Source organism: Genypterus blacodes, unplaced genomic scaffold (assembly GCF_046128005.1).
Source record: "Genypterus blacodes isolate CSIRO-AG114 ecotype Tasmania unplaced genomic scaffold, CSIRO-AGI_Gbla_v1 ptg000012l_1, whole genome shotgun sequence".
NCBI lineage: Eukaryota > Metazoa > Chordata > Actinopteri > Ophidiiformes > Ophidiidae > Genypterus > Genypterus blacodes.
In genome coordinates, this window is record NW_027466826.1 from 2,528,220 (window position 1) to 3,088,248 (window position 560,029).

General features: G+C 43.5%; 15 protein-coding genes, 1 long non-coding RNA gene and 1 pseudogene across 34 annotated transcripts; 11 read left to right on the top strand and 6 right to left on the bottom strand.

The window, feature by feature from the left end:
- Window positions 1–16,439: 16,439 nt before the first annotated feature.
- Window positions 16,440–58,207, top strand: LOC143011706 (phosphofurin acidic cluster sorting protein 2). Of its 4 annotated transcripts, none has more exons than XM_076164681.1 (25): window positions 16,440–16,760; window positions 34,731–34,818; window positions 40,842–40,931; window positions 41,448–41,573; window positions 44,340–44,502; window positions 45,453–45,544; window positions 45,721–45,801; window positions 46,350–46,409; window positions 48,384–48,535; window positions 48,640–48,733; window positions 49,626–49,709; window positions 50,323–50,453; window positions 50,628–50,760; window positions 50,895–50,999; window positions 51,267–51,373; window positions 52,047–52,201; window positions 52,305–52,415; window positions 53,513–53,618; window positions 54,377–54,409; window positions 56,013–56,055; window positions 56,160–56,202; window positions 56,471–56,609; window positions 56,727–56,950; window positions 57,207–57,320; window positions 57,879–58,207. In XM_076164681.1, exons 1-25 carry the CDS (start codon window positions 16,537–16,539, stop codon window positions 57,992–57,994), a joined length of 2,814 nt encoding a protein of 937 aa, XP_076020796.1. In that variant the 5' UTR covers window positions 16,440–16,536; the 3' UTR covers window positions 57,995–58,207. The 4 variants fall into 4 exon arrangements, with proteins under 4 accessions (XP_076020796.1, XP_076020803.1, XP_076020812.1 ...); XM_076164688.1 differs by having other exon boundaries at window positions 53,516–53,618; XM_076164697.1 differs by lacking the exon at window positions 54,377–54,409.
- Window positions 58,208–60,803: 2,596 nt separating this feature from the next.
- Window positions 60,804–63,246, bottom strand: mrpl2 (mitochondrial ribosomal protein L2). Its single transcript, XM_076164717.1, has 8 exons — window positions 63,110–63,246; window positions 62,461–62,538; window positions 62,135–62,324; window positions 61,911–62,052; window positions 61,709–61,824; window positions 61,505–61,615; window positions 61,135–61,208; window positions 60,804–61,050 (listed from the first exon to the last, which is right to left on the bottom strand). Exons 2-8 carry the CDS (start codon window positions 62,533–62,535, stop codon window positions 60,841–60,843), a joined length of 918 nt encoding a protein of 305 aa, XP_076020832.1. The 5' UTR covers window positions 62,536–62,538; window positions 63,110–63,246; the 3' UTR covers window positions 60,804–60,840.
- Window positions 63,247–65,260: 2,014 nt separating this feature from the next.
- On the top strand, window positions 65,261–87,974 carry klc1b (kinesin light chain 1b). 5 transcript variants are annotated; one of them, XM_076162506.1, is made up of 16 exons: window positions 65,261–65,346; window positions 70,671–70,941; window positions 71,692–71,922; window positions 72,946–73,027; window positions 73,486–73,714; window positions 73,830–73,917; window positions 74,481–74,582; window positions 75,093–75,266; window positions 76,006–76,105; window positions 77,660–77,712; window positions 77,970–78,037; window positions 79,527–79,635; window positions 80,220–80,372; window positions 86,257–86,381; window positions 86,524–86,581; window positions 86,680–87,974. In XM_076162506.1, exons 2-16 carry the CDS (start codon window positions 70,693–70,695, stop codon window positions 86,752–86,754), a joined length of 1,896 nt encoding a protein of 631 aa, XP_076018621.1. In that variant the 5' UTR covers window positions 65,261–65,346; window positions 70,671–70,692; the 3' UTR covers window positions 86,755–87,974. The 5 variants fall into 5 exon arrangements, with proteins under 5 accessions (XP_076018621.1, XP_076018638.1, XP_076018630.1 ...); XM_076162523.1 differs by having other exon boundaries at window positions 80,220–80,345; XM_076162515.1 differs by having other exon boundaries at window positions 72,949–73,027.
- LOC143012564 (uncharacterized) lies at window positions 78,432–79,305 on the bottom strand (annotated as a pseudogene).
- A 1,385-nt stretch (window positions 87,975–89,359) lies between the features above and the next one.
- ptk7b (protein tyrosine kinase 7b) lies at window positions 89,360–151,780 on the top strand. Its single transcript, XM_076165443.1, has 21 exons — window positions 89,360–89,651; window positions 89,779–89,941; window positions 131,697–131,993; window positions 138,808–138,910; window positions 139,036–139,220; window positions 140,426–140,573; window positions 142,522–142,652; window positions 144,405–144,671; window positions 145,035–145,171; window positions 145,311–145,446; window positions 145,984–146,103; window positions 146,333–146,482; window positions 146,822–146,969; window positions 147,062–147,189; window positions 147,702–147,896; window positions 148,249–148,410; window positions 148,589–148,821; window positions 148,927–149,007; window positions 149,182–149,333; window positions 149,447–149,625; window positions 149,804–151,780. Exons 2-21 carry the CDS (start codon window positions 89,821–89,823, stop codon window positions 149,962–149,964), a joined length of 3,234 nt encoding a protein of 1,077 aa, XP_076021558.1. The 5' UTR covers window positions 89,360–89,651; window positions 89,779–89,820; the 3' UTR covers window positions 149,965–151,780.
- Window positions 151,781–153,004: 1,224 nt separating this feature from the next.
- On the top strand, window positions 153,005–173,622 carry srfb (serum response factor b). 4 transcript variants are annotated; one of them, XM_076162574.1, is made up of 8 exons: window positions 153,005–154,119; window positions 157,137–157,403; window positions 167,238–167,469; window positions 169,730–169,891; window positions 170,096–170,197; window positions 170,674–170,871; window positions 171,002–171,078; window positions 171,965–173,622. In XM_076162574.1, exons 1-8 carry the CDS (start codon window positions 153,469–153,471, stop codon window positions 172,058–172,060), a joined length of 1,785 nt encoding a protein of 594 aa, XP_076018689.1. In that variant the 5' UTR covers window positions 153,005–153,468; the 3' UTR covers window positions 172,061–173,622. The 4 variants fall into 4 exon arrangements, with proteins under 4 accessions (XP_076018689.1, XP_076018681.1, XP_076018697.1 ...); XM_076162566.1 differs by having other exon boundaries at window positions 153,006–154,119; window positions 169,727–169,891; XM_076162582.1 differs by having other exon boundaries at window positions 153,006–154,119; window positions 169,727–169,891; window positions 170,102–170,197.
- Window positions 173,623–174,897: 1,275 nt separating this feature from the next.
- fhip2a (FHF complex subunit HOOK interacting protein 2) lies at window positions 174,898–183,809 on the bottom strand. The gene is made up of 17 exons (XM_076162553.1): window positions 183,638–183,809; window positions 182,376–182,454; window positions 181,327–181,496; window positions 181,135–181,239; window positions 180,882–181,004; window positions 180,517–180,741; window positions 180,231–180,427; window positions 180,003–180,117; window positions 179,804–179,880; window positions 179,521–179,713; window positions 179,009–179,172; window positions 178,326–178,472; window positions 178,147–178,237; window positions 177,890–178,033; window positions 177,649–177,789; window positions 176,825–176,928; window positions 174,898–176,742 (listed from the first exon to the last, which is right to left on the bottom strand). The coding sequence occupies exons 1-17, from the start codon at window positions 183,680–183,682 to the stop codon at window positions 176,631–176,633; spliced, it is 2,232 nt and encodes a 743-aa protein (XP_076018668.1). The 5' UTR covers window positions 183,683–183,809; the 3' UTR covers window positions 174,898–176,630.
- Window positions 183,810–194,380: 10,571 nt separating this feature from the next.
- On the top strand, window positions 194,381–222,205 carry ablim1a (actin binding LIM protein 1a). Its single transcript, XM_076166340.1, has 25 exons — window positions 194,381–194,568; window positions 202,348–202,485; window positions 206,252–206,435; window positions 207,324–207,433; window positions 208,610–208,736; window positions 208,874–208,967; window positions 211,072–211,159; window positions 211,842–211,906; window positions 212,888–212,965; window positions 213,182–213,340; window positions 213,583–213,627; window positions 213,801–213,836; window positions 213,954–214,083; window positions 214,942–215,061; window positions 215,773–215,877; window positions 216,214–216,261; window positions 216,912–217,052; window positions 217,862–217,947; window positions 218,034–218,157; window positions 218,269–218,330; window positions 219,048–219,108; window positions 219,347–219,354; window positions 219,875–219,949; window positions 220,884–220,964; window positions 221,203–222,205. The coding sequence occupies exons 1-25, from the start codon at window positions 194,547–194,549 to the stop codon at window positions 221,314–221,316; spliced, it is 2,301 nt and encodes a 766-aa protein (XP_076022455.1). The 5' UTR covers window positions 194,381–194,546; the 3' UTR covers window positions 221,317–222,205.
- Window positions 222,206–224,676: 2,471 nt separating this feature from the next.
- On the top strand, window positions 224,677–226,193 carry LOC143012595 (putative E3 ubiquitin-protein ligase TRIML1). Its single transcript, XM_076165806.1, has 4 exons — window positions 224,677–224,925; window positions 225,055–225,101; window positions 225,256–225,398; window positions 225,494–226,193. The coding sequence occupies exons 1-4, from the start codon at window positions 224,677–224,679 to the stop codon at window positions 226,057–226,059; spliced, it is 1,005 nt and encodes a 334-aa protein (XP_076021921.1). The 3' UTR covers window positions 226,060–226,193.
- Window positions 226,194–227,330: 1,137 nt separating this feature from the next.
- On the top strand, window positions 227,331–231,726 carry LOC143011534 (factor VII-activating protease-like). The gene is made up of 13 exons (XM_076164445.1): window positions 227,331–227,467; window positions 227,654–227,759; window positions 227,948–228,040; window positions 228,163–228,273; window positions 228,389–228,505; window positions 228,612–228,722; window positions 228,818–228,992; window positions 229,495–229,592; window positions 229,692–230,208; window positions 230,308–230,450; window positions 230,704–230,838; window positions 230,943–231,088; window positions 231,207–231,726. The coding sequence occupies exons 1-13, from the start codon at window positions 227,408–227,410 to the stop codon at window positions 231,369–231,371; spliced, it is 1,977 nt and encodes a 658-aa protein (XP_076020560.1). The 5' UTR covers window positions 227,331–227,407; the 3' UTR covers window positions 231,372–231,726.
- Window positions 231,727–232,203: 477 nt separating this feature from the next.
- LOC143012604 (E3 ubiquitin/ISG15 ligase TRIM25) lies at window positions 232,204–234,852 on the bottom strand. The gene is made up of 5 exons (XM_076165819.1): window positions 234,292–234,852; window positions 234,074–234,169; window positions 233,743–233,976; window positions 233,378–233,597; window positions 232,204–233,292 (listed from the first exon to the last, which is right to left on the bottom strand). The coding sequence occupies exons 1-5, from the start codon at window positions 234,850–234,852 to the stop codon at window positions 232,685–232,687; spliced, it is 1,719 nt and encodes a 572-aa protein (XP_076021934.1). The 3' UTR covers window positions 232,204–232,684.
- Window positions 234,853–235,578: 726 nt separating this feature from the next.
- On the top strand, window positions 235,579–242,090 carry LOC143012328 (delta-1-pyrroline-5-carboxylate synthase-like). The gene is made up of 18 exons (XM_076165412.1): window positions 235,579–235,736; window positions 236,218–236,339; window positions 236,439–236,590; window positions 236,782–236,931; window positions 237,063–237,167; window positions 237,334–237,492; window positions 237,901–237,991; window positions 238,149–238,273; window positions 238,360–238,504; window positions 238,623–238,696; window positions 238,862–238,961; window positions 239,554–239,774; window positions 239,882–240,019; window positions 240,114–240,309; window positions 240,621–240,742; window positions 240,922–241,108; window positions 241,215–241,310; window positions 241,433–242,090. The coding sequence occupies exons 2-18, from the start codon at window positions 236,243–236,245 to the stop codon at window positions 241,612–241,614; spliced, it is 2,340 nt and encodes a 779-aa protein (XP_076021527.1). The 5' UTR covers window positions 235,579–235,736; window positions 236,218–236,242; the 3' UTR covers window positions 241,615–242,090.
- Window positions 242,091–242,413: 323 nt separating this feature from the next.
- ate1 (arginyltransferase 1) lies at window positions 242,414–286,976 on the top strand. 4 transcript variants are annotated; one of them, XM_076164518.1, is made up of 13 exons: window positions 242,414–242,581; window positions 245,521–245,584; window positions 245,771–245,833; window positions 246,011–246,114; window positions 246,471–246,725; window positions 249,945–250,159; window positions 252,754–252,882; window positions 254,346–254,474; window positions 259,772–259,804; window positions 264,868–265,049; window positions 268,268–268,367; window positions 280,566–280,686; window positions 286,187–286,976. In XM_076164518.1, the coding sequence occupies exons 1-13, from the start codon at window positions 242,485–242,487 to the stop codon at window positions 286,363–286,365; spliced, it is 1,671 nt and encodes a 556-aa protein (XP_076020633.1). In that variant the 5' UTR covers window positions 242,414–242,484; the 3' UTR covers window positions 286,366–286,976. The 4 variants fall into 4 exon arrangements, with proteins under 4 accessions (XP_076020633.1, XP_076020610.1, XP_076020617.1 ...); XM_076164495.1 differs by lacking the exon at window positions 254,346–254,474; XM_076164502.1 differs by lacking the exon at window positions 252,754–252,882.
- A 25,351-nt stretch (window positions 286,977–312,327) lies between these two features.
- On the top strand, window positions 312,328–347,298 carry fgfr2 (fibroblast growth factor receptor 2). Of its 6 annotated transcripts, none has more exons than XM_076162616.1 (18): window positions 312,328–313,009; window positions 315,071–315,327; window positions 321,608–321,865; window positions 322,252–322,326; window positions 325,983–326,152; window positions 328,044–328,167; window positions 331,148–331,338; window positions 331,600–331,738; window positions 334,501–334,706; window positions 335,309–335,448; window positions 337,540–337,661; window positions 338,523–338,633; window positions 338,732–338,922; window positions 339,334–339,456; window positions 340,547–340,617; window positions 343,181–343,318; window positions 343,950–344,055; window positions 345,474–347,298. In XM_076162616.1, the coding sequence occupies exons 2-18, from the start codon at window positions 315,147–315,149 to the stop codon at window positions 345,636–345,638; spliced, it is 2,511 nt and encodes an 836-aa protein (XP_076018731.1). In that variant the 5' UTR covers window positions 312,328–313,009; window positions 315,071–315,146; the 3' UTR covers window positions 345,639–347,298. The 6 variants fall into 6 exon arrangements, with proteins under 6 accessions (XP_076018731.1, XP_076018740.1, XP_076018716.1 ...); XM_076162625.1 differs by having other exon boundaries at window positions 334,501–334,700; XM_076162601.1 differs by lacking the exon at window positions 331,600–331,738 and adding an exon at window positions 332,507–332,651 and having other exon boundaries at window positions 312,329–313,009.
- A 60,342-nt stretch (window positions 347,299–407,640) lies between these two features.
- On the bottom strand, window positions 407,641–453,089 carry wdr11 (WD repeat domain 11). The gene is made up of 29 exons (XM_076165016.1): window positions 452,898–453,089; window positions 450,964–451,075; window positions 448,172–448,325; window positions 447,767–447,940; window positions 447,049–447,250; window positions 443,053–443,218; window positions 441,296–441,398; window positions 440,389–440,587; window positions 438,912–439,012; window positions 435,211–435,387; window positions 429,656–429,740; window positions 427,482–427,588; window positions 425,062–425,137; window positions 423,712–423,820; window positions 422,894–423,015; window positions 422,427–422,574; window positions 420,483–420,589; window positions 420,052–420,166; window positions 418,651–418,822; window positions 418,396–418,504; window positions 415,913–415,975; window positions 415,632–415,697; window positions 414,318–414,501; window positions 412,677–412,772; window positions 411,240–411,405; window positions 410,762–410,859; window positions 410,211–410,356; window positions 409,719–409,801; window positions 407,641–409,333 (listed from the first exon to the last, which is right to left on the bottom strand). Exons 1-29 carry the CDS (start codon window positions 452,981–452,983, stop codon window positions 409,131–409,133), a joined length of 3,729 nt encoding a protein of 1,242 aa, XP_076021131.1. The 5' UTR covers window positions 452,984–453,089; the 3' UTR covers window positions 407,641–409,130.
- Window positions 453,090–477,657: 24,568 nt separating this feature from the next.
- plpp4 (phospholipid phosphatase 4) lies at window positions 477,658–517,671 on the bottom strand. The gene is made up of 7 exons (XM_076161989.1): window positions 517,052–517,671; window positions 497,685–497,793; window positions 493,039–493,129; window positions 489,805–489,868; window positions 489,495–489,619; window positions 482,537–482,707; window positions 477,658–481,041 (listed from the first exon to the last, which is right to left on the bottom strand). The coding sequence occupies exons 1-7, from the start codon at window positions 517,138–517,140 to the stop codon at window positions 480,833–480,835; spliced, it is 858 nt and encodes a 285-aa protein (XP_076018104.1). The 5' UTR covers window positions 517,141–517,671; the 3' UTR covers window positions 477,658–480,832.
- Window positions 517,672–529,241: 11,570 nt separating this feature from the next.
- Window positions 529,242–545,096, top strand: LOC143010386 (uncharacterized). Its single transcript, XR_012964795.1, has 3 exons — window positions 529,242–529,284; window positions 541,483–541,576; window positions 545,050–545,096. It is a non-coding gene; the product is annotated as an uncharacterized LOC143010386 (long non-coding RNA).
- The last annotated feature ends 14,933 nt before the right edge of the window (window positions 545,097–560,029 follow it).

Here is a 560,029-nt window from a genome sequence, read left to right on the forward strand (position 1 = left end):
CGCTGTTGTTTTTTGAATCATGAGCTATCAAATTTGAACAGTAAATACACTGTTGAAGTTTTATTCTTCATTTAGATTACTGAAACTACAAGAATGGTTGGAAATCTGTGACTCTCTGTGCTCTAGTTCAAGTTTCGACCGATTTTATTGGCACTGTTTCCTGAATATCAACTAGACAGCAAGTTAAACCACAGAAAACGAGAGTCTGAACACCGAGCAGCACTTCCACCGCACAGATGACTTAAAATTAAAATATAATGCAGGTTTCAGCCTTAAATTTGCATCCACCCGTGTAGTGGGGTTGGATTTGTTCTTGAGTGCTGTAGGTAATCAGGGGATGCAGTTGCCCCTAGAGATTTTGAGTATTTGATATGTACTCTGCAGCATTTCATAGAAGTGACCAATAAGCAACTTGCATCAGTTTCAGACAGGATAATTTAAAGATGCTGTGAGAGTCTGAAACTGTCTGATCGCAGCAGAAATGTTCCACAGCTTTGAATGGTGAAACGCTGTGCAACCGCCTAACCTCCATGGAGGTCTCAGTCATGCTCACAGGCATTCAACATCAAAGGTTTTAGAAAAACAGTTTTGGGTTAATTTCAATATCAACTGTATTTGGTATTAAAAAACCTTTCATGACAGAAGTGCTATAGATTTAATTAAAGGAGGCTCTGAGAGGCTATAATATGATTTATCAAAATTTCAGTGTCCTCTCTTTAACATTCACCATGGTGGTCTTTGTTTAAAAAAAGAAGTGTGAGGAGTAATTTACGCTTCCATTGCCATAAACCGAGCTGCAAAGTGTCTTTTATGATTCAATTGTCCACATCATATTTCCACTGACAATACCTCAGGAGTGACAGGATGAGGGTGCTCCACTATCACTTACCGCTTCTCTTTCCTGCACTGCATCTGTTAAAGCCAAATGATATGACTTGTAATAGCCATAGCACTCATTATAGTCAGAGCCTTTATGGTGTCAAGCAATATCTGTCCTCTTGACCAGCTCAGAGTCTGTGCAGATTCTATGATTGCATTCCTTAATATAGTAGGAAACCCTCGATATCACCTTCATGAATAGAGGTTTGTGTTTATTCCATTGTCACAGGAATAAAAGAACATAGGTAATGCCACATCGAGGCAGTAAAAGCAATGCCAAAATAATGGGATGCCAAAAATATAGACAGTATTGCATGGATCACCTAAGCAGATCCATCTTGAATTGGAGCTATCTAATGGTAATTGTCCTAGTATATCTACTACCTGAAGATAAGAGCTGGAAACTGCCTCAACATGGGGACGGTCAAAGCAGCCTGACATGGAATGGACTGAAATGAGAAAAGGCTGGAGGGTTCACTACATCTACTGCGTGGTGATTTGAGATCGATTACCGTGTTGCACAGGGGGAGTTATCCATGTGCTGAAAAGTCCCCAAACAACCTCCTCAAATCACATCTAATAACAGTCCATTTGTATTGATCCTGCTGTATATTGAGTTTTTTGTCACCGCTCAGATTTGTGTGTATCCAGCTGCAGGTGGACAACAAACCCAGAGAAATAGGAGTGAGATGATGCATGGCAAATTACAGCCACACTCTGTCATACATGCTGGGCTCTCATAGAGCATCAGACAGATTTAAAAACTCAGCGCAGATGAACAATGAAGGGATTGCTTTGGTGAGCCTTTTAGCCATCATGTCTCTCACACACACAGTCAGATGTGACATATCCAGCTCAGTTAATCAAGCATTATGTATCACTTTACTCAATCCCAACTGCAATTTTTATAATAACATGAAAACTAATTCTGACATCTATCAGGAGGATTAATGAGGTATAATAGTCAGTATTGGTCATATTGATAGTTTGCCGTAATGAATTTATCAAAGGAATTATTCTACACCAGGCTTGTAAAGGGAAGATGGCAAAAATATGCAAAATTCATACTAGAGTAATTCACAAAAACATAGTAACTACATTGTGTTATGCAAAATAAGCATTATGGTAACTGAAACTCATCCATAAAGCCTCCCTTACATTAATTTGCACACTACTGACTGATTGTTGTGGGCAGGGGACATATTTAAGAGCCATATTTTACACTGGTTCCTCTGTGAAAGCAAAATTAAAATGTCAAATCACTAATAGAAACCTTATTTCTCTGCTTTAGAGCTTAGAATTTTAAGAGAGGAGAAGTGTCTGCATCTACTCACGACGCATGGGTCTGTGTGTGTGTGCTTGTGTGTGTGTGTGTGTGAGAGAGAGAGAGAGAGAGAGAGAGAGAGAGAGAGAGAGAGAGAGAGAGAGAGAGAGAGAGAGAGAGAGAGAGAGAGAGAGAGAGAGATGCAGCGCACAGAGGTTGATACAAGAAGGTACAGTACTAGAATGTGTGAGATCAGATCAGAAGGCACCATTCTAATAAACTGACTAATCAACTGGGTGCGGTTATCTATGATTGGATTGATAAATTATACATGTGAGTCAATAAAATGTACCATCACTTTGAAACAGATCTTTATCTTTGTGTAACACTGTTTTCTGAATACCTTACCTAACATGCAAATGTGGAGGCTCTCTCTATGCCTCTTGGCAAAAGATAAAGGAGGCCATGTGTCATGATTTGGCCATACTGACATATCTGGTGCTGTGTTTTATAAATGACCCCCAATGATCCAGTTCTACTTGTTTCACATCAGGTGAAAATACTGTCTCTTCTAGGGCCATCACCCAAAAAAACCTGCATTGTTCTGATTGGCCAGTGGCGTCAGGCCTGAGCTAGCAACAGTCTAACATATGAGGAAGTATATCAAAAAGCAAACTGTGTCACCTTAAAACCTCAAAGCAGCCCATGAAAAACCTTTTGAAGATGCTAGCAACTCCAACTGATCCAGATGCTTTTTTCATTGACATGGCAGAAACAGCAGCATCTGCTGAAACAAAACTTATATTACTGACGCAGTTCTTCTACAGACATACAGCAATTATTTGTAATTAGTGAGAAAGGCTGCAAAATACATTTGACATCTCACTCGGCACAACTTTTGTCCTCTTGAGAAGCGGATGTCAGCAGTTTCAGATTAAATCTTGTCAAATGCTAATTTAGGCTGTCAGAAACTTCAGGCAAAGGGGTTCAATCAGCCAGTGGCTGTTCTTCAGGTGTCAAGACTCTGGCTTTTTCCTCAGTGGTCTCTCAATAATAAATGATAGGAAGGTTCTATTGGAAGGTATCCTGGGTGCTGGGAAGGTGTGTAGGGTGTTTGTAGCTAGAGGATCAATAGAAGGTGGTTTTATTAGATCTCGTGGACAGGACATGCTGTGTATTAGATTCCATGTGCACGCTTCCATAGGAGTCTCCAACCCAACATCATTACTCCCCTGTAGTAAAAGCTACATGAACTGAAGCTTTCCTAATACATTCGTACAAGTTCAGAGATCCTCCAGTTTGGTTACATTGGTTACTGCAATAGAATAACTGTAGAGAGGATTGTTAAGTCTAAAATTATACACCATGTATGGCAACACTGTGATTTATTGAAAATTCTAGGGTCAGATAGCAGGGCAGCTGTCTTATTGCTATCTTATTTTTCATATTCTGTGACTTTCTATCAGCAGTAAGCGATTTTACATAGACTAATGCATCAAAAGCCATGTCAAAGAGCAAGTAGTTGTATGGAAAAAGGAGATTTCAAAAAACGGTTGGCTTTTACAGACTTTTTATTACTCAGCTATTGATGCCCTGGGATTTTTAAAGAGACACTTATATCTTATCTTGTTTTTTAGTCGAGGCACTCCCCCATATGTGTTTATCTTTGCATAACATCAGTAAATCTTCTCTCACCATGGGACATGTCTCTAACGGTTTTACCATAGCAATAGTAGACACCAGGAAGACTAGCTCTGCTTTAGGGCCCAGATAATAGGGATCCTACAAATAAACAGATCAACAAAGAAAGAGTCAAACCACTACTTGAAAAGCTCAATCTTCACCCTCAGGAGTGTTCAAGTTTTTGCTAATACTGCTTTCTCATCCAAGACCTTAGAGAAAACTGTTTTTTTTCTGTCAGCTCTGTGACTTCTTTTGAGATAATAGTATCTATGAGATGTTCCAATTAGTGTTCAGACCTCATCATATTACAGAGACCACAATGGACAGCATCATACTTGACAGTGCAGTCTTTGACACACTTGAAATGAAATTACTCTGTTAGATTGGTTGCAATTGCACATGGACAAGATTTCAACTTTAAATTTTATAAAAGCACACGATGCGATGCGATGCGATACGATACGATACGATACGATACGATACGATACGATACGATACGATACGATACGATACGGTACGGTACGGTACGGTACGGTACGATACGATACGATACGATACGGTACGGTACGGTACGGTACGGTACGGTACGGTACGATACGATACGATACGATACGATACGATACGATACGATACGATACGATACGATAGAAACAAGAGCATGTATGACATGTAACTTTCATTTCTTCACTTAAATCTATAATTTTAATTGGGGCAATGGCAAAGACTGTCTTAATTTAATCCGAACCATTGACAGGGCTTCCATCCTGCCTAGTTTCACTGTAAAAAGACTGTTTTTTTTTTTAATCGACAAATGGGCAACAGCTGCAAAACTGCCTTCTTCCACTTGCACTACATCTCTAAATTAAGACATACAGCATCTCACCCAGACACAGAGAGATTAATCTATGCTTTTATTGCCACTAGAATTGATTGCTGCAATGCCTTGGTGGTCAGAGGTCCCGCCAAATCACTTAACAATCTGCAATTGGTTCACACTGCAGCAGCTGGAGTCATAACTAGATCCAGAAGTTGACGACATCACTCCTGAGCTCTTCAACCTTCACTGGCTCCCTGTTAAATTTGGCATTGATTTTAAAATACAGCTTTTAACATATAAAGCCTAGCCGAGCCTCTTACTGCATGTTGTCGCCCATGGATCCTGCATTCTCAAGACACCCGCCTCTTACAGTATACAGTATGTCCCAGTTTTACACTTGAAATCAGCAGGTGGCCGAGCCTCAGCTTGTATAGCACCTGTCTTATGGAATCAGCTTTCTATATTTCTTAACCAGTCGAAGTCCCCTGAGATTTTTGAGTGTAGATTTGAGTTTGGGTGTTTTTTCTTATTGTGAAGTGGCCTTGCCACAATCTATTTTGTAAAATGCAGTATATATGCAAATAAGTGACTTTGTTTTTATGAAAATAATAAATATACAGTAATTTGCTGATTTGCTGTTTGTAGGAGTTTGAATACAGGATATGATAGTGCAGACACGTTTTCAACTGCATCATTTCAGAGTGCTGACTACATGAATCACACTCATAACACACTTCCATCCAACATCCTACATTTGCACATGATAATGTGATTGCACACGCAGACTCATAGAATGTAATGTAATACAGTTTAATCCTTATGGGAGCTTCAAAGGGGAGGGGAAAGAAAATCAACACTGGCTTAAAGCAGCGAGCAGTCCTACTAAATCCCATATTGATTGAATAAGTGGGTAATTTGAGGTAATGATAGTTGTGAATGCACATGAAAATTTGCACATTTGTCTCTTTGATCGTTCTTTTGTGAACTCTACCAAAGAGGTTTTGTTTTCATCTGTTTATCTACCGGTCAAGCTGATAATGAAATGTTTGAAAAAAGCACATGCTGATATGGGAAGTAAACAGTGATCAACGTGGGTAACAATAAAGTTACCCACAGAGTCTAGTCTCCATCTGGGAGGCAGGCTACCTGAGAGCTTCATTGCATGGTGGGATTGACTTTGCTGGTACCCCTATATACATATAAACAGAATAGTGTGTGCGGATCCGGGCCAGGTAAAGTCCCTGTATAGACCAAGAAAGAAGAGTGGTCTCCAGGGGGGCTGCATCATGGCTGCCTTGCGCTGACCCCTCTGTATTTGTGTGTGTGTGTTGTGAGTGACCAAAATAAAGTAGCTTCTTGTACTTGTTTGCCTTGACGATGCTTTGCTCTGGGTTGACTGTCTTTGTTGGCTCTATCTATTATGTTGATGAGTACGCCTGTTAAGCTGTTAAACTTCTCCTTCTAAATCGCCAAAACTAAACAACCATTAACCATTTCTAATCCCCCAAACCATGGTCAAATAAATTCCCCATCTTCCCATCAGCTTTATCACTGCAGTATGAAAGTTAATAACCGGAAAGTCATTGCTGGAATTCAATGGTATGTTTAAAGCGATAAGGAGGTATTAAAATTAGTGTGAGAGGGTAAATGAGGTGACAGCAGCAAAGCAGCTTTGCAAGTGCGCGTCAGGCTGAGGCGAAGACGCTGAGTCATTGAGGTGTCAGCGTGTAGACACGATAATGAAACCTCCTTTAATGACATCAGACAGAGAGACGCAAAGACAATAAATCTGTAATCTGTGCCCAAAGATGTGATAACCCATTAGCCACATATAGATAACATCTGCTCCCTGCCATGGGATGATGCACCATTTTACATTTCACTTAATTTTGCTTTTCTAATCCCTCAGCCCCTCAGCCCCAATGCACACACTCTTCATCTTCTTGTGCCCAAAACTTCAGGAAATTAACAAGACTCAGTTGTGGCAGCATGCACAGGTGTTTCCCACATGCACTTGTAATGACCTGAATTTACAGGTAATCTGAGACTCTACTCCAATATGGCATTCAAAAATCAGATTTGTATTGTTCATGGAGCAGGTTTAAAGATCTCATTTTATTTCATACCCAATGCATGTATTTACTTTTTACTTTTTTATCTGTGTTCTAGATAGAATGTGTCTTACTTTTCTGCCATTTCTCTGCATTTCCCAAACTGAACTATGATAGTCAGAGGAAATAAGTTAATTTTTAATGTGTATTTTGTCAAGGACACTAAAATGCTAACACACAAACTTTCTCTCTTCCAGAGAGCACAATGTCAAAGCTCTTCATGGGCTTTATTTTTATAGTGCTTTCAGCAAACACTGAAGCTGGGGAATAAAATGTTTGAACTAGAGCATACTGACGTTGGAGATAAATAATGATGAATACGCGCAACAACAAAATACAAAGGGAAACAACTTGATGGGAACAGAATCCAGTCTCCAGCTGGGAAGCGGTCAACCTTGCAGCTTTATTGTACTGTGTGATGAACTGTGTGGGTGCTTCGACATATAAATACACACATGCAATATTATAGAGATGAAGAGTTATTTCCTTGCACCCATAGTGTAAATTTAATAGATGGGGTAGAAAAGAATGTCATTAAATATGATAAATGAATACTTTTCATCCATGCTTGACAAAGCCTGCAGCCTCACATACTCTTTTCACATTCTGGGTCAAACATTCCACTGAAAGGCTCTCTAACTTCGTTTTCATAGAGGAAAGAATACTATGATTTGGTTCATTTTTCACTTTGCCCTATAGTTCCCATGTGATTATGGTCCAAGTTCAACGAGGTTACATAGAATATATACAACTTTCAAGATGTGATAATGTAATCAAGGTATAGGCTTTCACATTACTGTTATGATTATGAGGTTTTTCATGCCAGATGTTTGTCTTGATCACAGTCTTGACTACTTTGACAGCTGTAAAAATGGTTGTTGATTAGTTCAGGTTTGATAAAGGATGAACACAACTGTATAGCATTACTTATATACAGTATACATACATACTGTATAATTCATTTTTCATTCAAACACAATGGACCAGAACTTTTTGACCATGGTTAGTTTGGTCAAGCATCAGATAAAAGCTCATGACATTTAAAGCTCACAGATAAGATGATGTCACTACTTTTCAAAGTAATCCTCACTCTAGTCCTGCTCGGGTCTGCCACCAAAGTCGGACTTTGCAGGTCTCCATGTCACCATGAAGGGTCTGTGGAGTTGGCAGTCAAAGACGTCTGTGACATGAAAGTGAAGGTCTCTGTGTCTCCTGCCAAACAGCGAACTGACTTCTTTATCTGGAGCCAAGTTCTATAACTTCTTCAGCTGGACTCCCTCGCTTCAAAACTGGCAGCCTGAATCAATGCAACATACAGTGGTGTGGGTGGTATCAAAGAAACAGTAGCATTCTGTCAGACTTTATCTCAAGAAAAATTGTCCTTACAGTACCTCATCCATCCTTTTACTTGAGTTCAATAAGTATATACAGATAAGCTGCATGGTCTGTGTACATAACAGCAAAACAATTGTGCTATCAGAATGGTGGGCCTGGAAAACAAAATATGAGCTGTTCACATTTTTTGTTTGTTTCTCGTTCCCTTTTTGCATTTCTTTGTCTACCCCGAAAGTTAAACAAGTCACATTTTTCTTCGCCCAGTGAACAATGGTGGCAGTAATCACAAAGCGATTCCTTAAAGAATCAGAAATCTGAATTGTACTTGTCTCCTTTCATACAAAAATGTATTGAATTTTTACACATTGCACTATACTGTAAATGAACACAAACTTAGACTTTCATTTTGTTGTATGGTGTGAGTCGCATTGAATTAAACAGGGAAAATTGGAGGTGGAGAAGCAGAAACACCTTTATGCAATCAAGCATATAGACACCACAAATTATATAAAACAACCATTCTGTTGAGTCAACACACTGGCAGCAAAAATGTAACTGAAAAGTTGTGTAATAGCGAGCAGGCCTCTGCATAGTGGACTCTATTTCTCACCACAGGCTAAAACCTACAAGCAAATGAAAAGGTGAAATCTGCACAACCTGTCCAGCATCTGAATGTTTATTTCTCCAAAGCCAGAAAATGTCAAATGCTTTCAGGCCAACTTCAAATGTCAACTTGCGGCGCTTCTTGTAAGTGCACTTCACTGTGTGTTTTTGCAGGCTATCATAGCAATGCTTCAGAGTAGAGCCCATGTGTTATCTCATCATTTACCACTATCATAAATCTTCTGTCTTCAGCTCAGGCTTTGAAGTAATCTACCTTTTAAGATATCTTACTATGACACTCAAGTGCTTGCACATTTCTGGCGATCAAGGCTGAGACTGTGGCAGAGGAAACAAAGTTGCAGAAAATATTCAACTTTTCTGTGCTTATTCCAGCAAGACCATTTAATGGACTTCAGTGGAAACTAGAGCCAATTATTACCCTCTGACGATGATGAAATTTAACAGCTTATAGACTATACAGTGGCCATGTTTCACGTTTTGCATTAATTGTGAAAATTGTAATGTCCACCAAGTTTGGTTACACCCTTTTCATGAATGAGCAACACCCACTCAACATTGGCAGCAGTTACAGCAAAACAGAAAGGACAATCAATATAAAAAAGTTTTATAAATATTTGGTATTGCTGGGTCCAGACACCATATGCGTAAAACAAATTTGCAACAACGAAGTGATGGAAAATCAAGCAACACACCAATGAGGGTGGTCTATAACGAATGAGGATGGACTCAAGGAAGTCAGATTACATTAACTTTGATTCTGTTGAATGGCGGTTTAAACGTTGTAGACTGAAACGTAAAAGTGTCACTTACAGCGACCTGCTTACCACATTTCTTTGAAATCCGTCCATACATTTTTGAGACAGAGACACAGAAACAGACACAAACATGACTGAGGTTGGCAGAGGTAATTATCTTATTAAAAGATTTTGGATCAGTGTTGCGAGCTTGAGTTTCGCACTGTAGCAGAACATTTCCGTCGCTGCTTCAGACTAAGGAGCTGCTGGAGATGACATCGGAAGTTCAAAAACTTCAGGACAAAAACTTCTTGTTCTGTGACCTGAGGGAACACTTTGATAGACGGGTACCTTTTTTAAATTTCATGCAGGAAACCAGCCCGAGCTTGGGTTAACTGACTGTGGCAGAGTTCAAAGGATTGGAGAAGACCAATCAAGCATACCCTTGGGCTGCCGTTTTTAGATATCTGGGTTAATGGTGGTGAAAACATGTGAGCGATCTACTTAAAAACTCCCACAGCAGAAAATAATCACCAAAGTTAAGAGGGACTTCAGCTTTGAGAGACGCGTCACTAAGCAGGAAGCCTCTCCATGCGTCTCTTCTTACTCTGTGAAAACTAAATGCAAAATGATTCGTTTCAACGATGGATCCCATGTTGAAAATATTACATAAACAGGAAAAAAGACTGCAAGCTGGCAGCTCTACTTCCTGCCTCCACTTAAATGGGATTTTAATGGCAGCAGATAACGTCCCCCAGTCTTGGCTCCTGTCCAGGGTTGTCTTTTGTGTGGCTGCTTTGTACTGTATCCTCTCATACTGTCATTGTGCTGCAACCTGGTCATCCCTCACAGGAGACACTGCAGGTCTTCAGAGCTCCTGCAGGGCTTTTGTCTTGCCTGCTTGTCTCCCACCTCAGTAGCAGATCTTCATGTAAATGGCTTTCCAAGGATTTTGAGCCAGCATTGTCCAGAGGGAGAGAAAATACAATCGGTGTCGAGAGAACCTGCTATATTCCAAAGAGATCAGTGGAGCTGCAGAGATAACCACTGTGTGAATGAGAATCATGGTTATGCATTGTGCAGATTTAAGTGTCAGATTTTCTTTTTCCTGCAACAATTTGCATATGGTGCTAATAGGATTTCATCAACTTCTTTCTATCACCTCTGCTCACCCCACTGCTCTCTCAGTGCACTGCAATTAGTGCAAATCTGTAGATGTCATACTGCATAAATGTTGATGCACCCTGCCTAAGAGAGTTTCTTTCCAAAAGCTGCGCAAATCCATGGACAGTGGACAGACTGACGAGGTCATGTTCGTCATTCATGTGCAAATTCATAGTAATGTACTGTCTGAATAGAGTGGAAACATCAAAGCTGCATTCACACCATCTTGTGCTGAAGAGACTCTTTTCAATCATAACCTCCATGTGAGGTTTTTATTTATTTATTTGAGTTGTATGTAGGGAAGTCACATTCTGTTTTGGATCCACGCACCGTCCTCGGCTTTGAAATCTCCCCCATTTGATCACTGAATATTATAGTTAAACCACGTAGAGGAATAATGATAAAACCAGAGATTCATCGGGATGCAGGAAATTGTACATCGATTGTGCCGTTGCTGAGGATGTATTCCATAAATTGCAAGGGTTGCACAAAGCTTAATTAGATCATATGCTCATCTCCAGCCATTAGTATTTTGATTGAACTGCGCTCTGTAGTGAGTGAAATATACAGAGGTATATGAAGGAAAAAGAGATGCACCAGGAATTGAGGGCATGGGGTAATCTTTTCAGCACATTACAAATAGGCAGGACCTTTAAATTGTGTCTGGGTGCTCACCGGAGACCTATCGCTCTGAGCTAAGATTGGAGCCTGGTGTAATATGTGTGTGAAATGAGAAACATAACGGTAACACTGTGCAGTTTCCCTGATGAATAAGGCCACATTTAAACTCACGTTAAATGGACTGGCTTTGATAGACCACAAGGTTAACCCCTTTGAGGGGTGAAAGAGGAACGACTATCCATTCTAATGAACACACAGACAGCAAACTCAATGCCTGCACACAGTCAAAAGTGAACAAAACACTACTGATAGATGCATGAATGAAGCAAGACGAGGCAAAATTACAAAAATTAAATAAAGATGCCTTTTCCAGTCTTTTTTAATCTCATCAACATAATATTTTCAACACAAAAAAAGTAAAAGATGAGTAGGGAAGCAGATGTTGACTTTTTCTCCAAAGGCACTGACTCTCATTTTCTCTCATTTGTGCTGCAGGTATCATACGACTCCCACGCAAAGTATTAAGAGTCATGCAGAACACATTGCTGCTAAGCTCCTCAGGAGCCAGCATATGGCTGTGCATAATTTTTCTTTTGGCCCAAGCAACTTCTCTAATGTGTCAATATGGTGCAAATTCTGCTAAATGTAAACACTATACTGTATAAAACAGTATGCATTATTCTCTTTGGCATTCTGTGGTCATCTAACTTATATTTCTGTACTCAAACGCACTTGTCCAGGTGTGTATATTATTGCAGTATTTGATTATTTCAATTGTCCATAAGCTTCATTCATTGGCAGTGAATAGTAATAACAGATGGGAGCTTCTCCATAAACACACATTCAGTAAATGAGATGCTTTGGTTATGGAATTGACTTCTAACCATGTCTGAAAAGAGACTCATTAAAAGATGTTTAATTGGGGCTTCTCTAATGTTTATCCCCGAGCTAGTGAGATGAAAGCTTTATTTTTTTAGGACGCATCTTTCAGGGTAAATATTTCATTATGTATGAAATTAGATCTGTCAGTGTTTGGTGTGCACCTATGTTTGGAATATATTGTCTTACTTACCCTATAAAACCTTGTATTAAACTGAAAGAAAACACAGATCCTTATCTACAAAATTTCAATCAGCATTGTCATTAACCATAAAAACAGAATAGATTTAGATGTAATGCCTTTGATTTTGTTTAGTTTTTTTGTTATGTCACTTCGGAAAGATTGGAAAGATTGGAATTTCAATGCCGATTTGTTTGTAACAATGACTATTTGAGTTTACTTTTTCAGTCAATCTCCACAATCTCTGCAGACTTGTTTTTGCACAGTACACTCTTTATGATGTAGTTTTTGTGTAACAATCCAATTTAGCTTTGTGACAGATATGTGAGATGCCTTGTAATCCTGTGTGGTCTTGGTTTTCAATTATATCAATCTCCAAGAATACCAAATGCCATTTCATCATTATCACTGTAAAGCAAAAAGAAAGCGGGTCAAATCTCATTGATCTGCAAAGAACTCTGATGCATGAAAAGACTGAGGCTATTGGAAGCGTTGAAACAGCAGCATTATTGAATATACTGTGGAAAAGGAACAAAGCAAGCATTTATCGCCTCTGCTTTTATTGTTCATCAAACTCTGCCAAGTTCGAACAATCTGCTGCCCTTGAAGTCATAAATGTGAATGAGAACACGTGGGACTGCACTGTGAAAGCTGACATTTTTGTTAACAGCAACTTTGGCTTTAATTTGTTTTAGTCCAGTAACATCTGCAGAAGCTCACACCTAGAAACAATGGTAACTGCATTTGCTTTTCATTTGTGTAAAGTGTCTGTGTTTATTACAGTATCTTTAAGAGAATAGTATGCTCCCAGCAGAGGGTGCAGGTTATCAGATTTGTTAATTGCCTACAGCTCCATGTTGTAGAGTGAGCAACCATTTGTCAAACACTGTCAACTGGCAATAACGATGGAAAATAAATCCTGCAACCTTTTTTAAATATCAGCACTGTCAGTCGCATGTCCTGGCTTCACTCCAGACCTTTCTGGCTCTGATGTTTGGCTATCAGCCCCTGACATTTGGATGCAAACTGTTTCTTAGATTTTGTGATTGAGCAGTGTCACATGGCAAAATGATGGGTATTTTATTCTGCTCTCTTTCCCCTGAAAGACAGGCTTTCTAAAGTGTCAAAGTGCTGTGGAAACATCACTGGTGTTGGTGACATGATGTCACATTATATGCACCCAGGGAGAGAGAGAGGGAGAGAGAGAGAAGGGGGGAGAGGGAGAAAGAGAGAGAGAGAGAGAGAGAGAGAGGGAGAGGGAGAGAGGGAGAGATAGAGCAATTATGTACAACGCTGTACCATAAATACATACAGTCTGCCACCTATTGGATAAAGCACACAGTGCAATTTCCATTTTTAGTTGTCTCATACTTTACAAACTCTAGTTGAAACACTAGGTGGCGATACACTCCACAGTTTCATCCTGAGATCATTATTATTTTATTTAACCCCTTGACCATATTCATTATGGTCAAGATAGCGTTTCAAAATCACAGGGCAAGAGATGATCATGTTCCGTCAGCCACCTTCAGCTATCAGCAAAAAAACATTAGCCTCTTAAGGATACTTTAATTTATTCATAATTGATCATATAACCATAAACATATCTTTCTTATATTATATTTATATTATTACTACCAGAATTTGAGAACATGTGTGTTTGAGAACACATTTGTGTTGAGTTGACTTGTGTTGAGCTGCAACAAACAGCAAAAATAAGCAGTTTTATTTGTTATTTGCATTACCAAATTATAGTAGTGGGAGACAGACTGTTCTCACCCTAGTACCTCCCTGAAATGACATCTTAAATGATTTCACAGTTGTTAATGACATGATGAATGATGTCACAGTTGACACATGGTGTGACATGTGGGTGACGGGGGTGAAATATCAGGGGGAGGATGTTATTGAATGGTTGGCAAAAAAAAGGTATAAACACCCAAAGGGCGTTTTTAAGAGATGGGGCAGGAGGAGCCTGGGAGGCTGGGGTTAGGGGTGAATTTGTTAACGTTAGTGCTACTTCAGGTGGGAGGAAGGAGGGTTAGGTTAGGGGTGATAGGTCGGGCTGAAATGAAGGGAGGGATATATCGGGGGGGGGGCTGTTATATGAAGCAAGAAAAACATCACACACATGACAGAGATGATGAGCTGCCCTTCACCTTTGTCTGTCGGCAGTTCCCCGTCAGGCTGGCTTTCACAATCACCATTATCAAAGGTCAGGGGTCAAGAGAATGAGTGAGTTTGCATCTACCCTCCTCAGCCAGTGTTCACTCACGACCTGCTCTACACAGCCTTATCCAGGGGAAAAATAACCAGCAGGAAAGCACGTAAGGGACTCAAGTACTGTTGCATTAGGAAATTAGTCCACTAAGAAATGACTAGATTCTGGCACATTCTTAATATTAATGATGGGGGCATAAATGATGAACTAATAAAACAATAAAATTGTGTTAATAAAAACTTTAATGAAGATGTTGAAGGTATGATAAGAAAGTGGGGAAAACATGAATTTTGAATATGTGACATGAGAAGCTCACAGATAAGTACAACATCTATTCACCAAATAAGATCTCTATTTTGTGTGCGTGTGTGTGCGTGTGTGTGCGTGCATGTGTGCGCGTGTGTGCGTGTGTGCATACTCCGTACAGTTTCAAATCCAATTGATCATTTTGAATACTGTCACAACTGCAGTTTTACCCAACCCTCCTCAACATGTCAAGTCTAGTCATTTTAGTCTTAAATCACATTTCCGGTCTAAGCCAGTTTCACAACACCTACTTACACCTACACCTGCAAAAAAAACACAAAGTCAACTCTTGTGTGGAGAAACAGGTGTAATTATGAGATCACACACAGATGACAAAAGCTTAATAACATGGATTTATTATCAGAGTGGAACTGATGCTGTGTGTGGGTGGTATGGGAAAATAGTCAATACCAAATTGCACAAGTCCTATTAACAAGTTTTAAACTCGAAAGCCTGCATATGCAGCACACTTTTTCCAATTGTGATGTATACAATACCTTTCAACCTTTTGTTTTGGGAGTAAATTCGTAAATAGTGGTATTTAAACCTGAGCACAATGGTATTTACCACCTTCTAATGAGTGCCCAAATGCAGCATAAGCACTACCCACTCAAAATTCAACTCAAAGTAGTAACACAAACAGAAAATCCTGTTTATTCTTGTGCTGATTGTGTACATTATACAAACATGGTGTTTGTCAGAGCACAGCAGAGAATTGTCAGTTAACTTTTATGTTGGAAGAGTGCACTTGTGAATTTACAAATTGCATGTTAATCTTATTGTGTAGCTCCTTACACATAGATTGACACGATAAAAGCCATGTGATTGGTGTCGTATAACACTGAAGGTACGGCTTTTTTTTAAATGAGACATTCAAATAAATGTAATTAACTGATTGATTCTGAACACCAACACTATGCTTTGTATAAATATCTCCTGGCGGTACATAAAAAATACCTGACCCTCTAGGAATGTCTAGAAAAGAATCGGTAAGGAACGTCAATTTTAATAAAACGGCAAATGTTCCCTTTTCTTGAATTGTTTATCGGTAATTTGAGATGAGAAACGGGGCAGGACAGACAAAAACAGAAGACCAGAGAGGGCTCCCTGTTCCTATGGTATTACTATTAAACGCTACAATGATTGATTATTTGGGGAAAGATACCACAATTAAAAATGAACCCTCCTTAAACATTCTCCTTGATAGAGATCCTATATTCCTTGTACTCCGCTAAAATTGCATAATTAGTATCAATTGCCGTCCATGTAAAATCATTTAAGTTTAAAAGGTTTTGTGTTGAATTAAGTGTATCAAAATATTTGAATCAAATCGCTTCTGATGCACCGATTCCTTCCCTAAATAATCGGAATCGGAATCAAAACGCCTTGTTACCATACATTTATATTGCTACTACTTCCCTGGTTTGTGGTATCTTTAAATCGGTATTTTTAATCTGTATATATGTTGTGTGGTGGATAGCTGTGTGTTGTCAGGCCTGGGTGGGTTTGACGCTTTAATAGTAAAGCTGTCCGTCCCGCCCTGGCAGGGACATGCTGCCCCCTATCAGCACTGACAGGCCCCGCCCCGCCTATCAGCATCTCCGCTGAGCCTGGAAGCAGCGGGAGTCCGGAGAAGCAGGAGCAGGCAGCGCACACTTCAGCGGCTCCCACGTTTAGTCCGATCCATAGCGAGAGCTGCTCCGAGGCAGTGGAGGTGATGATGGCGGCGGCTGTAGAAAGAGGAGGCGTCCGGGCCGCTTTCCTGAACCCGAGCAGCGGCGGCGGCGGCGGCGGAGGACAGGCACCGATAACCCTCCCGACCGGAGTGGTAGCCGGGGCTGCGGTCCTGGGCTCGGGCTCGGGCTCCGCCAGCATGCCTGTGCCCATGAACCTTTTTGCGACCTGGGAGATAGACCGTTCATCCCCAAGCTGTGTTCCGAGGTAACGTCAACGTTGTCGTGATAGTGGAGCATCTCGCAAAACAATATGTTGGCAAATCACCATTTTGTCTCATAAATTAACAGCGAACAAAATAAACAACGCCCCTGTTAAGGGGAATATTAGGCAAGGGGCGAGCTGCTACACATTTCCAAAACAGTTAGCTAAAGAGCTAGCTAGGGAGCTATTTCTAAGCTACATAGCTAGCTCGCTGCTCTGTGAGTTTCTCTCATGCATAATGCCAAAAACAAAAAACGCTGTGCACTCATTTTTCACATCGATCGCGCATTCTTTTGATGTTTCCATGCTTTATTGTTTGCTCTTTATAAATAACACAGGCATGGATTCATATATGTTTTGTAGAAACATTCATTGTGGTGTCTTGATATGTCCGTTATGATAAATAGCTAGCAAAAGTTGAGCTAACTACTTTATCAATCGCAGTGTTTACTGTTGCGTGTTTGAGTTTTTTTTGCTTTGTGTGCACATTGGTGAGCTTTACAGACACCACAGTTTCCTATTTCCATGTAAGCACTTGCTTGAACTGATTTACGGAATGCATGCCACCCGTTGGCAACACAACTGTCTATAAATACAGTGACATGGATGCCGTCCGTATAAGTAGCAGTCACCCCTTTCATCCTCTATCTGCTGTGTGTGAATCATGAGATGTTTGAGAAACTAGGCAGTTCGTCACTTTCGTATTGTATTTAGGTTATTACCAGTTGGTCATACATCTACAATAAACACAAGCAGTGTTACCGCAGCAGCTGAGGTTTGCTGTTGTGTTGTGTATGCAGATTTTTCCCAATTATTCACTTAATGCTACTCAGGTGAAACCATTTTGTGCACAACATTGCAGTAATATTCCGTTGTATTCTGTATTAATATTCATCATCAGTGAGCAGACAGTGCTGCCACCTGACCAGAAAACCTCTTGGGATCTTTGGGCACATTAATCAGGTTTGACCTAGATCTGTTCCACTCACAGTGAGAGAAATGGGATTGCAGTGGAAGGGTTTTTCCTCCACAGCCTGCGTGTGTGTGTACATGTGCATGTTACTTTCTCTTTACTGTCCGTGTGAATGAAGTCATGAAATGTTGAAAACATGAGTCATTTACAGTAACAAGTCTCTGAAAAATGCATTTGATCATTATTCTATTTACGCAACGACTTTGTGTCAGCTCAGCCCATTTGAAGCCAACACAAATAGAAATAAGCAGTGCTCAAAGTAACAGCATTGCTTTGTAATTTGACAGCTCACTGCCCTATTTTTTTTAACCATAGCTCTGTTTCTGAAAGGATTTTGTGGCTTTTATCTGTTTTATGATTAAAATGATAAAATCTTTGATGGTTGCCTGTGATTAAATGATTTCCTTGTCAAATAGATAAAGCTAATGTGTTGTGCGAGCATTACGAGTGTTGTTTTGATAATTTGTATTTCAGTGTAGAACCCAATAGTGAGCATGCTGCTGAAGGCTGTATACATTAAGTTTTAAGAGTACTGGCTCACAGTGAGAATGCAGGGAACATGTCAGTGCGTTTATGGAGTATTCTGTGAAGTGGGCACGTATTTGAACGTCTCTGCCTTTTACACGAGCTGCACTCTGTATGGTGGATGGCATACAAGGTGCTGTATTAAAAATGAATAGGGGTGTGGGGCATAATAATGGATTATTAATGTTCAGAGGTGTAGGATAAAGGTTTACTAGTCATTGTTCAGTAGAAGACTGGAGTCGCTGCTTGACAAATGCCTTTGTTAGCGTCTGTGGTAATTTGGCTCTTTGATATGCAATTGGGTGGCAGTTGATTTTGATGATGTGTGAGTCAGTAGTTTATTTAGCTGGAATGTAACTAAGTTTTATGATTTGTCATGGTGGTTTGGAATTACAGCACCCACAGGACCTTGCAGAGTCATTTGCCAGGCCTATTTCTGGGCAAGTGTGCCTTCTGTGTTTTTCTACCACTTAGCTCCGACTGTTGTGAAAGGTCTTGCGTGGAGCCCAACCCATAGGCCTGTTTAGGGGATTCTGCCTTGGCATTCTTTCAGGGGCTGGGCTTTTTTGTGTGCAGCTGTTTGCTCCTCAGCATGTGTGTGTGTCCAGCTGAGTGGCACGGTTGCAGACTGAGGGCACAGCGCTGAAAACAATCATCTGATGTGCGCTGTGGTATTTTAAAGTCCCTCGCACACAGCTGTTGTTCATTAATAATTATAGAGCTTGGTTTGGAAAAACTAGATCCTCCTAAGCTTGCATCCTGGAGTCCAAAGAGAGCCACACTTATGGGAAAATATGTTATTCACATTGGAAAAGATGTTGTCAGCTCTTGTTAGCTCTCGACATGGGGCTGTGGTTCATGACAGCTTTGCTGTTGACACACCTATGGCACTTGGCCATCAGAGGACTTCACGAACTGGGACGTTTACTGACATGTCTGTCTGGGCTCTCATTCTGTTCACATCTAGTACTTGATCATTCTGGTTTCATATTGCTTGTAATGTCTTAATGTAAAAAATTGCTCAGAGTAATTATATTTTTATTGCTGTTTGTTGTGTCTTGTGGCACTTCCAAGCTTAGCAGACCCTTTGAACAGCAAGAATTGTTTTTATTCCAGCTCTGCCTGTCGGTGTGCATCCTTCCATCAGTGACTCAGATACCATGTGGTGTGTATGCTCAGCTCTGTGAAACTGCTTTTCTTAATTTCAGTTGTCTCTGATTATATTGCAAGTTAAAGGGTGTAAGTGCACAAGTGGACTCTGTAAACACTGTGCACATGACGTTATCTTGGATGTGCACATTGTTAAAGAGTAAGCTGCTGCACCTAAAACAGTTGCTATGTTTATGCACACTATACCCCATCTTTTACTTAAATTAAGGTAAAAATGTGAGAAGGGTGTGTACTGTACATGGTCTGAATTGGTCTCATAGGATTCCACCAAGGAATGAAGTAATGCATGTAGCTGATTTACAGGGGCATAAGCCAGGTCCGTTACTCTTTATGCATATATCAATTTCGCTGGAATAGAAATGACCTGTGTAGATCCACAGCAAGGCAGTCATTCGTAGAAGAGGCAATGTGGTATTTGCAGGAATGACACCGATGCAGGGGTCAAGATGGAGCTGTGTTTATCTACTAACATTTCTGAATGTGCAGCGGGATGAGACGGTCGGCTTTATTGCTTGAGGTCAAAAGCTACAGCCTTTTAACTTTATCACTAACAAGAAGAGAGCAACCCATCAGTTTGGTCAGGCTTACCATCAGGGATGAAGTCAGTTTTCAAATTGCAGTCATATGTAGGTCACTGGGGGTTAAACAGTTGGCTCAGAAATGTGTTTCAAGACTGAGAAAGGTATTTGAGAGTGATATTTACATTCCAGATAAACATATTTTCATTCTTTCAATGCCTTAAAAGTGTTATCACAAGCAACAAAGAATTTCGCCTGAGGTTTATTTTGAAGTGAGCAGGCCATCTCTGTTTGATTCATGGGCGTCTCAAGGCGACCTTGTTTTCTTGCGAGTGGCAGAGCCTTATCTCAGTGGTAATTGAGCGTTCGCTGCAGGCTCACTTCTGCCGCATGTTTGTCCTGCCCCCTATTTTGTATCACGTCTGTCATGCTGTGGATGTCAGGGAAATAGGAAAAAACAAACAAAAACAAACTTGGGTCTGTGTTGAAGTGAGTGTGTTTATTCTAGGTTAGTGGAAATGCATTTGCTTTTATTTAGTGTTACTCAACGTGGCCCTAATGCTGTGATGCCCATCGACATTTATTCATATGCTGACATTTGAAATATTACTATGCAATCTCCCACAGCATCCCTGACCCTAATCTCTGATTTTATTTTTGTCTATATATAAATCTGAGATGAAATGGTATTGCCAGGACACAAGTAAGAGAAGCCTGTTTAGCAGATGATGTGGGGTTATTTACCCTTTAGCAGGCTAGATAGACCTCCATGTCAAGGCTTAGAAATAGTTTCTCCTACCAGGAGAGCTGCAGTAATCTGATTTTATAACACCAAAAGAAGAGCCAGTAATCTGATGCAGCCCACAGACACCGTCTGCTTAATCCTCCACTTCCCTTTGGAATCAACAACAAGGCCCCCATCAGCCATCTCCAGTGCCCTTCAGGATTGTGACACAGCAACCATGTTGACATCTGGTGTAGTGTATATGGCTGCAGAAGTGAAGGTGGGCTCTGAAATGATTTACTGCTCTGGTAGTCTCTTGTCAAAATCAGATTAGGAGTGTTGTCATAGGCTGTTGAATCCAGTGCTGAGTGCAGAATGAACCAGGAGGTTGAGTTTCGTGTGTTTTGGTGTGGTGAGGAGATGACCGGAAAAATGTTTGTCCGGATTTTTATCATTTGGAATTGAAACTGAACGTATGTCTAACAGCAGCAATCCTAATGGTGTGTTTTAACTAAACAAAGGGACAGGATAGAGTTCTTACTGACTAGCAATGAATGAGGTGGTGAATGTTTTTCAGTCTCCCAAAATGTGCGATCAGGTTCATCAAACAGTCATCCATCATCCATAATTATGTTCAAAAAGCCAATCCCTCACACTGAAAAACTCATTAGTGTTCATGAAAAAATAATCTTGGAGTCATTTCTGCAAACTGGATCCCCTGTAATTATTCCATAATGGAGGCTACCTGAGGCAGGTACTGATCGGTTCTGTTTTGTCTGGAATGAGTCAGTGCATTTACAGTTATGATGACTCAGGTCAGCTGAGTCCACATTCACCTGCGAGGTGCATTTGTACAGGTGCTTTGGAAAAACCCTAACCCTAACCCTAACTATCTGCAGTTACTGAATCATGACGTTACCACATATTGGCTTGATTCATCAGACTGCACCTAGATTTTTCCATTTACCGATAGGGTAAATAAAGGGAGGAAGGAACTTGCTGTCGGGAACCAGCTGCAGGCTATGCAGCGTTTGGAAATGGTGAATGAGACTGTAGCAAGCCAAGTCCAATGTTGTGCTTATTGTGGTTGCAAACTTGTTTTATGCCAGCACAAACATGACATTTTCTTTATTATTGGTATTTTATTTAATATAAAATGACTTCATTGTCTGTGTTCACTGCGCTCCTATTTAGAAAGAAATACATGACATGGGGATATGCTGTAGTTGAACCATTCTGCTCTCAGTTGAAGACACTTTCTATGCTGAGTCATGTTGTTTTGTAAAATTAAAACAAATTAAAACGGTTTAATCATTACAAATGGACCAAACATTTGATAGTAAGGCATATATACTTGTTGCATACTAGCACAGTACGAACACAGAACCAGAAAAAATACTGCATTTGAGTTCTCGAACTGGAGCCTGAACAAGATGCAGATGTATTTCAAAGGCACATCGGTGTAGCTTGTACAGTATTTGCTATTCTAGTAATTAGTAGCAATGATAATGATCATAGAATTGAGAGTAATGAAATGACCTGGTACAATGGTAATTTGGCTCATTTAGATGAAGGAACTTTGCTGTATACATTCCCCAGGTTACTAAAAGAACCTGACATAAGTGACATGCCATTTGAATATTGGTGTTATTGTAGTTACTGTGTAAATTTAGCGATACTGAAGTAAGTCAGTTAACAACACACATTTACAGTAGACCAGCCATCACCTTCGCTCCCTCTGTCTCACGTTCACTCCCACTTTCTCAAATCTGTCAAAACTCTCTTGGTTTCCTTCTGCTGGCTTCCTGGAGGAGGAGGAATTTCCTAGGGAAACGTCTCGCATTCTTGGCAACTTGGTGGAGCTGCTGGTACAAACTGAGCCAGGCCGCTTCACTCTCTCCCCAGCCTCCTTTTGTATTCCGCCGTTGACGAACAACCTGCTCTTTGGGAGGCAGGGCGGAATCGTAGCAGTAGTTTTGCCCACCCCGCTGGACGGTTTTGCTGAACTGGCTCCGAGCTGCACGGCATGAACATGCGCTGAATGCTCATGGTGAATTCCTTACAAAGGGAAGAAAGGGTTGTTTCCCCCCTGTCTGTACCTCAGAATGGGAGAGGGGCCAGATTCTTGTGTGGGTGGATAATGGGGTCTCTGCTTGCGGAGAGATCCAACTTCCTGAGCCAGCAAGTGAGGCAAGAACACTGTCCACTGACACAGGGAGGATCCTGTCAAAATAAGCACGTCAGGGGACAATGTCTCTCAACTTTTGTTTTCTCTGTCTTGTTCTTGGTCTCGTTATTTCCCACCTCTCCCATTCAGGCATTTCCTGAGTTATGTTGGCCAGCAGCAACACAGAGGCCATTATTTCAAAGACAAAACACTGGTGTGGATGAACGAGAGCATTTGACGTGCCATTTGAAAACATGATGCATTGTCATAATGACTCTCAGAGAACCTATGCAACATTCTAGCACAATCTCCTGCTGAATCGGGCTCGGTGAAGCGTTGAATAGTTTTCCACAGCCATATCTTGATACTAATACGTTGCCTTTTAATCAATGATTATTTAGAATTCTATGCCAGCCCTACAAATCCGTGCTTGAAGTCGATCCTTACAGTGTCCTCCCAAAATAGCAGTGATCTTGATGCCCTGCCCACTGAGGCAGTAGCTCAGTGGGTAGAGCTTCCGTTTGGGAATCGGAGGGTCGCCGGTTTGAGTCCCTGCCAAGGTGCCCCTGAGCAAGGCACCGAACTCTCAATTGCTCCACCCTCTGCGAAGGGTGGTGATGTAATGTAAGTCGCTTTGGATAAAAGCGTCTGCCAAATGATCGTAATGTAATGTAATGTACCTTACTAATCACAGATTAGGAAGCTGAACTGTCTGGAGGCGCACACAACTTCAGTGCCTTTCTTCCTATTAGTTGTGAAAAGATAAATGCACTGGAAAAACGGGTACCAGGCCCAATTGTAGACTAAAATTAAGCTCAATCGAAATATCCCCCAAAATAAATACCCTTAGTCTTGGTTTAAAGGCTTCATATTGAGACATGGTGATTTAGGTTTTGTGCGCTGACCCCAAGCTGAACTTTTGTCTTTTGTACCTCTGCTGCGTCCCCCTGGGCTTGTTCGGTCCAAATATCACATGGCTGATTGTGTCACTGATGAGAATCCGGTGGAGAACATTCTCAATTTTCCTTCCAATGCTGAATCTTCGTTGCTAAATAAACAAACGACCTCAAATTCCTGTCACCGTGTCACCATTATCAGCCTGTTGTGATCGCCTCCTCTGGTAACCGATGACCATTCTGTGCCCCCTACCAGCGTAAGAGGTCTAGCTCTTAACGACTTTCCTGCACGCAGTGTTCTAGGACATGTTCCTTTGTCATTCCGTCCTACGTCTTACAAAATATACGGGGCCTTTAATCCTTGTCTGGGAAACCAGCCAAGCGCTACAATTAGGACTGTAATTAAGATGCTTCACGTGTGTTGTGTGTTTCAGTCGACCTTGCTTGCACACGCGGACTTTGATGTTCCTTACTGAGCATCCTAATATTTCTAACCACCCGTTAGACAGTATCATCCTGCTGGACTCAAACTGGCTGGATATCAAACAGTAACTCAACACTGTGAGCCCGTCTTTGAAATTGAGGAAGGGAAAATGCTGACTGTCCCGAATTTTGTGTCTAACCACCTCAACACCGCAAGACAGTGTCATTTTACCTAGAGCTGATCCATATCCACCTCCCCCCTCTGTGCAGGGTGTTGGCTGTAGCCTCATTTCACCTTAGCCTGATGAAATAATTTATTGACATCTGTCTGTCTCTGCAGCGGCTTGTTTGGCAGCAAAAGCTGTTAGTTTGTCACTGAAGCCTAATGAGCCTCGCCCTTTAGTTTCAACTCATTTGACATCAATGATGTTAAATTGGTGCTGCACAAAGAAAAGCTAAGTGTACTCAAATACAGAGAAGCTGGAGTGTGCATAGTTTGAGCACATTAGTCATTTAGACGTATCATTCCAGAGAAAATGTTTTGGGAGGAGTTTTAAGGAACTGTTAGCGTGGTGTCATCCAGTTGGTCTGTGCAGTTTGATGGTTCCTTTTTTAAGTAATACCGTGTAAACATTTATAATTGCAGGCACTAGTTGTTTTACTAGCACTGGTTTAGACCGCTAGAGGACATGTACATGGCAAATCATTACATGTTTATTCAGTATCACTGCTTCGGGGAAAGTTAAGTCTTTCTTTATCACTTTAGGAAATGACACAGAATCATATTTGCTGATGCTGACCACTGCACATTTATTGATTGCACAATCCCCAGCTCACAGTGGCCCTTCATTTTTCTCTCTGAAAGTGTTGTCTACATTGCAGAAAATAGTTTTGAGTCAAAGTAAAGTTGTGGAAAGCGTCTTTGTCAGCTGCAGTGCACCATCACACACACTGACAAGACATATGCTGACTCTATATTGCTTCCTACAGCAATATTTTAGAGAATTTGCTTTATCACAGCTGCACACCATCACCATCCACCTTTTCTGAGCAAGAAAACACCAACTACAGATGTTAACAACCAGTAACAACGTGGCCATCATTGCTCTTTGTTTGCAGGCAGATGAGGTTGAAGTATTTGACTCATATTTCTAAGATCTCTCATCCATAAAGAGTACAGGCAATCAGACACAATCATGGTTGCTATGGAAGGTCAGAGCCATGTAATATCTGTAAAAATGTAAAAGTGATTTTATAGATGGACTTGAGTATTTTGAGTAAACATCTAATTTGTTATCCGTACAAGGTCAAACAGATTCATTTTATAATCTTTTGTTGGTTCAATATGCTGTTCTACATCAAGTAAAGTGATTCTTAAAAAATCTCTTAGATGTTAGCCTCAGAACATTGCTACTTGAATGTCCTTATTCAAGTTTAAGAGCTGTCTTTGTTTCCTTATGTCCTAATGTTGGTAGATTGCTACATGTCGCTCAAGTAGGAAGAACAATTGATTTATTTTAATGGCAATATCTCAATGTTATTATCATAGTAGTTCGTCATCGTAGTTTAACAGTTTCAGTAAAATTCAGGACCATGTGAGTAACTTGGTGAGTAACCTATGCTTTTATTTGTCACCCCAGTAACTGTCAAACACAAAGTGCTTCAGGTTAACGTTCTGCAGTCTTTACTGAACATAAAACCATACCACCAACCGCCACAAAAAGCCCTCTATATACCAGTATAGTACTTTGAAATAAGAAATACACCCACATCCTGCACAGTTTATCATTGAGGTTTACTACACGCACATTGGCATAGGCTCCGTTTTGCCGTTCCGGGAGCTACAGATGCTCTGACGTGTAAAAGCTCCCAAGGGTCAGTGCAGAGGTCTGGCACACTTCCCTAACCGCACCTCTCCTCGCTCCACATTGGATCCTGTCCCCACAACGTCCACCACATTCATTAGGGCCTTTTAAGATGAATTGTTTTGAGTGGCTTTTGAAAGGCTTTCGCATATTCTGTGAGTGAAATACTGGACTCTTTCTTATTTATTCATTGTTTTGCAATTCCAATATTTCTGAGGAAATGGGGTTGCACAAGTAGTCTGTTATTTTAGCTAGTATTGTGCAAATGTGCATTAATCATGATTGTTCAACAAAATGCCATAGTTATTGTTTTGGTATTTTATTACTAGTTATTGTTTTGTATTTTTAAGTTGAAACAAAAAAGACTCGACTTTCACAGTGTGCATAATAACCTCATCAAGAAAAGTAACTTGAAAAGCATGGAACTGATGAAAAATAAAATAAGAATGCTAATGCTACCGGATGAATAGCTTAACCAGCAGTCGTGTATATAGTTGCAGTTCACCTGTAAACATGGAGATCTTGATTTGATTCAGCAGAGCAGAGACAAACCTGTTTCTATAAACAGACGGTGCTTGTAGTACCTTATTCTTTGGCAATTTTTGTCTTTGTGTGTTCAAGGCGTTGGAAATTTCATTGTCCTAAGGTCCAGCCAGAGAGATTGTGTTCATGAACAATTCCACCAGCAGATACCGGGTTAAGAAATGTCAGACAGACTGTCCAACTTAATAGGATTTTAAAGCTCAGTCACGATCGTGTCAGAGTGACTCACAGGTGTTGTCTGTATTTATAGTAATGGGTACATTAGGCTCATAATGAAGTCAGTGGCTGCAGGGGCTTGAACATGTAGGTCTACTTACATTTAGAGAACATGAATAAGCATTGTCCTTGCGATGTGTCTGGTATGATGTAGTTGACTGCGACCAAGGTGTTTTAATCTGAACAGTGTTTAACTGTAGCTCAGATTTAGCCTGTAGACATGTCACACCTGGTCTTGTCTTGCATAGTGAACCCCGGGCCCGCTGACCTCATCAGTTTGTTTTCAGGGCTGAACAAAAGAGCTTGTTTAGCGTACAACAAGGCAACACGGGATGACATCCATGCCCCTAGTTCCTGTAAATGATTGTCTGATCACGAACACTCCAAAGGGCACAGTGATGTGTGGATGCAGCACAATTTTATACATGTAAATGATGGGATACTAGCTGAGAATAGCTTGAACCCCTGTGGGAGCTCATTCATCTAAAACAGGAGACAGTGTTCAACAATGAATACAGACCTGTGTGACTGTTTGACATGTTGTTGATAGTTAAGGCTTACTGTTAGATACATTTTCATCTACGTTTTCATTTCTAGAATATAATTCCCAGGAGGATGGAGAGTGACTCTTTTTCATGGGTTCTGCTTGACTCAGTGATAACTCATCCTTAAATTGCGCGCATAAGGATAATTAAACAGCTAACTTTGCATTTTGTACCACACTGCATAAAGACACACACAGCTCTCTAGCACACCCTTCATTATCAGAGTCTCAGAGCCAGTCACATGACAACAGTATACTGGTAACCAACCCTCTGGGATTCATGTTTTGCAGGACTAAATCAGGACAAAGAAAATGGCTTAAATCACCAAACATAATTAAAATGACCTCTGACATGCCAGCCCTGCTCAGTTTTACGTTAAAATTTGCTGGCAATCCTGACAACTGTTAGATTGTACCGCAGCTCTGAGGTGCCCCATGACCACAGAGTTCACAAAGACCATAGTACAGAGCATTATGGGAGTTATGAGTGCTGCTATTACCCTCTGTTCTCTTGCTTTCTCCGAAATAACCGGTTTATCCGCTCCTCAATCTGTTATTTTCACCCTTAATAACACCTCCCGCAGGGTGATACCTGGATTCATACCTGGATAACAGCTGTCCCTTCTCTCCTTTTCACCTAACCTGTCCTTTGCTTACATGGCTCTGCACCAGCTGGTCCAACAAAGCTAACAGGACACAGGCCACATGTCAAATGAGGATGTCGAAAAAAGCTAAATGACTGTGTGACTCTGTGCACATTCTGACCAGACCCTCTTCCTTCTCTTTCACTCTGGCACAGTTAAGAATTCGACAGGGAAGTAAAGGTCAAGCAGTATATAGCAATCTAGCGCAGATAGAAATATATTTAAATATATATTGTGTAATAGCTTTTGCATATCGACCATGGTACTCACTAATATCTTGTAGCTCATCCTATCAAGTGAACCAATGCCCCCAGTTCAGTCTGATGAAGAGGATTGGTTCTAAAAATGAATTGAAGAGTTCCCAAATAACCCACTTCATTCTCGCACTCGTTCTCTCTTCCCTATCGGGCCATTAGTTTGACATATTTGTCTAAGCACTTAAAGAAGTATAAAGGACTCTAGGCCATTGCTAACTATTAATAGACTTTCCCTTTCTGTTTTCTTTGTAGGAGAATGAAATATTCAAGAGAAATGGCTCTCAAACGGATGTACATTGTATCTCGGCTCAGTTATGCAACTAGACGGGAACAAATGGTAATGGAAGGACATATTTTTCCTTTAGAATTCCACCGAGTACCTCGTGCTTATGCAGGCTTTATTGAAAGAATCTGAGCACTTGTACATCTCAGGGCAGGCAATAATAACTACATTGAAGACACTGAAAGCATGACATGAAAAGTATCTTTTTTGGCAACCCCCACAAGCGCATACCAAACATAGACTCTCTTTTCATTCATTCGTTACATCACTCTTTCTCCGTCCTCCAATTCCCCCTGCTTTATGCCTCTGACAATTGGTGCGCGGTGTCCAGAGGGCATGGGACTGGCAAAACATCAGCTAGAATGCTGACAATGGGAAACGCATTACAAAGTGTGTTTTTGTTTAGGCAGCATTTGTTCAATTCACAGGGAAAGTCGGCCTCCCTCGATGCCGTATGCGCTAATGTGCACCGTACAACGAGCCGCGGCCGCAATTGCGTGGAGATGTGACAGGCTTCAGTTTTGACCTAAGCAAAATGAACAATGTGGGGTAATTGCTCATACTTAAGTCGCTGAGACCAATCGGCTGAAAAGTGTAGAAACTGCCAACAGTCTCACCCAGGTTATGTCCGTATCTTAAAGTACCGTGAAACTTTTTCCACCCTTATGCATGCTGGCGGGGGATGACTAGCTGCTGGCCCTTTGTAGGCTCTTTAATTTTAGGCCGTTTCTGTCACCAAGTTATTTGAGATGCAGCTATCACTTAAGTGGTCCCGAAATAGCACAATTAGCAGCCGCGAGCGCTTCTGCCGGGCAGCACATCTTGGGCTAATGGGCTTGCGGGACGGCTGATAAACATGAAGAGAGATCTTGTTTTGTTTGCTGACACTTCTCCCACAGGACCGACCGATGATGTGATACCCACTTGATGATTGAAGTAGACTATTTATTCAACATGGCGAGTAAAGCTTTTTGAAACCATTATGTCTGGTCTGTGTCGGTATTCCTGTGACACAAACTAGGCCTACATGATTTCCACTAAGAATGATCACAGTAGTGTCCGTTCTCTGAAACAGAACTTAGGAGAGTTCAGCGAAGCAACATGACCAACTTACATGCATTTATGAAAAGTAAAACAAAGACCTGAGCCAAAAGGGACCCTATTAGTTTGGGAAGCCAGCCCGAGGATAATCGGACTCCGTCCAAAATGACCTAAACGGACCCAATTAAAAAAAGTGAGAACACCAATACTGGCAGCAGCACGATGCGGCGCCAATTTACAGCAGCAGCAGCAACGGATAAAAGGGGATTTGCTCTTTGTAAGTGCAAAAGTAAGTTGCATGTCAGTTTGTGTTTCAAAATAAACGTGTGAGTAAGTGTTTGGGATTATTTAACATGTACAGTACATTCTGTATTTATGGTCTGCACCAAGTAATCAGAGCAGATACGGAAAATGTGTTTTATTAGTTTGTGTCAAGTTTTATGCAAATCCGACTTGTGTTTGCATTCTTCCATTTTAACCCACATTGTTAAAATGGGTGAAATAGTATGAAATTTGTTGCTCAAGCGATGATACCATCACATGGTTGTCAGAACTACAAACACATACAAGTCTTTCTTGTAGCTGTGCAGAAAATGGGTGAAACAGCCCCAGATAAAGTAGCGCTTGATGGCGTATAGCCTACAATAACAGGCCTCTTATCTAAAACCAAATATTTGCGCACGGCTGTTTGAGTGGAACGCCTGATGAGTTGTTTTGTTTGCAGCAGAGATAAACGTGAAAGGGTTCGATTGATCGTTTATTTAACACAGCAACTTCAGTAGCTCTGGAGCCTTCGCTGTGTTTTGTAGTCGGGGCTTTGCAGATCACACGAGAATTGTTTCGCTTTTATTGTTGATGCAAACAAGAGCAGAATTAAGCCTGACACCTGTATGAACTAAGAAATGACTGATCAATGATATAATAAAACTGTGAGTACTGCACCTGGCATAGAATCTGTGTGTAGTTAAGTCTCAAAAGCTCCAAAGTATCATTGAAACCTTTAGACATCTGTCTTTGTACTTTGTGTTCCATATGTAGTAGATTCAAGCCAAACCTGCTGTAAATCTGTTTTAGGTGGTGACATGTTTTGGAAATCTGCCCTTTAACGGAGAAATACACTTACCTCTCTCAGAATTAAAGCCTGGAAATGAGATATTGTGGTTTTGTCAAAATCACTTCATGTTTGAATCAAAGCTCATTTCCTTGAGCACTACATTCAGGAATCATTGAAATTCTCAACCTTGGTTTGCTGTTTGTTTCAAAACACATTTCAGTCACATTTGTGTGTGTGTACCTCTGTGTAGCAGCTGGTCTCAGAGAGCAATTATCCTCACACGGATGAGCTACCACGGCTGCTGTACCTGCGGCCTGTACTTTCATACAGTAATGGTTCAGAGAGAAAATTGACGGTCTGGCACATTTGTTTTTGTGTTCATACCCTGAGCCAGCGTTTGCTGTAAAAGGGCTGTAGTACAGTGTAGCACAGTAAATTGCTGAGGTTTTCCCCACCGTGGATAATGCATGTGGATGTGGTGATGAAGAAGTAGCTGCTGTGGGTGTATTCTGATGCTTATGAGCAGGATTGTGTTTCTCCATTTCTAGCTTTACATCCCGCACACCATTCAGATTATTCTTTGATGTGATGTGATAAGATATGTGATGCACGCACTGCTTGTGTCAGTGACAGTCACTCAACAACGTGCAAAGCGGTTACAGTTTAGCGACTGTATGCTCTAAATAAAACTACTTGCTACATGCACTGCGTCTGTCCCACAGGAGAAATCATTCCTCTGGCTTTTTTGCAAAATCAGATGTTTTTCTTTCTGCATTCTAATCTGCTAATCTCCAGAGTTACAAATGTAGCGTACCTCCACTGCACCTCAGATTTCCCTCAATAATACTGCGATGTCAACGAGAACTCTTATATAATCTAAAAGAGAGGGACAGCCTTATAAACCAAGGCTCTGCTTTATTTTAGAAGCCACAAGCGTTGTCAGTTAGTGACGGTACAGTGAGTGGATACACTAATGGGCTTAGATGGAGCAGCACTACACAAGCTGCTATGAATGATGCCATATAGGCCAAACCTATTAGCGCCAGTGTACTCAGGCACCTACTGGGCACCATTCAACCAAGCAGTCAATAAATGTTAACTTTTGATGAGACATTAGGCTGCTATCAGTTTCTATTTATGTCTGCGCTGGTAATGAAATGTGTCAGGTTTGACATCCAGATATGTAAATGTTTCTTCCAATGAATTGCCTACAGGCGGATGTGAATCCATGCATGGCCATTTGTGTGCCCCTGATAGATTTCCATGCAAACACTATTATTCCTCTCCATACGCGTCGCCAGGAGTAGCCACAGGCAGGTTCAAGCCAGGACATTTCTCCAAACGGCTTGTTTCAAAATCATAGAACAGCAGCGAGGATCAATGAACTCTTTAAATAACGACGACGGCCCAATCAGAAGAGCTTGGGGGGTGATGTTTTGGCTTAAACAGTGCAGGCTGTAAGACTGAGAGAGGGATATCCCCCACGGGCTCTTATCAACTGGGAAACAGACCGAAAGCATTTTTACTTATCTTTGCTTTCCACCGCCGCTTTGCAGAAATATTGAACTCCAGACCGCTGTATGGATTCTCCACCCACCCAGCCGTCTCGGTGTATTGATAACACTTTTTTTCGTCTGCCACTTTTTGGCACAGAGAGTGCCTGCTGTGATCCTGCCCCCCCCTTTGCTCTCTCTGGGAATGTGGGAATGACATGGCGTAATGGGGGATTAATGCTTCTTTTGAGAGGTTGCAGCCAGCCCAGTTTCAATTTCAGGTATGTGTCTGCTGAGACTACAAATAACAGCCCCCCCCCCCCCCCTTCCCACCCACTCCCGTAATCACTCACACTCGCGCAGAATACCCACTTGGCCATTCCTTTCCAAAGCTAAATGTGTGACACCTAGTTGGTCACTACCGTCACAATTTGGATGGCACAGTGAACTGGCACAAAGGTCCGGAGCACAGGGACAAGATTGGCTTCAGGCCAGAACAGATGGCAGCGCGTTTCCCATGCAACATAACACAGCGGTAGCGAGAAGTGGGGATTACACCTCTGTCTAATAATAAAAAATCCCCTGTTCCCTAGGTGACCCCTTCAGTGCCTGCAGCCTTTTTAATTACATCTGAATCCCAGTCTTGTGAGAAAGCTGTTTCGGGATAGAGATGCCTTCCTGTCTGTTCCCTCCCTCCCCTCTCCCTCCCTCCCTCCCTCCCTCCCTCCCTCCCTCCCCCCCTGACAGAGGGTGGCTGATGACTCATCCTCGCCATCAGGCATGCCGGATCGCCGATCTACCTCTAGGGTTTAACATTAGATCGCTCCATCTTCACAGATCCGCGTTTGTCCTTTGGAAGCACACGTGGTGGCTCAGGCAGCCGTACAGCCGAAACAGATTGTAGATGGACGCACAGATGTTCTGTTTCCTCCCCTGTGAAATGTTGTGGAGTGCCACCTATTTGAGCCAGAGGGAGATTCCAAACAGGAATGCCAAGTCTCTCGTCTCTTCCGGGTGCTAAAAAATGTATTTATTTGGTTCTAAATATATGATAAAATATGTGTGATTGTGGATTTGCATTGTGGATTTTTTTCCTGCTTGGATAATCTCCCTGCTGGATCCAGTCCTTTTTGGCCGGCCTCCTTCCTTTCCACTCTGCCCCCTGTGTTTCCTTCTTCATAATCCCCCATTCAGTGCACAATAATAATGAAGCTGCAGAAGTGCTGGTGCAACAATAATAATGAAGCTGCTGAAGTGCTGGTGCAACAATATTAACTTTCTAGTTTCACCATGAAAAGATTGTCTCATTATGTCATTGTTTGTCAAAAAATGGAGTGACTTAATTTTGCAGATGTGACCTTTATTAAATCAAATCTTTCTTTTTTTCCACTGCACAAAATTAAATGTGAGCAGCATCGCAATAGTTTTCTTCTTCAGTACCCATTTTGTCATGGGTCATATTTGCCTAGAAGAGAGTGCAAGAGTGAAGTGAGTGAGAGTTTCAGGGGAAGTGGGTGAGTGGATAGCTATTTGATTGCTTTGTGACTTAGCACCCCTTCACACACACACGCACACACACACACACACACACACACACACACACACACACACACACACACACACACACACACCACCCCCTTCCTGTCCCTGTCCCTGGAGAGGAAGAAATTGTGATCACTCTCTGTCTGAGACCGATCACAATTTAATGCAGGACAGGACTGGCGAGAAAACTGGGTCAGGAGGAAGTTCTGTAAAGGTGGCCAGGGAATTGTTGACTTCTTGTTGAGTGGGTTTGCTGGGTATTCTTTTTTTTTTTGGGGGGGGGGGGGGCATGTAGGTGGGAGGAATCAAGGGGAGCCAGTGAGCATTCTGATTTGTCGTATTGAGCTTGTCTGGCTTTACTCGATTTTCTTTGATCGTTTTTTTGTCGCTCCTCTCTCGTGTCCAACAGGCTTGACCTCTGCGTCTGACTCGGACACATTTTTCCGATTAAATATTTTTCGCTGCTCCATGTTGCATTCATTGTCCCTGACCCATTCTGCATCAAGAGTTTCCGAGCATTACAGCTCTCCATGAAAGGAATCTCAGTGAGCCTGTGAGCTCGTTGTTCACTGTTTTATCTTTTTTGCAAGGGCAGTTATGTGCTTCTTACCTGTTTCCTTTGATATGCAATGAACAGATGGGATGAAATCACACAAACCTCTTTTCTCAACGTTTTCATAGTAGCAGCATGCAGGAACAGGGCTGACTGAAGTCTTTTGGCTTGTCGAAAGCATCTGTACTGCGTTACTTTCCACCAGGATTCACCCATAAAATTGGCAATAAAAAGCCGATTCATCGGTGTGTCATCCATTCACAGAGAATCGTTTTTTAAAAAAAGCATTAAGCTCAGTAGAACAGGGTTTGAACACTCCATTGCCGTTACTGCACTCTCTTTCCTGGCAGTAATTGATTCTAGGTTGAGGCCCGCATTCGTTCCTCGTTCAAATAAACACACACCCAGAAATGCAACGTGACAGCGGCTGCTTTGTGTGCTGTACCTTCATCCAGACCTGTGACAGTGTATGTGTCTGTACATGTGTAACATTATTCATGCCACTAATCTGCTTCTTCTCCATTCTTCCCCCTCTCTCGCAGGCTCTGCAGCCTCACACTGAAAAAGCTGGTGGTCCTCAAAGAGCTGGATAAGGAACTGAACTCCCTGTCTATAGCCGTCAAAATACAGGTGGGTGGGACAGTCCCGCATGTGACGCCGCAGCAATGTGTCAACGCAACACATTTTGTTTTCCCCATGGACTCTTTCTCCTGCTTACCGAAGCTGTACCCACTTAAGCAAAAATCACAAAGCGTGGACAATAAGACGTGCGTATTGATGAAAGCACCCTCCCCCGTGCCTGCACAAGAATTCCCAGTGAATCACATCTACTCGGGTTCCTAAAATGTCCACCAAGCATGACTTGTCTAAGCAGGAGAACAGGAGCCTGAGTTTTCCATTGATTGCTAATGTATTTAGTCACGACCAGTCGTCTCTAGTGTCGATATCCGTTGAACACCAAGATCAATGAACACATCATGAAGAGGCAATTCTACATTTCTTTTTACTTACTTGAACACCTCTTTGACTTGATATTTTCTTTACCTTTCAGTTGTGTTCGTGCAGTATTAGTAATTAAGCAAATGCAAGCAAACATTTTGTTTCAGTTTGTGCGAGGATCTAATTTCACAGCAGGGCTTCAGAGTTGTCAAATGTCACATGTAATAAGCTTTGGAAGTAGTCTAGGCCTACAATATTCAGACAACATTATCACTAAATTAAAATGAGACTTGGCTGATGAAATCTCTAGTCATGTTTGTCTATGACATGTTGTCTTCTACCTAAAAAAAGGGCAGAATACACCTGTAGTGTTTAGAACAGAGACCATGCAAAAGCCTTCCTTCAGTCTTCAGCCAAGTTTCACAGTTTCCAATCACAGACTGAGCTGTAAACCTTGTAGTGTTGTGAAGATGGTGCTCCCCCCCAAACATTCATTTCTAGTACAGAACTAAGGTCATTGAGTCCATCACATACATTCACAGTGCCCCAAGGTGGCCATGTGGAAAAAATCTTTCTTGGAAGAATTTATTGAAGTATTCTTTCCTGCAGTTACACAAGAATCCAAAGCAGAAGTGAATTGGAGAATTGGTCTTGCATTAATATAAAGTAGAGAGGAGGGAGCGAACTTGCACCCTAGAGATTTGCTACACTGGCAGAGCAAAAGAACGAAGCCTGAGCAAATAGTTTAACATTGTTCCGACAACAGCATTTGTCCTCCAACAGCGCGAGGACAATATCTGGACTCCATCTTTCATCTATTGTTTTGCAAACGCTTTAACGATATCTATCCCACCCGTCCTTTTGGCAAAGCAGGGGGGATTTTGTAGCCCTGGGCTGTGTGTAACCGTGGAGCTTCATCCTCGGAGCTGACCTTTAAGTAGAAATGTGCCACCTGCACCATGTCTGAATCACACACTGTGTTTCATGCTGGAATCATTCACACAGGAACGAGGGTGTGTTTATACTAACAGCAGATGGGATAATTCCTTCTAGAATGCCTTCTACACATTGTGTATTTATAAAAACCTTAAAAGAGGGTAAGAAATCAGTAATTTATCTTTTCTTAAATGCCGAAATCCAATTATACAAATAGCAATCTGCTCATTTTCACAGAGGAGTAAGCACAGCAAGTTTGGTGTGTGTGTGGTGGAAATATAGTTTGTATCTTTCTGTGCAAATGCCTCAAAACAGAAATTGATCAACCTTAATTGTGAGGCATATGAATGCATATTTAAGAATTGAATATAAGCCAGCAAGAAATAAGTTCACAGTGAAGTAAGCACAGTCAATATTTTCTTCAACTGAGGCTTCTTGTACATTATTACCGTTGCTGAAATGTGTTGTGAAATTGAAAAGGCTAACCATGCTGCAAAAGAAGCTTCTATTCTATTCCATTACCCTCACAGGCCTAATCAATGGAGATGAACAATACACAGGGTCTATGGAGCATTATTCATTTGCATCTTTATAGAGGAACAACAGGGCATACTGAACACATGTCAAGGAAGCAACCACATCTATTTCCCTGTTTCTGTAACAGACAGTTTTTCCACGGAGACCCCCTCATTATGGAATTTAATTGAAATTTTATGCAGCGCTCGGCCATTTTCTGCCGTTCCCCCTTTACTGTAATCCTGAAGGACAAAGCAACCAACCAAGTGCGGCTTCGTCCATGAGCTGTGCCGTCTCCGGAGCGTGAAATCTCTGAATTTCTGCTGAGCAGCCCGCAGGACAGCCGCGTAATGCTGTGTTCATGGAAGTGGAGCATTAAATCTCATTTCTATCTGGTTTGGTGTGGGAGAAAGGGGGACACTGAGGAGATAAAGAGACAGTTGGAGAAGATGAAGAGGGCCACGAGTGTCTTGTTAATTGACAATATAATTGACAAAGCCTATTTAATGCATGTCACCAATTCTTTGGTCAGCAGCTACTCGCTCTCGGTCTCTTTCGCTCTTTGGGACAGATTTACTAATGGTTTCAGAAAATCAGAAATTTGCAGCCTGGACAGTAATGTGCGTCATGTTTAGTAAATCCACCCAAATCCGTGACCTACACACACACACAAACACACACACACACACACACACACACACATACACACACACACACACACACACACACACACACACACACTCAACCCCCTGTGATGTCAGTCAGCATTCTGGGTGATGACATAGCAGTCAGTCGACAGGAGCCTCTGTGTTTCCTGGGAGCCGGGGCCTCTTGTCTCGCACCCTGGAGACAATTGGATCGCATCATGTGGTTTCTGCCTATTCACACAAACCCCTTCATTACGAAATGCACTACATGATGCATTTTATGCGGTTGGCCGAGGTTGTAGCCAAACATCGGCGTCGGCTGGATTCTGATAGGAAAGGTGCCCGGGCCAACTTTCAGATCCAGCTGCTGTCTGAAGCACTTTCCCTTTATGCGTGCGTCTCATGTTCTTAAATTTGACTTAAGTGCAGTTCCATATTGAGCTAAATCACATCTGGTCTATGCTGCAAACAGTGGAGCCAATTTAGATAGCTCATATGAATAGTTGGATAGAATGAGTGGAGTTTTCTGTTTAATTTCTTCTCATTGGACCTGGATAGATTGGAGGAGTTGTAATGCTGTAACCCCCACCACCAAAAAGACAGTGGAGAAGCTTGTAAGCAGTGCAGAAAAGGCAAGAGAAAAGAGTGTTGGTGGGGGGGCTGCAGGACACTAAGTACAAGCTTCCCTCGCCAAAGCTCTGTATTGTTAATGCATGTCAGGCAGTTTGAGAGTGCTCGGCTTTTGTGCCTTGATTCATTATATCAGCCGGTGAGCATGAGAAAGGAGCGCACACAAGGTCTCTTTGTGAAGCTCAACTTTGTGACGGGGCCGGCCTCAGACCCAGATTTACCCTCCTTTTCTGTGTTGGGCAAAACAACTGCTGCGGGTGCTGTAAAAGGCCCCGTCAGCATTTTTCCCTCTGAGGAGCTTTTGGAGCCGTGATGTTGTTGTAGAAAGATGCACCTTACAAAATGACTGAATGTTCTGCAAAGTAACCAAGTTTAGTTCCCGTGCTCCCTTCTGAGCTCCGGTGATTTAGTTTCATTCGTTTTAAACTTGTGGGAATGACGTAACTAATCAAATGACAAAACCTTAATTTCCTTAGTAAAAGTAAGGGTGGTAGACTAAAATCTAATCATGCTTCAAAATGGTCTGGTAAGGGTTTCAGTCTCATTGGATTATTGAAAATTCTCTTAAACAGACCTGCTATGGGCCATGTTCTACTAGAAACGGAGCGATGGTCAACATATACGCAACTTAATTATTTATGATCACGCTGTCGTAGGTTTCGTTGGAAAATTGCGCCGCAGAAGCAGAGATTGTTGTGCAGCAGTTGTGATGTGTTGAATTATTAGTGATGTTTGTTTGCCAAACATACAAGCCAGTGACAGATTGGTAACATGATAGACATGAATCATCGGTCCGTCACAGGGATAGTGATGAGACGAATACAATCATAATCTCCTGTTTACCTGTGCTGAAGGTTTTTAGGCTGCAAAGTGACCAGGGCTTTATTATGTAACTCATGCATTACCATTTGCAATTCATATATACAATGCAATACGTTATATAAGCCGTGTGTATGTTTTTCTTGCCTCGACGTGCCAGTGTTGTACTTCCAGAAACGCCGCATTATCGGAGAACGAAAGCTACTCACTCTGGTATCCGGGAAACGCTTCCTTACACATGCTCAACCATTTCACCCGGTGTCTGTTACATGATTCAGCAGCTCTGTGCCGCCAGTCAAGCTGATGACTTTAGGATCCAGTGTCTTACCCACTGGATCCGAATATTAATGAGTCTCCCCACAAGGGATTAAGTCAGATACAGGATATCCTATCTGCCCTATGGACCTCACCAAATTTTTACTCAAGTCACTTGGCGGATACCTGAACTGAGCTTTGAGTACTTCTGAAATTTTAGCAAGCACTTGATAAATTGCCAAATATTGCGCAACACATTCTTGCCTTCTCCAGTCAGAACTTGACACAAGATGGTGAACCAAGACATGACTTGCCGTTTCTGTGCTCCCCCCTGCTTTCCTCTTTCCAGATTATAATGTTTAGGAGCGAGGAGATTGGTTTGAAAAGTGCAAATGTTACCTGATCAGGCAGCGTGTAATCCAGAGATGTGACGAGCTGCGTTTTAGGACTGATGACAGGTTTAATGAGGACACAGCTTGAATGCTGTACAGCCAGTGGCATTTTAATCCCTGTGCTGATTTCCAGGACCAATGCTGTGCCAAACTGCAGGTATTAAGGTGAAGTCTTTCTCACCAATCGTAAGAATAGCAAGCATCAAGTCGTTTTTTTATACTAAGTAGCTACTTAAGATGATGGGCGAAAAGAACAGTCTGCAACATTCTATAGCCAGAGCAGTTTTTCCTCATTTATGATAAGTTTATTGCAGCTTTGTCACTCTCCTTCAACTCAGTTCCTCCCAGTAAGGACCACACGAAGTTCAGTTGTGCTAGTATCACTGTAGTCAAAGAGGAGAAGACGGTTTGTACTGGGCCCATTCTAGGTGTGAATTGGCATGAATGTGTGAGAGCGAAGCAGCGTGTTACTGTACTAAAACTGGGTTGGCGCGTTCTGTAGATGAAGACCAGAAAACAAGCAATAAGTGAAGCAAGGAGATCAAATGCAGCAATTCTTGCTTAAAGGGCTGCTTGCGGAACGTGAGAAAGCTCTCCTTCTAAATGAACGTGAGAAGATGCAGAGTGATGAAATGCGAGCTGCTGGCCTGATAAGTTTGCTGAAGAGGCTGATTTCCATGGGAACGGGGGAAAACTGGTAGCTTAGATCACTGTGGAAGGTGTTTTGTTATACAGCATACGCAAACATTGTAGCTATGGCTGCCGTTGCCATTTAGATGTTGATTCTGTAACAATCTGAATGGTACTTGTGTTTAAATTCATCTGTTTGACTGGTAAATGTTGATGTTAATTCTGAACCTGACAAATAAAGAAGCCAAGAAGGTTTGTAATGTTTTTAGTGGAAGTATTCTGTATATGAAGTTGTAGCTCAGTCGGTACCTAGTTGAGGTAGCGGGTGCTTTAGGTGATTGCACCTTTAAACTAGTTTGATGCTGATGAATAACGGCAATGCATCTAAATTACATCTGGTTATGATAGGTTTCGAACTTTAGTCTGCATTGTGTTACCCAGTTTGACTCACATCTAAGCTTGCCAGTTTAATATCAACTCTTTGGAGGAAGCAAATACAGCTGACATTAGGAATTTTGTCTCAGCTGTATTCTGCATACGTGGTCAAACAAGAATGCGTAGGTGTCTCATGCTAACACAATGGATATTTGAGGGTTAGCAGCACTTTTGCACAATTGCAGAAACCACTTTATGCGCAACCCTCCCGCTTTGTTTTCCCCTAACTGTCTCGGTCCAAAACGGAAGGCATCCCACTCTGTTTGCACCTCTGATGACACCCCTCCAAAAAAACAAAGCATTTTGTCATGTCTGCTCTTGAACAGACTTAGACAGATTTTCACATGAGAAGCCAAAAATAAACTGAACGTCTGCAGCAACATCGTTGTTTGTTTATAGCGGGAAATCGATGCGGATGCTTATGATGAGACTTTGCTTGCCTTTTTTCCTGCAGGGTTCCAAGCGTCTCCTGAGATCCAACGAGTACGTCCTCCCACCCAGCGGCATGATGGAGACGGATCTCGAGCTCACATTCTCACTACAGGCAAGCACTGTCACTGCAGCGCGAATTCTCACACTGATATAGCAGTTACAGGCGGGATGGTGTTAAAGCCTTCAGCCACACTGATGCCCCTTCTTCTCTCAAAGATGGACTGTGTTAACTACTGCCCAGGTTTTGCTTTTGATTGACTCGATTGAAGTATTTTCTTTTCTCGAATTGGTTGACTATTTGCTCCAAGAGATGACATACAGTTTTTACTTGCAATGGTTTTGTTGTACAACATAGTAAAGAAGGAACACAAAATTGAATACACTGACTTTTCTCCGTCTCCTTGAACTACACTCATAAGGCAAAAAATGCTTTTGATGCAAGCAATGAAGCATATCCTGTAATTTCTCGAAGGTGTTTCGTTCACTATACTATAAGGATCATCTGATACCTTTCTTAAGTTTCTGAGCTTGAATATGTTACGATAAGTCTTGAATGTGAGTTCTGATCTAAAGGCTGGTGAATATATAGTGTGGCCTGCATTATTTATCCTTCTTTTGTCCTCGTTAGTACCCCCATTTTCTGAAGAGGGATGCCAATAGACTCCAGATTATGCTGCAGAGGAGAAAACGCTACAAGAACCGAACCATCCTGGGCTACAAGACGCTGGCTGTGGGAGTGATCAATATGGCAGAGGTATTGTTAAGGAGCCTCTCGGCAGGGGCCACACTTCTCATTATTACACGTCATGTTTCTCTTTGTCTGCCGGTTAATTCCTCTTGAGGAACATATCATGTTGCTCCGTTGCCTGTGATTGCTTTCTGCTACACTCTGACAGTGATTGACATGGCCATTAGTGTGTATGTGTACCACGCCTTGCTCGCCAGAGAGGGGGCTTCCTGTGTTACAAATCATTTCAGATGATGCATGCTCATCAAACATGCTGCCGTGTGCGATGATGGGCCATCTGGAGCTGAATTCATATGCCCTTTCCGAGAACAGTGCATTCAGCCATGCTATGCACAAGTAATGTGCTATGAACAATGTGGCTGTTACAATATCAATATATATAATAATAATACATACATAATCCCTGTTGTTTCTAGACGTGATGTCACCTTGAGTCATTTAATATTTAATAGATACCAATATAAAATACCTTTCCCATACCCATTTTCTCTCTCCCGATCTTTTCTCAGTGTGTTTCTCTTATTTCTCTTGGAGATTTGATTCTATGTCTTACGCCTCCCAAGTAAGAACGTTATAAACTTGAGATGGCAAAGTGGCTATTTCAGTGCCACCATCAGGCTGAATGGGGGACAAATCCATAGCGAAAGTCAACGTGCCAAAATCGAAATAGCATCAGATCACAACTCGGTTATCACCGACAAACTGGCAGACTGATACCAGCTAAATACACCTGTCAGCTACACGCAGGTGTGATGAACAGAAATCGTAATACAGCAGCACTGTCGAGGTGCGATACACCTGCACAATGCTTTTATGACTATAAAGACTAAGTATTTTAGCGGCTTAGTGTGTCGGTTAATGTGGATCGAATGGAATGCAACAAGGGTACATGTTGCGACCTGAGGGGTGTGTACTACTGAGCAGAGTTTGTGGCTTTGTGGTGAGCTCACTCGGGGCTTAAATCCAAGTTCTCAGGGCTAAGAATGACAGCTGACATCAAACTGAGGTATATTGCCATTTACAATACTGCTGCAGAACTGGTCTGAGCAGGTTCAGGCTCCACGGTAAAGGGCGAGGAGAAGGGATGGGAAAATATGTCGGCATAATTGCTCACAGAGAGAATTGCCGTTGATCCAGGAGGTAAATTAGAAACAGTATGGATGATGGACATGGGAAAAACGGTTTCATGCATTGAAATGGCCAACGATGCAATGCCAGCAAGCCTTATTTATTATTAAGGCCTTATTTGCAGCAGAGTTTGAGTTACCTTTTACCACTAGGGTTCTTGAACCCTTGGTATCCTTGCATAATTACAGTGCAGTCCTCTACACAGGAATAAGAAGGCTGCCACATATCCAAACTGTGGCACACAAAGCTGCGACATCGTCCAGCACAGACTCTTAACTGACAAAGCCTGTGTCAACTCGTCATCTTGTAAGTCGGCGTCCCTGTATCCTTTAACACTAATCGCGGCACTTGGGGGTTTGTCAAGATGCCAAATTAACCCCGTGTTGGCAAACCTTCCTCAGGCCTGGTAATATTGCAGTATTGCAACGCATTAACACTACAGGCCCTCGTTCCAAATGCCACTTTTGTATTATCTATGTAGGATTTGTTTTTGATAGCCTCTTTATATCATTTTAATTAAGACATTTTGATTTAATTGATGTGCAAACAAGTTTATTGCTATATTATTGGGGATTACCAAAATGCTACAACAGATGCAAATGAGACCATCATTTTGCAAGTTAACTATCTTCTAAGGCTGAGACGAAGAATGAGAACTGTTGTTGAAGTTGCCGTGTGCATCAGTGATCTCTACTGCATCATTCTTATATGGACAAAGTGTAATATTGCATTTTACGACATTTCCAGCAACACTCCCAGGGCAGGAATTGATTGACATCTGAAAACAAGACAAATGTGTTATTACGTTAAAAATTCCACTCTGCTGCTTTGCTGTTTTAATGCTCACCACAACAAAACAACACACAGATTCTATGAATACAGCTAGATTAGCCATTATTGTACCCTGTTTGGTAATTACATTGTCCTCAGCCATAGAGTAAACTCTCTCATGCCCTCTTTTTGAATCTACCAGGCATAGCATTGGAGGAAGCCACTTATTAGACTTTGCTTAGGGCTCTGAAGCGCCCCCCTGCCAGTGATTGAGCAGAATTAGCATCAACAGCCGTTCACTAAGTGAAATACCAAAACTACCCTGCAGTGCTAGAAATCGTCCCTTTTCATCTCAAAAAAGCATCTTCAAACAATTCATGCAAATGCAATTCTGTTGGACTTTGTGATTTGAGAGAATTGGCTCGCCTCATGAAGACATTCAGAGTTGAAAAGCAGCATTGTGTTAGTGAAGATTTATGTAGGCTGCATAACTGTCAATTTGTAATCAGCCTGTAACTCTGCAAGCACAAGGCGGTGTAATGAAAGCCATCTCATTCTCTGTTGGATCTCTATCTGCTCAGTAAAGAGTGTCATTATTCTTCCATCCTGCTTGAGAAATGGGATGTGTTGCACTGATTTGACGCGCCTCTAATGAGCACCAGATAGACAGGAATCATAAAGGACATGAAGACGCCTCAGCTATAAGACTTCTTGTTGAGAGAAGTAAAATCCATAAATTCAGTGTGTTGTATTTATTCAAGGAAATACTATATTTTTGGAAGATTACAAGGGATGGGCAGCATAAAACTGAAGTTTCTTAGAATGAAATTGATAATTTTACACCATTCTTAATGTTGATCTCGCTATGTCCAGGTGATGCAACACCCAACAGACGGAGGACAGATTCTGGGTCTCCATAGCAACGTGAAGGAGGCGCCAGTACGTGTGGCGGAGATCAGCGTGTACTCTCTGTCAAGCCAGCCCATCGACCACGAGGACGGCAGTGGCCAGGCTGGCCGCAAGACCAAGACCTCAGGTGGGTGCAACCGATCTCCCCTCCCCCTCCATGGGCCCGTTTGACAGGCCTGTACCCATGCTGCCCCGCCAAACCCTTCCTGTAATTCCATTCTCCGCCCTCGAGTTAGCACTCTCTGTCCAGGCCCCTCTGCTCCCTCCTTTCACATGGTTCCTATTTTCCAACCAAGGACAGACTGCGCTCTATTAATCCCAGGCCAACCTATGACCGAGGGTATGTTATTCTCTTCAGCTATGGTTGTAATGTTGATTTGAGAGTTGAACAGATGTACGCCCTATTGCCTGACACCGTTCTAAATCTGGACGGGAGAAATATTGGCCCCTGATTGGACTCCACGCGTTCACCCGGCCCTGCTGATCCCTCCCTTTTCTGGATGTTATTAAGAAAGCCACTCAAACATAACAGATGAGCTCATACAGCAAGTATTAAAAGTGGTGTCACTCTGAGCGAAAGCAAGATGTTTATCTTCGCTATCTCTGCGCAGATCTTTAATAACATTCATCCCACCCCGAAACAGAAAGTTACAGAAAGTCTGAATTGACAGCAATATTGAAATGTTTGTACAACTGTTACTCTTTCGTATTCAATTATGTGCATTGAATTTAACAATTTTGGGATTACTATATAATGTGTTCATTGTTTTTGCCTGGTAAACAATTAAGGGTTGATTAACAGAGTCAAATGCTATAGGAAATAAGATGAATGTATTTAGAGAAGGAATCACGTCATAAAAGAAATTAACAATTTTGCATAAGTAGAGCAACTTTGCAACTTCCAATAACTATATAAGTATGACTTTTGACTATGACTGTCTAAGAAAATATTTTACTTAGCTAAAGCCACTGCCCAACTTCAGTCTGTGGAGATAAAGTGACGCCTGATATAAAGCCAAATATGTTCCTCCTCTGTATTTTGATGTGTTTGCGCCCGTGTGGCCTGTGTGTTTTCAGACCGCTCCCCAGATATGGACAACTATTCTGAGGAGGACGATGACAGCTACTCGTCAGAGCAGGAAGCAAGTGATGACGCAGTTCATGGCCAGGTCAGTGCCAGGAAATGTGTGGGTGTCAACAGTATTCAGATCTCAGGGGGGATACTCGCTGAAATGAAGTCCGTAGTTACATAAGTAATTGGAGCATTACAACGACGTATGACTTGCACCGTGTTGGCACACGTACAAGGGAAACATAAATAGAAGGCGCATTATTTGCATTTCAGGATCTTTACGATGAAGACGACGAGGTCAGGAAGCCGAAGAAAGCACGGAGGAAAATGATCCGAACCACGTCGATGACCAGGGTAGGTTGCCTCCACTTCCACTATGAGAACCACACTCATTACATTACATTACGATCATTTGGCAGACGCTTTTATCCATAGCGACTTACATTACATTACCACCCTTCGCAGAGGGGGGAGCAATTAAGGGTTCGGTGCCTTGCTCAGGGGCACCTCGGCAGGGGCTCGAACCGGTGACCCTCCGGAAGCACTACCCTCTGAGCCACTGCCTCCCTCACTCGCCAATAATTGATCACGACAATAATAATAATAATAATAGCGCGTGTTTGCTGTTATGCAAGCTTTTAAGGGAAAGGACATAGTGTGTTCCATTTGTTCAGGCCATTAAGATGATGTGGACGAGCTTGTAAATGAACATCATGGGTTCATTGGAGTGATTATAATGGTCTTTACATAGAGTGGCTGTGAATGAGTAATCCAGTGGACAGTTGCTGGGAGAACTGATAAGCACAAGCCTGGCTGCCATGCTTATTTGATCACAACATATTAAGTCTTCAGCAAGATGTTCTCATTGCTTACGTGTCCTCTGCTCATTTTGTTCTCAACAGCAACCCAACTTCAAGCAGAAGTTTGTTGCCTTGCTGAAGAGGTTCAAGGTAACCGATGAGGTAAGTTGTTGAAAGAGTAAAAGCGTTTGGCTCCCATGGATCGTCCCATGGAAGCACATACTGTAGAATCAGATATTCTCTGGGTTTTGAGACACATTCATGTGAAAATAAATCAGATATGTGTTGCATATCTGCGTAAGTGACTCATTTGAACACACAGATTGGAATATCCTCACCATTCCGACTTGCCTATTATGATTTGTAATTTTTCAGCTATTTCTGCATTTATGGCATAGAAGCGATCATTGCCACACACACCCAAGTTCTCTGGGCTGTCATTTCTTTCTTAATTGAAATATGAGTAAGTAATTGTGGACCTTTTGTATTTGCTTTCTTGCATTTTACTTTAATTCAAACTTTATGTTTACTCCCTTCTCACAAATTAAGCACTCATCTGTGCATGCATACTGTTTCAGGTCCGTCTTTATCTTCTGTTTCTTCTATCTTCAGCTATCAGTTATGGGCTGTCTAAAAACAAGATGGAAAGAGTAGTAGATAAAGACGAAAGCTCTCCATTGGTCATTGGTCGGCACTCTGTTACAAAATTTATCTCTGAAACATGAAAATATTAAATTGCCCTCGTGGCAGGAGACTAGAATCACAGTATTGACTGCCTGGGCAGTAGACTGCTACATCACTGCAAATGTTTTCCTGACAGGAGGAGAATTGCCTGTAAAGAAATCAACGCTCCAACAAGCATCATTATGGTGCTAGGCTGCATTACCTCGGCGCTCATGGATGGATGATTCATGCTTCGCCATTAGCAGCAATCTGCATGCTGAATCTATTACCAGCATTATTCTCCACCACTTAATCTAGTGATAAATGCAGGCTTACGTCCTCGTCCCCATTTCAGGGTTGTGGTTTTTTTTTTAAGGCCTCATGAATATCTACATAATCGGGATGTAGGTCATTTATCTGCAATAACCCTAGATGTACCCTTATAATGGTAATAATTTCTGTTCATTTGTAAGACTAATTGAGATCTATATTTTACTAATCTGTGGGATGTTATTTGCTTCAAGAATGGCCCATAGATAAGGCTGTGTAAAGTCTGTACAGCAGGGATGAGGAACCTCCGGCCCGCGAGACCATTTGGTCCGGTCTGCGAGACAATTTTGGCTCTGTCGATGACAGCATTTAGATAATTATACTGTGATCATAATCCCCCCGTCAGACCGGCAGATCGCAGCGCAACAGTTTTGTGTTAAATCACAGCGCAGATTTTGAAGCGCGATAGGTTAAAGGTCCTCCACCCCTGCTTTACAGGCACTGTTTTCAGACCAAATCAGGATTTGCGACACCTTTTCAGGTATCTGTTTGCTTTGTATTCAATTCAGATAGTCTGGGCCAAGAGACCTGTTTGAGAGGTTTAACCTACTGGTGTTACAAGAGCCTCTAGGCCATCTGAGATGTGCTTGGCTGGAAAGGCTCAGCAAGCTCCAGGTGGCCTGATGATCTTTTATCACATTCCCCTTCTCTAATCCGCTCCTTGCGGCTGGGCAGCGCACAGGGCTACAGCTCTATAAATACATGGCCAGGAGGAGGAGAGGGGACAGACTGTGTTTATCTGCTCCCTGCCAGCTCCTGCACTTATGGAGTGGCATTAATCATCTGATTAGTCCAGAAGCCCTGCCTGTGTGCAGGTCCCATGATATACATCCCCACTGTGCAGCTGGCAGATGAAGGCTCAGCACCTCGGCTATCCCCTAGAAGTCACTTACCTTCTAATTGGCATGCTTAAGACCAAGGCAAAGATATATTTATAGCTTAGATTTGCTAATTTTACAGTGTTCAAATGAGTGTCATTCATTCTGTAAGCACTATTAACACTACTGCAGAAGTGATTAGCTACATACAGTACACAGCCACATTTGTTGCCACACAGTAACACTGGTCATCATTGCAAATCCCTCATGACAGGGCGCCGATGTTTTTCTGTTTTGATGACGTGTCTGTCTGAATGTGCTGCAGGTCCTGGACTCAGACCCAGTAGACCAGACCCAGGAGGTGGAGGAGGATCTGGACTTACTCTATGACAGTCTGGAGGTGTACAACCAGAGTGACAGTGGGCCCGAGATGGAGGACAACGAGAGTGTCTTGAGCACACCCAAACCCAAACTCAAGTATGTGTGTGTGGAACCTCACAGGAAGAGTAGATGGCATAGCATGTGACTGAATGCCTAATTTTTTTTTATATGAAATTATATTACCTGATTTCTTTTTGCAGGCCGTTTTTTGAAGGGATGTCTCACTCAAGTTCCCAGACGGAGATTGGGAGCATACACAGCCAGAAAAGCCAGCACAGAGAGCTGTCGTGTCCCGTAAGTCGATCGCTTTGCATGCTATCAACCCCGTCCCTCTGATGCCATTTAGTCGCTGTGTTTACCCACAAAGTTCTGCTGCATACATGCTTGTCTGTATACAGTGTTACGTAAAAAATAACTGCCCGGGATTCCCAAGGTAACGCTAGGACCGGGCTACTATAGGCGAGGCATTCCGAGCACGAGCGCAATGCGATCCCAAAGCGCCGCCGTCGTGCCAGCCACCCGCCTGTGTGGAATGGGGGGGTGGGGGGTTGGGAGGTGGCAGCCGTCCAGTATTTATAGGGACTGCCACTAGCTGACCCCTCTTTCACCATCCAGCACACACAAATATGCTCCCAGACCCAGGGAGAAGATTGGATGGAGCAATTGTTAAATTCCTCGTCAGAGATTTATGATCTATTGGAAAGAACAAGGGCAGTGGAAGAGAGACATGTTGAGTTTGATGGCGAGAGGGGGGGCGGGGGAGCTCTGTTTATAAATATCTGGGAATCCATTTTAGCTTGTAATAAAAGCACAGAGAGCATTAGAGGTGGCTATAGCTCTCCATTTCGCTCAATAAATGTCTCCGGCTGAACTTCATAAACGTGCCTCTCGGGCAAAAATGGAAAGTCTTTGATCTAATATTGAAATGAATTAAAGTAAATGTTAGACGGAGCACTTACACAGTTTTATTGTGCGTCGCTTGTTCCTGCTGGGTTTATGTGCACTTCTTCGCCGAAGTGAAACTGGCACACTGACGCCGAGTGAGCGAGCAGCGTGGGCCTCCCCCCCAACCTGAGCCGTCACTGCACCCCGAAACTGATCAATCAGACGAGCATCGCACGCCTGTTTAGACCTGTAAGAGTTTGTCATTAACATTCACTGCAATGTGTGTGGTTTTACCCTACAGACTGGAGACTTTCTATCCGTGGACAGATGTAAAGTGCAAGGAGCCCGGTATCAGGATGATGGCATCACAGACACAACAGTCGGGGTATGTTATTTCTTCAACAGCAGTATTTTTTACTTTTTTCCCTCCCTTTTTTTCCACTAAATTGCCTTGAGCATCAACCTTTCCGACCTTTCTTTTCCACCCTTGGCTTCGAATGCCCTGTCCTCCCATAAGTCGTAGTTGTTTGCTCTAAAAACAAAAAATAAAAAAGCAGAAAGGAGGGAGAAGCACGCAAGGTCAGGCGAATCCAAAACAGCGCGGTCATCTATTATTGATCAGTATGCCGGACAAGGCAGATGCGCGCTGAATAGATCTTGACTGATGAGGATGAAAAGAGCGGTGTTTGTGTTTGTTGTTGTCTCTGCGCTGCCGGGTCAGTCTAACCTTGCCCCCCGCGCCTGCTGAGCGCCACACCGCCGGCTCGGACAAAGCTCTGCACTAACCCGCTTCAAACTGAATTTCTGAGCTCTGTCGTGTTTCCACAGCCACCCTCCAACAGACCACCAAGCCAGCATCTGTCTAACTACTTCCTTGCCTCATCTCTTTCAACACAGATAAAATACAAAATATTCAAAAAGCTGAGGAGGTCGTAGTTAAATAGTCATGGACACAGCCGTCTTACTTCCCCTGTGCATCCCACCCACCCCCTTTTTAGGAGCCGGAGGCTGATGACACCTCGCCAGGGCAGGGGGAGGTGAACACCAGCTGGGACGTCAACACTGAGCGACTGACCAGCACTGTTGGCAAGCTTTCGAAGACAGAGTCCCAAAACCACATGTCCCCCAGGTACATCTGGAAATACTCTTCATGCAGGAATCTCTTCTAAACACACAGAATAGTGTGTGTTTTTGTATTTGATGATTAACTCCTATACTGGAATAGGTTTTGGAGATATTATGGAATGCGTCTTTAGGCTCTTTGCTCTGGCTAATAATTCTTTGCTGTCAATGTCTTCCTCAGTAAAGTGGAGAACCGGCTGCAACGGCGTCCTCGCAGCACCTCCATGAAGGACAGACAGAACTCCAAGGCTCAGAGCGACAGGACCAGCAGCATGGAGAGCGAGTGCTCCCCAGACTCACGGCTCATAGCACAGGTACGGACGGCCCGTGAACCACTCGTGCGTTACGTCAAGTTGCGGACGGGTCCTTAGGTCGTTAATGTGGAAAAGTGGAAATACGTTGGCCTGTGTCATTCTCACACTGTCCTGCTCTTGATTTGTCCCTAAAGGTTCCCAGGAAGTCTGTGTATGACCAGCTGAACCAGATCCTCATCTCTGATGAACGCCTTCCAGAGAGCATCATTCTCATTAACACCATGGAGTGGCAAGGACAGGTGTGTATCTGCATGTCCTTAAAAGGTCTTAGAATGTTTAGTGACTTGTGTTACATTGGCTCTTCTCCGCAAATGCTCTATGTAAAGCTGCCTTTTTTTAAAATAAAATAGCTTGAATATTGTTATTTGATATCTGTCTGGTGTCTCCTTATGACATGATGGCAGTAGAATAGAAATTCCAAAAACTGTACTCTGTGTGCAACTCGTCCCCGTATCTTGGTGTGTGTCCATAACCTCATTGCGTCCTTCTCATTCGTGTCTCTACAGTATGTAGCCGAGTTGCTCCATGAACAGGGCCAGCCCATAGTGTCCACCTGCTCTCCTGCTGATGTCCAGGCTGCCTTCAACACAATCGTTACTCGCATCCAGAGATTGTGAGTCACACATCTGCGTACATGACCGCGGCCACATGACACAAGCCATCAAAAGAAAATTGGACTTCTCTCCAAATTATTCAACTTTTATGTTTATGATGGCTTTCTGCCAGTGGATTCCTGGACACGCAACACTCTTTCTGTCTGTGAAGACATTCTCTTGGCCTATGCCTATTTCCCATGAAAGGCTTGAAGTTCTGCTTTCCGTCTATCTGTCCCACGGGAAGTCTTGTCGGTGCACGAAAACTCTGCTTTACCTCATCTGTTAAACCTGTTTTCTCTCTATTTCAGCTGATCATCAAATTTTCTCTCTCTTTACACACCTGCTCTACACTCGGCCTGTTTATTCCAGCTGGGGCCACACACACCTCTGATGTTATCTTACTCAATCATGTTCCTTTATTATTATCCCTGAGAGCAAACCCTTTTATATTAACTTCAAGTTGACACTACAGTCTTGCGTAATAAACCTTTTTAATCTGCTGTATCTATAGTATTTAGCAATAAATGTCAATTCTTAAGTCTTCAGTTACCATTAACTGATTGCAAGTCATTTCAGCAACAAAGTGCTCTCATATTTGTCATTCTAATTGTAATTCAAAAACTTATTTGATACAATCCTGAATACAATTAATTTGTTTTATTCCATATCTCCTTATTTCAATCATTCCAGCTGTAACTGCAATGCACAGACACCACCAACGATGAAGGTGGCAGTGGCGGGTGACCAGAGCTATCTCAGCACCATCCTGAGGTTCTTTGTGGAGCAGCTGGCCAATAAGACGCCCGACTGGCTCAGTTACATTCGCTTCTTGGTCATTCCTATAGGTAAATCAACCAGGATTAGTGCATACATTGTCGGGAATACCAGATTAGTTTGCCTTATTTGTAATTATTGTTTTATATAAAAACTCTCTGCTCCTACACACAGGTTCTCATCCCCTGGCCAAGTACGTGGCGTCGTTCGACAGCAGGTTCAACAACATCTTTATGGACACTGCATGGAGGGATCTGTTCTGCCGGACGGAACGGCCCATCACAGGTAGGACTGAACTTGCGGTCTGCAGTGATGCAAAGCTCTGGTGTCTGGCTGCAAGGCAAGTCGGCCTGTCTAATGGTCAGCCAACCCGAAAGGGAAAGAAATGGGGTCAGGGCACGGGTCAGAGGGTAATGGATGGAAGGACCAGATTTGGTCCCGTCGTAGGCAACAGCTGCTGCCCCTCCGAAGGGCTCTGCATCATGGCCACTGCTCCTACTTTCTGTAAACCATCTGAAGCCGCTAAAGGAAGGACCCATCTAGACTCTCAGGCTCCAGGCTGCCAGAAAACTGAATCAGAAACTTGGCACGGGCTTGTGTGAAAGAGATCTTAATCTCATCACATTGAACAGAAAAGATAAAAGACGTGCATTATCCCGAGATCACATCACGTCCTCCTTTTTTCCAAGTATCATTTGTGGTTTGAGCTTATTTCACGCAACCTATTTTATCACTGTTTGCCAGCAGTGAAATAAATGCTAGAATAATGGCTGGATACATGAAATGGCTTAATGGAAGTGGCAGAAAATGAGATGTTTGCATTTATAATTGCTTCATCTTGTGGCTATTTTTATGTTTTAATTAATTTTTCACACTCTCACAGTACTCAGTTTCTCACAGTGGTGTCGCACACATCACATCTCCTCAATTCTAACTGCTCACACACAAACAATTCTAATATTCATCCAGCTTTACTTATGAATTTACCTCATAGATATGTACAGTACTGTGTATCCCGCATGGAGCGACAGCCCTGGATAGATTGAATCATCAAACAGGAAATTCACAAGAATATTAATAATTGCACTATATATCCTTCTATATCAATTGCTAGTTGGTTATTTCCCTGACATTACCTGTCAATACTGAGTCACATTTGAACACCAATCAATTCCACAGGCCTACAATGTGACCCACAGGCCTCGTGTTTGACGCACAGCTCATCTTGTGTGTGTGTCGAGTCGTTGACCTGTGACGTCCTATGTGACATTTTAGACCAAATGCCCCCAGCGCCCTAGCTCAGTGGAAATCGCATCAATTGTCATGGGCCAACACTGCACAGAAAGAGGGGCTGTGACTTATCACCGTGCGTCTGTGTCCAGCAGATAACATAGATGTAGCAGGACGAGTGGTTCAGTATCTGGCCGGTGCCAACGTGTCCCACCAGTTCCCCATCTCAGAAGCCATGCTCACCTACAAGCAGAAGAGGTAAAGTAACGCACCTTTTTGAGCTCAAGCGTCCTTATACAGTATGTTTCATGTATGGGATCATATATGTACGCATGTATATTGTTGTATGTTGGGATGATGTCTAACTTTGCTGTACTGATAATGTTTATGTCTTTATTTCTCTTAAAAATGTCTTGCAATACAAAAAAACATGGCTACAGCTGCTCAGTCCATCTCCAAGACTTGATCACTGTATCAAGGGAACATCAGTGAAATCACATAAGGGAAACATCCAAACGCATTTATGCATGAGGCGAAAGCCACACACACACGGACAGGCATCGAGAAACACACACACTCGCAGGTCGTTGCGATGTGTGAAGATGCACGTTCCAGTTAGTTCATTTCCTCCGCGACATCTGTTCATGCTCACGTACGGCCGCAGCAGCACAAGCAGGTCCAGCAGGCCGCTTCAGGTTCACAGTGTAATAAGCGTTCACAGCGTTTAAGAGTGTAAGCTTCAGTTTTGTGTAAGTGAAACACCGACACCAGCCTCCCCGTCGACTCGATCCAGTCACACGTAAAAAACACAGACGCACAGACGCGGTACTCCAGTTTTCACCAGCCTGTTGCATTTGTGTGTGTGTTTTGTTTGTTTTCACTGAGGTTTGGGCCAAAGCCTTTTCGCCGTGTAAAGAGCGGATTCCTCGTGGTTAGAAAGTTACTAAATACGACACACACACTTTTAACACTGTTGCATTCCTTCTCCCCCCCTTTCCCTTTGGTTTGCATTCAAGGAAAAGAAGTTTGTATTTTGATTTTTACATCAGGTATTCAATTCCAATTCAACTGCTCTCCCTTTTTCCTCGCCTCCATTTGGTTTGAGCTCCTTGCTGTGTCTAACATTTCCCTTTTCACACTCGATACTCACTGTAACTTCACTCTGCACTGTCCTGAATCGTGTCTTTGGTTTGGTGTGACTTTGATTCTTGTGTTGTTGCCGTGAAGATATGCCTAACAACCTTTAAACAAACCCTGTATATTCACTCTCGCACTGTGAGAGGTTTTCTGGCTCGTCCGAAGGTCATTACTTGGTTTTTAGACAAAATTGCGAACGAACGACTGAGATCTTTATAGCTGATGTAGGACGACTTGAAGATTAAAGGCTTTAAGGTGTGAATACATTATGTCTTAACGGTGCTTTGTAGATTACTGAAACGGAGCACCACCGCACCCAGGCGAAGGGGATATTTCAAATTCAAGCTAAATGAATTGGACCTGTCAAATATGTTCTATTCTACATTTGACAATTTCTACAGTCAAATATTAACAAGAATCATTTTGGTTGCAGTCAACTGTACTTTTCTTCTTGGCAAAGAAATCGGGTCTGTCGCAAGTACGTGTTGTTTCGGTGAACATGATTGTAGTGAAACAGCAGATTCCAAACTGTGGTATGTGCGCCACTGCAGGGACTTGAGGCGCCCTCTGGTGGACATGTGTACACAGTTTTGTAAAAAGATTTCATCAGTGGAAATTATCTTATTGTGGCAAATGGGGTTTATATAGAAAAAGTTAATTTCAGCACAGCACATAAATTAACTTTTTCTGTTATTTTTCTTTGAGTTGATGGCTTGTCGATAAGGTGGCACTTTAAAAAAAATAAATAAATCTTAACAACCACTCAAGTCGTTTCAATCTTGAACCCCTCAGATAGCAGGAACACAACCGTCATTAGAGCCTGTAGTTGTATTGAAGAGATGACAGCCGGCCGAGCCCTCCGCTTGCTCCACACTTAAGAGTAGAGACAAGTTTGCTCTGCGACGGCTAAACAGAACATAAAGAAGCCACTTTGGCTACAAGTGGGCCCAAACGATCACTGTCAGTCTCTTCTATAGACATAATACAGCTCTCTTATCTCAGCCCAGATCTTAAAGAAACACCATTCAGATGCAAAACGAAGGAATATCACTTTAGGATGGAATACAACAGTTTAGATATCAAATGTATTTAAAAACTCAACGTGGCCGTCCTCAAGGAACACGCAGTAGTAAAATAAAAAGATTTAAAAAAAGAAGTCCAGATGATTCGGTCCATTTAAATGCTTTAAGGGCAGCTGGAAGAGTGAAAATCTAAAAGTCATTTAGAGTTAAAATCATTAGCAGCGCTGTTTGAGTTTGGTTGACATTGATGATGTCTCCGTGTTATTTGGGTTGTGAGGAGCGGTCCTTCCATCCATCTCATTGTAATGTAACCCCCCCAAAATAACCACATTCCACCAAGCCAGTCATGCACCATTTCAGCTGTGGATGGGACATGGCGTAGGCCATCCCTCAGGGGGCCATTGAGTGTTCATTTGCACCTCTGGGTGTTCAACATGTTTCCAAACACACTAATGGCTCAAACTCACATCCGCCTTACTTTCTCTGCTTACAGCCCCGACGAGGACTCCTGTCAGAAATTTGTGCCATTTATTGGGGTAAGATTGTTTTTATCACACAAAGATTTACAAATTCATTGCTTCATTCGCTTTGTAATTTAGTTTGACACAAAGGTTTGTTTGTTTTGTTCAAATTCTTGCAGGTTGTGAAGGTTGGGATTGTGGAGCAAAGCCTCTCAACTTCAGGTGAGGCGTTCTGTCAGGTTCCTGTCCTCAGAAACTGTACACTAGAACTTTTCACCAACTAATACACTGAGACAAAAGGACACACACACCCCTGGTCATGACGTACAGAGACAGAAACACAAGTCATTATTGGAAACAGATAGTATGAGAGGAGAGAGAGTGACGCACGTATTCTGCCGTTATTAAATCCGCCTGATTATGGGCAGGATTGACGTATTTTTACACGGAAGCTCTGGGATTGAGATGAGTTTTGTCCTTCATTTTGCAGTGGACTCCGATGATGCAATGGGGGGCAACGTCGGCATCCTGTCCTCCCCGACACCCCAATCGGCTGGTCCGTATGGGAAGGAGATCGGCAGCACCCCCCCACAGTCTCCTTCCGTCTCTACCGCCCTGTCTGGAGCTGGGTAAGACAAGACTCACACACGCTTAACCTCGTTTAACATAAATGATAGATGATGGACAAAGACAAAACATCCCTTCCAGTTCCTCTGTAGCACTGACACTGGCTTTTTCTGTTGCAGTTCTCCGTGTTCGGGCAGCGAGGTGATGGGGCTGCAGGTTGACTACTGGACGTGGCAAGGGCCCGAGAAGAAGAAGGAAGGGGAGAAGAGAGACGTTGGACTGAAGAACACGCTGAAGAGTAACTTCCGCTCACTGCAAGTCAGCCGCTTACCCTGTGGCGGAGAACTCACCCCTCCGCCCAGCATGGCCATGACTGTGGTCACCAAGGAGAAGAACAAGAAAGGTGCACTTTATATTCAATCAAAAAGGTTTAGTTATAAGCATGATATATATATTTTATGTATTCCGGTGCACATGATGTTGCATATTTTTCATTGCTCTTTAGATGCTCATAGCCCCCCAAAAATACAAATTGCTCATATATAGAAGAGGTCTGCCTGGAAGACGTGATTTGTAATCCTAAAGAGCCAAGTGCAGACCCAAGGGTGTGAGAAAATGTGTTTTTCATGACTTATTTCTCTCTCTGTTGCCCTGCACAGTGATATTTCTCAGCAAGAAGCCCAAGGAGAAGGAGCTGGACTCTAAGAGCCAAGTGATCGATGGAATCAGCCGGCTGATCTGCACAGCCAAGCATCAGCACACCATGCTGAGAGGTAAAACCAGGCTCACACATGCAAGTTGTACTGCCACCTAGTGTCAGTCAGTATTACACCTGAACAGTGTTGTGAACATAGAGTGGTCCACTCCGTAACCCTCTGCAGCTTAAAGTAGCTGTAGGTTTACATTGAACTGAATTAGGCTTTCATGTAACGCAATACAATACATACATGTAAAACAATTACATTGAATGAAAATTGGAGAAAAAATTGATTCCCAGAAAGTTTTCATTTGCTAATTCTTCCACATTTTGATTGTCAAGTCCTTTACACTTGCTAGGTTCACAACATACAAGGCCTCTTAACTCTTTGTGAGGCCTCATTTGTTGTTTCAAGGCGTGGAAGAGTGACAGACAGACCCACAATCTGTCCTCTCTGGTGGAACCACTCTCACCAGCTCTTTAGAGAGAGTGAAATGAAAGCAGTGAACAACAGAGTGAAAAGTAAAATTGCAAAAACAGACTGCAGAGGATTGATAACGTTTATTTGTTTTTGCATTTTTGCTGTGTTTGTTGACTGTTGGTGAATTTAACCGTCCTCCTCTCCCGTCCTCAGTCACCATTGATGGAGTGGAGTGGAACGATGTCAAGTTTTTCCAGCTCGCTGCCCAGTGGCCAACACACGTCAAGCACTTCCCGGTGGGAATCTTTGGTTACACTAAACCCGTGTGACCCCGGACGCCATCCACGTATCGCCACCAGACTCTCCCTGCACTTGTCTCACCAAGAGGTGAAGGACAGAGAATTTGAGGAAAAGCCAAACGGCCCCTGGCAGTAATAGTTTTCCTGTGGAAATCTTACTGACTCATAATCACGTGTTCAATACACAAACTTCATGTTGTCAATTTGATGTTTTTGATGTTGATGTTATTAGGTGTTGTTGTTTTTTACACACTACGAAAAAGAACAAGTACTATTTTGTAAGATTTGTGCTAACGCCTCAGAAGTATTTTGAGGCTTTTTGACAATTTGCCACATTTCGATAATGGCAGCTGTGTTTGCACTTTGTTTTTGTTAACATTATTTCTGTGAAATCCTACATTTATTGTTACTCTATAGACAATGGAAGAGTGTGATGGTGACGTGCAGTGGCGTGTGTGAGATCGTTTGAGACCGTGTTTGTGTTCGTTATTGAAAGATGGAATATTGCTGTGAATCCCGACGGAATCCTTTTTCTTCTCAGTGCTCCAGTTTTCGTACTTGTCCCTTTATTTCCTTTAAAAAAAAGTTTAATTTTTATAGCTAGGAACGTCACGTTCGTTCTAACTTGTTGCTTTGAAGCACACCGTGTATCTAAAGCAAAGCAAAAACAACTCAAGCAAGGTATTGTGGATGGTAGCTATTATGTATGGAGCTATGACACGTTGGTGAGGCGTTCATGGAATCAATCCTTTATTGTTAGTGCTGAACTCTTTGTATTGGTGTCAGACTACTTTCAGGTTGGAGGTCTGTACAGTAAGAACCACTTAGCAGCAGGGTAACCTGACACACAAAACGACTCCAGCAGCTCTATGCCAAATGTAAGGAACCCTTTAGTCGTGACTGCAATCTGTCTTAAATGTTTCAAGGTCCTGATTTGTGTTTCACAAAGCTTTCCACCCGTAATGTCATTTGGCCTTTTAATTGGAGGTTTTAACACCATTATGTGTGTTTTAAGTGGCCACCCACTCAGTGTACTAACTAGCCAACCAGAGATACAATAGATCTGCAGTAACTTAGATAATACTGGATCGTGTCAGGTGTGCGGTGATGTGCCAAAGTTTGTTTTACAGTTTACCCCACAGTATGCTAAACTGGCTCAACCATGTATATAAATGTACCTGTGGTCCCTGTGGAGATCAGTATATAGAGTACTGAGTTAGTATGGAAAAAAACAAAAAAAGATTTGTGGTGAAAATATAAAATTTATGTACAAATGCTCCACATTAGGGCAAACACATTTACAGTAGGTGTGTGCATTGTTAACAAGCAATTGCCATTGTGTCCTTTGTTACAGCTTCACTGTGGCTGGGGCCTGCACGCAGCTCACTAACCGTAACTCTGCTCCAGTAGGTTTGTCCTTCAGTATTGTGGACGCTTTACTTTGGGTAGTCGACCGGTGAATCGGTCCGACTTGAAACAGACTTTTTGACAGTCGCGTCGCGCCCGATGCAAGTATTGGAAGTTTCAATGCGGAATGAAAGTGTGTGGAGATGTCCTAGGTGTCCAAGTCACTGCCTGTGTGTGTGAGTGTGTGTGTGTCTGTGATACATGTTCGATGGTACTCCCTGAATAGTATTAGATTAAACCTTTGCAATAGAAAACCTTTGGATGAAGGGCCCTCTATGAGTTTGCTGTTGCTTTTTATAAAGTGAAGACTTATGAGCTTTGATAGGCTTTTATAGTATTGTACTGTATATAAATATACAAGATGTACTATTGTGAATCACCCGACCCCTCTACTAAATCGAAAGCACAAACGGCTTACCTTTATTTCTCAATGTAAATGCCAAATATATTCCCATAGCTCATAGCTATGAGGTCGGACGTATACATCATTATTAGGTATGTCATTTCACATACATCGCCCTCACTTTGTATTGCACTTTCATATGGTTTTGCAGACCGTTTATCTCCATTTGGGACATACTTTGGATTTGAGGTGAAGTTTTAGGCTGTCTTTAAAATGTAAACCACTACCTATAGTCATTAGAAGATCGTATTTTAAAGTTTTCTATTGGGAGTGTTAATGGGATTCAGCACCATCGTGGCTGTCTGTTACTTTTTCTCTCTCGCCACTTTCTGAAGCTCCCACCATACGTGTCCGCCTAGGACTATACTGTCAACTCGCCTTTTTTTTTTGTTTTCATTTCTTTTATTTGGATGTGACCGCGATCTATTTTATGCCGGGACATGAATATGGCCCCTGTGAAGTGTTATCCCCCCCCCCCGGGGCAGAGATTGAGGAATTTGTTGTGATTTCTTTTGCCTTCTAGAATACCAAACAGGCATCATGACGTGTATTTTAAATGTATTTGACCTCGAGAGTTTTTGGCCCTAAATCTAGAGGTAGCATGGGGGCGTTTAAACAGGACTGGATCAATGAGCAGGCACGCACACGTTACGTCATTTGCTTCAGTCTAAAAAGGAGTATTGCAAAAAAAAAGTACGTTGTCATTGACGTGCAAACTAAAGGGTCATAACACGCCGTCTCATTGATCCTGTTTCTTGAAACGCCACCCAGTGTCTTTGCACAAACCCTATTTTAAATGACATGACAGTATTTTTAAATTTACCACTAAAAATATGGGTTAATCTGCATGTTTTACTATAGATGTAAATATGTTTTGGATTTTTATATGGTTTTGTTTCTTTCCATGCTCTCGCAAGCAGTTGTGTTAAATAAATTTTTAATCTTCTGTAAAAACACTATGTTTTCACTCTGTTTAATGATGCTTTATTGAACGAGAAATGATGTAACAAAGCTTTTTCAGTCCCAACATATATACGTCCATATGTCCACACTCATGTCGTCTGTGTTATGTAGCTGAGATGGAGGGCAGGTTGACGTAACTCTTCATGGGTGGGAGCGGTTTGATCTTGCGTCCCGCCCAGCCGCCCTTCCTCTTCCACAAGCCGCTTGAAGGCCGAATCCCGAGCCAGCGGTTGCGCCCGGCTTTGCCAATGACCCGTTTATTGTGGTCGATGTTGGACACGCGACCCACCGTCACCACACAGGTCTCCAGCACCTGTGTGTGTGAATGAGTGTGTTAAAAAACAATCTTTCATTAAGAGAGGAAAGGAGGAGAAGATTACAATCCAGATTGGCTCACCTGCACCTGCTGCTTTGAAGGAAGCTGAACGATCGCTGTTCCGTTGACTTTACGGAGCAACACGCCACTTGTGCCTGAAAACACAAGAACCACAATACAGAAATTAATTTTGAGATTCGAAATAATCATGTTTGACAGCAGCTGTTGTTCCATCTGAAATATGATAATCAGTTAAGATGAGAGCTGAAAAGATCCATGACTAGAAATTGGGTTGACAAATATTAATCCAATAAAGATAACTGCATCAACCACTCAAATAATGGTTCCTTCATTGACAGATTTACAGGATGACGTGATGTTACTGTAATGACCCCCAAGAGGCCTCCGTATACAAACACAAAATTCCTCTGAAGATGAACAAATGATATACCTGCAGCACGGATGTACTCGGCTCCCTTCCCTGGTTGTATTTCCAGATTGTTCACCAACGTCCCAATAGAAAGCGCTCCCAGCGGATATGCGTCACCTTCGTTGGCTGCAACTGGAGATTTAAAAAAATAAAATGAGTTTGAAAAAAACAAACAACACTATTGCAACATGAAATGAATCTTCGCTCCCTGAAGAGATGCCACACCTGCCATGCGCCCAATAACTCCAGATGTTTTAATGACGTCTCCCGCCTGCATGTTCTCTGTGGCGATGATCCATCTTTTCCGTTTGCCTCCAGCTACCAAAGCGATGTCGGCAGACCTGCAGAAGAAGAGCACAACAGATTGTAACAACCTCAATTTGTGACCTTTGGATCTGAAGCAACATTGAAGAAGCCCTGGTCTCACCTGCACGGGTCGTATCGGACCTCCACAACTTTCTCATCGAACGGCCGAAGCTCTTCGTCAGACTCATAGCGCAGTCGCTGGAAGTCGATCCACCTGTACCTTTGTTTGTGACCGCCGCCGATGCCGTGTGTCCGTATTCTCCCTGTGTGAGAGATGAGCATTGTTCATCACTACTTAGCAGCCATGTTTCATTCCGGAAGTGTTCCACAAACTGCACTCGTCACCTGAGTGATCTCTGCCCCCCGTCTTTTTCATCCCGATAGGTTTGATAGTGTACTTCTCCCTCTGCTTCCACAGTGTGCGGTTCTGCTCCAGAGACGACGTAGTGAGGAATCCTCTGCACTGTCCTACTGCACCAAGGATGCTTACAGGTGGCAAACATCCCTGAGCTCCCAGTTTAGTCTGTGCAACTGCCTGTCAACACAAAACAAACAAGATACACTAGGTTACAACTTACAAATGACAAGTTAGAGTATCAGTTAATGTGCTTTGCAACATGGCAATGGCATGGCAACTATGGCAATACAACAATGTCACCAAAGTTGTTCACCTGAGAGGAGCGCAGAGCATTCTTGGACAGAGACAGAGAGCGCAGAGCCCGAGTTAGACACGCCACCGCCATCATGTCCTGAAAACACACAAAGATACAGTTGGAGGTGTTGAGTTTGCTTGATTGATAATTTATGAGCCACGTATGAAGATAAATAATCTGTCCTTCAAAGCAACACACGGCTGCTAAAGATGCCGGCGTGATTTGACCCCATAGCAGGAGATATTTTCAGCTCAAATGACATCATCTGCAGCCTAACGGGTTCCAGTTAGAGTCTTTTAAGCCATACGTGTGCGTTACAGCTGGTCATTTGGTCTATATATGTCCGGCTCAGAATTTATCATTCAACCTTTAGACACTTAAAGACTTCGCCTGCTCTGACTATAGACTGGCAGCTAGTACTTCTAAATCAAACACATTAATTAGCAGTTCACAAAATGTTATCAGATACTGATTTAACGCCATCGCTGTACCTTTGACTGAACTGTCAATGGACAAACGTGAGCTAAAGCTGCTTTAGCCTCTAGCCAACTTGGTTAGCTAACTACAGCTAAATAACCGTAACACCATTTTGTTTACTCTCAATAGCTTATCCGAGTCGTGTTTTCAATTGTCGGCGTAATGCCTCGTAATAATCAAACGGATTTACCTTTATTTCATTTCAATCCTCTTGACTGCGTCCTTCACAGTCTCCCACGTTAGCAGCGTCGCACGGAGATGACGTCACACACATAGTAATCCTTTTCTAGCTGTATTTTGTAGTTAACCATTACTAACACACACACACATACAGAGAGTACTACATATGTTAAAATGAATTATTCGTGATTCTCATGTTACATATAGTATAGTCAACTTGAATGAGCATGTGAACCAGCGTCTCTACTTTCGAATTGTCTTATTTTGTTTTGTTTTATTCTTTCGCGCCCCCTTTCATAGCTCATAAGTTTTTTGCTTAAAGCATTGAGCAAAAACGTGTTGTCCGTGACGTTCCCGGCGCCCGCGCACGCAAAACTGATGCCGGGTTTGATATAAAGTCCACCCTTATATCGTCCACCCCAGACACGCTTGTACGTGTTGTCCGTGATTTTCACCGGCAAGTGTTAAACCGGGGTTTTAGAGCGCCGGATTTAATAGCGTCCCACAGGGGGGGCGCCGGCGCGCAAAACCGGGAACCAGGATGCTACTGTTGCAGCACTAATGTGCATGTCCTTAGACATCGATTACAAAACAGGGTTCTGCCCACAACCTCCGTGTATAGAAATCAGTGGTTACTTAGCATATGCCACCAGTGAAAATGAAATATCAAATATAAACAACTTCCTTGTTGAGCACATTGGAACTCTGAACACTTCCATTTTCTTCCATTCTGTTCTGGTCCCATCCAGGGTTAGCTGGGGAGGTGGTGTGTTTTGGGTCACTTAGGGGTGATATTAGGCTCAAAGTATGTTGGAACTATTGATCTGAATAGTTATTTTGGTATTGTTTATCTCGTCTCCCTTTCAATTATGATTCTTAGGAAAACAACTGAGCCTTATCTACATTGGAATGGATGGAAAGGATTTGTCAAGTTCCTTTTTAAATCATTTATAAAAATGTGTCTTACTCTTAATACAATGATATTACTGCAATATATACATGAGTATTCTGCATTAGAATGTATTCTGCATATACATTCTATCTATTCTGCAATAGATAGAATGGATTATTATTATTATTATTATTATTATTATTATTATTATTATTATTATTATTATTATTATTATTATTATTATTATTATGACTTGTTATTATTCATACGGTGTGTCACTCTGTCTGGCCTGCAAAGTCTATAGTTTAATTCTTCTGAAATACCCACTGTTGAGTGTTTTAAAAAGAACATGTACATTTTAAATATATTTCATTGAATATTTTTGTGTTGACCAGTTATAAAATGTAGGGAGATCATGGAGATGGACTGCACAGAACTACATCGTGTGAATGTGGAAATTTAAAACCAAGTATATTTTATTGTTCAGATATTGGCCACTAGATGTCAGTAATGTTCAAATCAAATTCATTTTATCTGCATAGCCCAATAGCGCATACAATGTCTCAAAGGGCTTTACAAGCCCACAAAAGCTATGGTTCCGACCCAACCCAAAACTATCCAACAAGAGCCCAACATATTCAATTCAAAGAGGAAAATTTAAGAAACTTTACTAGATGGACCATTAGATTAGAGATTAGAGAGCAGATTATCTCTCCTTGAACGACCAGGTGTGTCAAAGTGGGAAAACAAGTGAATGATGATAACAGAGGAACTTAAAAACTAGATACATGTGTTTGTTTTTATAGGCAATTTTATAAGGTAAGTATATCGAAATATACAAATTAAAAGAGTGCGAGACTGGGTCATACAAACACAGTATCCAAATGAACCTCAACATTTAGATAACACAGACAGACAGACACGGTAAAGGCTTTGTTGACCACATAAGGGGAAATTCACATTGTCACCGCAATACCTGTACCTGTTATAAGTAGAATTTTAATAGTCAGTCTAAAATAGAGGGGAGTCATTTGAATCGATACATAGGAAACAAAACTTCAAAATAAAATTCAAATTCAGAAATAAATGAAGCAAAACGAGGATTTGAATAAACGAATGAAATGGATAGACAAAATAAACGAGTTCATGCGAGCTATTAATGAAAAGTTGCATCCATGTTTTAAATATGGGGTATATTGTGTTTTTTTTTTTTTTTTCAGGAGACGCTTTCTCCGTCGAAAACAAAACATGACGTCAGTTCAACTCGGTGCCGCAAAGACTGTCGGGAGAATCGTGCGGTGCTGGAGACATTTTGGATTTAAAGGGGCTGAGCTAGCCGTCAGTCGTAGCTCTCGGTAAGTTATCGATATATTTACACACATTTTATATTTTCAAGACGTTATATGACAGTGTATTTAAGAAGCGTCCGTACAAGGTGATGTGTTGAGGAAACATATCTGCGTAGCGCTTTGAGCGAGGGAAGCTCTCCGATAATAGGGAGTGGTGATGCTAGCAGCTTAGCCGTCTCTTGCTAATCGCTGACGGGTAGGCAAAAAGCAGAAAGAACGCGGATTTCACTGCGATTCTCGATGTTAGTTTGACCTATTGTTACATTTTATTCCTGAAAATATAACAGGAAATATGCAGAATGGAAGATAAAAAGAAAGACATAGGTTATTGCTGGATTTTTAGTATGATAGAGGAAGGCAGATCATCGTACCGCAGTGAGATGACGCGAAAACCTCATAACGAACTCATGTTAGATCACAGGTTATATTCTCAACATCTGAGAGCAATGCCATAGCAACAGAGTTCTTATTTTCGATAAGATGTCCTTCTAAGTTAGTTAAGTGCTTGACTTAGTATCTCCTTGCTGTTTTAGTTGTTGTATTCAAAGCAGCTGCAAGTGGAAAACAACCTTTCTAGCAGCTGGTTTCAGTGGAATGATGGACGTTGGTTGACAGTGACAGTGGCTCTTCCCTCCCGGTTGTCTTGTCCCATGTCCTGCCACACCCTCCTGGATGCTCCGCGTCCCTTTGTGTTTGCTACAGGCACAGGGTTGAAACGGGCGCTGCTGTGTGTGCAGGAAAAAGGGAGGAATATGGAATTATCTTGAGGTGTTAGACTTCATCATGTCGACAAGAAAAGCCTCTCTTGGGAGATTGTAGCACAGAGGTCACTGAGGCTTGTTGACGGACTCACTGATGCATGGATGTATATTTCCTAGACAAAATGTTGGTGGTACAAACCTACATCACAACAGTCCATAAACCCAAAGAGCTACAATGATGTAAAATCTAGAAAATATGTAAATGATCACGCTGATGATCATGATGAGTAAATGATAAAGTCAAAGATTAAAATGTGCCTTTACCACACCCTCTCTCGATGGGTACGCGTTCCTATTCATTAATGATTATTCATGTTAGATTAAGTAAGACAAATGTTAGAGTTAAATTGAATTCCATTTAGGTTTAAATAGACTTAAATCTGAATGGAAGCCTTAGGAGTTGCATATAAAAGTTGCTTCTTCACCATTCACTCTTTATAAACACAATTTCCTTCTAATCTAGTGTGATTGCTCTTGGATACAGTCAGTATCCAGCCCTGTCATTTTCATTGCCGGGCGATTTTGCTGATCTCATTTATTTGGCGCTCGGTCTGGAAGAGCACAATCAGCCTGAGAGAGCACACTCGGTGATGGTGGGATGGAGGAGAAACGAGTGATTGAGCAATTGTGGCGTCAACCCAAGGGAGATGTGATAGAATGCAAAGATGGAGGCCAGTCCAGAGATGGAAACTAATGAGGATTGAAGCTCTGGCAGGCTGCAGGGTGAAGGCAAAGAGGCGTGTTCCAATGTTGTTCTCTTCTCTCTTGACTTTTGCGTCGGTTTCTGGGATAGAGGTGCTATGTTTAGGGTTGATTGCTGCAATATTATGACCTTTGCATACCCTGTAAAACGAGTCATCCAGTTTGAGCATAAACCTCACTTCCTGGTGGAACCATAGAGATTGAAATGAGTGTGAAATGAGTAGCCAGCATCTGTGGGTGGATTTTCTCTGAAGGCCCATAAATCACAGCTGTCTTATTGCCTGTGACAGTTACCCTCAGCTTTTCCTTAGTGTCTCAGTCAAATCAAATGTAGTGTTTTCTCACTTAATCATGTTATGAGAGACGAGCCAGTGGTGAATTCAGGCACCCCATCAGCATCTCTCAAAACATGTTGGCATCACCTTTGCATGAGTAGTCACATTGTTTCAGATTGTTGCATTATTAATGTTTTATGAGCGCCCATGTTTGTGCAATTTTGTCAGCGGTTGCTACGCCACATTTTCTTTGAGATGTGCATTAGAATGACTGAGGCCTTTCGTGCTTGGAGCTGAATTGAGGATGTTTGCTTCAAATATAGCACCTGTCTCTGGGGTTTGACCTTGTAGAATGTTTTGTGCCCTCAGCCTTGGCAACACGTGGAAACTCCTCTTTAAGTGGTGTGGCTGAGTCTATTCCTTTGTGTCTGATTAAAACTATTCCTTTGTGTCTGATCAGTATAGAGAAGGACAGTCTAGATCAGAGCTGCTCCATCCCCCATCCGGCCTGTTACCCTGCTCTCCTCCCTCTATCAGGGGGCGATGAGCCTTGAGCCGACGGTTGCTTTGTAGGTGCAGTGCGAAGGTCACCATCCTCATCCTGCAGCCTACATTTTCCTCTCTATCCCCTCCAACACCGGCACTTATCATACACACATCGCTGTCCATTCCATTTGCCTTGTTTCCTCGCTGAAGGCTTTCTGCTCCATTACGAGGACAGTCTCTCGGGTTAGCCAAGCCATTTGAATGATGCAGTCGGCCGGTGTGTGTAGCAATATTGCTGGAGAGCAGCAGATTCCCTCCGCATGAAACTGTGAGGCTGTGATCTGCGACTGAAACTGAGGTTAGTTTTGTGGTCCAACGTGAATGATAGATGACATAAGCACTAAAGCAATATGCTCCATTTTGTGCCTATTTTAACAAAACATTCCCTGTCCACGTAAAAATATGTTGTCAAATGCTCCATCTGTTGCCAAGTACAAACGAGAGGCATGAAGATGGGTTGTGCACCATCTCCATGCTTTTTACATGGTATGTTAAACGCCTGCAGTCTTCATTTATACAACAGTATCTTTTCTTCTTGACTTGTTTACCTTTGTAGTTGCTAGTCTGATTGCTGGGCCTGTAGTTAGGACTGCCTGTACTTGATCCTGGTCACACCTGCAGCTTATTGTGAAGGAATTTGGACCAAAGCACAAATCCGGCGAACGTTTGCTGCTGCGTATTGTGACGTCACTTGGATCGTTGAATTGTTTATATCCACATGTGATGCTGTCATTTGCCTGAATGAAGTAGAGATTTAATATAGGAAATAGGTTAATAGAGCCACTGTGCCTTATCGTACCACTTTAAGGACCTGCAGAATATCAATTAGTATTCTGAGGAACACAAATGTCCTCACTTCAGGCTTTGCTGTAAATCAAGGCTAGTATGTAAACAGTTTAAGCTCCTTATGATCCTTATGTCCCGGTTTATGGAATATTATTGTAATTACATGTTGTTTGATTCCAAATTTTGTACAGGAAGTGAGAGAGAGGCTTAACTGACTTATTTGTGACAGCGGAATTGAAAAAAGGATCTTGTTTGTTGTCAGTATCCTCCAGGACATGTGGCGTGTTGTTGTGTTCCATCTGGTTTATTTTAAGTATGTTACTTCTTGTTTGCTGACTTCCGTCAACGATAACGCTGTTATGCAAGTTCACAACTGCTGACACAAAGCCTCAGAGCTCTTTTTCGTCATATCAAATATACTGTGTCCCTGTTAAACCCTGAATTTTTGATGGATTTTGGATTTAGTGCTGGTTTACCTTCAGGGATGTGTTATTTCTGCAGCGATTGATTTGTTCACAGAAATGCAAAAGCTATACATCACTGCTACCAAATTCACCCTGGACACAGTTTTTCTAGACTCTCAACTAGATGTACATATATCCAAAAATGATGAAGTTGTTTAATAAAGTGCAGGTTACAGCTAGATTGATTATTTGATTATTCTTCCCATCACACAGTTACACTCTGCCTGGCTGAATCTACTTACTCCTGCTGTTTTTTGTAGAAAGTCATTTACTCAGAATGCTATGCAGATTTCTTGGAATGTTCTCTTACACTTTTTATTATAGCACTGTTGCTCACCCCAGAGCCTTCAGTTTATGGTGCACAGTCACACCAAGTCATCTTGAGTTAATCTCCGCTGCCTGATTGACATCACGTTGGCCATCAGATGACCACAGTAAACCGGGTGCACGCCTACAACCCAACAAGAAATAAACAAGCACGAAGAATAGCAAAGTCCAGACACAGCTTAGCTTTGATTACATGCTGTAACATGCTTTACGTCATGGGAGGGGTGCTATTAGTGGACAGTGGAAACCTGCTTTGGGCGTTTTTGCCAGTGCTAGTGCAGGAACGTATTCAGACTCGTTTCAGGCTTTTCATTGTGATTTATCCCAATACTGCTTCTTTTATGAGAACAGACATTTGCTCATATATGCATATAGGAAAGCAGGGCGTGGCTCACTGTTAATATAGGCTCTTCTCTGGGCAGATGGCCGTCTCAGCTGGCACCAACCCCCTCATCCACAGCCCCTTACCCACCCTAGTGCCAAAACACAGAATGCAGTAGCTGACCGCCCCGTTCTGAGTTCCTGGACACCAGTTAGATGAACGACATGATGCTTTGACTAACATTTGCATGATGTAGCCAACAGCAACGTGGCACAGTGACTCATGTCTCCAGACCGTTTAAGGAAAAATAGAACTCTTGCTGTAGAGCTTCAACATGTCTGGCTAGAACAGATTTTTATTGAGGTTTTTATATGTACGGACCAGTTGCTCAGCTGTATTACTAAGACTAAGACAAACAGAGCTAGGACTCTGTTTGGATGAAGCACCGGCACCTAAATGCTTCCTCTCTGCAGCATCTGTAGCCTTATTATGTGCCAACCCCCCCCCCGGCTGTCCCCCAGAATAATGTGTCCCTATGGCCCTCAGCTAAGCATAAAGCAGACATTCTATGCATGTCGTTACAGTGCACATTACTGTTCATCCCACATAGGCGGCTGAGGAATAGACTCAGACTTGCTTGGGGCATTTTTATAGGACTGTGTGTATTGAATTTGTCTCGGCGTGCAGTTGAGCACATAGTGACCTATGTCGCTCATTCAATTTGAGTCTATAACCATTGTTGTAATGATGCCTAACCTGAATGCACTTCCTCTTATCTGGCTGTCATGTTACTGAGGGATCATGGTGGAATCTTATTAGTGATTACTGACACACCCACAGAGAGCGGCTCTTTCTGGCACAGAATGTCTTGGGTGGTTTACCATGTGATGGATCATTTTAAATTCAACGCTGTTAAATGCAACAAGCAAAACAAACAGAAGACTTGTTGTGACAGCGCTGCTTTCGCCAGTCACATCCTCTCCTCTCAGGTTCTGTCTCATGAATCACAATGATTAACAAGCACAGCTTGATTCTGCTTCTGAAGACTGTCAACCTTTGATGTGACAGCTCCTGCTGTAGCCATTTGTTATTTTTTTCCCCAACGGTTTCCCATGCTTTTGCTAATTATGATGGTTTATTTTTACAGGTTTCCCTGAGCTACCTGGAAGATGTCCACCATGGTGTACCCAAGGGAAGAGAAGCTTGAGAAGCTCTCTCAGGAAGAGATCATCTCCAACACTAAGCTGGTGATCCAGGGTTTGGAGGCTCTGAAGAACGAGCACAATTCTATCCTCCATAGCCTGTTGGAGACCATCAAGTGCCTAAAGAAGGATGAGGAGGCCAATCTGGTGCATGAGAAGTCCAACCTGCTCCGCAAGTCAGTGGAGATGATTGAACTGGGGCTGGGCGAAGCACAGGTAAGATGACTTAAAGGACACAGGCCTTGAAATGCACCCATGCATCAGCATTTGGATAAGCTAGTATTGGCTGAATACCATTTTAGTCTCAAGTATTTCCTCACGTAAAAACAAAGGTTCTGGGTCATTAAGATTCATAGACTGACATCAGCATAAATTTGATCAAATTGTGTCCCTCAGAAGTGTGCTTGTCCTGTTTGTTTTATTGCCTTGTTGTTATTGTAAATAGTCATCTGTTCACAGAAATAATAGATTGAAGATTGATCAATCATTTATTATTTCTGCACTTCTTCTTTCTGACAGTTGACAGTGACAAATTCTGTTAATATCTTATTTTCCAGAAGGTGTCAGATAGGTAATCCTTTTCAATTTTTGGCCACTGTGTCAAGGTGTATATATAGTAAAATCACAAGAGATAGGTCAAATGAGTGTTACATGAGCGATCAATACAATCTGCAGCCACTTCATAAGTAAGAAGGTGCTTTCTGACAGTTCATTCTGGAATATCCTGATATAAAACCACTGACAGTGTTATATCCCTCCACTCAGCTGTGGGATCTTGTCTTCTGACTTAGATTGGTTAGGCTGCTCTGGTTTTCAAGAGCTTCCTCATTCTATACTGAGCTTGTATGAGGATCATGATTCATTGGCAGTCATCCGCAGTTGGATGCTGTCTTGCTTTGCTACTTAGGAGTGATTCCGATAAGAGTTTGTCCTCGCTGAAACTCTGTAATGCTCTCTCTGTCCCAGGTCATGATGGCTCTGTCCAACCACTTGAACGCGGTGGAGTCAGAGAAGCAGAAGCTGCGTGCCCAGGTGAGGAGGCTGTGCCAGGAAAACCAGTGGCTCCGTGACGAGCTGGCAAACACCCAGCAGAAGCTACAAAAGAGCGAGCAGAATGTGGCCCAGCTCGAGGAGGAGAAGAAGCACCTAGAGTTCATGAACCAGCTCAAGAAATACGATGAGGATGTGTCACCCACTGTGAGTACCATCTGAAACATGTTCTGTTATATAGTCAGATTTGGGAATGAATAAATCAAACCTCTTCCGTTTGCAGAACTGGGATGTCACTTTAACTTTATTGTTGAGATTACAGACTATTACCAAGTAGCAAATAGACGTGTTGGTGTGAGATTCAGCTGCAAAACCCCCCCAGAAATTCTCAAGATAATGTTTGATAAAGGAAGTAATTTCCCAATACACTCAGTCGTGAATGCCCCATTTTGATTACTTCATATATCTTATTCTTATTCCTTAGCATTTTATCTGCATTTCCACACAGACTTGAATTCAAAGTAATCTTATTGGGTGAGGGCAAATCTGTTTTGGGTTGCAATCTTAAGTATATTAGAGGAAAGCAATGTGGTGAGAGAATCCATACTGGAAGATAAACATAGCTGTAGTATGTGCTGGCAAAGTGCAATGATGAGTACGCTCTTCCAGGAAGGATTCTGCTCAGACCCTCATTGATCTGTTGATGGGGATGAATTTGTCCACATTCTGACCGTATCCTTTGTCTCAAACATAGGTGGCAATAGTCAATATGCACTGTCTAACTCAGCTGGGGCCTATCCAGAGTCTGAGGGATCATAGGTTGCTGCATTGAAGTATTTTCATCTTTTAAGAGGCCCCCTCATTTATAATATCTTGTGATAAGTATGGATGAGCCCAGTTTACCCTAAAATCATTTATATTTTATCAAGCTGAAATAATCTGAAGGACGAAAAGGTGTCATACTTCCAGTTGTTTTAAATTTTATAATATAACTACACTTACCAGCTGATGGGTTTGCGTCAAGTGTCATGTTTCATTTCAATCAGAATCGAATCCCCATATTCATGTCGTCATTCATATATATATCATGCTTAAGCTGCTATTATAGCTAGACAAAATTATTTAATGTGGTTGTGCATAATTTCTGTGTGTCTCTACATGTACAAAGCTGATGTTTTCCTAAATATCGCCTAGGGTTCTGACCTATAGCTTTGCTTCACTCTCTCCCAGCAGGAGGAGAAGGATAAAGAAACACCCAAGGACTCTCTGGATGACCTTTTCCCCAACGATGATGAGGAGCACAGCCCAGGAAGTAAGCGCCACGCTGTTGAGCACATCTAATCGGAAATGGCTTATTGTAATGATAAATGCAGGAATTGTACACATGGAAACACAAGTGATGAAAAAATTGGACTATTTTCGCAAAACCGCAAAGCAAATCACCCGAAGCTGCATTGATATGGATTCGGCTTCACTATTTTAAACAAAATTAAACCTTGTTTGGTATGATGGTAAAATAATATAGGCAGGATGCTGTGATGTCACATCCCTCGAGTGAACAGAACATTGGGAGAGCTAATGTTTTGTCATGCCTATAAACTCTTTAATTGTATAATTCAATTTAATTATGTCACCATAATGAAATTAATCTTAGAAACCACTGTGTTTTCTGCACGTAAAAGTCATCAGAGATATAATCAGGCCAGGGTCGTATCCGTTAAGGATCAATGCTAACCTTTGACCTCTGCCGGTGGCCTCTCCTCCACACAGTGCAGCACCAACACAACAGTGCGGCCGTGGCAGCAGCTCAGCAGGGCGGCTATGAGATTCCGGCCCGTCTGAGGACCCTCCACAACTTGGTGATCCAATATGCCTCCCAGGGCCGATATGAGGTGGCTGTCCCCCTGTGCAAGCAGGCTTTGGAGGACCTGGAGAAGACCTCAGGGCACGACCACCCTGATGTGGCCACCATGCTCAACATCCTAGCCCTGGTCTACAGGTCAGAACAGTCCCTTTTTTTTTCTAGCCACAAAGCTTCTGTTAATTTCACTTTCTAGCTGTACTGTATTGTTTTCTTTGCAACACCCGTGTAAACGTTCTGTCTGTTTGTGCAGGGATCAGAACAAATACAAAGAGGCTGCCCATCTCCTTAACGACGCTCTGTCCATTCGGGAGAAGACCTTGGGGAAAGACCATCCTGCTGTAAGAGGCCACTCTTGGCAGCCATATGTTCATGCAGACGTTTGTAGATGGAACAAATTATTCTTTAGATATCATATCAGTAGCTCTGCCAACCAAAAAGCAATAAACACACACTCGACTATATTTGCTGTCGCACTATGTGACTTTCAATTGATTTTTTTTCCTCTACTGGAAATTGATTTTCTTTGTGTGTGTGTGCGCACGCCCCCTTGAATAAAGGCGATGATTCACAGCTGATCAATACCTGCTCAAACATCTAGTAAATCACACAATTCTTGCAATTTGAGAACACCATTAAGCAAGGAAAACTGAAGATACAGTTTTATTTTAGGAGTTGGACTGTGAACAGTTTTACCCTGTGGTACCATAAGACCAGTCTGGAGGAGGCAATTAAATTTTGTAGCTAGTCTGTGCAGCTCTCAGGGGTTTGGCAAATACCCTTTATGACACCTGAACCTACAAATGCAATAGAGTAATGCAGAATACTTACTTATCTTAACGCATTTCTGGAGACTCTTCTAAGTATTCATTAGTTTGCTTTTCTCTTTGTATGTGGTATCCAGGTTGCCGCAACACTGAACAACTTGGCTGTGCTGTATGGAAAGAGGGGGAAGTACAAGGAGGCCGAGCCTCTGTGTAAGAGAGCTCTGGAGATCAGAGAAACGGTAGGACACGTCCCTGGATTGCACCAAGAGAACTGTCCGCAAACGTCCTGTATCAGCCTCATTCTCAGTGTTACACCAGAGGCCAATTAGCTAATAAAAGTATTTAACGGTGACGCTATCCTCAAAATGTCTGTGGGAGCTACTGTTACCCCAGTTACTATAAAAGGGAAAAGAGCAAATTATTTTCTTAATTTGTCTATGAACTCCCTGCTGGGGGCCGTTCTTGTCTAAGGGGATTTACAGTGTTTAATTGAGAAGGCTGCTGAAAAAGGATGGCAACTGGCAACAGTTAAGTCAGACCAATGGGTTTCTTTCTCTGAAAGGAACGTACTGTGCACATCTATTGATCCCGTCAGCCTTTTATTAGATCTCCTGACAGCCTTCAATAGACTGACATGGTGCCTGTGGAAAACCTGAGGGGGTGGAGGTGGAGAGGGAGAAGCCAGGGGAAGTGAAGCACCTGATGCTGTGATGTTATGAATTTCTAACATTTCATCGTGTTTCCATCAGGTCCTGGGCAAAGAACACCCGGACGTGGCCAAACAGCTGAACAACCTGGCTCTGCTGTGTCAAAACCAGGGCAAGTACGAAGAGGTGGAGTACTATTACTGCCGTGCCCTGGAGATCTACGAGCGCAGGCTGGGCCCAGATGATCCCAACGTGGCCAAAACTAAGAACAACCTGGTGAGAGATAACTTGGCACCATGTCAGCTTTAAAATTGTCCTCGTTTTTTTTCCCGAAACGTGAACCTCGAAACCTCCTCAATTTCCTATATGAACCGTTTCATTTTGACAATTTGGTTCTTATTGATCATGTGAATGTACTAAAGTAAACACAAAACATAGCAAACATATACTGGGAGCAGAATGACTTGTTTGTTCCTGGCAGCTTTGCTTGGTCTCTGCAGGGGTGTTGTGCATTTGAACTGCATCTGCTGCCTGCAAAGCTTCACCTTCAAATGTCTGTTCAAACTTTATTTTATTCAGCTCATGGTATTCAATGTGGCAGGCATCATAAAAGATATGGTTTTATTCAACACAGACTTGTTTTTTTATTTAGTTGCTGCTTCTCACATTGACACATTGTCACATTATTGTACTCTTGCAATATATGTCATTCTTGCTCATTGAAACCCATTGAAGTAGAAATACTGATTTAGTTTTCATTCATTATTCAGCGACGCTGCACACAGTCTCCGCAGTCTACAGCCTCCTGCTCCTGTCCGGTCTTGCTAATGATTGGCTGGATAGAGACAATAATGGAGGCTCTGTAGTCCTGCATCATTTCTCTTGTGCCGCAGCGCACAGGAGAAATACGCGGATGAACTGACCCCGCTCTCTCGGCGGGCCACATTGAAATTCAATCAGCCCTTTTGATACTGCACTAAAATGTTGTTTTCTTCTCTCTCTCTCTCCTCTATAGGCATCCTGCTTTCTTAAACAGGGGAAATACAAGGAGGCAGAGATTCTGTACAAAGAGATTCTGACTCGTGCCCACGAGAAAGAGTTTGGATCCGTTGATGGTAAGGCCTCGTAGATGACACGGAAGCACGTGTTAGTTAGTAAATCGCTGTTCAGGTGACGTGCTGTGTACAGAAGATGCATTCACAGAAAAGCTCTATGACGTGTTGGTATACTTAGCTTAATGCTGTTGTATGCTTAATCCGACACAGCCAGTCTGACTCAAGACAAGTGCTAAATGTATTTACACCTTTTTTGGATGCCTACGTTTGAAGAAAAGCTCTCAATCAATGGGCAGTAAGGGGCTGGTGTCTTTGTCTTTTGAATTCCAACATGATTAATCTTATAAACATTGAAAACAACGCAAACTTCCTGTTTCGGATAGGAGAGGGGTTGTTAGGAATTCACTGTAAATTCACTGTTCATGCTCCACGGAGCATGAACAGTGACGGAAAGGAGAAAGTGATTTAGTCTGAGCTTGAGGAAGAAGATCAAGCTAACTTTCACACCTCACCACACACGACCAAACATGGACATGCCTGGCAGAGTTGTAGTCAGATTCAGACCTTGTGAATTCATCACATGTTGAACCTGCCTTTAATCAGGCACTTCTGATATGCAGATTAAATGCATTTACATTGTCTTTCCGTCCTTGTAGTCCTCTGTTCTTACAACAGCATTTACTCAATGATGGACAGACGGCTAAACATTCATTCAGGGTACTCCAAGGTTGTTTTTTTTTGCAATCCTTTTGAAGAAATAAACTCTTTTTGCATCTTTTAGTTAAAGCAATGTTGCTTTGTGGGTTTCCTATAGAGATCAGTTTGGCTACACTAGAATATGTAAACAAGTCTTGGTACAATGCACTTTCCTCAAGCTTACAGAGCAAAACCAGAAGCCTTTAAAAATGTGTCTCCTGTTTTCTTTAATGTTTCAGTTACCTTTACAATATTTTTGATATTTTATTATATGGTCATGGTTTGGGAGAAGCTTTAAGCAGCATAATTGTGTGTCCCAGTGAAGGATAATGTTTTGTTTGTACAAGTCAAATGGTAGAAACACTAAGTATCTTTTTTTATTTGAATTTATTTTAGTTCATGTTTTGTTTGCTTCAATCTCTTGGGGGTTCCTGTGTTGATACTTATATACACTACTTTAATTGTCTCTTTAAGATATATATTTCCTCTTCAGAAAACACAGCTTGCACATATTCATATTGCTGCATAAGTTTGTTTTCTGTAAAATCTGTACTCATTGTTATTCAAGATGTGGAGGAAATGGCAAAAATGTATATGGATGAATAAAAGTTGAAACAAATATTATGGAAAACATGCACCCTTCTTGTGTCTGTATTCCTAAATTGTTAGGTCATAATCTCTAGTGGGTAATCTTTCATCCAGAGGTGTCTGATATGAGTTTAGTTCATTAGTTAATCATTAGCCAGATGGATAGTAGTAATGTAAAACATGGTCTCTAATAGGTGAAATCAACAAACTAAAGCCAATCTTCAAATGTTTGGTATTATGTTGCATGTTCCGTTCATCTCAGTTCCCAGTTTAGCCCTTTTTCAGTCTTGTAATACACATACAGAGCACCTGTACTGTCTGTGTCTGCAGGTGAAAATAAGCCCATCTGGATGCATGCAGAGGAGAGAGAGGAGATGAGCAAGGTGAGGAGCTTTATAACGCAGAACCATTCAGCTAAAATACAAGAGAAATATTGCAATGTCATGAACCAGAGACGGACTAGTTCATTTCCCTTCTTCTACTAGAAAGTTTTGAAAAACAAGCCTTTTTTTTACAAACACTATAAGCCCCAGTGCATTTGCTAATGATATGTAAACATGGCAGAAATGCTGCTAATCCAGTTTTAACCCCCCTTCCCCTTCACAAACTTTTCTTCTTCCTCTCTATTATTTACTTCCAGGGCAAACACAGAGACAACACTCCCTACGGAGAGTACGGAGGCTGGTACAAGGCCTGCAAAGTCAACAGGTGAGGCAGAGCCTGACAAACGTGCTTTTACTTCTCACTCATAAATAAAGGCAACTGAAAGTGTTTAGTTCCAGGTGACACTAAATGCGTCCCTTGGTAATAACATTCTTTATTATACTTAAATTAAACAAATATATTTAACACTTGTCTGTCTTTTCATTTTGGTAATGCATTTATGCTTAAAGGGGTTAACGTAACTCCGCTGTTAACCTTTTAAGGAGGCTTTGGCCTGTGTGTTAAATTCCAACACCGACAGGCAAAATGAATTGGAAATGATAAACATATAAAACGCTTTGTACCTCTTTATGTTGTGGAATTAATAATGCAACATGTACAGAAAATACAGAGCTGCGTTACATTCAACCAGTGAAAGTCCCCCGCAGAGCTGCAGTCTTTACTTCTCCTCCTTCACTCTGATTTTCCTGTCCACCGTTGTCCTGAAGCTGGACTTGATTGTGCTCCCTCGCTTCCTTCTCTTTTCCTGGTTGAAGGATGACAGAGCTCTCTTCATCTGCACTGCAGATCTGGTTTTCCTTTCATAGATGCACGGCCTCCATGATTCGATGTCTGCTGCCGCTCATCACGTCGCCGGCCTTCTTAAAGTTTGCAATCTTGTCCCCGGTCAGATCTATCTTTCACTTTCATGTACTTTCAACACCTTCACCTGGCAGCAGAATATGACCAAAGTCCAAAGGTCTGGTGTCCTGAGTCATACTGTATGTGTGAGCGCAGCCTCGTGGCCATCAGGTTCTCATCCATACAGGTCTTCTCCACCTGTATAACCTCATTCACATCTTTTGTCTATGCCTTTGTCTTCTTAATATCTTCATCAGAATCAGACTCCAACTTGCCTGCTTTTTGTTCTTCCTCTTCTTGGATTTATGTTCCTTCTCTTCTTCTGAGCAGCTGTTCTTCTGCTCGAATTCATCTGTTTCTTTCACTGAGTGAGTGACCCCAGACTTCAGGGCAGCCTGACTCGCCAAACTTCTCCATCTCTTGAAGACACATCGTCATAAACGCCCGCTCTTGTCTGTGGCACTTAAGCCTCCGTATTTACTGGCACCGGCACGCTGCTCGTGACGCTGCCTGTGCTGACACACACTCTCTGGACCAGGGCCGACTGCGTCTGGAACTTCCAATGCAAATCTGTTTGAAGTTTCTTGCCTCTCCTTTCTTGCCTCTCCTTTCCTTGTTGTGTGGCCTCGGGAGCTTAGGGCTCCTCCATCCTTGGCTATGACTTCGACTAAATGTGCTTTATATTTACTCATTTGAGGAGACGCTTTAATCCAAAGCGACATAGAAATGGCATTTATTTTTCTGTATCATATTCTTAATTTTCTAACAAAATAAACCAAAATGCCTGTGAGTTTCTTATACATTTTTATATTTTAATGTTTGAGTATGTCCCTTTGGCTCCCAGTGCTCAGACTGAGGCTGTGTCGTGTCTGATCTTTGGATAAATAACAGTGTGCCCTCTGTTTTGTCTCAGCCCAACAGTGAACACCACCCTGAGGAACCTGGGGGCTCTGTACCGTCGCCAGGGCAAGCTGGAGGCTGCTGAAACCCTTGAGGAATGCGCCATGAGGTCTCGCAAGCAGGTCAGTCTTCACTTCCAGGATGAATATGAACATTGGTGCACGCAGATGGATAATCAGATATAGTATGTTCCTCATGTTAGGACAGTAAATCTTATTGTATTTTCTCTCCCCTCTCTGCCTTTCTATGGATCCAGAGCAACACAGTAAGTGGTTTGTCTCTAACTCTAGCCCCACTAGAGCTTCCACCTCCCTCCCCTAACATCACTTCCATTTCCAATGTGTCTCTGTCAGTACGTTGCATGTTATACTCCCATTTTAACTCTAACGTGAATTAAGCCAAGAAATCCGAGTTCACTGAAGGAATTCACTGAATAAACACACTGTGGTTTTTGCAGATTTGCAGAGTCTAATTAAGGTGAATGTGACAAGTACTTTTTGACCTAATCGGAGTGTAATCAAAGCTTTAATGTGCATGTAAACAGGCTGAATGATGCCAATGTGACAAAACTGCAAGTACATTACAGTAAAAGAGACAGGGACCAAATATGAATAACTCCATGTAGTTGTGCCCTCTCACCCACACCAACTACATGTCTGGCTCAGTTGATGACTGTGTTTATGTGTCTGTGTGCAACTCCCATCAGGGCATCGACCCAATCCACCAGACCCGCGTGGTGGAGATCCTGAAGGACACTGACGGCGACAGGCGGAGGAGCAGGGACAGCCTGGCCAGCGTTAAGTATGAGAGTGGCTCCGAGGCAGGCGAGGAAGTGAGTATGGGCGTGGAGTGGAACGGGGTGAGTACAAATCCACTACAGCTGAGTCACCGAGGCCAGTGGCCTCAGTGGAAAGACAAGGCGGCATCAGTGATGTCGCCGAGGTTGCGGACTGGTACAGAGCGCCCTCACATCTCGGCCTCGAAATGTTCAGCCAAACTGTTCGGCACTGCACTGTATCATTAAGTGGTTTGATTCTGCAATTGAACACTGAGGAGGTCTTTCTTTAACATTTAAAGCACAGAAGCAGGGTTTTATATTTAAAAAGAAGATAACACGTTGACTGAATCATGGCTCTGCTCTGGTTCTTTAAATTGTGAGATCATCCTGTCTCAGCCAGCTCAGGGGCATAAAACCCACACAAAACACAAATTATTCATCTCTCTGATATACAGTGTTATACAAAAAAAACAATGAAATTTTGCTTACAAAAAGAAAGTGCAAGTTGCAGAATCCGTGGATTCTTGATATGGTTGCGTTTAAACATCTGTACCAGTCCATCAACTCTCTGCACATGTGCCTTGTCCTTCCCATTAGAATGAACTTGAATTCCCTTTTTGGGAGAAACCATAATAATGCTGATTGAGTGTCTTGGCATGCTGACCTGTTGTTTTTTCGAACACCAGCTGCATTTACATTTTGTTGTGCGTTGCTTGTGAACGAAAGTCCTCGTGTTGTGTTGTTTGAATTGGTTGTTTTGCTGGTAATGCTTTTGCACGAGCGGGGCGGTAACAAGAAGGCACAAGCTCATTCTCTGGCACTCTGGTTTCCATTTTGTTTCCGTAGGACTCAAATATAAATCTTGTCCACACATGTCATCCTTCAGTCAAACAAACAATTTCTGTGACTTCAGTGTTTTCTTGATTGGACTGTCACCCCTCTCCTCACTATCAAACCCACTGGAAGTTCACATATCCAGCAGCACTCCATGGTTTTAAATAAGAGATTTGTCCAGATGGGGAAAAGCCCTGTGGTGAGCTTTAAGTAGGCCAGAGGACACGACTGGACCAGCAGAGTTGCCTTGTCTGAGCCTGTGCCTCTCCTCTCCTCTCCTCTCCTCTCCTCTCCTCTCCTCTCCTCTCCTCACTATCGCACCCACACCCTTCACCCTCCACTGCACCAGCTGAGTGCAAACATGCATGTAGTGCTGCTAGCCTGCCAGGCTCACACTTTAACACGCACGCTAATGGACCCTTTTGCGTTCATTGTGTTTTCCCATGGTACGAAAACACGGTATGGTGTCCTTTAACCTGATGTCTGCTATGATCTGTCCATAACACTCAGTATAAGGTGTGGCGTGTGTTTTCTGTTTGTGGTGTGAATGCTGAACGGATACACACATTTCCTTGTGCATAACACGGCTACTGAAAACCATGTTAGAGGTCACTCCAGCAGAAGAATGCTCCTGTGTTGTTTTTTTAATGGCATGCAGGTGATTGCTGGGTGTGTGCTAGCTCACTCTTCATTGTCCTCATAAAGTCCACAGCAGTAAAAATCTAACTAACACTGCCAGAAGGTCTGAAAAGTTAGTTTGTCTACTAAAATATAATCCATCCACTCATTTTCATAGCTGCATAAAGAAATAGCTGCCACTATCCTACATCTGAGAGGCTAAAATATATATATATATCATCCAATATGTTGCGTCATAATTAAGTCCATCTGCACTACAACTTACCTATAGATATGCTTGAACGTGTCTCATCATTGCTCTCAGCAGCTCTGACGTGCCGCTGAGACACAGCCAGTGTCTCCAAAAATAACGCTTACTGACGACGTCTGAATAATTGTCCACTGCTTTGCTTTAAATAATCTAGAAGGGATTCATTTAAGCCTCACTTTGCAGTAGCTCATTTGCTCAGTTTTACTGTAACCATGAGGAGATGACAGCAGCACACTGTGGCGCCCGTTTGTCAGCACATTTTGTGGGTTAATGATTGATGTGCCTGTTTTTATTTTTTTCAATGCATGATTTGGTTTGGATGTGGCTGCGTTTTGCTTTTCGCTGTCGCCTGCTGGTTTGCATGATGACTCCTGCCAGGGGTCATCATCATTTGCGTATTTCCTCTTCCGTGCGTCACTAACACACTTCTCATTGATTACTCCTGCCATGACAACCAATCAGCTTTTCAGTCAAATTTCCTGTCCTCACATAGTGGATTGTACTCTCTCCCCCTCTCTCTTTTTTTCTCTTATTCTATTACGATTAGATGGGTTGGTACATGTTAACGTAATAGGCTTGATTACCATTTCATTAATCATCAATCAATTAATCAATGTATGTTTAATAGAATACAGGGATCGCCTAGATTTGTTAGATCCTTATTTTGCCTTCAGGGGACTTGATCCTTCTTAGGTTCATTCAGGTTTATGCGCATCAGGAGGAGTAATCAAGATGCCGTAGACAGAAATATTCTCAGCTGTTTTGCTCCTCCTGCCATCAGTTCAATCAGTAAATGTGTGTGTGTGTAAGGCGGCGTGCAGTGCTGACGCCTGCAGATGCCCCTGGTCTGCAGTGCACCGTCACTTGCTGGGTGCAGCCAAGCCTGAGCCTTTGTGGCACCCGGAGAATCGGGGGGGGGGAGGAAATAAAAACAGCTGAGTCACAGTGACGCCTGAAAAACACTGACCTACTGCATTACTGACCTGTGTGTTATTGGCTCAGCACCCACAGTCCTCACACAGCAGTAAGGTATACAGGGACTTAAACTGTGTGTCGACCCCATGCTGCAAGTGTTAACGTAGAGCTTGGGGAGGGCAGGTCAGAGGTCGCGTATAGATGTGTGTGTGTAGGTGTGTAGCGCAGGACCTTCCAACCCAGAGTTTTGTAATCTTATGATGTGTGCCGTTTTTGTCTTCTTCTTTTTTGTTGTCTGTTTCTCTCTTTCTCTCTTATCAGGCCTAAGCCATCGAGATTATTCCTCCATCCTTCTTCTCCTTCCCCCTCCACACACACTAGCAAAAGGATGTGTGTGCTGTCGTTCCCTTTGGCCTTCTCTGTCCCAACAAATGAACAACTCCTCTACCATTCCCCGGTGACCCCCGGCAGAGACTCAGAAAGCCCCTCTCCTGGCTGTCACCTCTGTCCCCCCTCGTTCAGCTGACAACCGCTGGGACTTTTGGTCTTCTACTCTCTGCTCTGTCCCTGTTTCCCCGTTTGTCCTCCCTCTCTCTGTCCTTCTTTTCTCTCTCTCTCACTAACCCTGCGCCCACCCTGTCGGACATCCTTCCTCTCTCTTCACGGCTCAGTAACATCACTTAAGTGTTATTGCGTGTACGCTTTCTGAGGCAGTCGCTGGCACACGTTTTGTCTCTCTCTTGCTCTCTCTCTCTGCAACACGCATTTGTAATTTCTCCATCTATTATTCGCTCAATCTTATCAGGCTCGAATGGGGGGGTGGGGAGGGAAGTCAAGCTGGACATGTAATCTAAAATGCAAGCATCGCGCTGAGTCGGTGTCCCCTTTGGCTGCACCCTTTTGCTTAGTCACTCCAAACCCCAGTCCGGCGCCTAATGACTGTAAGTTACTGGTTCTTTCCACGGTCGCTCTGGACCCGTTGCCCCGAGCGCCCGGCTGTCTATTTCTGGATCAAGTGAACGTTTGACGTAGATGACCTCAGAGCTTCCTGTCTGGTGCCTGTGTTTGCGTCGTGCCGTTTTTACAGGAGAACAGTTATGTGTCTTTATAGTTAATTCATTAGTTTTTTTGGGGGGGACGTATGCTAACGCCTGAAATCAAACGGTACTGAAAGCTAAACCTGCTAAACACAATTAAGTACATTTGTCGTTACTCGTGTGGCCGAAAAGGGAGCGTTGCCTTTTTCCGTTTTTATAAATATATTTCCTATTATAATTTTGTATGATTTTTCTTTGTTTACATTTTTAAGTACCTGTTTTTTCTTGTGATTGTGTTACGTTGTGGCGGAACATCAAGGCACTAATATTACAACTATGCCGTAGCTGTTGCTTGGACGCTGGTAACTAAATTTGATCGATCAAAGCGAGCCGCTGTTGCCATGGTAATTTATCCCAATCGCTCGCGCGCTCTCTCTCTGTCACTCTCTCTCTCTCTCGCTTCAGCGTTCTCGGTATGAAACACAGGGTTAGCTCGCTTTGACTAAAGGGACGTAGAGATGAACCCGAAGCATCTAGCACAAGAGATCTCGGCGTCACAGACTCTTTAAACGGCCAGAAAACGCCTCGGACGTGTGTGTCGGAGTAGAATAGGACGAGCTCGTCTCCCAGTTTACCGGAAGTCCTGGATTCCACAGTAGTGTTAGTGTGTATTTGTGTACGTTCTGCTGGCTATGAATACTGTATATTGAACACAAAGCTTAAACGGAGTGCGTTTTCCTATCTTGACACGGTTTCGATTGTCACTTTGGTGAATCATCGTCTTTTTTGTTTCTCTCCCGACGCCAAAAGTACAGTGCGAGTGTTTCCTCACAGATCAAACGTTATTTCAGATGTTCAACTAACTGAATGTAAATTAACATCTTGGAAGTGTAGTCGTAGGCTGTATTCATAGATTTGCATTCACTATATGGCTTTTAGTCTGCTACTCTCCATTCCTTCCAATGATTACGCTTCTAACGCAACTCTGAGCTTAAGAATTGACAATGTTCATCACATAATTATGAAGATATTGTTGTGTTAGTGGAATGCTGATTATTTATTAAAATGTCTGTTGTTGACATATATAGTGTGACTTCAGTTTAAAGTGCAAGAACATAAATGGTAAGGTCACTATAAGCACTATCATAGTACGTAGGACTGCATCATATTTACCATTCTGCATTGTGATGATAATTGCATCAACACTTGTTGGTATTCTCAAATAAAGTTTTTCATTTGTGATTTCTGTCTTTTGTCTGTATCGAATGAGAAAAAAATCATCAGCTTGCCTCAAAATGTCTTCAAACACGCCTACAGTGCCCCCTGCTGGTTATAAAACAGTGTTGCGTTATGTAACTCCAAGCCAGATTAAAGTACTATACACATTAAATACTGTGTAGTACACCAACTAACCTAGACTATCTGGGTATGTGGCAGATAGTGGAATCTAATGTAAGAGTGGGTGGATGGATACATCTGTGTAACACACTGTGTATGAGCTGGGGAGCAGTGCAGATAATGTGGGGTTTGTTAGTGAAGTTCCAGATGTCGAAGAATAATCATACTGTCAACACTGCTGGCTGAACCTGCACACCTGATGTCATGTTCGAAGTCCATCAAGGGACACAATATGTTAAAAATTCAATAAGTCTCTAACTACCCTTTACTTCAACATGTAACACAGTTGAATTTACCTTTTTTAGACACGCCCAGAAAGTGTAAGGCTAGTGAGTGGGCTGACCAATCTGTACCTGCAATGGCCTGTCCTTGCTCAGTGTGCACAACTGTGCTGCAGCAAGAGTAGAAGTGGATCGTTTTGTTTTTTAACATTTGTACTTGCGCAATATTTTCAAAATAGATTCCTTTATGATAATAAGAACATGCAAATCGATGGAGTTTGTCCCCTTCGATGTGTTATGGTGAAGATTTATGTTAAAAACAATGCAAACTAAATATTCATTAGTGTCTTCATTCAATCAAATATTGTCCCTACAATATTTTAGACATTATTTCAGTTCAGCACTTCGTGTATTCACTGTTTGTATACAAGTTGGTCACCCAGAAAAGGACTGAAATACACAGAAATAACACATAGTTGTACAGAATTCGGGAGAAAAGAAAGCACTTCTACAGTGTAAATCTGTGTGTGAATCCTATTACCCTCATTTAACTCCACATACTGAAAATTCACTCAACATAATCAATAGAAGTGTTAAAGACAGAAAATAAGTGTTTTCCTCCAGAGGTGCAGTGCTGAATGCATGGTTGACTGATGAGTGTGTGTCTGCAGGACGGCAGCGGGGCGCTCTATCGCAGCGGCTCTCTGGGGAAGCTGAGAGACGTTTTGCGTCGAAGCAGTGAGCTGCTGGTGAAGAAGCTGCAGGGCAACGGGCCGCTTGAGCCTCGCAGCACCAAGTACGTTCTCACAGAATGATGGGTTTTTGATACTTACAGCAAATGGTTGTCCTGCTAGGGAATGATGCATGATGGATGACTGCAGAATGGGTTCCATAAGGATTCAGTTCATATGTTCTTCTTCATATTTGCCATTTAACAGCATGAAGCGAGCTGCCTCCTTGAATTACCTGAACAAGAGCAGTGATGACTCATTCCAGGTGAGAGGGAACACTTCAATACACCTCAGGTCTTCCACACCTCCCTACCTTCATCTTTCCTTCTAAATCTGAACTCTTCCTCTCTCCGTCTCTGCAAGACTCCGGGCAGCGGTAACTTCCGGGAGAGCCGGGGCCTGAGTTCCAGCACCGTGGATCTCTACACTGGAAACTGAACCACGCTGTCCCAAAGACGCTGCTCCCACTCCCTTACGGCTCGTTCTCCACAGCCGTAACCGCCTCCATGCAAACACTTCCACACACACACACCGAAACTGACTCCCAGTGTGTGACCCCAAAGACCTCTATCCTCCAAAATTCCAAAGACACTTTCAGTCATGGAAACACATCACTGGGGTGTGTTTTCCTGTTTTGTTTTTTGAAAATTTAGTTATTAGATTCTTCACTGTCTAATGACAAATAACTCTTTCTGCTCGTTCTCTGATTATGTTCCTCAATCAAACGTACCTCAGTTTCCCTCCTCGTGTATAATCACTGTGACTCTGAATCCGTTGCCATATTCCTGCTTTTGTTGCTTTGGATGAGATATTTTGTCTTCCTCCTTTGGATTCATGTCTTCTGTGCCATTCGCTTTTCATTTCCAAAACACTAAGTAGGGTCATGGGGTTAAATGATTATACTGTTTTGTTGTAATTTGCCTGTTGAGATTGTTTGAGGATGCATGGTGTTGGTTTCAGCTTTGGGAAACAGGGTGACATGTTTGGTCCTACTGACATAATTTAAGTCTTTTGACATTCTGGATCTTTCTTTTTTGTTCATTCATGGCAACATGGCGTGTTTTTAATAGGCTGCTACTTTAATCACTACAGCTTTGGGATCCAAGTGAACGGAGTGGGTTTTGCTGCTGCAGAGTGAATCCAGGGCTGTGTTGTTGCCTTCATGCTGGTTAGATTAAAAACAATGCTCAATTTATAAAATTGTACATTAAAAAAAAGATAATGAAGCTGAACTAGACGGTGTAATTTTAGCTTGATCATCCCAAATGAATCGACTGTGAGCGTCTTAACATGTTTACAGTGATTGGGATGTGAATGATACATTTCTAGATCTATAATAGATATAAACTGTACTTTACGATAATAGATTTTTGCACAATTCTCAGATGGGCATCTTTTGATCATATTTTTATTAGTGAAATGTCTCAAAACAACTGGAGTATTGTATAATTTTTAAGAAAAATAATTCTTGGGTCTTATTTTCTTTTCACCTGTGTAAGAAATCCAAATAGGATCTGATCACAAGACGAATGCAACTCTAGCTGGAATTCTTTTTGGGCTGAACTGGGATTCCTTTAGTGTCGTGATTGCATTTGCTTCTGGATACAACATATTGAACGAAAATCTGGGTTGTTTTCAGTCTCTATTCAGAAATAAAACCTCCCAATAAAATCCTGTTTATTGTTGTGTTTTTGTCAGATATCTTCTTTGCGCTGTGCTCCCATTATAAATCCCCATTCATTTGTCATTTGTCACACACTCCTTTGACATTTTTTCCTAAATGCACAAACGGAAACTTTTTTTAATGACGATAGATAACTTCTTATTATAACTCCATCCAAGCAGACAGGAAAAGCCATTTGAATTTGACGTTAATGTGCAAAGCTTGAGAAGAGACTCCCCAGAGGTGTTGATGTGTGATGTCTCTCTCCTCACTGGGAATCCCTTTGTATGTGTTTGAGCTTTGAAGTGGAGCTGCTGCCTTTTGAATAAGTCTACAAGCTTTATTCCGCAATCCCAGGATGCACCCAGCCTTTTCTGAGAGCTGTCAGGGAAAGTACAAGAGCATGTTGGAGAGTTCATTAGAGCACAAGACTTAAAACAAAGGAATGTGTGGGCTGCAGATCCTTTTTCATTTTCCTGTATGGAAAGTCACTGAGAATGTGACACAATGTTAGGGTATGTTACAGCATGAAATATAAAATTCCATGAAACAAATGAGTTCACTGAAATTTGTTTTGATATTCTGTTTTCAGCTCATCCAGCCAACGTACGTCACCACATATCTATGCCAATTAAGATCATATCTGATCAAACTAAGCTTAATCCGGGTACTACCAAATAGATTCAGATCAGAACACTTCCGTTTTACATAAAAAAAAATCTTGGACAAGTCATTCAATTAGTTAACTTGTAAAGAATAAGTGGTTAAGAAAATGCGGTTGAAGAAGTTTGTACTTATATTCAGCCAACAGGTGGCAGTGTTGTTTTCCTTATCCTGATCCAGGTATGGGCACCGGAAGCTGCACTTTAGGAATACAGAAGGAAAAGTCAAACACCCAGAAAAACACAGTCTACGACAGGAAGTTCGGTGAATTCGAGTTCAACACTGAAAAAAATGTAAAATGGTCAAAAATAAGGAAGAGTGGTGTATGTGTGTGTGTGTGTATGATTCTCTATATATTTACAATAAATATAATGTGAATAGATGAAATGTCTTACTCGTAACGTTTCTTCACATGTTTTACTACTTTGTTTCAGACACTTCTACTTTACAACAAATCCAGCAAATGAAGGAATCATTACTCTCATTTGATTAGAACTACGTCGACTTTTCAACTATTTACAAATAATTGAATGCCTTATATTTTCATTCATATTTACAGTACCTCTTGTTATCGTAGATGCTCTACATTTTACGGTTAGCTAAGGATTACCTTTTTTCCCTACATGCAAAGCGTTTATTTTGTAAGTAGTAACCGGATGTTGTGTATTTCGTGTCGGGTAACTTTACACTGGTGTACGATTTTACTAGCGGGTGGGAGGAAGCCAAGTTGGAATCACCGCGGAGACAAGCTCCCTCCTGCTGGAGTCTCTCAACTGGTCCGGCGGTCGGCGGCTCTGGGCGCAGGGAGACGGTAGTTACAGAGGTCGGGTTGTAATGCAGTATCGTCGGTTAAAATTCGAATTATTCAACCACTCGTGAAGTACGCGGAACTTTAAACTCCATCGCCAAACTTTCAGTGGAGCTTCACGGTCTGAAAGTCCCCGTCAAAGTCGCTGTTCCGTCCCGCATGTTGGTGACTACTTTCTGCTAGTCTCTCAAAACCGACCAGGTGAGCAGGCCGCCTTGGCTTCCCCGGGGACCTGCGCAGGTAACGGGGGTTAGCTTACCTGCACGCAGTCGGTGACGCTCGGACCGCCTTTGACGCTCCCTTTTCGCTCCACGGCTTTGCCACACAGTCTGCCGGGGGTGAAGCCGCAGCACTCAGCGCTGGGACGGTCATGGATCTACCAAGCAAGACGGAAAACCGGCGGAGGGAACGCGCAGGAAAGTCCGCCGGGATGAACGGGAAGAAACTACCGGTGGATCCGCTGCTCGCCATCGCTATCATCTGCCTCCAAGGTTAGTAAAAGCTCCATTGCTACACTGTGTGTGAAGATGCTGTAACCGAGACTCCATTAAACATTCCCAGATCTCTGAGCCTCATTAAAACACGGCCCCCCACATGGATCCCCCCCACCCCCCGGTTTTCCAATGGAATTCTCCTGTTGCTGGTTTAAGTTTCTGCTTTAAATTCTACACGAAGAGAAAACAGAAACTAGTTTAATTACCATTTTCGCGGATCTTATCGTACTTTCTGCTCTAGATCCGATTGAAGTCCATGTTGTTGGGGGGTCACTGTGGGGGTGGGGGGGTGGGGGAGACGACCCCCTTCCCCCCCACAGTGACCCCCTAGTTTGAGGGAAAACAAGTATGAAAGCTTCCAACTAAGTCCTGGTGTCTGCAGATAATTCGATCCCCTTCGCGGACCCCCGTTTCTGCGGAAATCTGCACTTTCTGGTTCACATTACTGTGAACTCTTTGTGTAAAAGCTTTTCATTGCATGTGAAGGAGAAGCTACTGCTGAGAGCGAAACTGTTACAGTAACAGTAACACATGACGTTACTGGGTTATTTACAGTGAAATCCAATAGAAGATCCCAAAGATTTAAGTACATTTTGGGGTGTTGATGGCAAATCTAGCAAACCAAATTCTGCCCTTTAAAATGGGAAATTATTGTTCTGAATAGGATTTAATGAGATTTCTGTACAAGCAATGATTTGATTTGTTGGATTTTAGGGTGAAAACTCTGCTTTGATCGTAACAAACGAAGCCATTTTGCCTGTGTGTTTGTGTTTTAATTGTTGGAAATAAGTCATTTTTCATTTAGAATTGGGAGGATTGCTGGATTATAGCAGGTTTCCATCTATCACCAATTCAGTCCTGCCATTCCCCATTATGTATTCCCAGGAGCACACATGCAAACCTCACACATCACACTGGGTATGCCGTCTCCGATTATCATATTCAGAACTTTGGATTGCCTCCCCGAGCTCAGTCTTGGCACTCTTTTTTATGGCTCTCTTTCCTGTGTACGGATCGGTAAGGGAGTGCTGTTCTGGAGGTGTGTTTCACTCTGGCTGCTATGTTATTGATAAAGATCAAGAATTAAAAAATGAAATTAAGACCACGTTATGCCCTCCCACGTTGTTAAGTCCACAACCTCAACGTGGCGGAGGGAAAGCCAGGGAAAAAAAAGGCCTCCATCCTTCCTAGTTTGTGTCAGGAATGCCACTACGTTGCCAAAGTTCAGGCTCATTACCTCATAGCTCATCATGTCAAAACTGAGGGAGGTTTATCTGATCTCCACACACGCAGACGAGCGCAGCGTCCCGCAGTCTTTTTGCATTCACCCCTAAAGGGTTGCAGTGTCGCATGCAGACGAGTGTGAATTCCTTTAAGTTGAAGTGTGTCTGCCACCCCCACACTCTCACACCCAGCCTGTCTCCTCCTCATGGTGCCCACTTTGGGATGAATGTGTCCTCTGTGTGCAGGCAGCAGGGGAGACGAGGGCCTGGCTGGCTGGCTGCTACGGGTTTGTGTTTATAAGAGGCATGAATAGAGCCAAGCCAGGTACTGTCACGACAGCCCCGTGTTTTAACCCCGCTTTGGGGAATGTCCCTGAACGCATCACCGAAGCCCAAACGCGGCTGCAGAGCTTAACATGGTGTGTAGACTGTGATTGCGTTGTGGTTTTGTATTTTTCACGGCGAAGCATCCACACCAAACCTGCTTCTCCGGGTTTGTCTGATCTGCTGCAGAACGTGGGCGACGCAATTAAATATTTACCCTGATCTCTCTCTCTTTTTTTTTCTTTTTTAGTGGATAACAGTCGCTCTGTTTTGCCTTTTCTTCTCCATTCTTTCATCCTGATCTGGGTTCTATTTGTAGCTGACCAGTGAAGTGCTCTCTACGGTGCTCTCAGGACAGATGAAAGCCACTTATGAAGTTAAATGTCCGTAGTGTAAATGCAGCATCTGCCCTCCCACCCACACACACACACACACACACTTTTCCCCCTCTCCTGGTTTGTTTTTCTTTCCCTTTTTCCACTCTTCATCAAGGGGGGGTTTCAGACCTGACCGAGGTGTTAACACGAAGTAACAGCTCTTCTGCTCGCCATGGGATGGATCTCAAATGTTTGGTTAAGATCCTCACACGCTCACCTCCCCTCAGATCCTCCTCTTTGATCTTGGCTCACTCACTGCCCAGCTGGAGAAGATCTGCATATCAGGCCTCCTAGGGCATTCATAACCCGGACACACACATGCATACGGAACAATACCCGCTCTGTGGTGTTATGCAGGGGTTTTTGTTAGTGTAGTTGTGCGAATCACATCCCCTTCCACAACCCCTACTGCAGAACAAAACAATTAAGCTGTGTAAGTAATCAGCTTGCAGCGTGCTTGCATTTTGGCTGATTAGGTGTAATGGATTTGTTTTCCGTGGACAATTCCACAGGGTTTCGCCTAGAAATTGGAAGCCTTCGATATGTTTTACGCAACGGTGGTTCGGCTGCTATGATGGAATATCCATAAAGCTGATGTAGAGCGTTTGTACTGGATCAGCGTGGTGCCCTGGAGGCCGGCTGAGCAGATACCACACAGGCTCTTAGGCCGTTGTTTCTGGCGTTCCCACCCGCTGCTGCTTTATTCAAAAATCCATAAAAACTCAGCTATGAGTAACCCTGCCTTGCTCAAAGGCTGCTGGGCTCCACAGTGGCCCGGATTGTCTGAATACGGAGATTCCACGGCGGATAAAGGGTGAAATATCTTGTTGGATGAGGTTTCGTTTACGTGGAGGTCGTCGCTGTGAGATCACCGTCCTATTGTCTTTGTCACGCTTTTCAAAAGTAATCCACCGACCTCAATGACCGCGGTCAGCGAAGGGCTACATTTCTCTTCCCCCCTGGTCTGTTTCCCCCCCTTAGACCACATAAGAGGCTGGGCATTATCACGAATTTGGCGGCGAAGCGAGCCAAAGCCAACTCGTAATTCCCAATCAAAATGTGACGGGTTACAAGGCCGGGGGAGGATTTCCCATAGTTCCTCGGCTCTCGTTTCTGCTCATTTATCAGATGATGTTTATCCAGTTTTAGGTGGCGCCTTTTGAACTTGAGGAACCTCCCCCTTTTTTCGCCCAGATGGTACATGTCGTTTGCACTCAGTCACTCACTCTATGACAGGGGAGACTGGATTTCTAGCAGGGCTCGTCTCCCAGGAGGGGATCCTCTTGCATGCGCTCAGATGTTCACAGACTTCTATTTAATTTGTGTTTATCGACGTCTTCTCAACCTCGTCCCAGTGTCCTCTCGGCCATATTTAAGGACATTGTTGTTACCAACAGTCGGTGGGGGAAATTAGAGGCAGAATGAGAGATAAGATGGCTCACGAGATGGTGCGTTGGTTGATTTTATGAACCTTTTTAAACCAAGATCCGACACTGATATGTTGCGGCCGCCTGTGGTCCGAGGCTCTGGGCTGAATACCCACACTGGTGCGGCTTGGACAGCAGCTCAACCGGCCTCATGTTGGCTCTTGTGTGATCAATAAAACCCAAATAAACAGACTGCCACGTTTGCACTAAATGATAATCACTGTACCTAATGACCCATATACTTGAGCTGTACGCCTGTGTGTGTGTGTGTGTGTGTGTGTGTGTGTGTGTGTGTGTGTGCGCGCGCCTGAGCTGGCTTGTGTGTTTGCAGTCTGGATGGCTCTGGAGCTAGCAACCCTGTGGTCGTGACTGGAGCAGGGCCTGGCAGCATCTCGTCTCTCTGGCCCCGTCATCCCCCCTCCCCTCCCCCCGGTGGTTGGCAACTTTGTGCAGACGGATATCTGTTGTTTATTGACTCGGTGCCTGCCTACACAGCGCCGTCTCCTGTCTGGGCTGGAGGGGTGGTTAAGCAACTCCCCACCCTCATTTTCATGCCGTGTCCAATCGCCGCGCTGCCATGCTTCGCTGGGAGAACGAACCAGAAACCTTTTTTGCAACTCAGCGTGGTCTTAATGCTCCGATTCGCTTCTCGAGTGGAGGAAAAACACAAAACAAGTCCAGCCAAGCAGTTGTGTTGTATGTGCCTTGCTCCAGACTACTTTAATAACTTAAAGGCTAGCAAGCGTTTCACTTCACAGAAGCGGTACATGTCACATCTGAAAAGTAAAAGCTGGGATGGAAAATCAGCCGGTTGTGTAGCGTATGAAGCCTGTTTGCAAAGGTTAAGATATAGTGTCATAAGTGAAGTCAGACGTCCTGTTTGCTTCAGATCCTCCAGTAAATGTGACATTTAATCAGATGTAGTAGCTGACATTTTCTGACAATCTTTGACCTTTATTCTATTTAATCTGCCGCTGCAGGATCGCTAACGTGCCTTTTAACAAGATGAATACATGTGTTCTTACACTATGCAAGTATTACCTGTCCGACCACCGTAAATCCTGATGACACCCTTCCCCTCCAGGGCAGGTGTGAGGCCTGGCTGGGGGAAGCTCTGCGCGTCGTGAGCGTAACGGAAAAAAATCCTGCATTGTTTCCCCCTGCGCGCGTTGCCGCCGCATTCAAATGCGTCCGACGCGAAAACGTGCAGGAATGCCTAATTTGGCTCCTGCCCGTTTGAAGGGGAGGAGGGAAGAAAGGAGACTAGGGAAGGAGAGAGGCGTCTGGCATGCCGTTGCATAATCCCGGCAGCCATTAACTCTTTGTGTCCCGCGGCTGAATGAACTCATCATAGCAACGGCCACAGGCAGGCCGACATGAGGCAGCTCTCAATCTGCCCCCGGCTCCTCCCCACCACGCCGGCAGATTGAAGCAGCCTGAAAAGGACACTGGTGTTTAATGGAAACGGCCCTCAACCCGCGTTTGATCTTCAGATGAATGGAGGTCAGCTGTCTCCAACTGACTCTGGAGGAAAGAGTGTGTTATGTGGAGGGAATATATTTACACGCCGCACTAATTTACTGTATCGCCCAGTTTACATGTCCGCTGGGGGTTGTGTTAGGTCTGTTGCGTGTGTTGTGTCTGGGTTTTGTACCACGGGAGGGCCAGAGTTTTCTCCACGCTGCAATCTTTTGCGCTCTCGGGCTAAAGCTGCATCTCCTGAGGTCTTCTCCAGAATCGGTGTGTAAAGCGCCTGTGGCTCCATCAGCCTGTGAATGTTTTAGTGCTTCCTGCTGCCTTGCTCATGCATTTTGGATGTGGACCAGCCGCCACAGCGGTGTTGTGCCACTCCAACCGAAAGCAACAACTTTCAAACAATTTCACTCTTGCAACAATACAGTATTGACCTCCGCCTGGGTATAACCGTTTTTTTTTTTTTTTAACATGATCCAGGGACGAAAGCATTCCGTTTGTGTCTCCTCCTGCAGTTTAGGCCAACTGTCACAAACGTGTAGGTGTAGGATGTCCGGAGCAAGCGGGACAAAAGTTTCACCTTTGTTTTCAGGATACTCCTCACCGTTTTGCTTGTATTGGCTGCCAAAGTGGAGTGGGCGTGGCTTATCCAGCTAGAAGTGCTGTTACCCATGAATGAGTCCACTGTAACAGTTAACTCGTGTCAATAACGGTGGAATGGCACAATGGAAAGTTTGTTGATTTGTCAGTTTGATGGTTTGTCAGTGGGGGGGGGGGGGTCGTGGTCTGGTCATCAACTTCAGCTTTCCGACAGGGATTTTGCAGACGTTTCTTTGTATTGTGACAAGCAGCCTTGAGGAAATGTTGAAGGATATACTTAGAGCGTGCCTGTATGTGCTCTGACATCTGTGGATCCCTGCCAAATCTGACAAGTGGCACCACACACACACACGTGCGCACACACAAACGCAGGACATTCCTGGCGAAACGAGGCTGATAGGTTTAAATACACCTCACTAATTTCAGCTGGCTCACGGCCGACACACGCAGAGAGCCAAACACGTCAGACGAGGCAAAAGGGCTCTCTCTCAGAATTCCAAACTGGAATCCGTTTCGTCTTTTCGTCGGCGCTTTTCTGTGAATGTAAAATCGTTCAGCACAGAAATGTAAGCTGTATACTCACAGATTAAACAAACTTTAGTAGGTAGGGTTTTTTTTTAAGAGGAAGTGGATGAAGTGGATGAAGTGCATGAAGTAAACAAATCCCCACTAAGGCTTTGGACTCACATCAAGTCACACATCACCTGTATTTTGGTCCTGGTGGGAAGGCTTCTCCTGTCCTTTTGCAGTCCATTAAGTCTTAGAGCGTGCTCATGTGCATTTATATCTTCACTTTATCTCCGTTACGGCTTCCTTTGAGGATGATCAGCCTCCAACAGTAAAGCTTATGATTCTCTAAATGTATTTATCGGCCACATAATCGCCTATTAAACACTCTTGTTGACCGGAGAGCTGTTGCTTAATGATTACACATTGCTTATCTTGTCGCCCGGTAACTCCCAGCAGCATCAGCACATTGCAGCAGAGCAGGAGGCTCATTAACCGCTGCGCGTCCTGTCACGTGGTTTCACAAACCATGTTGCCCCGATCTTTGCCCGTCTGTCCTCTCTCCGACCCTCTCTGTCTCTGTGCCTGTGTCGTGCCAGACATTCACGTCGTGCATTATCGGTCCAGACAGAGGGATGGCACGGAACAGGGCCGAGTCGCTGAATAGCTCTCTGTCCAAAAAAACAAACAATCACCACCTCATTATTTTGCAATTGTCCTGATGGGAAGTGAACTGAATGAGCCCATAGTTGTGCTATATTCAGGGTCAGACAGCCTCTCCAGGGAACGTTCTTCATCTACACATCAGCTGGCACAAAGTAGTCTTGCTCCTTACTTGCTGCTCTTAAGGGCTATAGCTTTTGTCCTCTATTGTTTGACCTCTTATTCTCTTTTGTGAAGTTATTTTTTCCAGTGCTGCAAGGGGTCAAAGGTGAACTCGGCAACATCTGCCACAGGAAGCCGCTTCCTGTTTGGCGTACGCTTCCCCCCCCCCCCGTCCCTCCATACCATCAGATACAGACGGTATCTGACCACTCTTGATGTTTTATTAAAAATGATGTTGGTCACTGTTGCGATTTTGACCTTGCTGGGAATCCGATTTTTATAGAACAATGATTTGTTGACAGGGAAAAATGATGATCATTGGCAGACAGATGAGAAATGCCAACTGGCAAACACCAAATGTGTCAACAATGGGCCGCTCTGTGCAGGTGCAGCGAGCTAACACAGCCCCGTTGATTAGGGAATACAGTTTCCTGTCCTTATCTGTTGACACGATGACAGACAGCAATGCCAGTATTGTGTCTGACGATTGGCATCCCCCCGATTTCACCCCCACCCCCTCCCACACCAGACGGCAGAGGAAGTGGATGTTTTTTTGCTGTTGCTTCCTCCCGTCGTTACGTCAGACAGGACTGGGACCTCTGCAGCCTTCTCCCTAACCCGGGCTTGCAGCTTTCACCACCGCTTTGTGTCCCCGTCCAGGTTAAGGCCATGGGTCCTGTCTTTCCTCAGCCCGGCCTGTGCGCTGGGGGCCTGGCCTCTTTCTCTCTCTTGCTCTCTCTCTCTCCCTTGCTCTCTTTTTCTCTGTGTGTGGTCAGGATGCGGGGCAAAGGCTGCGGTCTCCCCAAAGGGTCCCGCACAACAGCCGTGGACAGGGAAGGCTGGCGGCTGTTTGGCTGTTGACTTCCTGTGGTGCAGATGGTGCCTCTGAGCCGCCGAACACACGCGGCTTTCACCACCATTGGAATTTGAAAGTATGTAAACGGAGACCGACGCCATTTCAGGAGAGGCAATTGGGTATATGTGTCGGTGTGTGTAGACATGTCTCATTGTGGCTCGTGGGTATGTATGAACTTTATAGTGTTTACTGTGTTGGGAGGCAGACCAGGAGAACTGTGTCAATGTGGCAGTCTTGAGTCCAGATCCATGTATTCGCAGTCACACACTTACTTTCCATACCCCGCTCCCACACTCGTCCTTGCTGCACCCTGTGACGCAATTTGGTACTCAAATAATGACTCAAACTCATTTAGCATTGTTGTTAAAAAACACTCGCTGTGGGTTGAAAAGAAGAAAGTGAAACAGACAAAGTGATCCAATACAGCGCTCGCTTACTACAAATGAAATGTCTTTCTCCCTCATTACACCCACACACAGTCAGCTGTGTGTGTAACCTAATCACAGTCTGTCTCTCACATCCATAATTAGGAGTTTTAATCGGTGTTTAATCAAATTTGACAGCTTGGTAGATTAAAAAGTCTTCACTTCAGTTTTCACTGGATTTCTTGGGTCCAACTGCATCTATCTAAACAGGCCACGCCCCCTGTTTCTAACAGTGTTTTCACATCTCCGATGTTGTCTGGTTGTTACGGGCATTTGTGTGCGTGTGTGTTCGTGTATGTAGGTGCACAGTGCTCCCCGCCTGTACCTGTGCCTTTGTTCTGTGTGTACTCGTAAAAGCACTCAGGCAGAAACGTTCACACATTTTACCACAATGAAGTCACAAAACCTGTCGTGTGGGCGTAGTGTTCCTGGTGTAATATGGTCGGGAGTTTGTGTTGGAACATAGTCAAAGATGTAAAACACGAGGTTGACGCCTTCTTAGCAACGTACCTGACACGAGTCTTGACGTAGGTTTGATTGACTTCACTTCTTCACCCGTGCTCCTAACTGTACCACAGTTGTATACTTTTGTGCTGGGAAATTGCGACGAGTAACCACTTGTAATTGATTTGATGGGACTGATTGTGCTGCGGAATAAATGTGATCATGATTTAATCTGCCCCCCCCCCCTTGGTATTAGTTTCACAAAGAACCCAACGGTCCCAAAAGTGTCATGCGCCAAAAATGCACTTCCACTTCCACTCTGCATATTCATCAGAGCCTTATCTCCGTGGTCATTCCCTCTCCTGAGCACGCTCTTCTCTCTCCTGAGCACCCTCTTCTCTCTCCCTCACTTGTTTGGAGGTGTAATCTTTTTCACACACACACTCTGCGGCAGAGGCTGCTTTTTACGCCATGACTTCACCACGGTCCTTTCATCCCCTGGCGTGGGCGCTTTCCGGGCAGACATCTTACTCTTCCTTTGTGTTGGCCCTCCCGTGCTGTCATCTCGGGAGGAAGGAGAGAAAGGGCCGCGGTGAAAGGGTACACCCCTGCCTTCCCCGCAACCTTGCCGGGGCCGCATGAAAACCAGGTCGTGTGACACACGAGCCCCGCGGGCGCACCTCGCTGACTTGTCCTCCCGCTCCCGCATCCCTCTTCGCCTTTCTCGGCTTCTCCTCTGGAGCACGCACGATCACGCCGCCATGCTTTAATGGGAGATGACAAACTCCCGATGGCGTAACAGCACGCCTCTCACTCGGATGAGGAAACACCGCTGTCCTCTTTCCGAAAATGTCACATTCTAACTATACTTGTCTTTGATGGCAGTCGGCTGCTCGTTGCTCAGGTCCAAAATGGAAGCTGTTACAATCCCTGTTTCCAGCCATGTTCCATTGAGATTTTGAAGTGCTGATGAAAAGCTTCTCAGGGAAATTGCCAAAGTTCAGGAATTTAGTTGGGAAAGCTTTCAGGCCTTTATTTATTCTTTGTTTCCGAGCAGAAGTTTGGTTATCATTGCATCAGAGCCATTTGAAGTAAAAGCAATTCTTCAGACTTGTAGCCGGCTGGGGTCGAACTCGACAAGAGGCTAGTCATGAATTAAACAAGCGCGACTATTCATAGACGCTAATGTTTCTCATCTCCTGCAAGAGAACGAGTCAATGTCCCACAGCCGCTGCTGCCCCCGCACTCCCCCTCCTTCTTCTTCCCCTTTGTTTGATCTTTTCTGGCGCTCCAACTCTGTCTAAACTCGGCCAGTCAAAAGGCATTAAACATGAGCGTCTTCCCCAGCATAAGGAAACGGTGAGAGCTGTTTCGTAGAATATGCTTAGCTTAGCAGCGCGCCGCCGGAGTCCATACAACAAGCCCGAGCCTCCCCGAGCTGTTGGCCCATGCACCCCGGTTTCCTAAAGTCAACATGCTCAGACATACGCGCACACACAGACACGCGCGTTCTTAAGGATAGTGGAAGTGAAGTCTATGTACCTGTTGCTTCAGGCCTTTATTTTTTGGGTATATCACTTGTTTCTTTAGAAATATGATGATATAAGTTGGTGAAAGGACTCTATGCCTTTGGCTTACTGTGAATTATCATGAAATACTCATAACAGCACTGTTATGAAGTAAAGGTCCTCCTCCGATTCATCTGGTAATTATGGCCTCTTTTTATGCGGGCATTGAAATATTGCAGCAGAGACAGTAAACTTCACAAAGGGGTGTTTGGGTTTAAAAGGGCTAAACGGTTACAACGGAGTAGCGGAAGTTCACCGGAGCCCCACAAAGTAACTGGAGGAACCTACAATTGACCAATCAACTCGCCGACAGGGCCTGAATTTATGCCTACAAGTCTGTCATGAACGCCCCCCCGTGTTTTTCATGTCGCAGCTGGAAATGAGGGAAAAGAAAGAAGTGAAGCGCGGTTTGGCTGCAAGCTCTTTTTCAATGGCGCTTTCATGGTCGAGTGTATAAATGAAACTGCGCTCCCTTCGGTTGGTTTACTTACCGCTTTAAACATGCCCTAATCAAGACTTTCAATTTAAGTGTGAGAATCTGCAATTTGGGCAGCTGGAGGACATCAGAGCATGAGGGAGGGAGGTTAGGGGGTCAGAGAAGAACCTGAGGTCAGCCCCCCAAAAAGCCCTGTTCAGGTTTCAGTGCAGATGGCCTCTTTAAACACATTAATCTCCTACAAAGTGTGTGTGTGGGTGGGTGGGGGGGTTTTAAAGGTATAGTTGAATTATGAGATGTCAAAGTCACACACAGGATCCCTTAGTTGCTTATATGTCCTTTTTTTGCAAAGCTTTCATCTTTAAAAATCTCTACCTTAACGGGTTTTCTACAGAACAAACAAACTTGGCTAGAACACAAGGTAACAACCGATTACAGCTGTGACTTCCAGATTGGAGAGTGGATTAAACTTGCCTCGCTCAAGGACATCAGTACATGAACATGGAACAAATGGGAGAACTTGCTCGGTTACGCCTCTGAATGAGTGCAGGTTTTCTTCATCAGGAGTCTTCTTCGGAACGTGAATTAAGAATCTACTTTAGCTGGAAGTATTCAGAGTACAAACCGATTCAGCGAGTCCCTTACTTCGGTTCCCACCACCCACAAGTACCATGAAGATTATGGAAATTAGAGTGAGTTATATGTGTAGTCCCACAGCACAAACACACAACTTACCCTCTGCTGGTAATTTCCTTTCCCACTAATGTCTCCAATAAAGACGTGGCTAAGTGTCTCATGCCAATGGTGCCAGAATAGAATCCGGCAGATCCTGAAGTATTGGACTGTTCATACCCTGGAGACGTACCTACAACCTGGTTCAGCAATTATAGTTCCTAGTTTCTTGGTTCCTAAATGGACTCCTGCAGCGTGAAAGACACTTTTTGTCTCTTTCTTTTCTGGTTCCTCTTTTGTGCTCTCGGGACTCTCATCAGGCGTTGGCACCCAACAACGTGATCCCGATCAGATCTCGATTCCAGTAATGCGAGAAAGCCGGGCCTTGGCCTACAGCGCTCTTGGATTCATGTATTTAACAGTGCTCCTAACTATGATACGGCATTCTTTGATGTGACGTGATCCCCGCAAACTCACCCTGCTGGGGCAGAGGTGGAGGCCGTGTGTTTTGACTGACTTTTGTCTTGCGTTCCAAAACTTCCAGGCAACCTTCCTTTGACTGAGGATGTGGTGGAGTGTTCTCTCTCTCTCTCTCTCTCTCTCTCTCTTTGCATTGCCTTTACTGCCTCCAACAGTCACTATGAATCCATTATAAAGTCCAGTGTACTGCTTGTGGCTGCAGGATTCATAGATTCTACTTCTGATGTTATAGTTGCATCTAACCCCCCCCCAAGTTCATTTGCTACAATTATACCTTATTGCAGCACAAAACAAAACAATGGTTCAGATTGAAAGCAGCATTTTACAAAACAATAAAACAATGTTCCTATAACCTGTTGCAGATTATTCTCTCAGCCTGTACACCATAAATCATATTGCATGCAGACTTCTGATAACGCTACTACACCAAAAGCACATGTTTGTGATCATCTTATTTATGGAAAATAGAGACTGCAAAAAATCCACATGTCCATCAATTACATAATAGTTTTTCATTGAATTGCACTGATTTCAACCCGAGCTCATCATCTTTAAATGTTTGTTGTTGGTGTTATATTGCCATTTGTTCTGTTAGTTTATTCCTCTTATGAGCACAATATGGTCGTCTGTCCTCGTCGTGAATCCAGCCTTGTCTCAGTCTTCAACATGACTTTTATTCCTTTTTTATTATATCAATGAAAGAAAAAGTTGCACAAGGTTCTGTGGTATATCTGATGTTCCTTGAGGTCCGTTTCATGCTCGCGGTCTGCTTTTAGGTGGCTGGTTCCTGGGGTCAGCCTGAGCCGTGTGGTGAGATGATTCCTCGCCACTCTAGGAGTGAGGAGGAGCTGAGAACAAGTGGTTCTTGTTAAAAAGCGAGCCGAAGAAAATAGCTGTAATTCAATGTGAAATCATGTGCTTCTTATTTGCCGAAAATGTTTTTTTGTTGAATGTGGTGTTGGCAGACGGCTCAGTACGCGCCATAAACAATGGCCCGTGATTGAATGATACTGCGTGATGAAGAGCAGCTTCCAAAGAAAGTCTGGACTTTTTTTTGTCTTTTTCTAGTCATTTGTCTTGTTTTTAGCATTTAAGCTTTTTAGACTCACCTTGAACACCTTTTGATTCACGTCACTGTGAGCACTGCCTTGCCAGAGGCGTGATTTTAATGTGTTTTTTACGCTTAATCAGATTCCCATTTAGTGTTGCAGTTTAATATCGTTACCAGGAACAACGAGCTCTCTGCTGGCCTTCTCGCCGCCTCTGAATGACACGACACAACATGGCCGGTAATGCCATTTCCTCATAACTTAGTTAGCACAGGCGCTTTCACACCAAAAGTTCCTGAATTGAATTAGGAACTCCTCTACCCGGAACTTATCTCTTGTTCGTGCAGCGAGTCCCTTGCTCGCATTCACTCAAGTGCCATGGAGATTCAATTACAGCAAGTGACGTCTCGCCAACACTCTGTCATGACAAGTGTGTGTGTGCTGGTGGGTAGGATGTCGTGAGACCAACATTTCAGCAGTCAACACCAGTAGCAGTGGAATTCTAGGACTCCTGACACCAATTGGATTCCGTGATGACCTCAAAAACGCCATTGATCAATACCCTTTCTCAGCTTGTGTCTCTAAACATTTTAATTTTTGATCATAACTTCCTTCAGTGTGTTTCGGCTGGGGCTCTTTAGAAGTAGTTTGGCCGACAGTTTGGCCGGCAGTACTCACAGGGCAGAGGTACCCAGGCAAGTAGGTACTGTCGTCACTGTAGAAAAACAGGTACGACTGGTGGGTGTCCCAGAATAGAATCCATTGTGATGTGCCTCTTATTACGCCGTCTTTCAGAGCTGCTTTGATTATTGTTATTATTCTTCGTCTTGTCTTGTATCGATTTGTCCCTCGGCTCTAATTGTCCCGGTAAGCGGGGCAATCATTTTGGTTTCGGTGTTTTACAAAAACAAGCATTAAAAATGGCCGTTGCTGCCCTCGAGGAGCTTTTTGGTTCTTGCCAACCCACATCGTTCAGCCTCGTGAGCTCCACCTGGCAGTTCCTTGACCGTCAAACTATAGCTTCCCCGGTGTGGGACCTAAAGGTGCCCCACAGCTCCCTGAAAAGTTTCCGGAAAAGTCCCCGGTTTGTCGAGCAAAAGCAGCTTGAGTGTGTAAAAGGAGCAGGTGGCTACACGGCGTTGCATTGTCAGCTGATTGAATGTATTCCTGGAGCATGTTTCCCTTGGCTATACTCCAAAAGAGCTTGGTTAATCCCAACGAAATAATAGCCCTTTCTGAAAAAACAAACAAAGAAATTACTTATATCTCTCTTGGCCCACCACCTTTTTTTCCCCTTCTCTATGTTTGCTTTAACGTGTCAATTGTTGGTTGATTGAAGCCCTTTGAGTCCTCAAGAGGTTTACAGTTTATATGCTGCAGTGAAAAGGTGAGTTCTGAGGTTAAAGGAGACATTTGCTACTGCACGCAGCAAAGGTTTATGTTACAGGGCTCGGCTATTTCTTCCCCATGGAGGCTCAGGGGAGCCTGCTTGTCACAGAGGTATTTCCATGCAGGGACACTGGGTGTGCCTGCAGACCTTTAAGAGTGACGCTCAGTTACTGGGATCAGTGGCTCTTTGTTACTTCAGATTAGAATATGTGCTTTGTGACCCTTCACACGTGCTGCAAGTCTTGAGCCTCTGTAGTTATAAGCCTGACCTCGGGTGTCAGCCAGAATTGGTGCTTTATGATCAAAGGTCAAGACGCGTGTTTTAACCCCAGGTCCTGAAACACTGGGCCTCCTGTATAACGTGACCTCTCACCTTTTAAACAAGGCAAATCTGCTCCTTACTAGGTCATTATCTGATTATCCGCGCCGTGTAATTCCACACAGGAAACTCCGCTCTAACCAGCTGCAGCCATGTTGTATACTTTACAACAGTGAAAACCTAACAAATTGTCACTTTTCTCTAAACAGTCTCAGCTGCCGTGCATTGTCCAATTGTTCCGATAAACGTTGTAGTGTTGCAGCGAAATGGAATGTTGAACTACCAGGATGTAAATCCTTGCATTGTTTGTACAATGGGGCAAAACTTTTCGAAGGCCACGTCCACTGAAAGTACAGCGAATGACGCATTTGCCACCCAGGGCGCCGGGGACCCTCTCTTTCTGTTTGTGTGAAACTCAAACAAAGTCAGCGTCACCTTGCATACCTTTCGCACAGTGTAATAGATTTTTGTCCCCATTGTCAACAAAATGCATCACTCTGTATGAAAAGCTGGACAGGGCCGAGGTAATTTAGGTGGCATCTGCTCATTGTGCAATTGCACACAGTAACAGTAAAGCCCTCCCGACCATCTCCATCCCTGACAATCCGTTAGTCCCTCACTGACGAAGTTGCCTTTGGCTGCTTTTCCATACAGAGGTGTGAGACAGAGAGCAGGCAGAAAAACAGGTTCCTGGTGATAAATAGCAGGCCCGGGTTTGGAAAGTGTCTCCTTTCTGACAGAGGATCGGGCTTTGTCTTGAAATGTGAGCTGCCTCTCTGCAGCCACTGCCAGCTTCTCAGGGGCTTTGACTCTTGAGCAGGGCAGGGAGAGGGAGAGGAAGAAAGAGGAGCGGAGGGAGGAGAGGAAGATTTATGTTACAGGGGATGCCTTGGGGTGAAGTGAAGGGATGAAAAGATTTGAGTAGCTGTTGCTGTCTGTTAAAGGAGATTACCATTTAATTAGAGCGGTGGTGGAGGAGAAGCCAATCTGTGTTTGTACATTTAGTGTAGTGCTGCTTTAGCAGGGCAGGTGTGAAGCTGAACATAGGAAATCATTTAAATGTACACTCAAATTCACATATGTATTTAGTTAGAGTAATATAGTTTAAACTGTTCAAATCAGCAACACAGGACTGCTATGAATGAATTTGTCCGTCTCATCCAGCATTTCTGCTTAATAAAATTACCCTTTTAAATAAACTAAGCTTGACTAATCATAAGCCATGACACAGATAAAAGGGTTGTACAGATTGTCCTTTCCTCTCTCAGGCAGCTTGTGTAGAGTAGTACAAACCAGAAGTTCTGGGGGCGTAACACCCTCATTTTTAAAAGACCTGAGGTTTTGGAGCCCAAGTTGTCCATTTATTTCATTCCAACATTTATGAGATCACCCTGCTTGTGTGTCTGCTCTTATGTCTCAGTGTATTCCTGGATAATGAGTTCTGCTCCTAGGCAGTGGCTGACCTTGTGTGTTTGGGGATCTAAGTATACACGGACCCTCCTCATCTCCTCTGTGTCAATAGATGAGGTTGGGACTTGGAGTGGAGATTATGGTCCATAGGAATAGAAATTTGGTCCCAGTGCAGGCTTAGGTGGCCAACATACCTTTTAATGGGTCACTTCTGTACATCTCTGCCACACGGATGTAATCATTGCCCACAGCTGCACACACTACTCAAATGCCTCCGTCCTCCTGCAGAACGCACAAAAACACTCACACATACACATACATGCTGACGCCTTGCTGACTGAAACATGTCACACAGGCTACCGAGTGTTCCAGATCTGGTTTCCTTGGCAGAATGCCTATAGGAGTTTGTGTGTGTGTGCGTGTGTGTGTGTGTGTGTGTGTGTGTGTGTGTGATGTCATGTGATGGATGGAGTCCATCTCATCTGCTCCCCCGTGTCACTGATGAATGTGGATGAATGGCAAGGAGATAGTTTAGGCTCATTACCTTTGCTCTCAGTGTCAGAGTGCCTGGACTCCGTTTCCTTAAGTGATCCCTGCATGCTCATACACGCAATACGTCAGGCCACTCACATTGCTGCCCCTTTAAACCAGCCTGCACTACATTCACACTTTGAAAGGAGCTGTCAAATCATTCTTCACAAATGCATGTCAGCTCGGAGAGGACGGACACGGGTCACGACGCTCTAGTGCCTCTTTTTTCAACACTATGCAGCAATAACCTAGCTTTGCTTTCACATAGCTGGGACTCATTCACCTCCCTAAAACACAGACAGGCTGAAGCACTTAACCTGCGGCTGCTACAGCTGGGAGATCTGGGGGAGTTGTGGGAGATTCACGCCGCGTGTGTAAAGCATTCCTGCCTGTGAGAGTGTGGTTTCCTGACCTTATTAATATTAGCCATGAGGTCAGAAGGAGCCACAGTCTGAGCTCCCGGTGGTAGAAGACTTTGATCAGCCCAATGAGGCCAGCAGGGAGTCCTGGAAGTCTTCGGTGGATCCTGACTCACCTGGTTATTTTCTGCGTATGAATCACTCCGTCTGTTGACTTTGCTGCATGTTGTAGCTGAACAAATTACTACCACATTCATTTGAAAACATTAGTGGAATCGCTGTCGACAAACTCATAACGCCAGGCCTCCACTCTGGCCTCCAAATAAATTACTTTATGGCACAAACAGGAATTGTTTTAATGTGGTTAAACTTGGTTCCTGCAATAAAAGAGAAAGAAGGAAAGATTTATGAATGAGGGGAGAGATAAAGAGCGGTACAGGTGACTTACTTACTTACTATCCCAGTTTATTTGCTATTCTGAGATACTACTAAGAGAGGATGGCAGAAAGTTCTCATTATTTGCATAGCTACACAGTCTACTGTATAAATAGCAGACATTGCCTCCAATTAAGCATAAAAAGGTGTCACTGCAAACAAGATTCCCTTGGATAATCTCTGCAATCAGTGCCGGGGAGGAATACATCAGATCTGATATTATACAGTCCCAACTCCTAGTTAGTCTATTCAGATGATTTTCTTTTTTTTTTGTCCGACCAGCCGACATGATTGCAGTTGTCGGGCTGCAGTTGTTTAATGGAACTATTACATTAGCCCTGGCTGATCCCTTCTCTCCATAACACGTTTCTATGCCATGTGTGTTGCCCATCCCTCTCTCAGGGAGCTGTTACCCATACTAATGCAGACGCGGATTTTTGTGGAATGACTGTTGAGGGCTCATTCACTGGGGGTTTAAAGGGGGAGGGGGGGCAGCTGGGGTTTGCAGGGTTGTCACTCTCTCATTGAAGAGCAGAGGGGTGCGCCTCAACACATCTTATTCCAATACAAAGGGAGGCTGTGATGTACATACAAATGAGGCCATAATAGGTGGTTTTGTCACTCAGTTCCTTCTTAGTTTAATCTGACAGATCAACTGTGTGTGTGTGTGTGTGTGTGTGTGTGTGTGTGTGTGTGTGTGTGTGTGTGTGTGTGTGTGTGTGTGTGTGTGTGTGTGTGTGTGTGTGTGTGTGTGTGTGTGTGTGTGTGTGTGTGTGTGTGTGTGTGTGTGTCTGTGTCTGTGTCTGTGTCTGTGTCTGTGTGTGTGTGTGTGTGTGTGTGTGTGTCTGTGTGTGTGTGTGTGCACAAATCCACACTCATTTGAATAGTTATCGTAATCAAAAAAAGCTCTCCTCTTCCCCAAGTTCCATTTACCTTCTAGCCTAAATCCCAAGAAAAGCAAAACAGTGTTCATTCTCAGTGTGCATGACCTGCAGGAGATGCTGTGTAGAGCAGGAAGTAATTAGAGCTAATTATTCTCCTTTAATCATAAAGGAAAAACTCCACAGTGTTCCCAAGACCCTCTTAGAGTTATTGTTCATAGTGGTTCTTTGTTCACAATGACACAGCGTGCTAAAGGGACATCATGTCCTTATTTCAGAACCGCTCTGACACCGAAAACTCTGATACATTCAATTCTTCAGCAAGTCCAAGTTGAATGACGTTTAGTTTGTCCAACAATCCAAATTGTTACTGTAATGTTTCAGAATTTCTTCTTGATCAGCACCGCAGGTAAACGTGTGTGTGTGTGTGTGTGTGTGTGTGTGTGTGTGTGTGTGTGTGTGTGTGTGTGTGTGTGTGTGTGTGTGTGTGTGTGTGTGTGTGTGTGTGTGTGTGTGTGTGTGTGTGTGTGTGTGTGTGTGTGTGTGTGTGTGTGTGTGTGTGTGTGTGTGTGTGTGTGTGTGTCTTACTGATCTCCAGCCCTGTTATTTGTCTTACATCAGCTTTGATGCAAAATTAGATATTTCATATTAGTAAAACATTTGGTATTGCCTACATGCATTACAGACTAGCAGATGACGGGTGAGACAAAGTCTTTGGACGCACGGCTCCTTCACATGTGAGTGTCAACCTGACGCTCGTTCATGAGTATCCAGGGGGAAGTGAGCCCTAATTGCCGGGGGAAACGGGACGGCCTTCCAGGGATGTTTCTTTTGTAGCCAAGGCAATTAACTTAGCTTCTTTCATCTGAGCGTCTCCTTTGAAAAGAGACATTGTACTTTGCTGCTCAGTGAGCACTGGGAAGGAGGTGAGCTGAACGTTCTGCTGCAGTTCCAAAATGTATTTGGGTGGGCTGGTGGGTTGTTGAAGGGACACAGCAGAGGTGCTGTCCCTGACCGCATGACCGTGTCACATGCACATGTTTTGCTCAGTGAAGGAGACAGAAAGTGCTGTCAAGACCAATAAACTGCGTTGTTTGCTGCTGCAAACTAGGCCAAACCTGTTGTGTGTTCATTTCAGTGTTTTAACAGAGAAGTTACTGCTTGGCCTGACTGTAATTTACAACCCAGTTACTGTAATGAGCCATTTAAGCCCACAGTCGTATCCCTCCCTTTAAAGCCAGATAACTGAGCCAGATAACGCATAACTGGCTTTGAAGATGACTGGAGAATTGCCTGCAGGATCTTGGCCTGATGTAAAGAACCTTTGACCACAATCTACCCAGCTCTTTAGAGTGAGATGATGTGTGCTGAACCAGGAATGAGATGATACCGGGGGGAGGGGGGGGGGGGGGGGGGGACACACATCATGCCAGACACTAAAACCCAGGTTGCGGGAGACAATGGGAGACCTGAGGAGGGGGAGATGAGACTCGGAGCCTGTGAAGTTCTGCAGCCAAGCATTTACGATGCCACTGTGCATGTCTGCCTCCCAGTGGAGTGGAAAGGAGGCCACGCAGGGCGGAGCATAGCCAAGGCTACGTGTCTCCAGTGTGGCGGAGGAAGTGGTAGACACCCCGCTCCCCCAATACGGGACTGTGAAAGAGAAACTGACAGCCACAACAACATTTGAATGAATCATCTCTTCATTTGAGTGCACTAATCCACCACTCCCCTCTCCCTGCTTGGATTCCCTCCTCTCCCCCCTCTTTAACCACACATCACCACATATTTCTACCCCTTTTTAACCATCCAAATTCCCTCTCTAAACACCACGGGGTGGCTGAAAAGATCTTTTCATAATCTCCCTACACTCGTCGACATTTAATTAAAACATCAGCGATAACACACACAAGTGCCACTTAAGGGAACATAATGTACCGAATACTGTGTCTGTGACCCACTTCTTCATTTACCAATGTTTCAGCTAGGTTGCATTACTCTATAGGTATTGTAAATGGATTGTATAACACAGAATTAATGCAGGATTTTTGCTCCCAAGATTCCAATTACTATATGGTTCAACAAAAGTAGTTCCAATGTTCAGATGATCCTCTTGTCGGCTGTAATCTCTTCTTTTTACCATTTTCTCCAGCCGTTTTCTTGGCTTCCATTACAGGAATTGAAGCGGAACACCGTTTCCTTGCAAAATAGTGATGAATCAGACTTCATGACGAGTGTGAAATATGTCTGAAGCTTGTCCCTGCACACGGTGGCGCTGGCTAAAGCAGCAGCAGTAGTATTGGTGGTGCTTCAGACTCCTTACCCCACAGCTCCACCCGCCCTTCCTGCCCTGCTCACTCAAGGAAAGGAGGTTGACGGTCCACTGGCTCTGCTTGTGAATACCTATCATTGTCCCCCTGGTGCGGGGAACTCTAGAGGCTGGCGTACTGCAAGCTGGCTGGGGTTCAAGAACTCTACAGGGCCAGAGATTAGCAAGGCATGGCAGGATCCCTGATAACTGACACCCTCCACGCAGGCATCTGAGCTGCTCTCCCTTCCCGCTAAAGACTACAGCCACAAAGACGCCTTTCAGCGCCGGGCACGGTGGCGCTAATCCCCTCAGCACAAAGACCCAAGCCACCGATAGCATCTAAATAACTCCTGAGTAAATGTCATTTGGCTGAATTAGCTGTATAGTATCTCCCTATGCCGGTGGATTGTATTGCAGTGTCTACAGAAATATTTGTGCCTGTTGTGATTTCTGGTGATGTGCTGTTGAGTGCTGGCGTTTAATAAGCCATGAGGGTAGGTCGCCCACCGAGCTGGTGTGCCATTGGCTGCTTGGCCTCGGGGTTTAGGTCACTCAAGTGCTTCAGCTTTGTCAAAATCATCTTAAACATTCATGTAGCATTGACTTGGCTCACTGTTGGCCCTCATTGACACCATAGCCTTTTAGCCCTCGTGGGCGGGTGAACACTTAGCATCCATGCAGTAGTTATTGCCACATATTATTAAAAATGTCCTCTGGATATAGTCGTGAGAGCAGACTTATCCAGGTCATCCAACAGTGCATTGAGGTTTGATTGTCCTAGCAGTGGTGTCGTCACAGAAATGGTCAAACAAATCTTTTGATGCTTCAGAGGAGATTGAGGGCAAACGGCACAGGAAGACTGTGCTTTTATGCTCGGGCTCTGAGGCAGACTTTAAACTGGCCCCACATCTACTAAAATCCCTCCCTATCAAATGTAAATGGGACAAAAAGGCTTTGAAGCAGTAGTTTTGCATGTCGGCATGAATGATAGGATACAGCACCCAAAGGAATCTGCCACCAGTGCATGGAGATACACTCTATATCTGGCTCTTTGAAAATAACAGGACCATCACTTTTCTCAGCGATACTAAATTACCCCTAATTGACTTTTGACCAGTGCAGAAGCTCCTCCTCTCGTGTGGAACACTGTCCTGCCGTAGTTGCCTTGGAAACACCTGTGAGAAGATGTAGTCTCGGACAGGCAGATGATGCTCTGGATGCATCAAATTGACCCACATTAATCAGCCCCCATAAGACAGATGTGCAACCATTACAATTGATATAGTTTTATTATTAGAACATTTAAGTGGTAATTAATCACAGGTTCCCTGATAACCAAAGGGGATTTCTTCAAACCTCCTTATAATGCAGCTCACATCCTCCGTGTAAGACTATCGGCCTATTACGGCATGTCTGGGTCTCCTGCAGACATGACCTATGGATCAATACACTCCACTGAAACAGAGAATGGAAACAAACAAGCTGTGTTTACAATTCTACATGAGCAATCCCTTTACCACTGTTTCCCCCTCTTGCCTGTCCCTCTGTCCCCGACAGAGTTCGAAAGGGGGGGTCTATATGCTCGCTACCTTGCTCCTTCAGTCCTTGACTTTAATTCAATAGCACTGACACCTGAGATCCGGAGCTAGTCTGTATTAGCCCTGTAGCCGGGATCCTGGGTCCGGGCCAGATGGAAAGATTGACTCCACTGTTACTGGACGCCTGAGAGGGGTGGGACAGGGGGGCTGCAAATTAGGCATGCAGATACTCCTGTTTTTACTAAGTAAGATGATCTGTCATTGTTTAGCATCTTCCAGTAAAGCATTGCTGTATTTCTGAAGGGGAAAAAAGATATTGTTTTTGTCATCCGATAATGAAGTCAAGACAAGGATCCGTCACTGGAGCTCGCTCTGCCTCTGAAGCCTGAGAAAGACCATTAAACCAGTAGGTCTGCAGGCAGCGGCCACCATTGATGTGAAGAGAGGCAGAGCTGCTCTTTGTGCTACTGATACATGGGCGGGGGCGAGACAGTTACCGATCAGTCTGAGCAGTGAAGGTTTTCTTTTACTGCCGCGTGAGATTTATTGGCCGTCTTTGAAGATGTTCAAAGATGAACTGGAGGCAGAGGCGCACAGGTGGGTCATGCTTGCGCTGGTTAGTCTGGTTTGTTGACCTGTTTGTCTAGAAGGAGATGGAAGCGGCGTGAAAACCTTACGGGCTATTAAGCAACAATCAGCAGCTTTTTCTCCGTACAAATTCAGCCCAGTCTCATGCTGGATAATCCTTTCCTCAGGCTTCGGTATGAGTTATTGTTTGTACATGTGTACCTGGATACGCCTCCCACCTCCTTTATTCATTCAGATGTGCGTCGACCCATTTTAACGGTAAATTGAAATGGTACGAGAGGTCTTCACAGGTCCACCATTTCTGACCCAATCTGGACAAATTTTACATGAATAGTTCCAAAACTGGATCTGAGGACGTCCAATTGGACCCGTTCCAAAATGTATAGGAGGACAATTGAAGACCATCCAAGATGGGGTCGTCCCAAACAAAAGAATGAGAATGATGCTCCAACACTTGGAGCATCATTATGTGCCACCATTTAACAACCAGCAGCCAGGACCCTTCATGATTCAACTGAATATAAGTCACATGTGAAGACATCTAGCTGGTCCAGGTCTTCTCATAGTCCCCTGTGGCTCAATCACAATGACATCACAGCAACCCCATGTCTCCAGTTGGGTTGTGTTACATTTTCCTGAGTCACAGCGCTCAAGAATTCATCTGCTCTCTATCAAACTAGTGCCCAGGAGTTCTTCACTTTGATCACACTGAGTTGAAGCTTAGATCATGTCGGACCACATATGTGCCGTATTGTCCCTTCTTAATGGGCCCTTACCCTCAGGCAGACATTGCTGCAGGAGACAGAACAACCACCTGCTGCCTCTTTTTTTTTTTACTTAATCCCCTTGGAATTAGACCAATTAGTCTATTTTACAGGCAATAAAGCAATATGTTCTGTGTATGTGAGTGAGGAGAGCACAGAGGTGGGAGCTCTTCACTGGTGGAAAACGTCCATCCTCCAAGGTGCCGCGAGATGGATTCGCACCTGTCTTCCATTTCTCAGTTTGCTATCTGTTATGTAGCCGCTGTCTTCTCCCCTCACGGCTGTGCCAACACGAGCATACAACAGTGGGAAGATGGATGGGGAGCAGCATCCATTGAAGGGAAAAAAATAGATTTATGCTTCAGTGCTCCGGGGTGGGGGCTTTTAGAATATGTAGTTGCTGCACCTTTTCATAGATCTTTCCTTTGAGGCAGAGAGAAAGCGTGAAAGTGAGCGAGGGGAGATGCGTTGACCTCGACTGCTCTTTCCTGCATGAAAGCTTTACCCAGAAGCCTTCTACTTTGGCCCTTGAGACCGCTCCTGCTGGTACTATCGCCCATACCGCTGCAATGATAAACTGTAAATCCATCATGGCCGTGTAGTTTGGGGGAAATATCCATGAGCTATGAAAAAGATTCACGTTTGCACCTTGATTGATTTATTTTACACTCCACTCGTCCCTCCATCCCCCATTCACAAGTGCAGCGTTTACTCTGCCAAGAGACATCTCACTATTTCGTAGTATGGCCCTGTGAGAGACAAACGGTCATACCCAAAGAAAGAGATGATGCTGTTGGAAAGGATCCTTTTGCTGTTTGTCTTTTTATGCCGGAGTTGATGTTGAGCTTGTGGCTGACATTTCTGCTTTCTTTCCTTCTTTCCGTATGTCTACTCGGAATTGACTGATGCCGCCATCTCCACCAAAGGTAAGCCTATACACTGCCACTGACCTTCTTTCCCTTAAGACATTTGCTTTGAAGTCGCGGAAAATGCCCAGCCGTTTATCCTTTTAAGCAAACCATTAGTTGTCATAATTTTTACTTTGAGTGTAGAGAAGTGACTTAATATAAATGCATCTATTTACTTCCATTTGATTTTTATCTTGGACTCAACCCACCATGTTTACGACAAATGAGGGATGTATTTAAGAACTGAGTGAGAGAAAATGTCCTCCTGAAGAAGAGCAAAATAAAGTCAAACCTCACATCTAAATTCAGTTTCCAAGACAAGAGTGCCATATTTTCCACATTTGGTTTTAACTGACTACATATTGAAAAATATAAAAATCCTGTCAAATTGAAATGTCAACTAGGGTTACATGTTCATGAGGAGAAGAGACACCAGGATAACAGACGCAGGAAGCATCTTAAATAGCAGCAGTGCATTCAAATAAACTTTCTGCGGCTGGGCTCATTTACATAATCAGTCTCAGTAAATACCCCACACAACTGAAAACATGTGGCCATGCAGATATTTGCAGCCTGTGCGGTAATTTGCATCATGCTTAGTAAATCTTACCCCGAGGATGTTGTTGGCTTCGGTCCATTTCAGATGAGGATGATGGAGATATTCATTATTTGTTGTTGCAACTAGTTGTCTAATTTTACATTGATTCCTATCATACATATGATATGGCTGAATTCAAGGTCGGGTAAAGGGCAAAACTAAAAGTATGTGAACCTAACGGAGCACTGATCTGGCCTGTCTGGGGTGGAAAAGATGGCAGTGATTATGGGATAGTTGCCTAACCATGGTCTCCAAGGGAGACGGGTCCCCCTCAGCCGGCAAACAACATTGTCCAATCCTGCCTAAAGAAGAGACAGAAAGACAGGGAGGCTCTGACAGGAAGACAGGGAGGGCTCCAGATTCACACACAGGTAATTGGCTGTCAGCAGGGGGGACGACGCAGCACGAAACAAGATCCTTTATTCCACACACACACACACACACCCACCCTCCTCATCCTGTATGGTCTTCCTCTCCTCTTCACCACGAGAGAACTTACTATAACAACAGCTGCTGCCCCGCACCCAGTTAGTATTCACACACAGCCAAGGAAGCCAATTAGTGGTCTTTCGGCATATATTTGTGTGTGTGTGTGTGTGTGTGTTTGCATGCGCGTGTATGTCTGTGCGTTTGAGTGTGTGTGCGTGCTTGTGAGAGAGGTGGTGTCACTTGCGAAGTCTCAGGGGGTCGCGCCACCTCCTGCGGTGAGGTGTCTCTCTGTAGAGCGTGAGTGACAGCGCGCTCTGAGGGAGGTCATTGTGTCGGACAGGCCCCACTGATTTCCAAAGCTGTTTACACTGAAGCAGACAGGAAATCAGTTTGTTGATTTCCCGCGTGCACACCAAAGGATTGGAAAAACTCCTTCCGTTCTTTAACTGTTGTTTTTCTAATGTATTGGTGAAGTTCATGTGCTATCACAGGATATACCAACCAGATTACACTTTTAAATCCTTGCATACTGACCCGTTCCAGCTTCTGATGGCAGGACAGATTCCTCACCGATCCAGCCTCATTACCTAACTGTACCCCTCCAAAGTTATATTTTAAGGCTGGATACTCCCTTATGATTTCCCAATATCCGGGAAAGTGGACTTGACGCCGGCATCGCTTGCCAGAGATAAAGCACTCTCCTCACTGTTCAGGAAGTACTTCAGAGACGACTGCTTCCTGTGCTTAAGAGGAGAAAGTATGTCTCCATTATGAGAGGCGAGAGCGAGTGGCTTATTAATGTCTCGTGCACCTTAACTCCTTCCCTACATCTTGCACACTATCCAATTTCATTCTATTTCAGCTTGAGTAAGGCAACACCGTCAAGTTTAACCACCCTAACGAGGTTATCTTGCATACATTAGGGTTAAAATCAGAGGGAGTTCAACTCGAGTAACAAAGACAACGTGTGCAGGTTTTGTTTGGTTTGAGGTTTTTCAGTTTGCGTAGCTGCGGAAAGATGACTGAGTGACCTTGCCGTCTTTGGAACAGAGTCACAAGAGCATGTATTCTTTAGGGCAGGGTTGGATTGATGGACTGCCTGTCAGCTGCCTCAGTTGGGTCGTCATTGTGCTTCTGTTCTTCTCTGCTGACTTTCGCCTGTAGTGTTTGCAGTGTGTCTGGCTCTATCGAGTCTAGTCAGCCTTATCGGGTGCCATTAACTCATTTGAACAAGTTGAATCAGGGGCAAAGTCTGTTAAAACTTCAATTAGCCTGATATTAAGGCAATAAATGGAAGTTTGTGCCAGGTACACACCTTAACAGAATAGATTTGGGTGCCAATCAATAGATTAGGTGGTTGTAAATGGATTGATTCCGACAGAGTAAATCACCCCTTCAAAGGGAGGATTGGCTTTGTAGTACGATTATGTAATGCACCAAGCGTCAGACTGGCTGAATCCTATTGATTGTTATTGATTGATCGGTTGGTTTACCAGCATTTTTACTCAATGGTTTTGCATGCAAATAATAAGTATTAACAAGTATCTAGCCCACATCTTTCCTGCTAGTTTGGACTTTTGCTTACTTGTATAGAAACGGGCCCGAGTGTTTGACTCGATTTGTTGTTTGACATAGTTAACTATGAAATGCTTTCTCTGGGCTGTAGGAATGTTGGTGGGAATGTTGTGAATTGTTTTCATGGTGTTCTTTTCTCACAGCCAATACTTTTTTATCTTAGGTGAATGACCACTTAACCTCTGTGCGTCTGTCCTTTCAGCTGCTTGCACCTTCGCTCATTGTTTAAAAAGTTTCCTGGCCACATTCAACCAATAACAAAAGCATTCAGCCATAGCCTAGAGGACACGTGAATCTCTCTTTTCCCTAGGGGGGGGGGGGGGGGGCTGTTTAGATGGCTGGCCAGGATCACCGCTGGCCTAACCTTGGTCTGCAACTCCCCATGCTGGCGTCCTCATTAGACCACAGCCCAGAGCAGAAACAGAGCATCCAGAGCACATTGTACATTTGATTCCCAGATTGCCCCTAAACACATCCAGCCCACGGCTGCACCCGCAAAATGGAAACGGCACAGAGTTCGGCTCCAAAGCGAACGCGCAGCTATTGACACACACACTCACATGCAATCTCCATTTTCTCCCTCTCAGTTTCTCATTCTCTCTTGTGCATTACCTCTCTACCCACCACCCCCACTCCTTCTGTCCTCCTCTGCTTTACTCCTGCTTTGTACTCACTCCCCCTGTTGCCAGTACCATTCTGTTTTCCCTTTCATGCACATACACAGGCTAAATTACCCACAACACATTCAACATTTGTTCAACAGATGCAGAGGCGGATGCCAATTGCAGGTTTGTCTCCTTGGACGCGATGAGTAGAACGACAAATGCAATCGCTTGCATTCACATTGACTCATTTGGTCAAGGCCTTATTCCCGGAAAGGCATTATGGAAGGAATGCTATGGAATGAAGCTAAAACATAATCAAGATGGTTTTCCATAGCTCAACATTATTCCCCCGGAGATCTTTCTATAGCCAAACTTTAAACAGACAAATCTATCGTCAGTCGTCCGGCTCAGACGTTTAGGGAGGATTCCGCCGTCAGGAAAAATAGGCGATAAGACCTTCAAATAGGAAGGAATAGTTTTTGCAGCGTTCCAATTCAGTCAACAAAATGTGGTCGAGCAGTGAAGTATTTGCACCAAGCGAGCAATTTATGAGGTTCATCTGGACAGTCTAATGCAATCCAGCCCACCAGCCCCGCTATAAATCCTGCCTTTGAGACGTTTATAATGTTCAGTTTTTGTTGTCGCTGGGCCAGAGTGGTGTTGTTTCAAGTGTCTTTTATGGCAGCAGTCAGTCAGTCTATTCCTTAGTTACAGCCTCAGAAAAACAACCATAGAGTTGGATCAATACCTCTGTGTCAGCGAGTTTCACAGATATTTCTTGCCGGTTCCCATCCGATTGTATTAGATTGTAATATACCCAATAAACTCATATCAGCTTCTGTAAACAACTCAAAATCGGTTGCATTAATGTTTATTATCTGAAAGGGTTATATTTTATCCCTAAGCACAGTATTTTCTGTAGTTCCTGTTACTGTCTGGCTCCTGTTACGTAATGCCCTTTACATTGTTGAATTAAGGTGAAAACGTGCCGATACCTTGGAGCCTGTTGGTTGTTTGACCAACAAGGTCGCACATTGGTCCGACCGCAAACCTCCTTTGTGTTGGCCTTTATCTTTCACACTTATCCCAGAGGAAGCAGGTTATCCAGCATCCTGTCCTATCTCAGCTCCTCACAGTCTAGATGTCAGCGTCTGGATGCCTATCAACAGGTGCAGTGCCTGGACAAACACTCCGCGCGGCGACGGCATGGCGAAACCAAACATTTAATTTCCTGAGCCGAGACCCTCTAATCTACAGATCAGATCTTAGGCTGATTTCAAAGCGCTTTCACTTTTTGTCACGCCGAGCGGCCGACGTGTTCATAGAAACAACACAATCACCTCGACAACACAATCACCTCAACCTCAGTGGGTGGCAACAAGTGGCGTGCGTTGCCAAGTAACTCGTAGCGCAACACGACAGTAAGTAGTACAGTATTGTCAGTTTAATGGAAACAGTTTGTGAATTTTCCCATTTAAAATTATTCCTTTTCCTCCTACCTCTCATCCTTTCTCCACCAGGGGTTAAAGTAGACACAGCTCACTCTCTCTCACACTCCCCCTCACTCTCTCACTCTCACTCCCTCTCACTCTCTCTGCTAATCGTTCTTATGTGAAGCCTTACTACATGGCTTTGCTTTATCCAGCCGTGCCTCTGCTATTCAAATAATAAGAGGACCTGCAAATGTCATCAAACCCCTACGGCAAAACTCTTCAGCTGATGGGATTGGGAATACCATAACGTATGGAAAACATAATGAAACCTGATCCCTTTTTAAATCCCAGCTTCCTCCAAAGACAAATATACCGTAATGGAGTTTCTTGTGCTTCATCATTCACAAATACGATTACGCTGCAAAACAAAAAGGAAAAGGAAAAAAACTAAGGCACACAGATGCATACGCTCTAAATATGTCATTGTTATATTTTTCTGCAAAGAACGGAAAGTTTTGCTGCAGCTTGAAGATGAAGTTTTCCAGTGCAGCTTTTATTTGAATAGGCTCATAACCATCACTAACACATGTAGGAACACACACCACCTCTCTGTTCCGGGGTACTTGTGTGTGCCAGTCTCTGAAACCCTGTGTACACATGGCAACGAAAGGCATCTTGGTCGGTCCAATCACAACAGCAAAGACTGCTCAAAATACAAGTGAGTACAGCCAGAAACACATTTAGGTCACATCAGGGATCAGAAATGTGAAGCCACTATGGTCGTGCACAATATACCCTAATGTAATCAGCATAGGATTTAGTCATTTGGCTTGCAAGAAGTATAGCAGCTGAGGAAATAAAACCACATTTGGAGCTGAATTAAGGCTGATGGATCATTTATATTCCTTAACTTGACGGTTACTCTTAGTACAGTGTCAATGTATGCCAATTGTAATAAGACAGGGGTGTTTTATTGCTTTATACAGACGGTTGAATGTTCCTTACTCACTGAGTGATGCATCAGCCTTACAGACACTGTAATGTGAAAGTGAGTGAGTTTTTACCATGTGTGTCTAAATGCCATAGATCTTGAAGTATTATTTTCTAAATGTGAACCTGGAATGAAACATCTAGAAGCAGAGAGGTCTGAGCCGAGTCTCGTTAACCTGAAATACAAGCAAAGATCGGCTCCACCTCTATCCCCCTGTTCCTTTTCTCTTTTTCCTCCCGGGTCTGTGCAAATGGACCCCCTGCTGACTCGCAAACATGATGGCACATTGCACCCCGCTAAATTAAAAGCTAATGCAGCCTCATTATAATCATTTGGGCTCCCGATGCATAAAAGCAGCGTTAGTAACGGTGGAAGGACGACACCCACAAGCTCTTTAGCCCCCGTAATGGGATTCTGCGGATTCATTTAGGCGTCAGATTTCATTTAGGCGACACACATTCTCATTAGAGTACAATCACTTCATTGTATCATGTCTTTTGCTTTTAAGTAGAAGCTTAGACCTGGTTATGTGTTTTGAATTTGAGCCGGGTGAGATCATATGCTCTTCTGAGCCTTGTATAAACGTGTGTGTTTGTAACGGATGGCTCTGAAGGCCCCACACACAGCACACACAGCTCTTCCTGCTGCTTCCTGCTCTTTCTGCAGGGCCTCCAAGGCAATCTTTTGTTCAAATACGTTCGCTTAGCATAACGGTACAACTGTCCAGCATTTGGGAGATCTTGTGTTGAAAGCTTCTGCTCTGGTGTTTACATAATCAACACATTCATACAAACACACACACTCACATTCACACCTTTTGCGGTCTGCCGTCACAGGCTGCTTTCTCACAGTGCACATTCCATTGACTGCAGCTACAGTCGACCCCCTGTGCAGGAGGTTGCGGCTAATCAAGCTGCGGCGACCACACTGAGCTCAGGCACCAGAGCCAAGCGAGCGGCACTAGGAATCCGACACCACAGAGCCGGCTGGTACTGGAAACAACCTGGTTGCCAGGTTTGTTTGATTCGCCGCTGCCAGCGTCAACATCTGTGCGTGTTTGTGTGCGGTGGAGAGGAAGGGAGTGGGAGGCAGAGAGGGGCATTGAGGCCCACCCATGTCTTCATTCCATTTTTCCTGAAATGAAATGTGGAAGGCAGACACGCACCGCCTGCTCGCCTCTCCTCCACCGACCCGTCAGTCAAAGGCTGTCCAATCTGTATGTTTTGATCTTTTGTGCGCCTCGCTCTCCTTGCAGCTACAATCGTGGCGTCCTGGGACACGGTGTCTGCAAACAAAAAATAAGTATTGTTTCACACTTGGTTGGATATTGCTTATGGAAGCTTAGGGAATTGGGAAGCTTTTAGATAGGTTCTACGAAAGGCCGAGGGCAGATGGAGAGGAAAAGACGGAATTGGAGAAAGGAAGAGTCTTAATGGAATCCTTATTGTACTCTGGAGCCCTGTCGAGTGGACAGAAGGCATCCAACTCTGAACAGAAGTCAACATGTCCTGTTTATTCATCCATCATTAAAGAGTCTGTCTCAGTAGATGGCGAGGGTGATATTGCCTCGGCCGCTTTTTTAATTATCCAGTGGAAATATATTGGCTGTCGGATGCCTCGGCAGTAACGCGACAGTCGATTGGCCTGAAATGAAATTGAAACACTCGAGGGGATCGTCCCGTCTTCCACATAATCTCCCCCTCCTTGCAGTGGGATAGCGATAAAGTAATGACTGCAACAGACTCTGCTACTTTTATGAAGCCAAAACCCCAAATGACTATCGGCGCATGATAAGCTGTCAGCGGGAGGACAGGAAGGAGCGGCTAGTCTTTCCTTCTCTGGCTCCTTTGTTGTTATTGGTCTGCTCGTTGTCTTCCTCCTTATCTCTGCCCCCGGTCGCGTAGTTTGCCCTGAGGATAGTAGAGAGTGCTACCACGTTCCCGGTTGGCACCGCGGAGCCGCGTGCAGATGAGGCCAGCAGCAGGAGCCAAGAATCCGACACCTACGTCGCTGCCAGAGCCACAGAGGGAGCCGTCGTATATTAGCTCCATTGATGCGAAAAGCAGCTCCTGTCGCTCTGCAACCGTATCGTTCTTTGATTGCGTCCCTATATATGGTTTCACTACCGCTGTCAGTGTTTTATGGCTGCCTGTGTGTGTCTTAATGTGTGGCTTTGGGTTTGGATCATGACGTGGAGGTATTTTTTTTTTCTTTTTACCCTCACATTGATGTTGTTTCATCCCTGTGGATCATATTTCAGAGTCTGAGAAACTTGGGAAGAGGAGCCCTTCATTTTCCAGAGCTCTGCTTTATCTCATATCTGTCATATAGCTCTGCTGAGGTGCTGCTTACTGCCCCGCAGATAAAGATTGAGCCACGGGACCAGTATGAGATTTCTTAACAGCAGATTTGTGGGGGATGTTTAGCCTGGCCGCTGAGCCCCTCTTGTTCCACTGTGTCTTAATCTTCCATCTTTGGCTCATTATGCCAGAAAAATTGCAGAGAATGTGACCCCACATGTTTGACGTTAGTGCTCCTTTATATTTGGTTTGATACTAAATCCTTGGTTAAGTTTTGCTCATTGCCCTCTGCTGCATAGTTATAGCACTTACTTGTGTAAACAGTTTACATTCGACTTTCATCATCCTGGCAGCGTTCGGAGTCTTTGTTGTACAAAGAAAACTATATATATATATATATATAAATATATATATATCTCTCCAGAGCAGCACTTTTGCCTTTCCCTCCAAAAGTTGTCTCATTATTGGATTACTGCCCAGTCTTCCAGGACCAAAGAGACAGGAACGACCAAACCTGCTTTACCTGAGCAAAGCCTAATCCGTCTTAATCTAATAATTGCTCCCATATTCATGCTGTCTTCTAAGAACACAGCTGCAGAGATGGCTGCGGCTCCAGATTGCTGTGCACCATGGGTAATAATACCCACGGTCCCTTTCATGGCCAGGATCAGATCTGCGGATGCCGCAAATGTTTTTTTCATCCTCCCGGTTTGGGCGTTCCAGACAGATTGTATAACCTCCTGTCAGTGTTTCCCTTCCTCCGCTCTTCCCTCTCCGCGCTCTGTCCTCCAGAATCTGCTTCCAGCACGCGCGGGGTTACCCAGAGACGCATTAAGCTGCCTGTGTTTCAACAGCCGGCCTATTATGAGTGGGTGTTGAAACTAGGTGTGCGCGGGCCAGGCTCAGACGTCTCTATTTTAGATACGGCATGACAGTTATGAAAATGTTGTGGAGAGGGACAGAGCGGGGAGGGGGTGAGCGAGCAATGATGCCATATCTGCTCTGAAAGCTTCATCACAAAGAGCCTATCTGCCTTAAAGCAAGCAAATCACTCTGAGCCACGACTTAGATCTAGGCTAGCATGACATTTCAGCAAAGGAGCTCAAACAAGCCCCTGTGATGAAGAGACATCTGAGGTGACATTAAAGTAAAGAGACATGATAAAGATACAAACTATATCAACATAATACAAATAGTCACATGAAAGTCTTTCTCAAGGATGAGTGATGATTCCAGCTTTTCCCTGTGGGCTGTATTTTCAAGATACTTTCCGAATGTCCCCTAAGGACCAGGAGTCCAGCCTGAGGCCCACAGAGAGACGTGGTAATGACTCGGGATGGGTGGCCTATTAGGCTCACATGGAGGAGTATCTGGGTGGGGCACAATGCTTTGATGCAGCTGACCCCCGCCCCCCTTCTGTGCTTATTAAGAGATTTGTGGCTGATGTCTGTCGCTCTGCACACACACACACATACCCACACACACACGTACCCCTCCAGCACTGCCTGTCACACGAGTGTTTTTATTATTTTCTTTTACCGTCATGGAGACCATATGGGACACACCTTCATTTAAAGACAAGAGCTTTACTGGCAAGCAGAAGCTCGTTAGGAGAGATGAGATGATCTTTCATAATGTTAGTGAAGGTGACATACTTCTGTCAAAATGCCATGTCTGAGCAAAATTAATCTCTATCTTGCTCGGTGTGACACAGATCCTATGCTGTCGGTTGCTTGTTCATGACGTGAGAACTAATTGCGTGAGTTTTCAAAAACGGGGGAATCGCCCTGGAATCTCCACGGAAGCCCTGGTGAGCGTTTACTGCCGCCGCAGCGAGTTTGGGTTGGTCCACTCGGGGAGGGAGCCCGGCGGTTACCATGCCGGTGTAATAAGCAAGGGAGAAGAGGCTTTGTCCCGTCGGAGGTAGGATGGAAAGAACAAGGCATGAATAGTGATCTCGGTGTGGTTTGTTATAATGAGCCCAGGCCTTTCTTTGCAGAGCGCCACCCGTTACACCGTGCAGATTACCCGCTTACAATAAAGAACAGTGATTGAACAAAGCGAGCGCACGTGCCGGCTCTGCTCTACTCTTTTGAACCCTTTTTTTTTTTCAATTAGAAGCCGCGGAATGAACACAAAGATGTGCACGACTCCTGCTGCACGGGGAATGAAAAATAACACAGAGGGCAGAGTTTGGAGTTAATTCAAAGAGGCAGCAGGGTCTCATTCTCTAACGTTTCTTTGATGTATTTGATCTTGATCAGTATCATGGTTGAGGTTGAACAGAGAGTAGCGGCTTTGATTTGATGTCCATGTAGTTTCTATTATACTTAAGAATATTCATTATAATATATACATACACCGGAGAATAGACCTCAGATGTGGTTCAGGGGCTAGAATTGAGGCACTGCGAAATGAAGGAAAGTTCCTGAGGTTCCCCATCGGCTCCTCCGCCGTGAGAAGCACCTCGGCAGGCTGTGCAAAGCTCTGCCGATGCCAATATTGAGATCGGCCTGTCACTACCATTACAGAGACGTTGCACCTGGTCGGCCTCTGACCTGTACACCGTCTCTGCTGTCAAGTCAAATAAGGCAACTTGACGTCTCTCTGTGTTCAGGCAGCACGTCGGCTTCAGATTCATGTCTGGGACACTAAACTGCTGCCAAAACACTGCTTTTGCCTTGTTAATTGGTAACAGCTCGGAATGTTTGACCTCAGGGAATCAAATTCATTATTGTATTTATTTTTTTTGCTATTTGTTTTTATTGAAGCAACCATTTTACATGACCATTTTTATACAGAAAGAGGGGGAAGGGGAGAGAGAGAGATAGAGAGAAAGAAGGAAGGTTGTATTATTAATACTATTGTTGTTGTGAAACTTTATACGTAGACCCTGAGGCAGAATACAAGTAGATTGAAATTGCGATGATCTCATAGGGAAAATACAGTTTTTACAGGATGATGTCAAAGAGCAATGTAGGCTATTACAAATGGCATCATAGGCTGTGGTAAAGAGAAGGAGAGAAGAGAGAAACAAAAAACAAAACAAAGAAAGGACATCCCACCCAGAAACCCAACCCAACCCCGCAGTCACACAACCCCGCATCCATACAACCCCGTCCTGGCCCGCCTGGGATGTAAAATAAAAAGGAACTGTTCTGTGTTCTAGTAATCAGTCACTGGTCTGGCATAGCCTGTAGATCTGTGAAGTAAGAGAGTGTTTAATGTTTTAGAAGGATAGTAAAACATTCTCAGTAGAGTATTCCCTGGTCCTTTATGTCTGTAGGAGACCAATTTTCTAGGAGTGTGCCACTGGGGAGGCTTAGTGGAAAACACACACGCACACACGGACACACACACACAGGATGTCAACTGATTTGTTGACAGGCCATGAGAGCTCTGTCAGCAAGCTCAGGTGGTTTCCATGACTTCTCCTGTCATTCCCTCTCCAATGTCCCCAACATTCCCGTCTATAAACACACACATGATGATGGGGCTGCCCCTGCTTTTTCTATAGCTCTGAAAAACACTCTTTACTCTGATTGATGATCTGAGATTCCGTACCGCAAATGCCAAAGCACAATCATGTCAACCATCACTTCTGAGATTTCATCTGTAGAACATAAAGAATATTGATCTATTGTCTTACTACTGCAATGATGTACACAGAAAACAGAGTAAACAAACACCAAACAGCCTCTACTGTTCATGCTACTGCTATTTTGATCATATCAGGCGAGTCATTTTGTGTGAATTTGACATTTTGTGTAGTTTCTGTTAATGATTCTCTTCTATGTTGCACATTGTCACCAGTCTAGTTTATTCAGATACATTCAAACAAACACTAAGAGTGATTTGTTCTCGTTGTCTGATGCCGTCTGTGGTACCATCCTTTATATCTCCTCCCATCTTCTCTTGACATGGAGGACTGCTGCTCCCTCCTTCCAAAGGAATGCTAATCATGTTAGCCAGGCATTCCGGCTAAACAGCAGGAATCTACAGCGGTGGCTAAATTGTAGAGGAAATCTCGAATGCGAGCCGGGGGGATTTTTTCCCATCTGCATGCACGTCTGGCTGGCCCGACGGAGCGTTTTTGAGGATGACTTCATCACCTCTGTCAGAGAGCATATGGAGGATGAGCCGCTCCGATTGCGAAATTGAACTTTTCCTCAAAGAGGCGGTTGTTTATGCTTGTGACTAAACTTCCCCTCTTTCATCCTCATCCCTCTGACTCACCCCCTCCCCCCCACTGCTGGTGGCCTGCTAAAATAAACGCTTTTAAGGAGAGAAGTAGTTTTCAAAGTACTGTGTGTCACTGTTCTCTCCCGTGAGGGCCTTTGCATCCTGAAAAATTTATAACATGGTTTTTCCAGTATGTCGTCAGTGTTGGAAATAACAAGGGACAATTCTACATTCCTTCATACCTGGAATGTCATAACCTGTTTTGAATTATGTGGTGGTCCTGATCAAGACCTGAGAACACGAGATTCGTCACGAGGCTGCAGTGAAAGATAATTCCTGAAGAATCAACAAGTTAGAGTGTCTTATTCAACAATGGAAAACTGGAAGTGAAGAAATGGAAGTGGATCTGCAAAGCGATCTAGACGGCCACATGTTAAACCATATGAAACCTGCAGCTTCTTCAATGGTCCAGATCTTAAGATGGAAAGCTTCCCCTGCTGAGTTTGTTTAAAATGTAGTCGTTGGGGCAAAGCTAAAGTTAAAAGTAGATTTCATGCCTTGCTCACCACCTGACCTTGGCATGACTTCAACTAAACGCGATGCATTTTGCCTTTTAAGTCAAAACAAACCTTCAGATCTCATGTGATTTCTGAGAGTCGTTAATAATTGATCCGATCAGAGACGCTCTAACCGCCTCTGTGCCATTTACTCTTCGGCGCTCCTTTGAAGTTGCACTGTTTGTTGTCTGCGTTTTGACTAAAGAGGACCGATGTTATCTAGAGTGTTGCTGCTTTCATCCCCTAATTGGGTTAGGAGGGGAGGGGGCCGTGGCGTAAAACGGAGCAATCGCTGATGGTGGTCACGTCTCTGCTCAAAGTGGTAGAGGAGACGGAGGTGACTCTGGGAGAGAGGTTGTTGTTTTCTTCACATATCTCTCAGGCCATACATGATTAAAACAGCGGGTGTTGTTGCCAATGTTGACACGATATCAGGGTTGGTTTGAGGATTGGGACTCTGTGAAATGTGTCACGGTTCAACTCTGTGTCATGGTGGCCGTGTTGTGATGGCCACCGTAAAACGCTTGTTCGTTCCGCTTTCCTCTCAGAGCAGCTGTTTGGTTTAGACACAGTCCACTGCATGCCTGGTGAACACACACACATAGGGGCTATTTGAGATCCCGCATCAGGGCACGTCTGCTGCCAAGTGCCTACGGGTGTTGCTGGGTTGCGCTTGTGCAGGTATGGGTGTGTTCCTCTTGGACCTGTGCAGCCTTTAGGCCTGTGTGTCCTCCCGGTTGTCAGCTTGTTAGGACGTTGTTAATCAGAACTAGATAAGGATCTTATTTACCTGGACCTTACTTAAGTAGCAAGTCCATGGTTCCTTCAGTCTACATTTACGCTTACATTCACGTTAAATTTCCAATTATGCTGCGGTTGAGGCCAAGTAGCCATGTTTCTCATTCAGCAGCAGCTCAAACCCACCGCTCTCCTTGTTTACTCACTCTGACCTTTCTGCGTAAGAACATCAAACAGTTTCTCTTGAACTTTTGTAGCTATCGATCCTATTGTCCACAGATAAACGCACACTTTCTCGTACACACCACACGCTCTCGTTCTTTGACTCTAATCTCGTATTGCCATCGATGTTGCGGTGTGGTTTTCCTTGGTAAATGTGATTCTGGGTAGACGCCTCTGAAGTGGAGAAAGTGAACAGATGAGCTGCCAGGCTGCTGATGAGCCCATTACGATGGGTTCTGACTGTCGGGGCCGACTTGACGGCGACTCCTACCTGACAGGCCTGACAGCTGAGCCGGGCTTAATGGGGTCTGCAGTGCGGCATGTCGAACAGGAGAATCCCAGCGTGCGGATCTTTTACCCCTCGCAGCAGTTTCTCCTCTGTCTTTAACCTACTTTCTGTCTCTTCCAACTTCTTTGCAGATACCTTGATCGGAATCCAGGGGAACTCAAGCTATTTTGAAACGAGGGCTATTAATATTTCATGATAACGGCTGCTCATCCCGGTGCATTAGTGTCTCCGTCCTTGCCTTCCCTGGCAGGCATGCGCGCATTGATTGGAATCTCGGTCCGGAATCTTAAGTGTTTTTGTTTTCCTTCATCTTGGATTTTTTCATGCTTTCCTCACCTTCGCTCTCACAGGATATTTCTCTCTTTTCTTTCCAGTTACAAAGATTTCTGGGTAAACCTTTAGATTGAATGATCTTTCTTGCCTCCATTCTGGCTTGAGAACGTCTCCGTCCTCTGCTCTTCATCCCTGCCGCCTCTCTCCTCCTCATCACTCACCCTGTCTGTCTCTCAACCACTCTCACTCTGAAGGGCCCTCACTCAGAGTTTGGATAGCGTTTTCCCCTGGTTATCACTTCAAAATGTCCCCCTGAGCAGACACAAACAGTCTCCTTTCTGTGTGTGTGTGTGTGTGTGTGCGTGTGTGTGTGTGTGTGTGTGTGTGTGTGCGTGTGTGTGTGTGTGTGTGTGTGTGTGTGTGTGTGTGTGTATGTGTGTGTGTGTGTGTGTGTGTGTGTGTGTGTGTGTGTGTGTGTGTGTGTGACAGACAACGGAATGCGTGACATCAAACAAGTGTGTTAATTTGGTTACACAGATAAGATTTTTGTGTAATCTACTGCCAGAGGTTGTGTGTTGGGACAAAGAAAGACATGGGGATGGTGTGTGTGTGTGTGTTGGGGCAACTGTGGCTTTGTACCTGTGTGTAGTTTTGCGTACGGCTGTGTGCTTTGTGTGTGACTGTTTATATGAGAGGCAGGACGGTGCTTTGTGTGTGTGTGTGTGTGTAAGATGTAGGTCACAGTGCCTTCTGTATTTGAACAGTACTGTAAACTTGGCAGACTTCACTCTACCCCCACCACCTCTCTCTCCCCCTCTCTCCCTCACTCTCTCTCTCTCTCTCTCTCTCCCCCTCACTCTCTCTCTCTTTCTCCCCCCCCCTCTCTCTCTCTCTCTCTCGTCTGTCATTCTGTGGTATGTGAACACACCTTATCTGTGAGTGCCGTCTCTGCTGGGACTTTTCCCGGGAGCTATTCTTTCTCTGCACTGATCTGAACCTACACACACACACACACGCACATGCACACGCTCACACACACTCCGTATGTCAGCGCACATCTCAAATGAATCCATCAACCGCATGCCTCAGCTTTGTCGCGTCTCTCTATCGAAATGAATAATGGCGTTGCACAGAGGAGGCTGAGTGAGATGGAAGTTGGCACACTCACCCACGCCCCAGCTGTACGCTTGGCATGGACACGTGTATGTGTGTGTGTGTGTGGACATAACCCGATAGCAGGAGGTGGAGATTGCGGCCGCTTGTGTTTTCATCCCATCTGCCTCCATTCATGCAAGTCGCAACTCCGATGGAACATATTCACAGCCTCTGAGGTGAAGGGATCTGATCCGTTTTGGGAGACGAACAATGAGCAGCCCCATCCAGATACTTGAACGGTGGTGTGTGTGTGTACGTATGCATGCACTAATGTGCCTTATTGCAGAGTCCGGAGACGATATGATCAATTGGCAAGAAAGAGGAAAGAAGAAATGACCTTCTGTCCCCTGTGAAGCACCAGCTTGGCTGTGGATTTGTCCCATTGGAGTTCTGGCACGATACCTTTCCACATGAGATTTACCTTAATTGTCTCACCAGTTTGTCTCACAATTGCGTCATTAAAAACAGATCTAACTATCTCCTTATATATCCCTTTGATTTCTGGATGTTGTTATTCAGTCAGTATTTTTCCACATGCGATTGAAGGCTAAATGTGATTAATACTGTACAAGCATTAGTAGCAAGGAGGCTACACACTCCATTTGTTATCCACAGTAAACATACTTCAATTTATACGTCTTTCGATGGCATGAAGGTGTATACTCGCACCTTTACTCTGGCCCTCGGCTTTCACGTGCAAAAACATCAGTGCGCAGATCACTTTCTGCTCTATTTCTGGCGAGGCGAGTTTGAATCCAAAGTGGAGCAACTGATACCTGAGACAGCTCGGAGCAGATCAAAGGCTCAGTGTCAGTGTGTTTGCCCACCTTCCATATCACTGAACAGGGTTTTTTTCCCAGGATTTGTATATATCTGACCACACACACTCACTCCGGCTTTCTTCCATGGATGGATGGCTTGGCAACTAAGATCCAAGTCTTCTAAACATCGACATGCTGATAGCCTGAATTTAAACCCACTTTTTTTCAGATTACAATACAGTTTGATGAGTTATCCATAGCCCGTCCTGCCTCTCTGCACTCCTCCTTCATTTTTTCGGCCCGCTCGTCTGTCAGCTGCAGCCACCTGGAACCGAGACAAAGCTTAGTCTGATGAGGAGGAGGAGGACAGGCGAGGAGGGTCAAAGATGAAAGGATTACCTCAGCTCATCTGCAGCCAGCTCCTTGATTTAACATTATTGAAAGATCCCCCTTGTTGCTTTGCTTTAATCCTCCAAGAATAACAAACATGCCTAACCAGGCGCGCACAGAAACACACACAAGTACACGTACACACACACACACACACAGGTGTAGGTACCCTGAATCGACCGTCAGTGGACCGTTCCTTCTGATAACAAACTCTTGACACCGGGTGTGATAACATTGTGCTATGCAGGCCCTGCTTTGCCATCAGGCCCAGGCAGTTATTGATGACTTCATTGCGGCGGCTGTTCAAGCGAGAAGCAGCTGTTAAATCGAAATTAGCAGCGGCCAGTCAGTGATCACGGATCGCTTTTATTTTCCCGCCAAGATTTGGTCAGCGACAGTTAAAGAGTGTATAAAAATGAAGCTCTGCTCGATGCCGGTCGGTCACAAGTCGCCAGAGGCTGCGGCGACTGAGGCTCACAAGCGACAGAGAGGCTTGGGCAGCGGTTACGGTTTATTTTGCAATAAAAGGAAAAGCAGAGAAAACAGAGGGGTGTGTGTGACGTGATGCTTCAACAGCAAGAGGAGTGGCGAAATTTGCTGAAACAAAAGTCATGTAGTGAAGAATATAAACGTATTTGCACTATTTTGCCGGAAACACATCTAACACACAATGCTGGCAAACTGCATAAATGTGTGTGTGTGGGTGTGTGTGCACTCATTGTGTCTTGAGTTGATAGTCATGTCTCCCAGAGCTGATTAATGCATGACTCTGGGTTTGTGTGTGTGTGTGTGTGTATACACGTCGTTTAATAATAAGCTCCAGCCTCGCTAACGGGAAACGCGTTTTCTCCGCGTTGGGTCTCGATCATTTTATGACTAATAATTTACAGCTCGCCTGTATTGTCTAAACATCACATTCCTCCTGCGCACTAAGTGGTCACCGTGGTTTACACTTAATGAACGGAAAACGCAGTAAAACGTTCACAGCAACCCCACTCTAATCCTCTATCATTTCCTTCCCCTTTCTCTCTCTATGTCTCTCTCTCGCTCTCTCGCTCTCTCTCTCTCTCTCTCTCTCTCTCTCTCTCTCTCTCTCTGTCTCCTATCCTCCTCCATCTCTCCTGCCTTTTCCCAGTTCTGTCCATCCGGGCCACCGACATCCAGTTCACCAAGGAGCCCAAGTCCCAGGATGCCCTGCACGGCCGCAGCGCCATGCTCCGCTGCGAGGTCAGCGACCCGGCCAACATCCTCTACAGGTGGCTGCACGACGGCCAGGCCCTGGAAAATGACGACCGGCGCTTCCAGGAGGGCAGCAACCTCAAGTTCACCGCCGTCGATCGCCAGCTAGACGCCGGGAACTTTGTGTGCGTGGCGGAGAACTCGGCCGAGGGGAGCATGCTGCAGTCCACCAACGCCTCCTTCAATATCAAATGTGAGTGTCTCATTGCAGGATTCCTAGAGGAGCTTGACTGAGAAGTTGCCAGCTGACAGGGTTTCATAATGGCAGCGAGGGGGGGGGGCGTCCAGGTTCTGGATCAAAACAGCAAAACAAAAGTCAGGGTCTAGGATGACGGGAGCTGATGGAATGTTTCCACCTTGTTACCTTGTTCTTTGTGGCCTCCACTCTCTCTCTTTCTCTCCCTCTCTCTCTCCAAAGGAAACTAGATATCTGTGCCACCGAGCATGTGTTTCTTATTTCTCTTTTCCTCCTCCTCCTCCTTCTCCTCCGTTGTGCAACACTCTCCTTTCCCACATCCCCTCAAAAGGCTTTTGTCTGGAAATTACCGAGCAGTGCACTCCACCTTCTAGCTATATAATTATTTACGTTTGGATTAACACCGGCCTTCCCGCTCCGTGATTTTATCCCCAGCAGACCTTTCACCCCCTGTCACTCTCTGAACTTGTTGTCAGTAATCAGGTACATCCGTAACTTTACTTGCTTATTCTAGTCCCTTAAACAAAACCTTGGTAAACCTTGGTAACCCTCTTAAGTTTCAGAGGAAGCAGTGGGAATTCTGCACAAGCCTGTTTGGGATAAATGATCATTAAAGTGAGTTAATGTGAAAGGCCCTCAGGTACAAGTCGTTACTAAAAAAAGGCCTCGTGTCTTACAAACACAGAGTTTGTAGCTTAACTACATGGTGGCGGGAAAACAAAAGGTGACGCACTGTGATAGATGGCTCCGCCCGGGATGCGTTGTCCTCTCTCGCCAAGTCCTGCCGGGTGTTTTTTTTAATCTTTTGCGGCGATGTTATTTGTTCCCAGGCTGATTAGAAGAACAGATGAGTGCGCCAAACTCCCGAGTAGCAAACGGAAAGAACAGACGGCGAGGAACAAACAGGAGTGAATAGCCGAGCGAGCGAGGAAGAGAGAAAGAGAGAGTTCAGACTCGGGTCTTTGACTCCGTTTGCGATGTCTGACGCGGACGCTGAGCGATTACATTTTCAAGCCAGATAGACCAAAGACGCACATCAGTTTCCCGAAAACCCTCCTTTGATCTGAAGGGATGTGCTTTTATGTGTCGCAATTAAAATGATATAGTATCAATAAAGCTCCAGTGTAAAAAGAAAAAAAAGCCCCAAACAAGTCGGACAAGAATCGCCTGTTTTTTTTTTTACGAGTTGCCATCGTGACCCAGAATAAACTGCCACTATCTGCCAGGCATTAATATTCCCACGCTTTGAAGAAGAATGGAATATTTATATTGGAAGACAGATGGAGCCGGTTCAAAGGTATTCATTTTTTAATGTAGTCTCCACGGTTATGATGAATACATAGCGGCGAGGCCCCAGGGGCGGTGGATGTGCTGCACACTCCGGTCAGCGTAGATGTGCGTTTACACTCCCGGGGAAGAATGGACACAAGGAGAGACGCGGTCAGCTGGAGCAGGCAGTCCTGCCAAAAGAACAACGGTCCCAGGCCAACACACGTCTCGCTCTAATAATACGCTGGCCCCAAACGGACAGAAACGGCTATAATTAGGAATACTTTTCATTCAAGAATTTTCTCAGAATGTGCCAGATCACCATCCAATACAAACCAAACTGCACCTTATTGATCGTCTGTAGAGGAATATAAAAGCCCGATTGTGTCTGTTTAAATTGGTGGAATAGGAATTCAAATGTCCTCAACATCGGTTCAAAACAAAGACAAAAACAAAAGAAATCTGTCTGTTTGTGTGTTGTTTCATTGATAGGACACCGTATCAAGTAGCCCTTCAACGATTGGCTACTTGAAGACCACCCTACGATGACTGGAGTGTGCTCGGGTACAGCATACACACACACACACACACACACACACACACACACGTCACCTCCCTCTAGCAGCACTCCGTAATCGCACATTCCTTCACTTTCAGATACGACAGACCCGCAGACAAACACAGAGTAGATAAGAGCTGCAGGTTTCTGAGCCGCGGATCCGTTATTAGCGGCCGCAGTGTAAATAAAATAACTTGCGGTCGTGATTTGCCCGGAACGTTAAGCATGATAGGCTCAGTATCAGCTCGATAAGAACACACCAGCAGACAGCGGTTTCCTCCGGCACAACTTTGGATAAGAAACCACCTACAGTGGCATTTCAGCAAAGGTCCATTAATACTCGTCCTGCTCTCAAAGGAAATGGAAGATACAAAACAGCACATTACATATTCTCTGTATCCTATAGAAAGTCAGATAGAGGCAGTAAATCATCCTTAATCAGTGTTTTATTCCACATTTGTCTGTGTGCACCAACCGCATTTGTCTCCGTCACACTGGGGGATGGGGGGGTGGGGGGCGTGGTTGCTAGGCCAGCCATCTCTGGATCACCCCTCGGCGGATCGTACCGTGTTATGACAGATGTTGTCATATTTCCCCAACATGCATTTAACGGCCGATAAAGCCGCGCGCAGCCTTTAAAGTAAAGACCCCCGCCGGCGTATTAATCCAGCCTGTGCGATCACTCATGTGTGTGCTAGTTTGCGTGTGTGCGAGGACTTAAATGTGTGTTGCGGGGGGAGGTTGCCCCATATGTACTGTACTGTACACTGACTGTACCGCTAGTACGTTACACAGTTACCCCTCCCCCAGCTGTCCTATCCACAGGGAGAGTTAATTTATCTTGCTCTCAACGGCGGGTGGGCTAATCCTTCCAGTTGAGAAGAGTTATTTAGAGCAATTACCCCCCCAACCCTCTGTTTTCACTAATTACGGATCGGGGTCCTAGTTCCCCCCCCCCCCCGCAAGCCTCCGTTTGTCCTGCCTGGTCACCGGGTCTCTGGCCTTTAGCGTTGTCGGCCTCCATCACTGCGTTTGTTGGTCCTGGAGGAAAACGCTTCACTCGCCTGATGCAGAGTGACGGCGTGCGTTCGTTCTCTGGTACCGGAGTACCACTCAGTACACAGATGGGACAAAAGGATGAAAAGAATTCTGTCTGCTAAATGTTCGTGACTCATCGCTTAATTGTTTTGCGCGGGGAGTGTCGCCAGGTGAGGAGACAGATCGCGTGCGGTGCCGTTTACACGCTGAGTAATCGCTTAATCCAGGTATGTTCGGCAGTGTACACCAACGTCGGCCTGTGCAGATATCCGTCAGAAGATTACACGGATGTTAAAAGTTCAATACCAATGCGATTAAGGTGACATTAACCATCACAAATTGCGCAATCCTCTGAGCTCCATCCACGTATTAACCTTAATCACGGCTGGGTCAAAAATTGGAATTGCGCGTAGGAGCATTCCGGAATTAATTTAATTGTGGCATTCCGGTGACATTTTCGAAAATTAGCTCATTGCCTTTATCGCATTTGAAATAGAATTGTTGTCACTCTCACGGATGCGTTTGCAGGGAAAGCACCGGAAGGCCTGTGTTCTGTAACATATTGCTATTTTCACAAGCAAGCAATAAGCCGCCTGCCTCCGTTCATACAGCGTGTCCTTGGCCTACATATTGTCAAGCAGACATATTTTGAAGCATCGTTCTCTCTCTCTCGCTCTTTTGTCCCTTTTGTCCTGGTCGCAGCAGCATCTGTGGGAGCTCTCGTGCCCTGCTGCCCGGCCATTAGACCTCCGTCAACCACAGCTGATAAAAATCTGACACCTGGTCTAACAAAGTGACTGGATGACGTCACAACATTCCCATGGCTGCCCCCGGAGCGCCCTTTTCCCCCTCCTCCCAATCCGACAAAAGTCTACAATCCGAAAGCCGTTCTGCCATATGTTTTGGTTACTTCCATGCCCTTATGCTGCTGTCACTCAAAGCTGTCCGCCCTCTCTCTCTCTGCACTCCCACGGATAACAGAACAAGCCCTTCCTCTCTTGTTTCAGAAACACACTCGCCATGGCAACTAATCAGCTCAAAGGGGGTGGGTGGAAATGAGCAACCGCACACGTTCAACAGGTTTTTGGCCCGAGAAGCGTCTGTGCCGTGACACCGTCCTCACAATTCATCATGTTATCGTACCCGCGTCAACACCGCTTCCTGTTCCTTCCCCCCGCACACCTAATAATTACAACCCCCCTAATTACAGCACGAGGTACCAGGCTCGCTCCGACACTTCCCTGTGCATTCTGATGGGGATTATGGGGAAGTGTTCGCCTCTAATAGGCTCTGAAAGTGCACCTTATGTTTGTCCAAATGACAGCCGGAGAAATTTGACCTGTTGGTGAGCTCTGAAAGAATCGATGGTTTGAGAACAGACGACATCGGGGATATGTTTAGTTCTTAAAAACGGGTAAACAGAACTATACCTATGAATTGTATTTGGGCTCTGTTTTCACTGACTAATATACAATTAGTCAGTGAAAATCAGTCAGTAATATGCTTATTGAGGTCATCACTATGTCATATAATGCAATGAAAGTAAATGAATCCAGTAAAATAGTGTAATCCATTGTAAACAGTCGCCACAATCAATCAAATTAATGGGTCAAAGAATATTGGTATGATTTAAAAATGTCAGTGTCGATACTTTTCATTACTTTCGACAACCCTGGTCAGTTTTTCTAAGTGCTCATGTGTTGTCAGTGGCTGTGATTTGGCAGTGAAGAAGGTAGCGGGGCTTTTAAATCAGATTATGAGGGAAGGACATGTTGCTCCAGCAGCACAGGAAGTAGTGAACGACCAGAAGTCCAGGTTCTAACAACTGGAGTGGAAGTTCACCGGAGATGCAACCAATCCTCATAATATTAGGACCCAGTTTCCCTCGGAGGAAGAGCCTGAATCCCTGTGTGTGTGTGGAGCTTTGCCACTTTTGTTTTCCATAATGGTTGGACTATTCAGAGCCTTTTATTGTGTGTGTGTGTTCAGCCCTGATCTCCACCCGCTTTCTGACCTCAGGCAGGTTACGACAATTGCTGTGATTTGTTTGCTGATTATATTTGACCCGTGTGTGACAGTCTGTCATGTTGTGAATGACACGCTAAACAACCGTTCTGTCGCTCTGCTCCTCACACACTCCTCCTCCTCCTCATCATGACTCACTATTTCTGTTGAAGTCTGCCTTTCCCATGCGCTAATAACAGGTCTGTCGGAGCGTCTGGCCTCAGGTTCCAGTAGCTCGATGGCCTTCATCATCTCCTCCTCCTCATCCTCACTTAACTCCAGCCTGGAACAACCTGACTGGCACACACACACACGCGCACACACACACACACACTTGCTGTACCATGGAGGGGCATCTGTGTTAGTAGGTGGCTAATGAGGGCTACCAGGCACAGATGGGAGTATGTGTGTGTAAGTGGGAGGGATGGAGACCTTGTTTCCCATGATCCCTCAGGGCGCCGATCACTCCCGGGGTTCTCCTGTAATTCGGCGCGACAGCTCTTCCTCTAGCGCCCTCCCTGACCCTAAAGGGGCACTGCGCCCCCCTCCCCCTCCCTCGCTGTCTCAGGTGGAGGCTCATTCCATGCATATTTCATAGATGACACAAGCAGCAGCCACACTATTCAGCCACAGGCATGATGGGATTTTTTTATACTTACACACACATACTTCCACACACTAATTCAGTCATGTCAACGCCGCAGCAGCCCCAACAAACTGTCGCTGAGAGGGTGGATGAGCGCTAATCATACACCGCATACTGCATGTCGTGCAAGCAAAGCGCATAATATAAATAACAATTAGCACACACTGCGATCCGGTAAACATATTACAGCGCCGTCGCACACAGCAGGGGGAAACCCAGCAAGGCAGGAGGAAGCTGCTACAGCCCAATCTCAGCCTCCACTCTGCACACTCTATAGCTTTAATCTCTTTGTATAATTGCTTATAAATGTTTCATGCATCCAGCAGCATGTATTGTCCCTCCAACAGAAATTATTATTATTACAGTTAGCGTTAAACCTTTCCTCTTTTACAGACTACGGAGTTGAAAGTCCTCCTTCTTTTTCCGCAGTATATCATCAGAAATATCTACTAGCTTAAGTTGGTGGAGCTGCAGCGTCTCCTGATGCTTTTTCCATATGGCCTGAATTGAGACTTCAGAAGGTTCTGCTGCTGTGCTGATATCTTGACACACTGTACACAGCCCGATGTGTTCCCCAGCTGACGGCGGGGACAAACCCTCCGTAATGATAAAACCACACCGTTCCCCTCATTTGTCACTTGCGCGACGGATCAATTTCTTCCCATCTGTTTTTCTTCATGCGTCAGCTCGCTCGTCTGTCACACAAGACGCCATCGATCGGGGTTTTGATGTGTTGAAGTGATGCATCGCCTCACTTCTGGACGATGTTTTTTCAATCCCACCGGTTGAGGTTGCAGCGTTGCTCGCCAGCTCAGAGTTTAAACGCCACTTCAGACAATTGGGTGGAAAGCTTCAGGTCACCGCTTATTGCTGTATTTTTAGATTTATGATTGGCTCTAATGCTGTAGCTTAATGCTCCAAACACATTCTTATTTGCCTTCTGCTAGGTTTTATGGAGCAATCTGACAGACAGACTAGATCTCTCCACAGTCTAAGTCAATGAACTGTCCATTAGATGTCAATAAAACGGGCCACGAAGGATTAGCACTTGTGAGTGCAGCACCCTTTGTTCTGACTTCCTGTCTATTCTTGGATCATGGAGACATCACAGCCTCGTCCCCAGTCTGCCTTGAAATGCCCACCACGCCTCCATTAGCATCATCATCATCAGTGAAGGCCCCAGCTCACAAAGGCAGACGGCTTAACTAAATTTTTCCTCCCGTCCCTCTCTGCTCTTGCGTCTCCTGTCCCTCCTCCTACTCACTGTCTCTTTCTGTTTGTGTCCCTTTCTTTAGGGCTGGAGAGCGGCGGCGTCACTTTGAAGGAGCCCGCCACCGAAGGAGAGATCGAGAGCTCCGCGCCCGTCACGCTGCGCTGCCATATCGACGGACACCCACGGTGAGTCCAACATCCTTTAGGCCTCCTCCTCTCTTACTCTCTCTGTTGGGCCTTATCAAGCTTTTTCCATCCGTCTCCCCTTTTTGTCATCTCACTCAACCCTTTCTGCGCTTCTCCCTCTCCAGGCCAACGTGCCAGTGGTTTAAGGACGGCGTGAAGCTGACGGAGAAGAGCCACCAGATTAACAACAAGGAGAGGACGCTCACCTTCAAGAGCGCCACGCCCGACGACAACGGCCTCTACTACTGCTGCGCCAAAAATGCGGCCGGGCACGTCTGCAGCAACAGCAACTTCACGCTCAACATCATCGGTACGGCGCTCTCTCTATCCCTTTCCCTCTTTCTCTTAAGAACGGCGTTTGCTGCAGAGCGCTAACGGGTCACGTCCACAGGGAAGTGTTTACGGCGCGCTGCTTTCATGACATTACGGTAGGAAAAAGGGCGAGGAAGAGAAAGTGGATGGACTTCCCTAATGTGATTACCAGAGAGTGTGTTAGCACCTTTGTCTGTCCGCCGCCCACGCAACAATCACAAACATCTCCCGACTACAATAACATCCGCTCCCCTGGCAGCACACTGGCATCGATCTTTACATTCAACGAGGCCGTCAACATGAGTTTTTGTTGTTTACTCCGCTCGTTCTCCCATCAGTGCCGTGCAGAGGGGAGTACTGTAGCTACCGGGGTGCATCTAGGAGGGAAACCTGATACTCCTTTCCTCTCTAATTAGCCACCTGCCCCTCACACACACACACACACACGCTAGATTAGCACCTGGGTGGGGGGAAGAATGGATAATTGTGGAGTTTCCAGTTACCGCGTTGCCACCCTCTGCACTTCTATAAGGGCTTCACCCTGAGGAACGGTTGACAGATTTAGACAGGTTTCTCAATGCTCCGTCACAGTTGTTTAAGTTTGTCCTGCCGACTCCCCGGGTGGGCTCAGGTGTGTGTGTGTGTGTGTATGTGTGTCTGTGTGTGCGCCCCTTGTTTTCTTTAGGAGAATGCAAATACAAAAAAGAAGGGAAATGGTTTGCAGCAGAGCCTTTCCCCACCCCCAGGATGTTGATTTTATTCTAGAATCTTAAATATTCCTGTGACCTTCATTGTTTGAATCTTCATGGTTCATCTTAACCCCTGATTTACTAAGGTGTCAAAGCGTGACCATAGAGCAGCACAGAGGGGCTCGGGGGGTGTGATCCCTGAGTGCGATTCGATCCAGAAGGTAACGGGAGAAATGATGCTCCCGATAAATCCAGGGGTCTGGAATGAGCCGTGCTATGACCTCATTTAGTCTCCCACAGGGGCCCCAAGGTGCTGACACACACAGCCACCTGAAGTCTGCCTGCTGAGCGGCCTCGCACTGCTGTTGGCAGCTTTTAATAAACCCCAGGCTAGATTGTGTGATGTGTGTGTGTGTGTGTGTGTGTTATGTGTGTGCGTGTGCATTGCTGGAGGATCCCACTTGATGGTCTGATGCCTGCAGATGTGATCACAGATATTTGCCTCCCCTTTCAGATAAGAGCTTCCCGAGGCCAGTGGTCACGCCCGAGGACCAGGTGGTGCTGAAGAACGGGGAGGCCGTGTTCCACTGCCAGTTCACCGCCGAGCCTGAGCCCACACTGGAGTGGTACCACGAGAACGAGCTGCTGGCCAACAAGTCTAGGTACATGGAGATCTAAACCCTCCCCTCTCTTCACCACCCCCCTCTGTCTCATCACACAGCGTGCTCTACTCCCACTCCTCAACTTGGACACGCTTCTCCCCACAGATTTCTCCTGGTCCTCCCCTAAGTCTTTTTTTCCCTCTCTGCTTTTTCCTTACTACTTACGTTACATGAGCCCTTAGCCCCGCGTGGGTCTGTTTGCACTGCAGTCGGCTGTTCAATTGAGCCCAGCGAGGTGGAACTGGGACCCCTGGTGTCAGAGTCTCGGCCTCCTGTGCACTTTACGCAGCTCAGGCCCCGAGATGAATTGAAGGCGTAATGTTGTGCATTAAGGAATGTTATTTCTGGAAGTTGCACCGCGTTCTACCATACATCACTAGAACACAACTCCCCCTCCTCCTTTCAACCTATCAAACAAGCTTTAGAGCTCTCCAGAAAAATCCCTTCAGGCAACCATCAGCACTCCCACCACATCCTCTATAGATGCATAAGCTCTGGATAATAACCAATTTCTATACATTTGACCAAGTGCAGCCTCAGGGCAAAGAGCAACATACTGTATACACGGACTGTTCCGCATTGATAGCCTATAGATTCTTTGTCGTAGAGCGATTATGGGAGCAGATTGTGTTCACAGTGCGACAGAGGCGGTGCACTGCAACATCACGAGTGATTCGTTTGTGTAATGAGCTTGTCGGAGGCGGGTGTGGTTGCTGACTCAGCATCGAAACCTGCGAGCGTTACGTACCCATATAAACAGGCGCTCACCCGCCTTACCTTTAAAAACCCTGATCTCCATGTGGTTTAGGTACCCCCAGAGCCTCCTGCTGCTTTTGTGTGTTTGGGTTTTGTTTATTGATCCTGGCTGGTATAATGCGGCTCCCTGCAGACGAAGATTAGGTGCGAATATTTGGTGTGGATTGTTTTTCGTCTGTTTGGAAGTGCAAGAAATATATTTCAGTTTAAGATCAAGGTTATTTCAGCTTAGAGAAAAATTCTAAAACTAACGCCAGAGGCCAAAATGGAACACCGAAACCGAGTTTTAGCATTTTCTTGCTGCGTCGGCTCCTACGAAGCTTTGAAAAGACAAAACAAATCTGTCCCTGTGCTTCATGTTAGGGGGTTATTTTAGGCTGTTCCCTAGTAATGTTCCACAGACCTGTTCCCCATCCCTGAGGTGGAAACGTACACATACACTCACACGCTCCCAAAGCTCATTTCCCTCCTGCTGCTGAACACAGAATAGGAAGACGTATCACTCCTCCCGAGGGGATCCTGCACGGAGCCAGATCCACCTTGGCCCGCCGTGAGTCCGTCTTTTGTTGAAGGATTGACTTTCCTCCTCTCTGCTTTACATATCCGCTCATCTCGCAGTGCTCCGTGATGAGCCGTTGATTTCTCCGGGCTGTGCTTTCCCGGGATGTTCCAGCTCCTTCTCCGTCATCCCGGGTAGCTGCCTCTAGGGTCCGACCCGTAATAACTCCTCATCCCGTCCATCACCGGCTCCGGCGCTTCCCCCTCAGCATGCCAGGGATCACGCCGAGCGCCCATAAGCACGAGACTCCATAAAACCGCGTAGGCCACTTTTCTGTGCGTGCCGAAAGTCCTTCAGCGGAATTTTCAAACAACACCAGATGGCTTGGATTTAGTGAATCAGACCAATTCAGATAGCGTCAGGTAAATTGCCAAGCACAAGGAGGAAGGCCTTTGCTGCATCTCCTTCTGGCACCTCATGTATCGCCCTGTATGGTAAACCAGCTCCATCTGGTGCTCCAAGCAGGCCAAACCTAATGCTAATTATATGCAGATGCCATCCGAGCAAGGCCAAGGTCTGGTGGGAGATGATGGGGACATGTCTCGCGCGTGCTTCCCTGCGCGTTGGTCATCGAGATGTCTGGAGTTAAAACATGATCAAGCCATTTTTTTACTGTTCTTCTTTCGATTTTAGAGTGATCCTGTTCACCAACGGCACCCTGGTGATCACACAGGTCAAGCCCAGAAACACAGGGGCCTACAAGTGCGTCGGCCTTGGTCCCCGAGGGTCTCGCGTCACGCTGGATACGTCTCTCCTGATAGCAGGTAACACACACACACACACCCATTTTTCAATTTGCTGTTGTTTGATTGGTGAGAGACAAACACCTGCAGTGCTGTAATCTGAGGGTGAGGAGGACAAAATTGACTTATTCGTCCAGCTCACCATTTCTCTCTCTCTCTCTCTCGCTCGCCCATCCCTTTCATTTGAGTCTTTCACTTAGTGCCAGATCACTTCACTGATAATCGCATCCTCTTATTGACATCCGGCCCAGCTGGATCCACTACAGACCCTGGACCAGCCACATTTTCCTGCCCCCCCCCACCCCCCCCCCCCCCCCCCCCACCCCCCCCCTCCTCCACCTTTTCCTCTACCAAGCGAGCCGCGAGCTTCCTCCTACGTACAGCTGCTCATTGTTTTCTAATGGATTAAAATGGACAGAAAGTGAGAGGAAGGCTGGCAAAGCAACATGGGAATAAACAAGACGGACAACATCGCCATGTGACATAAACAGGCTGATAAATAAATGATGGGGGATGATTTATTTCCTAAGATGTTAAGTTGCATTCAGTTAAGTAATAGATAAAGCGGGTAAAAGAAAACAATAGATTATCCAAATCAAATTACTTCATATTGCACATTATTAAATGTTAAGTATTTTTCAGATTATTCTTTTATTTGATACTCAGAAAAGCTGTTAGGTAGAATAGAATAGACTCGTTTCCTCCGAGAGACGGCAGCACATCATTCACAGTTGTTTGCAGTTTCTCTTCACTCTATTCCGGGAAGCACATCCTCACCATTAGATGACATCATTTACCTAAACTGTGGAACAGGAAATTACTTTTATGCGCATGTGGACAATTACAAGTTGGGTGAAAACTTCCACTGCGTCCCTAAAGTGCACTTATTCCAACATTCCTTTTAAGAGCAATTTTGTAGCTCATGTAGCTTCAGCATCTTCACAAATCAACCAGCTTTTTGCAATGCAAGTGCATGCACGTCAAATATTTTGAATGGGCTCAGGGCTGGAATTTTTCGGTGCGCATGAGTGTCCCGGACGCTTAATTCCCCCCGCACAGCCTCTCTTCCCCCGAGGCTTGGGATTAAAGAAGTGCGACTGTATCTGCAGTTTTAACCCAGTGAACCGCAGCTTCCCTTTAAATACCTTAATTCACTTAATCTGTTGTTAATCCCTGCAGGTATTACAAGGGGATTGTGTCACAGTAGAATTCAGCATTTAGGGGACAAGTTTAAACAGCCCCCCCCTCTCTCTCTCTCACACACACACTGTCTTTATCTGCTGACAAGTGTGTGTGTTTTGCACAGGTTGCATTTATTATTTACAGCATTCTTGAAGGTCATCATCAGCACTGACCATCTTTCAAATGTGGGCCAAAAAGTACTAATGATTCCATTTGAGACACACACACACAGTACTCGGCCTCACAGTATTGGGTGAGCCACCTCACACAGTCTCAGGTTAAATCCCATTTGATGAATTGCCACTGCACTTAGTTCGTTCGCTTTGTTCTCTAATTACTCCGCCCCAAAAGCGGGGAACTTCTCCTTCGCCGAGAGGAAGCGCGTTAACCTGGGTCTCAGTTGGATTAAGCGCTCGGGGCCTCTTGCGAAGTTCAGAATCAGTGTTGCTTCACTGACTTTGAAGAGTTCAGTTCAGCGGCCTTTGTGTGAACAGAAATCCATTATATCTTCTAAATTGCCCTCCCCGCTCTCTCTCTCTCTCTCTCTCTCTCTCTCTCTCTCTCTGTCCTCCTCCTCCTCATCTGCATCAGAGATAGACGACATGATGCCGATGCTGTCCAAGGTCTTCGCGGCAGACACCCTGCAGCGGGTGCCCTGCCGTCCCCCGCGAGGCAAACCCGAGCCAGAGGTGTGGTGGGAGAGGAGAGGCCATCGAGTGCTGACCGATGGCGGGGTGTACCAGGACGGCCTTGACCTCGTCTTCAGTCCCACAGAGGCGGGAGACTCAGGCACCTACACCTGCGTGGCTCAGAACAAAGCGGGGCGCAAGACCCAGGAGGTCACCTTCACCGTGGCGAGTGAGTCAGACGCCGACAGAGACAAAGCTGATTACCTAAGATGGCTTCATTGATTAAAAGAATGCGCTTTTACAGAGATAAGCCCTCAGGATAATTGAATTCTTCTGTTTTAAACCTATGGAATTATAATTGTTTTTACCCCCTTTTAATTAGATTTCTAATTATTATTTTTCCTGTGCTCAGCCAATCATATTCATTACGAAGCAACCCGGAAAATTCATTTTAAGTCATCGATCCGGTTACAAATGTGTTTGTCGTGGAAAGATGCTTCAGAGAGTTCGTCTCTGATCGACTGCTCCCAGGTGTCCACATATTTTAGTTTTGTGTGTGTGTGTGTGTGTGTGTGTGTGTTTGTGTTGGCAGCTGCTCCAGTGTGGGTTCGTAGGCCCCAGGACAGCGACCTGCAGGAGGGCAAACCAGGTTACCTCCACTGTCACGCCCAGGCGAACCCTGAACCCGAGGTCACCTGGCTCCGCAACAACCTCGTGGTCACACCAGAGGTCAGTATTTTCATTTTATCCATTTCCTCATCTTGCCCCCCCCCCAACTGACCTAACTACAGTGCGTCGTTCCCCCTCATTTCCGCTCGGCTTGTTTTCACAGCTTTTAAAATGATCTCCCTCTCGTCTCTTCTCTCAGGACTCCCGATTTAAGCTCTTCCCCAACGGCACCCTGAGGATCAACAATGTGGAGGTGTACGACGGACAGATGTACGGCTGTGAAACCAAGACCGTGGGCGGCAGACTGACCGGACAAGCTCGCGTCTTTGTGCTCGGTAAGCCCCGAGTTTGTCCGATATTAGATTCAGCGGCTCATAACATCCAGGGTTTGATACACAACAACGGATATAAAACAATATTCTCACGCCTCATGGGCTTATGCGTGTTGTGTCCGTGTTATGTCTCCGTGCCTCTTGTTGGACACCCACTGAGGTGAAAGACTATGACTCATGTTCGGACACATGATAACACATGATCTAAATGTTGAATTCCTGTCAGTGTAGCTGTGTTGTTATAGGATTACTGTGATTGGTGTCCCGATGTGTCACTGTTATGTCTGGTCTGCTCTGTTTATATGATCTAAGCCTCTGATAGGCTTCTCTCCCTTAACTCATCTGTGCAGTCATGTGTGTGCACACGACCACATTCCCCCCGAATGTGTCTGAACACGATTTTCATCAGCCGATTGTCATTCATCAGTGTAGCGCAGTGTGATCTGCACAAAAGCGACTTTGACGTGTGGTTTGCGGCCCCCCACCCCTCTGTGTTTATCGGATGTGTAATGTGTGTGTTTTGACTTGTGTGTGTTCCAGAGAAGCTTAAGTTCACCCCGACCCCCCAGCCGACCCAGTGCCTGGAGCTGGATAATGAGATCACCATCCAGTGCTCGGCGACGGGCAGAGAGAACCCCACCATCCACTGGACCAAAGCAGGTGTGTATCCACGCAAATCGTTTAAAGCCTTAAGTCAGATAATACTTAATGCGATGGCTCAGGACGTCGATGCTTTTGATGGGAGAACACTGATTCCGGAAAAGCGCACAAATTATGACTTGATAGGCGTGCGAGAGAGACTCATCATCTTTTCCCAAACCCTGTCAACCCCTCCCTCCTAACATCCCCCCCACCTTGTTCCTGTGCATCTCTCTGTCGCCCCCTGTAGACGGAGGAGATCTGCCACCGCACGTGGAACAACAGAATGGCCAGCTCCATTTCACCAAAGTCACCCGCAGCGACGCCGGCGACTACACCTGCATCGCCTCCAACAGCCTCCAGGGGGAGATCAGGGCTTTGGTGACTCTCACTGTGGCCGGTAAACGCTTACTCATCCTCCTGTAAACGGCCAATAACGAAGAAGCGCTGAGGCCACCTGAGGGTCTTGTGGTCTCTGTCCATCTCCAGTGCGGTTTTATGGAAAAAGGCTTCTATTGATCATTCTCATCCACTGGCTAACACAGGCACATTAATTGTACTTGGTGGCCTTTTTATAAGCTTGGTATGAATTGTAATCGAGTTAGAGTTAGTGTCTCTGAAAGGATCATGTTCACCACGCTCACCACAGGGCGTCACGTCTATAAAGTGTTTCTGTTCATTCAGCTTTGTGCGGTGTGTGTTTTTACTCATTAACGTATACGCCTCTGCCTTTGTGTAGTCTACATCCGCTTTAAGGTGGCTCCAGAGGATACGACGGTGTACCAAGGTCACACGGCCGTCCTGCACTGTCAGGCCACAGGCGACCCCGAGCCTCACATCCACTGGATGGTCAAAGACAAAACGCTTGACCTCATTAAGAACAAGAGGTAAGAACGTTTTTGTTGACAGTTCTGTGGCGTTTTGAATTCTGGCCATCGGGACGTCCACCTTAACCCGTCTCTTCTCTCCTTTCTGCCAGGTTCCAGAAATTTCCCAATGGGTCCTTGGTGATTCACGACGTCACCACAGATGACACGGGCAGATACACATGTGTGGCCGGAAACAGCTGCAGCATCAAAGACCTTGGGGCGCAGCTGTATGTAGTGGGTGAGTTTATTAGATGCGCACACACACACACACACACACACACACAACACGTATTTAGACAGACTTCCTTTATGAAGAACAAAGGTGCACATAGTGGCTGGATGACGGCATTAATTAAACCATCACCCTTTGCCTGTCATCCATCTGGACAGTTTAATAACTCCGGGCACATCTGCGAGGCCAAAGCTGTCACCGAGGCGACGGGCTCGGGCAGACAGTAGATCTAATAAGGCTTCACACACTGTGACCTCTTGAGTGCTGAGTGAAGCTGAAAATAAGAGTTGCAGTCTTGTGAGCCGTATTAACTCATTTACAAAGTAAATAGCAGGATAATGTTCTGGGACCAATCAAAAAGTGGGGAAACTATTGAATCAAGCTTTGTCAGGAAAACTCTATATGTAGGTTGCTTTTGGTCTTTGCGGGCCAAAGTTGCAAATCACAGCAGGTCATCTATATCTTTGTTATTTTTACACGGTTTTAAGTAACCATAATGTTTTTTGTGTGCCTGACAGAGAAACCAGTGCACTACCACAATGAGGTCAAGGCTCCGTACAAGATGATCCAAACCATCGGCCTGTCAGTGGGAGCGGCTGTGGCCTACATTATTATAGTGCTGGGCCTCATGTTTTACTGCAAGAAAAGACGCAACGCCAAAAGGCTGCAGAAGGGCCACGAGGGAGAGGAGCCTGAGATGGAGTGTCTCAATGGTGCGTGCGTGTGTGCGTGTGTGTGTGTTTGTTTGATGAAGGAAAAAGTGTTAAAGTTCACAGTGATAATCTGCCGTTTCAGTGTGGGAGTTTGGTATGCTCTCAAATGTATGGCCCTTTGAAAGTTAAAGGTATTTGCTGCCATCTTGTGTTCATTCCGGGTGCTGCATGAAACATGTAGAACACCATCAGGTCAGACTGTATGGGCAGGTACAGATCATGCTTGATGGACCGTTCTGTGACTCGCCTTATAAACAAGCTTTAAAACTTCTTGACTGACACTATCCAGTCAATTATAACTGGAATAACTTGACCTTTGACTCTCTTGCCATGTGTGTTGGGCTTTCCTCAGGAGACGCAGTTCAGCAGAATGGCCACACCACCGCTGAGATTCAGGAGGAGGTGGCGCTCACAAACATTGGCACAATTGCGACATCTGAGAAACGTCATAGCCACGTCAACAACGACAAGCTCCACTTTCCCCGAGCAAACCTGCAAACCATCACGACTTTAGGTACAACTACAGGCTACCAGTAGTTCATTTAGCAATTGATTTTAACAAGTGGGAACAAATGCCAGATGTTGTGTTTTTATGTAACTCTCTGAGGCAGACGTATAACTTCCACATACTGAATCAAAGCACATTCATCATTTCTGTGTGTGTGTGTGTGTGTGTGTGATTGTGTATTCAGGGAAAGGGGAGTTTGGCGAAGTGCTGCTCTCCAAGGCGAAGGGGATCGAGGAAGGCGACGAGGAGACGGTGGTGCTGGTGAAGACTCTGCAGTCCCGAGACGAACAGCTTCAGCTGGATTTCCGCCGCGAGGCTGAAATGTTCGCCAAGATGAGTCACGCCAATGTCGTCCGCTTGTTGGGCCTGTGTAGGGAGGCGGAGCCCCACTACATGATCCTGGAGTACTACGACCTGGTAAACACACACACACACACACACACACACTCGCATAAAGAGGATGGGTGTGGTTATCATTTCTCACTGGATTTAATTCTCATGTCGCTGGTTTTGTCATTGCAGGGAGACCTAAAGCAGTTCCTGAAAATTTCCAAAAGCAAAGATGAGAAGATCAAATCTCATTCTATCAGCACCAAGACCAAAGTGAGTGTTAAAAGCTGCAACTGCAATTGGTTGTTCTTTAGGTGACATCATTTCTCCAAATCCCCTCAAGATGTTCCTTTCAACACGTGTACCCAAAGAAAATTCCTGTCGCTGATACACGCTGCTTTTCCTGTATGATTGATCCTCTCCCTCCCTCCCTCCCTCCCTCCTCAGGTTTCCATCTGTGTCCAGGTGGCTCATGGGATGGAGCATCTGTCCAATAACCGCTTTGTTCACAAAGACCTCGCTGCACGTAACTGCTTGATCAACAGGCAGCGGCGTGTGAAAGTGTCATCGCTCAGCCTCAGCAAAGATGTCTACAACAGGTGACTCAGAGAGGAATTACACACGTGACAAAACATTTTACACCCCCTAGTCAGCGCCGACGCATCTAATGTGCAATCAGCTGATATCGATTGTTTGTATTTCAACCACACAGTGAGTACTACCACTACAGGCAGGCATGGATCCCCCTGCGCTGGCTCCCAACGGAGTCTGTGTTCGAGGACGACTTCTCCACCAAGTCTGACGTGTGGGCCTTCGGAGTGTTTATGTGGGAAGTGTTCAGCCACGGGGAGATGCCCTATACCAAACTCAACGACGACGAGGTGCTGGAAGGTAAGTGTGAAGCTTTGGTGGCTCGTCGACGGTTAAGGGGGTTGCTATTTGAAGAGGAATGAGGTCATTGTTAGTGATGAAATATCTACTAAGAACTCAAGATGTAATATCATCTCAGCACGTTTGCATTATGGGGTCGTTAACCTGCTTTTCTCCTCTGGTCCTCTGTCCCCTCCAGGTCTGCAGGCAGTCAAGCTGAAGCTGCCCGTTCCAGACGGATGTCCTTCCAAAGTCTACAAGCTCATGGTCCGCTGCTGGGCCCCCAGCCTCAAAGAGCGCCCCTCTTTCACTGACATCGTCCACACCCTGGGGGAGCTGCCATCTGACAGCAAAGTCTGACGGCACCAGAATCCACATCAGAGGGGAACTTTTATCAACACCCCTCCCCCCTCCCAAAATAAAGACAGGAATGCTGGATTATTAGTCTCACACATTTCAGGGAAGAGGGTTGCGGAAAAGACTTTTTTTCTCTTTTTTTTTTAAATATGCATTTCAAAAAGCGTGTGCGTGTGTGGATAAGACTTTTACTGTATCGGTGGAAACACACACGTGTCTGTGTGAATGGCTTCTTGTGAGCAGTGCCAGGAGTGTACGTTTGCCTTAACCGCAGCACGGATGACTCTACCCTCACGTCCCAGTCTGTGGTTCCACTGTCACCCTGCCTGCCTGCAGCCCCGTCCCTCAGGGCTGATCTGTCCCAGAGACGCTTTCTTTCACGAAGCCCTACTACCCCAGTGCCTCCAAGCTCCCGTCTCTCACACACACACTCACCTGGACTGCTAAGCGCTGAGTAGAGATGTTAGATAAAGCTCAATCAGATTGATAGCAATTTTTCGCTCTGAAGCTTGTAAAAACCTATGAAATCTAGGATCGCTACTCTCCTCACTAGCTCCTCAGTGTTTTCCCATAAAATGCGGAAAATATTGAAGGGGAAATGGAAGGTTATGTGACTTCAGTGGAACATTGAAGAATCTGAAATGTTGTACCAACCACCTAGGAGTTTGCTGAGTAAGATGTTTCAAGTTTTGTGTGCGATTGTGCCTGCAGCAGCCTCCTGAGAGACTTACTCACTATGGCCAGCAGAGAGCACTGCGAGCAAGACCCACCACCTGTAGTAGAGTTCCAACATGATCCATTGTGTGTGTCACTGATCCATTCCTGTGATGCAAAGTATGATCAAAGAGGTAAAAACCATAGAAGTCCCAAGTAGTTTTCATGAAGGTTTGTGGTCTCGTCTGCATCATTTGTTGTGACGGAGAAACAAAGTTGTGTCGTGCGAACACTTCAGGAACAAAAACTATCCCGTTTTTAGCCAAGGAATACATGGAGTCGATGAGGCTGTGCCAGTGTGCGTTTGTATGTTTTTTCTATGAGTGTGCTTTGTTCTTTATATTAACTTTTGAGGTGCTTATTTGTCACTACCTGTGGGTGAGAATACCCCCGTATACCACATTAATATGTTCACGCATCTCAGTTGCAGGTATGCAGCTCTATCACTATTGTTAACCTGCAGCGTTGTTTCTTCAGAGGTCCAGTCACAGTTTCCCTCCTGTTGGGGTCCAGTTGTTTTTGTACAGTGCTGCAATGTGGACCATCTCACCGTGGCAACGTGTACATAATGTAGAAGCCATGCACTAACTCCACTTAAAACAATATCTGTCTTTTATCTCTATCATGTTGTGTAGAAGGACATGCAGGTGCCTGTTTATTTATGATGAAGGTCCTGTCTTTTTTTAACTGTTTATAATAGAAAAGGTACTTCTCTGAGGTAGTTAAGCTATGGATGCAGTCTCATAGTCCATCTTGCATGTGTTCAGTCTGGGTACTCGCTGAATCTGCTGACACAAACTACAAAGGAGGCCAGAGATGCGACTGCTGGTCACCAGTTCTCATTTAAGTGCCTGGTAAATGAAGGATTATCTTAACTGTTTCCCTCTTATTATTTTTTGTACTATCTAATCCAATGCAATGGCCTTTGTTATGAACTTGTTTTTATACATTGTTTTTATAGTGTAATATTGTTTCTATGAATTCTAGGCACTCACTCCTAGACCGCTTTTCTTTTTTTTATCTGCTTCAGCAAACGTTCACAATAATCACAGATATATACAAAAGTATACATGCTGCTGTCAATAAAGGTTCACAGTGTTTTTACCCAATGTGTTGTGATTTAATGGAGGGAAATGCATTTTGAAGAATACTCGGAAACTGTGGTATTGTGTGTTTTAACACCAGTCAACCTGTGGTGACTTTAAACACTCAATAAATGTTTACCGAGTTGCGTTGTGTTATCCAAGCCATGAAGACTATTGTTGTAAAAACATGGGTTGAGTTAAACTAGATTGGCATATGTGGAGTGTTTGCCATTAATGTAAAGTACACCATTTATATCTAATGGACGAAACCATGTAAAGTACCCTATGTTCCTAGTAAACAGCCATTGGTACATGCATTTAATCCCAGTAATTCTCCAATTCACCACTAGAGGGCGATGTAGACCTGATACTGACCGAAGAAGCTTGCCAAACAGTTTTATTTAATTATGATAAGAGTTGGAAATGACAACATAGCCTTTTATAGAGGTTTCCCATATGAATATGATTTCATGTTCTCTTGGACCAGTGACAATGTTCTATTTGGATCTTATTAATGTATCATGTAACTCTTCACACACTTCAACATGAGACTCCGAGGCTGGATAATGATATGTGCTGCTTACATAGTGGGAGCTCGTTGGGCTGCTGCAGTGGATGGATCAAGGTTGAATATATACAATCTGCACCACCACAGAGCTCATGCAACGTGTTGAATAAACCTTTTAATTGTGCATTTTGTATATTGATTGTTCTGTCATTGGGTTGATTTTATCTCTTCATGATATAATGAGGATAAGTTAATGAGTTCATTTAGTCCCCAAGTACTAATTACAGCTTTATCTCTATGGGCTAATAAATAAATAATATTTAAGATAAAGGAAAACGTGGGGAAAATACAATGCATTAACACACGACAAAAGTAAAATAAAATAATTTGTTAAATTTCATATAAGGTAACTACAAACTGAAATCCATGGCCACAATCACTTCCGGGGATCCAAGATTTTGAGAAAACATGATTTACAAATTCGAGATTAAGCAAGCTGGAGTTATAAAGTTGCATGTTTTGTTATTATGGTGCCTCTGGCTGTCCACAGTGACGTCGTGCGTAGCGCAACCATTTTGGTATTTATTCTAATGAGTGTAATGTATTGGCCAATCAGGGAGCTACTAAGATAACCTTCACCCAATCGACAAGCGACGCTGTGACTCACCAAATAAGGAGAGACAGCACCAAATAAGGAAGCGATGTATCTCTTTATAAGGAGGGAAGTAGTTCCTCGGTTGTAACGTTATTATTCCGCGGTCGTAAACTCTGTATTAAATTGCGGTAATATCTTGCGTTTATGAATAATAACTAGATAACTTTAACGTTAATGTCTCCGTGGAAGCGATTTTGTGGATAGGAGCGGCCTCACATCGACGTTGTTTTTGCATCACAGTTCGGACTATATGCAGCGGCGGAGCAACATAGATGTCGCTATTGGTATTTTCCTTTTTGAGAAAGTGCTCGGAGTTTTGGAAATAGAGGAGGAGGGTGAACCAAACTGCGCCGGGGTTGAAGGGTCTTGGGGGCAGCGTCACTTTCCAAAGTTTACCTCGGTAATTTCCGAGTCTCCAAACCATCAACTGACCCGGTTTGTTTACATTTTGTGGCCCAGGCGTGTATGCGTTTTATCAGTGACTTGCGAGACAACGCGCTACAGCTTTTTGGGCTGGTGTTTAGAGACTCGGTGCAGTAAATAGAATGTTACCAAGCCAGGCTGGATCGGCACCATCTGGAAACGGGTCAGCTTCAGGCAGGGGTACCGCGGGACACACTTCGGGGGTTCTTGGCAGCGGGATTCGTCCCGTTTTGGTCAGACCGGGGCAAGCTATACCGGTGTTCAGCGAGAGCGTCGCTGCCGCTGGGAGACAGGGGGACAGGGACGGAGTTGGGATGTTAGGGGCTAATGGACCGGGAGGTCCGAGAGGTCTGAGACCGGGGAACGGGTCCGGGGTGAGCCCCCTTCAGACGAGCGTCCAGGGAAGCATGGGAGGGCTAAACACTGGGGTTGGCATTCCTCACGGAGGCAGGTTCGACCCGGATAGAGAGAGCGGGCCTATGTGCAGCGGTTCGGATAATGACTCGGACTCCGGGGACGATGACGACCCAATGGGTTCGATCGGGGACAGTAGGAGAGGAGTGAAGCGGGAGAGAGGGGAGATGGAGGCTGGGGTAACGGGGCCGAAGGTGGCTAACCCTCCCGCTGGTTATGGCATGGTTCCCGGAGGGGTCGCCGGTGCAAAGCCGGGAAAGAAGACACGTGGGCGGGTAAAGATAAAGATGGAATTTATTGACAACAAGTTGAGACGATACACCACTTTCAGCAAGAGGAAGACGGGCATCATGAAGAAGGTGAGTTAGGTTTTTATTGTTGGAGCTACGCCTAGTTTAACAATATTTAATCTGTGTTGCCTATCAGCGTAATTACGCTCGAGTGCAGTGTGTTCATTCATTCATTCATTTATTCATTATTTATCGATGTATTCATTCATTCGTGGTCATTAATTCATCCAGGCTGAACTTTGGTAACCTGCACATAACACCACTGGGAATGTTCATCAGCAATCATCAGTTGTCTCAATAAAGAGATGAACTCATGCAGTTATTCTGCCTACTCTGATCATACAGCAGATCAGACTGATCCATTTGCTTCTTTAGAAATGAGAAATAAAAACATTTGTGGCACAAACTGACTCACCGGTTGTGAGGAAGCCAAAACTGTCATGACGGGCATTGGGCTCAAAATAGACTTGAGCAATTGACAATTCTATTTCTGAACATGCCCACCCCCAGTTCTATCACACACAGATTGTCAAAGAGACCTACAGATTTGTTCGTGCATGCATACATATCCATCCATGCGCCCTCCTATAGAGGCACGCATGGAACTCTTGGAGAATACTGTTGAGTTAGCATCACCAGTCCTCAATACGCAGGGCTGTTCCGTCTGTTACTGTAAACCAGGGCTTTGCTTGGCAGCCCGCAACCATGTGGCGGCGAGGAGCAGCCGGCCTGTAGGTGCCAACAGCTGACTAAACCCCAGGGACTCGGATCAGAGGACAGTCAAAGAGCAGTCAAACAGAAGGAGCCGGGGGACTGAGGGTGCACACATCAAGAGTACTGTACATTGTGTCAGCCGGGGTCCAGCTACAGCTTTATCCAGAGAGGATTCACTTTTCCTAGCGTAGCCTCGCACATCCTCAGTAGTGTTGATGAGCAGGACTGTGCCTGTGGACTTCTTCCAAGGCAGTAATCACCACTGTTGCCATCCTGCTGACACCAGTATCCAAGCCGTGCACGGGTGATGCAATGAATAAAGTGTTATGTGTCGTTCTCCACCAAAGCCAATTTGAAGGTGATTATGTGCCAATGAGGAAGCTGTCAGCTATTGACCAAAGGCACACCAGTTGCTTTGCTGTGGACATGAGTTATTATTCATCACAGCTTTAAATAAACACTTGTATTGTGTTGTGGTGTGCGAGCTCCCCGTTGCCTGTGTATTACTTTGAAGCTGTCTGTGCTGCGTTCATTGCTGGTTTTTTTGTATCCCAGACTGTTGTCGTGGAAACTGAGGTGTCTTTATGTAGGCTCTTGGCAACGTGAACACAGTTAGACACTCCGGGGACGGAGATTTTGAAAACGTTGCCCACACTATGTCAGCTATCAGAGCAATTGACAGGTGGGTGGAGTGGGAAGACTCATAGTAGAACGGTCTCACATTCTGCTCTCCACGAGGATGAGCCCTAGTTTGATGAAGAGCGAGGCCTCACCCTGTAGCAAACCCTTTTGCAGTCATTTTGTGTATTTAGAACCCCTTGTTCTAAAAAAAAATGTGTGTCAATGCACACACATACTCACTAACCTCAGCATGAAGTGTTGAGATGACTCAATACTTGTGCTTCCTTGTTTTAGCCTTGTTATTCTTCCACAGTAGGCTTATGTGAACACTGTCGGAGCTACTCTGAATTTATTGCCGTACCCTATAACAATAATAAGTCTTTATTCTATAGTGTTTTAAAATGCACAGCTACTGTATGTGTTAGAGTTTCAACAATCATTCAGTCATTTGATTCATGGCCTTTATTGTTATGTTTTTGTTTTATGGAGCAAATAATTGGGGTCTAAATTGATGTGCGTGGCGCCCTACTGCCGTGAATATGCATGAGAAAATCACTAGAGCTTGGAAACGTATCACAGCACCTTGTAAACCTGTTTGCATTCCCACCTAGCACACTTAAACATGACAAAGTAGAGCTTTTCACGTTGCGGATAGTCGCCACATATCAGGCGCCGTTGTTTGACTCCCAGCCCACCGCCGCACGTCTAATTAAAGTACATCGTATTGGAAGAGGATGAATGAGAGCTGTGGGGTTCATTACTGGCTCCTACGGGGACCCGTGGCCAATTGGATAGGTGATTTGTACAGCCAGCCACTGATTCCCCTCCTAACACACACCTAACTGAAGTTTGAAGTCTCCAGGAAGGCAGTGAGTGCAGCCCTGTAGTAATGACTGACCATCATTAGCCCGCCTGTGCTCTGCCATCATAAAAGAGACAATTAAACAGTCATTTTGAGATAGTGCACATCCCCATACAGACGATTGGCCGGATATGACCCATAATGACCGAGGTGTTGTGGTACGACAGAGCGGACCGGCATGAAGGCAGAGCTTTAGAGCGGCTCAATAAAACCCTCTGCATTTGAATGCGATTGGTCTCCACCTCCTCGCTCAGACAGATTAATGTGCTCCAGGTAACAATGGCTCCGTCTCAAAGCCGGCTGCGGCTGCGTTTCTGGACACCAAGGTTCGGGTAATCGCACCATTGTCAATCCGCCACAGAACTCGTGACTCATTGAGATGAAAAGGCTCTCTCAGAGTGAGCGCAGGCATTTGACTGTGTGTGTGTGTGTGCATAGGTTATGTTTGACACTGGTAATACAAGTTTGAATATATGTCATGTATCTGAATGAGAAGGTGGCACAGTGTGATCGTCCCTCTGAATGATGCCTCCTGTTCTTAATCAGGAAGGAGACTTTGCTCCCCGTCCAGTCCAGACCCCTGCTCCAATCACTTTCTCAGCCCTATCACTCCCTCTATTTTGGGAGCGTTATCTCATGTTATTTTAACTTCATTTTGTGCTATACGTCAGAGTTCACTGCGGGGGTAGTTTGAGTATGTTGTGTTGTCTCGGCTAGTTGGTTGTAGTTTATGACTTTGTTCTTTACGGATTCATTTTCAACTCCCCCATGGTCTCTCTGGACAAACATTTGGTGAACCGTATTTGCCTGATGTCTGAACTATATCTGTACAGACGGAGCCCAGGCTCTATGTATGATAATCAAGTCCTTGTGTCTTTTCCTTTGCTAGGCCTATGAACTCTCCACGCTGACAGGAACCCAGGTTCTACTGCTGGTGGCCAGTGAAACGGGTCACGTCTACACCTTCGCCACCCGCAAACTCCAGCCCATGATCACCAGTGAAACGGGCAAAGCCCTGATCCAAACGTGCCTCAATTCCCCGGACTCGCCACCTCGGTCCGACCCCTCCACAGACCAACGCATGAGCGCCACGGGATTCGAGGAGACGGACCTCACCTACCAGGTGTCTGAGTCGGAGAGCATGGGTGACACTAAGGTGAGAATCAAGAGAGTGGATAAGCTTTCCTGTGAGGGTGTTTGAGTTCCATTTTGCTGTAGTGAAACACATCTGAAGCAGGTGAACAGGCACACAAAACACTGGAGACAAGCTCTGTCTCCTTCCTGAAGACAGAAGCAAGGTCGCAGCTATGAATCACCAAATTCAATACGCTCATTTCTTTACCTCCCTCTATTGCCCACTTGCTCTGAGTTCAACAGCAGTGGCACTTGAGTTTAAGTCTCTTTAACTGTCTGCAAACCAGAATTGCAACGTGTAAAATAAAATAAAAAACAGATTAAACAGCACAGAGATTCACTAATGGATGTAGTGGGGAACCTTTCCAGAAAATGCCAGACAAGCGTAAGTGTAGAGCAAATGAATCAAACCTACAAGGAGCTGTGGAAAAACCCCTATGGCACTCCTGTTCAACTTTAGTTTTGAACTTTTGCCTGTTGAACAAGAAGCCCCTGGTTTGCTGCTCAAGGTCAGATAGTGAACATGAAGACGCTTGTAATCGAAATAGGGGAGGCAGTAGTCGAGTGGGTTGCCGGTTCGAGTCCCTGCCGAGGCAATAGTCGAGTGGGTTGCCGGTTCGAGTCCCTGCCGAGGTGCCCCTGAGCAAGGCACCAAACCCTCAATTGCTCCCCCCTCTGCGAAGGGTGGTAATGTAATGTAAGTCGCTTTGGATAAAAGCGTCTGCCAAATGATCGTAATGTAATGTAATGTAAATAAAAGTCTCAGTATTCCATAACAGCAGATTGAGAGGGAGTGAGAGAGAGAGAGAGAGCGAGAGAGCGAGCCATGCAACCTGTGGAATATTTCCTTTGTTTCTGCAGAAGAAGGGAACTGTCTTCACTTTACCTTTGTGACCTCTCGTCCAGGAAAGCCTCGTAACACTCCTCAAGATAAATCACAGCAGGTCTGGCTTGTGTTAGGAGGAGAAACACGCAGGCTGCTATATGAAGTACTTTAGTTCGGGGATAGAGCTGTGTTATGTTCACGGGAGAAACACTACGGCTACTGAAAATATACTTACTTTGATTTTTGAAACTAGTGGAATCTATTCAATCTAGCGTGTGTGTGTTTCATGCAAGGAGTTAATAAGGGGATGTTGTAGAAGGTAAACAGACTCTTCTGCCAAGGAGGTTGTGTTTATCAACCACGTCTGCGTGAGTGTGTCTGTGTGTGTGTTTGTTTGCTCGTAGAATATCTACAAATTGTATGAAAGGATTTGGACAAACTCATTTTGACCTGTTTCTGGATCTGAATCTACACTATAACAAAGTAGTTTTTTGTCAGTATTTCTGTCTGTGTCGTTGAAAGTAACACACACCAACCCATCATATCTGTGCCATGATAGACCAACAGTGGCTGCAGTGGCATCTGGATCAGGATAAGGATCTGGATTTGGCTGTCAGTGTGTGTGTGTGTGACGGGAGGCCGAACAAACGAAGGGGAAAACACGCAACAACCACTAATGTGTAGCAGAGAGGATGCTGCTGCATACAAGATGATGCTAAAGCATCTTTAGTAGTTGGATAGATCCATAAACACGTATTATAGCTCTTTCTTTCCCTTTGGGCCGTTATATTACTAAGACAATAGTTGTTTTCTTCTCCAGTCTTGGTGGAGGTATGAGCTCTACTTTGTCCCCCTCTAGTTGTGTTTGTGATGTTATTTCCCGGTCAGTCATTTAAATCTTGATGAAACGGTTTGTATACATTCTCATTGCCTGCGTCGGACTAATCACAAGAATGATGAAAGACAAATTAATGGTCGGCTGACTGGTTGTGGCTGCGGCCTCTGATCATCACTATAGACGGCGGCGGACTGTGCATCCTTTCTGTGTTGAACCTTTGCGGCTTTTGCACCGCGTAGACGTTGGCGTGAAGGTATAAATCCGTCAGCAGACACGCTCCACTGTCCTCACCTTTCACGTAATCACGCGCTGGAAGCCGCAAATTCCCTCCACTGTTTCCGCAGCTTAAGTACGCCCCTTTGAAGATGGACGCTCCTAAGACGGATTTGCCTGCGTGCTGTTTTGACGAGGCGCTTCGCTTACACGCACCCTGCGCCGTCAGGGATGGGTGCTCGACTTTGCATGTCAAGCCACTCTTGTGCCCGCCCGCGCCGCTCATTGATAAAAATTAGATTCTGCCTCTGTTGCCATATATGGTATGGTTTCCCTGCCTGCTCTCTTGGCTGAGGCCCCCACATTCCTTATAAGCTGCAGCTGTCTTTGGAGTCGTGTGATTGCTTTTTTTTCCCCCCACTCATTTAGTGATACGGAGGGAGGTATGGATGCAGATACGAGTGGGAGCTGCGGCGGTGGCGGCGTGTGACAATACACATTTAACAGAGCGGGTGGAATGGAAACATTTGGGCGATGCTTTATGTTCATGCGACGTCCTGTTCAGTGGCTGCCTGACCTTTGCCCTCTCTGTGTAGATGTTAGTGTGGGAGAACCGACATGGGCTCAGAGTCTGCTGCACACAGGAGGACAGGCTGGAAACTGTCCCTGTGTGATCCATGTCTGGATCAGCGGTGTTGTGGTTAGGACATGGCAGGTGGTTTTTGGAATCCTCGATTTCTGGGGGATTCTTTGTGTGCAGTTGGAGTCTTGGCCGCGGCCGTTGCTTGGATCTCTGAGGCGTCTGCACACCATTCATCAGGAGAGAAGTGTGTCATACATACAGTCCCTGCTAGTCTAAACATTTGATGGGTTCAGATGGGTGGTGGCGGGAGCGGAGGACAAGTCGGAGGTGCAGGAGAGAGATGAGCCGAGGTGCTGTGGAGCAGATATGATTTGGTAGCAGAGGAACGCTCACAAATCATGTGATAGTAGAAATCCAGTTTCTGAAATCATCATGCATCCTGCTGCACTCTTGCAAAGCAAAAATAAACTCAAGGACAAAATCTTCATACACAATCTTTTGTTGATGTTTCTGGGTATTTCTCCATCCATCCTGCAGATGTCAAACAAACGGTATTGTGACATATTTGTATCAGTGCTGCAGGGGAGTTTGAGGGCATGAAATGTCCACATGTTTAATAAAGTAAGAGGAAAGATAACTATGGTGTCGGTTCAGTCAAATACTTAATTTCTTTTTGACGTTACTCATTGTGGTCTGGCAGAGTTATGCATGGGCTATCATTGAATACCATGGCTACTCTGACAATATTACCACATTTCTGATAAATTATCCACATAATTAGGTTCTAAATTAACCTACAATGATAGAATATGCAGGATCATGTAGGGGTGGAATTAATGAATTTCAATATCAGGCGATATATTGTTTGTTTGTTTTCTTTATTAGCCAGTCATTAGTTTAGCCTATAAAGATGGTTTACCAAGGGTACATGGATAAGAGGTGTTATGACATGTGTGTGGTCCTAGTTAAATAAATCAATAACATCAAACCAAATGTCTGAAATGCCTTATTTTGGCTACAAATCATAATGGAATTCAATTCACTTTACTGCAAATCCTCCTCTCCAACTTTATTACTTGATTAATGTCAAAATCAAATCATCAATTTCCTGTTTATAGCCCCGTATTGATAAGCAGATCAATAGTATCAGCTGTAGGACCTTGCTTCATTGTATATCTAGATGGAGAGTTTATATAGAGTTTGCCGAGGTCACTAAACTCGTATAGTCGAAAGGAATCGTAAATGTGTACATTGTCTCATCCAAACAGGTGCAACTGGAGAGTCAGGTCAAGAACATTCTGTACATTCCCACACAGTCCAGAGAAGAAGGTCTAACGAGCTAAAATAGATGAAAACCCGTGTGTGTGTGTGTCTGTGTGTGTATGGGAGCTCCGCAGCCACACAGGCCTTTTTAATATTTTTAACAATTTGTTTGGTTAATGAGATAAAAGAGTTTGAAAAGAAGGTGAGTGTCAGTCCGGTGTACATGTGTCGGGCTTAATGAGTACTTTTAGTGCGAGTTCAGACTTGAATATTACGAAAATGGAGCTGAGTGAGTCTGGCAGTGTGAGGCTATGATAACACCAGACTGTCTGGACGCTCCATTTTATGTCAACACTCAAGAGGTTCACTGGGAGGAATCAGTGTACGTATACAAGAGGGCCCAGTTACCATTTATTCACTCTCCATAGCAACACGGAGATGAAACATTAAAATTGAGGCGCGTGGATCACTTCTCATCACGTCGAAAAGTCTCTCTCTCTCTCTCTCTCTCTCTCTCTCTCTCTCTTTTTTTCTCTCTCTCTTTTTTTCTGTTCTTCCCTCCCTTCACTTGAAAATACATGTCGAAGGCAGCAAGTTCAAGACTGCAGGCTAATAAAGCATTCTGGGACATGAAGCAAATCAGACTGATGGCAACATCTCTGAAGGGAAAAGTGGCCAAGGAAGTAAATCTCAAAGTTTGACATCACCAAACCAAAAGGTCAAAGCTGTGCCATCTTTGTCTTTCACAAACACTCGTAGGATTGTTTACAAACTGTTGAAAGCAGTTTAAAGTTCAGTTTAAATGCCTTTTTTTTGGGTGCCGTTATTTTTGGAAGGTGATGGCAAACCGATGGACGGATGGGATGGAGCACCTCTCCCCCTCACGTTTGCTCTCTCTTCCTCCATCTCCATGCGTTGCCATTGCCTCTATAATTATGGTGAAGGTTTATTTGCTCCTGCGACTCGTTAGCAAGAGGTCACATTTCTCTTGCATGTCGGCGAGCAACTCCGACTCTGCAATGCTGAGCATCAACCAACCATGTTTGTTTTCCACCCTTTTCCAACAACGATGGGAATAACGATTCATAATTTGAACCCCTTTTTATCCAGCTCCCCTTTAATGATTGGATTTATTTGAACAGAATCCCCGCTGTTTAAGTTCATGAGGTCTACTTTAACTGTAGCACCTTTCTTTTGTCCTCTGTGTTTCTGCTGTGGCAAGGTCAGCTGTCTGAAGTGCCTGGTGACAAGAAAGAATCACTGAGATAATGGAAAGTTAATTTGCTCAGATATGTGCTCTTATCACAAGGCTGCTCCCCCCTCGAACACCATACGAGAAAGAGAGAGAGAGAGAATCTGAAGTCGGAGGGGAGAGATGTGTGGCGGCTCTGTCGAAGGGGGAGGGAAGTAACATTATGTCACCCCCCCCCCCCTTATTTTACAGCAGCAACTGGACAGGTCAGCCGCCATTGGCTGCACCTCCTCCACTTGGGCTGCCTTGCCTTTTTTAGCAGTCCCAAATGGAGCCGCAAATTCCATGTTGCTGGCAGGGTGACAGGCTGGGAGACGGGAGCCAGCAAATGGGAGATTAGAAGAGAGGTCCAGCCACCAGTGGGCCGCACAATGGGCAGCTCTGGACCGGCCTGCCAGTTGTCACCTTCAGTTTGGAATGATTAATCCCCTGTATAGGGAATCATTTGTGCCCTCTTTTGAACAATTCCTTCATTTCCTAATCCTTCATAAAGAGGTTTTATAACTATAAGGCACGCAGAGAGTTATTTTCTACTTATTCTACTTATTCTTATCCAATAGCAGAATTATTGAATTTTGATAGAATTTTGATAGAATGTGAAATATATCCAACCTAAGTAGCCTTTGTTCTTGTGAGCGTAAAACATATCCCTCATGTCTCTTGTGGCTGGAATATATTGAATTCTCCCTCCTGGTGCTTCTTTATACAGTTTATCCACAGCTACTATAGGAGGAGCTGAAGGTGTCATGTTTGAGTGTCTGAAGGTTCTTCTCTCGTTTAATGGATTAAGCAAATGTCATTACAGGTACTTGCCCAGGGGTTCACCACATTTTTCGAAGCACTTCTGCATTCCATTTTTTTAAACCGTAAATCCAGGCTGTTAGCTCATTATATTAAGTGGTGTGCTTCTCCAGGTCAGTGTTCGCTATGAGTCATACTCTATCCCCCTATTGTCTGTCAAGCTGATACAAATCAGGTTTCATATTGTACAGCTCAATATGTTATTCTGTAGGTAGGAACATAAGTTGGTGAGGGGGTGGTGGAGTCGCTTTCCATTTGGCCAAGCAGAAGGCCTGTCGCATGTCACAAGCTGCGAGGTTAACAGTGATCCTCCGACCCTGTGCAGCAGTTGTAACTAACATATAGCTTAGACAATAACTGAATGAAGCGGGAAAACGTCAAGAAGCAGGAAGTGGACAGAGCGTGAGGAGGAAATGATTGTACCACATCAGAGGGACACGTCTCTCGTCTCACTCTTGCACTGAGGGAATGCTTTACACCGCCGCGGCCTCTTGTTTACCAAGAGCTGCCGTGACACTGAACTAAAAGCCAACTGTGTTTATAGAATAGTCAGTTGAACAGGAGACATGCGGAGGTGGTCAAACAAAGCAATACATCAGCCGATGGGTCGTTATGTGGGTCACAGAGATTGTGTGAGTTTAACGAGACGGCAAGTCATGGACAGACTCATTGGAGAATGGAGTGTCCTTCACTGACTCCACTCTTCCTCATGCAGCGGCCCAAGGAGGTGATGTTTGTGGGGGGGGAGTTCAATTCAGCCACTAATCTGTAGCTGTGCATTATGCTGATTCAGCAGCATGTCAGTAATTTAGACATACCTAATGGAAATGGATCCAGCTAATCTTATTTATTTTTCTTTCTTTTGTATCATTAGTGCATGACACCTTTTTGTTTAGACTCGTTCAGCCTTGGTGGAGGTGTGTGCTCTAATAAGCGCCCCTCTACTGTCCATTGTTGGAAATATCACGGCCCTGCGTCTCTGCTCTGTTCAAGGACTAACGGTGAGAGCTGCTCGCACTCGGATGGCGGCTGTCGCTCCACGTGGCTTCCAGCCGCTCCAGCTGGCGTGGAAGGGGTTAATTCCCCTCCGGTGGTGCTCAGGTTTCCCTCCAGCTGTCTGTACCCTCAGCTGTTTGTACTCTCACCCCTATCCTGTCCCTGTCCCCTGTACAGAACCCCATACAGCCCTGTTTTTCGTCAGCCCGACACGCGTGCATACACACGCTTACACTCACACGCTTACACTCACACACGTTTTTTTTGTTCCCTCCATGGCTAATTAGTGCTACTTACTGCTACACTGCCATGACGCTGGTGCTTCTGTTGGCTTTTCTTGACATACCTGCGCCAAATAGAACTTGGCTTGGCTTCTGCTGGTATGTCAAACATGTTACACCGCCATCAGTGTGTTGCTAGGTGACGTCTATTTGTCGTGGTAGAGTTGAGAAATGAAGCCTATAATGTAGCAGTAAGGTGGTTTAACCTAAAATCACGAGTTGACCGCTTAAAATTGGAATGGAAACAAGTTATGCCAACGCTTGAATTTAGTAAGTGGATTAAGTTCAACCATCTTACCCCTCTTATTCTGTGATATTGTGATAATTAACGTCACAAAATCCTCAAATGTGTCTTTGCCTCTCATGAACCCCAACCCTAAAATGAGCCATCGGCTACGTGTGTGTGGTGAAGTCATGTTCTACTTACACAATTCAGCTAAAGATTAATCATGTCAATGTTACCTGCACTGTTGATAACAGAGCTGAGGGAAGTCACCACAGGCCCTTGTTCCAGTATTTCGTCAGACAAATCAATCTACACAATTGTCTTTTTCCAAAGCTTTTGGTACTCACTTGTCCTGTTTCTTTCTGTCTAGTATAGCTGTAACTTCGCCAATATTTGAGGGATTTTCCATATTTTTTTTAGTATGTCCTAAGCAAATTCAGATGGCCTGTCAGTGGACACCCTGCTTGAGCTGGGTTGCCATGTGATCATGTTTGAGCTGACCGTGGCGTCATAAAGACGTGCTCAAGTTATTGTGAATTGTTATTTTGTCGCGAGTGTACTTGTGAGTCCTCTCTATGCCCCTCCCCCTTCAGCCTTCCAGCTGCTGTTTAACTAAAGAGGTAAAGGACCTTGGACTAGCACAGAGTTGGATCTGAGCTGCAGAGGAACTGTGTGAATGCTCAGCACTGTGTAGCTGTTGTGGTATTCCATCCGTGTATTGCTTCAGAGCAGCTTGTTTCGTGGTTTGCACATAGTGACGCTCAAAAGACTAAACAGCTGCACCTTTGATGTCATTTTGTCAATCCCCCCGTGTTTAAACTCGCTAATATAGAAGGCGTTTCAGTGTTGTAACTGTGATCCTTCCTCTGTTTACATAGGAGTGCATGTTGTAAGGCCTTATCAGTGCAGACTCTGCTGGATCCTCTATCTCTCACCCATGTAATCAGTCACATATAAAAACCAATAATGGCGTTCCACAGGTTGACAAAGAGAGGTTGGCGTGGGTATTACACACTGACGCTGGATTCTTTTATTTGCCTTGTTTCTCTATGTGGCAGATTTGCCTCAGGTACTTTATTGCCCTGTAGCACTTTATTGCCGAGACGACGCTCACGCCCATTCCGCCACTTACAAAACACTAAACCATTGATTCTACTTTGTCAGATTACAAAGCTCTCCACATAATGTATCTGTTAAGGGTGGATTGATGTTTCTTTTTTTGCCTAAGCAGATTCACCACATTTGGTCACAGTAGAGTTATTCATTCATGAGGTGCGGCACTTTTTGAAATAAAGCCACACCAAATTGTGGCACTCAAATCAATTTTAGCAAAACATTAAGGAATACTAAAAAAAAAACTTTTGTCCAGTATAATCCAGACAACCGACATAAATGTTTGACATCCGACCGAAATGACACAACATATGTTTTTGGAAAATAATGTAAATGGCAGTAATGGGCGTGGCCTACAGAAAAGTGTTGGAACCGGTTGAACCAACACAATTTTCTCCGAAACCAGTTGAAACTGACAAAAGCACTTGGCAGTCTGAATTCCATTTCCAACAGAACTGACACTTTGCTTTTCATTTTCAATATCACATATTTTATATAATGAAACAAACGAAAATTTTCTTGGACAAAATTATTCACACCCCTTAGAAGTGATGACTGAATAATTGGATTGTGGTGCCAAGCAGAAAAGCTTCTCTCAATGGTATCACAGGTAATAAATGGTATCTTTAATCACCTGGTGTCAAATCCACAGATAGTGTTGACGTACCCTGTGGTGCGTGTTTGTTTTTCTTTTCATGATCTTATTGCAGTTGGAATGAGTGGGTTTAGATCTACGGTCCTAACGCCTACCCTCCTCTTTACAGGCCGCCCACTCGTGAAAACTTCCTGTTCTTTTGTTCAGTGGCCGCTCACATTAGTGTATCTGTGCTACCTCTGCCTCTACATTTGTCTATCTGTTGAGAAGTTAGATGTTTCAAAGGCAGAAGCGATCAAACGGCGGCTGTGTGATTTATAGATCTCTCTCTCTGACGTGAGAAGGTATGGAGCAGGATATTCGGCGAGAGAACGATTCCAACATTCCGTGTCGACTATCAAAGTGTTTCTGTCCGGCTTTTCTGCTACTCATTGCTCTTCCTCGCTGAATAATGGAGTGGGACGTGATCCCTGCTGTGCTCTGTATTCTTCATGTGAATGCAATTACAGAAGGGTCCCAGCCTATTATTCTACGTTGTTTATGTCATTTGCTATGAATCTATTAAGACCAATCCTGGTTCTTGTCCACCATCCCAATCATTGTGTGAACATACTGCAAGTAATAAGACCCCCCTCCCTCCTCTTCTTCCTTTTCCTCCTCAGTCTGCTGTGCTTTCAGCTGCTCAGAGAGGAAAGGTCCTATTAATGGTGTTGTTTTAGGTGGCTTGCTTTTGTAGTTGCAGCATTCAGTGCATTTTATTACATCGGTGCAGAAATGTTGAAGCCTAATTTTGAAATACTAGCAACATCCAACACACTCATAAAATGGCCATCAGCGTCCTCACTGCATCTCCTGCCTCTCCCCTACAGGACACACTGAAGCCAGCGTTCACCGTGGCCAGCCTGCCCGGCACCACGAGCAGCACCCAGTCCACCACCTCCACCACGATGCAGGTGAGCAGCGGACCCTCGTTTCCCATCACCAACTACCTGGCGCCCGTTTCGGCCAGCGGCGGCGTCAGCGCCAACGGCACCATCCTTAAGACGCCCGGCGGTTCTACGAGCGTCATGCAGCTGCCCAGCGGCTTCACTTTCATGCCAGGTATGTGGAGGACATCACCCCAAATCATCCAAAGCTCTATTACGCCCACCTATCGCTTTATTTTTGGGGGCGAGTTCATCCTAAGAATCGAGAACAGACACTGTATTATGTTAATGCTGCCAGTTTTGTCCGTGAGCTGATTAGAATTTGAATGGCGCCGTGGCCACGACCTCCGCTATCTCCTCGGGGCTGTCATATCTGCGTCTCCAAGCTGTTTACATCACACAACAACCCCTTCATAGGCAGTCATCAACATTCAGCGCCCTTGGGTTAACAAAGCCGGCGGTATACAGAAAAAGCCAGGTCTATGGGCGACTGGCCCTGCCTTTGATTGTCACTTGGGGAGAGGAATAATTAGGCGGGAGGGACACAATAGAGCTGGCAGAGAAGGCTGACGTACACGGCCCCGTAATTAGTCATGAATATTCAATGAAGGGATCGGTGGCTTGTGCTGGAAATATAATTGAAGCGTACCTTGTGGAGCCAGAGCTTTGTGACAGAGTGGTCCTGAACCAGACGTGACCCTTTAGTAGTGGGGGGGGGGGAGGGGGAGGCCTTAGTAAACAGACACGCATCTCACCAACTGAATGGTTCTGATTTGGGGATCTTTAATTTGTCTCTAAATTGGCTCTCCCTGCAATTATTTATGTAGGTGTTTTGTGTGTTTGAGTTTGAGGTGCAGGGTTGTTTGCAGTACCAGGCTCTGCTACCACTACTATGAAGCTCTGCAGTGTGTGTGTTTCCTCAGTAGTGGCAGTAATGTCAGTAGTTGGTTGTTGGGAGCCTGTTGGTCCTCCACAGGTGACACACACTGCTCACTAATGGGCCCTCTGTGTTACTTTGACTGACAGCTGAAGGACAGCCAAGGAGCATCTATTTTCCTCTCACTGTGTTTCTCCTCCTGTCCTCCTCCCATACTCGCGTGTTCTGGCTCTCTCTCGCTCACGCTCTCTCTCTCCCTCTCTCTCTCTCTCTCTCCCTCTCCACCACCACCTGTCTGGCACATAACAGCAGTGCCAGGTGGAACAGCACACCCTCCCACACTAAAACCTCCCCTGTTGACAGCTTGAAAGGGCCTGCCCACCATAATGCAGCAACTGTCTACGGAGCATATGACCAAATGTGAGGGTGTAACTCAGGAGTCACGTTCCAGAATGAAGAAACACAGGGATCGGTATATAAAACCATGGAAAATCACAAGTCAGGCTGCATTACGTTTTTGGTGACTTTCTCACCAATGATATTGTTAGGGCCTTTTTTTCTAGCATGTTATGGTATGTCATAGTGTTTTATCAAAAAGGTAAAACAAGAAGCACACAATACAAGGATAGAAGATGTGTTTGCCAGACGGCACCTGTATCTGTCCTGACATACTGGGTTACAGGGGTGCCCCATTTTACAGCCCACTGCAAGCTCATGTTGCCCCTAGAGGACCTTGACTTTAGGTTTCCTGTGAGTTTCCGTCACATATGACTAATCTGACTCTGTGTTTAATTACACCTTACGCCTGTGTTCTCGATTCTGATCGGTTGAAAAAGGGGGCCGATAGAGACAATACCAACTGGCTGACGTCAGAATCAGTCCAAAAAATGTTTATATTTAGGGTTTCAAACAGCCAATCAAATCCGTAGAGCCGTCAGGAATCTGAGGATGATGTTCAGATTCAACAACTGTAAACTAGAAGTGCTGTTTGAGTGTTACATTACTCTACAGCCTCATAGTGACTGAACTGCTATAAAGGCTGTTCAATATTTGTTAAAAGAAGTTTCATATGTATCCAGGAATCTTTGCTTTGATGGATCATGTATAATGAGTATGGACTTTCTGACTGCTGGCCTGTTTAGCACACACACACACACACACACACACACACACACACACACACACACACACACACACACACACACACACACACACACACACACACCTGATTTGGCCCCCTCAGACTTTGATCTCGTCCCAACCATGATTTAAGGGGCTGTGTAGCTGGAACCAGTTTCCAGCTCTGATGATGTCATCCCTCTCGCATTTTTTGGCATAAGTTGGAAGGAGGTCATGTCAAAAAATATAAAATAACAACAACTCTGGTTTAAATCTTGTTACGCTTGGCTCAGAACTTCTCAATCCATCCTCGTAATAAAAATACCGACCCACCAAAGGCCGTTGACTAAGTGTGATATTTCTTTCACCTATACCTCATTTGCTTTTAGCCTCTTGTTAAAATGAAAATGTGTGTGTGTGTGTGTTGCCTCTCCAGCAGGCACTCCTCTCCCCCCCGGCACCCCCACCATTCCTCTGAGCCAGCTGCAGCAGCACTCTCTGGCCCTGCAGGGGCAGCATGGCCAGGCTCTGGCTGCTGCCCCACAGCCACAGCAGGGACAGCAGGCCGTCTTCCGCTTCCCCGCCGCTGTCTCCCTCACAGGTGACCTCCTCGCTCTGCCTCAGTCTGTGCCCCTCCCCCCCCTCCCCCCCTGCCTGCACGCTAAAGCTCTCACTTGTACTTTGATTACTGCTGCTACTTCTGTCACTCTCCTCCCCGCTACCTCTTCTGGCACTGCTCGTACCTCGATGGGGTTGTCTGATCACTTTAGCGTCTCTTGTGTGCTCTGTCTCGCTTTCTCTCCAGGAGCAGGGGTTCCTCAGCAGCTCCAGGCCATCCAGGTCCACCAGAACACCGGCTCCAACAGCGACAGCAGCCCAGAGAACTGCCACACCTCCAACTCCACTGGTAGGTCAGACGAACCTGCACCGTCTACTGCAGGCTGGAGTCAAGTGGGCTCCATACCTACATGTCCTAACTCAATCAGCCAGCTTTGTTAGTGATCCAGATGCTTCACCCTATAATCAAACCTTCAGTTACTTGAGGAAGTGTTGTTGGTTATTCGGCCTTAAGTAGAATTTAGAATGCAGGACTTGTAGAGGAGTATGTTAACATGGCAGTATTACTACTTATACTGAACTAAAGGATACAGATGGATTGAGCCGTCTCCTGGGATGGTGCGTTCATGTGCAGTCTCCCAGGCCTGACCGCCATAAATATATTCCAAACTTGTGGGAAACTTTACTTCACTGCAGTGAATTTCGAGCTGGCAGCGGTGTCCCTCTTACTGACATCCAGCGCCATCTGCTGGACAGTTTGTGTAAACACACACTGAAAGAAAGACTATCAAGCCTCTAACTCTGCCGCACCCTCCTTCCTTCCAGCCACAGTGAGTCTCCCAGCAACCATCGTCACCTCGTCAATGCCGACGTCTGTGACCGGTCACATGATGTACCCGAGTCCCCACACAGTGATGTACGCCTCCACGCCCACGCTGACTGACGGCGGGCTGGCCGTGCTCAACGCCTTCTCCCAGGGGACGTCGGCCATGCAGGTGTCCCACGCACAAGGCCAAGATACAGGTGAGGTGCCGGTCCACAGGCTGGTGGATGACACGCCTTACCAGTAATCATAAGAGACTCTTCAGATGCCGGGCCGGTTGCTCCTCTGTCTTCAAGGCGTGTGTGTCTGTGTGTGTGTCTGTGTTTGTAGGTGCGGTCCCTCAGGTGTTCCTGACGGCACCTCCCGGCACGGTGCAGATTCCCGTCTCAGCGGTGCAGCTTCACCCAGTACGGCAAGATCTGCATTTCACAAGTGAAACTCTCATATTCCCTCTGCATCCAGCATGTCACCTGAGCGCACGAATGCACCCTAACCCAGCACAGAGAGGCTCCCAGCCCGGGCCTGCTGCTTCCGTGTGGGAATGATCAGCTGCTTCACCTGTGACTTCACACACTCGACGCACGAAGCACGGAGATAAGAGACACGGCTCGAGTGTTTTACCGTGTTACAGCGTACAGTAAAGCAGGATGTTTGACAGATAAAGTGTGTATTAAAGATGACAGTAAAGGCAAATAAAGATTCCAGGTTTGATCAAATTCACTTTGAAGTTAAAACATTGCAATAACTAGACATGAATACAGAAATCAAACCCAGCCTGTAAAGCCTTTATGTACTGCACCTGCTAACACACAGTATTTGCTGATACCTACGTTCTATAGTGTCTGGGTGTTTATGAATGGCTTGGTGTATCAGTGGGGTTGTGTGTAGCAGTGCATGAATCAGGCCTGAATGCTTCCACCTTAGAAGTTTTGCTCTCGAAAGAGGGAAAGATGAAAGTCAGAGTAGAAGTTAGGAGAGTGGGAAGGAAAGACGGTTTTCATTTTGTCTCTTCAGTTTTGGAAGATTGTGGGGAATAAAAATCAAAAACCCTTCAAAGCCGGAGACACAAAGTGTGGGGTGAAAACCGTGTGTCTTGATGTGTCGTGTGGCGTTTGGGGGAAAAACAGCAGGATTCTTGTAATTAGACAATCTTTGATAACCCGACTGAGTGATTCCATAATGAGCTCTTATGTTCAGTAGTATAATCACCCTGTGTGCTGACGTGACTGCTTGTGATTGGCTGATGGACGCCTCTCGCGACGGGCGCTGACCCAAAGTGTGTTTGTGTTTCAGATGGTGATTGGTCAACAATCGAGCGGCAGCAGCAGTAACCTGACAGAGCTACAGTTGGTCAACATGGACGCAGCACAGATTTCAAAGAGTGAATGACAGACGGCTGCTGACACACACACACACACACACACAGATTGACTGACTGACATCTCTATTTATTGATGCCTTCCCACTGAAATTCACGTCACGCTTCTGAATGTGGCTTTTGAGTTCATATTTACACACAACCAGGGGCGTCGGTGTGGCTCACCCTTGTTTTGTTATATATATATATATAAATATATCTATATATTCACAAATGCATAGGAATTTCACTACATCCTATTTTCTATGCCGTTTAGATGGTGTTATTTTTGTGTGTGTGCGCGTGTGTTTTCTTGAAAAATTGTAAAATGACTTATGCACACACATACTGCAGGTGCCACAGCTTCACACCAGCCAAAGACATTCATTTGTCTGAATGTTCCAGTGTGAGTTCACGTGTACAGGTGTATGTTTGCATGTGTGCAGACGTGGGGGTTTGTAAATTGGAGGGCGGGGGAGGCGGGAAAAAAAAGCATATCGACATTTGAAATGTACATAATCTTTTTTTATTGAAACCTTGTATTTTCAGGCTCAGTTTAGTTTGTGCGATGGCATGTAGTTGTTTTTTACGTAGTGGTTTTTTGTATGTACATGACAAATGATTTGCATAACAGATAGATTTACACATACTATATATGTAAATTAATTTAATATACCAACATGATTTACTGTTCTACTAGTGGGCGTTTTCACTACAAGATGGAGAAAGAATGCTGGATGTTTTTCTACATTTTTTTTGTGACATTCAAATCTAAAAAGCTGGGCAATGAAAAGGACAAATTTGATTCAGTGTTACTGTTTTTGTTTTGTTTTTTGCCGAAAACACGAATTTCAGTGTTTAGTGTAGAAATGCCAGTATGGGTTTAGACGACAGGACAATCGGAGGCTCACATCACACAAGCAATTTCTGAGTTTGCACACGAGAATTGACACTTAACAATTCTAAAACCTTTACAAAAAAAACGCGTGCCCACTGTGCAATTGTGTGTTTATGTAATTATTCATAGGAAATTAAGTACCTGGTCTTTGTACTTCATGATATTACAACTGCCACTTTCATGTTTGTTACCTACAGAATCAAGTGGAGGGAGTTTTCATTACATTAAGAAAAGAACTCTTGATATATTTAGCATTGGACCTTCAGTGCAAATGGACCCGCTGTTTCGTCTCTTTGTTGAATTCCAGTTAACTGCCCAACCACCGACTCAGAACTGAAGATACTTTACTTACGAGTGAATAAGTGGAGAACCATCCATCACCAGAACTAAATGGCAAGTTCATTTGCGTTGAACTCTTGACTGCTAAATATCCAAATGACTTCATAAACTCAATGTGTAATAGAAGTGATCCATTGCAAATCTGCGCTCTGATATGAACCGTTCTCGTGTGATGGGACTGTTGCTCTCCGTCTTTGGGTTAAACGCTCGGCCCTGTAAAGGTACAGCCACTTCATCAATAACTTTGTATTATAAGGTTCTATCTGGCATTTTGGTTGAGGCTTGATTGTCTCAAACTTGGGTCAATGAAGAACGCTTTGTGTTCTTGCAGGGTTATTTTTGTATTTTCAAAATTTACGAGTTTAAAGTTTTCAAAACTTTAAAGCCCTGTATCTCAAAACTTGGGCTCAGATAGAACCTTTGTAATACTAAGGTCACAAAATTGAATGCGTCTTTAATTTGACGGCCCTGGCTGACTGCAATCTCACTTTGTACCTCAGTGATCATGTTAGGAATGACACATGTTGGACTGAGCGCCTTCTTTCTGCACCATAGTGCCTCTTTTCAATGATTTCTCAAACACTGTAAAGAAAAAAATCTAGGGTTTGCTAAACTCACATGACTTTGGACCTATCGTAAGATCTTCTGCTCTGACCGCAGATTAGATACCTAATTGCTGCAGAATTAGTGGGATGCCTGCGCAGGACAGACCTGAAGCCAAAGAGAATGTGACACATAATGCACCCATGCTGGATAATGGTGCTGTTAAACACAGGTATGATCCTGCACACAGCTGTTTCATAGAAAGGTAACACCTTCAGTAATAAGTTCCCTCTACTTGTTATTCAGAAACATTTTTAAAAGGGGAATTAATGAAAAAATGAGTTTGTGGTTTTACCTTGTCATTGAAAGGTAACTGTTTATTTTGAGTATTTTTGTTTTGTTGTACAGATTTTTTTTGTAATAAAAACAGAATGAAACATAACATGAACTGACCACATCTGCTGCTGCTGACCTTTCTTTTTTTCCTATTGGGGACGGAGAATGTTCAAACTAAATGTCCAGACAGGAACTTAATACATTAGTATAATTGCAGTGATGAAACGTGGAGAGATGCCAGAGGCGTCTAAACGAAGCTACGGGAAGCAGGAGGAAAGAGCATGCACCTTATCTTAATATTTAAATTATGCATTGCACAATCACATAATCAAACCTTGGCCGGGGAGATTCGAGAATTCCGTCTCCGTTCCCCGCGCCAGGATAAAGCAGCGATGAAGTTTAAACACGGTTAAATGCAGGAATATTCACCAAATGATAACAGTGATTGGTCGAAAGCCGACAAGAGAAATGGATCTGGCATCAGCGTGAAAACACTATACCCTATACATGTTCACAAAGCAAACAAAAAGTCTATATAGCATAACATAAAAAGCGTATTAAGTTCACAACCAAACCCAGGAAAGCAGATTATCCATAAATATCGATTTGTATGAGTCCACAGTGAGAATAAGGCATCTCGTCCATGTGTCAGCGTCCAAAGAACAAAGTGCTGACAGAAGAAATCATCGCTGACGGCTGGACTGCCTTTTCATTTTTTTTTGTTCAAACAGTGAGAAATTAAAAGATATCCGCATGCATTTACACCAGGTAGTATCTCTATCGCTACTGTACACATGACAATATACAACTGTACACAAAGGTTGGAAATAGTTGATTTTAAAAAAATGTGCATGATTCGACAAATTTTCCAAAAAGGTTTCCCCGTTAAAATAGAAATGTTTTACTCCTGGTGCACCCTCGTATATTTGGTTCATGGAACAAAATCATTTGGACGAAAAAAGGAAAAAAAAAAAGCTATGTGTGTATTTCGCATATGTACAATTATGAAACAAGGATGAGAGACGATGTGCAAATCTGAATCCACGCGAGCTGTTGCATAATGTAGCTGAGGTGCGCGAGCGATGCGCGAGCGATGCCACCAGAAAAGAAAACAAAGACAAAACATGTAAGGTTCCAAATGAAGAACACGTGGCTTCAGTGAATAACAGCATAGTTCACACACACACACACACACACATAAAGAACATAAAGAACATAAAACCCGAAAGCATAAATTAAGACCATTTCTTTTGCCTAGCCCTAACAAGTATGGAATCACTGGTTCCTCCCGACATTCCCGCGTCCGATACGACCAAAAGTGAAACCGTTCCGACGACACGCAGCACTGTAAATACATTTCCTCGTCATGCAAGATCCTGAAGAGAAGTAATACTGCTATATAAATGTAATACGACGCACGGGAGTCGTGATAACTTGGGGGGGGCGAACGCGAGCGCGATGTAAATGACCTAAGCTGAGGACGAGCCGTCTACAATCGCTGCAGTGTTAAAAACAAAAACAACGTAGAAATCAACCTGGAGGCGGAGCTTCACTCTCCTCATCCAAACTTAAAGCAGGATTCACATGGATAATGTGAGCGCGTGCAATGCGGGCCGTGTGCAAATTTGTACAATCTGCAAAATACTCAATGTCGTGACGCGGAAAGTGATGAGCGGCGCCGAAGTCTTAGGGTGACGGCGCCTCGCTCTGCGTTACAGGTGAGCGGTGAAGACGACGCGGCGAACGGCGTCTGCTTCTAGACAGACAGTTAGACATTGATCGAGTTAAAAGGCAACGTGAAAGCAAATAAAAAATAAATAAGAGGACTTGGCGTTTAAAATACAAGTGTAGCATCTTGATACTGCGAGTTGCTATCTTATGTAACTATCGGTAGATAACTGGGGGTCAAAGGGCAGAGGTCGGTTTACAGTCTCTTCTCACTGAACAGACGAGGGCTTCAGATAAAATGTTTCAAAAAGGAAACGATCTGTAACCGAAAAGGTGCGACTCCACACTAAGGCATCGACGTTTACAGATGTGTGACACTGGGACTGGAAATAAATACACACACACGCACGCATGCGCACACACACACACTCACAAACCTTTCCTCCATAAAATACATTGACCACTGAGCTGTCGCCTCCGTTTGGCTGGTGAGAAACAAGATGGAGGGGACTGGAGCGTGTGAGAGGCTGTGTGGCCCTTAAACCCCAATGAAAACAGTCCATCGACCGTCTGCACCTTCACCTCTCTTCTCCTCTACTCCTCTTCCTCCTCTAGCCTCGGTTGGCTGGGCGGTATCTGCCCTTGTTATGGTGGTGAGGCCCGAGAGGCTAGAAGGGGGAGCGGTGAAACCCCGCCCGCATGGGCGTTAACAGTCTTTCGGGGACGACCAGTTAGTGGTCATGGTTTTGCCGACCCGGTGCCACCAGCACCTTCATAGTTTAAAGCTGACCTGTGCCGGACCCGGGGCGGGACGGTTTTTAGGGCGAGGAAGAGGCCGCGGCGTGGTACTTGACGAAGGCGATGGCTGCCAGCTCCTTGCAGAACTCCTCCAGCACGATCACCCCTTCCAACAAAGTCATGTGGTCGATGCTGCAGACAAGAGCCCAGAGATTAAACCTGCGCCCCCACAATGTCACGGCACACAGCTATGAAGAAGAAGAAGAATACGTACTTGATCCCCTCTGGCTCCAGACCCAATAACCTCTTCCTCACCAGCAGCAGTTTGGGTGTGAAATCTGGGATGCGCTGAATCCTCAACATGAGATCACCCACCACCTTCCAGACACAACAGGAAACAGAAGGTGGAAACCACGTGGAAGTGAGACTCAATAACTTATCAACCCTAATAACATCTGTGGGTAAGAATATGTGTTTCCTGTCGGCTTCAATAACCGAAATACGTTGGTAGTAACACTGGGGGTCAAGTGAAAGGTATAGATTCTGCTTGTATCTATGGCGACCTTTCTGAGGAAAATGTTGATTGTCGGATGTCCAGGATCCACACATCCAGAACTCTGCGTCCACACTACTGTGTCATTTCTACACACTGTTTGTCACCTTGTCTTTAACTTGAACATTACATCAAGCTAGTTCTCTTCAGGGTATTAGTTCTCCTTCCTCTCCCTCCCCTCTCTCTAACTCTCTGCCTCTCTTCCCTCCTGTATGTCATTTGAAAGAGTAAGTCCGTATACACACGGACCAAACCAGCTGTAGTGGGAATATGTGACCTCACTAGCTTTACTTTTGACACTGAAAAAAACAAACAATGTATCTCCAACTTTTAGGGTTAGGGTTAGGGTCGCTCTTACAAACAACCTGACTGTTCAGGTCATTGGCTCGAGTCACCGCCCCCACATCTCCTTATACATTTTGTCCACTTGTGTCACATTCCACAGGTCCCAGTAAACATCTTTCTTCTCTCTCTCTTTTCAGTGTTGAAGCTCATACTGAACAGTGCAGTGACTCAGCCTCTTGTCTCGCGAGTGTGTGTCTTACCCTGACGATGACGGAGAAGAGAGACCTGCAGCCGGGGGCCAGGTTGATGTAGGGGTCCAGCAGGTACTCGTGCATGTGCGGGTGTGGGAACAAGGACAACTTGGACAGAACTGCCGTCACCTGCAGATTGACGTCGTAGGGCTGGAGAGCAGAGGAGAGAGACCGCGTTTAAAAATGACACCCTGACATGCGACACGAATAGCACCATTAGCAGCTATTTAAAGTGTGTTGGAGTGCTGACCTGATCCAGGATGCGACCCATTCTGTCGAAGAGGACCTTGAGGAAGTGGCCCTCGAAGAACGGGTTGTCCAGGTTACACTTCTCAAAGGGCTTGGGGTGTCCCCTCCAGTCCCACCGCAGACAGACCCCACAGTAGTCCTTGAACTGATGAAGAGCAAAGCGTCGCACGTCAAGTTAATAAAGAGTGCCGGGGACAAAGACGGACGAAGAGCACATCCAGAAGCCTCACACCTGGGAAAAAAACGAGACGCGCCTACCTGTCTGTGTGCGTCTCTGAGGTAGGTGTCATAGCCGGTGCCCTCAACTTGATACGATGACTTGGCCTCATCGGGCACCAAACACAGGAAACTAGAGGCAAGCGGATGAAATATTGAAGCCAAACAAACTGAGCGGAGCTACTCTACTCTCCTCTACACACACCGGCACATTTCCACACCTGTTGACAATCTTGTGGACCTCCGTCTTCCCTTCAGACTTGGTGTGGTCGGGACTGGGCTGAGGAGAGGAGCTGAACCAGTCGGACCCGGACAGCCTGCTGTCAGGTGAGAGGTCGTCTCCGAACAGTGGATCCTCCTCAAGGTCTCTGCAAGCACAACACAGTGTTTGACTTTACAACTGCTCGTGACCCCAACCACTGCATGAGGTGATCAGTTCTTTCTCAGGACAGTACACACACGCAGGTCAGTATTTTGGTGGGTCCCATGATCTTTTCACAGAGTTCAAGTCTTAACCCTTCTGACACCTTTAAGGTCCATTCTTTGATTTGGGAGTAGAAGAAAGTGTGTGTGTAAAAGGATGTATTTATACACAGAAAAGGTTAACGCAGCAACTCTCTTCCTCTTATTAAGTACACACACAGAGGACAGTCATGAGGGTTTTCATTAAAGTATCATGTATTCCTCATAATGATATTTAATGGCTGAGCTTTGTTCTCATGATCTTGTTAAGTCGTGACTCAGTCAGACAATAAAGGAACAGAGTTGCTGCACTGGCAACACTGAAAAAATGCATGCATTCATTTTATTTCCACTGGTGTGTTTGTACAGAGGGCGGGACCACAAAGAAGGTAGCTTTTGGGTGGGGAGGGGCGGGGTCAAAGGGTCAAGGTGGGGGCCTTACACGGCATCATGGGGCTGGCCGTTCTCCAGGGGCTCCCGCTCCTCCTGGGGCTTGTTCTCCAGGTAGTTCCTCTCCTCCAGGTTGCGCAGCACTAAGCTGTGGAGGACGTGCTGGCTGGGCTTCTGGATCAGCTGCTCAAACAGGCGCAGCGTCATGATGCTGATCTGTGGACGGGGCGACAAAAAGGAACCGGGCTTAGATCTCTTTATGAAAAAAAAAGGGGGAACAATGTGACGCGTCTGTGCCGGCCGGTGGAACAGTGAGGGAGTGACTGCTGCGTCGGACATCAAAGAGATGATTCATGTGGCATTTGTGTGCAATCGCTTTGTCAGATTCATTAAAATTCGAGAGCGCTTTAGTCATACAATGCACTGGAAATCCAAGTCCTACATGAAGAGAGGAACTTTTGAATGTAAAGTTAAGTACAAGTAAAAAAGTAGGTGCATGCTGTAATCATGTCGGAGGGAAAGTGTGTGTGTGTGTGTGTCTGACTAAGTTTCCGGTTTAAGCACCTCGTCTGACAGGTGGTCGCAGTGCTCTATGAGTCTGTGTCTGAGTGGTGTCTGAGCGATGGAAGCCAGCGTCTCTGGCTCTTTGTCTTCCCCCAGCAGGAAGTAAACCATTTCCTTTAGCAGCGCCTGCGATGTCACCTGCCTGATGATCCTGTTCAGCAGGGCTGTGGAGGTCAAGATGCCGACCTCGGATCTGTGCATAAACACACACATCGACAAGTTATTGACAAGTTACCGCAACCGAGATCTTCGACTTTGCTCGACGATTCCGTGCAAGACTTACGTCTGCATAAGCTGCGGTTCCATCACGGACACAAAGAATCTCTCTCTCACGGCTTTGGCCATCACTGCAGCTGCTGACTGGAAGGCAGTGGAGACATTTGTTTGCCTTTTATTCAATCAATCAATCCATTCAGACAGAGACATTGTGCATTATGTAAGCTATGAATTCTGCAGGGTGAGTCGGTGAATGTGTTTAGAACCTTTTGAGCCTCCTTGATGAGTTGGTCACAGTAATCCAGCCAGGACAGGAAGGAGATGAGAGCTCGCTTTCCTGCAAAGATTGCAGCGTCCTCCTTCAGGTTGTACACGTCGAGACTGAAACGGTAGAGAAAAGACAAGCCGGGAGATTAAAACACTCATTTTGGGGTTTTCAGGGGCAATCAAGTGAGTGTGAAGTGCAAACGTGAGAACACGGTAGAGACATTTACCCCCAGTTGACGGACTCCACGGTCTCAATGTCCAAGGGGTCCATGGACTGTGGCAGGGCTTTGTAGAAGCCTACCAGCCTGTCAGTGAGAAGCTCACAGAGCTCAGTGTTTTCGGTGAGACACCTGGCGGCCGAAGGTTCCGGTAAACTGACCAGCAGCATCAGGCCCTCGCACGCCTTCACCACTATCCTGCCATCCTGAGCGAGGGACACGACGGACAATACAGGACATTAAAACAGAATAGCTAAACTCCAAAAGCCGAGTGATTAGAATGTGATCTACTGACGGGACTCTTGGTGAGGTTGAGCAGGGAGGTGACCAGGTTGTAGTTGTTGCTGTTGTTGTTGTTACAGCTGCTGGTTGGGCAGGAGGCCGTAGCTGCAGCCTGAGGCTCCTCTGGGGGTTCGGCCTCTTCGTTCTTGAGGGGCTGGCCCGTGTCGGGGACCGGCTGCTTGTCCTTTGTGCTCTCTGCTGCTCCAGGACTCTTTGCCTCGGGTCTCTTGGCCTTGTTCTGCAAGTCACACACACAGATAAGGGAGATCGCTTTAAAACGCCACAAGACTCTTTCCTCTGCAGACGACACAGCCAAATGAATATTTATGAATGTGCGGCTCGGTTTCTTTTCATCTTCTCGGTGCCATAGCAACCTACCTCGAGGAAGAAGTTGACAAGGTATGGATCCTGCTTCAGTTTGGCACAGACTATACAAAGGAACTGAATCTCTTCATTTTCTGTGGGTGCAGCGAGCACCGCCCCACACAGACGGATCAGTTTCTAATAGGGGAACATCAGAGGGATAGAAAAGAACAACTTACAGATCATGTCACGTGTCAGCTGACTACTTAATGGAAGACATTCTCAAAAAGAATAACAAAACCAGATTGCAAAACGTTTGATTTGTCACCTGTACAGGTCTGTGGACATTGATGTGGGGCAGGAGAGGCTGACGGATGTGTGCTAGCAGCTTTGTGTAGAAGGTGAGCACCTGCTGCTTCATCCCTGGAGGACACTGAAGGGGACGCAGGAGAAATAGATACATGAAACCCTGCAGACACTGGATGACAGTAAAGGTTGCATCAAGCACTGAGTGTCTTACATCTGCCTTGCCCAGGGTGTATAGAGTCTCCAGGATTTTATGGTGCAGGAGATATTCCATGCAGGGACCCGTCTCCCCAGACTCCCTTTCCCGTTCCTCCTGGGTGAGGATGTCCAGCATCTGTTCCAGGTGGGACGGGATATTGGTGTCTGTAACTGGGGCTTTGTCATCTAATAGGAAATAAACACAACACCATGAGAGAGACGCTGAAACTGTCCAAACGAACCCAAACCTTTAGAAATACACTGGAATAAAACAGTACATTTCAGTATTACTTTTCCAGACTGTACATGTTTTCAACACTGATTGTTTCATTAGAATCATTCATGGTGGAGCGATTTCAAACTAAAACCCTTTATTAGTTTAGTCTAAAATATCATGATTTAAGATTATATGTCAGCAGTTATAGCTTATGGGTGTGTATGACTGAAGCACGTCTGACATTCCTGCGTGTTAGGAACCAGAAAAGAACATGAAATGCATTCAGTCAAGCAGGAAAAACTACTATCTGCTACATATCGGTTAATCTATAAGACCATAAACATCAAAAGGGACTTAAACTACAAATGAAGAAAAAACCCAAAGGAGGACCAAAGTCTGCTAAACCAGTGATTAAGTGCCCAAGGAATACATGCTCAGCTAAATCCAGCACTGCTCAGAGCATAGATCATTGCCTTCAGCTGTTCAGGAGAGAACGCTCCAAGTTGGCCTAACTAGAATTCCTGCTTTAAAGCCCTTTTGAATGAAGAATTAGAAAGGCGAGACTCCACATTAACAAAGAAACTCGTGCCTAGCTGTTAATCCATGATTTACTGATGTTTTTAAATCGAAGGCAGCACCTTTATTTGTTTCCAGGTGACTTTACACTATAATGGTGAAACCAGGAGATGGGTCGCCTGAATAGACACGCAACCATCTATCAACTGTTCCCCATATTTATGTGGCAGTAAGAAATGATTAAGGACTAGTGTTTGAACGCATCATTGGTACAAAGAGTAATGCAGTTTCTCAGGCCCATGAGGCGTCATTATGCATAAGCCTGCACTTACCAGAGGTCTCAATGTAATAATGTGTAATGGCCTTCCAGTGATAGACAAAGTCCTCCTGCAAGGGCAGCGAAGGGGCGAGCTGAAAGAGGAAAACAGTGTTTATGCTGCTATCCCACAACAGCTTGTTAACACACAGAATAACGGACATGACTCACTTATTACTGACAAAGGGAAGACAGACTGGGAACGCAACTGCTTAAATAGGAAAACTGCTCCTTATTTTCCAGCTCTCCTTGCTCCATTCCAAGTAAAATCAGTGATGTAATGGAATATGCAGCACTGTGCACTAGGAGCTGGATTTGGAATCACAGTTTCAACAGGTTGTGTATCGTAGCATTGATCTTGTCAACAACATAGAACAAGATGGATTTAATTAACGTAATGTGATCTCAAGAGACATGTCATTGCCTTAAAGTTCCAAAAGGGGTTTCAAATGTAGATGCCTGTGCTTTGCTCTGAATAAGGGACACTGGTTTACGATAATAATTTCACGTGTGATCGCCATATGGATCAATAAATCTACACCAAGATCTGACTGTGTTCACCTAGGCAAGAATAGGCTAAACACATGACGAAAGTAATTAGTAATAAATGCAGAGTCGTGGGTCTCGACTAGTTTTGAAAACCAACGAATGGAGTTCTTTACACACTGCTTTACACCCGCAGGCTGTAAAGTAGTGCGTAAATAACTTCTGTAAAGATGGATCACCTGGCCAACGGTTATTGTTAGAAACGGGTTTCAGACGCACCATTGCTGGGCTAGGTTAGTCATCGTGCATTTTAACACTGTGTCAGATTACAAGTGACCCGCTTTAAAAGAACGTTTTCGCAACACCAAACGAGCCCCACTATTTCGCAAATCAATCCACATGACAAGACCCTGCTGTAGTGTTAGCTTAGCTTTCTGTGGCTACCTTTAGCTAACGTTAGCTGCTAACTATCTCGACTTGGGCCATTTACCGTTACTACATATGATTTACACCGAGGAAGATAAAACGGGATTAAGGCTAACATTAGAATATACATGTTAACAAACGTGGGTGTTGTAGGCGACGAACAGATAACCACTGCAAACACAAAACGCTAACGTTAGCTTAGCTTAATTAGCTGTTTGGTTAGCTAACGCTAGCATCACAGCCTAATGCTGACGATATGCTTTACATATAGGTTGTCTGGCTAACCAAAAGACATTTTCAACCATAAGAGACGGCACACAGAAGCAAAACAACTGACACATGTTGAATGTTTAGGTTTAAACTCACCGCTTCCACTGCATGCTGGAGAATGGAGGTAAATTTGGAGAACATTTTGTTCTTCGATTGGACCAATTTCTCCCGAGAAGACCTAGAGAATTCCTCTATCTTCTTCTTCCTGTTGCTACCGCCTCGATCCAGATTGGAGCTTTCATACAACGACCCTTGTAACGAAAGAATGAAAGTAAGCAATAAAACGTCACAACACTTCACAGGCCTGGCGCGGCCACTATAAACAACACACGGCTGCTCTACTCCAGACTCACTTTGGACACGGTGGCACTTCCCTGGCCAAACACCACACCCGTTAAACCACCAGGGGACGCAAACACACAAGAGACACGCGTTTAATTAGAGACGAAACGATCAATACGTGCAAATGGAGACAGCATTCAATGCATTGAATGAGGAGAGTCGATCAATCTATTCACAAAAATCAATTGCCCCGCTTCAAGTATGAAAGCGGCTACCGAATTCCATTAATCCCATAATACAGCAATATCTCAACGTGAACTGTGATATATCTATAGATTATTCCTATATGGGCTATTTGAGTGAGATTCGAGCAATTTCCCTCACATGGCGCTACGGGCAGACTTCGGTAAGTGTTTGTTCAGAAACAGCAAAGTTGAAGAATCCACGTGGTCGGGAGAGACATGTTCCATTCCATTTGTCCACATTGATGGAAAAATGAAAGCAATCACCGCTCAAACCTTCAGATTTCCCTTAGCGCAACTTTACGACTAACCACCGCTTCCAGAACAGCGCAGTCATCCTGGAGAAAAGTGGGCTAACCAGACCCCGATGACACAGTTAACTTTGGCAGATCGGGGCTAAGGGTTTGCACTATGGTATATTTAGTAACTTGGTAATTCTGCCTTTTTCGGGTATAAACTTGTTGTAAAATCAGAAGGATGCTGTCTGTTCCAGGACACGCCCTGTAGCTGGAAAATGCTGTCTCCATCTCGCAGTCTAGTCTGGACTAAAAAGAGCTTGTGCGTTTCCCCGCGTTCCAATCCGTTCCGTTCAATGTCGGACAATAACTTAACGCACAGATAATATCAGCCTGTCCGTCGGTCTTCCCCCCCCCCCCCCTCCCCCCCTCCCCCTCCTCGGATCTCCTGCTGTTCACCTCGGTAAGGAAAAAGAGGCTCTACCTACCGGGCATGTCTGCTAGAGGTGAGTGTCTTTTGCCGCAGAAGCTTTCATAACAATACACCAAGAGGTATAAGTCTGTTCATTTAGGGGACGCTTCAAATCTTGCTTCAAGAATGGGACGCAGGGGACAAAGGATCCATTTCCGTCGTCTTTCTTGAGGATCAGCCTGTATAATGACTGATATTGTAACTAGGTTACACCGGCGCATCGCTGAAACTACAGCCTGTAGTACTGCAGCCTTTTCTAGACTGGCTAACTTATTTAGTTGATATGGACACTAAAAATAGACGCTACTTTCTATTGTTGCTGTGATCATTCACCTTTGCTGATCAACCTTTTCTTCTACGTTTGCTGTCAAAATTACCACAATGCATATAATCAATTAAATATGCACACACACACCCTAATAGTTGTGTAAGTAAATGGTGCTGATGGAGAGGCTTTATGATCTGATTTGTCCCAATGGCATTTGAGGAGCATCACATCTGTCTGTTGATGATGATCTGCATATAAATGTACACTTAGATTAGTTGTGACATGTTTAACTAGTCGAGTTGCAAAGATGTGAGTCAGTTCTTGTTGAGTATAAAGCACCTGATGTCTGCAAGCAGTGCATACTGAACAGGTTTGGCCCCATCAGGTGGTCCCATCAGCCTTTGTGCTGCTCTGGATCTGGGTCAGGTGATGCTGGCAGAAGAGACTAACAGCCTCCAGCTGTTCCTGCTGTAGGTTATGATGGAATATGCACACATCCTTACTGTAATCTTTGTAGTGTGATACATCATCATGGGTTTGATCCTGTTACTGGGGAGAGATTGACCTTCTATAGGCCAGCTCAAAGCCTATATGTCACTCCCATTCAGGCTCCTGGGAGTGGCTGAGCTGGTATCATAGCATGACTTTGTACTGGCCCATTACGGATGTGGCCTACTGTATCTATCCTCCCCTGGCTGGTGGTGGAGATCGATGGCGCTCCAAGCCCACCGCTTGACAGCCCCCCTGTGGTATATAGACTTGATTAGCAGGCTTCTGCAGGCAGCCAATCATTATTCATGAGAAGTAACTACCCTACTTGCTACACTTAAGTGTCAGTTACCTCTGTGTTTTGTTAGAACACTGGCATGTTCATGTTTTATCATCACACTGAAAGCACAGTTAGTTTGATGATATACTGTGTGTTCTGTGTGTATGGAAAATTCAACAAAGACTGTGCCAAATACATTTTTATGTGTGTCTATGCTTTGTAACTCCAGATTTTCCATGTTTTCCAAGTACATCTTCAATATATCATGCAGCAGGTGATTTATCTGTTAGGTATTATTTTCAACATGTAAAAAAAAGCTGCACAACACAGCTGCATACATGTGGCTCACATAAACCCAAAGCACTTGCCTCTATTTGCTGGAAATGCATATTCTGTAAGACAGCTATACGGGTTCACAATTGAAGGACATTTGTTTTGCAAGGACTGGAACATTTGCTTCCCCATAGAAACACAGGAAGTACAAGAAATGGCTCAGATTACTCCACTTTTCCCTCCCGGTATGCATTCATGATTACCAGCCTCTCCTTTTGGTTGTCCAGGCAGTATCTGCCATTAGACGTTATCATCACAGGGCCATCAGCATTTACCTTGGCAGTGCTGACCTTCCAATAGTAACCCCACCTTAATACACCCTTGTGGGCATAGAGCTGTATCTGAGCCTCTCTGTGATGTCATACTCGCGCTTTTTCCTTTTGTCTACAATCTCATTATATTTGTGTTAGATCTTGAAAGCCAATTGAATTTTAAGAGGACCAGTCTATCTTTAAGGCGACGTATAAATATTTAAGATATTCCCATCAAATTTCCCATTGTCAATATTCACCAGCTTGGTTTGGGAACTCACCATTACGCCACTTAGCTTAATCCCATCATTTGTTTTTGTGGTCGGCAGTTCTGCTGCCATTGAATCTCTTAATGTTATGGTTGGCTGCTCATATCTGGATGGATTTATTGTTCCTCCTGGTCCATTTAAGTAATTGATCCCTGCTCCACCCCCTGAAAACCCCAAGACCAGCGTTGTTGTTCATTCAGAAATGATTTGATGCTCTCAGACGTTTGTTTAAGTTGGCCTGTCATATTGTATATCTGATCGCCCATGTCACTACCCCCCCCCCCCCCTGCAGGCCACACAGAAGGGTTTTGTACTTCTCCCGGAATTCCCACGTTTTTCATCAGTCACTTGAAGAGTAGAATCTCTTTGTAACAAAACAAATTGATTGAAAACTGGCAAAGCAAAAGTGTTGTTTGCCATTAAGGCAATCCCAATAGAGGAACCAGGATCCTGTCATCAAAATTCTGCATCAAACACTATTAGTTCTACATAGTCCTCTCTCGTCCCTGACACATCTCCAGTTTAGTCCTGCTCTGACTTCCATCTCTAGGGCCCCACCCTTTCCTTGGGCAGGGTGAGCACATCGAGCACACCCTACCTGTTACACTGCAGTGTAATCTGGATGATCAATGGTTCATGGAAAAAGAGGCATGGCTCCATTCTGCAGTAACCCAATCTGATGCCTTCTCCTTATCTGGCCACTGGAGAGGGCTGCTCACCCTCTAACAGCACGACCCTCTGCATCAGCACTTTTCCTTCCTCCGCGCGTGCATACATGTGCGTTTGTGTGTCCGCTCGTGCATTTAGACTGTAGTCCTGGCATAAGCCTGAATAATTGATGAGCAGGGGGAAGGAGTGAAAAGCACTGCTGGACGGGACAGTGTGTGTGTGGGAGTGTGTAGAGATGGGGGAGAGGAATGCAGTGAGGCAGCAGCCTGGCTACGATGGGCTCTGCAACTACGCCCAAAAAATCACCTCCTGCTTCGGACTGGATGGTAAGACTGGGGGAGACTTGGGGGTGGGAGGGAGGAGGAGGTGGCGTGTGTTTCTCTAGCGATGGAGCAGTATGAAGATTCAGCAGCGGCAGCTGTGAAATGTCTGGAATGTAATTTGGTGCGCACGGCTGCCAGGATGGCTCTGTCGTCGGCCGTGTGTGTGAGTGTGTGGGATGTTGTGTCAGTTGGAGGGCAGTGGCCCGCTGCAGCATAGCAGTATGTCCTCAGGACCATGTGTATGCAGGTGTGTGTGCAAGAGTCTATCACTTTCTGTGGGCTAGAACTCTGGATTTTTGAGGTCAGGAGGTGTGTGAGTGATAGGATGCTGGTGAGGAAAACTTAAGCTGAGATGAATTAATAAAGTGCGTATAAGGATGTAAGTCGTAGTAAACTCCGTCTAGCCATCCTGTCTCTGTGTTGCTGCTCGGGCAGAGAGGAAACTCATTAAATTTGTAGTGGTGGCTGAGCCTTTTATCGCCTCTGTGAAAGGATGTTTTATGCTTTGTCATTGTCTGCTCTGTTCCTCATAAGGTGTAATATAACACATTGATATATTCCATTTGGCGATAAAGAAAATAGCTGTGATTGCCTCTATCTGTTTGATGGATGGTGAATGTCTGTGTTTTTATGCCCGCTTTATCTGTGCATATACATCTTACGTGGCCGACTTTATTACCGCTGTTGTCCTCCCACAAAGCCATAATGTTCACGTTAAGCGCCCTCTGAAACATATGGAGATCATAGCAGGGTTACAGCTTATCTTTGTAGAGTTTGCATCACGTCTCCCTTCTCGTCATCATTTCACCTCTAAGTCGATGACTCAAAATTTGCCTCATGCTGAATCCACATTTTCCAAGGAAAGAGGATGCATCTCTGGCCCGAGAGTGCCAAAGCAATTTTAAAAACCGAGCAGACTAGATTGATGTTTGTTGTATTTGTTTGGCTCCTTTGTGAAGGCTTTTAATAATCTTTGCAGAAAAACAGTATGGTGACAAATTCAGTCCATGGTTGTGGTTTTTTAAGGTTTCATCCAAAAACCAAGTAATTTCTCCTGGAAAAATGGAAACCAGAACTGGTATTTTTATTCCAGTGCTGATGCAGTTAAAGTATTTCATTTTCTGACACATCCTGCTGATAATTAACGGTGTACTTTCCAATGTTGGCTGCTAGATTGACCTTGCTTAGGTTTGACATTGTAAAGCATTGGCAGACTCCCAAGATATGCAGGTACTCAGGGCCTGGAAAGCGTGACGGTCAAAGTGTTAGTGTGTCTGCATGTGGTCCCACTGTACATAAACCCACAAATACAAAATCCAATCCTGTAAACACACATTGAGGGAATATTCTGAAAGCTAAATATACAGTATGTCCAATGAATGTGATCCTCAGAGGCTCTTTCGTTAGATTAGGTACCTCTAAAGTTGACATATTATACAGATGTCCTTCTGTTTAATACTTTCTGTTATTTTCTTGGGGTGTATTTAAAAACCAAAACCTTTACTGTGAAAAAATGCTTCAGCTCTCCCTCTGGCATCACTCACAGACTGTGAAATCAGGAGGGGGGTAAATTCAGTTGTGTTAAAGAAATATAAGACCAATCCAAAATTAAATGGCCAATATGACCAATATAACTAGAACGTAATTCGAGGCATTTCTAATAGTTCTCATGTAATATCGCCTCTTCTTCAGACGGATACCTGAACTCAGAGGTGATGGAGATGCAGGGTGACCTTATCGATCGTAGCTTTCTATAGCAACCCCTGTTCTTCCATCAGATAGGCAGAGTCCCTCCATACATGGGGCCAACTAGAGCTACCTGACCCCACCCAGAAGATAATCATAGGCTCCACGTCAGCCCTAAGCTGCTTAAGGCTGCAGGCGAGTTAGGCAGAAGACATATATCTTAAGCTTCTTTCCCTGCGATTCGCCCCGCTCAGTATGCTTCTTTATCAGTCTTCTTATCTCTTACCTGTTTAACTTTTTCACCCCGAGGTGGGAATCAGCGTTCCGAATTTTTTGCAATGCTTGCATTCATTGCAGATCTGAATGGAACAGTGGAATGATCCCAAAGTTTCCACTGGAAGACCGCTCTGGATTTTGACATTTTTCCGTTTATCATGGTAACTCTTGCTTTTTTAGGCCGTCCTTCTACTTCTGTCACTTCAGTTTCCTGCAACTTTTTCCATGAACTTCCCCATTCTTGATGTCCCAAGCTGCTGGGAGTTTAGAGTGGGTCTGAGGTCAACCCGTGGACCCTGGCTGACGCTTACCTGCAGTGCTTATCCCTCCTCTGCGGGCCAGTGGACAAGGAGCAGAGCACCATGCCCACTCTACCCAAACTCAACAGCCTGGGCAAATTCTGCAGCTCCAGCCACAGTGTCGACCGCGTGCACGTGAAACGCAAGAGCTCGGTGAAGCGCATGTCCATCATCGAGGATGGGCATGTGGCTGAGGTGCTGTACCTCATTCCTAAAGTGTACATGGAGCAGCTGCCCTACCTCAACCCCAATGACTATTACCTGAGTGAGAGGCTGAATGATTTCTCTACAGGTAGGAGAGAACGTGTTTACTGGCTGACCACCAGCCTTTCAGTGTCTACCTACTTACCTACTGCATCCATCCATCACAAGTTGTGGCCAAAAGCTGCAGTGTTGTCTTAACAAGTTCTGAAACCACCATAATGACAAAGTGTGTGTGAATGTTTTGTAAATGGGTTTGCCAAATTAGACATTGCCAAACACATACGGCTTGCCAAAAAAGCACATCAAGTGTGAGGTTCTAAACTGTTAAGCATTCAGAAAGACAGAAATGACAGATGTATAAAAGCAGGGGCTCCCTAAGGTGGACTATGGGACTTTACAAATTAACACCACAAACCTCCATCAATTTTTAAACTATGACTTACTCTAACATATCAGTGATGTCATGGAGACTCACTCACCAGGATCACGGACGGCTGCTGAACCTACGTGTGAGTAGAAATAAGTTTCAGTTGCATGGAAGTAATGTGATTAAACGATTTCACTCTTGAACCCAAGTTAATATTAAGTACAAGTGCAGGCAGTCAGTGATGCGCCTGCATACGTTGAATACATGGGGATCATCTAAATCAGTGGGTCTCCATCTGTCGTCTGTGTGCCCCCTGTTGGTATGTCAGACGACTGTAAACATCTATGTAGAATCATAACTATCTAAATCTAAAGGCCTGCTCTTGTTGCAAATTACTTTATAAAATAGAAATGGTTAGATTAAGAAAATAGCAAAAATAACCCTAAGATGTCCAGTGTGCGAATTGTGTACATTTGTTTTAAGAATGCATCATTTTATACAATCATCAATTTCATTGCACATACATGGCCTTTCTTTGAGTTGGAGTTGTTTTTTGGAGTTGAAGGGAGGTTGCTGTTTTGCTCAGAAGTTTTGTTCAACAACAGAGGCGCTAACCGTCTTTCATTTATCAATTATCCTGTATTACACTGTGGCTGCTCTGCTCTGCCTGCTTTGTGCGAGTGTGTGTCTGAGAATGAATTGATTAAGTGTTGCTTAGAGACGACTTTAAGTTAAACAGAGGACAGTAACAGTTTTTCATCTGACCCGTGTGTGTGTGTGTGTGTGTGTGTGTGTGTGTGTGTGTGTGTGTGTGTGTGTGTGTGTGTGTGTGTGTGTGTGTGTGTGTGTGTGTGTTGTATGCTTGAGAGAGCTCCCCTGCAGTCATTATTGAGTTATGCAATCGCAACTCCCTGACAACATGAAAAGTGTTGTTGCAATTGTTGATCAGTCTGGAAATTAATCACGTCCTTTCTCTTGCATTATATAACGCAAACTTGTGTGCAAGGGCAGGGCTGCTGCATTCTGCCAAGCAAAGTTAGCAAGAGGAACCAACCCGGAGGTTTAAATCAGGATTACGACACGTGCATGTGGAGAAATTGAAAATTCTTAAGAGCTTAAGTGTTGTCTGACTACATGCCGCAGTATGAAAGCAGAATGTGCAAATGCCACACACATGAGCAAATTCAAAGCTTTTGTTGTTGATTTACCGCTGTATTTTCAACCTAATTCTGCAGGCAAGTGGACCCTCGGGAACATGAGTAACTTTATTGCCCGCCTAAAAAGTGATTCTAGGTCACAGAGGGTCAGATTTTACTCAAACCATTTAAATTTGTCAGGCTCGAGCTTTCTTTGGTGCTAGAATGACCAAGTCAGGGGGATTTGACAGCTGTCTTAGTACGTAGCCTTTGCCTTTGAAAACGAGACTCAGTCTCGTCCTGTACAAAACAGCATTGCACCATTTTCCCTGGTTTATTTACACAGCACAGATTTTGCATTCCAAGTAGTATTATCCATTTTCTGAGTATGTAAAATAAGTCAGCAGCCAAAACCTCACAATATTCTTTCACTATTTTTTGTGCATTTAAAATAGGAATGTTAAGCATAAAGAGTTGATCATTTGTTTTTAAAATTGAAACGAGATGATGAAATGCTCATCCTTACCCAGAGCACATGGAACATCCAGTCTGATTCACTACAAAACCTCTCAGTTTAATTCCAGGGCTCATGTTTATATTGTACATTACTATTGTCCAGCAGAGTGACCTCTCGCTGTGTATATCCTGAGTACACTACCCAAGCCAACAGTCAAAAACTGGAAACCCAATGACATTATTACTGTTTTTGTAATCAAATGGTATGGATAACTTTGTTTGTATTGCATTTCTGTTTGGGTTGCACTGTGCATAACTCATCCTGGCCAGGTTATTAATGGAGAGTAAGACATGGATCACCCACAGGTGAGCCAAATAGAAACTTTTCATCCATGGATAATAGGCTTTGCTGCTCAGGAATTGTTCTTGGCAAGCCCTGTGCAGCCACAATGGTCCGCTACTCCTCCTGAGATTATTAAAAGAGGCAAGATAATAATGGTTCTATTATTGTGACAAAGTAACAAGAAGTAACAGGACATCTTTGTGTTGCATTTAGAGTTAGTAGTCACAGTGTAAACCTGTAATTTCCTCTCCAGAGGTATTTCTTTACTTAGTTGGCTGACATTTGCAGAACATTTTTTATTCAAACCGCTCACAGCTTAGGTCATCACAAAGCCATTACATGTTTTACCTCCCTGCATAATAAAACAGGGTGGAGTGCTGAAGAAACAACCACAAGCTATTTTTAAGGTCCCATTGCCCAATGGGAGGAAAGTGCCCCATGTATGTTCCTCTGCCTCCAGCAGATGGCACAGTTGGCACTGCAGTAGATGAATGCATCCAGAATGCATAATGGGGTTGCCTGCATCGACACTCTCAAAGCTGATGCTGGATGCTGAAGATGCTGGTGCGTATCGGTTCCTCCCCGTCACTCACAGGAAGGAACAGTTTGGCTCCAGTATGGGACAGATGGATCCGTAGATGCTGCTTCAGTGACATGACTGAATTACTTCTTAATGTCCCATCTTCTCTGGCTCAGACGTCTGCAGATAGTGAATCGATCCCCTGCTATGACTCTGCCCAGGCCCCAACAGTTTTTAATTGTGGGCCAGAAACATATTTATGAGTGTAGGAATAGTTGCCAGACCTGTGTGAGGTAGTATTTAAGAATACTTCCATATAGGTTTATTGAAATACACATGTAGCAGTAGGATGATAGGGTTTGCATCTATGCAGTATCTGGTAATAGTAATTTAATAGTCCAACACCCATCTGATCCGCCATCACGTGTGTACTTTGACAGAGTCAGGACAGGAATAACAACATGAGAGGTCACATGGCCACAGTTTCATGTACAGCTGTAGGATTTAACTCTTTAATGCTGCTTGATATTCTTTAGGAGACCTTGGCGTCGACTAGGATCAGACAGAAACAGTGGCTCTCTACCGTGCTCTCTGTAATTGGATTCCTGAGAGAGATATTAATACGACGCTCACACCGGAGGTCATGATAAGTCTGACCTCCACCCTCACGCGACCCCACCTGCCCAGCCACACTTGCTCTATTCGTGACCTGTTGGAGGCAGCGTAATTGTTTACAGCTTGGGGGTCCCTTGTGTGGATTGCGTTTAGATGACCTCTGTTTGCTGTAATCCTGTTTATTCCTTTCTTTACTTACTTCTTATTAACATATCTGTATCCTCTTTATAATGACTATACATCTACCGAGTTTCGCCTCATCATGTAATAGCCACGATTGCCTTTGCGTGGTTCCGCTGTGGTTAATAATATCTTGTTTGTTTGTTAGTATGATAACCAAAAACCGTCTGATCCGATTTTGACAAAACCTGCTTAAATACAGGACATTCCTTTCATGATTTCTGCTTTTCTATTCTTTTTTGGGTCCGTTTCCTCAAAATTCATACATTAATCTTAATTAAGACAAAAATATTTGAGTCATGACATATAAAGTAATTCAGTTCTATTATTTTGTAACATTCAAGCGCACATCTGATGTCAAAGATATATGGTGTCTCGACTGAAAACAACTTTGCACCTTTTTTCTGTATCCTTCCTTTATTAATGTGTGTTTTTGGGGTACTGGAGGTTACTGTGTTTGGTCACACAGCAGTAGCCACCTGGTTGCTGCAATGAGGAGGCGGCTGACACAACAGAGGGGGCCGGGAGAGAGGGAGCAGGGGGAGGAGGAGGGAGGAGGGCGTAGAGAGAAGGAGGAGGAGGAGAGGGATGGGAGGGAAGCAGGCAGTCGGGAGGCATACCCCACACTGTAGCAAGGCTTTTTGGGGAGGAGAGCTTATAGCGCCTACATCTCTCTCTCTCTCCCTCCCTCCCTCCTCCCTCTCTCTCTCTCCCCTCTGAGCTCTCATTTAGCTCTCTGTCCTCACTAAAACAAGGATACCGCTGATCGATACCCAGAGCCTTTTCCGGTTAGATGTATCTGGATTCCAATGGTCATGGTCAAGGAAAAAGGTATTCTGACAGCTGGGGTGGCAGTGGGTGTGTGCATGTGTGTGCGATATACATCTTGCCTGATGTGTTGACTGTGCCGTTAGAGATTAACACTGCTTTGTCCTTGTGGTTGAATCGGTTGTAGTTGGACTGATTTCCCGCTGGTTTGATTGCTTAAGATTTTGGGGTGTGTGTGACATGACAAACTGCACATTTTTGTCATTCACACACATTCTTTCCTGATGAATTCTCGGTACACCCTTTGCTTCTGTGGCTGGAGTCTGTGGCAGCATCAGGCTTTATGCAAGTGCACAGTTGGAACAAAGCATCTGTATCGATCTATAGGACCTATACATGAAAACTAATGAAGGTTGGATGCAAATGTTACTAAAACCTGCAACTGGCATGTAGGTGAAGCAGAGCAGGAGTGGAGGGATCCACACTGCGCAGAGCCATGGACGTATACCCTGTTGTATGTCTCTCTTTCTCCCGCTCCCTCTCTCGCTCTCTCTTGCTCTGTCTGCAGCCGTTGCCATGGCGACCATCTAAAAGGTACACTCCATTGTTGTCAGCCGTGGCCTCATTCATAGTGTCCTGTATAAGAGACATATGATTTGTTTGGAACCATAATTGAACAGCGGCTGTGTGGGTTAAGTTATGCAAAGGCGGTGGGTATTTTTCCGTCAAAATGAACATTCCTGTCAATCTACCGTGACGTCCAGTTGCGAGCTTGACCACTGTTTTGCTGTATGACTCACAGCAAGAAGCAACATGGACACAGAGTTCCTCAACAGGAAAAGCTATTGAAACACAAGTAATGACAAATAGTGCTTAACCTTTTGACTTCCCCACTGTGTACAATTAAGAATAAATGTATGTAAACAATTATTGGGCAAAATGTGTTCGTAAGTTGGCAGTATCAACAATAAGGTCACTGCTGTAACTGAATAAGAAATCTATTACATCACCATTTACAGTAATTCATCACATTAAGTAAGTCATCACCGGTATACAAGAAGACCCTCTGTGGTGTTGGTCACAAGTAGTTAGCAATGCCTTCACACTGTATCTAAATACTAGATACAGTGTGTGTGTAGGCATGGGATGTTTTTTGTGAATCCTTCTGTCAGACATGAATATGTATGTTTTTGTGTGTGTTTGGGACAGCTTGCAGGTTTCAGGAGGCTTCGTCCAGCTCTTTAGGTTGGTTTTATTGGGCCACAAAAGAAGGTCTGTGCCACTGAGTCCGCAGCTGGCAGAACACTCATAACCTCCTGCTGCCACACGCTCGTCCTCCACAGACTTACGTTTTGTGTTCCTTAACCACATTAAGTGTCATCTCGTTTGTCGCGCCTCTAAACAGCAGGGTGTGGGGAGCGTATCTGCCATGTACCAGAGAAAGGATGCGACCTAAGCTTTTTTTCGTGGCGTATCCCCTGGAGATATGATCATGCAACCTGTCTGAGGCCAGGTGGGCTTGGTGTCGTCAAGATTCTGTTTGCTCAAAATGATGAATCATAATCAAAGGGTAGCAGCGTTGGCGTTTTGTCCGCTCGCAGGCAGGTGTCCTATTTTTAAGCCTGCTAACCCTTGGTGTAGTTTGTGATGTATTGGGGCCACGTGTACTAAAGACAACTCGATCTATTCTACCTTGGTCAGAGTTTTGTGCACTCTGTCCCATTCTCTGTGTCAATTGCGTTAGTGCTGACAATGGCCTGTGAAATCAGACATTTGTCATAGTATCATCATGTATGTCTCAACCTCAAAGACACTCCCTGCTGCAACTCCCTGTTTTCCGAATGAGGACCGTCTTCATGTGCTATCATGTGCCTCTGCTTGCCTGCCTGCCTGCCTGATTTTCGCAGAGTGCTGCAGACAACTGCAGTGGTGCCTCATCTTTGGAGCTTGCCGGTGTCTGTCTGCCCCCTGAAAGAGGAGTTAAACCCTTTCACAGACACCCAGTGCAGCACAGTCTCTCTCTCTCTCTCTCTCTCTCTCTCTCTCTCTCTCTCTCTCTCTCTCTCTCTCTCTCTCTCTCTCTCTCTCTCTCTCTCTCACACACACACACACTCATAGATGTACACTGTTTGTACAGCTGGCACACAGGACCAGAATATACAGATGAGATAAGTGGTCAGCCGGTGAAAGAGGCAGTCAGCGACCTTAAGCACACAGCTTAAAACAACACGAGCAAGGGGAGAATCCCTCCACGCCATGAAAGAAACACAGAACTTATCCATATATTGTGCCAGCAAACAAACATCCTCCCTGTCTTGCATCAATCGGTTCGATTATGTCAGGAAATATGACACAGGAGTGTGGGTCCAGACTCACCGGGTCTGTAATGGGCTGTCATTCAGAGGCCAAGAGCCAATGCCTTCATTGGCTCCACTTATACCAACACAATGGCTTCTGCAGTTCATGAAGCCGCCATTGTTTTCTGCCAGATAAGTGGCCGGAGTGAAAGTCTCTCCTGGTGTTTATGAGGGTTCTGTTATGAAGTGGCCGCTCTGCACGGTGGAGGACAACAATAAGGGCCCTGAGATGTAGCATTCAAGCGTTTAGAGCTGATCATTATTTCTCAGCACAGGTCCCCAAGGATTAGTTATTCAAGGTTGGGGGGCCTGGTGGAGGCAGATAGGGTCCCCCCCACAATTTGTGCCCGTGTTTGAAGTGCTTTGTTTGGGACGCTGGTGGCGCGTCGGAGGGGTGGGGTGTCGGTGAATAGATCCATACATATTCATGCTGGGGAGGGTTAAGGGCTTCTTGTTATGTCTGGATGATGAAGAGCTCCCCACGCCCTCCCCAAATGTGAGCACACACACACACACACACAGACACACAGACACACACACGCACACACACGCATACACACGCATACACAGTCGCTTGATCACGCGTTGGGGTTTCATGGTGGTCATATTTGTGTGCATCAAAGCCTTTTGATATTCACTATTGTGGGCCAGAATATGCCATCCCAGAAGAGCTTCTGTCGGTTGGATATTGGAGTAAAAAGGGAGTGTATGTGTGCGTTTTAGGGGAATTGAAAGGGACACATCTGGGGCCTGAGCTATAGGGAGGACCAGCAGGAGAGGAGATCACTGCCCCCCCCCCCCTCTCTCTCCCTCTCTCTCTCTCTCTCTCTCTCTCTCTCTCTCTCTCTCTCTACCTCTCTCTATACTCCTCAGGGACTGCTAGCTGTCAGTCTGGGACTGTAACAGCACCAAACAGTGCAAGGGAATATTTTATAAGAGTTTCTCATCTCTCGTCTGTTGTTTAATTGAATTTGGCCCTCTTCCTCGTGCTTTTTTAACCCCTGCTACTCTTCTTTTACATTCCTGAGGGCTCTCGGTCGGAAATGAAAACAACAAAATCTGAGGAAGTGAGCCTCCGCAGCGAATCCAGGCCCTGTCTGTCAATAGGCCACTCTATTGTCATTTAGGACGGGGGCACATGTTACGTGAAAATCTGTCCCCAGGGGATTCAAACCGGCCTTCTACAGTCCCCCACCCACCCCCGAATCATCTGCAGCCTTTATTATTGCCAACGCAGCTACATAGCCTTCACATAAATGGGTGGGGGGTGGGTGGGACATAAGGGGTGGAGAGAAGCCCCGCACCAGGCCTTGAGATGCTCCACGGTTTATTGTTCCTTCAGCACGGCGATGGTGTGTGTGTGTGTGTATTGTCTGTTAGCACTCATATCAGTCAGTTTATCCCCTGGTGATGAGGTCAGGACAGATCACCCTGTCAGCACAGCCGACACATCCAGACTGACAAACGTGTGCACCAGTGTGAAAATTGTGTTACTGTATAATCCACAGCAAGAGGTCGTGCTGCATGTCTTCCATGTTCATGTTACTTATTTATGCTGTTATATAATATACTTTTGAGAGAATCGAGCACCATTTTGCCAGACTAACCCCTTAAGACGCCGCTAATGGATTCATTTGGAATCCGTGTTCCTTTAAGTAAACATTGTTTGAAGTTATGCATTTGCCCACATAGTCATAAGCTCTCACTAATGGATTTTAAGTCCAAACAGCAACCTATAAATGTTTCATTCTGAATCCTTTCAGCAGTCTGAACTTGCCGTTGCGTCGTCCCTCTGCAGCCTGCGTCTAAGGCAAACGTAGAACTTTACACTGACAGAGGTGGAGCTGAGATGGAAAAACACAGATTCCTATCCAAACCACAGTTTTTCAGTCCTCTGTGCACCAGATTTGAACATCTGTCATGGATTTTTCTCAACCTGTCATGACGTCGCCGCTGTGTTGATTTTTCCACGCTGGGCTGTCTCCGCTGTCAACACGACTATTTATACACTGCGTTTCAAGATTTGACTTTTCAGGATAGAAGTAAAATCTACATCAAAACACCCCAAATAGATTGTTTTCGTGGAGAACATATGCTTCAAAACATCTGTTGTTGCTCAGAAGTAAAAGTTGGAAGTTTAGTGATTTGTAACCCAAGAACAAAGTCTGGAATATCTCCAAACTTTCTAGATGAAGCTCGTCTGCACAGGTGTGACCAATAGTCTAAATGGAAGCAGCAGACACATTTATTCAGTGTGTGTGTGTGTGTGTGTGTGTGTGTGTGTGTGTGTGTGTGTGTGTGTGTGTGTGTGTGTGTGTGTGTGTGTGTGTGTGTGACCAAGTTCTGTCTGTCACTTAAGTACACATTGGTCATAAATGCATATTTGACCCCTACAGTACACATCCCCAATGTGATGCAGCCCAACTAGTAAGAAACATGGCTTATCACACTGATTGATTTCAAATCCCACTGCAAATGAGAATGTTATGATTTTTATTCTCAGAAGGAAAACAAGACAAATGTTGGCATTCAGTATCCAGCTAACCAGCTTGTTTGGCATGTGTACTTGGCTGACTTGGTACTTTGCCAGGCCTGGGATTAGAGGGTTCATGGTTCGACTCCCGGCATATAAAATTTATGCAAAGGAAGAGCATGTACTCTGCATATTAAAGACTCCAAAAGATGAGAGGACCAAGATGTTCAGTAAGCTGTGGCAGTGAGTCAGCATGTTGAATACGTGAGTCCTGTCACTGGCACTGCTGAACTGACTGTAGATATTGATATAAGATATATTTGCGTTCGATCGATCGAACGTCTGCTGCGAGAAAGCTTTATCATTAACTGAAATCATGTCCAACGTCAACGCTTGTTCATTTTATTGATTGCTGAAATGAGCAAACCTGCGCAGGAGACGTGTATGAACTGCTGCGGTTGATGTTGTTGCTTCACTGGAGGATTTGTTGAATCGTAGTTAGACTAAGACTATTGAGAGTGTGTGTGAGGCTTCAAGTGACTTTCAAATGATATTTTTTGCGGCGTGCTGACTTACCCAGATGGCCTGTGTTTTTCTGTGGAGGCGCAATGTCACACACACACAGAGCTGCTGAGCCTCAGCTCTCTGTCACTCCAGTCTGGTTCACTCAGAGATGACTCATTCCTGCTGAGCGGAATCACGTTAGACACCGTGGAGACACATCCACCACCAGCATCACCGCTACCCCTCGTACCCCATATCTTCCTCTCCTCCCTCTCTTGGTAGCCCACCCTTCTTCCTTCCATGTTCTCACCCTCTCCAGTCCAACATTCATGAATACGGAAGGATTGTTAGGTCGATATTCTGGGCTGAGCTTTGCACAAGACGGAACATATAAGTTTGCCGGGTAACTAAGAAGTCTTTCTACGACGTGATATTTCATTTCACTTGAGTCCTCAATTACACCGTTTCTCCATGTTAACGGGAAAAGCCACTGAAGCTGCCGAGCTAGAATAGAGGTAGTCATCAATAATCCAGTGTGATCTCTTTGCTTTTGTAGACCATCGATTGGTCATGAAGCTATTTCTGTACCTTTGGTGTCTTATTTTAGCCGTGCAGACTGATGGTCCATTGCAGTACAGAAAGAGAAGAGCAAAGATCCTTTCTTGTGTGTTATCTGCATGTGTGTGTGTTTGAAGAACAGAGGGAAAGAGGAAAAGCTACAATTTCCATTCTTGTTGATATTCCTAAATGTGAAATAATCTGCTGCTTTCAGAGCAGATAAGATGTGTGCAGTGCAGCACTGCAGCAGTGCTTATGTTCCGTACAGCAATGCTGAATTACAGTAATGTCTGCCTGTGTCAACCTTTTACTGGCTGACATATCACGATTGTAAATAATATATGAGATATTGATCATATAGGTCACACAAGCTGATCATAGCTTCTGTAGTGTTAGGTGGTTCCATTCTATATAAGGAAATCAAAACATTTTCTACATTTAATTACTAAATATACTGTATATACAATAGATCTATTATCTGATATGATTTGCTTGATGTAGAGCTGTGTGTGGTACTGTGTCACCATACACACACCTAGATATCTACACAGTTACACTCTTCATACTTCCTTGACCTCTCTTGATATTGCTGATTTAATTTGCGAATTGGTTAAAAAAAAGAAAACGGTTTAATTAGATTTCTAATAAGAAAAATGTAATACAACCTCAAGAGAAGTGAACTGAGGGTTTAAGTTATATTATTTGCAGCTGTGGGATGTGATCTAGCAGATATTGGCACAGTTCTCTTTCAGGACACTGGACACATATAGTGTGCATATATTACACATACATACATACATACATACATACATACATACATACATACATACAAACATACATACATACATACATACATACAAACATACATACATACATACATACACACACACACACACACACACACACACACACACACACACACACACGCATACACACACACACACACACACACACACACACACACACACACACACACACACACACACACACACACACACACACACACACACCCATACCTACATACATACATACATACATTTGCATGGTCAGGTGTTCGCATGTGTGATTAGACCCAATACAGTTTCTTCTTCTTATACATACACACAAAATATGTTGTCAAATTGCTGAAATGACATTCCGGATTTCTACAAAAAAGGCATGCTATTTGGGAAATTTACGGCCAAACTAGGTCAACATTTTTTGGACGTAACACAGCATTTTTCTTTTGGAGCATTTTGGCCATATTTGGCACTCACTTAGTGGGTCTGCAGACCTTTGGATGGAACCTTTGGAACACTTAGCTGTACTATTTCTTCAACAGTGCAAAGGTAGAAGCCTCTTAGAGCTACTCTGCATGAAATTATAAATCCTTGATACAAATATGTTCCCCATTGCCACAGAGGATAGTTTTCCTATTGATTGGACATATTGATCCTATTGTAACTTTCTGGTGCCACAACATGGATGATGTCACCCCACAAAGGAAAATGATTTTACGTAGCGTTACCGTCATAATAGCACAAGACGTATCCATAATACACGTTTACTAATAGACATTAAAGTAACACTAGTATTCCTTTCTCCACTACAAAACACTTCTGATCAACAGGCTCTGACTGCCATTTACCAAAGCCTATCCCCCTCCATATCTTCACTCTATGCTCCACAGACTGAGACAGCCAGTGTATAATTTGTGGTTCTCTGAAAATGTTGCATTGTGCTTGCCCTGCTTGTTTTCTTCATCCTGATTGGCTCAGAGCAGTTGGCCTCATCTCTGGCGTTCGTGTGATGTTGCAGTTTCAGGTGCAGAGAACGACGTCAGGCGTCCGCAAAAATAAAAACCTGAACCCTGCACACACACCAAAACTGCACGCACCGGCCCGTGCAGCCTCTGTGATGACTCATCGACTCTGTCGTCGAGTAGTAACGCTCACCTCTCCTCTCTTGCAGTGGCTCATGCGCAGGACACACATCACCACTCCACAGAGAAACCCCTGATTCAGTGCTACAAATGTGGAGAGCCGTGTAAGGGGGAGGTGCTGCGGGTGCAGAACAAGCACTTCCACCTGAAGTGCTTCACCTGTAAAGGTACAGTACCATGCTGACGCTGGAGGAAAACGGGCCTTTGAACCAATAGATTAGCTTCCTTATTCCTATGCTTTTGATTTTGTGTTTCCAACCCAGTCTTTTGGCTGGATTAATTTAAAACATTCCTAACTCATTTTTAATAAATCCCTAAATTTTGTTCCAGATCTGGATTTGGGCACAGACCCAGGAATTTTTTTGTGTAATTTAGTCCTGATCAAGATTAATTTATATAATATAATACTTCAAATAAAGCAATTAAGAATCATTATTATATGGTCTTTTTCTTTCAGCGGTACATAATAAGACAAATGTCCTCTTGGCTTGTCATAGGTGCGCACTCTAATGAGGTTGGCGACTGGACATTTTATCATTTCAGGAGACATTTGCCTGCCAGAGTAACCAGGTGACCTATGTTAGTAAAACAAGTGCCTTTTTTCAAACACATAAAAAAAGATCTCTCCTCAGATGATGACGTGAGTCTTCAGACAGATTTGATGGGTTGTTTTGTTTTCTGAAAAGGAATGTGGGAGTTGTGAAAATTTCCATCTTAAGTGTGACATTTTATTATTCATAGTTTATTCAGCTTTGTCACAATAATAGGACATTTACTTGATATCAGCGAGTACATACAGCCTAATAAACAGCAGCCGTGGTCTGTAAATACGAATTTTCCATATAAACTGTAGTGTGATGGAGAATAAGAGCACTTAGGTATTAGGTAGTAGTAATCTGATATATTCCATACTCCTACTTTTCTTGATTATTTTTCCAACACTGGAACAATCTGCATCTTATCCCATGAGGTTGGATGGGAGCAGCAGAATAACCACCATGTCCTTTCCATCCACCCTCTGTGTGCTGGTAAAATGACTGATACATGTGACGTGACTCATCTTCACTGCTTAGACCCACATACCTCAATTAAAGTAGGATCCAGACTCCTGTGAGACCGTTTGAGCAGACTAAACTGGTTGACGGTGCAAATCCATCTGAGTTTAGTTTTATGATGATGGATGTCTGACATTGTGGCGTGATAAGGATTTAGCCAGCCAGCCCACGGCCAGCCAAGCAGTCTCACTCTCACAGGCTGAACCTGCCCGGCTGAAACCTTTATAGTTAATCTGTGACTGGAGCGCTGTAACATAGTTAGTGTAGCTCACCAAGGGCCCAGAATAACACAAGCAAACACTGAGATTAGTTTCTAATTCTGTGCTTTGCAAGTGGATAGAGACTATAAAGTGTGTGTCTGTTGTAGTTGCCAATGACGATACACATTGACAGCTTGAATATCCAAATGACAAACATTCACCCCTGCTCAAAATGTGAAAAGCTGATTTACTAAAACTTCAAAACTACAATAACGTCATCCTTATAAACTAGTAAAAACTTAAAAATGATGTTTTATTCCCACTGCATAATCCCAGTGACATCACCCTGATGGATTTTTTATATAAACTAAACTTATTTAATTGCTTGATTGGACTTTAATATTTCATTAAGTTTTTCATTGATTCTTCATGTATTTGTGCTGCTGTTCTACTCTATGTTATTGACAGATGTGCACCTTTCCCTCCATGCATGTTTTAAACTCCTGGTACATTCCACACAAAGCAGAACTTTCAGGGGGAAAAAAAATAAATCTTGTCAGGCTCCAGATCGATTTCTCCCTCTGGCTGTGACTCTGTCTACACCTCTACACATTCCTCTACGATGTGTACCCCAGCCTTGTTGACACTTTTTTTTTTTTAAAGTATTCAGGAGCCTCATTGCTTGATATGCACATAGTGAGTGTTTTAGAAAGGCACCTTATGCAACAGCTATAGCATGTGTTCAGAAGCTGGGCTGGTGGGACAGCACAGTCTCAGGCCTCTAAATCTTCCCGCACTGCTGGTTTTCTCTCAGCTCAGTTAGATTACACGATAATCTCATCATCCCTGAGCTCTAATGCAATTAAATCACAGTCTCTCCCTCGCTCATTCTCATTCATCCCCAGGATTTAGATGCTCATTGCATAAGATTGATTAGGGGAGGAGATCTCACACAAACATCAAAATATTTTCCCTCTCTGCTTTTGGCATTTCCAAAAAGCTCTCACCAGGGTACATGTAAATAAATATACAATGCATATGTGACTTATGACTGAATACTGTCAAAGAATGATAACAATATTCCTTATAGACGTGATAAATTCAAGTACCAGTGGAAGGTTGCAAAGATTGGTGTCACAGATGTTATACAGAAAGAGGTGGAAGAGGAGAGAGAGAGATAGAGAGAAAGAGGGAAGGTTGTATTATTAATACTATTGTTATTGTTAAACTTAATACGTAGACCCTGAGGCAGAATACAAGTAGATTGAAATTGGGATGATCTCATAGGGTAAATACAGTTTTTACAGGATGATGTCAAACAGCAATGTAGGCTATTACAAATCGCATCATAGGCTGTGTTTCGCATCGCATCAATCGCATCACAGGCTGTGTTTTTGTTGTTGTGTGGTATAAGTGTCATTGGGGGTAAACACACATGCCACAGTTTGGTAATCACTGAAATTATTGAAAAATCCGTGGCTAAGTATAATTACTTTTTTTCAATAAGTGAGCAAATAATTATATGTGGTCGTGGATTTTTCAATCGGTCATCAGCCTGAAACCACCAGCAAGCAGTGAAAAGCATTTTGACTGTGTACTTTACAATCGTGGACATTTTGTTCTGAGGCCCAGCAAAGCAGATACAATAAAACATTCTCCACAGAAAGACCCTGGCCTGTATCTTTTTGCAGTACAACAATCCTTTCTGTTAATGGATGAACCCTTCAGATACAAGCCCAAGAACAGTTTGCTACACATTTTTCTATCTTAAAACGTGGAAATTAGCAACCACATGCCAGACATCTGGGCTGCTGAGGGCTGGAAATGTATCCGCAAGGCCACATTTAAAGCATTAGTTTCTGAGTGTGTCAGAGTTGTGCAGGCTTGGTTAATAACACACTGGCTTAGTGGGTGTTTCCAGCCCACCGTGACCCTGCACAGGATAAGCAGGTGTAGAGGATGGATGGGTTGGTGCAGTTCCTGACTCAGCATCTGAAATATGAAAGACCTCCTTCTTCCTCCAGCAGCTTCTCCCCGCTATAAATATATATATAAAAGCTGCTCTTGTTGAATTTAACGGGTAAATCTGACGTCACACTAACCTGAAATAACCCAGGCGCTCTGTTGTTCCCATTAATTTGTGTTTGTGCCCTTGTCACTCTTCAGTGTTAGTGGACGAGGTTACATTTGAATGGAAGGAAGCTTGATGTGTGCTGGAGTATTTCAGTCCAGCTATCTGCAGCAACAGATCAAGGCTGTTTCCTGGGCAAGGCTGCGTTTGCATTGTACAATCTACCTTAACGCTGACAATGAAATGACCTTGTAGTAGACGTGCTGATTAATTGATCCAAGCCCTCAATAGAGTCTTTTTTAGAAGGAGGTTCAGTGTTGTTGTCGTGACTGTGAATTTTGCTGATGAAAGGATTGTCCCCATTTACTCAGTGAGCTTCACATCATCACAAACAGAGCCGTTGAAAGACATTTTTTCACCTCTTTTCCTCCATTTCATGCATTCAGTGAACCTCTCTGACTCTCTCACACACACACACACACTTAACAAATTTGCTGATGTGTGGAGGAATGGGTGGCTCAACGGTTGGCTGCTTTGTGTGTTATATGGACACAAGAGCGCAAAACGACCTGATTTAACAGAGTGTCAATGTGTGTGTCCTGTGTAGCGTGTGGCTGTGACCTCGCCCAGGGGGGCTTCTTCATGAAGAATGGGGAGTATCTGTGCACGCTGGACTACCAACGCATGCACGGCACACGCTGCAACGGCTGCGGGGACTTTGTCGAGGGAGAAGTGGTCACCGCCCTGGGCAAGACCTACCACCCTGCCTGCTTCGTCTGCACCATCTGCAAGTAAGACATCTAAACATCCGGTCAGGTCAAGTTTATGGCCGTAGCTGGCACGTAGAGAGTCTCAAAGGCTTTACAGGCCGGCATCGGGTAGTGGGAATACATGGAAAACCCTATTGTGTTAAAGGATGTGCCATAGGTGGGGTAGCAGGCACATTATAAAATAACAAAAACAAAGATGTCAGACTACAGGAAGATATCCAATAGAGAGTATCATCATGTCCAGTGCAAGAATCAATTGAAAGGTCCACAAGTGGGTGTAGTATCCATCCCATGTTATCCTATTTCTAGGTTAGCAGGGGAGTAGGGAGGATCCATGCAGGATGGTAGACAGGGACAACTAAAGGATCTAAAGGGCTTTCACATGAACTGTTAAATCGCAAATCAACCAATATAAGCGTTTTGTCGTGCGTACAGATGCATAAACACACATCTTTTGCCATCGGCCCCCAGCCGGCAGCAGTGTATTCCTCTGTAGGTAAGGAGATCTCCCAGTATACAGTGCAAACCTACACACTGGTGGGTGGTTTGCAGGTTTGGCCGACTCTATAAATATCAGGAAAGGGCAAAAACGCTCATGTGATGATCGTCACTTGCCTTACGCCGGTGATAATTCCATGGAAGTGTGTAAAAGGAAACTGGATAAAAGCTTCCCAGTTTGAATCTCATTTTGATCTAGACCGTGTTTTACTTGCGTTTACAATGATGGGAGTGACACACATTCCGGGCTAAACCCTTACTTGCTCCTCAACCTAACAATGACACACACTCTAGATTTGTCATCTCAATCGGTATCAGAAAACCTGCACGCTCTGACTCATGTACTAACACTTCCCACCAGGCCACAGCTCATGCCATTGTTGACTGATTGTCCATGTCACTCTTTTGCAGACGACCGTTCCCTGCTGGGGACAGGGTGACCTTCAATGGGAAAGACTGCCTGTGTCAGTATTGTGTCGAGCCCATGTCTCCAGGACCCAAGGACGTCCTCGGCTCCAGCAGTAAGTATCGTCCTCATCAGATAAACTCACCGCAACTGGTCAAATTTGCAGGAAGGCATTCAAATTCACATAGCTGCAGTTCTGGCTCAGAGCAGGGACGTCCTCAGTGGGGATTAAATTAAAATAGGATTAATTACAGGACTTGGGAAAGTTTGGAGAAACTCACTTCACCTTGCAATCACAGTTTGGTGTGAATTGAATCCAACACTGAACAAACAATTGCAAGCTGCTCAAGAAAACAACATCTGTAACAAATACGGAATCGTGAACGTCAACATGACATGTCCTCCTCCTCAATTCTCCCATGACTCAGTTTCACATTATGGTAGCTGTGTCATGCTGTACAGTCGGGAACACATCATTAATCTAGTTATAGCTTAAAGCAGACTGATGAAGGAGCGGCGTTCTCCCCCTGCTCTGTCTCTGCCAATTCCTGTAAACTCGTCCTTGTTTCAGAGCAGCCATGTTCCTTTATGAATAACATGGAGACAGACCTCGCTAAATTATGCATGGCCATGCATTTTCTTTCCTCAGGAACAGGGGAAATGCAGCTCCTGATCCCCGCCCCCCCTCCTCCTCCTCCTCCTCCTCCTCCTCCTGCTCCCAACTCCGCTCTCACTCTCCCTCCTCCTCCTCGCTTCCTGTTCCTGTTCTCTCTCTTTCTCTCTCTCTCTCTCTCCCCCAACTGGTCTCTCCATTGGTGGTTGAAGAGCTTTTAGACAAGGTCACCTATAAATAAATCATGCTGATTCTCCTCACGTCATCATCTCAACCTTGTTATGCCGTACGTAGTTTTCATCCCCCTGTGGTTGCAGCGCGCTTCTGTTGCTTTCATCCTCTATTCATTAAAGAAGCGATGACATGAAGATTTTTCATTTAAAAGCCAACCTCTTACACTTTTCCAGCCTTTGGATCCTGCTTAAAGTATGGCTGCTGCTTTTCGAGCCGTGGTAGAAGAGATGCAATGACAGAATGGGGCAGCTGTCAGAATGTTCTTTTTAACCTCTATCACCATCTAGTGTCCTGGGTCAGAACTGACAACATGACACACCCTGTGAAATTCTACAATGAATCATTTTTGCCCAGTGAAAGTTGTGCTTTCTGCAAGAAACAAGTACCAAAGCTCATCCAGTATTTCATACCTTGTGCTCAGTGGTGCTGCTTTTCCTTTTACAGACTGTGCAGGATGTGGCCGTGACATAAAGAATGGACAAGCTCTGCTAGCGCTGGACAGGCAGTGGCATCTGGGTTGTTTTAAGTGTAAGGCCTGCAGCAAAGTGCTGACCGGGGAGTACATCAGCAAGTAAGCACGTCATATCCACTTCAATTACCGGATATTTGTTCACATTCTGGCCTTGCATAAGAATTCTATATGCTTCGATGTTTTTACTGTTCAGCTGCTGGTGTTTAGTTTGGCCTTTTTTTGGTTTTTCCTCCCAGGGATGGCGCCCCCTACTGTGAGAAGGATTACCAGATCCATTTTGGAGTCCAGTGTGAGGCGTGTCAGCAGTTCATCACAGGGAAGGTGCTAGAGGTAAGCCACAGACACACACACATACACACACGCATACATTACAGGAATCGTTTCCAGTCCTGGGCTCCCTGTGCACTCAGCTATAGGATATGGAATTTTTAATAGGCATCTGTAATCATTGCATCTTTATGACTCCTGTCTGAGGTAGGTTTGTGCTCAACATTCTCAGAATTGTAGGTGAATAAATACTTAAACAAACATAAAGTCAGTTAAATTACAGTTAGGTGAACTACCTAGTACATGTTCATTTAAGAAATACGAATTCAGGAGACCATTTTAGCTACGATTCCAAATGTTTTCAGTTGAAGTTATTTTTTGCATTGTGTAAATTTTCAATCATAGTGTTATACATACATTTTACCCAGAAACAGGATGTTATATGCAGATCTGCACAGTGTAGTTTCACAATCTCTGGTATCGTCCTTTTAGCACAGCACAGGACATGTTTCATTTTAAGCATAGCTCCAGGTTCTTGATCCTTACAAATGCACTTGCCTTTGCACAAATACAGCTGTTCTTCTTCAGATTCTATGATGAAATTCTTATATAAGTGTTGTTCACATCGTCTCAGATTCATTTATGGAAAACAATGCCAACACTTCTGTCTGTGACCAACATCTCGCTTCTTTGTTCTGCTGTGATGATTGTAAGCATGATTGAAAAGGTTTATTTAATGTCTTACTACATACAGAGAGGTGAAATTACAGGAAAATGTGTGCAAGTCTCTGGAACTCTATGACTCTATGATCCTTGATTATGGTGACTGAGATCACTGCCTACCACGTCGATCCAACGTCGGTCCTAAACGTTGGGTTTGGCTGAGATCAGGATGCAGCAAATGCCATTTGCGTATGCTTAACATCATTCTCACACTCATCTTTCAAACCATTCAGTGACCCCTTGTGTCCTATGTTTGGGGCATTGACATCCTGAAAGAAATCATCCTCATCAGGACAGAAATGCGTCATCATAGGATAAAGGTGATCTTTCAGAATCAAAGACCCCAAGCCATGTCAGGGGATTGCCTCTAAAGCGTAACAGAGCCAGCAGACACCCTCAATGTCGGGGTGAAAAGTTCAGGCACTAAATGCAGACGTCATTGCTCTTGTTGAAAGTTTTATGCATGAATAACTGCCATCTGTGCCTCAATAGTGAACCTTCTCATCTCAGTCCAAAATCAAGGTCCACCTGGCCTGCTTGGAAACCATTTAAAGGCCACAGAGGATATGAGAATATTCATCTTTTTCTTTAATTCATCATTTTGTTACTTCAGCCCATGTTCTGTAGTTATTCCTGAGAGGGAGGTTGCAGATTATTGAGTGGGAGATGCCATGACATTTTGGCTAAAGTCCTTCTGTCAATTTTTTGGTACAGTAAAATGTAAAATGCAAATATTAGCCTGTAGACCCATATCTCAAAGTGAATCCATTTAAAGTAGAAAAGCTACTGAGGGGTTTTATCCAGCAGGCAGGTCTCATTTGGTTATTTATCACCCTTGGTCAAAGTCCCAGCCTTTATAACGTCTCTCTGCATGCAAAGTGCCTTATCAGCTTAGGTGTAATTCAGGTACTTCAGTCGTCTTTTCATTTTCTGGGTTAGTGATGTGCTGGTTTGTGCAAAGAGAAACGCTCACATACTTGAAGGCAGTTTGACTGTGTCAAATGGCCTGATGGCACAGCGGTCATGCTGGTTTTCATATTCAATATTAACAAAGTACGACAGTCTTAACATTTTGGCAGGAGGCGATAAAATGACTGAAAGTGAATTAGTCTCAAACACATTAATTTATTTCACACTGAGAGACTTTGTCAGAGATCTTTGTTAAACGCTTTGAGCTTACAAGAAACACGCATTGACATGCTTACTCACAGCTGACCAGTGCCATCATTTGATCAGCAGCATGGAGTGTAAGTAGAGAGTGATTATCAGTACAAAGGATCTGATATTCGCATTGTCGAAGAGGTTGTGTTGAAATGCGGTGTGACGAAAAAGAGGAAGGAGAAGTAACTGAGGGCAGGTGCAGCTTTGTGTTTATGATCTGCAGTCGCAGCTCATCGCTCTCCTTGTCCCTGTGTTGTTGATGCCTGGTGTGTGTGCTGTGCAGGCAGGAGATAAGCATTATCACCCCAGCTGTGCCAGATGCAGCAGGTGCAATCAGATGTTCACAGAAGGAGAAGAGATGTATCTCCAAGGTGAGCACACCTCTGCGTATCTCCTTTTATTTTCATGTTCTTACTGAAACTGAAGGATTACTTCATCCCTTGTGGGTTGAGGCGGCCTTGTGAAATTCGTCTGGTGCTCAAAAACCGTGAAACATTTTTAACTTTAACATATGATATTATACTAATATTTGAATACAAAATGTCTGACAGTTTGTATGTTCAGACACTCAGAAATACATGTGAAAATATGAAATTGCAGACATTTTCGTGGCATATTTACATTTACTTATTCTAGTTGAAAGCATGTGAATATACATATATATCCAGTATCATACACAGAATTTATTCATACCAAAATTAAATATGTAAAAGAAACACTTCATTTCAAATAGATTACTATGTTCAAGCTTTTATTAAGTTTATTAACTTAATTGGAACATATATTCAAATATCCAAATTATAATAACTCATGCTGAAGGACTATTAACTACAGCCACCAGGTAAATGTGGCTGAATAAAATGTACATTTAATTATTAATATATAATGAAGGAAATATAGAAATACTTAGAAAAGAAATGGAAATACAGCAGTTCCTCTACTGTATATATACTGTAACTGCAGTCCTTGGGTAAAAGTCCTTTGTAGCCTTCCACTTATACATATGTACTAACTGACACACATAAACCAGATAGTATATGTCTTTCTCTGTAGGGTCAACAGTCTGGCATCCCGGCTGCAAGAACACCACTAGAACAGAGGAGAGACACAGGGAGCGGGTAGGCATTCACACGTCACCCACTGCACTGTCCTTTGACTTTGTCCCGACGCCATTTCTCTGTTCACGGCCCAAGTTTGGAGAGGAAATAAAATAAAACTTCAACATATGTAACAGGGGAATGGACATGGGGCTCTTTTCCACATTTTAACCATCCCTACATCTGTGTAAATACTCCCCCTGTTGGGGTGATGGTGCCTGTGTGTGCCCCTTTTGCATGTATATGTGCATTAAATGTGCATATGTGTGAGCTGTGAGTCAAGTCTGCAGAGGCACAACCCATGTGTGATGTCCTGTGAACCCCCCTCTCCCTTCCTCCACAGCTATTGCCTCCGTCCCTCTTATTCCTTCAAAAAACAGAAAGGCAGGTACTGTATTCGCTATTGGCTATGAGATGGCATCACCCTGTGTTCCCACTTATACATAGCACACGGTGCACTGTATGCTGCCATCTGCTGGAGACAGCCTGCAGTGCCTTCTGTGTCATAATAGAACCATTGAGCCTTGTACATTCTATGTTTTTACGCTAAAATGTGCATGAAACCAAATTCTGCACATAGTTGGACACACACACGCACAGATTAGCTATAGGTGACTATTTTGTCTTTTACCATTAGAAAGGTGTAAAGCTCATGCAATTCTTTCTACATTCAGGACTGCTGCTGCCATCCAAACTGTTCATTTCCCATAATCAGGCATGAGGTTCTTAAGAACACAAAAATCACAGCACAAAAGCTTTGTTCACTTCATTCACTTTGCAGTTTTGCAAATGAATGACCTAGCATTAGCATTTCTAATTACTCCATGGAATTCATGAAATGTCAACACGGGGGTTTGTAATTCCAGCTCATCACTCATGTAAAAGCCAGAGGTTTCGATCAAGTGTGGTATTCAGAGAGCAGGGGGCTGTGGATCATGGGAGATTGACCGTCGTAGAGACATTGATCTGACTAACGGCTGCCTCCATGTTTCCTTTTCACAGCCTACAAGGTCGTCATCTGAGAGTATTTGTTCCAGACCTGGTTCAAGCATACCTGGCTCACCGGGTCACACGATCTATGTAAGATCCATATCTTTGAATGTGTCTTATGATGTTCTTTCTCTTCCTCTTTACTGCTTTAGTCTGCTTTAAATCAGGAATTACCATCCAAAACAGCGATAGCTCTTACCCCTTTTTACCAGACACACTTTGTTTAGGAAAAGTGTGTTTTGTACAGTGGTAATCTCCCTTATCTGTTGTTTGTGTGTGCATGTTTGTCTTTATTTGTCTCCCTAGGCAAAAGTAGACAATGAGATCCTTGATTACAGAGACCTAGCTGCCATTCCCAAAGTCAAAGCCATTTATGACATTGAGCGTCCTGATCTTATTACCTATGAACCTATGTACACCACCTCCCTGGATGAGAGAGAGGAGAGACGAGAGAGTGTGGGAGAGGTAAACACACAAGGCTGCATGCTTCTCTTCCTGCATGCACGCCACTGCTGTGCTCGTGCTGAAAATTCACATCAATATTTCTCAAATGTCTCCCCTGTTCTGCTAAGTTAATGCATCAGTAGGGGAGACAGAGATGAATGTGAATGAGTCTTTACTGGCTTTATGATATTTGATTTCGGTGATAAATCCTTTCAAAATAAAAGCTTTCATTATGCAGCACTGAACCTCTGTGCCCCTCACAGCTCCACACTGCCAGGAGGGAACGTTCCCCCTTGCCTGATGACAAGGTAAGATACTGTACGTCCCCCTGGAGTGATGATGATAAAAGACCTTCAATCACAGAGGTGCATATCTACAAATGCTGCATACTTTTACCAGTTTAACACTGTATAATACGATTTATCCTGCCCTAAATGTCTCAATACAAAGTTATAATTTGCTATCGTGTTGTTCTCTCCAGTCCTCGAGAAACATGTCACCTACTCCTCCTAGTGAGGTGAGCGTATTATTTTGTCAGTGTACTGTGCTTTTGCAGTGAAAATGTACTCACAGAAATTCAGGCTACAAATCAAAATTTAAAAAGAATTGTGGGGTGTTTGTATGTGCGTGTCAGGGCTCTTGTGACAGGAGGGAACGTATCCTCCAACGCTCCACCAGTCAGGGCTCCATAGGATCACCTGTTTATAATCGCCACGGTTACACCCCGACTTTGTCACGGTCGCCGCAGCATTTTCACAGGCCGGGTGAGTACCACGGCCCATTTTGGCAGAAGTGTATATGTGTGTATGTAGTTGTGTGTGTGCGTGTGTGTGTCTATGTTCACGTGTTCGCAAATGACTTACAAGGTGGATCATTCACATCTTTGCTTCTCATTTGACTCCCTTGCTCTGATTTATTTTTCATATTGAAGGACAGCTTCACCAAAATTGACTTTGGGGCTGTTATGTACTTTGTAGATATTTTTGTTACATTTCTGTCAATTTCTTCATCAGTCACGATGGAAAAAAAGTCATGAATATTTATCCCATAGATAGATATCAAAACTGTCAATAGATATTTGGTCCTGATCCGGAATTGCAGTAAAGTAATAGAGTAGTAACAGTAATAAATAGAACTACAAATATTCAACAACCACTAATAAGTTGATGCGGATTCAGTGGACCGCAAATATTTTTGATTTATATTCAATAGCTGCTGAAACAGCGCTGGAAAATTGTTGTCTTTAGGCCAGTGTTATTACAATAAGACAAATTGGGTAGAGGCTCGCTTGCTCTAGAGATGCACTATAACAACCTTTAAGTCAATTTTTGCACCTTTAACAATATAATTCCTTAACTCCCTGCCTTTCCCTCTGAAAGGTATTGTTTTGTTTCAGTTGTAATCCTTCTTTCTTGTATTTCTTCTTACTCATGGTTTCTTCCAATAATCCGTATCTCTCAGTCTGGGTTGGTTCCTCTGTCCCACACTTGATTCCTGTATATCTTACTTTCTTCCTTTGTCCTCACATACTCACCTTCTATCCCCTCCCCGCGTCTCTCACCTCTGCTGCCTGGTCGTTGGGGTTTTTGCCCCCCTTGTTCCCCCCACCCATCTCCCCGCAGAGGCTCTTACAGGCATGCAGAAGCTCTGCTCCTCCTTGTGCAGTAACAGTGTGGGCTCCAGAAATAATGACTCACGCCCCACCTCCCCTTTCAGACACCACTTCCTCCCCCATAGCCAAGGTAAGGGCCCCACTCCAATCTTCTCTGCTGCCCCCCAAAGACATCGCTTCACCTCCTCTGTCACATTAGATGCCACCTTGCACAACTTTTCCATATATCATTCTGGATCCATCACCATTTCCCATTTGATGCAGACGTGAGCTGCCCCATGATGTCTGCTGAATAGTCAAAGCCTCCTTCAAAAGCATCATGCAGCCACATAACCCTCCTCTTCACTCAGTCAGTTTACTAACTGCCTCTGCCGAAGCAGCCAAAAGGCCTTTGCATTTTTTACTTTTTGCAGTTTTGCATGCACTTTCGAAAAACCAAACTGACAGATAGTTGAATGTTGGATATTGGATTTTTTTTGCATTGTTAAATTCTAGGAAAACAGTCTTTTGTTTCTGTCTTTATAAATGCACAAGTGCTTGCTGGCAGGTATTCACCTCTATAATGGATTATACCACAAATGAACAAGCATTATACAGTATCTCATTATACACATCTCTCAAATGTGGAATCTCTCTATTTCAAACTCCAGCATACTGTGTACCTGCTTGTGTACTATACAGCTCCATTATCTGCAATGATCAAAGACGAGTCAGACTGTCTCCCATTCTGTCTAAATGGCTTTCAGTCCCGTTTGGTGCCTATGTGTTGGCACCAGTCAGACCTGTGGTTCCCCCTCTAGTGTCCCTGCTTATGTTCTGTTCTTGATTCTTCTCACTGGAGGCACCGACCCGCCAAGTGGCCGGAGCTCCCCCCTCCCACTCAGGCCCGACAGCCGGCCGGTCACCCCGCCTCTCTCTCTGACCCCTAAACATTTCCACCTCCCAGGTAGGAGCTGGAGCGCACCCTGTCACTGCTCGCCCCTGATCTATTGAACTATTTCTATCTGTTTATGTATCTATCTTCACATAGATACCGTGTGTTTGTATATCTATCTACCTGTCTATCTGTCTGTCTGTCTGCTTTTTCTCTCCCGCCTCTACCTCTTGAACTGTCACAGATGACCACCAGTAGACACAAGAGTGTTTCCCAAGAAAAAACAGATGATTTGTGGACTTTTATGTCATACATGCTTCCATACATTCCAGAAAGTTCACTTTGATGCATTTGACAGTAATAACCGTTGCACTATGCCCTCTCTAATGACTGTTTAAATGTTTTCAGATCAGGGGAGCAACATCTACAGAAAGCCACCCATCTACAAACAGCACGGTACTTTTCCCTCTCATGTATAACAACATCTTTATAGGAGAGAGCATAGCTGTCAGTCTGAGTAGTATAGTTTGAGTCTTTGCTTCATGTTGAGCTGGGCTCTTTACTGAGAATGCCTTTGTTACTCAACTGAAACTGTGTGTCCATGTAACCATGTATTCACCCCCAGCATCAGTGTTTGAGCACTGTTTGAAGTCTGTCTCCGATCGTCCTCTGTCTGACCTGCAGCTTGACCTCCACTGCACTTTGTCTGTCTTACTGTATCAAGACATTTATTTAATGTTATATTCCAGCTTTCTCCTTAAAAAAATGGCAGTGGTGTGAGGCAATATCACCTGCTTGCATTGCACGTCAACTGGTTTTCAGACTTTTATCCCGTTTTTAAACACAGGTGGTGCATTCTACATCACCCTATGTCCCTTGATTCATCCTTGAAACAAGTGTAACCACCTTAAATCTCACCCTCTGCACCCAAATCTTAGGAGCTAGTTCAGTTTTGACACTGTAGACATCATATATACTGTATCACACTGAAGACCACTCAGGACTGAACCATTATTGAGCCTGATCAGATGATGCTGGAATGTTTATCTGTGGTTGAGACTGTGACCCAGACACTGATAGATCAGTTCCCATGGTTACCAACCTAGATACAGCCGCCATAGCACCTTACAGCAAGTCTGCTGATGAGATCATCAGATCCGCCACCTTCCCTGCTGCCCATGCTCCTTCTCCGGACAACAGCTCACGGAGTGCGGGCGACCATTGGCCCTACTCTCTTGCTGTATTAGGTACAGTAGGCTCCTGATGGGCATGCTTGCACTGCTACCCCCTAGTGTAGAAAGTAGACACCCACACCTAACTCAAATCTGACTCTTCCTTCCCTCCAGCTGAACAAAAAAAGCTTTACTGCACCCCTGCTTTCACTGCGGCACAGGCTATCCCTCAGTCTTTGTTATTTGTCTTTCATTTTTGCTTGCGCAGTTCAAACCTGATGTACATGTTTGGTTTCTTCTGCTGCCGTCTTTTGTTCGCTTGCATTAGCAACAGTTTCCTTTTTTATGTTCACTTCCTGCACATAATGGGTGCACTCGCTGTATCAGTAGTGCCACAAATGACTTGGACAGAGATAACTGAGACTGACTTCAAACCAACGATTGTCTGTCTGTCTTGCATTGTTCTGTGTATTAGACGTCCAATAAAGTCACGACATGATTGCTGATGGCTGCTAATGTAAACATCCATCATGTCAATGTAGCCGGTTATTCCAATCAAGTCCCTCTGTTCGTCTGTCTAGTCAACTCTGTCTCACATTTGCGTTCTACCAACCAGCTTCCACTCATATAATATGTGTATATGTACTGTATGTGTGTACACTGCTCTATTGTGATACTTTAGATGGCACAGCAATGAAACATGCATAAACTTCTGTCTTTCTTTAAACTCAAACCATCAATCAAGTGTTTCATCAGGTTGCAGTACATGTACAGCATGGTGTCTTTCAGAACAATTTGTGTTTGCATCGTTACAGATATGTGCGCCGACATGCATGTGTATGTGTGTTATTTAATCTTTTATGGGTTGTGTGTGGTACCTGCAGGAGCAGAGGGGAGGAGAAGATCTAAAGAAGAGGATGAGGAAGAGGCCTTGAAAAAAAAGCAGCTCCAGGAAGAACATCTGAGCAAGGTCAGCCAGATAACCTTGACCTCCTCTTTTGCTTGTTTCCACCTTTGTATATATGTTAGAAGAACCTTGTGTGTGCCTGTGTGTAGATTCAGTCTGGTTTGGGAAAGCTCATTCTGAAGGAGGAGATGGAGAAAGACCAGATCAGGGATCGTCATGCTCGCAGCCTCTCTGCTCAGAGATACGACCCCAAACAAACCAACTGTGACACAGGTAGATACATCAGCTCCACTCCATGGGTCACACTCTTCAGTCATGACCCATGGACACTATGAAAGATCCCCATTGTTCCCTTTGTTAACCGACACAACATTCATCTTTCAGATCCTACTTCTCCGACCAAAACAAACTCTCTGCCTGGATATGGAAGGAACGGACTTCACCGGGTAAGAATTCAAAACAAAACAAGAATTCTATGTACCACATGACAAGTATTGTATCTTCATTTTTGACACTGTGACATTCATTATTTCATTTCAAGCTCATCAAAATATGAGATATGAAGTTTTCCCAAACTACTGGGTGAAAAAAATTGTATCTCCAATTTTGGGTGTTTTCATACATGAAGCCTTTTTTTTTTACAGTACATTTTACTTCTGGAATCAGAGTAAATTAAACTGCTTTCTTACTTTGTGTGGTTTAAAATGCAGGACCTTTATGTGTAATTGAATAATTCCACTGTGCTCCAAATCTAATGCTCTTATTTGATTTAGGGATCTGTATAGAAATCTTCACAGCACTTTATCATGTACAAAAAATAAATTGCCACACATCATGCTGAGTGAAAACAGTCGATTTTAGGCACTGTCTCTTTGACCCCATTCTAGAAAGCCCACTCTGTTCTTACCCTTCAGGTGGTTCAAAACATTTTTCCATGTTCCACACTTCCTACTATCTTACGCTTTAACAATGAGGTAAAATAACAAAAAGCACAATATGTCCCTTAAAACCAGCAAGCACACCAAACACCAAATATCTTTACGCCAATGCCAAGAGGACTATTGTTCTTTATTCTGTTGATAAACTAAATCTAATTCAAGGCCTAACTTGGCAGCACAAATCCAATATGTTAATGTCATGCCATGTTGTCTGTGTTTCTGCAGCCCCAGTCCACAGATTTCACCCAGTACAACAGCTATAGTGACATGTGCGGAGGAGGAAGAGGTGAGAGCTGCTACCAGACAAATCTGTTGCCTAATTTCACCAGAGCTGTTCAGCATTAGGATTGAGAAATGGCTTGCATACGTGTGCTTAACTGGACATACAATTTGAAGTATTTGCTTAATGATTCACAAATGTGTGGTCAGGGACAGCAGAGTTGTAGATTAGTAGCCTGGCAGGGGGATTTGACAGCAAAACCATTAACTGTGAGTCTCATTTTCTGTCCCATTTTGTCCTGCAGAGTTTCAGGTATGTCTGTCATCAGCTTTTCTCACATGGCATGTTCCTCACCTTGCATCATGTAATGCTTGCTGGTGGGTTGCAAGAGACACCTTGCCCCGAATGCACACCGCCCACTCCTGCTCAATGCTTGCATCACTGTTGAATTTCCTGTCGACGAGTTAACATGCAGTGCAGTGATTTAGGGAGCCGCGGCTGTCCAAAATAGCAGGACGGGGCTTTGACCCTGAGCCACTGTACTGCATAGGCAATGTACATTCATAGCCCCATCTCTATTTGTGTGTCGTTTCCAAGTGTTTTGTGTCAAGCTGAATGTCACATTTGAAAACATGATTTTGAAATTCATAGAAAATCTGCGAGACATTGAAGAAATGTCCGTGCCGACTGCACATCTTGAATACTTTTTCCGTACCTGAATAGTATCCAAATGACTTCATCCAGTCATGCCCGCTGTCATGAGTGGACATGTTCATGCCATTGACCCAGTCCCCTTCCACTATATTACATTTGTGTATGTTTTATTCTTTAGCACATTAAGGATGGCCGTGCAGCACTTGCAAGGATGGACAGGGGAGTATCTATGCCTAATATGTTGGAACCAAAAGCAAGTATCTCCTTCTTTTTGTATTGATGAAACACTTATAATCACGACACAAATTGAAATATGACATTAGTGCATTGAATCATGTCGAGGATAAACCATACAACAACAATTCACAATCCAGAAAAGGGAGCGAGAGCAAAGTAAAACACGACATTCTTCTACTGTACTATGGGACAGTATTTGGAGAAATACAAAAGCTGACATATGTTTTAAGACTCATATCTGCTGGGCTCCTGGTCGCGCATGCTGCTTCGGGAGCTGCCGAGTCACTCGGGCGCTTAGCATGCCGGCTTCCCCATGCTCCATCTGCACATAGCTTTGACCTACAGTGGCTGGATACTGTATGCAGCATACAGTTGCGAATCCAACGCCAAGACTGTCATCTCAAAACAACTCATATCACTATATACTGCTCAGTATATAAACAAGTGTAAGTTACTGTGTGGATATGAGTTGGTCAGACGCACCCAAAGAACTTCTAGTTGCTTATTAATGAGCATTTCAGTTAGGCTAAGAGGTTAAATCTTGCTTGTCTTGTATGGATGGAATTGAATATTTAGAGAAGTAGGGTCACTTTGGCTTTCCGGAGAATAATCAACATGACTAAAGTTGCTTGTTTAGTTTGCATCATAATACTTTTTCTTTAAGCTACCTGACTGCACGTCTCTACATCCAAAAAACAATGACAAAAACGTCTACACACCATAGCACCATGCATTCCCCCCGCCCCCCAACAACCCAGTAAACACTCCCAGTCAGCCTCCTCTCACACACCTGTTTGCCCACCCAGTGTCCCCCTCAGTCCCAATAAGCATTCCACCAAAAAAACAAAAAACCTTCCAAATTTCCAAATTTCTTCCTCCCGAAAACTTTCTGCAGCATGACTCGAGTTTGCAGCTTTGACCTGTGCACTGATGAGTGTCTCCTTCTGAAGGTGTATCCCTATGAAATGCTCATGATAACCAGTAGAGGGAGAGCTAAACTGCCCAGGGATGTGGACAGAACCAGACTGGAGGTATCAGTTTTCCGCACCACTGTACCGCAATTGATACTGGATTTGTCTACTTTGTGTAAATGCAATGTTACACAAATACTACTGTAGCAAGGAATGTGCAGTATCCATTGCTTCTTGTCATTTTTGCAGTGACCCCTTTGTGGTTTCAATGCTAACCACGACACCCCCCCTCCCCCCCCTTCCCCCCTACCCCCCCCCCCCCTCCCTTTGTTTTCTCGACCTTTGTTCTCAATTCTAGCGCCACTTAGCACCTGAAACGTTCTTTGACATCTTTGGAATGGAGATCCAGGAGTTTGACAGGCTTCCCCTGTGGAAACGCAACGACAAGAAAAAGAAGGCCAAGCTCTTTTAGCTGTCAGAGCCGCATGCATATGCTGTACATTCATTCAGATAGCACACGACAACTGTAATCTAGATGTAGGTTTTGGTTTATTTCTTTTTCCTTTGCTATATTTTTCTGTTTCCTGACTAATCTAGGAAGCGGTGAAATGGACTCTTTTTTGCTCTGATGCTTCCTGAGACTTGTGAGCTGAATGATTTGTCGAGTTAGTTACTTGCACAGGAAACAAGGAACAGGAATCTCTTCCATGTTCAAAAATGACAAAGAATGCGAATGAATGATAGATAGGTTCATGTTATTTGGTTTGACTGCGCTTGTTTTACTTCTTGCTTTGCTTTTATTTCTGGCTCGTTCCTCCCTACTATTCGTTGCTGTCGATTCCTGTGGAACTTTGTAAGAACAGTAGAACCTCATGGCGCCATCACGTAACGTCCATGCTCGTAGCTTGAACATGAGTCGGCTTGTCCCTCGCTTGGGCTGAAACAGTTTTTGGTCCAAAGTTTGCAACGATTGGCTCAGTGAGTCTTTGAATAAAAAAAAGCCACTGGGAAAGCAGTTAGCTGACCCACCAGTTGTTTTACTGAATCTATGTGGGACGTAGATTCAGCAAAGCAGAAGATCATTTTCAGTCTCATTCCTGGGTAATGCACACATTCACAACTGACCCTGACAAAAAGAAAATCTCTCTCTTCTCAGGCTCTCATAAATACGGCCCGATACTTTCCCTTTACCTGTATTGGAATTACAAATCTTAAGAATATATTTTAATGCCGTATTCGACAGTAACCAACAAATACACAATACACCTAATGTAAGAATGAACTGTATTTGAAAGTACTGTTTTATAAATGAAAGCCACACTGCCGTTTGTTGTATTATTGAAAGCCAATAAAGCTTTAAATCACCATGAACCATATGATCCTCGGCTATACCAAAGGTACCCAGCGCTTGTTTTCTTTTCTGTTTTCCTCTTTGCATTTCACCACGAGACAGATCAATATTGCACAAAAATAGTGTGGGAGGTATTTTGAGGACTAGTTTACAGGTTTGGATTCAGTTCAACTACTGGACAAACACTGATTATTTGCTGCCCCACATTTTCTTACATGATCCTAGACTTTCAGTCTAATAGAAATATTTGTATGGCTACAGCCTAAAGCAAATATTCATCAATAAACATTTTAGCAACAACCAGTAATTATTCTCCTGGAAAACCTAAAGCAAAACTCATCATTCAGTCATTTTTTCAGCACACATTCAGCTTTTAAAAAAGAAGAATCCAAATCAATATTTGGAGACATAATGTGGTCAATGTTCTGTAAAAGAAGAAGATAAGGCAGTCTGCTCTTTATGAATTTAGGAAGAAATAAGCTTCTGAAGAATAATGAGCACTGTTTGTGTCTGATTGTTATTGCAGGTACCTTCAATTATCCATTTCTTTTCAAATTATGTACCCTACAATACTGAAAACACACACACGCACACACACACACTGTCTCTTCTAGACCACCTTTGGAAAGTCTGACGTGCTCTGACAGACATGACCTTGTACTTTTTGGTCGTCTAACCTGGTGTGTAGGAAGGTGCTGCATGTTGACGTCAGCATGTGATGAAAGTAATGGACTGAAGTGTTGCTACTTTGGCAGTGTTCACCTCATGCTGTCCTCACTACTATATTACACCAAAGCTGAAGGGATGAAAAAACATGTCCCCTTTGAAAATCAACTTGCAGCGACTTTGAGACTTGTGTAAGAAAGGTGAACTATTTATTTTGTTGTGATTTGGTCAGTTATGATTATGACAGACAGAACAGACTGCTTTAAAAAAAAGTCATCCTGTGTTGCATTCAATGGCGGTGGGACATTCTGAAATCCTGAGCAAAATCTTGTTATCATTTACATTTCTGCTTAATCTTTGACATCTGACATCTTTTCAAATAGAACATTTGCACCATATATACAAATTGCATTACGATCACTGTGACAGGGAAGAAGAAAAAGCAGCAGTCGGTAAGCTTGTGGAGACATTGAAAATGTTTGATCAATTTTAGCAAATAATACAGCAATAATGTGTGTTGTTTGTAATTTTTAGCTTTCATGTAATATATGTCATATCACAAGCATATTTTGAAGTCAGTTTCAGAGACTAAAGTCGCTTGGCTCCCGAGAGGGCAGGAAAATGCAATGATCATAGAGTATATGTGATGGTCCTTCAAATGTCACCATGAAAATATTCTCCATTAAGATTGGGTGACAGGAACTGAGCAGGTCAAATGGTCCCATAGACATCACCTCTGTACATTAAAAACTGACTTATAATACTTACCTCACACTGTCATTACCGTGGGATAAATGTGAATTACAATGGCCACAACAATCATAATTTACCCCCCTGTGACACTTAACACGGACACATATGGAAGATGGATGACCCCCCACAGGATCAATATAGTGTGCACTGTTGAACGGATCAAATACTTTCACCTTGACTGGTGTCGGCAACACAACAAAGCTGTAAAGAGAAATGTATCACATCATAAATAACCATCATTTTCAATTTAACCATGGATGTCTTACCTCTGCCAGCAAGGTTATGTTTTCATCAGTGCTGGCTGGATTACTCAAAGGGTTCTGGAGTGATGTGGATACAGATTCACACCCAGAATTGTTGTTATCTCTTTCTTTTACATTTCAAGATATAGCTTTTGGTGTTTTGGCTGAAGAGATCTGACAGAAAAATGTATTGGTGGAGGTATGTGCTCTAATGAGTGCCCTTCATATTGTCTTAGAAACACAATCCGTTTTAAACTGTTTCTTAAATTAATTTGTGATTTCCAGTTTTATGTCCAACAAGAATTCAAATACATATAAAAGTGCAAACCATTTTTTCCACATCAAGCTGATTTAATTTGAATATATAATTTGAAAGTGTTGCTTCTACTCGATGACAAATTCATAAAAACACACAGAATAAACATTATTAAGACCTGGTTGTTGCTCATGGTAACAGAAATGTCAATTAGCCACCGCCAGTCACCCTTTCCTTTCTTTTCCTTTCCTTAGTTGCTGCAGAATAATAAAGTGTGAGCTGCTCCCGCTTCTGCCGCTGCACTTCACCAGACATTCTTTGGGCGAACCTAGCTAATGTCCAATTGATTTGTGCTGAATAATTGTGCAACCTTTTCCACAGGAGAAGTTAGAAAAGCATCAGGAGAGTCTTAGGAAACAAAGGGAAGCAGTGAAATACAGACTGAAGAAACTAGCAGCACGACAGTCAGAAATCTCTGTGAGTTCAGCTTGGACTCGACTGTGTTGCCATAGTGCACATCACTCACATTGTCTTAAACACTACTGACTTACTTATACTGCATAAATGCTTGTGACTCAGAGAAAGTCGTCAGTAATAAGACAGAACATCATAAGGAAATATGAGGAGATCCAGGCTGTCCTCCTGGAGGACATGAGGATAACTTTGTCCCACCTGGAAATGGAAGAGAGGGCTGCTGTCACAGCTCTGGACGGGCTCATGGACCGGAACTGTTCTCTTATCCAGGAGATAGAGCAGGACCTGGCCAGGCTCACCGTGGTGCTGGACCAGAAGGACAAGCAGCCTGAGACTTTGGTGAATGCAGCATTTTATTACAAACTTTATTTATTATATAACTGAGTGTATATGATTTTGATGGTAAACTAAAAGAGAATTGGCCAAATCAAGATCCTTTAATTTTCTGATTTCTCTGCTTTTCCTCAGTCGTTCTTTTCCTATCCTGCACAGCAAGACACAGAGAGGAAGGACAGGTACAGAATCTAAGAACAAACAGCATCTCTAATATCTAATAAAACAGGACTTAATATATATATTTATATATCTATTGTATACATAGATAAATAGATATGCTGTAGCAGTAAAGCAACAGTTAAGATGTCTTCCTGTTTGGTGTTCCTATTGTAGAGTGATGGATGTGCTGAACAGGACGGACCCCAGTAGTGTGAGGCTGGATGAGGCCAAAGCTGATCAGATGTTGAGCCTCACCAACAGCATGCTGCAGCTGATCCGCTCTCAGACTCCTGTAACCAAGAAACTCCTCAACAGCTGTCAGTTCTCACATTCATCTGTATCATCTTTATTCCAGCTAGTCTTTAATATTTTGATTTTGAAACAATGTTGGATTTGTGATTTGTGTCTCCAGACTCCAGCGAGGCGCTTCTGGATCCAGAGACGGCCCATCCAAAGCTTATCATCTCCCCCCAAGGTGACAGCGCCACCTACACAGACACCTGGCAGGATCTTCCTGACCTCCCTGGACGCTTTGACGCCACTCTCAATGTCATCAGTGCGCAAGGCTTCAGCTTTGGTCGCCATTACTGGGAAATAGATGTAACTGGGAAGACTTACTGGGAGCTGGGCATCACCTATCCCACCATTCCCCGTAAAGGCAATGCAGAAGACTGTTGGCTTGGACGAGGGACTGAGTCGTGGTGTGTGGAGTTCTTTGATGGGGAGTACACAGCCTGGCATGGAGGGGTGCCCCGTCAGCTGCCTATCGCAAAACAGTTCTGCCATATTGGGATCTTGTGTAGTTTCCCTGCAGGGTTTGTGATGTTCCTTGAGGCGGAGAGCATGACTCCATTGTTCTCTTTCTGTGCAGGCACCTTCTCAGACTGCCTCCACCTGGCCCTGTGTCCGGGTCATGACCACAACGGCACCAATGCAAAGCCTATTATGATCTGTAATTCTCACACCACCTGCCAGTGATTTCTTACTTTTTCCTCCACTGAAAAAATGAATTCCTTGCCAAAATCATAATTCTATCCTCACATATAGGAGTACATTTTGGTGCCACTTTATTCAAAGGTTGGGCCAAGTCATTGTTTTCAAGACACAAATAAGTCTCAAGTCTTGTCAGTCTTGGATCTTGTTGACTTCGTCCTATCACTGACTTTATGGCCTAATGAGTTGTTGGTAAATTAGGCATTAATGATTCATACTGTAAATCAGCAATAGGCCATTTACAGGAAGAACTTGGGATGTCATGTTGTGAAAAATGTCTCTGTTGGTCACAACCAATGGAAATACCAACATTTACTGTCTGCAGGGATTCCAGAACAGAACAGAACAGAACAGAAGTCCATTTATCTATAACTTATTAGCGTTGATATTTGCAGGATGGAGTGGAAGAACACTTTATTAATGGCTTTCTAACATTTGTAAAAACACAATTCATGATGCTGATTTTTCACATCCTGGCAACCTCAAGTTGTGCCTCCTAATGGCTTATTACTTGTATATAATATTAATCATTAATAATAAAATTAATAGAGCCATAAAGTTACACCCTATAACGATGCAATGTCACAATTTGTACAAAATGTTGATGATAGTAGCTTATTATTTATTCCACTATCAGATGATTAAACAGGAATACAGAAAATCATTAATCTCCTTTTTTCCTATCAGAACCACCATATTACAAATTCTGCCTTTATACTAACAACCATGGTTAACTGTCTCAATTTAACTTGAAAATCATCTTAATGAATGTAATGAAAAGTGATGCTGGAATATTTTGGTTCACTTTAAAAAAAGAATACAATTATAAGAACACATTTGATAATCCTGTAAATGTATAAAGAGATCTGAGGGGGCAAAGTAATTTATCCTGAGATGCCCCCAGTGTGTGTCGATCCAAAGTCTGCGTTCAAACAAACAGTTCACTCTTTGCAAATATGCACTCTGCAAATATGCTGTTACTGCTTTTGCTTCTTTCAGCAAAATTAATTTGTATCAATTTCATAATCAATCATGTCTCATTTGGCTCAATACCACTATTTTCCGTCTTGTGCCATGTGTTCATGAGTGATGTTTGGTGAGTACTGTACTGGTTATTATTGCTAAAGGAAAATAACCTTTTAAGGGCACAATCAAAATCAATTTTGCGGGGGAGGGCAGGGTGGGGGAGTGGGGTGGGGTGTGGGGGTGTGGGGGGGGGGGGGGGGCAATACAAAGGTTAGTGTACACAACGGTTTAGAAATGTGTGAGTGACCTGGCTGACAGTCACACTCTCACTTTGCTCTGCTTGAGTGTCCTCTCATCCTCTGCCATCATGAACCTGAAGCTCCTCTTCATGTGCCTCTTCTTAGCGGTGCTCCTCATACCTGCAGAAGTATGTATATTCGCTGCTTAACTCTGCTATTGTATTGAGTCTTAACTGACATTTTCTCCATGTTTGATAATGCATTTTGCTGTGAATAAAATGCAGTACGATTGATTCATTAATGACATGTTCTTGACATGCATCTTAGCTTTTTGTTGTGATGTTCACGGGTGATGATGATTTTATTTTTATCAGCTGAAAAAACAGAAAAAAGAGAAAAAACATGGACACAGATACAAACACCATCATAAAAAGGACAAACTGGCCATACAATCGGAACGGTTTTTGGGCATAGTTGTCGGTAAGTACTTCTACATACTGGATGTACAGCAATATACTGTATGTCATTTGTAATCAGAGAGAATGTCTTCAGAATTTTAGCAGACATGAATAGGACAAATGTCTTTTTACCTGCTAAATCCATAAAATGTGTAGGTTTGTACAAAATGAAAGAGAGTAATAAAGCTAATGGGGAAAAACATGTTTTAGATCATTTCTTTCAGATCCTAGTACATGCTGATAATGACGATGACGATGATGATGATAAAACAAATTGGCTTGATGAAATTCAAGAGCCAGAAGGTGAGATGGCAAGACTTCAGCTCAAAATGGGCCAAATTATGTTCAACTAAATTAAGTTTCCAATCATCTGGTATACAATTACTTAATAAGATGAGCCTCTCCATTTATGTTTCATTTCCCAGGTGATTGCAACCCAAACCCGTGTCAGAACAATGGAGTTTGTGAGGAGAAGGGAAAGGGAAAATTCGAATGTGACTGTCCCAAACGTTTCAAGGGACGCAGATGTGAGAAAGGTCTGGAAAAAAAGTCCAATTCTCTGGAATAGTATTGTAAAGCTCAGTAGTGAAAATTCAAAGCAAAAATGATTCAATGTGTTTCTTTATTCTGTTATTTTTCTGGATTTGTCAGCTCCCAAATATTGTAAGAGGGGTCGATGTAGCCGTGGGGAGTGTGTGCTGACCTCCACTCATCCATACTTTGAATGCAAATGCAAGGAGCCCTTCCAGCCTCCGCACTGCGTCACCAGTGAGGCTTATCTTTGTATTCCAAACCACACAGCGTGCATCTTTTCATCATTTGTCAGCAACATTTCCCAGAATCAAACTTACACATGCGTTTTTTCTCACCACAGCGGCTTTATGTGAGCCCAATCCGTGTAAAAATGGAGGTACATGCGTGAAGGACGGCGAAGACTTTGATTGCGAGTGCCCTGTTGGGTACAACGGCCGTTTCTGCCATGTTGGTAAGCGCTACACTCTGCTTATTCTTTTGCTCTATTCATTTTGAATGTATGGATCCTCCTGCTCTTATGCTGTCTGACTGCTTTTTATTCACCAGGTCCAGATGACTGCTTCATGGATGATGGAGAGTCGTATCGTGGCAACGTGAGTGAGACAGATGAAGGTCGTACCTGTCTTTACTGGAACTCCCACTTTATCCTCGACAAAGGCATCGATCCCTTCAACGAACTCTATGAGGATGCCGATGGTCTGGGCCCTCACAACTTCTGCAGGTCACATTGACATTTTGATCTTTGTTACAGAGTGCAAACCATTCACCTGACAAAAGAAAGTGACTGAAAAGCAGATTTTCCACTGACATTTCATTCAAATTTCTCATTTCAAAGATTTTTATGATTTTATTTCAGATTTTGTATCGTTTAAAATCAAAGTCTTCAAAATTGTAGAAGCCAAGTTGTTCCTATATAAGTTGTTTTAATACACAATTGGCATTTATTAATACCATAATTCATTTATCAATACTTTATCTCTGTGACTGGGAACATTCTTAACAAAGATTATTATTACTTTTTGATGATTTTTCCATTGTGATATTTGTGCTTTTGGAATGGAATCGAGAGGAATTGTGAAGGATCTTTGTGCTTCTGTACCATTTACAATAAGCGTGCAAGTCATTTAGCCAGGGGTAGTCTTGCATTCTTAATTCCTTACTATTATAATCTTACTAAAGCAAAGACGATTTTGCTCAATCAAACCTTTTTTTTCTTGCTGCAGGAACCCGGATGGAGACAGGTCGCCTTGGTGTTTCTACAGAAAAGGCCATGAACTGCTGTGGGACTATTGTGACGTGACAGAGTGTCCTGAGGCAACAGGTCAGCCACTGACGCTTTACATTACTTCCTGGGTCACTGTAAATAGGCATCCTATTCTTAATGCCATCCTTATGTGTGTATGGGTGTGTGTATTTTCAGATATCCCAACTACCCCAGAAATTCCAGATTTTACTGATGTGCCCACTGCAGCCCCAGATGTTGCTGATGTGCCCACTGCAGCCCCAGATGTTACTGATGTGCCCACTACAGCCCCAGATGTTTCCCATTCTCCAACTGCAGCCCCAGATGTTACCCACATTCCCACTGCAGCCCCAGATGTTACCCATTCTCCCACTGCAGGTCCAGATTTTACCAATGCGCCCTCCGTAGCTCCAGATGTTACTGATGCTCCCACTGCAGCTCCAGATGTTACTGATGCTCCCACTGCAGCTCCAAATGATACTGAAACTCAACCCAAGCAATTCTCCGACTGCGGGAAATCGCATTCAAAGCCGCTCATCACCAGAATCTACGGGGGTCTGAAGGTTCCTCCTGGGGCTCTACCTTGGCAGGTGTCCCTGCAGATCAGACCGAAAGGCTCCATGGCACCATACAGACACTCCTGTGGAGGAGTTCTGATCGAAAGCTGCTGGGTGCTGACAGCTGCACATTGCTTGTAAGTACAAACGGTACAGAATCTGAGACAAAGTAAACCAAACCAAACCTGTGAACATCATTTCTTATTTCACATCATTTGCTGTTTGTGTTTGAACAGGGATCCCACCAAAGACATGCAGGTGACTGTGGGATCTCTGTCCCTGAATGTAGAAGAACCCTCAGAACAAACTTTACCTGTCGTGCAGGCAATTAGACATGCAAACTACAGCGAAACTTCTTTTTCGGTTTCCAATGACATAGGTAAACCATACCACAAATGCTGATCTCATTTTGAATAAACACTGATTCGCATTTATTGTCACTTTAAATCATCATTACATCCGAGAGCTTTTCTTCTGTGTCTTTGCTACAATTGATCCTCACTGTATTGCATGACTACTTAAGTACACTGACTTTGATATAGGATACTTGATGTTTAGTCACTTTTGCAGGTAGTGGAAATGTAAATGTAATTGCTTATTTCATCACTTCTGAATCCAAAATACACTTTCAGCATTACTGAAACTGGGAGGTAACAATGGAGTTTGTGCCAATGAAAGCCAGTTTGTGAACACAGCCTGTCTGCCTGAAGCCCAGTTGCCTGATGGGACACAGTGCACCATCTCTGGATGGGGTGCTACAGAGGAATGTAAGGCCCAAAGCTGTCATCAGTGCCCCTATTGCATTTAATCAAACACCCACCATGTTCATTACAAGTCTGAAATGTTGTTTGATTTCCATTTTTCATACCAGCTAATCATGGTTCCAACAACCTATTGGATGCCAAAGTGCTGCTGATCAACCAGAGAAAGTGCGAAGAAAGCACCATTTATGGCAAGGCCCTGGATGAAACCATGTTATGTGCTGGATACCTACAAGGAGGCGTAGACTCCTGCCAGGTTAGTAAGGGATCTCTCTTTGTGTGTGACCTATCGGTTGGTCAATACGCATGTGATATCATTCATAATTTTCCAAGCTAATTATGAAGTATTTCAGCTGTCTCCACTGATGTTTCAGGGTGACTCTGGAGGCCCGCTGACCTGTACGCAGAATGACACCAGTGTTGTTTACGGTCTGGTGAGCTGGGGGGACAAATGCGCCGCCCAGAACAAACCTGGAGTCTACACACGGGTCACTGAGTTTGTGGACTGGATCAAGTCAAAAATGGCTGCATACTCCTAAGCAGCTTTATCCAGCTTATTATCAAGCAACATACCTGCCAATGTATGCATGTAACAAGTCTTCCAACTCTTTATCAGAATTTGTGTTTAGAATGTTCTTCAGATGTAGCTGGTATTTTGTTCTTTTGATCTACATATCCATTTGAAAGAGGGCACTGTTTGTCTAGATTGATTGCTATAAAGTACATTTTCTCATGAAACATGTGAGCTATACCTTTTTAGCCATAACATAAGAGTCTGAAATCTGTCTATTGTTGTCTATTATTTCAGTTTTTTCCCCACTTTATTCATTTTTATGGTGATTCAACAGAAATATGTGTGAAATTGGGAACAACACAGTATAAATGCTTACTGCACTAATGTGAAATGTGAATTATTTTGACATTTACAAACATTCAACCACTACTGTTCTATATTTCAAACGTTTCCATCATTTCAAATTATAAGGCAAATTAAATCCCCAGTTTCATTTCCTGTGTCCTCTGTCTATCAAACCAGTGGGGACAGTTAGACAACAGTTGACACACAGGTCAAGTTTACATACGGAACTTCATCAAGATAAACATGAGAGCTGCTGGTCCTTTCAGCACAACCAGAAGACTGATTGAGATGAAACTGATACCACTTAATAATGAAATACGTACTATATACTGCACATGGCAACTGTAGACATGGAGGGCAATTGGAAATGTATGATGAATGATGGGAAATTGTAAGCGCAACATGGCGTCTCCAGCTCTTCTCTCCTTCCTAAACATGTGAAACATATAGACACTATAAGTTGTTTTTGAGTCCACGCTGACAATTTTGACAAAACTAATATTCTCGGCATATGTGAGATTTCCACCATCTAATTTACTGAATGTGGACAAAAAAGTGAGACACCGGGAAAACGCAGAAAGACTTTTTTTTAGTGATTGCTTCATACACAGACAATACAGCTGATAGCAACATTGCATAACATTGTGACACACTTTGCTTAACACTGTGACACTGTGGAAATTAAGTTCAATGTGAAAAAAGAAGAACAATAATTCAACAAAATCAATTCTTGCAAACGACAAATAAAATGGAATCAAATACCTCAAATAGTATAGAATAGAAATGGGAATAGAAAAGCAAGACTATACAAGGACAATTATGACTATGGTTTGTTGAGTTCATAAATGAATCACTTTGCATTGAATGAGGCATGAAGTACAGAGCCAGAATGAAAGTTAATGTGATGATTCATTGACATTCAAGCAAAGTGAACATATTGAACTTCCCTCTCTCTATATAATATATATGTACAGTATATACATAATGTAAAGTTTATTCTTTATCAACATCTGTATTTTCATCCCAATCCCAGTGTTCTTTAATGCAAAACAAAGTAAGAGCTTGTTTGTTCAGGCCTTTCACATCAATGCAAGGGTTAAACATGGGATAGAGAGGTTCTGCACACTGCACAGGGAAACAGTGAAGCAGGGTCATAGCATCTGCATCATAGAAGGAGAGCTCCCCCTTCTGGAGATCTGCTAACATGCCCAGCTTACAAACTTTCTTCTCCTCAATGGCCAGCTGCATCTCTTGGGCACCGTGACATGCCAGGTACTGTCCATCTCCATAATAGATGCACCAGGAGGTCTTCTTTACCCCTGGGCTTGAAGCGTTTTGACCTGAGCTATCTGTTTTCGCAGGTGGCCCAGTAGTGACACCAATCATCCAGTAGGGTTTTTCCTGGACAATGACCTCCCAGTAGCGCTGACCAGTAGTAAAACTCTCCTGAGCGAGGACGCTGTACTGGGAGTCATATGGCTGGAGGAGAGAGCCTTTCAGCGAGACTTCAGGCTCTCTCCTCCACTGCACTTGTTTCTTGTCCTGGGATACTTCCAATTTGGGGTGGGCTGTGTTGGCATCCAAATGAAAAGAACTTAAATCTGCAAATAAACATTGCATCAGTCCACGATTGCACTGATATCAATGATTGACTTTAGATTGCAAAATGTCAGATTAGTTGCTTACATGACCACATTCGAGGAAAGTGTTGGGACAGAGCCACAGAGAGGTGGTCCACCAGTCTCTCTACTGTCCTCAACTTCTCCGGGTCACACAGAGCTTGGTCTACTCTCTGGATAGGAGCTAAATCCAAAGGGTTACTACGAGGAAAATGCAAAACAATTAGAAGACAAAAATAGCACTTATCATATGATAAAATAAGAGAGATGAACAAACTTACCCAAGCCTATGTGCTGTGATTTGCTGTTAAAGATAACATCATGTACGATATATTGCAATCGGCAGAAATAGTGTTACCGCATTTTTATGCTTTTATTATCAATAAAAATATACATTGCAATAGAACATAATTTGAATTGAAATTAACCGACCTTTAGAAATTGTAGATCATTTGTCTCTTGAAGAAAAGACTTGCTGGAGGCTCTGAGGCTGTCGATCTCTACGATCTGGGCCTCCATGATACCCCTCTGAGCCTCCAGCCACTCCGTCATGTATGTCACCTCTGCATCAATGATCTGCATCATAAGACGCTCATCGCCATCCAGCACGAAGTGAAGCCTGCTGTACTTGTCTGAGATTCTCTCTCTGAAATCTGCAGCAGAATTCTGACAAAAATCTTGAAATCACATTCAATGCATATACAAGATGAGACAGTGAAAAGGAAATGACTTATTGGAAATATTTCTGTCATATAGATTGTACCACTGTTTGTGTATACAGTGACTCCAAGTCCTTGATGGCATGTTCTGCTTTGCCTCTCCTCTCCAGCAGCTGAGTCATGGTTGTATTTAACAGGCTCTAAAGACAGAGATTACAATAGGCCTAAAGAGAATAAATACCTGACACAGAAATAGAAACATGATCTTGGCACACATGACAACATATTGCCTAAAAGCAAAAAAAAAAAAATCATTATTCACCTTGAAGTCTGCACAGGCTTCATGGAGTTGGGATGCTTGGTGGTTTTTGTGCAAGCCAACCAGGACACACAAACAGCACACAGGGACCCTCTCCTCCATGCAGAAGAGCTTGAGCTCTTCACGGTGCTCCCTGCATTTCAGAGAAAGCAGATCACCTGTGACCTCCACCAATGTGTGCTCCTTCAGAGCTGTCCTCTGCTCATGCAGGAGAGCATGAGCCTGGCATAGCGAGGCATCACAGGTCAGGCAAGTCCTTACGGCCACTGACGCTGCCTCAATGCAGTGGTCACAGCGGATGGTTGATGAGGGGGTTGCCCTACTTGGAGTTGTTGATTGCCTGTTGGTGGTGAAATCCATTACTTTGGTCTGAAGACTGGTGTTCACCTCCAGTTTGAGGTCAGAGTGGAGGAAGATCTGACACTCTGGACAAAAAAGAGGCCCCACGTCCCAAACAGTCCGAATGCAGGAGAGACAAAAACTGTGTCCACATGGGAGTGTCACAGGCTCAGTGAAGAAGTCTTGGCAGACGGGACACGTCAAAGTCTCCTCCATAAACTCCATGGCTCTGCTTGCACCAGTTTGGGCTCAGTGTGTACTGTTCTCCCATCCTTCCTGCTCATGAATGTTTCATTGGCCTTATTTGGCATGAAAGCAGCGCTCGTGTGCCTGAGTGTCATATTACGAAAGATGAGCTGATATCTTCCTTTCTGCTAAAACAAACAATTGACTCCCAGGAGACCAAACACAATGGACACAATGGACAATGTAAATTCATTGCAACCAATTTCCAACACAAATAAACAAGTAGTTATAATGTTGTTATCTATACATTCTGTACCTTATACTGTATATTAAGGTTGAATATGGCCAACACAAATGCAATGTTAATGTATAAAATGTATGACATTTTCCTCATTTGACATTTGCCCAGAATTGTTCGAATTGGTTGATTGTTATTGATTAAATTGTATTCAAATATATAACAGAAATATATCAAATATATATACATATTATAAATAACGCAGTAATGTGTCCATACAAACAAAAGTAACCTTTGGTATCATCTCAGAGGGTTCAGTTTATACTTCAATATATTTTATACTTAACTTTCTTTTCCTATGTCTTTTCCTATGTGGTGAAAATATTCCGCAGATCGTTCTGTTTACTTTCTATCCTCGGTGCTTTCCGTAGCTCAGTGGTGCGGTCGCCGGCATGTACGTAGGAATACTTGCGTACGTTATTTTTCTCACTATACCGACTTGAGCGTATCCAGAAATCCTGCGTACACAACGTTGGCGAATCGCTGAGTTCCCCACTAGTACCAACGTGGGGTTGTGGATGTGGCAAAGCACCGCCAGACAGACTCACTGACAGCGCATCAAAGAGCCCCGCGGTGCTCTAGCAACTGCATAAGTGGTTGTTTTACTTTGTTTTCACTCTCCTCGGTAAGTCTCTAATAAATGCCGCCTTCTATCCACGTTGCACAAAGTTGCAGTAAGGACACGTAGTTAGGCATCTCACAGTAGCTAATGCTAGCATATCCTAGCTAGCCTCATTCATGTTTAACTTGACAGCAGTTACCGTTTGTCGTATAAATTAGTGGTATTAGACATTTCTTCGGGTTGTTTTATATTGTATTTCTGTGAGAGCAAACGTTGCTTTGCTAACTGAACTTGCTGCTGCAAACAACAACAACTGTGTTCTTAGGTCAAGTTTGTTGTTAACATCAGGCGTTAAGAGATGAGCCCTCCTGTCAGTTTAAAACCGATCTAAATGGGGCCGTAAAAATAATGTAATCTTCCTAAACATCTTTCTCATTCCAAGCATTGTCTAAATGTACATGTAATGCCGAAAAGCTGTTTATATCAGTTGAAGTCCAAAGTTCTGTGTGGTTAACGTGGGGGGGAGGGGGGGTGTTGGACATAGCTGTCTGTCCACAGGTGTCATTGCCATGTTTGCCAGACTGGCCTCGTGCTCTCGCCTGCCATCCAGGACCCGGCAATCAAATCTCTGCCCGATCTCCATCAGAACATATTCCCAAACCAAGTGTAAGCATACAACGGGAAAATGTATGTTCCATCATCTCTGAAATGTACCGTGTGTTGGATTTTTAAAGAAATGTTATCTGTCATTGTGATTCCCTGCAGTCTCGCTTCCACGTCCACATGGGAAGTCATTTGTCCATCGCAGTGAGATAAAACAGGCCAAGCGGATTGTAGTGAAGCTCGGCAGCGCTGTGGTGACGCGGGGAGATGAGTGTGGTTTGTCTCTGGGACGTCTGGCCTCGATAGTGGAACAGGTGATTTCGCATGATGTGGATACAAATAAGTAAGAAATTCGGTTAATTATTGTTGTGGAAGTGACTGTGATATGTTGGCTCAAAGCTGACTTAAAAACTACCTGATCAGTCTTCATTTACATGCAGCACAGAGCATGAGGATTGATCCAAACAATGGAAATACTTGAATGTTATTGTTTTGTTATTGTCAGGTGGCTATGCTGCAGAATCAAGGCAGGGAGATGATGATTGTCACCAGTGGAGCTGTGGCATTTGGGAAGCAGCGATTGAGACATGAGATCCTGCTGTCTCAGAGTGTCAGACAAGCATTACATTCTGGACAGAACCAACTCAAGGACATGGTGAAGAAACACACACACACAGTATTGCACAAATCTCTCAAACAAGCATTTCTGTAACTTTTTTTGGTGAAATTATTCTGAAATAATTTTAAGAATTGTTGTGATTTTAATAGAATCTCTCTGTGTTGCAGGCAATTCCAGCATTGGAGGCACGGGCGTGTGCAGCTGCTGGACAAAGCGGTCTGATGGCATTATATGAAGCAATGTTCACCCAGTACAGCATCTGCACTGCACAAGTATGTACAGGACAACTAAAACACAAGACGCTCCATAGCACAACATACACACTTACGGGGTCTACACTCACTTGATTAGAAGGGTCACGGCAAATAATCTCATTCTACTATATTCCTCTGTCGAACTATCATCAAACTTGAGTTACATTTCTGTCTATTTCTGTAGATCCTGGTCACCAACCTAGATTTTCATGATGAGCAGAAGCGTCGCAACCTGAACAGCACCCTCTATGAACTCCTGAGGATGAACATCGTTCCCATCATCAACACTAACGACGCCGTCGTGCCTCCTCCCGTTCCCACCAGTGACCTACAGGGAGTAAATGTGAGTACTGTGCTGGCAACAACAACAACACATTAACTTTTTACTGACCCTTTAATTTTGAGATGCTTTAATTGCTGGTTTGTTATTTTAACATACTTTGAGCAAGACACCGAACCCCTAACTGCTCCTGATGTGCAGGTTGGCTCCTTGCATGGTTTGCCCCTGCCATCGGTGTATGAATGGGTGAATGTCAGGTCATTGTAAAGCACTTCGGAGAAAACGCTACATAAGTGCAATACTTATGATTTACCATATTGTATTGGTGTTTTGAATTAATGGGTGACAGACTTTGATGCATGTTTGCACCTGATAATTTTACTATGTTACTTTACAATATATAGAGTTTGTATATCATGCAAGTGCTATGACTGTGTGTTATTATTTATAATATTTCTGGTTGTGTTTCAGGTAATAAGCATCAAAGATAATGACAGTTTGGCTGCACGGCTGGCTGTTGAAATGAAAGTAGATCTACTAATTGCCCTGTCTGATGTGCAAGGTAATGGAACAATCTAAACATCTTAAGTTTGCAACTATCAATTATTTTTACTTGAAGTTAGTCTCTTGTTTCATGTAATTGTTCAGAGCATAAAATGTCAAAACACATGACAAAATAATTAATAAAGGACTGACTTAGACATTTTTTTCTTATGCAGGATTATACGACAGTCCCCCAGGAACTGATGATGCCAAGCTTATTGATACATTCTATCCTGGAGACCAGCAGTCTATCACTTATGGCACCAAGTCCAGAGTGGGAATTGGCGGCATGGAAGCCAAGGTCAGCATCACACAAAATATTTATCTTGATATGTGAACTGGATTTGGTTGAAGATGGAATATGCTAACTTTCAATATCTGAATCAGGTGAAAGCAGCCCTTTGGGCACTACAGGGTGGGACATCTGTTGTCATCGCCAACGGCACAGATCCTAAGGTCACAGGCCATGTCATCACAGACATTGTAGAGGGCAAGAAAGTTGGCACCTTCTTCTCTGAAGTAAAACCTGCAGGTGAATTTGTATAATCATATGGATAGAATATGTTATTTGCGTTTTTTGACAGTAATGTGTTTCAGAAATGTATCATACAGTTGATTTCTTCCCTGTGTTGTGTTATTGGCAATTGAAGGTCCCACTATTGAGCAGCAGACAGAGATGGCTCGGCAAGCAGGCAGGTCTCTGGCCTCCCTGCTCCCAGAGGAGGTGGGTTCTCATTCCTTAACTGTTAGTGTTCTGGCTCACCAAAGTAATGTTTGAAGATCCTACTGCATATGAGGTTGATTTGCTCATTAGTATGTCCTAACTTAGATTGTTCTTAATTCTGTTGCATGTGTGTGTTTGTTTGTCTGTTCCTTTGTTTGCCTCCAGAGGGGAGAAATCATCTGCCGTCTTGCTGACCTTCTTACAGAGAGGAAGGAAGATATTCTTAGCGCCAACAAAAAAGACATGGCGTTGGCAATAGAGTCTGGTAAACATCACATACATTGTACACACAACTGCATGCAGCCAATCTATTCTCAGAGAACTGCTACTTCTGAGCTGTTGCTGACATTATTACTATTATGATCATGTGTTTGAGTTGTGCCTTGTAAATTCTAACTATGGGAAACAGGCTTTCTGCCCATGTTATCAGGCTGTCATCTTTGGTACTTATCATAGCTCTGGTGTGCAGCAACCAGTGATTGATGAATTAACTTTACCATCCTCAAGGGGATTTCCAATGCAAACATAAGACAGTAAAACACATGGTGCAAAACAAACATCAAAGACACAGTAATACTTGTGACAATAGAAGATGCATGAACGATATAAAAAAACAGTTAAAAATCAGTTACGAGGATACACAAAATATCCATGCAGCCAACACGGAGATCAAAACGCTATGATACACTCAATAAAATCCTTTTGAAAAGGTCAAAGAATCATCACATCAAGGGCACTAATGCACTAATGTGCCTGATTTTGACCTGCGGCCACTCTACAGTACATGAGGTAAAGATTCCCTTCACAGATCACCAGAATGCTGCCTCATCCGTATTCTTATTTCTAATTTTTCATAGGTCGGCTCTCCCCGGCTCTGCTCAACCGCCTGAGTTTATCATCATCTAAGCTGAATAGTCTTGCTATTGGCCTGCGCCAGATTGCTGTGTCCTCTCAGGATAGTGTGGGGCGAGTGCTGAGAAGGACCAGGGTGGCCAATAACCTGGAGTTAGAACAGATCACTGTCCCCATCGGTGTCCTACTTGTCATCTTTGAGTCTCGCCCTGACTGTCTCCCACAGGTCCGTCTTTAATACCTCTTACATTTCGTATTATATTATATTAAAGTTTCTTGAAACTAAACTTGAAGGCATGTAAATGTATTTACTTTTTGTGTCTTGGACTACAGGTGTCAGCTCTCGCTATTTCCAGTGGAAATGCTTTGTTACTGAAGGGGGGTAAAGAAGCGGCCAACACCAATAAAATTTTGCATCAACTCGCTCAGGAAGCACTTTCCACTCATGGCGTGACAGATGCCATTCAGCTGGTAAGACTGAACTCATTGTAATTACATATAGCATATATGCCACTTTCAAAATATTTCCCTTGATTACAATTTTCATTTCTTTTTCAAATTGAAGGTGAGCACCCGTGAAGAAGTGGAGGATCTATGCAGACTAGACAAGTTGATTGACTTGATCATTCCAAGAGGTTCCTCGCAGCTGGTCCGGGACATCCAAAAGGCAGCTAAGGGTATTCCTGTGCTGGGCCACAGCGAGGGAGTGTGTCATGTCTACGTAGACAGTGAGGCCAGCATTGACAAAGCTATTGATATCGGTATGTGGTTTCTTTTGGTTTATTCATTCTGATTTCTACTTTATTTTGCTCCCAGTTTTTTGTAAGTTGTAACACCAAGGAAAAGTTATCGTTGTAAAGTGACATTTGAATACAATGTACAGATATTTGGCAAAAATCTAAATTTTTCAATGCTGAATGAATATGCAAGCAAGTTTAAATCATATCTGCTAATATTAACACTTAACCAGGGTATGCTCTTCATTTAAACCCACAACATACAATTATCATGCATTGTGGTTCATATTGTTGTTTATATTGATATGATTATATTCATATATTTGTTCCAATAGTGAGAGACTCCAAATGCGACTACCCCGCAGCCTGCAACGCTATGGAGACCCTTCTTATTCACAGAGATTTGCTACGAACTCCTGTGTTTGACCAAATCGTAGATATGCTGAGAACAGAGCAGGTAAGAAATACGCCCTCACAGATGCGCAGGTAGTAGATGGCTCAGTGGTCTTAAATTCGAACGAAGAGCATCTTATTGGGTTGGCTACATACATTGTCATGATGACACATAATGGAGACTGGTGAAGGCCCATAAAAAGTGTGGTTATGAAATATAATTCTTTTGCCGTATTCTCACAGGTAAAGATCCACGCCGGCCCCAAGTTTGCATCTTATTTAACATTCAGCCCATCTGAGGTCAAATCTCTGAGGACAGAGTATGGAGAGCTGGAATGCTGTATCGAGGTGGTAGACAGCTTGCATGACGCGGTGGACCACATCCACAAATACGGCAGCTCTCACACTGATGTCATTGTTACAGAAAACGGTGAAGAATTTTTTTACGGTCACCTACAAATACAAGGCTAATTTTCATATCCTGATATAATAGTGAATGTACTGTCATTTATACATCGATAATCTTTTTTCTGCAGAAGAGACAGCTGAACAGTTTCTGCAGCAAGTGGACAGTGCCTGTGTATTTTGGAACTCCAGCTCTCGCTTTGCTGATGGATACCGCTTTGGCCTTGGTATGTACTTATCTTCACACTATTTAAATAAAAACAAGTCCACTATTGTTTGTCCACTATTTTTAGGACACTGTCCTAAAAATAGTGCAAAAGACCTCATTTTTCCACATTTTATATTGTAGGGGCTGAGGTTGGTATAAGCACAGCACGAATTCACGCCAGAGGTCCAGTTGGTTTGGAAGGGCTCCTGACAACCAAATGGGTCCTTCGAGGGGAAGGACACACTGTGGCTGACTTCTCTGAGCAAGGCAGTATGAAATACCTCCATGAAAACATCCCCGTCTCCCAAAGGAACCTTAACTAAATCCCCAACACAAGGAGCCATTAATTTTTATGGTGTGAGCGGATGTGAAGTCAGAGGTATTAGTTACTACAACGTTGCTGCAGGAAACTTGCATGTACAACTGGAATACATTTAAAGTATAACTAAGTCCCTGCATTTGTGAACCTGTGCATAAATGAACCCTGAGGCCCACGCTGTGAATATCAAGGTGTAACACAGGTGGTGATGCTGGAATATGTTTATCAAGCAACAGTTGGGAGCTCTCATAGGACAAGTTTAAACTAAAAGCATACACACGTGAAAAGCTGAGGTAATGTTAGCACTTTGCTTCACATTTTATATTTACAAATCATGGGCCCAGCGGTGATTTTCTAAGTTATTTTTGTACTTACAAATTCCCCCCTTGGTGTTTTTGTAAATTATGTTGTCTGTGCAGGACCTGTCTTTGTGTTGCTCCCCACTCTGTTTGCACAAATGAATAAATATGGTGTACAGTTCTTAAATCGTGGCTTTGTGTTATTTTTTGTTTTTGCTGTTATCCTTCATTTGAAACGTTATATGTCATACGTTATGTTAATTGAGGTTCAACACGATTACGAATATAGTGGAATGCAAAATGTATTGGTCTGAAAAGTATTACAAACTGTCTGACACCACGGCCTGTGTTACGTCGTGTTTTTTTGTATAACTGGAATATATGGGAGATTTTAATCATTTTTCACTTTAAGCACTTTCTGTTTAAATTGTGAATATTCAGAAGCTCTTAAGTCGAAGCCTGTAGACCGGAATGACGTTCTTCCTTCCATCCACTTCCGGTCTCTGGTGCTTCCTCCTTGTAGCCGGAATTGGAGTGCCGGGCGCTTTAGCTGTCATCTACCAATAGCACTAATAATGGCAGGAAAGTCTCCTACTATAGTAGAATACTTCGGTGGGGATGATGGATACCGCTGTGGTTACTGTAAAAACGAAAAAGGAAACTTTTCGCACGGTGAGTCTTCAGTAAAACCTATAGTATCGGTCATTGACGGTGGAATGAAGTATGCCTTTTAAAGCTAGCTTTATTGTGCTGGAGCTCCGTCTATTTTCTGGAAAGGTTCCCGGTGAAAAGCTAATGTCAGTACGTTTGCTCGCGGCTTATGACCTCTGATAGCTCTGTGCATTTTGTAAACAAGACTAGTGGTTGTATACTCTTCAAACACATAGCTAACCTGCTCAGATTGTTAGCAATAGTTTTAGCTCGTAGCATCTCTTCGCTCCTTCGGTTGTTACACTTACCGTAGACTATATTAGTCTAACAAGGATCGACTAATGGCAATAAATGGCTCCTCGCTTTTGTAACGATTGTTGGACGCTACCAGACTTTCGTGGGGGTCTCCCTATTGAGTAAACAGGGGAAAGGCTACATGGGGGGTAAGCTGCAGCTGTCCCTCTCACTTTGTCACTGCTGGGACACACACGTGAGGTATAAACTCACCTCTTCATGTGTTTTGATGTTTTGATCTGAAGGGCTGATGGTGATAAGTGATCGCTTGGTGTACACACACTCGATGTTGAAAGGCACATAATAAGTGTCTGATTGAGAGAGGGGGTGGGTTGTTTTGTTTGCCAAATTGTGGTAAAGAGTTGCGATAACTGCGATAAATACATGAAAAATACTAGAAAAAAACACTAATAATGTGGATTTATCCCCGTGGTGTAATGGGAAACAAACCTCTATGTAACTCTAAGCTCTGTTTAGGAGCAAGCGGCAACTGGAACCTCAACTATTCCCAACAAAATATAAGATAAGAAAAGAGAAGATAACATTTATTAATTTATTATCCCGAGGGAAATTACTGTGCAAAGATTACAGTACAGTGGATATAAATTTATATGTAAATAAAATACTATCTTTCTACTTAGAATAGTGTCCTTGTTCTCAGTTTTAACTTGTGTTTTACTAGAGGCAACAATCATCTCATCAGTTGTGTATGTATTTGTGTGTTCAGATTGCACTGATCCTAGCAGAAAAAAGGGAAAAGGCACCACTGTTGACCAGCTCTCCATATATATGTATATACAGTATTTGCCTGTGTGTGTGTGTGTGTGTGTGTGTGTGTGTGTGTGTGTGTGTGTGTGTGTGTGTGTGTGTGTGTGTGTGTGCGCGCGCGTGCGTGCGTGCGTGCGTGCGTGCAGGCGCCTAAGCTGTAGAATGGTAGGAATAACCCTGCAGTCACCTGCCTCAGACTCCAGACTCCACCAGTATTTGCATTATTCGTGCTGTTGATAGCAATTGTAGATGTACCATTCTTATTGTAACTAAATTGTAACAACTAAAGCAAGCACACGTCTGATAATCAATAGGTTTTACCAGTAAATGGCAGACCTGCACAAGCACACACAGGCTCTGTTTGTCTGAATGACATTTCATGAATTATTGAGCCTGCTGGGATGACAGCAAATCAATGAGGAGCGTTCCCCACTAATGTCTGCTGTGTAGTGTACTTAGACAAGTTAAATGTTTAATCCAGGGTACCTTATCTTGCTTTGTCGACAATATTCCTTATCAGCTCACTGGAACAGTTAAAGGCAGTCACATCTCATGAAATTTGACCAACACTCTATTTAAAGTGGTGGGTATGTTAGCAGGGCTTAGCCCTTAAATGGACATACTGCAGGTAGAGGCAAACACAGGTAGAGTTTGATACAGAACAAAATAAGAAAAGCTGTGAAAGATTACATAAAGGTATTGTCTCTGTGGGCCAGAATGGTGTTATTGAGTGAAGGTGAGCAGGGATCGGGTACAGTAAGTTGCTTATAACTAAGGTTAATGGGGTACTTAATGTAGTTAATTTGGGCTCAGAGCAAGGCGAGTTGCTGTGTGATCTAAGAATGGTAATCCGTATACGTAACTTCATATAAAGACTAGGGCAGGCAGATTGTGGGCAGGAAGGAAGTCTAATCCTTGCTTTAGATAAATGGTAGTGGTACACAAATTTGTGATATTGAAAACCAAGATTAGGATTGTCTAGTTGACGTTAAAAAGCCTGAGGAATTGTATTTACTCCACAAAACATATGCAAGCCTTTGCGCACTTCCTTATGTGTTGGCCTCAAACAAGCTTTGCATAGTCATCTGCCATTTGCTCCTCCTGTTGTATCATGTATCATCTCTGTGTGTATGTATGGAGTTGCAAGACACCATTGACCTGGCACACAAAATATTGCGGTAAACTTGGCATGGCTTGTGTAAACTGAGATACAGTGAGTTCCCTCTGCTGGTTTAGATGTAAAATGATAGTGCTGGTGTCAAGGGGACGTACTTTTGTTTACTTCCGCCTTTGTGTGTTTGTGTGCGCACGTGCAATTTCTATGTATATTGCAGAAGAGAAGGTCATGAGTTGAAAACGGATCTCAGACCTAATTTTTCTGGGAAGTAGGATCCAAGCTGCTCTGGCAACATTTCAGATGTATGTTCCCTTTGGGGCCTTGAGGCACCATGGAAAAGACTTTTGGGACACTCAGAGATGGAAGCGAGAGCAAAAATATTGAGTCCCACCAGACTCGTGGAGCCGTTTTGCTCTGCGCAGATGACAACTTACTTACATGACAGGCTGACAAAGAAATGTTTATATTATACTGATAATGCATTTCCTGAAGCCCTAATGATGTTTTGATGATGCAATTTTGTGATTTTTGCCCTCATATTGATTGATGTGTGAGAGGATGGTTTCTTTCCATTCAGGAAGTTATCTGTTTATCCAATAAAACTTGTTTAGTTACTGCATTTATCATAGATTAATAGCTTTATTTTCCGTAACATGAACATTTCCTTAAACAGTATTTTTGGGGATTGTTACAGAACAGTAAAATAGTATGGTTTCCCCCTTTTAGTCATTAGTCATTACACTCTGTTTATTGTTTTTTTTCTTTCTATCTTTTCTCACAGGGATGTGGTCTCACACCATGACAGTACAAGACTACCAAGACCTCATAGACCGAGGGTGGAGAAGGTAAACTGGCTCTTGCTTTCAATCAATCTTCTGATCATAATTAAACAAATACGGTTCATTAAATGTCATGCCCACATTTACACTGTTAGGAACTAAATGTCTTTGCTTGCGTCATTGTTCATGGCATTTCAAAGTACTGTTGGTAGATGTCATAGTAAAGATTATTCTTTATTTTCTATTTAACAGAAGTGGAAAATATGTGTATAAGCCCAGGATGAAGGAGACATGCTGTCCACAGTACACCATCAGGTAATATGTAATATTTTTCGGTTAATAGTACCTGAACCTTCAATTGCAGAAGAACGCATGAGAGTGGCCCATGGTAGTTAATAGTCAGTGGAATAAGAACACAATCAATATTTCTTTTGTTGATTAAATGTGTCTAGTGTTCTGTACCCAAACTTGACCTTTATGCTCTCTTTCAAGATGTCATGCCTTGAAATTTCAACCATCCAAGTCCCACAAGAAGATCCTGAAGAAGATGAGCAAATTCTTTTCTAAAGGGGAATTACCAAAAGGGCAGGAGGATGGTAAGAGTGGATTTGTTGACATTGATTACTGATAATCTCTACTATCAAAGTTTTTCCAACTGGATTGCATCAAAAGTACGCCATTTAAAAAAGGAAAAAGAGTGCCTAATATGTGGTAAATACATCGATCATGATACCAACACTGTTGAAGTAGGATTGCTTCATTTTAAACTACAGTTAGAAATTGATGTACTGGTTTGCTTGTTGTTTTCCATTATTCAAATACATTTATTTATCTTTTATGTTCATATTTAATCCTTAATTAAAAAACAGTAGAATGTAGTAGTGGTGAAACCTTAGCTATTATGCAGCGCATACTATCTTATGGAAGGGATATTCATTGTGTTTATTTGCAGGGGAACCAATGGACTCTGTGCTTGAAGAAGCAGGTCCACGGGATCTGGCCAAAGTATGTCACTCTGAAACAAAGTGTCCAGCTATCACAGACATTCAGAAGGAGGTCGTGGAGTGTCCTGCTGTCACAGACGATCAGAATGAGATACCAGTTGCTGCAACAACAACAACAACAACAACAACAACCTCAGAAACGCCAAGAACGGAACCAGTTTCTGTCCCAGATGAGAAAACATCTGCATTAATGCCCAAACCAGGTAATGTGTCAAATCCCCTTCTCACAAGCATAGTGTTAGGCTCATCTATGTGCTTTATTCTCACTTCACAGTAATAACGAATAAGTGATAATGATGCTCAAGTGCCCATGCTTGCCAGAGGGTGTCACTGTTCACCTAATAATAGACTCCTTTTTGTGTGTGAGGCTGCATAAATGAGGCTGGCATTACCATTGAGATTTTATGAATGGGTCTGGCTCGGGTTTATATGTCTGTCATGTTCTCCTCCTTACTTTCCAGCGCAGGATGTCCTCAGACAACTCACAGTAATGAATTAATAACAGCTACATTGAAGAGATAATAAACCCCTATTAAACAGGAAGCAGCACTTCTAGCAACTGTTCATATTTCAGGCCTCTGTGATTTTTCCCCACTCCCCTCTCTCATATCTAATTAGAACAGACTCCACATTTTCTTGTCATAAGATGAGGAAATGCATTGGAACAGGAAAGCCTGATATTGGCACTGGTTTATCCAGACGCAGACATAAACACAGCAGATACGTGTAATGGGTACCAGTGTTCTGCTCCTACACATGTGCACGTGCAAAGGAAGAGTTCAGCAGTTAACCCTTTTTCCTCAGAGATGGTCGAAAATGATTTTTTTTCAGAAGGCGAGCAAGAGGAAACAAGGAGGATTTATTGTGAGCGAGTTGTCCTCCACTCCCCCTCATTCACCTCCAACTGAAAACACCTGGACATAGCTTTTCTGTAGCTTTATGACTGGAGCATTTTTATAGGTTTGAGCAGGTTCCAGTGCAAGTCTGACAACATTTGGCTCTCTAAACCAGAGGTAAGCAGATAGAAGGCACAGATGCGGTATTGTGCTTTGCAAGCCTGGGTTCGGGTCTGCTTTAGAAGTGATTCCATGATTTAGTTAAGTATGATATCGTGCCAGAAATTAATCAGTGTTGTGGTCAATAAGGGAAAGATGATGAACAGGCTACAAAATAGGTTTCTTTGTGTTCTTACTTGGTAATAGGAACAAATTGTGGCTGCCTGCCCAAAAGAATCCAGCAAACCAAAAAGAATCACAGAATGCAATTTAATGTTCATGAAATAGTATTGTTGGTGGGTATAATAGAATATGCTCTTTCCCAGGGTATGCTTAGTTATGAACTGACACTACTAAACCCCACATGTAAATATTGCAGTCACTACACATTGATGATAGCATCCTCCTCCCATAGTAAATTTTCCCGCTGTGTTTATACATGTTTACATGCATGATAGCATGGAAACGCAGGATTATTTAGCTCTAGACGGTTTATGCTGAAGGTACATTAGAGTATTGTATGTGTGCTCTGGGAGGCCGGGAGGGAGGGAGAGTGTCATTGTTTTTATGATGTGATAACTGCTGGAGTGGGAACATCTGTCTTCCACAGGAACTGTTCTGTCGACTTTATCTTTAGCATGGCTGCATGCTGTCCTCAAGTGTGTGTGTGTGTGTGTGTGTGTGTGTGTGTGTGTGTGTGTGTGTGTGTGTGTGTGTGTGTGTGTGTGTGTGTGTGTGTGTGTGTGTGTGTGTGTGTGTGTGTGTGTGTGTGTGTGTGTGTGTGTGTGTGTGTGTGTGTGTGTCTAGTGAAAGTGTACTTACCAGGGGAGAGACACGTGGATGGGGTGATGGTAGATAAGAGTGGGTGTGTTTGTGGTTTGAGTCAAACAGTGTGATAGACACTGTCCAGACCTTGGTTTCTGTTCTGTCTCATCATTCTGTCACTGTGTTCACTCTGACAAAGGAAATCAATTCAACGATGGTGCATCTTTATTTTTATATCAGTCACCTTGCTTCGAAGTACTTGCTTTTCAATCTCCATTCATTGAAGAACAATTCAGCAAACAGGTTGACACTGAGCTGATCGCAGATACAGTATAGAGGATCTTCCCTACCCTGCTAGGAATTGAAAACAAACTCCAATCACAATTACACAAAACTGATATTATATGTAGATTGCCATTTTACCAAACATTGCACATATTTTTTTGGTCTTTAAGTTAAGAAATCCCTGCACCAGCACAAAGTCCATCGGTACTGCAGTGGCACTAGTTTCATGCTGGGGTCCTCAAGTATTGCACATGGCAGAAGCTGTGACTTACTGTAGCAAAAGTAGACCCTTGAGCTTGAATCAATCACAGCTACAACACTGCCATTGAAGCATAGCCAGTGCTGAGTTTCCCCTCTCTCCTTTGTGAGGACCGGGTGTCCCTCTCCTTCTTGTGACGTCGATGGAGGGGAAAGTTGGTAAAGCGAGTTGAGCCGACGACTGGCAATAGTGCAAGCAGGAAATGGCTCTCGTTTCCTTATTGCTCCAAACAGGATGTGGGCGTGTAAATTGTTGACACGGGATGCCTGGAGAGCTGGAGGACTTGGCAAGGTCCCAAAGAGTTGGAGGTGAAGTTGGAAGAGGAGGAGCAGAAGGATGGGGAGTGGGGCAGAAAGAGGGAGTCAGGGAGAGAGGACTGATTTCATGTTAGTTACCCTCTGGTACGGTGAATGGAACTACTCACTCCTGTGCACACATTTGCTACCCTGATTCTGTTATCTCTGTTATTGTCGTCTTTGGAAGAAACACCCTGGAGATAAAATAAAACTTCCATCTGAGGCCAACTATTTTAATCTATACATACACGCCAGTTAGCTTCTAACTATTTGGACTTAACAAACACAGCCCATATTGTTTTACGGTCTCCTTAGAAATGATGTAATGTGAGGAGTATTCGGGCAGGGAAACAAGAAAATGACTTCCATATAGCCGTGTGGGGAGACTGTGCGGAGGCTAGCGTCTTAGGCAGGGGGTGCACTAAAACAAACACTGCTGCCTATTTGCCCACAGGGGCAGGGAAAATGCAATCAGAAACATGGTCTAACGCCCTCCAAATCTACCCCAAATGTGGGACTCAATAATGCCAGCAGCTTTAAGTTACCACCTCTCGCACTCCCGTGTTAAACCTTATTCAGATGCAGCATAAAAGGGAAGCCTGTTCTTCCCCTCCATAAAGCTGTAATTGAGTTATTTCTTGTATGTATAACTGCTAGTGTTAACTTATTCAAGCTTCCCTTTCTTTTGTTTTTTTTTCTCCTCCACCTTGAAATGCTTTGGAATGTTTTATATAATACCCCCCACCCAGCAACTTTAGAAACCTTTTGTAATGGTCCACGTCCCCTCTTTCTCCTTCCTTCCTATGTGATTTTTGTCTGCAGGGACTGGAGCTGATCCCAACCGGCCGCCATGCCGGAAGGCCAAAGACTTGAGAAAGGAGCGGCGTCTGCAGAAGGAGCAGCTCAGACAGCAGGCCGGTGGCGTCTCTTCCAATGCCACTCTTGCTCCAGTCGCTCCCAACCCGGCTAACCAATCCAAAACCCTGGAAGAGTTCATCAGTGAATCATTGCCTGACAATTCTCCTCATTGCCTTGAGGTGAGTAAAGAGAACAGTAAGTAGTCTGAAAGTCCTCAAGCGCCAAGTCTCTTTTATCCTTCTGTGTGACTGGAGGGAAAAGGCTTGGAATAAACATTAGCCCGTTGGGATGATTCCAGCTCTCATTAAGAGCTACTTTTTTGGTGAGCTTTCTTCCTTGTTTGTATTCAGTAAGCATGAAAATCTGGTTTCAGAGAGCCTTCTTCCAGAGTACTAGTGACTTCACCATGTGTTTATTTGTGCGGGGAGGATCTCCAGTCAGAGCAGAGAGGGGAAAAAAACACCCCTTCTTAAGACAAACTCAGCCAAATTGACAGGCACAGCACACTCACTGGGTCATGTTACCCTCCTGATCACATTAAAACCACAGAGCCCAGCTCAACCATTATGAAAGGACATGGAATTGAACTTTTGGCAGGGCACAGTGCGGACAAATCCCTGGCAAAAGTCTTGAATTGAGGTTGGTAGAGTGACGTCATTCAAGGTCTTGACGAAGATGTGACCCAGATGCAGCGAAGAACCAGGCAGCGTCTGTGTCTTGTCTAAACACCCCATGAGATGAGACCAGCCAGCCCTTCTAGTCAGCTCCTTGAAGTTGGATTAGATTTATCATTTGCCTGCAATCATCAATGCACACAGGGTTATCTTTGCAATTGAAGGTTAATAGTACAGTTTAGAAAGTAAATCATTGATAAATGCTTCCATTTCACCCATTTTACTGTTTATTTAAGGGCATACAGACATGTGGCTGCGTCAGAGACTCAGGACTAAATCCGTCTGATGTAGTATCTACTTCTGTGCTGTTGATTTATGTCTGGGCTCAAAGATGTTTTGACACCAGTATATCTAAATGGAAGACAGCCATCCTTTAAACACAATCTTTAAATATGTTATGTTGCTCAAGTAAAACAATTTGTGGCACATATATGGTCTCTGAAAATATGTAAATGAAAGAAAGAGAGAGAAAATGTCCTTTCATTTGGTAGCTGTACTACCTTGCACCTTAGAGTTTCTTCTTACACACCAAAGACACTCTATGCAAGGGACACCTGTAGTGGTCCTAAACTGAGCAGTAGTTTGACAAACGACCACCAGGTGGCAGTGTGGTAGCATGAATCAGAGCCCAACAGACAGAAGTTTTGAGCTGAGCATCAGAAGCTGCTTGAACTAGACTGTCTCTGCATTTCCCGCACAGAATTTTCATGATATTTCTTCTTCCTGGTTTCCTAACCTCTTGCTCACATGCCATTAATTGGCCATTGGCTGCCGGATCTACTCCAAAAGTAATATCTTGGAATTCTTGGTTCAGAGCAATTGGCTGCTCAGATGAAACTCTTGGACCTTAAATTCCATTTTTAATCAAAGCTCAATTGAGGCCACTTGGTTTGTCTGGAATTACCCCTGCAAACTTGAAGTGGTCAAGTATCAAAATTATATTATGCCAGAAGACTGTTAGGGTTGTAAATGTTTAGCACATACTGTCCTATTGTATAAAATTATTTCAGTCCATCGAAAGATTTCTAGAACAAAATAAAAAAAGAGATAACTTTAATAGTGTGCTTTCACATAAGAGCCTTAATGTGTTTGTTTGACTAAAGGTCATGGATGCCAAGTGGTCATATGAGAGAGACCCTCTAGGGTCCAATCCAAACAAACCCCAGGCTCAATTCCCCCATCCTGTCCTTTTCGAGGATTCATATGGTTAGGACTCTGTGGCCAACAAAAGCTTCCAAACCAAGAGATTGTTAATTAAATCGAGCCAGAGGATGTGAAAGGTGAATTCTTCTTCACTCTGTGTGACAATTGCAACACTCGGCTAGTTATTCTTTCCACAAGCAATTCCGTTGCAGGCTGCTCCTGATCCTCCCTTAAGCTAAGCTTGATTTATACCTCTGCAGTGGAAGCATTACAAAATGCTCTGCATCAGGCTGCACATGGGGCTTATCAGTATGTTTGTACCTCAAGCAAATGCACTGGGTAAAAAATAAAGGCACAAACAATGTCATCAAACTTAAGAAATCAGATGCTTTACCTCTGAATGTAATCAACATCAGGAACAAAACCTTAGCCTCACATGGTGAAGCACTAGAAATGGGCTCTTAAACTCACTAAGAAACCTTAGAGTCAAATGAATTACCAGCATTTATGATTTTCTATATTTCTCTTTTCCTCCTTTTTCATATCTCCATGGAGATGGACATAACACACCCTTCTTTGTATTGTTCTTTTTGTCTGATCGGCCTACAGATGTGATGAACAACACCCACCATTGTTGAACACAACCTATTTTGTGGAAAAAGGAAGGCAGCTATTGAAAGGGAAAACCCCTAAATATTCTTTGATCTTACATGTCGCAATATTGAAGAATCATGGCTTTATTATTTCTAACATACCACTCAGCTAGCATAAGTAATCATATGGATGGCAGAAAATGAAGAAGGTGTGTTTTTTGTCCATTTCCACACAGTACTATCCCTCTCTTCTAAGTTGATGTGGTCCTTGGGAGATTTGGAATCATCGCTAATGTTTCTCTTAGTACTCTTTTTCAATCCCACTTTGAGCTTAACCCTTGTTTGCCCGTCTCCTATTTGAAGGTGAGGCTAGTGCGCGCCAGTCCGCCTTGCCCGCAGTTCAAAGCCTCTTTCGACGCCTCGTACCAGGTGTACAAACTCTACCAGATGGCCATTCACAAGGACCCACCTGAAAAACCCTCCGAAAGCCAGGTCAGAGGGTAGGGGGCATAGGTCAACCTGTGCTACGGGTATCCATGGAGGGAGGCAGGGATATCATTTGTATAAAACAATTTGTTATGATATAAATGTGCACTATCTGATACTCCAGTAGGGTTATTTTTACTATTTTTGTTCAGAAGATCATAATCATAATAACCACAGAACCCTGGACTATTATCTTCAATATCTGCCAGTCAAGAAGGAGCTTGCATTGTATCCATTTGCTCTTAAAAAGTGTGCTATCACTCATTGGAAACAGGAGCAATTTGAGTCAAGAGGGGAAAAAGCCAAAATGTCTGCATGAATGAAAGAAAATGAATTAACGCGTTAGTATTGAAGACAGTGTATGTGTGTGAGAGAGCGAAAGTCAAAGGGAAACGAAATGGAGAGGAAAATGTTTCCATACGCCGTGGGTGAGAGCAGTGTTTCTCCAGGTGTCTGAGTTGGCCCCTGGTCGGCTAGCCGGGGTCGTTAGTCTTGAGCTGTTTCGGTTTTCTCGGGTGTAGTTTGTCAGCTAAACCTCCCAGCAATGACCTCTTGTGTGCCCCCCCCACCCATCAACTTACCCAGACATCAAACCACTTTGTTTGAAGTGGAATCCCATTTCAACATAGCATTAAGCAATCAACGCCTCCTTTAAATGCATCTTGTATTGTTGAATGGTAATTTTCCACGCCATCAGTGTGGATGTGCCTGTTTGAGACGTACTTACGCACTATTATGTTCCTCCTAACGTGACTCCTACTGACACTGTGCTCAGGCTTCTATTCCCAATTCTCGTTGCTCTGAGGGATCCTTATCGCTTACGGCCGAAGCTGGGCAGTGCACTAGCCTCATCCTCAAGTTTGTCGGCTATCCCATCATGTCGAAAACACGCAGTCTCCTAGAACGCTTTGGCCTACATGCATCCAGGTATCCCCTCCCCTGCAACAATCCCAAAATATTTTTTACAGCCTGGGTCTTATTTTTGTTGTTTTCTGTTCACTGGGTTTGTTTACAACCTGTTTGATTGCGTTGCCGCTTGTGTTCCTTGCCCCCACCGGGCCCCTTTTTGCAACGTCCCCAGATGTCAGTGTTTAACTTGGTGAGTAAGATGTTGTTTTAACTGATCGTAAGGACTAAAACAAAAAACAAAATGCATAAATACGACTCAGGTTGTGAGAAACACAGATTTTCCATAACACATACTTGCTGCATTAACAGCTTGCCTTGTTGACTAGGAGACTGATGTGAACACGCTTTGTATAACATTGTTTAAAACCTCATCAATTATTGATTCCCTGTATTGTCTGTTTCTTCAAAGTTCCCCCTCTTTCTCTTTGTGATTCTTCAGTACATTTCTCCTTTATTTACCCATTTTTCCATCCACTCACTGTCCCCCTGTTTCGTCGCCAACCTCAATACAACCTCCCCTCCGCTCCATGATCCTTACCCTCCACACCTTGTGCTTGAAGGTGAGGCTAGTGCCGGTCAGCTTTGAGGACCCTCAATTCATTGCGTCCTTTGAGCAGTCGGCAGCACTGTACGCCTGCTACCAGATGGCCGTTCATGGCGATGACCCGTCCGCATGTAGTGACAGCGAGGTACTGCATGGTTCTGATTACACACCTACTCCTGATGGGGGCACTTGTGCACTTGCGCATGACACTCACACACACAGTATCAGTTGTCACTCAAATGTTCATACATGCACTTACTTGTAACCTGTTGTATTCTAGATGTAGATGATACAGAGCACTGGAAGGCTGTCAAGGCTGTTTTAACTGCACAAAATCTGTGCATGCATATTTGGCAGGTCAATGCATTGAGTTTTGTGACACTTAATGCTTTGTTTAGCTTCACGACAGTAGCAATTTCAACCCACTGCCCATCAGAGCCGTACTTCACTCACAATTGGGGCGTAGTATCAGATTACCCCGACATCCAGTCAAATTCAACTATCGTATGTATTTTGTTGTTCTTCAGCAAAGTCTGTCCAAGAGAGAGAGAGAGGCTGAGACTGAGAGCTTATTTTGACCTAGAATGAAAAGTATTGTGAAGTGATACTTAGATGGGGGGAAATATAATTGGCAGCCAAGGTGTGGATCCAGAAAGTTGGAGGAATAAATCTAAAAAACAAATGCAATATATCCTTGAACTTTTTAATGGAAAAGTGTGGATTTAGAGGAGAAAAATGAGGTGTAGTCAGGATGCAGAGCTGCTGGACGTTCTTACTAACCTGAGAGGGCCTTTTGTCCCTCAGGGTTGGAAAAACATCGTCCTCCTCCACCCTCCTGCCAGCAGGCTTTGGTAAATTACTGAATTCTCCAGCTTGTAAAAGTAAGGTAATTAATAAATAATAAAAACTGTCAAATTGGGCAGTCTTTTGCGGATTCTTTCCTAGTGCCACAAGACTAGCTGTATGAAGGAAGCGTGTGTATGTGTGTGTGTGTGTTTTTGTGGGCGTAGAGAGGTTTATAACTGTACTGGGATTGGATGGGTTCAAGTCCTAGAAAGAGAAGATCAGAGAGAAAGGAAAATAAAAAGGTGTGGTTGTGCAGTAGCAACACGGCTGTATGTTGAGCTGCCGAATTTACTCAAAGTTTGGATCAATTTTAGTTGATGAACTTTCCAGGTTGTATAGTATCCTGACTGTAAATGGAGTGTAGTGTGAGGCGGTAAGGGAATAAGGTTGCGCATAATTACTGTTGAGGGTGACTACACTTATCGAAATTCACATTGATCTTGACTGAGACATATCTTAATTTTAACCTTTTTTTTATTGCTGTGCTGTGTGGAGATGTGAAATAACAATAGTTAAAGCCGGTTCAGAGCTGTGAGAGTCGAAAGAAGAGGGGGAAGCTTTGGGTTAAGCATCCACCGGGGTAACGCTATCTCCCCTACGGGTACAGTTTGACAAACACCGACAAACCACCGCACAGACGCCGACCATAGTATCGCTTCTGTAAACATTTCTCTTCTGTTAGAGTTCTTCACATTACTAGCGGTCACAGAGGCGCCATGCTGCCCTCAGCTCGCTTTGTCTTATTTGTATCGGGAGTTGTTATTCTGCTAATTGTTCCCACACAGAGTTGATTTAGTTGTATTCTCCCTCACTGTGTGTGACTCAGTACTGTGACACGCACTCCCGTACCCACGCTGCTAACTTCTTATATTATATATTATATTTTGTTGCTCATCAAGCTCCTGCTTAACTTGCCAATACTCTTCCCAGAAGCTTTGGCCCCCTATTGGCCTATGCCATAGGACCAATGGCATCATAAAGAATAATAAACATGTTGTTGTAGCTGTGATGGCAGGTGGAAACTTTTCTGCTCACTGCTGCTACCGAGGAAGTTGATCATTAAGTGTTTGTGAATGTATTGATTAATCTAATAAGGTATTACTGAGGGACAGAGGCCGGAATGCCCCCACTTGGCTCAAAGCCTGGCAGTAGGAGATCCTGTGAGCCCGTGTGTATGTGTGTGTGCCTGTGTGCGTGCCTGTGTGCAAGTTTAATTACCCTGCCAGAATTGTACATCATTAGACAGCATGTTGTCCTGCAGGGGAATGTCTGTATTTGTATAAGGATGTATGCATTTCCTGTCATACCATGACTGGAAGGCAGCCAGACATTGTTCCGTCAACATCCAATCTGGTTCTCCTGACTGAACTATAGCACGTATACATGCAATTATTCAGGCACACACACACGCACACACACACACACACACACACACACACACACACACACACACACACACACACACACACACACACACACACACACACACACACACACAATCGCTCACACTTACTGGTCTTAACTCTTGTGCTGAGCCGTGACTCTTCAGTTCCTGCACATGTGGCATTCATTTTCACGAAAACAGATTCAGTTAAATCTGTATTTACTCTCCCTGATGGCCAGGACTTAAACCACGACATATGAAAAACAACAACAAAGCAGGAATACAGAGAAATACTGATTAAAGATCTGAATAGAAATGTAAGTCATTGTTAAGGAACACTGTTTGTCTGCATTATGCATGTGTTTGTGCAGTGCCTGCAATATCAATGGGTTCAATAAAAGTTCCTACCAGTATGATTCCCATTGTAGATCCAGTTACCCACAAAATGTTTCCTCTTCCTGTCAAAGTCAGGGGTCAAAGTATTTTGTGTATTTAGAACCATTAACAATCGTATGCTATGTTCTCTGAGCTGTTGGCTTGCCTCGCCTCTAAGAAACCATGATCTAATCAATAACTAAATCTTTGAATAGAGGAAAAACCACTGGGTTGAGGTTGTATTTTGAACGAATCCAAGCTAGTTGTCATTGAAATGTGTAGGACAATTTGAGAGAGTGAAGGGCACAATAAGAGTTGTAAGTAGCAATTAGACTTTAGCAGATGTGTGTGTTTATATGTACTGTATGTGTGTAAGAGAGAGCCAGCAAGCACTGTGCTGAAGTGAAGACACGAGAGCTTGTGTGTGTGTTTGAGACGGCTGCTTGCCTTCGTAATCGTACACAGATGAGTGTTTATTATAGGAAAGGGAGAGTTAGGGAGGAAGTGATGGACTCCATGTGTTGGAGATGAGAAAGTTCCAGAAGGTACTCTGGACACGGCTCTATTTACAGGCATGTGTGTTGTTGTATTAGAGAGAGGCAGCTGGGATTGTATTCCCATGCTTATCTCTTCGCTGTCTTAACGTCTGTACCTATGTGGTACTTCGTCTCCATCTTCCGGAGTGTGTGTCCGCTGTGAATGAGTGAATTTGTCTTATGTTTGTGGGTTAGTGTCAGCCTGGCAGGGATGTGTGTGTCTGTTGTATGTCAGTGGTCAGAGAGGGGTCGACCCTGCCAGAAGCCAGGAGAGCAGCCTCACCCTGCCAAGGAGGGTTGACATAGCAGTGGAAACCTACCTGCTGCGCTCCATCCACTCTGTGGCCCTCTGGGTATGATTACCCAGCAGCCCCCTGATGGGTGTTGGTAAAAATGGAGGAGGAAAGGGAGGCAAAGTGAGGAACCAGGAGCTATCTGGAGGGATTGTGATAATACTTTTTTTAAATACTTTTTTAAGTGTATAGCTTCTCACGTCAGCTATACATACAAGGTGTTATTCATATACATACAAAGTCCACATACACTTTATACTTTACAACATTTTACTAGAAGGTTAACTGGAGATTTCATTCTCATTTCCACATACAGCAGCCCATGTCAGTATGCCCTCTATAAATGATGTCATCTAATAAGAGCAGATGTTGTTACCCTGGTAAACCATTCTCTTTTTTTTTTGTGAGAGTCTTAACCAATGTTTCATTCGTGCCCCACAGCAACAAATTGCACATTACGATGCTTTACTGTTGGTAATTTGTAGACTGGCAGGGTAGTAGTTGCTCAAACTTGTGCTTCGAAAATTACATTTTAGTAGAATGTGTCACGGAAGAAGAAGTTGTTTTTCCCCTGCGTAATTGTTGAAAGTGTTGTCGGCATTTCGCTTTCTATATTGATCATGGTGCAATGTTTGTTAAAAAAACAACTAAAACGGGTAGAGTTTGGAAAGTCAAAGTGTTTGAGGGTATGATTGATTTCTTGAGGCAAAGGTAAAATGAGAAAATGAGTAAAGATGAAAAGATGACAGGGCATCATTCTTTTAGCACTCGGTGCCAGATCATCCCTAGCACGGCAGAACATTGCATTAGTGTCACCAACACCCATCAGCCGTGACAGACACGCACACGCACACACACACACACACACACACACACACACACACACACACACACACACACACACACACACACACACACACACACACACACACACACACACACACACACACACACACACACACACATAGGTTAGGGGTCGAATGGGGCAAGATTACAACTATTTAATGAGTAAGACGCAACTACTTTTCTACTTCTATGTAAACTGGTCAGCCGATTGCCTTCTTATTGGCTTTGGGTGAAATGAACGAACTGCTTATAAATTGTGAAAAGCCGTTATTAGTTATAACTATGATTATGTTACTGACCGTCACCTTGCAACTTTAGTAGATGGAAAATGTCGATAACATCTCCTTATGAAGTGTTAACTCATGTTAACTCATCCCCCTGTCTGAATTTTTCTGAAATCATAAGACAAAATGTAAAAGTAGTTATTGTAGCGCCACCATCTGGTCAGGGAGCGTAGATGTTGTTGCTTTAGTAGAAGCGGAGTTGAGCTCAGTTTGGCAGCTGGTTTAATTGTTTTTTTTGGCACAGAAGAAGAAGATGAAGAAGAGAAAGAAAAATAACAGATTAATATCGAAACTCTTCTGAGATGAAGGTTGTTCATCTTTGCTCCTGTGGCTTTGCTGGTTCTCATTAAGACATGGTTTTGGCCTAAACATGGAAGATTGTCCTTTCGCTCCTGCTGGTCGACTAGTCTTTAAACACACTGCTCTCACCCTGGCGCTAAGACAGAGGGAACACAGGGAATAATAGGGAGAGTTAAAAAGAAAAGATTTAATGTTTCCATAGACCTAAAATCCCAGAGTAATTGAGATCTGATGTGTTTTTTGAAGTGTGCTAAGGAGATGGGGCAATTTTAACACAGGCATTACTGCTTATTTAAGCTGTCATTATGTCCTCCCTGGCTTGTATACTACAGTTGATTTGCTAAATGTTTTCATTTGTGTAAATATGGTCTTCCTTTGTATGCCCCTTTCTGAATGGGTGGGGGGCTACGTCTGATATGTGACAACTGAACGAGGGGAGTTTAAATGTATAAGACAGCAAATGAGACGTGCATGTTTTTCATTTGTATAATGTCAAAAGTGCTGGTGACCAGGACAACTAAATGTTTCTCTCTTTCGCCCCCCCCCCCTCTTCACCGCATGGACACCTCCTGCAACAGTTCCGGAGATTTCTCTGTGATTCACCACTAGAGGTATGTGTTTTTTTGCTGTCATCCTCATAAAACCTCTTTTAAAAATCTCTGTTCATCCATATCTTACCTGTATAGAGGTCTGCCTGTTAAATGTGGTGTCATGCAGATGTCGAAGGAAAGCAAATCTTCAGTTTGTTTAAATTTGAAAACATGCACACACACACACTCTAGTGGTGATAAATGTTCAATAGTTATGTTAGCATTTTTTGTTCAGCAAACAAAGGTCCCCCACACCTCCCCACCACCTTTGCTCTCTCTTTTGAACAGCCCTTCAGCTACATTATCGGGGAGTGGGGGTGGGTGATTCAGGAAATTGGTATCGTTTCATATTGGAGGAGTTTTACTCAGCGCTGTCAAAGTGAAATGGGGAGTTGATGCAGGAAAACGGCTAAATGTGCTGTCCAGATTGCACTGCAGCTATTTTGAAGATCTTGAGAGTTGTTTCTTCTAATATAATCTTTACAGAACAGCACACACCACACCACAGGACTTCACCTTGTGTGCCATTAGAACAGATGATGACAGTGATTGGCTCAGTTTGTGGGCATCGCTTTTGTTTCTTTGCCCTAGTTGACAAAAATAACTAATTGCTCAGGCTGCATGCTTGTTGTATTGTAAGTTACTGATTCACACAATTGGATAGCGATGCCATCTGTGACACTGTGTTGAACTGTGGTATTCTCTGTGGTGCAGCCAGACGTCACGCAGCACTGAGTAGGCCTGGTGAGCCGCAGCATTCAGATACACAAGGGGACCTATCGGGTCAGGACAATTACACCAGCAATTAAGACCCAGGATGGGCGCTTATAACAGCCACTTTAATAGGGTTGAGGTCCGGGAGCACACGCAAAGTCAATCACAGAGACACTCAAACACAGTCACTCTGTGTTGCCCTGTGGGCTCCCTCGGGTCTCGACTAATGAACATCATTAGTGTTTATAGGAAACAAGCTTTTATCACCTCGTCAAGGCTGGCGGCCAGGCACGCCGAATTATACTGCGTAGACACACAAACACACACACAGGCAGTGTAGCATACACACTTGCACAACTCCAAGTCTCCACTGTCCCCTCCTCTCAGGCTTTGATTTAGGGGGCCGTCTCCATTCACTTTGGCCTCCTCTTGCCCAACTTGTTTTTCCTTTTCTTTTTTCTGATCTCCCTCTCTGTCTTCTGTGTCTTTCCAACTTCTCTCCATTCCAGTTATTTTGCGTGGCTTTCTGTGCTACCTCTGCGTGTTGGCCTCCATCTGTCTCCAATCAGTGCTATTAAGATACACACATAGACACCCACCACATGAACCTACATACTGTGTGGTTCATCTGCTCACATGTAAGCTTACATTTATACCAATGTATGCAAACGGCAATAACCAACTGCAGCTCATTAGGGCTCAGATTCTTTGACTTGTTTGTTTGTTGCTATGTTCCATTGCACCAAAATTGCAGAGAATTCGTGCTGAAACAGAGGTAATTAACATCAGCTGTCAGCGATTTCTCTGAGTTTGTGTGTGTGAGAGTGAGAGAGACGGAGAGAGAATGTGTGAAATGAAACACATTAGCTATCTTGGACACACAATGGCACACACATCAGTGCCTGCACACAAGATGAGCATTACTCATGCAGCTGTGTGTCAGAGTACTTGACCTTGGTAAGGTGCAAGTAGCATCTGAGGTAGAAACTGTGGGGTTTATGGGGTGAGTGGGGTCCATGCACTCATTCTGTTTCTGTTTATTTATTTTACAGTCTCCTAATGTGTCTGTCCAAGGGGCAAACACTCATTAACAGAGGTGTTGGACAATTAGTCATTAGTTCCAAGAACGGTTCAAGGTTCTTGGCCACACCTCTGACCCTCTCTCTCCCTATTTTATTCTCTCTCTCTCTCTCTCTCTCTTTCTCTCTCTCTCTCTCGCTTACATCCCCTCTTAGTTTCTCCTACTTGCTGCAAAGGAGAGAATGAGAATTTACATTATGTATTTGAATCGGCAGAAGTAGTAAACACATAGAAACAGCATTGTATATCAGTACGTAAAGATCAGCAAGGAATACACCATCTGAAATACCATAGTGAACACACGGTATACTGCACATGCCAAAAACAGAATACCAATTGCCTGATTAAGGTACAAAATATACAGTGTTAAATCAGTTTTTGCATCCCACTAAAAATGCTTGATGTGACCTGATGCTACGACAAGATGATGATTCATAGAATCTATTTAAAAACAATAGCATTGTATTTCTATGTGTTTGTAGTTCTAAACTTTAGGACTATGAACACACTATAATCTTTAGGACCTTAAGATTTATGCCTTGACCCTCCATATAGCGATTGAATGCAGATCAGTGAAGTAGAATCAGCAGAGGTTCAGTGGTACTACACCTGCTATGCAATCTCTGCATTTAGCACATTTAGCTCATACGTTCAGGGTAATACCAATCTGACACTGTGCAGGTACAAAACTTCATAATAGCAGCACTGTGTGTGCACTGTAGTCAGAGCCAACCATCCCGTGGAGACTGATGGAAAGAGAAATCGGACGTTGTCGTTCATTTGTCAGATAAAACGGGCCATTACAGAATGCTACGACCTGCAGCCAGCCAACAGGATGTGTGTCGACGGGCTGTGTGTATATGTAGTTGCATTTAATGGATAGCTTGTACATATCGTGTAGATCAGTGCAGAAGTCATTATCATTTTTTTCGCAACTGATTTGCATTGCTGCAGATTCACGTAGAGTCGAGGTTAAAAGTTCAAGTTGATGTAAACAATCATCCCCCACAGACTGATGGACATATTGGATATAAATGTTTATCTTGATTGACAATTCCAAATAACTTTAACGATGTTTGGTATTAAGCAAGAATAAACATGTTCTGCTCCACCTCAATAAGAAATCCACAATCACAAATCACAGACATCACATCACAGGAAATGTCTTATTGTCTTTAGTTTGCTCTCTTTTCAAAGACGAAAGAAATACAAGAAAAGAAAAAAATAAGAAAGATGATGAATATGGACAGTCAATTTCAATTTCACGTGCTTGACATGAATTTATTATTTGAGCAGAGAATGGTCTTTATTTGGTAAAAATCCACCCATTTGTCTCTCTAAGCAAGTTGAGACACACTTCACACATACGGACATTAAAAACACAGCAAAATTCCACTGTCCCACTTAATGAGGAGAAGCAATGGGAATTCACATCTTGCTCAAACTCTGTATGGCCCTGTGTGGCAGGAAGGAGAGGGGCACCAGTCTCTGGGCCATATGAGAGCGATTTGGGGCTGCCGTGCAAGCTCTGCGGTGGTTTAAAGCATTTAGTGTAGAGAATGTTTAGATCATTGTCACAGTGGCAAGGACACAACCATTAGTCTGTCGTTTGAGTTGATGCACAGGTCACTCAGACCAGATCAGCCCGGGATACGGAAACTACAAACACAAACTCACACAGCCATTTACTCTTACTGTACTGACATTCGTGAAATTGTACATAAGCATCTTGACTCAAGGTGGGGTAGAGAAAATCTCCCTCTCTTGGACACACTGGCCCCTTCATACAGACGAGAAAGCCTCTCACTGATGACGTCTAAATGACACTGACGGGCCGCTTACAAAGCCCCCAGTGTTTCTGAAGGAACCGATGCCAAGAATTAACAGCACGCCTGTGTACATTTGATGATTCCCTCAGCATTAGATACTTGGGACACATGTGCGCACACCCAGGACTCCAGAAAGTGCTATACTTGCTCAAGATGCAGCGCCTGCCACCCCTCAACATCCCAGCTGCCCTTCATCAACTCTCCTCCATTTTTACATGCTGCATGTCCACTCGTCTCTGTCTGCCTGCCAATCATTCACAGTTAATGTGTACCAAACCCACTCCACTTCTGCCTCCTATCGTATGTCCTCTGATGTGGAGGCATAGGCACCCAATTCAATTTTGTACCTCCCAACACATACTGTACACCACATTGAAACCTGGGCGTCAGAGTGCCTGAGCTGGAGGGATGTAGCTTTGTTTTTACAGCCAGCTTGATTTTGAAACCCCCACTCAGAGGGTGTGCGAGGCAAGAATGTGGTACACGGTCACACTACTGGTGGCGTTGAGCTCTCTTAGGTCATTGAGCTGCAGGGTGAGCACATCAGTGTGTGCTTTTGTCCACCTTTTCCCGATTTGGTCAGGTTGGGGGCCCAGTATGGTGCACTGGATTAGTGAGCTAACTCTTTCAGTGTTGTGATAACTAGCAGTGTCTGCATTGCTTAACTGGACCCAGATGAATGCAGAAGAAGGATCGTGTTACTCATGTGTGATGAATAAACACAAGTGCCCCCCCCAACACACAGACACACACACACAAACCAATACCCTGGCTTAATATGGCTTGTAACCCCAACCTTTCTGCTTCTAGTCTTAAGCCTTAGCGATAAAAGAGTCAAGTAACTTGATTGAAAAGCCCAGCATGCATCTCCGTAAGAGAAATGCAAAATGTGTCAACCACTTAACAGTTTTATTCATGGCGTAGCACGTGCATGCAACTGCACACCCACACACACACACATTCTTTCTTGCCACATGGAGAGAGCAGACACAAACATATAGGAGTAAGTTTGGCTCTGCTCCACCACCACCTGGTGAAATGGATTTTGCTCATGCAGGGTCTTTTATTAAAAAGCCCCCCCGCCCCGGTGTGTTTCTGTGGCGAGTTACCTCCACCCTTCTCCACATAAGGGAGCCATTAGCAGGCTGAACGTGAGGCTACTGTACACCCCCTCACACATAATGTGTGAGGCCAGCCATGGAAAAGCCAGGGTTATAGTACCGATACACAGGTGTGTGTGTGTGTGTGTGTGTCTGTGTCTGTGTGTGTAAGAGGGAAAGTAGATTAGAAGTGCTTAAGGTAGTGAAACGTTCATATTAAATTCCACATTCTCGCTCCACTGTGATTTACAGTATAGATTTTACATGTGAACTCTGCTGCACACCTAAGTAATACTATTGTTTTGATCAATGAACACATTATCTCACTGCCTTTCTCTCTTTGCCTTTGTGTTCTACCCAGGCAGAACATTCTCCTGATGGGCCAGAGGCCGGTTACGGCTCTTTCCACCACCAGTACTGGCTAGATGGACGAATTATAGCGGTCGGGGTGATCGACATCCTGCCAACCTGTGTTTCCTCTGTGTACCTATACTACCACCCAGACTTTGCCTCATTGTCTCTGGGCTCCTACTCTGCTCTCAGGTGTGTTGCCAGGACTCAAACAACAGGCATTGACGCTTTTCTGCTGTTTCAAGTCATTATATACACCTTACAGTGTGTATAATGACCGTAAACAAATGAGATCAAGGTGGACATGCTGTAATGCCAAGGGTAGTGTCAACGCCCGTGTTTCTGACAAATGAAGACCACATTTAAGTTACTTTGAACTCATGGCATGGCATTGACGATGCAATGTAGAGGGTTGTAGAGACCACTGTCTTAGCAATGGTCAGTTTGCTTTTGTAGCTATACTATGTCTCAAACTGACTATGGCAATGGTTCATTCTTTTTCAATAAGTACAATAAGTGTTCTTGTTCACTCTATTCTGCTTCCCCTTTCAGTCTCCTCTTTTTTGCACTCTCCTTAACCCCCTTGCCTCCCTGACTCTTGCCCTCTCAGGCTTGTCAGCTCCTCCCCACAATTTTATCATTCCTTAGAACTTTATACCATAAGTGCAGTGTAGGTCGAGACAAATGTCTCCCTCTCTCAGGTTTGATTGGTTGACGCAAGAGTGCTGGTTGTGGTTGAGACAGTGCTTTCCTGAGATGTAATAAGAGATCACACAGACGCATATACATAGAGGTGTACACACGCACACACACACACACATGCACATCTGGCCTATAAAATGTAACCCAATAATGTGAGAATGTCTTTTTTCTGCACATGTGAGAGACTGGGTGATCTCTACTTGGTAGTCGATGTGTCCAGGTATGAGTTTGTGAGCTTGCAAGTGTTCATGTGCATATGTGTAAGCATGCACAGCCTTAAAGGTTGTAAGTGAAGCCAGCAGTTGGGATAACTGCTGAAAGAGGGAACACCCTGGTTGTCATAAACACACATTTCCCCATCACTTATTATTGCGAGACTCAATCCAAGAGTAACACAGAGTGCTCAGTGTGTGAAGGAGGCCTTGGAGAAGGGAGCCAGAGGGCCTGAAATCCTCCTCCTTGTTTACACACACCAAGGTCCAAGTCTTTGATCAGGTCTGGACACACCCTAGTCTGCTTGGCCCGGCCAACTCGGTCCAAAACCAACTGTAGAGAATGTAAATGTCTGTGCCTGTGTCAGATATATATTGTAATGCCCACAAACCTCAAAGTGATTTATTTTCTCATTACCTGACAGTAAGTTGCCAGGATACCCACCGGTCATGACCAATTTCTGGAATATGATACATTTTTACTAAGGTGTATTCCAGTAAATTTGGGACAATTTGGGAATTTCCCCTGGAAAATCAGTAAATATAGGGATTTTTTTTCCACAGGGCCTCTTTACAGGTATATACAGTATGTAAGATGTATGTACTTCCCACTAGTGTTACATGCTAACTTCATAGCAGTGCTTTGAATGAAAATGTTTCATATACCATATTATACAAGCCCAATTTGGATTGTTGGATTGAAAGTATTATGTGTATTCTATGTTACACATTACAAAAAGCAGGGCAGCACTCTGCACTGTGTGATTCAGCAATACAAACAGGAGAGGGGGATGTTGAGAAATGTCTTACAGGAGGAGAGTAGGAGCTCCTTCTCCCAGAAGCCTGCGGGCCGAATGAGAGGGAGGGGGGGCTGTAGTAAAAAGGCATGTAAAGAGACTGTGTGTGTGTGTGTGTGTGTGTGTGTGTGTGTGTGTGTGTGTGTGTGTGTGTGTGTGTGTGTGTGTGTGTGTGTGTGTGTGTGTGTGTGTGTGTGTGTGTGTGTGTGTGTGTGTGTGTGTGTGTGTGTGTGTGTGTGTGTGTGTGTGTGTGTTTGATTAAAAAACTTTCCAGAGTTTAATAATAAGTTTCAGTGCGCTTGCCAGAACTAACAGCTCACTCTGTTTAGCCGTGCCTGTTTTTGATGAATTTACAGTTGGTGTCCAGATAACATTGGACAGAGCAGTTATTGCTTTAGGACCAAATACATTCATTACTCATCTGAAATACTATCATCGGACCATTTCAGGGGGAAACAAATACGACGTCATGTTTTACTTTGCGCTGCTCACCGCTCTTCATGTAATATTTTGTGGAGTGATATTTTTCGGTGCATATGTTAGGCCGCAGTGAAGACCTGCTGGTGTGCACTGTTTTGCGCCCCTTTGTGTGTGTTTGTGTGTATGCACATCAGTATGGGGGGAGCTGTGCAGGAGCAGTAGGGTTGATAATTGGCTTGTGCTGGAGTGTCAGGTGGCTGAAGAGGGGATAATGGCAGACTCAAGCTGCTGCCATGAGGTGGGGGTGTGAAGAGCTGAAGTGAGAGGGGGGTAGTGCAGGGGGGGGGCTGCAGGGATTTTTTGTGAATGGGTCCCTCGCCTCTCTTGACCCCCACCCCCGTTTTCCAATTCAGGCCTGCCGGGCTCTTTTGTGGAGAGGGGATGGGAACCCAGGAACCTGGCAGCAAGCGGGTGACCTTCTAGCACCTCGCTCTAGCTGCTTCTCCTCTCCCTCCTTTTCTCTTTCTTGAAGCTCCTCTTTTATATTCTCCTCTTGCTTCGCTCTCTGTCTCTCCTCCTTCCCTGGCTTAGCCTGCTTTGTCCCATTTCTTATTTTTTAGTGCATCTATTTTATTTTAAGACCCCTTTCTCCCGCGCTCTCTCTCACTCTCTCATGTTATTGGAAGAGGGGGAATTCTCCCCCTTTCATTTAAGGGGGTGAAACAGAGGGGTGGAAGGACGAGTGAAACAAAAAGTTGAATAAAAAGGAGCTGGAATTTAGTTATGGAATAGCGAAGGAAATGGAGGAGGGAGAAGAGGAAAATACGCTTCAGTAAAAGGATGCAATTAAGGAAGAGGCTATTGGGGGGAAATAAAGAAACCAAGACATTTACTGTATTTGAGGAAGCTGTATAAATCTCCCGAGTTCTAAATCTTTATTTTACATGCTCTCCTTCTTTCTTCTCCGCCACCTTCCTTTCTGTCCAAGGGCTCAATAGCTATAGAGAGAAGGCAGTTGTTTTTGTCTAATGAAAGGAGACCAGGAAAAGCTTTTTTAACGTGTCCATTTACTTACCCAGCTTGGACATTCTAGGCCAAGCTGCTGATACCAATTTGATCTCTTGCTGCTGCAATTGATGTGTTGTTCATATACTAAATACTAATGTTAACGAGTGAACTGTATACATTTCTGCAGTTTCTAAAGGCATTAAGCATGAACCATGCTTTAGAGCACCTGTTTCAAAAAGTGTGTGTGTGTGTGTGTGTGTGTGTCCTACAGGGAGATCGCTTTCACCAGGCAGCTGCAGAAACAGTCCCCCAAGCTGTCCTACTACTACCTGGGCTTTTACATTGATTCCTGTCCCAAGATGCGTTACAAGGTACGCAGTCACACATATCATAAATGATGAATTCATAAGTACTGCTAGTCTTCCTTTGATTGATACAAGCAATATTCTAGCACAGCAACTCCATTAGATTAGGCTAGATGGCCGCAGTGTTGTCCCAATAATTACATTTGCTGCTTCTCCAATATCAAAATGTTGAATTCAGTACTCAATTGAATCCTCAAGTTGAAATTTCATTTGAAGAAAGTGTGTAATAAACTGTGTCACAGTCTGACAGTGTATTGCTCCAATGCTACAATTCATGCATCATTCACCTGTCTCAGGACATTTACATGCGATCAATACTCTTAAGTTTTTATCTTTACTGCGATGAAAAAGTAATGAATCCGCATGTATGGAATTGAGAATAATCCTCCTTTCTCCAAGTGTATCTGATGTGTTGCGTAATAGCGGTATGAGGTGAGCCTGCCCATTGAGGAGATGCATGTGCAGACTGCGTACTCTGTTTAAGACATTAACAAGCCTTAATAAATCAGTCTGCAATCACATACTCTAGCTCTGTTAATCTTAGTACTTCCATTTGTTCCTATTTGAATCTCATAAAGGTATTTTACATGCTTGATGAAAAAAAAACTGATTTATTACCTCAATCACAGTATTATCTAAGTTATAATAGATGTCAAAACCCAATCATGACGGTATAAATGTAATACTAATCACAATTAAACTTGTTTCTCCGCCATAACACTCTGCTTATCTCCTCAGTTTCATTTCATATGTATTTAAACTCTTAACAGTGTTCACTTTTCACTGATGTGCAATATTAGGCCCAATATAACTATTTCCTCCCTTTAGTTATAATATGTCACTGAAAGTAGAAATGTAGCCCTGCTCACTAAACTGTCAAGATGATGTATTACTTCGACTTTGATGTGTAAGCCCAATGCACAAGAGCCTAATGTTTCCGCCCTGTGTGTTATTTTAATCTCTCATACTGAAAGTGATCTGCACATGTGCTCTATTGTACCACACAGTCTGACTTTAAAAGACAGTAACGTGTCAGTCCATTGCAAAAGATGCTTAACACCTACATAGGACGCGATCCCGCACAGCGAAAGGTGGAGCAATGCAAAACATAAATAGACAACATATCTTTCTATGGAGTCATCCAGCCTTTGGTCCATAATCACTCAACTTGTGTTTCATTATAGCTGAACACCAGATTTAGGCGGACTGATTGACATATTGTAATATTGTGAGACATACATCTGTTCTGTGTGAACATACCAAACGATCGACCACACAGAAAGACAGAAACAGACGGACCTGTCTCACAGCCCCAAACTGTGTTAGCTGCACAATCAAACTATGATTATACTTTGATTAAGGCTATATCAGGGCTTTTTCAAATGCCATGTAAATACCTTAATGTGACACAAATGGCTTAATGTGACACAAATGGCTTAATGTGAACAAAAGGCCAGAATCAAGAAAAAAACCTGTGTTTGGTTGCAGTTTACACGAGACACAAATGCACATGGAAAACCTATTAGACCTCAACAGCTGATTCATACGCATGAAAAAATGGAAGGGATAAAAGTGAGGAGGAATGTAAGCAGCTTTGATGGAGTGAGCCCCATTACAGACAGTCAGAGAGAGCAAGAGAGAAGAGAATGGAAGGGAGAGACGCCAAGGCTGCTGAAGACATTAGCGGTTGAGAGAGGTCAAATCTATGACAGCCACTGTAACTCAGGACATGCACACATGTGTATTCATACGAAACAAATACAGCTGACTTGCATGTGCAAGTGCTGAGGACATAAATGCCCCTGCATGCGCATGTACACAAAACCTTTGACAGACATGCTGGGATTTATACCAAACAGCATGTTGGGATGTGCTGTCTAGTTGGGAGGATGGTCAAAGAAAGCCATCACGCCAAGTCTTTTAGTTTTCCTAAGATTGGCTCATTCATCCATTCTTTCTCTCATTTATCTTCTAATTCCCTCATTGTTCCCTTTTCATGTCTGTTCTCTTATGTTCCCAAAGTGTTTCGCTGTCCATGGGAAGCTGATGTCTTGATGGGGATTATGGCAAAGTGCCACTTGTTGTTTTTTTTAACATTTGCATCTTGTTTTTGGTTCTGCACAGTGCATTGCCTATTCCTTCTGTTTGGGTGTCTCTGTATGGAATGCGTGTGATTGTGTTTACTCTGTGTGTATGTTTCTGTGTATATGTGTATGGAACTCTGATCACATTATTGTCTATGAACGCTGTTACCACAGCTCCTAGGCGCTGCTGCATTGGTATTTACCTCCCCACCCCACCCCCATATCTGTTGTGTGTTTGCCTTTGCAGGGTCTTGTTCACAACCTCCCTTTTATGCCGACTTCTTTCTATTTTACCCTTGGGGAAGGACATAGAACAAGGGTGAGAAGGTTGCCTAGTTCCCACCTTTGGGCTCACACACTCCCACAGACCCAAACCTGCGCCCAAACACACTCTCAACACATGCACAGTGTCTTACTACATGATCTGATTTGCATATGAGCACAAGCAGTTCATTAATGCACAGACATACTGTGAAATTGTTCAAGGCTTTAAGATGGAGAGCCCTTAAACTACGGAGTTATTGTGTTGGAGGTTTACTTGTTTCTGGATCTCAGTCCTGCTGCTCACTTCTGTAAGGACCAAAACAGCAGCGCTTGAACACTGTTGGACATTTCTCAAACCCTTTGAACACTACTCCTTTTTTTCAATCTTACCCTCCCCTTCTCAATCGTCCTTCCCATTTCAGGGGACTCTCTGTACCCACTTATCATGTGCACACTAACACACATCCCCCTGTAGGGTTCACATCACCACTTAGCTAATGTTTGACCCCTCAAAACTGGAAACCCCTCGTGCTGAAGATGCCATCCACTCAGCAACGTAGCAGTCAGTTTTCACAATATCAGCATATTATTAGTTATTTTTTGTTATCAAATGCCTACTACAATACAAATGCTTTGTGTTGGTAATTGACACCAACATCATTATGAAAAGTTTTACATGGATCACGCTACATAGTTGTCATCGACAGCATACAGCAGAGATCTTAAAAGGATTAGTCAAGTAACACTCTTTTTTTAAGCCTCTCCCTTGCTGTTCTTTCGTTCTTTTGTTGTGACTTTTCTGTTTCCATTCTGAAATTCTGAGTTCTGTATTGGGATCAAGTCTCTTCTGCAAAGTGACACCTCATCATGTCCTGTTTGAAACCTTTTAATCAATACCAACCCTAGACGTGGTCCTGAAGCACAGCCTTAAAGGAACCTGGAAGACCTGGATTCTGGCCAGGAACAGGGGGCTGCCTGGCCAGTGTTGAGTCCTCTCCTTTGTTGTCAAAGCTGGGACGGAGTGTCCCACAGAGCCTTGCTGGTTTGGCTGGTGGGCTCAGAGCTAGACGTGACATCCTGCCCTTGGCTCCTTTCCCTTGTCCCTCGGCCCTCGGCCCTCTGTGGCCCTGTGATGTTGAGCTGTGGAGAGCAGAAGGTGAAGCTGTTGGAAGCTAAATGAGACCAAAGGTCTTGGCCCTTCTTTTTCTCGCCCTCAAGCAAGGCTTAGAGCCATCAGAGTGGTAACATAGTAACCGAGCCTTCAATAAGTTGTAAATTTGTTTGTTCACAGCTTGTGGGCAAATATGAAACGCTGACAGAGTACATGTAGTTTTGCAAGCATGTACTGGAGCGTCTGGAGTACTCTGGCGACAGAAGTGCACACACATTCCTGTGGTCTCTAAAAAGAGCAAGCTTGTGTCTGCATCTACAGTAATATCCTGACACCAGCAAGACGTTTTGTTTTACCCTAACCCGTGTAAATGGTAGTTTCGTAGCTGATTCTCAACTCAAATAATTTTCTGTTTATTTTTTCCGGTTTCAATAACTTTCCTCAAATAACGCTCGCATTAAGAGCATGTGAAACACATAACATAATATACACACACACACACACACACACACACACACACACACACACACACACACACACACACACACACACAGAATAAGCAGATTTGATATAGAATGAGGCTTTCATTCAGATAGCTTTAACTGCAATACCTGACCTTAGCAGTTCAAGGACTTTTCAGTTGCATGCATGTATGCACACACTAAAAACATGCACTTGCACACTTAAACATGCACGGGACAGAATGCCCAGTTTTACCCAGTTGGTGAGGGAGCGAGAGGGTTACATAAAGTGGCCCTTAGTCTTGTTATTATTGTTCACAGTGAAAGAATGTCTCGCTCTGAGCCCAGGAAACCATTAAATTTTCCACAGAGACGAAGAAAGAAGGAGTGGGCAAAATGAGTGAAAGGAGGAGGAAGAGGACAGATGGAGAGGAAAATAGGAGTGACAAACTGTGCCAAATGAGAAAAGGAGGCAAGATGAAAAGGCTTATTTGTTTCTCGGTCGTACTTCACCAACGTTTAAGGAGCCCTTTAGTGGCAGCTGCACCTCTATTCCCTTTCAACCTGAGTCCTCCATGCCCACAAACAACAAACAGCCAGGGAGTCATTTCTCCTGCAACAACCTGCCGTTTTTCGCATGGCCAAACCTTCTTAATCATGCAGGCCTGAAATGAATCCATCCAGGTGTCAACCAGTGTGTGGAAGAATCTGTTGAGGTCCCACAGATGAAAGAATTTGCTCTCAGTTTCTGTCAGTTGTCGTTATGCTAAATGTTTTCCTTAATCAATGTTTGCCCACAGGCTTTTCTGTCACACTGCAGCAGGAGCTCGGCTATTATTATATCAATTAGAGACGACAAAGTGCCCTTTGGCTCTTGCAAGTTCATTTAACATCATTTTCTCAGGACAACATGTACACGCCTGCCCATGGAATGTTTCCAAAGATAAATAATGTATACTGTGGGTTTCTCGTTCCCGTCATTCCTCTTCTCTTCTGGTCGTCTGAGTTTGTCTCTGTCACCGCTTCATTTTTTGCGGCTCTGATCAACTGGCTCGAAATTAAGGAAAAGACACATGCCACTCTGCTAGTTATGACTATGTAGACTGTATGACTAGCAGCCTACAGTATGTCAGTGTCATCTCACACTCAGGCCCACCAACCTCTGAAAATACAGGTACGCAGTTGCAGGTCATGACATGCTAAGAGCTCAGAGCTCAGAGCTATCAGGGGAACGCATGCATGTTATTTTCACTCTCAGAGCTCACTGCTGTTATGTGTGCGTGCGTGACCTCTCATTCTCTGTCACTTGGGTGTACATCTTGGTAGATTAAGAGTGACGGTGGGTGAGTCTGAGGCATCCGAAGGTGGGGCATTCCCAGATGGGGCCCCCTCCGGCTATGAGGGCCAATAGATGTGCCGGATTTTGTTCATGAGGGTACAGAATTCCTTTATGATTAAGTTTTGTTGTGAACTACAGTTTTGTGTAGAACTGAATTTGTGTTTTGTGGGCTTTACAGTCCTGTCCTTTTCTCTTTCTTTTCCTTTCTTTTCCTGAGCCGGCGGCACAAGAAACCAGCCACAATGCCGGTTGGGATGACAGATTGATAGAGATGATGTCATGCTGAACAGAATAGCATTATGTCGTTCAGAGATGATACTACACATTTTGTTAATTTCGGTGACTGTTGTTGCCGCGCTAACAGGCAGAGGCTTGACGTGTGTTTTTCAGTGAGAAAGATCTTGTTTCTGAAATTGTTAAATCTGCATGCTTGTATGCACTGAGTCACAGTGGTTCAAATGGAGGTGGTATAGGATTACTGTGGGGAGAATAGTGTTTCATGTTAAAACTGGTGTGCTCGCTTCCTTTTTTTTTCCCCGTCGTACTTTGTTGTTGAGCATGCTGGGGCTTTTTTTATGCTTTTGTTTTTTCTGCCCTTTCATCTTCTCACCCTGACATGAAGCAATATTTGTTTAGGTTTTGGAAGGTATTTCTCTTTGCCCTGCCAATAGCCAAAGACTTCCCATAATCCTCATGCTCGAAAATGTGTGCCCATCAAAATAATACCCAAGCTCATTTTCACCCTCTCTGCGAAAGTTCTAAGCTAAAGCATACACCCCGCTCCTGCCTTCCAGCCCCCCCTCCCCCTGTCTTAAATTGGAGCTTTTCTGACAGAAAGAGCGTTGTTTGATTTAGCTCGACAGCAGACCACCAACAGTGCCCCTCTCAGCAGAAATATTTGTTTAAAGTTTTTGATAATTATTCTTCTCTTTTATGCCACATCATCTCTTTTTCTCCCTTTGTCCTGCCACAGTTGTGTGTTTAGCAAATCATTAACAGGCTACAGCACAGTCTGGGGCCAGCCACTGCTTGGCACCCCCCAGGAGGAGCGCTGACAGGGTGAGGGTCTTGAGGGCAGAGTTCACAAGGTCGGGTCAGACGATTCAGTCGTGTTGTTGGTAGACGGACAAAGTTGGGTCAGGGGGTGTGGATGGTAAGAAGGGGACGATCGAGGGGGAGGTGTGAAGGTCATAGGGGCAAAAAGAGAGCTTGGAGATGGTGTCATGCTGAGCAGATCCAGAGCCCTCTAGCTGCCAGCCTGAGGTGTTTGCCTTGCCATTAACTTCTCTACTATTTATTTTCAAACCTGCTCCAGCTGCGCCACGTTGTCTGAGATGCCCGGTTTCTTTTTGGCAGTGGGAGGTGCTCAGATTGTTGATAAGCACTACTGGGCATTAAGAGTTGGCCTCATAATGCAGTTAGACATTCATTCAGAGTGGGTGGAGAGCCGGGGTTTGGGTCTTTTAGTTCTGAGCTTGAGGTGGGGTTTTAAGACTGAGATTAGGGGCCAGGGGTTTTGACTGTAAGTCAGTAAGCTGTGGTCTGTGTCAAACACGCATAGCAGCTCGCCTAGCCATAAAGACCAGAGGAGATAAAGAGATAAAAGTGCCCAGTCCGTGAGTTGATGCCCATAAAAGCACTGCCCTTAGTTCTCTGGGCTCCGCAGAAATGTGATCCTGTAAAAATATTTTCTCCTCATTAACCTGTCATCCATGGAGCCGTGACGCATAGCCAGGCAAGGGAGTGCAGGGACAGAGCGGGGTGGAGAATTGTGAAGAGGTGGGGATAGTGGGGGTTGTCCAGGGGCCCAAGGGGGGAGAGTTACCAGCCTGGATGCTTTATTTATTTGAAGGTCGTCCTCTGGTAATGTGTTGAGTAGGGTGAAAAGGCCCTGGTGGGCCCCAAGTGTTTAAACAGCAGTGGTTAGTGTAAATCTCCACAAACGCAGATGCCAGACATGTTCAGGTCGTGCTAACACACACACATTCACACACAAACAGATATTGTCACAGACTGTGGTGAAAGTGGGCGCAGTGTTCAGAGATGGAGAACAACATTGTTTGTTTGGATGTGTCTTTCATTGGTGCTGTCCCCCTGTCCCGCCGCCTCGCTTCTTATTAGGTATGCTATTTGTCTAGCTGCATGTGTATTTGTGTGTTCCACGCTGTTTACATATGTCCGTCAGCAACCAGAGGCCCCCCAGCAATGCACCCTTGTCTGGGGAGAATGCTTGTGTTTCAACATGCCCAGAATGATAGAGGGGAGTCATTGTGAGAGTTGTATGTTGGAGAGAGAGTTGGGATGTAGGGATCAGGGCCTGTGTTTATTGGCTTTTGACTCAGATTGGCTGAATGTGACCCAGGGTCAGGGTGCTGGCCTGGGCTGTTCTAGGTTAGGTCTGCTTGGTTCTGGGTCACACTGGGCCTCTTTGTATCCCCTCTGAGTTCAGGCTTGTCCAGGGCGAACACCAGCTTAATAATGTACTGCGAAGTGACCACAAATGTGACACGTTGACCGTATTTGTGTGTTTGGGTCAAATGTCTTTCTGAGAGTGCTTGGCCAGTGTGTAATCCAGACATAGTATTCTATTCACTATTGTACTCATGCTCAATTCCTGTTTTATAACACAAGCTCCTTTTGTATTGAACAATGATTTTGGATAAAACTGTTTTTTGGAGAGACAAATATTATAAACAAATAGTCCTGTCAGAGGAGGGGCTAACATCTATGACCTCATAGCATTCTGTGACCACCCTCCTATCACACTAGTGGAGCCACTCTGTCTCACTCTGGAGTAGTTGTTCCTTTGACCGGCAGATTATTGTGTAACTAATGCATTTCTCTGTAGAGTTTTACTGATACTGTTAATAAGAATACAATCCACAAAGATTGCAGTTACACACAAATATATTTACAGCTTGGGGGAGGGTGGATGAAAACGTATTTGGGGATTTGAGCAGGAAATCAGCAGCAGATGTCAGTGTAAAGGCAGGAGGCAGGGAAACCCTAGGACACATGGACACCCAATACACAACTTCTCCTCTGGTCTCTCTGCAGAATTAAAATCACTTTGAGCCTTGATGCTGCTGTGCAGCTGTAAATCAAAGACACATTTCAGACTCAAATAGTCTCCCCGTCAGAAACGAGTTTTGTCTTCATAGCTCTCGAGAGGTCTATTTATCATATTAGCACATTTGAATAACATTGAGGATAATAATAAATGCCAGTGTGATAAAAAGAATCGGGACACAACACAAAGATAATGTGTGAGATAAAGAATATTATAGAATCATTTATTTATTTTTAACAGTTGAAGTGAAATTTCAATCCAAAGGTAAAAAACTCCTCAAAGGATTCCGAAATTGTGAATAGTTCACTTTTGTGTTCAAACCAATGCAAACTTTAGCTGCATCATTTTTGACAAAGCTGCTATGTGACTTTTGGTGGGTGAAAGTCTGCATTATGCCCACAGCCTATCAAATGTATGTACTGTATCTGCTTTCTAGCAAGGCAGGGAAGATGAAAAGAAAGCAGTAGACCAACGCGGTGTAGGTTTTCACAAGGATTCTTTGGCCGCGGCGAAGCACACAGTTTATGATCAATTGCTTTTCATATAAATCAGAGGTATCGGCCTAAGGTGTGAGAGACAACACAGAAACTGGGAAAAGGCTGCACAACGGTCGAATGAGACAGTTGTGTGGTTGAGTCTTTCAGTTGGTAATAAAATGTACTTTGACAGCAGGGCCCCAATGTTTGTGTGTGTCTGTTGAGTTTGTATGGTCTGAATGGAGTGACTGATGCTGTGTCGGCAGGCGCTTGGATAGATGAGCAAAGTATTGTGTGACTGTGTCAAGTTTGATGAATATATGTGTTTATTTACTTTTGTCGATTGGTGTTTTGTAAGTGTTTACACTGGGCAACATGTTACTCAAATGAGATGTGTTATTTTCTTCTGTCCCGTGAAAGTTGAGTTCATTGGCGAACCCGCTATGTAAGAGATTGCTTTTCTGTAAACCAATGACCTTTGCATACTCATTAACGAACACAAGGCAAAAAAAGTAGGTTGTACAACAATTGGCTGTGAGTGCATCCTCAGCCATCTTTTAAATCTACAGTTACAATTTGAAATTTACAAAATTGCTTCTTACAATGGGTCTACTTAGTTCTCCGTATTTGTGTTTTCCATTATCCTCAGCACTTCCTCACTGCTTGGCCAGCCTGTCTTGGCACTTGGAATTCTCCTATCACTTCCATCAGCTCATGGTTCTGTGACATTGAATACCATCCCTTCTTCTCATCTGCACCTAATTTTCACTCTTCCCCATCTCCTTCCTATCTCCCTCTTATTTCTCACACCTCTGATGACAGCCAAGTATATGTGGGGAAGTTTGTATGTTTCCTTCTTTTCTCCGCTTTTTTGTTCCTTCTCCATGTCTCTCTTTTTCTCTAAATGAGCCTTTCAGTGGTTGTCTGTCGTCAGCATCACCTCCGTATCTGTCAGAACATGCGAGGGCAGCGAAAAAGGAAGGAACGGAAAAATGGTGATGGATTGGTTTGGAAAGGGAGGAAGACAGGACAGCCAAAACAAAAAAAAGTTTTGCTTTGTGTGGAAAGCCTGAAGACCAGTCTAGTATGGACACACACACACACACACACACACACACACACACACACACACACACACACACACACACACACACACACACACACACACACACACACACACACAAGCCTATCTTCCTATTCAATAGAAATAAATGTAGCCTCTCTTTGTGTCCTTACACCCCTGGTTGAGCCCCGTTTCACTTCCACCCTTCAGATGTTGGGGTCACACTCCACTCTTCAATGATCTCAGTTTCAGGAAACAATTATTCAATTCTCTGCTAGTGTAACTGCAAGATAAAGAGACAGATACTGTGAGCGAGATGACACCAAAACCGAAAACAGTCATCTGAAAATGGGCCAAAGAAGCTGCAGTGGTTGCTGTGAATTACAGGACTGTAAAGCCAAAGTCAGAAGGAAAATTCATCGAGGGGAGTTGAGCTCCGTCTTCGCTTTCTGTCCAATCAGGAGAGGCAGCGGACAGATAGTGAGCAGCAAACCAGACTCTACTTTTCTTTCTTTTTCTCCACTCCAGACCGCTAATAACGGTGTCCTTTCGTATGTAGTTACATTCGTCCCTCTCTCTCTATCCTTTCCTACTTTCTTGGGGAGAATTGAGGAATTGTGCCTGTGCCATGACCAACCTCTGTCTCTAATTTTGTTTGGATAGTCATCTCTGTTGAAACGTTTAAAGCCAGGGATTGGTATATCATTTTTGGACTGCATTTGGGATCCAAACCAAAAAAAGAGGAAATATAGGTCCTCAGAAATTATGAGTCCACCTTATTCCCCTTACGAATACTCACTCATACAAAGCAAACACTCAAATGGGACCGAATTTCTTAATGCTGTGGTTGCAAAACTACTGGTCTCCCCTTGTGTGTTCTCATTCTCAACCATACCTCTTTGTGTCTCTTTGAGTCTCTGAACCTTCCTTTCACTCTCCACCTTGTGTTTCTCATCCAGGGTGATTTGTGGTGTCAGGGTTAAAGAGGCCTGTTTGTGTATGGCTGTTTTCTACTACTGTGCAGGTGTGTGTGTGTGTGTGTGTGTGTGTGTGTGTGTGTGTGTGTGGGCGCTGCATTGAAAGGTGTGTCCCTCTGTGGTGTTGAAGGAATCTATAGAGTTTAGAGAGTGTGAGAGTGCACAGCGTGGTGTGTGCTGACAGTTGGGAGGTTGTTGGGACATGGGCGAGCATCCAGTCAGTCTGTGTGTCTATTGCAGCTACAGATGCGTCACATTCCACCACTTTCCATCTGTTAGCAGAAGCACTTAGAGGACATCAGTGTCTTTTTTTGCTCCTTTCTGAATTCCCCTTTTCTCCTGCAGCCCTCACCCTGGCCTTGGCCTGCGCATTTTTGTTTTGTATAACCAAATGAATTTAGTGGTACATTTTCTGCATTCCCCTGTACCCCTTCACCTAATTATGGGGCAGAGTAAAGTGCTGACTCCACTTGAGGGCAGAGCTGGGGGACTCTGACTGTCATTGAATACCACAGTCCCTCCAAAATGTCCTCTGTTTTTCATTTTTTTCATAAAAGCAGCCTGGTTCATCCTCGTGCCATTTCATTCCGCTTGTGAAAACAGGCAGCATAGTTTCCATACAGTACGGCGCCGTTAACAAATGGGCTATGATCACAATGGCTGCAAAACAACAGTATTTTCCTGGGTTGGGGTATTTTATCACAGTCACCAAAGAGGTCACGTTTTGGTCCTGTTTCTCAACTTCAGCCTATGCTTTTAACAATTTTGATCTTGGTATACAAACATTCAACAAGTCTAATAGCAGATCCATCTGTTTTTAGGTATAACAACCAACATTGTATAACCGCAGTAGATGTAGAGTGTTGATGGAATGGAGTCTTTGTCCGACAGTTTATTGTCATGCGATTGTGTGTGTTGAGATGGTGCAGCGGTCCAGTTCGAGGCGCCTGCTTGTTTAGAGAGTTATCTTGGCAGTTTGTGTTTGTTTGGAGCCATGTGATGGAACCCAGGTCCTTGATAATGGAGTTTCTCCCTCTTTTTTTTTCTCACAGCTGTTTTTGTTAAGCTTGGTTTACTTTCCATTCAAAATGTTCGGTCAAACACAAGACTTGCAGCCCTCAGGCCAGCACACATTACGATATGCTGGTGTGTTTACATTTTGTGTTCATTGACATAGCACTCCACAGTGCAAGCGTAGTTTCAGCAGAGCAGAGTCTGATCCAGGTCTCAGCCCTGATCCTAAGCAGGGTCACTTCAGCAGGGTCAGATTACATTCTGTCATTCTTCAAACTAAAGGGTCACTAGCATGGTGTGAAAGTGGTATAACTTCTCTATCTCTCCCTTTCTATCTTCTTCCAGAGGAAGTACCGACCTGCAGACCTCCTCTGCCCAGAAACCTATGTGTGGGTGCCAGTAGAGCAATGCCTGCCTCAGCTGGAGAAAACCCGCTATGCCCGTTTCAACCAGGACTCTGACGCAGGTACATATATGTGCAAGTACAGGCACAGATGCAGGTACATCTGTGTAACACTCACACTTTTATCATGATTAATGTATGACAGTATTGCAAACAAGCTGCCCTGCCTCTGTCGGCTTGTTCTTGATTTCTCCATTGCCATCTATGTGGTATCTTGGAGGAACCCTGTGTTAAAATCTGATCTAGTTCCACTGTGGCAGTGAATAGAAACTAGTCAGCCTGCTACAACATGGTGTGCAGTCACTGAACCGGGGTCAGTGGAGTTCTAGCATCTCTGAGCACATGGTCCTCCGTCCGGAATAGGAGGAGGCAAGGAATAGAAAGGAGAGTTTGGCACTATTGCGGGTGTTTGCAAGGTCAAGCAGCTCATATCTACATCAAACAAATACTTCATGTGGCCCTTGGTACTAGATGGTACACTCATACATATTTTAGATCAAACCACTGACTCCTCACCTCACTTTTGGACCCTACTCATGTCCACATTTTACAAAATCTCAAGGATAACCAATATAATTAATATAGCATCACTATTGGGGGTAATGCAAAGTAATCCATTAGTGTAATTAATTTACATTTCAAGTTACATAGGAATGTAATACACTAATGTTGCATTTTTCAGTAATTACATTACAGTTACTGGCTTGGTGAAAATTGCATTATACATAAAAGTTCCACAGAATTACTCACTGCTCTCTGAATTAAAAAGTGTGTCAGTATCAATGAGGGAAAGTTATTTTTCCCTCGAAGCTGGCGTTTATTTTCCTTCGGCTCATTTATCTTTCGGTGTTAGAACATATATGTCTGTGGGAGGAAAGAAGCTGCATAAAGTATGAAATGGCCCCAGACTTAAAAAGAAAGACAGGGATTGGTGGGAGAAGAAGCGATGGAGGAGGGAGGGAGGAAGAGAAGGAGGGAGGGAGAGTGACGTGCTGTGATATATGTGATTTTACATGTTGAAAAGTGAAAGGGAGGGAGGCTGGTACCATACATTGGCAGCAGGATGCAGAGGGCACAGTACAATGAAGGGGGTTGGATTGACAGGAAAGTGAGATATGTATGTGTACAAACAGCCCTCCATTATGCTGTCAGGCTGAGGTCATACTTGGACTCACAGCGTGCAGGGAGGTTAAAACTAACACGCCGAACTGTGAAGGGAAAATCCACCTTCCTGACAATCAAGCTTCTTTCCTGTCTCGTCTTTCATTTTTCAGGTACAGATGATGTTATGGAACAGGAAAGTTTGTCAGCACTGACGGCACCGTCGCCAAACAGGGATGCTAAATTATAGGTTTGTCGTGGAAACTAAGCTGTCTTTGATTCCTAGGCAAGCCTTTGTTGTTGATTTAATGGGTGGTGAAATCACCACGCCCAGGAGAAGGAAAGGTATTTAACAATTTGTTAATGGCCAGGGTGTAAATGACCTACCAACTGTTTAGCCAGTGGTCGGTCTGACCTTTTACTCTCCATCACAGTATTAATCCCTGACTAGGCACAATTTACTGAGGACAAATTGGCGGTGTGTTTCTTTCACCGTGGTGTGTGTTCGCATGTTTTTCATGTGTCTGCAGCTTGTGGTGCCGCTGTTCCTGCACGGACTATTGTTCTTGGACAGGACTGGACATTATTTTAGGCCTGGCTGTTTGAATGCTGTTCCAGTCCTAGTTCAGCGGTTCGCTCTCGAGATCGTAGCCAACATCTGCCGAACTTCAATTCAACATGGTCCGCGCCAGATAGCGGTGACAGTGGGAAGGTTGCCAGGTTCTCCAGTAATATGCTCGGTGGTCAGTCAGTCAGCAGGTCAGCTCGCTCTGTGTCATTGCTGGGTATCTTTTAAGGAGTAAGTAGAGCAATCACATTTGGTTATCTATAGAATGAACTAAAATAATAATAATTATGGCAAGTGGTCAGCTTGAGCATAGTGAGCAAGTATGCTATAACACAATGGTATCATCTTCTTTTGATTGTTCCCTATTAACTGGACATTGTATCTATACATATACATCTGTTGTTGTTTAGCAACACCTACCTGTGATTGATTCTGGAACTGGGCCAGAACTCAACCCAAGAACAAACGGGGCCACCACCCTAAAAATGTCAATATAATTACCAAATTAAACACTTAAGCCCATTCGTTCCATCTGATGCTTGCTGTAAGGCCGTGCCTATAGTGCCCCTGGCTTCACCCTGGCTTGAATCAGAATAGGGTGCTGGATGTTCACTCATGTTGTCAGGGTGACCCGGTCATAGCGCTGCCCTAATGAGGTGTGTAAAGAGAGCTTATCTAAAGTTTACACTAGTCTGTCTAAAGCTGGCCTGCATTGATTACATGACACGGACAGTCTTTGTGGCCATTCACAAGTGTACATACAGGACGTACACATACACGGACACATTCTGCATGGACACATGTACAATCTCACGCACTCATAATCAGTGTTTGCTTGACAGAATAGTGGGATCGTTGCCCATTCAGTAGGTTAATACTAAAACTGTGACACGCATGTACTCGCCCCATGAACTTTAAGTGGCACCAACATTTGCCAAACCAGACAATTATTGGATCATACACACAAACACTCACATACCCATACAAATGTTAACATAAGTTGTATTGGCTTGGTATATTTTACATGACTTGTATGCAATTTCTTTGTTTTTAGCAAACCATCCGTCTCCCTTAGTCCCCCTATCAGTTACTTTGCCCTGCTCCTCAAAAGGTTCAGCGACTCTTAACCTGTCTGTCCTAATGGTCCAATGCAGAGAGGAGGACAGTTGATATCCCATACTCCCATTTCTTATGTTAAGAGTGCACATGGCAGTTCAGTTTTTATCTCTCCTGCTCCATGAATACGACTATTGCTGCCATTAATAATAACTCAAAATGTGAGGGTTTCAGTGTCATGCTCAAGACGACGGCAGCTGGGTGAATGCTCATTGACACAGGCGCTTGAACCCAGGTCATCCCGTCAAAGAACGGTCTCTTTACTTACGACACCGCCATGTTGGCCTTTTTCTTTTCATGCTTAAGTCCTATTTTGATTTTGGAACATTGGGTCATAGGAAGTGGTCTTATGCGGAGCATAACCCTATGGCCTGCTATTGACCAGCATCCGGTGTTAAGCAAGTGTTTTGAAAGCTGCAGATGGATGGAAAGAGAGAAAGGAGCGTGGCGAGGTGTCAAGGCCTGCAGCTCCAGCCCTGACCCTCTCACTCCCAGGCCGACCCATCACCACTCCTCTTCCCTCCGACCCCTGAACCCTGACCTCGGAGGGCCGCGACCCAGGAGTGGCGTGTCACTGGACGTCCGGTGGGGTTGACGGAAAGGAGGTCTGGAGCCACTCAGAAGTAGAAGAGGAGCATTGATGCTGCATGGCGCGAGTGAAGAAGAGAGGGAAAGTTGTTTATGTGAGGAGCGGATGTTTGGATTGCCTGGAGTGAGAGAGATAGATCGTCTCTGAGCTCTGTTCAGTATTACTGTAGAGGTTAATAGACCAGCTTAAAGCTTCAAGCCCCCGTGCACTGCTATGTAAAGTGTTTATTAATTAACGAGCCTCTTCACAGCCTAGTATCAAACCCTGGAATGGTTACGTGCAACTTTGACAAATCATTGTAACTGGGCTGTCAAACTGTGATAAAGACCATGGGGACACACTGCACAGAGAGCCAATGCTGAGGACAGCCTAAGTTATTGAGGACTGTATCTTTGAATATGTTTGCTTTCCTCACATCAGCACACAGTGGTACTTCACGGAGCCAAAATGATGGGCTTGTGGAAGTTACATAACATATTTACATCTTTTGAAAGCCATCCGCTCCCAGAAGTGAGGTTTAACATATTGCTGATTTTCGTCATTTGAAGTTTAGGCCGCTATTAAGCATTCCGCAATTTTGCAACTCGGCAGTATTTCAATGAGGGGGAAAACACCATAGTTGGGGCGTTACTGAGCAGGGAAATTAGGCTAATAAATAAAACATGATTCTACAGTGCGGTTTGAAATATGGTTATGTCATTATTGAGATAAGAAATGTGAGATCTCAGCAGCCTGGGGCCTTATCTCTTTGTTGCCCTGCTCTTTGTAGAGAGTGGAATTTGGCAAAAATGTTGCAGATAATTATAATAAATAGAGTGGCTATTGTTTAATTAATATTGTCTTTTATCTTTGAGACTTCAGATCTGTATCCTCCTCCTAACAAATCACAGTTCCAAAGATTATTTAGTTATGTTGATTTATATGAGTTTCAGCAGATTGCTTGATGTGTTTACACAGTTGGGTTTCCCATGTTTTCGATTGTGCTACAACATCTTCTTCATCTGGCACGAGAGAAGCCTTTTTCTTGCTGCGTTTGTATTGTCTACTTTCCAAGTTTATTTTTTGGTGTGCCGGGATGGTATTTGTTGGCGCTTTCATGAATTTTCTAGGAATTCATACACACGCACGCACGCACACACGCACACACGCACACACACACACACACACACACACACACACACACACACACACACACACACACACACACACACACACACACACACACACACACACACTGCTCGTACCACCTGGGTTGCTCAGCTGTTGACCACATGGGTATAGATAGGGGAGCAGTAGTGGTGAGTGAGATGGCCCTGAACTCTATTAATACCAAATCTAACTCCCTTCTGTTGATGACTGATTCTCACTGATCTGTTGCCATGGTCCTGGCAGACCACTACACTCAACTCCACAGCCAGAAATGCTCTGCTCAGTGTCATCTACCAGGCCAATCCAGGACTCTACTGTCGTCTTTACTTCCTGAAAGGGAAGTGCTACCAATGGAATGTTCTGATTGGATGAAGTTGTTGTGTAGAATGTGTAAGGGGTGGGCATTGAGAGGTCATGATTTATATTTTAAACGGAGTAGGAAGATGATGAGCACTCACTGTGGGTATTGAGGCATGCGTGTGTGTACCTACTTGTATGAGCAGTACATGTGTGTATAGTTATCTGTGTTTATACTGTACGTCCCACTTGCATGTCCAGTTGGATTGTTGGCGTGTGCGGTGCGCAGCTTGGCTCAGCTTCACACTCCTGGAGGCAGCAGAGTGAGGGGGTCATCATTTTTCACCTCTTTTTTCCATCCATCTCTCCAGAGGACCATTCTTTGCTGCTGAACATGCAGACTTTGGAGATTGAGCGTGTTTTCACTGGTCTGGGGGGAGCTGGCAGGCTTTATGACACAAGACCTAATGAGATGCCGAGTTTGGCAAGCCAGTGGGGGAGCAAGACCCTGTAAACAAGGGCAACTAGCCGGCCCACTTACACACCACGACTCCAGGGGAAATTTGTGCTACGGGGAAATGCTTTATATTCGTCCAACAGTTCCTCTGAATAATGGTGTATTCTTGCCAAGCCACTCGGAGGTTAAGTCATGTAAAAAAGGGAAAATAAGGACAGGATTACTTGTACTTACTGTGGCTACAATGAACCTCATTATGTCTCCACGTCTCTCTCTGTTTGTCCAGACGATGCCCGGGTGCTGAAGGATGTGGGCAGAACTCTGGTGCTGTACAGGCGGACGGTCATGCCGTACGTCGTGTACTCCCGCAAACGTAAAGGCCCCAGTGACGAGCCGGAGGTGGGCCAGTACGCCGGCTTGGTCGGCCAGGTCTGCGCTGAGAGGATGTTGCTGTACCGCACCTAAACCCGCAGCAGTGTACCGCTGTACATTCTAAAGATAAAGGAGTTATATCTGTCTGTCTGTCTGTCTGTCTCTCTGTATGCATGTCTGTCTTTTTACTGTCTGTCGGTCTGTCTGCTGCCACAGTCTGTAGTCTCACCCGGCATAGCACAGGCTGAAACAAGTAGCTCCTCATTATCCACTGTATCTGACTACGCATTCACCCATTGGCCTGTGTGATCAGATATGTTTCAGTCATTTCTCTCATCAATCAATCGTACGACAGCTGCTCTCAGTTTAGATCTTTAGTTCCTTTGCAGGGAAGCCACTAAAGTATTGCAGGGCCCAATCACTTGAACGTTACTCTCGTATATGAATTTGCTTTCCTTTCTATATCATCTTAAAGTTTAAACCCTTTGTCAAGACAAGACGACCTCAGTTGCTGACATTGCCTCCCAAAATATCACGCTCTCATATTAAACCACCTTATAAAGAAGAATGTGTATAATTGGGTTCCCATAAAACAAATGGAATCACTATTTTAAATGTTTGTTTTTTCATATTTATTGCTGTATTTGCTTATGTTTTAATATCGACTTTCAGTTAAACCAAATAAAAGGACTATATAACCCCTACATGGACTTTGTGTTTTAGTTTCTTTTTAGATATTCAAGGCAACATGAAGTAATACAGTGTATATAGTATACATGCAAGATGTAATACCTACAAAAATCAGGGGGGCAGTAATGTCAAGTTTTGTCATGCAACCAGCAAAATGATTGATTTTTTTTTGCCTCATTTGCTGTAATATTTCACTCTTCTCATTGATTTAAATTATGCAAGTTAGTATGTATGTATGTCTGTATACAACTGTGCTCAAGTGATGTGGTTGTGTGTGTTTGACCTGGCAGATGACAAATGCCCCCAGCAGAGCGTCAGCAGCAGCCCAGAATAGACCCGACTTCCAGAAACCTGCAGGATTTGGGCGAGATCCTGCTCGGTCCAACCAGACATCACTTCAGGCTTCAGTGAGGAGAAGCAATCATAAAAACAATACTGGGATGTTTGTCCATGTGGTATTTCTCACTGGGTGGGCATCCTAATCTTCCACATGCTTCTTGTCAGCGAGGTGTAAGACAAACACAGGTAGACACCCACACTCACCCAACTGTGGAACAGAGTGGGAAATGTCAGTCTGACCCTGGCCTGGGCTCTTATTTGCCCTGCGGCCGTGCTCTATGCATTGTGGCCTGACTTGCCACAGGACATTACATACATGCAGCCTGCCAGCATGTCTGCACTCTGCCTTGAGAAAACAGTTGAGGGGAGTCGGGTCCCTCCAGTTAAAACTCGATCTGGCTTTCAGAGCTGTCTATGTCTCTGGGAATTAAGACAGATTGACAGGCTAATTCTCCAGTAGGGGAACGCGGACACTGGCTAGTAGCCATGCTGGATTCACTGATTCTCTCCCACATTAGGCATGCTTCCCTTGGACCGAGTGTGTGCACACAAACACACACACACACACACTCTCCTGGCACTGTCACGAATACTTAGTCTTGGTGGACACCACACACAAGGACTCATGCCAGTGCTGTGGTGAACCTCTTTCTGTCAAAATGAGAACCCTTGCACTGGCCAGCTATTTTATAATGAGTCCATAATGCTGTTAGACGCAGAATGGCAGAGTTGAGACATTACGCTGATATATAATTGTGTCAAACTCTGCCCTCCTCCACAAATCACTGCTCATAATTCTTATTAAGTACGAGGTCTGTACTGAGCACACACTGCTGCTGAAATACTGTTCAGCCAAAGGTCAGCGTTCAGAGAGCAAAGGAGTCTATCTTCAAGTCAGACCTGAGGATCAGAGATAGATTGAAATGCTCTCTGTTGTTTATTTTAGGCTATACGAGTGCCAAATGGGTGAGGTTTGCCACGTTGGAAAAGATTATTGCAAAGAAAGAAACCAAAATAATCACCATCGTTTACCAGATTGGCATGCAGATAAGGTTTTGATTTCACGCTTCGTATCAAAACCTACCTCCTCTGCGCGTGTGCCGTGATCTGACTTGATTTCTGCTGCAGCTTCTCCACAGATGTATTGTGGCCAAGTGCAAATGCCAAGGGACCCGCAGAGGAAAGGAGACATGTCAGCGTGAAATAGTATGGGAAGGAAAGGCAAAACCCAAAATAAGGAAAAAAGACGCCCTGTGCCTGAGGTTTTCCCTTTTTTCCGTGCGTCTCTTTCCAAACTCACCAAGCTTCACATGGAATCATGTCAGAGAAATATGGAATAATACCTTGCAGCTATTTACTTAAATGTCTCTAAATGTGGCATAGCTGTGCCTCTATTAGTATTATGTTCTTTTCTGGTAAATAAGAGGGATAATTCTGTTTTGGAAAAGAAGGGTTTTTGCAGATTTATATCTATGTTAAATAGTCATTTTCCCTGCTTGGTCGGAACAAAAACTTTGCCAGGGATGGAGGTAAAAGAGTGTGCGTCACCCGCCAGCATCCCCGGAATTGGTTGATGTATGAGTAAACCTGCACATGCCATGTAGGATCTGAATTGACTATTACATGAGGCCAGCTTCCTGTTTGTAAATATGATCTTATCTATGAGCTGTTTGATCTCTTTTTTTGGTCCTTCACTGAGCTAATCTTTCTACAGTACATACGTTTGTATCAACATGCCCGGAGGCAGGATCTAAACATTCTCTGTACCCACAGTGTGTGTGTGTGTGTGTGTGTGTGTGTGTGTGTGTGTGTGTGTGTGTGTGTGTGTGTGTGTGTGTGTGTGTGTGTGTGTGTGTGTGTGTGTGTATAGCCTGCTTGTTTGGATTGGCTCCCAATAAGGACAGTGTGAATTTACAAGTTTGTTTTTGAGTCTCTCTCTCTATCCCCCTCTCTCTCTCCCGTCATTCCTCTTGTCCTCCGTTGCATTAGTTTCTGTCTATATGTCCGCTCCTTCCATTGTACTGCGGACGTGTATTATTGGTGCATGTTTGTACTGGCACCCACACCAGGCCCCTAGGATCAGCGGAAGCTCCCAGGCCAGAGGAAGTGCGGGGTTCCTTTGTGAACAAGGCCCCCTGGATTAAGCGTATCGGACCCTAAATGCAGGCCTTTTCTCCCGGAGATTATCTGAGGGACAGAGGGGTGCCCACTCCCACTGGGACCCTGTCACCTAAATTCAACACACCATCGCTGGACCGCTCCCTAGTCGCTTGTACGCAACAGAACACGAGGAGACATTGTGCCCCCAGAGACAATGCTGAAGTGATTAGCCCCAAGATATTAAGGAACCATAGTAAATGCATTTTGACACGGGGCTTCAAATTAATCCAGCTCGCTGTTGGACATGGTGAAAATGTTCACAAGCATCAGGTTGTTGTATACATAACGTGAATTATTCTCATACTTGGGCTGAAGCAGACATGTCGTCAGAAACCACTTAATCTGTGAATATACATCATCTTTAAATACATCATAGGTGCGTTACAAGCAACATTAGGTTACAATGTAGTGGATTATAAAACTAGCTAATGCCCCAGGGTATTACTTTCTAATAAGGCAGATTTTATTTATTGGTTATATGTCATTTAGTTTGGTTTTGTAAATTGTATGTAATAGCTTTATTAATGGTTTAAATCATTTTCATAAAGATATAGATATGGAAGACACCATTAATAAAAACATCATTTGGGTTGCCAGGTTGTGAAAAATCCCCTTGGCCTGTGCATATCTTCCTCTTGCATAACCTGTCCCTTTATCTCTCATCAGAACCTGAACAGCTCCACTACCCCTGCGGAACATCTGCAGCACATCTGGATCAAAGCCCATTTATTAACAAGGTACTTGCATTTACAACTTGTACACTGTATAGATTATTAAAACTGTATAGGCCTTTATTTATGATGTTTTTGTGAATGCGGAGTGACTGATAAACAATCAACCCTTTCTCACTTTTATAAGCCATCATGTCTGCATTTGAGGTGTTATAGAGGATAATAGTTTCCTGCTGGAGTAGTGTGTATTTTTTTTCCCGATCTTGCAACGCAAATGTTGCCCTATAACCTGTCTGAAGGCAATCATTAATGATTTGCTAACATTGCCAAATCCATTATTTACAACTTATAAGCCCTTTTTAAAGCATGTCTAAAAAGCTTATGATAAACGATCAATTCACCAGGCTAACCATCACTCTGCAGACATGGAGACAGATGAGGGAGGTAAATGTCATCATTTGAAGCCCCTTTTGTCCTCTCTCCACTCCCCTTCCCCTCTCTCTCTCTCTTTCTTCCTGAAGGTCTTTACCACATTAACGTCTCTCTTCTGTTTTCCCCTGCCCCGCTCTCCCTCATTGTCTTTCCTGCTGCCCTCTGGCACAAGCCTGTGCACCTCCTTTTCTCTCAGGCAGTCATACATATTCCCAACGGCATTAGAATACTAATGGTATGCTGTGAATAGAATTAAGGTTTCGGGCAGCGGTGGGAGTCGACCCAGCTACCCGCCTCTCAATATGTGCGCTGTCTCTTCTGGAGAATCTAAATCTTCTCTCGCCTCCGCTCTCCCTGCTGTTTCATTTAGAGCCTGTCTCACTTAACCCTGCTATGGAATTTTCCTAGTCTCTGCCTCACGTCCTTTCTAATTTGTGTTGGATGCAGCGAATAGATTTTCCAGAAAGTTGGTAAACAGGGAGAGGTGAGACCATTTTGTCACAATCACCACCACCTTTTTTCCTGCCTGCCTGCCTTCCATCCCTCCCGCCTCCTGGCCCATGAAAGCCGGGGCGGGCAATATTTGCAGAGCTCTAAATCTTCGCCTGTTGAATGCCGCTGTTGTTGTGGAGGGGAGTGCTTGGCATCATTGCGACGACCTGCTGGGCCTGAGGGGGAGCTGGCCCGTGGAGGAGAACAGAAAAATGTCTGTGTAATTAAGATTATAAAAACGCTGATATTTATGGCTTACCTAGGCTCCACCGCTCCAGCGGGGTGAGTGCAGTCGAAGCAGAAACACTGATGAAGGTGTTGTAAGCAACAGTTTACTGGATCATTTTGTTCATACTACTTTCATTGAAGTATTTCCATGAGTCCTCCCGCCTGCATTAGATGCTCCTCACCCTCAGCTTCTCACCTTCCTTTTTTGGTATATGCAGTTTGTCCTTATAATCTGAAACAACTAAATATAGAATCTTTACCACTAATAGCCCATAATAACCTAATAAGCCCTCTTTTTCCACTACCCACTATTGTTCTTATATGATTCATTTCAGCTAATTACTTCTGCAGTCGAAGTAGTGGAAAACGTGTGTTGTTACATCTAATGCATAGAACCTGTGACTTTTTGCACTCACAGCATTTTTCACCGCTACCCTTACATTAACAATATAACATTATAAAGTTATATGGATCTGAACTTGCCAACACACCTATGAAAAGGCATAAATCACTCAGAGATCATTTGTAGACCTGTTTGGTCTGTACACTACCATACAGCTGTAGAGCATCACCTCCCCTTTTCTCCCTAACTCCCTCTGTTAGAGAATTCTACACTCATGAACTGCCATTCCTGATTAGGCACACATTCGAGAAATGTCAGAAATGCTTCGTGCGCCTTGTCTGGGCTCAACTGGTGCAGTCAGACATCTATAGGAAGCTGATAGGAGGCTCTAGGTCTGGAGCAAAGGGTTCAGATGGGAGGCATTGGATGCCAGGGGGGCCACAATTTGCTTTAATGGATGAACCTGTCAGTGTATTTAGGATGCCTCTGTGGAAGTAGCAAATGGCTCAAATGATGGCTTACTCACATTTCTTCTTAAACCAGACAAGAGAACTTATTCCTTTTGACACGTCAGTCCATCCATCGACCAGACCAGAGCACCTGAATCCCAGGTGCCCAGAAACTGTTAAGCCATTTGCAGAAACACTTAAGACGATAAATATTTTGATTTCTGGCAAACAGTGGGCACAGACAGGCCGTCACAGTGCTTGGCTCTGAGAGAGAGTGGGAGAGGGAGCGGCCAGTGGAGCTGCCATGTGTGGATGGATAGGGAAAGGAGGGAGGATGGGCTGGTGGAGTCTGGAAACAACTCTATTTGGCTAAGTGGTATAACAGCATTGTTAAGGGTTGTATTAGTTATAATAATGGTGCATGTGATGGTGTCATTATAGTGTGGATGAGGGCACACTGTGTATAGACTTTATTGTGATTATATGGCCGTGTGGCTACATCATGAGAAGCTATAAACTAAGTGCAATGAATAAACTGTAAATCTGAGTAAATCCTCAACAACACAATGGAGTATAATAAAAATAATGATGTGAAACTATGCAAGTCTGTCTGAAATGTGAGAGCCCTGTGGGTGCAGATTACAGCCAATATGTCAATATGAACCACAACTGTATTCAATACTTTGGTTGATGCGGCTCGATTGGACACTGCACAGCCAGAGAAATCATGTCTATGTTTTGAATTTGTGGTCGGTCCATGGCGCCCGTAAATCCAACCAAATAAGGACCACGGCCAGAATTCATGCTCAAATCTAAAAGCTGGAGCTGAATGGCGATAGAAGGAGAGATTCGCTGATCCCAGAAATCCCTTGTGGCGCACTGCCTGGCCTGCTCTCATACAGCCACTGTGGCTGTTGGATCATGGCCCATCGGTGGCTCACGGAGCAGATCAGACTCACAGAACACAAACTGTTCCACACTGGATTCCTTGTCCATGCGTGAGTGTGGAGGCTTAACGTTGCTTCTGCAGGTTTATTGCTGACTCCACCGATGCAACATCTGGGATTCACTGACCGTTCCTTCGAATTAGCTCCGCAACCAGGTCGTTAAAAGTAATAGTAACATTGTTTTCTCTATCCAAAGGCTGATACAAGTAACCCCGATGACAACGTTCTACCAACTCACTGAGGTCACTGCTGAACAAATCGTGGACCAAAGAGACGCCCGTAATTCAACAGACGTTTGCATAGGTCAGTGCATGAGGCCACAGACTAGAAGGTTTTTGGCAAAGGGGAATTCTCTGAAAAATATCCCCTCCGCTGGTTAGGCAAGCCACAAATCTCTGCTTTGGCCAGATGACTTTGCTGAATGTGCAAAAACATAAAAAAAATAAAAAGCTGAGGGGAGGGGGCTTGGATGATGAGAAAGAGGGAAGAAAACAGTGGGCTGCCATGCAAATTAAATGCAGATTCGGTGTATAAGATTTTTATGTCACAAATGAAAAAAAAGGATGGATGAAAAATGGGGAGAAATAAACATCATGGGGCTGGCTCAGCCTCTTGTTTCATTTGGCGGATTGGAGCTCAGTACCATTACAGCCCAGTCATTACCCTGGAATCCAGAATTAGGGAAAAGAAAACCAGGCCTTTCCTTCCTCTTTTTCCCTCTCTTCACCCTTTATCCCCCTCTCACTGTTTACATCCTATACCTCTCTCTTTTTCTCTGCTGTGGATTTCTCATTGTGTCTTTTCCTTGTCCCCTTGTTCACTCTTCCTCCTTCATTCTCTTTATCATCTGTTCTCTCCAGGGTAATTTAAAGGTAATTCTCATTCACTTTACAAACCCTTAAAGGACCCCAGCGTTTTGCAGAGTGGGACTATTTGAGCATGTTTGAGGGTTGGAATAAAACTCTTCTGCTGCTGTGAGGTTGGATAAGGGAGAAAAATGTAAGTGCACCACTTTGAAAAATGTGGGGTTAGTGTTTATGAGGCACTTTGCTGGCCAGCGCTGAAATATGAAGAATATTATAACAAAAACATGATCTGCACTGCTGCGGGTAAGGAAGTGTTCTGGGTTCTGGTCACGTTATTCGTATTATTCTTGATGAAATGGGTTCCTTTCTGGTGGGAATCTGGAGCCTCATGTAAGCCCACGTCGGTCTGTGGCCTCAGGGTTTTACTGTTCAGTAAACAGCGAAGGGAAGAAGATGGTCAAAGCCACACATGAAGGGAACCCAAAAAACTTCAGCGTCTGAATCAAAAACGTCTGTGCAGGAAAGCTGTCTAAGCCTGGTGCCAGCCTCACCGCACAGTGTACAGCAGCGAAGAGTGAGGAGGAGGAGGGGGGAAGGAGGGCGGGAGTGTGGGTGTGGGTGGGGGTATGCACAGAGTCAAAAGAGAACGAGAGCTTAACAAAATGAAAGAGCAACAGACGTCAGCAAGTTCTAAATAATAAGAAAAATATTTAAAATACAAATGTAAGTGTTTAATGCTATCTTCAATTATTATCCATCCCTCCATTATCTATCACCTCTTATCCATTAGTGGGTCACAGGGTCACTGGAGCCAATTGTAGCTGTCCCATGGGCAAGGGCGGGGTACACCCTGGACAGGTCGCCAGTCCATCGCAGGATGGAACAACTCACTCTCACATTCACACCTATGGACAATTTGGAGTCTTTGAATTAACCTGCATGTCTTTGGACTGTGGGAGGACCCACAGAGAGAACCGACGCAGACATGGGGAGACCATGCAAACTCCACACAGAAAGGCCCTGGTCTCGTACCCATGACCTTCTTGCTGTGAAGGACAAGTGCTAACCACTGGTAGTATTTGTACGTATTTTACTTTTAATGCATTTATAACAACAAAATCTATTCTATTATCCCCCTTTGTGTTTTTCTATCTACTATTACCATAGCAAAGACACAGTATCAGAACAGTGATAGATACATTATTTGGATAATAATAATAATAATTAAGTCTCAACGGAGCCATTCTATACCATAACCTCCTCTAAATGATTAGTGTAGTTTATTGAAAATGTGGTTATTTTGTTCCCACCATGTCTACGTGCTTTACATCAGGTGCACTTCACCACAAAGATCAAAATACAGATATTTTCACATTAACGTGTACAAATATGCACAAGGAACAGACTGAGACAGACAAGGACAGAGACAGACACGCTTTTCCTGCAGTATCTTCACTTCAACACAATGGAACAAGATTGTCATCACTATGGAAATTAAAGTTAAAGTAAACAGTGAAACTTTCATTCGCAGGAAACAGCAAATTCATTATCCTTCAAAGATAACACACCACTGAGGTTCCAAAATTCATATTTCTAACTTTTCCACTGCATTAATGTGTCTGTCTGTGTGTGTGTGTGTGTGTGTGTCCGAGGCTGTCCTTTCAGATTATCTCATCTTCTGACAGAAAGCCTCCTTTCCCTCCCATAACTTTCCTCTTAATTCTCCTTCACGTCTTTAATGCAGCTGGCTTCAGACAGGGTGAGCTGAGTTCCTGGCCTGCTAAGCTGACTTTCCATCACTCTGATGTGTGTCTGGAGACAGGCCGACCCTCTGCTGGCGGGGACGCCCACCCCCCAGCCCTCATTCTCCGGGTGAGATATGGGGCTGCGGTTGGGTACCTGGCTGTTGTAGGGAGCGAGCCGGAACAGATGGAGAGATAAAGACATTTCTCGTAACTGTATCCTTTCTACCATTGCTGAACAGCAGTCATGTAGTGCAGAGTAAAGCTGACTATCCAAGGGAACATACTGTAATTAGAACATAAACTCAAATCACTTAATTTCAAGTTCAAGAATACAAATTGAGGCCAGAGGTCATATGTGGCTGTAACGCTCCTAAGAAAGCCAACTAGAAAACAGATGAATCATTCCTACTTTCTCTTCCTCAGCTGCTCTTCATCAGCTTAAGTTTTTCTTAGAGCTGAATAAATATGTTTTTTAGTTTGTGAGGTAACATGTCATGAACTAAATTGTTGCACAAGTGGAAAGTCCGACCTGTTTGTGTCACTTCAAAGTCAGAGCTTTTCCAAACTCATCAGAATGAAATGCTCATGGGACCATTAATGCCTAGCAAACTTAAACCAATCCAATATTTGTTGACATATATAATTCTGGCCTGAAGTGCTCTACCAACAGACCAATCGACTAAACCACATTGCCGTCTAGCCCGGCAATAAAAACATTATGCCAGGGTTAAACACACTGAATCTCTACTTGCAGCTTGTTTTGCATTGGTGAGCTGCAAGTTTAAAATGCAATCAAAGCTTCTCGCAACAGCACTTTCTGCACACAATAGTAAAAAGTATCTGATAACTGTAATTATTTTTTAGGAAACTCAGATTTTTGGCAACCATCAGTGTAGTGAAGCGATGCCATCAGTTAAGAGCTTTATAAATGGAAAATATGTAAACAACCTGGAATATATCAACAAACAAACCACAAGCGATGCTGATGTTTCTTGCATACCAGCAAGTTTAATGAAAAGGTCTGTTTGTTTCCCTCATTCCATCCGTTTGACTCGTGGGAGTGCTGTACAAGTTGTACAGTGGCACTCAGTGATGCTGCGAGGTGATGGAAACATGGAGTGTGACTTTAAAGACTGACACAGATGAAGGAGGGCGTTCATATGAAGGCATTTAGACAGGGATGTCTGAGACATCATCCAGATAGGAAGGGAAAAATAAACACCTGAATCAACCTTTGAGCAAATCCCGAACCCCAGACTCTCCCAGTCCAGTTTCGTCAATGCTCTTTTTTATTCCGTGGCACGAATAAATGAATCTTTCACTCAAGCTATGACTGTAAAGGAAAACATTCTCATCCTACTGGCCTTAGTTGATAGGAAGTACCCCTGATTTTACAAAATAAGAATCAATCCTCATGCCAGAAGCGTCTGCGTAATTGTGACATCGGGTGTGGGGGTGGGGTGTGTGTACGTGTGTATGTGTGTGTGTGTGTGTGTGTGTGTGTAAGGGGGGGGAGAGAGCAGGGGGGATGGCATGAGTGTCACCACATTCACACCACTCACCCATCCCTTGTGGTGCATTCTTCCTTTTCAAAGAGTCTGGAGAGTAGAGGGAAGGACAGAAAGAGACCCTGTTCATGACTGGACGAGGTGGAGTCACTGGGCACTGTGCCCACGCTCTTCCCCCCTCCTCCTCCACCGATGGGCTGACAAGAGACAAGAGCTGGAGGTGGCGGTTGCGGCTTTTGTCAGTCATATTAATGATTCAGGGACAGACTGAATGATTTTTAATGTGTGTGGTTTCTGGGGGAAGGGGGTGTGGGAGTGGGTGTGACCTGTGGCAGCAGGGAGGTTGGGGGGTGGACGTCAGAGTGTGGGGGTGACAGGGCTTGTCAGTCAACAGGGATGACAGACAGGCGGGCTGTGGGAACGGGTGACAGAGGCCATCCGGGACCTTCATGGGCGAACATGGGGGGCCTTTTATGGGTTTATCAAACTGCTGACCCCCCGACACCATGCACAGGAAACGTGCCGGCAGATGAATGGAGAGATCATGTCAATGAAGAGGACAGCGAGTGGGGCATGAGGCTGGGCCAGGGTGACTTGTATAGAGGGGTGGGGTGGGGTGGGGGAGGGGATGAGTCAGTGGGAGTGAACTTGGATGACGAGAGCTCATCCCTCTGTCTCTGATATTCAGGATGAGATTTCCTTAGAGTAAACAAAATAAGAAAAAACACAAGCGTATGGCTTTTTGATCATATTGTATGTTTACATTACCTTTGTATAAGACCATGAAGCATTAGTGTACTGCAGCGACTTCATGCAAGACAGATCCTGAGCTTGACGTCTGTCTGCTTCGTCTCTCTCCCTCTACCCGGCAGCTAAGTGCCCTATTGGTAAACAGATCATGTAGCATTGCAGCAGTGAAGTGAGCAGTAGCAGACAGATCAGCCAGAGATAGCTGGTAAAAGATGAGCACAGGGAGCCTGGATGAAAGAAGGTAAAAGGATAAGAGCATTTTGAGATTTTTTTGTGAAAGTATAATTCAAGAGAATTGATGCCAGAATGTCCATGCTTTCACTGAGAAGAGTCTCAAGTCTGAGCAAAATTTTTATTCTGATCTGCCTGTTGGCATTCATTCCTTCAAAGATCTTTAAATCTACAATTTACAGAGCTCTCCCTTTTATCAAGCTACAAATCCTTTCAACTGTCCACGTGGGAGTTACACAAAACACATCTCACCCAAGACAGATATGTGAAAGAATAACACATGAAATCCCAACGGAGTAGAACATCAAGCTCTCTCTCAAAGGAGCCGAACACATTTATATGAATCTGACCTCCGTCCTCTATGACTGTGTTTAAGGGCAGCGAATGTGAGCCGCCCTGGTATGCGTATGTGTGTGTTGGCTTGGTCCAAGCTGGGCTGTCTGGATCCAAGGCCAGGGGCCCTACGCTTTGCGTCTGGGTGTCTGGGTTCGGCATCCTCCTCTATCTAGGCTGCCTTATTTATGACCCGAGCCGGGCCTAGTCCAACAGCTAAAGACTAAGAGGAGGGAGCACCGCATACCCCCAGTGCATTCCTATGCACACAAAGCCCCGACACACGCATGCACATAAAACACACGCACATTTACGCACGCGCTTTCACACACACTGCAGATAAGGAGATGGAAATATCTCGCATGATCTCATATCAGAAAGTGTGAGTGCTGGGATGAGCCTTTTTCCCTCCCTGCTGTTTGTCCTCACCTCTCTCTCTCTCTCTCTCTCTCTCTCTCTCTCTCTCTCTCTCACCCCCTCCCTCTTTCATTATCCAACGGTAACCCCCATCATTTGTTTCAAGTCTTTATTATCCGGGATTTTCCTTAACTGACTTAATGTTTTTTTTCCCGTCCTAACCCTCCCTTAAAATATTTGAGACTGCTGCAAAAGAGAGATTTAAGCGGATCATCTTATCGCTAAAATCAATCCTTCCATAAAATCCAAAACCCTCTGAGGGACGAGGAGCTGACAGGTGGCTCTATAGAATGGAATTAGAAAGTGATGCACACAGTGAAAATAGCAAAGCTTTTCTTGCCAAAACACAGACTAATATACAGCCAAAGCCCATTGTACCACATTATAGAAACGTGGGAACTAGTGTGCAGGATAATTAATGAAATCAGAGCTTTTAAGATATATTCATTAATACAAGATCACTGTTTTGGCAAGAATATGCATGGAAGATGAATGCCTGGTGCCACCGCACACACATGCAAAAAGCTTAACACATTTTGAAAAGAAGTCTCACAATTAATAGACGAAATGTTTGGAAAACCTCTAAGACTGGAACAACTTGATATACTATTGGGAACAGGTCCCAAAACGAGGGGTGAAATATCGTCTTTCTGGATCTTGGACAATTATTGGACACAAGCAGATTGCAAGAACGTGGAAAAGTCAGGAAACCCCCCAAGGTAAACGAACATTTGGAATCTGTATCTGCAGTATATAATATGGAAAAGATTACCTATAAGATATACAACAGGGAAAAGCTGCTTGAAAAAGAAGAGGAACTCTATTTAATATAAAGAAAGGTCATTGTTAACCATGCCAAATAAAACAACCTCAGATAATGATGTGAAATTATTATAATTGAAAAGCAAAGACGAATGTGTTCTGTAAGAGCTTGTAGTAGAAGGTACCATGTGTACAATGAAATGGAAACCAGAGTGTATTTATGCATATATGGCAACAATTTCTTATCTTTCTTTATTAATTCTTTCCCACAATCATTGATGTACTTTTGCCTGTTCAGCCTGGGTGAAGGTGTTTCAGGTGGATTTCATCAGGAGTTTCTTTTCATCTTCTTCGATACCTGTGCTGCAGAAAATGCAAATGAGACAGAACTTATGATTCAAGAAAAGGATTAGATCATTTGTTGCAGCTTGGGCGTGTGATCATTACGACATCATTAGTAGAGTACGTGAATCAAGTAGAGAACTTTAATGACGTACACACGGGAATGGAAAGGAAAGTGTGATGTGTATGATGACAGTCACACTGGCAGGAATGGTGTAGATTTCAGATGTATTACTACATATTAATGTGGCCCAAAACACATTTGAAAGTATCTGATGCCATTTTTACTGCATAGGTGCCCACGGTGCATAAACGATACTTTATGGAAAATGGACCTGTTGGTGTAAATGTAGCACCAGTTGCCATTAGATCAGCATTTTGCACGTTGCAGACATTGCATACCCATTATTGTTGATCACTGAGGTGTTTCCCCGAAGGCAGTGTCTGTGTTATTGCTATTGCGGTAAATACATTACAGCTGTAGCAAGTTACTTTCCATACAGCTTCTCTCAGCTATCCTGCGTCTTCTTTTTATATTCAAACTGGATTAGGATGCAGTTCACGAAGATCCACATCAAGGCTCTATCTGCTCTGATGCCTTCCATATTTCTTCCTTCCCTGCTGTCTTTTCACCTTTCCCCCCCCCCCTGTATAGAGAGGCAGGGCCCGTTCTTACATCACCGCTCAGTCATCTCTGTGTCAGTGAACTCTTAAATACCAAAGGGGTTGTATGCAGAGGACCCAGAAATTAAAGAGCGAGCAGCACACCAAGAGCGAAAGTGCCGCTGCTGACTTTCCCAATGGCGGACATGTAAAAGAGGAGTGATGGGTAAGAGAGTACCATGGCGCACCTCTCTTTTTGAAAATTCCCTCCTCCTTTTTTTGTGGTTAAATGCTGCGGAAAATTGGATGGCCTGGCAAAGCAGCGGTGGATGTTTTCCCCGGAGCAGAGTGCGGATGGAGCACATTCCAGGGGAAAGCTGTGTAAATCCCTCCATTGATTTGGTGCGAAACCCTCCTGACCTCTGGAATACATTAGCAGATTAGCCATGGAGGCCATGTGCACACAGCTCTCTTAGCTCAGCCGTCAGCCTATTCACACTTGGTGCCAGAAGCACTAAGTGCACAACCCCCCCACCACCACCACCACACCCCCACCCCAATACAGAGCCCCGGATACCAAGGGGCAGATGGGCCCACACCCGCTCTCAGACTCTCTAAACCCAATTAGGCCTCAATGGCTCTGTGTATTTATGCGTGCACTTGTACTTACCTAGATTTGTGTTTCCTTTATTGCTGTTTAGTCATGCAATATGCAAGTTAAAGCTTTTAAACTTTCTCTGCTCGGTTAAAATATTTCCTTACCTGGATTCTGTTTTTGATTGATCTAGAAATCCACTGGTGCGGTTTTTAGTCTTGAACACAGACAGAAACAACGGAAGCGATGGGCTCAAATTGAAAGTACTGTCGGTTTTCCTTCAACTGAGCTGTCAGTCTTTGTCGATCTGATGGATGTTTTACTGTAAGAGTAAAAGTATTTTCCCTTGTTGCGTAATCCCTGTAATTGTATGTTTGAGGTGGGAGGTCTCTGGTATGTTTTTGGGCTTTCTTTAGTGGGGCCCCAGTGCTGCTTTTGGGATTGGGGTCCATTCCCATTTCCATGTCCCATCCAGCTAGAAGGACCAGTGATGAGGGGTTTCTCTGTTAAACGTTGGGAGGGTAGGGGGTGAGTTTTTGTTCTCCATCGTGCCTCCATCCATAAAAGAAGTGATGGACCAAGACACCTGCCATGTATGTTCAAAGTCTGCCTCTTGACTGAGATGGTGCACTTTAACAGCTGAGAGCCAAACAGACTGCACACAGAGACAAGTGTTCAGTTGGTCCTGTTTATAGGATGAGGAGTTTATTGGCATTTAACTGAGTATGGATCTGAATTATCGTAAGCTTTTCCTCTGGACAACAGATTGTCTTTGTTTTGCAACCTTTGCACACATGCTTTTCATAACATTGTTGGCTCCTATAAAAGCTAACAGAGTGTTAATGGATTGAGCAAGTGGTCGTTGACCTGGTATTGTGCCTGTGTGTGTTCAGATGTGTGCGTCTTGCTGGAGGTGAGGGGTGCTGCTCTGGGTCAGAGGAACAGCCATCATGGTCACGGGCTACAAGGCCCACCAGGACCCGTGCACCCCCCTCAGAGGGGACACATGGCCCGACACCCGACAACAGACCCCCACACCACAGGCAGAGAGCCCAGCCACCAGCCAAGCAGATGGTGAGCACACACACACACACACACACACACACACACACACACACACACACACACACACACACACACCCTGTCCATCTACTGCATCAGGCAGACACACAACAACACAACACAACACAACTCAACTCCTCTGTGCTCAGATCATTGGGGAAACCTGGGATATATATAGATGAGTCTCTACTCTATTCTACTCTACTCTACTCTTCTCTTTTTTTTGCTTGCTTTGTTTTTATTGAAGCAGACATTTTACATGACATTGCGCATACAATTGTAGGATATTTTGAGATAATTTTTTTTACAGAAAGAGGGGGGGGGGGGAGCGAGAGAGATAGAGAGAAAGAAGGAAGGTTGTATTATTATTACTATTGTTGTTGTTAAACTTTATAAGTAGACCCTGAGGCAGAATACAAGTAGATCGAAATTGCAATGATCTCATAGGGTAAATACAGTTTTTACAGGATGATGTCAAACAGCGATGTAGCAATGTACTCTACTCCACTCTACTTTTCCCTGTGTCACTGAACTCTACCCTTCTCTGTCCTGCATTACACAACATTTCTCTACTCTGCTCTATTTCACCCCATGCTACTCTACTCTACTCTACTCTACTCTACTCTACTCTACTCTACTCTACTTAACTCTACTCTACTCTACTCTACTCTACTCTACTCTACTCTACTCTACTCAACTCTACTCTACTCTACTCTAGTCTACTCTACACTGCATGCCTGATTTATACAGAAAAACGTAGCCAAACATCTTCACTGTTCCTGTGCAATCGTGTGTCCGGCAGACAGACATCACTCAGTGTTCCACGGTAATTCAGTCAAGTAAACATGTGTGGACTGCAGCGGCTGATATGTTTCATCTGTTTCATCCAGTCAAATACACATGGCACACGTGACATGACAGGCTAAGTGACTTCTGGCTTTGGTGGGTCCGCCATGTTTGAGTCTATGTGATACGTCAGCACTATAAAAACACATGTAGAAGAGAATGGTGTTGAGAACTTGATCACTAAGTGAGTTTTCATATTTCTCAAGCCACTGGTGTCATTCTGTAGTTTTGATGACTATAATTCTTCAAGCTGGATGAATTCTAATGGCTTCATTGCTGTTTCCATTTTAGGATTTCTTTGTTCAAAACAGCTAAAAACTTTGTTGACATGTTAACCACATTCTCAACATTAGTCACTTCCTTGAATTCAGCGGGCGATTCCTATTAAACAAATGTAAACATTAGAAACTTTCTGCAGTTAATGTTTGCCCCTCTGAAGAGTTTGGTTTCTTCCTAGACGGTCGATAAATAGTTATCCTGCGTATCACACCGCCTCTGAGTGAATTCCTTCTTTTCCCTGAAAGAGTTTCCCACCCTCCAGCTCTCTGCACCCTAGTTAATGTTTACCCTCATTGATTTGGCCCTTCTGCGTAATGCTGGATAAACAACAAATAACTGGCTCTATTAGCACATCTATGAGTGGCTCTGCTCTCCCAGAGAACAATTTGGCTCCTCAGTTTGAAAGCAAAACACAGAGCCCAAAGGTGCCGTGTTTTCACACCAGCTTTGATTTATACCTTCTCTTCAGCTGAACCTTAGGTCATACCACCCCTCTCACACACATCTGCCCCTCCCTCTCATTTCCATCTCATTCCTCTTTCTCTATTTGCTGGTATTTTACCATGAGTTTCTCTTTCCCTCCTTTGTTTCTGTCATGTCCTTTGTATCTACTTTTTAACTACACGAATCATTCAGGGATGGAAAATGCTCCATGCATTAGTGAAAAAAACCCCAAGAACACTGCGCCACATTTGAGAAGGGGTGTGAAACTTAAACTCCCCCCCACCCAACCTCTGTTGCTTTCTCTATGCCTTGAGGTCAGAGGTTACCTACCTTCTATTTCTCAACCTATCACCACCCTGACAGAGCCATATTGATTCCTTGTCTCATTGCAGCCTTTCCAAATATTGGCTACGCCGTTGAATATTTCTGGCGTTTTCCAGTCCACGCAGCAGGATGTTCACAAGGAAATATGAAAGTGGCTTTTGAAAAAAAAAAACACGACAGATAATAGGTGTATAATTATGACAATAGTCTCATTCCCTGTTTGACCCCTTACTTACTTCTCTTTCTCACCTATGCCCTCTCTCTCTTTCACTCTATCCCACCCTCTGAACCCCCCACCTCCCATACACCCACTAAACCCCTCAGTTTTGTGTAAAGGATCATGGGTAGTGCGTAACATGACCAGATATTTGTTGTCACTGTGAATTTTGTTGACATACTGAGTACCGAGTGACAGCTCGTGCTGGGTAGCAAAGACAAGGGAGAGACCAGGCAGAAGTGGATAAATATATACCTACACACATATATATATACACATGTACGTGTGTGTGTTTGTGCTGCAACTTTACCCAAGCTTAACAGTTGGGCTGGCCGGGGGGAGAAGCAGGGGAGGGGCTTCAGTGTGAACATCAGCATTCTCAGGGATCATTTTACAAGGTGTGTCTCCCTGACTTTCACTGTTACAGTAATTACAAGCTGAGGTTTTCCCACAGTGCTGTGCTGCACTGCTCCTACATTTAATTACAGCAAACACGCTGAACCCACGTGATGATTGATTATTTGTGGCTCTCCAAGCTGACGAGGCATGTTATCTTTTTACAAGAAGACATACAGTGTTCTGTTACAGGTTGTTTGTATTGCTAATTTACCTTTTATTATTATTATGTCCATTTAGAGTTCATTCTCATTGTTTTTGTTTATTATTAATTTATAATTGTTAATTTAACATTATTTAACTGTGTAGTGAAACTGTTAAACAATGTAAAACTGACTGATATTATATTTATTACACAACTTAAAAATGCATGAAACACACAGGAAAATGATAAAACCAAAAGTCTGTTTTTGCACATTTTGAAATTGGACTAAAGCTGCTGTAAATTTAAAAATCTACATTAGCTTGTGTTCCCTATGTTGAGAGAACACAGAGTAAAAGTGAGTAGAAGTACAGTACACAACGGTAAACTAAGATGATCTGAACCAAACTAAACATTTTCTGACAAACTCTGCGTTACATGTAACTGGCAGGTGCTGCTCTCACTCTTCTATAACCTTACTGTACTAAACCACATTTACACTTCAGGGTTTGTTTTGCTGAGGTGGCGCTCCGTTGTAACAGATCTGTATGTTGGCCTTGCCCCACATTTCCACAGTGATTTGATCATGATTGATGGCATACACACTGATGTGACACCCAAACTGCTAACTGCTTTCAAAGGTAGTGTAATGCTCTGCTTGATTAATTTATTTGTACAGTAGAATTTTTTTCCACACGGATGTCTGAGGTGAACCGTCGTCTCCACATGTTCAGGCATCCGTATCTGTTTACATAGCGAAATAATTGTAAAGACTTTTCCCGGCTATTCTCCAAAGTTTGTATAGGCATAATCTTTTATATACATTGGATTAGTCAATAGATCTTTTGTCCTCAGGGGTGTTCAGTTCTGCAAAGTGGCCTATCCAGGTGCTCCACTCAACAGCGGTAAATTTTATAGGCTAATAGTAGTTTTTGATCTGCCCTGTTTTTGCACAGCACAGGTTTTGTGCCGTAGCTGTGGGCAAGAGGGTGGGAGAAACAGAAATGCTGAGAGTTGGGAATTTTCTTCAGATGCCATTGCACAACAGCGTGATTAAGACTTGCAAGTGCAGAACGGTGTGGTAGACAACAAGGTAAATCTGTCAGTCTTTGCTCTGGAGGTGGGCAAGCTGCAACCTGAAGACTTGACTGGAGCCAGCTTGCTTAGAGTCCCTCCTCTGTCGCCGGGTTCAAACAGGAAACCATATGAAGAGAGAAGAGTATGTACGCATACATAGAAAGGCAGTCAAGGTATATTCTTGACATATTTCTCTTTCTGTCACTCTCCTTCTCTTCCTTTATCTATCGCTCTGGATGTATTGCAGAAGCAGCTTGATGGTCAAAGGTCAGGGCCCTGGTCAGGAGGTTACTTCTCAGGAGACAGTTCAGATCAAATTAGGCCTCAGATTGCCATTCTCGGTCAAAACAGTTAACCTCAGCTCACCTCATCGTCCCTTATGAAAACATATGCTTTGCCTCAGTGCCTCAGTCTCATTTTAACAAGGTCCATTCACACGAATGTAAACATCGCCTGGATAAACAAAGCAAAAACCCTTATCAGCGCAGAATATAATGTCATGCCCGCACACGTACACTCATTTGTCTCTCTATGATGCCATCACTAAGTACAAGTCCATCATAAATCACAATTGGTGTAGAGATGGGAACTCGACCAAGACTACATCTGCACAGCTGTCAGATAAGTAACACGAACTAATAAAACACATTGGAGAAATTGTTGACACCTCCCATAACTTACTGTTCCTTTTGCTCCTGCCACCAGACAGAGCAGTAAGTAGGGCCACGGCCAACCAATAAACAGAGCTAAATGTGTGAGCGGGGAATAGAAAACAGCACCGAGCCAAGGTCAAGTCTATAACTGTTGCCCTATGGAGTGATTTAGGTGCTGTTGCCAGCGGGCTTGTCCAATCACAGCTCAGCAGACTGGGTTAGGGTGGGATGGGTTGAGGTGTTGAGAACCTTGGTGGTAATGACTTACTGATGACATCAGGACATAGAGCAGAGGCTTTTCTTGGCCTTGGGGTTAAAGGTCAGACAGCCCATTCACTGACCTTGTGATTTATTCCCTAGGCCTCCCTCAATCTATAAACACAATGAAAGCTATGTGTATGCTGGGAATGCACGGCGGGCACTCGGGAGAGACCCTAAATACTTTTGGTTTTGTTTCTTTAGCTCCTCTTTAGTCCTTATTTTATCGCTGACTTGAACTAAGAACATTTTCCAAAGATGAGACAGATTACAGACTGCGCTGGTCTTCGAACTGAGTCTGGCATAAAGACTCACAGAAGGAGCCACCTGCTTCCAAAATGCGGTGAAAGTCTTTGAGAAACTCCACTGCCTCAAAAGAGAGTCCATGAGGAGCCCATCAAAGATAGCATCAGGTCCTGTAATAGCTCCAGACAGAGCTGCTGGTAAGAGCAGTAGATTATGGGCACTACTAAGCGCGTGTCCTGGGAGTTTTCATGCAGGGGCTGCTGGTAGTTTCAGGGGAACATTCTGGCTCTGTGCACCATATAATGTTTAACCTTTTTTCCTGCTGCTCCAGGCAGAAGGACAGCAAGGATCACTGCACTCAGTACTAATGCCTAACCACCTCCAACAACACAGAATGAGTTTCTTCTGATGAGATTCTTTGCACTTTTAAGCATTTTAATAGAAGCAGACTCTGTACTTTAATCCGTCCAGTCACTAAGTCACAGCTAATGTACCTCTGACATTTACATGATATATGTCGTACAAATCATAATCAGGATGAGGGAATATCAAGATGTTGTAGTTGACTCTGAAAAGGACTGTCAGCTCGAGGCCGGAAACAAACCAAACTTCAACGGTGTCAGCAAAGGCTGAAGTCCTGACTTGCAAAGTGAGTCATACTCAGAGTGATTGAGGTGAACTGTTCTCGGAACCAAATTAACTGTGTAATGTGTGTGTGTGTGTGTGATAAAGACAAAAAAATAGCACTAGAGAAAAGAGAGAAATAGTTGTCACAGCTGAAATGCCAAGAGATGGTGCAGTTCATTCTTCCTTTTATATAGAGGCGTAAAGTTGTCAGTTTCACTCTTGTCTGTCTGTGTTTTTCAAGTTGGAAAAGGCCAGTGTTGTTTTTATTGAGAGTAATAGTGCCAGTCAGGTGGGAGGAAAAGCAGACGTTTTGATCAGGAATTAGATCAGGCAACCCGACAGCGTGCCCCCCATGTTTCAGCTGCCCCTCACACGCTGTTGTTTTTCTGCTTGCTGGGGCTTAAGACTACCAAATCGCGAGTTTCACGCTGGAAACACACACTTCTCCTTCTCCCCTTGTCCTCCCTTCTCAGCGGAGCTCCAGCACGAGCTCAATTTGCAGGCATCCCAGCTATTTGAAACACTCTGGAGTACTGAGGTGGAAACATGTGAAGAATCTGGATGATTGACCCTCCACTCCCTCTCCATCCACTCCCTCCATCTCTGTTACCTGCTGAGGGGGAGGAGAGGAACGGCAGAGGCCTGGCTGTCTGGACGAGGTTATTACGGCGTATCAGTGACACTGAGGAGGAAGACCTGCCAAATTATGGGGCGATTCCTCCTGAGCTAAAAGCAGAGGGACTCTCTTGACCCGCTGTGCACAATGGCTCAAATTTGGGAGGAGCTGGAGGGTTCAGCACTAAGAACCGACCTCCTAGATGGACTGAAGTGACGCTTTGATGTCCAATAGTGAGAATAAGCCGTGCTAGGTTTATTTAATGGCCAACATTTTCCAAGACATTCCACAGAATTTCTGAATCCCTCCCTAAACTTTCTTCCTGCATTTTCTGTCAGGGTCCTCTTCTATTACCACATGGCTGCAGAGGAGCTATATGGTTCAAATTAAACCCTGAGGCGTGCGTCTACTTCTTACTTCTCTCTCCAACCCGCCATCCCCCACCACCACACACACACACACACACACACACACACACACACACACACACACACACACACACACACACGCAGCTTGATGCATTTGTTTCATATTTTGCACAGGATATGAGTCACCCACGTTTGATGTTTTAATTATAATATGTCAGTGATATATTGGGCGTAAAAAAGGAGGGGGTCTTTGGGATTTGGCATAGAGAAGTTACAATAACATATCACTGCCATTCATGATTAACAGCAGCACCCTCAAGGAAGAAAGAAGAACGATCTTCCAAAGGAGAACAAGTCTGTTTTGTACTCAGTGGTTCTCAGCGGTGAATACCTCCTTTAGAATTTTATAGTATTCAGAGAGACAGAGGGAGGGGGTTTGCAGTTCTGGGCCAGTTCACTGTAAGGGAGTGTGATTGTCTATGTGCCATTGCAGTAGAATAAGATTGTATAATAGTTGATTGACTCAAATACATAGAGGCTTACACTGTAATCATTGGCTCTGTAATCACTAATGTACTGTAGCAGCACAGGGGCTGGAGTCACTCTTAAAATAGCCTTCAATCAAACATGTATAATTGTTGGAAACCGCCTCCATAACATAGAGTAGAAAAACAACAACATGCAGAAATTCATCAGAGTGCATAGACACCTCTGCCAAGGCCGCATAAGCACAGGTGAAATGTCTTGTACTAATAAATTACTGGCCTAAAAGGAAACAGAATTTTTTACACTTATCTAACTATTACAAAGTGTACAAAGATGAGTACAGGTGCATCAAAACAGTTCACATGCTGCTGAATCAGCAAAATTTCAGCAACACACCGGTAGTTGCTAAAATTGCTATTTGTTACCATTTGTTAACTATTTACCTTTGTTACCATATAGCACTTTCATTAATGTGCTGAATCCTGAACCTCATCCAAATCCCATTGAGATTGGCACAAACACCACTGATCAGGTTTTTGTTTGCAACTTAATCTTGAAATAATAATAAATAGCTACAACTGGATTTATTATATTCCAGGTACAAATACATGGATAACATGCTGGTGGTGTTCTATCGTGGGGGGTTATGTGTAAGAGCTTTCATTGTGATCAGTTTATGACTTTGAGAGACACTTAGCAAAGTTTTTCCAGGTTAAATTCCCAACCTTCCACCAGATTGCATCAAATTCAGTCCAGAGCATTCTGAGTCATCCTGTTACCAAACAAAGAAACTGAACACTTCATTACCAGCATTGGGTAAACTTTGATCAGGTATTATCAAGTGGTGAGGCTCGGCAAGGCAGGACTAGTTAATATTGTGTAATTAACCAGCTGGTGGACAAAGGGAAGCACTCGCCAGTTGTTGATTAGCTCACTTCATCCGCATATTAAACTAGCATAGCAGCAGGAGGGATGCATAATAGCTGGAGAGTGACCTGCACAGAAACAATGCTCAGGCTTCAGTAAGACGCAGTCTCACCGTTTAACACAAGGTTATTGGAGACGTTTTCCAATAGGCTACGCTCCCGATGATTTGTATCAACAATGACAAGGAATCAATATGTTCATCTGCGATGCTGATGGCAAGCTATTAGTGTGTCACTTTCTTTTCCTCTCACTCCATTCCCCTCGTTGCAAGCACTACTGTAGGTGCTGGTGAAGGAGGGATTAAGAAAGAAAGAGGTCTGAAGAAAAGATTGCAGATGAAGAGGGACAATGACAGCATGATGGATACCTCAAGGCAGGGGCACCGAGTGCATCCAGTTCTCAGTCAAAAGGCCCATGAGACTCCTGCTTGATGGGCTCTCTTTCAAATGTGTGCTTCCTGACCAGTAAAAATAAATTGGGGACAGTAAATAGAGTTATGTAGTTGGAGGAAGAAGGGAGACAGAGAGAAATAGAGGGGGGCATCATGCACCGCTGTTGAAAAATGACTCAAAGTCTCCTTCCTCACCTCTTGCTCGCTCTTTATTCCTCGCCAACCTGTCAGCCCTGCTGTTGTGCAGAGGCTTTGCTGGTCGGGGCAGAGATGGGAGAGCAGAAAGAGGAGCGAAAACAGACGAGTAGCTCTGCATTCACAGGCCAAAGTCCTGCCTCAGAAAAAGCCTTGTTAGTGCCTCTATTCAAAATGAAAAGAAGTGTTTTTCCTCCCTTGTTTAAAAGAAAGGGGGGCTTCAGCACTGGAAGGGAGAAAAAAGTTTTTAAAAAGAGAGTCTGGCTATTAGAGTCTTCCACCCTCCCCTGTGTCTCTTTCAGAGCCCTTGAACGGCTGAGCCGACGCAGGAGACAGCTTGAAGCGGTGGGGGACGAGCTGCAGGGGTCCAGCCTTCAGTCTCTCTGTGGACAGATCTGTTCATTTTAGGAAAATTATGAATTCCAATCAATTCTGACTCAGCGATGTTGCACAATAACAAATGAACAGCCGAAAAGCAATTAGGTCTCTTTTGGGTTTGCAATCGTACGGAATGTTGTTAAATGACCATGTCCCTGCTTTTATGTGTGAAGACACATTTATATGCAGATCTCTGTGTGTGTATATAGAGCTAGAAAATGTTGTATTCTGGCCCCCTGAGTCTAGACTCCCACTGCTGTCAATGTCAGCTCCTAATGCTGCAGCAGGGAGCTCGATGTCCTCTGGGAAATACTGATGGGTGTGCTGTTATAAACCAACACACATTCAACTCTCACAATTATTTCAAAAGTAGGTGACATGATGGTGACATGATAGCGTATCACTATGTACTCCAGCCACATATATCCAGAGTCCATTTATTCAAGTGCTGTTCTTCACTCGTGCACTTACATGTATTGCTGCTTTCAATTTCTATTTCAGTGAAACTTCATGAGATATGAGATACAAACGCTCGCAATGCTGCTCTTCTTGAGTGTAAAAACCTCCAATTTGTTTGAGCTCCTACAGTGCATTGTAGTGCATTGTATGTTATATTAAAAAAATTAGAAAGAAAGACCTCAAAGTTTATAATGTGTGCATGAAAATCCCATAAAGTTTTAATTGATGAGTATTGAGGAGGGACACTGCTTTTTGACGAATTTTATAATTTCATTCCTTAATATGGCAATTCCACCCTAATCTCTATAGAATTTCAGATTTAAAGTTTTTGGAAATGGTCTGATGATAAACCTTATATCCATTTTCTAAATACCTACATCAAATATGAGCGTTTTGACTAGTAGCAGAATTTAAAAAGGGTACTGGTGCACATAAATTGGTATTTTTGTTTTATATCATTTTTTTTTACTAATTTGAGTCCTTGAGTTCTCCGTATCCCCCATATAGTCGATATCGCCTTTGCAAGATTAACATTCAACCAAATAATTAACCTATACAAGCAATTAATCCTTTGCTAACTCACAATTAAACACAATCTAAACGTAAGGACCATCTGTGTGAACGCTGTGACAGTCTGCGGCTCTTTGCGCAGATGCGCCGCTAGGGGGCGTTGTTACTGCGGTTTGCCGGCAGTAGCGGCACTCTCGGAGCTGGGAGAAGCAGGGGAGCGCTGCGGTGTGCGGGGCGGAGGAAGGCAGGGCCCAAAGGCACTGCGGCCAGGAAGCGGCTCGAATTACAGCGGAGGGGGGTGTGTGTATGCGTGTATGTGTGTGTGTGTGTGTGTGAGTGTGTGTGTGTGTGTGTAGGGGCAATGACACCCACTGGAGTGAAGGAGGAGGGCAGTGTGTGGAGACGTAAGAAGGAGAAAAAACCCAAACCTGACAAAGCTTCCGAGGAACAGTACGAGGACTGTCGGCGGAAGGAGAGAAGAAGACGCGAAACACGCTCCGTTCACCAGGGGATTGATGGATTTTATGTCATTTCGCAACGGGCAGCTATCATCTTATACTTTTTAAAACTCCTTCCAATTCACTGCTAGCTCCAATCCCTCCCATTTAGTAGAGAAGAAGTGCGCTGCTCGGGAGCACTTGGGCATGTTTTGCGCCCGAGAAGAAACTTGGTGACGGGGAAAGGAAAGTTTCGGGGAGCCAGCGGTCGGTATGGTTCTCCGAGGTGTTTCCGAGGGATACCGAGCGTAAAAGTCGGATTTCTTTGCATGGCACTGGACTACACAAGCCGTCATCTTTGGATTATACTGTGTGATCGGTGTTGATGCCGGCTGATTGTGGAATAGTAAGCAGTAAAGGCAGCGCCTAGCCGTTTTTTCTGGTGCACTGGGGAGTTGGAGACATTCCTCTCTCTCTCTCTGGATTCAGCTCATGCTCTCTCCTCCCTTATCTCTGCATGCCAAAACACACTGCTCCACGATTTTAGTCCTCCCTGGTAAGTATTTTATGTTAACGATCGAACACTGTACTTTGAATCAAGTCCAATCTCCTTTTAATAAACTGATCTGCCCAAATCTCAACTGTCATCACCCAATACGGATGCGGATTGTTTGAGGCTTTTTTCGTGCGAATTTCGAAGAGATTTCTGTAAAAGTGTGCAACGAATGACGTCTCAAATTCTTAAAAGGAGTAATCTGCTTGAATTCAAACACAACCCTGTCTGTGTCATGTTTGATTAGAACATTTTTAGTGATCTTTAATTGAAGTGAATGTTTACTCACTGTAGCCAGCCCTTATTAAATTAGTGAAGATAAACCGCATCTCCTCTGGTCCCTTTAGGCCCCATTAACAAAGTGTTAAGGTTATTTATGACTTTGCTTCATTTTCTACATTGCATTTATGGTGCCAATTATACCCGTGACCGCAGTTGTTTTTGCACTGCTTGGTGCCGGAGCCCTAAATCACTGAGCGGCTCCAAACGAGGCTCCATTGTAGAAAAGCCAACTGATTTGAATCTCAATAGGGATTCAATCAGCGCCAAGAAATTTCATTCAAAGCCGCTTTCAAAAAGAACTAAACAAGGCTGCGATCGAGTATGAACCACAAACTCTCATGTGTTCTAATGTCGTGTGGAGAGAAACACACAAATATACACGTGTGGAAATATCAGATCAAACTCTTATTCATGTTGATTTGGAGGTTCAACTTTTGTGTTTTAAAAACGTGTAAATTGTCGTGATGCTTATTTCTTGTCGATATTAGTGATTATTCCTCTTGTTTGAAGTTGTCAGGCAGCGCTAATTGCTGATTGGTGCGTTTTTTTTTAAATCTGTTTACAGCCTGTTAATAATTTATAAATCTCAGCTGTCACTATAAGTAGTTTCCCTCATTACAAAATCCGAGCTTGTGGATCTTTCCTCTGCGCGCCGTAAACATCCATCCGTCCGTCCGTCCCCAGCGCCCTGTGTGCGCCCCTGGGTGCCAATGAAAGAGATGCATCCATGCATCCGATATGCTTTGGTTACATTACATATATCTCCCCCCTGTTTAAAACAAATAAACAACCGATCGATGTGTCCAGCTGGAGCAGAAGGAAGATCAGGGAACCGTGACTTCACCCCCCAAAACCTCCAGAGACTTCCAGCGGGCTTCGACCGCAGATGTCTAAAGGCTCAATAGATCCGCCAACATTGCACTATTGTATTTCACTCAAAGACTCTTTGGTTTCGTAATCAAGTCAGTCTAAATAGGAAATGCGATAAGAGCTCCTGACGAGGACGATTGACACAATTGCGGCAACGCTCAACAAGTCTGGCGCATCTGTTGCTCACGAGAATAAACCAACAACCCCCTACTGTTACTATAACGACCGATCTTCTGTCAGTCTTTACCAAGGATATAAGTTATGTCCAATAATGTCAGAATAGATGTCATGATCAGTTTTGAAGGAAGCAAACAGAGCAAAAATGGTATAGATCTTTGCTTATATGTTGAAATGTGAGGAGATTCAAATATTACATTCGAGTTTAATCCGCTTAATTGTGCCTCCAGAATCAAGTATGCATTAAAGGCCACTTAAACCTGAAGCCACAGAGTCCTATAGAGAGCTGGATTTATAGGCAGGTTTCAGTTTATAGGCGTGTTTAAAACACATCATCCATACGCTTTACAGATGAGAAGCAAAGATGCAGAGTGTGTGTGTGTGCGCCTGCCTCAGAGCTTCGGTATGCCTGTGGCACGGCTTGTTTGACAGCATTTTGGGAGCATGGACACTGTCTCTGTCTCTGTGTCACACTCTGTCTGTATAAGTGTGTTAGTCTGTGTTATTGGGTCCAAAAGGAATCAAAACAAGTGGGAAAAGGCGTAGCTTTTTGCAGGGTTTGTTAAAATGAGTGTGATGGCGTCCCACTTATGTTTGTTTGTTGTTTCTCCCCTCTTGCTGCCTCTGTGTTCACACTTCACTCCAACTTCTCTCTGTCTCTTCCATCATCACCCCCTTGACACCTTCCTGTCCTCTGTCTCTCTCTCCCTCTCTCTCTCTCTCTCTCTCCTTCAGCCCAGGTGAGCGGGTGAATTCCAGTGAGTGACAGGCCGACCCAGGTAGCAGTTGATGGTTGGGCGGACTCCCCCAGATGGGATCAGTGTCCAGGGGGAGGTGGAGAAGGGGGGTATGGGGAGCGTTGGCCCCCACTAACGGGATGGCCTCGTGGGCCTGGCTGCTGGCCGCCATCCTGCTGTCCCTGCTGACTGTCAGCGTGGCCCGGCCGCCTCTCACCGCCACCAAGGAGGAGGAGACCACGCTGGAACCTGAGGGTAAGCAGCAGGGGTCGGTTTGGGTGGGGTTGGGGTTCGGGGAGGGTGACAGCCTGGGAGGTGCAGCAGGGTGAGGAACCATTTGCTGATCTTGTTTTTAGAGAGCAGGTCAACTTTTTCAGGTTTATTTTCTCCTTCAAACTTGACTTTTCCCTTATATTCCCGTCAGATTGATTGTCCTTTCTATTGTCGGATCAGCACAACATATGAATGGATTTCTCACAAGATTTTATGAGGAATAGAATAAAGAACTAACTGTGCACGTTGCTGCTGAGATGTGTGGATCTACACTCCATTGTTTTCTCTCGCTGATGCCTGTGTTAGTTTAGGACACTCCTGAGTGTTAAAGGCAGGTTTGTGACCCCATGCTGGAGGACAAGGGAGGGTTGTGAAGGAGGGTGGGACAGTGTTTATGCTGGCATGGCTCTCATACCCTGCTTGCCTGGAAAGAAAGCACGAGAGAGAGAGAGAGAGAGAGAGAGAGAGAGAGAGAGGGAGGAAAAGGGAGAGCAGGATCCAGAGCTTTGAGTTTGGCTTTGTTTTGGGTTTAGGATCCCTTTCTGGAAAGTTTGTGAATCATACTAAGTCATTAAAGTAACTTTTGAGATACATTCTGGGTTTGCTAACGACTTTCTTCTATAGCCCAGAATCCATGTCTTCTTGTTATTGGAGACATGTCCGTGTCTCCTGTCTCAGTCTGGTCAGAGACGAGCTAATTAGAGTTGTTGTGATGGATGGTAAAGTCACATTCCTCAGGCTTTTGTTCCCAGGCTTTAATCAGCATGCTAATTCTAAGTTGGGGCAACAGCAGAGCATCACTTTTTTGACCCACCTCCCCCGTCTCCTTGTCCACGCCCACACACACACACACACACAGACAGACCTTGCCTTGTTTTGCCCTTTGGCCTAGAGGTCAGGTATCGCTCTTACCTTACCTTAATGAGAGGCTGCCTGAGCTCTCCTCTGTTGTTGTTTTTGTTGTCCTGTCTCAGACTGCCTGGCTCCCAGCCGAGGGGTTCAAAGCCCGACATCGCCGGGACACAACGTTAGAGCAGAAGAGGGAAGGCAGAGAGCGAGGGAAAGTTTTCCAGAGTTATACAATCTTCCAGGAAAGTTTTAAGAGGATTTGTGCATATTTGACTTCTCCGCTTCTGGTCTAGATGGGGGAGATTACAGAGAGCATGGGAGCAGTGAAGTCATGTGACTGCTGGCGATTAAGTGGGCTTGACCCAGAGGTCACATGATGAGGGATCAGCAGGGCACAGACGGGGCACTTGGAGATCCCAGGCTGCATATCTGATCGGGAATAAGTTTCACAGCCTTCCATGGCACACGCAGGCCGAGAGCTCTGTGTTCACCTATAGCTGCATGTCATCCAGTCAACTCTGTCACATGTCATCACCTGGACATAGGCGTCACAAAGACAGGTCCCACCCTCTCCGTTCTAATAACCGCCCCCCTGCTGAGACATTTCGTAGCTCTACCCTCCCTGCCCTGCAGCCGCTGTCACACTCCTGCACCATTTGCTGTGGATTCACCCGCTTGCATATCAATGTTGTCTCTCTCTGTAGAGCCCACGCCTGCACCTCTGGTGGCCTTGCTAGTTTGTTTACCCGCGGCTGCAGTAACAGTAGAAGTTGAGCAAGCTCACCAGTTGGACCTCCACAACAGGCCTTTTGTTGTTGGTGTAGCCAGCGTAGTATCTGTGGTATTGTTTGCCTTGTTGGGGCCGCTCTCCGTTTGCGCTGTGATTAAAACGCTCTGACTGCGCTGAAATAACAATGCTATCAAATACAGCAGGTATGCATGGTGTGTGTGTGTCCTTAATGGTCTCTGCTCTGTGGTCTGGGCTTTTGCATAGAATGTTGACTCAATGTGACACCAGGCATGCTGAGTGCAGCCGCCAGAAGTCAGCACATGATTTTGATGTCCTCTCACGCTTCCTGCAGACTTTGTTTACTAAAATGCTTCGATCAGCACAAAGACTAACTGGAGAATAGTTGAGTGGTTAAATAAATAAAGGCTGCGTGTTCAAATAGAGGAGAGAAAAATGTAGAGGGACGTAACTCTAACCACACCATCCTCACAGTGCGTGTGTGTGTGTGTGTTTGTGTGTGTGTGTGAAGGTGGGCTGAGTAGGTTGTAGACTCATTACCTATTTGTAACACTGTGCTATCTACCCAGTAGGAGTGTGGCTGTAAAAGTATAAAAGTGTCAGCTGGCCTGTTAATGACATTGTGTGTGTGTGTGTGTGTGGCAATGACAATGGAACTGAACTCTTTCCCTAAACAAACACAGTGTGTCGTCCTGTAACTGTGTGTCGTCCTGTAATGAATATACGGCCCCTCTCAACAGTGACTTTTATTAGTATGCTGTTGGCTGGTGTTGATCTTCAGCATGTGTGTGTGTGTTTGTGTGTGTGTGTGTGTGTGTGTGTGTGTGTGTGTGCGTACTGGTTGCCTTCCAAATTCCCTGCCTGTTCTCCTCACACCTGTCTGATAAGAGGCAGGAAAGCTGCTACCTGTGCCAGCTGGTGCATCGCAGCTCTGCACGCTGTGGTACATATAGAATCATATCATATAGAATCTATAAGCAAGTCAGCGATAGAGGTATCTGAGCCAGTCATGATGGAGCGAAAATACAGAATAAATATGAATCAAAGAATTAATAAATAAGATCAAGGCAAAGAAGTAGTACATTTCTTGACACAGGCTGCAGCTTTACATCAGAATGTAATGTTACATAAAAGGAAAGTAAATACGTTCGTCTTGATCTTTAAATCATAGTCATGTGATTAGAACAACCTAAGGCTACCCCGAAGGTCAACAGGGCTTAACCCTTGAGTTCCGATGGAGATAAGGGGCACCCAGAGAGTTAAAGAGGTCGCGTAGGGTCCAGGGGAATGCCTTGATGGGAGGTGCTGGGGGGGGAGTTGGGGCAAACCGGAGGGGCTGTTGCCATGGACTCCAGTGGGAGCCAGTTGGTGGAGCAGCTCCTTTTGTCATAAGAAGAGAAAAAAAGCTGAAGGGGGATTTGAATGTGAAAAGATGTTGGACATCAGAAAAGAAGGACAGACAAGAAAAGGGGGGAAAAACTCCTGGGATCTGACTACGTGAGGAGGATACAGAGGGAAGAGGAGAGGAGGAAGAGGGGCAGCGGCGATAATGTGATTTGGCAGTGTGTGTGTGTGTGTGTGTGTGCGTGTGTGTGTGTGTATGTCTGCATGCATGCTGAGTGTGTATCTTCAAAATGGTCGTCTTTACATTTAGTCCGCTTCTCCCATTGTGCAGCGTACAGCAGGGAAGAGATGAAGCAAAGACTGCAGAGCTTCATAAAGATCACTTAGAGATCGTAAAACGCTCGCCCGCTTTGCCAAAATCGCAGCTTGGCTCTCGCTGATGTGACAGACAGACGGGCAGCCGCGGCCTCAAAGAGACATTTGTGAAAATTGGCTTTGCCGCGTTTTGCCGCAGACACATTCAGGCGGTGAGACTAATTATCGTCAGCCGGTGAGGGGGGGTAGGGTGTGAGTGGACAGGGTTTATCCAGGAGAGGGATGAAATGATAGCGGAGGAGGGAGGGAAGATGAGAGAGCGTTTGATATGGAAGTGTGTGTGTGTGTGTGTGTGTGTGAGAAAGAGCGAGATAGAGAGAGAGAGAGAGAGATGCTCCTCCCCTTTTGTGGTGCAGAGCAGGATGAAAAATCTGCAGCAAAACGTTTCACCTCTTCAACTCAGCATGTATCCCTGGACACACTGGACCAAGGTGTGTGTGTGTGTGTGTTTGTGTGTGTGAGTGAGGGTGTGAGAGTGTGTGTGAGTGCCTATAGGACACAGTTTCCCATGAATAATCGGGCACGCTGGAGGTGTCAACAGGTTTGGGAAGGGGTCAGGGTTAGGTCAGCGGGGTCATGGGGTGGGGGGAAGTGCAGGAGAGGGCAAAGAGGAAGAGGAGGTAAGGGAGGGAAGTTGATGGAGGGGGACAGATGGACACAGCAGAGATAAGAGGATGATGAATGACAAACTAACACATGGAGGCTGTTTGTAGAAATAACTTAACCAGCATTTGGAGGGATTCCTTTCCTTTCCTTTCCTTTCCTTTCCTTTCCTTTCCTTTCCTTTCCTTTCCTTTCCTTTCCTTTCCTTTCCTTTCCTTTCCCCTCTCCCCTCCTGTCCTTTCCCCCTGTCTCCTCATTGTATATCTGTGTGAATGCTGCATGCTCAGTTCCCCTCCCCTTCCTCTTACACAATGTGTGTGTGTGTGTGTGTGTGTGTGTGTATGCGTGTGTATGTGTGGTAGATGCTGGCAGCCTGCATGTGTATATTCCCGCCTATGTGTGTGTGTGTGTGTGTGTGTGTTGCAGGTGTTGGCCCTACCTGCTAGCTGTTATACAAGTCTGCTTCTATTAAACAACACAGCAAATGATGCAATCAGTAATAATGGTGACATGAATGCAGCGGTGTAAAAACAAAGGCAGCGTTCCCATCAATCAATGCAGGAGCTCCACACGAGCCCACACACACTCCCACCTGACCGGTGAGGTAGGAGTTAATTATTTCCGGAGCATAAAGACGATACAGGATCTCTACCTGCGTGTCTGTCTGCCCAGGGGGAACGTTTAGAGGCTCGCTCCGTCCGCTGGCCCGCGGCAGAATGACTTTCCCTTCCTGTCGAGTCTTGGTTAGTGTTTGTGTGTGTGGATGTGTGTGTGATATACACACCCCGTGTATGACAAATGTAATGGGGGTGGAATGTTTTTGGAGAGGTGTGCTAAGGTACAGGAAGGCTGCTGTCTCTGTAATTATCACCATCAGCCCTCAGCCAAACATATACCTCAATCACTGCTGCTGCTGCTGCCTCTCACAGCATCTTGATCCAGCTCCACACACACACACACACACACACACACACACACACGCACACACACGCACACGCACGCACACACACACACACACACACACACACACACACACACACACACGCACGCACACACACGCACACACACACACACACACACACACGCACACACACGCACACACACGCACACACACGCACACACACACACACACACACACACACACATTCCACACATACGTTTTTGCGTCGCAGTAACAATGCAGTAAAAAGCACAACTGCCAGTTCTGAAGTGTGGAGCCTGTGTTTGGGCTGCAGCGTCCTCACAGCCTGAAACTGACTGTGATATACTGGACGTTCACCCAAACAACAGGCACACTCCTCTCCACACAGTTGTACAAGTCAGAGGACTTTGTGTACACACACACGGGCGCACACACAGACGCAGGCGGACTTGGAGTTTCTCCCAGAGCTGAAGGTTTTATGCACTTTGGAGCGTAGCTGTGTTTCTCTGTCCCTGTGCGCGGGGTGAAACTAGATTCTCCATTGCGGTGTTACGCGAAGGAACACGAGAGATGGAAAACAGAAAGAGTCGGGCTGCGGTCGAGGTCAAGGGATGTTGAAGCTTTTAGGGCGCACGCTCAAAAACAAGAGAGGAGCCAAAACGAGACCCCCGCACATCCCTCCACCCCCGCTCCCCCCCCCGCTCCCTCCCCTCACCTCCTACCTGACAACCACTTCCGTTCCTGGACTTTTCCGCCTGCTTTCCTTTCTGATGGGCAGACGTGCTGGATTTTATTACCTTTTTTAGGCTGCGGCGATCTATCTATCCTGCTCCTACTCACACACACACACACACACACACACACACACACACACACTGGCTGCTTGGCATCTGTGCTGAACGGGAGTTATGTTGGTGGGGAGGCTGTCTGTCACAACGACATTCAATTCTCACCTGCTCGTAACAGCATTGATTTTTTTTGGGGTTGTTTTCTCTCTACACACACACACACACACACACACACACACACACACACACACACACACACACACACACGCTACTGTGGCTGTGACTTGCATGCTCTGAATCTGTAAACACCAATCACACTTTACACTTGATAACCGACGCGTGGTGTTTCCCAAGGGCTCCATTTCAGGTGACTGACTGGGGAGTTTGTGATAATGACATTTTGGTGTGTTTTGTACAGAATGGGCCTCTTCTCTGTATTGCTCCTCCTGCTGCATAAGTTGATTTAAGTGCATCCATTTGGGTTTCATGTGGTGTTTGTGTTTCTTACACTCTGGCTTGTTTCTTCCTCTCCCACCTCTCTCCTTTCCTCTTCCTCCTTCTTATGCACCCTCTTCCTCCTCTTAATCCTCCCCTTCAACCCCACCCCACCCCTCCACCCCACTCGCTCTGCAGAGGCGCCGAACAAATACCAAATTTCAAAGCCCACGGTGTGCTCATTGCACCCGGGGGAGGTGCTGAAGCTGAGCTGCCCTCTGCCGGCGACGGGGACCATCACCTGGACCAAAGATGGCAGCTCTCTGGGCACCAACAACCGCACTCTGATAGAGCAGGAGGTGCTGCAGATCAGTGATGCCACGCCCAAGGACTCGGGCCTGTACGCGTGCACCAGCGTGGGCAAAGACACGGTCTGCTTCATAGTGAATGTCACAGGTGAGTCAGGGCTCGGACAGGACAGGACAGGACAAGACAAGACAGGACAGGGAGACGTCAAAACTTTGAGAAAAAGGAAACTGGTTGAGTCCAGAAAGTAGCCATGGAGTGGATGCGGTCAGACAGATCATGGGAAGGGAAATTTGTGTTCCTCTGACGTCCAGTGAGTGTGTGTGTGTCCCCAGAATGTCCAGCAACTACAATAGGAGAGCTGATTTCCTCATTTATTATGAAGCGTTATTTTTCTCGGATGACAGCATGCATCTGTGTGTGTGCAAATGCCCACGTTAAACGTTCATGCAATATGCGTGCCAGGGTGTGTGTGCGTGCATGTTCATACGCCCCCCAGCAGAGAGGGCGGCAGTAACCGTGGTGACTCTGTGCAGATGCCATCTCGTCGGGGGATGACGAGGACGATACGGAGCGATCGGAGGACACGGGAGCGGACGGAGAGCAGATAAGTAAGTGTGGGAGGACGAAAGGAGGGATGAAGGAAGTAGTAAAGCACGGCCTCTCCTCAGTGCAGTCCCTCTTGAGCAAGGCACCGCTCACTGCACACGCATGCTTCTTTTGTTACATTTTTAATAAAAGAAGTCATCATGTCACACTCCCAGGAGCGACACATATTTTTCGGGACCGTCCCACAGAGGGGTTATTTTTAAATAATTAAAGATAATAGAGATAGAATCAGCAGCAAATAAATCATACATTATAATTTGTAAACACGTTTGGGACATGCAAAATTAATGACGAAAACTTAACAATTAAAAAGTTGTGTGTTCCTCCCCTCGGCCAGAACCTTTGGCTGCTTTGAATCTTCGGCTGCTCTGTTAAATTATGATCCTTTCCCGAATGTTTTAGATTGGAATTCTGATTGCAAGAGACCATTAAACATTTCCAAAGCCTGAATCCATAAACTTTGTAATCTGCTGAGCTCTGTCAGTGTATATTATCACATTGAGACACAGAGTTTATGATTAAAGCAGGAGACAAAGCGAAATGCTCCATATTCTTTTGGATTGAGACGGACAAAAGCTGCTTAACACTCATGTCAGCTCCTCCTACACCCAAATCCACACTTTTCTACACCTTAGCATTCCTGTCTCGGCCCATACTGTGAGGTTTGGTGTATTCATGTATGTGTGTGTGTGTGTGCGTGCGTACATGCATGGGCGGGCATGAGTGTGTGTGTGTGCGTGTCTCCCGGGCGAAATGCTCCAGGGAATACAGAGATTCCTTACATTCTTTGCTAGCGTCTCTCAGGTAGTCAGGCCCCATGGAGCCAGGGAGTCAGCTGGGCTCATCCATTATGAAAGACGTCCATCTGGACCCAGTTACCCACCTGATGGGCCTGTGTGTGTGTGTGTGTGTGAGAGTGAGAGTGAGAGAAAGTTTTTACCCAACTTTGGCTTTTTTTCTGTGTGAGTATCTTTGATAGTGATGGTTTTATGTAGCTTGCAATCGCGCACACACACACACACTCACGCACACACACACACACACACACACACACACACACACACACACAGACACACAACATGCATGCAAAAAGGGGTTGAAGTAAAGATGAGGGCTTCCACATCTTGTTAAAATTCTCCACACACATTGCGTCTCACCGTGAGTCCTCCCCCTCTGCTCTGGGTAAAATTCAGCAATTCTGGTGGTTATAAGAAGTTTGAAAACTGTTGCTGTTCTGGCAGTCCACTTGCATTTTCTTACTTGGTTATTGAAAATTCAAAACTGAGATTTATTATTAGAAGAGAGGAGGAAGGAAAGGAGAGGAGAAGAAGACGGGGAGGGGGGGTGGGATCAGTTGGATTAGCACCAACACTTTCTCCTATGGTGGTGTGGAGCCTTGGCCCCGGGCCGGCGACTGGAGAGGGAGAGGGAGGGAGGGGGGGTGGGAGGGAGGGAGGGAGGGGGGTGCTGCGGTGTGGGGCGCAGCGTTATTTTCATAGTGTTTTGAGCTTTTCTGGAACAGTTTGGGACATTGAGTGACCACATGGCAGAGCGCTTTGATTTGACTTTTTTTTACCTGCGGAAGAGGCCGCGAGAACGAGAGAGAGAGAGAGAGAGTCCAGAGGGTTTGTCCAATGTCAACCCCAGGCCAGCGTGATTAGAGGAGACGTGGAGCGGCCTCGGCAGGGATCTGTGAGGGGATGGCTGGGTTTGGGGTGGGGGGGGGGAGGGGCAGAGCTGATGTCATGGTGGAGTTCTGTTGTTCTTGCCACCTCTTTTGTCCCGTTTATGACTTATTACAGTCTTGGACGTTCCTAGTGCGGTTTTAGTGAAATAACTGGCTGGTTTCATGGTTGTGGTGCCGTAGCTTCACAATTTTCTTTTGCCTGAAAACGTTTACTGCTAAAGCAACAAAACCGCAATTTGAGGAAAAGCAGTTTTTCCACTGTCAATCTTGTCCTTCTGGTTTGGTCGACAGTATCAGAAACTGTGGGTTGGCAAATATGAACATTGTGTTTAAGCGTCTCTGCTTCTTCTCCAGTTCTTTGATTTCATGAAACTAAAAAGAATAAATCAAACTATTCCGAAAAACTCCTTGGCTTCCATTGTGCGCGTTGCGAGGATATTGAATTATAACTTGAAATGGTTTTCAAATACTACTTTTGGAAATGAAATTCATTGAACTCTCTGGAGGATCATAGAGAGAAAAAAACACACTCTTGCAGTTAGATAACCTCAGCTCACCCCGGGCCATCTTAGGATAAGGAGTCTTAGGAGCGAGGATCCGGATGCTCGGCACGTTGGGGGGTGGTGGAGGTCGGGGTGGCAGGGGGGGTTAGTGAGAGTTTGGCTTCATCTGGAGGGGTCACCTCGTTTGAAGTGCTGCCCCTCCGGAGCGGGGAGAGCATGGGAAACAGCGCCGCTCACCTTTCATGTCCCAACCTCATCCTCCCAACCCATCTGCCAGTTTGCGGTCAAAGGTCATTCCGTAGAGACAACCTCACGGTGGGCCAGTCTCCACCTAATCTGTCACTGTCTGAGCGCTCCCTGATCGAGAGGCGAACATGCAGAGGAAGAGGCACACAGATACCGTGAGTGAGGGAGAAGAGGAGGCCGACTAAATTTAGTTTGAGCACTTCTTCTGCAGGGAAGAGCTGTTTACTGACTTAACTATCCAAGTATCTTGTCCGGTCGTCCGTGCCAGAGAAAATGAGGGGAGGTGTCTGACAGGACACCTCCCCTCATTTTCTTGTTTTTTGCCAACAGCGGCCTACCAGTCGAATTTCTGCTATTCCCTCTGCTCCTTGTGCTCCTGCAATATGGAGAGGAAATGATGGTGTGGAAGACAGTTCAGATTGTTGTTTGACTTTGAGTTTCTCTTCCCCTCAGAGCCCCCATCTGCTTAGGCAATCACGCTCCCAGGTGCAGCGAGAAAGAAAGGGGCGGGTGGGGGTTTGGGAGGAAAATCCAGCTGACTAAGAGAGAGGAATGGGGGAGAAGGGGGGAACGGGGGGAGCTGAGGAAAACAGGGAAGGTGATAGATTGGGCAACAGCAACAGTTTGTTGGCGATAGAAATTGGATGCAAAGCGTGCATTAAGTACGTCTACTTCTTTGGCAAACGTGACGTTGTTTTCTCCCGTGACGGCACATAATGATTTTCCAAGAGTGATAAGCATCCCAGACCCTGCCATCCATATCTAGCCAAGTGACAGATAAACAGGCTAGCTATAGTAATTGGAGGAAGTGGAGGGAGAAAAAAGCTGCTAAGTGGAATGACATGAAATTGAATGTGATGGTCTAGTTACCATCTTGGCAACGCCCAAGCACATTCTCCCCTTAGAGGTGATGTTTCTTCCCCCCCCCCTGCAACACTCCGCCGAGCATACAGGGAAAGTGTGTGTTTTTGTTTAAGTGTGCTAGTGCAGAGCTCTGGATTGTGTTATGCAGATGGTGGGTCGGTCTGGGGGGGGGGGGGATTCAGGGGGAGTGATCTTTGGGAGTGTCAGTGAAGGTCCAGGCCCCTCTGCAGTCACGCTTCTCTGTATATCTGCACTGGCCAGACCGACGCTGTTAAGTTAAAGCGTTAAAATGCTCCATACGTGATTTGGAATCCCCACCCTGACTGACTGAATATCAACTGCTCTCTGGTGTGTGCAGGCGCTCCGTATTGGACCTCGTCGGCAAAGATGGAGAAGAAGCTGCATGCGGTGCCAGCTGCCAACACAGTCAAGTTCCGCTGTGCTGCAGGAGGCAACCCCCGGCCCAAGCTGCGCTGGCTTAAAAACAGCAGGCCTTTCCGCCAAGAGGATCGCATGGGAGGATATAAGGTAGGACAAACAGCAATAAATCAGCAATAAATCACTCTTTTTATCACCATCATGTCAAGTGGCAGCCTTCTCTTGTACTTTTCTACTTTCCAGCTCTTTCCTATTTCTTGCCACTGTATGAATGTGTTTACCAGAGGAGTCTAGTTAGCCGCTTGCTCGCCGCTCTTTCCAAGCGTTCCGTCCGTCCCTTTCCTTTCCCCCCTTTTCCACCCTTCACTGGACAGAGAAGGAGAGAGGAGAGGAGAGGAGACAGAGGAAAGGAGGGCAGAGCTTCTGGTGTGAAATTGGAATTGCTCATCCGTGTGCCTCCTCTCTCCGGGATACTTTACAGAGCCTCTCCCCGTAACCCGAAGTGGTTCCTTACCTCCAACAATTAGAAACCCAAGCCTGGGATGTAAGGGTTAAATGCACCTAAGACAGTAATGTACAGAGATAGTTGGTAGCGTCAGGGTTGAAATGAGTTGAGATGAGAATGAGGTAACTCAATCAGGGAGAACAGGTCCCACTGGCTTTGGCTGGAGAATAGTATGTGATTCCATTGTTACGAAATGTGTACGAGTGATTCACAAACACAATCGCTGAGCAGGTTAAAGATTAAAGGAACTCTGAAGGAGCTGCAACTCGCTGACTTACACATTCTGCAAAGTTGTAGTGAACCGAGCACGTAAAGTTTCCTCAATCTAGACTGAATTTACATTTCCGGGTCGTCATTGTACAGACAACAGAGTTTTGAAATGAGTCTTTGAGAGAATTCACGGAGGCGGAACGTGTGTGTGTGTGTGTGTGTGTGTGTGTGTGTGTGTGTGTGTGATGTGATGTGAGGCTCTGGGTTAATGGCTGATGCTTTATGAGGAAACGTCTGTGTCAGGAAGTTTTAACCACAGATTATGTTGATGTAGCTGCTAATGTCGCTCCCCTTTGGCTCGTGGCAAACTAATTACAGCCAACACAGAAAAAAAATGCCCTGACGATAACGATGTGACGGAAACGAGCCTGTCACATTTACTGGATAGCTCACGTCTCTTTTTTTTCGTCAACAAACGGACAAAGGCCGTACCTGAGCCCAACCCTGTGGCATAATCTCTCTATTGTTGAAATGTAGGCCTGTAAAGCAGAGGCTACAGTCTCCATGCACTGTGGAGACGGAAACGCTATTGTTAGCTCACACCTGTGGCTTCCACACGCAGGATGGAACCATTTCTGTAAATAATTTTGAATAACTGTGTATCTGAAACCAGACGAGGAGGGCGCGGCTTACGACTTAACATAACACCGAGCGCCGTAAGGATTAAGGAAAGGATCTCAGACGCTGTGTATTGCTTTACTTTTGTCTATCTTCCTCCTGACTGCCTGACGACTCTCCCTTAGGGGGATCCTTAAGATTTACTGTATTCTAATGTTACCTTTTCAGCACAAGGTCACTGAAAAATAATAAATAAGAAGTAGACAGAATAAAGAGAGTATCCTGATGTGGCTGAGTCATCGTGTGGAATCAGCCTGTCATCAGCCTCAATATTGTGTTCCAGCACAAGGCAGCACTCTCAGTCCTCCAGAACTACTTGTTCTCTCTCTCTTCGTCTCTCCCTTTCATTCTTCTCTTTTTAATTGAAACCGATTGAGCAGAAAGAGCGTGTTCCTTTTCACTGAAATGACGCGTTGACATAGTCGCCGTTACCTGCTTTTCATCCCGCTCTTGTAATTGTGTCATCAAAGCAAAAGCCGACTCAAGAGAATCCTGGGAAACGTAAAAGTTCAACAGGCAAATGTTACATAGCCTCACTTTAATAGCGTATTTGAAGGCCTCAGCATGCTTCAAAAGAACTGGGCCAGACATGACCGAATGTGATTTATCTGTGTTTATTGAGTGTGTGTTTATTTATGTGTAAACCAGGTGCGTAGCCAGCATTGGACCCTGATCATGGAGAGCGTGGTGCCATCGGACAAGGGGAACTACACCTGTCTGGTCGAGAACGAATACGGAGCCATTAACCACACCTACACCCTGGACGTAGTAGGTCAGTACTATACAAAAACGCACACACAAAGACAAGACGTAAATACATGCACACACACAAGATTTCTGTACAAAGAGGGAGGAATGGAGCGATGATAGCTTGGCCAGTGGGAAGAGTTCCCACAGTGAGGATAGTGTGTAAGTGTGTGTGCAGTTTGATCCCCCAGGTGCACAGTTGTTGCAGGTGTGAGTGAAGGAGCGCTGCCAAGCCTGTGGAAGCTTAACACGCCTGCAGTGTGTGTAAACGGCGTTAACTTACTCTTTGTGTCATTTCTCTAATTTGGTTTAATTTTTATGTATTCAGCGAGGTCTGATCTCACGATGGCATAATGTGTTTATTGCCACCAATTATAGCGCGTGCGTAAAGATGACGCAATCCAGATAGTCTGTCATACTAAATCGACCAAATACTTTTTTAATGTATTCTATAAAACCTTTTGGCAGCCTGGTTTGCCTTTCTTCCATCTGACGTCGGTGGGATAAATCAAACATCTTATTTCCAAACAGGTCAGTGTAAGAGAGGGACTTGGACCAGCGAGCGGACGAGCTGTTGCTCAGTGACATACCTGAGTCACAGAGCATACAGAGTGCTGGGCTCAGCACTGTCACAGCAGGTTCAGACCCAACTCAGTCAACCCCTCACTGTGACCTTTGTAGCTCAGACAGCAAAGAACATTTTTCTGCCCAGTTTGCAGAATCAATAGGCAGCGGGACAACAAGGGGAGTGGGATAAAGATAGAAGAGCACTGTGTGTGTGTGTGTGTGTGTGTGTGTGTGTGTGTGTGTGTGTGTGTGTGTGCGTGCGTGCGTGTGTGTCTGTGCATGCACGCATCTGTGAATACACTGATATTCCCTCTAATTTGATATCAACCTGTCCCCCTTCATTGGACCACAATTCAAGCGAATTACAGTGATCCAGTTATTTCAGACGCACTGGTTCTGTTAGAGCCTGATCAATAATCCACAGATAACCTGGATACTCCTGCAAAGGCCAGACTTAACAAATTCAGCTCGCATGTACATTTATATCCAGGGAAATTAATTCCCTTTGTGTTACTATTGTCCTGTTGTGACCTACTGTAATTACACACTACAGTTTTGATTTGTGTCCCCTTGGTAACAGGGAGTATAATTTTCCCGTATCAGATGGAGATTGAATACTTAAGGGCTTTTGCACAATTGGTGTATCTATGCATAGATGCATACACACTTAATCCCAAAGACTCACTGACATATCAGGCCACACACACACACACACACACACACACACACACACACACACACACACACACACACACACACACACAGAGACATCCACACTCCCCAGCTGAGGCCCCCTGCTCTCTATTAGCTCCAGCTCCCCTTCAGACTGCATATTTCTGTGTTTTGTTGTGTTTTATTACACAGCAGTATATCCCCCCCCCCCCCCTCCCCATATCTGGCTCCATAGCCACTGCCCCCCACAACCTCTTGCTTCATCTTTCTACATTTTAGTAGCATGGAGAGATGGAAGAAAAAGAGGAGAGAGAGAAAGCAGGGGGGACATAGACAGGTAACATCATGTTAATATCAGTCTTTTGGACCTGAATGACCTACAGGATCAGCCATTAAAACCAATTGAAACACGGCCCTTCCAGTTCAAGCTGACTCTCTTAAGAAGTGCGTACACACACACGCACACACACAGACACACACTTCATGTACACACAAACTCCAAACACCCACCGGCCACCACCACGTGACACTTTTGTTGGTATCGCCATGCCATCCTGTGCCATGCTGCTCTCTTCCTGTGCCTCTACCCCTCCCTGACCCTTTGGGCACGACGTGCCAGGCCGCCATGGTAACCAAAGTTCACTGGTCTCGCATGGGACGCCACGGAATGCCTCCGGTCCTTTTTCCTCACGTCTTTGTTTCTGTCCACACCAGCTCCACCATAACACAAATCCACTCATGACTGTATTTATTAACGGATGTGGATTTGAAAGGGGTCACTGCACTTTGATCGCAGCAAAAGATAAAGATTATGCCTCACACGTTCTTGTGGCATCAGAGAGGACGTCGGTGTCTTACACTCAGGGAAAGAGACTGTGAGGATGAGAAGCTAAGAGAGAGATGGAGGGAGGGAAACGGGGGGTGGCATAGAATGTGGAGAGGGAGAGGGAGAAGGTTTGTGTCTCATCTGGTCTGACAGTTTCCGAAAAGATGGAGAAAGACAGGCGGACATATGGAAGAAGCCTCTTTCCCCTCCTTTCCCTCTCCCTTTTTTTTTAACCGTCCTCTCTTAACCCACTACCCTTAATCACACAGTCTCACCCTCTGACCATCCCCCGTGACCCACACCCGACCTTGCATACACACACACACGCACAAATTAATTCAATGCACCTAGCTCAAGGCTTTGTTTTGGAAAGGCAATGCAGCGCTTAGGCTGGGTGATGTCATTGTGTGTGTGTGTAGTGGTGGAAGAGGGTGGATGCTGTCAGTGTGGGGGGTTGGTGGGCTTCTCAGTGTGGTTGTGAAGGCCGAGTTGTGTTTGAAAGAGGGCATTGTTCAACAGGTCTTGCTCTGTTTGGATTCGCGGGCCAAATGTTTGCTTGCAGAAGAATGCAGATAGTTGGAGTTGTGGGGGTGGTATGACTGCGCTTCAATTTCCACCACTGGCACATATTTCTGCTTAACCCCCCTCACTGCGATGTTGTGTTTTTGTTAAAGACTTTCAGAAACCACTCATCCTCCTGCAGGGTTTCTCAGTTCTTTATCTTGAGGAGATAACTCGCCCAGCCTCTTTGTTTTGTGTCAAGCTCCCAAACGCCGCTGAGATAAGAGTGCAGTCATGACCGTACCAGTCAGGGTTGTCGAGGGACTTTCACACCTTTCACACAAAGATCTCCCACTGAAAAGACACAGGAATTCCTCCACATACTCTCCGTTTCGACGCGTGTTCCTCACTGTGTCCTGTGTCTCCCTTCTTTGGACAGAACGGTCCCCTCACCGTCCCATTCTCCAGGCCGGTCTGCCCGCCAACACCACCGTGCAGGTCGGGGAAGACGCCCGCTTTGTCTGCAAAGTCTACAGCGACGCCCAGCCTCATATCCAGTGGCTAAAACACATCATGCAGAACGGCAGTCGTTACGCGCCTGATGGACACCCCTTCGTCCGAGTGCTGAAGGTACAATCCCCCTCCTCAGCTCTTTGAAAAATGTGTATCTTCTTGTTTCAGGTGTATTCCAGTCGTATAGAGGAACTAACTATGACATTTTCTCCTCTATCAAATGATCATCACCGTCTTTCCACAGATTCCCCCGTTGCAGCTCTGTATAGTTGTAGCAGTGAAACATCTCCGTGCCTCTATGTGTGTGTCTTTATGTGTTTGCATGAAATTACATTGGTTTGCCTGATTTGACATGTCTGAGTTTGTGTGGATTTCCAGCGTTCAGGCATTAACAGCTCAGACGTGGAGGTGCTCACCCTCACCAACGTGACCGAGGATGATGCTGGAGAATATACCTGTAAAGTCTCCAATTATATAGGCGAGGCCAACCAGACAGGCTGGCTGACTGTCATCCCAGGTAACCCCTGAGACCTGATCGCTGACCGAACCTCCCCCTTCTCCCCCCCCGGGTGTGGTGTCCTGGGTCTTATCCCTGACCTGGTGTACTGTGGTGGTCCTGCTAGTGGTCTCTTGGTGGTCCTGGGCTTCACACACCTTCTCCACACGTTGTGTTTCAGCTGCTCTGACCGGTAGCCATGGAAGCGCTGACTGGACTTACACATCAACATTGCCACAGCGACCTCTTCACCTTCTCCACATGTCTCTCTCTCTCTCTCTCTCTCTCTCTCTCTCTCTCTCTCTCTCTCTCTCTCTCTCTCTGTCTATGTCTCTCTTCTCTCCTACGAGCTGTGACAAGATGGTGTCTGGTGTGGCGGTGCAGTGCTCTCCATGCTTCTCCTCCCTCTGGCTGTGTGTGCATGTGTCCAGCTCAGTGTAGACTGGGCTGGCATGTATTAGCAGGTCCTTCTTGGTGGTGACGGGAACCTTTTAGGGGTTTTGTATTTCCACATGTCCTGTCGGTACAAGGGTTAACATTTCTGTGTCTGTGTCTGTGAAAACTCCCACAATGCTTTGCTCTAGATACGACCTCAACGATGGATGCCATGCAGCTCTTATTGTTTCTCTCTTGGTGTTGTGGGTTTCAGTTTTTTCATTTTCTCTTCTTCTTCTTCTTCTTCTTTCCTCCTCCCCACCTTTGCTTTCCAACCCTCCCTCCGCCCTCAATTATACACCCTCCCTTTCCTTCTTCCTCTACCATCTCGTCCTCCTTTTCTCCTTCTCCCAGACTGCAGGTGTTAACACCACAGATAAGGAGATAGAAGCTCTCTTCTTGCCCAATGTAACTTTTGAAGATGCTGGGGAGTATACGTGCTTGGCGGGTAATTCTATTGGGATCTCCTATCACACTGCTTGGTTGACGGTGCTTCCAGGTATATATACTCGTATACTGTCTTTTCTTTCCTCTTCCCGCCTCTGTGCATTGTCTAAAATGGTTGGATTATGTCATTTCCATGACCTCTCTGGAAGTCAAGCCCTCCCTCCTGAGTCCAAGGAACACAGTTGAAATATTAGATTACTATGATGTAGCAGCACAGGCAACCACCAACACGATGTAACACAAGAGCAGCAAGCATATATTCTATAATATAATCTGAACTGGCAAGCTGTTGAAAGCTCAGGGCAGATAACAGGGTAGTTTGGCATCAACTTATTATAACTCTGAGACGGAAGTGGAGCTCCCAGAGCAGCTCGAGTGTCTCCAGACTCCAGAGGGAGAGGAGGGCTTGTCTCTCTTTCCTTGTTACATCTCTTTCTTTCTCGTTCGGGGAAAGTCGATCATTGCCACATTGTGGTTCTGTGTTTGCATGTCGAAGAAATCTGTTTCTCTGCAGTCGAGGCATGTGTTTCACGTATGCCCCGTAACTGACTGCCTACTCCCTCCACCTCAAATTTCTTCCCCCCTTTTCCTGGCTCTGATAATTGGCTACTTTAAAGGTCCTTATTTCTCCTTGAAATAAAGATCGAAAGGTAAAGCTCGACATTTGCCTCAAGTCGGCTTGACTTTCTCAATTATCAGGGCCAACCATCTCTATCTAAACACAGGCATGTGAACGTTTGTTCGTTTGTGTGATGTGTATGTATGTATGGATGTGTACGTATGTATGTGTTTCCATTCATCACTTCTGTTTTATCCTCTTAAAGTCCTTGGCTGTATGTCTGACTTGTAATTATGCATACCAGAGGACCGAAAACATAAAAGTTGCGGCCGCGTCTGCAGTCGACTCCAGGCTAAACAGATGAATGTTTCTGCTTAAGTTGCAGCTGAAAGTCAGGAATTCACTTTCATTCAGAGTGGGCACGATGTCAAGGCATTGAATGCGATCGATGAGAATACTGAACTCCTTATTGTGAACCAGACAAGTATCAATTCCACTTTAATGGTGAAACAAGATAATAGTTTTGTTTTGTCTCTAAACAATTCAGCGCGATGATCACAGGCAGCCTTTTTCCTTCAGGAGTAATATGTAATATTTATTGCCCTTGATGTGCTCTTTCTGCATTCATGGCGCCTGCAAGGCTGCAGCAAACGAGCACGCTGTGGTTTTTGGACCCGCGGATCGCAGGCACGCTGGAGAAAAGTTCCTACAAGAAGTTTCACCCCCAGCTGACTGACTGGCTGCTTAGTGGGCCGACAATTCTGCACAAGGGCCTTGTTTGTGGTGGAGAGCTATGCATTATGGAACAGCCCATTCATATAGTACTTGCACACACACGCACACACACACATTTCCTCGACAGGAAGTTCACAGCACATACAACCACGGACCAAGGACACCGCTCCCCCTTGTTTAAACTCTGAAGCGAAGCGCTATTGTTCCGGCACTCGTGGGTGTGTGTTTGTATGAATGCTCGCGTGTCTCCTATATTAGCACAGAATGCAGGCATACGCAGCCTCGCTTGTGTGCCGACTGGGTTCAGATTTACAATCTGTTCAGACGTCTTAGCCGCATGCAACACTATTTAGTAAGAGAAACAGAGTAGGCGTGCGGTATCCTGGGAAAGATAGAGGAGAATGCTACAAAATCATTTCTGTTTGCTTTGCTTGCCCTTGGTGATTACATTTACGCATGAGTCATCTCCAGAGCATCTGTGTCTGTTCTTGTCTGTCTGTGTTTATTCATGAGTGTGTGCGCGACCGTGCCTGTGTGTGTGTGTCACATTGAGATATACCTTTCCCTGCCTGACCATCATATCGTCACTCCCCCTTCCTCTCCTCAGCCACCAACGAGGGGCCAATCACAGGGCCCGTGACCCCCGATTATGTGGAGATCGCCATTTACTGCGTGGGCGTCTTCCTCATCGCCTGCATGGTGGTCATTGTGGTGGTGTGCCGTATGAGGAACACTGCAAAGAAGCCTGACTTTGGGGGTCAGCCGGCGGTTCACAAACTCAGCAAGCAGATACCTCTGCGGCGCCAGGTAACAGAAAGTAGATAAAGAGTTCTAAAGGCATCTAACACGACTAGAGGAGCAAAAAACAACTACACAACAAATTTCAAACTCTAAAATAAACATTTCATAGCATGGAGTACCATCGTATCCATTCCTAGTTACAAGGAATGAAGTCTACACTTAGACACATAGAACCACTGCCAGTGTTTTTCTGTGTGTTAGCATAACTTTGCTCCCAAGGGAAACCAAACCGTGCTCTCTACAAGGTAAGTGTTAATTCTACAGAGAGACTGATGCCTGTGTCAAGGTAAGGTTAGGGCGGAGAGAGGTGAGAGGAGCCCTGGAGACTTTGGGGAGGTGGGATGATGAAGACGTGCATCAAAATGTTATCTTTAGAATGGCTAATGTTCCAACAGTGTTAATGGTAATGTCATGTTTTGTAGTTTTGCATTAGATATACAAGTAGGAAACCAGCTTCGGTGAAATTGTTGCTTGTGTTCTTTTAAACGACACATTGTACCACACACACACACCTGCACTCAAACACTTGATGCGCTCTCCTCTAGCAACAGCATGCCTTAGTACTTAACTGAACCTAGACAGGGGTGATCAGCCATTCCCTTTTTTCCATGCAGGTGTCCGCTGACTCCAGCTCCTCCATGAACTCTAGCACACCGCTGGTCCGCATCACCACACGCCGCAGCTCTGCCCACGATGATCCCATCCCAGAGTACGACCTTCCCGAAGACCCGCGCTGGGAGTTTTCCCGAGACAGGTGAGTGACATATGCTTTCCAGTGTAGGGGTGTCTGGTGACAATCAGGCCTGTATTCAATTAGATTTTACCTAATGAACCTAATTCCAAAAAACTCAAAATGATGGCAGATTAATCATGATAGATTCAGTGTTTGATGGATATGATTGGCATTATAGATACAAACCATCACCTAATCTTAATAGCAAGTCTGAATATTTTACTCTTTGCAAAATGCATCATTATTTTAATGGAATCTAACTCTGCCATAAAAATTGTAAAAGCCTTGAAAGTGCTGAACTGCTATTTTGTGTCACAATAACCTGCACATAGAGAACGTTTGACAGTATTTATGGTAATATTCTGTACTACACCCTTGTCCTCAACACCATTACATCTACAGTATCTTAGTGTAACAGGGTGTTTACCGTAGCAGGTAATGCCTAGTTTATCACACTGACTGATTGTATCTCAGCTGCTAAATGATCAGATAACTATCTTCTTCTGTCTGAGGTTTCCATTAACATTGATTGACAGCAGTTGATAATGACCAATAGGTGAATAATAGCTGTGATGGGTGTGATGATGGTTGGTGATTTATCTGCTCGTGCTGTAGTGGAATGACCTGAACTTGGCATCTCAACATTCGCAATGCTGCATCACTGTCCCACACTCACACACATGCTACTGATGGTAAAAAGCGACACCGTGCTAATTAGTGGTTAGCAGAAGGGCTTTGCTCACAGCTTTCATCTGCATGTTTGGGCTAGAAGTGTCTGCTCGGTTTCATACCAAAGGAATTAACGCTGCTGAGGCCTCCATTCGTCACAGTCACAGAGGCCAGCAGGAACGTTTGGTTGGATTTATTAGGGCAGCAAAGGTTATAGTTTTTTAATGCACACTTGAGGTTTCCTATTTTGGAAGAATAGGGAAAATCCCAGGCCATAAACCTGAAGGCCTGTCTTTTTGTAAACGCTGCTTGGCTCACAGACATTATAGGCACTGGAATTCATGCGGAATAACAGATTTAATTGATGAGCCGTGCAGAAGATATTGTGCCTGTATATCTAAATGATGTCATGATGTTTGAGAGCAGACTATCTCTCTGTGCGCGTCTCTCTCTCTCTGACTCTTTATTCCGCTGTATTCCCTCCCTGTCACTCCAGGGCCTGAGGGATCATGTTGGGATCGTAGAACACTGTGGAATGCAAATGTGGTTTGCATAGGGGAAAAATAACATTGAATATATGTGGCTGGATGGACAGAATGGTTGTCATTCAGCCTGGTGAGTCTGTGTGGACAGATAGGGGATTGTGTTACTACAACAGGGTGCCGGGCCTCAGGCCTCAGCCACATGTTGCGAAGTGTGAGTGTTTACATAGCCACAATACTAGATTATGGAGGTGGGACCAACAGCTATCAATCAAAATAGACAGACAGCACAGAGAGCGTTGCTGGTGCAGAGGTCAGAGAGGTGTCATGGGTGTAAAAGAATATGTGTGTGCATGTGCCTATGCAAAAATTTCACAACCAATCAGGATAATATATTTTACAGATATAGTCTGACCAGATATTGTGTCATTGCTTGCAGTGTGATGTTGCTTAAATTCCATAGAGTTTGGTTTCCAGGTTTGCCTTTATGGCAGCACAAACCCTAGCATTCCTTCTGTCACAGGCTAATGTGTCAGGGCCAAGCGAAGTCCTGCGTAATGACTTGTAAAGAGTGTATATTGGAACATGCCAAGACAGGGTAAACAGTTTAGAAATGAGTGCCTCTCCCTCACTTTATCAGGTGATTATCGTTGCCATGTCTCCCTTCCCTACCTACTGCCCTGGCAAAGGCTGCAGTCACCGCGCCAATAAAGCACTCACATAGACACAATCTGATTGAGAGAGAGAGCGGGAGAGAGAGAGAGAGAGAGAGAGAGAGAGATCTAGTAGAAAATACAGGGTGAGGTTGAGTAACTGGCTCAGTGCCTGGTTTCATTCCCTCTCACATTTTCTCTAACCTGTTTGCTTCTGTAGTGCAAAGTGGATCAATGCCACAGTCAGATCGGGTCAATGAGGTTTTAGTTTGTGTTCCCAACAGCTAATCAGATCTTCTGTACTGCAGGTTGACCCTGGGCAAGCCCCTAGGGGAAGGTTGCTTCGGCCAAGTTGTAATGGCAGAGGCCCTGGGCATTGATAAGGACAAACCCAAGGAGGCTGTGACTGTCGCCGTCAAGATGCTCAAAGGTAAGAATGTCCTTTGCCCTGCTGCATGTTCACAGTGTAAAGAAACAGAACTGGTAACTGTAAACTTCTCAGTGAGCTAACGGTCAGACCGATACACTACTTCATTGTGTTTTGTAGCAATCTGAGTAGATTTTATAGGAGAGTTATGCTCCAGTGAGGGTTCAGCAAAAGGCAAGGCGGAGCCTGGGGCTTCCATTATTATTCATTATTGGTGGTTGCTGAGTGATGGCGGTGGGAGGCGGGCTGAGTAGGTAAGGGTTAGGGCCGGTCACATACCTGACCCCAGAGCAACAGCTGGCTGGAGCTCAGTCAGCACCCACACAAAGAGGCAAGTCACACTAGCAGCACTGCCATGATTAATGGGAGCAGTCGAGGGAGGCAGAGGAGCGGCCTGGGGTGGGGTAGGCGGGGTCGGTCAGGTACAGCGGGCAGCCATTGGACCATCTTTGACAATGGGAGTCTGCTCTTTGGAACAACACGAGGCAAGGTAATGGTGCGGAGGAATGCAGGCGATGCCATTTGAACGCCTTTGTACCTTTACTTGCTCAATCAAAGCCTCATGAAAAAGGAGCTTATGCTGCACATAATGAAGCTAGATTGAACATCTCTAATTCTCCCCTACCACTCAACTGAAAGGACACCTCTGTCTAGTCTGTCAGGAGATTTCGCCCGCCGTCGTAACTTAAGCCCACATTGTCTGTCAGTCGCACTTAATCACAACCACCTACAAAACAAGGTGCAGCCTGACAGAGGAAGATGCTGAGTCCAGAGTGCAGGGTTAAAGGGGAGAGATGAGTGTGGGTGTGTTTGTTTTGCTGACCCTTCACCTTCTGTTTCTGTCTTCTTTCTGGGTTTTTTTAGATGACGCCACTGAGAAGGACCTATCTGACCTGGTGTCAGAGATGGAAATGATGAAGATGATCGGCAAACACAAGAACATCATCAATCTCTTGGGGGCTTGTACACAAGATGGTGAGCAGCACAGGCCAGCTGACGGGGTCACGATACATAAGATAGTGACATTTCTCATATCTGCAATCACTCATGTGTCTCACTTGTCTCTGCTTCAGGCCCGCTGTATGTGATAGTGGAGTATGCCTCCAAAGGCAACCTGAGGGAGTACCTCCGCGCCCGCCGCCCCCCTGGCATGGAGTATTCCTATGACATCGCTCGTGTCTCAGACGAACAGCTCACGTTTAAAGATCTGGTCTCCTGCACTTATCAGGTGGCGCGGGGCATGGAGTACCTAGCATCACAGAAGGTAAGGACACAAGCACGTTACCCAGAATCCTTGCCTATACATCACTGTGGGAACATTGTCCCCCCAAACACACTGATCTGCTCCCATGCCCAGTCGCGGCATTGTCTCTTATTTTGCCACAAAAGCCCCTCTGTGTTTCCAAAATGGGGAGCAGCAATGTTGGCCAAATGCATCCTCACACTCTGTGTCACTGTTGGAATGTGACAAAGCATACTGTCACGCATGTATATACTTGAACGTGCATACTGATGTGCGGAAACAACTCCTTCACGTGTAAATGACAAAGTATGTACGGAATCTTTACATATCCAGACATGTTCATCACTTCAGTCACACTGATGATAAAGTCTTCCTGTCTTTCCCCTTGTTCCCTCTCCTCCCCGTGTCTCCTTCTCCCTCTCTCCATCCCAGTGTATACACAGAGACCTGGCGGCCAGGAATGTCTTGGTCACAGAGGTCAACGTCATGAAGATTGCGGACTTTGGCCTGGCCAGAGACGTCCACAACATCGATTACTACAAAAAGACGACCAATGTGAGTTCTCTACCTGCGCGCTGCATTCGGAGTGATGTGAACTACATTCGAGTGGAATGTTTTTCTCCGAGCTGCGGAGTGAGATTAGCGTGTCTCTCTTCTGTAATTCCCTCCCTTTTGCACTGTTTCCCTCGGTCGGTGTCTTGGCAGAAGCGGCAGGTTCCCAGGCAGCCTGTGAATGTCGTGCTTCTGGAGACCCCGGCCTTGTTTATCCCCCCGCTCTCTCCTCCCTTTAGTTCCACAGACACTTATACAATTAGCTAGCGAGGGAGACAGAGTAAGGGGGAGCGAGAGCAGCTTAAACATAATTGACATCTCCATAGTGGGCCAGTGGTGTCTTTCTTTCCCACCACATCCTCATTTCATATGCATGGTTGCCTTTTCATTACACGCACAATCATGTCGAGAACTAGCTGACAACAACAACAATGTGCAGTGATGCTGATGGAAATGATGACACGGACAATGGCGGCCGTGACAATCAGGACACTTACACTGCTTACATACAAGCTCTCTAAACATCAATCATTTCAGCGCCACATTTCCTCTATTTAGCCCTCATGTAACCAATCTTTATCTACATGATGGCCAGGCAAAGCCAAATAAATGTTTCTTAAATGAACCAGGATAAGGAAAGTAAACATCTACTTACAAATTACAGACTCACTCGATCCAGCTACAAACAATGTTGTAGATAATCATTGTATCGGTTGTTTCACCTGGCTTACTTTACAAGAACATGATGATGAGTTCAATCCTGCAACTAAGTGACCACACTGATATTGACCAAGGTCGCCGTGTCAGCAATGCTTAGCTTCCCAGCCAGCATTAAAATGGTGGCTAGAGATAAACACTCTCCTTTATCTGTGACCCTGTTTATCAGCTCTAGTGCTTTAACAATGTAAATGTTCCTCTGGGAAATCCTCCTCCCAGACAGGCACACTGGTGTCTTATTCCCTCGGGTGCCTCCTCATACCGGAGTAATGAAATCTCCCTGCGGCGAGGGAAGAAAAGACCCGGGTTTTAGGATAATGTTTTGTGTGTGTGTTGTTGTTTTTAACTTCTAATGTGTACGTGTGTGTCTCCTCAGGGCCGTCTCCCGGTAAAATGGATGGCTCCAGAAGCGCTGTTTGACCGGGTGTACACACACCAGAGTGATGTGTAAGTACGAAACACACTGCCCCATCCTCCCCCTCTCCTATACTCGGAACACACACATCCTCAGTGATGCAAATGTGTGTGTGTGTGTGAGGGGGGGGGGGGGGGTGGCGTGGACCAGCACTGGCCGGTCTGTGGCAAAAGTGAGGATTTCACACTAGACTTGTAGCCAATGCCGTGTTACTAATCTGGCCAGCTTCAAAGGACCCTGGAAGGAGCTGGAGCCCAGCGCTACCTCCTCCCCGCCTTGCTCACCCTTCTCTCCTCCGCCCCGGCTCGGAAGTCCCCCCCCCTCATTTCGGGCCTCTGCACATGTCTGAAGGCAACAATACCACAACCCTCCGCTGCAGGCCTCATCCTCGTGCGCCCTCCTTCTCCTCTCCTTTCACCCCCTGCTGTGCCCCCGTGCTCTTTCCTCTCTTGCTTCGGCAACACTTTGAACATGTGGCTCATCATTTCGGGAGCAAAATAATCTTCCCCCCTTTCTCTTGCCCCTCTCTTCTTATTTTCATTCATCAGGTATGTGAATTGCTGACCCGTCTCTGTCTCTCTCTTTTTTTCACGTCTGAGAGTGTTCATTCTAAAAACAGAACAAAGGCAGAGCGTCCCTCTCTTTTTCCCCGTTTGAGTCTTATGCATCCTGACAGTGCTGTTTGAAGTTCCTGCTCCAGACACTGGCGGTAGAAAGTGTATGTGGCAATTAGATGAATGCCTTGCGTGCTGACCCCTGGGAAAGGAGCTTGTGTGTGTGTGTCTATGAGTCATACACCAGTAGCACAGTCAACACAGCGCTCATCCAGTTAAGCGCTTGGATAGAGAGAATCCCTCTTCCACCCACCTTCCACCACTGTGTGTGTTGCACGTGCACATAAATGATATGTGGTCGTTCACATGATGCCCTTCATATTCCAAAGATGGGCCCCAATCAATACTCTGGGGAAGTAAGGGGGCCAAATGGGGATTGGGGGGGGTGGGGGGTGCGCTGGGAAGGTTTGGCTCCTGTAGTCCTTGTACCACGCTCACCACTAATTACGTTTCATCACTCACTTTTAGTAATTGGCTTTCCGTATGAAGGGAAAAGTACAAGGAAAGGAGGCGTGGGTGAGGTAGAGCGGGCGGACAGGAGAGGGAGGTGAGGCGGGGGGCTCACACTGAAGCATTACTAGAAGCTCAGTCGATCCATACATGACATCAGATTAAATGAATACATGAATTCCAATGAAACTCTCCCCTTGCTGCTTTGATAAATGGGCTCGGGGGATTCTGCAGGCCGATCTGGCCGGCTTAGGTAACGGTAAAGAGCTGTTGCACAATCCCAGGGAGATGGCTTTAATGTGTGTGTGTGTGTGTGTGTGTGTGTGTGTGTGTGTGTGTGTGTGTGTGTGTGTGTGTGTGTGTGTGCAAAATGCCACTTGCATTCCCTCAGCTTTCTGCCTTTGATCTTCATGTTTTGATCAGGTCCACTCATGTATGTGTTTCGACTGGTTTTCTAACATTCATATTCATATTGCTCTCAGTCAGTAATGTAAACATCTGCAGCAGGACAATTAAGTAGTAAGAGTGTGAGATTAAGTGTACTAAGAGTGAGATGGGCAGGGACGATTTTGGATAGTTTATTTACGTTGGCTATCTAGTTGGCTTAGATCTATAAATACACACTTGCAAAGTTGTTAAACCGGATAGTTGAGGTGACCCGTAGCATGTAGGTGTGAGCGTGTGTGTTTGTTTGGTGAGTCAGGCTCAGGTGCAAGCGTACACAAAACTGCACTGGGTGTTTGGAATGACGAGAGCAAAAGCGACGGTTACAAAGTAGCTCAGAAAGGAGAGAACAGTGTGTCAACAAACGGGAGAGATGCAATCGGCGTGATAGAGCAGAGAACTAACCCAGGCCTGGTTGTGTAAACAGATGCAGGAATTGATAAGAGTCCAACCTGCCTGTCCCCGTCTGCTGGCTTGCCTGGGTTGGGTTAACGACGCTGCGTGTCTGCCTGTGTGCATGCGCGTTAATGTTTGTAAGCATCTGCTGGCTGTAATACAGCCTTTGTTCTGCAGAAATCAAGCACACTGTCACGGTGGGAATGATTCGTTTGCAGCACTGCCACGCAGCAGTCACAGCCTCCTCTGTAAACATTCAGCATGACACCGAAAGAAATCAGCCACGGGGGAATCATTGATATTTAATGACCGGACACTGATGAGGAAGTAGTTAATGGCAAAAAGTCAGTCGCTATCTCCGGATGTCTCCCTTCTTCCTCTTTTTTTAGGGCTGTGAGTGGTCCACTGTTTGTTTTGGTATGGTGTGATTGGACAATGCCAGCCAGTGTGACACGCCGGCCGGGCACAAAAGCCATCATTGAGATGAGGGCCAGAGTGGCACTGGGTTCACACCACAAGCACTGAACAGCAGAAAGAGGACATTGACACCATGACAGTGAGAGAGATGAAGTGGTCTTCAAACCTCAACCACCATTTCTGACAATCCTCCTGCTCTGCGTTGATGTTCTGTCTATACTGCTTTACTGTTGTTTCACATGTTTAACAAATACCTTTGTCTCTGTCTTACTAGCTGGTCATTTGGGGTGTTGATGTGGGAGATCTTCACCCTCGGGGGCTCCCCCTACCCTGGCATTCCTGTTGAGGAGCTCTTCAAGTTGCTTAAAGAGGGCCATCGCATGGACAAGCCTGGCAACTGCACCAACGAGCTGTAAGTGTCACCAGCGCGCCACCGATAACACACAAACCCTTTTCCCCCCCATACTTTAACGGCATCCTTGTCTCTATCGGCTCCATGACTGCCGGGCTCTGTTTGCTCTCTGTCAGGCCTTCACACCACTGTTAACTGGCCTGGGTCACAATAGGCTCGCTGCAGTCAGCAGACAATGGAAGGCCCTGCCACGGTGCCACGCTGCCACGCTGAGTGAGCTGATGGATACTAAGTAGAGACAGACGCAGCTCTGGCGCTTTTACACACACAAGGTTAAAAAAAAGCACACGGAGGCATGTTTGTGATCAGCAGCAGGCCGTCAAAATGCAAAAAAGTGAAATGGTGTTAGACACATCCTGCTGGTTTGATTTAGCCTTTGATATCAAGATACCTGAGTCCAGAGGCATAAATCAACTCTACTTCTCCTGACAGGCACATTTTTTGAAACTTGAGGAAAGGGTAGTTGAGGAGGTGAGGAGTCGAGCCTGGCATAGCACAGCCCCGTGTTTGGACAGACGGAATAATGCCGAACACACTTCCTTCAACCGCCCTGGCCTCATTCCCTCATTCCGCTCTTTCTCTCGCAAGTAAGCCGATTCTGATTCTCACCCTGCCGCTCTTTTCTCCCAAGGTACATGATGATGAAAGACTGCTGGCACGCCATCTCGTCGCAGAGGCCCACCTTCAAGCAGCTAGTAGAGGATCTGGATCGCATCCTCACCCTCAGCACCAATGAGGTCAGTGCAGCTCTGTCACTTAACAAGTTAGAGTCCAACGATTCCATTAACTTTGTGATTTCACCACAGTTTCCAGGCGAAATGCTTAGGTGGCCTTTCAAAACTATAAAGCGGGATAGGATGATACATTGCTGCACACCATGAATCACATCCTCGCCACAGCGCTTTGGGAGTATTAGAAGCCACATTTGCTGACACAAGGCCACAATGGTGACCAAAAAGTTGCCAGTTGATTTGATCCAGGCCCAACATGGCCGTGCAATCATCACAACTATGCCTTGTTTCCCATAATGGACCCGCGTTTCTTTCCATTCCCCTTCCTGTCCTATGTGATATCCGTACGCCAGCCTCAAAAGAGGCCGCCGATGGAAAGCTGTCAAGACTTGTCTGCTCTCGTACTGGAACTTTGGCGAATTTATGCCAGAAAAGCCCAACTTTGAGCTTGAACTTTTGAAATGTAATAAAGTCCCGTTTTCGTACTCTTTCTTTTTTTTTTCACCTTCATCCCCCCCTCTCTCTCTTCCCTCTGCCCCAAACCGCTGGCAGATGTGGAGGCCTTTAGTAATGTGAGCCTTTTCGTGTTGAGCTGGGAAAATGGAAGCCAGCGCTCATTTTCTTGAAAAACCCCAAGAACTCTTCCTCCTCGCAACTCGTCTCAATAACAGCCATGAAAGATGAGAAAAGGGCGACCGGGCCAACATGAAAAGACCGAAACGTTTACAGAAAAAAATTGGACAGAGTCAGAAATTAATAACAGGATTTCTTGGGGTTTGCATCTTCCTTCCTCTTTAGGGTTCCGTCGGTTGGGGGGATGAATGCCGACTTCTGCCAGCGTTTTGATTCTTTACTTTCCTCGGCCTTTCTATAGTGCTGCTGCTGGGCGTCCCAGTGTCAGATGTCAGATTTGTTTGGTTACAAAGCAGCACTGCAAAAGAGCCCGGGATGCCACGTCTCCGTCCCGCTTCTGAACATGTCCTCTTCTCCCCGACTTCACAAAACGCGCCAAAACCGCTTTTGTAGCAGGCCGAGACGGGAAGTAGGTCGACCGTGCAACGTTCAGACGACGCGGCGGTTCCAACTTGAAATTTATTACCTATTTTTCCTACAAATATTTTCATCCAGTATCCAATTTGGGGTTATTTTTTCTGTTCCGTGTCATAAATCCTTCCCGGGCGACGTGGTATGGTTTACATAAATATCGTAATGAAGGTGATACTCCTCTCTCGCCCTTGTCTGGAAAGTCCCCGTTCTTGTTGACTGGGTTTCAGCACCATATTTATGTTCTCCTGTTTTTTCCCCTCTGTAACATACGAGCTTGTGTTTGAGTGTATGGCGTCTCACCCGGCCTCTCTCTCTCTCTCTCTCTCTCTCTCTCTCTCTCTCTCTCTCTCTCTCTCTCTCTCTCTCTCCGTGTGTAGGAGTATCTGGACCTGTGCGCCCCCCCAGAGCAGTATTCCCCCAGCTTCCCCGACACTCGCAGCTCCTGCTCCTCCGGTGACGACTCCGTGTTTTCTCACGACCCGCTGCCAGACGAGCCCTGCCTCGCCAAGTACCAGCACATCAACGGGGGCGTCAAAACATGAGCCCCTCCCTCCCCTCCCTCTGCTCGCTCAGCCGGACGACCCCTCTACCCCCAGCTTGACCTGCCCCGTTCCTCATCTCCCACCTCCATCACACACACACACACACACACACACACACACACACACACACACACACACACACATAGCACAGAGACACTTCCGTAGCACCCTTTCAACATCTTCCCAACTTGCTGCCCCGCCCCATCACCCGTTCTGGCTCCCAGCGGACTAATGGACCCAAATGGGACTGGGCTGGTGGCAGCGCTGCTGTCACACACATTCTCTTATACACACACATACACACAAACACACACATACAGTACTGGCTCATGAGGTCTTAAGGAGAGGCCATGGACCCTGCAGGAGCTCTTATTTTTTACAGACTGAAAGAATCGATGCTCCATGGGGCCCTTCCTCTTCCTCTCCACACAAACAGACTTCTTTTTAAAAGAAAAGTATGGTTCTCACGTTTGTACTCGGAGGTTTCCGCAATTGGCAACGTGGCTTGTTTGGTGATCCCATTCCAGCGGCTGCCATTCCCAGACTGTTTTTTCGCTCCTGGAGGAATGTATGAACTTAAACATGTCGTGAACTTAAAACAAGGGAAATGATGAGGACAACAAATAGGAAAAGGACTGAGAGAAAGAGCTTCGACTAACAAAACAGAGGAAGAGGAGGAGAGCACATGTAGAAACTGCCCTCCCTCCGGTTTATTTTGTAATATTGTTGCATTTCTTTCCATTCTCTTGATAAGCCCTCCCAGTTATTCTGGAGAAAAAAATACACAGTATAATGTATAGTGCTGGGTATATTTGTAAATATATTCAAATATGTATAAATATATATTATATATTTACAGTGAATTATTTTTTGTATGGACTCCAAAATAACCCCTCCCCACCCCCCCACCTCTCTGAGTTTGAGGCAGGTATGCTAACAGGTTATGTGTCCTATATTTCTCTTTACAAACACACACAACAGACACACACATGCACACACACGCCCACACACACACACACACACACTGATATTTACACCTGTCTTACTCTCACTCAGTAACACAGTTGAGTATTGGCTTTCAGGGACTGAGGTAGCATGTTAATTTATTGACTTATGTTTTTTGAAAATGAATCTGGAAAAAAAAGAAACAAAAACATTATGACAGAAATGATATTAATGATGCTGATAATACATAAATAATCCGTTAAATTTATGGTAATTTAAAGTGATCTTTCAGCAGTAACAGAAAAAAGCTATTTTTAGTGGGTTTGAAAGATCCAGGTTTTGTAAGTTTTATATATGAATGTGAATATTAAGTTAAATTTTAAAAACTGTACATTTTATAGTCAGCTAATCCCTTTCTTATGTAGATGTTGATGCAGTTTCTATCCAGGCATTTTACTCTTTCTTAGTTTTGCATTAGGAAAAGAGATTTCTGGATATTTATATATGGTTGAAAGGAAACAATTTTGGAAAAACCCACTAGCAATCTGAGCTCTCATGTAGAAGAAATACAAACTCCAAATTTACCCGACAGAATTGAAAGCTGGAAAACAAAGTATTAAATCATTCAAGTGTTTTTCCTTTTTCTACTGGACCAACTTAAAATGTTTCGTGCAAGTGTTCATGCCACATTTGCAAAATAAATGATGAAAAGATACTTCGCTTTTTGTCCTCTTCTCAGATTTGTTTGGCCTTAAAGATGCATCACTGAGCTGTCCAGATGTTATGAGTGGATTTGAAATGTGGGTCATGGCCCACATTAAATCTTGGTGTGATCTGGTCATTTATTTAAAAACATTGCAAGATGGGACATTTTCTGGGCAATTTTAGTAATTCCTTGATATTGATATTGATAAAACAGATAGGACAGACATGTTTCCCACCAATAACTATCAAATCAGATCTGAATCTGGATAAGAATCTTTACCTGGATGGATAAAAATCAGGCGGCACATTAATGGCATCACTGCACTGTAACACATAGCAGAGGTGTGAAGGACAGCTGACTGGATGTTGATTCAGTCTCATACAAATTTTGTCAACATATCATATATTTTATAGTTGAAGATAATAACAGATGCTGAAAGATATTGTGTTTAAAATAGTTTTTTCTGTAGAAGTGTAGTAAAACAAAACACATTTTGTCTGGACTTGTTTGGGCTTGGTGGAGGTATGGGCTATGATGAGTGTTCTCTACTTTTAATATGCAGGATATGTTATTAAAACGCATATTCCTGATATGAGTAGAGATAAAATCTCTTCTTTGGGCTGAACTGTTGGTAGGAATAGATTGCACGCTGCATTTCACTTCATTTAGCGGAACGGGAACAAACAGCTTGCTTTAATATCAGAGCACTTTCGTTCAGACTTGATGTACTTATAACGAAAAACACACAACAGAGCTTTACATTTTTGGCTGGTTTTAGTCGTCATGCAAATCTGCTTAGCTCAGCAAGATGCGATCAAGTTAAATAGTGGAACTTCTGCCAGCGGCAAAGCAATTTTGTTAATGAACGTTGGGGGGGGGGACTCATCATTGACATGACAGTGCGCCGTGTACCGATCTGTCTGACTTTGACCAGACAAAGTGTCTTTGTTATGCTGCTGGCAGACTAATAGACGCTCTGATTAGCTGATTGATCCTCCTTTTTTCTCTTATCAGAACTAATTTAATTCAGCAGAGTGAGTGGTTGATTTATCTGATAATATGTAAGTTAATCACAGTTGATCTATTGGTGAGTGTGAGTGATAGTGGCGGTCGTGGACAACAAAGCTTTTACAATCTTTGACATTATGATAATGATGTTGAAACTAATTATTTGTCACGATTGTACTTCTCTTTGTTATTTGAAGAGGCTTTCACATACTTTTCTGAAAAAGAACTCACAGAATTGAAAAAAACAATCAACATCAATTCAAATGACCAAATGCAACCATTACTCTTGTGAATGTTTCTTGTGAATGTACGCTGCAAAAACAAGCAGGAAAACAGGGAAATAATATGTGTTCTTGGTGAGGTGAGAGCATTTAGTGCCAAACATAATCTCTGCACTCTAAACATAAATCTGGATTCCCTCAATTACCAGGCTTCAACTTGTTTGGATAGTCAGAGGGCAAACACACACACACACACACACACACACACACACACACACACACACACACACACATACACACAAACACACGCACAAACTGTTCCGAGTCTTCCTCTGCAGTGGACGTGTCCTCTCATGTCTCCGGAACCTGACAGAGCTTGGAGGGAAAACTCAGTCCGTAAACATTCCTCTTTTTTCCATAGAATAAGGGGAAGAAAGCACAGCAGGCCTGGAGGATTGAAGGAGGGATTGGAAAGAAAGATCGGCAGGATAAACCACAGTGGCATGCACCTCTCATTAAGGGGGTGTGTGTGAGGAGAGAGAGAGAGAGAGAGAGAGAGAGAGAGAGAGAGAGAGAGAGAGAGAGAGAGAGAGAGAGAGAGAGAGAGAGAGAGAGAGAGAAAGAGAAAAAGAGAGAAAGGCAGCCGGATATCCACACTGGCTGCCTGTACACACTTTTATCAGAATGTCAGCTCATTGTGCTGTGGTGCCGACGTCCGACACACAGGCAGAGAATGGGTGGGGGAGAGTGATAGAGATAGAGCAATAGAGATTTAGATTGTTCTGTCCTAACAAAATGTTCTCTGAGCTGTCCTTGCATCTGTAAAACACACACACACACACACACACACACACACACACACACACACACACACACACACACACACACTTCTTTTTGGTACATTGCAAGAAGAGTTTTTAGCAAATCCTCTTTACTTTACATTACTGATTGGTGCAATGCGTTTACCTCATAACAGTAAGGAAACTTTGACAAAAAAACTAATGCAGGCTCGATGTTGTTTGTGATCGATTAACCAAGCAAGGCAAGTTGCAAGAGCCAAATAAATGATTTGTATATTAGATGAGAATAAATGGAAACCGATGGCTGGCAGGAAGATTGGAAAAACAACAAGACAACTTGATAAGTAAACTTTCAGAAAAGCTTTCATTTCTGATGGATTTCCTCAAATATCTACTCACATAATTTTCAAGCATTTGCAACCAATTTGAACACCTAACACCATCAACAACCAAAATTATGTTTATTAGCAGCATTGTACATATGGGTGAGTTAAAGGAATCCCAACAAAGTTTCATGTTTCAGAATGAGTCAGATTTCTTTCCATTCCTTCGACCCATATTTACATTTTGGTGTGTTTTTCTAGTTTTTGGACCAAATTTTCCATTTCTTGAACAATCCCATATCTTGGCCATGGGAAGAGATAGAAGGCTAGAATTTCAGACACAACATCTACATGGCACTAGTATCTAATGGTGTACTTTTGGTCAACTCACACTTTTGAGATTTGGGCAGACTGGACTCTGGACCGTTCACCACTGACACCTTATATGTATGTTACACAATAAAAGTACATCAAATCTGAGGGATTTTCACTCTGCTCTGTAGCTGCAGTTGGAAAATACATCTTGATTCCTTGAAGTTGGGGCAAGAGTTGAATTCAAATTCAAAAGAATGCAATTGCAATTACATTTCAAGCAGTTTCAAGCACCTTATTTAAAATCCAAGCAAGGATTCAAGGCTTTCCAGCACCATTATGAACTCTGACTTGAGAATGCAAGATTTGACAACAAGGTGACCGCCTTCTCATGTTTTCTTTCAACCCGCTGCCCCCCTTGAGGACTGTTGGGCGTAGTGCGACTGATAAACATGACCCACTGACACGATCACTCAAAGCTCTAAATGAGTTTTTCATTCCGAGGGCTTTTTATTACGCTGATGCCTAATGCTCCGAAGATTAACCTGATGACCCACAAATATTAGCTTTAAATGACTTTGGGGAGACTGGGGGCAGTAGCTGGCGGAGACATGGAGGAGGGGGACACCAGACTAACACTTTTGAGATGATTTTGTGTTTTGTGTTGTGCAATTCGTAAGAGACAAATGCCGCATGATTTTCAGAAGGAAAACCCGAGGAGGCAGCCTGGGAATGTGAAGAGCTGCTAGGGTGTCATGACATTTTAGCGAATAAAGTAATTATTATTCTGATTTTTTGTGGTCCTTCCTCTTCCTGTCCTTCATCTGAGCACCGTCCTCCCTACTCGGCCATCTGGTGGGGCCTGGTGTGTTTGCACAAGGCTTGGTCCTCTGGAATGTCAACACGAGGCTTTGTGTGAAGCCAAAGGAGGCCACATCCATGGAGATAAGACCCCACCAGGCCACGGAGAGGAGGTGGAGGAGGAGGAGGAGGAGGAGGTGGAGGAGGAGGAGGAGAAGGAGAGGGTTAGATCTGTGTGTGGGAGGGCTGTGGGCGTAGTCAGAAAGTGACTTAAAGTTTAACTTTTACCACCAGTGACCACCAAACCCACAGCTTAAGCTTAACTCTAACTCTCTCCTGCACCAAAGTCCAGCTTTGTCTGATAAGTGAAGCGTGACAAGGCAATCAAAATCTCATTTCTGGGTTTAAGAGCTCCCACATTCATCTTTTTTTATCACTTTATTTGATATTTCACTTAATACTTTGCCACTGGGGTCAGCGTGTGTTCTATCCATCAACCCACCATTTGCACTGGGTAGCGGATAATGAATGGTTCATCGCTAGGTCAGCACTCATGAGAGAGAGAGAGAGAGAGAGAGAGAGAGAGAGAGAGAGGGCAGAGGCGGTGGGGTGGGGGGGAGTCCTTGTGTTTGTACGAGGCTTGCGAGGCACCAAGTCTGGTTCTGCATGCGAGGATAAACAAGTCAAGAGTGTGTTTGTGCGTGAGGATGTGTGTGGTTTGTTGCCCCGTGGGATTTTCTAAACATTTGCTAATGGTGCAATTGTGTCTGAGCAATTGTAATTCACAAATTTGACTCCGTTCGTTTATACATGCTGACTCGGCTCTAAGGTCTGAGGTAAAAAAGCTCTTGGAGTGTAAGCAATGGAAAAGAGGGGCTGAAAATAAACTGTTTAGAGCAGGATGACATGAGTGAGGGAGCGCGATCGCCAGAACTCAAGAGCGAACATGCAGGCAGAGGTCAGGCTGCTTTTGTTGTAGGGAATAATTTGCCCTATTTAATAGCTATTATCGGTTTTAAGTCGGCTAAATATTGCTTGTGCGAAGAAACATTGCTTGTGCTGATTTAAATACATTGAATTCCACATCGCAAACAAGTATATTGTATTACAGTTATGTTGTTTATTACATTTGAATGAAGTACACTGGGTGTGTTCTTGATTAGAGCTTAGTCATAATGATCCCTGCCCAGATGCTCTGTGTCTTGTCTTGCAGTGATGATGTCGTTGTTGATGTGAAATTCCCTAAAGTGTTCCTTGCTGCCAAGTTCAGGGTGCCAGAAGCGGTTACCACCCCGACCACAACACAGTACTACGGACACTTGTATGTAACGTCTACACTACATCTATGTTATGTTAAAGATGAGAGATTTACAGTTTATAACATGTTACAAAGCATATTACCCTCCGTCTTATTTCCTCTCCTTACCCAAGACATCCAATCACAACTGGGAACCTGATGAGCTGGATGAACCTGAAAGATGCGATGAATCTTTCCTTAATAGCTCTGCCTGATCATAGATTCCATTATTTCAACATTCAAATGTGCTCTTTGTAAAACAGGTTGCAACAGTAACATTGAGAGGTGCTGTAATTGATCTTTATTATGATTTCTCATTATTTTTTTGCTCAACAATGGCACTTTAGGGTGATTTCCATGTTGTCATTCTCATTTGTGAAACATTGGCAATTGGTTTTAAGTGCAAAAAAAACACATTGAGGCACTTTTACTGTCCTGTGTCGCAGCACTGATGTGCATACTGAGTGAAAACGCCCCCCTGTACTATCTCTTTACGGCCGGTACTGAAAAGCCTGCTCTTTCCTGATTGTCTGCACACAGTTTAGCTGCATCAGTGTAGGTGTAGCGTTTGCCAAGCTATGCCACTACTTATGGCAATATATAGGAAACAATACATTGTTTGGACAGTAGGTGCACAACTGAAAAGCTACTGAAATAAAGTAGTTGAGTTGGTACTTTTATAACTTGTGGCTCAGCGAGATTAAAGTGCAGCTCTTCCTTCACAGGACAGAGATGTGGGCAGAGTGTGCAGTAAAGCGTCTGCTGCCTCCTCTGGCCTGTGTGTCAGCAGACAGGCAGGAGGGAGATATACGAGAGTATACACACAGGACAGTTAACCACTCCAGCAGCGTTACTGTCATGAGTAAACACAGGCCCAGGCTAATAAAAAAACCTTTGTGAAAAAAGAAAAAGAGTGCCCATAAATGATGTTTAATTGAACCTGTTCAGGAGGGCAGTTCGTCAGAGCGATGGCTCCCAGGGGTCCACACACACACACACACTGCTGCTGGGAAAAGAGGAGCAGAGGAGAAGAAGGGAGAGCAGGAAGCAGAGCAGGGGAGGTTAGGATTGTCTTCTGTCTCTGTGAGTGAAAGCAGTGGAGAGAATTGTCACATGTGTGATTCAGAGCCAAGCCCTCGCTTCCTCGGGTGTCATTACAATCTGAACGTATAACTTCTAGTCGTTTCTGATTAAGATTAATATCTTCCCAGTCACATACCATGACATGATGTTCTCCCGTGGTAGTCCAACCTTCAAGCCTCCGAGCGAAAAGTGCTGCTTCCTACAGGAGAGCAGTTTTTGCATACTCAGGTGCAAATGTTGGCACTCACCTTTGTCAGGTGGACTGTTTTTTCATAACTTAAATGATGAATGATCACCATGACAATGCCATGGTGACAGACAAGGGGTATAAATCTCAATATTACGGCCCCCCTGCCTCCCCTTCACCTGCATCACTCTTTCCACCCAACAAGGACTCCAGTGTTTCCCTGAATATGAACACAGCTCATTTCCCTCCACTCAATTTGTCAATTTCAAAATAGGCTTTCAACGTTTGTTGGTTCTTTTTCTGCCTGTGTTTGTGCCTGCCTCACCCCCGTCACTCACCCCCCTCCCGATCGTCCCAGCCCTGTCCTCTGGTGAAAAGTTCCATTTTCTGGGGTCATTGTGTGTTGCCGAGAGTTTGGGGGCAGGTAAAGGGAAAATTCTTTCTCTTTCTTTCCTTTTCCATCTCTCCCCTTTTCATTCTCTGCAGTCAGGAGGTCATTAAATAAAAGTGTTTTGTGAGTGACGTGCCTCTATACCTGCACGTATACGCTCGACGGGTAACAAGAACCTGCTCTGTCCTGCCCGGGCAAGACAGGATAATTATATCTCCTGACTTAATCACTTACCTTAAAGCCTCTCCCTCTCCTGCTCTCTCTCTCTCTCCCTCTCTCTCTCTCTGTCTCTCCCTCCCTCTCTCTCCCTTTGCTGTAACATTATAGATTGATATTCTTTCATCCATGGACAATGAGGAGAGTTTACTGTAAGTTGAGGTGGTTCTTACACGCAGAGAGAGAGGGCAAACAATTCACGGTGTGCTGCAGGCTTAAACGCACACACTCATACACTCACACACTCGCACACTCTTTTCCTTTTGGGTTCACTTGCAGGTTACAGCATCCATCTTCTCCGAGCTCAACACATTTGTCCATTTCTCACATTTTCCACGCAGGAATGTGTGTCGTAAAGGCCTCAGTCCGGCGCAGTCATCATTGATTTGACAACACGACGGCGATCGATACATCAGTGTTCCTGCTCCGCCCTTGTCTTGTGCATTCTAATATTATGTTTACACAGTCCATAAATTGATTAAAGTCTCTCAGGTCCTCTCCATCTGTCTGACTTGGGGAAAATATGAATCCGGAGGATTTAACGTAAGCCCATTTTTGCAGTGAATGTATTCCCTCCCAGGCTCCATGAGGTGGCTGGCCCCTGGCTGAGCAGTGAGGAGGGGGGTGGGGGGCTGGGAGAGGAGTGAGGCCCCTGAAAAGGTGCTTTGTGCTGGTTCAGAAGGACCCAAGGCTTGGCCTGTCAGAGGTTGTGGTTCTAGGCCAGCAGCCAGGCCTTCAGGCTCTCGCACTGGCACAGACTGAGCTACCATCTGGAGTGACAGGCCTTTCCTGAACCGCTCGGCGAGTTGTACAGGGCCAGGCTGAGCCATGGCGGTTAGGCTAGGCTGACACACACCGCAGAGGGCTGCACAAATAAACCACTGGTGCTTTTGCTGAAATTCCTTGGCTCCAGAGCTTTAAATGCGAAGATCATTCCCACGGGAGGGCACCGGAGAGGCCCCACACCGAGCACTCCACTACAGAGCGAAGCTACTTTAGCGACGCCCCAGAGAGCGCAGGCCTCTGAATGTGATATGGCTTGTGGAAGATTGCGCTGATGATTATTATGATGCTAATGATGTTTGAATAGCACTTTAAATGTTTCAGCTCTAATGTCGGGTTGCACTCGGCTGCTTGTTGTGAGTGCTTTGACAATTGCTGAAAAGCAGTATGGAACGAGTCACTATCATCAAACGTGATTTATTGTGTTTATGCAATGCTGCGTCTCGGTTGTCATCAGTGTAGGCAAGTGGGAATGATCCGCGCACAACACGGCGCTGCAAACACAATTAAAGTAAAACAACATAGACACGCAGGCTCCCGACTCGCTCGTTCTTTCATGGGGTTTGTTTACATTTTGGATCCAGATCTGTGGCACAGGAGACACAGGCCCGACAGAGTAGAGTACAGAGGAGGACTGACGCTTTGCCGACTCTTGTACATGCGCTGCATTGCAGATCTCAGAACTGTATTTCAGCTGCACGGATGCACATGAGAAGAAATCAAACTTTCCCCCTTCCCGACTGGAAAGCGAGATAATTCACGGTACATTTAGTATGAGGGAGAAAAATGTGAACCATATTGTGTTGGGCGTTTTACAGGGGCAGGTCTCTGTACCCCCCCCCCCATCCTCCAACTCCTGCAACAGAATAGAATTCCTCTGCCTTTTTGGCGCTGGGCCAAGCCAAGCAAATTATGGACCAAAATCTTTTTTATATGAACCTCTGTCACGCGAAAACATCGCTGTAAGCCCGTCTCTCCCTCTCTCCCAGCTTCATCCTGTCTGTCCGAGCGAGGTGATTATACCAGAATCCTCCGGGCCTCCCTTATCGAAAGGCAAAGGAGAGAGGGAGGGAGGAAAACAAACATGTGGATGAAAGACTGCAGAGACCACTTAGGAGAATTTGCTGTGAAGAAAAAAACAAAAAAAACAAGTTATATCTAAAACGATAAGACTGGACATGAGCCATATATAAATTAAAAAACACACAAGACTCTCCAACAGTATCACAATGCACAATGTTTGCACAATAATGAGTGCACGTCTCCATCAAGGCCCAACAAAAGCAGACTTGTATTATCATTACCTTGAGACCAGATGTGTAAAACAATCGATCAAGGGAATTCATTGTAAATTCCTTTCTTTCTTTCTTTTTTCTGTATCTGTAACTGCTCAAAATATGACAAAGCTTTCTCTTAAAGTGCTAAATCATCGACACATTGGTGATCGCAGTGTCTTTGAATTCATATCTATACGGCAGCATAAACTGTAGATATGAAACCTGTCAGAAAAATTGATTTAAATCCATCTAATCCACATCAATATCTGAATTTGGGCTAGTTTGCATAGTCAATCATAGGACTATCATATTTTTTCATCTAGATCTACATTAACAAATGTCAACAAATGTCCAATCTTATCCTTTATGCTGATCTGGATTGGCCTCAAAATCACTTTGTTGACCTAAGAGCAGACAGACAGACAAACACAGGTGAAATCACAATGTCCTTAGTAACGCAAACAACACACAGACACAAGCACACACTGCTGCTTTGAGAGGTGTGAGTTCCTGTATTTGAAAAGCCACGATGTGAGTGTGGACACAAATCAAATCAGGCTTTACGATTTACATAAATCTGTTCTGCTCTGTTAGACTAAGTACAAACATTAATGCACAAAACACTCCAGATCCCTGCTGGGTTATTATTCAAAATATTGATTAATGCAAATGTACTGTATGTATACATGTTTTAGGTGTAGCCTGATCAAACTGCATTTTGAATTGAGTCAGAGAGTTGCGCAGTTTTTGCATTCTTTTGAGGCCCACATGAACAAATTAAAACACAGTAGTTTATGATAGTTATAATAGTTTTTTTTTTGGCTTGAACACATTAAGGTGATATCAGGCTTTGGCTCACATAGACATTAATTACTGGTATGATAAATAATTTGTTGCTTTTCACTGGTTTTGTTGATAACAATAATAAAAGCAGAAGTAATGAGTTTTTCCTTAATAGTCGAAAATTTGCGAAACTAATTGACTTGGTTTTGTCCCTGGCGACTGGTTTGTTGTTCATCAGTGACCTTTGACTGGACCACCGCAAAGCCTGTATGCGTGTCCCAGCTTTTACCTCTGTTCTGCCCGGTGTGAACCACTCAAATGGCCCTGTTGTTTACAGTAGTGTTAAGTGTGTGCCCCTCCAGGATCAGTCAGAGCCGTAATCCCCTCTTCATTCCCACTGAGGCCCAGAGTGTGTGTAAGTGGACATGGGTGATGGCAGACAGGGAACGGCTCACCGGCCCACCCATTTAAGCCAACCACAGGCTTCACACACACATAGACACAAGAGCTCACGCTGACGCACGTTCACTCTCACACACAAGCTGGACGAGAGAGAGCGCAAACAATGGAGCAGAGAGAAAGAGAAGAAATGAGCGAGGGTTCTTCTTTTCCCCTTGTATTGCCCTGTCAGTCTTTTCCCTCCCTGCGTTTTTTATTTCATGACACCTTGTAAAAAAAGCCTTTATGGTCTTCCCAGGCCTCATGGCTATGAGTCTGGCGAGGTGGATTGTGGGAGCTTTAGAACTCCCCCAGGCCCGGCACTTAGCTCGAGTGACAAGAGAGCATCTCCAGAGAGCTGCGGCTCACAAAATGGCGAGCGCTTTAATCTGACTTCGTCTTCTATTACTGAATCGTCTATTTTTTTCCCTCTTTATAAGTAACGGCAACGTCCAAGAAACCAATTGAACGCAAACGAGCGACAGGTGCTGAGAAAGGGACAAATCAGACTGGGAACATCAAAGCAGTTTAGCTTTGTCCAAAGAAGGATTTACAGTCATAACATAACATGGACATTTTTAAGAGGCTTCTTCCATTAAGTTGTGTGAATATAAATCCCTCTCATTTGTCGTCTGTACATACACGCTACGCTCCGAGTTTCTGTCTTTACCAAATAAAGGGAAAATGTTGAGTGAGCCACATACCTGCATGGAATTAAGGAGATTCTGTCATTACCTGAATCCAAATTACTCCCTGCTCAATTAGCTTAACAGGAGAGGAAATGTGTTATGTAGCAATTATATAAACCAATGGATTGTCTACATCCTTAAGTAAATTGATTCACAATCACATCATGTTGATCTGAGGACACCAACCTCAATGTATGTAGATTTTTATCTGATTATCACAAAAACGACTTTATTTCGGCAGCCTTTCATATAGGTGAGAGCGGATTCACCTGCACTTCTGAATCGCTTCCATTCACTCTGCGGGCGACACCAGACAGGAGTGCAATATAATCTCACTCTTAAAAAGAAATCAGCGTGAGAGACTCAATGGGAAATCCATATGGTAGAGAGAGAGAAAGTAGAAGAGACGGGGGGGAAAGTTGCTGTATGTTAATCTAATCAGGTAGGTGACGGCCATTAGGACCGAAGTCTCCTATCAGCGACTGTATCCTTCTTCACTCCCCCCTTCCCCTTACCTCCTCTTCCCTTCCTCCTCCTCCTCCCCCTTCCTCTATCTTCCGGCCTCCCCCCTTGCAGGCCCGTCTGCATAACGTCTACGCAGAGCCAGCGTGGGGCCTCTTTAAGGCGCTCAACAGCGAGGCCTTAAATCACGCAATTAGTGTTCAGTCAGGGGATTTATACTTTCTGGCTGCAGGCGCTCTTTAGTGTATATATGGCCACGGGGAGAAAAAGGAATGCAACTATGAAAAACACCCTGAAAACCATTTTTTTTAAACATCATATCACAAAATGTATTCAAACGATACAGCACAGACACTATTATTCTTTATCTGATATTTATAGAACTGTATCTTTATGTACATATACAGTATGTAGAATGAAAGTGGAATGTACAGTATATGTAGAATGTTCAGAGCTATTATCAACTTCAAACACTGGGAATATGAATCAGTTTGAGTCATTTTCAGGCCCTCAGATGAAGGAAGTGTGTTGGTTTTAACAGTGGAGAACAATGTATGCTCTTGATGAAGGTGCATAGTAACTCTGTATATTGACTCAGGTATAACTCAAGAACTCAGGTATGCTTTGAGGTTCTTGAACATCATTTGAGCATAAGCATGGTAACTTTCGACTGACATGAAAGCATGAAAAATACACCTGAGTGGATGAACTTTGTAGTACTTGTGTAAAATTTGTATCATTTCATTGCAGATTTGATATAAATTTTCATCTCTGCTGTCGGATTTGGGGATTTTGATCATTCATGTATTTGCCTTTTGATATTTGACCAAATTCCAATTTTTATATTTTGTAATTCTTGTTTATGTGTGATTTCATTAAACGCAGGACTTGTAAATCATCTTCCTATTGTGTTATTGTAAGAAAAGATGAAAATAAACTACAAATCAGTCAGTGTTTCAGATTTTGGCTTTATACGGTAACGTGCTACACAGTTATGTATCGTTTAGTTTGTGTGTGTGAGAGTGTGTTGACCCTCAATGTTGCACCCCCAGGTTTACCTTGGCCTGCCCCCCCCTCTCTGCGTCTCCGTCACTCTTATTAAAAATATGTCTCTGGCGTCAGTCGGGCTAGTTTTATGTGTTTTCCCAGGACAAATAAACACACTAAAATGAACATAATGAACGCGGGCAATGACTGCATTTTCTTTAACAGCTTTTTCCCGACATGGATTCCGTCACAAAAAAGCACACATTGCGTTACACAACTTTGGATGGAAATCTCATTTTTTCCCCGGGCCTCTTGTATTTTAATGGTGTATATCTGCAAACACTATCCAAACAGAGACCAAATCAACACTGGGCAATACAAACACACTGATCTGGCTCAACCACCAGCGCCTCGGTGTGAGAAAGCTTCCAAAATATGTTTCTATAACAAAAGAGGCCACCACAAAATCCTGAGACAGTCCATTTGCCGGCCACTGCCTCGAGTCCAAAACCAAGACCACAAAACACACGAGACCACAGAAAATGTAGAAAATGCAGGAACCTCACACATCCCAGCACACAGAGAAATACATACACTCTTGTACATACTCCCTATCTGCACATAAAGGCTAATTATTCCCATTTAGTCTTCACCCACACACACAGACCAAACCAATTTAGTGTGCAGACACACAGACGAGGGAAACACACCAGCAGACCCTTTGTAGAGACAAAGCCGGCCGTCAGATGAACACATTCAGGCCAAATTCAATCATTGTAATGATCCTCATAAATCATAGCTGAGGTAAATATGAGTTTGTTTGGGAGATTAATCATGTCTGATGAATTGAACACATTTAATTGTGCAGGAAGGATGAAGATGAGCAATGAGCTAAAGACATTCCCCTGATTTGATTTGCCATTAGCCCGGCAGAATGAAGAGGGACACTCGCAAACACCGTGCCATCCTCAGTGATTAATATGTTTGTTCACATGAGCAATGACAGTCTGAAGTGCTTCATCTGTTTTTAAAGGAAAAGGTTCAAGTTTGGTTTTGAAAATGGTGTTAAAAATGGGAAATAGCTTGTGTTGAAATGAAAATCTTCATTTGGGATTGTGATATATGATCCCCTGCTCTCTTCCCTGCATCCTCATGTCCCTCTCTCTCTCTGTGTGTGTGTGTGTGTGTGTGTGTGCACATGCATGGTTTCCTGTGTGGCAAGACTCTCCAGGTTGTGCTCTTGGGGGGGGGGGATTTACGATCGAGGATGTTTGGTCTTCCTCTAGCTCCGAGGCAGGAAAAGTTGTGAAATATGTGTGAGCCATAAAAAAGGCCAGCGTGTTGCGTTTTAAACAGCACAAATAGAAACAGACGCACGCATGTATGCAAATGTGCTCACACACATGTACAATGTTATTCCCATTAACTTATGTGTGTGTATGTGCAGATGAAAGCAGAGTTGCATAATTTTGAAATTATACACTGCAGGAGATGTAGAAAGTCATTACTATTGATTCAAATGTGTTATAATACACATAAGGTATAGCTGAGAGGTCAGTATACGCTTATGTGGACATATATGTCGCCTATATAAGCTGACTGAATAGGTATCATTCAAAAACGTCTGTATGTGTTGGCAGTATATCTTAAACATATATGTGCTAACAGTGTCACATATATTTGCAACTGATATATGTCGTATCTATGTGAAGCACACATATATGTGGCATTATGACATATATATGAATATGTACAGTTTAAACATGTCTAGGGTCACGTTTTCCATGTACTTGCATGAAGGGCATGTAATCGTGAAAAGGGACAGTTTATGATCTTCCCACGGATGACAGGTACGGTACGTCATCACCAGATTTATATATGACAAGCAGCTCTACATCATGGTGAGAGAGAGGGAGAGAGGGAGAGAGGGAGAGAGGGAGAGAAGGAAAGAGGGAGAGAGGGAGAGAGAGAGAGAGGGAGAGAGAGAGCGAGACAGAGAGAGAGATTGGGTGATTGACTCAGTGTAATTCTTGGCGCTGTGTGTGCGCGCTGTTACATTCCTTCCATGAAAGAATGCGTAGAGTATAAAAGCCATTAACTGTGGAGGTCGTCTAACAACAGGCGAACCCATTTACTCGCGTATAATTTACTGCCTTGTTAATTATCTGGCTGCATAAAAATACAGCATTTTGACCAAAATTGGGACTGGTGTGCTGGCGTGTGGTTTTTTTCTTCTCGCTTTTTTTTTTTTGCTCAGTCTGAAAGAATTACAGTTATTGTCGAGGTGTGTCTTTTTTTTTTCTTTCCCAGAGACGCATTCCTTGTCTAGGTGTGAGGTTTGGGCTCCTCGTCGTCTTTGTTTTGCCAGATTGAGGGGAGCAGTTGTCCGGCTGGAGCCACGATTGCTGACGTGCGCACGCCTGCTTTCATATTTCCAGTTTGGTCTACGGAAACAAAAAAAACTGTGATGTGTATGCAGACGTTTATCTCCCCGTGTGCCTGAGAGCTGACGTGCCGCTGCTCACACAGAGGACACATTGTTTCTCTGGGTAATAAGCCCACTGGACAGGCTCCAGTTAAAATACTACGAGGGGCAGGATGGTAATCTGTTTACCCATTTTCACATTCTTAAGTGGTACGGTTCACCTCCATAACTGCTCTGAGCGAAGTCATTAAGCGAATTCTCCCCAAACGATGGCATAACCATACTTCCAGTTTAACAGTTACAGCTGTCGGGCTCCGGCTCTCTACGGTTTATCGATCTATCGGACAAAACTGCTGATAGGAAGGCTTGACCTGCACTTAAAGGCAACATTTGTGAGCGAACGGACGACAACGTGAGCCCGGGAAAGCTGCCGAAATCCTTTAATGGGCCTGTTGGAACCATAGCTAAAGCCCCCGGTCCCCCCCTCCCCCACAGCCCACATCTCGTCGCCGTGGCATACAGTAAAATTATGGCCTAATTAAGTCGAGGGGGTTGCGAGGAGGAGGAGGCGGGGTGGGGGTGTGCTGGTGGTTAGGTTTCAGGGTTGAACTATTGCTACTGCTGCTCTTGGCGTGATGCTATCTGCACAGACTCAGGGGACCAACCAACATCTAGCCACTACTCCCACCCACACTCCCGCACCTCCCACCCGCGCTCTCTCAGCCTCTTTGGGTGCAGACAGTTTGGTGCCACGAGGTCCGGAACCAGTAATGGACCGAGCGGCGGCTAATGAGCTCCCTAACACACAAATGGGAGTCTGTGGTGAGGGCAACATGCGCCCCTGCCTCTTCCGCCGAGCTTGCCGAAGTACACACATATACACAAGGGGGCCTAGACAGCCGGTGAAGATCATTTGTAGGATAATTTTCGTTCGATGGGGGCGCTAGTTGAAATGTATACGGTTTATACGTGCCAGAAAATTCCTTTTTCACTGCTACATGGTCATTGCTGCATGTTTGTGCTGGACTTCACCATTCAGACATTGCGGCCAGCGGTGAGATGTTTTGTTTCTTGGAACATTTTGGTTGTTTTTGTCTTTCCAGCAACAATATGAGATCACTTTTGCTGCATAGCTAGTTCTTCTTCTACTTATTCCGAACCAACCACTGTTATTGTTGTGAAAACATGCCGATCACGGTGAATGGCATTCCCAGCACGGGCGGGAAAAACCTACGAAAGCGGTATGAAGCGCTGGTGAGGTACAAATGTGTGCCCTGAGACGCCCACAACAAACCAGGTTCCCTCATCTCCCACTTCAATCAATGTTTTGTCCGCAATCCCAAATTTCTGACACAAATGTGACGGATTACAAACCGTTGCGCATTTTTCCTCCGGTTCTGCCGTGGCCTGGTCAGCGGGCGCGCCACATGTAATATGTTTGGAGACGACGGGGGCGATGAGAGCCAAGCTGTTGTCAGAAACAGACTGCGCACACAACTAACAAACGCCGCACTCGCAACCACCACTGACCATATGGTGGCACTTAGCTGAACTCTTTGTGAGCGTCGGGTTGTTTCATTTCATAGATGCCTGCTTAAGCAAGAAATATATTTATGTTTATTGCTGTAATGGAATTTGGATTTGTGAAATGTATAAATATTTACAACCGCAATGAGGAGACATGTTGCAGGTTTATGATGGCTTCCCAGGATGAGTCAACTTGGACGGGATACGGTGGGATTTTCTAAACAAAGGAGTTTGTTAAAACATGCTCATTGAGAGGAAATTATTGATCGCTTTTGCCTGCAGGTGACATCATTGGGATGTCATCGCTACGGTGGATGATCACCGCAGTAAACAGACATAAATTTAGCTCAAAGTCAGCTCAGAACATGCTTCGATGGAACCCAAATGAAACGTTACATCCTGTTTAATTCACTGCTGAATCCGCTCCACCTTGTATTGAATGCAGACTCTTTCTCCTCTATGTAAGTAAAGAGGGAGCACGGCAACAAGCGTAGCTCCATTGACCCTGAAACAGCAATATATTAGGTTAGTTTTGGTTACCAGGATCTGGTTTCAGGAGGATTCTGCACTCTGCTAACAGAGAGGTAATTCATTGCAGGGGTAAAAGGTGATCAATGGCCCATTGCATCAGATAAGCACCTGACTGGGTGGCTGGATGGACCTCTCAGGAGCAGAGGGTAAACAATGCACTCCTAGAGTCACCCACAGGCACCCTGAAGCCAAGGGACAATCAGAGCTTTTCAGGGTGGGCAGCGAGGTGAGTGGGCAGGTTGTTTGGGGGCGATCTGTGCCGCAGAGGCAATAAAGGCTCGATGATCAACGCGGAAATCATTGGGTTGATGGATGTGGTGGCAGTGAGCGATCACACTGCGGGCGAGTGTGTGTTTTCTATGCAGGATGTGTGAGAGCAGTCAAAATTTCTAGGTTTGTGTTACAAAGGAAAGGCAGACACTGTTTGGCATTATTTTTGATGGATGATGTGGTAATGGATAGAAGATGGGTTGCAGATTGAACTCCAGATGGAGTAAGCGAGGGATGAAGGATGAGGAGGAGAGAGCGGAGCGGGAGAGTCGACGAAGTGGCTACTCCGTTGTGTAATGTCTCTCCTCGCAGACCCATGATCTCACGAGCGTGAGCGCTAACACCTGTTCAGAGCCGGACATCACTCTGCCATATTGACATGTAACTGCGAAGAAGAAGACGACGTGACAGAGTCCAGTAAACATCTGCACAGCTGGATGCAGCTGAACTATTAAGCTTGCTGATGCAAAGTCGCATTAAAATGACATCAATTAGAAATGTGACGCAACCGTTTAACTTAGAGTCGACAAGAAGTATGAGTGTTTGTGTTGTAATAATGCAGCTTGACCCTTGTAGATGGCTAAACAATACTATCAGTTATTTACTTATTCATTTATTTCCATTTCGACTTTGACAGCTTTCTCTTCCCCATGACCTCATGCTGTGAGATCGCACACACACACACACACACACACACACGCACACGCACACGCGCACACACACACACACACACACACACACACACACACACACACACACACACACACACACTGTAATTCACTGTATGTCAGCCATTTAACAGCTAACACCTGCGCCGCAACCAGTGCTGTGCATAGAGTACAGAGTGAAAACATCCTGTTTTTGTCCTCTCACTCGTCTTCATAAAAGTTACGAACTCTGTGCCCAGTTGCCGTTGGGTTTCGTCTCGGCCCGGAGTGCCATCACCTGTTTCAGCTCAATATGCTGGCACTGCGCTGGTGTTTGCTCATGGCCCTGAGCAGGCCAGAGGACAGTGTTGTGTATCACGGTGTGGTTTGGCCTCACTTTCCATTCCTTTGTATTCTGCCCCCTCGGTCCCTAAGGCAAACATCTCTGCACTCAGTTACACAAAAAGAGGCACAATAACAAATCTCCTGACGCTGGCAAAATGCTGGGTAGAGTCACAGAGCGGTTCAGGAGGCCAGCTTGTCGTTTCAAGTGCATGAAATCCAAATCACAGAAACTCGTCTGTTTGGCGGGAGGGGGAAGTGGGGAGGAAGAGAGAGGAGGAGGATCGTTGCGGGATCACGGGAGGAGAAAGGGGTCAGGCAGCCTGTGAGCGAGGAAAATCCGATCTTTGATGTTGATAAAGGGCCGTCGTCTGGACTGAGTTAAGTTAAACCAACAATGGCCCGACTGGAGTTCAGCCTCACCTCCCTGCCTTCAGACCATCCTGCAGATCCTCCAGTGTTCTCCAAGTGCTGCTGCGAGCAACGTCCTCCTCCTCCCCCATAACTGCACATATCTGTGACTGGTGACCTCTGACCTCCATCCTGCTCTTTCAGTGGAAATCTCAACCTGTGATCTCGCCCAATGCGCTTTGTTGCAGCAGAAGAGAGCCGCAGCCACATGGGGGCCGACGCTGGCAGTCAAACTTTTCCTTTTTCTCACATACAGGTGATTTATGTTTGTCTGTGTTTTCAAGATGCTCTACACAGCACTAAGCGATAACACTGCTGTTTATGAGTGTGGCTCATCACCCGCAAATCTGCATGTGGTTTAGCAACACTCAGCACGAGACCTTGTGGTTGTGTTTAAACACAGACCTCGTGCTTTCCTGTTGCTTTTATCGTCGAGTGGTGTTTCTCTGCTAGATTTATTAAGACCTCAGTGCTGAGGGCGACTGAGGTCAGGGCGCCAATTCTGGCCTGAGAAATGGGTGAGTTGGTCCACGTTTATACATGCCAGTAACTCCAAGCATGTGTACACAAGATGGCTGCAATGTCAGTTTTTACGTTGCTGTTTGCAATAATAAGTGCATAATCAAATCCTGCACCAGTGACCAACTGTCTGATTGTTTTGAGGAGAAGCTGATCAAAGGTCTGAAAGACATTGGAACATTCTGAAATGGAAATCTGAAAACGTAATTTACAACCTGCATCGTTTTATTGCCTGCTCACAGAAAATGAATATCAAAGCAATTCTGACACAGAAAGTGTCTCTATTTCCAACACATTTTTGCTTTAGTGACCAGGAAGTAAAATAAAGGCCAGAAAAAATATGAAGCTGAAGTTCATTTGTGTGTTGGTTCGTCCTGTTCTGACCTCAAATTCCTGCTGTCTCACATATCACAATCATTGTGAACTGTTAAAATAGTTCTGATTTAGCGTTTTTTACTGATGGATATTGGGTTTTTGCATGGTCGAGTGGTTCTGTAAAAAACGTCAAAAACACAAAACTAAAAATTGTGGACAGAATGTAAGGCAACAGGCCCTGTTTTATTTTTTCTGATTACTGTTTCAGAAACGAAAATCAAATGAATAAAGGTCTACGGACCATCAGGCACTGCAGGATTCACGATCGTCACATAAGATTTTGTTGGCGCCGGTGTCACTGTTTCATTCACTCCATGTTTGTTAATTGCCATCTTTAGTTATATCCATGCAGTGAAATCGAAGGTAGTTCTGAGGTTTACTGGTTTATGTTTCAACCCTCGCATTGATCCTCTGTGGATATTGCACTTAACTCTCCGGATTGACAAAGTAAGCCAGTGAACATGTGAGGAACTCAGCTGGAAGTGTATGTGGAGCAGCCAGTACAAACTTTACTGGCTTTACAACTAACGTCTCTAAATCACCAGGTCGTGTGACAATGGGAGATTTAGCAGAATGATTAATGGTGTTGCATGTCAGCAGAGTATTGTACAGGATCAGGAAACAGGTGATACTGTATGTAGTGTTCATGAGGCCAACAAGGCAAACCACAGGAAAACGCAGCTTAGGGCAAATTTGTTTCATCCTGTAGCTTTGCAGTTTAGTGACGGGTGTGTTGTTGTACTGTGCTGTATTGTTCTGGACTGAGCCGGAGGCAAAATTGTTACTCGCTTCAGCTTCAATGGTGGAAGACGTACATGGGCGTTAATAATGATACTAAAGTGGAAAAGTACTTCATATTGAATATTCTACTTAAGTGAAAGTAAGTACATTTGATTTAGTATGATCAAGAATACTACTAATACATAAAAAAGAAATTCCTCCAATCAGGGCTTGTCACTTGGCTGTAGCTACTAACTACAATACATTTTTACAAGGCATCACGCCATCAGGATGAAACAAGGCAGAGCAACAAGGTATCTCCTCGATAACTCCTAGAAATATTACATGAATCCATTTGATGTTCTGATCTAAAGTCTTACTCTCTAATGCAAGCAGAAACACCACAGACATCATGATGGATGTAGCGGAGTAGAAATGGAAATGGAAATACTTGAAATATATGTATAGATACTGTATACTGCCCAGGCCTCTGAGGTATGAGCATGATCGCTGCATTTTAACACACGCCTGACACATGCGCTTATGCAAAGTGCTGGTGATGAAAGGTATGCGTGTCCCTCTCATAGCCTCAGTATGAGTCAAAGTTACCTGGCTGATGGTAATAACAGACAAGGGGAGAAGGAGGGGAGGCGGGGGGTGGGGGTGGTGCAGAGGGAGAAAAGTAGAGAGTAAGAGGGGGGGAGTGAAAAACATCTTTACTAGCCTGCACAGTAGATCACTCTCACCCGAGGGTGCACTCAGGAAAGGCTGGGCCGCTTTATTGACTGTTTGGCAGCCGGCTGTGATAGGAGGGGAGGAGGTGGTAGATCACCCAGGAGAAGCTTCAGGCCGTGTCACCTGAAACAGACCTCAGCCACCCAGCACAGCTACTGCCCCCGATAGACCGAACGACAGGGTGATCAACGTGCCATGATGTTACAGGACACTGTGTGGAAATCAGTTATCAGTCTAAGACAGCCACCATAGTCAATTCTGCTCTACATTATCATTACGTAGCCAAGAACATTTAGCTTGTTGATTTATTCATTAAGGAGCCAACATCCTTAAAGAACTGGCAGCTGAAAGTTGTTCCATTTAGCAGTTTACAGCCCTGAATGCAGCAGGGAGGTGAGTTTGTGCCAAATTCTCAGCCCCACTGTATTAAACTGCAATGATAATGTAAGTTTGCCAAAAACTAAAACTGTTCATGGTGATTTATTACTGAATTTCATACTGTTGGCCTGCTACTATCGATATGAGAAACTTTGAAATGTTTGTATTGGGGGTTATCAGACAATAGCGTCGTCCCTCAGCTCAAAGGAATCATCACAAGAAGGTAAGTTATGTATTTATGATGTGTGAACGATACCACAGTCGCTGTGCAGACTTTACTTACTTACTCCTGAGGTAAAGCTCCTCCAAATTCACTGTGAACTTTTGCTTCGTTTGAAAGTTTCTTAGCACATTTTACCCCCTTGTGCCTCGAAAATTGATAAGAGACTTGTGCTGTGTGTACTTTGTTGAAAGCAGCCTGCGTGTGGTTTGGCAATATTCTCCAACAGGTGTATCACATTTTCTTACCACCTACAGCTCAAAGATGAATGTGTTTCACAAGTAGCGGATTTACCTGTTACAATAAAAACGCTTGTACAGCCCCCTGGGTAAAGAAGCAGATTAAGCAGTAAGCGTGAGGTAGTCAACTCTACACACCTGCTCGTCTGTTACGCCACTCCTTGGAGCAAACCAGGTAGCACACATAATACACTCATGTACACACATACTAGGCTGAGGTGTCCCAACTTGTCGGAGGACAAACAGAGCAGATTAAGCCTGCACACATCCACTGCAGGGTGGGATAATGAGCTTGCCAAGTTGGGACAATTCTAAAAAAAGAAAGAAAAGAAGAACAAGTTGAGTGAAGCTCCTCCAAGTAGTTTATTTATGATCTACTTTTCTGCCCCACGGCAAGTCTGTCTTCCTCTGAGTGGAGGCTTGTCGATCGAGGCTGTTTTGGGACGAGCCAGAGAAGCCCGCCGGGCCTCCCAGCGAGCGGGCGTGATGGAAACACCCAGCGATGGCATGAAGTCATCCGGCAAGACTCCACATGCAGCCTTCACTGGCAAAATGTCTCCCACAGGAAAACACACGCACACACAGGCACACACGCACACACACACACATTTCACACACTTTCGTTTTCCCCATTGACTCGAGGGGGAGACGATTCATAATCATACACGCAGCAATTTCACTGCTTTGTGCGCAGAGCTGCCGCATATTGAAGCGAGCTTGCAAATATAATTCCACTGTGAGTTTTGATCCCATGTGGAATTCCAAATAGATAACTCCAGCTGGTCTTCTTTTCCATGTTAGGGCCTCCAGTGCCTCATGGAATTTTAATTGGCGTGGTAAATCCCCACCAACATCAGGCTCCCTAAGCAGGTCAAAGCAAACACCTTTGACCCCACACTGTCTTAATGTCTGAAATATGCACAGGATCCACATTTTGAACCTTTTTTATACCACAGGAGCCTCTTACTGAATTGTCTTTTAGTTAAAGTTGTCCAACTGTTCAAGACAATTTCCAATGTCCTCCATACAATCACACAACATTATCTATTTTTCAGACAAAATCAGTGGAAATAGCTGTGAGTGAGGTGCTGAGGACAGAGGACTGCAGAGACAAACAGGCTGACCAGATGTCCCTATTTTGGGGGTCGGTCCTCGCTGTCATATGGATTCACACCCAGATTGTACTGCACGAAAGACTTGCAGGGTGTCGCACCAGCAACTGCTCAAGGCTGTGATGCTGGATGCTGATGTGTTCCTTTACCACTCACAGGTAGCGCTCATATATCCCAAGTAATTAGACACGCTGCAGAATGCATTATCATGCTGTGTCACACACTACTACCGCATTCTGCAGAGCTGTCACCACTTCAAAGTTCCTCTCTCTTAACCACAGTCAGTCTACATGGAGTTAATAAATCTGACTCAGAAACTCTTGATGATGATGTGTGTGTGTGTGTGTGTGTGTGTGTGTGTGTGTGCGTGTGTGTGTGTGTGTGTGTGTGTGTGTGTGTGTGTGTGTGTGTGTGTGTGTGTGGGACGATGTGATGATCTGTACTGATGGCAACTTGAGTAAATGGCCTCTGTGGGTCTGTTTGGGGCCAGTGGGTGTCTCCGTTATGGCTGGGTGCTGAAAGCCATTCAGGACAAAGGAGTTGTAGGTGAAAATCCCCACCACACACACACACACACACGCATGCACACATGCACACACCAAAACACACCCGCAAGCATGCAAGCAAACAGATGATATTGTAGCAACCGATATTATAAGTCCGAGGGGTCTTCTTCTTTGTCAAGCAAGGCACGGGACTACTTCTTCTTCTTTTGTCTTTATTAACTCAGCATTAACAGTGCTCCATCACATACACCCACTCTCACCTTCGCGCCACTCTCCTCTCTCGTCCTTTGCCTAAATCATTCCCCCATCCTTTGCACTCTACAATGAACGTTCCTTATGGATAGATAACTAGTCCCTTATACATGTATTACCCACCAAAATAAATATTGTAAATTAGAATATTAAATGAAATACGACCATCAAAGATGTCATCTTACAATATCATTCAAGGGAGCACACAAGAAGAAGTGTTTACACCCAGAGAAGCACATTTCACACCAATAAAACACTCTGAGATTGTGGCAGACGATGAGGAGTTTAAGGGAGAGAGCTAGAGAGGGAGAGAGACAGAGAGAGAGAGAGGGAGAGAGAGACATTTTCATCTGAAATGTCCCTCAAGTAAAAATAACTCTTCTACCTAAACAACTCAAAGATACACAATGGAAAATACAAATCTCCTCACCTTCTCACTCACCCTCTCCACACACACTCACACACAACTGCAGGTTCCTACTGCAATAACAGATCAAGAGAAAAAAAAACCCAGCAGGCCGAGTCTGCAGACATAACAGTAACAGTATATCAGTACACAAACATGAACCTGTGCCAGCTCCACCACTGATAGTCTGCTGCAGTTAAAGGGCCATGACACTTTTGCATCTTTTACCATTTACCTGCAATTATGTATATGTATGCATTTACATCCGCAAATTTAAAAGCGACACATTTTCCTCATGATGATTTTGACCAAGCCAACAACGTACAGTCTGATACACACGCTACGTCTCCTAACTGACTGCAGGTTTTTGGCTCCAGATGTACAGATGTTAACATAGGTGGATTTATGAATATGTGCTGCAGCTTTATGTGGAGCAGACATTGATAAAACATATACTATGCTGTATTTTCCCACATTACTCAATGATTGCTGTCACGCATGACCATGAACAACTTAACATTGCTCAACCACAGTTCAAAGACGCGCCAATACCTCAAAAGTCAGGAGCTGAGAAGCCTCAAAATCCATTTATGTTGTTGGAAATTGAGGATAAAATGAGGAAACTCAGATAGGGGGCGAAGAGATTTTTGGTGCTTCTTGTTGACTTTGCGTTGGATTCTCTAACATCAGAGCATCCGACATAGGTCGTCGGTTTAGGGGTTTTGGAAGGAGTCCCCTCTCACATACCTGTCTCTAAATGCTGCGGTTGACCTGTCTTAAGGACATTTCAAGTCTGTAGAAGAATAGAAATGGAAATAAGGAGAAAGGAAGAAAAGGAAACCAAAGGCCCACTTGTACTTCACTTTGGTAAATGGTTGGTGTCGGTTAAAACATCAATATAATACTTGAAATACAAGCTCTAAAAAGTAGTAATCAGCCCAAAGGCAGAAAGCACAACCACCTATTTCTCACAAAGCGCAAAATTAGGACGGATTAAACAAAACACATGATCTCAGTCTCAGGGAAATCAGAACAAGAAGCCACCTAAGGCAGACTTATGTCTTCTGCCGCTCTGCAGATCCCCTGTCTTGGGTGGAGACGTTGGGAGAAAAACAGAGAGTGAGACGTTAGGAAAGGGAGATGGACAAATGGCACGTCTGGCATGTATAGAGTTTCTGCAGTCCGCCGCAGCCAAATCAGTCAGCTGCTGATGAGAAATCTCCCTCCGTTCCAGCCACAAAGGAGCTAAAGTTACTCTGTGACTAATGCACTGTCCTCTCCTTTCCTACACCTTTTCCACCCTCCTTTGCCTCCTCTCCTCTCCTCTCATCTTTTTTTCTTTAATTTCCCTCTATTTAATCTCCTTTCGGCTCAGAATCTCCCTTCTTCCACGTGTCAGTGTCGGTTACGTGCAGCTCTCCGTCTTACTCCTGTCGTTCTCTTGGCAGGGAGACGCCAAGCTCCTCGTCCGCGCCGTAACATTGTGCTTACCGACGGGTTTTGCACCTGGTTGGAACCCGGCGACTGCAAGACACTCAGGAGGAACCCAAAGGGGGGTTTTGTGGAGTTCAAAGGTGAATGAGTTCTTCATGTGATGAGGTGAAGTGGAGTTTCTAAAACAGTCTCCAGACAGAATCAAGTATCAGTCCAAATCCATGCATGTTCAGATCTATCGAAGTGTCTGGAAACATACGCAATCACTTTTTACCTCAAACACACACATTTGTCTGTCTGTACACAACTCAGCCCAATAAGCCAAACACTGCTCTCATTACTGCGTCACCAAGAGTGTTGTGTCAGACAGTAGTTTATATTTAGAATGACAAACAACAGTTAACAAAGAAACCTGTTTAAGGTGAATAGGAATCTCTCCTCTGCTGTAACAAAGAATTATATCTCTATCTATTACAACTACTTGTCTGGGTAAATACTACGGCAATTTTCTGGATGAAGACTCGTGATACATTTTCCATACAGGCACTTTCCAACAGTCCATCACTGAAGAGCTTTGTTGAGGGCTGTTGTTTGTACGTCCGTGTTTTGGAATTGCTTTGACATAATTCATGCATAGCCTGTTCAAAATCCAGCATGGGAACAAAACCATCTTGAGTCTGGTTGATTCTACTGGATTTGGATGATGTCAGAATTGATACACGACACATCGTCATTAGAATATCACGGCAGGTTGCTTTGCTGGGAAAAAAGAATTGTAATCCTAACGCCAACGATTTGTCACTGTAGTTTATAGCTCTGTTTAAAATCGTCCCTGTAGATCAAGACAACTATGTCTTAGATCTACTCTCGCTTTAAGCTTATTCTCACTTTAATCCTTCAGCTGAGGACAAAATGACCCCGCTTGCAAAAAAACACCCCCACTGTGAAGGTCTAAAAGGCCACAGATATCAGCAGAAATCTGATGCACCACACTGTCAGGCAGGTTGTAAATCAGCTCTGTTGGACACTTTGTGTTGGACTCTGAAACAAATCCTCCCTCTATTCCTTAAACTGCTCCACATGCTAGAGCATGTGGATCATAATACCCCTGATCCACTCACGCTAGTTCCATGTTTTAAGCAGATTCTCATTACACTACATGATAAAGCAGTGTCTATAATGCGGTGTGTTTACTGTTTATGCTGTGTTACGCTTTGCTTCTGCAGAGCTGAGACGACGTGCTGCACATGCTGCTGTGACACTGTGTATATATGGGATTGTGCTTAAGAGTTGTTGGCCAGACAGTCAGAGTTGTGCTGCACATTCATCCCCGTGTAAATCACTGCAGTGTCACAATTACTGTCTGCTGATGAAAAACAGGACAGTAAATCTGCCAAACTCTGCCCTGCATTTAAAAGCTGAGCGTTACTTAAACTCAGAAAGCTACTTCAATCAAAGCACTTCAAAAGCCTCCATCTGCATCTCTTAATCCTTTTGTCTCTTCTTGAGCACTAAAATCTTATTTTATGAAATCATCTTTTACGATCTCTGCCAATGGTATGAGATCATTTGGCATATTTCAAATAGAAATCACTTTGTCAAAGGAGAATCACGTCTGAGAGTGAAACAGCAGCATCTTGGATGACAGTGCACAGTGTTTCCCTTTCAGTTACACAGTTCAATGCACCGCTTCCATGCACTGAAAGTCGGTTGCTAATGTCCCATAATTGCAAACATGTGCATGCAGGGACGCTGGAATGAGACTTTCCAGATTTTACACCATTATATACGTCGCACCACAGCAATTCTGTAGTCACAGATGTGTGCGTTGGCATGACTGTGTGCACATTTGTGTTTATGAGTTATGTGTGCATGCATGCTGCCAAATCTTGATTAAATGTTGTTCTATTTACATTACCTACTTATTGTTGTCATCCTGCAGTATTGTTGTGATTGTTCTTATTCTGGTTTTATTTGCAAGCTCAAAAATCTCAATCTTAACAAATCTCTTTAGTGTTGAAAATCTGATTTTCATAAAATGATAGAGTGCATTAAGATCATTTCAACCCGTTAATCAATTTGTTTCCAGCATCATTGCAAAAAACGGTGATTTGATAATCTTCCTGCCCCAACACTGTTTTTTGTCACAAAATATCGCTTTTCAATAACAAAACAAAATAACAGTTTAGGGGGACTTTTTGCTGTGAAATTGTTGCCAATATTGATATGATCTTTGAATGATTATCTATGATCAAGTTTGTGTTTGTTTTTTCTGTCTCCTCTAAGATAATGACAAATTATGCAAAACATCAAGCTGCGCACACACACACACACAGACACACACAAACACACACACACACACACACACACACACACACACACACACACACAATTGCACATTTCTTCTTTGTTCCTTTCATTTCCATCCATCTAAGTTTCTGGAGCCAGGATGAGCAGTAAATCTCAGTCTGGCACACAGTGTGACAGTTCAGCTGCGGGTAATTATCTGTCTGTACATACGGAGGAAGAGGTCTCTGGACTGTGGTGATAAAGTAAAAACTCCACAATTTGACCATAATATCTTCAATACTGTTCATAACTTGTACAGAGAACAAGTCCACGTGCCTTGCCAGGTCCTGATGTTAAACCAATAAAGGTGAGTGGGGAGGCTAAGTGCCTGAGTGGGCATGTGGACTGTCACTGTCAAGAATAATTACTCCAAACATTTGCTCAGTTGATGTGATGAAGAACAGTGCTTGTTGTGTGAAATATATCCCACCGCCACCAGGTGAAAAGGCCACATACCGAGTTAATTGTCGAAGAACACAATGTTTGAATGTGTGTGTGTGTGTGGGTTTCCTGGCGTGTCCGTGTGTAAACGTGTCTCTGCGTTCCAGCGCGGGTGTTTGTGGGTGTGCAGTCGTTCGCAGAAACCGGTGGCGTAACCCGATCGCGAGAGTATGCGTGAGGTGTGTGTAGTGTCGGGTTGCCCTGTTGTCTTGGGAAAGCGTCGGGTTTCAATCTTCCCCAGGAATCTGAGAGTTCAGCCCTGTGAGCACGTGGACGCTTCGCCAGGAGGGAAAGCCTGCGATTGGCTCACCACGAGAGGCAAGTCAACAGCAGTAGCTTGGGTGACAGTGTACAGTTTCTCCTTGACACAGTTGAGTGCGCCGCTTCCATGCAAACGAAAGTGTGTTGCTAATGTCTCGTAATTGCAAACATGTGTCCGCATGTACTCAGCACTGGGGTTTTCCAGGTTTTCCTTTTTTTTTTTGTTGCGTCAATTTTCGAGGCAAAGTTCAGCGCAGTTTGTTGCACGCCTCTGATTACGATGTGTGTCTGTGCGCATCTGGGTCTAAGTGTGTAACTGTAATCCCTCTGTGTGTGTGTCTGGAGCAGGTTTAAGCTGCTGGGCCGGTCCTCAGGTGGGCCACCGAGGCAGTATGGGTAAAGCGATCCACCTGAGAACCGCCCAGGGAATTGTGGTCCATTGTGTGGAGGAGAAAGGCATGGCCCTGCAGCGTGTGTCTGCTGAATAAGACCCACTTGTGCCATTTTACACAACATACAATGACACCAGCACGGGATGAACCAATCAAATCAACAGGCTATTATTCTCCCTGTGCTGTGACCTTGTGTACAAATACCTGCAATTATCACCTCCCAATCCACCTTAACCCCACCGTTAAACAATACCAGACAGCCTATACATAACACACAACACTAACACACAACACCTTTCTGTTCTCCAGTCACATTCATATTCAGTGCATACATACTTTCGTGAGGCAGACTAACCTATTTTTACGACACAATAGACTCATGGCAATGTAAAACTATCCAGAAGCCACCTTATGTTGTTTTTCTTCGGTTTACAATTGAAAACACTGTTCATTGTCTTCATTTTCTGCTGTAAAAAAGTTTTTTTTAGTCTTATCAACCACATGTTGGAGAATATTAGACTCTTCACAGGATAAATATCTTGTTTATCTAATTCAGTCAGTGAGTTTAACCAACACCAGTTTGAAAAGCTCATTGCATGTTTTGACATTAAGTGCTCCGGAGTCTGGAGTCTGGAATCGACTTGGCAAAATAAAAAAAAAGGCTTAACTATGGTGTCATTGACTTCACACATTGACTTGATACTTTCCCGAAAGCAAAGAGCAAAATCTGAGTCATACACCATGATGTCATGCTTGATGTCATATTGAGTTTATCTGGAAATTAACAAATTGAAAATATGAAAAAGTATCCACAATTTTTGTAAAATGACTACAGTAGCGTTATCCTGCTGTTAAATTTGGCACAGAGAGCATCATGACATCACACTCAAAGATCAAGATTTGTGACTTCACCCCATCAGTTTTGTCTTGGCGTTAAATGAATACTGTCTAGATATATTTATATACAATATATCATGGTTTGACATTTAAAAGACAACTGCTGTACTTAAATGGCTTGTATGAATTTTAGAAAATCCTTAAAAACCCACGGCCAGAATGTGTTCTAATGAGGCCCCATTTTTATAGACGATACTAAAAAGAAAGAGTGAAAAACCTTTCTTACTCTAAATGAGGGTAAAGTAACTTAGAAATAGCAATTAAGTTATTTTCCTCAATTTACTCCTTACCATGACAGAAATTGTTAATTAGTTTCATTTTCAGCTTTGGAAACTTAATGACCTGTTGCTGTGGGTGGCCTAGTTCAGTCTGAACAATGGCGTTATCTAAACTAATGTTTACCTCCACACAAAAGGACGAGTGTAAGATTTAGCACGAGACAGAAACAGAGCGATTGCTTAAGGTAGAGAATTTCTGTAAGTACCACAGCTGGTTCTTCTCACGGTGTCTCTTTGGAAAATAAAACGGAGACAGGGAGAGAAGGTGTGTGTGTGTGTGTGTGTGTGTGTATTGAATTCCACGTTTCCATTACATATTCATTCCCAACACAGGTTGCATTCTTGGTTTGTCTTTTCGAGACGCCTTCAGGTGTCGGCAGCAAACGCTCGCCAAGATAATTTACAACTGGCTTATAAATGACAGGTTGGAGCTGCGAGGGGCTTGGGGAAGAGCGGCGGGGTTCATAGGGCAAGACGAGACAGATGTAGGTGGGGGTAGAAAAGAAGGCACAGAAAGTCGGTATAAGTCTGCCTTTGTGCCGTTGCCAAACACCCCATCACCACCACACCTCAGGATGCTGTTGAGATGGTCTCTGCTTTATCCTGCCCCCCCGCCTCCACAGCTATAGGGTAGAGCGTGTGGAGTGGGGTCGGGGGTGGGGGTAGACTAGGGAGGTGAGGACACACCCTCCACATACAGACTGACCTTTGTTCCACGCTTCTACCTGCGTAAAGTGCCTGTCACTCACATAAACACAGCACAGAAAGTGAAAGATGGAAGGCAATGGGAGGGGGGGGGGGTTGCTGTTAATAGCTGCTGTCAATCTCCCCCGTGACCTCTCCGGCACATTCCTCCCCTTCTTTGCTTATTAGTCGTTTATTAGCTTTTCCATTTGTCTACGCTCACCCCTGTCGGGCGGCGTGTTGTCATACGGGCGTTGTGGAAGGCCCACATGCGAGCGCTTGAAAGGCGAGCACAAAGGTAGCTCTGTTTTTCCAGACGCAAGGCAGCCGTGCAAATTGAAGTGTTCGTATAGACTGTGACAGCAAAAATTCACTGAGAGCAGGATGTGTGTATGTGTATGTGTGTGCGTATGTGTGTGTGTGTATGCGTCTGTGAAAGTCACTCACTCCACTACACCCCCACCCCCCCACCCCCCCACCCCTTGCAATGCACCCCCTACCCTCCATAGCCCAAGCCAGCCAACACCTGAAGCTTATTAAACATAAATCTCCTCTGTGCCGTAGATGTAACTTGAATCCCATATTGACTTTTAGGGGGAGCTTCATAAATCTTTTTGGTTCCCTCCTTCCTCCCTCGTCAACATTCCATATATATTCCGGAGAATGCTGCTTCCAAATGGAAACATTTGCCACTCTACTGTTGACAAAATGTTTAACTTTTATAGTCTAAACAAATCTTGTACTTTTAGAGAGGCAGGGACATAAATCGCAGAATATTAATGTGAATATAAAGGCGTCCATTTAAAGCAGAAGGAACATAGGTGACTTTTGTTTTAATGTCTGAGTTCTCAAGCATCGTGTCAAAAAAGTCCTTGAAGAAATTGGAAACCTTTTCATGAACTTTTAAGGAAATCTTAGGCCTTACCATTGTCTCCAATGAACCAAAGTGGAACAATTGTAGCTCCTGAGCACCGTTCTACCTCCAATGCTTTAAATTTCTTGAATTTAATCAGAGCAAAGAAGTTAAACTGAATTTTCAAGACAGAAAGGAAGTGTACAATGCAAGAATGTCTTAAGAGTTAGGAGAGGCTATGTGTGCCACGCGTGGTAATTAGCTGCACAATGAGCACAAGTGTGATTTTAATGGAACAAACCCACCAGAGTGAACATGACTGTCTCTATATCACCCGGAATACATGATCTCCTTTGTAATCACTGACCTATTGTAAACATTACATGTTCGCGTTAGAGCTTGAGTGTGTGTAAACATTTGCTGTTTCGAGCAAAACTGGAATGGAAAGATAGCATTTTGTCATGTAATTAAATGCTCTGTTGTCAGGTGTTCTGGTGTTCTGGTGGTAGTATCATTCTTATTCTATTTACTATAGAAAAGTAAAGTGTAAGATATTACTAACAGATGTAACAAACTTAAAGCTCTAATCAACCAGTTTGGAAAAAGCTCTGAGGGTCCAGACCCTTTATGTAAAAAGTGATGATAAAGCAGATATTTAATTCTGGTTCAGGGAAATGACTGACTAAAGTAACGTGAAGGATTTATTTTGTGATAACATAACATCAATAAACAAGATTAACAACGCTCAGGAGACTAATGAGCTCGGAGTTGGACAGCGGAGCACTGCAGGTTGGCTGCAACGATGCAATTGTAAACCCACTCTCATTAACCAAGGTGAGAAAAAGTGAGAGGGAACACAGCACTGACAGGAATATATTTGCAGATGGAGGAAAAGAAAATGATCATGCAAATGTCTCAAAATGTAAACCACTTTGGCAAAGGTTCAGATGTTCAATCCAGTGGCTCCAGTGAGAGCTGCACAGAGGACGAGACGCTCCTTTAGCCTATCAACTGAATATATAAGCAAGGAAAAGGCAGAAAATCGATGCCATACTGTGCGAGTTCACCAAAGTATAATAATACATTGGAACATCTGGGTGCTATTCTCCCTGCTAAAGACACAGCAGCAGGATGTTGGAGCGCAGGGGAGCCGGTTTGCATTTGTGGCTGCATCACAGGCTACCAGCGCCAGAACCCTGGGCTCAGAGCCGCAGAGTTCACGACACGCTTCCCTCCATGGAAAGAATGAGTGATCCCTGCCTACAATAAAAAAAAAACCTACTGCAAGCTTGATGTGTGTTTATGAGTGTATGTGTGTGTGTACATGAAAGTGTCAGTGGGCAGGACTGGCAGCGGCTACAGAGAAAGGGGATAGCGTAAAAGGAGAGCGGAGGAGAGAATAGTGGAGGTGTTATAAACCAGGGACGTACACAAAGGGCCCTGTGTGCAGGGGTGGCCGGCGGGTCACACACTCACTCACACACTCGCTTACACACACACACACACACACACACACACACACACACACACACACACACACACACACACAGTACTCCCACCGCGTGCCCGCCTTCCTCCGACCCAGCGACCACTACGTTCCCCTGGGGAGCGTTCCATTATGAAACAGCCCCGTCGTGAGCAGAGTGAGCTCACACAAAATAACACGACAAATAAGGGGAAAGTGAACGCGTGAAAAGAGCGGCAGAGTGGAAAAATGCTGGGACGGCGGCAAAAACGGCAGCAGGAGCGGCGGCACAGTGAATGGGGTTTCTTCTCTCTAGCGACAATGTCTCATTGTTTTGCAGGGGAAGGGGGGCGAGAGAGGGGAAAACCGCTGGAGTTGTGGAATGTATGAGTCTCATTCATTACCCCCATCTCTCTCCTGTTTTAAACATCCCCTGTAATAACAGTTGTACTCACATACATAAATACAACTGTGATTTCCTTTGGCCAGGCAGACTGACAGGACCGCGGCACGGAGACTGTGTGCGTCTGTGTGGTGTGTATTTTAGAGTGACGGCTGAATGAATGTATATCAACACTGGCACCCTTTTGTGAGGTTTTTTTTGCGAATCGATTAAGTTTGTTAAGCGCAGTTTTTACAAGAAAATCTCGTCTTTTACCCCCCTGTAGAATCCAGACTGTTGCGCAAACTGGTTGGCATTTTCAGCCCCAAGTCTGTGCCTCGCTGCCACATCTGCTACCCCACAGCTCTGCTTAATGTTAATAAGAACCTGAAGCACTAAACAAACATTTTTAGGGAGAAAAACAGGGCACGAAAATGGGAACTGGTGGAAAAAAAATCCATTTGTGACGGGTGACAAGATGAGCCAAAATCCCTATAGCTGTGGTTGTTTGTTACGTTGTTGTGTGGCGTGGAGTTCCTCCAAACCACACCAAAGTCAGAGACAAACATCCAAACATTGCGGCTAGAGTCACGCTGCACAAAGGGACAAGCGTCCAGCAAGTGGTATCGTGTAACTAAACAAACAAACAGAACACAGGATAAACCCCTGAGGAGTGGGAGGCAAGCGTCAAGTTCAAATGTTTCCTAACCCGGCCTGTCAGGACAAGCAGAGCCTCCTGGCCTGAGCCTGACAGACTGTTTTCCATATGGAGCTCCACTAACCCATAAAGCTTAACTATCTGATTCTCTCATGAGAATCCACGCAGAATGCTTTGTGATGGGAAACACACAAGAGGTGAGATTAATGGCTCATTATCCAAAGATTGCAATAATCCAATTGGTGCTCTGCTTTCGGGGCCACCTCCTCCTCCTCCTCCTCCTCCTCCTCCTCCTACACCTCCTCCTCTTTCCCTTCTTCCGATACAGTAGGCCTCCGCTCAAGACAGGCAGCCGTAAATATTTACAGTAATTAGATACATGCGTGTAAGGACAAGACTCATGCGCAAAAAAAACCTCAAAAACGACCTCCGGGGGTGCAAACAATGTGCTGAAAATCTCCGTCTGTCATGTGAATATCAACTGGTAAGATGTCAGTTTAATCAGTTGCCTTCATAACCGCCCTTGTTTGACATTTGATTGCTTAGATAGTCAAACTCCACAATGGTGTCAATCCCTGGATGAGGTGTGACCTTCGACGAAGACGTTGCGTCAGATGTTACCCTTGAGGTGCTTGCATTCATTTGTTCAAAGCAAAATGCGGTGGAACCTACAGGGATAAGCACCTTGACAAAAGCCCTGGCATCATGTGAAGCTTCTTTATGAGGTTTGACTTAACGCATAGAGCCAAACATGTCACAGAGCAGCGCCTTGGCCATGAATCAGTGCTGTATCACAAGGGTCCCAGTCGCTGCAGCTTGGTCATAGGCAGGCTGACATGAGCAGAGGAAACAGAGGGTATGTAGTTTGCCTCTTGGGGCGAATGTCTCTCTGAGCTCCTGAGTTCGCCAAAACACACTCAGCTGCAGCGGCTAAGCAGATGTTTGCCTGGGCTGATACATGCCTTTCACGCCTCCATTTAATTCCTGATACCCGCCCTGACAGGAAGTGATCAGTGATGGTGCTCTAAGCTGGAGTGAGTGCAGGGTCTCCAACACATTCTGATGGATTCTGGAAGACAGACAGGTGATGTTCAATGGTCCACTTGCACTGGATAATTTACAGTCCTTTCTCATTAGTTTTTTGGGTAGGAGCCCAGCACAAGGTACAAAAGTACTATCAGAGACGTACTCACATAAAGCGGTGCAACTTACAACCTTTTGTACTAAGTGAGAGATACTTCCATGGGAAATAATCCAGTACAGGCAAATTCACTCAAGTCATTTATCGTGAGCTCATTGTCATCAATGGTTCCTGACAGATTGTTCTGAATTTAAAAATACCACAAATTTGAATATATTTGTGTCGCAGAAGTGTGAATTCAGAGATTTCTGAATGAAATAAGAAGAATTCTCGGAAGAAACAAGGGGGAAAAAACGAAATTGTTCACCGATTCATGACAAAACATATATTATTTGAATCATTTTGTGGAGCGGGTGGCTTAACATTTAATCTATTGGGAAAAAGATGACCAGTAGGAAAGAGGAAGAGATCTGTAACACACCACTCATACTGTATCAGACTGTAGTGTAACAGTATGTGATGAGCTTATTTGCAAACGAGGCAAAATAGCTTCACGCTGTAAAATATGCCAAAAAGTAACAGAACAGTTGGAAAGTGGAAACTTATCCTTATACTCCATCAGGTCCCAATAAAAATTACACGAGCCCCACAAAGATCAACCTGAGAGACGGAGAGACTAAGTGTGGAAAGAAATCTGTAATACTACACTTTCAACATTTTAAGGATTTTTCCTCTCAAGTTAACAGATTGCAGGATCCACTACACTACAGTAAGGCTTTTAGAATGTCACATATCATTAAGATACTCTTAGTAACAGATGGTGTCATCAAGCCAAAACAATAGTGGGATACAATGTTTGTTCTGTCATGTCCTGATGAGTTGAAAAACCAACATATCTCTCCATAAACACCTATTGCAGTGTCATAAGTCATTCCAATGAGCACAGAGCAGAGACTCCTAATCAGGACCTAAATGCTGAAGCTCAGCCGCTCTCTCACACCTGGACCAGCTCCAGGGCCTGTGCTTTAAAGAGCTGTCAGTCAAAAGCTAAAGCTCCTGTGCAGTGGCTTGGGGCGGCACTTAACCCCCTCCACCGTCTGCACCTGATCAAGCTTGTTTTGGGACGTCAGCTTATCTAACTGCAGCAACGCCGATTTACACGAGTGCAGCAGGGCAGAGGTGCCAAGCAAGAGTTTGCTTTGTGTCACTCTGGATGATTTGTGAGGGCAAATGCTGTATGGTGTGAGCGAGAAAGCAATTTGATTGCACGGATTTACTGATTCTTGCATTGTCCTCTTCTTGCCCTCACAGATCTTGGCAGTAGGAGGTGTAGTGAGATACCATAAGAAAATAAAACAAGGCCCCCGCAGTGCTGGACCTGAGCCCCTCTCGCACAGTCTGCGCCGCTGAGCGCTGCCAGAGCAAACATGGTGGCTGTTATTGCGGAGGACAATTACATACTGTTAAAAAGTGTACTCCTCGGTCAGTACGGGGCTGCAATAAAACCACAGTGAATAGAAGGACAAACAGTGGGAGGGGCGGTCTGTCTCACACACAATACACACCAAGTCAAAACACGCTGGCAGCACATATGCACACGCACACACGTGCGTGCATCAGTGCATTTAACTTCAGCCAACCGTGAACTCCCAGGCATCCACTTTCACCCGGCCGGACTGTTCGTCTAGGGACCCCGCTGTCCGACGTCCAAATGGGACAATTATCTGCAATTTATGCGCCGGGAAAACGGATCACTTCCCCGGTAAATGAAATTCCCCATTAAGAAGAGCAACAAGGGGGAGGAGATAAGGGAAATAATACATGCTCTGCTAAGAGACAGGAGAGGGCATAATACAGGCCCGGAGTCTGAGCAGCTAACCCTGTTCCCAGACATGTCAGCCATACCCACGCATCCATGCACTCTTATTATATCAGCCTGGATAAACTTTTCACCGCATATTAGTGTCACATTGTCTTATTTTCTTATTAGATCCTTGTGATCTTATGAGGTCAGGTGTTCGGAATTTTTAACATTCCTTTCAATATCACAGTCATCAAGTTGCGTGATTGTCTGAGGATGAAAGCAAAGGTGCTTCTTTCAAGAGAAGCCATAAGAGTCACAGCCTGAACAATCTGATGTCTCAACCACAGCCTGACTGGTGTGACGGTTTTCTCTTAATCAACGATGAAACATGAAAAAGCTGTGGAAATCCAATGCTGTGCTTGGACACAACTGCAATTCCCATTAGGGTTTCAGATATTCAATCACGTAAATGAGCCCAAAGAAGTCAGTGGCAAAAAGCAAAGATCACAGAGACGTTGTTTTGCAATGTTGGTGTGGTTTATAAAAGACCTTTGGCTCTTCTCCAGCTCTGCCTTAACCAGGAAACAATAACACATGTATCAAGCTGATTCAATCGGTATCATGTCGACACTGTAAACAGTGTTGAGGCAATTGTTTCGAAAGACTACAAGTGAATGTATATTGGATGTCTTCCCACTGTGAATGGTTGTTAAAGTGTTATCTCTTACAAATAAAAATGTTCCAAGTTAAGTCATTTTTTATGAGGCATAGCTAAGTTGCTCAAGCTTTGCAGACTCAACTTTATCCACTTACTGCTCGACTGATTTATATATATGTATATAAACATGAAAAAGTCGAGGCATTTACTTCACATTTACTTCAAACTTTATGTATCTGGACATGTTATCTGCATGATGTTGTGTTGTGGGGCTACCTTATATTCATATTGGTATCTGGAATCTCATTGATTCTGATCATAATGCAGATTGGACTGCGTTCTGATCTCAGGGTGTCACACTTGCATATGCACACTGGATTAATGTGTTTTCCTATTCTGGACCATATCAGGGTACACATCGTATTTTTGCACTTGCAATGTGTAAATCCGAGGAATGGAACCTGAAGACTGATGTTTACTGTTCATGTTTAAAATACGTGAAATTGTTCCTTTACTGAAGTTGCAGCTGCAATGGAAATATTGAAACTGGATCACATGTTGTCCATGTTTGGCCACTCATCAACTGGAATAACAACACAGCACAAACAAACAGGAAATGTAATATACATAGCAAACCTTTAACAGCATTATAGAGGCTTAGGGCTAATATTCCTTGTGCAAAACAACATAAACGCATATTTCCACGATTATGCCAATACCCCTAACATACAAACACACCTGAAAGGGCACAATCATCCAATGCACACGTGCACACATCTCAAGGTCACCTGCATGTGACAGATTAAGGGTATAAATGACTGCTCTGTGTGGCTTTAATGACTGATCTGTCATCAGTTTTCATTAAGTGCCCTGGGTTTACTAAGGGGAGACTGTCTCGCCTGCACCGTCTGGTATGAGACACCGAGCTGTGGACATTAGGAGAACAGAAAGGAGCCTGGAACAGCAAACAGCTTACAGAGTGACCCCGACTTCCAGTAAAACACTGCAGTACGGAATAAACTGGTGTGTTTGGCATGTGCGTACACACACACACACACGCAGCCTGTATCTCGGGTCGTTGGCCATGTGTCCTTAAAGGCAAATTCCAGCGAAGTCATCATTTGGAAGAAAAATTCCATGCTTCGTGAATTCCAAAGTAGTCTACAAGATGTGTTGGTTGGGCAATCATATGCTTGTCCAATCACCACTAAATCAGCTCAAGATGTGAACTAGGTCGAAGGTAAACACGAGTACGGAGGTTATTTAAAATAGTAAACTACGGTTACAAGTAAAAGTCCAAGCGGTAGAAGTACAAATAGTAGCAGTGCATTTGAGGTGCTGGTAGTGAAGCATTGTAGATTGTAGTTTTGCTCTCAGGTGAAAACTCCATATTGAGAAAACAAAGAAAGCAGGTAAGTGAAGTGAAGTAAAAACCAGAGTAAAGAATAGAAAGAAATCATTTTTCACCGGTTAAATCCGAATCACATAAACACAAACATAGTAACTTAAAAAACACAATATTTCCCTGTGAGTGGACACAGGCAAGTCAAATGCAGGTACCTGATCTTTTGTGCAGTACAAAGGGTAATTACTTAGGGAATGGGAAAGAAAAGGTTAATGATTGAAACGTCTCAAAGGGGAGTTTGTGCAAACTAAACCATGCAGCAGAGTTGCACAGACAGAGCTCAGGTTCAAGAGGGGAACCAGAAACTCCATTGTGTCACAGACAGAGTGCACAGCAGCACAGGGAGATCCTTCTCCTGGAAGCCCCAGGAACACGGCTGACAGTGTTTGGACAACTGCGTAAGTCTCTGTTTCCCGCTATAACTCATCATGCCTCCTCTTTCCTCCGATAAGTCTCCATCCTGCAGTGCGACCAAACAGAGGGGAGACGCTGAGATGTGCACCAGACCCAGTAAACACATTTGGACACATGCATAAACAAATGCACACACACACACACAAACACACACACACACACACACACACTGTTTCTTCTGTCACTAGATGGTGCTAGAAGCTCCTATGAATGTGTCAAGAGAGTTTGTAAATAACATTTAATCTAACTGAGAGCAAAGTGTCCTATCACTTCCAGTGCTTTTAGTGGAGAAAACACTGCAATAAGTCAAGGACATCTAGAGAACATCTGACCACAGGCAGAGATGTTTCTCTCCCAACAGCGGGGCCAGATAACATTAGTATCGGTTAGATTAAGAGAGATTTCAAGAGAGCCATTTCCTTTTTAATTAAACATTAATATCGTGGGCAAATATTCAACATCAATGATTGATCGTGTTTATCACAGTCAAACAAATAGATCAGATAGGCATCTGGAACGTAGAATACCCTGACATGCCCTTTCATAACAGCACTTATAAGTAGTTTTGACTCAAATCCTTGAGAGGGCCCCCCAAAAAAAGCAAGGGAAAACAACAAGTGATTTAATAAGCTCACAGTTCCAAGAATAGGCTGTGCCACAAGGTCCGGGATTGGATCTGTGATAAGCCAAGCATATGAGCTGCATTCTCTATCAGGCCTGACCCCGCTGCATGTGAGCCACAATAACAAAGGCGCTCAGTAGTGGGCCCCTGGGTCCGTTTACTCAGTGGCGTAATGTTTGTGCTCTCATGGTCCTCACAGCAGCCGAGTGCAGCCCTTATCAGGGGCCCTGGCCTAGCTCACACTGGCCCCTCTGGAAGGCTGCAGCTCCACCGCACTGTGTACTCTACCACTGCAAACAACCCGCACACAAAGGAGAGAAAAAAGAGCAAGGGTGAGGAGGTAAAGGGAGGGATGAAAAACAGAGCTATCTGATGCCTGGGGTCTTGGTTGCTTTCCATAAGGGGCCTCCATCCTCGCTCCTCTGGAGGGAAAGAAGAGGAGGGTGGAGGATTCCGAGCGCATTCCTCTCCCTTCATGCCCTGGAGGGGTGTCGGCTTTGGCTGCAGAAGGCAAAGCGAAGGCAGGTCTAAGCCCCTGCAGACACGCAGGCCTTGGCTGGCTTAACGCTCTGTTGGACTGTCGGCAAGTCGGACCCAGGGGTCTCTGGGTACATCGATTCCCCAAACTGGATGATCTGCCTGACCACAAGGACTCTCCAATCATCTCATCTGCGTACTTCTTTTATCAGATACAACATTTGTAGAAGAAAACAAAATCAGAGCTATGAAAAGCAAGAAAATGGCAACGGGAAAGTGGCTGACAAACACATCCAGCTGCAAACTGAGCTGAACCCACGCCAGGCGCTGATGAGTCACATTGCCAGTCAATCCAGGGAGAAAAGGACTGGTCCATACTTTCCATCCCTGTGGCTGCTCTTTGCTCTCTGGGCTTTTCCCTTCGACTGGCACACAGGCAGGCAGCAGACAGGCATGGCTGCAGTAATTTCCAGCTCTGGCCTCTCTCAAAACGCCTCGGAGAATAGTGCTTAACGTCAGTCTCAGGCCAATCCTGACTAATTGAAAATATCACTTCTATAAATACCTTCCAACCACAGCGAAACAGGGGGAAAATGGCCATCTAGAAAATAATCCCTCTAGATGTCAGGAGAATCAATCATTTTGAAGTGATGATCACACTACTTTGAAAAAGAATAACTCACATCCAAAGTGAAATAAGAATTTCCTATGCGGGACTAATTACAGCAGTGCCATGTCCATGATTGATGCGTAAATCTGCTCCAAACTCACCAAATAGCCTCATCCAGGTTTGCAAAAACCAATGCATACCAATACCAAAACAGGCCTTCCTTCCCTCCACTAACCAGCCCTGCAGCCCACAACTCGCTCTTCCCCTCCTGTCCGCTCTTATTCTCCGGTTTCGCCTCAAACTAGAGAAAGAGACCAACGGTAAAAAAGAGCGCTGACTGTTTTCCATCTATGCCACCATGTTAAGGCGCAGACCAGGCAGCAGAGAGATGAAGGGTTCCTTTTGGTCCCCAAAAGTAAAAAGAATGTTAAGCATATCCTTAAGAAGATTAGGGGTCGCCTTGGTATAGGCACACAGCTTTCCCCTCGATGTGCCAAAGGACCCGTGCAGATCAAAGACGCCTCAGACTTCCTTGTCATTAGCCACGGCTTATCCCCAAACGCTTTCACCCTCTGATACTGACCCCCTCATTATCCCAGCACCAGCCATCACTTCTGCTGGCTTAGGAATCAGAGTATAGGACTCGGCCACAGGATGTGATCCCCTCTTTAGGTTCCCCACCTTCTCTTATTGAAACATTTACACCCACTCAGGCTTGTAGCTGTGTACACCCCTTTTACTCCCTGCATTAATATGGAGTCTGTGTCTGGATATATTACTTAGATAGTGACATCAGCACAGGACTTCACCTTGCATTTAAAAGCACTGTCGCAATCTCCGATCTCACTAGGTGTGTCTGTGCACTATTAATAAAACCTGACTTTAAGAGGGAAGACGACGCAGAGTGACTTTATCTCCCAATAGTGTCCCAGCTGTACAGATTTAATTTGTATCTTCTTCCTACTTGTCTTATGAGCAATTTTGTCTGTCCAGCAACTTACTTTAATAAATTACTAACTAATACATTAAAAACAATAAGAACAGAGAAACAAAACCTAAATGGAAACTAATTAAGTTTGTTTTGTTATTACCACCTATTCTTTTTTTCTGTTTCTCCCTTGTTTACAATGCAAAATGTCAATTTGCTAACACTCCTTCATTGCTCCTCTGCCATCTGGAAGCCATAACTGTCGATTTTTGTCTGCCAAAAAAAGTTATAGGCATATTTATACACTTATGGCTCCTCATCAAAACAACGATTGGCCATCTGAGCCAAACATTTACAGTTCATTTAGTAGTATAGTACATTACATAGTATTTGGAAAATAGGAATACTTGCTTTAGAGGCTGTGCGGGTTATGGGGATTTGTGATTAGTGTTCAGAACAGTTGCAAGAGAGAAGAAAACGTGTTTGTTGCCTGTTTGTGGTCACATCCCTCCACCACTCTGTACCACTGGAGTCAATACAGGGCGAAGGTTAAGAGCGTTCCACAATTTATGAATACATTCCGCTACATGATATCCAGCTATAACACGAGCACAAGCTGGTCACACAGAGGCGGATTGTTTCCTCGCAGAATAAAAGCATATAGTGTACAGCAATCCAAGCGTTCAGTGTGTTTGCTCAGGGTGTGTGAGGCCGAGCGTAAGAAGCTTGGTCGGGGTTGCTGGGAAGGCCACCTGAGTGGGAGAGAGCTTACACACCTGTTCTCTGTTTGGTCAACAGTGCAATCGTAGCCCGGTCACACAGCACAATGCTATCGCTGCCAATCTGGAGAGCAATCTAGCGCTTATCTCTTATTGGCTCTGATTGCAGCCATTCACGCCAATTAGGAGCTCTCCCTCCTGTTCAGCCAGTTCCTGCCCTCCAGCAGCACTGGCCCCATTGCACGGCTGCTCCAGTTCCTGGACTGGGCCGAGCCAGCCGGGACATGGAGGGAATTAAGATTTAAGCAAACATCACGGGACGTCAATTCCCAACATATGGTTTTGTTTGTGTGTACGGAAGAAAGCGGCGTGGAGCGACTGCTGGGACATTGAGCACCTTGTTTCTGCACGTTCTTTTACATAAATGAAGTCATTACTGAATCGTGTGCACCTTTTCATGGATAGTTAGCAATGACCTCATGCATCAGGTAGTTCAACACCAGGCCAGAGGCAAAAAAGTCAAACGCAGACTGAACACACAACCTTCCAGTCTGAGCATCATCGATTCTAGCACGACCCCCCTGTTTCCACACTACTCGATTGTGTGAGGAATCTACTTACACAGAACCAGTCATACTTACTCCCACATAATGATTAAATTAAGGGCTCCCGTTGCTCTGGCGTGGATCAGTCCTGCACATACATACTGTAGTGTCGAGCTGTTTAAGAGCTACATGGAGCCAAGGTTTGTCCCAGCCAATGCCCTCCAGTGTGGGTGAAGACAGCAGAATCTGGCATTGACCCTCGTTTCACTTTGTTACCTGCATTTATGGAACCACATCGAAGGGAGGGGCGCGTGGGCTTTGAACGCACCTCAAAATACACACACAGAAATGCTATTTCCCTTGGAAAGATTCACAGGTGTACGTCACCAGCCTGGCATGGATTGACCATTGCCGTGGTGACGATTTAGCCCAGCCATTAACACCCCGAGGAACAGTGGAAATCTTGACACAAACCTGGCAACGCACACATAATGTCCATGCACATATTCCATCTGAATAACCCAATTACGCTCAGGAATAGAATCGCTCTTTTCATGCGTAAAGAATGAGGCTGTGCCAAGGTTTGACGCCAGCTTCACTACATGCCTATTCACCCATTTACACTCTCACCATCTTGCCCACACAAGTCCTGTGTGTGGGTGAGTGTGTGTCTCTGAGTAGCTAAAAGGAATTCTTGACCTGTCTGGGTTACCAACTATGGTTTATTGAACCAGGTTAATCAGAATGTCCTGAAATAGCTTGTAAATCTCCAAATCTCACAGATACAGTAGCACTTCTTGTTGGCCAAAACAAATAGTCAAATTAACTTTTATGTGCTGTAAAAGCAGACAATATGCCCACATTGTTGTACATGCATAGGAGCATGAAGTGGCAATGACATCTCAGTTGCAGAGAAGAAGAATGGAGGAATTGCAGCGCCTGAACACAGCGGAGATACAGCACCTTGTATGTCACAGAGGTATTGATGAAGAGGAAGAGGAAGAAGATGCATCTCACTTTGCTGAGTGTCACTGCAGCGCCTCAACTCTTCCAGGTGGAGCTGCACAGTGTCACGGCTTGACAGCTTTAAGTGCTAACGGAGGGTTCTGGGAAAACAGGACACACGACGGAGACACAGAGAGGACACTGGAGCTGAAGAGGGGATTAAGAGAGAAAGGAGACAGAACTTCAACTCCTACTGTACTAATGGGTAGAGCTCTGAGTGTATACAGTGTGTGTGTGTGTGCGCGTGTGTGTGCGTGTGTATGTGTGTGTGTGTGCGTGTGCGTGTGTGTGTGTGAGACAGAAGGCTTGGAAGCACAGATGCAAAGCACAGATATGGAAATGTTATCCACCTGCTCATCTAACTATTGGCAGAAGAGCCAAAATCTGTAAATCTCACATGGTTGGTGAAAGTGTGTTGTGTATGCCACAGAAATACAAAATATAAGTAAGGAATTTGTTTCAATGAATTAAGAAATATTAGCAATTTTACTGGAAAGCCCACAAGTCTTACTTACTATAATGAGGCACATGCAGCAGAGCACATGCTGTATCTATCCTGACCGTCTCCTGCATGTGTGTGCTCACTGAGCCAGGCTGAAGTAGTTGACCATGAAGCACACCTGATTTTAATAAAGCACAAATTAAAAGCCCCATTACGACTGGAGAGCTTGCAAATGAACGGCTTCTGAAATCCAAAGATTCATGTTTTTGGTTCAACCCAAAAGCCTCTTTGTTCTGCAGTCAGCCTATGTTGGCTACGGTGCAGATGCCTCAGTAAAATGATGACGCTTTAGGCCGCTATATTTCCAATAACACAATACATGACTAGCATTTTTGAAAACCTAACTTTGCTACAGCTGCAATACTTCTCATGGAAACAACAGGGAGAAAGTCTGGATCAATGAGATACATATGACTAACAGAGCGAAACTATCTGTAAAGTCATAGCTCAGCTCTATCCCTCCACTCATGGAAATTATTCTTGGATTGCCTTGAGAGGCCGCTGAGCCATTCTGCCGTCACTGAAAAATCAAACACGCCGAGCATGGCACATATGTAAGTCTTTATAGGACCCTATAGTGCGCCTCAGTCTTTCTTTCATTCATCTCCTCCCTCCATCCTCCCTGTCATGTCATCCTCGGGGCTGTGTAAGCTCTGTGGTTTGGCATGCTGGTGCAGAGATCCCAGTAGTTCCTGTTGTGGGGAGAGCGACTATTACAACGCCACACTGCTACAGTTCAGAGAACAATTATCATAATTATCATTTCACCAAACGGAGCTATGACATCCAGCGATGCGGTTGCTGTTTGGTTTTGAATGTCAGTTTGATTTGGCTGATATGTTTCTGTATTGCGTCTGTCTTTAATTTTCTCTTTTTCGCGTGCGTTCAATCACAGTAAGCACTGACACGGACGCTCACGGTGAAGTCACCACCGAGATAAATGTAAAGAGCAACAACCTTCATACCAGGAAAATTCCGACCCATAGAAACCAATAAAAAACAAACATTTGCCGTATATATATAGCTAAAAGCAAGTTATATAAAAGGTGCTCTGGAATGTTTCATACAAACTCCAAGCCCATTGTCTGAGTTTATAGATCCCATCTGACATTGGCGGACCAAAGCCAGTCCATGCAAAGCGAGAAAGTGAGGTAACGAGCAGAAAGTGATGAGGCGTCCACCAGTCTCTGAAACAGAGGGAGGATGTGGGAAAAAGTGAAGTCAAAGTCGGTCTCAATCGGCCAAGATAATGCTAGCACCCATTCTCATCTCCATCTCCTCTTTACCGTAGCCACGGCGACGGCCCAAAATGAACGTGACTTTACTGACATGTGCCGTGTTGAGCGTTAGACACCAGCGTGTCTACCATCGAGACCATATGTGCAGCCAGAGGTGAAAGGTCACATCTGAGCTTGGTTTGGTGAACCACACCAGCCAAGGGAAGGCAGATAAAAGAAGCACCAGTACAGATTCAGTGGTCGGCGAGAGAGAAGTGGGTTTTAAGTGGAGGTTTCAACTTTGTGGATGTTCCTGTACCCCTGCTGTCTCTGCCAAAAAATATCTTGGTCTAATTTGAAAAACCTTTGATTCATCCCTTATGGGACTATACAACGATTTGTTCAAATTGAGTCTTGGTTTTAGACCGAGGCTGAGGAAGAAATGCCAGACTGAGAAGACGTTTGGTCTGTGGTTTGATCAAACCTCTTTGGGAAAGTTAAAATTGCAGAGGAAGAGCACAGACAGGGATGATTTACCCGTTTATGCCCGTATGCGCGTGCACCTTCCATTCCCCATTTGCCATTAATGTAATCCTAACATAACACCCCACATCTAACTTCCATTCCACACATTTCCACTCACACACACACTGCATTTTACAGCCACTCCAGAATATTTCAGGCAGTGGTTAGTCCCAGTGAAGCCACATTTCCTTCAGTTAGATATATGTTCACTGGCACAGGCATCTCCAATGCAGCCTGTTTCAATAAGACCCCAACATACTCAAACTGGCTTATTTATCACCATTAAGGAAGTGCAAGGAGCCCAGGACAGGTGCTGAAACCTGCTTGTAGAACATTATCCTGTTTTGACACAAAACATCTTTAAACTGTCAGTATTTTGCATTGGGAATGATGCGTAGGCAGTGTTTTGAGTGTTTTGTAATGAAGTGCAGTAGCTCCTGTGTTCCATGGCTGTTCCATTCACTCACCTCATTTAGCTGACAGGTAAAAAGGCTTTGCCACCCTAGATAACAAGTCTACCTTAAATTTAGGATGAGATATGTCCTAGAATGTGTTGAAGGAGTTACGATTACAGTACCTAACCCTGATCTTTGCCATAATTCGGGCAAATTCCTACCTGCAGAATGATGAATTAGGCTTGGAATTTGACAATCTTTGGAAAACTGTGTGTTGCTGCCTCCAGACAGATGAACAGGAGACAACACGTTAACTTTCAACATGTTAATCCAAATACACGTACCTGATATGTTACTACCTTTTCTCAGCATCTGTTTCACTTGCTTTAGCTTTCCATTGATTGGGTATGTTCTAATGCACATGTATCTAATAAATGGCTTTAAAATAGAGATGATGCAAGCAACATTTGATACCACATTACAATATTTTAATATAAGCCAACGCTACATGCCTGTGTTTTAATTATGTTGATGCAAGAGCACATATTTAGCTCTCCAGGCACATTAGAGCCATTCAGTTATGTGTACAAAGCAGTTGACTGGGCGCTTTCTGCCTCTGTGTTGTTAGATTAAACCCACAATCACACTCAAATCTTTCAAAAATGGGGCGCAACCTGGTTTCCATCGCACCACTTAATGTAACTACTTAATGGCTCCTGAATGCCTTAATCACCTCGGTACTTGATGTGTTTCTGTTGCTCACTAAGAAAACAAACTTGTTGCAAAGGCATTAAGCCTAAAGGCGACTGGCCTGCAGCTGAGTTTCTGTTTTGATTTTCAATCTGACTGGCTCAGAGGTGTGCACAGCCAAGGTGGAGCCTCTAATGTGAGTTCAAGTCACAACCTGTGTCCTGTCTTAATTCTCATTATTCTGACAAGGAAAAGTCATTTCACTGTTTGTTCTGTTTTCTTTTAGTTGAGTAGACCTGTTGAAACGTCTAAGCTCTTTGTAATAACCCTGGCAGACAGTTGGAGTTGATTGTGTGTGTGTGCGTGCGTGTGTGCGTGCGTGTGCGTGCGTGTGTGTGTGTGTATGTCTATGTGTATGTCTATGCAGTGTGTTTGAAGTAGCGCCCCCGGTTTACCTCCTGGGCTGAATGTTTGGAATCCACCCCCGCGCTCTCCGGGGGTAGGTTGCACCCGTTGCCCTTCTTCATCACTTCTTCACACCAGTTTGCAGTCGACCCAGGTGTGCGTCCTTCCCCTAAGCCTGCAGGGGTCGCACCGGCCACCCGGACCTGCCTCAGAGCTCATCACCCGGGCTTTTCCCCTCCCACTGTCCAGGCAGCCATGTAATGAAGCCCTAATGAGCCTGTCACTCCAACTGTCACTTATTCCTGTCTTTCCTCTCTGACCTGACAGGGTAGGGTGAAAGACGGGACAAAGAAAAGACATTCTTTGCTTTGCCAGTGTTTTAAAGTATAGACACTTTACTTTAGTATGTCAATTTTTCAATTTTTCACTTTTATTGCATTTCAGAGGGAAATATTGTAGATAATGAAGCTAAACATTGCTTTTATAGGGTAAAATTATTTTCTGCCTTGTTTCATTCCTTTAATCTTCTTACTTGTTTCCTTCCTTTTACTATTTCAGTCTTTTTCTTCTTTTATTCCGATTCACCTACCTCCTTTCTTTACAGCTCATCCATCTTTCCTCCTCTTTCTGCCTGATCTGATGACACGAAAAATCCTAGAAAGTGGAGATAGAAGATCAGGGCCCAAAAATACATTATACCAATATATTCATCACAATAACTACTTTTCCCTTTAATTTATTTTACTGTAGGGAGATTAAAAACCAATAAAGTGATTAAATGTCAAATCCCGTATGACTAAGGAAACACTAGAAATCGAAAATTAACAGACTGTCATCATTGATGAAGATAAAGATGAGATGATGACATTTGAGCTGATGCCAATAACAATGAGGTGAGTCATGAAATGTCTAACCTGATAATCAATGAAGTCCAGCAAAGATCTGACAAACCTAGACGGTAATGATCTTCAGTGCCAATTAATGAGCCTGTGAAACTCCTGCAAACATTTTGGATTGTTTTTCCAGGGCTGTAGGGATGGTTCTCTTCCACTGCGTGGCGCCAGAAAGCCCTTCTTCTGTGAGGTGGAAACTGTTTTCAATGCAGGGACTTGGAGGAGAAGAGGGGAGAGGAAAGAGAGGGGGAGAACTCTAAATAGTTGGCTGACAAAGCCAGCGAATGGCTGATTAAAAGCATGTGCAGACCCGCGATTCCCAAACTGTGACAGACAGACCGCAACAGACACACAAGACACGAACAAAGCAGCAAACACCCCCACCTCCACCCATCAACATGTACATTTGGAAATGATAAACAGGGTGTGGGGTACATTCATGGGTGAGGTCTTAAAATGTTGATACGGTACCTTAATCATGCTACAATCTTTCTCACCAGACAGAAAATGTAGAATAACAACCTATGAAATGTCTGATTACACGAGTCACTGTAAAACGTTCCACTTAGAAGAGTTTAGACCTTCATCTTCTTCTCTCATAGACTCTGATTACACACAGGAGAAGGAGGAGGAGGAGTGAGTCCTCCTATTTGGAAGGTTGGTAAATGATAACAAACATGCTCTTGAGGATGAGGAGAGGGTCTGGAAGGAGGTGTGTGTATGTGTGTGTGTTTTCTGTCCCATGTAAGAGCTTCACTGGCCCATGACGTGAGGGAACTGAAGCGAGCCAGGAGAAATCAAACAGCGGCAGAGAGCTGAAGGATCCAGAAAGAACAGCAAACCTCCAGTCCAAGGAAAGAAAATATACACTACATAGGCCTTCACATAAAATAATAATATCTGAGCAAAGAAGAGAGCCGCAGCGAAATAATACAGAATGACAACATGCAGCGACTCTTTTGTTCTCCCAATGTGGTTGGCTGAGATGCCAAGGCTTTGAAGCGAACAACTGACGGGTCCAGACAAAAGAAACAACTTGAAAAAACCATGACGTGCGTAAAATAAATTTATATATTTTTCTTTATTTAGACTATGTGTGCGCATTCTGTTTCACTTTGCCTTTCACCGTACTTTCACTGTGGTCTGGCTTCGGAATATCAAATATTTATCCAATCCTTGGAACAAATCGTTCACTCTTTTCGCACTGGTGTGGGTTTCAAAACACATATGCTGACTAGTTTACCTCTAACAAAACATTTGAGTGGGCGTGTGGAGGGGTATATGAGTGTAAAAATACATCAATCTTTGTGTGTCAGCGCTGCCTTGACACGACGGGGAATTGAAATAGCACAAAGCGCGAATAGGAGGCGGCCGAGGGGAGAAACACCCAGGCATCGATGGGATGCGTCTGTGCCCCGGGCTGCACGCTCACGTCTGGGGCCCTCGTCTGGTTCTCCTTCTTATCGTTCCTTTATCAGGCTCTCAGAACTTGTTGGCAGCGGTCACAGAGACCATTACACCACCGCCCCCCACCTCCCCTCTGTCACATCTTATTTACTCAAGCTTTGATTAATAGCCTGTACATTTGCAACGAGACACACGCTGGTTTGCGAAACGGGAAAAGATAGCTTGTTTAATTTGAAAAGCAGTTAAATCCTTTCCCACTCATCTTGTGACATTTCGGTCGTGCAGTGCATGAACAGGAGAGGAGGCCATGGAGTGCAACGCCGTGCGCTACATCTGCAAACAAGCCCGTGCAGCTGTGCAGTGTATAGAACCTAAGACTCTTTAAGCCCTCATGTCTCTGTTGATTTGTCAAAATTTACATGGAAACAGATTAGACATGCATTTCTCAGAGCTGGTTTCCAAGAGCGGGAGGATGTTTTTCCAAAACCTTATTTTCTCCCAACTGGACCCAAAATAGGTCACAAGTCTGAACATGTTCCACTGAAATAAACAGGATCGACTGAGGTTAATCATTTTAATTAGCGGTGGAAAATGAAGAGAAACATCTGTAATAGTAAATATGTTTACGTCTACCAGGGAGGTTTTGATTTGTTGTTGGTCTGCTGGTTAGTGTGTCGGCTTTGTGTTTGCACTACTACAATATGTTAGGAAGGAAGGGCGGAGCATGGTCAAGGGAAGAATCAATTAAAATAAGGCATGTTTACCCAGTGAGATATGCTTAGGCAGGGTGCAGTTTAATGGAATAGCTGTACAGTAACACACAGGGCTGGAAACATGTAACATCCACTTATGTGTTGCTGAGATCTGCTCAGATTTTATGCATCGTCAATAAATGCTGAGAACAATCTAGAAATGTTATGTGAATCATTCTCTCTTTAGGCCAGTATGCGATTAGAGCAGGACATGGACTAGGCTTGTTCAGCCTTGGTAGAGGTATGCCCTTCCCTACGACATCATCCTCACCTCAAAGAAGCCTTATAAACATCCTGTACAAGACTTTGGCATTGTGCACCTAAGTGTGACTTCACTTTGGCCTCATGTTAACGAGGGCCTCCTCCTTCTCTCTCCTACTTCCTTGAGGCCTTCCTTGCTCACCTCCTTATGTAAACACAGATCCCCAGCAATTATGTTGCACTGTAATGGCTGGATTCACCTGTGACAGCATGAATCGCTGACAGCAGTGGTGAAGGATGTGCCACTCTATCTGTTTTGAGGTTGCTGTAAATATTGTAGCAACACACCGCATTACCAAGACTCTGAGAAGGTTTGAGGCAGCAGAGGTGCACAGTGAAATTAATTATCTGGTAAGAGTTGGTATTGTCAGGTGTACAACGCTTCAACATGTCGGGTTTAAAGGAAACATGCTCCTGAACGCACCGTTGCATAAGAAAGGATAATTGCAGCCTCTCATTCTCACAGTGGCTGCCTATGTAATGCTGCGGCGCTCCATGCAGCTGCAGGCGGACGAGCACCGGCCACCTCATGGCTGCTTTGCATTAGGGTATTCCCTCATTCCCCATTGGGAAATTTGTTATCTATCATGTGACCGCCTGGGTTCCATTAAAGCTCACACTTCTCCTCATCCTTCCTCCTTTCCTTTCCTCCTCTGAAGGGGCTGATGGAGGATGGTGACAGATGTCGGTTTCTCCCGGCGTTTGGCTCTGTGTGCCGGGACTCTGGTCTGGTTTTTATTTGTGCAGCCTCGGCCCCCATTCCCCCCCCAGTTTTGCACCCCCACAGTTTTGAAAGTGACATGAATTCCAACGCAAAGTTCTTATCGTTTGTGATTCATGTCATATGTCTTCACACCGTGCGAGTGAAATCTAATCAAGTGCATTATAAAGATGTCAGTATAGAGGCCGGCCTTATCAGCTGAGCTCAGTGGAGTCACGCTGTAGGTATGTAGTAATGCACATTTATGATAACCCCAATGAGCACAAACCTACCGGCCTGATAACAGCTTGGCGCCATAGGAGGACTAATACCACATGACAGGGTGAGTAAATATGAGAGTTAGAACGACTCTGTCAAACACACAACTCCACCCTTCAGCTAGAGCTCTATCATTCACTATGTCTCTCTATCACTCTCTCCCCTGCGCCTCTTGCCCTCCTTCAGCTGCTCTCTCTCTCCCTCCGCTCTGCTCCTGTAGCGACCACTCCACCGGGCCCCGGCTGGAGCCAGAGGCCCTATAGTTGGCCACTGCTGTGTTCCCAGCATCAGAGTGATGGAGTGGGGTTATCAGAGCAGATCCCTCCCCCTCTCTCTCTCTCCCCCTCCCTCCCTCTCTCTCCACCCCTCCTCCAGAGAAAGGACCAGGCCTGGGAATAGAGTCTGGCTGGATGGATTGAGCCACAAGCCTGCTGCGAATGAGGCCGAGCTGCTTGCCTGATGGAGAACGGGCTGTTTCTTTGTGAATAGGCTGTCAAAGTGTTAGACTGAGCCGGGGTGGAACACTGATATCAGTCAGGAGAATGCGGCTCAGAGAGGCCCTGCTGCAGTGATGGATCGTGCCTGTATGATGTGGTATTCGTAGATTGTAACATTAAGGGAGGTTATGTTTTCTGTTGCGTCTATTAGGAGGAGATTTTAAATGGTTATTGATGGATTTCAATGAGACTTGGCGACCAGTGCCAAAAAAATGTTTTGGTAATGGTTGCCATGACTTTATCCATCCTGGATTCCTTACAATATTTTCTGCCATTTAGAATTTTTTCCAAAGCTATTTTCTCTCCTACAATCTTGGGTCATTTTCCTGTCTGAACTTAACTTTTCTCTGTGTTTTTTGACATTCCTCACCATTTTTTGCTATAATTGAGTGGGTGTGGCTCATTCTTCCAAAAGTGTATCGACCTGATGGTGGCGTATATTTCATCACTGAGAGACGGAGTTATTATTGGAGGACCACTCGGCCTTGGCGGAGACTTCCAGCCTTTAATTAGAGTCATTCATCAGATTTGAGTAGTTTTTCAACAGCAATTGTGATGTCATACTATGTATTGAGCACAAAAGAGGAAGAAACAAGGTGATTCAAGAACAAAGGTGAATTATTTCATTTTACTCTAAACTTTGTCTAAGTAATTTAGTTTTTGGTCGATCTTTCAATACACAGGGGTCACAGCTATTCTTTGGAAAAGAAAAAGTTAAGTCCAAGAACAACCACTTCATCGTTTTCATATGCGCGCACACACACACACACATACACATAAACACACTCACACACACACACACTCACACACACGAAGGTCACCCAGCTGTGAAAAGAAGCTCTGTCTTAGTGGTCACCCAGCGTTTCCAAAATACACTTAACTAATCTGCTTGATCTAGCACTTTATTGACGATGAAATCTTCAAAAGGGCAGAAACTGGAGACTCATGCGTCTCCTAAACCACGGCCAATGCAATTTCCACCAGCAGGCGGGGGGGCTAGTGGGAAGGGTCTGACCGGTGGATGGTGCTTTATTGGCTGCATTCTCCTTGGCATAAAGCTAATTCACCCTCGATGACAACCCACGGCGAGAGGTGAAAGACGAGACGCATTCTTTTTTACCCGCTCCCTAAACTACCTACTTTATTAGCCGGCCTCACTGTGACAGGTCTATTCATTCTCTGCCCCGTTCTACCCTTTCTCTCTGACACACACACACACACACACACACACACACACACACACACACGCACGTCACACTCTCATTCCCTAACACACTTACAGTATGCACACACCAACCAAACACACACCAACCAAACCCAAACATGTTATATTACTGGCTGGGAATTTATATTGTTTTCATAGGGTGGACAAAAAAAAGACGGGCTTCAGTCTGACCAGGGATCCATCGCTTGTGTCCCATGGCTGCCCTTTCTAGCTGCACAGTGGAGTGAGGCCCCTCGAAATCACCGAGCTCGGAGCGCGCAAAGCCGTGACACACACTGCGGATTACAGGAGGGCAGCCCCCCGAGTTATCACACATCATCTGTACACACAGGGTCAAAGCAGCCCCTCTGTCTGGCTTTGCTGGATACACATGAATGAACAGACAGGAGAATGAGAAGTCTGAGTCTGGGGCATTTTTCTTGATTAAGTAATTTATTCGTCCCATCTGGAGCAATAACTTAGCAGAGTTCAAAGCTGAACAGGCTGTCATTAGTGAGCTCTACCTCTACTTACACACTTGATAACACCATAACTCTTCATGGACGTCAGATCAAATCCATAGACTCTATAGATAGCACAGCTAACAAGAGCCACCTACTTAACACTGGGTCTGTTCTTAGCAGTCCCACTCCAGCTCCATCTCTCCCGGGGTCGGTCCAAAGGCCTGGAATGTGACCTGCTCCAGATCTCCCAGGGCTCCAATGAGCTCCACATTGTGCAGGGGTTAGGTACCCGCACATCCAGCTGGGCTTTGCTGGCAGGTCCTACCTCCAGCGGCTCTGCAGGCGTATCAGGTTTCCCTGATGTTGGGTCACTGAAGCACCTCCTGGTTCCACTTAGGGGCATTTCATTATTTTAGATTTATCACAACTATATTGGCCTGTGCCATGTTTTTCGTACATACGTCCCTAAGTGTAATTCATAGCATCTATTAATGCACAAACTGACAAACTTTTAAGGCACTGCAAGTTGGAGTTGTTCCCAGGCTTGAAGGGATTGCAGGCTCTCATGAGGGCTGTTGGGTACTGTGGGTTGTTGCCCAGAGGAAGGACAGGCCAGTCCCACTAGATTTAACATTACTGGATATGTACCTAGTTGTTTCAAAGGGTCCAGCCTGACATCCACCCGACTTGAACCCTCCCCCACATGGCACTCTGCAAGACGGATCAAGTCCCAGAGGACAGAATAGTGGCCAAAGTAGTGTCATGGATGATTTCCAAGTCCAAACCTCCTTTTGTTATGTTCATGTTATTGTTCACCTTAGTGAGGCAGAACATCATTATATCATCTGTTATTATTTTTTAAGCAGTAACTCATTTATAAATGTGAAGAATGAGAAAAGTAAACGGCTTCGGACATATCTGACAGAAGAAAAAAGAATCTATTTCATCTTAAGCAGCAGTGCCTAATCTCCTCAGGGCCTCTAGGGGCCATTTAACGCTGGTGTTCTTGTGCCGGAAGCTCTCTGGTGGGGGTGTGGGGACAGGAGACTTGGATTGAACAAGAAGGGGAAGAAAGCTTGGATTCATCCCCCATTAACATAATAGAATTACCGTAGTGAACAAAGCAGGCATTAGTGCACCCACGGTGGCATTTGGAGGAGATCCATCTCTCTTTCCTCTGCAGGCCTGCCCTCACTAGTTAGAGAAAGAGAAAATCTCTCTTTTGTTCACCCTTTCAGGGGTCTTGGAAGATTTGCAACAAGGGGCTGAGCAGGGATACATGCACACATACCTGCACAGACACACACAACAAGACTGTTGCACATGCTTGTGTGGTTAATGTGCGTCTGCATGTGCGCGCTCAGACCTGGCCAGAGCCTCAGTGTTTACCAGGCAGCTTGACCTGCCCATCAGAACAGATTACATCTGCATAACCCCAGCAAAACACTGTCAGCACTCCCCTCAACGCTCTCTCCATCCACCCTCTCTTCCACGTCTGTCATGCTCCTCTGCTCTCCTCCTCACTTTATCCTTTCAGTTCCCTTACTCCCTGCCTAGACTTCTGTCTGGTCTGATGTAATGCGTTTCCACTGTGCCAGCATTTTTCACAGCTGTGCTGCATCAAACATCGCTCAAGTCCCCTCAAAGACATCAAGCGAAAGAGTTTTGTGAACAGTGACCTCCAAATATTTATCACAAGTGTTAGCTTGGCACACCTAGGAGGAGTTTCCCTGCATGGAGAGTGATGTGAGCTGTTTCTATAAGGAATAGCTGCTTTGCTGATTCCCAGATTAAGCAAAACGTGGTGGTGTGCTGGTGTCAGATTGTCTCCATGATAGAGGCAACATGGCGCCACCACGCACAAACACTGCAAACTGTTATGAAATGGACCTGTAACCTCGTCGTTGGCTCTGTCACTGCATGACCCACTAACACACACCTCAGCCAGTGAGAAACACACAGCAGACACACTGGAATGTGGCTCCTTTCAATGGGATTCAGGCACAGATTCCGTGGCCTACTTTGTCTCATGGGAAAGTAAAATAACATATGTTGAGTGACTGAATTAATGGCTTGAGTTAAAAAACAATCTACTGAGCTCATCCTTATTAATATGATGCAAACATACTGATGACACTCATCAATGACAGGTGGTGGTCTCAAACCAGCAGGATCAAATAACTGGTTTGCATAAAAACATTACAGTTCACACCTTTTATTATTCAGGTCTAAAATGTATTCGAAATTATTCCAACTTAATATCTATTTGTCTTTGAAGATACATCTGTGGCAGCCACAATACACAAGTTTATGTATTATGTGGCTGACTGATCAACTGTTAAGGCGTGAAGTCTCTCATTCCAAGAACTCTGCTGCCACCTAGTGAAGTGTGAGACTTGTATACTTTCCACATTCATACAAGAGTGTAGTTCTCTGTACTAGTGCAGAGTATTATTGGTGTCAATCCAGAATCAATCCAGGTCACAGGAAAACAAAAAATATATGTAAAAATGTGAATTGTCATCATTGATGTATTAACATATTGCAACAGGTTCTATTGACATTTAATGCATATACATTTAATAGCTAACTTACACTTCGTCAAGTAATATTTTTATCCCTTTTAGTATTAGTAGTATCAGTATTAGTATTGGGATTTGAGTACTTTGTCCTCTCCTGCTGGACTGAGAATGTCTGGTTGTTTAAACCATTGGAGCGAGCGAGTTTGGACTCGCGTGGCTTTTGGCAGCACGTGCGTATCCCCTGGAGTGTAGCCTGCACCGGGCCCCAGCAACACAGCAACACAGCCGCACAGCACTCCTGAGCCTCCAGAGTCCCCCGTGGCTCCACACACACACCGGGCCCAGTGTGTCCGGTCAGACTACACGGGGAGGAAACGCACACTCCGCTCGACTAGAAACAAAAACATGCTGCTCTACGAGAGACCCCCCAACACCACGGGATAGTCCCTGTGCGTCCAAACAGGAAGGAGGCCAGCGCAGTTAGCCCAGGCTCATTCTACACACACACACACACACACACTCACTCATAGAGACACAGACACACGTGCACTGACAAACACATACTGTAAAGGTGCATATACCAGGCCAACAACACAGGAAATGGAGTCAGCTGCAGCCCTGGTATCCTTTACATCCTCTCCTGGCTCCCACTGTCCGCGCTGTAAGGGAATACCCTAGTCCCTCTGTCCCTCCGTCCCTCCGTCCCTCCGTCCCTGCACCGCACTGGCTGAGCTCACAGCAGCCCCTAAGAGGCCATTTCCTTCATAATCGTCCCTGCCTTCAGCCCCCAGCTCTAATCTCCCAATGGACAGTGCAATTAGCCCGGGAAGGGGGGGAGGAGGCTGGTTGACTGTGATGGGGGTGTCTGTGCCATCTCTGTTACCTCAGGAACAACCTGTGCAACAGCATTTTCCCATTGTGGTTTAACATCTTTCACCACAGGCACATCAACAGGTGCCTGTGTAAACTTTTTCCGCTGGCCCCTTTGTTGATTCTGTCTTTATATTATTCTCTGCTGTTTATTCACTCCATAGGGGCTTAATGGGATCTCCCCATGTCTGTTTGTTGTGTACTTACAAAGACACGCACACGTACGTCTGCACAGTCCCTGGCGGGTTCTGCCTGTGTTTTAAGCTCAGTCAGTCAACAATTTGAGCAGGAATCTTTCAACCGTAAGGCCTGCCTGGCTTGTTGCCAGGTCAGTGAGGGATTTCCTGTAATACTCTGCATCAGTATCATCAGAGGTGGCTCAATCTCCTGCAGTGTGGAAACTTCCTCCGGTGTACAAGTCTCTCAAATCGGTGAAGGCCTTCTCTGAGGATTAGCTGCATAGATTAATGCACAGGCTGGCGTCAGAGCTGCAGACAGCGCAGTACATAACCTGACGGAGGCAACGACACACACTCCTGACACAATACACACATTGATTCCTTTCCTTTCTTTGTAAATAGCAGCTCCGACCGCAGCACGCACGTGTGGAAAGCCACAAAAGAGCTGTTATAAAGACGGCACAAGCTTTTCAAAAAGATTATCCTGTCCATAAGTCATTACCGGGCGTCGATAACAGTATGTCAACACGTGGTAATGTTCCAGAGATCCTGTTGTTCCCCCATACTGCCCCTATCTAGCTACAGCCCCCGCCCCCCACCCCGCACTCTCTCTCTCATGCATTTCAGTGCTGTGTTGTGTCGAGGTGAGGCCATGGTCGAGTGAACACTGTGACATTCATCTAAATGGAATCAGATAAAGCCTGAGGCCCAAATACCTTCAACATAAGCATCACCTGGAGCTCACAGCAGGACGCCCCCCCCCCCTTGTGCCACTTCACAGCCAACCACAGATGCCGATTATCAGGGCGAACCGGGGGCTCCACCAATAGCAGATACTCAATGGAGCGACCAATCCCAGGAGTGACTGAGGTCCCAGATATCAGATGAGATCAGGCCTGTGGGTGCTGGTTTCCTGCCAAGCCAGACGATACACCTCCCAGCCACCCAGCCCCCAGATGTGGGTGAGGGGAGGTGATGCGAGGGTTAGACCGATCGTGTGTGAGAAAACGGATATGACCTTTACATGTGTAGATCAGGTTCGCCCCCATAGAGTGAAGTGGAAGTAAGGAAACGGTGTGAACACTTTTGGGGGGGCAAAAGAGTGACTAGTTGGGTTTTCATTTTGAGTCGGAGGGTAAGTAACAGTGTCAACACAGTCGTCCTCCATGCTGTTAAGGGAAGGATGTAGAGAAAACAGAGGAAGGTTAGAGGGAAAATGAGGGAGGAATTCAATGGTGAATGTGGAAATGGTAATGGAAAAACAAACTGGAAAATAATGTGAAACATGGCAGAGGAAGAGTGTGTCCTCAGATGAAGTTGTGTGAGCAGGCTTAGACCTGCCCGCTGTGGATAAAGCTATCTGTCAGCAACAGCAGCAGAGAACACACTCATGGGAACTGGATGACCTGCTGTACATTGGTGTCAGTAAAAAAGAAAAGCAAAAAAACAGAGTAGGTAGTGTTGGAACTGTGCTCTCTGCTCGCCACGCACTGGGGGTTTGGGTTCAAGCACTGCTTATAGAGATGATTGAGAATGCGTAGCAGAGAGATTACCACACACGACTGATTCCAAACCGCCTGCTCTCACTGTGGGGTGTGAAACAAGTCAAACAACCGATCTCCATCTGTCTTGGATGAACACAACAATTACGCCTCACAACTTGGGATCCAAACGTACTTAATCTTGTTTTGAAACTGCTTTGGATCTGTATTTTTCAGGAAGGGTACAGAGGGGTGAAAGCCAAGCAGCAGACTGAAACAAGGCTTCCAGGAAACGAGCGGAGGACAAAATCAAAAGAGAAAAGAACAACGGAGGCAGAGGGCAGTTGGCTCTCCAGTTTCCTTTAGGTGTAAAGAAGAAAAGCGGAGCAGGGGAGGAAGCGCGTATATGGTGGAAAAGGGAGCTGACAAGGAAAGATGGCTGGATGAGTTGATACCAGAGCCATTTGGCGAGCTGGGTGGTAGCCTAAAGTATAGGCGGTGGGACAGAATGGAAATGGTGCAGCCAGGCTCTGCATACTGATGCTCTGGGCTCTGTGACGGTTGGATCTGCTCTCCGGCAGTTATTCATTAAGCCATTAAAAGGAGCAGAATCGAGTCGTTTGTGCGCTCCTCTGTTTCAGGCACTTTTTCCTTCTCTTTGTGCTCTGATTTGTTTTGAAAGAGAGGTGGAAGAGACAGAATACACGTCAATGAATAAATCTGAGCCCATGAAAGGAGAGGCAGAGCATTAGACCTGGACGCGGAGCTGTGGCCAGCTGTTGGCCCTCCCGAGCAGAAAAGAAGAAAAGAATTCATTGCGGAAGCAGCTCATGCAGGAACTAATTCAGCTCTTCAGGGTTGATAAATGAAGGAGACATTCAGATGCTACCTGGGTTAAAATTAAAAGAGGATCATTGCAGAAAACGCCACTTTATGTAATGAGTCTTTTCTAAACTGCCTGCCACAATACAGCCTTTGACTCACAGCCACTTTCCCTCCCTGCTCTCCATTTAGGGGTAAGAGCGCCCTCTTGTGTAAAGCTCCTAATGAAACACCAAAGTAAAGCTATAAAGTGAAGAATATTTATTTTATTGCCATCCATATATACACATATTTTTCTTTTCATATAGCATAAAGCATCAAGCTCTCTGTGTTAACAATGAACATTGACTTAAGTCTAAACTTTGACACGTTTTGACTGGTTTGTTTTTCTCACAAAACGTCAGGACTGAACATTTTAACAGCATGGACTCAAAGACTTCATTTAGAACAAAGAAAAGCAGCAAATGTTAATCAAACCATAGAGCACATCACTTTTTACTGCCACAACTGTGCTTCATATGATTGGATAAAGCACCTGGTTCACTACAGTAGTTTATCTAACAGGTGGTAGAACTCTACTAGTATCTGTGGGATCCTATGTAAGAGGGGCTACAGGGTAAAACACAGGGTGCCCTCAAATAGGGCTGGGTTACCATAGCGACAGAGCCTGGGGTTAGTATCACAGAAAAGAAAATCAACACAGACGTGTTTATGAAACACAATAACACACCAAAAGTCTGACAAACGGGATTATCTTCTCTTTTCAGGACAAGTTCACACTTCACAAAGCAAGTAAATGCAAAATCAAGGAGGAACATTTGATTTGTCCCAATGATCAGTAGATATTTAAGAGTTAAAATAAATGCAGAAGAAACACAACAAAATAATCTAAGCTAGTCCCTAAATGATGTGGCAGACCTATGTAACGTTTTAGATGTATAAATGATATAGAGTAGCATTGATTTGTTAAAACCGACTTACATTTTGACTGTTGTTCTTTCCATACACACAGAAGAATGCAGAGGAATCCTTTCAAGTTTTCATAAAAATATGAAAAACTCCATCTGAATTGACTGAATTGATGAATGGACAGAAGCATTTGTTCGACCCAAACAATCAAATAAGACAGCATCGCCTGGGTGCAAGTGGTCAAATTCCACATCTGCCTGTGTGAAGGGAGATGAGCCACTAATAAGTCTAACTCAATTTGCAGCCATCTATGAGCTCGTTCACATAATAAGGGTCATTTGGTTAAATTATACAGCAAGTGCAAGTAATAAACTTTTGGAATTTGGTCATGGCAACCAGCTCGCAATAATGCAAGCCTTCAATACCAACAGTGCATATTATCAGGGGTTAAAGTCATTGTGCCACATTTGTGATTAGCAGCAAGAAAAAGTTGACACGGATTTAAATCTGCAGAGCTTTGAACAGTACTCAATAAAAAAGGATTTGGATAAAAAAGAACAACAAGAAACAGATTTACCTCAAGGTTTGCTGATAGCAGTGTGCATTATTCTAGCTACTAGGGGAACAAGGCAGGGGTGTGTTTCTTTTGGGGGCGGTCACCAGGTGGAGACATGCGTACACACATGCACACAAACACACACTTGGTCCACTTATTACAGTCACAGACTCCAGTGACAGACTAACAGGTTTGCATTAGAGGAAACTTTCTACCCTTATGACCACGATTCCCCCCGAAGCGGACAATTATGAGGTCGTCATCCGTCCTCTGAGGTCACTCTGTGCTCTCCTGACCCACTCCTAACGTCTTGTCAGCGGGAACGGTGTTGTCCGGCGAGATTCCCTCTCCCTTGAACAGCTCCTCCATCAGCTGCTCTCCAGCGCTGCCTGCCCGCGATGCCCACAGGGCGGCGCCCTCCCGCAGGCCCAGCGAGCGAAGCAGCCGCGCATATTCCAGAAATACCGGCTCAATGAGCTTATGTGCACACGCAAGTCAAGGAGAAGTGCTGGGTAACAGATAACACAGAGGTTGAACATCATCGACAATGTTTGGTATATGTGGGAGTCTTATGTACAGGTGAAACTGGATTAGTCAGGATTGATTGCATGAACTCAAAACATATGATTTTTATGTCTAGATCTCAAAAGCTGGCATGCTGAAGTACTCTCTGTACCTACTGATGGGACTCATATTGGCTTTTAGGAGCATGACAAATGCGATGTGTGAAGCAGCCTAAATTGGCCGGCTTTGAAAAAAGCTTCCTGTTCCTCTCTTCATGTCTGTGTCAGAGATGGACCGTGTTAGCAGAGGCTTATTATGATGGCTATGAATGGCTCGCGGTAATGGATTTTTAGAAAAGGATATTGGAGGAGTCGTTGGCTTCCATCACCCCGTATTTCAGGCAGGCTTCAATGAAGAGGGCAGCGCGATCAAAGTGCCTCATGCTGCTCAGGAGATTGGAGAAAGGACGGAGAAGAGGCAGGCGCAAAGAGAGCAGAAGAGAAGAGAGAGCTACTGTCAGAACAAGAATCATCTCTACCTTGGTGCATATGATCCTTAAGCAAACATCAACCCTCTCATCCCAACGCTGCTGTAATTCACACAGAGAGCTTTTGCTTCCAAAGGCATCTCAGAACTTAAACTGTCAAGGATAGGACAGGTAGAGCAAAAGCTGATCAATACCGCAGTAAATGGCAATGGGTCAGGCCGAGCGGCACCCTAAAGAGTACTTCAATGTAAAAAGCAGAAGGAGAGACTAAGTTGTTTATGATTACAGAGAGCTTTTGAAGGGGAAAGTCTGCTTACTCCTTCTTTACTGTCTGACTTTACAACGTCCTGGGCAGCGATCCTTACCTCTGAAGCATCTCGCCTACTTTGTAAAAGCAGCCCAGAGAGAGCAGGACGAGGATGGCTTTGGACTTGTGGTTGACCTGAGGGGAGCACAGGTGCTCCGCCCAGCGTTTCAGGACATCTGAACTCTCTGCTGGACTGAGACGCACCTAGAAGAACACATACAGAAAGACACTTGACGATGCACGATCAAACACTAAAACGGTTTCAAAAAGGGGGCAAAGAGTGGAGGATCTGGTAATGCTGAGCAGCAATGAGGTGTATCAGGAGAACTATACTTAATTCTCATTTCTCTCAGCACTGCTACACACCGCCAATATAGCTGCTTAAATAGGCATTAAATTGTGTTTGGCTATCACAGACTTGGGTTACACAGTTGAGCACCCTTGGAAATAGTTTTCAAGTTGTCGAGTACCAATCAGGAATGATGCTTGGGACGTCACATCGCCCTCTACTGAATATAGTAGAAGGCCCACAAACACACACACACACTCTAACAGCTGACACACAGTAACCAATGTTGACTGTTGATGGATGCATTCATGCCGCGTTACCTTAGCCAGCCAGGCGGCGCGATTCCACTCCCCGTAGGTCTGCAAGTAGCGGCAAGCGTCCGCTGCCTTGTCAATCAAACACAACAGCTGCACTCCCTCTGAGGGAGAGTGAGAGACAGAGACAGAGATAGAGAGAGACCGAGACAGGCAGGGGGGTTGTAGAGATGTGAGATGGGCGAGATGGTGGATCATCACATGGTTAGCTGGGCTGAAATGTCCTGTCAATAATGTATTTTATTGGAGCATAGGAGTTTGCCTAGAGCAGGGGCAACCTTTTTAACTGAAAAAGCCAAAAAAGCCAAATATTTCTAAATGTATTTCCCTAAGAGCCGCTTCACAATTTGTGCTGCGATCACCCGGTCTGACGGGGGGGATATAATCACGGTATAATAATGTATTACTTGTTAATCGTGTTAAACAATGTCAGCTTAACTTCAACCCTTCACCACTTCACACCTGGCCTAGAGCATCAGACTACCTGCTAGTTTGCCGTTGGCGATCATGTTGGTGGCGACCAGCTTGATAGTGGACTGGGAGGGGCCTGAGGAGGTGATGGTGGTCACCAGACAGGCCTTGAGTGAATCACAGTAGTAGCTGGTGTTGTCGGCGCTCGTCTCCAACAGTAACTGTACGGCCCGATCTGTCTGAGAGCCACAAAAAAAGAGAGACAAGGCATCAAAGTCAGAGTCTTATAGGAGAGACAGAGAGAGAGAGAGAGGGAGAGAGAGAGAGGTAGAAAGAAGGCTAGGAACAATGTTTGAGCAAAGCAGGCAGGTAGCCAATGTGGGAAATCAACATCACAGACTCGCATCAGAACTTTATGGAAATGATCGGGTGTTACATGTGGTGTGCACTCTAGTGTAGAAGAAGGATCAAGTTCATGCTGGGATCAGAGCCCACCGGCCTTTGCCTGGCAGCGCTCTGCCGCCGTACACTCTGCTGATTGCAGCCTGTGATTAGGTGGAGAGTGGTGGTGCCGCACAGTGATGGAGAGAAGCTGCTCCGGTCCACACAGCCCGAGATGACAGGCAGAGGCATTAACAAGCCACATTTTGCTCCACTAGGCTCCGCACGCCATCTATATCTGTGATTTACAGTTAAGGCACTACGCAGTCGCCAGGGAGAGAGAGACAGAGGGATTGCGTGCAATTAATATTCGCATGGACGACAATATGAGAACTTTAACTTTTGGAGACAATATCTATTCAAATTCTACACTTATACTCTAATTACTTTTTTAATTACTTTTCTCCAAAGTCCTCTCAGCTTCTCATGTATTCACTGGGTGCTGAAGATTCATTCTGGCACTGAATCTGGCACTGTTCTAGAAAGCCTTGATAGTGACCTGGAGCACCTTCACCTTGAAGACCAACTTTATCCATTTAGAGGAGTTTCCATGGTTCTTGGATCGATTTTAATTTTCAGGGATGTTGGCTACAGCCCTGTGGGCCTTTCACTTGTCGATAACATTGGCAATAGTGTTCAGGCTGTCTGTCCTCAGAAAACTCTATCTACACCTCTATCTACAAGTTACAAGATGTATGTGTAGATGACAAACATCTTGTAATTTCAACACATTCTAAGATGAACTGATCAATGGATGAAATGCAATGGTACCAAAGCTTTTGGGAATGTCTGAATATGTATGAGAACATTTAATGCGTTTCATTTAAACATGGGAGGCGTATAACATGTTTAAAAAAAGCCCTATTTTCTTCTTCTTCTTCTTAGTATATACAAAAAAAACAACAACTATGAAGCAATATTTCAGTTCATCGGAAATTAACACATTTCCAGCTGTTGTCTGGGGGTATTTTCTGCTTAGTGAAGCCAGAGCTGTGCAGGATGATTCATGCATGAATTCAATGCAATCTGCTGTGGTGTGAGAGAGCAATACAGGGAATGTAGTTCTTACCTGGCCCAGCAGGAGGAGCTGGTCAGCGCATTTCTTGGTGTGTTCATAGCTGGAGCGCTTCACCTCCTGCAGGTGAACCCGATCCAACTGGAACTTCTGTGTGTGGTTAAGGTGAAGGGTCAGAACTTAGTCCTTTATTTGCAATTTACCTCAATGCAACACAAAAATGAATCTGTGATCATATCCTGGATCCGTGTGTGAGAGCATTTGTGTGTTTTTTAAGCATTTGTGGTGTCACTGTCATTGTCACTGTCATCACGCCTCTCTCTCATCACTTCTCCTGTGAGCCCTGATGGAAGGTCAGAATTTTGGCACAACTCACTGGCATTTTGTGGTTTCAGTGAGAAGACATTAGATAAACAGTAAATCACAAAAACAGAACTGTGGGATGGCTACAAATATAAATATGAGACCTTATCAGTTTCACAAACAGACTTGGGGAACAAACTCAATAGTGGGAGATAACAGAATTGCAGAAAATTAGTTGGGTTTGTGAATACTTGTGTGTCCGTATTTACCATAGAATCCTCAGTTTTTGGGACTTTTTGATGATGAATTTTTATGCAAGCCGTTTGCATGAATCCTCGCTGAGACCAAATGAGGTTAACTTCAGAGCTGCACGCACTGTGTTGGATTCGAGGATATTAGTTATTTCACTCAGGCTGCTGTCGCTGCTGTTTTTTTGACAAGTAGAGACAAATGCGGCTGCAGACTGTCTGGGTGGTTCTTTGAAACTTTTTGATCACTGCACACAACCTCATTAACAGCAGGCAGAACTTTCACAGAAGCAGAATGCTGCAAAATCTATTAAAAGAGCTGAAAACACAGGGGAAAGTATGGCTCATTTTGGACTTTTAAAAGTTATGTCCATTTCCACAGGGTAATTGTGGCTCAAACAATCAAAGGAACACATTTCCTCTGTCTCTTGAGTTTTTACTGATACAGGCTTGTGTGTAAAAACACAGCCAAAAGGTCTTCACACAGGATGAGTTGACATATTGATTACTTTTTATGTTTTTTCTTTCTTTTCTTAGCCAGTAGATGTTACCTGACTGGAAATTGAGACATGATGCACAAAATAATGTGGAGGTCAAACAACAAACAAGCTAAAGAAGAAAAGGACCAATCAATAAGCTTCTGAAGACAAGTTCTCTGCACTGCAAGAGCTCACTGGGTTGATACTTCAAGCATGAGCAGATTGTTTGTAAGAGCCTTGCAGGTTCCGAAACCTATTTCTCTTTGCAAACACGGACGCACATTCATCTGACCGCTAACGTGGCAGAAATGAGACATATCCCATGGTGGCTTTGAGTGATTGTGAGCTGAGGAAACCCTGGTGTGCTGAAATGCACTGAGGTAGAGTGAGAGATTGCTTGACCTCGAAAGAGCACAAGTGCAAGTGCTGCTTCCCCCTCAAGACCAGGATTTGGAAGGAGAAGTGAGAGAATACACAAAGTCATTAATAATAGAATGTCCTGTGTGCGAGGACAGGCTGGTGATGTGTGTTTGTCTTCACTCTGACACTATAAACTGTTTCTATGTGTGCAATGGTTTTTAAGTGCTGTTCTTGTGATGTTAAGGAGCTTTAGAGAGCGAAAAACAAAACCGTCCACCCTCACCCACTGTCGTTTGGTTTCTGACCTGGAAGTACGAGCTCTCACACAAAACGTCATGGCAGATGTCCAGGTGGTTCTGGGGCGCGGCCTTGCTTCCTTCGCTTTGACCCTCTGCGGTGGCCACGCTGAGCTGACGGGCCTGGGCGAAGGCCTGGAGGTAGTGCGATGCCACTGTCCAGAAGTGAAGGTCCGACTCGTCCCCAAACAACCTGCGGATCACGACAATAACGCATCAAGTTGTTTCTCCTGTTTTAGTTAAGTCAAATAATGCGTCGTCAATCGCCGCGTTGTCTGGCTCTCTGGTCGTTTGCTCGCCCACGTTCCCAGATCATTTAGCCCACGCCTTTCTCTCTCAACAAGCTCCCCCTTCTTTTCTTCACTTCTATTTTTCCAAGCCTGTTTTGAACACATCTGCACAAGCAGACAGCGGTTGCTAGGTTACCTTTCCATGCTACCTACTGTGTTTAAAACTTGGATGGTTGAGTGTGGAACCATTGTGCAATCATGAGTTGTCACTAAGCCCAAGGTCACATGATTCATAGTGTTAACAAACAAAAAAGGGACCTTGAGACATTGCAGGTAAATCATGGCTTTAATAATGTGACGCGAATGTTGGGCACTTTCACTCAGACTGGCTGTCAGATTGTCAGGCACTCAAGGGAAATGAGAAACAGGAGCAAAGTCAGAGTTGCTGACACTGACTTTCGTGTCATGCGTTACTGTGGGAATACACAATCAGACCTTTATGCCCATGACAAAATAAACCCCAGTATTTAGACAGATATTTGGATGATAAAACATCAACATATCATTTAGAAGAAAATGTTTTAATGTTGAGGATTTCAAAGTTCACAATTATACAGAGAACCCTTGTCCTTAGTTTTGCTGTTGGCAAACATTAAGAAGACTGACACACAGGAGCGTGAGTTGTGTTCTGTCATACAGTATGTTGGTGTAACTGGCTGCTCTGAGTTTACAGCTCAAAGTTGTAAAGCCCTTATAAAGAGCTGATGTTCCGCCCCATTTCCTGGCTTCTGTTCCCCAATGTATTTTAGCACAGAGACATTCTTTTATTGATCTTACTCAAAAATATATGACACAGGATTACTCGCTTCATATTGCAAGCTAAATTGATATCTACTACTTGCAAATAAAATTATAAAACCCTATTATTGAAGCAAAGGCACAGTAGTGTTTTTTACGAGCGTTCCATGTGAGCTGTCAAAACACATTTGTGCTGAACTGAAATAGTCAAGGTGGGTAAACAACCTCTCACGGACAAAAGTAAAATATGTGGGGTGTAAACAGTGATGACCCCCCACGCACAGCTGTAACTCACCGTGAGACCAGGAGGCAGCGCTGCAACAAGCTGAGCTCTGGGTCCTGCAGCACACTCTTCATATCACTGCACAGTCAATAGGAGAAAGAACAACCAAGTCAGTAAGAGGCAATTATACAACCCAACAGGAGAGTCTTATCTGTCAACTCACAGGCTACAAGAATATAAAGGGCTCAACAACTGTCACTGGTACCAGCGCACACAATTCGACTTTAATCTAAAATATGCTCATTTGAGTTTTCTAATCAAAAGCATTAGAAGACAGATGAATAGTAGCTCACTTAGACAAGGAGTTGAGCTGCTCCTGGATCAGGCCTTTGATCTCATTCTTCTCATTGTAGTCCCTGAAACACAGTGATCAAACTCAGTCAAAATACGCCTCATGTCTTCTTTAAGTGAAATCTGACCTGATAGCAAACAGGGAGTTGAGAACGTGCTCGATACGAGAAGTCAGTCTGAGGCGTCAGGCAATTACAGATAACTCCATCCAAACACTTAGGCCGTGGATCACTGCTTATATACAGTATACTGATTTATGATAAGACCAACATTAGGAAATGTGTGTTTATTGGGCCCAAGCAGTGCCACACTGAGGGCTCAGTGAAATGGAGGTAATTACATCATGCAATAGTTACACATTGATGCAGCTATCTGACAAAAACTAAATTTACTCTCCTTGCCTTTCAGGATGGCCTCTATATACTCCCATGCCGATTCATTTATGGAAGCAAGTTGCTTCTACTGGCAAATTAGTTATTTATTTTATGATGGCAATAAACTGCATAATCTTGTGGTTGGCAGATGGCACAGTGGTATAAGATTGAATGCATCAGGGAAAGTTTGACACCTTGTGGCTATGTCTTGGCTTTTACACTGATTTGATTCATTCTTAGAAATCTGATTAATTAAAACATTCCTCCTCCATCTGCTTTCTTTTTAAATTACATTACAACACAATTAACATGGACCAGATATCGCACCCAAATCACTCTAAATCTGTGCAGGGCTGTTCAAAAGGACTTCCAGATCAAGAGTTGTGTCCCAGATCCTGGATCCTAGTGAGTCCAGAAGGCACTGGACATTGAGCCCACATTAAAATTAGGAGGCAATCTTTGTATTAAAAATACAATCTAGCAGCACAGATTTCCTTATCTCCACCAAAGAGGTTATGAGGTATTGGGTTGTGTTTGTGTTTGTCTGTCTGCTTGTTGGCAGGATTTCTCAAAAAGTTCTTTTCAGTGGAACTTGGTGGGCAGGTTGGACATGATCCAGAGAACAGTCATTTTGGCCTTACACTTTTATAGAATAGAATAGAATGGAAATTTCACATCAATTGTCACAAAAGTTAACTCGATCAAGCTGGACAAACGTTTTTTCTTTATTTTTTTGGTACTCCTTATAGTTTGATAGAGTTTTAGTTTGCAGTGCTGTGTAGTGTTTTGTCCATCTGTGGTGACAGGAAGATCGGGAGAAAATCTGGACAAGCTCTCTTCAACAATGTAGTTTCAACTAACATCCACACTTTAGAAACGTGGTACACCTTCAAACTGTCAGTGAAACAGAGACGCAGTGACAGTTACCTCTGCTCTCTCAGTCTCTCTCACTGCTGTGCCCAATATCAATGACTCACACTACTACTGGCTACTATTTATGTGACAAACAATTGTTTAATCTCTCTCTGTGCTGCTTTGTTCGACTTCAGTAGCAGCCCCAATGCAATGGTTACAAAAGAAATGTTGTGGTTTGTGACAGTCAGCACTAAAAAATGGAAAGTTATTTATCTGTCTAGCACAGTGTCTGTTACACAGGACAATCCAGACACCTCTCTGTGGTCTATTATCACTGCTTATCCAAGAAAAGCCGTTCAATAGGTTTTACAATGTTTTGTCAGAATGCTATTGATTTTCATGATGGATTTTTCATGTCAAACCATTTTCGTTTCAGTTTTTCTACTCTGTGGCCAATGGATGAATTGATATTACCAAATAAACTGAGCAACCATTTTCAGATCAGAAAGACCACAATCATTATTATGATCCCTCTTGTCTTTTTGAGTGTTCTACTCTACTCTGTCTCATATCAGCGTTAATTTGAGCCAATATCCTTGTTAATAGGACGTAAGATGCAGATGAATAAGGAGCAACCACTCCGTCCCCTCAGACCTGAGCAGTTTAGAAAGTGGACACAGAGAGTGAAGTATTTGTTTGTTTGTTTGGCTCTCTATGGCATTGATGGTTGAGTCTCATAGCAAAAATATTAAAGGTCAAGTACCCATGTTTTTGTTCGTGTTGCTACCCTTTCCATCTCCTCTTCCTAGCATCACTGTGACACAACAGTAAACTTCACTTACTGGCAAAGGGCTCATAAGCTGCAGAGAAATGAGCTGAACATGCACCGCTCCCCCATGACACTCACAACTCTACTGAAGGCAGACCTGATTATGATTTTACTTTTATATACTAGGCACAGCTGCAATGAGAATGAGGGTTGTTACAGCAACACTGCTTCATAATGCACCCATAATCCCCCACTGTGGAGAAAAAAACAGACCTTATTAATATAGGCATTAGTTAGTACTGAGGAATTGTTCCTTGTTCATTCCACACTCCCCCAGTTTTTCCTGCATCAATCTGGTTCAGGGAACGGGCAACGTTCCAGCCACAAGCCCACTTCTCATCCAGCTCCCAAAGGAGACTGGAACCAAAAGGAGTTTGATTATGAAAGTGACAGCTACTTCTAACACAGGCTATGAGTCAGCACTCACACTTGAGTAATGTCCATGGTGAAGGTTCCGGACCAGGGCTGCAGCAGGAGGAAAGCCTTAAGGGTGAGGGCAGCTCGGGGCACCAGCAGGTAAGGACACCACACTGGATCTGGAGATGTTTCCCACAGACCCGAATGTTAGGAAATGGCAAATATTACATTATGTGCCATGCTTGTCATAATGTGTAACTGTTAGTTTGTTATTATTCATAAGAGAGAATGTCCCATTGTTCTCCTCTTTCCAGCATTAGCTCACCACTCAAGTCCTGTTCATCCATGCGGTAGCTGGCAGACTTCATCGCCATCTCCAGGACCCGGATACAGCCATCGTCTGAGGCCAGCACAACTTTATCTGACGTGCACCAGTCAATGTCCAGGATGCGGTAGTTTACGTTGCGACCGATCCGTATGCTGCTGACCATTTGGACCTGCAACAGGGAATGCACAAGGCAACAATAATGGAATGGAAAAAGACAAATGTTGGACAAGTGGTTTGGATATGAAAAATCCGAAATGGAAAATGGCCAAGACAGAATGCATAATTTAGACTGTACAGAAGAAACAGAAGCAGTGGACGAGGATTCTGAGAAGGAGTTCTGGCTTCTCGCTTATTTGTTTATGGAAGCTATATAGGAGTCAGTGTAACCCAGCTGTCAGGAGAGCACTGAAGCGTTTCAGAGCTCTCTCCAGCCTCACTCCCTCACTTCTCTGCTCTGTCGCCATTGCTCGTTTCCCTCTGCAACGCGCTCCATCTGTCGTCTTTCTTTACGGTAAGGGACTGAAAACTGTCACCTTGGCCCGCCTTAAGAAAACGCATCCCTCCACCCTCGGGACCACCTCACTCACCCACTCCTCACACGCTTTAATACACTTGCGCATCTATTTGTGTCCACATTCATCTTCACCTCCATATATTTTTAGTGCTCAATGCTGCTGGGTAAGCAAAAACAAACATTGTGGCTCAACTGGAAAAAAAAAACAATCACACACACACACACACACACACACACACACACACACACACACACACACACACACACACACACACACACACACACACACACACACACACACACACACACACACACACACACACACACACACACACACACACACACACACACACACACACACACACACACACACACAAATCAGATCGAATGATGAATTGGAGCGCAAACATGCCAGAGGGTGTAATGAAGATGGAGCAAGAGAGGACTTTCGGGATGTTGACGCCCCTGGTAAACAAAGCCAAAGAGGAGGTGAACGTGCATGTCAGTGACAGGTATAAAGACCATCTATCCTGCTGTGGTTGGATTTATATATATCTGCAGAAAGCTTTTAAGGCTTGTGTGTGTTTCTGCTTTACAGGCCACTGTTAAGATGTTTCAGGCCAACAACATTCCTAAAGCACAAATGTAAAAGAGGACATTAGAACTAATTTTGTTTATATCCGTCCAGAGCAATGTCAAATCCTGCAACCAAGGTCTTGATAACCCGCAGACTGTTTTCATTTTTTCCATTTGAGTTATGCTGCGTCATCACATAATACAAGCTGTGAATCTCCAGCCTATCAGAATAATCTAGTCAAGGAGGCAAGAGTATTTCTAAAAATCAAGTTGACAGGCTATTGGTGACTGACAAGGTGATATCTCACCTCTTTGGTATCCCAGACCTCTGCCCCGTCTGTGTACATGACCAGCAGCTTCTGGTTGCCCTTGCCTGGGGCAAAGCGAATCTTCTTCACCCAGCCACGGTGTGTTGGTATTCCCCTGGAATGAGAAACAGCACAGGTCCTTGAAAGATTGTTGTGCATTTTACATTACCACTTTCCATTTTAAATACTCTTAAGCATTGCTAGATTTAGGAATTCACATAATTTGTCTTCATTCATTTTGATCGAGAATGTTACTTGGGTAAAATGTGTCTTCCCTACTGCAATGCACACATTGTCCTTCTCCTGAGCCAGGTTGAATGTGCAAACTTTAACTGTTTCCTCTGTTTTCATGAATTTGTCGGTAGTAAGTATAATAGTATAAATAGGAATGTAAAGTAAGATCTACAAACACAAGAGGAAGAGAACTTTACCTGGATAAACGGGCCTTGAGGTCCCAGAAATTGAGGTTGCCGTCCACGTCACCAAGCACCAGTGTGTCTCCTTTCCAGGCAATACAGGCAATACTACCCATACTTCCCTGCAACACAGGAAGAGCACAGACATTCAGTACACATTTTACACAATTAGATTTAGTTTAACTATTTACCATGAAAGTTGTACACATTTTAATTGTGTACAATCACCTGGATAATCCAGACGTCTACATAGTGAGCAGAACACAGGGCTCATGCCTGTAATTATAACATGGCCACTCAAGTAAATGACATCGAGGAGTTCACTAGTCACATATATGTACAGTACAACAAAATCAAATTCCTGGGTCGTACAAGTGCAAACCAAACAAGTATATAAGACAACCTGGTAAAGTAGTAAACAAGCATGATATCACTGAGTTAGAATATCAAAATACTAAGCTGATGTGGAGACACTGAGTGTCGCCTCACCTTCAACGTGCACACACTGGATGATAGGGCAAAACTTTTTAGGAGAGTTTCTGTCAGTTTCCTGACAGAGATATGATGATCTTAGATCATTTTGAGAGGACTTTAAAACCTATGGGGCTTGCAAATCTTTGAGCAGTGCAGCCGTCGTGGAGATAAAGCTTTAAATCCCCAGGTAAACCTCAGCTATCTGTCTATGTGGTGTGCGTGCAAGGAAAACACAGGCTGCTTAACAGTCCAATCTGCTGCAGAGAACTGAGCCACACAATGTGTTACGCTGAAGTGGCATGGATGATGCTGAACAGTGGCCATTAATTTCTGCTGGCTCAAATGAAAATAGGAGATAGGAATGGATAAACTATTATGAGTGACAAAGCATGAAATTGTGCTGTTTCTCACCGACAGAAAATGGACAATAAACAAAAAACTGCAGAAAGTAAATATATCATGACTCAGCCAAACACAATTACATAAGACAACCTAAGATAATGACTTCATGGATCAACCACACTTCTCTTTAATGACTATCGAACAATCACAAAGATAATTTATTACAGTACTGCTGACAGTAAAACATCTTGCTCTTCAGATTTCATCACTGAATCTTGTAGCCATCCAGGTAAAATGAATCCCTGTCTTCAATAATAGCTTGTTTTCATTTGCCGGCATGGCCATTTGTCTGTCAAAGAAAATTAGTGGCTTGGTAACAGACAGACATTTCACAGGCAAATACAGTAACAGTTCCTCTTTCCTGTGCATGAGTCACTAGCTGAACCCCTGGAAAAATCACATACACATTTTCGGGGACAAGCTAATGACACATTGATGAAACAACTACATTCACACACACATACAGTTGGCGGGAGGCCAGGGGGTGTGAGGTTAATCGGTTAAAGAAAAGGAAATGTGAAATTTACTTGACAAGCCTTCACCTCGGTTTCATGCTGTTTATGAATGTGTCTGGCACATTAGTTTGCTGTTGTTTTGTTGAGGAGCCAACAGCCCACAAAGAAAAAAAAAAAGAGGAAAGAGATCTGTGGAGGAGCAAGATGCACAGCTCACCTACAACCAAAACATTGATCCTTTTCAGCTACAACATGACTTGCACAGAGGTTTCATTTATACTCAAAAGACTTAAAACAATTTGCTGTCATCCATCCATTCTGACTTTTAGAACAAAAAAGTAGATATAGCATAAAACGAGGCAACCAAGAACAAGGATAAAAAAGTAACTGCACAATGAGGGAAGGGCAAGTGATGCACAGTATAATTGGACAGAGGCAGTTATATAACTGAAAAAGGGATTTGAAAGATAATACACATGCCAGAGTACATAAGCAAAATACAGAGAAAAGAGGGAAGAGACAGGAGGAAGCAGTGGTTGGAACAGATTTCCATGAGAATCATTGAAGATGACCTTGATGTACAGTTCAAAAGGAAATGAAAAAAAGCAAGATAAATCTCTGGACTCACATCAGGGGGGATTCGTGCGCCATCTTTGACTGTGTTGCCTTCGACAGTGATGTGGTAGACCTGACCGTCCGTGTCAGTGAATACAAAATGCTCCCTGGCTGAGATGGCCTGGCTCGTCTCCGACTTGCTCTCCGCATCTTGCAGGAGACTGAAGGGGGGAAACCACACATACACAGAGACATCAAACAGGTCAGATCCCTTGTACTTTTTCCAGCGTTAAATGTTTTCGTGCTTTATTCGTATTGGTTGGGTACTAATATGAATGATAAGAAATCAATATTTTGGATCCACATGTAGGACACTGTCAGAATTCTGTCACGGATGTTTGGTTTTCGAGAGCTCTAAACCTGCCGTCGATTCACTGAGACCCAGATTCACATTCAATTTACTCTTTGACAGCTCAAAATCAGCCAGTTTATAGATGTGTGATGGGGATGGAGACAGGCTACCACCGCCCCACTGCTGACCTGATGACAGAGGATTCAACACTGCTCTGCTCTGCATCCGACACCGTCTGCCGAGCTATGGCCTCCCTTGCAGCCATCTGCTTCTTTTTCAAACTTTTCAGATTGTGAGATGGGGACCACTCCTGTTGGTCTCACACACACACACACACACACACACACACACACACACACACACACACACACACACACACACACACACACACACACACACACACACACACACACACACACACACACACACACACACACACACACACACACACACACACACACACACACACACACCAATGCAGGAGGAGCTTTTAGCATCCAGGCATACACACTTTTGAAGACACAACAGCAAGTCATTACAGTGCAAAAAGAGCATCGAGACAGGGGAAGGCAAGTAATTTCCACATAGATTGTTGGATAAATGAAACTGGCACATGGCAGCGGTAGTTTGCCCAACCCTACTATCTTAATGGAGGATTGTGGCTGCAGTGTGGGTAACTGAGGGTTACAATCAATATGGAAATGAGACAGCAATGTGGGGCTGGGAAAGGCCAGCATGTATTATTAAGGGTACTGGCACTATTATTTGGACTGTGCAGAATTTTACAGCCCCACAAGAAAGTTTGTCCAGCATAACTCTTCTTTTACAACCATTTCTTTGGCCTAATGAGCCAAGTGCTCTTTGCTGAGCAAAGGGGAGATCACCTAGATTTTCCAATGGCTTGCATTAAATTTAGTAGAAAATAGAAAGATAGATGTATAGACACATACATACAGGCACTATTGCCAACAGTGATCGTCAACAATAGGTTGGATTTATTTCCTACCAGTGCAGTGACAGTGGGGAAGTTCTTAGCCATCTCTCGGAGCATGGTCCCTGTCCTGATGTCCCACAGCTCCAGGGGTTTGTCTCTGAATACCACCACCAGGTACTGTCTGAGGATGACCACAGATAAAGACATTCTTCAGATTTCAGACCAGCACTGACTGAATTCCCTATCTAATGGGAAAAAAGGGCTTTCCTCCCTCTAGAAACTATCATCCAGTTGCCCTCGAGCAACACATCTAACTTTCAACTCCTCTGGATGAGCAACAAATATCAACAGTGCAAGAAAGATGTTGTGTGCTGGACAGCTGGTATGTGATCCCAATAGTATGGAAAGAGGTTATCTTTCCATACTATCATCATACTAATCATATCTCATACGTTCTGACTGGAAGAAAAACAATGATACGTACAGAATGTATACATATAGAACAGCAACTGTGGAACATGATGAACATTATTTCTTTATAAAAACGGGTTTCTCGTACTGACTGACAGACATCTTTGTATCTTGGATCACTGTTTCAGTCTGAAAGTAGCTTGAGTAAAATAAGGTAGAGCAGACCAAAGACTTGCAGTATAAAAACTGGGGGGGCGGGGGGGACTCTGGGAAATGCCACGGTACCCATTCATGTCATGTAGGCATTCCATCACCTGCAAGAGTGAAGACTACTTTGCAATTATCAGGCGTGACCTGTATATATTTTCCACGGTCATGGGGTGTGTGCTGAGACTTGTATTTGTTACGTTGAGCACAACTGTCTGTTCAATTCTATTCTATTCGAAAGAGAACACTTGCTGCTACGAGAAAAACACAACAGAGAGTGTCATTACACACCTTAATGGGAAAGTTGAATAACTACAAACGCTTTGATATGAAGCACCATTTCCTTAAACATTTCCCTAATATACCTATAAAGGCTTGTAAATGAGACATTGTAAAAAAAAATAAAAGGGCCTTGAAAAAGCAAACTGAATATACAGTAAAACACCAACTGATGTGCAAACGACATGCTGTGTAAGAACCGTGTATAGTTTCATTTCTCACAATGTGTGTGTACCTGTTAATTTTTGATTGTCATAAAAAGATGCTGTTAATAAAAAACTTGTTCAACCCCCGCATACTGCATGTCATGAATGAAAAGAGGATTTGGAAGCAATAATAACAACAACAAAATGAATGATAGATGTGACTTTACACTTTTTCCTTAACCCATTCACTTGATCATTAAAAAAAGAATCAATTGAACAGGCGCAGACGTGGGTGGCTCCAGACAGGGAACTTAAAGTGTGCGTGTGGGGAGTTGTTGAAATTAGATTTTGCTTGTGGTGGGGCGTGTAGTCAACTCACTTGAGATGAGATACTTTTATCATCTCAATTGGTGGCTCGTCGTTTCCTCGCTCACCCCTGAATGCAAAGCATCTTCCTGGACGAAACAGACAGAAAAGAAAGTCAGAGGGTTGAGGAGACAGGTGACGAAGGACAGCAAAGAAAAGGTGTCTCGCCTGATACTGGTGAAAAGATGGATTCTTTTCATTTCACTTTGTTGCTATGGCAATACGACTTCATATCTTTTGACTGAGTGGGACAGCAAACTGCATACAACTTAATCTCACTGTCTGGACTCATCCCTACTGTCCATTTGCATGTTTTCACCCATAATACCAAGCATTATGCAGAGTGCCAAGGTGTCCCTTTGAAACAAAACAACAATGCCCTTCAGGAAAATCATACAGCCTTTTTTTAAGTAAGTGTGGAATAAGTAGAGTACACTTGGGAAGGTGGCCTGTTTAAAATGGTGACAAGGGCAGCCTGTGGGAGGTCTGAGGGTGATGAAATAGCTTAGCATATGGTATAAAGAAAATGTTCAAGAACTGTGGTGCAGTAAAAACCAATCCAGTCTCCTCTATCGTTACGTCCTTTTCCTCAGTCCAACAATAATAGGAGGGGCTTCATGTAACTGCAGAATAAATTACTATACGTCACTCATTGCATCGTCAGTCTGCAGCTCCTGATCACAGGCATGTCAAAAAAAAGGACAGAATGTGTACTTCCTGCCCGAGCTCATCAAATAATACAATCATTTGTCATGATTTTGAATATAATAAAAACATATACACATCAACTGTAACTTATTCACAACATAGACTTTATGTGAGGCCGTACACGTTGAAAGCAGGAACAATTCACTTGTCAACACTAAACTCCACCCAATTATTGTGCCATCAGAATCCTTTTACAAATGACACCACAGTTGGGCATTCAGAACAGATGTTGTGATTACTGATATTATATCCACCACAAAGTGTGCAAGAATAATGTTTTTTCTGACCTAAAAATTAAAATCGCATTAGATAGAACACCAGCTGTAAATCAAGATAAATGCCATCCCAAAACAATTCATTTGTAGTTCAGCATTTCTTCTCAATTACGGTCTAAAAACAGAAATGTTAACATCATTAAGCAGATTGATATATTCAGACACCCTGAGGGATGATACTCACTTGAACTCATTTACCTTGGCTCGAAACCCTGATATGAAATAAGTGTGAGTTGATGAGTGTGAAAGCCAAAAAACCAAAACGAATATCGTGGACTGTTAACTTTGACTGCTGCTTAACAGAGTCATTAAAGGCATGAATGATGCTCACCAATACCCGAAATGAACTGCAGATAAAAGCCTTGTGACTGTAAATCACTACGATCATAAATACTTTTTCCAATAAGGAAAAGGCAGAATTATCAAATTGATCTTGACTTTCATCTCTTTGTGGCCCACAGCTCCATAGTTATTTTTCCCCGATCCCTCCATCCCTCTTTTCCCAAGCATTCATTACTCCTCTCGTTACTCTACCACCCTGCTCGCTCTCTCTTGCAGGGAAAATGCAGCATGGTGTATTTCTACACCCTACAGGGTCAGTGGTCACTGCTGGCGCATTTGTTACATTGGCTCAGCAGTGGGCTAAGGCAGGTATAATAAGTCACTCGGCACAATGCCTCGATAGGATCTCATTTTCTGAGGCAGGCAGGCACCCCCTGGTGATGCCCTAACATTGTTTAGTTGGGACCTTCATTTGGATTGTGTAAGTATCCCCTGGAGAGGTATGGAAAGCTCCTTTAGAATAACATAGAGGAAGCTATGAAGTCGTAGAGGTGAAAGAAGAAGAAAGAGAGAGTGCAGAAACTCCTTTTAAACAGGAAAATATGTGATTAGTGTTTAAATATACTAGAGCCTACAACAATACAGTAGTTCAATATTACTTTTTAGCCTCATAATTACAAAACACAAGTACCAAGTAAAGTTAGGTTTCAGTTGTCTCACACATAACTATCTTTTAAACATGGATAAAGGTTAGGGTTAGGGTTAGAGTGTCGTGCCAAGGGCTTAAAAAAACACCTTGAGCACCTTGGGTGTTGATTAATATCGTTTAAGACTAATTGCCAAAACAGATTCATTGGGGTAAATAGCAATGTGTGTGTGTGAGAGAGAGAGAGGGAGAGAGAGAGAGAGAGAGAGAGAGAGAGAGAGAGAGAGAGAGAGAGAGAGAGAGAGAGAGAGAGAGAGAGAGAGAGAGAGATGTTTGTATTTCCTGTTGTTCAGACAGCTAAAACCTTGAGTAGCTTGAGTACCTGAACCTTGAGTACCTGAAACATCAAGTGTACCTTGAGTACCTGAACCTTGAGAACCTGAAACATCAAGAATTATGACTCGTGCTAAAAGTGGCAGCAGTATTATATTCTGCTTCGAGTAGTGTGTGTAAGCTGCTCACCGGTAGGAAGGTCAACATGCTGCAGTTCGTTTCGCACAAGGCCCATGTTGTTGGGAGCAGAAGTGGCAAAAGACAGGAAACTGGTGAGACTCACCCATTCAATACCTCTGTGGAATGAACATGAACACAGACACACAGGTTATATATCGTTGTTTACCGTAACCATCTAGTCCTATTGCCTGACAAACCAAAAGACCAATATAAGTTTAAAACTTCAGCTGTAAGACTGCTAAGCAAATCGAGCCAGGAAATGTGAACGTTTTGAAAAGTGGGCACAGCTCAGTGCCATAATGACGCGGAAATAGCCACATGATTAATTAGTCCATTTGCCCGTAACTATAAATGAGATGCTAACCAGGCCTCCCTTGGCATGGCTGTGCAGTGGCAGGAGTTGCTGGGCTTATTTCCATAAAGAACCTCTGCTGTTGCCACCTCAGAAAACACACTGCTTTTAATGTTCCACATGAAAAGGCACGAAACACAGCAGTGTAGTTTACAGACCTGTAGTCTTGAACACAGACAATCTGACGGAGGCATTTGCAACAGAATATATGTATGTTCTGGTTTGCTATTCAAGAAATCAATCAATGATTCATGAGAATAAGGAATGAAAAGATGATATACTGTATATGGAATGAAACTCTGAATATCTAGGGAATGAAAGAGTGATATATGTATACAGACATGGTTTTAAGTGTTAGAGCCAATATAAAAAAATAAAAAAAAGTGTATGAAATGAGTTGAAACGGACTAAAGTAACCCTTCGTTCTATAATGACAGGGGGAACTTTTGCCCATTTAAATAAACTGAAGTCACCTGTGATACTAATTACGGAAATTAGTCTGATTAAAATATCACAACATCAATATCTATATCAATATGCGCATTTATTTTTTCATAAATTATAATAGTAGAATGTGTCAATACCCAAAAGGAAAATGGCAGTCCTCTTAAATATGGAAGAAAGATCCATTACTTTTGTCAGAGCCAATGTATTTCAGAGACAGTTGTTTTTATTCAAATTTGAATACATTAAACCACATGCCAAATTCCAGCTCTCTTTTGCTTGTGATGCACAGCTCAATAAAGTTTATTGGAGTTTGCATTTGTGGGGACCAACTTATCTCATTAGAGAAGGCAAGGCTCTGCTTGAAGGGACAGTGTTTGCTTCTAATCAATCTCTTAAAAGCATAATTGATTCAATCTGCAGTTTAATTAATCCTGGTGAAATACTTTTGCTCATTAGAGAATGGTACCTAATGAAGTGTGGCCTACTCTTTGTTGATGTTTGGCTCTTGCATGATAGGGTTCTAGGAAAGTGAACTGCCATTCTAACACCATCCCCAGCCTGCCTTCCATAGAATATAATTAACCAATAGAAGAGGCACAAACGATCTAGAGCAGCGGGGCAGCTGTGAAGATAAAAGCTCTCTGTTGAATGCCTCTGTGTTGGTGTTCTCCATGCAATATGGGAGGACTGCCTCCTTGTATCTGTGTCTTGTGGGAGGGAAGACTCTGCAAGTTCTAGAGGTGAGATGTACAACAAACCAAATGAACCAAATTATGCACCTGCTGGCTGTGATTGCGACTTTGAACTACTCGAGCGCCAACCACCCTAACCTGATTTGGCCCCCACTGCCTTTCACCTTTTTCCAACAGTGAAAAATGCCGTTGCTGGAACCCGTTTTGTCTCAGATGAAGCAGTCATATGAGTTGTGAAGGACTTTTGGACATGTAAGAAAAGGACTCTGAGATAAAATCCTCCCTGCATCATTGAGTAAAATGGTTGAAATGTATTAACAATTTAATTAACCCTTGTGGTGTTCTATCAATGTTGGCTATGATCTTAACCGGAGACCTTAAAAGGAGAAACTTTCCTGATGAAAACCTGATGGAAAAACTAGCGCTAAAGATTAGGAACACACTAATATTGGACCCTTTAACATCCACTACAGTGATCATAAATTGCTGTCTTTTAATTGTCTCCTGAATGAGTTGCATTCATCACAATGGATATCCGTGGCATTAACGAGGCCTGCTGCCTCCGACAAATATAATCAATGGAGCCGTAAGGTCTGACGCTCAAGGTACTCATAACACTCTGATTATCTGAGATTACAGTGGATATTTGTGCGCCTTCATAAACATGGACAAAACAGACACAAAGGTCTTACCTGACTTCACAGGAGTGCACACTCAGTTCTTTATGGAGAAGGCCACTGGTCAGGTTATAGACCAGTACAGACCCATTACTGGTCCCTGAGAGGAGGGCAGAAAGAAACATACATTCAGCAGAAATACAGACAAGATGAAGAATGATGAAAGGTCACAACAGTATGAGTCATTTTAACCGCATCCAGCCTCAGGTAAGAATACAAAACGGCGTATTATTGTGACAGCGCTCCATGTTCCCTGTTAGTATGGTAGGTGTGGTTTCAGGCGGCACATCAAATCCTGTCAGCCAGCTCAGAGCCTGTGAACATTGCTTCACCTCATATACAGCAAGGAAAATTGCAAAACAACTTTTACTGTTGGTATTAAATTGAAGAGTGCCCGGTTGTGGTCACAGGAGTAAAGAATGTCTCTCATGGAAATTCCTCTTAACTAGATTTTTTAGATTGTCTGGGAATTTGAACCCACACATTATGGTTCCTCAGGTGTAGCACCTGACCCAACATCTTTCAGAATTATGCTGAAAGGTACAGAAACCATACAGTCCATAAACACTTGATATGTATCTTAATGCTATGATGTTAATAGAGGAGCAACTACACCTTACTGCGAGAGAAGGCAAATGTATTAGGAGGGAATACAAACTGTCCTCTGAGGGAATACAATGGTGAAATGCAAAGCAAAGATGACACAGAAAATAAATGTCCACCATGACATTTAAGGAGAATCTTTAATTTTACCACTTACTATGGCTACAATACAATATGCTGTTCACAAAATGGATTGCAGTTTAATTAACAGCTGCTTCACTTCTTAATGGAGGCGGAATCCTAATTATACTGTAAAGGCAAAAACTATTTTGGTTATAACCTGAAAGATGTTACAATTAAAACGATTCCTCAGTCCTGTGCCGTGCAAAAAACAGATGTTACAGTGAATCAAGACTTCCGCTGTCATGATGTTGGAATTTCTTTAACAGCATTTGGGGGATTTCCTTTCACGTTTGTGGGCAGGTGGAGGGCAGGTTTGATTCTATATTCAACCTGTGTGTGGGTGGACAAGACTCTCCAGTCTGTATAGGGATTCATGCTGACACAACATCTGGTGATGATGAGAGACTGAGCCGGATAGACAACCATGTACATGTGATAGATGATAGATGTAGTACAGGTCTGAAAAAATTTGTTTCAGCAGGTAGTCGAGCTGCTGCACTCACTCTTCGGTTGGATGACAAGACAGAAACACTGAAACTCATGTACCTGAGTCGACCTCCCCCGGATTGCCCCAAGGCAAAGGTTTGTTTACTTCTCTACTACTCATGAAAATGACATTACTCTCCCATATGTACCCTCTCATTCATGGCAGGTGAGGGAAGGTATTGTTGGGACTGTCTTCAGTTTGACTCTGAGGCAAACACTTCAACTTTGACAGCAAATCAAAAATTTTCCCCCATGGATGGATGTGGGAATCAGGAGACACATTCAGGTCAGTGGGGGCAATTTTACACCTTGCATTCAAACGTGTTCTCAGAATTTGGATACATTATCTGGATAGTCACACCTGACGCTATAAATGGAACCGGCACATTGCAGCCACATCTTCCTGCATTACCTGGATGCTCCCTGCATTGTGATTAGATCTTATATGTGAAAAATTAAAGGATGCATGTTAATGGAAGGTGTAAATGAGGCCAACAAACTAGCCCATGAGCAGGTGAACTTTTTCTCATTAGTTTAACCAAATTTAGTCATAATGAATTCACCAATATGTTTTCTAGACCACAAGATATTAAAAACTGTTTTGTAGATGGCAAACGTAATTGATATTGACAGAAAAATCAAGCTGTGATTGAGAATAAGTGCATCCAATGCATTTTTTACATTGTTGACACAAGAGGGAATTAGTTCGACTCCATTTTGAAAATTGACCAATTCACACATCTTTGCTATATTGCTACCTTTTCCAAGCCTTAAAGACAGTTTTTTTGCAGATCTAAAGAAAGCAGGAAAGAATAGCTGGGAGGCAACTATGGATAAATAAATTAGATGGGCCTCAGTCAGACGATTAAGGAATGAGGTGTTGCTTTGAATTGCAATGTTTGTCTGCCTGTAACCGAATGTCTTGAACAAGATGTCTTGAACATATTTATAATTGACCTGTCTGGTTTTTCACACAGATTACAGCGTGTCTGACAGGAGACATGACAGCAGAATTCTGGCTAGCCAGGTTGGCTGCGCTACGTGTATGACATTCTCTTTGACTCAAGGAGCAAGAAAAACTGACAAGGGAATACAGAGCCAGAAACCGAGATGAGAGATGGGGATCCCTTCTGATTGTAATGAGAATTTAGAGCATAATTTCAACCCTTGGTGACGTTACACCACTTACAGTGCGCTCATCTCCATCTGTAATTTGCACCTTGTAGAGGGTGTATAAGTCTCTGTGCTGCTGTTCACCCTGCTGTCTTTCTGCACGCGATTTCTCACTATGGCTGGTGTCACGAAGATGTGATTCCAGTCACAGTGAGAAATCCTGTGCAGAACCGATCAGACAGCTTTGCATCAGTTATTGGGGCGTCAGTCTTGATTTGTTGTTCAAGTGTAATCTTTCTGGTTGTTTATTAAACAGGAGAGGTGAAATACTGTATGCCACTTTCTGACAGGATGCTGATCACAAGTCATTTTTACTGATTATGACTGAAGTGATGAATGCAGATGTAATTCGGGGATATTATATTTAACATGACAGGATGATGGGTTAGGCCCACCATGCCAAACAGAATTCAACAGCATTCAAGCAAAGATGGATAATTCTGCTAGTTGTAAATCAATCTTACTAATAATTAGAAATATTATTCTAAATTTAATAATAATGAACATGAAACACGAAAAATTGCAACCCTCAAATTTCCATTTAAGTGTAACATATTACAACTTTTTAATTGCTTGAACAATACGTGCAGGGACGATGTCCTCCATAAAAATCCCCAATGCAATTATTTGTTTGCACAAGTTCACCATTCAGCTCACAGGATATTAAAGTATAGCACAATTCCAATAATGCAGCTCAGGACTGTTTAAGCAGTTGACTATGCAAGATCACTGTAGGGACTTGAGGAATGATGTGCGCACAAAACTCAATCGCGCTGTTCTAGTTTCATATTCAGAGCACTGGGAGCCAGCTGTGCCGAGTCAAGCCCAGACCATCTGTGTCGTGATGGGCTCCTACTGCTCCAGCGCCAGCATTCACAAACTGAGTGGCGCAAAACAACAAAAAAAAGCCCTCTGAAGCACATATTGCTCAACCCCGAGGCCACTGGAGCCATTTGTGATACTAAGTAATAATGGTTATTGAACTTAGCAGATCTCTGTGATTCACCGTCGTGGATGGGATGCACTTATCAGTTAGACAAAGAGACCCACAGCAAATGGTTGTTAGACGTGTAGGTTTAGGGCGCCATTATTCATCTGCTTGTCTGAAGATCTGAGGGAGGCAATGCATCTTAGAAATATGATTAATTTATGTGGGCTATGTCAGGGGACTGAGCGTAGCCTATTTTTCAGCTTGACAACTAAACTGAAGAGTTGCTGTGTTTGGGAGAGACCTGCAGCACACTGAAGCCTTAAATGGAATTTTGTGCAGTGTGTGCTCACATGTACACGCACAAAAAAGCTACAGAAACAAAAAAAGGACAAAAGCGGAGACACATGGCACACACAATTCTCTCTATAGTCTCAATTTCCAATTCAGAATGATGATTTTATGCATCATTACTGTGGAGAAGATAAGCGAACAGCTTTTGTAGAAAATTGCTGTGCTGAAGCACATAAATCTTAACTTTCACTGTGTCTTTCTCTTGCTTAGCAGCTGTCTTGAGGGAGTAATAACAAAGGTTGATATTTTAAATTAAGTTGCTGCTTTTTCATCACTTCCTGAGACTGTATCGTCAAATCTAGCGAACTGCCAGCTTCCTGCTTTCCGCATCAAACTGTCAAATTAACAATGACTGTGTATTTCATTTGAGAGGACTGGCTTTTAAAATTCAAAAGCGAGAATTTTTCGATGGCTTTAACAATATTTTTTGTACTGTACCAACATATTTTACACCAACTGCACCAACAGATTTGAGCAAAATCAATCCACCAAAAGCAGTCAAAATATTGTCCATATGTAGATGTGGACTAATTTCAACATTCGGCTTTAACATTAACAACCTGAGATGAAATATTCACAGTGACTATAAATCAACAACTCAACAATAACCTTGGCTGAAACACTTAGTGAGGTAACTACAGTGAATTTTGCTAATGAAATAAGTTCATTCTAGAACACAAGCATGAACAGCGCCTGTACATGAAGGTTAATCATTATTATTCACTGATTATTCTGTCGCCAATAACCAAGTTTTCACACATGCCCTCTATGACTTATTATTTCTTCCATTCAATGAAAAATGAGCCTCTGGCTGAATAGTTACAGTTGTGCCTTAGTTTTCAATATCAGCTTTTCTTATTTTCAAACCACTTATTTGTCATCACTCACTGCCTGCTCTCTGCTCTCTGTCTACAATGTATGGCTCAGCTGTGCTCTCACAGAGGCCAAGCAATTGATTGTGCAGCACAACATTTTGCACATGATTGGAAAAGACGGAGCAAATTTTTCCATCATATCCAATTGCTGATCAAAACCATTCAGAATCCACCTTGATTTAAAAAAACAAACATGGCCTCATCTCATGAAACTGAGAGAAACTGAAGGTTTAGCTGTTAATGTGTGTCTTGGTCTGAATATGAATCAAAAATGTAAACAGTTTAGTGTTCATTTTCGTGGAGCATATTTATGATGTTAAATTTGCGCCACACACTGCAATGAGAGAAGCCCTTGTCAGTGAGCAGAATAAAGGGATCTCTTTAGCAGAGCACATGTCGGAACTGTTTAATTAAACAAGGCTAAACTAAATAAAGTCAACGAGCCAATCATTACATCCCTCAAACCCTTAAAAGTTAAGAGCCAGACAGACAAGATCATTGGAAGGAGGCACAAGGGAACCTTCTGTCGAAAGAACGGACAGTCAAGAAATACCTTCGAGAGGGAGATGAGCTGAGGCCACTCTGCCAAATGCGACAGATTGGAATTTTAAACAACAAATTAATTAAGCTAACACTGCTACAAAATTATTAAAAAATATTAAATTGCCTTTTAAACAGCAGGGTGATCAGTAACTGGTGATTGTTTTTTTAATCACCGATAGACGCTTTGAGTGTCAATTAGTATAACTCTGCTCAACTTTCATTTTTCAGCAGGGACAGAAAAACACACAATTTGTCATGCAGTATGTTCATTACTTTGTAAAGATGTTGTCATTAAGGCAATGACAGAGCACCCATGGGTGTGTGAAGATTGGGAAAGCTGATGAATGATGGTCCCACCTCACATCCATGACCAAATGGCCAAAATTTGTCACTGGGAATATGAAACTCAACAGAGCCACTTCATCATGCTGTTTTACACACCTGAAAGTATGAGTGCATGTGTGCATACTGGCATTAATACCTACCTATAGCCAGCAGGGGCTGGTAGTGGTTGATGTTTTTGGTAGTAAGAGGGGGACACATGCGGATGGCAAATGGTGGCAGCGGCAGTCCAGACAGCAGGCCGGTCAGCAGGAACTTCAACTGGACCTCCTGCTGGATGGATGACGTAGGAGGAGCCTCACCAGCTATTAAGGTCTGACCTGCAGATTGAAACACAATATGGGAAAGATTAAAAGAGGATGATGTCAAACTCCTACTTAATTGGATATTGGCTAAATTAGTTTAAAACACCATTTCTATCAAAGTGTCTGCACTATGGAAAAGGTTAAAGTGACATTTTGCTCCGTTATAAATATTCATGTCCCCGTTTATATCCGGTAGAGATTAAAAAACAGTTGACAAAGAATTATTCCTTCCCCCTCTCCTAAAATGAAACTTTAGATGTACAACCTGTTAAAAGAAGAACCTACATTACATTACATTACGAGCATTTGGCAGACGCTTTTATCCAAAGCGACTTACATTACATTACCACCCTACGCAGAGGGGGGAGCAATTGAGGGTTCGGTGCCTTGCTCAGGGGCACCTTGGCAGGGACTCGAACCCGCGACCCTCCAGTTCCCAAGCGGAAGCTCTACCCACTGAGCTACTGCCTCCCCCGTATACCGTACATGTAATTGCTACAAAACCAAGGAACAGGCATTCATTCAATATCATTCTTTTCATTCAGGACCATTTTCCTTGATCTTTAACACCGGGCTAACAGCATCGACACAACAACACACAAACACGATTCACTGCGATTCCATCTAGAATGAGAGATAATATCAATTATATAATAGTAACTTGCCCCTGATCTCAGACACATTTTTTGAATCTGTCCTGAAATAACATTGAAGTAAAGCTGAATGAATATTGCTTCATGGAGCAGTATACTGTAGTCCTGTACTTTATACTTGTCCTCTATTGGTTTCCTGACCTGTAGTATCGTATTTTTGTTGCATCTGTGGAGAGAGAGGGTGAGAGTGCACCTATTCTATTCTTGATTGCGTTTTCATTTCCAGCATATAATGTATATCATATTCAAGTTCTGATGCCGTTTTCCAACAAAAGCAGAGCTCAAACTTTTGAACCCCAAAGTGGCTCTGCTGGCATTATTTGCTGATGCATACTTATTGTGTATCTATCGAATTGGACCTGATGGTTGTTGCTTTATTTGTTGATGCCGCTCTGTGGCTCAGTTTACAGTATAGCTCAATGAGGTACAATGCATGGTGCCTTGGAAATAGATGAGGCTGTACTTAAGAGTAAATATTTGTCAATATTTTCCGTGGCTTGAATTTAGCAGCAATTCCTTTCTAGGCTGACTTTCTGGTGATAAAATCCCCAGTAACAATTCCAGAGTAAATGTAGCAAAGTCAGGTCATGTTTCCTTCCACAGTGTTTCTTCACAAGCACGCCCCGAAGGATACGCCCCTCAGATCGAATGGACAGTACAAAACAAAATGACGCAATACAGCAACTAACAAAATAGGACAGAAGGAATAGAAAGAAAGCTGAAAACAAAAAGCATTTGGAAAGATGTAACAAGGATATCAACCAAACTAATGAATCTAATGTTACATCAGGTATTGAATAGCATTACAAAGAGGCACTAAGGTTGTACTACTTTTCCTAATTTTAGCATCAACTTTGAGCGAAACACAACAGTGAACTTGGCCGTACCAATCTGATCTAAGGCTGCACTTTAATTGAATAAGAATGCGAGCCAGCTAGGAGAAATGAAACAATGCCCTTCTTTCATTAGGATTCAGCCTCAGTGATCAAGTTGGATTATTTTTATGAAGCCCCTGTTTTGAATTCGTTTTGCTGATTCAATCCAAGTTTTAATGCCGAGCCAAGTGAACAAACCAACCTTTTTACTGAGACTGGGCTTCCTGTGCTTTATGTAATCAGATGATGACTATACATTTCAATCATCTCCTTTTCTATATCTGCCAGAGTCATAGTGTATATCCTCTAATCCAAGAATGCAATAACGGTGGAGCTATTATGGCTATTGGTTGAAAAACCCATTTAGTTTTCATTTTGTGCTCTGTGATTTAACATGGGGAATATAATGGCTAATCTAAACAAGTTCATTACAGCTTGAATAGATGACAAATAATATGAGGAAGTGACTCCTATTATCTTAATATGCAGAAACATAAACCAACACATCAGATAAAAACACATCCCAATCCATTAGTGTGTACTGCATATTAATGCACATAGGACTGAGGCAAGCAAGGCTCTCCAGATGGCAACAATGACTTTGCAAGTCCTTCCAGTTTTAGCCACTCAGTATCAAACATTAAAAGGCGAATACACGCACCCATGCATTCATAGTCTGTGAGCAAGCGGTTCAGTGACATTGCTCCATAACAAAGAGCTTTAAGGGCCTTTTGCATAGGACGTGGCGGAACAGCATGAATGAATGCATCTGGAGCGCAGCAGGAGGAAGGCCGACGCCACATTTTCATAATGATTTTCTTTATTGTATGAAGAAGGGGAGAATCAGCATGCCAGAAGAGCGTGGGTGCACAAACTCCTCACAGAAAGTGAGTTTGGACTCTTTTTTTCCCTTTAAAGCTCTTCTCTCCATTATTGATCTGTCCATCAAATTCTTCAAGCTTTTCCGGTAATCATCATCTGTAAATTGTGAGCTGTACTGAAACATTTCCGCTGATAAATATTTCATATATGTAAGGGCTTTCCTCACGACATCCCAGTAACTTCTCAGAACTGTTTTGATTGTGTTCCTCCATTTTTTCAGTCTTTCTCTGGTCTCCTAGCCAAGCATGGATGTGAGCCATTTGCCTTGTCTGTTTGGATGCGACCAAGTGTTTTCACCGAGCGTGCTTGAGTGCAACCCACGTGCGGCATCCAGCTCAGTGGCGCTCAAATTTGACAGAAAAAACACAAACAATGAAAGGGTTTGACAGCACAGCACAGGATTCTGCTTGTCCTATGTGAAAGGTCCTTTAGTCAGCAAATGTCAGATTCAAGCTAGATGCTCCGGGGAGTGGCTGGCTGATATCTACAATAGAGTGCAAAACACAACAAAGCCCCCTCTGCTCTAATACCAGCTCTACTAATACTGATTCACCTCCTCAGGGCCCTCCACTCACTGGCAGTTTGATTCCTGCAGAATAAAACTGAAAAACCTAAAATAAAAAAATATACAAAAAGCCACATCTCATTGCCATTGCATATGCGTTGGTGTTTTGATTGCCAGCTCGGTTCTAAGTCTACAGGGGGCAGAGTGGGGAGCGTGGAGTGGATGAAGGGAAATACGTTTTAGCTAAGCGAAAAAGGATGAAATTGCAAAGAGATAAAGCGAAAGAGAAAGACAGGGCCAAACACCCGTGGGAGACTTTGGGCGTAGTCAGTCAGACTGAGGCATGATGCCTGTGTAGTGCACGGAGGAGAAATCAGCACTCACACATAAAAGCAGAAAGTGAGGGGATGCCCGGGGGCCCACACAACTCACACAGGTACAATGAAAGATATGAGCAAGCGTCTGACTCCCTCCCTATTGGCTCTTTTGGTTTTCTGTAAAAAGAACTAAGTAATTCTTCTGTGGATAGATTTGATACTGCAGCAAGTATCTGTGTATGCGACATATCGACTTCAAGGCACCAAAGTTAGCAGTGTAGCAGCCACCGCGAGCACTCAGTCATACCTATCATGCTATTAAGCGAGAGATCCAGGATCCTTTTCTGGTTTGGACCCAGCAGAGCTCCACAAAATGACACAGGGGAGTAGAGAGGTGACAGACCCGAGCTGCAAGAGATGGATGGAGAACTGTAATTAAATACACTTTGAAAGGCACACATCTCTTATTGAAAACAAGTGAACGGGACATGACAAATGGATTTAGCTTCTACAAATGATGAATGTGTTGTGTGTCAATATGGCAGGACCAAATAGACTTGAAATAAACTTCAAGGCTCTTGCTGAAGATGACATTTTTGCTGATTTCTTGTTGTTGTTAATGACTGGATACTGGTTAACAGTAAACAAAACGAAGATATATCTTTATGGATGCTGATGTGATGGGTCTTGATAAAGGGTTGTATTCTATTGGCACAATTACAACAGAGTACAGTGTGTCACCCAAACTACTGTATCTTATCTTGATTTATCTCTGCTTGCTGAGTGTATTGTAAGTGTAGTGTATGTCAAGTAGTGAAACTAATGGGACTTATACTACTATATATAGTGTTTCTAAAATATATATCAATATCAGACTCAATCTATTTTAGTGTGGAAAACAGCTGGTTGTAGGTGAATAGTTTTAGTCTTATAGTTAAAAGTTGATGTATTTACTTACAGATAATAAGAACACATGTACACAGGGGGTGCATAGAAGACAGCACAACACCAGTTAATATTATGTATAATAAAGACTCTACAACATTTAATTATAGTGGACTAAAAGTAATTTTATAACCAAATCAAATTACTTTTTAGTGTCAATGTGAAGGCGAATATCTACTAGTGATCCAACTGTAAACACAAATCAGTAAACGGCTCACTGCAAGCAGAGTATTTGACCTTTTCAAATGTTTAACAATATAAAAGATTGAGAACAGACATTATATACTCATGTGAACACAGCTATGCTTTGCTTTTCTTCTTCTTCACAAGACTGTTCAAGCTCTGTCAAGTAGTATTGGGGTTGCAATCAACAGCAAATTTCAAACTCCTGCTACATATTTTAGATCCAGTTAAGTTGTGGACTCCTACTCAGCTACTTCAGGACATTAATATTGTTGTTTCTAAGCCATGCCTGTGGAGCTCCTCCAAGATTCTGATACATTCATTTTCCCGTCTACGTCCGTGAGCTTTAAGGGCTTCGGTGTAGGGAAGCGTCGCCAAAGCATGATGCTGCCAAAGCCTGAAGCCGCCATCACCAGGACTCACACTGGAGCTGGAGCATGAACGTGCAGGAAGCATCCAGGCAACAGTTGTGGTATTACAGTTTCTCCCCTCTCAGAGGAGCACTGGCGCTACAGGGTTTAGCTTATAAACCTGAAGCTCCTTCAACTATCTCACTTTCAGTTATCTTGATATTCATTCATTATAATAAAAGTGATTTGAATGTTACTCAACCTATTGTGTTTGTCTGTGTACTGTATGTGTGTAGGTGTCCATACCTAGGATTGGCAGCGGCTTTGCCTGTGTGAGCCTTGAGCTCCCACAACATGACTCTGCCATCACTGACCATGAGTGCGGCATTGTTCTCGTTGACAGGGCAGGTAACCATGCGATACGGTCGGACTGTCTTTGTGACTCGGATGGCATCACACTGTGAACGCAGGTCATACACAAGCTCCTGCACGCTCTGCTCTGGGTCTGAAAGAGAGAGAGAGAGAGAAGAGAGAGAGAGAGAGAGAGAGAGAGAGAGAGAGAGAGAGAGAGAGAGAGAGAGAGAGACAGAGAGACAACATAGGGGGAGAGGTGAAAAGAGAGAAGAATGGTAGGAGATGAGAATAGATGACATGGAAATAAAGCAAATGGGTGAGAGTGAATGGCAAGAAAAAGGAAGAATGGTTGAAGATATATAGTAGAGAATAGAGAGGAAATAAGCGACAGATTTAAAAAAAAAAGGAGAGAATGAAAAGAGTGATGGAGGTAGAGAGAAAGATGTGTAAAAGGAGGGATATAAGGAGATAGGAGTAGAAGACAGGATATAAGAGAGGGAATGAGTAAGTGAGACACAAAAGGAAATGGCAAGTAAAAAAAAAGATGTGTACACTAAGATAAGGCTGGGAGAGAAAACGATCTCTAACACTGAGGTAAGGGCAAATGAGAAAGTAAGCGGCTAAATGCCCTAGGCTGTAGGGCATTTAGCCGCTCTAGGGCCCGGAGCATAGCGACTGTAGTCTTTGACCGCAGTGCAGTTTGGCTGAATAGAGGATGAATGGAGAACACAGGAGAAGTTAGTGTGTTTGCTGTGTGTACTTCTTGAACCTGTAATCTTATGACAACCAGGCTGACTTTTAGGCTGTCTAGACGTCTGGGGGCATGAACTTAGCCAATGGAAGAACAGGCAGTTCTAACCTGCTGCTTCTTCTGCAGCAGCGGTGGAGCGGCACACTCGAAGGGTGATGCAGCCGTTCTCGTGGAGACAGTAGAGAGCATCCCTCTGAGCACAGGGGATCACCTACAGTAAGCAGAGACAATGAGGGGAAACGTGTATGAGGCATTCTCGCCATTCCACAGAATGCAAATTAGGCAGAGGAGGAGTGCTGTCAAGAATAATAATAGGTACATATTAGTCATTCTTCTCACTTGCTACATGGGGCTGCGGGCTGATCACAATTTACATGAGTCAACAGTTGTGACTCATCATCAACTCATTATGGTACCTGATGAGGAAACACCCACATTTGCCATCAAGGACTTACTGAGGAGAGTTTTGCTGAAATTTGATGTCCGAATGTGGAGGTAAACACGGTTCTCATTAATAACAAAGGCATTTTGATTAATGGTAGCACTGCCTGAACTTTAATAGCTGTAGCAGAGATGGGGCGGGGGTACTGGTCTGCAGTATATTGAAAGTTGTTTCTAATTTTTTTCACAGTTTTTTCACAAATAGGACAAGTTAATTTCAAGAAAGTCAAGTCAAGACAAAGCAACATGAAGGATTTCTCTGTGCTCTTGGCAGAAATGTGAGCTTTATGCACACGTAGTACACACTTTAAATTGATGAATGTAAACACAGCTGTATGAAGTAGAAAGTGTGCATGTATAGGTGTGTCTCGTGTAGCTTTTCTTGAAGTTTCTGAACTCCACCCTAGACTTTTGCCGAAGCCACGTCATCAGTCATGCAAATTGGCTGTGTGACAAGCACTTTATAACACTTAGAGCGGGAGGTGCTGGGGCTGGACAAAGCCTGGATCGCTGAGTCATCACTCACTAACACTCAACGCACACCCCTATGACTTAAGGACTGGCTTCATGACTACAAAAGCTCACTCTCTACCTTTATACTGTCAAACCACGCTTACATAAATCAAAACATGTGCAGTGACAAGGAAACAAAGTATGATTAATGGAGGAACAGGTATAATACAAAACTTCACACAATTTCACGCACACTGAAAATGTCACTGGACTATTGTCATTAACTGAGGGTCAGAAAACTGGTTTATGCTTGTGCATACAGAGAAATTGATTTAAAAACGGTTGGTTTGTAGGGTTCAAATGGAATAGATCTGTAATGACCACCATGGTCACTGCCTCACCAAATACACTGAAAGCAGAGAGAACAGAGAAACACCACAAGACAAGACAGATGCATTCCATCACTGGCTTTGTCGCAGTGATAAATCCTCTGATACCTCCACAGTGTTCATCAATTTCCAATTAGAAATCGAGTCTCGCAAAGCACCAAAAGGTCATGGGGAAACGCTGAATGTGACAAGTGACAGAAACAAAAAGAAAGGCGTTCAACATGGGTGCACGGTTAGGTTTGGCTGTAGGAAACGCCTGCCTCAGTCTGTGTAGTCATCAGACCTTGATGAGCTGAGCAGGGAGGGGGATGGGGGGGGGGGGGGAGTAGAGGACTTTATCATCCAGGAAGAGTCATTGATTAATAAGACAAGATTTTGGTATAGCGGGTCAAGTAACGCAAACAAAGTTGAATTACAAACCGGGTTCATATGAGGGCAGGGAGTGTGAGATGGGGATGAAGGAAGGCAAGACTTTGTGAGACTTACAAGTGTTAAATTCATCTGATGACAGAACATATTGCTTAAGGCTTTAATGGGATCCCCATCACATAGGAGATGTGGTACATGTGTGCCAGGCCTCACCTGGGTAAAGGGCACTCCAGAGCGCTCAATGGCCACCACACCCACTGTCTGGCTGAGCTCCAGGTCCAGGATGAGGATCTCTCTGGGATACAGGAGCAGCATGTGGTTCCTCTTGGACGGCAGGTAGGACAGCTGGAGGCAGTCGTTCAAAGTCACAGCCTCTGCACTGCAGAGTCGCCAGGGGCAGGGAAGCAGAAAAAGAGGGAGGGGAAATAAATCAACTTCAGTGTCGGCCCGTGGACTAATCTGAAATATCTTGGGATTTTCCAATGAACAGATCACACAGTGTGTAGGCTAATTGCATGAGACACTGCTCCAACCGGACTCAAGATTGGATTCTAGCAATAGGCTATTTGTTCAAGAGATTAAGGAGAACCTGATTCTGCTAATTAATTAAAAGTCACTCACGAAAATGTTAGCTAAAGGCCTAACGTAAAATCAATGTCTGATAAATCAACTGGATTCACAGAGATAATTATAACCGTAGCTCCAACTAAAACTAAAACTTCTAAGCCTTACAATTCCTAAATTTGGCAGCTACGATTCATATATTATGCATGTCACATATCAAAATTACCAGACCAAACCTCATCTTAAGATACTGTACACAAAGCAGAGAGCAAATAACAATGTCTTTGCAATCTAATTCTGCAGAGAGAGATACAGATGCATAAACTATGCAAATATTCTGGATCGCACTAAAGAAATTGAAAAAGCTTCAGTACTGCAGTTACAACTTTCTCATTTCTAAGATCAACTGTATTCATGTATTCCCAGGCGGGCACACTAGAACGTTTAGTTATTACTGTTGTAGTGTGAGTCACGGGCAAATTAAGGGGAGCTTAGAAGTGAATTGAGTCTTATCACAGAGGGCTGTTGAAATAAACAGGCATGGGTAAAATCAGGACAAACCCTCTCCCAGAATCTCCCAGCAGAGGCGATAACATAAAATCAACAAAGCTGTCACAAACACTACATCATTAGGAAAGGACAGGTACGCTAGAGGGACTTTTAGGGGTCGTGCTAGATAACACTGTTACCACTTTATTGGAGTTGGGAATGCTTGAGATAAGGTCCAGAGTGTTTCAGCCATCAAAGCCAAGTTATTAGACAGGGGGGGCAAAAAAATAAATGGCCAAAGAGAGACTTTGGTGCCTTGGGTTCGATGCGAAAACAAAGCAAACTGATCTTCAGACATCGAGCGAGACAAAGAGAAAGCGAAAAAGAGAAAACCGATCCAGCAGCCCTCCACAGCGCGACCATCCCCATCTCCTGTCCAATTTCCAACTACACACAATCCTCACACGTCTTCCTCTCTTTGCAGGGAATGAGGCATGAAGACTACATTAGTAGATTAGTCATAGACTAAATGCAGTGTTGCACTGCTGCTGGTGTTGCATGGTGCACCTGTTTCTTATTCAGGTCCAGCAGTTATTTTGTAGAATGTATTTGTACGTGTATATAAACAGTAACTATGGGGAAAAAGAGAAAAAAAGCTTAGAGTAACTGGGTGTCATGGGTCTTTTCCTGCAACTTTAGGTCTGTTTAGGGACACAGGATGCTCAGTCATAGACGGCTTAACTTTCTGAGAATTTACCCAAATGATAATATGTAATCCTGTTAAATAAAGATAAATGACTCAAAATCTAATATCCAATTAAATATGTAGTGTTCATTCATACATAATACATCAACAGCCTCCAGTTTCAGTCTCTGATATCTGGACTGCTGATATATTTGTAAATAAATCATGACATTGGCTTAAATTTGCACAGTAGCCCCGCACTTGACCAAAAGATTACTCTTAGCCATGTAGATAATTCACTACGCTGGGAACACAGCAGGCAAAAATAATTAAAATTGAGCTTTGAAATCTTCTAGCACACAACATTATTAGCACAGAGCTTCAGTTTATCATGAGCTATGAGCTATTTGTTGGCATATTTATGAAATATTTGGCACATTTCTGCATTTGGCCGGGTGCTCTGCTACCCATTCATCATTGAAATATAATACTAATCAAATTTAACAACAACAATGTCAAAGTAAGTGTGAAGGTTTGTGTGTTCAAACAGGCATGCTTGAGTGTGGGCATTAACACAACTGCTGTCATCTTGATGAAAGGCATAACACTGTCCAAGGACTGTGCCAGCTAACAGCCAGATTAATGGCTGCCAAATGAGAGTCTAATGTGCGTGATGTAGTGGTATATTCAGAGGGTTTCTGATAACAACCTAGGAGAGCAGAGTAATGTTTAATGTCCCCATCTATCAACTAGAGAGGAGAGATACTGTATTACTGAGCAGAGCATGGAAATCGACCAAAAACAACTCGTGACCAGAGGCAGACTGAAGGATCACAGAATGTCCCCGACAAACAATTAACACACGGCAATGAGGATGGAAGAAAGGAGTGTAAAATACTAAGGACACAACAAACAAAAAGGACAAGACAAGCCCCCCTGGTCAGGAGAAAGAATACGGGAAAGTAAGATTAATGGGGTCTTTGTTTTCAGAGCTTGTTGGATGGGCACTGCTGCTATAAATAAGCCTGTTTGATAGTCACAACCACTCAGGCAGGAAGTAAACAGGGCATCACAAAACTCTTTGGTCCTAAGCCTTCACGATTTTTTGAAAATGAAAAAAAAAGTGTAACCAACCGTTATTTATAGCTCGTTCTTTTCCTAATATTCAGTGAACGTAAGCACTAACCTTGATTTATCACTCCCCCTAACCTTCACTGATGTAAGCTTTAACAAACAAAAAAGTTCGGAATTTGAACTCAAATCAATCAATCTCATATTGCGATGGAAAATGACAGAAGATGAAATACAATTATTATTATTCATCTTACTTAGCGAAGCCCGCTAGTACACAAACATAGTGACAAAGCCTTGATATGATAAATTGTATCGCCTCACATCTCATTCCTCACTAAACAAACAAGCTGTCATGAAGGAGTTTCAACAGATTGCTGAAAAATGGGCAGCGCCGATCTTCAGAGCAGCACAGAAACAGACTGACATCTCAGGAGAGTATTGTGCAAACTGGCTCATTCAACATCATTTATTGAGAGGGGACTATTTTCAGAGATTAAATTCAGTTTACTGATATTGCTCTATTTAACTGTACAAAAAGTTTGCTCAAGGGAGGTCGAGTTAAGTTGGGAACATTATCTCAATGATGCTCCATGACATCATTGAGATAATTCCTTATGTGAACATGCAACACAAGATTTTCATATATATGCAAAACATGAATAATACTAAAATGCATTCATACCTGAATAGCCGCCTGTCCAACATCATGAACAGGATTCATTAATTTAGGGACATGCTTACAATGTGCTTTATGATGAAGACACACACGTTATGTTCAAGGCTACTATTGAGACTGCTACACTTTGTATTGATGACAAAACACGTGACACCATCAGGTCTGTCACAGTCACAGCAGCACATGAGAGTGGATAATTACTGGTGCTCACATGACGTTAGCACTGCGTACATTAACTATAGCAGCAGTTGACATGTTGGGGAGGACGACAAATTAACTTTGATTGCCCTATCAGGAAATATTGAATGTCAAATAGTTCTATCAGGCAGCGTCAGCTCGGTGTGTGTGTGTGTGTGTGTGTGTGTGTGTGTGTGTGTGTGTGTGTGTGTGTGTGTGTGTGTGTGTGTGTGTGTGTGTGTGTGTGTGTGTGTGTGTGTGTGTGTGCGTTCGTGCGTGCAGAATAATTCACTGCACATGAGAGCGCGGGCTAAGTGGGGCGAATTCACTTTCAAGTTTGATTTTCACCAGCTTGAAGCGCTATTTAATGTTAACAACTCTCATAATAAATTAGTTTGAGAGACGATCACAGGACCATATATCTCTGCTTCTCTGTGGGCATTATAAAACCCGCCTCTGGATGGAACCCTGCATGGATCACACACACAGGGAATCAGCAACTCCATAAAGATGTACGTGAGGAGTGTAATGTGGTGGTTCTCACGTGGGCTTCTCGTTGGTGATGAGCACTTTGACTTTGTTGAGGGCTTTCTTGGCGCCGGTGGGAGCTGGGGCAGTGGCAGGGGCAGGCTTGGTGTGGGCGGGGCTTGCATGAGGGCTGGCTATATAGACCTTTTTGCCAGCGTTGCCTGGTGGTTTGGCGGGCGAGAAGTCTGTAATGAAGACTATTCCCTCACTGGTCAGCACTGCAAAGGAGGAACAGAAAAACAGGAAACTAGGTTAAGATGTTGTGAACACTCTGGTGGTCAGAAACATCAGAATGGAAAGTAAGCATCAAAGTGTATGTGGAAAGAGTGTCTTTTATGCAGGAGTGCATTCTAATATAATGAGCAACAGGTACAGCTGACAGGTATTTTCCTTTGGCATACTGGTGTACTGTAACTTGTGAGTAGCTGTGATTGTATGCTCAAACACTACTAATACTCTCTTTGCAAATCTGTCATTTGATATTTGTTTCACGACATGTTTTTGTTTTGCCACAAGTGAAACTAATTCAATGATTTTCATATTATGCGTCTCTGCAGCAGTAGTAATGAAGAAATATGCAAACGTGGCATTGAATTTCACTGCACACTGAGGCTGACGAGTTGGAAATCGAGGATCCCTACGTACAATATAGAGAGCAGGAGTGTGTATATACAGAAGATATAAAATGCATGAGAGTGAGTTAGATACATAAACAGCATGACATGTTCACCTACATGCCATATTTGAGGGGTCAAAGGGGTCAAAGGAAAAGGACAGGATGTTCTCGGCGTAGCTCTTCTTCCACAGTTTTGTGCCTGTATCTCCATTCCACATCACAATGTAGTTAGGAGGATGGATTGCTAACAGGAGGTCACGGGATGCATCCTGATTCCACAACCACTCCAAGTCTAACATAAAAAAATAAGAGAAAGGGGGGGAGAGAAGAAGGAGGCATAAAAGTGAGGCCAAGCACATTTTAATGAAAACAAACAGCCAAAAATATTTGTAGTCTGCACTGCATGGTTCAGTGTTGCTTCTTGGCAGGGTTGCCAGAGTAACGACCTCTCACTGTAGTGAGATGATGGGCAAAATTTAAATGTGAGGCAGTAATAGTAGGAGCTTCTCAGAGAGTGTCTCACCCTGTATAGGTTTGGAGTGCTCCTGGATCTCACAGTGGGCAGTGCCGCTGACCACATCCCACACGATGATCTTCCCTGAGGCGTCTCCTGAAGCCAGCCGCAGGCAGTAGGGCGAGCTCAGGTTGTGGTAGTAATTTTCTCTGGACCATTTCACCTACCAACAAAACACATGCTGGGTATGTGGCAGGCTGTGGAGCCAGTAGTCAAGCCATTTGTCTAAAGAAACTCAATCTTCTAAAACAGAAACTGTTTCCCTCAGCATGCTGCAGCAGTTATCGGGATGTTAAGTGGGGCTCCACTGATTTTACACATTAAATTTAGTTGATAATAAGCATGTGACAACAACTTTATCAGGGTTTTTAGATGGTGCTGTGTAAGGTCTGAAAAGAAAACATTTCAGCACTGGCATGGAGGTTTCTTGTACTGGTGGTAATGACTACAAGTCAGAAGGGGACAAACGAAGCACATACTTAGAGTTGTGGTCAAAAGTTTACATACACTTGTAAAGAACATGTATGTCATGGTAGTCTTGAGTTTCAAATAGTTTCTACAACTCTTATTTTTCTGTGATAGAGTGACTTATACTTCTTTGTCACATAAAACATTCATGAAGTTGGATTCTTTTATGAATTTATTAAGAAAATGTGACAGAATCTGCTGGGTCAAAATTATACATACAGCAATGCAAATATTGGGTTACATGTCCCATGGCCAGTTTCACCTCAATTAGGCACTTTTGGTAGCCCTGCACAAATTTCTGGCAAGCTTCTGGTTGAATCTTTGACCACTGCTCTTGATAGAATCGGTGTAGTTTAGCTAAATCTGTTGGCTTTCTGACATGGACTTGGACATGGACTTGGAAAGTCAAAGGAGCTCAGCACAGATCTGAAAAAGCAGATCATTGACTTGAACAGGTCAGGAAAGTCACTTGGAGCCGATTCAAAGCAGCTGCAGGTTCCAATATCAACTGTGCAAACAATTATTTGCAAGTATAAAGTGTTGTGTCACTGCCACGATCAGGAAGAAAGCGCAAGCTATCACCTACTGCTGAGAGAAAATTGGTGTGTGCAAGGGCTTTCTTCTTGCACGGCAGCCTCTCAACCCATCCAGCTGTAAAACATGCTTGACTGTGGACACTGACACCTGTGTTACAACAGCTTCTGAATCATTGCAGAACTACTTTTTGTTGGTTCATGGTTGACTCTTGACCATACTGACCAATTTTCTTTCAGCAGTATGTGATAGATTGCGTTTTCTTCCTGATCTTGGCAGAGACACAACTGTGCCATGCACTTTATACTTGCAAATAATTGTTTGCACAGTTGATATTGGAACCTGCAGCTGCTTTGAAATGGCTCCAATGGACTTTCCTGACCTGTTCAAGTCAATGATCTGCTTTTTCAGATCTGTGCTGAGCTCCTTTGACTTTCCAAGTCCATGTCCATGTCAGAAAGCAAACAGATTTAGCTAAATTACACCGATTCTATCAAGAGCAGTGGTCAAAGATTCAACCTTTTCAAAAGCTTGTGGGTGGATACCAAAAGTGCCTAATTGCGCTGAAACATGTAACCCAATATTCACATTGCTGTATGTATACTTTCCACCCGGAAGATTCTGTCACATTTTCAGTAGAACAGTAATAAATTCATAAAAGATCCAAACTACATGAATGTTTTTTGTGACAAAGAAGTGTGAGCTCCAATCACTCTATCACAGAAAAATAATAGTTGTAATACTATTGGAAACTCAGGACTGCCATGAGTTACATGTTCTTTACAAGTATATGTCAACTTTTGACCACAACTGTACAATAAAGTGTTACTGATCTGTAAAAATGTAACTTAAGCAACTACGTAGAAATACAGCAAGATCTGCATGATGTCATTGAAGTCCCCCTGCATGTGAGGGATTTCTGAAATAACTAAAGTTCTGGTTACCAAATTAAGAGTTGTGATGCTTATTTTGCAATGTGACATTTTCAATATTTGTACATGTACAGTGGAAGAAAAAAAGCCAAATTGAATAAACAAGACACAAACCAAACTAAATGAAACAATACAGAACTGCAATATTACTATTGCAACACCTTTAAATAATTGATTATATATGTATTGGTTTGTGAATATGCAATGTTTTCTTTATTCGCAAAGCCGTTCTCTAGACTGGCTGGTGAGAAATGACTCGACGCTGTGGCCAGTGTTTTACAAGATTAAAGCACACTTTGGAGTGAGGAATGAGAATCTAGGAGTGATCTCAGGCACTGATGATGGCTGTGGAATATATTGCCCATTATTTATCCTCCTACAAAAAACACAGGCATGCGAACACACAGCAGGATGCTCCATCAATGCAGAACCTACTGATGTAATTTTGGGTGGGTTTGCTGAAACCAGCCTGCCAGAGAGGAAGGTAAACAACTTTGTTCAAGGCCATGCAACACTGATTACACATTAATTAACAAAGGTTGCTAATTATCAGTTGAATAGCTTGGATTGCACATAATACATTCCCATTAACATCAAGAGAGTGTTGCCCCCATCTCCTCCATCTAACTCAGAACTGTATGGAGGTGAGTACAGGAGTGTCAGTGAGTGTGACTGCATGTATGTATTACTCCTGTGATCAACTGGTGACTTGTCAAAGTTGTACTTGGTCTTTTGTCCAATGAATGCTGACACAGGCTCCAAGCACAAATGCCATATCGAGAATCGATGGATGACTGGATGGATGGATGTTATAGAGACACATGAAATACTACTCTGTGTGAAAAGAGGCTATGCTGGGAAGCTCACCTTGACCACGTTAGCTTTGTGTCTCTCCAGCACCTGGATGGTCTGGGCTGTCTTTGGATCGATAATGAGGATGCTGGAGTGACATCCTTGAGCAATCAGTCCCTGCCATCCCCTGGAAGAAAGTCAGAGATATAAAGGGAGGACAGTGAGCCACAGCTAAAGAGGAAACCGTGCGATGAGGCAAGTGTGAAACTGCAGTGGAAGGTTCTTCCCGTCGGAGAGTAAAAGTGGAGAGGGAGATTGTGCCGAGCGATACCACAGTAGAATATGTGTGTGGTCTTCCGCTTTGGAAATCTGACATTTTACGCTACATTAGTGAATGTGCTCATTTGGCAATGACACTGGTGGTTAAAATATCTTTTGTGAAAATAGATGAAAACAGAATTAGTTGAAAGCTGCACCCTAAATACAATTTCTTTCTCTTTCTAGTTTCCTGCTCCACTACTTTTTTTTAACCTATAATGTGCATACAACAAGGATTTAATCCATGCATCATAGCACTCAGTATCAATCATCAATCCAAACAACAACAACAACAACAATCATGTTTTTTTTTTAATAAAACGCAAGAGAAAAAGCTGGTATGTGTTTGCAGACATGTACATTAAAGGGTTATATTGTAAAAGGCTAATGAGCATAACTGGGGGTCATAGGGGAGTAGTAATGTTAATTAAGGATGAGCGCAACATTAATTATTAAAGATAATGAAACATGTAATGCACACTGGGGTCGACCAACATTAGTACACAATCCCCAGAAGAGTTATTCCATCTTGTGAGAGAATAGATAAAAATCAGTCTTAGTTGAAAGAACTGCATTGAGAGAATGACGGTAATAATTTCCTGTCCTCCTCTCCATATCTGTCTTTCAATATGATTGGTGCATGGGTTTGCATGCATATGAAGCTGGGTCACACAAAGATTGAACTCTATCCCAATTAAGTCAAGATTGTGTTGAATGGATGCAAATCGGCACAATCTTCTGAGAGTACGGACCAATCGAAAAACGGGAACTACCTTCACTGATAAAACCGTAGCTGGAAAACAGGAGCTGTACCAGCATTGGGGAGTGACAAACGGGAGAGAGAAGGAGGAACTGTGATAGAGTAAGTGTGAATGAAGACCACACTTTCTGTTCAGATAGAGAAAATGGTGGGGAACTTATGACTGATCTGGCATCTAATTGACATGCTGTCCACAAAGATTAGAGAGAAGATACCCAGAAGATTCATTTCATCCCCCTATGAACATTTATGAAAGCAGTATTACAAATCTGCATTACAATATCCTCTTCTTCTCCCTTCCTTGGTCTATCATTCAACGTGCATACAGATGCATGCATATGAAGCTGGACCACATCCGGCTTGCACAGTATTCATATTGTGTATTAAAGCCATAACACATGAAAATAAGCAATATTTGTGGGATGTGTCAATTAATAAGAACTATGTGTGTGAATGCAAGCAACAATATGGGAGTAATAAACTGGATAAATATGATAAATAATGAAGATATTTAGTCTTTACATCAGGATCATAAAGGACCGATAGGATTTACGATCATTGCAGTGTCAACTCCACATTAATGACTGATGTAGAGTGAATGTAGACATGATGACGTTAGTAGTAGATTCAAACGACTTTTATTGCAGTACTGCAAATGTGTCATATTGAATGAACATGCTGCATGTCCACCATAACATAGCTTCAGGGCTGCATAATGCCAGATATCACATGACACGGGATGTCCTTCGTGTTTCAGTTCGAATGAACATAGCAGGAAGAACCTATTTTAAGCTATTTTCGCGTTTTTCGAAGTAGCAAAAAGGAACAAGATTTGAAAAGAAGAAACCACAGATTGCAGCTTGTAAATATCAGTCGAGCGTGTATTTCATTAGCTAGCCAATGATGCTAACGGCGGAGGTGCACTACTCACCAATCAACAGCGGATTTATTCTGCAAATTGAGAGTGCCAGTCAAAGTCCGAGCCGCAAGTTTGATGTTGACGGTGTAAGGAATCATTATTGTTAAAACGTGGGTACGCTACATCAACATACGAGGAGCAAATGTTGCCCAAAACACGTAGCTTCGGTGGTTCGGCTATGTTGTGAATCCTTGTTGAAGTGAAGCGGTGTTTCAAAACAGAGTACCGTGTGGAAACAAACCCCATAAAAGGTTTCCGCATGTAGCTCGGCACCTTACTTACTCAACGCATATATATATATAAGTGTTTTTTACAGTGATAAATAAAAATAAGTGTTTAAAATAATTCAAAATCATTGATGTTGTTCCATAAAAACTGGTTGGGGAATTTCTTGACTCTTAACTACTTAATTGTCTTTACCACTACATAAATCTCAAGTGCACAGGCTGTTACCATGGTAAATCTGCAATTATTTGCTAACACTTTCCCACTTTCCCACTTTCCCATAAGAAATGGGGATAGGCTGATCAACAGGAGAGCAATACATCTGTTTTGCTCTTCAAGCCTCGAAAACCTCTGGCCTTTAATTCAAGGGCCTTAACTGCACAAGATGGCGCTGAACGCGGGAGCAGCACACATCTGTGACTCATGTACCAAGAGTCATGAAAAACAAAACTAAAAGTTTTTATCAACGGTGAATGGATACTAAACCCACATGTGGTCATGAACACTTGGCAGAATAGAAGACCACAGATGTGCCCTCTATTCTTCTCTCTGGCAGGAGATGAAGCTGAAAAAGATCACTGCTGTATGACTGCGCTCTCTCACTCTGGTTCCCTGTGGGATTTGGTAGATTGGAGAATAATCTGTAAATGTTGTTAAATGCTTCTTTGCATATTCATGAGGTCAGTGTTGTTTGCACAGGAATGTGAAGATGAGATAGATTAAAGTCAATGAACACATAGGAAATTCAAGGTAAGAGCAATTGGTCATTGACCCTTACAGAACACAACACTTTACAAATGAGAACTGAAGAGCTGGACCTAGAGGTTATAGACATCATTAAAAGAACCAGAGAATAATAATAACAACGTGTAAAATATGAACCTTCTATCTTTGAACTGTGTTAATTATGCTTTCAGTTTTTAGTTTCAGCATCAAATAAATCATCTAGATAGTTTCACACTTAAAAAAGATGAAGATGATCAACACCTGTATGATGCATTATAGTCTTATTTGTGTACTTATATCTCTACAGTGCAGTATAGTTAAAGCCTGTTTGCAGTATAAAGTCTAAGGAACACATTGTAGTTGAATCTTACTGATGGAATAACATTTGAGATGAGTAAAGGATGTTACTTTTGCAGCCCCTGAACATATGGTTATGGTTTAGCTTATGTACGTGTAAGGAATACTAACCCTGAAGGTCCAGATGTCAGAAGGATCTAATAAGTAATTTATAAAAATATCTACAGAGCATCCTCTAGGCATCCTGTAAGGGCCTCATAATGACATTTTGAGGACATCCTTGGGACAGTCAATATTATTCTTTACTTAATTGTGAATTATGTAGGAATCTATCTTGCTGATGAACAGCACAGTTTGGGCTTTAATAAGAACATATTGTTATTTGTTTGGAGACAAAAGGTCATATAGTTTGTCCATGTTTAATGGATTTGTTACTACAAAAAAAGGTTTTGTTTTATGAGGATGGTAAGAAACATTCCCACAGTTACTAGCATGTTTGAAACTGGGCTTTACAACATACCGTGCAGCCAGTTTGACACATGCTAGTTACCAGAAACAATGGACGTTGATCTTATAAATGTGTTGTAGCAAACAGACAACATAACCTTGTTTCATCGCTTCTTTGTCACATGGTGTTTGCATTTTGATAACAAGTCCCTGCTGCTCTTTTCTGATTTACACGTTAATTGCCATTCGCTTTGTGTCAGAATTGCATTGCACTTTATGTTATGGATGTTTGACTGTCCATCAAAATCATTTTACGGTCACAGTTAACTGCACATTGAATTTACTCACAAGGCGCCAGTCGCATTCATCATAATTATTTGCCTGCTGTCTGTTGGATCACTGCTGAGCTGATGTAAGATTGTGATATTCCTGACCGCCCCCAGACCACACAGGAGCTTATTTCTAGCTGCTTTTCATATAAAGATTATGATGTTGTGAATATTATTTTGACAAGTTCCTGACAATGTAGTTTGGTTAAATGTGGCATTCTCCGTGCAACGTCAACAGTAGCTTCCAGCATTTCTTTCAACTGTGGGCCATCCTCAAAGGACAGCCATTAGTTGACTGAGTGAAATGCAATAAATTAGGCCTTTATTTCTCTTGACAGCTTTTCTTCCTACAGTCTTCCAACTTTGAGTGACTGAATTGGCCAAGGGACCTGAGCTGTGATATGTAATGAAGTTTCTGTAATGAAAATGGCGAGCAGGGTTAATCACGTTTTGGGTCACATAAAAGCCCAATTAGAGCTCCAGCTTTCTGAGTCTGAGCCTGACTCCTGGCCGTCAGCCTGTCTGAGATTTCTTCCATATTTCCATTGCGCATCTGTATATCCATCCTCCAGAATGTTTGTCATGTCTTTATGTGCATGTTTTAATAATCTGTGCAACCACATTTATTCACACAGACTGTGTTGACATTTATGTCCTCTCTCCATAATGTTGCGCATATAATTACGGGACATAAAGCGGGACATGCTGCTGCAAAGTAGAAAATCAGACTTGATGATTCTCATGCTTCAAGTGTTGTTGAAGGACAAATGTCAGCCAACAGGATGTTTGTCAAGAGCTCACATTTGCAACATTTTTAATTGCTCAATGTCACCAGAACTCTTCATGGGTACTTTAATATCTCTCACAAAACAGGAGACTCAATAGTCTCCATGCTCTCATTTCTGCCATCCTGCTTGCCATCCCTCTTGATCTTTACATCAACAGAAATCCCTCTGTGTGCACAGTGGGCATAGGGAAAGAGACAGATGAAGCAGGGCCATCAGAGTCATTAAATTCTCCCTGACTCCTCTAAAAACCATAGCAGAGCATGTGGGAGGTTTGTGTTAATGTTTTACGGTTTAATGACTGCATTCTAAAAAGTTTGAAGTAAGTAAAAAAGCAGCAAAACATATGTCAAGGTTCTTATGTCCAGATAATCCATTGAGCATGTGAGACACAAATAATTGACAGTGGTATCCAGTGTTGCAACCTTAAGACCTTAAAACCTGCAACTGATACCCAACTTGTGACACCCAAGATGCTTTTCCTGGAAAAAAGCAAAGCGGGACAGCGGGACGAGTTATGACATCATACATGATAGCCCTAAATTATTCTGTTCACCAAGGCCATGAACATCTGCTGCATGAATATTAATGAAAGGATGAATGAGCTGCATAATAAAGGAATTGTCATCTATTACCTTGCCAGAACTGTTCCACTGAAATTTCCTGGTATGACATAGTTCCGATTGCTGCCATTCAGTGCATCATAAGCCTTCAAAACATGCTCAAGTATGTATTCAATCAGTTTGGGAGTAGTTCGAGTGGAAATACATTATTTATCAGGAATGATATATAGAACATGTCGCACATAAAAGATGGGGCAGTGAGATCCACAGGTAATCACTAGATGATTGCATACAAATACGCCAACAATCATTTCACCATCTATACAAAGAAACAGGCCGTGTCCTGACAGTGTAGGACAGATAATGTATAATGAGGATCTCTGTACGGGCGTAATGACACGAAAGCCTAAGGATAGAACACTGACCTTGTCAAAATTGAGTGCAAATCAAAACCCTCTTGTTTTGTGTCTCTTTGTGTGTATGAGCTATGCCTGAGTGCAAAGTGGCCTGTCGGAAAAGAATCAAATTAATGTTCTGCTTGAGTGCGTTACTCAAGAAAATCTAGTGGTCATTGAGGCTGTGGTTTGGTGGTGTTATATTGGATACATCACCACAATAAATAGCACGCAGCAATGTAAACATCTCTTCATCTATCTGTCTCATACATACAGTATGCAGATCTGTCCTTTAGAGTGTTAGCTAGTCATAAACTCCTCATTGAACTTTATTTATATAGCGCCAAATCACAGCAAATGTTATCTCAAGGCACTTTGCATACCGAAAGTATTTCCGAAACTATTATCTGCAAGCTCAAACCATTTAAACAGTAGAGGAAATGGGTCAATAAAACACCTAATCAGCAGCACAGTGATGGAAATCAGTTTACATAACCCTCTGGAGTACACAGTCTATTTTTCCAATTAAATGTATCACTTTAATTAGCCACCAGGAGAAGAGCTGCATGGTCAAAACGACCCTGAAAGAGGATGACAAAAATATTGTGAAACTGGAAAAGTGACTTTGGACTCAAGAGGGTGATGAGGTGAAATGTTATTTCCAACAAAAGGCTAAACACCTAATAACCGATAATGGTCATACATTGCGTTTACATTAATTTTAAACAAGTATTTGTCTGAGGAGGAGAAGATACCTAAAGGTGTAACGCATAGAAATGTTATATGCTGCACACTGTAGCATAAAATGAGCCTTGAGAAAAAGTTGTACTATCTGTCCCCTCGTCACACTCCTCCTTGATTCCTCATCAACACAAACTACATACATATGCTGATGTGACTGTCAGTGTGATTTATGCCTTTTCTTGTTATGGCCTCCCTCTTGATGTTTTATTAATATCTAATAAATGACAACATGACAGATGGTTAGACATGATGTGCCGTTAAAGACAACGGGAGCCGTGTAAACAACAAATTGGTAAAACCTTGGGTGTGGGATGTTTTCATGAAAAAACATGAGAATATATTCGACGCATAACATCAGAAAGTCATCACAATTTAAGGAAGATTTTTGTTGAGATCTCAGAGACTGCAAGAATCAAGGCAGAATTTGGTTTTAAAGACTGTTGCACCAACTTAGTATGATGATGAGGCCAATACATTTTCAACACGAAGATAAGACTTCGATGTCCTTCAGTCTTTTAAACTGTTTCTTTTAATCAGCAGCACTCATTGTATATCTGTCAACCAAAGTTTGCATAGTTGGTTCCGAAGGCAACGTGTAACGGGTGGTGTATGGACCCAATTGCAGTACAAAGGACTCAGAATCACTGGTACAGTTCAACGGTTTTACTGGCACTCCGGCAGACAGGCGGACAGCACGGAAACACAGTGACAGGGGGCACTCGGTCGCGCGGGCAGGCAGGCAGGCAGGCAGGCAGGCAGGCAGTCGATACAGCAACGGTACCAGGAAGGAGCAGGCAGGCGGGTAGTCAGGGACAGGCGGGCTGTCAGGATACCTGGGAAATCAGGAGACAGGCAAGGCAGAGGAATCGGGGACAGGCAAGGTCGGTACCGGGAAGACAGGCAGGAATATGCTGGAAGGTCTCTCATGGCAAAGAACAATCTGGCAAAGGAGTGAGTGTGGAGCTGGTGAATATATGTGCTGGGCTGATTGCATGTGATGAGAAGCAGGTGTGTGCACAGGTGAGTAGAGAAGACTGGCGAGGTGGGTGTGGCTGGCAGGCTGAGTGGGGTGGAGGCAGGATCAACGGAAAAACACTGAGAGCTGGATGACTGAACTGTGACACAACGACACAGACACACACACTCACACTCATACATTATTCTAGCAGGTTTATCTGACCTTCAGATATAATTAACATTATTAAGCTCTGCAGGCAGTGCTTGCTGGATCTACAGGAAGAGTGATTGTGTAGCTGCTTTCGCCTTATGAACCAAGGTGAAAATGAATAAATTCACCCCTTGCAACCATGCCGGTAACAGCTGAAAGACCGTTGCCAGGGACAGACAATAATGGGTAGATATTTAAATAGAGTGAAAGCTAAGAGAGAGGAAGGTTTTCATTCTCTTAGTGACATCTCATTGCATTGCAATGGTTTGGCAATATTGATCGTGTAAGGATTTGTCATCATAAAGAGTACTGGTTTGAAATTAAATTAAACTCAGATCGAAGTTAATAGAGGAGAGAAAGTGAGATGGAAGGGAGACTATCAAAGGCAAGCACATTGAGAATAAAGGCAGCTGTCTGCACAAGGTTGATGTCGACAAAGGAGGAGAAAAGACCAGAAAACTGCCGTATGCTCAGGCACTCATTATCACAGCCTAACTCCAGCTACAGACTGCACTCTCTGAACTCCACTAACTTTCTCTCCCAAATGATTTTTATTCTTCCCATAGATGACAGAGAATAACCAAACTTCGCTGATGCATGTATGGAGTTGAGAGAGACAGGGATGAGTTATTTGCTAATTATCGCATTTTCAATTAAGCCAGATTACTTGCCAAAACCAAGGATGCATGACAGTTCAATATCCACCGGTTCAATATTAATTGCGCTTGTGTGCTCTTATGCGCGTACACGCCTGTGGAGATTTGTGAGCGGGTGAGTGAGTGAGAGAGTGAGTGAGTGAGTCAGTAAGTCAGTAGGTGAGTGAGTCAGTCAGGGAGGGAAGGAGAGAGAGAGAAGAGAGAGGGGCATCAGTGAGTCAGTGAGTGAGGCAATAAGTTATCCAATCACACATACTTGCTGAAAAAGACAATATCAATCTTTCAATCTTTCAAAATGTGCAAAAACATTTGGACACTTCCTTGAAGAGGAGAGGCATGCCATTTGACATCCAAGCTAGGTCCATGTTGGATGAAGATGCAACATGAAAACATTGGGAACAAGCATCAGTGGACTCGGGAGGAAATCAATTTTTTTCTAAATCTCACAATTGAGAAAAACATAACTGAAATATGCAATGAAAAACATCAGAGAAACAAGCCGCTATTTTTGCCAAGGAGTATTTGATGTATTTAATGTAGTAAACGGAAGAGCGTGGAGCATGACCGAAAAGCAGCTCTCTTGTTACATCTAACTTCCTACATTAACTCAGGAATGTGTGTTATCCTTTGTACTCCAACAAAATGTATAATTTCTGTGTTCAACTTCTGTGTTCCGTGACATTGGCAGATTTTCTATTCACTATTGGAATTGCTGTAAAATTCGCATTAGTGAGTGAGTGAGTATAGTGGCGTGTCAAAGAGAGAGACAGAGATTTATATGTGTTTCCAGTATCAGTCTACTTTGACTGATGATATTATCAGCTTCTGTCTGTCCGAACAGCTGTCACTCTTTTCTCAGGTCAAATCCCAGTGAGAAGTGCTGAAAGGCGACACGACTACATAACAGTGTAGGCAACAAGACTTAGGACCTGCCTGACCTGCCTGGAATCTGAGAGGATTTCTGCTAAAAGCCAAATCTATTAATCATCCTGTGCTTAATCAAAATTAATGATTTCTAATCATAATTAGAGGCTAAGACGGGATAGATATTCACAAGATCCTACAGGTATCCTGAGATGGATTGTCTCTTTTGTGTTTTGTCAAGGACATTTCTTTTTTTCAACACTTAACCCGGCTTACCTGAAATAGATGCCTGGAGGTGATGTAGAGCGCAGATTTGATCGTGACATGTTGACTGTTATCTTGTGATGGTGAGCTGATAGGGTAAAGACACAATGAATCATTCAGCCTGCAGATTCTACTCCCAGGTGTGTGCGTGTGTGTGTGTGTGTGTGTGTGTGTGTGTGTGTGTGTGTGTGTGTGTGTGTGTGTGTGTGTGTGTGTGTGTGTGTATGTGTGTGTGTAAACATTTCAAGCTCCAACTTCTGGAATCAAGATGAATTGACAATATTTTTCAAAACAAGGTGAAGACATTAAAGCCTCCGCGGGAAACTTGTTTTGGTAGAGGTGACCTGCTCATGACCAAAATGCTCGACTTTAAGAAAGCAACGATGACAGCAAAGCCATGATGGCAACAGTAGACGGATGTGGATGCTGATGGGTAATCAATCTTCCTTGCCGCCGAGATGAGAGCAGGTTCCACTACAGTGATCCTGAGGCGAAGATGAGAAGATGGAGGAGTGGAAGAGACAACACTGCTGTTGGAGAAAGGGAAGGAAAATGTTAAAGTGCAAAAGACAAAGGAAAAGCATGGTCACATCCTGTCCACACACAGAACACAGAGGACACAAGTGGGGCGTTCAACCAAGCAACTAAACCTCAACCTTTAATCAGCTATTGCAATCAATAATTAGTAGGTGTTTACTTGTGTACAGATTGCACGTGTGATTGAAGTTTATCTGTGTTGGATGTGAAGCAAGTGAAATTGTGAATTGCTATTATCTGAGCGGTATTTATTTTTCTTAGCTAACAGTTTGATTGCAGCTTGTGTCATGGAGAGCTTCGCTACTATTCATCATGTGTCACCTTTGAGGTGACTGATGGTTCCGCAGTCAGAATGGATGAATGTAAATAAGAAGTGAGTGAAAGAATTATAGATGTGGAGTGTTTAAACCTTTGTGGGTTATTGTCAAACTGATATTTAGTCTATTGATTTGCCCATGTGTACAATGTTTCTGTGATTGTGATTTATCATGAGAAATCTGCATTTGGACTGTGTATGCAGCATACTTCGATTGTCTGAGATTTAAAAAGAGCAATGTTTTGTGCATTTTTGAAAAGAAAGAAGACATATTCAGAGCTGGAGAATGAACAATATATCAACCCAGGGAAGCAGAAGCCATGAAGAGAAAGAAGACACAGCAAAAATGTGAAATGATTCACCTGCGGGCTAAGAGCAGCTAAAAGCAGCGCCAAGTCCAAAAGAATGTAATGTCACATTAACCAAAGTTGTGGAAGGACATTGCAGAACAAAAGAAAAATCGTCAACAATCTTCATCTTGTACTCTGTGCTATTCATAAATGCAGAAATGTGCCTACTTCCTTTCCTCCTTCTTGCTTTCTCTTTCCTTGACAAAATGCTTTTATTCCAAGGTCTTTCGTCTCGGGAGGGCATTGAATAAAACGAGACGTGGATCTCAGCAACATTACTGTTGATTTACGTCCATTACAGTTTACCAGTTTACATAAATGAATCAGTAAAATACACTTTCTTTGACTATGACAGTCACATGAATGAACACATAGTAAATAAACCACAGCTGCTGGCAGAAATCCATTAAACACAGCATCAGATGTGTGTCCTTCAGGGTAAATTGAGCCCTGCCGCAAACATGTTCACTCAGTCATCGACATCTGGCCTTTTTTCAGCCTTTGCCCTCAAAGGGGCACTGCTATGACCTTTCCTTATTTGCATGCCAGGTAAGGTATTCAAAAGACTCACAAATGCACCATGAGTAAGATACCTTTTCAGTTTTAGTGTTGTGTGAGGCTCACTTGTGTTAGTGATCAATACAAAATGACATCTAAGACCATTCGGTTGATCTATCAGTTTATTTAAATAGAAAGTTATGAACATATTTCTCAGCTGCACTTCAGGGACTTTACTTTGACTTTGCTTCTTCCTCACACACTCACCACGCACGGTAACAGAGCTGAGACATACAGGCAGTATAAATGTCTCTTAAAGACATAGTGCAGCAATTGCAAGCAGAGGTCAAACGTTTCCTGTTGGCACATCGATGTTGCTTTTTACACCAGACAACATGCATACATTACATGCTGATTTTCAAATGCTTTCATCTGTATTGCTTATTAACAGCAGAGAGCTTTTAGTTAACATTCTGTTATAGGAGTTACCTGCCCATAACTTTTCAAAATAAAGCATAAAGATAACTATATGAAGACCACATTAGGATATGTGAGTGGGTTGGGCATGTCAGTGGAAATGAACACAAACATGCCAAGTTAGTTAATAGCAAAAGGAGCAAAACACTGCAAAGGAAGTGCTTTGAAGGGGCGTGTCCAAAGTATCGACTTGAAATTAAAGCAGTTGTAGAGAATGAATGGATGGGTGGGTGAATGGCAAAAAACTATTGTGAAACATTTTTGACTTCCAACAGCAATGCTTCAAGAATGAACAAAGAGGTCGATGTTTTTAATACACTTCTGCATTAAAAACAGCAGGTTGGGAAAAACGCCCACGTGCTGATATAAAAGAAAAAGGGTTTTGCATACAGAGAACAGGCAAAAAAAAATCCCCCCCGGTGCCAAATTTCTCCCAGTGATCTCCCGCTGCCAACCACCACAGCATGAATAAGAATGATATGTTGCAATCTAAACCAGACCAGAAATGTAAAATAGATCCAGCATGCCAACATAATATTAAGTTCTGTGGCCTTTTAGACTACTTCGACACAATCATTTGACGCCTGTGGCAATGAACTTTCTTCCAGCTTGTAGGATATTGTTGAAGGTATCTTGAGCAAAAAGAGTAAATGTTTTAATATTCCCGTCCCATTACAGAGTGGCTTCCAGGTGTCCAGTGGGCACTTGACACACACAGGAGGGCAAAGCCACATAGACCTCTCTGATGTGATCCTGCTTAAAATAAATAGAAGAAATTAAGCATTTTATAACTACACACTATACCTACAATGTCTTCTGCTATTTGTCATTGTAACATTGTTTGTTTTACATTATGTTGAATCACAACTCTTCCAAGGTCCCGGGCACAAATTGTATGCATATTTTTTGCCATTAAGAAAATTTTAGCAAATTCATAAGTAGTTCAATAATGAGGCCCGTTGATCTACTTTGGAGCACTTATATAGATACGGAGTCAAAAAGTTATTTTTAAGCATCATCTCTCCTTAAATCCTGATGTGTTCTGACTGGCCAGCCATGACACGAAAGAAGTCGACCTTAGCTTCATTCTTTTCCATGGCATGACATGCAATCACATACCACTGAATATTTGTTGACTTTTTTTCTGGTAGTGAAGAACTAAACAAAAAGAAAGCTTTGAGGACAGCTTAGGACCGGTGGTGATTGGCTTTCTACAAATGAGAAATGAAAATGAAAAAAAAATATATATATAAAAAAGTATATAATATTAAGATAACAAAAAGCTTAATGAGCTTATTCAGGCTGAAGGTTTTGCAAATGCATTATAATATGCAAAAATGTATATCGTTTGAATATATTTATATATATAGTATGAATATATTTAACAATTAATGGACAAACTTGTCCAAACCTTTTGGGCCAAACTATAGATATAATCTTAGCCCAGCTCATTACACAGAACCCAGTGTGTTACTTTGAGTAGTTCCACAGTGACCTCAGCTCAGGACGATGTTTAATGAGTTTTGAAGGGAGAAACAGCACTGACCTTTTAACCACTTTGTGGGTGTGAGAGAAGTCATTACAGCTCACATGCGCCATACATCTCCCCTTTCTGCAGCGTGTAACACTAATAATCCACTGAAAGTACTGAAAAACTGTCCCAAAACGTTGTGTAACAAAGTGCTATAGCAACTCTTACAACATGAGACATGAGCTTACATTCATGAAGTACAATCTATTTACGTGTCAGGCTCCTTTTCTCATTCAGTTTTAAATGCATTGTCTCTAATGTCATTTTTGGCCTAAGTCCACTAAAATGAATTGCCTAATAAGTGCCCATTGGGAAATTCACTACAATTTCTTTTTGAAATTTTCCACCAGTTGGCATTTAGAAACTAATGAAATTCATGTCCACTTTTTGTGTTTTATTGTTTAGCAATAAAATGGAATTGGAAACAGGATGTGAAGAAAGGTACAGTTCCACTGAAGTAGAATTTCATTGACATCATTGCACAAATTTTGGTTTGTTTATTATATTATATCATTATTATAGTATATCTGGGAAGGTAAATGTACAGAATCCAGAAAAATACACACAAAAATACACACAATACATTTATGTGTATGGAAAAATTATTTACGTTTACCTTCCCAGATGTTTCCATATATTAACAGATATGGGTCACAAGCCAAATGCAGAGACTATTGAGATCAGCACCTTTTTCCCAACACTGAAGTATTTGTCATGGCTTCCTGTGGCTGTTGTTAGCCATCTCTAAAAACTCCTGAAATGTGGTGTTGTTCCTTGGCAATTTTCTGTCAAATATAGAAATAATGTTGTTTCCACAACTGTACCTCTCTGCCAAGCTGTTGGTTTTGAAAATGCATGTGATTAACGCTACAGCCTGTGAAATGTGTCATTTAATTTCTTGTCAAAATAGCTTTTCCAACCTAGGTTAAGACTTTATCTGATTTAGTTAAACAGAAAACCATTTTGTTGACATTGTTAAAATATTTCCAATAATTTCTGTTTCCATCATGTAGCCCTCATCTTTTCCTAATACAGTTTTTTGAAATGTTGAAGCCTTTATTTTTGAGGGCAAATTAAACTTTTCAGATTTAGCCTGTGTAAATGGCAAAACCATTATCCAGATGCAAGAGATAGGAAGTGTTGTTCTGAATCTGCAGACTCACTAATGGCTGCTCTTAGAGCTTTGCCTTTTGACAGTGGAGCTGTTTCCTGTGCTTTGGGGAATAGGGTGGACCTCTGCCATAGCATGACCACATCTCTTATAATGAGCACCACTACAGCCATTCTGCCAACTGCAGCAGAACAGAGCAAAAATGGTACAAAACATTTACTTGTGCAGAAGCCGGGGTGAATGCAAAAGCAGTGGGTTTTCACGGGTGACTGAAGGTGGAAGCGTGATGGGGCGAGAGAGAAGACTATTGTGCCTTTCTGTGTGTGTGTGTACATGCAACAGACACAATTTAAGAGAAGGTCAGGGAGAAATTCAGCCTAGGGTCACTGACCACAGCATCTCTCTCTCTCTCCATTGGAAGCAGAGAGAGAAGAAGGCAATAGAACAGTAATGCAATATAATGCAATGTAATTCAATCAATAAAGCCTAAGCAGTTTTATCAATTTCAAATTATCTGAAATTACATCTATAGATATTCACTATAATAAAAATGCGATTGTGTAATCTTTTTTTAAGAGCAAGGAGAGGAGAGCATGTAGGGGAGGAGGCAATATGCAGAGGAGAGGAAGAGAGTAGATGGGAGAGTAGAAGGAGAATTTAAATTTCAGCTGCAAGGAGCCGTTGTTACGTCACAGGGCTTTGATTGTTCACAGTACAATGAAACAGTCACTAAAACATCCCACTCACTAATAATGTGTGAATGCTTCACTTAATGAATAAATGAATGGTGAATTGAAAATATGTGTAATTCTTTGGAATAATCAAGGAACGTTTCTAAGCAAACAAGAGCTGCACATGTCTGAGATGCCTTAGAGAACATTCACTGTGGCTATAAAATGGATTCCCTGGATGTGGTGCAATTTTGCTACGCTGCCATCTGCAACTAAATGATTAGTGTCTGTATCTTTTGCCCGGGCACACTCGCTCTCACACACAAGATTAGAGAGCTCATGGGGAAGGAGGCGAGGGGAAACACACACGGGTGTTCGTTCAACATATCAGCAGCCTGTTAATCCGATTGGCAGTGGAATAAGCAGATTAGCCTTACACGCTGATGAGTGTGAGCCCATGAGAAATATTGCTAAGGATTCTTTGTTGTGTAACCCTGGAGAGGTTCTGCTGTGTGATCTACAATGATCGGGGACTGGAATAAGAAACCTGCAGCAATAAATGCCCAGTTGACCTTGAAATGCCTTTGCTGTTTATCTTTAAATGAAATTACATTTAAAGATATGAATACCTAAAATCTTTCTATTTATCTGTACTTTCTCAATATTACATATTTGTGTGCTCTTTTGGCTAGCAGGTATGCTTGTTTGCATCCCAGCATCATGTTGATTGCTTGGATGCAGCAGTAGAATTGTTTGCCATCAGCAGCACCATCCTCATGTTTATACAGAATATCTATGAGTTCTATGAGATCTTCAGTTGGTGATAATGAAACCGGGGAGTACAAATACCACAAACATGATATATGCATCATGTCAAACTGACAGTTATGGTCGTTGTATGGTCATGTATGAGATAAACATTGATTTAAGATATACCACATGTGGCTTTCCATGCAAGGAGGACTAGTGTGGCTACAGGCTGATATTTCAAAATGTGTTTTTCATTCCGATTAGCAGAGGAGGTGTATGAGTTTCCAGATGACATCGTATGAAGCATTAAGAATTCATAGACAGGACATCATCTGTAAATCACTGTTATGATTCATGCATATTTAATGAAGCGTCATATGCCAGGAAACCTTAGGCCCGAGTGTCCGGCAAACACATCATCTGCTTTATATGATAATGAGAAAATGTGCTCTCAGCAACCAGCACCCAAAGGTGTCATCTTTTCCTCCATAAAGCCTTTTAGATGGATGAAAACTATAAAAGCCAAAATTGAAATGATTGGATAAACAAACGTTTCTCTTCAGGTAGCTGCTTTCGTTGCTATGCAAACAGTTTGCAACTGTGGATTAATGTTGCTAACAAAGCTCTCTCCATTAGGAAATAGACTGAGGCAAGCAAACTAGGAAAATGTCATTAATCCAGAGAGCAGAGCAGGTTTGTTGTCTCATATGACTCTTCGGTAACCTTCCTAAAGGTTAAGCACACAGGAAATGGTCTTCTTTCTACTGGGTATTACAAGGAATGCCATTATAGCAGGGTAATCAAGCTTATGTAGTGGAACTGCATCTCGCTTCTCATATAGTAGTAACCAAGGCAACAGTGGGAATTTTGTCCTACAATGAATGTATTCTGGTCAACTGGTACAAATTACAGTATTTTCTGTAATTGCTGTATAAATCCTATGTTTTCACAGAGACCATTGGAATTCCTTTGATTTTTTTATTAATTACTCATCAGTGCGGCCTCGTCCCTGGAATGTTGATTAAACAGTGGTCCTTCTCTAAAATTCCTGCTCACTGTTGTGTAAGTTTGATTAGCAGCCACTGGAAGTGTTTGGTGGAGGTTATTGCATAGTCAGGAATTATATACAAGGTTAATATACTAGTCCAGGCAGATTGTGTTTGTCTATTTTAGTGTGCTGTGTGAAGAACAGACCACATTTAAAATGCAATTAATGCAGAAATGCAATCAGAAAAAAAACAAAGACGAACATTTATCACTCACATGTGCATGTGGTTAAGCACAGAGGACGCACATATCTCAATTACTTCGGCCTTGGTGCCAAAGCTTGGAAAACCCTTGATCAACAAAGTATACAAACTATCATAAAGTATTTCCATAATATACCAACAATCTCAGAGGGACATCTATACCAAGTCTAGCTGCTTATGGGCACCAAGTGTAATGGCAGATGAGATATGTCCCCTTTGATTTGATTTGTCTTATTTTGATTTACTGCAGCAGCCACTGTGGGTAAATGTTAGTAAATGTAACAGCAAAATGCATCACTGGCTGGGGGCAGAGAGAAGGTCATGCCCGCTCAATAGGTGGAAAGAGTTCTTGTTTAATAATCTATTCTGTGTTTTCTTACATTTCTCTGAAAAATATCACCTCTTTTCTTGCATTATCACATCACAGTTATATCTTGGTGTGTAATCACAGTCTCCAGGGGTTGAATTCCTTCTCTTGTAAACTATAGCAGAGGTTCCATTGTTAATAATATTCACACAGTTAGGAACCCTAACCCTAACCCACCCAATTAATCGCCTTTCTGAAATGGCCAATCAGTTGCCATTATGTCAGTAACAATGTAAACCTGCATGATGTCTGAAAGCTTTAATTTGCTGGCTTACCGGGGTAGTGATTTTTATCAAAACCAAGCCCTACACCCACACTGATCACCCACAGTGCAACCCAACATGCTCCTGGCTACACATATCTGCAAAGGCCAACACAACAGCTCAGAGCAACACACCATGTAACAACACCGTGGCCCCTGCTCGCCTACCCGTGCTTATTCATCACTTCTGCACAGGTTGTTCAGATTATGAGCAGCCTCCCTGTGAGTCTTTATTCTTTAGTCTTTTAGTCTTGAGACCTTATTCTGTCATCATCCAAGATAAGAATCTGGAAGTAGAACAATTGCAAGAATACAGGACTGTTAATCGACAACAAAATGGCCTAAGAGAGCAGGGAAAACGTCTCGGTGATACTGAAACACCTGTGACTTGTAAACATAAATCCAATTCTGTGTATTGCCACACAACTACACTGTTCTATATTCTCATGCTTAATTCAACATGGCTACAATCATAAGAATGGACATGGAAAGGCAGAGGCAGCTTGTTCTGTATAAACCTCCCTCTCATTGGCTACTCTCCATTCATGGCAGATTTCTAAGATCCACACACATAAGAAACATAGTGACGAGCACATGACCAAAGACTGGGAATCGCACATGCATAAAAACAGATACCACCAACTGGAATTGAGACCCTGGGTATGTTCCCTGGACCCTACAGATGTTGAGCCATATAAAGGATGTGAATCATATAAAATTAGGCCCGTTTATGCGAAAGGAATAAATTCTTTACCCTGGACTATTCAGACTGCAAACTGGGTCAGCTAAACGATCTGTATTTCCCACATCAAAATAGTTCCTAGTTGCTTGGTGCAAGATGAATAAAACATTCCTGTGGCATGAAAGGAGCTACTGGCTGGCATCATTCTGCAAATGTGTTAAGCAGTTTCAGTTTGGATTAACCTCTAACACAATCAAACCATGCTTGCCAACCATTGGGCCAGGAGCTCATTACCACAGCTGATGTTCTTTTAAAGGCAGCTAGCCCCTAATTGCATACACCTCTTAGTACAACCACTGCTCTGCCTGTTGCTCAGTGACCAACAGGAGTGTGGTTGTACTGAGAAGTGTAGGCATTCTCAATTAAGGTAGTATGAATGACTAAATTTGAATGAAATATCCCCTTTCACTGTATGATGAATTAATGTAATGTAATCCCAGAAAATCTTGTTTAATGCAAGAACAATCTCATTTCACCCTGAGGTAATCATAGTTTCATCTTATCTCATCGTATGCTGACTTAAACATGTCCTTGCCTAACCCGTAGGCATCACTGTCATGTCTAGACAGAGCAACTATGGACGAATCATTGCAGCATCCGTATCCTGGGAGAGCCCTTTGGTGGGATTGTGAATGTCCAAAGGCCTGCTCACTTAGTTCTGAATCCAGCTCCCTGTCATCCTTAATGGTGAATCTTATTCAGGCCAGCTGTAGCCCGTCCAGTCTGGGTGTCATTCTGGCCCATGTATTTGGCAGAGTGGCAGTGCCAGTGCCCGTCAGCAGTAAACATCAGTCACGGCGCGGCCCAGATTCTCACATCATCTCCACTTCAGAAGGCTGGCCGGCTGTGTGTGCGAGTCTGTATGCATAAAATTAACTACCTTAGGCAATTAGAGATTTCGTGAATACGATTTTCCATGAAAGATGCCCGACGTAAACAGAGCAAATGTCTTCCTGCCACCTGGAAAGCATAGAGGAGATGCAGATTTGTTTTGTTTTTGTGGTGAGGAGGCGATTTAACCCCATGATTCCTGGTCCAGTAGTTCACAAACATCCACATCTTTCCGCTGGAATACAAAACAACCAAAGAAAACTCAAAAGCACCTAGAGGAACCTCGACTCGAGCTGAAAACTTTCCCAAACTTGTGTTACACCCACCCGAAATCTAAGTTAAGATGATTTCTTGACACTGCAGATATATTGTAGTCAAATCTCTAGGATTCTTAGGATTCCCAACTTTGGCTACAACAGTCATTTATTGCTGGAATCACAGATTGAGATCCAAATCTAATTAGATGTGCCTTGACAGAGCTCTAACTGCCCCCGAATGACATAGAAACACATTGTGAAATATGTTACTGATGCACAAACAGCGTCATAGAAAGCATGACCTCATTAGGGGGAAATCATTCCAATGCATTAAGAGAAACACATCTTTTATGAATTTATTTAAAGATCCTCCGATTAAGGACCAATCCATCAAGTGGAACCAAGCCCGGCAATGTAATTAGATAATGTTCTTCGGTATGGAGAGAGGGGAGACCATTTGTACATTAGTTTCATTAGCCTTTTGTGTAAGGGATAACTACAATGGCAGTTTTTGTCTCTCTGTAGACAGGGAGAGAGAGAGAGAGAGAGAGAGAGAGAGAGAGAGAGAGAGAGAGAGAGAGAGAGAGAGAGAGCCTCGGGGCCACAGAGCTGCCAGGCTGAAATTACAAAAAACAAGACTTCATGAGACTTTTTCGCCTCGAGCAATATGAACTGAATCATGCACAAGATTTTGATTTCAAATACATTTGAACGAGAGCTCTAAACAGGCTTTGCTTTGCTTCACATGCGAAGGACGTTGTGTATGTCGTTCCGTCTCCATTACCCCACTCATTGGAACTTATCACAGTGTTCTCCACAAGCTCATTTTCACCTTGGAGACTGTGCAAATGCTGAATGTGTTTCACATGTCTGGGAATGGGTAGTATCAGTGTGATGTTGGTGGTGCGAAATTACAGTGATCATCATAATTTCAGGGATATGACTGATCTCACATCTGTCGAGCTTTCACACGGCCCTATTATGTTATTAAAAACATATTTCTGGTGTCTAAGTGGTCATTGGGGATTAATCCCTTCAAAGATATAATGATTTCAAATGTGTCTATTGTGGCAGCTCAGATAGAACCAGTAAGAGGTCTAATTGCGTAGGGACTTAGACTTGAAAGTTGCACATTTTCCTGTGATATGAACTTCTAAATTCATAAAGCCCAATGCTGTAGAGAAAATCCCCTTACACCTCCAACCTGTCATCATTGATGAAACCTGACATGAAAGCTATTATACTGCCATTCCTCATACTGTCAATCCATGAGGCAGATGTGGGAAGATTTGTAATGGGAAGCACATTCATAACAAGAGATCTGTAAACTCCAGGGCTGATTTTGTGTAATGTACATTGTCAAAACACTAAAATCTAGTAGTTTTCACATCACCTTAATACCATTTTGGTGTATTTTTGAACACCTACTCATATCCTATGGTTTTGATGTATGGGAAGCTTTGCACCAAAAACTCAGATCTGTCAGATCTCAGTGTTAGAGTTTTATTAAACTGCGTGAGCTCAGAGTGGGAGTAGAAAACAGGGCAACAGGCAGAGCTCTAACCAGACACCCTGCTTTGAAACAGGCAATACGCTTTTGTAATGTCTGAATAATTGATGTGTCTCTCCTTTTAAGAGGAAGATGGGGGGTATTCATGTTCTTATTTTTCCTCCCGTTTGATTTCAGTCACACCAGCAAGTGGACAGACAACACACAAGACCAGCGATGCTTTCACAATGACATGCACCAACATTTACAATATGAGTGTATGTTTATGCACGGGGACGTTCCGCATCTCAAGGCTGGGCATCTGAATAGAGATCCACAAGTTGGGTTTGTAATGATTCCCAGATTATTCAGCTGTGGCAGGGCAGCTCTTCCAAAGACATGAAGCGCCAACTCTAAATGGCCTGTAACTGTGAATGTGAGCTTGAAAGAGTTTGTCTGTGGTCATGTTGTTTGTGTTCCTGTCCACTGCCACCCAATTGGACTGGTTTCAGCCCCTTGCACAGTGGGGATGGAGAGTTGATGGAATATGTGGTAGATTTCATTCTCAGAAAAAGTTGAACTATACTCTTTAAAGGTGTTTCAGTTTGGGCATCTATTTGTGTGCCTTTGCAGTCGTGTGTTGTAAATCAGCTGTTTGTGGCTGGACTGTGTTGGTCCACCACCCTTGGATGTCACTAAATATTCAGTCATTCCATGCCGCGCTTGTCGCCACATGCTTCAGCTGCCTTTATTCTTTATACACACAAACACATAAAAAGGTGGGCATACAAACTTGGGCCTTTTGAAATACCGGCCATGTCACAACACTGGGAGAACCTATAACTTAACATTGAGATAAAAGAGCAAGGCGCAGACACACACACACACAAACTGCCCACAAACAGAGTCATCACAAGGAAGAGGAATCCTGCCAAGTGTCTTCAGTCATGGTGTGTGTGTGTGTGTGTGTGTGTGTTTGGGGTGTCAGAGCTGAGATAAACAGCCCTTCTCTTTATCCCACAGGGCTGCAGATAGCAGATAAGTCAGGTCCATTCAGAGGAGCACTGCATTGATTAAATCATTCCATTTTTTACTCTTGACACAGCGTTAAAGAATATGGTGTAGTTCATCATTCTGGAAAAAATCCTCACGTCTTTCACTCCAAATCTGTCAAAGATACACTAGGGGATCCCGTGTGTAAAACTGTCATTCCTGTGTCAACTCAGGATATAAATGACCCTCTATCATTTCACTCCTGTAGTATCATAATTTGCAATTTTGTGCTGTCAGTTGAGTCAGAATCACTTTAACAAATGTATCCTTTTTCGACGATAGGTCCAGAAATAAATCATCAGCAGTGGACAGTTCAAAATGTTTGGAGTTTCTCTTATTGAGTAACAGGAACCCACCAAGTAGAGGATCTCAGTGTGAAATAGCAAACCGTGCAGAGAATGTGGTTCATCAATCTCAGGTGTGGAGCCCTTTGTCCTTAATTTATGCCTGGGTGTATCAGATCAATATGTCCAGACGTATGGCAACGTGGTATGTATTTAGATCAATATACTCGTTCAATGTACATTGCAAGGTTGTAGTGTTAAGATTGCCAATGAAGGTGGCTTATGTTCTGAATTAAACCAGGCTTAATAACCTATGTTACCCAAACTGTAACAATCGCTCCTTCCCTACAAATAAACATACAGTACATTTGTGATGTCAACTGTGTCAGCAGCCTTCATCACTCATCTCTTCTTCATCTTCCTCTCCTTTAACTGCTCACAACTAGGTCATCTTGCTGTTAGCACAAAGCTGCTCACCTGTGGTTGCTGATGGAGATTATTCTGGTAATCCACCGCCTCAGTGTTTCCCTGACGGCTTGTCCCAGTGTGGGAGAGAACGCTGTACATGGTGCTGATTGTTGCCTCACTGACTCCAGCAGTGCATCACAAAAAGCACCGGGGTGGCACTTGATGTGTTTTAAGTGACCCACCTCCACCCGGAACAGCACACTGTTTCAGTCTCATACTGACAAAACATTCTACCCCTCTCTGGTTCCTGTTCAGCCATTACATGATTTATACCAACAGCAAGTATTCCAGAACATAAATATGACATTTTATCATCGCCTTTCTCTCTCTGTCTCTCTCTCTTTCTTCTTGTCCCACCTAGTCTGTCGGCATGTCCCAAAGTTCATGTTTGATTCCTCCCTGATCCTTCCCTGAGCCCAACACAGAGCTGATCAGCTATAAGCAAGGCTGTTTCTAAGGCTCCTATTTCTGCTCTTTGGACTGAGGAGTGAACAGACATCCCAAAGGAGATAGGTGCAAGGAGAGTCGATACAATCCATACTTGCCCCTTCACTGGATGAACCTGTTTCTGATTGAACAGCTGATCAGATACAGCAGACTGAACTGACACGTTACAATGGCATTACACTATTCACTTCTCTTCCTTGCAAGATGTTCTACCTCTACATCTACTTTCACCCCTGGTACAACCCCCGGTACAACTTCCCCTACGGACAAATGCAGAACACATGTGACAGCCATCATGCAAGTTATCTGTTTTCCATGCTACACATGCAGGTACAATGGAAGTATATTCAATTGAATTCATGTAAATGTACATAGACAGTTTGTCAGGCGCTGCACCACTGGTTACTACAACATAAATCTACAACCTTGTGCTATTTTACAACTACAACTGACTTTTTTTTTATAGTTTTGACAGTGTCAAACTTTAAAGTGCAGCTCTGCAGAAAGAGCAGACACCTCAGTGAGGTCCCAGAAATGGCAGCGGCAAAGAAAAGGATCATATAAGTTTCTGCCAAACTAATTTGACAAATTCAATTCAGAAATGCAGCTTTGTGAAAACGTATTATTTCTAATATTCAAGCCTTTGAACACCTTTGAACACCACTATTGAGACTAGGATTTTGAAATATTTTATCATTACAGGCAACTGATGTAACCCATTTCTATCACTATTTAAAAACATGAGTAGTTATTCATTTTATATGAATCACTGTTTCAATGCACATTCATAAAAGCTGTCAAAACAGACACACTGCAAACAAATAAACACCCGTGCTCACGATGTAGTAGAGAGAATGTGAAAGTTTTCAAGCCTTCACAACACTTCCTCTTGTGTCACTAATGAAGTCCATAGAATATGACTGAGTATGACTTTGAATGTGCTTAGGTAGAAAGTTTTCCTCTTTTCCAATCAAGCGAGTTTGCTCGTACCCAACTTTTAACTTCGCCATGTTTTACGGAGTTGAGGATCAATTGTTCCCTCTGAGTCGAGCCGAATTAGAGCGACTTGGAAACGGCAGAGAGCGTCTGCTGCTCTCTTTATCGACAGGGTCTCCACCCTCTTCATTGGGGTTTTTGCAGAATGTTGCACCCTGAGAGAATTGCGGTTTGTGTATTAATGAGGCAGACATGACAGAAATCACTGGCTTTTGCGATATAGAACACACCCCGGGAGGAATTTATAGGAGCATGAAAGGTGCATCTACAGCTGCTCTTTGCTATTGATCTATTATGAATGTCAGCTCCCACTTGTAGTAATTCGCCCCGGGCTGACATTTTACTGTGCATTCTATCTCACATAATGTAGAATAATACACATAGAAATACAAAGAGACTTCACTATTCAAAACAGAACTCACACAAACACAAATGCACTGTACTCAAACTTTCCACATCGCAATTATACTCGTCTTCCCACAAGCCACAATAAAAATGGAGACATTATTGTGCCCCGAGCAGTGTAAACATGTAACTAATATCTTCATTCAGTTTTCATTTTGATTTTGTCTTTTGAATTCTAGGAAGTGTGGATAAGCTCAGCAGAAACCTCATTTTCATTTCTTTCCCTCTCCATTCTCTCTAATGTTCTGCCATAACTCTGACCGAGACTTTTAACCAAAGGGGTGCACATTCCTGTAATGATCCATTAATTATGAGTCCATACAAAGATTTTATCTGTCACTTGCTTTGGAATTCTGGTTCATAAATTATTCAGAAATGGCACAGTTTGTCAAAAAGGGAGTAAATTACTCACTCAGGCTTATAGCTCTCCGCCGAAACTTTTGTCAGAATAGATAAATAATAAAATACAGATATAAGGCCAAAAACATGCTCGCTTTTGATCTCTAATGAGAGCTGAACTATTTCTATGATGTCGTTACAACAAACGTGATAAATGTAAAACCTTTAATGTAAAACAACTCTGAGGCCAATGTGCCACGACACCTTTCATGACACATTTATTCTGTCTCTGCCCATTCCAAGTAATGAAAAGTATATTCATAACTGACACGTTATAATGTATTATATTTTCTGACATCTTTTTTCGAAAGATTAATGAGCTGTGATTGTTAATGCTGTGAAACAATGTTCATGAAATGGCCATTTAAATCCTACTGGCAAAGTGGAAAGCAGTATATGACGATGTGTTGTGCTCAGCATTTTGAAGGATGTTGCAATGTTAAGTGATATTATATCTCCTGTGACTGCTGATGTATGAGCTGTAGGTTGATTTGATTGCTGTAATGGCTCTGCTCATCCAAGAGTGACGAGCTGCCCTTGACAGTGACTGAAAACAGTATGGATGTTGTGCTGAATGACACCAATTGGTTTTGACTGAAAACATGTTAATAATTCACATACTGAAAGGAAATTATGTAAACAGTCTGATGTGTCAGTGAAGCCTCCTGTAAATTCTGCTATTGTGCATTTAATGGATGTTTGATGTATATTTTATATATTTTTAAATACAGCAAACTATCACATAGCATGCAATATCTTATTAGGAATCAGTGTGAGAGTTGCTTAGAAGTCAAACTGCCTTTCTCTGTAATTGATGTGTGGGTGTATTACTGCCTGAGTGCTTAGTGTCCCTTGAAACTGAAATATCTGGCAGTCACAGCAGGTTACAGGAAATATTGCGCTTCTTTACAGACTCACTGTCGACTCCAAATTAGAGAAGTCACATTCCTTTGCTGCAAAAACTAACTTGCAAAATCTAACTCACACCATGGTAACACAGGAATTTTACATCAAGCTATTACCTGTATTCCAGTTTTTTAGACTCTATTCTATTTATTGACATATTTTGTTAATTGCCATAGTAATTATGTGTGGTTAGTATTTGTGTGGTTTGTGTCTATGTGTTTCTATTAATGCTGTTGCTGTTATAATGCAACACTGCACCAAAGACAAATGTTCCTCTATGGCAACAGTTAAGTAGATCTTCAGCTTGACAAATTGCAAAGTAACTGATCCTCTGCCTCTAGAGGAGGAATGGAGTGTCGCTTGTCTGGAGGGTAGGATGAGACGCCCATGGAAGCCCCTGAGGCACAGTGGGAAGGGTCCTATTGAGCTTAACTGCAATGGGGTAAACCTGGGATTCACTCTGGACCAGATGGGGACGTGTCCCCACCAAGGAAGTCAAACATATCCCCACAGTAACTGCAACAAGGCAGGGGCTAGATGTTTCTAGGTTGCAGGGGCATATTAGACTAATTTGGTACACAACACCTAGTTTTTAGTTTATTTCGTCACGCAAACTTAACAAGATATTTCATCATAATTGTCTGCTTGCTTGTCAGATACATTCTGTCACAAAATGATACAGAAAAACTTCCCCGGATTTGTTTTGCACATGTGTTGGCAAAAACAAGGAAATTATGATATTACTGCCATATTAGCCTCACTGCACTGGCTTCCTGAAGAGTGAAAAATAGATTTAAAATCCTTCAATATCATTATATTCATCCAATTTACATTGGTACTACTGTTGCTGTTGCTGTGCCTTTCTCTCCGTTCTCTGTCAATTTCAGAAAATAGCAATAATAATGATCATAGTTAGAATTTTTTATTTTATTTCTTAGCATAGATAAATTCTACTCATATAAAAACCAACAGCTAATCTGAAGCATACAAACGTTTATTGGAAAGTCCCTAAACAACAGTACAACACAATGTCCACAACAACACGTCCAATACAACACACACATACATACACGCACACACGCACACATACACACACCTTCACTGTGTGGCATTCAAACATCAGCTGCTGCATGATGTTAGACTGTGATTTGCATATAAGAAGTTACACAATAATACCAGTACTCATTTCAGGATGTGTTGACTCTGGATTTGAGTTCAACTATCACATTCAATTTGTGCTCTTTTGTTTTTTTTCATGGACAAATTTCACACAGCTGCAGTCCTTTATTGTACATAAAGTATATAAACAGCAAAACTGAGTTCTCAAGGCCAGACATGCTTATAAATATAAAACCTTTTCTTTTCTCATAAATGGAACAGGCATGCCATGAACAAAGACGATAACAGTAGTCTTACAATCTTTTTTACTATTTTTTTCCTCCAGACATCTATTCATTATATTATTATTATTATTATTATTATTATTATTTTGTTACATTTTTTAACTGCTTCAATCATTGGAATGGAGAAATGACATGAAAAATAAAATAAAAAAAATGACTACACTGGTTGCCTTTAGCAGTTAATTTTTTGGGGAAAAAATAAGTACCGTCTGATCGTTTAAGTAATATTATATTAGAGTCATTTTCTGTCTCTAGAAAATGGTTGAAGAGTTTACTCAAATCAGACATCCACATTTTCAAAATTTGACACCCACTGCTACAAAATGAGCGATAGCACCAAATCAAAATAAAGTAATGAGTGATTTGAAGGTTCCTTTGTTGATAAAGCAATAATACTCTTACAGACAGGATACTTTGCAACTTATGATACACATATTTTCAAATATACTTTATGCCATCTACAAATGACAAAGTACAAACGTCAGGTGGCCATGTCAGGCAAATGCAAGTCTATAAAACATGATATATCTGTGCCACTGTCATTTTACCATGAATCGGTTTCAAAGTCTCTCATAATCACAGATTTCCAGGCCTGTGTTGAAAGACTAGACTAGATCCAGGTCCAAGATCGATAAACTCTCAGAATCTCATAAAGTCCGCACACAGAGTCTGATGAGCCGAGTGTAGCAGCTCGTCCTTCAACCGGAGATTACAGGAAAGCTTGATTCCTCTTTTCTCCTTCTTCTTTCACTTTGTATTGCATCAGTGTGGGGTCAGCCTCATTAGACTGGAGAGCTCACACACCTTTGCACACATGCACACTGTTCAGTACATACACACAAACATACATACGTTGAATGAGCTGCCGATGGGTTGCATTAGTGATAATGGCTTATGAATAATGTTTTGAACAAAAGCTTCTTTCTGTTGTGTTTCTTTCTATAACAACCACCATTATAACTATGCCCTACAAATAAACAAACAGCGGCTGGGGGTCAAAGTGCCTCTCCTCATGATTGCTGCCATTACAAAATAATTTTTCCATTTCATTTTGTGGACTGTTGACAGTGGAGTGAAGCAAATAAAACTTGGTTTGACTAAAGTCATGAAAAAAATTCCAAAATAACCTTTCACATTTGGCTTACTGCTGCTTTCAAAGCATCTTATCTTGCTTTATCTCTAGATTTGATTTTTCATCTCGGTCTCCCCTTATAACTTGGTTGGTTTTAGAGGTAAAGCTGTGGTTGTACCTTCCCATTAATGTCACAGCAAATGGCAAAAAGCACAAAGTCACCAAGGAAACTAAATTATTATAATTTCAAACAAAACCTGTAAGAGGGTACAAATTGCTTTGTTGATTGTAGACGACCTCTAATCTGAATCTGTGTTATCTGCAGTAGCAGATGAAAACAAACCGAAACAAACGCAAAATGACAAATCTTTGGTGTCTGCTTAATGTCAACACTCTGTGTCTAAATTAGCTTGGAATATTAATAAATAAAGAGGTATAAATGGATGGTTATGTAATGAAAATCGCTCTCTGGGGTTCAGGCTTGTCTATTCTTGAATGTTAGATTGTCTATTTGTGAAGCCTATTTGCAATGCTTGGGTAGTCTGTCGTTCACCTCAAATAACCTTAACGTCCTCATAAGCAGCACTGACTAACCTCCGTTAATGAGGATTAATGCAGGGTTTGATTGGAGTTTTTTGCCTCTCCAGACACACTTCCATCATGCCAATTCCACCTGTCACTTATTGATTGCACTCATTGAGCTACATTTGGGCCTAAGTCCGTGCACAGCCTTTGGGAACATGTGTTTAATATAGGGCATATGAAAAATTGAGATAGTGACAATGATAAGAAGGGGGGGGACCTTACCAGCCCCCTGAGAACAGGAAGAAAAGAAATAATAAAATTTGGGAAGGTTAAGGAACACTGAAAATTGTCCTTGTCACGGAACAGCACTTGCTCCAAGATTGCGCTGGTGCTATATTTATCATAATGCCACCATGAACAACCAAGATGTCTTTTTTTCACAGTAAATTTACAGAATTTCCTCGAGTCCCTGAGCTTTGGACCGTGACGGGAAAATGTAGCTTAGCCACACTCGGAGGACATCATTGGATATGTGGCACCAGTTTCTTGCAAGTTCTGCTGACTTCGATAACTATTATTTGACATACAGAACTGTATTTTGTTATTTACTGGCTATAGATTGGTTCGATTGTTCATTTAATGGGTTGTTATGGGGTCTCATCAACTCTCTGTCCCAGGCTGTTCACCGTAAAACATAGAAAAAATCGTGATACAGAAAACCACATATCCACCAAGGCAGAAGAGAAAGACAAAAACACGAAAAACGGACTATATTTCTATGTCCATGGCCATAACATCTTTCATAATTTCATTAAAAGCATTTTCTCTGGTGTTGTTTATGCTTGCTTCTCATGTCTCAGTGACAATGTCCCATATTATATGATGTGACAAAACTAAATATAGACTACGCGGCTGCTGATTCAGAGCAGGTAACACAAAAGAATGCCGGTGTCACTTTAAGGGGGGGCCCGTATGAAGATGGATGAGGAGCATTAGTGTCCACTGGAATGTCGAACTAGATAAGTCATTTGGAATGAGTGGGCGAGCTTGGCGGCTCGGTGAGGTTGGTAGGGGGTGTGGGCACTAGTCATACGGGCCCCTCGGTTAAGCCCTCTAGGGGAAGGGTAGTGGCATTGTCAGTGGGCTGGGGGTCATCGTGGGTGTGTAAGGGGCTGCGGGTGACAGCAGCCAGGCTGGCGTAAGGCAGGTGGCAGTCCATGTGCAGGAACGGTGGGTAGTGCTGGCGGTAGCAAATGTATGCAAACAGCAACCCGATCACTCCTCCAACAAATGCATCTGTAAAGCAAACACACACACATTTATTTTAGGGTATCCATCTATAGATAATTTTAGCGTATGTGGGGGAAGTGAAACTAACACCTGCTCTGAGGATGAGCTCATTACTTTATCCTCATGTACCTCATGTGCTGTACCATTGTTGGTCAGCTTTCTTCTTCTTCTGGATGGTTGGGAGGGTGATAAGTAAGCGGAAAGGAAAACTATGACTCTGTTCTGCACATGCTCTTGACTTCAGACGGGTTGTTTCTGTCACTTTATCATGTCAACTGAGCTGTATTACCCCTGTCCCCCTTTGAGCTATAATACATCATATAATGTCACATTGCCATGGTGAATGTTAGGCCGAGTGTAGCTCAAAATGACATGACCAGCTGCTATTGGGCCAACTGAAATAGAGCACAATCATTTTCCATATGTCTCCATCATATTGTCTTTATTTTCTCCTTCTGGGTGAACATAATTATAATAGAACATTGACTGATTTGTACCACTCGAAACATATACAATGCTTGAGCTTGCTTATGAATGTTTCATTGGCTTCTGTCAACTGAATTTAATAGAGTGTGACTTGATGTAATACTGTACATTAATATGGTGGCCTTGTTAAGACAGTGATTGGACCCAAGCCCCCCCAAGGGTTCCTCCAAAGTGCATAGCGTGTGTGTTTCTTATCTATCAAGCATGGCTCAGCAGACAGGATAATGTGGCTCCCAGCTTGTGTTTACAGTGATTGCAGAAAGGGTCCCCTCAAATTTAATGGGCTGCACCATTGCTGCTTACTTACAGTCTGCTGGGGCCGCAGAGGAGAAAGTCTGCTGACGATGGGAAGAACTACAAAAGTACTAAGAGAGACTTAGAAAGTGGTCGCCTTGGTGTTTGTTATATGGGCTGTGCTTTTAAGTTGAATAAATCCTGGTTGTTAAGTGTTGTCTGTGTTGAAGCTGCCCTGCACCACAGGAACATATGGTTCTGTCTAACTAATTAACACCTGACTGAACTGTCAACGGTTGCACGTTCTCTCTCTTGCCTACAAATTCTATTTACTCTTCTGTCTCCCTGTGAAACTCCCTAACAGCTTTAAGGATAGCAAAAGGCTGCAAAAATAAATCATATCTAAATGTCAACTGAGGCACATCTCAGGAAATCAAACCAGGTTATGTATAAATACAATTCCACTTTGACACCTTTTGACTCTTTGCCTGACTTGGGAAGGTGAGTAAGCACAAGCTTTGTCAACTGGGTTGATAACACATTTGTATTATGTCACAATACAGCTTTTAGTAAAGAGTAAACAGTGTGTCTTTTAAGTGAGTGTACCGAGGCAGATGTGATTCAAACACTCATCCTCCCCTGGCTAAGACAGTATAAGCAGAATTAACATCATGTACATTGTGGCCAAACAGCTGTTCACAGTAGATTTGATCAATGCCGCAAAATCTATCCAATACATAAAAACATTAAACATTTCAGTCTGTGTTCTGTTCAGCCAAACCTTGCCAGTGGTGTTTGTAGTCACAGGTTCGGGACAATGCGATCATCATAGCACTGTAGAGGGGTAACACCATGGCACAGAGACGCCAGCTACGCCCGCGACCCTGCTCCGTAAAACACTGCAGCTTCCCCGCCAGGTAGAAGGAGGTGAAACCAAGGCCAGAGAATGCGACTGGCAGGAATGGAAGGTGGCAGACAAAAGTGCAAATCAGTGTAAAAAAAACAATCTTTCAGTATATTGGCAGAAAAAAACATGACAAATGTAGCAAATACATTGTTCAGGTCAGACCTTTCTTAATCATAAGCATGCCTACATACATTTAACAGACAAACAAATAATCCTAAAAATATGCAATAATGCAAATAATGGTCCAAGAAGAAGACGTAATCCTAACTTTATCATTGACTATTCCACACCACCAACTTTCAGTGAAAGAAATAAAACTAACAAATAATGTGAGAAACCTAAACTGAACCTGCTTATAATAGCTTCCCTCACCAGGATGTGCAATAATACAACAGGTGACAGGAAAAAATAATAGAAACCGTCAGTGACATGGACAAATATAACGTGACAACACCGGCGTGGAAACAGAATAGTGCAGACAGATGGGAGATTTGCCGTTATGGCAGCTTTGGTCTACTTTCGCCCACTAGAGGATGGGACATCAACAGTATGTAGAAAATCAGATTGTGTGGCAGGTGCCTTAAGGTAAGGACAGCAAATAGACAAGACAAATACACACTTGGCTATACCAAGTGCAGCCAACATGCTTGAAGGTGTCATATTTAGAAACATGCACAACCATACATTGTTTGTGTATGTGGCATCAGACTGCACAGCACTAGTGGTAATGACTGGCTCCTATGTATTGCTGTCATATCCCTCTCCACTGTGCAGGTCTTCCACTGGCTCTCCTATTAAAGCAGAGTCAGTGAAATCATCTACTGAAACATAAACCAGTTAAAGGTCGCCGCTGAGGAGCAACATTAAAGACCGGTGAGCGAAACAAAGACAACTGAGCTGCTGGCCTGTGTCATAGTTGATTGTGTAAGAAAAATAGTAGTGCCCACTAATTGTATGATTTAAAGGTGGCTTGATGGAGCTGTAAAAAGTACAGGCGAGACAGGACCATTAGTTTAGTCCTGCAGCAGGCCAAACAGCACCCATCAGCACCCATCAGCAGCCCATTTGTCACTCGACCCCATAAGTGGGCAAGAGTACTAAGGATGACCAAGCCATGTGTGTGGGCTGTAGAGAGAGGATAAAAGGAAGGGTGATAGGAGGAGAGGACAGACAGGGAGAATCCTGCGGCTCCACTGGTCGTCGTGCTGACAGGAACCAGACGTTGGCTCTATTAGAAACTGAACTTTCAATTATGAGATTTAAACTAATATATTAGAGGCGCGTATTAGCTGCAAATTAGCTTTTTATTCAAATTGAACAGGCAGTGTCATCTACCTTGGATATGATGGATGTTATGTAAATTTAGTTTGCTTAATCTTTTTTTTTTTTAAACAGGATTGATCATTTTATTTAACGATAGATTAGATAGTTCCTGAAAAGTATTTCACATCCATGATCGCCCACAAAGTTGAAAGATTTTTTATTCCAACTTTATGGACAACAGTTTATATACATACACTGTTTCCCCATAAGGTTAGAATAATTGTTTATTCAAACTTAATGGGCGACAGTCTATAACAAATTTGGGATAAATGAGCCTACAAGTGGACGTGGAATTGAAATAGAGAATTTGTAATGGCTCCATACAGGCTAAATAGATGTGGCTTGTAATGAAGTTACAAAAAGTCCAACAATTTTCTTGTTAATCATGAGAAATAAAAAAAACTTTCAGTTTAATATTCACATCTGCTCGTTGTTTAAATCTCAGGGTTGCACGCTGTTGCGGGGGAGTATAGAGTTTGCTAAAGCAACCTTGAAATCTCTTCTCTCTTGACAAAGGATGTGATACTTTGTTTACTAATTAAAGACCAACGATTATACAAGCATGTTCACTTATACTACCATTTACCTTGTAATATCTTTCACTGCATTTCCAACCATTCCACCCTCTTTTCTCTCAGCACCTTATGCTTAGAATATTCTTGCAACTCTGAATTTCATATCATAGTTGATTTATCGGGATGGAACTGAAATATGCATAACCAATTATCTGTTTTTGAAGATGGTACACAGAATGAAGATAAACTTGGACCCCTGAAGATCAGTGCCCCTCTATTATCCATTATTATTATTGATTCAGTTTCCACACCTGCTCATTACCATTCAGGGTGATGGTGGCTGTTGTTTATCCATGAACAACTTGGAAGAAAAGGAGACACCTTGGACAGGTCACCAGCACCTAAACATAGTTGTTTATCTTCGTTTACCTAAGAGGCAATTAAGAATCTGCAGTCCACCTGACTCGCATGTATTTGGACTGAAGCAAAACAACTAAGACAACAAAGAGACAAGACAAGATGCAAACGAGAGACAGACAGTAACACTGAGCCTTAATGTCACACTTCATTGCTCTTGTTGTTGTTGCCTTTGTTTCAACAGTGAGATTTGATTTTACATCCTGATAACAGTTTTATTTTGGCTGTTCTCTTCTCTGTGAAAATGGGCACATTAATTTCATAGCAATCACAAAATGTCTGCTGCTTCGGTTAAAAAGCAAGCCTTTATTCCTCATGTGAAATTATCCGTTTGAGCCTGTAGAAATCCATATTGGCCAATTACTGTGAGCGCTTCTTCTCATTCGATGGCGCTTTCACAGCAGCATGTTGTGGCTTCATTTATTACATTGGCCTAACAGAATTGACTTACACTGCAGGTGTTCTGTATTATCGTTTAATTAGTTTTGGTCCTTAAGTGATGCCATTTATGCCTCTAATGTGAATGTGCATTTTCTTTTCTTTTAGGACACTGGGGTGACAGCGTTAAAGTTACAGACTTTGTTATTGGTTTCCCGATCTGTGAGAGAATGCAAACACAAATGTGTGATGTATCATTTAAAGTAAACAAAGCAAATTAACATGGAAGAAACATAAAGGGAGAACAATAGATCCTTGTAGAGGAGTATAGCTGTGTATATTCAACACATCTAATGTGTTATTCTTGCACTGACACAGTGAGTCAGCCCTAGGACGCTTTGGTAATGTGCACAATAACTCACAGGTGACCTGCAGTATGCATCTACCACACTTAACACATTGACATTTTTATGCAGACAATAAGCACAATTAATTAAGCCAATATATTTGCACCTGCAGGGTTACATAATTTTAAAGTTTACCAAGTAACAAAGGAAAGATGCTGCTCAAGGCGACAGAGTAACAAAGGGTTCACAGGACAGAAATGAATGCAAACAAAGAGCGAAACAACATCACGGCAATGAACCCACTTCATGAATTGAAAAAGGTTTAAAAGTAATTCCCTTGAGACAAAATTAAGACACTTAATGAGGGGTTTAAGTGTTGTGTGATAGCTTCCAAAAAAATGTTCATCTTCAAACAGCCACAAGGTTTGTTCAGAAGTTGCAAATGAAAGAGTCAAGTGCTGTCGGTGCATCTGCACTTTATAGAAGCAAATAAGTGGTGGGATTTCTCTAAACAAAGATTGTAATTGTTTGAGTTCTTTGACTTTTTAATTAGACCGTTAAAAAAAGTTTAAAAAGTGCAGGCAACTCCATCTCCAAGCAAACCAGCCCTAAATATCCTGGATCATTCATTTCTCTTCATTCAACCAGTACAACCAACACAGTCACTCAAGTTGCACATGATAACAGACAACAGAGCAGAAACAACAGTTGATCGGCAAAAGCGATGATGTCATATAGGGTAGATTGAAAGCCCAGGATCACTCCAGTGTAATTGACATGGCAGGTGGTGCGCAGGTTAATGTTACATTCATGATTGCACCTGCTGCGATCTTTGCTTTGTGATTATGCAGAGCACTGGGTGGAAAGTTAATGAGGCTGCTGACATGGACTTTACAGCTCATCACCAATAGAAAATGAATAATTTAAGATGTGAACATGTTGGAAGGGTTTTGTATCATTTGTCTCAAAGCCTATCCCCAGGGAGAAATTAACTACAACCAAATTCAACAATTGCACATTTAATCCTGTGGCAGAAGGGAAGAGTGCCCAGCGGCAATGATTTACTCTAAATCCTTGACAGAAACTATTTGAATAAGTCAAGTAATATCTGCTTTTACCCTTTTCTCTTCTCCATTTTAATTTAAAACTATGCTTATATTGAATCTTCTGCCCACACACACAAATCACCAAATCACACACTGACCTTAGCAGTAATCATTTATATCCCGTGGAATTAGCCATCTCCACTTCTCTAACGCCTCTGTTTTAACCCTCTGAACCCCCCAAAAGGACACCAAGAGCACAAACCCTTTAACTCTTGCCAGAAGCAAAATGTATTAACCAATCGCTTGGGCACTGAATAAATTACACACAGGCCACAACAGCCTAACAGGAACTCATTTGCATGTATAATTGTTGCTGCAGTGCTCAAACACTGTGCTTCCTAATGGATGATACTTTAACAGACAACACACTGCCCACGAGTGCAACTGTCCCTCGATGCTCTGCAGATACTTCTATTGAGGTATGTCATGCGTAATCAAAAAAGTGTATAGACAGATTATATAGACAGTAATTCGATTTCTCTCCCAGGATTGATGTTGTATTTTGGATAGGAAAACGTAGATGGCGATATTATAGATGTTTTCAAAGTGCATAATTATTGGTCATATCTGATGGCTTAATATGCTTAGGGAGAGAACCTGAGATGAGAGACTAGATCTACAAAAATATTTATTTTCGGCTTAGTGCTCTATACTGGATCGGAGTTTGCATTTATCTATTTGTTTCCCACTTTCAGGGACTTGTCTCCTTCAATATCTGTTACTCACACTTCTCTGCGAAGGGGGAAAAAAAAGAAATCCAATCCGAGAAACAGTGAATACCTCGAAAACTTTGAAATAAAATCATATTTGTTATAGTTTAGATTAAAGCTGTGATCAAACACTGAAGGCTAGATTTTGTTTTCTCCTGAATGGTTCCAATTTTTTAAGATTGAGATTGATATGTGAGTGAATAAGCAGTTCATCCGTCGTCATTTTTACAAGAGACAAGTGGTGTGACAATAGACAGAGTAGCTTTCTATTTGTTTCTATCGTCAGTGTCACTGACTTCATATCAGCCGGAAGCTGAATTAAAGACGACCAGTTGCTATATGTCCAGATGCCACTTTGTTGTCATCTGCCAGCCCCTATTCCTTGCCGCATTCATCTGAATAGAATCTCTAACATATGCAAGTCCAACGGGCATTGTTCTGGGGAAAGGGGATACTGACAGGAAATTGGATTTCTTTCGCTCTCGACGTGTTGGCATATGGGGGGCTCCCTGTGTCCCGCTCTTACGGCTCTCTCATCACTTCCTGACTTACCATTAGGCCATTAGGGCCGAGCCACAGATGAATGCAACCCGGGCAGTGAATTACCAAGCAATCTCCCTCTGCACATTTGTAACGGGTCACAGCGAACATGTCAGAGTGTTACTTTCTTACAACAGGTGTGTGAATAAGTATACAAGTTTAATATAATACTCAAACATGAGATTGACAAATGTGTGGGCCAGGGAATTACATTCCATCCAAGAAAGATGAAGATGGCATCGACTCTCAGCCAGCGATGCTTTAGGAGCCCATATTGGTCTATATATGGTGTGTTCCTATGCTATTGTCTCTGAAAAGAACAGAATAGGATGGGAAATAAACAAACCTGCACACCCCCTCCCACACACAAACACACCATTATGACCATTTTGGAGTTTGGAGTTTGGTGCAGCAGAAGCATTCGCAGTTTAATTGAATGATGAAATAACAAAGTAAGCTTAAGATGTTAAAAGCAGCAGGATTGTCACCTCTTTACAACCTCGGCTAATTAAAATGCTTCAAATGGATGCAGCTTTGTTTTGTTTTTTTGTTTGTTGCTTATTCACACATTTCCTCAGCATTTGCTCTCCTTGCGGATTCTGCATAATTACTTTGTTGAATGTGGCACTGCTGTTGAAAGGTAATTGTGAACAAAAGGGCCTTCCATGAATATAAGATTGCACAAAACTGAAACAGTACCCGACCGCAGCTGACAAAGGTAAAAGCAAAGGTATAGTTTCTCATTTTACATAAGCGCAGATGATGTAAGCATTTTATTTTTGGATGATTTTTTTGTTGTATACAGTAATTAGTCAGGAAATCGTAGAGAAAAGTAAGTCAAGCACAGACCAGTATTTAAATCCATGCAATATGCTTTACATGCAATGACAGAGAGTGAGTTAAGTTATTAAAGGTGTCCAGGTGAATATGCTATCGGATAACCCGATGCTTGTACCTATATATGTTTAAATGTAACCTCTAAAAAAAGTGTGGCCTTATAGTGCAAACTCAGTGCCCACCGCTGAACATTTAGCTGCTGGACCAGAGGAAAACATGTGAATTATTTAAGCACTTAAGCACTACTGAGCAGCAACCAGCTTAGTGAGCAATATGGTCTAAAGCATGTCCAGTGTCCCACGATGGTTCACGCAGCTGTGCACGGAATAAAGTTAGATGAAGCTGAAAGATGCAGTCTGCACTCAACACTCCTGCACCGAGTGAACTACAGGAAAATTGCCTGACTCAATAAAACCCCCCGGTAAGATACACCAGGCACTAGCTCGCAGAGGTGATAACCAAATAATAGCTTATTGCTATTTTCTGTATTTAGTCAGTACCTTTGGAGCAGATTCGCTTTGAGACCCTTTGGTAATAAATGAAATAATCAAGTCACCCAGATCAAACTCAGCATATCAGTGGAATTAAATGGCTTTTCAAAAGAGTAGATGCTTGATGTGTCTGCTGGCAGTGATCTAACGGGATGACTTGCAACTCACAGGACGAGTGGCTGCTGGGGAAGCTCTTGCGTCCCTCGGAGACGAGTTCGGGCTCTCCGGTGCACAGCATCTTTGCGTTCATCTGTCCATCTGGAAAGCAACGTTGGAAGTAATCTGGCCTGGGTCTGAAAATGAAAGAAAACACAAAAGATGCTTTGTGCGTCTTCTGTAGAGAGCCATCCTAGAATGTGCATGACATGTGCATAAAGGAGTTTATCAGCTTCACTACCAAAGCTGAGGAACACAAAATGGAATCTGCAGTCAGCAAGTTAACATTGAACATCTCTGAGAGCGAGTTTGTGTGGCGTACCTGCCGACAATCAGCTTGATGGTATTTGTGAAGACTCCATTCAGGGCAAGAGCCAGGGACACTGCTGCAGTGTGAAGATCGACACACACACACAGTCAGGCAGCTTTCTTACAGAGGTCACTTCATTGAGATGGAACAGACAAGATTGAAACAGCATTCAACACCCATTCAACTCAAAAATACAGATTTACGGAACCAGCACCGCACGTTTTCATATCACATCAATGCAATAAACATTCAGACAGTTACAAACACTGGACAAGCATCTGGCCTGTATTTATGTTGGAAAGTTGCTACAGCATGTGATAATGATCAAAGGTTTTAAGAGCACCAGAGTCACAACACACAAGATACATGAAGTTTTCCTATTGATCTTGGCATCTATTACTAGATTGCATCGCTGGTGCAATCACATGAAATAAGGCTCAGCTTTCGCTCCTGTGGTGTTTCAAATTAGTTTCTGCTCCATTCTACCAATAGCAAATCATAACAGAGAGAAGCTGTGCTCACTATTGCATTTTTAGGCTTGCAGTTATCTATCAGACAGGCTTAATAGCAAAAGGATGGTCGAGAAAATGAGAAAATGTCCTTTTAAATAGATGTGGTAAAAAGATTGCACCTGTTGCTTCGCCTCGTCTTCAGTAACAGCAACACTAAGGGTCTACAGTTGGTTGACAAGTAAGCGTTGCACTCTCAATGTGCAACCTAATTAGCTATGAAGCCGACCTACGGGGCTCATCATTATCCAGAGTTCTTGCCCTTGTGAGCTAATCCCACAAGTCTACAGGCCAATTGAATTCACCCCCATAGCAGAAGCTCTCAATGTGTTAGCGGTCTGGCCTGTTGGGAGAAGAGCAGATCAGGCGTAAGGCCCAGAACGAGTCGTGATCTGTTTGACCAGTTCAATTCAATTTCAAGCTGCAGCAAAAAAAAAAGGTCCATTAATATTGCAATGTGTTCCCTCTCTCACATCCATCATCTTGACTTCTTAATCCTTCCCTGCTCATTATAGCCCAAATGTTGGAAAATAATTGGTGAGACTTTCAATAGACAGATGAGAGCATTTATCAGTACATATCCTCCATGGTGATTGTATGTATATATATATATATATACTGTATATATGCACCCCTACTCTTCCCAAGTGGGCTTAGCTAAGTTAAGTTCAGCTTAATACCTTGTTAGGAGAGAAGAGACAGTTAAATCGAACGCCAAGGTCCACTCAATTGGTCAGCCACCACCACTTCAAAGCCCTATTATTAGACAACCCTGCTTACGGATGTCACGTCTCTGCACTCAAAACCATTATGAGTGCGAGTAAGAGTGTGTGAGTGCAAGTACGAGTCCTCAGGGTCATCAGGTGGGCCCCATTTCAATAACTGGTGTTGAGACGTTTCAGCGGTGTGTGTTAGTGACCCAGAGGCACCGCAGCTTTGCTTCTTGCTCTCGCTCAACCCGGCTGTGATCTGTGAAAGCACCATGTCCGCCATTTCACAAACCTGAACAATTTTAGAGAAATGAACATTCAGAATTGGTCACGGTTTCTCTTAGCTGGAGCATATTTGGAGATATTTCCCATTGACATGCCAGGCCAATGTCGGTAGAATGGAGCATTATAGAGCTACCCTATCACAATAAAAGAGCTTGTAAAGTATCATGCGGATTCCCTTATTGACCCGTGTTGGGGTATAATGACAGCAACGCCTTGTGAAATCAAATTTCAAAACCTCCTGCACATTCTGTCTCCGCAACATTCTCTCAGCTACTTCACGTCACAAATGCAGACGTTTCAAAACCTGAAGGTGGCTTTGCTGAAGACATTTAAATGAGCTTATGTGAGTGGAAGATAGTCCAGCGAGAAAGACTTTTAGCTCTCTATACTCGATGGAATTGCTAGAATTGTCCATAACACTGCTATAAAATGATACATTAACAAAATAGTCGGGCTCTTGGCAAACCAAACAGACTCCTTTCATTTCATTTACTAGGTGGATGAGTCTCTCTGCACACAATTAAAGCAGCTGGGGGCCATGAACTCCTTCCTTCAGACTGATAAATAGTCTTCATGAAATGCAGCCCAAATAAAAAATGAGTGCTGGATCATCTGTGTGTCATTCACACCCTGCAGTCTGCTGGGGAATGGTGATCAAACTTCCAAAATGCCTTCATTCTGTCCTGGCTGGAGCAATTAAACGGCTGGAGTTTGGGAATGATGAAGGGTTATTAGACATCTTCACAAATGGAATATTGCTTTCGCTTTACTCCAAAGAAAAATAAAAAAGGTGATGGGACGTACGGATGCAGCAAATTAAGCGACTGGTATTTCAGCTGGTGCGACTCAAACTCAGTGGCCTCATTATAAGCAAGCTTGGTTGTAATGCGAAAAATTGATGTCATGAATTTAGATTTACAGCATCCCTGTGGCGAATGCTGAATTCAAATTAAACTCATTAGGGTTTAGTGGCTTACCATTCTTTTATATGATTTAGAGCTTGAAAGTTGTGATGAGACCGAAAAGGTTGAAAATAACTACACACTCATTTCGGGAACATTTTATAATGAAGGATCTTTCTTATAATAGGTCCATAGAAAGACTTGGAAAAATATCCTGATAATCTCGAAACTCATTAAAATAATCAGCTCTTTTTTATTCTTTGTTGTTGTTCCTGTGACTGATGATGCCTTCTTGGTGCAGCAATAAAGCCCGGTAGCAGAGCTCTGTGGGCTGTAATGGGTCTGTTAACTGCAACACAGCAATGTAATCTCTGCGCTGATGCACCGAGCCACCCTCTCTCCACCTGCTTCATCTCTTTGTCTCTTTTTAATTGGATTTGTGTTAAACTTTCTTAATGCTCTGCGAAGTGCCAAGGCCTCAACAGGCTTCTGAAAGCCAAGGGAATCAGCAAAAAAGGAATATTTAGAAAGACACAAATGCCTGGTTGAGACTTAAACAAGGAGCATGACATTTTAAATATGTGCAAATACTAAATTGCTGCTTTTATGATGTGTGGTACCTCGATGACTGTAAGAAGAAATGGTATAATTAAAGGATCTACTTCATTAAGCACAATTACGATGAAGGTTGCAACATGCTTCTAGGCGGAATGAGTGGAGGAGCAGAAAAACGAAAGAAGTCTTTCAGAGTTCGTCTATCAGCCTGAAGCTTGAAGTAAAGCAAACATGATGTATGCTCACTTTTCAACAGCTACATCAAACAACAATTGGCATACATACCTAAACACGCCTCTTTGATCTCAGTCTTATCCGTTCGTTGAATTATCTTCACCACAAATATCACAGCCAAAGGTGTGAGGAATGAAATTGCCTGGGAGGAGGAAAGGAAAGAATAACATTTTTAGTTACTAATCTGACATTCAAGATGCTCTGCAGCATTCCACAGGGTCTGTTTTGCTGGTTAAACGCAAAACCTCTTGTCCCGCCTCAGGGATTGACATGAACCCATCTATTATTCAGAGTTAATTTTGTACAAGGCGAAACATAGGCGCCCAAACACGTTTTTCTCATGTTCTTTGGAGTTCCCTCCACAGTGAATAATCTGATTAGAGATTTGAGCCTCTTCTGCACTTCGGTAATTATTCAGGGCTCAGGATGTTTGAATCTTTCATTGGCCAAATTCAATATATTTTCTTTGCTTTAAGCAAATGAGAGAGACAAAAAGAAAGGGTGGCTTTCAGTTCCATTAACGTGCCACTTACACTGCATTCACTTGAGTGTTCTTCATCGGTACAGTTGGCTGTACACTTGTGTTTTTCTGCCAGCTATGAAGTAATGCTGCACCTCAATGTTTGATGTCATACTTGAATGACTCTCACAAGTTCCTTGTTTGCTTCCAAATAATTTCTTCTATGTAGATACTAAGAACATGATCAAAGAAAAGGGACTTAGATACTTGAAATGGCATCATAAGTACCATACAGTATATGATTCTATAAATATGGCAGGAACAGTGGTTATTGACCCTTATAACCCAGAGTAATCCAATATATATCCAAGTATCACTTAGCAAGAAGCAAACAATTCACAGACAAAACACAGAAAATCCTGTGTAACCTGTATGACACTACTTCACATTACTGTCTGTACACAACGATGCTAACACAGAAGCATGGCAGTAAAGAGCATACATGATGAATCCGGTTATTTAAAGACATATTAGGAGAATAATTATACTTCACAACAATAATTGCTACATTTAAAGCATTTTTGTAGATTTCAATGGCTGAGATTCTCTGCAGAAAAAACCCCACTTATTTTTAAGAAAGAGCTTGTGAAACTCTAATTCAATATTTTTTTGTGTCAGAAAGAAAATGCTCGAAACTCACATTGGGAGTTCTCATGAAGCTACTCACTGTTGATAATCATAAATTCAACCATTTAAATGTTTTTACATACTGAATCTAGTTTATTTTGTTTGTTTATGTGGAACCATTTGTACCTCCTATGCTACCAACTGTGCAAAAGTAAACATCACAATTTTCGGGAGTTTGATTTTCAGACACTGACGCACAACAAGGCTCTGATTAGAGCTCATTTGTGGGCCGAGTATACACACACTTCTGATGGGTACTGTAACCTTACAACAATGTTACAGTTTACACTTGGTAGGAGTCCAGCAATAATAAAGCATTCTGAGTATTCCTGCTGGACTCAAATGGGTATCTGAATGTTCTTAACCGCATAATTAGATGATTTAAGTTCAAATATATAGTCTTGTATTCAGACTAATATGTCTTAATGAAGGTTGAAGTGGTTCATAAAGTGACATCATGAAACCCGCACTGTGACTTATTTTTAACAGGGAGATAAATTCTCCACGTCTCAGGGCCGCTGTCAGAGAGATGACATTGAGGGAGACTGACTGTTGGGTGTCAGCACTGCCACTTTCCCGACGAGGCGTGCGGGAGGGAAGGGGGCATTCATAGTATTTTACTGACCTGTCATCCAGAGCGGTTCATGGGTATTCAAGTTAATGACATCTGTCAACGTTTTTTATACAGCACATTGGAAAAAGCTAATAGAAATAATCGCTCTATAAAAGACTACAGGGTTATATGTTGCTGGTGGGAGGCTCCTCTGCACTGTAGGCCACTGGGTGTGTGTCTCTGTGAATGATGTTCTTTAAAGTAGCGATGACATAACAGCATACTCATTATTTCACATTACTGTTTTGCCTTTCAGCAAGACTGTTAATGTGTTACATTCATGTAAAACGATGTCTAAAGTGGTCAGGCACAAGTGTCCAAACATTAGCATCACTGGGCAGATTTAGCCTCCACATTCAATTTCATCACGTTTTCTAATGTGGACAAAGTATAATGACGACACGTACTAATCTCAATGGCCTGCTCACCCTTACCTCACTGGAAATGACTGATGTGTGCTGTTTTATGAGCTCGTTATGGTGAAGTGAAGAAGAGAAAGAATTCAGCCAAACAAGGATTTACTTCGATGTTTTGGATAAACCATGAAAACTAGAAGAGTAACCGCAGGGTTCAATGAATACTTTATGACTATTTCTTGAGTAAATATGGTGAATTGTGTATGTGTTCTGTACTCTATAGAGCTTTTCTGCCTCTATTATGCAGTCCCTCCAGCTTTTCACCATTCCAAGATTGCAGAATTCAATGCTGCGCAATTTTACTGCATATTTACTGTATATGTTTTCATTTTCCCACATACATTTAGCAAAAAAGCAAAAATGATCCAAATGGGGTGTGAGGAAAAAAAGAAACTACTTTCTCTATTTTTTTTCTTGATTCTTAAATTTTTATATTACACACCGGGAGAGTAAAGTGGAGAGCAGCTGGGAGTAATGGTTGCACACTTGCCTCTGAAAGCTGTTAGTCAACAGAAGTGATTCCGAGAGGGCTCCTCCTCCTCGTTACTGATTATGATGCTGTACTGGAATGTAAAAATCCGGCTGGCTGTCGTAAATACATCTAGTTTAAGTTGTTTGTCTAAACTAACCAAACTTTAACGTTAGATGTTGATTAGAATGTTGATGATGTGTCAGAAATTGTAATGCCTAGTGACAGAAGAAAATTAAGGTTTTTCAATGCATATTGATTGTGTTTGTTTGTCATTAAAATCTATTTGAACTTTGTGAATAAATAAATGTCCAAGTTGAAATTAATGGATGAAAAACACAACGTTTGCCGCAAGATTCAGTGATTTTTATATAAGGAAATCGTGAAATGTTCAGGGGAATGAATACAGCAGATGAAACTGCATATGTTACAAAAATATTAGTGCTGCCACTTCACAAACTTACTCAACATTTGGAAGCATCACTTTCAAACCCCACAGCCATAAAGCATATCTAAATTAAATTGGTGACGTTTGTTGTCATTTAAAGTTTAATTAAGCAGATTTAGATCAATAGGGGGCAGAAAGACGAACTCAGAGCAACACATTCCTAATATGCTGGGGGCTTACCAAGTACTTATGAATAAATAAGTCAGTAAGTAAATAAGTAATAACATTTCCCACTTCCTGGCAGAAGATACATCGACATTTCTCACTGCTTTATCTCCATTTGAGACTAAGAAATGTTCAAAAATAATACAGAACTGTTTAGTTCCTTGTATTCTGTTACTTCTGCCCTCCATTTTGTGTGCTCGGCTGCTGTGCGCCTCAAACAGCTGCTTTACCCTTCAGCCTTTTTTTGTCAAAACAATTCAATAAAAAGCTGTGTAGAGCTGCAGAGCTTAGTGTTAATTATCAATTGGTTGGGATGTATAGTTGACCCGATAACATAATGAATTTGCCATTTGAGTCAATATTAATTTGAAAATGATTTCTTACAGATTTAATTAATTAAGCATTGTTTGCTTGTTGAATACTGAGGCTGTCCTATCCAGAAAACAAAAACGCCAGCTGCTTGGATAAACAGCGTGTGTTTACATTTAATGCCAAAGCTGGAAGTGGTGAGATGTTCTTACGGCACAGGGAAGAGACAAATGACTGCTGAGGTTCAAGGACAGAATTACCTTCAACTTCGGACACAATGGCTCATATCCCACCATCTACAGGCAACACATCTTCCTCTGACCTTAACCTCACTATCAGGGACTCAGCACGAGCGATAAGCAGTAAAAAGCTCTAGAATAGGCAGACTTGGTGCTTTCAAATGCCACCAGGAGAGAGAGTGTGTCATCTACATTCAGGTTAACAATCGCACTCATAAATAGAGGATTATTTTCTGCAATAGAAATATGACAAAGCCTTCAATTGACTATGCAACTAATTAAGGCAAAATGATTAATTATGACTCAAATGTTACATTGAGAAAATTATTGGTGGACCTGCAGTGAATTCTTTTTTTAATTTAAGTAAGGTGAATATTGCTTCATGTAGCTGACACCATCTATAAGATATAATCATAAATATTACATTTTTACACTCTATAGCCAGTGTAAGAAACACCTTTAGAACATGATTATATTCAGCTATTTTTAAAAACACATTCAGCATCACATTCTGCAGAGAGTGACAACACTGAAATTGTAAATTACGTTTTACATTACACACGTTTAAGTTATCCAACAAACTGTGATCTTATGAAGGAGATAATACATATTTAAGAGTTGTTGAAATGATTATTAGTTATAAATAAGACATGCACAGTGGAACATCCAATCATTGTTATTGCATAGTTCTCTTATCTATCAGCCAATTCAGTCATCACCTAAGCAGCGGAAAGAAGAGGCTTTATTGTATCGATCTGTTCAAATGAAGGATGTCTCGGCAGATTATTAAGAAGTAAGCGGAAAATGAGACAGTGGATTTCAGTAATGGACAAATACTAAGTGGTAGTCCGGTATGTAAAAGGAGGGATGTTCAATTAGTCGTATACTTACAAACATGACCCTCTTCGGAATATGGTCTGATTCCACGAGGGGATTCTTGTAGAGCCAAAGCTCCTCTAGTTGAATTACTCTCTCAAAGGGCTCCAGGAACTCTGTGAATCTATGAGAGACAGAACAAACATGCAACACTTGGTCACGCATTCACATTTAGGTATATGACATCAAGTGACTTTTTAGAGTTGATTATGGTTTTTGGAGGGTACGGTGACAGTGCTGAGGCACGAAGCCACATGAGAAGGATGACTTAACCCCAAATCACCTACAATGAAAGATCCCCGCTGTCACACACTGCTATTGAGCGGAGCAAATTAGCAGGCCCCCGGATTCCTCCAGCTAGCCCCTGGCCACTCAGCGATCTGTCAGACACGACCTTGTTCTCTGTCACCTGAACAAAGACTTTTTATCACCGCACTCAAACAATTCAATACCCTCCTCTATTCCACAGTGGGTCTTCGACTTACTTCAAAGGGCCAGAGCAAGCTGCGGCTATCTAAAACACGACACTCACAGAACAAGTAGATTAGTTGATTCTACAAAACTGCTGTGACGTTTCCTTTTCATTAAGATTTAAGAATGATCACAATAATCATTTTGTCTTGAGGGACGCTTTGATTTCCAGGGAATGAGCTGAACTCTAAGGAGGCGAATCCCTCCGACTACAACTTACACCACCATCAAACATCTTACTCAGGACACTAAAATATAGATCACTCACATTTCCTCTCACTGGTGCCCCCATTCACAGCACGATGAGTCTGTTACCATGACAAAGTCACCCACAAGTTTTCTGCACATTAAAGCATTGTAGCAATGTGACAACTAATTGAAAATAAGTGAACGAAAAGCTGCAAATGAGAAATATGGATTTGCCATCGGAAAAATTCAATTCCATTCCATTCCATTCCATTCGATTCAATTCAATTTATAAAGCGCCAAATCACAACGGACGTTATCTCAAGGCACTTTTCCTACAGAGTATTTAAAAACTCCCCTTTAACAGGAAGAAACCTCTGGCAGAACCGGGATCTGTGTGGGCGGCCATCTGCCTTGACCGGTCGGGTTGAGAAGGAGAGAGCGAGAGGGAGAGAGAGCAAGAGAGACACAGAGAGGCACAGCGACAAATCTTCTGTGCTTTTATTGCTGTGAACGACCTTCACACTTAGTTCATATCTTAAAGATTATGGAGTGGGTGGAAACATTTCAACAACTTCCCCTCCCGTTTCATACCTGCCTGTCCTGCTTCTTCAAATGCTAAATAATTAGGATCTGCAGGAAGCTGAATCGCAAATCATTTGCAAGTTCAGGTTCATTAGTTAATTCCACACATGAGCTGCTTAGGTCCCGATTGAGATAGAGATTAAGTAACAGTCTCTCCACATTTAACAACTGAAAGGCCTTGGGCAAGACATTTATCATGTATCTGCTCCTGTAGAGCGGTTCACTGGGCAGCAGCAGGGCAGTGAGGATATCCTGGGCCGTGTGAGCGCAACCGTAGCAATGTGAAGGGCCATTGGCTAAAAGGCATCAAACCTCGACTAACAAATAGTACATACAGTTTCATTTTTCATTTTCTTCTCCCTTGAAACTACAATAAACTTGGAGTTGTCTTTTTGTTGATCTATGTCATGGAGTTTTTGTAAGAGAGCGGAAATATCAGCGCTGGCTCATTTTCCACCTTGCTAAGACATTACGGCTAAGACTTTACGGTATGTGGCACACAGGAAATTGAATTGCGCTAAAGCCAATTATCACCGTGTCTAATATGCAACAACATGCTTCATGCTCAATTCTCCCAACTTCTATTAACCTGCTTACTGCACACCTCTACAGTACAGAATGCCATGTTAGGCCCGAGGGACTAAACGCACACCGATGCATGGAGAGAAAGATTCAGTCAAGCCAAAACCCCACCCTAACACACACTAAACACACACACACACACACACACACACACACACAGGAGCTGCTGCAGCAGTCTGCTTGTCATTTGGTGAGGCTTATCTCGCATCCAGCCCAGAACATCTTAATGAGGCAGGGTCGCCCAAGGCAGCCACATAAAATTTGATCTATATGAATTGGTGAGTTTCTTCTTGGATGCACGTGCACACAATTGCAGGGGAACTGCTGCAGACGATTACTATCAGGAAATTGTATTAAAGGCTGTGATGTTCCACAGTCCCCACACCAACACATACAAGCTCAGCCTGTGAAAATATGATGTTAGTGTAAAAGTTATCTGTGAACACCTTGATTTGGACTGTTATCGGAATGCTATTTATACACTGATTTCACAACAAGACAACTATAGATTGCAATGGACACCTTTCACAGCAACACTCTAAATGTGTTTTCAATGTTGGTGGAAGCTCTGTTATCAGTGTTGTAAATCACATTTCTTGGTGGAGATCAGTTTCATAAGATCAAAACGAAAATAACTTGTGAAAGTGGAATAATATTCCTCCTTCTTTTGGCGAATCAGTGGCAAACCTCTTCCAACAAATCAATACGAGCCGCCAAAGATTTCCCTTGGCTCATAATCAAAATTGAATCTTGCCCCACCTTTTCTTTGCAAACAATTAACTTTATTAAAGAAAGACTCACATGCACAATAAGGGATCTAATGCCTTGAACACCAAATAAAGAATTATTCAAAGTCTTATCATACTGCCAGCCACTTGAATGGATGCATCTAACCTTTGTGGAATTAAATATTTTTTGTATGAGATGCCGAGAACAAAACAATGAGGAGGACAGATTTTTTTAGTACTGTAAGAGGTGCCACACTCTTGATCAAAGCGAATGTCAAAGCTCAAAAGAGGTAATGACATACGAGGCGTGCACACCAATTTATCCTGCTGGGGAATAACTGTAATCATGTCGATTTATAGGGCCACCTGTCTGTTTGCCATAGAGAGACAGAGAAAGAAAATGCCAAAAAACGACAACAACAAAAACTGAACTGTAGACAGAGTTAGAGTTCCTGCCCTCTCTGCTCAGTGCGGCAGCAGAACACATTTTTTCTGCATGGGCAGAATCTCATCAGTGGTACAATGAGACCCAACGCCCTCTGACACAAACTCTGGCTAAAATAGATGATCTTACTAAGTACCGGTAAACACAATGTGCACAGAAGGCCCCCGAACTCAACACTGCCTGCTGGCTGCCATGGGATTACTTCAGTCTGTTTGATCAAGACTCTATTTGCTGTGTATACAGAGGTTATTGGGTGTAAGTCTTCCACAGGAACTTCAATATTGTAGATGAACTGCTTAACTAGAAAGTCTTGTGGAGGATATTAACTTTCAACAATGACAAATGTGTGTATTTAAGAACATTATTGCTATGGAGTCATGTTTTCTACTCACGATTAGATCATTTTACGGGCTGTGAATGGAGGTTGTGTCATATATCAATCTTTTGTACATCTTCATCCATTACTTAAGAGAAAAGATAATAACTAAAGTCTTGTTCTGGCTTTGAAGCAGTGCCTGGAGTTTTTCAAGCACGTTGCGCCTTCCCTGTTCTTTGTCATTAAAGATCTGAATCTGGGCCAATTTATCATCACTAATTCCCGTTTTTCTGTGCTAGATGCTCATTACAAAACCAACAAACTCTAGCATGGCCAAGGCAATGAAACTGAGTTATACCTCAAGATCTGCTCCCTGCTGTAACACTTAACAATTTAGAACATGGCCACATTGACACCACGAGCAGCTAATTGGAAAGCTCTTGATTTACAATGTGCTGTGGGCAAAACTTTTGGATATGGCCTTGGGAATATAATAAACTGTATATTTGTAGAAATGCCAGCATGATTGACAGTCTTTTTTATAAAGTTGACAAATTCATTAATCAATTAATAATACAGTATATACTGCGAAGCAATTAAGCATACAGTGGCTAAAATGAGTTTTAGTACAGTACGTGTATGAGTATGTCTAGCCTTCGATTTCCATTTTCTGAGTGTTTGTGTGTGAGGTACAGAGAGAGAGAGAAAGACAGAGAGAGAGAGGGACAGAGATAGAGAGAGAGAGAGTGAGAGTGCTCATGCATCAACCTAACTACATCCAAAAGGAGGCTGAACAATTCCATCAATATGGATTGCGTTCCACCTGCAAGCAAGGTTTGGCTAAATCAAATGCCCAGATTTCATATTAAAACTAGAGTCGCAACAGGGTTGTGCCTGCTGCATTTTAAACGGCTGAGATTATACCTACAATAAAAACAACAACTCTGGATCCAGGCGACTTAAACAACTACATGCCTACATTTCCTTGAGTTGTCTTATAGCCGACCAGATGTCAAACTATCTTACCTCTAATTATTTATTAGAGCCTCATCAATCCAGTTTTAGGCGATTTCATCACACACCTGACTGTTCAAGGAGAGTGAATCTCTCTTTCAATTGCCTCTCCCAAGGTTTCTTTCTTTTCCCTTACACATTAATGTTTTATGGTAAGTTGTTCATTGTCTTCTTGTCTCCTGCCACAGAGCAGCTCCTACACTACGTTGCCCGCTAAGCAGAGATGTTCCTGTAAGCGTCACCTCTCAATGAGAAAAGAAAACCTGAGGGAGCCTTGAACACAGCGGTGAACATGAAGCAGGGAATCTTAACTCTTAGCTGAGGTATGATGGGTGTCAAATTGCTTTTGCACCACTGCAAGGTGCTAAAATCCGGAGCAGTAATCAAAATAATCAGGGGCAATCGGCCTCATTCAAGACAATCACCTGTTTGATTGGTAGCTTGCAAGGTATTCAGTCAGAAGCAGCAGGGTTTGAATGTGTGTGTGTGTGTGTGTGTGTGTGTGTGTGTGTGTGTGTGTGTGTGTGTGTGTGTGTGTGTGTGTGTGTGTGTGTGTGTGTGTGTGTGTGTGTGTAGTGAAGGCACTGGTTAAAAAAGCACAACTGGTGCTGACCATCTGGTGGTTCAGGGACGTGAGGGGTAATCACTTGTTTCTATGAAAGTCACAACTGATCAGACGTATCTCGCTGCCGTTCTCTCTGGCTGATGGCACCTCTGTGTTGCTCCCTACTTATTACTTCAGACATTCAATCATGCAGCAGGGAGCAATTGAAAAGTGGCTGTTTGAGATTTACAAGCTATTAGGATCAGAGGTTGTGCTAAGCCCTGAGGGAAATTCCACTCCATCTCTGTTCGGCACATCTTTTGGTTCATTTACCACTGGAAAATTCCCATTCCTCCACTTTCAACCCATCAAATTCCAATGGTAAATTTGGTTTTTCTGTGTAGCCAAATGGTCAGTATTGGATGGGGAGAGCTTGGGCCTTGATGCGTTTCACATTTAAAATATGTATTAGTAGAAAATGAAGTGTGTCGGAGAGATGGGGGGGGGGGGGGGGTTGATGCAGCGTCTCCTTCTTGGCGATGCGACTCCTGGCTTAGTGGCACACAGACTGGCCAGATCAGCAGCATAATGCACATACAGAGGAAACCCAGTCAACACGTCTTGACTCATTAGGTCTGAGTGTCCAAACAGATAATCATGGCTGGACAGAAAGGCTTCTTAACACAAGAGCTTTTTTTTTTCATTGTATGATCCCCCGCTGCAACACTTTCACACTTTCACTCACAGCTGACACTTAATAATACAATATTCCTACAAAAAATGTACAATAAATATGGTCAGAAGTAAAATGACATGTTTAACTATTATTAGATTGCTTGAATATAGGCAAAAACAACTGCCCAAAAAGCAAAAAAAGTGGAATACAAACATCCTGTGTCTGGATCCTGATCTGCCTCAAAATCAAATCAACACTTCCTTTCGGACTTCCTTCATCAATTTCATCAAAATCCATCCTGCTGGCAAACAGATGCGTGACAACGTAACCTCTTGGGTGGATGTAAGAACACACTCTGTCGTGAAACTAAGAGAGAGCAGTGGTGATGTTTTATCCTTAATACAGCTCCAAAGATGAAATATAAGGATTGGTACTTACATCATATTGGAATAGAGAAGGAAATTGTTTTGTTAAAATTTCATTTCTCTCCATGCCAAAAACCCTGTTATTTCATCAAAATCCAGATTAAGCAAAAGACAACTGGGTATCTGTGATTTAATTAAGTGTTGCCACTGCAATTGGACTAGTGATGGGTCACAATAGGGGAACAGGACATCATATTGAGACTGAGGATACATTCTTGATTCAATTATGCAGATCTATTTCATTCCTTATTAGAGCCACAGACCAAAGCACCCGCACTGCAATCTTGATAATCAGTGTGTGTTTATGTGCCATGTTGATTGCAGAGAACCAGAGACATGTCTAATTTCTAGGAGGTTTTGTTATTTTGTTATTAATGGACTTGACAGTCCCCCGACAGTCCGCAACCAAAGTAACACAGATAAGAGGCGGCGTCTTGTGTGTGTGTGTGTGTGTGTGTGTGTGTGTGTGTGTGTGTGTGTGTGTGTGTGTGTGTGTGTGTGTGTGTGTGTGTGTGTGTGTGTGTGTGGAAACCGTAGTGGTGATCTGGGATGGGTGTGAGATTGTGTAGGAGTTTGTGGCCAGGTTACAGAGCGTTGGATTTGAAGGAAACAGGGCTACATAAATCCAGAGGAGGAAGGCTTTAGACTGAGATAATGCACCACAGAAATTCTCACACCCTTTTTCCAACATTATAGCTTAGGCAGGAATAAGTGTGAGTGTGACAGATACATTTTTTTAGCCGGCAGAGAGAGGCGAGCGTGCTAAGATCTTTGTCTCAAGAAATAAACAATGTAGCCAATTTATAACAGCAGTACAAATCCAGAGGCTTCAGACGCTGCACTGTTCCATTCCCATCCACAATCCTGATGAATCTCAAAGCTCTCCTCTCTGACCCTGTGGCTGGAATTGGCTAGAAATCAGAATGCAAAAAGCAGAGGCCCTGTCACAAACTGGGACGACATGAGGCGAACGAGGCAGATGCTGAGTGACACCCAGCTAAAACCCGGTTCCTCTGGAGACTTCCCGTCACAAGCTGCAGCTGGAGGGGAGGAAAGCAAACACTGTCCTCTCCCTGTCACTCACAGCCCATGAGGAGGAAAACACAGGGTCAGCTTTTATCACGGCTGTAATTACCCTCTCACGGCGCCTAATGCATGGAGGTGTATTAAAGACGACACGATGTAACGAGAGGAGAGAGACGAGACTTGGCTTGTGCTGACTACAGGTGTCTGGTTGTGATAAAATACCCTGGGGAGACTCTCAGAAAGGTCAGAGGCCCGGGGTCTGGAGCTGACGAGACATGAACAAGGGACAAGGGACAAGGAAGGATGGTGAGATAAGTTTCCCAGTTCAGCAGAAAAAACTGGAGCTTGCCTGCTGCGCACAGATAGTCTACCAGCTGGCCTGGATAAGAGCAGATCAGATAGGCTGAGATTGACTTTGTTCTGTGCATCATAGTTTCATTTCCCACTCTACACGGAGGAAGAATTCGACCTTGTTTGCTTTTATACTGTAACATGTCATTTCATACAGGGGTAGCAATGTTTTTCAGCCTTTCTCAATTACTTCTACTTCAATTTGTTCTTAGATACGTTTTCCAGAATGCACTTATTACGCTGTGGGCTGCATTGATTTAAACACAAAACAAAAAAGTTAACCAAGGTAAATGATGAAGTGGTTCTCTTCTCTTTAAAACACATTTCATTTTTATTCTGATTGACTGGCGGGATATGAGAGAGCAAACCTCCACCAAGGTCAAACAGTCGTCTGACTTTGCTTTTCTTTCTTGTCAGTATGAACCAAGACTTTTATTATCACAACCTTAAAATGAAAGTTCAGACTACGCACACAAACTCTACTGATCTGGGTCAAAAACTGCAGATCAGAGCTCCAAGCTGCTCATTAAGGCTCTTGTTGTCATGGAACTGCCCCAGCATGGATGCAAATTCTGAGATGTTCCTCTAGTTTGATCCTTTGTATGGTTCATCGCTACAATGGAAATGACAATGAACTAATGACAGCAGGAGAGGAGACAGAAGTGACAAAATCAATGACATCACCACTTGTATTGGATTAAACTCACGGGGAGTTCTTGCCTGTTTTCACTTCTAGTGTGACATATGTACACGAGCAATGATTCCCAATATACGTCATCTCCTTCCAGATGAGAGATCTTGTAATTTGTACCTGTGTGTGCACAAATGTAGTTAAAGATAAGTTTAGAGGAACGTTTCAAATCAAATGTTTGTAGCCTTGATTGTTAACATAAAGTGATATGATAATAAAACTAAAGCATTTATTGAAATCTGCCAGATCTCGGTCAATATCTGGATCTAGTCATAGACCACCACCATACGATACACATGTCTACAATTTTATATTTAGGTTGGTGTTATAGTTTACCAAGCATAAGCAAAAATGCAAGTGCAATGATGAATGAAATGTTAAAAAAAAGCTGGAGTCTGGATCCATCTGAATAAACTCTTGAATAAACTCTTCCTTGACCTCTCTTAACTATGTACAAAACCTCATTGAAACTTACATAATCCTCCCCGGCAAAAACAAATTAAACAGTTAAAAGAAAGTACTGATTACGTGATGCGTGTTGTGTTGACGTGTTGGATCCAGATCTGTAACCCTCTGCGTATTCTCTGCTATCTCTTGCCCAGAGATGAATGCTGCATCTCTGACAGCTGTTTATTAGAAATTCTAAATTGTTTTATAGTGGATTTTAATGACCTGCATGAAACTAAAGTGTTTGCATCGTGTCTACCTCCAGGACAAGGATTTATTCCAATTACCCTCACCGCAGCGCTATGTAATTATCCGCCGACCTTTACCGTAGTTAACCCACACACTTTGAAGGATGAATACAGCGGGGGAATTGAATTGTTTTACTCACTGAAGGTCAAGCTCTGGGTGAGAATACATGTTTGTGCGGACAACACTCATGCTTAATAAGTGAATAAGCACACGGCCCTGCACAGAATCAGAAATTGTCATCTGGCCTCGAGAGTTAGCAAGTTCAGAGAGCTTGTAAGCTCAGCCAGAGCTTTGCAGAGCTGAGATGAGCATGGAGTGAGGCGCTATGAACTTCGACACATCAAGTCAGGTAAACACACGCAGAAAAAGAAAGAGGGGTGTAAAGAATTACAACAAATGCCTTAACCGCTCACACCGCCTGCAACGATGGATGCATAAGCTGTGGGATTCATCCAGCAGCCTGACATTTGTCAAGTGCTGACATGCTCATCATTCATCCCAGGAAATGTCAAAGATGACAGCGCCTGAGGGGAAATTTCAACTTGGCACCCCTGGTTTATTCCTGGGGGAGACACACACACACACACACACACACACACACACACACACACACAGAATTACTAGCAACACCCCATTCACGAAGTGTGGACGAGCACATAGGCACAGCACCCAAGTGTCCAGGGACATACTCTCTCTGCACACACATACATGTTGCCAGCCAAAACACACATGCACTCGAGGGGTTACACAGATGCATACACCTTAAGGGTAGAATCTGTTTTACACATTCATACACACACACGCACACACACACACCAAACCAGGCAATTCACATGCTTTATTTTTATGTTCTTCCTCCATCTGCTATTCCCTAAACTGCACGCTGAATGTTCCCTCCCTGCCTCACGCTTGCATTCCTTTGCCTCAGGCTGTTTAAGTTTCTCATCTATTGGAAATTATTTCATATTCCCATACCGGTTATTTCTGTGTTTTCTACCCGCCACGCTTTCACCAAAGCTTTTTGATATCATTTTGGCTTTTGTGATCGACTACACCGTGTCTCTATCTGTGTCTATCTCCAATTTTTTTCTCGATTTCTCATGGAGGGAGAGGTTTGATAGGCATTGAGAGATTTGTTTGTCTCACCCGCTGGCAAGAGACGGAAATATTTCTCGACTAGATTCCTATGACAATTGTGCAAACCCCAAAATACACTTTTGTTTTTAAGGAGACAAAATTCAATTTGTGGATAATGCACCTGCACATCTGTAGATGAAACAACTTACATAGTCTGGATCTCCCTGTCAGGGCTAAATCCCAGGTTACTCACCTACCGACTAAACATTCTGTCTGCTATTATAAGGAAAAATAGTCCTGAGAGTCTGCAAGTTCAGACTTACACGGTGAAAAATTTCAAGATTTTTTGATTTTTTTTTTAATGTGTCTGGTGTCCATGACATGAACACAGAAAGGTGGGTGTTCGTTATATCGAACGGAAACTTGTTTACAGGTGTCCAAACAAATTAAACTTTAAACACTTTGATTTACTATGAGGTATTAGGGTTGAAGGAAACAAACAAGCTGATCATTTACTGCAATTTACCTTTAAATGAGAGATGTTCTTCTTCCTTCCCTAACAGATCATTACAGTGCAGTGTGGCTCATCAGCAGAGGCAGAAACGTCTGGGAAACGTGAGCTACAGTCCCATTCTGCACTGCAGTTCTTAAAAAAACCACAGAAGAGTCATCATGGATGGTGTATGGTCTGACAGCACAATCCAGGGGCTGGATGGACACACACACACGTGCGCGCACACACACACACACACACACACACACACACATACACACACACAGCACAATACAGCAGAGAAGAGCAGAGCACAGCACAGTGGTGAAATGATGCCTTGTTATATTTGAGGTTTTATGAGACTGTCGATTGTGTGTGTGTGTGTGTGTGTGTGTGTGTGTGTGTGTGTGTGTGTGTGTGTGTGTGTGTGTGTGTGTGTGTGTGTGTGTGTGTGTGTGTGTGTGTGCACACGTGCATGTGTGTGTGTTAAAGGTGCACCTTTCATCTTGTCATCGTTTCATCTGTCTTTGTACAGATAAAGGCATGACTCTGAAAATGACAGTAATGGAGCAGGTCTGACCTGCAAGCGAGAAAAGAAGGGGAGACAGACAGACAGCCCGAGAGAAAGAGAAAGAGAGAGAGAGAGAGAGAGAGAGAGAAAAAATAGAGAGAAAGTAGAGCGGCGCAGGGAGCTTCCTCTGTGCTCGGGTCTGACACGACTGTAGTTCAGTGTATCAACACCTCCGGCTCTACCCAGAATTCCTCCTCACCTCGCCCTTCCTCCCACTGAGCTCCACTCATGAGTCACTTTCATACATTTTTTGAAAACCACCAATATTACAGAAAGCTGTTTGAGGAATTCCGCAGCATTTCTCCCTTCATATGCTGTAATGACTCACTTCAAGTCATCTCCTGGGGTTGGAAATTCCATTTTATCTTTGTCTTGTGTATATGCTGCTAACACTTAAGGTGCATCTCAGCAGTTTGTGGCAAATTATTTGCACAGAGGGAATCCTCAAGAATGCAATATCAAAGCCTGTTGTGGCAGGCGTCACATCACAAAACTACATTGTTGATAAGAAAGAGAAAGCTTTATTATGATCCGTAAAGCAAAAATGCATAGATGGACCCGAGAGAGGAAATGCCAGGTACAGTATTTACCCCAATTAAAAAGATTACATCGTTTAGGGAGCCTTGTAGAATCAAATCAAGTTACACCATACAGAATAAGATAGTATGTCTACCTTTAACCCGTCAACCAGAAACTGACCTGAAACCGTCTCTTCTTATTTTTGTAAGAGAACCAAACATTTCATTCAAACTAAAAAACTTTGGATGATGTACTTTATACAACATTTATTTGTGATGTATTATATTCTGTTCTTGTTCCTAATAAATAAAATGAAGGGTGAGGTGCTTAAATCAACTTTTATTAATCATCACTCCTTTTGTGATGTTTTTTATTGTATCAAAACAATAATAATGCAAATATTTACATTATGATCATTTGGCAGACACTTTTATCCAAAGCGACTTACATAACCACCCTTCGCAGAGAGGGGAGCAACTGAGGGTTCGGTGCCTTGCTCAGGGGCACTTCGGCAGGGACTCAAACCAGCGACCCTCCGGTTCCCAAGCGGAAGCTCTACCCACTGAGCTACTGCCTCCCTCAAATATCAATACAATCCAAATTATGGTTTTGTTTTGATCACAATGGTAGCTGGGGAAACCAAAGAGGAGCGGAAAGATACACTCTGAATGTATTCAGAAGAAGGATGTACTGTATTGTCTTGGCTAAAACCTCACTAGTGCTGGGGCAGCGACATGTGCATTATAGTCCTTCATCCTGAAGTATCAATCAATCATATCTCAACTATAGAATTTCACATACAATCTCAGATTTGGATCAAATCTTTAGTGTTAAAAGACACTTTGGAGCTCCGTGTGAACATATCATACCATACCATTATATTCTCCTAAACCTTGAATGATATGAAGTTAATTAAATGCCCTCCCCCCTCCAAAAATCCGAGACATCTGGTAAATGTTGTTCATTTCACTGAGAGCGGTGGGTGTCCTGAGAATGAGGCCCGATCTGGGAGGATGACTGCAACTGTGTAATTGCTCATAATATGACAAATTATTTCTTCTTTTTCATCTTTTACAGTTTATATTCTTTGATGACAGGCTGGTGGTAACCCATAACGACTCAAACTGAGGACATTGGGTAAAGATTTCTCCAAAGATTATGATAGATATAACAGGGGATTCTTATAGTTAAAATCTAACACTAGTGAGTGAAATACAGATCCAATTAGATGAAGTGTTACAGCTACAGGCTATATTATTTTGACATTTTCTCTGTCAGTGTTCGTTTTCTAACAATTCATTGTGGTCCATCCAAAATGTGTTGTATGGGCTGAAAAGTGTTAGTTTACACCTCTAGCAGGCTGTCCAGGAGTATTGATTCACTCATGTCTTGGCGTTGCCCTTCGCTGGTATAAGCTTAACTTTGAAGCCTTTACCAATATCAGTATTTGGAGGAACTTTACAGAACACAGTCAACAGCATTCATCAACAGAACTGGCTCAGTTTCAGTGCTGACTAGAGGTGTTTATTTTTTTAACAGACTTAGTTTATTGCTGAGGGAATTCTGGATGGATGCAGCAACAGGGTCTCAATGTGTAATAATTTAACAAATGCCAACAAAAAGTCTGAGCCAGCAATGCTCACGGAAATATTGAAATTACAGGAAGATAGCAGGACAGCAGGAACACCATCAGCATTGTGTGCAGGACCACTAATCTGAATGATAAAGGCTGACTCAGCTCGCTGCAAAACCACAAGGAAGCACAATAAAGACGGGACCTTAGCCACTAATCAAAACAAGGTGAATTTTACTGCAGTAATTTGATGATTTTCTAGTTTTTAAATCAGATTCCGGTGTGGATGTAAGTTCATAGAGACTTTGAAGGTGCTGACTACTAAGCAGATTGATTTGGAATAGAAAACAAGGTCTTTACCTTAGAAAACCCCTCAAACCTATTTGTAGGTGTTGTTTTGGTTCACTCTTGCGGGTGACGCAACACAAAATATAAGCCTGAATTCAGGCTTGGATAATAGCCACAGCGTGTCAGCATAATTTGCTCCCTGGAGTCTGATCCGGAGTGACACCCAAGAAGTTTTAATGACATATTCCTTTCAGTATGGAGCACAAAGAACCCCTGCGTATAACAAAGGATGATGATTTTTGATATTGAGAATTCAGCGATGTTAAGCCCTTCACAGGCCTTTTTCTTAGCAAACACTTTGGACTTGACAAAGCTGCTTAAATACCGCAGGAACATTAGACAACCAGTTACAAACAAAGTTCCAAAGAGCTACAGTGTTGACAGAAATATGACACCAGCAAAGGAAGTCAAATACCAACAAAACTGCATATTGCAGTACTCATGTACTGTATATTTTTATATGGACACAGATTTCTATCCCATCCTACAATCTTATTTTGTGATCCCATCCTGTCCTATCCCATCCTTGTATTGCATCAATTGTAACCCAATGGATTGTACTCCCATCCTACCACCCTATAGTATGATCCTAATGCAGCCGATCATAACCTATTGTATTTTGTCCTATAGTCTCATTTTGTGTCCTCTACTTTCATCACCTGTCGTCTGACGTTTGACATATTTTTTTGGACCCTGTCCTATGATTTTGGTGTCTACATAACCATCACATCCTGGGCAGGTTAAACTGGTGATCTCACACCCGCGGAAGTATAAGCAGGTAGGAGCAGGTATTTGATGGTGATATACAATGAGCTGATCTAAGGAAGAGTAAAATGCCAGAGTGATTTAGAGTGTGAGCAGACTAAGGTGTCGCAGAATCCCCATCTTCACACGGCTGCCTGCACTTTGATTGGAATTGCAACCCTTTCTGCCACTGCACCTGCTGATCCATACATCCTTCCCTGTTTCCCTACTCTGCTATACACACACCATGTAATTCTTTGCCTTTTTAATAATCTTGCCCTTTCATTTACATAAACGTTTTCCTCTCTGTGTATGTACCCCACAACTTCCATTTCCTACCTTCAGTCATTCTTCTGAACTTTCTCTCCATCCATCCTTTTGGGGACTTTTCTGTTGGTGCATTTACCATACAGTTTAGACTATACTTGTTGAATTATTGCTCTTTTCTTTGTCTTTATTGCAAAAGCGACTCGTTTTAAGAACGGAGTCATTCATCTGGTAGACTTTGCATAATCAGATACAACAAAGGCTCCTCTCTTTGTTCTTGCAGGCGAAGATCAATAAAGAATTACTGGGGGTCAGAGCTTGTTTGCAGCAATGTTTCAGCACCCCTCTGTCTCTGGTTAGCCAGGAGCATCTGTTTTAATGGTGTTCTCTTGTCTTATCAGCTGCAAGTTGCAGTTGTCAAGTCTGCTGCCTCCATTTGTTCAATCTCTGTTATATTGAGGTTTATGGATGATTGATTATTATGGATTTAGACGCACCCAAACACAAAGATCTCGCTAAATGCGTCCCTGCATTTTCATAAATCTACATTAGGCCACTTTGACCAATAGTAGACAGAAATCACTATGTACCTTCCAGTTAATCATTTATTTTGTATCTTTTATTTTGAAACTTAAACTATGTATCAATTTGGCTTGTGAGGATGAGCTAGCAGCTACAGTGTAGAGTTTGTTGGATGATTTTACTGTGGAAACATTCCATCACAGGCTAGTTAGTCCTGCATGTCAAATTGCACGATGTGTTGGTAGACAAAATTGCCCATTTGCATTTAATTTGGCCATTTCTACCAAATAACCAGGCAAGAACAGCTGTGTCCCACAATTCCACATAGACAGTTGGGACTGGTCACTGAGAGACGTTTGGCTGTGCAATAAGCCTTACAGCTTCACAGGGCTGTTGTTCTGCCCCACCAATCTTTGTCAACATGGAAGAAAATATCAGCTTTTGTTTGGTAGATCTCAAGGATACACATGATGTGTTTGGGTCACAATCGCTGAATAAAAACAGAACTAAGGTTCCACAGGGAATTAAAGTGATACAGTTGATGACTTAGTCAACCAATCGCACAGAAATTGACCTCATTAAACCCAGCTGGGAATGTTAATGCATGGGCAGCAGGTAGGTGTCTGTGTCCTTGTTTCTGCACTAGTTCTTTCTCTTTCCACACTATCCCCAAAAGTCAGCCACACACATTAAAATGCTGGAGGAATCAGCCATTTAATAACAGGAGAAAACAAAAGAAAGTTTTTCTCCTCGGTGTCACCTTATGTCATACTCATACAAAAAGAGGCGGGTACAAGACTTGACTTATAACAAAGGATATGATCTTTTCTATGTGCAGAGCAACACCGCAAAACAAGCTAGTTTAGATATTTCTGAAAGTGCACAGACAATCACAGTCTTATAATCCAGAAACATTTCCTTCTTACTTATCAACTACAGAGACAATGTGACATGATGGCAGTGGAGCAAATGCTCTATGAAAGGATTTTCTGCCCCCAAAGCAAAGCAGGAGAGAGCCCATCCTCATCATGCAAGCTCAACAATCTGCTTAGTCAGAAGCATGTCTAAATCCTGACATTCTGCTCTTCTCCAACATCTTACAAGGCTTTCTGACACTTAGCAAAGGTCTGGGCTCAATTCCAGATAAACTGAGAGCAAAGAAAAGAGGAGAGTGAGTCAGACACTGTTTTGAGGGGTAATTGTTGTTTCTGTTCACCTAATTTGACAACACATACAGCAGATACAGTATTGATGCTTCAAATGCTGACATCATTGGAGGGTGTCACGTACCAAAGCTGGACATTTGGCATGTTGCCACACTAATATATGGGAAACACAATGTTCTTGTTTCATCGCCAAAGCAATCCAATGCAACATCGCAGAGCCAATTCCGTCCTTCCCAAATTGTCACCCAAGGCAAAAGCAAAGCCGTTTTATTTTGCTGCTTGCATGAGTTCAGAAAACAATCGCCTTCGATCAACCATAAAAGGAGGATTGTTCTGATATCATATGGTGTGGTTTCAGTAGTTTGTTGGATGACAGTGCCTCCCCATCTGCTGCTGCTCTGCGTCTGGTCTTCATCAGTAGATCCCTAACTCTGCGTCTACAATTTTATCCGTCCTCTTCTGCTTTTCTTTTGGCCCCACCCTCCTCCCGCCTCCTTTTCTCCGCTTCTGCTTGGAGCCACAATCGCGATATTTGTTTAGATTTGTCTGCTCATTCTAGTGTCCAATTTTCTGTCATGAGATGAGGAACAAAAAAAACCCACAGGACCATCAACTCTGAACACGTTGATTGATTGAGGACATGAGCTCTGCCGCACAACTCACTCAAGGAAGAAATTACTTCTTAGTATTTGTCTAAGCTTTGCTTGTTTTGCTCTAGATTACAAGGAAAATGAAATCCCCACAATCTCATTATCGTCTCTGTCTCTCCATGTTGAGCAGCTAACAGCAGAATAAAATAATAATCTTTTTTGGTTTTCAGTTTTTGACTCTTGTTTTTCCTCACTATGTTAAATGTCAACAAACCATTTCCATTTAGATTGAACTTTTTGCTTCACTCTAGGCACTTGTGTGACTACGAGGATGTTCACCATGCACGGTGTGGAGTTTTATACCACAGGTTCAACCAAACGTCACACACTTGGCCCGTCGCTAAGGTCAGCTCAGCACCTGAGGCATGGAAACAGACAGGCAGCTGGCCAAGCAAGGGCAGATCAAATGTAATATTTCCTTACAGGCTGGTCATCTTTGACATAAATAATGTCTGGAGTTCATAGCTTTGATATTATTTGACACTGAGACGGGCCTCAGGGGGCAGAGGGACGAGATTTTTCTGTGTGGTGGTGTGGAATCCTTGTTGTGCGTGACTTGTCAAGCCCTACATGGGTACTAAGAGAATCTTGTTGTTTATTGTGGTATTGCAAACTACCTAAATTGTATCGTTCATAAGAGTGAAAGAGCCTACAAAGTCTACACTTAGCAAGTTAGCAATTACAAATAAATACTTACAAAAATGAACAAACAAAAGATATTTCTTTATTATATTTTGTTATGATTGAATATAATGTTTATTTTAGAGAGCAAAGGAGTAAAACGGGTTTCTACTGGGAGATGCATTGCTCCAACGAAGCAACAATGTGAGAAAATATCACACACTGCCTTACTGCCTTACTGCACAAACACACACATACTGAAGGCTGCTGCATCTGAACAATTCCTGTGTTTTAAACCTCAGATGAAGAAAATAACAGGTTCTAGTTGGCCCCAATCATCCAGGTTTCACCTCAGCCTTTGAAATTAAGGTGAGACAAGAACAGAGACCTGCGACCCTCAAGACACAGAGGGCATCTGGCTCTCTATCTCCCAGGTAAAAGCCTTGTTCAGCACAGCAATTACTGATACAGCACCCAAGACACGGACAAGACCAAATGCCGCTTTTGTCAAAATACAAACTCTATCTTTGTTTTTCCCAGAGTGATTTCTATGTTGCTTTCCTTATATTTGGAATCAATCAGTCAATAAAAATGGGTAGAATAATGGAATACATCTCCATCCAGGCTCATTAATCCTGATGTTTTATCTGCCGGGCTATATGTCATAGCTCTCAAGATGCTGGGCAGAATCCAGCTATGACAATGAAGTGTGTTTGTGCCTATGTGTGTGTGTGTGAGAGAGAGAGAGCAGGAGCGAGAGCGAGGGAGCATGTTCTCAGTCAAATGGCCAACTGGATTAGATGTTGCATGTGTGTGTGTGTTAATGCATGGAAAGGCAAGAAAAATAAACGAATAACAATTATTGTACTGTAAGTTGTTTGTCTCATTGTGTGAGCCTCCAAGTGATGCTTTCATTATTAATTTAATGACTTAGTATTTAATGAGGGTATGCTGCAGTAAATACAAAGCACATCAAGATTGCTGATGTTCAGATAACAAACACAGCTGAGTTGCTTAGCTGTGTGCTGTGGAGGGAATGCCAGGGAGTGAAATTCAGTTATTGAAATGATCAGGGTCCTTGTGACTGCCAAGGCTACTAAAGTACACAGCAGTAAGTTTATGATTATAGCAATACAGATTGAATTTGCTTTCATTTATGGCCTCAAACACTGATGATACAAATTATAAAATTACACAGCACACCCACACACATTCATCAGACTTTGAGACACTCAGAGAGAAGAGATGGCATCAGCTTTGAAGTGCAACACCTCTGCTTTGACAAATCATTCATTATTTTTTTGTTTGCACGCTATGAATCTCCTCCACACACGCACACACGCACACACACACGGCCTGACCACTTAGCCCGAGGACAGATATTAATGGTAATACACAACAGCTGGGCAGGCAGGGCAGCTACACAATCTAATTCATATGAATGAGACCATTTCTTTGTTCATTCATTGAAGGCGTGAAAGCTGCAGTATAAGGTGAGTGATTTCAGATAACAGCACATGCAGCATTTCAGCTCCTATCAAGCTGAAAACCAATGAAGGAGACAGTCGTGATGTAAACAAAGCTTAATATCTCCAGGCAGTAGAAACAAATCAATTGTTCATCTCCATGTCAGTTAATCACACAGTCTGAGATGCTGTGAAAATGGTACTAAGCACAACTATCATTATGTCAGCAAGGCAGTAGGAAAAGTGCTAAAAGGCCGCGTCCCCTTTCTATTTTCGCTGATCACTTCCCTCCTAAGAGACAAACGGCTGCTACGATGCAAATCAAGTGCTTTCCAAGATTGGCGACAAACTACTTAGTGATTTAATGAGCTAAAATGCAGCATAATAAACTTAGATGAGGTTAATGCAACCTGTTAACGCGGCGCCTGCTGCTGACTGCTGAAATGCGGGTTGACAGAGCTCCACACCGCGGAAAAGGAGAACTACATCACAGTTCAGCATCTGGAACATGTGAAGAGCTATGATAACGTCAATCACGGCACTGACAGGGCTGCTTATCATGAGCTGGGGACAGTTTGAATACATACTCGTCAAATAATATAAAACTCAACGAGGGAGTCTTTACTTACACGAAAACTCCGAAAAGAAGAACTCGGATTCCGATCTCCAAAACCAGTTCTCGTATGGTTTTCCTGCGGTCTGGTGGCGACACGTTCATGATTCTTGACAATAATCCGTCAAATACTAATGAACAAGAAAGATTCACCGGTCAGTCCTGAAGATTGTTCACTTTGTAATCCACCTGATAAGAGTGAGCGCTTTCTCAGTCCCGTGCTTCCTAAGCACACATGCCGTGCGGTGTGTGTGCGCGTCCACCCGGTTACTCGGTCACCTGAAGCGGTCTTCCCTCTCTCGCCTTCTCCGCCGCCGGTCTCCTCTCCGCGTCTCACCCCCCACGCCGTCTCGCTCCCCCTCGGCCCCCTGGGTGAACGTCTTTTACAGCTGCACGGTTGATGACAGCTGTCCTTCCTCCGCTCGATCAAGCACTTAAACTGGGTTGGGGACGGTGAGACAGTAAAGACATCTAGGCGACATCCGGGACGAAAGGCTGGATATGAAAGAGAAGGTGTGGGATCGAATAGAAGGGTGAAAGTACGGAAAAGGAGAGAGGAAAGTGCAGATAGTGTGTGTCTGGGTGAGTGAGTGGGTCTCAGTGAACGACTGTCTTCTCTGTGCTTCCCTCTCGCTCTCGCTCTCGCTCTCCTTCTCTCTCTCTCTCTCTCATCCCAGCTTTGGGGAATCGTATGACTGGACGCTTCTGGAACATCCCTCAGGCTCTCACTGGAGAGTGAATGAATGAATCCGTGCTCATGCCCAGCAAAGCGTTTGTTGTCCCTACTTTAAACAGAATATCCTCACTTTGTGCCTGTGTGACCGAGCAGGTGATGTGAGATTGTTGCTCCTGGAGACATATTTCCTCATAACACTTTATGATGATGACATTCTTGCAGTTAATGTGTGTGTGTGTGTGTGTGTGTGTGTGTGTGTGTGTGTGTGTGTGTGTGTGTGTGTGTGTGTGTGTGCGTGTGTGCGCGCGCGTGTGTGTGTGGTCTGGATAGACAACCTCACAACACCACTGTGGCTAGCGAAACTAATCCATAATATGAGCTTTATCAACACATGATGTGACAGTAGTGTGCTGCAGCAGGCCAGTTCAGTACTATTGGCTCTTCCCCACTGTCCAATCATACTGCCATAAAGAATATAGCACCTCAGGGCCCTTGGGTGCAGCCAGACATTGATAAAGGAGCTCGGGCAGCAGCGTACCTGCAGGGCAGGAAACCCAGCCAGCACTTCACAGCCATACATGAATATTTGATGCCCTCTAAAATCGGGCTCCCTGCAATACCTGTCTATCCAAAGTGTGTGTTTGTGTGTGTGTGTGTGTGTGTGTGTGAGTGTGTGTGTGAGAGAGAGAGAGAGAGAGAGAGAGAGAGAGAGAGAGAGAGAGAGGGGGAGGGAGAGAGAACCTTGACCCAAAAATGTTGCTGCTGCTTTCTAGGTCACAGTGTTGACATGCTGGAAATGGACTCACACATAAGGTTTAGAAATTGTGCACACTGGCCAGTAAACATGTTGATCTGTTTGTGACTGAAAAATTTAAACACACACCCAGACACACACCTACAGCATATATTTTTGGTGTGCACCCTTGATTAAAGCAGTGGGATACTTGGTGTTATGCCCGCTCTTGGCCAGCTCGCTCATAACAACAAAACAAAACAAGAGCAGAGACATGAAAAGGACGGTGTTTAGGAGGAGAGCTCGAGCTTCAAAGCTTTCTGGCATCCATTATAATTTTTCTGGCGTTTACAGAGTGCATTATTATAAGCTATCAACAAGCTTTTTATCTTTTATTTTTTCCTCCCAGCATCACATTAGTCATCACTAAGATGATTCATTCTGATCCGAGAGATTTTCAAGACCTTTCCAAGCATTAGCACAAGACAAGTAGACAGAATGTCACGGGCCAGAAAGGATTCAAAGTATCACTTAACAAGCTCAGGTCTGAGGTGGCCTATAACCTTTGTTAGAGAAGCAAACAGGTGAGATCAATGCATATGTTATCTGTGTGTACCTTTGATTGATTTTTGATATCTTTTAAAAAATTATAGTACATCTCAGAGAGAGGCAGTTCTTCAGATCTTATCTACAGTGTACGCAAAGAGTCACATTCCCTGAGGTTGTGTACATATTGCTTGGCTTGATATATACTATAGTCTAACATAATTTGTATTTGGAAATAATAAATATATATATCCGTACAAAGGCTCCTGATTAGCTCCTGATAGCAAAGTGTATGGGTACAAGCAGTATATAATCCATGGCTGAGGTCATATGTGAACCAATGCCTCACCGTGTTGCAGGGCAGAACACTTCTGACTTTGTTACACTGTTCAACAGAGAAGAAGAAACACTCATCTTTGTTTTGTAAGTAATGTTAACTTTGAAATAATAAAATTATTTTTTGCCGGCGGGGTGTTCGTGATCAGAAGAAGACATTTAAAACAGAAAAGAACGCCCATTCGCATCAAGCAATTACATTGTGTTTGCTACAATCAAAGTACTGCTGCAGGCATTTCTCATCACAAACATCTCAAAGTGGGTGACATCCTGCTCTAAAGGGCTCAGAGAGAACATGTCTTCAATGTGCAATTTACATTCAGGAACTTTGTTTGTCCGCATCACATAAAGCTCCACTTCGGCCCTCTTGACATGTTAAATGAATAGGTTCTGGAATCTTATTTTCTTTACAGTAAAGTACAATAAATAGGCTATTTCATTGGTGCTTCACGAAATGGAAAATGCTTCGTTGCTGATGTCGACATTAATAATCAACGAGGTGAAGCCGTTGCTAAATTTGCAATGTTTACACTTTAAATTGTGAAATGGTTCATAGCGAGTCTAGCAAGCACCTTGGGAATCTTAAAAAAAAATCGGAGCCCACATGCGGCTGCTGGGGCGGTAAGAGAAGGAAGCCGCTACAGCAGAAGGAGCAGTGGGGGAAACAGCAGCAAACAATGAGCAAGTGAGACTGACATCTTAAACAGACCGCCCATCTGGCAATATGCAAATTCAGTTCACAGATTAGCCCATTGAAAGCACAGCACTGCTGGAGCTGTCCATCTAAATTAGCTCCACAGCTCCATACAGTATTCACCAGAGTTTCACATGACATATTGGGTATGTAGACGCCCAAAAATGTAATTTGAGGTGGATTATGATTTTAAGATTCCGGTTGCATAATTGTAGTGAAGATTCAATATCACTGAAGTGTTTTTATATCAAGTTGTTGGAAAGATAGTGCACCTCAAATTAACTTGTTTCTTTTTTGACTTATAGACAGCAGTGAGGTTTGGAGTAAGGTAGGATCTTGCAGACAAATTCACACATTGCTCTTTGTGTGGAGTGTTGAGTGGATCTATGCCTGGAATAGCAATAGCCCAAAAAATGCAAATTTAGATCAACGGGAGGATTATCTTATTTCTTTGATATGTAACTGCTATCATTTGCTAACATCCAGAAACAAGAATGAAAAGCGGTGACAATATCACCTTCCTCCTTTGTTGTCACCAAACAAGTCATTCCCTTTGATGAGAGAAAATGGAGTAATGCAAGATGTGAAAAGTTCCTCGTTGTGGGACAAATAAAGGATCATCTCATTTTATCTTATCTTATCTTATCTAATCTTATCTTATCTTATCTTATCTTATTTGAAACAGCATCATTGGTAAGGACTGTGCTGTAAATATGATGTCAGTGTTCAAAAAGCAAACAGCGCTATCTTTTCTCATAAATTGTGAAGCATTTTGGGAATAGATTCTTTTCTTCAGGTCTACAACTGAGTGTATTGACTGGTAGCACTATAACATCTTATTGAAGGTGCTTTGGCCTTGATGGATAGATTGCTGTTAGTATCTTAAACTTTAGTTTCTTTAGCTCTAGCTGCTTTAGTTTCTTTTCTTTTTTTTGATTGCTTTTCCCCACTTATAGCTCCTGCACTCCTCATTCTCTGAGAGGGCCTTACTCTTTGAATTGCTTCTTCCGGGGTTTCTTTCTTTTTTTTTTTTACAGGGAATTTTGGCTGGGTCAGAATCTATTCCTGATGAGTTTCCGTATTGCAAATAAGAAAGCTCATTCTAGTTTGAGCTGCGTCAGGGAACAAAATGAATTCTACCACAAGGCAAAGGAAACGCATCAGGATACAGACAAAACAACAAAACAGGGCCTCTTACCCAGCCACCACCCCTGGAGCATCATTTCACAGTGTCAGACATGCCTCTGAAACAACTTTACGCTGGATAGAATCGTTCAATTTCATAAAGAAAAAGGTTGATTTAAACAAAAATTGGCACGTAAGACCACAACTCCAAAAAAGGAACGTTTTGAGGTAGAATAAAAAATCAACACTCATCCCTTGCCTAAACTAACAGTAAATATATTGATTTTAATTTGATTTTTTTAAGCTAGTTTGGCATGCTCATCTAATTGCTCATGTTTCAGCTCGGTATAACAAGATTTAAAAACAGGTTCAAATGAAGCACCAATGCACCATTAAAGATTGGTGATACAATGATGAAGTTGAATGTGGTGAAGATTAAAACCTGCTTCATTTTTATTTTCTAAAAATATATATTATCATGAAAAAAAACATCTACTCTCCACAGGGTAAAGCATTGCAGACATAAAGCACATGAATGAACTGTCCTGGTGTGTCCTTTGCATTGACATGCCTTCCAAAAGCAACTAGGGAGAGCCAGTTGTTTTCCACTGCATGCCTATTTGCATATAAAATAACTCCTACACACAAACCAAGAACTCAGAAATACTGAATACAAAATAATCTCTATCGTTATCTTGGGAGTAAAGCAATTTTCATACAAAGCAGCTCAGACTATAAAGGTGCTGAAACCAATTTTAAGCAAAGTTTAGAGAAGATCTCTAATTCTCCAGACAACAGTTGGCGTATTCAACAACTGTTAATCATTGAGAGAACTAGATGATTTTGTCTTTGAGAAAAATATTTCATATCATCTGAAATTAGACTTCAAAACAGGTTTGTGGAAAAAGAAACCATTTTCATTTTAGTTCTCCCCCAATGTGCTTGACACAGGAAAATGCTTTGGGTGCTAAAGCATAACACAGCTTGCCTAATCCCATCATCATCGTCACATTTATCAGTGCTAATGCCATCTCTGTAATTAGTGCTTAATGTCACCAATTAGTTCTGCCTTCGACAATGACACAGTGATGAAAAGTTAAACTGTTACAAGAGAAATATTCACTTATAGAGTATAGCTGCTATCTCTGACTGCCACTGGCAACATGTTTTCCTTAATAAAATGAATTAAAGCTGACATTACTGTAACCTTCTGAAAGTCAGTGTGTGTGTGTGTGTGTGTGTGTGTGTGTGTGTGTGTGTGTGTGTGTGTGTGTGTGTGTGTGTGTGTGTGTGTGTGTGTGTGTGTGTGTGTGTGAGTGTGAGTGTGTGTGTGAGAGAGAGAGAGAGAGGGAGAGTGTGTGTGCTCTCACAAAAGGACGTGACATGTCTGCTAAAGGCATGTAATGTGATGTATCATACTTTATTTTAGACCCACATCTAAGCAGAATCACACAAAGTCTAACTACAGAGCATATTTGCCTATAATTGTATTTGACACTGTAGCTTCACAGATGGGACTAGACCCATGGTAAAATACGTATTATCATTCATTATTATTATTATCATCATTTAATGGCTTTCTTCCAAACTTGATAATTCCCCACGACATGCGAGATTGAATAAAATCTATTATACTTATAACACATTAGCCAGCTCCTCATCTATTCATAATTCTTTCCATTCTTACTTTAACATTGCATATTTTCTGACTTGGAACAGCTGTAATAAAATTTTTTCCCATGAGTTATAGCGACTTTATGGTGTTTCTACGAGCCAGGAGAGTGAAAAACAGGTAGTTGCAAGACGACAATTAGTTAGAACACCAAAGTGAAGCCATTTTATAAATGAATCATTAAACTTCTCACAGCTTGGCACATTGTCTTCTGTTGTCACATTTGGCCGAGCTCATTCACAGAAACATTCATTAAGCAGGAGAGATTCTGTAGGAAAAGCAGAAAAAGATTAATTAAATGAAGAAGAAAACTTCTCCTATCTCGGTTCAGTGATATTGTGTAGCTCTACGGTAAAGGTCAGTAATGACACTGTTACCGTCAGCAGTCACCAGAGGGATAATTGCTCTTTTAAAGTCTTGAGAATGTATCTATAGGCAGTAATGTCAGACTGGGTTTTAAAATGCATTGGATTTATAGGACACAAAGGATCATTATTTCAGTGGGTCTCAATCCTGGCCCAAGAGGACCGTGGTAATCCAGGATCAGGAATATTCACTTGTCATTTGTATCTTGCAGTCTGTTGGTGAGATTTGAAAGGCTGTCAACTCATACCAAGTTGCCAACTAATCTGAGCAAGGCATTTGTAATCATGGAGTTTAAATATACTCAAGTAAAATGGAAATGAAAAATCTATACATTTTTGTGACACAAAAACTTAATGTAATTACAGGATTCTAAGTCTAGCGCCATGGTGACAGCGACACTCCAATAAAGGTGATGTGTAACTAAGTAAAACAGAGAAAAAGAGATGGGGGTGAATAGAGGGAGCTGTCCTGCCGCTACCTCTTCTCTCCTCTGAGCAGAAGAGCAAATTACACTCCCTCCTTTCTTGCCAAACTGCTCCCAGTAATTTCAATATAATATGATTTTAAGAGAAACAAGCCAAAGACGGCTGTTCTCCTTGTTATTTCGGAGCAGTACCTGCCATCTGCTGTCGCAACAAAGTCTGTCAAAACCCAGCCTAGATTAATTAATCCCCCATTGCTTGGTATCCAGTACATCTGTTTCACAGCGTTTGACACAGTAGCTGTAAATGGTGTCATGGAGGTGCCATTGCTGTGAGTTATTTATAACAGGTCCAAATTTGTCAATCAATCATATCAATTGATATGTCTTACACCTCCATACATGTATTTAACCTCCTGAGACGCTTATGTGTGGACAGTACATTTTGACTTCCCTTCAATTTATTCAGCCTTGTGCTTAACTCAATCCTTTTCTCCTCATGTCTGGATTGTTCGCTGCCTCCTGGTGGTATAGACTCCACTTTGGCTCGCTAAAGCAGGCAGGAAGAAATGTGTTCTACTCTTTGTGTTCACATAAGAACACACACTTGTTCTAACTTATTAGGTTGCACTAGTCCCAAATAGCAATGATAAATTACAAGGGCATACAAAATAAATTGTTATACGCAGTTATACAAAGATATACGTATGCATAAAATCCAGTGAATTATATCACAGGATGTATGACATTTAACAAATAACATTGAACCCTAAAACAAGACAATGATCTAATCAGTTGATATCCTTTATCTAGCATTTGGTATCAATTGTAGAATATAACATATCTTAAACATTGCTTAACTAGCACTTGTACTTCAGAGGATATTGGTGAGCCTCCATTCTGTGTCCCCCTGCAACAATTTCAATAACTCGTTTCCCAAAAGTGGCTTGTAGAGTCGGGGGTAAGTGTGTTTCACTGATATTTCATCATCATGGCAGCTTTGCTCCCTTGTGTTGTTGTCACAGCAGTGTTGTTGCCTGCAGTTAAATCTTTGTCCATTATCTACAATGTTGAACACATATCGTAACGCTTTAGAAGTACAAAGCAGCTAACTACCATTTTGATTTTTTTTCTGTTGCCTAAATCAGACCTTTTACACAGTGAATTATCATAATAATAATGTACTACATAACAGAATGTAGAATGAAGCATTAATACATAATGCATACATCTTCTGAATCAATCAACCAATCGAAATTTGAAATTAATTACTGATGGCAATGTAACACTATTCTGAAACTCCTCCACATTATATTATGAAACACAAATGTGTCTCTTTTAATCTGGGGTTTGTAAGGACTATTCTCTTTTTGAGACTCAAACTCTTTCAGCTGCGTCCCACTGTGAAACCCAGATGTTAGTTGAAACTCAGATGTGCCCTAACTACAGGTCATTATTTGATTATTCCAAGTGTAAGTTCAGATCCTGTCTCCACCTGTTATCAGCTCTGGGTTTCCCCCTGGTCCACCTTACATTCACACATGCACACACCTACACCACCATCAGCTGCTGAACACTCCAGTTTCCCTGAGGCTTTGTCTAATTTCTTAGGAACCATCCCTTTAAGGTGTCATTTGAAGCCCCGCTCATGACATAGTCGCTCAATTGGGTTGTAACCATTTAGGAGGACTCTTCAGAAGGTGGAGGTGTTGTGTTATCGGTGTATTTCCATGAAATGGTCGAGTTTTCCCCAGAAACCATTTTGATCAAAGCCAAATAATAATCAGCAACGTAATGTACTGAGACTTCCCCACACACCTCCCCTTTCTCACTAGAAATCTGATATTTGAAATTAATTACTGATGGCAATGTAACACTATTCTGAAACTCCTCCACATTATATTATGATACACAAATGTGTCTCTTTTAATCTGGGGTTTGTAAGGACTATTCTCTTTTTGAGACTCAAACTCTTTCAGCTGCGTCCCACTGTGAAACCCAGATGTGCCACTATTGTCTTTTGTCTTCTTCTAACACTACAGCATGTTATAACATGGTCCCTCTATCTCTCTCGCAACACAAAGTCAATTGATGTAGACGTCTTTTTTCTCAGTTATGATGCCAAATGAAAAATGCATTCAACATTAGATTGAGAGAGAATCGGAAAAACTCCTATTGGGCACAAAGCAGAATAATGGTGGGTGGATATAAAGGATTATACATCTAACCATGATTAGTCATTTGTTCATTCCAAAAGTAATATATTCCTCTACATGTGATGTTTTTTGGCAAATAATTTGTCATAATCTGCAACTAAGAGATCCAATTTTGCCCAAACTAATTAGCAGACCCCCGATGTATGTTTGTATGTGCTGAGGTTTGGCTGGTATGTGTTTGGCCACACTGATATCAACATGCTGCTTGTGTACATACAGTTTTTGTACACGTCTTTCCTCCCTTTTCCATCATGGTTATCGGTCCCCCCCTAGGTTTGTGATCAAACAGTAGCAGTGGAGTCACTTTATTCCGTCAGCACACAAGTGATCTATTCTTTCTCACTGTTTTCTCCATCCTTTTACCGTCAAAATATTTTCTTGGGGTCTCACCTGAAATGTCTCATTGTGTCCATAGCTGTGAGATGAAAAGACTGCAGCAGCACTAATCATGTGTGAAAAGACAACTCAGCTAGGCACGCAGAGGACACACAATAATGGGACACCAAAATGAAACCTGGAACCCTGGTGACACTTGGCACTGTGCAGTGATGCATCCTTCCAAAGGTGTTAGGTAACCGTCACTAATAGGGCTTCACATTAACGTAGGCCAGCAATTGTTTCGGCTTTCATGAGTACCAAGGGGAGCTAGTGCGATGGTGCCATTTTAATAGTCTGCGCCCCACCCCTTCCCCCTGCCCAGTTTGGCAACAGCGTCTTCCAGATGACAGCTGGGAAGTCATTAGCAAAGCACCACATTGCTGCAAACACAACAGCACAGAGGCACCTGCGCGTGCACGTCTGAAATGGGATTACTAGGTGTTGGAATGAGGTCCAGAGGACAATCACATGCATCTCAGCTACATGAAAGAAATGATGAGTTATTTCTCCTCAGCCATTCTCCACACTTGAAAGGGAACACTAGCCAATTAAAAGTGGGATGTGACTCGTTAAAAAGGCCCTGCACAAACTTGAAGGTTGAAACTGTGCGCTATGTCCAAAGAATATGTCTAATCAGCCAAATTAATATTTCTGAAAGAATATATGGCATTGAAGTTATCCCTATCTTTTGGCACAGTCCAAAAACCTGTCTTACAAACACCATAAAAGAATAGTTAATACAGGTCATTATTTGATTATTCCAAGTGTAAGTTCAGATCCTGTCTCCACCTGTTATCAGCTCTGGGTTTCCCCCTGGTCCACCTTACATACACACATGCACACACCTACACCACCATCAGCTGCTGAACACTCCAGTTTCCCTGAGGCTTTGTCTAATTTCTTAGGAACCATCCCTTTAAGGTGTCATTTGAAGCCCCGCTCATGACATAGTCGCTCAATTGGGTTGTAACCATTTAGGAGGACTCTTCAAAAGGTGGAGGTGTTGTGTTATCGGTGTATTTCCATGAAATGGTCGAGTTTTCCCCAGAAACCATTTTGATCAAAGCCAAATAATAATCAGCAACGTAATGTACTGAGACTTCCCCACACACCTCCCCTTTCTTACTAGAAATCTGATATTTGAAAGGTAAGGTCCCAATCTTCGTCTAGTTGAGATCTAATATGACCTTATACCTATGAGAATATGTCATAGGAGCCTTTGCAGGTCCATTTCACATCTATTTACAAGAGCAGCACAGTCTCTTATCAATAGTAAGCCAGTCCTTTGCCTTCTACTTTATATTACCCCTTTGGATTAGCTTGCCTTTGCTCTGTTTATTACTGCCTGAGGACAACTATAATAATAACAACTGTTCACAATGTTGTTCATGGTATTAGAAAAATAAAGTAAATAAAGATAAGAAATGTACTCTAGATGAATTATACACCCACGCCACTGCCTGATCAGTTTTATTCATGTTACAAACCTGAACGTTTTTGAGTAGTCTCATGGTATAACCAAGGTTACGGTGTCATTCCTCGTTGTTCATTTGCCAAAGCATTGCTTAGATGCAGCCTCATTTCCTGCTTGGTCTTGTACTCAAAACCATTCATGCATTGTGGGAGAGCAGTTTTGAATATCAAATATCCTACTTTTTTCCAACTTTTTTTGGTCTGGGTCCAAAGATCACAAGGCAAGGCAAGGCAATTTTATTTATATAGCACATTGCAGCAGCAAGGCAATTCAAAGTGTTTTACAATAAAATAAAATGAAAGCATCAGGAAAAGAGGACACTTAGATACACTAAAAACAGAAAAATGTAATAAATTAAAACTAAAAAGGACACTTAAGTACAGTTGAAAACAGAAAAATGTAAACAAAATAAAAACTAGTTTCAGCCTTAGTTAGTTTACCCCGTAATCAAACAGGTTACCTTATCTCGCAAATGATTTCTATTTTATTTCTATCTTGAATAAGATGGGTTATCACATCAGCCAGTGCTAGAGGGGGTTGCAGTAAAATAGTAGGCTCTTGAAAGTTTTAAAGGTTTATTAAATACAGCTAAAGGTGGAATATGCAATGGACAAATGGTTTACATTTAACTCTAGGGGCTTACATCGCAAAATAGGTCCCTTTTACACCTGAATCCAAGATCTCTGACCCAACAAGTGCTTTGAATCCAGAGCTCAAGAAATATTTACATGTAGTGTATCTGTACGTTCTAATTCAGTTGAGGAGAGTCTTCATTGTTCTTATTTCAGCATTGAAAGTAGGGGTGGGGGGACGCGTCTACGTAAAACGACTACTCGGTAACGTAAATACGGCTATTTGCATAACCGTGCGCCGTCGCGTCATAATGACGTAAGATAGTTGCGCCAGGTGGAAGCATTCATGCAACCGAGAACAAATTGCGTCGAGTAAAAGTCGCCCACGGTCCAAAGTTTAAGCAATGCGGAGCGTTCAAGGCGGCTAACCCTAACTTTATGCCGGCTGACGTGTGGCTTGCGAGCCGCAAGCGGGTCTTTTCCGGCTGACGTGTGGAAGCACAAACTGACCTGCGTCTCCCCTCCCACCGCCCTGTCAAACCGACTGAAACTGACATGCGTCTCATGTATTTTTGGTGTTGAATGCAGATTGCGCTCGATCACTTTTACTTGAATTGAATAAGCAACATGTTTGATTGTCAAACGGAGAGTATCAGTCTAAAGGTGGCTAGTTGTGCAATAATGCATCGCAAATCTTTGTTACATTTGTTTGTTTTCAAGAGAAGATGATTGCAGAAAACTTAAATATTAATGAGATAAGTTTGATATTTATTTTGGGGGGAATTAATTGTTACATTGCGTAATAAATATAATCTATAGATCAATCGACTAATCGGAAAAAATTATCTGTAGATTAATTGTTAAAATATAAAGCGAATAATCGCTAGGTGCAGCCCTAATTGAAAGTGTGGCAGACTTCACCGCGTATTGTCCTTCATTTTGTCAAGCCATGATGTGCCATGGCTCCATTGTTCTAGGACAGTTTGATCTGATTGCAGGCCAACATCCGCCTCCACTTCTGGCAGGAGAACCTGACTAAGGTAAGGCCACTTTTCAACGTCTGATTGTTTGGGTATGTCTTTGGTGCCGTTGTCCCAAGCTACCAAACATCTTGGGTAGCTTGATATACACAGTGTCCTCCAGTCTGCATAATTCAAGGTTTGATATTGCGTAGCTACTTGTGGTAACTTCTTGATCCATGGTGCAGAGACGTACTGTATTTGTCTTTCCCTTTCCCAAGTTTTCAATGCAGAACTTGCTGTGGCTGCCAGAGTCATGATCGCATACCTTTTCACATATTTTCCCGCTCTTTCTTGACTTGATCTTCACGGGTACAATTGATAGCACGCATCTCAATTCTCCGGTGCCACACTTCATTCAACATTAGAGCTATTAGAGCTGCTTTAAAGCACTTTCTGTATATACCAATGGAAATCTGAACAAGGGAATGGGGGAAAAAACAAACTACGTGGGATTTAAATTTAATTAAAACAACACTCCAGGCAACAGACTGAGAGCCAAAGCAATGCAGTAGGAGAGCAACATGCAGACAAATGAAAGAATGCTAAAAAAAAGATATGGAAGCTTTGTGGGCAAGTATGATGACTAGTCCCAGCTTGTAGACACCCTGTAAGTTATTTATCACCTCTCTGATGACCAAGTTTGTATTTATGAACATCTCTTATTTTGATTGCTGAAAAAAGAACAGAAAGCACTTTAGATTCCTTACAGAATCCCAGCTGGCACGAAAAATATTCTGTCTTCTGCAGTTAAGCACTTCTTGTCCCTTCAACCAAAGATGTCATTTGCTTGTGCTTTGTCTCCATGTTTACTTTATAGCTGCAACACATCATTATGCTTAAAAAAAACACTCCCTGAACACAATAATCTTTCCCACTTCGTTTTGTATTGGCAGAGTAGGAACTAGGAATAAGGTCACTGATGCAGGCTGCATTCCATTTAGGTGTTGTCAGTTGATCCAGCATGTCTTACATGTAGATGTTGGTGCGGAGGTCTAAATGGAATACAAACATTATTAACGCAATTAGTTACACCTGTGTTTACATGTCTCTAGAGAGGAAGGACGAAATGCAGAGATGCAGGATTTGTTTGATCTTAAATCTTGAGACGCTAGTGTCGCTTGTATTTGTGTTTTATGTGGAGACTGTTGCCCACCTGCGACTTTCAGACGCAAGATCCGCATTACTCAAGAGGAACTAACTAGAGGTGGACACATTACAGCGCATGACGACAAAACAGTGAGTTAACAAACACACCAATAAGTTAAGCTAAAGAAAGCTAAAAACAACGTTAGGCTTTATCGAGGTCATTCCTGTGGCACGTTAACTTTGTTGGGTAAAAACAAAAACATGGACTTGTACCACTTGTTTACTTGAAGCACCATCTGGTTTGGACACGAGATGATTCTTGTAATTTCTGCTAAAACACAGCGCAGTACATTGTTCTCGACATTCTTATTGGAATTGTGTGACTTTTGTGCCACGAAACAAACAACACATTTTTTTAAATGTACTGAAATTTTGTGAGACAAAAGTTTCAATTGTAGTTATGTTTAATTTCCACGAGAGGGCAGCATAACATTACCTTACATCATCAGCATGTACCACGGAAATCAAATATACGTTCTGATGATAGTGAATAAAGTGAATAGGTAATCTTAAAAAGATTCTTCTTCTTCTACTGATGATTAATAGGATTTATTGAAGGAACTTTAGCTGCGCTTTTGTGGGTGCAAAACGTGTGGTTGCAGCGACATTTTAGAAGAAGAAACTCTATTGGGTCAAGTCACATGTGAACACGACACCATGCACACACGTCAATCTATAATTTGTCTTGCGTGCTCCTCTTACACACACACCTCATCATCATCGTCAGACGCCCATGAGAGGAAGAGAGGCCCTTTGTTCAATTCTGTATGAAACAGTATAGCCAGTGTAGACCAATGCCAGGGGCAAGCATGTGAAGTCAAATATTGAATACAAAAGTGGAAATGTAATTTGTGAAAGGGACATATGATGTCACGTAAAGCTGAAGGTACACTTACTTTGCCTTTTGATCTTGTTGGTATACAAAACAAAGCTCTGAGTGATGCACCTGGGAAGAGAGAGAGAGGTTTTCTCCTGGTGGTGCACCCTTGGGAAATATGAGAATTAATACATGAAGGCCCTGCTGGCATCTCTGTTTATGAAATTGCACAGAAATAAGGCCAGTTCTACCCATTCACCCTTGATTGAAAACGTTTAGAGAATGACACATTGTTGCTGTAATATCACGAAACAACCTCTGAGAGACGGGAGGTTGTTTTTATTATGCATTAGAATGCAATGTAAATGTTTAACTCGCCAACATTTGTTCAGATGACAAAGCTTGTAAATTCTATTGTTCCTCAATTCCAAAATAATCATATTCCCTTATTGTCACATTCAGCAAAGCATTGATTCATCATTACAAAGCAAATGCAAAAAGTGATGAATGTTATTCCAAATTCAATTAGTGAGAAGTCGAGATAAATCCATGTCAGATGGTTGCATGATGCATGAAAAGTGTGGCAGCTTACGAAGGGATCAGAGGTGGTTCATGTCACATTTACTGTCTAAGAGCTTCTTTCATGAGCTGGAGAGTGCCACATCGGTTAATACTACAAGGTCAAGTGAATCTGTCAAATATTATGACACTGAGAGATAAAAGCAAAACAAATTAAACAAGCTCACTGTCACAGCACAATACAATAATGTAGTTCCATTAAGATAAAGGATTTAAAGGATTCACTCTTACAAAATTAAAAATGTGAGTGATGAATACGTACAAATGTGCTCAAATACTATAGTATGTGTGTGCGTGTGTGCTAGACCAGGTCCAATGAGGCAGATAACACCAGTGTCTTCAGAGTAGTTGCTTCAGTTACACCCCAGTGCATGTTATCTGTAGTTCAGAACACTTAAGTTTATTTTAACATCCACATTAAAAGAAGCAAACACAGTCAGTCACATGACTCCTATGCACCATCACCATGCTGTTGGTATTTTTCATGTTGCGCTCTGGACAAAGGCCATAATGCCATAACTGCCTCTCATCGCAGGTAGTTCTAAAAAGTCTTGCCTTGAATATTTTGGGCTAATTCAGAAGCTTGTCTAAACTTAAACAATGCAACATTATTTGCTTAAAAAAAATGTATCTCAAAAGTCTTATCTCGGTATTTCTAATTTAAACAGGCTGGTTGATGTATCAGGAAAAAGGGTGTGCTGCTAAACTAGACAGGCCACTAATTAGGTGATACACACATCTGAAAAATGTCTCTTTTGGATAACATTTTTCCCGTGTTGTACCTTTTTTTACACACACGAGGGCGGTATCACACCGGCAAACGCTCGTCAGATCCTCCATCGCTCTGATTAGATAATTGACTCAAATGTAATCCGTGAAATATAGCAGCTCATAAGCTTATTGACGAGGCTCGTAAATAGATCTCTTTAATATCCGCCCTCCTCTAAGCTGGAAGCTGGAAAATTATCCGTCATAACCCAGGCGTGATTATTTCACATTTTCACTGACATAAACGCAGCAGGACGGTGCCATATGTCTGCTGTCTGGTACAAGCGCTGTGATCAATTCAAACCTCGTCAAAGGCAAAAAGCGGAACATTTTAAATTGCACGGCTAGAGGAAACTGACGCAAAACACAAAGTGTGTTGCTCTGTTACTTATGTCGCGCAACATTTTGATGTGCGTCGGAGTTGCACCTGTAAATACCGGAATCACTGGAGTGTGTGTGGAGGAGTTGGTATCCAGAATGCGGGTCCAAACGAGAAGCTCCGCGCAGTAATGAACGTTTTTTTCTAGTTGTAGTGACAAACATTGGGAAGTTGCGTTATAATGACCAGTGAGCCGGCGGTGATAGAGTGAAGGCGACAAGAGAGGAAGAGAGGGAGAGGGGGGGAGAGGAGAGCGGGAGGGAGCGGGAGGGAGGGAGGGAGGGTGAAAGCGGGAGAGAGAGAGAGAGGGGGGAGAGAGACGCTTGGCAACCCATCACAGCAGGGCAGGCAATTGAATCTAAAGGCGCTCAGCCGGCGACGGACTCGGACGAGGCAGGTAGGACACATATGATAATGACATGATCGGAATGTTGAGTCGTTGCTGCCGCACAGGTGTTTGTCACGCAGCTGTTTCCTATTAAGGTGAAGTGAAACATTACATCTCCACAGGCTCTGCGCGCATTTCCTTACTTTTACGCTCACTAGCGCACAAGTTTGGCTTAGTTTGGTCTGTCGCATTTTTTTTTTAAATTTAGCCGAAATTCTGAGTTTTCTAAGTTCTCTAGTGATTACATAAAGCATGTTTTAATGGTGTAGCAATTTACTCGGACCAGCTGTGAGATTTTGGAGTCGAATTCAATCGAAACCGAGACTACGTTATTGGATGTATGATTCTGGTGCCGTGGTCCTGCTTCTCCACTCGTTGCTATTTTCGGGGTCGAGGCAGTCATTAAATGCGGCGTATTGCGTGTAAACATATTGTGCATGCTTACACAGAGGTGTCAGGTGTCCAGTGTTATCTCAGGTAGCCCTGGTGACTCAGGAGGTACCTGCTGGGAAGCGCCTCGTTGGTGCGCATTTACTTATTCATGTGTCACCTGAACGCAGCGGCGTTGCAAGTCGAGGTTAAAGGGGAATACCACCCCATTTAAGAATTCAACTCTTAATCCTATAACCAAGGTCAGTGCAGCTCTTTCCACGTAGCACCTGTAGATACAAGAGCACCAACTTTAATTGTGTGTTCATGTAGGAAGACTGCAGGGTGACACTGACTCTGCAGACTTATGCAGTGTAGTTTTTTTGCAGCAATTAATTTTAGGTCTTAGGGTGATGTCATCTGGAGTCATCGTTCTTGTCTGGAGCCGGCGGCAGTTACACATTTTTATGTCATTGGTGTTCATATCAGGATTTCATTTCCACTGTAATCGTTTGTGTTCGTTTTCAGCAATCACAGTTGATTAAATGTGGATGGTCGTGTTGCTCACATTTTTCAATTATTCTCTGCAAGCAGTGCAGGCAAATTCCCCTGCAGTTAGGACATCACTGCTGACTGTCTTACCAAAACCACATTTCATTGTTCATCTAAACGTACTGATGCAAGTTAATTAATTTCATATTTCTACCACTCTAAGTCTGTGCACATTGTTATAAGACTGGTCCACTTTCCTACATGATCACTGTCTATCCGTCAGTGTAATGTACTGTGCTTTGATAGATTTATGATTTATGGATGGAGTGGTGAGCTATTGTTTCCGCAGTGTTCCTTAAAAGACTGACATAAACATACAGACAAGCTTACATCTATGAGATGATTTCAAAGAAAGAAGCAAAGGTTATTAAGTTCATTGCAGAATGATTTGTGTTCAACTCATCTGGATATACATTTCCATTAAGTCCATTCTGCTTGGCTCTCCTGGCTCAGACAGAAAAGGTCAATTGTGCACAGTCAATTTAGTGGCCACAAATGTATTGACCAAGATTTCTGAACAGAGATTGAATATTCATGCCAAAGGATCTCGCAAGGAAACTTTGTTCTCAGCGGCTTAGATCCACCATCATCCCCACAGCTGTTCACCAGTGTACAAATACAGACATGCTGTCATTATCCCTTCTGCTGTGAAGTTAAAATAGACCATAAAACATGTATACATGCTGCACAGCTCAGAGTCAGGTACTATACATTTTGTATATGATAAACTGTGAATAAACTGGTGCGTTATGTGGGGAAAGCGTGCCTATGACAGTTGCCCTTTCGGAGTGTCTGCCACTCTTACTGAATTTGTCGAGAATATCAAGGGGGGAAGGAGACTCCATATCAGACAGGTGCATTGACTGACAGGCTCCAATGAAATCCAATATGGGGGCTAGAGGAATGAATTGCAGATATAGTGACTCTGCTGGTGACTCTGCTGGTCCTATAAGGTCCCAGACTCAGAGCAGAGGGAGGTGTAAGAAAGAGGAAGAAAAGACGCATTTTAGATTGGAAGAAAGGTAAAAAATTTAGCAAGTGGGTAGATGCGGAGTGAAAGCTTTGGAGGAGATGGAAACATTGCTGAGTGTGAAGGAATCTGAAATGCTGGTATGAGAAACTGTTGAGCCACGACTGTTCAAGTTATTGTTGCTTAATTATGTAATTGGAATGTACATTCAAGGTATAATTGCCGTTTGATTAAATGCTTAGTGTTGAAATAGATTTGCAATCACATTTATTCAGCGGGCACAATAATTCACAAAATGGTTTGAATGCAGTGTTTATATCATATCCGCCTACACAGATCTGATATTCCCTTAAAATACCAGCTTTCTCAATGTTGTCGCCTGGCTTTTGGTGTCCACTGGTCAGGCCTTCACTTATGATAATGGTCGTCGTACACTTCACCCGTCTTTCTACACCTGTCTCTCTCCCAGTCCAGCTGCATGTGGTCATTAAATCAGCCAGGGCAGCCAGGCAGAACTGAAGAAAACAGGTTGGAGAGGAGAGCAAGGCTGAGAAGATGATTCTGCTTGGCCAGTTACATTACTGGTGGACCATCAATTCCTGCATGCTACTGTTCTCATGGGACAACAGCGTGCTTCAATTTCTCAGCTTTTCATGGTGGACAGAAGGCTCACAATAGATCAGATCGGTGACAGTGCTCAGAAAGAGAAGATGATAGCTGAAATATTTGGTTGTAGCCCTATCTTGTGCCATTCCTTGCCTCCATATTGATAAATTGTTGTCTAAGTATGAAAAAAATCATGTCTTTCCTTGAAAAAAACATGTCATGTAAAACAAAAACAAAATAGCAATTTAATGGCAGCTTTGTTGTGTGACAAATCCTTGTTGTTGGTATTTACGCATGGAGTGCTGCCCTGCAGTGGGGCTGAAACAGCACCGGGAGAGCCAGGAGGAGGAGGAGGAGAGGCAATGAGGGTAAAGCAAGATGGGAGGTAGAGCTGAATGAAGAGCGAGGTGAAGTGTTGAGATGCAAAGGTCATCTGTGCTGGAGAGGAGCCACTAAATGGTGTGTTTTGATCTGTCAACTAGGATAGAAACAGTCAGCTGTTGCGGGGGTGAAATGACTGGGCCCTAACAAAGAGAGAGACAAAAGGAGATGAATGAGTCTCTTCGGGCTACCGCGTGCCCTCTGACACAGCTGTCTGTGTTTATGTTGTCTGATATACACACAGGCCTCTGCTGGGACAACTTTGCCAAGCTCATTGCAGCAGATAACAGGCGAGTGAAAAGAAGGGTTGGCGAAGAAACAGCCATTTTAAGACATCAGAATTTGGGGGAAGTTCACATCATGGAGGCATTGAGTTTGCTGAGCGACGTAATAGAAATGCCAATGTAGCGTCAAGGCAAACATACATATACAGGATGAATTGCCCGCTGCAATCCTTACAAAATAAAACGGGGTGGGGATTGATCAACAGTACATCTCATCTTCTCTTAAAAACTGTTACAGGCTGTCTAGATAGTGAAAGAAATGTAGCTGAAAGCATTGTGAATCAAAAGCATAAAAGAAAATTGGACATGAGGGGTATGACAGCATTATTGATCTGTATCTTATTTTATCAGTAGATGGATGAGGGGGGAGAAATTCATGGTACATTTTTTTGTTCGCTCCACAGTTTGTTCACAAAAACACTGAAAACTAAAATCAGTCTGACACAATCGACTAGACAGCAACATACATCACAGGCTTTCATCTTCATGCACAATGGGAAGATTCCTTTGTTTAATCTCATGAGACCATTTGAAGCATATTTGTCTTGGCTCAGACATTGTATAGATCACTATTTTTAACAGGTAATTCATGTTTCAGTTAATATAGCTGCATAGTAAATATGTGCACATCTGTATAGAAATGTCGGAACCCTTTTGACATGAATGGAAGTGTAGTCGGCGCTCTGGGAAATCAGCTGATAATCAATTGTTATTTCTGGCAAAATAACAACAACTGGTTCAGTTGATTGTTCACTGATGGAATTCCTTTTATCTTCTATATCCGTCTCCCACCGTATGTCTTCACTGTCGTTATGTACATGACATTGGAGTAGTTGGCAGGAGCTGATTTTTCAGCCATGTAGACTGTCAGCCCATCGCAGCCCCATTATTTTTCTTCATGTGTTCTTATTGCAGATATGACTCCTCAGCATTCACTTGACAAATGTAGTTGACTGTTTCACCCAGCTGTGTGTCTGCGTGTGGCACAGGGGGAGGCTTCCCACTCTCTCTCTCTCTTTCTCTCTCTCTCTAAGGGCAACACACACTCACACACATCATGGCGTCGGTCACCACAGGCCAGGGTGTGTGTATATACTGTATGTGCATGAGATGTTTGTGACAGGATGATGTGAATAGAGTGCCATGCAGCATTCCTATACTGTCCTCAATAATTGCTGTCTCCCCAGGCCCTGTGTATACTGCCCCTTCTTGCTCCTACAATATTTTGTGGAGCTTTCCTTGTCAGCTGGATGAAAGACTTCATAGGCTCCATCTTTTGTGGCATAACATAGTTTTTCTTGGCATGTGTCTGATGGTTCCCCATCTTGTGTTCTCCTGGCAGGGAGTCAGGGATATTTTATTGAGGGGAGACTTCAGTCCGGCTATTTTCTGAATAAGCAAAACAGCAGGTGCTTTCTTCAGATCTGCTTGCCGAAATTAAAATTATTCATGGTTTGCAACATGTGTGTAATAGATGTGTAAAAGATGAAGCGCTATTTAGGTCATTCTCAAAAGTTTTCTCACTGATTCGATCACAAACCACCACTTGTGTTCTCGAGGAAACACACTCCATTACGCTTTGCAGCTATGTAGATATTCACTGTTGTCTCCAGATTTCCATATCATTATACAGAACACATCATTTTATTGCTACAGCCTTGAACAGCAGTTTAATTTATGACACAACCAAAGTGAAAAGTTTGCTCAGCATCAGTGTGCCGTGTCAGTTTGATTATTATTCCTACTTGGGATGGACTACCTGCCATGCTGTTCAGATGCCATCCTGTTTACATTACGCCCTTGTCATGCGAGTGAGGTTTGCTGAGTAAGGCTTTCAGAAAGCAGTGTGTGTCATCTTGGAGATGGAGAGATCAGGAGGGCAGGAATGAAGACATTACTCAGCTCATCAGAGCAGTACTTGTCCTCCCTCCTCCCTGACCGAGCCAAATGCCCGTTAATCTGTCTGTGATCACTGTGCTAATGAGTGATGGCTTTTTCATGAAGACAGAGGGTGGACAGAAACATGCCATTGATTTGCTGTGATAATGCAGATTTAGCTGCCGGCTGAGGCCCACCACTCCCTCTGTATAGGGTGCCTTTGAGGTTAAGGCCAGTCAGACACAATTGCCATGTAATCAATAATATTGAGTGCCGTGGCCCTGGGAGATACAGCAGTATAGGTAGGCAGGCTTCCCTGGAGAGAGCACAGCAGGTACAGATATTACTCTTCACTTTACACTGCGTTAATCACACATGAATGTTAGATAAGCAACAGAGCCGCAACCCTCATTAAACAGACCTGGGCCTCAGCCACCCTAAATAATGATCTGGATTACAGGGAAGATCTTAGGTAGGTATTATGGAAGTAAACGGTGATTGTGATTGAATTTTCAGACATAAATTTCCCTTTGCAAAACAATAATGGGAAGCTATGCAATTACTTAATACGATATATTAATAACTGCACAATACAGGATTTGGGATCAGTCATGGCTTTCATGGCAAATAAAAACAGAAGTTCTTAATTTGAAATAGGATACCTTTTAAAATGTTGAACACACACCTGCATGAACGCACACCTGACATGACAACACAACACATATGAGGTCCAGAGTGCACGTACGATGTTTGTTGTGTTGACATTATACTACCTTAATATATATATCAAGCTAAGTACCCAAATGGGGAAGAACAGACAGAAGAACAAGAGGTCAGACGGAGTGAAAAAAAAATGAATGCAGACAGAGAGCCTGGACCAAACGTATGAGAGATGGCTAGAGGGGGGGGGGGAGCGGAGCAGTGATTTTGACAGAGAGAAGGATGGAGTGATGGAAGCGAGGTATTGATGGATAGTGACAGTGCAGGCAAAAGAGAGGGACAGTGATGCAGCTTACGTTGAGGGCCTCCTCGCCGCTCAGTCTTTTCACCTGTGGTTTGGCTTTAGCTGCAACTAAAGCTGCAGCCTAGTTTGGCACTAAAGCCTTATTTACCTACATCAGAAGTGCCTTTGATTTTCGAGACTTCAAAACCTTTTTTATAAGTCTGCTGATTTTTTAAAATAACCTGTAAAAGCTTTGATTAATGTTAATAAACTGTGGCTCATGAAAAATACAACCAAAAAAAATCAAAGGATTTTAGGAGCCATGGGCTGCACTGCACCCGGTGATTGCCACTGCCACCCCTCACTGCGCCATTGTTACTGAAGTGATAGCTGAACATACTGTACACCTCATAAACTGCACATTGTATAGTCACACACTAGTCATCCATGCAAAAGCCTAAGAGGGAACTAATTGCTTTTAGGGTTCTTTGATATGAAAGGGTTTGTGGAAAGGCACAAATGGCATGTAAGTATGTATGTATATATATATATATACATATATATACATAGATATACGTAGTGTAAAGGTAGGCAAGATTGTGAGTACCTGGGATTACATCACTCTGTATGCCAGCGAGGGCAGAGAGTCGGAAGCTGCTGCAGAGGGACGAGTTGTATTTTGAAGCCTCAATTTTCTCAAACTGAAGCGTGTCTGTCTAAGCTTGTATCCATCACTCATACACACCCGTATGCCCTTTCAGAAATGCAGAAATGCCCTTAAACTTGTGGACAAAGGATGCGTGAAGGTGCATGAGAAGATTAGTTAGTTGTGTAGTTTGGCTGCAGTTGTAAAAAACAAAAATGTGCCCATTCCAACTCACACACACTGCATAGGAAAGACATGAGCGCATATGCACACACAAATTTATACAAAAATCAATGACAGAGGCCATTCTTTACCTCGCTACTCTCCGTCACTTGCCTGTAAATTTTAGCAGCTCTACACGGAGCACCACGGCAATGGCAGAGCAAGCAGGAACGCACAGCAAGATGTTTGTTGTATTTTATGGCTTCTCTCTTGGGCTTCTGTATCTTATTTAGCTTGTTGTGTCATTTTGCTGTCAGATACCTGAAGGATGCTCAGTGCCGTCCCTGCATATGCCAGGGTTTTACTGCGAGGCGTGCTTTGGGGAGAGGGAGCGTATAGAAAAGAAAGATAGCCCTTCAAAATGAAATTGTCGTGATCAAAGTCAGCTGACCGCTGAGGCCTTGCTGGGGACAGCCGTTGACGGTGTGAAGGAGGGGAAAGACTCGAGAAAGAGACAGAAAGATGTGAGAAATAATGAGTTGTGAAAGAGCTGAACTCGGGGAAGACAGTCAGGGTAGTGTGAGCTGCCGCTTGACAGGTACCATCACGCAACAGTGGACCAACACATGGCTGCCAACAAGTAGCCTTGGTTTTGTAACAAGCAAACCATCTGCAAAACTGGGCTTCCTCTCAATTTAGCTGAATGTATGTGAGATAAGGATAAATATAGAGTTGCTGATAAAACCATGCTGCAATAGATATTTTTCACAACATACATTTTGACTCAGCAGGTAATGCACAGGGGGTAACCAATGATACCATTAATGATGACTCTACTCCATCCGTTTAGGAGTGCCGGCAAGCCTGTGTGCACAACACCTGAACCGCAACACACTTTTCCAACAAGACTCCTGTTTTCAGTCAGCCCCCCCCCCCCCTGCCAGAAGCTTTGACGGCAAGCACCAGTAACAAAACATCCAGGCACATTAGTATTGTCTAAGGCTCTTAATTATGCCATCCATATAAGTGTTTTACGTGTCGTTAAGTTCAGCCTTACAGTTGGCTCGGTAAAGCTGACGCCAGATGAACGTGGTGCAAACTCCATTTATATGTTGCTTTTCCATTGCACCAGACAATTAACAGTGCAACATCTTGATTATGGCTATAAAAAACTGTGTAAATGAGCTGTTGCTGTGAATTTCCAATCAACACGCCAGCCTACAATACTGCGTGACAGACAGTGACTAGATGGAACTGCATTGGGAGCAATCAAGTAACCACATACTTGACAGGACTGATCCTTTCACTCATTCTTCCTTTCTTTCTTTCTTTCTTTCTTCCCCACCAGGTGCAGATGATGCCGTGGCGTGCAGCCTCACGCAGCAGGATGGCATTAGCAAAACTCCTTCTTCCCTTCCTAATTCTTCACCCTTTTTGTGAAGGTGAGTCCCAACTGTCAGTACATATTCAGTACATTTACGGTGATAATGAAGTTATTTTAGTACATTTGTCAATGTCCAGAAATTGACAGGAGTTGTACTGTGTAGCTCACTGGTATGAAAGTGTGGACATGTATGATCAGTCAACTTTCCCCGAACAAATGTTCAGAAATATCAATGTGGTATCAACATTAAGTCATACTTCTGTTAGTCAAACATGTGTTGGAAAAAAAGTAATTCAATCTGTTACTTGTCAAAGCAGAAATATCTGCCAGGCCCGTGAAATGCAAAGTTTTGATTGATTTTTGGATAATACGTTTTTACGATTCAACGTCCAATGTCTCCTCAGCTCAGTGATTATCAAACGCATGAAAGGTTTTTCCATCCTTGTCCTCTTTCCATCAAATTCTTTTTTGATTTCCACGCTATATTTCTTTGAGCTATTGATTTTTCTCATTTTATTTATTCGTGTCATGAATGCATTCCAGCTCTCCGTCATTGTCTCCTTCAGCCAATGAAGTTCTTTAAAGTATTTGACTACTTGCTGAATGTCTCTCTGCGACTGACGGGAGAGTGAGAGTGCTTCGATGTTGTGGATGGGCACGGTAACAGTCTCGCTGTGACAGGCAGGAGACACCTCCAATCACACACAGCGCTGAAGCAGTGGGGAAAGTTATTAAGTGAATGCCACAACCTCTTTCCATCAACCACAATGAGTTTATCAAGTCAATTTTTTTCCTCTGTAGTCATTCAGCCTCTCGCCTCTCAGCTCACATCTTGTTTCCCTCTTTCTGCTTCTCTCTTGCCTGAACTCGCTGTCCCTCTCTCCTCTATCTCCTCCCCCCAACCCCCTTACGGTCTCTAACTAACCCATTAGCACACTGACCCGCTGCTCCTTTTGAGCATTACCTCCCTGATCCAGCAAATTGGATTGATGATCATTGTGTGATTATTTTGTGGTAGTAATCTATCCTCATTCGCACAGTAATTACGCTGCAGGTATGGACAGGAGCTTGTTAACCCTCCCTTTCTGTGAAGCACGCGCCATGTTCTTGGCACCTGCTGAAAGCGACACTGGCAAAGCCGCTGATGAGCATCTCCTTCTGCACAAGTGCATTACTGTTTGAAAGAATAGCTCACGATTCTCTGGACCGCTTCACTCTATGAAGCTCTCACGCTTCAAATTGGCTGGTCTCCCCTTCTCTCGATTCAATGTCTTTATGGTCTGCCGCCTACTCTGCTGATCAAAGACCTTCAGCTGTGCTGCCCGTTGTTCCCAACAAAACAGCTTGTGTCAGTCTACCTTCTGACACCATGGAAGATCAAACAGACCAGAGGTGTGCACAACCTTTTAGTCTATTAATAATTTTGCTGTTGTATTAATTAAAAGGAAGGAATTCCCTCTCACACCGAACCAAACGCAAATGTTTTTTCTGAATATTTCTAAAACATACTACAGCCTATAAAATCACAGTACACACCATGCATGCTTCAAAACAAAACACAAAGGACTGACGCAAAGCAAATAGCTATTGAATCGATTTATGAACACTGACTGTATCAAACCAAACAGCATTTTCCAAATTTTAAAGTTCAAGCACATATTTATATTATATAGAATATAACATAGTATATACTATATAATTTTTTCTGTTGTCTTTACCTCATCAACTTTGCTGTTGAATATTTTGCTCTGCAGATTTTATTTCGGTTCAACTCTGCTAAACTCTCACGGTTTGATTTAGTGCTACATCCTTAGCTTCTCTGGTGACCATGCTGCTGTAACATGACAGTTTCCCTCGTGGGATCAATAAAGTATATCTATTTATCTATCAAACTTGAATGCAGCATTTGTTATGATCCATTGATCTCTGTTTATTGTTTGCATATTGTCGACAGTGCTTTTCAATGTAGAAATTGATGTGCAGCAGAGGTTTACTTCTGACTAAAGTCACATTAAATACCCAACAGTGGACACATGTATAGAGCTAAATATCTACAACTTGCACATTAAACACAAGAAAAAAAAACATACAAATCAACCACCAGCAAAATCATATTGCATGAAGAAACACTATAAAATGATTAAATCCAGAAAAACAGTAGTGCTGCCTCCTTGATGCATTCAATAAGTACATAGCCTTGGGTGGATAAAAGAAAGCTTGTTGTAGTGATTGCTGGAGATAGTGGGGTGTCTTAAACACTGGCCAGATGGCAGGAATTGAAACTGGAGGTGAAGATGGTGATCCCTGTCACTCAAGATGGCTTGTGCCCCCTCAACACCCGTTGTGAGTACAACAGCATCAGAGTATCAGATAAGCTGCCTGACTGCTGTAATCCCAATACTTTTATTGACAATTCTACCCAGTGCATTTTTATATTGACCCTGAGGCCGCAAAAGCCAACAGATTAAACCCAAACATGAATTCAGGCCTTATGGAAGAGAAACATCAACTCCCTGTCTCCTTTGACCTTTTATTTTTGTCTTCTTAAACAGAGCTTGGTCTGATCATGAGCTATTGCTGTGAAACAACAAGATCATCGTTTACGCTATCATTTTGACAATCACCAAAAATTGACTGACCTGTCCATAAAATTGAGTATGTGGTGGTACTTATATGTGCTGTGCATCGCTGAATACAGTGGGAAACGAACGCCTGAGGGGAGACCATTGAAAAATCCATCCCAATAACTCGACATTTACTTTAAGTGTTGATATTTCTCTGCTTTGAAAAGTTCCTGTTTTGACAGCTGTCCTCCAAAAAAGGCAGCTATGGGCTTCTCACCACATCAGTAGTCATTTTTTGTGAGAATATATTCTCACATGGCAACAGCCATGGTGTGTTTGAGAATCCTGATGCTCTTGTTTTCTAATCTTTCATTTCTAATCTGTCCTTTTGTTTTTTGTTTTTTCTCATTCATCATAGTACCTAACTTATTGCACTTCTACTCTAGCTCTAGTTATGCTCTTAGCTGTTGGTTTAGGAAGGAAATGCGCTTACGATTTCTTGTGACCTGAAGTTCTTTTATCTACCTTTGTTGAACACACTTATTGTAAGTCGCTTTGGATAAAAGCGTCTGCTAAATGAATGTAATGTAATGTAATGTAATCCCTGAAAACTGTTTGAATAGTCATTAAAGAATATTTACATTGGTCTTTATGAACTTTTATTTCAAGACGTTCCAGCCCAGCACTTACTTTCTTGCACGTGTCATTAAAACAGTGTGACTTCTTCTCTTCTGTGTTTTTTGTTGTATTTCAGTTATTTCATTTATTACAAAAAAAATTACTGTATGTTTCTAATTGTAACACAGCTGGTGCTTCCTTGCATAGTTACAAGACAAGCTGTATCATGTGTAATTAACTATATGTTGAATCAGTGTTAGGTTGTGTAAATCAGCAATATGGACATTTACTGTATGTGGAAATATGTCTGGAATAACACCAACATTGTAATCTTCTCTCTTCATCTCAGCATCCAACCAGCCACCACACTTTGAGAACTACTTCTTCCAGACCTATCTCCTCATCTATGAGAACACACCTATTGGTGAGTCTCGCAAGAGTGTGTCGGCGTTCTGTATCTGATGTATCTACTTTGAAAAGTTACACCGGCTTTGTTGACAGATATGTCGACTTGTTCACCACACAAGAATGGCCCTCTGTATTCCTTGTACATAAGTGAGGGAAAAAAATGACAGTAGACACCACAGTAGCAATAGCAGTCCTCTATCTGTGTATTTGTGTGTGTGCGCGATAAGGAAAAAAAGTCCAGAGCATGGTCACAGGGCCGGTTTTTGGACTCTCTCTGATGTATAGCTGGTTAAAAAAGCCACAGAAACTCGGATACTTCGGATATTCCGTGTCCTGTTGATTTCTGGATGAAAGAGTCTGTTTAGGTTTGATATCTCCATGTTGTTATAGACTTCTGTCATGTGTCCTTCTGCTGTTAGGGGCGGGTGGGGGTTATGGTCTAAACGCCAGATACGGTTAAATACGTTTCCCTCTGGATCTATTATACACCCCTCCTATTTATTTATTTTTTGTCGTTTTTGTTGGTCACAGTGATTGACAGGGCAATTTGAAGGTGTCTGGCTTTTCATCATTTCTGATGGTGTCAGTGACTCGGAATTAAAAAAGCTTTATATTGGATTGATTCCTCAAAGTTTTTTCGTTTTTAATCACATGACCTTTACACTCTGCCAGTCTGTCAACACCCCTTGCCTGAGTCTTTGGTGTTCACTTCAGCACACAGTTCTTATGTTAGTGTTTACATTTGACTGGCACAGGCAACACATCATCTTTCTATTATTACCTTGTCCATCAGCTTCACTGTCCTCATGATCATTTTCTTAAGCATCCTCCTGACTAACATCATCTTTTATGAGCCACATTTGTTCTGTGACGTCGTTGTTGTATTTCTGGAGCCAAAGGTCAGAAGCAAGCAAAGCTCACAGAAACTTGTGCCCACGATAAATCATCATTCTCCTCTGTTTATCCTCAAAGCCCTCCTATTTTCCTGGTTTGGCATCTTTGCCCAGCAGTACGGAGCTGTTTTGGCAGCAAGCCATTTCTCATCCAGTCAGCTGGTGTTCAAGCCAGTGAAGGGCATGGATGTGCTTGTGGGTGGCGCTGCTAATTTCCCTAACCACTCTGTCCAGGTTGCCCTCTAGCTATGAATCACTTTGTCCTCTCCTCAGGCAGTTGGGCTTTGATCCAGCACAACATTCCACTGGTCCAGAGAGCTGTCACTCATGTCCCTGTGATGGCTTCTTCAGTGCTGTGATTATGAGAGCGGGCTGAGTGATCAGACAGTGACAATTTGTCAAGATTATTGTTTATTAGCTCAGCAGATGTCCTCGTCCTGGAGGCCCTTGCAAACATAGACACATTGAACCTGCACGCTCACACACAAGTGAACACATGTGCAGGCACAAGCACACACGCCGTTGTGTGATGCTCGCTTTTGGGGGTGTGTGTGTGTGTGTGTGTGTGTGTGTGTGTGTGTGTGTGTGTGTGTGTGTGTGTGTGTGTGTGTGTGTGTGTGTGTGTGTGTGTGTGTGTGTGTGTGTGTGTGTGTGTGTGTGTGTGTGTGTGTGTGTGTGTGTGTGTGCGCTTTTGCCTGCACATGTGTGTGCGTATACAGAATGTCAGACCTTCAATGATTGCATGATGTCCTTGTTATCCCCGAAACATTGACATACCACATGTTTTCTTGCAAGTGAACACAACTCTGCTTATCATTCAGCACAGCAGCTGAAGAGAGCAGCCCAGCAGCAGTTTCAAATCTGCCATTGCTCTTGCTCTTAATTTGAATAAAGGGCAGATTAAAAATACATATTTTCTCATCTCAAGGTTCAGTGAAAAGATTGTGCAAAGAATAAAGAATTGTCAAATTGGGCTTTCAGGGCACAATGGAGGCACTTTAATCATATTCCAAACTTCATACCTTCCCTGTACTTCATTAGTCCTTAGCCATATTTGATGAACGTAAATGAGCACCTGTCTGGACTCTGGGAGCCTTCAGCTCAGTTATCAGGTTTCCACTGCTAAACGCGTCGCATTTGGTTACAATGTTGGTTGGTGGGCTCAAGTGTGGCGATGAACAATATACAACATACATGTGAAGCGACATACAGAAGCCAATTTATATTCTAGCCAGTTGAGTATGCAGGCCATATTATATGTTAGATGTGGGGAAAATGAGGTTTCTCTCAGTTAAACCTGGTCTGCAAGCATGTGCACATGGTTCTGCACACACACACACACACACACACACACACACACACACACACACACACACACACACACACACACACACACACACACACACACACACACACACACACACACACACACACACACACACACACACACACACACACACACACCACTGTTTGGCCTTGTCTGGGAAGGAGATCAGGGACTATGGCTGCTGGAAGCTCATGGCCTTGGAGCCAGTAGCTGCAGCCCCAGTGTGACTCCAGGAGCACATGATTATTTATCAAAAGGACGAGGGAACACATCCAACCACCGCATGGATATTTGATCAGAGGTTGCATCCCATCCTCCCCCGGTAGAGGGTTTACTTCAGGCTGCACAGCTGGAGGGAATGTATTTTTATGTTATAGATACATATATGATTTACAAGTTTATAACTCAACCTGAGCGCAGTGTAGGTTTGGAAGGGAATGCTATTGATGCCATCTGATGAAGCTCACAAAAAGAATGGTCATATTTGGAACAAATATTGGCTGAACGTGAGTGTGTGTGTATATATGTACGGGCATATGTGCGCCCAAGTTTAGAAATGTCCATTGCACTGTGCATATTCTTAGTGCTTATTCATGAGGATACTGTGTTCAAGATAGTTTTGCAACCGTCTGTTTATGACTTTCTTTGCAGATATGTGATTACATTACATTACATTACATTACGATCATTTGGCAGACGCTTTTATCCAAAGCGACTTACATTACATTACCACCCTTCGCAGAGGGGGGAGCAATTGAGGGTTCGGTGCCTTGCTCAGGGGCACCTCGGCAGGGGCTCGAACCGGCGACCCTCCGGTTCCCAAGCGGAAGCACTACCCACTGAGCCACTGCCTCCCTGTGTGTGATACTATACATTATATTATTATATTATATTGGCCTTCATTTCCGTCCAGATTAATTAACGGTATTCACACAGTGTCACTGTATTCCAGCATTATTTAATTCAGCAGTGCTTAGAGTGTCTATGCAGCTGTCTGTGTAGTTTGAATGCCTCTCTGTGTGTTTGTTATTTAAGTTTTTGACACGTTCAGTCAGTGGGGGTCCGTCACTCGTTGGGGGGGCAACTAAACAGAGGAGGTGATATCTAAAGGCAGTGGCAGATAACAGTATGTTATGTCAGGGTATGGGATGTGTAATTAGACCGAGAACACTTTGATTAAACACTCATCTCCTAATCCACTTTGCCCTGATTTGGCAGATTAAGCTCTCTACTGAGTAATTAACTTACGCAACATTTGTTCAAAATAACAAACTTCCACAGTCTACGGGGATGGTCTGTGAACGTCTTGTGGTGTATGGCAAATTAGCAGATGCTTTTGCTGATTACGTGTAAACATTTGGTTTAGCCGAACATTATCAACAGGGCTGCACATGTGAATCGGAATGTTTTCAGTCCGTTTATGGAGAATCTATAGATTTCTGATGGTATGCACAGGACGCTCGGCTCTGCTCCGGCAAACCTTCACAGCAAAGTCAGTAAGTTTGATTAGAATCGAGCACGGAGAGAGGGAGAGAGAGAGAAATGAAGAGAGGGAGAGGCGACTGAGAAATGTGTTTGCTTACAAAAGAGCCTTTCTCGCTCTCTTTTTCTCTCGCAGTTTTTCTCTCTTTCTACATATCACTCCTTGAGTCGCTTACGGAGAGCTGACTTACATGTTTTTCTTTTTTGGCCTCACCTGTGATCTGCTGAGGCCTAATTATTACATTTATAAGGGATGCATTATTGTTTTCATATTTGTTCCCTTTTTTTATCGAGAGAATGCAAAGATTGGAAGGAGTGAGCAGGAGAGAAGTGTGCAATCGAATCCATTCCAAGATGAGCAGTAGGCACGTGCTTTTAGTGTCAGTGCTGTTCAGGTCTACTACTGTTTTCTTTAATTAACCAACTGTTTACCAGCCACTTGCATTTTTTAAGCAATATTGCTATCTTGTGGCTTAATGATAAAGGCCTTACTAACTTGGTAGTTTATTTAGAACCTGTAAAGGCTTAGTAACAGGGACGTTTCTCCATTTAAATAGGCTGAATGACTGAGTTGACTAGGATTATGAGATTGAAGTCAAGTTGGCATCGATAATTTTGTCCAGTCAATTTTTCATTTGTTGTATTATTTGAAATATGTTTCAAAACTATCAGCTCGATTAAAGACGGAGTAAAGACAGATTCTTTACTTCATCTCTAATGCCAGTTAGTTAGGGTTTCAACACTTATAGCCTGGTAGCCTATGTACAGTATGTAGCAGTACTGAGAAACAGCATTATGCATCTATAATTGACATATACTTCATTCCCCTCTCTTCCTTGGCTCTCTCTCTCTCCTGCCACGAAAAATACCTTGAACTTTTAATTACCTTCAGTGCTGATTTCTTATTCAATAATCGTTAAGAGGCAGGAAGTAGCCCTCAGGAACAACTTATTCAAGCTTTCCCCTGAACGTAGCGATGTCTGTGTACATTCTCCAAAGACATATTCCCTAATTTGGCTGTGCTGCACTCTACATTAACTTGCCTCCAGCTTGTCAGCTCCCTTTACCCTGATACATTGACCCTTTTTACACTTTGCATCTATATGTGTCCTTGTTATCTGGACATCGTACCTGCATTGCAAGTGGATCTCAGTAAGAGGGCCATCACGCTACGTAAGACCAAGGCACAAGTTTGGTATTGCCTGTATTAATACATACCTGAATCAAGCATTATATATCAACAACGTACATCTCCCTTATTCAACTGGCTTTGTCGTAGGTAAATTGTGTTGGTGTTGTTCCTGAAGCTTTTCAAATGATTGGCTAAGCCATTCCCTGGTACGCCTGACCACCTGTCCTCTGGGGAGCCAGCCACCAAGTGTTAACAAATTATTTCTGTTCCACAAAATGTATATTTACAGTACAAAACCAAGTAACTCCTTGATTCATGTTGCCCACAAGATGACAAATGTCTCCTTACCACAAATCACTGAGGAGCCAGCTGATGTATAGGAGCCACAGACATTTGCACAGAGTCACACTATGTTTGGCTTTGCGACAGTGTATCAATTGGCCCTGTAATACATCTCAGACAAACCCCCTTCCTCTTCATCTTTTTACTACCATAAACAAATATCTTTGGCCCCTTGTAAGTGTTTGCTTTCACTCTTTTTACTCTGACACATTTTCACTCATGTTGGGCTGTTTCATAGAGGTCCTGTGTGGAAGAAAGGAAAACGGTAATCATAATTTTACTAAAAGGATATTGAAACCTAATTAGAGGAGTGTTTGTGTGTAGTTAATTATTGATCTATTGTTATCACAATTCCTCATAAGCAGTAGATTCAATACAACCCAAAACACATTGTAGAATGTCAAACTGATTATTGGATTTTGCTTTAACAAAAAATCTAAGAAATAGTCACTTGTTCTCAGAATTGTTATTTAGACCACAACCAATGGGATATCAAAAATCAAACCAATGCAACATCTTTCTATTCTTAACACATAAGTAAAGCAACAGGTAAAACATTCTAGAGAAGCCTAGGGTGTTATTAGTGTGGCAGCAATGGAAGTTTTTTCAGACCTAGAAGCTTTGGCCAAAACATTTCTCTCCTAACCGTAGACGTCAAAAGAGTGCAACCCCTTAATTCCTTTATTTTTTTTCATTTGAAATATCTGAAATGATCTCATCCCACTGGCAAATTATTGTTCCACATAATACAAAAAGACAACTCAGGATGATTTTGCTTCCCTTTGTCTGTTCAGAACAGATAATCCATAGCAGACATTTAAGCATAAAAGGAGGTAGAAAGAGAGATGAGCAGTGATAAAAGGAAAGGGTAATCAGTGTATCGCCACGAAAAGGACTGGATCCAACAAGGCATCGGAAAGTTGATTCAGTGTTTGTAGGATCTTGGCTGCTATCCAGTTCTGCCTGTTTTTTGTGGGATAGACTTTGCAGGTTTTTGCCGTTGTCTGACTATGAGCAGCGCAGGGCAGAGGTCTGTTTATGCCCTCATTTAACCAAATTAGGATGCTATGAGTGTGCTTTCTGCATCTTTGGCAAGCGCTGCAGTATCTATCACTGTATGGGAGTTTGAGTTGGCGGATACACACTATGTGCCTGAGAGTGAGAGTGCTTATGTGTGCGCACGTTGTGGCGTAGTTCTATAAATCCTATCTCACAGCAGCAGGAGTGAAGTATTTTTCTCTGTTGAGGTTGCAACCACCTGATCTCGGCGGGAGATCAGTCACAGTGTGTCCAGGAGATATTTTTTAATGGTTGGAAGTTTTCCGCGCCTACCTCATTTTGGGAAGGGGATACACTTGATCTCCTTACTTTGGCGACAGTTCTCAGCTGTCATTAAGCTGTAGCATTGACTCCCACAGTGGCTTCCCCATAATGCCAGCAAACTGCCATCCATGAGGGACCTCTGTTTTGGTTTAGTCAATCATCCCTTATCTCGCCTGTGTGGTATCTTGCTCCCCACCTCCTCCCTTAGGAAATAATGGGTTCCGCGGTTCAGTGGCGTCTGCAAACACATCATCCATCATGACATATTGTCTGCACTTACCTTGCACGTGATGTGTTAGCATTAGTATGCCCCATGCAAATGCTCACAACACCCTGTCCTTTCATTACAACATGGCTAAGTCATCACCATGGTAAGCATACCTCACAATCATTTCATGACTCTCCAACCATCTTGTTGACTTTATGGATCGTTGCCTTTCACTGTTACCCAAGTTGCAGTAAATGTTCATTTTATCAATTACATCAGCTTTTATACATGGCTTTGTTTAGTTGACTAAATAAGAAAAAGTCAGCATGTTCAGCTAGAACCAGGAATCGTTCATGAAACAATTTAAACGATTACCAGTGTCAGATTATTGCCACTTATTTTTGGGACAGTTAAATTATACGAAGTTCTAGTTTCTAATTTTCTTCCACCAGCATCCCCGTGGCCATTATTAAGCAAAGGTCACATTGGGTTACTTTAATGATTTAATAAAATATATATTTTTACATGGTGGGTTACAGAGTGGGTTTAAGAAGACTCTAACCTTGTTAATGCAAAGAAATCAGGGATTAAAATGCATCTCTGTGGGTTTTGGGGATCACGCACAAGGGACAGAAGAACCCGACTACAGCGCCAAATGAGCAACAGATAAATCTGCTGCATCTGTATTCTTTTGAATAATTCTACTGGTGAAGCTGGATTATTTACGGGATTTTATGTGGCTGAATATAAGGGCAACATGAGAAAGGTCACAATAAAAACTATAGGCCTAGTTAATTGCCTACACAGGAAGGCCGGAGATGCTTTTATTCTGAAATAACGCTCTGATTTTGAGCACATAAAATATACAAACAACGTCAGGGGAAAAATTGGGATTGTTTTTGTAAAGCACAATTTTACCCGACCTTGTTTGTCTCACCATGTTTTAGATGCTAATAGACATGTAGATCCACATCTAAAATGAGCACTCAGAGGTGATGGGTTGCTCTCCTTTCCATTCTGGTTTTCAGTTTTAGCTGGACTGTGTAATTCTTATGCAATACTCTTTAGGTTTTCTTTACACAATCACTGTTACTCTCATATAACTTGCAGAGCAGTGATCTCAATGTGGTCTGGCTACCTGTGTTGTACTTTCCAGTGTTATGACCCGAAAGTGAGAAGACAGAACGTACGGGGGAATGTGTGTGTGTTGAAGAGCAGCCGGCTGTGTGTGTGATTTTTTTTCTCTGGGTTGTAAAAGTTAATTGAAATTGTCTGTGGGAATGTGGCGCAACACCAGGTTGAGCAGCTCTGCCAAGACGCCCAGCACAGAGCTGACAGGCGTCGCTGTGATGGTGGCAGTGGTTAGATTACCTGACCACCTGAGGCTGAGCTCTCACACTGATGCACGTACATCTGAACTCTGTACACATTTTCAGGAACTAAATGAAGTTTGAGCTAAATGTGTCTGTATGCATCTGTGCAAAACACTTGATAAGACACACAAGATCAGGGAATTGATAATTGTAATTTCATTCAAACATTTCTTTGTAAAATCTACACATTAGAAAAAAGTGTCGAACTGTCGAAAAGTAAGTCGTTAAACTGGCTGCGGAAAAGTATTTTTGGATAATAACACTCCTTAACTTGAAGAGTTGTAAGTGAAAGCTACATCATTTATTTTTCATGTGGCATTCATATGTTGTGATAAAGTCTTCAGAAGAACAAAATCTGTATTCTCGAAATATCAGGACTTGTTTTTCCAAAGTGATCCTAATACTCAAGGGAGTAAGTGGAGTAAAAGTATATATTTTATGATATTTTGTTAAAAGTAAATATAATCGTAAAATATACACCAGTAAAGAACAAATCCTTCATATACTTTAGTTCGAGTAAGTTTCAGATAAATGCCTGTGATAAAGTGATGGAATACACTTTTAAGATTTTCAGTATTTTTGCTGATGATTTTTGTATTGGCAGTTGCTGATGTTTTGGTTAATTTCCACGCACGTGTGTGTATCTGGTTGTAACAGCGGCTCTCTCATATCTGAAATGCCTCGGGTTTACTGCCAGCAACAAAGTTACAATTTCCAGTCACGGTCGCAAGAGAATAAACCCAATACCGTACTCAATCAGTGTTTGGTGTGTGTGCGTGTGCGTGCGTGTGTACCAACTATGCATGCATGCTGATGTATAGATGTAATTTTACTGCACTCATTAGAGAACAATTTTGTGATTTTCAAACAATCCACTATTCATTTATTGTATGTGTGTGTATAAATGCGTAGAGAGCACTACTCTCCAGTACTGCGTGGTGCATTGCTGGGTGGCAGATCAGCCTCTTCCAGCTGCTTATCTGGCCCAGGTGGGTCACGGCTGATACCTGCCTGAGCCACACAGAGCAGCTAACCTGGAAATTGATGTTTCACATCAGCGACCACCTCTCTTTGCTCCACTACAGAGAGGCTGTGTGTGTGTGTGTGTGTGTGTGTGTGTGTGTGTGTGTGTGTGTGTGTGTGTGTGTGTGTGTGTGTGTGTGTGTGTGTGTGTGTGTGTGTGTGTGTGTGTGTGTGTGTGTGTGTGTGTGTGTGTGTGTGTGTGTGTGTGTGGAAACATTTCCATGACCATTGATTTTTTATCATTTGTGTCCCATTGAAAGATATTTGTGTTGGTGAGTATTTCACAGTGTCGCTGTATGTATGCTTCAAAAAAGAACATTTTTACAATAAACGAGAAAAGATGAGATTTAATTGAAGCGAAATACAAAAACAGATTGGTACACGTCTTAACACATAGCCTGTTCATTCGTTCACCAAGAAAATAGTGTACACCTGATATACTGGATCAGCTCAGTTTCTTGGTACCTGAATTGTAGTAACAAAGTTGTCCATCTGAGGCTGTATGCGTTCCATGAAGAAAGGTTATCTTGTCCTTGTCTTGAAAGCTGACATTTGTTCTCATAAAGGCCAGCATGCTGGTGCCAGATAGGTTTAATTGACAAGTTGCCTGCACTCGATGTCCCCTACTTACAGACCAGTCTGGCTGAAATCTGCTTGCTTTTGCATGCTGGCGTCTCCCCACCACCCTCATCACTCTCCTGTTGTTCTCTGCTGCTCCAGAATGATCTCACAAGTATTGTTCCTCTCTCTCTGTGCTCTGTTTGTTGCCTTTATTTGAGAGGGGATTTAAGAGTGGCCTAGTCTGCACAAATAATTGTTTGTGTTCAATGTGCTGTTCTCAGGCATGATATTCAGATTCTGGCTTTTCTTAAGGTGGGAGGAAGTGCATCTCCGTGTGCTGCATGTTAGTTACATACACACATGTTTCTGGCTTTGCATATTAGCAGGATTCTGACTTGGAAAGAGTGCCGTATAATTGAGCCCCTCATTCTTATCTCACAGCCGAGAAGGTGTTTGACATTTAACAGGCCTCCTTAGAAGCACAGATAATTTTTTTAAGCAATAAAACCGGCTGTCTGCCCTCTTCTCGCTCTCACTCTCACTCTTTCTTTCCTCTCAACAGACACTCTCATTCATTGTCTCTTTTTCGCTCCTATTTGTCCCCCTGTGCTATACTCTGTCTGCAAAGAGAAGTTCCAATAGGTGACAAATCCCAGACTATAGTGCTGTAAGCCAAAACGTGTGTGTGACATGCTGGGGTTCTTTTAACTGTCTGTCTTGTACTGATCTCTGCATTGTTTATCCATACTGGAATGAACACAATTTATTTTTAATAGATAATATTGAGTTCATACACCTTGTGTTTTTGTGAACCAAAATATATCAAAGAAGACAGGGCTGGAGGGCGAGAAAATATAGATTACAGTCAAAATAGCTAGTAGGGGGAGAACTGATTGACCAGAACATCTGCCCTTCCAGTTCTTCAAGTAACACCCCCTCCCCTCCCTCCTCCCCCAACCCCCTGTCCCACAGTCTACCGCTCTCCAGATTGGCCAAGAAGGTCAATTGCCAATTTGACAGTGTCTTTATCAGGAAACAATATTAATTTTGGCTAATTAGGACCTGAAGCTAATGAGGGTTGCAGATAATGACTACATTTATAATCCATAAAACTAGTGTGGCGTGTTAGGCGTGAAAAAAGCGTCAATGGTAACAGCCGGACATCAAAGTTGGATAGCAGAGTAGCAAACAATCTGGACATGAATTTGGACACGTCTCCTCTCTTTCATTGTGTGTTTTGTTCTCATCTTAACATACACACTATACACTCTGGGATGTCTGCATTGCAGTCCTCTGTCCTCTGTTGGTCATAGAGCACATTTTCAGTCTTGCGTTAAAGAGAATGACCATCCTCTTCATGCTGCGACACTTCCTCTACCAGCTTGTCCCTTCTCTCTCGCTCGCTCTCTCTCTCTCCCTTCTTGTCTCAGGGGAAACAGAGTCCTGGAGTAAATAGAAGACCAGATGAGGGGGAGAGCAAGGAATATGAATGGAAACGAAGGGGGAAGAGAAGAAAAGGGGGGGGGAGGAGGTGAAGAGGGAAACAGGAGAGTGGAACTGACATACTCATCCAGAAATGAGAACAGATAATTGGTAAGGGAGAGATGAGGTTGAGAGGGGCTTCATAGCAGATGGAGCAGGGTGGGGGTGGGGGCTGATGAGGAGGATGGACATCCGCTCGTGACTCTGTCCATATCGAAAAAGTCCAGCTGGCCTCTGTGTTCATTGAATGGGCCTGGTCAGTCAATCATGCTATGCTGACCTGAGCTGGACCAGAGCTGGATTAGACATGCTGGTGTAGCACCTGAAGCACACCGCTATTGTACAACTGTTAGCCCATATGGACTGACGGGAAACATTATTATAGCCATATTATAATGGCCATCATTAAGCCTGAATGCTGCCATTAAGTTCTCTTTCAAAAAAAGGGAAGGGAGGCTAGCAGTCTAGACTCCACAGTTGTGTCTGTTCACTCACTGCAAGAAAACAAATCCTGTTGTAATAGCACAATCTTGTGGACAAGTTGGTAAGAAAATAAACCAGATATGAAACAAATGATCAACGTCACACTCTCAGACTCATTTTGTGATTGACCTGCAGGAGGCTGCTGTGTGTTGCAGACACTCAGACTGTGAGCTGAGTAGTGCATTTGAATGCCTACGTGAAGCTCCAACATCTGGTACTTGAGAACTGGCAGCTCAACAGCAGGGCTTCCCTGTCTATTTAAACAGCACGGACGCAGCCAGCTTTAGTGTTTGTTTTTTTTAAATCACCTAAGATGCAAAGTTTTAAAAAAGCAAGCAATGAACATGCACCATGGGTGCAAAGTTGAATTCAAAGTCCTGTTCAATACAAAAATTAGAGTGAAATAAACATTTGTAATTGTTATTAGGATATTAAATCAAAATCAGCACTTGATTATACAGTAAATCTCTCAACACTTAAATCAAATGACTTTTATTCCTTAACGATCGTTATCAGTCGCTTAGCATTACCAGTAGATTAGGGTAAAATGTGGTTATAAATTAGAAGGCACTCTCAATCTACTTTTTTTTGTTTTCGGATTGTCGTTAATAAGGGACAGATTTAGGTGAATGCAAATCAATTACTTACTACACTGTCGCCCCTTAAGGTGAAATGAAAAATTATTCCAATCTTATGTGCTTATAATATATGTACACTGTTGCCGATAAAGATGGAAACAATCATTCCAACTTAATGGGCGACATGGGGTAAATGGGGTTTATATTTAAGACGTGCAGCAAATGTCCCCTCGAGGTTCCTGCAAGGGGACGTGTTTTCAGCTACGGTTTCCTCAACAATTTGATTTGATGTGTCATCTCGGGTTTCCTCTTGAGTCCAGCCAATGGACTGGTGACAGAACCAGCAGCACAGTTGCCATCCTGATTCATAGACCCCACCGAGCTACTGCTCTGCCCTGAATGTTCTGAACTGTGCATGCTGAATTTCTGACCTTTTTCACCAAATTTGTTGTCTCAGACTGCCCCCTTGTTTTGCTGGTTTCTTCTCTCAATGCCTTTCTCCTTCCGCACTGCAATTACACAGCCCCACACATGTGATGTAGCGCGTCCAAAACACACACACACACACACACACACACACACACACACACACACACACACACACACACACAATAGCACTATATCCCTGTTGGGGAGCTATTTCTCTGCTTGTTTAATTTGACACAAAATGAAACCACGAGGCATAACTGACACAGCAGCACGTGACACCACTCTACACTAATTCAACAATGCTTTTGATGCATTTCAGCTAAAGTCTCCCAAATGTTTACAACTTCATTCCATGATTTTCTGCATCGGAGAAATCACTTCAGTATAAATTTGATGGATATTTGTATGTGTTTCTTTAAGGATTCTGATTTAGAGATAAAAAAAAAACAACTGCAGTAGTGTGATTAATATTTTCTTTACTTTAATGGTGTGTCATTTAGTAGCTGTGCCAGTTGCTGAATTTATTTTGATGTTACCTCAGTCCCATCTGACAAAGGTCGGTGTGCCACTTTTAAACTAACCATTTGATGAACAGTGTAACAGAAGATAGACCCCAAGGCGCAGTCGCCATTAAATTGCCCCTGTGGCTTACAGATACGTTCCTGCCCTTTTCCCTTCATGGACCGCTCGTCCAAAACAAGGAAAGCACTCCTGTTTCTCAGAGTCTTCACATATTCATTATAACTGTAGCCGTCAAAAAAGGAGCATTCCTTTTCAAAGGCAGTATTTCACACACACATCTATACCAGCCAATCACAGTCAAGGTCAGAGTTCATCTCCGAATTGACACGGCCTCATTCTTGACCCCCAGCGCCTGCCATTCCCCAGCATCCCCAACCACACTCTAGGGCAGACAGAAACAACATCAGAATTGTATTTCAGGGCCAAATGATAAGCATGTAAACGGGAGAGAAAAGGTAAAAGGCCAAGAAGGAGACAGTTTTCTCTCTCTTGTGTGTGTGTTTGTGTGTACGCTGAAGGTGGCATGTTCCATTACCTGACCATGATTTAGCTCAGTCTCGGGTAATAGTCAGCCCTGGTGAGGTCAGCACAGGGCCATTGCAGGAGGGGGGGAGGGAGAAGGGGAGGGAGAGACAGAGAGACGGAGAGAGAGGTAAATAAGAGAGAGAGGTAAATAAGAGGACAAAATAAGGACCACAAACTTGGCAAACAATGAAACTAGATAAAAGGTTGAAAAATAAAGATAGACAAAAAGAATTGGACAGGTGTTTATCAGTACTAGTGCCAAATTTGATGGACATGTTGGTGTGTTTGCTGTAGCAGTGTGTCTTTGGTTACGTTCATGTGTGTGTGTGTGTGTGTGTGTGTGCATCGGGTGTTTACTTTGGCGATGGCGACAGGCCAGCCTGGCTCAGGCGTCGCTCCAGAATCTTCAGTGTCACACAGCCACCTGTCCAGTCCTATCAGCGCTGCCCGTGTAGCTCTGCCTGGCCTGCACAAGCAAGGGGGAAGTGTGACGAGAGGATGATAGAAAAGAGAGAGAGAGAGAGGCGTAAAGGTTGGGAAAGTGAGGACGAGCAAGAAAAGAGTAGCGGCAAAGATCTGAGTCTGTGTGTGAATTTGCAATGACAGCTCTGCATCTCTTCAACCAATGCGTGGGATGACTGTCCACTATGGTCCTTCACTGTCCTCCAGCTTTGACAGTGTGATTGGTTAGTCATAGTCATAGCCTTGTCACACTGCGTTTTCATCATTTCACCATTACGATGTATTAGAAACCCTGTCCCGAGCTGGACATCCAATCATACATGGTGTCCTTCTTAAATTGCTCCCGTCCTGTGAGGGGCCAGTGATCGTATCGTATCTGGACAGCAGAGGCAACTTCAGCTAGACTCAAGTTACCAAATGTACTAATGAAATCTGTAGGGTTTCTGTAGATCATGGTGCAACATCTCATAAATCCCTTAAAAGTCTCCTTCCAGCAAGATTTAGGGAAAAAATAGATAAAGTTATTCTTGTTTTTTTGTTTTGTTATAATTATTGAGGCCCAAACACCACAGGCACATAATCCATATGCTTGCCACTGTTTCCGCTTCTGTTTTTAAGTGGCACAATGAGCCATAGCCTAGTTTGTATTGACATTTGTAACACACACACACACACACACACACACACACACACACACACGAACACAAAATACACACGAACACAAAATACACTAGCACACATTAATAAGGAGGCTAGGGAGAGAAAGCTTTACTTGT

What these genes read in the sequence shown, in the direction of transcription:
- LOC143011706 (XM_076164681.1), top strand. Translation starts at nt 16,537, where the DNA reads ATGATGGCGGCGGCTGTAGAAAGAGGAGGCGTCCGGGCCGCTTTCCTG. An exon ending in CTATAGCCGTCAAAATACAG is followed by an intron (nt 34,819 to 40,841) that starts GTGGGTGGGACA and finishes TTTTTCCTGCAG; the next exon opens with GGTTCCAAGCGTCTCCTGAG. An exon ending in ACAGAGAGCTGTCGTGTCCC is followed by an intron (nt 48,734 to 49,625) that starts GTAAGTCGATCG and finishes TTTACCCTACAG; the next exon opens with ACTGGAGACTTTCTATCCGT.
- mrpl2 (XM_076164717.1), bottom strand. Translation starts at nt 62,535, where the DNA reads ATGATGGCGGTGGCGTGTCTAACTCGGGCTCTGCGCTCTCTGTCTCTG. An exon ending in CGAGTACATCCGTGCTGCAG is followed by an intron (nt 61,209 to 61,504) that starts GTATATCATTTG and finishes TTGTGTTTTCAG; the next exon opens with GCACAAGTGGCGTGTTGCTC. An exon ending in CTTCAAAGCAGCAGGTGCAG is followed by an intron (nt 61,051 to 61,134) that starts GTGAGCCAATCT and finishes TCACACACACAG; the next exon opens with GTGCTGGAGACCTGTGTGGT.
- klc1b (XM_076162506.1), top strand. Translation starts at nt 70,693, where the DNA reads ATGTCCACCATGGTGTACCCAAGGGAAGAGAAGCTTGAGAAGCTCTCT. An exon ending in TGGGGCTGGGCGAAGCACAG is followed by an intron (nt 70,942 to 71,691) that starts GTAAGATGACTT and finishes TCTCTGTCCCAG; the next exon opens with GTCATGATGGCTCTGTCCAA. An exon ending in CCAAAACTAAGAACAACCTG is followed by an intron (nt 75,267 to 76,005) that starts GTGAGAGATAAC and finishes TCTCCTCTATAG; the next exon opens with GCATCCTGCTTTCTTAAACA.
- ptk7b (XM_076165443.1), top strand. Translation starts at nt 89,821, where the DNA reads ATGGATCTACCAAGCAAGACGGAAAACCGGCGGAGGGAACGCGCAGGA. An exon ending in CGCTATCATCTGCCTCCAAG is followed by an intron (nt 89,942 to 131,696) that starts GTTAGTAAAAGC and finishes GCCTTTTCCCAG; the next exon opens with TTCTGTCCATCCGGGCCACC. An exon ending in GGCGCAGCTGTATGTAGTGG is followed by an intron (nt 147,190 to 147,701) that starts GTGAGTTTATTA and finishes TGTGCCTGACAG; the next exon opens with AGAAACCAGTGCACTACCAC.
- srfb (XM_076162566.1), top strand. Translation starts at nt 153,469, where the DNA reads ATGTTACCAAGCCAGGCTGGATCGGCACCATCTGGAAACGGGTCAGCT. An exon ending in AGAGCATGGGTGACACTAAG is followed by an intron (nt 157,404 to 167,237) that starts GTGAGAATCAAG and finishes TCTCCCCTACAG; the next exon opens with GACACACTGAAGCCAGCGTT. An exon ending in CAGCGGTGCAGCTTCACCCA is followed by an intron (nt 171,079 to 171,964) that starts GTACGGCAAGAT and finishes TTTGTGTTTCAG; the next exon opens with ATGGTGATTGGTCAACAATC.
- fhip2a (XM_076162553.1), bottom strand. Translation starts at nt 183,682, where the DNA reads ATGTTCTCCAAATTTACCTCCATTCTCCAGCATGCAGTGGAAGCG. An exon ending in TTATTACATTGAGACCTCTG is followed by an intron (nt 181,497 to 182,375) that starts GTAAGTGCAGGC and finishes ATTTCCTATTAG; the next exon opens with ATGACAAAGCCCCAGTTACA. An exon ending in GGCCAGCCCCATGATGCCGT is followed by an intron (nt 178,473 to 179,008) that starts GTAAGGCCCCCA and finishes TTGTGCTTGCAG; the next exon opens with AGACCTTGAGGAGGATCCAC.
- ablim1a (XM_076166340.1), top strand. Translation starts at nt 194,547, where the DNA reads ATGGTCATGGTCAAGGAAAAAG. An exon ending in CTAATATGTTGGAACCAAAA is followed by an intron (nt 219,950 to 220,883) that starts GCAAGTATCTCC and finishes CTCCTTCTGAAG; the next exon opens with GTGTATCCCTATGAAATGCT. An exon ending in TGGACAGAACCAGACTGGAG is followed by an intron (nt 220,965 to 221,202) that starts GTATCAGTTTTC and finishes TCTCAATTCTAG; the next exon opens with CGCCACTTAGCACCTGAAAC.
- LOC143012595 (XM_076165806.1), top strand. Translation starts at nt 224,677, where the DNA reads ATGCTTGTGACTCAGAGAAAGTCGTCAGTAATAAGACAGAACATCATA. An exon ending in ACAAGCAGCCTGAGACTTTG is followed by an intron (nt 224,926 to 225,054) that starts GTGAATGCAGCA and finishes GCTTTTCCTCAG; the next exon opens with TCGTTCTTTTCCTATCCTGC. An exon ending in CAAGAAACTCCTCAACAGCT is followed by an intron (nt 225,399 to 225,493) that starts GTCAGTTCTCAC and finishes TTGTGTCTCCAG; the next exon opens with ACTCCAGCGAGGCGCTTCTG.
- LOC143011534 (XM_076164445.1), top strand. Translation starts at nt 227,408, where the DNA reads ATGAACCTGAAGCTCCTCTTCATGTGCCTCTTCTTAGCGGTGCTCCTC. An exon ending in GTTTTTGGGCATAGTTGTCG is followed by an intron (nt 227,760 to 227,947) that starts GTAAGTACTTCT and finishes AACATGTTTTAG; the next exon opens with ATCATTTCTTTCAGATCCTA. An exon ending in CTGACAGCTGCACATTGCTT is followed by an intron (nt 230,209 to 230,307) that starts GTAAGTACAAAC and finishes GTGTTTGAACAG; the next exon opens with GGATCCCACCAAAGACATGC.
- LOC143012604 (XM_076165819.1), bottom strand. Translation starts at nt 234,852, where the DNA reads ATGGAGTTTATGGAGGAGACTTTGACGTGTCCCGTCTGCCAAGACTTC. An exon ending in ATGATCTACAATTTCTAAAG is followed by an intron (nt 233,598 to 233,742) that starts GTCGGTTAATTT and finishes CACAGCACATAG; the next exon opens with GCTTGGGTAAGTTTGTTCAT. An exon ending in CTTTCCTCGAATGTGGTCAT is followed by an intron (nt 233,293 to 233,377) that starts GTAAGCAACTAA and finishes GTTTATTTGCAG; the next exon opens with ATTTAAGTTCTTTTCATTTG.
- LOC143012328 (XM_076165412.1), top strand. Translation starts at nt 236,243, where the DNA reads ATGTTTGCCAGACTGGCCTCGTGCTCTCGCCTGCCATCCAGGACCCGG. An exon ending in GCCCTGACTGTCTCCCACAG is followed by an intron (nt 239,775 to 239,881) that starts GTCCGTCTTTAA and finishes CTTGGACTACAG; the next exon opens with GTGTCAGCTCTCGCTATTTC. An exon ending in ATATGCTGAGAACAGAGCAG is followed by an intron (nt 240,743 to 240,921) that starts GTAAGAAATACG and finishes GTATTCTCACAG; the next exon opens with GTAAAGATCCACGCCGGCCC.
- ate1 (XM_076164518.1), top strand. Translation starts at nt 242,485, where the DNA reads ATGGCAGGAAAGTCTCCTACTATAGTAGAATACTTCGGTGGGGATGAT. An exon ending in ATAGACCGAGGGTGGAGAAG is followed by an intron (nt 245,585 to 245,770) that starts GTAAACTGGCTC and finishes TCTATTTAACAG; the next exon opens with AAGTGGAAAATATGTGTATA. An exon ending in GTCCCAAGATGCGTTACAAG is followed by an intron (nt 268,368 to 280,565) that starts GTACGCAGTCAC and finishes ATCTTCTTCCAG; the next exon opens with AGGAAGTACCGACCTGCAGA.
- fgfr2 (XM_076162601.1), top strand. Translation starts at nt 315,147, where the DNA reads ATGGGATCAGTGTCCAGGGGGAGGTGGAGAAGGGGGGTATGGGGAGCG. An exon ending in GGGGGCTTGTACACAAGATG is followed by an intron (nt 338,634 to 338,731) that starts GTGAGCAGCACA and finishes TCTCTGCTTCAG; the next exon opens with GCCCGCTGTATGTGATAGTG. An exon ending in AGTACCTAGCATCACAGAAG is followed by an intron (nt 338,923 to 339,333) that starts GTAAGGACACAA and finishes TCTCCATCCCAG; the next exon opens with TGTATACACAGAGACCTGGC.
- wdr11 (XM_076165016.1), bottom strand. Translation starts at nt 452,983, where the DNA reads ATGATTCCTTACACCGTCAACATCAAACTTGCGGCTCGGACTTTGACT. An exon ending in GCGCACGAATCCCCCCTGAT is followed by an intron (nt 420,590 to 422,426) that starts GTGAGTCCAGAG and finishes CCTGTGTTGCAG; the next exon opens with GGAAGTATGGGTAGTATTGC. An exon ending in GTGAGAGCTCGTACTTCCAG is followed by an intron (nt 412,773 to 414,317) that starts GTCAGAAACCAA and finishes AACCACACACAG; the next exon opens with AAGTTCCAGTTGGATCGGGT.
- plpp4 (XM_076161989.1), bottom strand. Translation starts at nt 517,140, where the DNA reads ATGAACGTGTCGCCACCAGACCGCAGGAAAACCATACGAGAACTGGTT. An exon ending in GATCAAAGAGGCGTGTTTAG is followed by an intron (nt 489,869 to 493,038) that starts GTATGTATGCCA and finishes TTCACACTGCAG; the next exon opens with CAGTGTCCCTGGCTCTTGCC. An exon ending in CCCCAGCAGCCACTCGTCCT is followed by an intron (nt 482,708 to 489,494) that starts GTGAGTTGCAAG and finishes CATTCCTGCCAG; the next exon opens with TCGCATTCTCTGGCCTTGGT.